This window comes from Phyllostomus discolor, chromosome 14, assembly GCF_004126475.2.
Source record: "Phyllostomus discolor isolate MPI-MPIP mPhyDis1 chromosome 14, mPhyDis1.pri.v3, whole genome shotgun sequence".
NCBI lineage: Eukaryota > Metazoa > Chordata > Mammalia > Chiroptera > Phyllostomidae > Phyllostomus > Phyllostomus discolor.
In genome coordinates, this window is record NC_040916.2 from 16,782,234 (window position 1) to 17,354,101 (window position 571,868).

The window sequence follows — 571,868 nt, forward strand, 5'->3', positions numbered from 1 at the left end:
TAAAATGAGGGGCTGGAATTAAATGTTTCTCAAACATGTGAGCTTGGACTGTTTGTAATTAAAACCATCCAGGGTCCTTATAACATTGTAAAATGTGGAGCCCCAGCCGAGGCCTACTGACTCAAATTCCTGGGGGAAACCCCAGGAATCTGCATTTTCAGTAAGCAGTTTGAGCCCTGTTGGATCAGAGAGTTACTAATACCCTTTCATCTGGGACGTTTTCTTCGTAATAACTCTTCCACTGTGGGGATCCTGGAGTACCTTTCAAGCTAAGATCGGTCCTGGATCTCAGCCTTCATGAAGAGGCCTGGGACCACCAGAGCTGGTTTGCCCAGGACCGAGGGCATTTCCAGGATATGCAAGCCTTTCAGCCAAACTGAGAAGGTCGGTCACACCGTGAGGCCCCAGCCGCGGTGGTCATCTGTTCCACTGCAGAAAGCTACCCGTCCCCAGAGATGCCGGGGGCTCCTCTGTGCCGGCCGTGAGCACACAGCCAGCGGAGACGAGGATCCCCTGGCACTCCGTCAGCAACAGGTCAAAGACGCCGCGTGTCCCGCTGGCATGAGGACCCGCCGAGGAACCACCGTGGCCCACTGTGCCACGCGGGCAGTCCTCTGCAGGCCCCGGTGGTGAGTCAGCCTCGGGCGAGCCGTGGGGAGCTCCCCCCACTCCCAGCCATCTGTGCAGCCGCGAGATGAGAGCCGTGAGTCATCTCCTCGGCATCCGTGCCAACCACCCCTGGGGAGCTCGACCTCCGCCTACCTCTGCAGAAGCATTTAACGAAGACTGACCTAATTCAGACAAAAATAGGTCTCGGTTAGTGTGTGACTAACCGCTGAGTTTTCTAATTACAAAAGAACCTTTCTGCCACATTCAGTGAATAGATTGAGGTGCTTGGTAACGCTGCACTTCGGGTGTGTTAATACTGCTCCTTCCTGTTCTTCACGCTGCTTCCCCTCCTTTCTCCAGCCCTCTCTCAAGGACACACGTGCTGCTGGCGACCAGTCATGGGGCCCAGAGAGCCTCTATTGCTCGTTCGATCTGGCAGAGCAACTGCCACTCACAACGTCCTTGCCCCAGGGTTCAAGCCACCGCCTCTCAGCACAGGGGCAGCCCGGTTCAGCACCAAAGGGGGTCCTGGGGTCCCCAGTGGGATCACCCGCTCCCCTCACCCAAGTACAGGTCTGGGAAGGGTTACCGACCGCCCAGGAGGCACTCAAGCCCATGCAAGATGACTAGTTTTAAATTAATTCTGAGGAGCAGCAATTATGTGAAACTGCACTGAGGCTGTTCACACTTATGATGTATTTATGAAGACCCTCTCCCCTGTTTGCACGAAATGTCTCACAATTATAAGCAAAAGAACAGAGCTGCTCTTAAAAGCAAAAGAAGTGGCCGAGAAAGAAAAGACAAATTCCAAATACCTGGAAAATGAGAGAGAAAGGGAAGCGGATAGGCCCGGGGCAGACGTACAACAGGGCAATACGGAGTCCCGGCAAAGGGCCTTGAGGACTCCAGGTGGGGCCTCAGGAAAACCGGTGAGCCAGGGTCCCCTCGGCCACTGGTTTGTGTCTCCTGAGGGGGACAGTGGGGCGTGTTTCCCTTTATGCATAAGATGTGCTCCTGAAAGATGTTTATGAATCAGTTTGTAGTAAACACAGTCATATTTTAAACATATAAAGGGACCAGCCTCTATTGTTACAGAACAGATGGGGGCGCTGAACGATATGAAAGACCCCCCATTTTCCTCTGGGGGTTCCTCCCCCATACGAGGTTCACTTTGTCCGCCACCAGAGGGAAGACATCTCTCAACGCCAGAGATTGGTGAAAAGGAAAGGGACTATTATTCACTTAGAAGTTATGCAGACTCAAGTTCTTTAGAACTTTACACCCACCAACGCCCACAGTCCTTCCCTCTCCCTCCGCCCAGTCTGGGTACCTCATCTCAGGAGAGAAGCAGGAGTCCGTGATTCAGGCTCCCGGCACCATCCACGTGGCAATAGGGGGCACTGCCAAAGCTGCGTGGTCCCCCAAAAGATGGGGGGGTCCCAAGAAGAGACGCCAAATGGCTGCCATGCCTGGGTTTAAATCCCAGCGCCAACCTTCCCCTGCAGCCCCATTTCCGGCTCCTCCCACAACGGGCTGCAGCTGCCAGCATTCTGGGCCGGTGTGGCCTGTGGTGTGGAGCCAATTATCCCCAAGCTCTTCTGGATGCCATTATAAACCCCTGTTTGGGCCCCCCCTTGGCTGCACCCTGTTACACTATTGTTCTAAGCTTTAGTGACACAGAGAATGCTTCAAGGACATGCACGGAGCTTCTGTAATTTACCTGGACCCCTGGCTGCGATTCTGAAGGAGGATTTGCTTATCGGAAAATGAGACACTGGTCCAATTTCCTTCGGCCCTTGTCTCACCCTGTGAGGAATGTTCTAAAGAAGCTGAATGTGAGTGACAGCTGCTTGTGCCATTCAGGGTCGCATGAAAGTTATCCTACGGAGGGTCCCTCGGCACTCTCCAAGCGGCAGACAGCTGGGCAGGGGGGACCGCAAGCTCCTTCTGTCAGGGCTGGCCAGGCCCGCACACACGTGCAGCTGCCGTGGCGCACGCCTATGAAAGCTCTGCTCCAGGACAGGCTGCAGAATGGCCCTGGAGTTGTCTGTACCCTGACCCCTGGATCCTGTGAATGTCACCTCCCCGGGCACGAGAGACTTGCAGATGTGAGTTAATGATCTCGAGATGGTGATGAGCCTGGTTAGGAGTAGAAGTCCCTCCGAGGAGAAGGCAGGGCGAGGCTGGAGGCAGCAGTTGTGTGATGCGCTGTGAAGGGGGTTGGGACCACCACCGAGGGGCGAGGGCGGCCCCTGCTAGCTGAGCCAGGTGAGCATGCACACGCCCCTCAGACACCTGACGCTAGCCCAGTGAAGCTGGTGTTTGACTTCTGGCCTTTGGAACTTAAGACAATTTGTGTTGTTTTAAGCCACTAGTTTGTATAATTGTCTTCCAGTAGCAGAATAAAATGAATACACTGTTTCAACTCCTTGGCTCACTCACTTGAACCACAGATGATTCATGGGTCCATGGACACACCGACCAATCTTCCTGTGTCCTCCTCCTCCAAATGGACTGTTCCATTCTGGTCACTTCTGCTGTCACCATCCCAGCCCGGGCCTGTCACCTGCTCCTCTGCAACAGTTTCTCTCTGTGTAGTTCATCCTCCTCCTCTCAGCCAAAGTGTGTGTATATTTTTTGTGTTTTTGAAAACCAGACCCCATCGTTCCTTTGAGCCATACCTCCTCCCTGGCTGCTCCCCGTCCTCAGGAGGAAGCGGGGTGGGGGGGTAAGGGGAGTCCCAGGTCAGGGGCTCCTTGGAGCCCCGCCCCCGCTGGGCTCTGCAGCCCTAGCCTCAGGGATTTCCACCGGCCGGACTGCGTCAGGCCAGGAGGCCCTGGGGTTTAGAGCGACAAACAAACACTGTTCTCCAGCCTGAGGGCTCTGCCCTGCTGGAGCCCGTCGCCACAGCGCCACTCTAAGGCTGATGAGGTGTGCCCGAGGCATGTCCCCTGGCACTTCTCCAGACTAAGCTACATGGAAAACGGCATCGTGTTTGTGAGCGGAACCCGGAGGAGACAGTTATGCCTCCCACACTATTTGTCCATGGTGTGCACTGGCCACCCCGACTTCCTCTTTGTCCTTTCGGAGAGCAGACCTGCTTTGGCTTCCCCGTGTGATGTCTGCGTCTGCTGCTCTCGTGATCTCCTGCTTGCCATTGGCCAGCAGTGATCGTGTGACGGCTCAACCCTGAACGTGGTTCGTGAGCTCTCCCTTCACGCACCAGCCTTATCCCTTAATGGGCCCAGTTCAAGGTCTGCCCTTGAACTACAGAACACTCCTTTCTCCCACACCTCTACCTGGCATGCTCAGTCCCACCCCGGCGGCCCAGCTAAGCCCTGTCATTCTTCAGACCTCGGCTCAATGGCCAGCTCTCCCCGGGAGCCATTTCCGACTCCCCGCATCACTCAGATGGGTTTCCCCAGTGCCCTGAAAGCCCCCCGCTTTCATGAGAGTTGCACTATGGTACAAGGTTTGTTTCTTTTTTCAGTGCTTGTTTCTTGCTTTAATTGCTTATTTTTCAATGACAGTTGGCATACAATCCTGTATTGGTTTCAGTTGTGCAGCAGAGTGATCGGGCATTTCTATACCTTATGAAGTGACCGCCCCGACGCCATAGTTATCGCAGTATTATTGATTATATCCCCTGTGCTGTACTTTATGTCCCCATGACTGTTTTTATAACTGACAATTTGTACTTCTTAATTTCTTCACCTTTTTGACCCATCCCCCTAACAGCCCTCCCATCAGGCGACCATCAGTTTGTTCTATGAGTTTGTTTCTGTTTGGTGTGTCCATTTGTTCTGTGTTTTAGATTCCACACATAAGTGAAACCATATGGTACTTGTCTCTCTCTGTCTGACTTACTTCAGTGAGCGTCGTACTCCCCGAGTCCACCCATGCCGTCATGAACGGCAAGGCTTCATTCTTTCTTACGGCCAAGGGAAGTCTGGTATAAAGCTCCCACTCATCTGTTGGTCTTATCCGCTCATCTCCTGACGCACACTCGGGCTGCTTCCATCTGTCGGCTCTCGTACGTAATGCTGCAGTGAACAAAGGGGTGCATGTAGATTTTCAAATTCGTGTTTCGGATTTCCCCAGATGGCCACCCAGAAGTGGGATTGCTGGGTGATGTGGTAGCTGCACTTTTAATTTTTCGAGGAGCCACCACGCTGTGTTTCACGGTGGCTGCGCCAATCTTTGGTTGCACCAACCGCGCACGAGGTTCCCTTTTCTCCACGTCCTTGACAACACGTGCTGTTTGTTGATGTATTGATGACAGCCATTCTGACAGGTGTGACACAGTATCTCACTGTGCTCTTAATCTGCATTTATTTTCCTGATGATTAGTGATGTTGAGCATTTTTTTGTCATATGCCTATTGGCCATCTGCATCTTGGGAGAAATGTCTGTTCAGATCCTCTGTCCATTTTTTAATCTAATTGGTCGTGGGGGTTTTTTTGTTTTTGTTTTTTTTTGGTGTTGTGTGAGTTCCAAGTATACGAGTATTTTGGATAGCAACCCCTTTTATTGGATGTATCATTGGGGACCATGTTCTCCCATTCAGTGGGTCGTTTTTTCATTTTGTTGATGGTTTCCTTTGCTGTTCAAAACTTTTTTAATTTGATTCAGTCCTATTTGTTTTTTTTTCTTTTGTTTCCCTTTCCCAAGAAGACATATCCAAAAAAAAAAATTACTAAGAACAATATTAAAGGGCTTACTGTCTATCTTTTTTTCTAGGAGTTTTATGGCTTTGAGTCTTACATTTAAGCCTTTAAACCATTTTGAATTTATTCTTGTATATAGTGTAAGAAAGTGATCCAGTTTCATTCTTTTATATGTATCTGTCCAATTTTCCCAACACCATTTATTGAAGAAACTATATTTACCCCATTGTATATTCTCTGTTATGCTCTATTGATCTATGTGTCTGTTTTTATGCCAGTAATATAGTGTTTTGATTAGTATAGCTTTGTTGTATAGTTTGATATCACATAGTATAATACATCCAAATTTGTTGTTCTTCCTTGAGATTTGCTGTGGCTCTTCAGGGTCTTTTGTGGTTCCATAGGAGTTTCAGGATTGTTTCTTGTAGTTCTGTGGAAAATGTCACTGGTATTTTGATGGGGATTGCATTGAATCTGTAGATTGCTTTGGGAAGTATGGACATTTTAGTAATGTTAATTCTTCCTATCCATGAGCAAAATATATCTTTCCATTTATTTGTTCCTTCTTTAATCTCCTTGGTTAAATCTATTTTTAGGTGTTTTATCCCTCTTAATGCAATTATAAATGGAATTGTTTTCTTAATTTCTCTTTCTGAAATTTATTGGTGTATAAAAGTACAGCTGATTTCTAAATGGTAATTTTTTTCCTGCTACTTTACTGAATTTACTTTCAAGTTCTAGTAATTTTTTTGATGGCATCTTTAGAGCTCTCTCTGCATAGCATCATGTCATATGCAAATAATGACAATTTTACTTTTTATTCCCAATTTGGATGCCTTTTACTTCTTTTCCTTGTCTGATTGTTGTGGCTAGGCCTTCCAATGCCATGCTGAATAAACGTGGTGGAAGTGGACATTCTTGTGTTGTTTCTGATCTTAAAGAAAAAACTTTCAGCTTTTCACTCTTGAGTATGTTAGCTGTGGGCTTGTCACATATGGCTTTTACTACATTGAGGTATAATCCCTCTATACCCACTTTACTGTGAGCTTTTATCCTAAATGGAGATTTGATTTTGTGAAATGCTTTTACTGCTTCTATCAATATGGTATGATTTTACTGTTCATTTTATTTATGTAGTGTATCATGTTCATTGATTTGTGGTTATTGAATCAATTTGCATTCTGGGAATAAATCCTACTTGATCGGGGTGTATAATCTTTTAAATGTATTACTGAATTTGGTTTGCTAATATTTTGTTGAGGATTTTTGCATTTATGTTCATCAGGGATATTGACCTATCATTTTTTTTTCTTTTTTGGTAGTGTCTTTGGTTTTGGTATCAGGGTAATGCTGGCCTTGTAAGATGAGTTTGGGAGCTTTCCCTTCTCTTTAATTTTTTGGAATAGTTTGGGAATAGTTTGTTTGTATCTTTAGTTGTAGGACCTCTGTTCAGCTGGTCTTCCAGTGGTTCCCAATGAAGGCTGTTCTGTAACTTGGTTGTGGTTTTATAGGATTGTGGGAGAAGATGAGCACAGTGTTCACCTACTGCCACCTTGACCAGAGGTCCCGCAATGGTTAGTTTCTTGTCTGTGGCTTCCTTTCAGCTGGGGACAACTCATGGCCACTTCACCTGGCTTGTTCATTATTGAAACCATAGTACATAGCTCTGTACTATGTGATTAATTAATACACTTAATAAATGGATTCATATTAGGCATTCATTAAGTGCCTGCTACATGGTAGGCCCCCTACTGTGTGTGTGTGTGTGTGTGTGTGTGTGTAGTCTCTCATCTTAAATACAACTTTGCAAGGCTGGTCTCGTTATCCTAGTTCCATAGTTAAGAAAACCAAGGGTTGGAGGCTAAGTCACTTACTCAAGGCATGGCTAGAATTTGGACCCAGGTCTACCTGTCCCTTATGTTAGCATATTTACAGGGAGATGCTCACATGAAACATTCTTTTTCCCTCTCCGGCTCCTCCTAGCCATCCTCCCTGCACTCCCACCCAAGTCAGGCCCTCCGGTCTGCAAGCAGAGGAAACCAGGGTTTCCAATGTGCCCAGGAGCTGGCCCTGGATTCTGTCCCTTCTTTCCAGGCCTGAAGAGTTTGCTCTCTCACGGCTCTTCTTTTAAATTTTTTTTGATGCGAGGAGCTCTATTTTGTGCCTGGTCTTTCTTTAATGTCTCCCAAGACACTTGCAGGGGCTATAAATAGGCCCTGGGGTGGTGCTGGGGAGGGTCCACAGTATCCTTTAGATTCTCAAAGAAGTCTTCCGGACACGTGGGGAGAAGGGCCCCTTGGGATGCTCCTGTGTTCTTCCGCTCTTCTCCTGGGCAAGGCCGTGCTAGGTTGCTGGGACAACCTCAGGAGCCTGCTGTGGCTGTCCAGATGCACAGGACACCTTGACCTCTGGGAAATCTGTCACAGTTTTTCTAAATCTCGAATCTCGAATCCCTCACACACGAACCAGACTGGGCCAGAACAGATACCTAGGCTCCTTCCTGCTCTACCACTGTGGGTTCTCCGGTTCCTGTGTGTTGTTGAATCATTTAAATATCCACTTATGTAGTTATATTACGTACACTATGGTGTTGTGCGCAGAAGCGAAGGCCAGAGACGCGGGAGCGATGGCCGAGGCGCAGGAGCCCCTTTCCCAGTCGGGCTCACAGTGGTTGGCGTCAGTCTTGGGTGCTGCTCCGCCTTTGGGGCCCCCGAATACTTTCCTGGCAGTCTTCCGCCCACACAGCACAATTGTGTTCAGAGCCGACACCTTGTGAATGAATGGCTCTTTACTGATCACTGAGAAATGGTCTTTGAAATGAATTATTCTTTTTTTCTTTTAATGGAGCAAAAATCAGGCCATGGATGTTGAATTGATAATTCACTTGCATGTGCCATTAATTTGTGAGCTGCTTGATATTTTCAAATTGCCTGGAGTATTGCTATGTTTATGTGTGCACAGTATTTGTAAGGCTGCCATTAACTTTATTGCCACTTTTACAATTACTGTCATTCACTAATGTTTCTTCCACTTTGTTAGTAAATGAATATGGAAATTAGAAGTGAAGGATAAGCACATTAGGGCTTGTTTCTGAGACAAGAGTGGAGGCCCTATTTAAAAATAGATGCATAGTAGTAATTCGTAGCTTTTCAAAGGTAATTTATTCCCTTTTCCTTAGGCGCCTGCACGAGGATCACATTGTCCTCCGTGTTTCCCTAACAGAAGGGGCACACCCCCTTTCCCGGTTAGGACGTGTCTCTGAGGGGTTCGCTTCTGCGCGTGCGGGAATGTACTTTGTGACGGGGCTGGTGATGCCTGGTGGGGCCTGACTGACTGGAGGCCCGTGGGGGACAGACACTGGCTGTTCTCTCCGCTTGTGATAACTTGTTCACTCTGTACAGCCGCCCCGTCAGGTGGCTGCTACCACTGTGCCCATTTTAAAGATGAAGAGACTAAAGTTGAGGTCCAGTGGGGTGCTCAAGGCACACAGTTCATGAATGGAGATGCAGATTTGAAGTCAGTCGAGTCTGGCTCTGGGACTTGCATTTGTAGCCTCTGTTGTCTCGGTTGCCTGTTATGTCTAAGGGGTTCTAGAGACACACTCACCTGGGACTAGTCCCAGTATTTTGTGTGTGTTTAAGGAACTGAAATCCTTTTGTTGTTGTTTGAGAACTATCCTAGCAAATTAGCAAAAGAACGTGGCATACAAGTGAAGACAAGTCTGTAATATCTCAGAGGCAAGATTTTGGCTGAGGGACATGCTCTTTCAGGGTGTCTGATACCTGCTCAGAGTCGTAATGCAGAAACCACAGAGAGGCGGCTGTAGTTTGTTTTTCTTCCTGTGTGTCCTAGTGCCATGACCTGGGGAAATACTCTGGCCCTAAGATTGAGATTAGAAGGAAACAAAACAAAGCAAACCAAAAAAAAAAAACCCCTATTAATCAATGTGAAAATTCCTTACAAACCAATCTGTGCCAAAACAAACCAATTAGTCATCCCACAAAGTGTGAAGTTCGGCAAAACAGTGCCTCCAGTTCCGTCTGCTCTGGGGGTGACAGAGGCCGCAGGAAAGGGCATGACTGGAATGCAGCACAGAGTCAGAACCGAACGAGATCTGAGTGGTTTCCAGTCCAGCCTCCAGGGACTCTGACGGTTCAACAACCCACCACATTTTAGGTGGTTTTTAAAATTAAGTAATTAATTAATTTTTAGAGAGGGAAGGGAGGGAGAGAGAGAGAAACATCAATGTACGGTTGCTGGGGGTTATGGCCTGCAACCCAGGCATGTGCTCTGACTGGGAATTGAACCTGGGACACTTTGGTTCCCAGCCCACACTCAATCCACTGAGCTACACCAGCCAGGGCTAGGTGGTTTTGATCAGAAGGACATTCTTACTTACAAAGAAAATCCCACCTTAGGGCTCCAGAAGCCATCTCGGAAGCCAACTTCAGAAAAGAGATTTACCTGGAGTGCTGGAGTTTATTAAATTGATAAAAGAATTATTCACGTTGCAACAATAAGCCCAACACTGGGAGCAGGAGGAGATATGGTTTCCCCAGGGAGAAGGAGGCAGTACGTTTTTCTCTGACGGAGGGTCGAAGGGACCCATGGATGCAGGCTTCCTTCCTTCCATTGAAGAAGCTATTACGGCTAAATGAGGAGTGACAGGCGGGAGGAAAGAATGGGCTGTATCTCCCGAAAGGCTCGGGGAGTCCGCTCCTCCCTGAACTCGGCAGCCAGGCCGGTGTCCCACAGACCTCCCTGTCTTCCAGCGCAGGGGCCTCTTGTTACGAAGCCCCACAATCTGCAAAGATCCACAAAGAGATCCTGTGGCCCGTTTTAAACCCCACACCTGGAGACAGTATTTTTCTAATCCGAAAATCTGCTGGACTATTTCAAGCAACCAGTTTGTCCGGAGCCTTCTTTGTTTTCTTTCCTCAAAACAAGGACACAGTCGATGAAAGAAGATTTTCCAGCTCTGGGATGTCCCTGGATATTTGAGAACCTCTGGGATTCCTCCTCACTGGCTGGGCTGAGCCGGGGTCCCGCCCCCCGCCCCGGCCCCCCCTCCCCCAGCGAACCACTTACCGCGAGAGTCCGGGCAGGCTTCGCCCCAGTGCTCACTCCCTCCTTCGGGGGCAAACTCGAGTAAGTGAGGGGCAGCAGGCCGATCAATTCTTTACAAGATTTTATTTATTCTTTTCTTTGACCCCCTCCCAAAACACATTCTAGTGGTTCATCTTTATTTTTAAGGGTGTTCCGTTTGGATCCAAAAGAGCATTTATATTACAGAATATCCACCTGGTCAACATGCAGCGCTGAGCTCCGGCTGGAGGAGAGACGCACGGCCGCTCTGGGCGGGCGCCCCGGGCCCGTGGCTCCCACGTGGTGAGCGCGGGGGCAGCAGGCTGGCGCAGCGCGGGGCGGATGCTGCCTGTTTGGGAAGTGTCTCATGCGCCTTGACTCACCGTGTGTTTTGTAATGCGGGTGGCAGCGTTTTCACAGCCAGAGGCAGAGCGCCCAGTTTCCCTAGATTCCACTGACATGCTCATCCTCTAAGAGCAAACCAAGGAGGGAATGGCCTGACCTTCTGTCCCAAAGGACAGAGCACGGCCCGGGCACTCTGTCTTCTCCCTCCCTGCAGTGTCCTCCTTTGAGACTAGTACCGGTGGGCCCTGCAGCGTCTGAAATCTATTTCTAATACAGCTCATGCCCTGTTCCCCCCCTGCCCCTCCCTTCTCCCACGGTGCTTGTGACAAACACCAGGAAAGTCAGCGTCCTCGCTCCACGACTGGCACGACTGTCTCAAAGAGTTGCTCAGGTCACAGAGATTGTCTTCTGGCTACTTTACAGCAAGAACCTCCTTTTTCTCCATCTCCCAGATCTGGGAAAGTTTTCCAGAGATCTGTTAAGCCTCTGAGGCCTCTAAATCCCCACCCTAGGTGACTGTAATGGAAAGAACCCCCCTGAATCTAGTATCATGCTAACAACTTGACCGTGATCCGGTCAAAAGAGGACCCCAGGTTGTGACTGCACACCCCGAAGTCTTCCTCTTCCTGGGACGAGCTGGCATTTTGCACCTCAGCCCTGTCTTTGTGCCACAGGCTGTTTTCCTAGTCTCTGCCCCGGTTGTCCCGGCTACGAAACGCCACACACACACTTGGTGCGTGAGGTTTTTCTCCTGCCTCTGTTTTTCTGGGCGAGTTCCAGATCTTGGCTTCAGCTCGAGTGGAGCTGGACTGCTCTCTAATGTCGCCGGGAGGGAGGTTCCTCTGCCACTGCAGCACTTAGGGCGGCTTTGTATAAATTTTGGCTCGGCCACAAAACGCCAAGATAGAAAAACACTGATTGAAGTCTGGCCTGTAGGCTGAGTGTGTATCCCTGTTGGGAGCCATTAAAATTCAATACCTATGTTTTCACTAGATCTGCTGGAATCTGCTTAGCGTTATACAGCTCCATAGCAAGTGTAGCAAAGATCAGGACGACTGTATACTTTAATTGGCAGTTAGATTACGTTGTTTTAGCCCTCACTTCATGTTACCTTTATTTAAAAAAACTGATTAACGGCACTTTGAAAATTTGGAGAGTATTTTTCCTGCTCGTCCTCTGTGAAGATTTCTAACAAACTGGCTTGGAGTGGCAGTGCAGCGTGGACCGTTGCTGTAAGAAGTCGGAACGCCGGGAGGGAGACGGAGTCACCGAGTAAGGTCAGGTTCAGATCGGCAGTCTTGTCTGACTTAGCCTGCTTTCATCTGGGGGGCCCTCCTCTGAGGGGACCGAGGAGGAGCGGCACTCCCTGGTACAGATTCTGGGGTCTGAGTCCAGAGCACAGAGGAAGCCACTCCTGTCTCCGAGATGGCAGAGTGGGGGTGGGGGGGGGCCTTATTCAGACTCCCCCACCGACGGGGAGGAGGGGTCTTGTGGAGAGCCTGGGCGTGAGCGTGCGGGTGCTGGATCCGAGGCTGGTTTACGTGGCCACCGAGAGAAGACGGTGGGAAGGCCTGGGCCTGAAAACTCCGCTTCCTTCCTGCACTTAGAAAAAAAAAGTCTGGGTGGTTGTTCTTTTTAGAAAGCTACGAAGATGAAGAAGGGAAAATAGGCAGAATAGAGTGTGACAGAGCAAATCCTGGATTCAGGTTCCATGCAACATAGTTTCAGGGTCCCCCCCCCCCAAATTGATGTGTGGAGACGAAGAGCTGTAACTGATGACTTACTAACTTACAAACACGGTGACCCAGCCACCAGCGAGGCGAGCATCGCGTTTCAACCTCCCGACCGACCACAGAAAGCGGGAGAGAGGGCGCACCCCGGCTGCAGAGCCCAAGTCCCTGTAGGAGGCTGGAATAGAATTTATCTTTGGGCTCCCAATAATTTTCATTTACCCCATTGCTACACTGTTTTTAAAATGTTTGACCTTCTCAAGACATAAATTTTGTACTTAGGGGTTAAAAATGTCCTGAAAAAAAATTCCATATTCATGCTATTGTTTCCTTGGCTTTCACTGAAGTTTTGAGGCCGTTTTGCATGGGTCTAGATGGTACATCAAGTGCCTAGAAGGAGAAGAGACAAAGAGGCAGGGGCAGGAGAACAGGCAGAGGAGGAGCAAGATGAGAGGAGAGCCGAGAGAAGAGGGAGCTGGCACCGTGGAGCCTCAGACTTTTCCCTCGGCTATCACATCGCATCAGTGCACGCGACAAAGGTCACTTCCCAGAGCGAGGCTGATTCAGAAACACTGCGGGGCACAGCCAGCCTCTGCTGTTCCAGAACAGATCTGTTACCAAAAACCCAACCAACCAAACAAAAAAACCCAAATAAATGTAAACCTCCTTACCTCCTTTCACCTGATCTACTCTCTCAAACTCCCAGAAATAAGGATTCAAACTTCCATGATGTATTTACATAGTAGCATGGCTTATTATAAAACCTGTTTTTGCATTTAGAAGGTCAAGACCCCAGCCCCCTGTGTTCAGCACGGGAAAGGGAGCAGAAGGCAGCACGACTACGGAAGTAGGGGGCGCTGTGGGGGCCGCCTGCGCGGCAGTGCGGTTCTGGCCTCTGCTGGGAGTCCCACTCTCAATTCTCAGCTGCCTGGCTCGAGCTGTGTTAAGAGCTCCCCAGGCCCTTCGGGTCATTGGGACCATCTAGGAATCTGTTGTCTTTGGCTTACAGGGATGTTGCTGGGGCGCATAAGCCACAGAGGGGCAGAGCAGAAAGGGTTCAAGGGAAGAAAAAGATGGCCATCAGAAACAAAGATAGGTGTTTGTGTTCCTAGTCCTTTGTCCCCGAGAGAGCGGTATGTCCACCTTCTGTGGCTGGGGGAGCAGCAGCTGCTGGCAGCAGATCCGCCACCCCTGCAGTCCGTGGCGGAGCCCGTTGACTGCAGCCAGCAGAGGAGCCTCGGCTGCTGCTCTGTCGGGTGAGCCCTGGCTATGCTGTACGAGGCAGCTCAGAGGAACCAACAAAACCCAGAAAGGCACAGCTGCTAATGCAGGCAGTGCTGATTCGCGTGGAGTCTCCTTGGGTCACTTCATGGATCCGTTAGGCTGTAATTCCTGAGTTCGTGTCGTTTGGCTTTTGTTAAAATGAGTGTCTCCGTGTGGATGCGTTGTTGTCTAAACCTGGACCTGACTCTCTGTGGGGCTCTTGTCTGGAGTTGAACAGTTATGCCCTGACTGGCCGTCTGCAAGGGGTCCACTCTTGCCCTCTCTCCTGTGTCACGAGGTCCTCGATGTGCTGGGGAGGACACACGGCAGGGCGAGGAGCTGCCGTGGAGGAGCCCACCCCCATGACTCTTCGTGCACACGGGTGCCAGACCTTTGGGGGTCTCAACACACCACACACATAAAGCTGACAAAAACAGCAAAGCGCCGTAACCCTCAAGTCTCACAGAATCCCTGCACGGTGGGTGGACTCCCTACTCCCTGCCCCTTGCCTGCCTTTCCTATACGACCTCATAATACTTATAAATAATATATTGTAGGTAGGCTGAGAAATGGAAGACTCTCTCAACTTATCCCTGGCTCAACCCGCTACAGAAATACTCTGTCCAAAAAAATGAGACATCCAGAGCAGGCTTTACAAACAGGATGTAATGAAAAATTGAGAACGTTCTGTAAAAAACAAAATTATTAAATTTTGTTCCATTATGCCCAGAGGCCCGATTTCCTTGCAGTGGGCTTTCATTGAGTCTCGCGGACATGTCACACTCACTCCCCACACACCCCCACGGTCCAGCACCTCACACCGTTTCGCATCACCTGGGGAGCTCCCGACTGTCTTTCGTGAGGATAAAGCATCGTCCGGCAGCAGTGAGGACAGCCGAGGCAGGCAGGTCAGCAAATAAGCTTGGCTCGGGCAGGTTCGCCATCTTGGGGGCCGAGTCGGTGTCAGCATGCAGCGAGACAAGGCCGGGGCGGAGAACAGCGCGCTCCGCGGTGCATCCCACTGGCTGGCTGCGGGGTGGGTGCGTGTGGGGAAGGGGACACTGGCGGCGGTGGGGCACGTGGAGTCTCCCCTGTGTGGCCTCAGAGTCAAGGGAGGGAAAAGCCCAGACGTCTGGGGTTCAGCTTCGGAGAAATGTTCTCAGTGATGTCAGGACCCCACAGGGACGCTGAGTGGGGAAGCCCAGGGTAGAAACGGATTCTCCTGCTAGAAGAGTGAACGGGCCGCCATCCCCGTGTGGTGCGGGTGAAGGTCTCCTGACCACGGCTGAGAGGGAGCTGTGATCCGGAGTCTAGAGCTCATCCCCGTGTCTGACGGCCTGCCGGGAGTCCGGGGCGCCCCGCCCCCACCTTTTACCTCTCGTATGAGAGAGGGAAACCAGACTTCCAGCGAAGGGTTCTTTGGAAGGGACCTAGGCCGAATGCGTCGTGCTGCGTGATGCACAGTGGCCGCCATCCTCTGTCGGGTTGGACATCCGAAGGGGCCTCTTCGTGGGGAAGCAAAGAGGCAGAATCCGGTGTCTTGGAATATCCTGGCTGATTATCTGAGGGAAGGTTGGAGTTCATGTTCATTTAGAGGCTGAAGGAAACTGTCAGAAGATGACCATGATCATGAGTTCCGTGACTTGGCAGAAAATTCTTTTATTTTCTGGCATCAAAGGGCAAATGCAGGCCACGAGATAGGAAACCTGATTTCTCGCTCACGGTGAGTTGAATAAGAGAGGTCGTAAGTTCATTGGAACTAGAAAATGCGGGTGGTGGGTTAGGGGGCCACATCTGTGGTGCTCTCTGCCACTGCATTCGGGACTCTCGTGCCGGGGTGGGTGTGTGTATGTGAGTTTAAGGTGTTCAGGGGGCCGGGAGGGCTTCCTGGCCCAGTAAGTCTCGTGTCTGTAATGCTGTTGGCAGCACATTCCATCTCCGCTAATTGCTCTGCCCGCTCAGGTTGAAACAGCTTCAATTCCCTTTCTCCAAACAATGTGACAGACTCGTGGGCTCAGAATGTCAGCCTGCTGTAGGCCTGGCCTAGCGAAAGCTGCATTTCCCAGGTGGAAGAAAGCAATTTCGTGCACACAAAAGCTGCCCCTAGCAACACTTTGGCGTGAAATGACGCAGAGCAGAGGAAACCTTTCGAACCGTCCAAGCCCAGCGTCAGAGTCTTATGTAACAACCGTGCCTGCTAGGATCGGCGCATCGCTTCCTCCTGGTCACCTTCCCAGCTACTCCTGAGCCCACGGGCTGAGTGGGAGAGGAAATGGAAGAGGGTCTGAGATGGGTGGGCCTTTCTCTCTGCCTCAGTGGTTCCCCTGCCCTGGGGCTACTTTGGTTTGGGGGCAGACCGTGGGTTGTGAGGCCCCATCAATACCTAGACAAGAAGGCAGGGCCATGATAAATGAATCTGCAACCACAGGCTTGAATTGGGCTTCTTAGAGCTGATGTGGCAATGCCTTATTTCTATTTCAACCAAAAAAAAAAAAAAAAAGAAAAGGGCAACAAAACGGAGGCTCTTTCTAGGAAAAGTAACAGTCATTGGCTGCTCCGACCCAAGAAGCAGGTCTGCGCCGGAGGAGGAGTGCGCACCCACTGCGTCCGTGGTCCAGGGGCCACCGCGTCTTCCTGTGGGGGCCTCTGAGCAGCAGGCCCCACCCACTCCTGGCTGAGCAAGGGGACCCTGCCACCCACTGTGACGGTGCCGGGGGACTGCAGAGGGGCTTAAGGGGACAGTGCACTTCCACCAGATACAGACAGCGATGGGTTCCACCAAATGGACAATTATACGGATTTGCCAAGTAAGGGCTCTTTTTTTCAATACTTTCGAGCTTCGGGGGTCAGGAAGGATACCCTGAGGCTGTCTTCTGCTCAGCTCTTACTCGGGGAAGGGGCAGAGCGCAGGTATGGCCCTGGCGACAGTCAGGGCCCCAGGCTGTCGCTCGGTGTGGAACAAGGCCGCGCCAGAGCCTGCTTCACTGGAACGACCGGCCCAGGTCTCACTGAGGTATATCACTAATCCCCTCTAAAGGCTCCAGACACAACGCTCAACCACAAAGTAGCTGCAGAAGCTTGGGGCGGAGGGCTCCCCTCACAGGAGGTCCTGAGCAAACTCCGACAGTACCTGAAGCTTTTGTTTGGGTGGGCTGGCCTGCCCCACCTCTATCAAAGTCCCCACTGGGTGTGTTCTCCTGGGGGAGCGGCAGGGAAGGCTGGTTGGGCCCCGGGCATCTGGCTCGGTCTTGCTGCCAGGCAGAGGCCCGCTGCCTTCCAGTCAGGACGTTCCAGTCCCCGTCCTTCACGACCCTGTTCTGGTTGGAAAGCAGACTCCGCCTGAGTCCTGCTGCTGCCACACTGCCCCTGCCCGCAGGACTCCCGAGACCAGCCCTAAGGCCGGACCCCAGTCTCATCAGCTGGTGCCCTGGCCACGGGAGTTGTACAGACTCTTAAACCAGCACCCTTCCCAGTGCTGCTGGACCCTGGGGGACCTCCTCGGCCGAACACCTGGAGCACCTGCTGTGGGGACAACCCTGCCCCCACCAGCACCGCCAGCTCTCTACTTCTCCAAGCCTCCCTGCACGGTGTGGGCGGCTGGGCTATGGCTTTGCTCATCCAGACCAGCCCTGGCTGCTGCTGCGGCCGCCACAGCACCCTGACCCCTCCTCGCCAGTGTTTCCTCCCTCCCTGCCCCTGCCCTTGGCGTCCAATGCTCCTGAACTCAGTCTATGCTGCTTTGGGGAAGCAAGCCACAGGGTAGCCCATGAGAGGCAGCTGCCTGGTGGCGATGGTGCTGGCTGGGGAGCAGGTGAGGGAGGGAGGGGACTCCCCTCGGAGGATCTCCGCAACCCCCCAGTTAAGAGCCAGAAAGGCTTCCGGGCCTCGCAGGGCGATGGGCGGAGACACAGGCCAGCTTGAGTCCTCTGCAGCTTCTGGAAGAGCGGGAAGGGGCAGTGGAAGCAAAGCCGTCCTGGCGTCCCCGCTCCCACGGGAATGGCCCTCCGTGCTCCCGTGTCGTCTTTCCCCAGCAGAGAGGCAGAACTATGGCGGTGCCCATCTTGCATAGGGAAGTAAAGCAATTTGGTGGGTGTGACTGGTTTGCCTTCTGTCTCGTCCTCCTCCTCCTCGGATAATGCACGCTGTCCTGCCCGCCTCCTCCCCCCGGGCCGCACCGGCTTCCCAACTCGGTCTGGGTTTTCTCCGTGTGAGAGAAGAGCATGCATCGGAGGGGGGAGCAGCCTCTAGCACTTGTCGTCCTCTTCTGTGTCACTCAGGAGGTCGCTGACAGCGCCACACATTGTGCCTGGCCCGGGCCCTCCGCGCCTCCGCCGCCGGTAGTGCCCGTTGGGCATCTGCCAGCTGTGCCGCAGGGGTGGGGCTGAGCCAATGGTGTTGGCCCGGCCCAGGCTGGTGGCCACGGCTGCTTCAAACGTGAGCGTCTCCTCCTCGCCACAGTCCGAGGCGTGGGAGTCTTCGTGCAGGGCCAGGTAGGGCTCGGAGATGTAGCGCTGCGGGGAGGGGTGGCCGTGCGAAGCGTGCCGGGACCTGGAGGCCTCCGGCAGGCCGGCGTCCTCACTCTCCAGAGCCTGGGAGGTCAGCGGGGAGCCGCCCTCGCTGCCATCCGCGGGGGGAGAGGTGCTCCCCGAGTGTCGGATCAGGGAGCTGTAGGAGAGGAGGGGCCGAGGCTTTGGAGGGACCGGGGGGAGCTGCCGACGGCTTCGTCTTGGGGTGCTGGTGTCAGACATGGAGGGGATGGAGCTCTCGCTCAAGGAACCCGTGCCCTGTACGGCAGGAGAGACAGCCTGTGAGACGAGGCTGGGCCAGGCCACACCGCCAGCCCCGGGAGTCTGAGCCGGCGTCCCCTCTGCTGTGACTCACCTCCTATAGCCCCCATGGGGGCTATAGGAAGAGGAGAAGTCAGCACCACCCAGACCAGGGCATGCCCAGTTTTATTGTGGCTGCGAGTTCCTGGGAGTCTCGCTAAACTGCAGACACTGGCTCAGAAGATGGGGGTGGAGGCCTGGGACTGTGCATTTCTAACAGGCCCCAGGTGCTGTGGGTCCACGGGACAAAGGCACCGGAAGCTCCATATACAGGGGTGGGCAAAAGCAGGTTTACAGCTGTGAGTATGTGAAAGTTTTTAAATTTCCGCAGGTAGGTAACACATGACCCACGGAAAGAAGCACTGGAAAGAAGCACTGGAAAGTGCTGAGAAGGTGCTCAAATGCCCGGAGCCGCTCCGCCTGGGGGCGGGTCTGAGGGAGTGGCAGCCTCCCTCTTCCCGCACCTCACTCTGCCTCCTAGTGCCTGCTGAGGGCCACCAGGCTTCTGCACCCCCGCCCCTGCCTGCCGGTTCAGGCCTTACACCACCTGCCCAGCTATTCCCGAGGGCCCCTGAGCCTGGGTGTGGCAAACGGAGCCCCCGGGACTGTTTCTCAAGGTGTGTGTGACTGGAGCCACCTGCTCCAACTGTCCTGGGGAAAGCTCCTTCCAAACGCAGACGCCCGGCTCTCCCTTTCCAGCCGCCTCACTAGTGAAACCGAATCCTCGAGGGGCCGGGGGTGCGCAGTGTGAACAGGCCACAGGCGATTCTGTTCTGTGCTAAGAACTCGAAAGCGACTGCTCTGGCAGTCAACTTCTCCGTGGCCTCAGTTTCCAAGCCCCGGCGGCCTTTTCCCTCTGTGGCTGAGCAGGTCTCCCCCTGGGCTCAGAGAACTGTGGGGAGGCACGCAGGGCCCGCGGTGTTTCCCGGGAGTTGTTTCTTAGGCGCAGGCCGGAAGAAGAGAGGGTGTGTTCCTGTGGGGTGGCTGGCGGCTAGGGAAATGAACTTGGATCCATCTGACTCAGGAAGCCTGTGCTGAGAGGTGAGTCACCATTCCCACCAGGGCACGTGGGCCTGACCCAGGAACTTATTTGGCGGAGACAGTTGTGAACTTACTTGTTGTGACTTTGTACCTGAGGGCCAGAGTGGAATGACCTCTAGGCACCGCCGTCTTTCTGGGGGACTGTCTGGTTTTCTGTGACTTTGTATCAGGGTGTGCGGCATTCGGCAGCTAAGCTCTGTGCACAGTGGGTGTGTTTTCCTGCCCGACCGAGGTCTGTGTGGCTGCTGGCTGGCCCCCCTTGTGCAACCACCATTAGTGACCACCCTTTCCTGTCTTTCCGCAGGGCTCACCTGTCTGTTGGGGGTCTGTGACCTGCCCTCACTGGGAGACCGGGACTGATGTCGTTCTGGGGACTCCCAGTCAGCCTGGGTCCCTCGCTCCTCTGAGTTGCAGCGGGAGACATCGGGGGAGAGAAGGTGCTTTCGCTCTTTCGATCGGCCACGCTCTCTGCCCCCTGAGCGGTGTGTGTCGGACTTGTGGCCTGTGAGAGATGACAGAGACAGCCAATCACAACGCAGCCCGGACTGGCCACCGAGGAGTAAGCCTCGGAGCCTGGGACCCAGCCCCTGAAGACCCCGGCTTCTCCACCCACATCAGCGGGTGGTCTAAGAGGGAGACAGAAGAGAAAGGCCACAGGGTCCCCCTGCGTGACCAGGTGAGTGTACAAGTAGCCACTGGAAAGACACCCACGTGTCAAAGGCTGTACTCGAGTCTCTTGTGCTTCCGTGTACGCTAATGCACAGTTTAGAACTTTCGTGAAGAATGTGGCCCAGGAATTCTCCATGTCCTGATCGTGGGTGTGCAACTTTTAGGGGGAGGACGGTGCTCGCAGAAGGGAATTAAGAAGTTGCCGTACACTGAGTAATGGCACTGTGGACATAATGCCAGGCTAAGAACACTGGGACCCAAGGCAAAGGACCTGAGTTCTAGTCTCACTTCTGCCACTTATTGGGCCTGTGATATGGGAAGTCGCTGCGTTCTTAATCTTTGTTTCTTCATCTAGCAAAATAAACAAAACCCTCCACTACACCAAACCTTTCCGGGGAGCACCGTTTGGTTCACAGTGGAGTTGGTGGTTGGGGCCCAGCCCCTGCTCGGGGGGTCGCAGACCTCCCTGAGGAGCCCGGGAGTTCTGCAGGCCGTCTGAGACTCTCAGCTGTCACGCTGCCTAGAGCCCTACTCTAGAAGGAAGCAAGCTCAGGGGCCTGTTTCGGGGTGTGAGTCAGCTACGGGACCCCCACAGGTAAGGAGCACTCTCCCCTCCTCCACCGCCCTCACCCCTTTTCTGCATTCTCTTCCAGAGATTTGTCAGCCCGGCAGGGCGGGAGCCCACGGGGCAGAGCGCCTCACCCGAGTCCGAGTTCAGGCGATGGGCCGACAGCCGCAGGGAGGAGTGGTAACTCCGGCGACGGGACTTGTACGTGTTTTCACTGCTGCGCTCCATGGAGAACTCCTCCAACCAGGAGGAGTTGGAACGCTTGTCCCGGATGGTGGAGAAGGAACGTCTCATGGAGCTGGGGTCTGTCACCACCTGCAAATGGGAGCCCGCAGAGGAACACAGGTAGGGGTTAGTCCCTGAGCAGCTCTAAAAGAAAAAAGCAGTGGGGCTGAGATTGTTGCAAATAGCAAACTGGAATCACCCTCAAATCCCTCTGGCTCAGACCTCCGCTGGAGGAGGCTGCTGCAGAAAGTGTCTCTGTGTTAGGTCTTTAGGTCCCTGGGACTGGCCTGGGGTCTTCTCTTCATGCCCAGGACAGCGAGCAGCTGAGTGTACAGTAAGGGCTTCCCCTAGAGCCACCTACCATGGGGACTCAGCTGGCACCTGCAGGGAACCTTGAGCTACTTTGAAATGTGGGAGGGCAACCGCCCAAACGCCCACGCCAGGAAAGCAGCACGGCATTGGCTTCTGCCCCCACCAGAGGCGGCCTGTCCCATGGCACCAGAGCTCCAGAGACCTTGAAACCGAGCAACTCCCAAGAACACGTTGTTCTCCATCATCCGTCCCACCCCAGCCCCGTCTTAAACTTGGGCATTTTGATTTTACAGATGTTAAAAACAGATCCATGTAAACTTGTTGTCTCTGTCAAAACTTAATGTAAGACAGACAAAGAAAAAAAAAAGCAGCCAGGAAAACAGACAAAGAAATGAGGCGTGGCCAGCACTGATTAAGACAGTCCAGACACCGAGCTGTGTGTGTTTAAGTAGCTGCCTACATATGTGCTTGAGGGGCCAGGAAAGGAAAAAGGGAAGGAGGAATGCACAGGGGAAATCCTGGGAAATATTTCTTGCAAGGCTAGCTGAGTCTTGAGGATGTTGAGCCCATCTGGGTGGAACTATGCCATCTAGCTGGCTAGGCTGGTCTGCTTAGGGCTTCACTGCAAGCACACCGTGGAGGAGCAGGCTCTGCAGAGGAGGCTGGAGAGCCAGGTTTTGCTCATAGGGAAGGGGTGGGGCAAGTCAAAGGCTCACCTGGAAACATCAGATGTTTTTTCATAACCCACCAATGCAATACAGCCCAGGATGCCACTGCATAGGGTAGGTGGTTGCTTTTTACCTGGGGATCCACAGTCAGGCGTGGCAAAGAGGATGCCCTCCCAGATCCCGCATGCTCCTGGGTGTCCGGAGGAAGGTAGATGCCATGGTTAGAGGGTTGCGCGCTTTTTAATTCACTAAACTCTGGCTCCTGGAAATAAACACAGCCAAGCTTGTGGGACTTGGTTCCAGCTCATTGCTTTTCATTTCCAGTGGATGATTCTGCCTCCTCCATACCAAGAATGGCTTTTGGAAGAGAGAGTTGCATCTTTAAGGTCTACTATGTGTGTGTGTCTATGTGCAGATATGTGGTATACCAGATGTCTCACACAGAACGCTCTAATTGGGATTGAGGGGTAAACTTTATCATGAAGCAATGCTTCAGATTTTATAGTTTTGTAAACATTATGGGTCATAAGACTTTTTAGTTATGTGAAGTGTACTTTTTGAGAGTTGGTAGTGTTGGGTTTATTCTTTTAACTTCAAGAGGCCATTTACCAATTATATGAAAACCAGTATTCTGAGGAAAGTGAGCAATATCTGCTGTCAAATGCATTTTTGAAAACTTTAAGATACATGATCTTATGAGCAAAGAGTTTTCTCATGATTGGAATCAACCAAAACACTGTGGTGGGCGGCCATCTGCCAGGGCCACTCGAGCCCGGCACGGCACAACAGGGATGTAACGCACACCGCTTATGTAATTCCCAGTTTCCTGGTAACTACACTTAAAAAGAGGAAACTTTTTAGTGGTTTCATGTCAATGTGTGGTCAATGTAAAAGATGAGACATCTGCTCTGGGCATGCATCTTCCACGGGGAGCCCATCTCAGTCTGGACCTGCCCCGCTGCGGGCCCTCGGTCGCCACATGTGGGCAGTGGCCGGCGCACTCACCGCGCCACTCTGGGGCGTTAGGAGGTTGGTGTAAATACCCCAGTGTCCTGTCCGACCCTGTCACGTCCTTTTCCTGGTCAGAGAAGGTCAGTTTGGCAAGTGTGCGCGAGCTACAGAGAGAGCTTGTGTCCCTGCCTTGGAAATTTCACATCGGCCACCAAACAAAGACACCCAGGAGTAACTCTGACATCTGGAGATTACACCAGGAGAAAAGCTGTTTTATATTTTAGGAAATGATATTCTAAGGATGTCGGAGTGTGAGTGGGGTGCTGCTGAAAGCCAGCCTCCATGACCATTGGGCTGAGTGGATTCCGGTGTCAACAGGAGGGCCTCTGTCCCAGGACCCGTGACACGTGCAGTTGGGGGAGTTGGCGTTTGCAGTGTGTGCTTCACAGAGTGTGCGAGTCTGACTCAAAACACGTGTGGCAACAACACTGTATTTACAGGTGTCAGAGGTGGTGCAAGACACACACATGCACATACTCCTTACAGGCACACAAGTCACGGCCACGGCCACGCCTCAGGACGTGCAGAGCAGGCCCCCGAGGGATGGGCAGGAGCACACAGTGGTGAGTGTGTAGCACAGGCTGACACCTGAAGCACAGACACCAGTACTGACAACGAGATGAACACAGATCCGACTAGTCCTGCACTACGGCTCAGCCCTGGGGAACCCGCAGAAATGATGGTATGATAAAGAAATCTCCCTGTGAAAGAAAGGACACGTTATTGAGAATTTTCCCCACCAGGCAAGCCTTAATATGCTGAGAGGAGGCCCTTTTTCAGAACCAAGCTATCTGTACCAACTACTCCCTGGGGCTTGGCGCTCAGGTCCTCAGAGAATTCCTGCACGGGTTCCTACTCAGCTTACCCAGAACGTCCTCAGGCACTCACGGTGGGAGTGCGTGGCCTAGCTGTCTCCCAGCACAGCCATGCACGATCCCATAATCCCTTGACTCAGCAATTACAGGAGAGGAACCACCCATTTGTTTGCGCTACTGAAATGTTTTGCCCCCTCTGCCTGGCACCCATTCCATCAGACATGCATCCCACAAACAGACCCACATCTCCCTTCCACCTCAGGGCGGCTCTGGGGTACACAGCAGCAGTGGGGAGGGGCCAGGAGAGAAATGAACGGGAGAGAAGAACACAGAGGAATTATAGTCAAGTGCCAGGGAACTCAGCAGAAGCTGTCAATCTGGACTTTGGCAAATGTTGGGTTTTGTCTTTTTGTCTCTGGGCCAATGAACACTTAGCTTGCATTAGAAGCTCGGGAGGGAGCTTGGTGGCTCCTGAATGAAGAACAATGGTGCGTAAAGTCCGTCATCTTTGGGAATCGTGGTTCCGCTGTGTATTTAGCAAAACCTGACGTTTAGTCTGTCCTCTCTTTGTCAAGCTGCAAGTAGACTCAGTAGGTTTTTCATGAATTTCACCATTTATGCTAATGAAAAACTTCAGGCTCAGGAAAGTGATTTTTAGGGATTTCTTAGACTGTATCTGGCCCTTCTGGCCACAGCTGTGTGAGGTCCATCTGCCTGAACCTGCATAGAGCAGAGGCAGGGGTTTTTCTGTTCTCCAGTGGGCAGCGGCCACTACCCGCGGGTTGTCCGAGGAGGGGGATCACTACTGGGCTGGTGTGGGGAGGCCGTCCTGGGTTCCCCAAGCCACCCCTGTCTCCGCCAGGCTGCCCGGCTGGTGCCACTCATTCTACGATGACTCATCCTAAAGCTCCTCACCAAGGGCGAGACTTTACGATGCTCAAGGGCATAAATGAGGGGGGCTCGGCCTGAAGGAGCATAAATCCTTTCAACAGCTAAGGGACCCCTGGGACTGTAAAACCTGAAGGGGAAGCATTTGTCATAACAGGAAAAACAGCAGTGGAAGGGGGACAGCAAGACCCTCCCTCGGTCATTGGCTGCACTACCAGGAAGGGTTTTCCCGGTGGAATCGAATCTGGGGCGGAGTGGGAGGGGTCGGGACACCAGGGAACTCTTCTGACGTCCTGGGACTCGCCCACTCACCAGAGACTGCTGCTCCTGGAACTGCCCGTCGTCGGCGGGGTCCATGCATGCCAGCTGGAATATTTCCTGCGGGGAGAGCGGACTCATCGAAGGGTACCCGCTCCGGCCACTCCTGAAAAGCAACGCCGAATGCAGAGGTCATGCGCGCATGAGAGAGAAGCAGGGAGAGAGAGAGTGGCAGGTCGCTGCTGCCACTACCAATTCCCAGCCAGGCCCACGCCCTTCGGTCTCGGCTGGCATGTACCTTACAGGTAGCTGGCCCTGGAACAGAAAGAATTTAACAACACACACCGGAATAAAAAGAACGCACTGTTTTCAACCTGCACTTGGAACCATTCATCACTCGGCTGGTGACTAACACATCTGTGACGAATGATATCATCTGTCACACTCAGCCATATGGAAGACCCGTGCTAGATGGCAAACTGGATTCTGCTCGGTTTCCCCATTGGGCGGAAAAATGCCATACTTTAAACACTGAACAGTTTGTTTAAATATTAAGCAGTCCCGGTCTTTTAAAAAATTTCCTCCACACTCCGTAAGAATATGGCTTTATTGTGCCAACATCCCTGGCCCAACTAAACAATTCGATGCCATGAACACTCACTGAAATGTCTGTGTTCAGACACTGTGCCTGCGGGTTCATGAACTTGGGGGGATGGTTTCAGAAGTGGTGGCGAGGAGGTGACCCTCTCTGGGCAGAGGGCTCTGAGTGAAAGGGATGGAGAGCTGTCACAGGATGCCTGTTACTAAGCCACAATTCGGTACCTGCAGACACTCTCAGCCAACGGGACCCGCGGGGCTGGTGAGGGGAGAGAGTCAGCCAATCTTCCCCAAAGACGTGGCTGCCGCTGGCATTCCCTGGCCAACAGGCACCCTCTGACCTGCTCGGGAAAGAACTTCCTGATCGTGGGAAGAGGGGCCGGGGAGGCCATCATTCCGTAGTTGCGTCTGTGGTTAATGACACCAGTGAAAATCCGAGACCTGAGTAAGGATCGCCAGTTACTCCAAAATAACCCACAGGTGCAAGTTGCTGGGGTCACAGGGAAAGAGCTGAACGGCAGAGCCCCCGCCAACCTGTCCCTTTGCTCCCAGGAAGGGCGTGAGCTGAATTTTCACAATGGCTGCAGAGCGATCTGGAACTTAAGTGTCCATGGTCTTCCTCCATGTGCCTTCTCCTGAGAACCACTGGGAATGGGGTGAGCACTGCTATTGTAAGAAACGGGTCCCTTGTGTCCTACAGAAAATGCATCATTAGCCCGTAGAGAAGTCCCAGTAGGTAGAGCGGACCCCTGGAACCACGGAGCAGCCTCACAGAGGTCACCACGTTGACCTCCTGCTTCAGACGCACGGTCTGGCTCCAAGTCCAGGATCCGGAACACGGCCGCCTCTTGTGACCTGGCCCTTCTCGCCTCACCAGCCTTCGCTTGCTTTACAGCCCTCGCTCCTTGCATCCCGGACCCAGGGGACTCTCTCTAGGTCACTGAACATGGCAGACTTCTTTCTGCTTCAAAACTGCCCCCTGAAAAACTTTTCTGTTACTTTGAATTCATCCTGCAAAATTCAGATCAAAAGTCACTTCCTTAAGGAAATCTCTCTCCTGCCTGAACTGGTCAGCTCTCCCTCTCACAGGCACTCAGATCAGACTGCTTTTGTTTCTCCTGTCCCTAATCAGACCTGTAGTTAATCACCGAAGCATAGGGGCACTCCAAGCAGGATGCAGAAGTTCTGTTCCATCCAAGGATAATGGGGGTTTTGTGCAGTAGAGCGACAAGATCCGATCTGCACTCGACAGAGACCACTTGTGCATCCGGTGGATTGAGTCCACCGGTGGATTGGGGAGCAATTCAAGAGACAGGACAGCACTTAGTAAGTGACTGCAGTTGCGCCGATTATTAGTGACTGGGGCTTGGACTCACGGGATGGAGATGAGAGAAGAGCAGACCTGAGAGGCAATGGGTGGCTCTGGTGACTGATGTGCTCCGTGGAGGGAGGGAGGAGTCGAGGATGACACTCAGGTTCCAGGGGACGTTGGTGCATTTCCTGGAATGGGGACGCAGCAGGCTGCCGCTTCGGGACCACCTGTGTTTCTAGAGTGTTATATTGTTCATGCAGAGACTGCACAGAGGGTGCAGGGGTGACTGAGACAGACGGATGGGTCTTCCCTCACTACGCTCACATCTGGTAGGAAACCAGATGTGCAACAGAATGGGAAGAAGAGACTTATTAGCCGTCCGAGCTCTGCGCCTGCCACCGCCATGAACTGTGCCCCAACCGTCCTCGTAGTTTCAGAGTCCTTAAATCCGCCCCATTTCCTTCATTGGAGAGCTTGCCTTCCAGTCTCACGTACATGTTACTTCTCAGGCAAGCCCCACCCCCCACTCTCCACGCAGGCGTGCCTCTTCCCTTATCGACACAGCATCACAATAACCCACCCTTCTGCCTACTAACCGCTATCAATCTCGTCATTCCTTTTTCAAGATCCGTCTCCCCAGGGACTGGGGTTGTGTTGACTGCCGCATCCCCAGTGCCTAAGCCAGCTTTTGGGTCACATAAACATTGGTCAAATCGATGTGGAAGTGAATCAATAAACATGAGAGAGAAGATAGAGTGACCCTATGATGGAAGGTATTTTGCGTAGCAAATTGTGGATAAAACAGATCAAATCGTGGGGGGTGTCCTCCATTTCTAGGCCAAGAACCCTTGGAAAACGTTAGTCCTTCCAGTGAGGCGGTCCCACACTGCAATCTCACCTCCTTCCTGCACGGCTCGGAGAGAAACGTCTACTTGTTTCCTGCAGACAGGCGGGTCTACAGCTGCTACCTCATCACATCAAACGTTTGCTAAAATGACTGACAGCCTTGGTCATGACTCTGGGCCTCTTCTTCCAAACGCGTTGGATTGTGACCTCCAAAACAGGTCTCCAGCACCGCAGGCAGAAAGCAATTAATGGTGAGAGTCTAAATGGCATTCTGACAGAGGTCCCACTCGCGAGCCCTGGATTTCACTGCCCGGGTAATTACCGCGCTTGTCCCCGTGACTACGGGCTCCTTGGGAACTAGGACCTCGGCGAGCCCAACCACACAAGCTCATTCCCACGGGCGGAGGGGCTCCACGCCCTTGGCTGCCAGCGCCTGCTTGCCGAAGACGGGAAGGTGTGCACGCCGTGTAGGTCTCTCACGGCCAAGCAGGGCTGTGGCCTGCAACTCAAAAGAACCGGCAGATTCCTTGAGTTTTGTTCCCACTGCCAGTATAGAAAATAAAGGTTTTTTTTTGCCTGATCTAAGCTTCCTTTTGTTCATTTCACATACAGTGTAGTGGGACAGTTCTAGACTTAGAAGTAAATGACTTAATTCCTGTTCAGCTTCCTACCAGCCACATGGCTTTGGGCCACTGAACCTCTTAATCGCCAGCCTCTTCATTTGTGAAGTGGTGACTCGACCACGCGCCCTTCCCTCCTCTGCGCATTCTCGGCGCTCACCGTCTGGCGCGCTGGCCCCAGTGCTACCCACGCCGGCCTGCTCTTCCCTCAGCCCTGCCTGCTCAGTGGCAGAGAAAGGACCCTTCGGCTCCGAGTTCTCACTTCTCAGCCGTCCCTGGCCCGTGGGCTTCTAGGCCCGCACACCGGCGTGAGTGACAGAACACAAACAAGAGGCCGTGGGCACTCCGGCTTTACTCACAGGCCTGCGGCGGGCTCCTGCTGCAGGTAAGGCAGAGCTTTGGCATTGGCGATGATCTCCTGCGGCAGAGACGAGGGCTCCATGCGCTGGAACATGGGGGCGTTTTTCTGCATTAGAAGAAAGGAACTCAAGTGATTGTGGGAGAAAGTGCAATGTCATTGGGTAAAACGGGAGCGTGGCTGACACCTTGACCATTTAAACCTTTGACCCACTGCATGTCTAATCCCCTCACCCCAGGAAGTTCCTGGGCCCTGCGCCCCTCACCTCTGTTGCCAAGCACCTGCAGGGCACAGGGCCCCAGGGGTGCACAGGCCCATCCCTCAGGGGCCCTCGTGTGACTCAGGATCTGCCCACCCACCCTACAGTTGTTGATCTTCACCTGTTCCTCCAGCTGCTGCCTCTGCTTCTTCACCTTACTCTGCTTATAGTAGTCCATGATCATCATTGCCGCATAGATTTTGCCCACGGTCAGGTCAGAGGCTGAGAAACACAAATGCGGCAGGGAGAGATGAGGGAGAAGACAGGTGGGCGGGCGTGAGGACGCTTGAAAGCTTTGTTCTCCACCCTCCGGAGCAGGTGTGTGCCAGGCCCCAGGACACGAAGTGAACAGGTCCCCGTGTGTGTCCTCAGGGAGCCCCCACAGCCATCCAAGCAGGGTGAGGACATTAGCAAGCATCACCTCCATGGGTCTGGGTTTCCATCTCTAAGGATAACACCCTTTTCCCAACCACATGAGGTCTTGCTGCGCAGTGTCATGGGGAGAGAGAGAGCTACCCACCCAAAACTTTCACCCACAACCACAGTGACCCAACTTGAGAAAATGTTTTCAATTAATGATGACCAGAGGGACCTAAGAAGTGAGGGATTTCATTTCCTAAGGAGAAGAGAACAAGTTGCCCTTATTTCTCCATCACTCTGTGCCCCCAACCCCTAGCAAAGATGTGGCCTTGGCCCACCGGGCCCACCATGACAAGTGTGCCCAGGAGGAGATGCCGTACCTTTAGGCATGGGCACAAGCAGATCTAGCATCTTCTGGGACAGGTGAGGCCAGATGGCCAGGGTCTCCTTCTGCAGCTCCGAGTCCAGCTGCTGCCTGTCAGCACCACCTAGGATAAGGTACGTGATTACTCCACAGCGCAGGCGCGGAAGTGGCGAGGGCTGAGGGAGCAGGAGCAGAACCAGCTCGGCCCTGGCAGTCTCGGGAGATCCTGGCCCTCGGGGCCCATGGATCTTGCCATCCTGGGTCTTTCTGCTGAGGAAGCAGAACGCAGTCTGACATCCGTGTGCAGTCACTTGGGCAGATCCTGCCACAGATCTGAGTCCCTGAGACCAGGCCAGCCTCCTCCTCCACTGGGAAAGCCTCCCAGGCACGCAATACGTCTGCACCCGGGGACAACGGACAGCGCCACGCCGGAGCCTCCCCTGCCCGTTGTATGTGTATCAGTGAGGCGAGAGCAGGGAGGCTGGAGGCCCCTCGGGAAGCAGGACACCTTTTCTGTCCTGAATCACCGAGTTAAAGGTCAAGGGTGCCAAGCACAGCCACGCCAGCACCTGCCACAGAAGCCTTCCAAGACATTCAAGTTGCCGCATGAGAAAAGAGGACAAAATGCAAAACTCATCTGTTCAATAAACACGCGTGTCTAAAATGCCTACTATGTGCCAGACACCGGGGATCCCATACTGTTGAAGCTGAACGGGGCCTTAGCGATGAGCAGACCATTCCTTTCTTCAGGAGGAAGTGACCAGTGCGGTAGTTGAATCTCAGGGCTGAACCCGGGACCCTAACAGTTGATGTCCAGGTCACCGCGTCATTAGGGGGTGAAAGTCCACACACCTGTGTCCCGCTGCACCCCGCAAGAGTGGCCCCAGAACCCCCCTCGCCTTCCCGAGCTCACCTTTGGCGATTTTGATGTCCAGAGCTGTGCGGATCAGAGCCATCAGGGTGGAGGTGAAGTGGACTGTCATGTCCTCGGCTACAGGCATGTTCATCAGCACCAGCCTCTGTGAGGGACAGAGAGGAGCACATCAAGAGAAACCTCGGTGAGGCCGGAAGCCGGGTGCAGAGGTCAGACGCAGAGACGAAAAAGAAGGGCAAGGATCCCTGCCCTCTCCCCACCCCGCTCTCCCTGGGTGCTGGTTTGCTGCTGCTTCCCCGCCCCCCAGTGGGGCCAGATCCCCAGGGAAGGGGGACTACTCATTCTGCAGGACGCCTCCGGGGTCCTGAGAATGCCTCTCCTAGGGGCGGGAAGTGGTTTCCTGAGGAAGTGGCTCAGGGAAGGGAGTCAGCTCCGCGAGGTGGCTCCATTCCCTGTTTCAGGGCTGCTCTGTGGTTCCACTCGTCCCTCGAACACCCCCAAAGCTCAGACGGAAACACGGTGAGGACTCTGCTTATCTGGCTTGGAAGACACATCCTGATGCCCCCTTTTTGAGTCTTTGAGAGATGGAACTTGCCAGCACATGGCCACACATGCACACGTCCCCCTGACCCGATGGATGAGGTGGCGCAGGGCGGGAAAGGGGAGAGCGCAGGCAGGGTGGGGGGGAGCGGTCGAGGAGTGGGGCGGGGGGCACGAGAGAAGGGTGACCAAGGCAGGAGCAGAGTGGGCAGGCCGTGGTCCCCTCCCCCGAAGGAGGTGCTCAGGCGGAAATGGCCAAATCCACTTCCCAGAGAGTATCTTGCTTTTGGAATTCTTTCAACCTTTCCTCCAGGCCCGACCATCCTCTCACCAAGCTTCATCCCAGAAATTCAGGGAACTCAGGGCCACACTCCACCGCCGGGTACTTCGGATGTGGCCGTCACGAGCAAAGAGGATGCCAGCCCCTAGTCTGCGCATGAGGAGCCATGCACTGGGGTGGAGGGGGGTCCTGAATGGTCCCCGTTCCAGGGAGATGCTCCCTGCAGCTGCACAGCTTGGAGTCACAGGGCAAGGTCCCCTGGAAGAACCACCCGCCTGGCGGGGAGGGACATGTCTCTTCCCAAGGCAGCACCTCTACAACTCCATTGGAACATCTCACCTAACGTGGTTCCCCGGACCTGGGCCCTTCGAGGGCCAAGCCAGTTCCTTGTTTGCATCTGAGTGCCCTCTAGCTCCCACTCCCCTGAGCGTCTAGAGAAGTGGCGCCATTGCTGGTGAAGGAAAGAGCTCCCGAGTTCTGGGGCAGGCTCGACACTGAAGGGGGATGAATAACTATTACTAATTCTGGAGGAAAAAAAAACAAATCTGGGCTCTAAGCTCTGAGCCACTGAATGGCAGGTGACCCCCAATGGACAATGCTGCTCCATAAGAGCCGGGGGAGTCCACCCATACTCCAGAGCCGGGCCCCACAACTCAGCCCCGCTAAGCAGGGAAGTCTTGCCCCGAATGCCACGTGGCCCGTCATCACCCCTTCCCCTGCCTGGCCCTGAGCAGTGGGTCGCTGGGCCGGTGGGGACAGAGCTGCACCCTTCATCCTACGCCACGGGATGGAAGTCATGTTCCTCTGTTTTTCCTGCTGCTTAGAAGGAACCATGCTTTCCATGTCACGGAGGAAGAAATTTAAGAGTTTTCCCCTCTCTCAAAAATTTTCTTCTTAAATGGCATTTAGAAGAATTTCTGCATTATTTCCTTAGCGTGTCTGGGTGAAGGTGCCTTTTTTATACACTCAGACAGCTGTTGGCTGTAGCTCCCTGCAGGCCACCACTCTGCCTCCTCTGAAAGCACACACGCCGCGTGAGGCTGCCTTTCCGGCAGCCCACTCACGAGAAGCCACACAGTTGCCGCTAAACACAGAACAACACGTAACAAACTCCACGGTGAAGCGTATTGCAAAACACCCTTTGTAGCATTTACGGACGTCATCCTTCCGTGGCCCTTCCTGGCCCCTCCTGGCCCTCCAATCTCATCCTTTCTCTCTTCCCTGGTTCCTTCCTCCACCTCCCGGGCCCCGCTGCCTCCCCACGATCTGCCCTCCCCACGGCTGGGTCCCAGTTCCTGTTGGTCTCTAGCCCAGAACAAAGGAAGGGGTGGTCTACCTTATATGCCACTTTGGAGGGACATCTCTTGCCGAGGCCTAGCGGTGGTGACATGAGAGTCAGCATTTCATACATCTCAGTGTAATGGATGCGGCCACTGGTCATGGAGGGGCGGCGAGTGGGGGCGGGGCGGCAGGGCAGGCGGCCGGGCAAGGGAGTGGGGAGAAGGATGCAGACAGGTAGTGGGGAGAACAGGCATTCCCGGGACAGCCAAAACAGGACAGACGAAATCATACAGAGAACAGGAGAGGAAAACAAAACAGGACGGACAAACAGGAGAAGAATAGGAAACCTGTTAATCAAGGCAAATCGTACAGGTGACTCCGTCCTGGTGCGGATTTATATCAGCCCCACACAGACCCGGGAACGCCGGCGGCCCCCTGCGGTCCTGCGGACCCTCGTGCGCACCCATCAGGGGACTGGCTGCCGGCTCCTCCCGGGTCAGCACTACCCTACGTCCCGGTCAGGCGCCACACCCCTTGCCGCACGGGTGTGGCTGCTACTCCCAGGGCTGTGTGCGAGTGGTATAAACCGGATAGACGGCGCTCTGGCCGTGGGTTAGCGTGTCCAGCTGCGGCCGGGAAGCCGGCCACTCTCCTGCTCTGAACCCACGGGCGGGACGCCGCGTATCCCCCTCTGTGCCGTGTGCGCAGCAGGAGGCAGCGGCGGCGTGGGAGTGGGGGGCTGTGGCCGCTGTCGGAGTTGCCCGTTGCTTCCACCTGGCTCTGTGGAGAAGAGGGCTGTGCGCTCCCTGCACATCCCAGCGCATGGCATGCTGGGGACAGGAGACACAAAGCCAGGAGGAGGAGGAGGAGGAGGAGCGCCTTGCATGCCATGCTGCCTTCCCCAGCTCTCCCCTCATGCGGCTGCAGGTTTCACCAGGGTCAAGTTTAAAGAGTCTCAGCAGAGGCAGCTGTTAGCCTCCCGTGTACGGGAATCACTCCGTCATCATCCCAACCCAGCTCCTGCCCGTTGCCAAGGTTGGCACCCTCCCGGGCCTATGTCTTCTCCCAGCTGCCTGGCTGTGCTCCGCCCCAGGGAGGCCACACCCCAACCCCCCCAGCACCAGGAGCGGCTTCCTTATCTGGCAGACTTGGCCTTGGATGTGGCCAGGCAGAGCCACTAGGATGTTCAGAGTTCCCAGGGTCTGGCAGACTTGGAGGGAAGTCCTAGATGCCCCTGAACATGTCCTTGGTCTCATAAACCAGCAGAGCCCCTTGGCCCCCTGAGAGTATATGGCAGGACCCCGAGGCAAGAAATGTGCCCTGCTGCAACCTTCCTAGTCACCCCCCCAAAAAAACAAAAACGATCTTTTACCTACTGTCACCTCTTGCCCTAAGTCTTCACGGTGTCTCAGCTCTTCTCCTCCCTATAGCTCCTGCAATCGCTTCTGGCCAAACCGCCCAGGAGCCAGAGGGCGGGCAGGGGGAGGGTGGCTAGAATCACACCTGGTGACATCACACATGGGCCGATCGTGCTACTTTGCTAACAGGAGGCATGTCTGTCTCCAGTGAGGGGAAACCAGAACTCTTTGCTTTCTACAAAAGATGTCTGCATTCTGGGAGGGAGAGGTCATTCTGGTTAAACCTGTGGCTGACAGTGGAGCGGGAAGAGAAGGGGGGTGGCCACACACGGATGAGCGTGTGCACGTGAAGGAAGTGACAGGTCATGTTGGCCGTCGTTGTTAAGCCCTTAACTGTTTTTTTTCTTCCTGCTTTCCCCCCAACACATGCCCTTCTTCCTACTCTAACAGCTGCTGGTTCTGGGAGGGCCGGGACCTCTTTAAACTCAAAGGAAAGCGGCATGAAGGCTCCCTCATGTGGCGCGGTGGCGGCGGAGCGGAACAGAGAGGAGGGGTCCCAGGGTGCACCCCACCGCCAGTCGCGGCTGGGGACTGGGAGGCAAACCTTGCAAGCCACCCTGTAGGGACAGTTCTCTCCCAGGCCCAGAGGCGGCGAGATGACCCGCACTAATTTGTACATATCCTTATACGGGATCCTGCCGCTGAAAAGGAAGCAGAAGTGGGTTAATAGGACACGCAGAGAAGGCAGGAAGGAAACGACAGCTCAGCCGCCAGGGGCACAGCCGGAAGAGGAAGAGCGGCTTCTTTCCGGGGCCCGGCGAAGCCAGACCAGGGGAGACCGAGGACAGACGCACCAGAGAAGCATCAGCTTGTGCACTGAATCGCCCTCGATTTGCTAAGGCAGTTGAGCCCACCTAATGCCCAAAGGGACTGCCTTGTGACCAAGAGCACCTGTGACACTGATCTGGCCCACACCTGGCCAGGTGCAGGATGTGGACCCTGGCCTCAAAGCCCGCCAGTCCACTGTGAAGAGCAGCTGTGAGGCTGCCGGGAAGTGGACAGCAGACCGGCTTGTTTCGCACAGACACAGCTGACAGTCCATCCCTCAGACCCACCCATCGGGCGGGGAGCCAGTCGGCGTCTTCCTGCGGGCTGTGAGAGGCTCGCTGCCTGTCAGGCTAATTAGCAAGGAGCCCAGCTGGTGCCAGGGCAGCTGCAGAAGGCTGTGCTTCTGTGTGTGGTATGTCCGTCCTGAGCTGAGTCCGGGCAAGCTCTCTCCTGCTCCGGGTGCCTGCTGGGACCTGTGTTCAGACTGCGGTCCTCTCCCAGTGCCACGCCACTGCCCAGATCACTGACAGCTTTGGTCCCATCCGGGCAGGACTCCAGGCACTATGAGTTCTACCTTACCACCCACCCCGCCCTTCCCCACGTGCCTGCTGGAGAGTTGTGGTTTCCTGTGGAAAGGGCAGAATCAATGATTGATTCATTTCCAGCGGCTAAAGCATCTGGTCTGTAGGGGCCAGGGGTCTGGACGCAGCCTTGTACGTACCAGGTGCGAGCACCAGGCCTTACCAGCAGGCACATGGAGCCTGGGGCTCCGCCCCAGCTTCACTCTTTCTAGCCTGCTCTTGCTTTTGGTGTTGATCCCTCCTCTTCCAAAGAGCAGCTCATCAACACTTCCAAGTCTCTCAACCCTCGAGAGGAGGCTAATTTAGCCGCTCGTTTTCCTGTTTCTCTCACTGTGATTGGGACGTGGACAGCGGTTCTGCTGCTGTCCGGGGCCGACAGCCTCTGCAACCTGTGCCCGTCTTCCTTCTGAAGACGCTGGCCCCTGTGTCTTTGCCAGCCCCGCCACCCCCAATCTCATAGCCGAGACAATGACACTTGAACCAGAACAAGTAACACTATGGACTTCAAAGCAGATGAAGAGTTCTCTTTTCCCTGCTTGCTCTCTCACAGCTCACGCAGCTCCGTCTCACGAGTGGTCCTCATGGAACTGCTTCTTCCCAGCAGCCGGAGTGAGTGGGGAAGGACATGCCCGATGCACGTGGCATTGGGGTCCCAAGATAATGTGAGCCCTCAGGAAGCAGGGGTTTCTGAGAGCCGAGGACAACCGAGGGAGGCCAGGTGAGCAATGGTTCTCCTCTCGCAGGCTCCCACCCCGGGGCCACCCACGCTGTGCAGACCCCTTCTCCACACTTTCCAGTCACTTCCCTACATGGTCACTGTCAGTCACAGTCACAGTTCCTTACGTGATTTAACAGAATCCTCATAGCTGGTGTCATTGCCACCGTTTCACAGACGAGGAAGCCCGAGTGGCTGAGGGCCTGGTGCCAGGCGGGGAGCAGCTGAACACAGGCCCAGCTGCTCCCCTCTGACACCCCACTGGGGGCTTCCTGAGCACCCGCCTGCTGGAAAGTGCACCCAGAAGGTGAAAGCCATCGTACCAGGAATGGATTTAGAGAACCCTGTGCACTAAGTCACTACTAATTGCGGAGAGGAAGTTTGATTCACGGTTCTAACCCGCAAAGCAGAGACCCAAGGTCAGCAGCCCCCTGGAAGGACAACCTTGGGGAAGAGTCTCAAAGTACGAGGGGCTCCAGGTGGAAGCAACGCGGCCCACTCCTGTGAAGGATGGCATTTCTTGGAGAATTCTCAGAGGGTGCCCAGGATGGATGGACTGGTGAGCTAAGACCCTAAGCCAAGATGGCACGGGGTAGAGAAGAGCCTGGGGCGTGAGCACTCAGGACTCTCGCCCCATCTTCGACCACGAGGGCCAACATGTTGCCCTTGAACTCTAAAGCAGGCACCAGCAAACTTTTGCTCTAAAGGCTCAGAGAGGAAACTGTTGAATCTGAGGGCCACGCCGTCTCTGTCACAACGACCCGGCTCTGCCTCCCAGTGTGGCAGCAGCCTCAGACAACCCGCAAACGTGGACACGTGGCCGTGTTCCAATGTAGCATTTTTTGCGGAACCAGGCACTGGGCCACAGGCAGCACGTGGACTGCCGTGGCCGCCCCGCTCTGAAGCCCAGGGGGCCCAGCGTCACCGAGAGCGATGGGGGCGTGAGAGAGACCTGGTGGGCGGGGCGGCCCCATCCCCACACAGTCCTGGCATTTAACCCAGTCTCACGCAGTAAAACCCACACGTGTTTAAGGGACCAGTTGGGAGGGCCACTCGCTTGTTGTTTTATACAATTTCAGTTATCTCAAACTGCACCTTTTGAGAGGGACGAGAGACAGAAAACACTACTGTCACTGACCGTGGGGGCCAGGTGGCCCAGAAAACCCTGGTCCACGTCCCCGCCTCCCGCCCAGGGACTCCAAGGAGCCCGGTAAGCAGAATTGGGGAAAGGAGAAGATTGCCGGAAGCCCCTCTGGGCGTCACCCCAAACACTCGGAGGCACAGACGGTGCGACGAGCCTGGCCGAGGACAGGGAAGCCTGTCGCAGATGGACGGAGGGGGGCGGGGGGGAAGCTCCGTCCCTGATACCAGAGCCACGCTGAGGCCCCAGCCTCTCCAGTGGGCCGCAGCCGAGAGGGCTGACTCTCCCTTCTTCTGCAACAGGCGAGCCTCTGGGTGGCTCTAGGGCCAACCTCTTCCCTGAGCACCGAGAGGCCCCCGGCCCGGGCCCCGGGGTGCGGGGGCCGAGCAGCCTACTCACCACGCAGCTCGGTCGTATTCTGCCCAGACGCGGACAAACTCGTCCAAGTGGTGAGGCCCCAGGATGGACGAGTCCCGAGTCAGGTACTCGAAGTTGTCCATGATGACGGCCACGAACAGGTTGAGCATCTGGGGGGCACGAGGGGAGAGGAGAGGAGTTAGGGGAGCCCTGAGGCAGAAACCAGGCTCCAAGGCACACCCGTAACCCCACGGTCTGCGAGGCCGCTGGCCCTCATGAGAGCCCTGCAGATCCTGCCCAGGGCACCGCGCTCGCATCATCTGTGCCGCACACTTCGTCGTGCGAACAGCACTGCTCCAGTTTTCCCGTTTGCCAAGTACCCCACGGCCGCTTTTTGCTTTTGTTACCGGTTCAGTTTACGTAACTGTTACTGCAGCGGCAGAGGGAGTAGCCGGGACGACAGCCTCAAAGGCTAGAGGAAGTCCTGGCCTGACACCCCCTCCCCCCAGCCCCTCCCCCACCCTTGCCCCACCAAAGCAGCCAGCAGAACTGGGGAGACGTCTCCGAGCCGACGGCGTGGCTCGCTGTGTGCCGGCGTGAAGCTATTCACGGCTCTTGAGTGGCTTCCAAGAAGATCCTCTTCTCCCACCTACCTGTGCAACAACAGTTATTGTCCACCCACGGCATTCCAAACAGAGACCCAGGTGCTGGGGATGGGGGAGAAAGTCCTCACCCGGAGCCAGAGCCCCACGCCTGGCACAGCGCCGCGGGCGCAGCAGGCGCTCACTAGGTGTTGATGCTTGAGTTTTCTTAAAGACTTATCTAGTATTTAGTAAAGACGATGACACATTGCAAATACACAAACGTTGCAGATTTTTTAAAAAAGAGCCAATAAGCAACAGATGCAGGTTACAGTGGAAACAGAAAGGAGTGTGCACTTGAATTTCAGCTCATTTTCACATCATGAAATATTGATCATTTTCCTCTCAACCATTTAAAAATGTAAAAGCCATTTCTTCTTAAGCAAACAAGTGGCAAGCTGGTGTGGCCCGTTGGCTACAGGTGCCGCCCTGGCCTTACACGGCAGGCTCCGGGAGCCGGCTCGGGGGTTAAACGAGGAGGGAGACTGAGGGCATGCAGCATGGACGCTCGGTGGCAGTGTGGAGGGGGTCGTGGTGCCAGAACCAGCGGGCGGCAGGGCAGCAGCATACACTGGAGAGTTGAAGGGAGTGGAGCCGACAGGGCTGGACGGCCACCATGAACAGCGGGGCTTTGCGGACTTGGGGCTGCCCAGCACCCGCCGACTGCACTGCTGCCCTTTGTGGGGATCCACCCCTTCCCTGTTCTGGGTTGTGTGCTTCAGGGGGGCACCACCTGGGACCCAGGCTTCAGCCAATCCCTGCATCCCATTCCTCTGGGCCAACGTGACTGGGGAGCCGATCAAGGCCAGTAAAATGGCATTGAACCTCCAGGGCAAAATCCTTGCTCTTGCCTGCTGGGCTTCAGTGTGCAGGGACCGCTGCAGTCTCTCAGAGCCCTGGGGGGCAGGGGTGTCTGAGAAAGGCTCCCATGGAAGAGTCTGGAGCAAGAGAGCAATCAACAGAAAGAGTCCCCTGGTCCCAGCAGTGTCCTCGGAGCCCCACATCCCGTGTGCTGAAGCCTGCCTGCCTGCGCTGCCCCAGGGCTGCTCCTCGCCTGCAGAACCCCTTTCTGCTTCGGCCAGACGGAGCTGGGCCTCGTGTCACGTGTGAGTGAGTGAGTCCTGCCTGACAGAGGCCAGCGGGCTGCGGGGCTGAGAGACCAGGGGTCCCTGTTGCTGACTCCCGGGGTGAGTGGCTGGGTGCACGGAGGCGCTGGACGTGCAGGCGGGGTGGACAGGAGAAGGACACCGTGTGCAGGAGGGACCCGGTCGGACTCTTCTCTGTAATACAGAGAGACTGCAGGCCCCGTCATAACAACTAGTCTTCCTTCTTCCCTCCCTCCCTCTGTCCGTCCGTCTGTTTAGAATATAAGTGGACACCCAGGGTCCGGCCTCAGGAGGATGAGGGACACTCCTGGAGGGGAGGGAGCAGAGAGAGTCTAAGGTGCTAACCAACCTCTCTGCAGCCTCGGGAACAAGCCTGTGCTGCCTGCCTCCAGAACGCACTGGTGTTCGAGGGAGAGAAACGTCCCTCTCGGTTAAGCCGCTGCTGCTCGGGGAGCTCGGTCTCATGCAGCTGGGCCTGATCCTAGCCGGGCCTTTCTTCCTGCGGCCGACCCGGGAGCCACAGCGACGATACTCAGCGGCTGCATGGCTTCTACAGGGTTTCCGTGCACCCACACGTATCTTCTCCACTCCTTTCTCGGCACCTGTCACTAACGCTGACGACAGCTCGTAACTGTTTGTTATCGCTTTACGTTCCCACAGCCTTTTATAACGGTGTGCACGCTCACACCCATGGTGTGTTTCCACGTCCGCTGGAACTCTGCAGGGGGCAGCTGTAACTGCCGACGGCCCTCTAAGACACAGGGCTTCCCGCACACGCGGGCGTCCGGCTCCACACACACAGCCCCCCGGCGTGCCGCAGCGCAGCGGTAAGTCTTCCTGGACGGCGGCTCCGGCCAGGAGGCTGAGCGACTTGCCCAAGGTCACAAAGCCGGGCTCCGCGAGGGCAGAGATCTGAAAGCAGATCCTCTCCGGCTGAGCACAGCCTCTTTAAAAAGAACATTAACGTGAATTATGCAGCACCCTCCAGCTCAAAATTCTCATGGCACCTTCCGAGTCTCTAATTAATTTTCCAGTTATATCTGTGGGTTCTTTTATGTATGTATTATTAAACACTTCCACCGTGGAGAATGGAACTGAGGTGTCTACATGCCCTTCTATGTGCCCCATGTCACCCCGTAGGCCTTTCACCCCTCAACTGTAGGCAGCCCCAACTCACGGCTTTGTCCCAGTGCCTGGCCTTTGAATACCACTCAGTACAGACGTGCTGGCGATGTGAGTGAATCAACTGAAAACTCTAATTAATATCACTCTAAATTGCTTTTCAGTGATTTTCACTATATAGTTTCCTTCCACATTTCTACATAGGATACTGTTTTGGGTGTTAAAACACATCTCCACTCACCACACAAATAACTTCTTTCATCAAGTCATTTCCCCTCCTGTCCTCCAGAAGCTACACTAGCAGCAAAGCCCAGAATGCGACGTGGCCACTACCCTAGCGGTTAGTGCACTCTCCGCACTTGACCTGCCGGTCACCCTTCGTCTGCATGCGAGCTGCGTCCTACCCCTGAGAGCGGGCCATGTGGCAGGCCCCCTCAGGGTCACGTGAGAGGCAGAGCTGCCTGGATGGGGGCAGTCGGTTCACTTTTTGATGTACGGCCACGAAATGCGTGCCTTTCAGAGGCACCGAGTTTGTTTCAGACTTTGGTACGGCCAGTGGCATTCTTGGTTGAGCTAATTCGAGGGCCGTCAGGGTGGCCAGAGACACTAGACTGACCTGTCACTGCTCTGGCAGTGACACCCCCATCATGGTCCTGTCTGTCTCCACCTGCCTGACGCAGCGCAGAGACTCCTGGATGCGGAGCGCTGGTGCTTTCTCCCGAAGAAAGAGTGGAGGTGGCGCCCGGGCTCCGCACTGCTCCGTCAGTAGGCGTGCTTCCCAGACGTTACCCAGCCTTTCCCAGTGGTACCGGAGGCCATCACATCCCTCCACGCCTGTCAGGCCGGCCAGCCGTCACCAAGCACAGTGGCATAAGAATCACACCTATTACATGTGTACTAGCATCATTCTACTCTTATTAATGCTACCACCTTCTTTCAAACAGTTCAAAGGTCCCCAGAGAGAGAGAGAGTAGAGGTTCGTGGCCGTACGTGTAAAGCGTCTGAGGTACAGGGGACACAGGATCTACCGCGGGTCACGCAGACTCACAGGAGCCCACTGCTCTGCTCCCCGGCCTCCGCGCCACCCACCGTCCCTGCTCACCACACTCCATCCCGGACGCAGCACCGGCCTCTCCCAACCACGGGCTCTCACCCACCCGGGAGGCGATGGGCACCGTGGCCCCCAGCAGTTCCCGTGAGGAAAACCTGGTTCTCCACACGGGCTGGAGTGAGTGTGTGTGTGTGTGTGTGACCGCCCACTGGAGGAGACATGTCGTGTCCGTCTGTCAGAGGGCTGCACTGGGACATACCGCAGCCCAAGGGCACGGCGACACTCACCAAGAAGGAGCAGAAGAAGATGAAGGACACGAAGTACACGTAGGCCAGGTCGGTGCCGCAGCGCTCGCTCTCGCTCTGCCCCGCCGGCGCCGTGGTGTCGGGCTCGCAGCCCTTCTCCCCGAGGCAGGACAGCATGATCTCCTGCCAGGCCTCCCCGGTGGCGCTCCTGAGCCCGGAGACGGTGCTGTGGTTATCGGCAGCAGGCCCGCCCGCGCGCCCTCTCCGCTCCTCGGCCCTCTCCCCCCAGCTCCCCCAGCCCCTGCTCCCACGGCAGAGCCAGCAGGTTCGCGCTGTGCTGGGACTCGGACAGTGCCCATGGGGGCTCTCCTGGGTTCTGCCCCCCACCCACTGCTCCTTCGTCTTTGGAAGAATCTCTCCCGAGGGTGGTGGGGCTCTCTGGGACCCCACACACATGGCCATCCAAGGTCTCAGGCCTTAAAAGGAGTTTGATCAGCAAGAAACCATCCTCGCCTCCCCTGAGAGCCCTAAAGGACACATTCAAGGGGCAGTTTGTAAATTAACTACTGAGTCAAGGACGGTGAGGAAATTTTCTAATGTCACCATCACCGGGCGGTTTTGTGGAGGCACCGTCCCCACCCCCTCCTGTCCCGACTCCAACTCCGCTGTCACCCCGATAGGAGCAGAGCAAGTGGCGTGAAGAGACAGAACAGCAACCGGGTCCCCTGGGCAGGAGGGTCCAGCTACGACAGTTACGTGTCCAGGTACCTGAAGAGCAGCATGAGGGACCCAAAGAAGCTCCGGAAGTTGTTGTGCCGGTTGATGTGACTCTCCTCGTCTAATTTTATGTTTCCAAACACCTTGAGGAGAAAAACAGCAGACAGCAGCGAGCATGACCGGGCTGAGCGATGCGCCCAGTGCATGGACGCTAGAGGCCCTCACAGGGCTGGCAAGTCCACATGCGCAGCTCCACCCCCCCCACCCATAGCCTCACCCTGAAGCAGACGACTCAGCCTAGAGCAGCTGGTGGACCCCAGGCTCTCCGCCCGGTAAGGAGTGAGAGGAAGACCACAGAAGGAGAGATCTTTTGGAACCACTCTGCCCGTATATAGTTCTGCCCACACCTAATTTGGCCTCTTTATTTCTGTGGAACCTGTCGCCAGGCACTCACCACGGTGCTCGAGCAGCCTGCCCCAGACGCCGTCCCACCGCAGGACACAGGCAGGGAGCCACCCCGCTCTGCCTGTCTCAGGCGGTGATGAGGGGATCCCTCTGTCTGCAGAGGAGGGGACTCCCGGCTTGGGAAGGGGCTGCCCTGACACGCACACGCAGTTCAGGTCGGAGAGGGGCATTTCTGTCTTCCTCGCTGTGCTCCTCCCCAGAGAGTCCACGTTCAGAAGGTCGATGGGCCTATCACCTCCAGTCCCCCGGCATGAGTGCACACACGCACACTCACACGCACACACGAACAGTCCAGGCCAGTGGGATGAAGGAAGTCACAACAACTGGATGCTTGGGAGAGGGCAAAGGAAGTGGACTTGGGCACATCTGGCTACAGAGGGAGCTTACTCATCTGTCATTGGTCGTTGGGCTGAGGATGTGGTCACCATGCAAACCCATGTGCAAAAAAAGGGGAAACCCGGAGGTCTTTCTCTGCAGACAGTGAATAAAGATCGACTCAAACGCAGTGCTCCTGGGAGCCGAGGTCGACCCAAAGTCTCTCCGGACGAGAAGGGTGCCCGCCCGTGTGCACTGGCCTCCCCAGCCGTGCTTCGACACCAGGGTCTACTCTCTCGAGTCACTCTTTGGGCAGCTGAAGGCTCTCGGGTCACTTTTCCAGCAACTCTCAGCCTATATTTAACATGCTTCCATTTATCGACTATATGCTAAATGCAACATTTTCTCCCTCCCCAACAGTTTTCAGCACGTGCAATTGAAGAATCTCTGCCCCCAGCTATTTTGCTCGTGTAACTCCCACTGACACCTGCTTTGGGGATTTGTTCTTAACGTTGTTTTTCAAAACCCAAATACTACTTGTCTCTTAGGAGAGATGGAGGGGGCAGGCTAGGCAGCACTGGGGAAGTGGGGGAGGAGGGAGATAAGAAAGTAGAGGGCCCCCAGATAAGAAAGTAGAGACAAATGCATTGAAAAAACAAAACCCAACCAATCATGTGATTCTAGAAGCCCCAGGAGGGACTGTCAGGTCCCTTTGCCTGTGTTTATATCGTCTCCTGCCTCCACCCTCTTGGCTCGGAATCCGTGACTTACCCCCGACTCTACTAAAGTGCACTGAATGTGGAGTATCTCCTCCCTGTGACACGCTGAAGCCATCACTGCGACCTCCCCCACACCTCCTCCGACCACGAACTAGTCTGAGTGCAGGCTGGGATTCTGCATGCGGTATGTGTACAACAGTCAAAGAAACCCAAGCTTATGCTGAATGGACTCCAAGAAAAATTGCATGTGTGTATTTATTGGGAAGGTGGTCTTTAAAAATTTTCTTTTTCATCTTTTTTTTTTTTTAGCTTTTCATTTAGTCCTTGTCACTGAACCAAATCTCCTACATCAAATGGGTATGGGAGAGAAAGAAGGGTTGCTGAGATCCACCGGAAAACCTACTGAAAGTACATACAGGTCTCCACCTGGAATCGTAGAGCTTCAGCACCAGCTCCCCCACTGCACGGGGAGGGTGCTAAGCCCGGACAGGTTCTGTGGCTGGACTGAGTCTGCGCAGCTGGTCAGTGGTGCCGCTGAGGTTGAAAGCCCCGCCCCTAAGGACGCGTGGCCCCAGGGGGCTTTTCCTTCCCCAGCAAGCTACTCCTTCCTTCCACGTTCAGATTCCTCTGCAAAGCTCTGTTCTCCCAAGACGACTGGGAAAGTGCGGAATGACAGTCCTTCTCGGACAGGTATCGTGTGGCCATTTATCTTCCTGATGCTACTCCGTTGACCGCCCTTCTACTTTTAGGGGCCGCCCAGCCTTGTCATGACAATGGGAGGAGCCGTCTTTCTGGCTGGAGGCTTTGTCTCTCTCTCTGTCTCTCTCTCTCTGCAGGCCTGCACGATATATACTGTACACACGCACGGGGGCGGGGAGGCGGAGGAGGGACGCACACTTAGCACAGTGCCTGGCACGCGCAGGAATTCAGGTAATGGTAAACAGCATTAGTGTCATCATCGGTCGTATTGATAACCGGTGAGTATTGGAGCTGGCGTAATTCTAATTTATATGGTTTGAAAATGAAAAGGGGGGTAAGAATTATTTTTAAGCATAAGCAAGAAAGAACTTAAGTTTCATTTGGCTGTTTGGGAACATTTTAATTCCACAGTCAAATGTTTGAGAGTTTGAAGGGACTTAATAGAAGTCATCAAGCCACTCTTGGAGTTCGCTGGGATTAGCGTGTCACACACCCCGGCCAGCATCATGAGATCGCTACCTGAAACGTCCTCCGTGGGGGAGAATTCATTACTTTCCAACCACATCTCACGCTTTCGGACCCGTCATTCTATTGTATTTTTGGAGAACCCAACTCTCCAGTAATGGAGTCAGAAGGGAAACAGAATTAAGAAGTGCAAGCAAGACAGAGGAGCAAAGAGCAGAGACTCTCAGAGGTGCTCTGGGAAAGGCTGCTGACGCCGCCGGCCTGGGAGACGTGGCCGATGGCTCTGCCGGTGCCATGGAAAAGGCAGGTGGCGGCCCAAAGGTGGCCAGACCGCCTGGCTGCAGGAGGCTGCTGCCTGGCTGAAGGTCCCTGTGGGGGTTTCACGTGCCTACCCCCAGGTCGGAAAGCCGGCCTCCCTGAGACAAGCAGAAAGCCGCGTGCCCAGCCGGGGAGGCCCCGGGGCTGCGGTGCCGTTTGTTTTCAGTAGGAGCCCACCCACCAGCAGTGACCACTGCCTCTGAAGATCGTTTGGCTCCTTCTGCTCAGGGGGCCCCTGACTACCTGCAGAAATGCCCCGGTGGGCAGCTGATCTCCACCTCTCAGCTCCACACCCGGGAAGGATACGGTCACTGTCCAGCAAGCTGCGGGGCCCTGGGATGCCGCCCGGAACTCTGCGCACTATTTCCAATGACGCCTCTTAGGGTGTAAGTCTCAGCCATTCAAGACTTAACTCGTGTTTTGTGTCACTGGATGCAGAACCACCACCTGACCTTTTTTCAGGCCTGGCTCAGCCACGTGAGATCGGCCTGAGCCCCGCCCCCTCCTCAGGCTCCCGGGGAACCCCTCTGGCTGACAACACTGGTGTCACCTTTGCTGTGGTTTTGTCACTGCGCCCATGGAGGTCCAGCTGCTTGTAAGTCACCACCACGGCGTCATAACCCCTCAGGTGAAGCCCCTGCACCAGACCACCCTCCATACCTGGCCAGTGGGAAATCCTCAAGGTCACACTGCAACAAGACCTTGAGAACCCACCCGGGCTGGGGAGCCAGAGACAACCAGGCCCCAAGTGCGCCCGCTCACCTGCATCCCAATGATGGCGTAGATGAAGAAAAGCATGGCAATCAGAAGGCAGACGTAGGGGAGGGCCTGAAAAGAAAGCAGAGATGTGACCAAGACCTCAACGGCGGGCAGCTCCCAGACGCAGCAACGTACAGTGACGGGCAATGCAGGAAGTCCGGCCCCGGGCTGACTTATCCAGACTCTCGCCAGGACGCCGCATTCCCCGGAAGGTCCTGCTTTGGGGCCCGTCACTCTGCAGATGTCCACATCCTCTGACAGAGAGGGGAGCTGCTGGCCACAGAGGCTTGTCATCTACCTTCTGTGGTGAATGTCCCCTCACCCTGGAGTGTGGCCCAGATCTCCAGGCAGAGCTGGGAAAGCTCCCAGGCCTGTGACTCATCCCACTTGGCATGCAGATTATTAAAAAGTGAGCCACTGTGATGCAGATTCCACAGCAAGCCTCCAGCTGGCCCTGGCCTCCCTGCACGACCCCTTCCCACACCTGCTGTATAGGCAAAGCCCCTACAGAGAATCTGGAAACAAACTCCAACACTGGGTCTCAGCTGCGTGTCGGTCCCAGAAGGCTCAGTCGACATCTGATGAAGAACCTCTTCCCAAAGTTTCAACCTCCTGACATTTCCCTATGTGCCCTGCAACATCCCACAAAAGCCTTTTCGGTGTCAGCCACCCCAAGGCCCTGCTGGGAAGCCAGGCAGCAGCACCATGTTCCACTGTGCAGGCCGACTGCCAGTCCGGGATAACATTTCACTAACGCAGGAAACCGCCCTGGCGGCTGGGGGAGTGTGCGGGCGCTGGGCAGTCTGGTTTCAGGGCTGCAGTGGGACTGAATTCTGGGGCAATCTCAGTGCGGATGTGGAAATCCCTCTTCTTCATCATCCTGTAAGCCCCCGAAGGCAGTTCCACCATGTGCCTCAAGTCTGTCTTCAGTGTGGACAGCACGGACCCCGGGGAACCACTGACAGGCCCTCAGATGGCAGGAGCTGGGCAGGGCTCACCGACAGATCTCCCCAAGTGGAGAGCCCTGGGGGCTTTGGTAAAGTGAAACAAGGATCCAACTGGGTGGGAGGATGGCCCTCCAATGAAGTGTTGATTCCCAAGATCTGTGGGCAGAATTCTGCATTTTGAGGGGCCATGGGAAGGCTCCCTCTGCTGAGAGGAGAGAGTGGGGAGGCAGGTTTCTTGCCACCTGGGCGCAGCTCCCTTCCGTCACCTTCCACGTGGACCCCGCCCTCATTCCACCTTCTCTGTGCCAGCGGCACCAGGCCCCAGTTCATCCCCCCGCCACCCCAGCTTTGGGGAGAGGGCCACGCACTCCTTCTGATCTCCTCTCTCATCACGTTATGAATCCAGCACAGAGTAAAGGCGAAGGGGGAAGAACTGAGTGGGGGTCGGGGTGGTGCCCCGGGGCCGGAAGGGCAGAGCAGGCAGTGGCTGTGAGCTTCAGACTGCGAGGCTCTCCGCGGTGCGTCTGCAGAGGCGGCCCCTGTCACACCAGTGTCAAGGAAACCACTTCAAGGCAGTGTCCCGGGACTGGTCCAAGAAGGCAGCACCCGTCTGTCACACTGTCACCGGCAGGCAGACTCACCTGTCTTCACCTCTCTCTGTAGAGTTACCGAAATAAGCCAACCATTTGGCCTTCAGCTTTTGACATGTTTTTTCTCTGCCCTGAACAGTCTCCAGTTTCGCAGAGAATCGGTGATCGTGACAAAGTGACAGGCTGACACACGTTCCTTAAGAGCCTCGCCAACGACACCAGCTTGTCGGGCACGTTTGTAAGAGCATCTGGTTTCAAATTCTGAACCCGAAGTCACCTGAGACTCATGCGGTACATTCTCGCTAAGGGTTTAGAGTTCTCTGAGGCCATTCAGCTTTGGAAAAACGGTTTTCCAAAGGCCTCTGTGGGAGCTATCACATCAAACAATTACTCTGGATACGGTAAAAATGTCAAGGTCGTTCCTAGGAGCCCACACATCCACCCTTTACCACCGGTCTCACGTCGCACGCCCGCAGGTCCTTGATGGAGACGAGAACCAGCCCTGAGGGTGCGGGGGGGGGGGGGGGAGGCCCTTCCCGGATGACGACGAGAAAGTGCGGAGTCCCGGCCGCCCTCTGCATCCCGGTGTGTAATTAAAACGCAGGGGCCGGCAAAAGCAGGTTCACAGAGGCGCTGCAGTGGCATCTGTGTTAGTAAACCCACCATAACGATCACAGCCCGCGTCTCTTTTTCCACGTCAACATAATCGACTTTTGCCCACCTGAGTATGCGTGATTAAGAAATCACAGAATGGGCTTTTTAAATTTTATCTTTGAATCGCTTACCATCATCAAATTATTTTTAAAACATACTCATGGACCATTTTTTTTAAATAGGAGGAAAACAGTAGGCACGTAAACAGCCTTTAGGCCCCCACCACCTGAACAGGAACCAATGACGGTATCTGCTAGAGCCCAGAGGTCATTTACGTAGGCTTAGGCAGCTTCTGTGTGCGGGAAGTCTCTGCCATCAGAGCGGGCCTCAGATGCTGGGTTTTGACGTAACTGCGCAGACACCTCTGTGCGGCCCGTGCGAGCACTCAGCGGTCGCTCACCCTGCGAACCTCCCCAGACATCCCCTCGGCTCGCAGGCCGCACACCCCGATGGGGCCCGGTGGGGCTGGAGTGAGCCGTCCTGCTGTGAAACGGGGCCCAAGGAGTCCTCTGAAAAACCGTTCCGTGAAACAAAGCCACTGTCCCGTCCCTGAAAGTGCAGAGGGTTTGTGACCGCAGGCGGCTGGCTCTCAACGCGGACGGGATTGCTGGGGGGGGGGGGTTTCTGGGAGGCCGTGGGAGGGAGCGTGCCTCCTGAAGGTAAGCTCCCTGCCTCAGTGGACAGAAAAAAACTAGTGAGTCACAAAGTCGAGACGGTTTTCTGGATTGAGATTCTGTCGAGTAAGACAAGCTGACGGAGGCCCGGCCGAGCTGTGCCGTATTTATCTACTGCTCCGGGCAAACACCCGTTCTCCCAGCTTCAGGGGTGAAGGGGCTTACGGAATGACATCGTGTCGCTGGGCCACCCGGACCCGGGAGAGGAGGAGGAGCTGGCGCCTCTCACCTTGAAGGACTGCACGAAGGTCCACAGCAGGATGCGGATGGTGTAGCCCTGGCGCAGGAGCTTGATGAGGCGGGCGGCGCGGAAGAGCTTCAGGAAGCTCATGTTGAAGCCGCTGGTGTTCACCAGCTGGTGGATCGAAAGAAAACACGGAATTAGTGACATTCTAGTTATTTAGAAAATCTAAGCCCTAGTATTTGCGTATTTATCCCTCCTTCGGGGCATAAAATTGGCCGTGGATTCTGTCTTTGTTTTTGACCCCATCTCCGGCGGGCAGGCCAGGGAGGCCCCGTCTGGAAGCCTTCCCAGGCCTGCCTTCCGTCCGGGGAGAAGGGTGGGGCAGCACCCCGGGAGGGAGCCCTGCAGCAGACAGGACCGGCCTCCCCCGTCTGAGGCAAGCGGCCCGAACTCTGCGCCCAGGTGCCAGCAGAGCGGATCTGATAACCCCTGCAGCACAGGGCGACTCTGATATTCGAAGAGAATTACCGTGAGCTCTCTGAGCCTTCTTTAGGATGAACAATTTTAGGGAAACAATTCAAGCCTAATGACTTCAAGGGCAAAGACACTATGCCTCCTTTGTCATCTCTTAAAGTGACGCCGCACCCAGGTCTCTCCTGACACCCCTCTATTCATGCCACTTCTCCCCGGAGATGCCTGCAATTTGCGTCGTGCAAATGAGGCCAAGCTGGTGAGACCAGGAGCTCAGCTCTCCAGCGTCTGCATTTTCTGGCTAGAGCTCAGGGCTGAGGAAGTGAGCTCCCAGCACGCAGAGGGCACACACGTTTGGTTTGATGAGCTAAAAATGGACTGATCGTGCAAAGGATTTTTTTTTTTACTGCTACTTCTGGGCCAAGCTGAAAGGAGAGATCTAGGAGCCGTCCACCTTGCTGTCCGTCAGAATGATTTCCGTGATGCTGCCGATCACGGTGATGAAGTCGAAGATGTTCCAAGTGTCCCGGAAATAGTTCTGCCGAGTGCATTCAGTCACGGGGCACCAGAGAGAGGAGGAAAAGGAAACCAGAAAAAAAAATTAAAATGGAGAAAAGATACCGTTCGTGACATAGCTCTGTCACTTGGAATGAAAACTTGTTAATTTGTCTACAAGTTCATTCTGCCCTTGGCTTCGGTTTCCCGTGTCTAACCAGAAACGCTGTTTCGGCTTCGTTAATTTGGGCCGGTCATTTGGGAAGCAGTTCCATCACTATTTGAAGACCTTGTTGTTGAAGGCACGACTACAGAGCTCATACGTAAGAAAGAGATTTATGGCCAAGAACATCACACGTTAACAAAAAGAAAGATCATTGCTACCTACAAGACAATCATTATTTACGGTGTCACTTCCAGGTTTTCTACAATAACTTTTTAAATTACCCATATTGTGTCACATGACCTTAGGAATATACAGTTCTGACTTTCGATTATTCATAAAAGTCACAGACAGGTCCTAAGTGACTAAGGACGAAAGAGGTGCCAAAAATACCCTCTAACTCCGCGCAGCCTCTCCAAACCACCGCTGATTTGCAATAGGATGAACAGACCTAATCTTTCCCCTCCTCCTCTGCTCTGTTACTCCTTTCGAGGGGGTGGAAGGAATAAAAGGGAAGGAAGCAGTGATAAAGTGAGTGGGCTGAAGGAGATGGAGGAGAAACAAAGGACCCAGAAAATCCCCCGACCAGGTCACACTCCGCCTAACAGAGGAGCGGGTCACGTGCTCAGGCTGTGTTCCGTAAGAGACACAGGATGCTCAGGTCTCCCCAGCGTCTCCTCCTTGCTCACAAGAGACTCTCAGAGCACCGCAGAGGTGCACCCCCTCCCATCCTCATGGCTGGCATCGGTGACTCCTTCCTCTGTGGGCTAGACGTGGGGCCGGGCCCTTGGCATTCGTCAATTCATTGATCCCTCCTGTGGAGTCTAGAGGTGGACAGCGATACCTGCGCTCATGCAATACTGAGTGGCAGGGCTGGTAAGAAGAGTGGGGACAGACAGGCAACAACAAAGACAGGGAAGGCGTGTGTGGAGAGAGGAGCTGCACATTGGAGCACCTACTCAGGACCAGAAGCCTTAGACGCCTTGGGCACGTTGCCGAAGCATCTGAGCTACACATAAGGTAGCTATTGTTAGCCTCACTTTATGAATGAGGAAAGTGAGGCTTGTCTGACTCCAAAGCCACAGGTTCCTGCCAGGCACGCGGAGAAACTAAGGCACATAGCCACCCAGCAATCTCACTCTCCACCAGGAACACCCACTCCTTCGTGGCTGGAGCCGGAGCCAGGCTGCGTCTCCGAGTCCCTCCATTCCTAGGGCTCGCCTCTCCCCAGCCCGGGGGAGCTGCCTAGTTCTTGGATGGCCGCCACCCAGCAGAGAGACTGCAAATCTGGGGTTCAGAGGACAGAAGACCTGGATTCCAGGTGAGGGCGCTTTGCCACACAGCATGGTCTGGAACAGCATGCTGTCATGTGGACTAGCCGATTCGGGTGGACGGGGCGTGGGCCTTCCAGCGGCCAGCCCTGGATCTGAATGCCGGCTCTGCCTTTTTGCAACCTCGGGCAAAAGCACACCCGTAAAAGAAGGCAACTCCTGTCTAACAGAGCTGCTGTGAAGCCAGAATGAATAATCTATAAAGCATCTGGCACGTGAGAGACAACCAGTGTTCATCCTCTCCCTCCTTTTCCCTCTTCTTCCTTTTCTACCCCGCGACACTTTCCAATTCGCCTGCCTGTTGCTGTGCAATCTTTAAAAGGCTGTACGATTGATCTGAACATTGGTTTCCTCACAGACATGGACAACAGTCACAGTGATGATGCCACCTGCACCATGGCCGCGTCGGTCACGGGGAAGACCCGACTCAGCACGTAGTGCGTACCGGGGTCTTCTGGAAACCCACAGCGCCCTGGCGACTAACAGACTCGCTTGGGCCTAACGGTGTCCTTTAAGGTGTGCAAACGCCTCGAGACCTTGAGTGAAAATAAGGGGGCGTGGGTGGAAAGGGGCCAGGCTTTGGGGCCTAGTCATCCCGGGAAGCTCATTAGCATGTATTCAGCACTATTTGGTCATTGGGGACCGAAGTCACAAACGGTGCCAATGCCACAGGCCAGCAGTCAAGATGCACATACAAGAGAGCTTTTCCCTGTCGCGGTCCACGTGTCCTTCCCCCGGCTCGCCCCCCACCCCCATCCCCCCCGCAGGGCCAGCCTGTTTCCTTTCCCTCTTGCACTTCCCCGAGTCTCCAGTCCCCAAACACAGGAGAGGGACCGGGCAAACAACACACGACCCCCCGCCATGGGTTTCCTTCCACTCTCCTCCCTGCGCCGTCCAATGAATGACTTTTCAAAGAGCCGGCGAGGGAGCGAAAGCAACCCCACAATCAGCACGTGCCATGATCAAAACCTCATTCAGATAACAAGCCAAGTCTCCCTCCGCGCAGGAAAGGCGCAGACAGCCATAATTTGTGATGGAAGCCCCCACACTGAACAAGCGTGGGACAGCTGTCGGGTGGGCTTTTCTGCAGCCCACGGGCGCCCCCACAAACACTGAGGCAAGGGGCGGGGGGCAGAGAGGACTGTTTTGTCTATAGCACACTAAAGCAGTGGGCCGGGTTTGCTTCACACTCGCGAGAGCAGACGCCAGGATCTGCTGATCGTGGTTTAGTAGCTGAGGAGGAGGAGGAGGAGGACTCCGCCAGAAAACCTCATCCCACCCCTTCCCGAACCCAAACCCCGACGCAGCACACACCTCTCCCTGCCCCGCGCCCACGGACACACACTCCAGAGGTCATTTGCTCTATGCAAGCTTATGAAGCAAACGCGTTTGTTGGCAGAAATTACTCTTCGTGTAACTAAGGGGAGGAGGACACTTAGGCAAAAACCTATTATCAGCTACGTTTGCGGCTTAGGGGGACAGGTAGTTTCCCGCTGGAGTTGTAACACTTCGTACCTTTCACAGTAAACAAGCACTCAGGGTTTATCAGCCCAATTCTTGTTTGGCTCCCCAGCGACGTGTACACTGCGGCGCTGGTGAGAGCCGGTGACTGTCGCCCCTGGGGGTCTGGCTTCCTCCGCCCTTTCCCCTAACGCCCTCGCGCACGGGCTCCTCTCTGCGGCAGATCCCTGAGCAGCCAGAGGAGCCCTGGTGAGCTGGGTGGGTACATGGGCCACTGTCGAGTCGGGGCGACCGTCCTCCTGCCCGCAGAGGCTGGGGAGGCGCGTGGGCCGAGCACGGGCTCCAGGACGTACCAAGAAGCCGAAGGCGATGACCTTCAGGACACATTCCAAGGAAAACACCATGGTGAAGGCAATGTTCAGGTACTTCAGGGCCAGCTCGTACGTGCAGGGAGCAGAGTAGTACTGCCGGGAGGAGAGGGGAGGAGAAACAGAACCAAACCCCCAGGGTGAGCGGGGTAGTCCGGGTCATGGGCCCTGGCTACCATGCAGCCCTGCCCTTGGGGGCCACTGTGGCTCGTGGTGTGGGAGAGGTGGCCGAGGAATGCTGCAGGGGAGACCACGCAGTCTGTGTGGCAGAACCAAACAAGACAGAGGGGAACACGGGCCAAGCCCCCCCCCCCCCCCCCCACTTATTAGCAACACAGCCAGTCTTCCTCGGGACGACGGGGTGCAGGGCAGAAGCCTTTTCCAGAGTTAATGACTTGCCCATTTAGTGTGACATAAGGTCAGATCGCTTCCCACACTCTGTCAGAACCCCGTGGTCCTCTTTACCTCCCGACACATCGCCCTTGTCCAAATCTCCCTGCCACCACCACCCCTGGCCGTGGGAACGGCTGGCCACTGCTGTGTCTCACTGTGCTTTGCCCCGAGGACCCAGAGGCTGGGCTGCGGGATGACGGAAGATCAGAAAGAGGTTCCACGGCGGAAAAGTAGGTAAGGACCCAAAGTGGGGAGCGGGAGTGTTTCCCAAGGTCCTGGGCGCACACGCAATCACTCCATGAGGGCAGAGTCGCCACGGTCCAACCTCGCCAGCGCGTCCGGCCAACGCCCGCTCACCTTCATCATCAGCACGATGGTGTTCAGGGCGATCATGGCCATGATGGTGTACTCGAAGGATGGGGACACCACGAAGTGCCAGACGCGGTACTGGAAGGTGTGCCTGTTCTGCGGCATGTAGCGCGTGAGTGGCTTGGCGCTGATGGCGAAGTCAATGCACGCCCTCTGCAGGAGAGGCGCGGTCGGTTGCTGGCCCAGCCCCCGGCCCCCAGGCCCCAGGCCCCCAGGCCCCCAGGCCCCCAGGCCCCCAGGCCCTGCCTGTTGGTGGCTCTGCTCTGTCAGATGGTTAGGAAAGGACGGCATTTGGCAAAAAACAAACACACCAAAAACCACACAACAAAACAGGGCTGCGCGAGCCGATGTAAAAATGGCCACGAGGATCGTCTGCAGGTGACGTGTCACCTCAAGTGAATAGAACTGGGGGAGGTTCTGCCACGCAGGGTGAGAGCTTAGCGGGTGTTAATAATGTGCTCTCACGTGGCGTGTGGCTGAGATGTTTGGGCGGGAAGCGTCACCAGATGCCCTCAGTCAGAAGTCAAAAACTCTCTAGGCATTCCCAGAGCACTTTATCTGTATTTCTCTTATAGCCTCAGTTTCTAGTTGAGTTCCATTATAAAAATAATAAACTCTACAATGTGCCAGGACTATTACTAGAAAAGTGGTGACAGGCGAGCCATATCGCCTTCCCTTACAGCAAACACGGGCCACAGAGGAGCAGGGACAGGTGAGGAGCTGGCTGAATCCCACCCCCACCCAAACCACTCATGCTGCTAGACTAGGCACTGCATCTATGGGCCTTACACAGAGCGCAGGCTCAGAAAATGTTTAGTTAATGACTGAATAACTTCCCCATCTTCTTTCTGTAATCATTCAGTTAAGAAAACTCAGTCTTCTATCCTGGCTGGTGTGGCTCAGTAGACTGAGTGCCAGCCAGCAAACCAAAGGGTCGCTGGTTCAATTCCCAGTCAGGGCACATGCCTGGGTTGCAGGCCGAGTCCCCAGTAGGGGGCATGCAAGGTGCAGCCACACATTGATGTTTCTCTCCCTTCCCCTCTCTCTAAAAATAAATAAAATCTAAAAAAAAGAAAACTCAAGTCTTCCTTCCTAACACTGCTGGTCCAAATCCCCGAGTCCCCATCCCAGAGCCCCGGCTGCCCCGCACCCCAGGGGACTGGCTTTACCTCGTTCTTCTCCAGGCTGCACTCCTCCATCATCTTGTCGCCCTGCTCCTGGAAGGTGATGATGATGAGAGCCACAAAGATGTTGACAAAGAAGAAAGGGAAGACCACAAAGTAGACCACGTAGAAGATGGACATCTCCATGCGGTTGCTGCGGCTCGGGCCTCGGTCCTCCTCCGTCACGTCGACGGAGTGCTGCAGAACTCTGGGGACCGGAGGGGGGCGTGGGTGTGGGTGGCCACAGGGGCAGCGGCTCCGACTCAAGGCTTCACTACAAGAGGTGCCACCTGTTACAGTTTCTCATTTGACCCCCTTGGCTGTGCAGGGCCCCCACTAGCAGTTCGGGTCCGCAGCAAGCAGGAGGGTGGAGGCTCAGCGGCCCGCAGCCCACTGCTTCTCCAGCCCGTTCCGTCACTCGTCCAGCTTCTCAGCAACGGAGCGACATTAGTTTACAGCCCAGGTCACTGTGTTCAGTACCCGGATTCCCACTGGGCACCGTGCTGCCAAGCAGAGCGTGCTGCCGCCAGAAGGGGGCATCTCAGCAACTGCCAGGTCCCTGAGAAGTCACCCCACAGCGACGGGCCGCTAAGCAACTGCATTCTGTTGTCCTCTTTCAAAGGGGTCTGATCCCAGGACGTGTCTCTGGGTCCGGCCACCTCGTCCCTACCCCTCAGTCCTCAGGCGTGGGGCCAACTTGAAGGGCAAACCTGTTTAAAACGGCTCCCAGAGACTCTCGCAGGGGCTGGGGAGCTCTGAAAACTCTCTTGTTCTACAGGAGTCAGACAGGGCCACTCAGCTCCTCGATACCTGGCTCAGACATCGAGAGTTTCAAACGTCTCCCTGATTTCGTCATCTTCCTCTGGATTCTGCCCTAAGGATCTCCAGTTCTCCTCTCCTCTGCCCCCACCCCCCTCCCTCTCTCTCTCTCAGCCACTTACTCTCCCTGGCACAACAACAAAGGGTGAGCCTGGATCACCCTGAATCAGCTCCTGGAGGCGACTGGCTGGCCCCGCCCCAGCTCCCAGACAGGCAACCCTGTCCGCCACTCACTGCGGCCAGCCTTCCCCCGTGGAGACGGTGAAGAGGGTCAGCAGGGCCCAGATGATGTTGTCGTAGTGGAACTCGTGGCGCTTCCACTCCCGACCTTTCACCTCCATCTTGTTTTTCTCGTGATCCACGTAGTTGCCTCTGAAACCAGCAGAGAAATGCAAGAGCTTCTTCGCTCCAGCTCATGGGAGAGAAAGGCAGTTCCGGGGACTTCAGCGATGCGGGCGAACAGGGATCAGCATGCAGATGAAGTGAGGCAGGAATTTTATTAAAGGCAGTGTAAACACCGAGGAATAAAAATGGGATTCGGTGCCCCGGAGAGGTGGAAGATTAACTCCTAATCCTTCCTTGAGTCACGGCTCAGCTTCGAGCAACTGCACCTTCCTAAGCCTCGGCTTCCACATCTATGATATGCAAGTAAAACCTATCTCAAAAGGTCGTTATAAAGATTGAAAATGGAAAAACCGGAGACAAAATGCCAGGTACCAGGTCTGACACAAGCAGCTCCCACTCATGCCTTTTTCCTGAAAGAGGCAGGCGACGGGCCCGAGAGAAAGAACAGGCCTGTGGAGGGAGCACGCGCCAGCAGAAAGCGCGCGGCGTGGACGGGGCGTGCCGGGGGCACTCACATGCACTCCTTCTCCGTGTCCTTGGAGCTGTCGGTGCAGTAAAAGAACTTCCCCTTGAAGAGCTGAACGGCGATCACGGCGAAGATGAACATGAAGAGCTTGTAGACGATGAGTATGTTGAAGACGTTCTTCAGCGAGGTCACCACGCAGTCGAACACAGCCTGTGCACGGAGGAGCCGGGGGTGTGGCACGGTCCCTGGCACGGCCTGTGCGTCTGCCTGCCCGGGGCTCAGCGGGGGCCGCGCCCCACCCGCCAGCCCAGTGAGGAGGGGCCTCAGGAGGTCATCGCCTTGCTAAGCAATGACGCTCACGGGGCTCAGCAGTGGCTTCCGAGCCGGTCAGGACTGCACGTCCCCACCACCTGGGAAGGGGGCACATGCTCTGAATCTGACAGTGAACCCAGAGCAACAGAGACCAGATGCCACCAGGCAGTGGGGGGACTCCTTCGAGGAAGCCCATTAGGTGCCCTCTATCCAGTGGGAGGACGGGAAGTTACTGCAGAAAGGCACCTTTGACACCCTTTAGCCCATTTTAGCTGTTACATAGTTTGCTCCCTGACTTCACCTGTATTTGGTGACATTCTCAGATTTGATTCATACACAGCATGTGTAGTATTTTCTCTTTACCTTTCTAAATGGATTAGAGTAATAATAAACTAGCATCTTTGTCCATTTTAATGATGCTTTATAGTAAGTTCATGTATTTGCACCGGTAACATACAACCCATTACAGAAATGCTCTCCAGTGTAAAGCTGGGCAAAGCTGCAGCAGGTGGTATGGGAAGAGATGGGCAGCCGCCCCCGTGCGCACACGGGAAGACCGGGGTGGGGGCCGAATCAGGACATTCACTTAAAGGCAGTGGACGCGCCTCTGGAGAAGCCATTCTAAGCCCTAAACTGTGAGAAGTTACATGGGAACGTGACACATCTCAAGCCATTTGTAGGTTATTTTCTAGGATTTTAGGTTTAGGGTGCTGGAGACTCCGGCCCCACCGTAGGTAGTGGCGCATCTCCGCAGTCGCTGCTTCCCAGGGCCGGGTGAGCACCCACGGCCGGTGTAACTGGTTCAGCACTGCAGGGACTGCGGGTGGCTCGCAGCCTCGCGCAGTTGTCAGAGCCACCAACGTCTCCCTCGGGTCAGGGAGCGGCAGAGAGGAGCCGCTCCCCCTAATTACATGGAACCAGCCAAGGCTGGGGGGGCCCCTCCAGTCTGCTAACTAATCTCGTCCCGCCACCTATGCCCACCCAGGACCCCGGCACAGCTCGGAGGAGAGGAGACCACTGGACCGAAGCTGACAAGGGTGTTTGGCCCAGGCGTCCCGCCCGATCTGCATGGGGGTGGGGCAGAGAGGAGCGCAGACCTGCTGGAGGGCTGCACGGAACAGCCTGTGAGAGGCCCCCGACACTGTGGGAGGTGCCTCCTCCCGGAGGAGATCAGGCAGTGAGGACCCTTCCTGGGGGAGTGGGGGCATGAGCACCTCTGGGAGCCCATGCCAGGGGGCCCGGCCCTGGGCTCTGAGCGGCAGCCGTGTCTGCCAGTTCGGGGCCTTTTGGAAGTGATTTTTCTGCCATTCCCAGCCTTTGACACACAGCTGGGTTTGCTGCCTCTCTGCAGAGCCAGAGGGCGGGAAGAAAAGCAGTGCCCCGAGGGCCGCAGGGGCCAGTGGGAGAGGAGCTGGTGGGGGGGAGCAGAGGGGTGCGAACCCAATGGGACGGGGGACGAGGAAGCAGGGCGAGTCCCTTGTTCCCTCCCCCTTGGCGGCAGGTTCTCGTGCACAGGAGTTCAGGAGGTAACTTTTCTCCCGTGACACCTCGGCTTCCGGAACAGCAATGTACAAGTGTGCAGAGGCAGGTCCCACCTGCCAGCAAACGGAACCTGACTGGTGAAGCACACCCCAGGGCGGGAAGGAGCAGGGAAGGAGCCCAGGGTGGGTGAGCAGGGAGGGCGGGGGTCAGGCAGCAGGAGAACCAGGGCGGCACGTGCCTATGAGAGGTCCTGGCACCAGGAAGAACTTAAAACTCTCCTTGGCTCACTTCCCCATTTCTCCTCTGTTCTGCCCAAGATGACTCTGTACTTGGGCAAGTCACTGACCTACCTGTGCCTCAAGGCCAGGAGGGGTCCGTGCTGGAAGGCCCTTCCCTGCGCTGGAAGTGTGAGGAGAGAAGCCACCCCTGGTTACCTGGCCTGACCCAGTGCGCAGGCCACAGATAGGGGGTTCCTGCCGCTCCTGCTTGGGGAGGCTCCCGGACAGCCTCACAGGGTCTTCCCGAGTGACAGGCCACAGCCAGAGTATACAGAATGTCCCCTGGGGCCCTGGCTGGGTGGCTCAGTTGGTTGGAGCGTCATCCAAAAGGTTGCAGGTTTGATCCCTGGTCAGGGCACATACAGGTTCGATCCCCAGCTGGGGCACATACAGGAGGTGACTCATCCATGTTTCTCTCTCTCTTTCTCTCTCTAAAGTCAATAAGCACGTCCTCAGGGGAGGACTGGGGGATATGTATTTATTTATGTCACTTGGGGCTGGACTCAGTGGGCAACTGTCCCTTGTAGATTTCTCGGGGTGTTGGTTATTTTCCTTTGAAACCAAGACTCGCAGTTCAGGCAGGGAGATTGAACAGAGCCTCAGTCCCCACGTGAGCAAAAGGAAAATCCCCAGAAACAGTTCCACAAAAGCAAGCCCATCGTGGCCGGAGAGAGGAGACAGGAAAAGTGCACTCGTTGAGAAGAAGCCCAGGAAACATTACCTTGAGCTTGGGCAAGCGCTTGATGGTCTTCAGCGGCCTCAGAACGCGGAGCACCCGCAGGGACTTGATGGTCTTGATGTCCCGCCCCTTGTTGGTTCTGCAGGGGACGAGCCCCCCGGCAGCCACAGGACAGGGAGAAATAAAAGTGACATTCACGTTGCTGCACCAGCAGGGGGGAGGGGGAGAGAGGCCGGCAAAAGGCCAGACACTGGGTTGGAGCAGATTCCCTCTGGGAGGCCCCACAAAACATGCTTCGGGAACATTTACAAGGCGCTCCCCCGTGTGTACACACTCAGCCCCGTGTCCTCACGTGGAGGAACACACGGGCACACAGGCACACGCGTTAGTATACACCACTTCTTCCTAACAGCCAGCGGGAACGCTGCTGATTACCACACTGGAAAAAGGAACAAGACAATGGACTGGGGAACATGGCGCCCGCCGCCCCCCCCCACCCCATGGATCCCCGTGGGCCTAGGCCGCTGCTTCTGCAGTAGTGGGCTCTCGAGTGGCATTGGTTGCACAGATTAGCAACCCACGGTGGACAGCAAGCCTTGTGAGGGGACCTGACCTAGCCCTTGCTTTGGCCCTAGGTCTGTCACCTCTTCAGAGTTCATCCATTCAGGGGAGAGCAGGGTGAGGGAGGCTGATGGGGACCCGACACCCCTGCTGTGCCGGGCTGCCTGCTCCAGAGACAGCATGGTGTGCAGGACTGTGGCTCACACCCAGTTATCCGCGGGGCGGGCTCTTCCCGCAGTGCCCCCCTTCAGAGGCCGTGCCGCTGGCACAAGCTGCAGAGAGCCCCGCCGTTGGAGAAGGCCCAGCTGCAGCGCCTGCCCCGCCCCCTTATCCTCGCCCTACAGCCCACAACCTGCCCTCCGCAGCCAACTGGCCACGCTCGCTCCCAACAGATGAAATACATTGCTCGTTATTTTGGATGAAGTGGATAAATCGACCTGCATGTCTCTCTCCACCCTGCTCGTCCCCTGAGATCTCTGCATCCTGTTCAAACAACTGCAATTTGCGAAACGGGTAGATGGCAGGAAGTGAGGCGCTCGGTCAGGAGCGCAGGCTCTGGCTCGTTCTTCGTGCCAGCCCCGATGACCAGCACACCACCCGCCGGAGGAAACGGGACCCGGAACATCCCACGGGACCCGGGACATCCCACGGGAACCAGGAGGGCTTCAGCTGCTCCTGGCCCCACTCTTCCTGTCACACCCGCCCCCGACAGGGGGATAAGAGTCCATCCAAGGCAGAAAGATATTAAGTATACTTCACAGGATGCTGGCTGTGCTCGGTTGTAGATTTAAAGACCCTTGTAATGGTGATAGGCCATGACCTGTAAGTCACTTCCATCAACCTTGGAAGTGAGTATGGATAATCCAAAAATACCGCAGTGACACATGCAAGAGGTCTGTGTATTTTATAAAGCCTTTACCACAACAGGCCACCTATCTGCCTGTCTAGAAGAGGCACCCTATAAGCCAAATACATACGCACTCCAATGAGGAGGGTCACTTCCCAGGAAGGCTTGGTGGCTCCCGATTTATGTTCCCTTGAGTTTCACTGACAACACAACTCACCATGCAAACTCCTGCACATGGACTCCCCAGGCCTCCTTCCTCAAGGAGCCACTCCCTCCCCACCTCCAGCCATGCTTGCTCTCTCCTCCCACCCACCCCGTGGGCTTTCCTGCCGAGCAAATTGAGATCAATATTTACCCCAAAGCGTTCCTATGGAGGATCCGAGCGGAAAGCAATGGAGAGAGAGAGGAGGGGAGAAGAAAGTCAGAAGCTTCATGGAGAAAAGGAAACCTCACGAAGCAGGAGACTGGGCAGGCCCGCGAGGTCACGTTCATAGCCGTGGCGTGTGCACAGCCCACCTGCTCAGGACCCCCCCCGCCAGAGGTGAAGGGTGAAACCGCCTCAAGCAGGTGCCATTCCCCACACCATCCTCGATTCCAGGGAGCCTCGCTGAACTGAAGCTTTCCAACCGTAGGCATTTACTTCCAGTTCCCTGGTCGTCTTCAGATACACGCTGCCTGTTCCCAGGGGACGTGTAAGGAACCGGCTGGAGGAGTTACCCCTGACCGAGGCCGGAAAGCATCTCCCTGGACAGGCGTTTTAAGTCTCAGGAGGACTGCATCCCAGGAGGGCACGAGACCACCCCGGGAGGCTGCTCTGGCCCCTCCCCAAAGCACCGACGAGCTGCACCATAAAACCGCCTCAAAACCGGGGGAAACATGGTCTCCCAGGCCCTGATGTCGCACAAATGGTGCCTTTTGACACATTGAACAACCAGCTGTCCATCACGAGCTACTTCCTTTGCAGCTTAAAGTGAGATAACCTGCGCTCTACCAGTGACAACAAAAAGGGTGAGAGCACAGATGAATGTAAAGCGTGTGGGATAGAAATAATGAGAGCTGACTTTGTAAATGTTCATTCCTGGCTAGACTCGGGGCTGAGTGCTCTCTATCTGGACGCCCTAAGAACTTCAGGGTGCGGGTACCCCTCTCATTTCTCAGGAGAGATCCAGAGAGGCTAAGCGGGTGCACGGCCTTGGCAGGGCGAGCTGGGTTGTGCACCAGAGTCTGCCTGACGCTGGGCGCTCTCGCTCTGAGCTGAGCCTCTGCACCAGCGGGCTTGCTCCAGGCTCTGGCACTCAGCTCCCCGAAGCCCAGAGCTGGGAAAGATCCCACCGTCCACTAACTGCAGAGCAAACCGTGGTCCAGGAAGGTGTGCCTTGCGGAGGAGGATGGCTCGGGGCAGGACTGCTGTGCAGCGCCGCGGGTAGACCAGCGGGCCGCTGCTGAGAAGCGCCCGGAGTTCAGGCTCTGGTTCCCGGTTGCTGGTTGCAGTGAAGGTGAGCTTCCTCTCTTAATGTTTTGTTAACACGCCGCAGACGCACACCACACCACCATCTACCACCGAGGCTGCTGATGACCGTTTTACTCGGCAAGCGACCCCGTATGCAAAATTCTATTAATGTCACTGCCAATGACAAACGAATAGTGATTTGGGAAGTGAACACAAGGCCTCATAAGCCTTGAATCCTTCATGTGAAACTCTCCAAGCGTTAAGGGGGCAGACACAATACCGTCTCCTAAATCGTCACAGCGTCTTCTCCCCCGGGAGCCCAGGCGGGTCGGTCAAACACGCCTCTGCACCATCACGGAGCAGCAATGACGGAGCCCTTCCAATCCAATGCGTCAGGGGCTCTTTTGGGTGCTGGGAACCCCCAGCTGTGAACAACACAAACACGGCTGCTGCCCTCTCAAAACCCAGGTCTGGGGGGAAGACAGGCCTCGAGTGAACAAGCCAGCAGGTGCGAGTGTCGTTGAAGCTCTCAGCACCACGGGAAGGAGGCTGTGATCTGAACGAAAAGTTCACGGAAACAAGTACACAGAGTACACAGGTCCCCCCGCCCCGCCCCTCTCCCCCCCCCCCCCCCGCCCCGAGGCTGCCTCTGTCTTGAGCGAAAGCTGAGGGACAGCCTGCCCTCTCCCTAGCCCGCGAGACCTCATCCACGTCAGCGAGATCGCATGGAACGTGTCTCCTCAAAGGGGCAGCAGGAACTCGGCGAGCACATCGCGGCACAGTGACTCAGAAATAGTTCACACGCTTTTCACCAGCCATTTAAGTGTACTCATTCGCCAATACTCCGCTAGTCTTTGCTACTAAATATATAATCAGATTTTTTTTTTACGCTGCCTAGCTAATTAGTGAAATCTTACTGGGTTTCAAAACGAACTCTAATGCTTGCATCTGAGGATAATTTCCTGGGCTGGGATGTGCTGATCCCACCTTAATTGGGACTTCATCGGGCCGCCTCAATATTTCCACTTGGTCCCCGCTTATGTGGTTCAGTCCAGGGCAGCTCTCCAGGAAACAAAGGCCATGTTTCTGTCCGTCTCGTCAGCGAAAGATGAGAATTCTCCAGCTCGGTGGTCGAGTCGCCCTCCGGCCCCTCCACGTGGGATCGATCACTCGTCATCCGCCATAATCTCCCGCGCTCCAGCCTCCGGCCCCCTTTTCTCAAAGGACAGGCTCCTGAACTGATTTCCACCAGAAACCAGCTCCCCTTCCAAGGCAGGCAGAGCAGGCCAGTGGGCTCTGGAAAGCCTTTTCCCCTTAAGTGGCATGGCCTCAGCCCTCCCTGACAAGCCTGGGGATTGGGGGGGGGGGACCGGCAGGGGGCTCCAAAGGCCCCTCTTGAATTAGGGAGCAGACAGGCTGCTGGGGTGTCAGGAGGGGGAAGGGTCCTGCTGGGAGGAGCCTTGAGCCTCGCTGAAGTGTCTGGACTATTCCTTGGCAGGCCGAATAACTACCCCTTATCAGGCGCTTGCTAGGTGTTTGGCACTGTGTTGAACATTGAATATATTTCACCTTATTTAACTCTCACAAGATCTAAACACAGTTATTTTTAATGCCTACTTAAGAGATGAGCAAGTAGACGTTCAGCGAGGTCAGCAGCTAATAACTCATGGTGCCGAGATTCGGACCCGGCGTCATCGGACTCCGAAAGCTACGCCTTTACTTCCGGCGGCACCATTTCCCCCTTTCCGGAGGGGAACTGCTGGAGGGCTTTAGTGGGAGAAGGAAACAGTGGAAGAAGCCAGCTGTTTCTGAGCTCAAACACTGAGGTATCTCTTCTAGTGCCCTTAAGGAGCCCGGGATCTACGAGGGCTCACGGTCAGACACAGTGCAGACAGAACAGCCAGAGGGACAAGGTCAGAGGCGGCCCTGCCTAGCCGGCACACGGTCTGGTGCGTCCCCGGGCACAGACAGAAGAATCTGTGGGCGGGGGAGAGATCCACACCAAGTCACTACTTCGAATTTATGAGGGTTCATGGCTTGGAACTAGCTAGGATATCGGAGATAGAGGGGAGCTTAGTGTCGTGGAGAGAGCCCTGAACTTGAAATTAAGAAAATAAAACCAACTGGTTAAGAACGGGCTTTGCTATGTACAAGTCGAGCGAGTCAAACCAGTCGGACCTCAGGCAGCCCACTTCTCAGCTGTGAAACAGGACGGTCCAGTGACCAGCGACACGAAGGGTGCGCGAGCACTTCCAAAGTTCCGAAGACGCGTGGAAACGAGGAGCGGGTGCCCCCTCTGCATCGGCAGTGCCCGTCTCCGGGGGGACGGCTCTCTCGGACCTGCCGGCCAGGCCAGTTCGCCCGTTTCTGGGAACAATCTCAGTCCAGTGCTTCGACCTTGTCACCACTTAGCAGCGGTCGGTGGGGACTATCTTTCTCCCCAACTCGTCCCTCAGCATCTTCAGGTCTCCCCTGAGCTCCAAGTCCACAGTCACTCCGCCATCGTTCTCTGCTCTGGGCCCAGAGCACCAGCTCTGTGCTACATGGTTAGTGCGGAGCTCTTTCCTTCTTGCACCGGACCTCAACGAGCTCCCTGAACACGCTCACGTTCGCCACCCCCTAACTGGAAGGAACTTCTGTCTGAGCGCAGACAGAGCAGCAGCGAGAGAGAGAGAGCAGAGCACCTGACTGTCTTCCAGCAGTTTTGTTACTCAGGCTGGTCAGCCTAGTCCCCCACTGTCTTGGCCCTGAGTCTTCATATTCTCAACGCCCCTCCCCCCATCTGCTGATCTTTCTAAGAAGGCCTTGGTGCTGGCGGAAGTCCAGCCAGTACATGCCCCCCGCTCCCACCCCCAGCCGGAGGCTGCTTCACAGTGCCAGGCTCAGCCTCTGCGAGCTGGAGTAAGCAGATGGCAGGAGGGTCACGTCATCTGAGCGGACACTTCCCAAGTGCCATCATGATCTCGGCCGACCTGAATTACTCTAAATGACTCTGAGGGCCGTGTGGCTTGTTTCTGCTAATCCTGTGACGCCGGCTCTTCCCCTGCAGAGAAGGCTCCCCTCCGGTGCAGGGCGCCCTCTGGATCCGGGTCTCGTTATCCATATCACATGGATGGGGCCGCGTGGACGGGGCCGTGCTCTCTGATTGGATCATTCTGTTTTGCTTGGTTCTGTGGCTGAGGTCCTGTGCACCACCAACCAACCATCTCCCAGATCCATGCTCGGCAACCAAGAGAAAATACTCAGGCACGCACACCCATGGCTTCCACGGGCAAAAGGTCCTCTCCTATAGAGGGGTCCCCGAAGTGCCAACGGCACACGCAACAGACCACACTCTCTCCAGGGTTCATCAAAGGACACGAAGCAGGACTCAATGCCAAGAGCAGGCAGACGGCAAACCTCTCTCTTCCAGGCACTCGCCCCACGTGGCTCTCACTTCACACACACAGCTCTGGGCGCTCCCAGCGCCCATGGACACTCATCACCTGCGGTGCCCCTGCCTGGGCACAAGGGCAGGTGAAGCCACTCCCAAGGTGACTCTGAAGGCTGGAATCTCGAGGAACAACATCTTTCTATCTGCTCGCTGCTGGAAATTTCCAACTCCAGCTCAGCTGGCACCCCGAATCCACAGTCAATGGGCTACCCAAGGGCTAAATTTAACTTCAATCCGTCATTTTCTTCCGCAGAGAGGGACTGGACGGCCCGTCTCGCTCGGGGGTAAATGGGTCGTCTCCGCCTGCAGCGGGACTTCTCCGCCCACTTTCCTCTCTGCCACACACACGATGAGCGTGTGCTCCCAGCCTCCTCTGGGGGCGCCCCTCTCAGTTCCAGGAGGACGGGGACTGTCAACAAGGACGCCCCAAGGCAGAGCTGGGGGTGTGAGGGGCACGGCCGAGGACGCAGGCAGGCAGAGGAGAACGGGAGGAAGGGCCGGCCCGCTGTCAGGCGAGGAGGTGGTGCCTTGGCCCCCATGCGCTGCCGAACCGCAGCACACACCAGCTCCCACCTTCCCGGACGCCCAGCCCCCAGCGCTCCCCCAGAAGCAGAGCCACATCCCGCAGCTCCTCCAGGGCCCCCCACCCCGAATCTGCAGCTGCCCGTGCCTGTGCACCTCCCTCCCTGAGCTCGGAACCCACTCTGCTGCCGCGGCCACTTCTGCGTGCATCCCGAAGACCTCATCCACCTCAGGGTACTGTGTCAAGTGTCGGGAGAGCGACCCACGTCCACGCAAACAATGCAGTAAAAGCTAATGCGAGAATTCCGGATCGTTCTGGCATCAAGAGGCAGACTGACTCATACGCTCCCTTCCTGGCTAAGGACCGAGTGAGGGAAGGCTGAGCGCGGCCGTGGGCCAGCTCCCTGTGCGGCAGGAGCCCCGGCTGGCCCCTGTGCCCCGCTACGACAGCACGCAGCCCTGGGAAGCTGGGCCTCAGCTGCCAGACAGCCTGCTCGGGTCCGACCGATGCCCAGGCCCAAGCCGGGGAGGGAGTGGGAGCACAACTGCTAGTTCTCTTTTAAACCACTGCTGTCGACAAGCCACTGTGAGCAGGGAGCGGACTATTCAGGACCCGACTCGGGAGAGCTCACCTGGCACCCTGGCTCGAGCGTGCAGAACGGTGGAAGTGAGGAGGGCGAGGGCCTGCCGGGGCGGGGAAGGGTGGGGGATCACACGTCCCACGCTCGGTCCAGGCCTCTCTCCTGTGACGCTGAGCTGGACCCCACCTGCCCGCCCGCCCAAGGCCCTTCACCAAACACCGGGGACACGAACCCCGAGGGCCAGCGGCATCGCCTCAGCCTCACCATGCGGGACACCGGGAAGCTCCCAAACTCACCTGGCACAGTGGCCACAGGGTCTCCCCAAGGAGCAGCTGAGTTGGGGGCCGGGGTGTTCCAAAGGGAGGGAGCGAGCCTCATGTGCAGACCCCTGGAAACACCAAGGCTGGAACCAGCCCCATGCGCCCACCCAGGAGGCCAGAGGCACCAGTGACGGCCACAGAGTGGGGACGCGGGGAGAAAGGTGCCGGCCCTTCCACGTGAAGTGAAGACCCAACAGAACAATCCCCCTTTTTTCAGAAAGTGAAAGCTAAAAGGGAAGGCTTCACAGACCCAGTCCCTCCCAGACTCCACCCGAAACCTTGAAGAGCAGAGGCCGCAGCCAGGACATTCCTAGTCGGCAACGTGGAGTCTCCTCTCGGCCCGGGGGTGGGACGCCACAGGCGATGGCTCCAGGGAGAGCCTCTGCCACAGCCCTACCCGCCTCCCCAGAGACAGGAGCGGGGCTTTGGGAGGGAGACCTGCGTGTTGGCGCCAACACTTCAGGATGTAGGAGTGGGCCGGCAGGAGCAGGGCGGGGCCGTGCGGGGGTCTCTGCACTGGTTTTCTTGCCCCGGGTCACCCCGGGTCAGCCTGCGATGACACAGCCCTCCCCTCCTCCTCACAAGTCACCACGTTCCTGCACGGAATCGGTCAGGTTCACACTATACAGAATCTCCTCCCTGGATGTATGCAGCCACAGAGAAGAGGAGCTTCTCTTCGGCCACCACGGACACAACACCTGAGCCTGTGGGAAACAGACCAGGCAGCAGGGCAGGCCTCTGCCACTGCGGGGCGCAGGGGGCCTCGGGGCTCAGGGCATGGCGGGGCTGCTTTGAGAATTCAGTGACAGGCCACTCCCTTCCCTGGCTGGGGGCCGCTGCTCCTGGGACTCAGGCTGGGTTCTGAGATGGCTCTGGAAGGCCCTGGTGGAAGGGAGGCCAAGTCACCTCTGATGTCTGGGAAGCCGCGGAAAGGCGTTACCATGGCAACCACTCTCTGCTCCGCTGAAACAGAGTCTACAGCCTTTGCAGACACCTCTGCTGGTCAAGGTTCGGTGTCAGGGAGGCAGGACAGGGGTTGGGTTATCTGAAGAGTGGGCGTTCCCAGGGGCGAATACGCAAGCTGTGCATGCAAATAGGAAAGCTGTGAAGACAACAAAGGGTGGGGTCCCCGAAGAGCTGGCAGAAAAGCCCACATCTGGCTCCCTGCTGGGCTGAGCCCCTGGCCACAGCCCCGCAGTGGGACACAGTTTGTTCTGCTGCCCGGCTCAGGAACGTGGGACCCTGGCGAGTCCTAGCAAAGTGATGGGAATGCTGAATTCTCTGGTGCCCGTAACGAGGGGAGGGAGAGGGCAGAGCTGGTACTCGAGAGCATGTGGGCCAGAAAAAGTGCTGCCTGGACCTCAGCGTGTGCACCGAAGGCCAGAGGATCGGGGAGTGTGGCCGGTGCCCTGAGCAGGAGGAAGCGGGAAGAAAGGCGAGTGACCAGCTGGAGGGAAGGGGGTGACAGAAGTCAGAGGGGATGGAGAGGGACGAGCAGGTACCATGTATGTTTCAGAGAGAAACAATTTAAAAGTTCAAGAAGTGACATCAGTAAAAGCAAGGGAAGGGTCACAACTCTGAATCCATCAGGTAAGCGAGGACCCCAGAATCCAGGGATCCCCGGGGTTCCCCACCCTCCACCCGGTCGGTCTGAGGACCAACAGAGACGCTGCGGCTCTGGGGCTGTTAAGGCTTCCCCTGCCGCCAGCACCAAAGCCACCACCGCCACGTGTCACACGGACCAGAAGGAACAAGGCACATGGCCACCCTCCGGTCCATCACCCTTGCTTTGAACCTGAGGCGAGGCAGCAGGACTGGGGGCAGAGGGTGGGCGAGCAATGCTTCTTGTCAAATGCACCTCCCTCCACACGGCACCAACACACCTGCCTGGTCTCCAGGCACGTGGGCACAGGTGTGTGTGCACATATGTGACGACCTCGCCTGGACAACCAGCCTGGACTCACCTTCGACTATGTCCATGTGTTACGCAGCAACACCCACTTTGCCCCGATATCCAGATGCATGATGTGATGGGAGAAGGGAACGGGAAAGAAGGGAATTCACAGCCCCGTGCTAAGCACTGTTCACACGAGTCCGCCTCCACTCCAGAGAGGAGAAACTGAGGGTAACAGGGTCAGTGCCTTGCTCTGTGGCTCGGGGACACGGAAGGGCTGGCATTCGAACCAGGTGTGCCTGGCTCCGCAGCCCCCAGCCTCCCTCCTGCTTCTCCCTGCTGCCCCCAGGGGGCGCTGTGCTTGGTAAAGGGGGGGCAGGTTCTTGCCTCTGAGCTTCCTCACTCGTTCAAAGAGACGTTACTGAGATCGCAGTGAGAGAGAACAGTGCAGCAAACAATGTATGCAAACAGATTGATATAATGAGAGGGGAACTTGACCTTTTCAAACCCCAAGGCTATTATTCATCTCTAAGGGAACAGTGGGCCTCCTGAGGACAAGGCAGAATGCCCGAATGCTTCTTTCAAGGAGGAGGGGGAGGAGGAAGGAAGCTGGCAGTCCCCGCGGCAGGGCCGGAGTCGCCTTTATTTTTATCCTCCCATGAGAACCCCTGACCCGTCCACTGAGAAACACCGTGTGTGTGCGACATTCCCCCCCGTCCGGCTCAGCCACGCGTGCCAGGAGCTTGCTTGTTATGAGAGGTGATCACACTCGACTCTCACAGGGTTAATTCACAGGTGCACTTGGGGACAAGGGACAAGGAGTTGTCCTGACTGCCAGCCCAGCTCAGGGTCACGGGCCACACTGCCTCTACCAGCTCGTCTTTGGAGGGTCCCCCGGGGCTGGGGCAGCCACGCACCCAGGCCACTCCCAGGCTCTGGGCGACTTCCACAGCTGGGGACCTCTCCTCTCTGCACAGACCGAGAGCTCCCGCCCTTGGCCATGGGGGTGGGGCATTCCTTCTTAACCCTCACCCCGCATCTGTCTCTGCGGCACGGGCAGAGGTGGGAGCGGACGGCGCACTGGGAGGAGACAGGACAGGTGAGCCCTCCCTGACGCTGCGGCGCGGGATCTTGTTGCCTCCCTTCGGCCACTGCCATCTTTGGCAGCAACCCCCAAAGCCTTCTCTCTGTCCCCTCACACGGTGCAGCCCACCTTGCTTAGGGGACCCGGCTCCCCCTTGTCCTCAGAGAGGCTGGAGGGGTCCCACTGCGCCACCTGGAAGGGGCGCAGCGGCTTCGGTCGTGGAACACGGCGCAGACCGAGCCCAGAGGCTGCCACTCACGCCGGCCCGGGGTCGAGGCCCCAGCAAGGAGCTCACCTCCCAGGGACCCCCCGGAGGGCTGGGGGAGCCCTCTCCGAGGCCACACTCCAGAGCAAACGTCAGAATGTGTTTGAGACCCCACGAGGGCTGGGTCCCCGAAGGTAAAGCGCACGGTTTAGTCGCCGGACCAGGGTTTGAGGATGTCTTCCTGAGGGTGCCGTGCAGAGAGGCTGGGAAAGGCCTTCCGCTGGAGTTAAACACGGTAACACGGCTCCAGGGTCCCCGGGAGGGATCTGGGCCCCCCTGCTCAGGGGCAGAGAACCTCCCCAGGCCGACCTCGGCTCTGCCCTCGGCACGTTTCCTTCCGGCCGCTCCTCTGTGTGACAGAACCGGGCGCAGAGAGAGCAGCGCATCAGCCAGGCCGGTCCCTCCCTGAGCCCTGGGAGGCCCTGCCCCACAGGCGGGCACCTGTCTGCGTTCCCTCATCCTCAAGAAAAATACTCCCGGCCTCTGACTTCTCCCTAGGGCCTCTCCCGGCTGCCCCTTCACTCAGGGCACGTGAGCTGAAGCCAAGGGGCCCGCAAGAGCTCCGCAGGGCCCCCCGCGGGGCAGGGGCGGGTGGGGATTCCTGGGCGCCACTGGGCGGTGGGAACCGTTTCTCAGGCCGGCCCCGGAGACAACCTCCAATCAGCCAGAGTCTCGGGAAGGAGGGAGGGAAGGAGACCCAACAGCGAGGAGAGGAGAATTACTTACGCCAGAGCAAAGGCCACCAGCGCGCCGACCACCACCACGAAGTCCAGGATGTTCCACAGGTCTCGGAAGTAGGACCCGTCCTGCAGAATCAAGCCCTGGTCTATCATCTGCGGAGAAAGGGCATGGCCGCCCGTGAGCCCAGGCGGTGTGGGTGCCGTGTGCCCTGAGCTCGGGGCTCCCCACAGCCACGGCCACGGTCCCCACAACCACCCCCACAGGGGGACCTGAGGGGCAGCCAACAGGCTCCTTTCACGGGACGGTGAGGCCCAAGGCCCCTGCTCCTAGCCACCGGGGTTCAGCCAGGCTGCTCGGCCGTCCCAGAACGCTGCCGCATTCCCCCCGTCCATCAGTGGCTCAGAGCACCACGCACCACACACACACACGCACACACACACACACACACACACACACACACACGGGAGAACCCCAGAGGAGTGAGGGGTGCGGCTGGGCGCCGAGGGAAACCTGGGTGTCTGGGTGGTGGGGACGGGCCGGAGGGCAGTGGTGCGGCTGGGGCTGGACGGGTCCGGGAACTCGGCCCTGACTAACCCTTCGCCTTGGCACAGACCCAGGCTCACGCTGGGGGGCGGCTGGGGCCCCCAAGTCTGCCTGCATTGCCCCTGCCTTCAGAGAGTGAGCCTGGCTCCTCCCCCAGCCACACCCACAGGTCCTCCCCAGACTAAACAGAGCTGCACAGTCACGCGGGGCCACCACGGACTTAGTCAGGATCCTGAGGCCAGAGGAGAGGTTCTGTCAGTGGCCAGCCGCTGACAGCACTGGGAGAGGGCGCTACGCCCCGGGGAGCAGACAGCGGACCCCTCCAAACCCCATCCAGGTTTCCCCAAGACATTTTTACCTTAATGACCATCTCAAAGGTGAACACGCCGGTGAAAACGTAGTCGAAATACCTCAGGACCTGTGGGACAGACATGGCGGGGGTGCAGAGGTCACGTGTGCCCACCGGGCTCCGCACACGCCTGCCCGCCTGCCCAGCCCCCGCTCATCGCCGCTGCAGGTCCCGCTGGAGCCTCAGGGTGTGGCGGCCAGGCTGGCCCATCCCCCACGTTGGCTGAAACTTACCTTCTTGAGTCTCCACTGACCCGCAAACCTTTCACCCCCTTGCTGCCTGGGAACCCGGAGTCCCTGTCGGTTCTGATGCACCCCACCTCCCTCCTGTCTCCTGACCGACACCCCGGGGCCTCCAGTCTCCAGGCTACGGCCTACACTTCACACCCACATCCTGTGTCAGACCCTGCACCCAAGCCCTCAGGTGGCTGCAAGCCCCGCCCCCTTCCAAGCCCCGCCGGGCTCCAGTGATTTCTCCCTGCTCCCTCATTCCCCGGGCCCTTCCTTGGGTCACCTCTAGTGCTGGGATGGGGTGGTGCCAGGACAGGCGGAGGGCCACGGCACCGGGGAGGGTGGCCAGGGGGCCCATGCACCCACTCTGTTGCGCTCCGAGTTGGTCAGGACGGGGTCCTCAGCTGCCAGGGCGATGCTGCTGGCCGCGATCACCAGGAGGATGCACATCTCGAAGTAGCGCAGGTTCACGATGTAGTGGCAGGCCCTGCGGATCCTGCAGTGGGGGGGGTGGGGGAGCCATTGAGCTGGCCGCTCCCCTCCATCCCCACCCAGCCTCCCCACCCCCAGGCACTGCAGCCTCTTCCAGACAGCGGGCCCTGGCCAGAGGAAGCCGTGGGGAGAGCAATTTAATTTCCCAGGCACTGCCCTTGACTTAAAGCCCCAAGGGGGGAGGTAATCAGGTTGGCTGGAGGCTGCGGCAGGCAAGCCAAGCTACATTATCTGCAGGCAGGTCTGAGCCCTGGGGAGCAGCCAGCATCAGAATACACAGGCCCTGGGGTGCCCTCAGGGAATCTCAATGTCTCCCCCTCCCCTCAAACTGTACAGAAACTGGGGCAGAGCAAGCAAATCACAGGAACCGATAAACGGGAAAATAGACCCGTGTTCTAAGACTCCTGATGAGAGCAGCAACAGGCTCCCACAGTTTCAGGTGTCCTGGTGAACTGACTACATCCCCAACCGTGTGGCGGCCTAACAGTCCTCAGCCCAGGGGCCTGCCTCCCCGGAGCCCGGCTGGACACCGGCCACGAGGCCACCGCAAGCCGTCTCCTTACCTCCCCGGCCTCGCCAGCTGGTCTACATTAAAGGGCAGCAGAACGCTGGTCTTTCAAAATTCCATCTTTTCTGAACCTAACCTTCCCCACCCCCTTCCTGCCTCCCCCACCTCATGTCCCTAAATGTACCCATTTCAAAATCCACAGGCATTCTGGATTGGGCAGTGGGACCAATACTCTTAAGAAAAAAAAGATTTCTTTCTTTTTTAGAGAGAGGGGAAAGGAGGAAGGAGGAAGGCAGAGAGGGAGAGAGACATCGATGTGCTAAAAAAAACGACCGCATGTCCCCAACTGGGACCGTGGCCCGCAACCCAGGAACATGCCCTGACCTGGAATCGAACCGTTGACCTTGTGCTTGGCGGGACGCCAGACCCACTGAGCCACACCAGCCAGGGCTGGGACCAAGACCCTCAGAGGCCAATGGATGACCTCATCGTTCTAGGCTCCATATTCTCCGCTCTGGAAGCTTTGGTAGCTCATCCTGAGTAGATTTCCTTTTCTCCCCTCCCCCCACACCACCTACTGACCAAAGGACAGATGACGCGTCCATTCCTCATGACATTTCCCACCCTCCCGTCTTAAGTAATTCTCTAGACTGTGGACACGGAGTGCGGAGGGCGTTCAGTTCCGTGACCCACCACAACCAGCGAGTGCCCTGTGTGTGGCACGTGTGCACCCACGTTCCACGGGGAAGGACCAGGGAGAGGACCGGCCCTCATCCCTCCCTCCGTCCCCCCATCCCCCCGTCCCCCCGCCCCGGCCCAAACCCTGCCCGTTCACCGCGGGGCCGCAGCCAGGGTGTGCTGGGAGGGGACTCACGGGTTGGTGGTGCTGAAGATGAACATGGAGCTGTGGGGGACCATGGCCTTGCCCTCCCGCTTCTCCTTCTTCTTCTTCCCCACCTCCTCCTCCTCCTCCTCCTTGATCTCTGCCTCCTTCAAGGGGCTGGCCTCACCATCAGTCTTGTTGCTAACTGCAAGAGGAACACGTTGACACCTTCAGAAAGCTTACCGAGTGGGAGGACGGAGCCCTTTGGTGTCCCCGGGGCTGGGGGGAGGGGGCATGGAGGGGCCGGGCTGGGGCTCCAGGAACAGCCGAGCTGTGGGCCCTACAGACGTCAGGGTGTTTGTTGTCAGTCACGCTGAGCTTGGCCCTTGCGTCCTCCTAGCCCTGCGCTCGCCCCCGTTTTATGTGGGACAGCCTCTGCTACAGACGTCACCCTTGTCGCCTGTGCCTGGGCGACACGAGGCTGGTTTCTGCTGTAAAGCTTACAAAGGTTAGGTACATCTGAAGTCTGAATTCTCTGTATTCACTTGCTCGATGAATTTTCACGTCAGTACCCCGGAGCGGCATGTGTTACTGCGCCCATCACGCAGATGGGAAACCTGATGTCCAGGGGGCCAAGCACCTGGCTCAAGGTCCCACGGCCAACCTGGGTGTCCAGCCTGACGTCCCAAATCTCCTCGGTGAAGTCACAGGGCAGTGGAAGATTTCTAGAAACCATTCCTCTGTTTGCGGCCGCCTGTGCTTTTCCCAGGCGTGATGGGTGTCATGAGACGAGGATGCGATATTCATGAGAATGTGGGTCCAAGACTGCATCCCAGGACTATGGGGGGGGTGAGGGGCCTCGACCCAGTGCAGCCCTGGGGACGCACTCTGTGTCTACGGACAAGTGACAATGGGGTTCAGTGGCAGGGGTCGAGGCTAAAAGGTGGGGTACGGGGGGCAGCCAGCCTCTCCCACCGACCCATTCAGTGAGTGACTCCGCTCTGGAACCTGTGTAAATGGCAAAGCTCCGAGGTTCTGCCCCTTCCGGGACCTTCCGTAAAGCAAGCATCCAAAGGCCCTCTGATCACATGCTCTCGCCTATGACCAAGGCCATGGGCTGGCCTCAGAGTGGGAACGGGGAGAGGGTCAAACTTTCTTCATGTTGTTTCTCGCCACAGAGGGTCCAGAACACTCATGCGCCAGAGTATGGAATGAATCAGACTCCAGAAGAGGTGGGGCGCCAGGGATCCTGAGACCTGACCGGCCCAACCCCGGGGGCCCTGCACGGGGAGAGGCCATGTATCCGAGTGGTTCTGGCACCGAGTGCGGAGAAAGGGAAGGGACAGAGATGGAATGGGGCGGGGAGGACACACAGGGAGAGAAGACCGTCCCATGAAGAGCAGAAAATAGGGCAGGAGTCGAGGAGGAGAAAGAGTGAGGGTGGAATGCTGTGGTCGCAATTCAGTGACCATGACCACGGGCAGCAGGTGGGATTAGCTCAGGAATGGGGGCGGGGTCAGAGCAGGGCTGGGGGTGGGGTTAGGGCAGGAATAGGGGGTGGGGTTAGGGCAGGAATAGGGGGTTAGGGAAGGAATGGGGTCTCCTAGATGAACATCTTTGCCTGAGGGAACTAGAGAGAAAGTGACTAAATCTTGGAGGAGAAAGACAGTGGACAAGAGTAATAGATTCATAAAAGGTTAGGACAGAGGTCATCAGTGTCCTCACTTTACAGATGACAGACTGAGGTCTGAGGGGGGGACAGAGGGCTTCCAGAGGCCACCACTGAGCAGGGCCAGGGCCACCGAGCCCTCCTGCCATCTCCGCCCCATCGGAGGTCCCCTGATTTGTCCAGGTGGCAGAGCGCCTTGGAAGTGTAGAAAAGGCCATCCGATATCCACACAGTCAGTCAAGTCGCTGAATACGCATCTGGGGACAAAGTCTCGCATGACCCTTCTGAGGACTCTATGGTGGTCACAGGGGCCAAGGCCTTGAGGACACTTTATGGGCAAAACGTAAGACTGAGGAAATTCTAACTTATTTTTCCTGCACATTAGGATAAAACTCCTGCTATTTTTCACTTGTTGAAGAACGATTTCACGCCGCTGGTGGGGTCTCCCAGCTTTCCTGGGGCGACTGGGAGCCTCGACCCCCCCCACCCCCGGACCGGGTGGCACGGGAAAGGGTGGCGGGGGACAGAGACTGTGTCCTCACTGTGCACCACGGTCGCGTCCACCAAGGGGTCCACGTCGGGGATGGCCACCGTGACGCTGGTGCTCTCGGTGGCAGCCTTGTCCGTGTTGGCCGTGGCGCAGGAGAGGTCGGGCTCGCTCTGGCTGATGACCCGGCCCACGTCCAGCTGCACGTCCCCCAGCAGGGCCTGCTCGCTGCCGCCCCCTGGCTCCCGCTCCGGCGGCGCCTTGCCCACCGCCAGCTCTGCGTGGGGCAGGACCAGGGGGGTGTCAGCCTCATCGAGGGCCCCCGCCAGCCCGACGCCTCTGGCCACCATCAGGCTGTTGGTCCTGTCGACACAGAGGAGAAGCCGTTTCAACACGGGGTGAGGGGAGCGGAGCCCAAGCAGCCCTGCTGGGGGCGAGGGGTGTCTGCCGCCACCCACCAGATGGGCAGAGAGGAGCTAAGACCCATGGGCAGAGCCCGCTGCCTTATTCCTGTTCGTCTGCCCATCCGTCCATGACCCACTCTGACAGGAGACGCCCTAAAACAGACCCTGGTTTTCAGCGGCACAGACCCCACTGCCCGTCCTGTCTGCACACACCTCACGAAGCGTGCCCGGCACCCCTGCATCTTACAGAGTGAGGCGCAGAGAGGCCTCACCCGAGGAGCCCCGCCCCCGGCGGCCCTGCTCTGTGCCCCCGGGGGCGTTCCCGGGACTCCTTTACCTCCTCAGGTCCGGGCCCCTCTCCTCCTCCTTGATCGTGGGCTCCTTGCCTCCGTGGCCGCCCCGGGGCTCGCGGTCCTTGTCCCCCTCGGTGGGCACGCCGTCGTCCAGACCCCGTTCCTGGCTGGCAGACCGGCTCTGGGAGGCGGAGGAGGGCTCCTTGCCTTCCGTCCGGACGCGGCGGTGCCGGCTGCGCCTCTGGCTCTGCCTGTGCCTGGCCCGGTCCTCGAAGGTCACCACGGCCTCCCCTCCGCCGGCCTCCTGCTGGGCCGGGTCACAGTTCCCATGACAGGGCCTGGCCAGCCAGGGCGGCTCCCGTTTGCCCAGGGACAAGGGGCTCCTCTGGTTGTCCAGGGCACTGGGGAGGTCCCCTCTGTCGCCCTTGAGGGACCCCCCACGGCTGACGCGCTCCTCCTCGCACTTCTCCAGGCCCAGGCCCAGGGCCAGGCCCTCGATGGGCCGCGCTCTCCGGTAGAGGCTGGGGTGGGCATTGAGTGGGTTGAGGGGGCTCAGCGGGTTGAGGGGGTTGAGGGGGTTCATGGGCGGGGCCTCTTCCTTGTTGAGGGCCTCCTGGCTGGACATCTGCATGTGCCTCCGCAGCTGGCTGGTGCGCTGCTCCCATACCGACATGTGGTGGCGGCGCCTCCGCTCCCTCCTGGCACAGGGCAGAGGGGAAAGGGGGAAGGCCGAGGTCAGCTCTGACGGCCGAGGGCCGAGGAGGGCAGCCCTCAGCAGCCGTGGGAGAAGCGCGGGACACATGGCTAGAGGGGCAAACGGGGGAGCCCAGGACCTGCAGACGGAAAGCACAGAGGGGCACCAGGAGCAGAGGCGGCCACCCACGAGGGGTGGTGGGTCCAGTGCCTCCCAGTTTGTGGGGCTTCCCGTTTGCGTCCCTGCTCTGCAGTAGCTGGGGGAGTGAGTGGGGGTGCGGTCAACCCAGTTCCGAGTCCCTAGTCCCCAGGGCTGGGGGCGCCCGAGCACAAAGGCCACCAGGCTTCCACGCCCCTGCTCTCACTTGCCTCAGGGCATCAGCCTGCCCCACTCTGAGCCCACCGCTGGCCCCTAGTTCAAGGTCAGAGACCTTTGTATCACCAGCTCTCCCTCTCCCTTCCCTCTGCAATCACAGGCTGGGGCTACGGGGGCAGAGAAGGACGAGGGTCAGATACCGTCACAGGGTGACGACCCACGTTACGAAACGTGCTGGCATCACCCTTCAGAACTAGGAGTGCTGTGGGTCTCTTCGCAGCAGCGGGCAACCCCCCGGAGGACTGTGTGGGGAGACCACCAGCAGCTCGTCCTCAAACCACCACTGAGCGTCTCGGCTGGGGGCCGAGGGGGCGGCCACGGGGCAGCAGAGGCACACGGACGTGACACACAGGCGAGCACGCGGAGTGGGCTCCCACGGCGGGAGGGCAGCCACCCACTCCTTCACTCGCACGTGCCTGCGCGTGCACAGCTACGAATGGGGAAGGGGACACTCAGTGTGCCCACACACACCCGCACCGAGGCCCACGCATGGTTGTATGGGACTGCCTGTGTCACAGCTACACCCATGCCAACGCATGCCCACTCGGGCCACACGGATGAGCAAACAGCGCGCAGGGCCACATACTTAGACACACTGACACAAGCACGTGTCGAAAGGAACAGCGGGGCATATCCACAAACCACGGGCACAGAACACACCTGCACACACCACCGATGTGCACACCCAGCACCACTTTGTCCGCAGCAACAACAAAGACACAGCGTCCCCGCACCCACACGTAACCACTCACAAACACGCAACCCGGTCCACACATACAGGTGGCTGCTGCGTGGCTCCCACATCGACATGTGGTGTCTTCTCCTTCTGTCTCTTCTGGGAAAGAAAAACGGACAGGTTCAGTTCACCCCAACCTCTAGGACCGACCACGAGCCCCACAGCCACCTGCCGATTTCCAGGGAGAGGCGCGGAGTCCCCAGTGCGCCCGAGCATTCTCCTTGTGCCCACACGTTCTCCTTGTGCCCGCTGCCCGCCGTGGGCTCCCGACCTTCGACTCCCCCAGGGAGTGACTCGATTCCTCGCTGTGCGTGCGGGAACACGCAGGGCTAGGTTTTGAAGCACACACGCAGAGACGGAAAGGGTCCACTTCCCAATTCACTGCGTAGACCGGTCCGGATGCTCCACCATCGCACCCCTTGGCGCTCACACTTCCACCTCAGGGCCCTTCGGAGAACCACCTTGGAAATGCTGTCGGGTTGCGTGGAGCTGTGCCTCCTCCCATCACCTCTAGGGCAGCACGTCACAGTCACGTGGGAGTGGGTTCCCACGGGTCATTCTGGTCTCACAGAACACGCAGTGAACCCATGCTCTGCCGTGTATGCCATCGAGGCCACACAAGTAGCCCATGGCCCAAAGCAGGACCACCACGCCAAGGCCGCCATCCACATAAATCCAGGATGGGAGCGGTGACCCCTGCGTTTGTGTGGCACAGCAGCCCTGGCCAGAGGCCCTGAAGTTTCGGTCTGTTCTGCTGGGTAAAGCCCGGTATGAACCTTTCTGACCTTTCTGACCTCACACAGGGAAAAATCTGTTACACACACACCCCTCCCGTGCCCTTTCAAACAGGCAAAGCAAGGCCTGAGTGGCAGGGTGTGGGCATCGTCTGCAAAGGCAGACGGGACTCCTGGAAAAACGAGACTGCCAGCTCCGCTCCATGCTCAGGTGGGCAGACACACCTGGGGCCCCTGCGGAGGGAGCCTGCCCCAGTTCCTGGGCACGCAGGTCCGGTCTGGCCCGACGGACCCTGCCTCGACCTGGAGGTTGGCAAACGCTGCTCCTTTCCCGATAAAAAGTGACACCCACCCACGGAGAACATGCTAGACACACTGGCACTGCTCGACGGCCACGGCCCGTGTCTGAAGAAGAGCCTGCTCCTCGGTGGGGCCGGGGGAGCAGGGGCAGCGGGTCTGTGCCTCCCTCGTGCCTGGCAGAGGAGCGATCACTGTGCAGATACCTTGAGCTCCCCAACTGCATGCAGCCTCCGCTTCGACAGCTGCAGTGCAGCCAGGCCCACGTGGGACGGCAGGGCCAAGAGGCATGGGCAGCACATAGAAACAGAGGCCCACGCTCTGGATGGGCCGTGTGCATACCCACCACAAAAGGCGAGTTCTACCACCTAACTGCAAATTCTCACGTATTCAGATACTGCAGGCAGAGGCATGTGTGAGAGTATAAGCACGTGAATTCTCTCTCCCATAGGCACACCTGTACACACTCATGTGCACACACACAAGCACACGCACCAGGCAAAAGAGAGACCCAACCATAATTCCCACAGACACGTTTCAAACTCCACTTCTCTCCTCACACGTGAAAAGATCCCAGTGTGCCTCCCATCAGAATCATTAGCACGCCTTCATCCTCCAATCACACAGAGACGCGTCCACATACCTCCAACCTCGCGTGCGTGTGACCTCACAGCCAGCCCACAGCCACCCGGCAGACCAGGGAAGGCCAGTTGGTCAGTCTCCTTCCCCTTTCAAAAAAGGGGAGACGGGTTCGGAGACCCACAGGGGTTCTCTCGCCAAGGTCACCGAACACACGGGAGACAGGACTACGACCAGCACGCTGGTCCTCTGGTTTGTCACATGCTCTTCCCATTTCTCCAGGGACAGCCACAAGACCCGTGGGCTGAATCCAGCCCTGCACCTTGTTTTATCCGGCCCAGCACCTTGTTTCTCCCCGGTGGCAGCACCAAGCTCCTTGCCCCTAGTTAAGGCGTAGTTGCATTTATACAGTCCTAAAATGATATTCAGTCCTTTGAAGGCAACCGCGAGGCTGATGTGGCCCCCAGTGAAAATGAGTCTGACACCCCTGTATCGAGCTTATACTCCCAAGCGGCACACACACACCTGATGCAGCTCCTGCACTCGTACTGCAGCCGGAGCCTGGATCTTGGCACATCCGGATGGTTACGGCGCCTTCCTCCACCTCGCTGTGCCCAGATACACATGCTGCGGAACACCTACCGCCCTCTGCCCACCAGCCTTTCATTCATTCTTTCCCGCCACAAACAGCGAGCTTCTGCTCTGGGCCAAGCACCTTCCCAGCTCACAGCTCCAAACCCACTCTTCCCCCAGGCGTCCTCGTCTCTCCCAGCAACAGAGCCGCCCACTGCCAAGTGGCAGCCAGGCCTCCCCAGCGGCATGTGTGGATACCTGTGGGTGTATTTTTAACCCAAGTTCATGAGTTCAGGGAAGGTGGGGTAGAAACTACTCAGGGCCAGAGAATATTCTAGAGAGGGAAGAGTTGTTTTGCCTTTCTCCATCATTTTTTTAACAAATTTTTTGAGGGGCCAGTTTTTTTCCCCACTCACAGAGGAGGGGGCCAGAAGCCAGACCTTCACAGCTTTGAAAGGTGAGGGCAGGGGCCGTGCATAGAAGGAGGGGGCGCTCTGCACACAACTCTGGACGCCCCTCCAGGGTGAGGGTCCTGGTTCAGGAGCGTCTCACGCCAGCACTGGGCCCACAAGGGCTCCTCCCTCACTAGCTCCAAGGAGACGACGACAGGGCCCGGTGCCACTTCCCGGGGATCTCAGACCCTCTCCACAGACACCCGGGTCCGCTCACATTGTCCTCATGCAGGCTCCGGAGCCACGAGAGGACCTCGTGGTCCTGGAGTCACATCTCGGCCTCCTTCCCGACAGCCCCCTCCGGCATCACGCAGGGGGGTCAGCCCCACGCAAGGCCCGGGCCCACTGCCCGCAGCTCTACCGGCAAGCACAGGTCCAGGCTGGGTCCTTAGAGGGGCCTGTGCACCGACCACCCCACCACCGCCCACTCGCGCCCTAATCCACTCAGCTGGCTCCTGTTCCCGGGGCCACGCAAACTACCTGGCGAAGGTCACTTGCAGCGTTCATACTGCCAACCCTGACTGTCCCCTCGCTGCCCCACCCCATGGGATCTCTCACCCAGCATTCACGGCTGCCGTCCACTCCCTCCCTCCGGTGCAGCGCCCTTGTCCAGCTCTCCCGGACGCCGTGCTTCCCGGTTCCGTCTCCCACCTCCCGGTAGCTCCCCGCCAGTCTCCTTTGCGGGTTTCTCCTGGGCCAGACCTCGAGGCACCGGAGGGCTCTGGGCCTCTGTCCTCGGCTCGTCCCTTCTCTACTTTGATCCTCCCTGGGTCAGGTCACCCTCACCGGCAGCTTGAACGCCATCCAACTGCAAATGGCTCCCCCGACATCTTTATTCCCAGCCCCGGCTTCTCCTCTGAGCTGTAGACTCGTGGAATCAACGGCCTAGGCAACACCTCCACTTGGGTATCTCGTACGTTTCTCAAATGTGCTCAGAACGAGCCCCAGCCTTCCCCTGCTCTCCTCCAGGGCATCACGCACACCACCGCCACCTGGCCTGTTGCTGAAACCGCACACCTCAGCGCCTGGGAGAAATGTGCCCTGTCTTCTGCTCTCCTTCCGCGCCCCATCATGTCTGATCCACTGTTAGCTCACCCTACTGGGTCACCCCCCAGAACAGGGACGGAAGGGGGTCACTTCTCACCTCCTCCACTGGCACCGCCCCCTGCTGGGCCATCATCATCCATCTACCTTTAGAGCCACCTTTCCGTGTGTCCCTGCCTCAACCTCGGCCTCAAAAATCCATTCTCCACCAAGCAGAGTGACCTTTAAAAGCATAAATCTTGTCATACCCATTCTTGCGTGTTAAACTCTCCCAGGGCTGCAGTTAGAATAAAAACTACAATCCTCCCCTTGGACCTTCGAGACCTCCCCGAGCTAGCTGCTGCCCACGGCCCCGACCTCGTCTCCTTCTCTTCCTCCTCGTCCCCCCCACACCGGCCACATGCTGGGGATGCTCTTCCCTCAAACGCCACATGAGGCTTTACACACACTTCGGTCTCTGCTTAAATGTCGCCTCTTCTGAGGACCCTGCTCCGACTGCCCGAAGGTACTCCACCCGGCTCTCTCCCTCCCCTGCCTCACTGCCGTTTCCCATGTTTGGGAGCGGTTCATCGCTACTGAACATCATCTGCATGTTTACTGTCGCTCTCGCACACTGAAACAGAACCTCCACGAGAACAGAGACCCTGTCTCGCTCACTGCTGCAGTCACAGGACGCTTCCTGGCACGGAGCAGGTGCCTGCAGACAGCACACGGCGCTCGAGCTGCCGAGCCACCGGCCAGCACGGGCGTGCGGGGGGCAAGGGAGGGGCTGCCGACTCACTCGATAGAGGGCATGTTGGGCGCGGACATCGGGCTGACCTCCTTGGCCTTCTGCAGTGCGTGCTTCTGGTTGAAGGCCTCCTCTTCCTCCTGCTCATCCTAGACACAGAGAAGAGGTGGGGTGTGCCTGGGACCCCCATGAGCGGGGGCTGCCTTGGCTCTCCCCAGGAGTGCTGGGGACCAGAAGGGGTGAGGAGCGCGAGGGAAGAGGTGAAAGGAGGCAGCAGGAGGTGAGGTTAGCCGAGGGGAAGCCAAGGCCACACCCCAGCCCTCGGTGGAGCTGGCCACGGCTGTAAAGGTCACAGGCCAGAGCTGAGGACACCTGTCGGATGTTCCGTCTGGAAAGGAAGCCCTGAGGCTGTGCCTCCCACCTGCCCTCTTCCCCATGCAGCTAGGTGCTCCGAGGGCTTCCGTGTTTTATTGTTTGTGTTATAATCCTTCAAAGGGGCCCCTCGAGGGTTCGCAGTGACTGAGCTGTTATATACTGTATCCCACGGGGCCCAGCCTGGTCTCAGGTGCACCCAATTCAGTGAAAGTGCACCAGGCTCCCTGCACGGGCGTGTGGCTCTCCAACTGTCCAGAACCTCCCAGAAGGGGCCAGACAACTCGGACTTCTGGAGAGAGCTCCAAAGGCCGGAGGGCACCCAATGGCACTAAGAACCATCAGCTGTTCCCCAGAGAGCGAAGCTTACCTTGGTCAGCTCCTGGGCGTTGGCCAGATTGTCCACAGCGATGGCCAAGAACACGTTCAGCAGTGTGTCTGGGGTGACGAGTTAAGGACAGGCAAGTAAGAAAAGCAGAAGGCTCCAAAGTAAGGCTGAGAGGGGATGCCATGCCCTTCTCACTGGAGACACTAGAAGCTACCCCAAAGGGTCCCTTAAGCAGGAGCTGTGGGAGGAGGGACAGAGATACCATGCAATTCTGTTGGAAGGAGAGTCTATTTTCTCTCCTTCCACGTATCATCTCTCTGAACGGGACAAAGAAATACACGGATGAATGAGACAGCCTTTAAACAGCTGTGCTGCCTACTCAGGACAACATCAAATACAGAATCAGTGAGCAATGAGACAGGCAGGGAACTCAATGGAGGCGTGCATCTCTCCTTCCTGGGAAGCTGGGACCGAAGCCCAGCCGGACCAGTCCAGCCAGTCTCTTCTCAAAGGTGAGGAGAAACGAGAACCCACAACCCCGTCACGGACCAGCTCTCAATAACGGGACTGAAACTCATTCCTCTCATTCTTCTCGTCCTGGACAGCCTCCATATTTCATCTACTCAGCTGTCACAGAGCTCCCGAGCCCCTGGTGGGACCCGTTTCCATTCTACGCTCTAACCTCTGAAGGCCCATCATCCTCCACCTGTCTCTGAGGCCCATGGGTTCTAGAACAAAGAGCTGGATCCAGCATGAAACTCCAGATCTGACTGCATTCAGAGTAAAAGGGAAATCAGGAGCCACTGTGACCAACTGGCCTCCCGTTTCTGTGACTCACTGCGCAGCTTTCTTCTCACGGGGTTCTCTCCAGCCTACAGTCTGCTCCGGCCCCTCCCTGTTTCCAGGGCAGAGAACCTGACGGAGCATCTTGTCCCCGTGAGGTTACAGAAGATGCGGAACCACGGCTGTATCACACAGCTCTCCGTCTTCATTCTGCCAACCCCAGTGCAAGTCCTACCTCCGCCAAAACATCTAATAATCGTGCAGAAGTCTATAGTTTAGAAGGTGCGTTCAGGTAAGTTATGTCGTCTCCCACTCACAGAGTCAGTGAGACAGACTAACTAACAGAGACAGACATTCTTCTCCTTTCATGTGTGACAACTAGAAGCTCAGAGAGACAAGTGACTTCCCGAAGGCCACACAGCTGGTGAGCACAGTTGCTGGGATTAAGACCCGGTCTTCCTTGATCTTGACCCTCTGGCCAGACATGGTTTGGGGAAGTGAATGGACTTGGCTTCTATTATCCCTTTCTAGTTGAGTAATTATTTGATCTTGATCAAATTATTCCTTCTAAGTCTTATGAAGTAGGAATTGGATGAAACAGTAAAGCACCTAGGACATGCCGAGACCCATGAATAGCACCAGCACAATCAACGTTAGAGATGCCCGCTGGCAGCAGCCACGGTGCCAGTGTGTCAGAGACCTCGCCGTGTGCAGACTCGGTCCTGCGTTAACACGGGATGAACTCACTATGAGTGTCACGATCTGCCCACTGCCCAGACCACAGCAACCTCTGTCCTCTCTTCTTTCCCAGCTCACAGAATCTCCAACCATTCAATCACAGCCTCATGTGGTATCATTAGCGTGTGCTGTAGACTTGCATGCTACTCTGTCTTCTTCCTATTTATCCCCTTTACCCAACCAGCGTACACATTCCTTCAGATCAGCATCTTGTTTCTCTCAGTGCACGGAGCAATGTCCATCCCCCTCCACCCGGACCCCGTCCCACTCCTGTTCTAACACTACTACCCCCTACCCCTACCAGCACTTCCACCACCACCCTCTTCCTCCCCCACCTCCTCTCCTACCTCCACCTTCTCCTCCACCTCCACCACCTCCTCCACCACCACCACCTCCTCCACCACCTCCTCCACCTCCACCACCTCCTCTACCACCCTCTCTTCCACCCCCACCACCTTCTCCTCCTCCTCCACCTCCACCACCACCTCCTCCACCTCCTCCACCACCACCTCCTCCACCTCCTCCCCCCCCTTCAAATGCTGGTCTGGGCAGGCAGGAAGCACCAGAGGCGCATCTTGAAAAGGATACAGTTTCCAAACAAGGTGAGCACGATGAAGTAGATGGCTGACCACATGCCCGAGCTGACGCCGCCCTGGGAGCGGATCCCGTTGTACATCACCTCGTTCCAGTCCTCGCCCGTCAGGATCTACGCAAAGCAAACAGGCAGGTCAGGAGCCTGGGCTGGCGGGGCAGACGGGGCCGTGTGAAGGGGAGAGGCCTGGGCCTCGGTCTTCCCCATCTACCCCCTCGCTTGGCCATTCTGTCAGGGAAGGGAACAGAAAAGTCACCCCCGTGAGTGACCCTAAACTTTCCGCAGGTCTGGAAGGGAACCTTACGCACTGAAAAAGGAAGAGGAGCATTAAAAGGGAAGATTCTGTTCCCCAAACGACAGAGTCCCTCCCACCTGCACTGTGCCAGGCCTGTGGGAGTCACTCAGGTCAGGTGTCCTGGCCACTCTGCACCTGTCACCAGGCTGCCCAGGTCCAGTTCCCGAGACAGCAACCTTGTGGCAAGAGCTTTGTGCGCGCCAGATCTGGAGACCTGGGTTCTGGCTCAGCCTCCGGTTCTGGCTAAGTAGTGTTTTCCTTTGGCCTAAGACATCACTGATTTTGAGTTCCCCCATTATTTATAAAGTCTCTGGGCTGGGGGCAGGTGGAAAAAATACTTCGTTAAATGATTCCATGTGTTAGAAGATGCTTCTGGTTTCAGAAAACCACAAACGCAGTGTGTCACTGAATGTCGACTTAATGTCTCTTACGAAGTCACAGTGCAGGGAGAAGGTCAATGAGCTCATTATTGGGAAGAATGGAGCTACAGAAACCCGAGGGACTGTTGTGGGGGTGAGCCCTCAGCGAGCACGCGTATCCGGTGAGCCCGGCAGGAGCCTGGAGGGGAAACGCAGGGTTCTCCTAGCACGTCAGCGGCGCACAGTGTGCGCCCAGGGACCACCCCCCCAACCCCAGGGCATTTTTAACTGCCGGTCGGCCTCATACCTGGAACACGGTCATGATGGCCGCAGGGAAAGTGTCGAAGTTCGCTGAAGGGGTCCCGTCATTAAAGTTGAACCTGAGCAGGAATTTCAGGGGGAAGAATGGAGTGAAAATTGTCACACACCAAGTTTTCCCTTCCCGAGATTATGCCATTTTCATCACCTCTTCCCCGCTTTCTCCACGTACAGTCCCCCCATGCCATGTGATTTGTAAAGATGGCATCTGAGACTACGGCAGATGCACTGTGCTCTCTGAAGGGTGTGGGGCATGTGATGGGGTTTGGGCTGGCCCGGAGTGACAGGGCCCTGCGCTCTGCATCTCAGAGACAGCTCCAGAGGAAGGGTCCCCGGAAGGAGAACCCTGTACACAGTGAAAGGTGAAAAGCAGAGATGCCTGTTCCACAACACACACAGTGGGTGACTTGGGCCATGGACAAGGGCAAACAAGACGGTGACGTGGGGACTGAGTTAGTGACCCTGGAGCTCACAGGCTGAAGCTCTGAGGCTCCTCTGGATGGAGAGCTGGTTGGCGCTTACCTGCCCCCAAACAGCTGCATTCCTAGGAGAGCAAAGACAACGATGAAGAGGAAGAGGAGGAAGAGCAAACTGATGATAGACTTCATGGAACTCATCAGGGAGACCACCAAATTCCGCAGGGACGCCCAGTACCTACAAAACCCAGATGGCATGACAGTGGTGAGCAGTGACTACCAAGTTACTCCCATGTCCAGCTGGACCTCTGCCTAGTGGTCTATGAACGAGTGCATTTGCGTCCTTGTGGGAAGGTGGTGCCCCTTGGGAATGTGGCGAGGGACTTGGCATCATGGATGTCCCTTCTGGTGTGGTCTTTGGAGGAGGCGGAGGAGCTGAAGGATGCGGTGGGGGGGGGGGGTGCAGCAGGGAAGGGGGACACGTGGTCAGGGGGTGACAGGACGGAAGAAAACCCAGTGATGCAGAGGGAAGCCCCCACTCTCAGAGGTGCCTGGGAAGAGTCCGGAATCGGATCACTTACTTAGTTATCTTAAATATCCTTAGAAGCCGCAGAGCTCGCAAGACGCTGATCCCGAAAGATGTGCCAGGCCTGAAGATGGCCCAGACCACTTCAAAGATGCTGCCCACTGTGACCTAAAGGGCCGAACCCAGCCACAGTCAGAGGAGGGGGGAGGAGGGGCAGAAACGAACCTTCTGGTGTTCCGCAGTCCACAGTTCTCCCTGGGCAGCGGTGGAAGGGAAACTCACCCCTCCCCACCAAGCCCACCCCAACAGGACCGTGTAGCTGTGAAGGCTGCCCCAGCGAGAGTGTTGGCCTCTCTCCCCACTGCTCTCCGCTCCCCCGCTGACTTTAATTGTTCGTGCTGTGGGTGGGTCCACTGACTGCTGTTCTGTCCTTGGTGAAAACTACAGGTCACCAGTTCTGCACAGATTTGACAGCCGTGACTGTTCTCACGTTACAGCACCCTGAACAGACAAGGGGCAGTCCTCAAGGCAAGGGAACCCATGGGAATTAGCACAGGCTGCATTCCACATAAACACCTCCGGGAGGGGCCCCGTTCTCTCACTGCTCTGGAATTTAGTTCCAACAAAAGCAGTTTGGCCACCTGTACAGTGAGCATCTCTGGGTCACTCGGGCCCCACACAGCCCAGTGTGACAGTCCTGTTGGGTGGCACAGAACCTCGCTGCTGTAGGAAGTAGCAATGTCAGATTCAGAACGGAATTTTTTTGGTTTCAATTATATACCTACTGATTGTCTACTAGAGTTCACACAGTGCACTTGGGGAAATGACCGAAATTCACCCTCACAGCCATTCTGAAAATCTGTGTATAAAGAAAACTAAGGTTAAAATGGGCTTTCACAGGCTGCTCTGCCTGAAAATCGCCCGTACTCAGAAACATATGCTCCAAGTTAAAATGCAGATTGGCAAGGGCTCAACATCCTTGGCACGTAACCGTAACTTTGGCAGCGAAAGAAGTAGGTTTGGCAGGAGGAGAAGTGGTTCAGGAACCCGAAGCTGTGCGGCCCAGGACTGCGGCTACTGAGCTGTGTGAACTCGGGACACGTAACCTCTGTGAGCAGGCAGGCTAACCCCTCACACACGAACTAGTGGGCAGGCTCCTGAAAGCCAGAGGACAGCAATGTACGTGAAAGCGCTTGAAAACCGCCCGTGACGTGCACAGGTGCACAGCGGCATCATTGAGGAAGCGGACACGGGACTGCCTAAGCTAGGAGGTGCGGGTGTGCGCTCCCATGCGTGTCTGGAAGAGGCTGCATCCAGGTAATTTTCCCCGCTGTAACTGGACTAAAGATCCCAAATACATAAGCGGCTCTTTTTCTTCCTTGAATTACGTTCTAGAATCAAGTCTTTTGTCCTCCTCCCCCAGGCACCCCCCAGGACAGTAAGTGGTTCAAAACTCTGGCTGTGGGGAGCTTTGTCAAATTCACCGAGCTACGCACTGAAGTGTGCCCTCTCTGCTGTGCGTGTCATACTTCAGTGAAAACATTAAAAATAAAAGGGCTTAAAAAAAAACCCCAACAAACCCTAGCACGGCCAGGACGCACTCATTCCTGACCTCCTGTTAGCTAATCTTATCTATTCCCCTTGCATAATTTCCAATTCCAGCGCGCCACACTGGGCCAGGGCGCAGGCTGCTTATCTCACTGCGTGGCATGGCGACAGAGGCAGGCAGAGGACGGGCGGGCTGCTGAGCACTTACCCCGAAATCAAAGCAGTTGAAGGAAGAGTGAAAATAGAGGCGAGGCCCCATGCCATACATCTTCAGGGACATCTCCAAGAGGAAGAGTCCCAGGAACAAAAATTCTGCATAGTCTGAAAGCAGCAAAAGCAGGAGCGTTTGTTCCCCGGATGCCGCGGGCTCCTGTGCTCCCCAGCCCCACGCCCCACACCCCCACCGGTGGAGGAGCCCTCAACACCAGGAGGACCTCACATGTGAGGACGGTCGGAGGGCACGGCAGGTCGGCGCCAGGGAAACCTGACAACGTCGGAACTCGCTGGCCCAGAAGGAGCCCCAGGCACTCCATGGGTCAGCTTTGCTCGTCTTCAACAGGTGGGTCTGTCACTGCCCTTTAAATGGCTTTGGTGAGAGAGAGCCAGACTGGCCCTCCACACGGCCAGCTGTGACAGCCTCCGGAGCGTCACGCACGCCCAGCGGCAGCCTCACCCAGAGGTGCCCTTGAAGTTCCCTTTTTGGTCTACAGAGGCACCTGTCGCCCTAAGAACTTTTGCCCTGGGACTTTGGTGACCCAAACTCTCTATGCCACTGAGCCTCCTCAAAATACTAAGTGGAAGGCTCCAGTTGTAACTCTGCCTTGTTGACTCATCAGCAAAGGTCTGTCCATCTGACTCAGCAATGAATGACGCACTGGAATGGTTCTGTGACAACGCCGTCTCCTCGGGGACATCTCTGGCCTCCCTCACCACATGAAGAGGGGGGACTCTGGGTGGCCAGAACCCCCCGCCAGGCCCAGCACGGTGCCCGCCCTGACATTCCCACCCCAGTCCAGCCGCCCCGTGCGCCAGCAGTCACATGTCACTCACAGAGGAGGTGCGTGAGCCACTGGGGCTGGTTGTGATGGACGATGGCCACGCAGGCGGTGTTGAGAGCCACAAGGCTCAGCACGATCCAGTAAAACACCTGGGACTTCACCATGTGGCGGATGGAGATGCGCAGAAGCCTTTCCTTGTGCCGGAAGTAGGAGGCACCGTCCACCTTTGTGCTTTTGATGCTGGCTCGGGCGAGGGGGGTGCCTGCGGGGAGGAGTAAGGAGAAATGACGAGGCTGCGATGAGGGGCGGGGCTTCGTGGCGAGGGGGCTTCCAAAGGGCAAGGTGGGTGGTGTCGGGGCCACAGTGAGCTGCCCGTCACGCTGCAGGCCCCAAGAATGGCCGTGTTCAGCAGCTTCTGCAGCAGAGAGCCCTGCTCTTCCTCCGGGCATGCTCAGGCCTAGCAATGATTCCCGGGGCAGATCACCAGCCACACACCGGGTGTCTTGAATCCTAATAGGATTGTGTTTAGGTTTGTTAACAGACTGGGCTTCTCTCCGGCCCTGGCTTTTAAATGTGCTTCAGGCACCAGAGCGATTCTGCCGCCTTTGTGATCTTTCTGGCGCAGGCAGCCTGACGCGGCAGGGAGCTGCGTGCATCTCTTCTGCTTTCAGGGACGGAGACCCTTCCCTCTTCCAGGGCAGGAAACATCTGCCATCAGCCAGAATCTCTAAGGGAGCCCGGGACTGAACAGCAGTCAGGCTAAAGGGCTGTCGGTAGGAATTTGTACAGATGTCTCAGGAAAGGCGGTGCTGGAAGGAGAGACACCCCTGGAGTTAAGCTAATGACTGCAGCTTCTCCAAGGGGGGTTACCGGGAGCCACGGACCCTCCGAATCTTTTCAACACACCCCAGAGTGGGATCCCACAGAGGAGGGAACAGGCAAATGGACACAAGATACCACTTGAAGGATCTGGGCGGGACTCTCAGCCCGAAGCGTGGCCACGTTTGTGTAAACAGTATCCCCTGCTCCATTTTTCTCTAAGTCAGCGTCATGTGGATTACATTTCTTTCTAAATACCGTATTTTGCTGGGTATAATTCACATCCACGTTTTTTGGCTCAAACTTTCAGGCAAAAAAAATCTGTCATTTTAATTTTTTTAGTCCTATTATTTACTTATATTTAGATACAAAACCTATTATCATATTCTAGCGTATTATTTTGCATACGGATATTGTTATTGCTTTCTAGAGTTAACACAGACGCATAAATAAAAGAATTAAAAACATTTATATAGATATGGACTTAATACTACCCGTGTATAATGCACATCCTTATTTTTCTCTCAAAAATTTGAGCAAAAAAGTGCACATTATACCCAGCAAAATACGGTAGGTACATCCCTCAGTTCTGGATTCTTTGGATTCTCCTCCTCCTAGTCGTGCTCCTCCGAAGGCAGGCCCTTCCCGTCCCTGGGAGGGTCCGGGAAGTGAAAGACCCAGCTGGCCCCACTCACCCACAGAGGAGATATCGACACAGTGCTCATCGCTGGAGTCTCGGGTCATGGCCTCCGTCCGGCTGCGCTTGATGGTGGCCCTCCGAAGCACTGCGCCAGGACAGGGGTGGGTGGGTGAGAACACGCACAGCCACCTCGCTCCAGTCAAAATGAGGGCCGCGGGCCGGAGGCCTCTGTGACACAGGCGACTGCCTGCCCCTAAATGCCTGAGCCAGGGCCACAGAAGTGGCGAGTGCCCACAGCGGCATGACTACTGCTGCGCTCGGCGGTGCCTCTGACACACCGGGACTCCGGCACCTGCCCCAGGGCCCGTCCGCACGCAGTAGAGGGACTCACGCTACACAGCTATCTATCTGTGCCGCCTCCCAGTAAACAAATAATGAAAGTGGTCTCCAGGGATCCCCACGGATTTTCAAAGAAGACCGTCTGTGAGCCATTTGTTAGATGGTGGAAATCTCATCACACATTATCAATGACATGACCCAAGTCACTCGGGTTTTCGTCACTTCGAAAAGCATTTAAATCTGAGACTCGACTCCCTCCTCTGTAAAGCACGAGGGGTGCTATGACAGAGACTTTGGTTTCCAGTCCCAGGGCGCCCCTCTTGTACGTATGTCTCCTCTTTGGATCGAGAGAGAGACTGCCGCGCTCAGGGGGCGAGGCGAGTGGGGCCCGGCGCTGGCCGGAGTCTTACCTTCCAAGGCTGACGTTCCAGAGTTTTTATTTTCTTCGGCAAGCATGACTTCCTCTACATGGAGACAAATGGTTTAGTAAATGATCTGTAAGCGGCGAACTATTCTGCAAAGTGAAAATCCCTCGGAAAGGGCTTTGGCTCCGGGCAGCGGAGATGGAGCAAAGGGCTCCTAGTGGGTCGCAGGCTCCGGCAGCAGAGAGCCATTGGGCCCCGGGGGGGCGGGGGGGGAGCTCCAGAGACTGTCCGAACAGAAGGAAGCCCTCCAGTGAGGGCCCTTGGGGGGAGGTGGGCACCATTCGGCTGTGTCTGACCCACTTGCTCAGGGGGATTCCTGTGAGAGGTGAGCTGATCTTTTTAACTAAAAGCCCCTAAATCGATAGAAATGAAAAATTTCCATTTCTGGGTTTCCTTCTACCCACCCAGGTCCTTGTCTCTGCTAACCCCTTAAACCACTCCTACGGATGGGAGCTTCCTTACTTTCTCACGGTTGCAACCATAACACCTACCCGCTCATTCAGGAGCAGAGAGCCGGGTGTGGGCCCTAGCCTGCACCTGTAGGCTGGCGCCCCCCACCCCGCATCCTGCCTCCTTGAGCAGAGCCTCAGTTGACGAAGCTGGGGCCATCTTGGAGATGACCCTGTGACACTGGTTTTTGTCCATGATCTATTCCCAGCACACAAAACTCTTAAAATCCTTGGAATGTATTGTCTTTGTATGCTAATGAGATGACTCACTGTGGGGGCTGCAGCGGAAGAATGGGGGCTGGTAACCAGAAACACCAACTTTAGGATTAGCGGGCTTTCTAGAAACTTTCAGCCCCCTCCCCCTTCCATCTCCTGGAGATGGAGAGGGGCTGGAGATTAATCAATCACCAATGGCCAATGTTTGGTCAATCATGCCAGAGTGATGGGACCTTCATAAAACTGAAACAATGGGGCCCAGGGGACTTCTGGGTTGGTGACCACGCCCAGAGACTGAGAGGGAGGCGCGTCCAGAGAGGGCATGGCAGCGCTGCGTCCACCCACCCCCCCAACTCTGCCCCACGCCCTAATCTGTATCTTTCTTCATTTTGCTGTTCCCGAGTCGCAGCCTTTAGCATAAGCTGGTGTTAGTGAGTAGGGTTTTCCCTGTGCTCTGGAAGTTGCTCTAGTGAATGATCAAACCTGGTGCCCCCTAAGCTTGTGGTCAGTGGTGCAGAAACACAGGTGACCGGGGGACCCTGCTTGTGGCTGGCCTCTGAAGTGGGGACAGGCTCGTGGGACTGTCTTTAACCCGTGGGGTGCACACTAAGTGTGAGGGACACTTGGTGTGAGAATTCAGTCAAATGGCTGGGCCCCAGTAGGTGTCACAGAATGGCAGGACTGGTTGGTTTTGAACGACATACTCAGTTGCTGGTGTTTGGCAAAGGACCACACCATCCCTTGGCCTCCCCGAGGGCAGCCCTGTACTCCACAGGGGCATCGTCATTGAAAGGATTCCATTTTCTGAGACTTTTTGGCATAAGCCTCCCTAGCATCCCTCCCAACTTGCCAACAAAATGGTCCATGTCTGGTGGGATTCGGCGTCCCGTGTTTGGAGAGATGTGGGATTGAGTTTGGGTTCCCGCCCTCACTCATCCCATAATACACCAGTTTAGAGACCTAAGCAATCATTGCAGAGGATGCCAGCTATCAGAGGAAACGCTGCAGCCAGCCCGATTAAAGGACGGTTTAACTTAAGCACTTGTGACAAGTTCAAGGGCAAGCAGAAGAGGGTCAACTCATTAGCACAATCCACCTGCATATAAAATGGAGAGTGCATAATGAATGTATTTCCCAGGGAGGGGGACAGTTTCAGGCCCAGAGGGTACAGGAAGGATGTCATTATTCCAAGTGCTCATGTTTAGCTTTTCCTTTTTTAAGTACAGCCTCCGGCGAAACTCTCAGTTAGTAGGCTAAGCGTTATTGGAGGGATGCTCTCTGATGCAGACGAAGAGGGTTTTAAAGTCATTGGACGGCACATTCTGAGGGCACCGTTTAAAATAGGTGCCTGTTAAAATACCGCATAGCAACCGAACAACCTCAGCCAGAGTCCTGTGGGCTGTGTGTGGTGCCCGGGCTCTGGCGGGCGGTGGGGGGTGCAGGTCTGAGGACCCCTGAAGCAGACGGAGTTGCGTGGAGCAACTGAGTGCGTCTCGGAAGCCCTCGAGGGCTCTGGATATGCCACAACCACCCCCTCCCCCAATGCCTTTTGCCAAGTTCGCTTTCGAACTTGAGAGTGTCTTTCCAGGGAAATGTAACCCATATGTCTGTGATTCACTCGCGCTCCATTCGCAAAGGGAAGGGCCAGGAAGCACGAGCTGACGTTGCAGTGCGTCTTTTTTCTTAGAAGGCGGAGGGAGCCGGCTTTGCCAACTGGGAGGAAGTGCCGCCTTGCCGCCCTGCGTGGCTGTGGAAAGCAGAGCCCAGGGGGCAGCACCCCGGCAGCCTGGCCCCCAGGTCGGGGTGGAGGGCTCTCCCCAGCTCTGCCGCCGGCCCACTCGCTAGGGTGGTCCATCCGGTGGCTCCTCTGCCCAGGACGCCAGTGACAGCTGGGACTTCCCGCTGCCTGCCTGGCCTGGTGGCAGGCCTGCTCAGTAAGGCTGAGTTACCATTCGGGAAGGGAGAAGGGATATGCCCCGTCACCCCCACACGGGAGCCTCAGGGGAAAAAGGGCGAGAGAACAGCGCAGTCAACACACACGGCTCGGCTTCCAGAGGAGGCAGAGAAAGGTGGCGAGTCCCAAAGGTGGGGAAGGGGGGTGACTGTTACGTGGCATTGAAGTGGCATTTTCCATCACACTCTCCCTCACCTGGACAGACGGTCAAAAGCTGACCCCAGAGCTGGCAGAGGCTCTGCGTGTTGTCCCCCACCGCTCTCCCAGCAGGGGGCGCTCAGGCAACTGGGCCTCGAATCACATTCCAAACTTTTCCTGGGGGACCTCACATTAGTGCCATCCTTCCCACCCAGCCTAGAGAAAAAGCGCTGACGGTCGTGTGTGACTTTCATTTTAAAAAGGTGCACCTTGCTCAGGAAGAAAATGAAGATAAATAAGACCAGTGCGAGCCAACCTTTAAAACAGTGAGACAAGCAAACGCAGCCTTTTCACTGACAGGGATGGCGGGTCGCCATCCCTCATACACAGCCGAGCCACGGTGCAACTTGAACCTGGTGGCTCTGGGGGTTAATGAAATCGTGATGAGCTTGTACCTACTACACCCAGGGCTGGGTGAGAATCGCTCCCGAGGCGGAGCCACAGCGCATGAGGAACTGATGACAGCGCAGGGAAGAGGCAAAACCAGCCCTCACCATCCTCCACTCCCCGGCTTCCTGTGCCAGCCTCACAGCTGGTCCCCCTGCTTCCGGCCTCGCCCTCCTGTTGTCTGTTCTCAATGCAGCCGCCAAGCACCCCTTCTGGACTTTAAATCAGAGCATGCCCCGCTCTGTTCAAAACCCTCCAGTGGTTCCTGCCTCACTCGCCCTTACGGTGCTGGCCACACCCGATCCACTGCCCTGCCCCCCCCCCCCCCACCCCGGGATTACCTCATCTGCCTCCTGTCCCCTCCCCTGCTCCACCCACTCCTGACCCTGCAGCACAGCTGGCCACTCCCACATGACGGCCTTGGCATTGGGCTGTTCCTCCCCCACATCTTCCTGTGTCTCACCCCCTCATTTCCTTCATGAGTCCCCCAAATGGGTCTACCCTGACCCCTCTGTTTAAAGCTGCAACTTCCCCTGCGCCCCACAGTCTTACCGGGATCTGTTTTCATTGGATGTTATCACCTTCTACAAGTGACTCATGACTGTTTTGCTCACTGCTGCCTCCCCCAACCAGAGGGTAATGCGCCCACAGGGGTAGATAGAGCCCTGGCTCACAGCTGTGCCCGTGCCCGGAGCCGGGCGCAGCACAACAGAAGCCCGCGATAACCATCTGTGGGATGAACGGACTGTTGTTACTAGTACCAGTATTAGTAGCACCAAATGCCACCAGCCCAAACGCAGCTCCAGGGTCGGGTTATGTCACCTTTTACTCAGTTCACCTTGCTAAAATGCCTGTCTCGTGAAGGTGTTTAGTAGAAGAACAGGGACAGGCGGGTGCCGGATAAAGGAAAGTGGGGCCCGCAGGGAACCCCAAAGCGAACGAGGCATCTAGAGCTTCTGTCTGCTCTGGTCTGGGCTGCTGCTATGCACGGAGGTATTGGGAGTGAGCGGCAAGGAGGTCCCTGCCACCTGTGCAGCCGTCCCCCCCCGCCCCCCCACCACTGCCCCCCCGAGTCTCACCTGCTTTGTCTATCCAGGCGCGGTACCCGTTCAGCTCCCGCTCAATCTGCTGCTGGCGCCGCAGCTTCATGAAAGCTCTCCGGTTCTCCACTCTCTCCCTCTCTTTGGCAAATTCCCTGTGGACAAGGAGGACACGGTTCGCCAGGGTCGGGCAGTGCCAGGACTAGGAGGAAGGGTGAAGCCAGGAGGAGGCGGAGTTTGAGCAGGCGCCTCTGGGCACCCCTGTTCCCCGCTCCTTGGTCCCAGGCTGCAGCCTCGACCTGCTTAAAAGGCTGCTCAGAAACGCACCTCGTTCAGCCTTCCACAAGAACCTTCCCAGAGCAGTTTCCTTCCCATCAGCACTAACACCCTCCGCTTGCTCTAATTGGAAAAGTGTTTTCTTAGTCACACGACAAACTCAGTCTCAAAACGCTGTAAAAGTTCCATGGCCCCACCTACAACGGAGGCCCTTAACCCTCCGAGGGGCACGGCTACTCTTGATGCTTTTAATTACAACAGCGATTAATGTACGTTGACCACTTATTACATATCAGCCCTGTACAAAGTTCTTCATTCCCATTAACTCCTGTCATCCTCACAACTGCCCGACGAAGTAAGTACTATTAAAATTCTTGTTCAACAGACGAGCAAATAAGGCCTCCAGAAGAAAAGTAACTTGCTGGGATCTGAACTTGAACCAGAATGCTGTGCTTCCTCTGGGGCCCCGTACCCTGTGGTGCTCAGGAGCGGCTGCCACTGAAGACCAGTGACACGGGTGCCTCGCAGGGCTGAGACGCTGTGTGAAGACGGCTGGGAGGGGAGAAACAAGAAGAGGAACATGCGGATGGGCCCCTGGACTGCAGGGGGAAGACAGCGGGAAGGTAAGGTGGGGCGGAGGGGAGACAGTGAGGCAGAGGGAAGGCCAAGGTGAGGGCCAGGGGCAAGACAGAGCCCATGGCCAGGCACAGGGGAGCAGAGCCACTCTGTGGCTCAGACAACGGAAAGACGAAGTTCCCATGGAAAACGAGAGAGGAGAGCCATGCCGACTGCCTGGGAGAGAGAAACACGACCAGATTCAATGGGTGAGCAAACAGGCAACAAGAAATGCTCATTCGCTAACAGCCCCCCTCCCCCTGGAAACAGCCTCTCCCAATGCCCTTCCCATCACTGCCCCCTCCCAGGCGAGAATCCCCCCTTGCGAGAGGAGCACCTCCCGACCATGGCTCAGGTGCTCGCCCACTGCCCTGGATGCTGACAAGGGGGACCCCCTGTGAACAAAGAGGTGCCCCCGGAAGATGAGGGAGGCCAGCACCCACGGTGGGCCCTGCCAGCCACTCCCTCGTGGCCGGGGAGGAAGAAACGAGCCAGGGGCTGAGGGACACGGCCCAGCCCCCATGCAGGGCATGGGCAGGGACCTCTTCCGGTCCCTCCTGCCGAGACAGAGATGGATTCGTCGGCACAGACACCTTCTAATGCTCACCGCCGGGCTGCGGGCCTGGGTGTCAGGCCCGATGGAAGGAGAAACTCTCCTGAGTGTGGCTTCAAGTTCGGGGTTCTGCTGAGAGTGTTGTGGGGGATGGGAAGGGAGAGGGCCGAAAGGAAGGGTGCCAGGGCCAGTGCGTGGCCAGGTGACAATTCAAGCCCTGGGGTTCCCTCTGTTCCTCATGGCCATTTACGGACTTCAGCAGTCTGAAGGTGACAGGGGCTGGCTTCGTTCACGGCGTCCCCAGGTACCAAAGGTCTTACCTTTGACCCTTCGTCTTCTTTTCATCCCTCCCACCTGATGAGGGCGCTTTTCCGTTGGCTGTGTCTCCAGGGGGACACTACAGCCGCCCCCCACTTCACCCTCACTGTCTTGGTCCAGGACCCCACCCTCTCCTGCCCAGACCCTCCCCCTCCCGGGAGCACCGGCCTGCTCTCTCACCACTGCCCGCCCCTCTTCCCTTCCTGCCCTCCGTGTCCCAGCCACCGACTTATCTTCCTAAAACAAGGGTCGGGCACGATCACTTCCCAACCCAAAATGATAATAACCACGGTGAGTGGTATTTGTGGGACACTTTGTAATTTTTAAGCACCTCCGCATATTTTCCTCAATCATTACAACCCTTCTGAGAAGGCGGCAGAGCAGGTATCGTTATCCTTAAGTGGAAAGTCAGACAACTTGTCCAAGTTCAAGCAGCAACGCCAGGCGTGGAGCCCAGCGGTGTCTGCTCCGAGGGTCGGAGCTCCTCCCACCCGCACACCTGCTGGGGGTGGGGGTTGGGGTGGGGGAGGGGCGTGTTGGTGGTGGCTTACCCGACCCTTTCATAGGTGCGTGCCTCAATTTTTCAACTACGCTCTGGGGGGGGATCCAGGGAGCTTTCAAGCAAGGCCTTGAAAAAGGAGACTTCAAGCAGGCTGCGACCACAGAACACAATTTCCTTTAGCATCTGGAGTATTTTTCTGCTCAGAAAACTGAATCTAAGGGGGACTTAAGTGGCCCTTTGAGGAGACAAGTATCCAAGGCCACTGCCACTGAGAGGAACCATGACCCTCTGGTCCTCTAAATTCCATCTGTTCTAACATCCCCCACAGCCTCCTGCACTTGCTGCTAAATGGAACACACACACCTGACACGGCCTTCAAAGTCTTTCTCGGTCTGACCTGGACCTTTTTCAAACCTCACCTTCCTGCATTCCCATCCGCCCCTCGCACCGGCCGCCCCTTGGGTGAGTTCTGACCCCGCACGCGCTCACTGTTCCTGAAGGGGCAGTGAGGTGGTTCGAGGCTCAGTTCCCGCTGCCTCTCGGCCTGAGTCTGGTAGCAGCTTTCTTCAAGGCCAGGTTGAAATGTCACCTCTTCTCCCCCTCCCGCCCCCCAGTCCTGAGTCTTCTGGCCTCCCTTTCCGCTATTCCCCTACAGCTCATGGAGCAGCCAGACCTTTACTGTGCTGAGCTGTACATGTGACTCTCTCCATTACGTGAGCTTTTGGTAAAGATGCTGTGTTTTCTTAACGTTGTATCTTCCCGGATGAGGCTAGGCCTGGCGCATAATATATGTTCAATTGATTTTTTTTAATTAAAAATACCCAGGCTGACTTGGTGATCACACCAGTAGCTCCACCCTGGGTCCCAAAGGCCTTGGTGAACGCATGCGCCCTTCCTGCACCGAGCCGAAGCCAGCCAGGTGCCTGCACCGAGCCGAAGCCAGCCAGGTGACTCTGTGGGGACGCACCATCAGCCAGGTAACCCCTGGACACTGCGAGTGCTCTTCGTTGGCTCTGCTAAAATCTCTGTGGAACTCGTTTACGAAGTATGCAGTGTGCCCCCTCTCGCTGGCCCCCGAGTGACCTTGACTTCCGGCGGGACAGGCCAGCAAACCCAGGCTAACCTCCCTGTGTACTTGGAAGTTTCCTGGCTCCGGGTCTCACCAGCTGGCCTCCCTGCTCTCCTCTGTCGCGCAGGCCCCCTCTCTTCCCACCCTCCCACCTGGCATCTTCGCTGGGCTCACGAGCCCAGAGCCCAGCCAATCTGGCCTGGGCTTTTTGAGAAGCCTCTTGCTAAAGGAAGTAAACAAAGAACGCGCACCATGGGGACAGCTCTTGAGGCAAACGCGTCTCAGTGGGGGAGGAGCCGTGCTGGGGACTTCTGCATTCTGTTTATCCGGGGCCCCTTTTCTGTTTTTCCACTGGGAGCCCAGGGCAGAAAGTCTGGCACCGGAGTCTTTGATGACACCTCTCCCCACCTCCCTCCCTGTCATCACTGTTTGTGCCCTTGGCTCATCTCCTGACTAGTCTGCGGGCTCCACGGGGCCAAGCAGGGCTGACACTGTATCACATTCCAGCTGGGACCTAGGAAGATGATGAATCCAAGGCTCAGAATTATAGCAGATTCCATAGATGATGAAAGTAACACGGTAAGAACAACTCATGGTCATCTAACACATCTGTGAAATTTTAAATTTACAAGCACTTTCAGGTCTGTTAGTTCACTTGTACTTGCGAAAGCCCTGGGAGATTTCAGAAGGGCTCTGGTCCACGATCAGCCCGTCCATTGGCTGGAATGCGAGCCAATGTCCTCCAATGCCGGGCGAGAGGCAGTTTCCACAAAGCCCCGCTGTCTTCTGCGCTGTGTAGATGTCAACCTTTAAGATCTACAAAGGGGATTTACTTAGTTTCAGCCCGGGTTGAGGAAAATAAGGATATAAAAACAAGAGTTTTTGTGTTTTTCCTAAAAAGGCTAGCTTTTAAACAGCAAAGCAGTATGAAAATCCATCGCCCTGTGTTGGGTTAACAAAGACCTACTATAACACGGCACAGTGAGGGCCCCACCGCTTGGTTTCTGCGTCCTTATCATGGTCATTGCTGATTTACACGCGTAGTGCATTCTGGAGAAAACAGGGACAAGCAGGACTCGACTCCGTGACCCGTCAAAGATAACTGACTTTTCTAACCTTAGGGTCAACCCACCCACAGCTCTCGTGAGCACCTCCGTGGCCAGACCCAGCAAAGGGAGGCGTGTCCCTCCCACTGGTCCCCCCAGCCCCACCCATTTCCAGAGAACCTACACCCTTTCTCCGCTTCCCAGAGGATCCTGGGGTTTATTCAGACGATGATGCTTTTGCAAAGGCAAAGCAGATGACCATTACTGTCCTTACTCAGATGACCACTGCCAGACTTCCTATTGAAAGGTAACTCAAAGAAAGGCCTGCCTTCCACACAGCTCAGTCTACCCAGCTGCCCTGGACTAAGCCACAGGAGATGTAACAGGAGACAGTGTGGCTGACAACAGAAGAGAACTCATGGCCCCCGAGTCCTCTTGGCCTTTGCCTGTGGCTTAGGGTAAGAGGTGGGCAATCAGCTGCTTTCCATTGGCTCCATTCAGTGTGCCCACTCCCACAGATGTAACAGAACTCAGGGTGGGATGCACCTAGACTTCAGAATCCCAAACGGGGGGGGGGGGGGGGCGAAAATAGATCCCCAAACGCTCACGTGGTCCCCAAACGCTCTGCCCCCAAGGGACACCCACTGTTCATGACCCGGCAATGACCTCTCAGTCTCAGTCTCCTCTCCAGTCACTGCTGGCACCAGAGGGACACAGAAACCCTCGGCTCACAACCAGGGCGGGAGCAAATCAGATCTATTCCGGAGTCCTCGCCGGAGCCTTGTAAGACACTGAACGATGAGAGAGAGCCAGTGAAAGGGCAGCCTGAGAAATGGGAGAGAATGTTTGCAAATCATAGGCCTAAGAAGGGGTTAGTACCCAGGATGTGTACAGAACTCATACAGATCAACAGCAAAAAAATTGATTAGAAATGGGCAGAGGAAATGAATAGGCATTTTCCCGAAGATATATCCATAGCCAATAGGTACACGAAAATGAGCTCAACACCACTAATCACCAGAGAACTGTAAATCAAAACCACAATGAAATGGCACCTCACGCCTATTAGAACAGCTGTCATAAAAAAAGACAACAGGCAACAGATGCTGGGGAGGACGCAGAGAAAAGGGAACCCTTGTGCACTATTTGCAGGAAAATAAATTGGTGCGGCCACTGTGAAAAACAGTATGGAGTTCCTCAAAAAATTATAACTAGAACTACCACAGGACCCAGCAATCCCACTTCTGGTGATATAGCTGAAGAAAACAAAATCACTAATTCAAAAAGATATGTGTAGCCCTATATTCACGGAAGCATTGTTTACAACAGCCAAAGCACAGAAACAACCTAAATGTCCACTGACAGATAAATGGGTAAAGATGATAGGATACATACATTAAGTACATACATATATATATCACATTATATAAAATAGAATGCTGTTCAGCCATGAAAAGTAAGTCCTGCCATTGGAGACACCACAGATGGACCTTGAAGACTTTATGAAATAAGTCAGACAGAGAAAGACAAGTACTGTGTGATCTTATTTACATATGGAATCTAAAAGAAAAAACCCACACACCTGAACTTCACAGAGACAGATCGGTGGTTGGCAGAGGCGGTGGTGGGGTACAGAGGGCACGGGGGAAGGTGGTCAAAGGACAGACTGCCAGTCACAAGATGAACAGCGTCTGAGAATCTAACATGTAATGTGGTACCTCCAATTGGTAACACTGTGTTGGATAATTGAAATTTTCTCAGAGAGTAGATCTTAAAAGAGTTCTCAAACTTTAACTGTATGAAGGGGTGGATATTAGCCAAACCTACGGTAGTAATCATTCCACGACAGACACATATATCAAATCACCACGCTGTGCACCTTGAATTAATACAATGCTGTGTGTCAACTGCATCTCAGTGATACCGGGCGGAAATACAAATTGTGTTGTGTTGGAGATACTTCTTGCCTGGGCCTGTTTTCCACAACTCCTGGGTGCTCTTCCCCTGGTGACGTGTCTGTCTCACACAGATAAATGGAAGATGAGTTGGAGCGGGCCTCTATTCCGATTGTCACATATGTAGGAAAGGTTTGGGTTTTTAAGTCTTACATTTCAACTAGGGGAGCTCAGGAAGAGACTGATCTTGTATTACATGGTTAAGGACAATTTCCTTCTTTAATCCCACTCAGTGAATTCGCATCTGCGACCACTTTTGTTTCCCGGCAGTTTACACGAGAGGCACCATTTGTAAAAATCGACTGTTGATACAGAACCAATTCCATGTTTTTCAGAGTTAGATGAAGTGTTAAAACTAGATACACCATCTCAGACAAAGTGTAGCACCCAACACTTTTCACCTGTGTGACTGGGGGTGTGTTTGGGACCAGGCTGCGAAGCAGTCTGTCTAGTCACATTCAGGTTAAGATTAAAATTCGTTGGCATTTACGGAACTAAGGGAGCCACTGCCACAGCCGAGTCAGAAAGCGGCTCATCTGTATGTTGATAAAATTAAATTAAAGTGATAAACTGAAATTCAGTTCACCCGGTAATGGGAGGGCTTCGGTCATGCACGCATCTGGAAGTTACCATGTGGTGGCTAACTTTTGGGAAAACGCAAGTGAGGTCCTCACTGAAACCTCACTCCAACCTGAGATTCCTGCCCACATTAGGCAGCCGCGGCCCCAGGGCACCCGGACAGGTGTCTCTACAGGGATGTCAGGGACTGTCTGGCTCCAGTCTGGCCTCCGGCTCCAGACCCTCCTCCTGACTCCGTCCCCACGGGAAGCTCTGCTTACCAATGTAGAGGCCCTCGCTGCTGTCATGGCAACCAAAGGAAGACAAAGCCCGCCAGGAGGGGTTGCCCGTGTGACTCAAAGATCTGTTTACACACACTCCTGTACACACTTGTGAACTTCATCACACACACACACACACGGGTGCGAACACACACGTGCTCACACTGGCACGCAGAGGCGAGCATGTAGACAGACTTGGCCAAGCAAGCAAGTGGACGCAAAGTCAGGTCCCTGTTAGCCTCCAGGGCCCATACTGCCCGAGGGCCTCACCACTCCCCCCATCTTCCTGGAAGGAGGAGTTTGGGGGAGCCATCAAGAGCAGCTTCTTCAACCCTGTATGTTCTAAAACAAACAGAAAAATTGGGGGGACATCAGAGAGGCAATTGTGTGTTGGCGGTGGTTTAATTTCAGGCTCCCTGGGACATGGGCTGCAGGATGGCGGGTCAAACAGCATTTCGGAGTGCTCAGGAGGCTGGGGAACCTTTTCTCCCCTTGCCCAGAGGAGCAAACACGGCCCAGAGAAGGCAAACACCTTGCTGAAGGTCACCCACTCCAGCTGTCTCCCAGTTGTTTACCCCTCATCCCCTGCCTGCTCCAGGAAGGGTTTGAGGAGACTCAGGCTGCCTGCAGAGCGCGCAGCCCTCTGAACGCGGTGCAGTGCTGACTCCGACGGGCAGGACGGAGGGCCCTCCAGTGTGCAGGAGCCCCTCCCCCCCCAGCAGTGACGGGGGACGCTGGCCTGCCACAGAGCGCTGTACCCCACCCCACCCCACCCCTCTGCTGCAGGCCCAGAGCAATGACAGGAAGGCCGAGGGTGCCCCAGACCAGCACACCAGGTGGGAGGACCTGCCCAACCACCTCTCCAAGCCCCACCTGTTCCATGAGAGGAAACCCAGGCGCAGGGAGGTCGGGTGGCTCGCTGGTCCGAGCCGACAGCATGGGGGCTGACCCGGAACACCCCTGCGATCTGTGGGTTCCAAGGCCAGTGCTGCCGTACGTCCTCGTGACCTCTCAGCCATGAGGAGGCAGAGACAGATTTCGTTCAGGCTCTTGGGGAACGCATGGTCTCTCTCTCTCTCTCATTCTTCTTGCCATGGAGACCTTGTTTGTTTATTTGACCGAGTAGCTGCAGGGGAAAGGCCGGGCAACGCACTTAAAGGGGATCATGGAGGAGCTGGCAAGCTTCCGGTTTTACTTTTTCACCTCAAAGCTGGTGCAATCCAGCCTGTGAGAGCATACGGTCAAGAGCTCTGAAACTGGACTGAGCTGGGCATGAATCCTGGCTCCATGAGGGTCTGATCTGGGGCAAGTTCTTAACCGCTCTGAGTCTCAGTTTCCCCGTCGGGAAAACCAGCACAGACCCCAGACTGCCTCCAAGCGTGGTGAGGACTGAACGGAAGAGCAGCAGGCAAGTGCGAAGGCCGGTACCGGCCCAGAGTAGCATTGCAAGTGCCCATTTTAAGCGTTACTGAGGCTCCCGAGACTGTATCGTAACACATGCAACGCTGACCGAGGCCTGCATACATGTATGTGTTTATTTCACCTCCAAAGTACGATCTATGGAGCACCTACTATGTGCCTGGCATTGTCTGCAACCCTGAGGTTATAGCAGCAAACACCCTCCGGCACTCACTCACCCTTTTCCTCCCCTGCCAGCACCTGCTAAAAGGATGGTGACTGATTTTCAGCAAAATGCTATGAAGAAATTGCTGCAAATAAAATTCAAAACAAAAAGGTCCTCACGTATTCTGAGATGCTGCCCCATCTCATTCCAACGACGCCACCCACCAGCAGGGACAGGCCAGGAGTGGCCTGCGCTGGGGATGCCGTCCAGGTCTGAGCCCCCCGGGCTTGTCCTCACAACCGTGCTAAGAAGGGCACCGGGGCCCACTTCGACCCCTATCTTGCAGACTGGAAACACTGAGGCCGAGAGGATCCACGCGACTCCTCTGGAAAGACAGAGTTACCAAACGGAGTTCTGACCGCCCTCCTGTTCGATGACCCTCCAGCCTTGCCGCCTCGCTTCAGCACACGGGCACATCACGGCACGCACTCCTGCAGGCACGTGTTGCTTTCTCGCTCTTAAAGCAGATCATAGTGTGTGTTTCAGTCACCCTATTCCAGTGGGTTCAAAGCCCTGGGGTGCAGGAAAAATGAGCCAGGGAAGCAAGAACATGTGGTATTCTCCTTTCTCCCCCCCCCCCCCCCCCCGGCACTCTAATTACAGCACGGAAGAGGCATCTTGACAGAGAACAAATGGCTGTGTTCTTTCAGGAGACACTTTCTGCACCCCTCGGAGAAGCCGCGGCAACCAGCGCCCTCCCCGAAGGCTGGGAGGCGCCCGAGGAGTGGGTGCGGCTGTGTTCAAGGGAGTGACTGCGAGTTGATTACCCGCTGCACACGGTGTGGGCACGTCTCCTTTGTAAAAAGCTTTGAATTGCCCAGAATCCTTTGTTCGACATCCCCTGATATTTAAACATTAGAGATTCCGCCCAGGAAGGTAAAATCTTCCTGGTTCTGCATCAAAAGATTCTTCCCCATTGACACGAGCCCTTTCTTCTGCTTCAGGGTGGACAGGCAGAACCGAAGCCGAGACCCCAAAGCTGACAGAGGGGAAGGGTGCGCAGTGAGGAGAGGGGCTGGGGTCTGCAAGGAACGTGGGGCAGAGAGAAGCTGATGCGGCGAGTCCTGAAGGGAAGGGAGGAAGGGAGGAGGAGCAGAGACCTGGTGGAGGTTAAGGCACCCAAATGGGAGCTCACCACCCAGAAGGGCTGGCGGGACCTTAAAAGGGCCACGCATGGCCCTTTTAAATGTCTCCGTGGCGGGTCATAGAGAAGGTTTCATTCCCACACCCATTCATTCACCTCCTCAGGGATCAGAAAGCTCTCACTGAGTTCCATTTTCCAGACAGAAAACCAAGGCTTCGCACAGCAACCCTACTTGGCCCAAAGGGCAAAGATCCGCACTAGAAGCAGCTGTACCTCAGCCACTTATGTTCTTCATAACCGCCCACCTGTGGGGACCCTGTTATGCTGCAAACTCTCCGATGGCAGGGACTGTGTTGGACTGTCCTTGCTCAGCCTTGCACCCACAGTCCCAGCGCACGCTGGCGGCTCCACCAATGCTTACGCACCGAACGAGCTGCCGCTCACACGAGGAGGCAACCCCGGGACAAAGAGCAGTTTGGGGATCTGGAACAAGAGAGGACAGGCCCAGCGGGGTGAGCGGGACATCTGCCCTGGGTCTCGGTCCTGAAAACGTGTGGGCCCAGCACGTACACACTCAACAGGGGGTGGGAGCTCTAGGTGGGTCTTTTTTTCTAGCTTACTCTCCCAGGACAGATGTCCCTGCTTTGCTTCTTCTCAATCTCCTTTGCTTCTCTAAACATTGGCATGTCCCAGAGTCCGGGCCTAGGTCGTCTCCTCTGGACACTCTCCCTGCTCCCTGGAGGTAACCCAAATAGGCCCCTGGACTCAACGTCATCTCTGTGCTAAAGGCCACCCAATTTATACCTCCAGCCCCAGCTTCTCAATGAGCTCCAAACCCATGCGTTACAACTGTCTACTTGGTATCAGCATCTCAGGTGGGACATGGCCCAATCAGAACTTCTTCCCCACGCCGCTCCTCCCCTTGTCTCTCCCACTAATACCGCCCAGTCCTACTATGACCACCCAAGCTGGGAATCCATCTGTTTCAAGTCATCTCCCTTCCTCACCACAATCCAACCCATAAAGCAGCTGCTTGCAGTCTCCTCCCCAACCCCTCCACCTTTACCAGAGTCCAGGCTACTCTGGCGTCTGCCTGGACACTTGCTACCTTCTCAAGCCCCTAACAGCCTCCCTCAGACTCACTTTTTGTTTTCACCTTTGTCCCAACCCCCCATTTCCCTCCTGGGAGAAAAACAAATGGTGACTCTGAAAATGCAAAATAAATCATACACTCCCCCTTCCACACTTCAGACGCCCCCCTGACGTCCGTGGTTAAAATCCAAGCTCTTTACTGGAGGCTGCAAGACGCCACGTGGTCTGTCTCCCTGACTTTAGGGGGCCTTCCCGATCAGAGAATCAAAATTAATAACCCCCATTACCTGTCACACTCTAATAATCTGTTCTATTTTACTAATAATGTTCATTGCTAAAAGATTACCTGTTCGACTACTTGGATTTTGACTTTTCACAAGAATGCAAGCTTCAGGAGCAAAGGGTCTCCTCTGTGACGTTCACCATTGGTGCTCAGAATGGTGCCTGGGGCTTAGGAGGAACTCAACAAGTGTGTGTTGGATGGATGACTACAGGTAACAGGACTAGAATCATGTGTTCTTTTCTCTGGAGGTTCCCTTCAGTCATGACCACCGTAGACCCTGTCTACTGGTAGTGTGGTCAATCTCTCTACCGCCAAGAATTATTTCTCAACCAAGTCAACTGGAAAACAAGCTCAGCGCCTTTTCCTGGACGCTTTATGTGAATTTTCAAAATGACACCAAAGCTGTAAAGCGCCACCACAGCTGGCAACTCTTTAGAATGTTCAGCTTATTCTCCACTGCCACCGAGACCTTGTCCTTCTGCCGTCTCACTGACGCTGACGGTTATCATCTTTTATTTAGGAGTCTTCCTTAAATTAGCTTGTTTTACAGTTCATCAAAGTCCTTCATTAAAATGTAATTATTGCCTCATTGCAAATGCCAATGCCTGTTAGAGAAAAACGCTACGAAGGCAGGCGATGTACAAGCAAAGATGTCCTCCTGAAGGGCTGGCAGGTGGTAGGCGCAAGGGCTCGGGGCTGCTGGAGGCCACACGCTTCCCAACGAGGACGCGGTAACAACCACTGAAGTAGCTGAGTGTCAGGGAAGATAACGAAGCCTGTAGTGTGGTGAGAAAGAACTGCATCTGGACTCACTACACACAGCTTTGAATGGCAGACCATGGGCAAGTAATTTAACCTCTCTGAGGCCTGATTTCCTAACACCTGACCCTGACTAAGATGCCAACCTCAGTGGGCTGCTGTGTCAATGGGCTCACAAGAGCAAGACACGGATCATGGTGCCCAGCACGCTAACTTTAACACATGCACGCTGAATCCAAACCTGGAGCCCAAAGTGGCTGTGTCTCTTAGGCACCAAAGCCCTGTGAGTGAATGACTTTCACTATTTTATCCCCTTAGGATATTAACTCAAAAACAGACATTTGGGCCCTGGCTGGTGTGGCTCAGTGGACTGAGTGCTAGTCTGCAAACTAAAGGGTTGCCGGTTCGATTCCCACTCAGGGTGCATGCCTGGGTTGCAGGCCAGGTCCCCAGTAGCAGGTGTGTGAGAGGCAACCACACACTGCTGTTTCTCTCCCTCTTTTTCTCCTTCCCTTCCTCTCTCTCTAAAAATAAATAAATAAAATCTTTAAAAAAAAACCCCAGATATTTGGGTCAAAGATAATACTAATTAACACTGGAAAGGAAGGAATACCAGTGACATTCAGAGAGGAGAAAAGTTCATTTTCTGAACACCTGAAGGCAATTCGACTACTTTGCAACTCTGACTGCTCACTGCATGGATTTCTGAATGACTCTGCCACCTTCAGAAGAAGCATTCTTGCATAGGGCTTTCTGATGAGGATTTCCTTCAGAGAAGACTTTCTAGAGTTTGCAACATTCAAGACATGTGTGCAAATGAAAAAAGGCATTCGGGAGGGACCCGTGACCTTGGACACAGCCCCACCACAGAACAGATTTCTAAGAGCTTCAAAGGGCCTTGCCTTCCGGTACCAAACCCCACCCTTACGTGCTTATGGCCATCGGCAGGTGAGCTCCTCACGGAGCAGGGTACTCAGAGTGCGGTCCAGGGACTGATGCCCACCTACATTGTTACTGGAGCGTGATAACATAAATCCAGAAATTGAAAGTGTTCAGTAACTTCCACAATAATTTAATAGATGTTTTATACTCATGCGATAAGGAATAAAAATTGGGGCTTAGAGCTTACATCTCTTTGTATTTTTATTTCATTTTCATGTTAGTCCATGTTTCTTACAATCACATTTCACAAACGTTTCAATGCACACTAGACACAGCTGAAAGGAGCAGTGTTTGGAGCAAGACCATTTCTTTGTGGCAAGAAGACGTGGGGTTGAGATCATCACACTAATTGCTATTTATGTTGCGTTTATGATGTCCCAGCAACTCTGCTAAATGTTTTATAAGCAGCATGTCATTAAATTTTCACAAAAAATACAAAATACATGATGTCATTCTTGTTTTTTAAAACGAGGCCAGAGTATGTTAAAATGCCTGTCCAAGGTTGTAAAACGAAACAGGGACAGAACCAATATTCTTCTGACCACAAAATGGCCTACAGAGGCAAATTAGAGGGCAGGAGACATGAGCCGCTCAAGATTGTATTGGTAGCATTTTGTCACATCTTTCCAATATAACTTTCTCTTCTTTATTTCTGTGTGCCCACCTCCTCTGCCTTTCGTTCTTTTTTTCAATCCTTTCCTTTTCTGTCTTCCCTTTTGTCTCTCATTCATGAGGATGGACTCAATGGAAAGAACGGGGCCTAAGGTCACAAAAGCCCCTGAACTCTGCTACAGGAAGCTCTGCCCTGCCCTGCATGGGGCGGGGCGGGAAGGAAGCCATAGAAGGCATTCCATTCACAGTCTCTTCGTGTGTGGAGAGCAGGAAATGCACATTGCCCTTTTATTAAGAGAAATGGACTCCCATTAAAAGCACCAATTTTCAACAGCATTAAGTAATAACCATATCCTTTTGCAAGTAAACGTGTTCTGTTAATACATACTGACTATTTTTATAGCTCTCCTGCATGCCAATATTCAATGAATTCTAAGTTTAAGTTAAAATATTACTCCTTCCTCCATTTTCATTCTTACCCAAAAATACTTATCAGAAAACATTATCTATACATACATGTGGCGACACCCACTATCATGAAAAGGTGCACGCACACACACACGAGTGTACATATACGTGCATGGGAAGCCAGAGCCCCACGTATAGGAAGGCTGGTGCCTGGAAACATATACCACGCCCACATTTTCTGGAGTCTGACCTACTCCTTTGTAGTAATAACGCCTTCTACCTGGGAAACCAGCAAATACGGGATTTTCTTCTGAAGGGGTCACCACACAGGATTTGGCTAGATAATGCTGCTTAAGTATAAAATAAGATAGCCACTGCACTGCTACAACTGAATTTCTACCTCATGCTGCTCAGAAACTACTGCTTCTGGCAGGGCGATGTGCTCGCGTTCTGAAATAGCTTTCACAGAAAACTCCCAGGGACCCGATAAATCCAGCCAGCACGCCAATGCGTACATTCCTGAACTCACAGGAAAGGAACAGAAACCTCCATGGTTAACAAAAACTGACACGTTTTATATAAATATTTTCTCCCAGCCTGTGGTTTATCTACATTTTCTTAATGTTCAATTTTTAGTTTTGACAAAGTCCAAGTTACCAATGGTTTTAATTGTTGGTGCCTGTGGTGTCAGTCCAGGAAACGTTTGTCTACCCCAAATTCTCACAGAGATTCTCAAATTAATATTTATCCACAGAGAGACAGAAGCCTGGATTCCTAGTTTTCCCCCATACCAACTTCCAGTCGACTCAGCATGACTTAGTAAAGACTTTCCTTTCCCCACTGAAGCAACGCTGCATCTTTGTCAAAAACCAGCCAGCCATCTTTGGAAGGAGCGCTCTATTCTGTTCTGCTCGCCTGTTTGTCCTCCTCGCGCCCGTACCAAATTGTCTTCATTACAGTGGCTTTACAGTAAACCTTATAATCAAGCAGCGAAAGCCCTATAACTAAGTTCTCCTTTTTCAAAATTGTTCTGGCTTTCTAAAGTTTTTGCATTTCCGTATTAATTTTTGAATCATCTTCCCTATATCTTCAAAGTAGTCTACTGGAGTTTTGATAGGGGTTATACTGAATCTGTATTTTGCTTTAGGGATAATGGGTATCTTAATGATAGTAAGTTTTCAATTCATAAATATGACATGGCTCTCCACTTTTTAAAGCATTTCTTTATTTCAACAATCCTCTGTCACTTTTGTTATAGAGGCCTTACAGAACTTTGTCAGATTTAGTCCTAGATATTTGATTCTGTTACTTTTTATAATTTTAAAATGTTTTCAACACATTTAATTTGCAATTGATCATGGTAAGTAGATATAGCCCAGTTAATTTTTTGTATATCGACCCTACAGCCTGTTGTGACCTTGTTAAATTGGCTTATTAGCTCTAGTAGTTTGTAGATTCTATTAGAGTTTCAAAATATATGATCATATTGTTTGTGAAAAAAATTAGTTTTACTTCTTCCTTTCCAATTTGTGTGTTATTTCTTTTTCTTGTCTTATTAAAATGTCTCAGATCTAAAGAATAATGTTGAATAAAAATAAAAGCAGTAAAAGTAAAGGTTATTGCCCATTTCCAGATCACGTGGGAAAGGGGATATTTCACCATAAGTATTTTGCAAGCTTAGGTTTTTTACCTGCCCTTTTATTGAGAAAGTTCCTTTTATCATTCATTTACTGTGAGTTTTCATTAAAAAGGAATATTTGATTATGTTAAGTTCTTTTTATGCATCTATGGAGCTGTCATATGCTTTTTCCATTTTATCCTGTTAACATGGCACATTACATTGATTGATTCTGAAATGCTAATCCAACCTTGCATTCACGAATTAAATAGCACTTGGTCATGATGTATTATCCTTTATATTCTGCCAGATTTGATTGATGCATCTATGTTTATGATGGATATTGCTCTGTAAATTTCTTTTTCTATGATGTATTTGTTGGGATTAAGTACTGGAGTTATGCTTGTCACAGCAAATGACAGTTGAGAAGTGTTCTATCCGCCTCTCTATTCTGAAGGATCTCATAAAGGATCGACATTATGTTAGGTAGAGTTGACTGGTGAAGCCACGTAGCCTAGAGTATTCTGTTTCTTTTAGATTACGAATTCAATTTCTTTCATAGATATGGGCTTATTTAGATTTTCAATTTCTTGTATAAGTTTTGGCAATCATGTTCTCAAGGAACTTGCCATTTTATCTAAGGTGTTGAATTTATGGACAGAAAATTATTCATATTAAATACTTGTTATCTAATTTCTGTAGGAGCTGTAGTGATAACCCACTTTGCATTCCTGGTGTTGATTACTTTGTGTTTTTTCTCTTCCTTTGAAACTTAAATTTCAATGGTAAGTTACACAGCAGAGTGGATAGCATGGAAGAAAATGTCAGTGAACCATGAAGTTGTTTTTTTTAGTGCAACACAATGAAATAAAGAGATTCAAAAGAATGAGAGAGGTTCATAAAAATGCTGGATAGGATGACGGTCTTACGTAAGTTACATCACAGCTCTATAAAAAGAGAGGCAATAGACAGAGGAGATGAAATATTTGAAAGATAATACCCAAATTTCCCAGAATTAAGGAAATACTCAAATATATAGACATGGTAAGCATGATACATCTAAAAGCAGGATACATTAAGACAAATCCATAACTAGAACCATCAGAGTATAACTAACTACACAACAACAAAGAGAAAGTCTTTAAAAGAGCCTAAGAAATAAGCAAAAATTGATCACTGATTAAGGAATGACAGTCAGATCTTATCAGCAATGATGGCAGCTGGGACCCAAGAATTACACCTATAGCATGCTCTCAGAAATAATTGCCACTTTGAACTACATAGCCTAACAAACTAACTTTTACAAATATGGTCAAAATAAAGATACTTTCAGATAAAAAATGAAGGGATTTACGTTGCCAAAGGAATCTCTGAAAAACGTACTTCAGAAAGAAGAAAAACAATCTACAAAGACAAGTCTAAGATGGAAGGAAGAGTGTGGAACAAGATGTGGCAGACATGAGCACAGCTAATAAAGCCTGTGTTTACAATACTGAAGAGTATGCCTAAATTGCTGGGTTCAAAATGTCAATGAGGACTACACACCAGTCAGTAGCAGCATATAAGCCAAAACAGGGCAGTATAAATGACTTTTTATGTTGCATTGAAGGAGTTATTGTTTATTAAAATTTCATTGATTGAAAATGCCTGGGAAAAAATTAAAATTTAGCCACAGAAAAAAGAAAAATAGAATGCTAACTTCAAATGTGATAGAGGATATAAGTAGAAGTAAAAAGAAAAAGAGAAATAGTCATGATTCTCTGATAAGACTACCTATGTGTTGAAAACCCCAAAGAATCTACCTATAACTTAGTAGAATTACGAGAGTATAATATCAATGAATAAAAATACTGATAGCCTCCCTGGCTGGTGTGGCTCAGTAGATTGAGCACCAGCCTGCAAACCAAAGGGTTGCTGTTTCAATTTGAAGTCAGGGCACACATCTGGGTTGTGGGCCAGGTCCCCAGGAGGGGGCACACCAGAGGCAACCACAAATTGATGTTTCTCTCCCTCTCTTTCTCTCTCCCTTCCCCTCTGTCTAAAAAGAAATAAATCCTTAAAAAATTTTAAAAAATACTGATATCCCCAAACCATTAAAAAGCTAGATACCAGAACAATTAATAGTAATAATTAAATAATAAATGAGCAACAAACATCACAGAGTCCAGGAATAAATCTAACAAAAGGTATGCAAGACCTTTCTAGAGTTATAAAATCATAGTGGAAGACAGTAAAGATGACCCAAAGAAATCTGATAAGGATGTTACAATGCATATCCCATCCAATGATGGGCCAGGTGGGGACACATATATGGGCAGTAAAACTAATGAGAAGCAGACAGCTAATGAGCATCACCCTTGAGGGGGAGGGGCTGCAGCTGAGGAGTGCCCCCTGGGCCCACTACCACTAGTAACCCTCTCTCTTCAGCTGCAGAGCAAGTACCAGATACTTGTTTTATGTTTGTACCGCATACACGGTACACACCACATACAAAATTACCTACTTCTTTCTTCTGTACATCGAAAACATTTCAGACACAGGGGTTTCTGTAAGCCAATGAACCAAGGCTCAGGAAAAGACGCTGCTTGCTCCCTGTGAGGGAGTCCAGTTGTCCTGAATGAGAAGGAGAGGAAGGCCTGGCCTGGGGGAGGAGGGCTGTGTGGTCCCCGCTCGGACCTGCCCTGGCCGTGGGGTTCCGGGGAGGTCGCCGGTCTGCCTGTGTCTCACTTTACAAAATGGGGGTGATCATTTCTCTTGCACTTGTGGTGGGGATAAAGGAATAAAACAAACAAAGGTGTTCTGAAAACTATAATAAGCCTTATAGTACCTATCAGGGATGACTAGAGAGACCAAAAAAAAAAAGAAAAACAAAAAACCACACAAACAGAAAATAATTGTCTTGCAGTCCAAGAAACTGTGTCAGCTGCTTTCTTTTAACCATTGCCCAATGCCCCCCTTCTTTCAAAAGTGTCTAAAAGCATTTAGCAACCATCTTAATTTTTACTCTCAGCAAGCACAGGAGGAGCCCTGGCCTCTCAGACCCGGCTGCCTTGGCTGCACTTGAACAGAACCCCTGGCATGCCTTCCTCCGAGCGGTGCACTTAGCCGCCTTCCACAGGGCCGAGCTGCAGCCAGCCCAGCGGTGGGCTTGATGAGCCTGCGGGAGCATGGGGAGCAGACCCCCCAGGCCATTTAAGAAACAAAGTTGACCTTCCAGCACATCTTTCCTTGAGCGACTCTCCAGAGCATAAAGAATCACAGGTTCCAGAGCTCATTAAAGGCAGGACAGAATGCAGAAGACAGCGAAGGCTGGTGGGAAGATGCCACGGGTTCTTTTCCCTGCCCTGCACCCAGTGCTGATAACTCCAGGGCCCCAGCGCCCATCTGGCACTTCTCCCACCCACGGGAGGGCTTCTGTGCCCCCCACCAACCACCTCTCTCGAAGTCTGTGAATTGAGGGGAGCTCGCTGAACCACCCCTCTAGAGGTGTCTCATGTTACCAGTCCAGTTCCCCTTGCACAGGAGACCACAAAGACACACGTGTGGTACCTATAGATGCAGCAACAGAAATTAGCATCACAAGTCACTCAGGATCTTCACCTCTCTTTGAAGTGAGCTAGATGAAACTTCAGTGTAGAGTCTCTAAAGAATTCTCTTTGCCCCTCCTCTATAAGCCTGCTTCCCAAACACCTCCATACAGGCATGAAAGTCCTGGCATGGCCGCCTTGGGCTGTCCTCTGAACGTGTGCTCTGAACATGTCCCCCCTGGGTGACAAGTGCCTCGTAATCCCTACTAGTAGCAACACAAGCTGCAGTGTCTGGGGAGCGGTAAGTATCATAAGAGGCTCATCATCTTGCTTCTAGCCACGGCACGTCAGCCTGAAAGGCTGACACTCAGGGACACAAAGCCACAGCTTGGAAACCTGAGGTCTCAGTGACGTGCAAGGCTCTGTAATGGATCTAACTGGGGGAGGGAAACTGTGGTCTTGGCACCTAACCAGGAGAAAGGAGTAGCAAGGATGGAAGTCAAACAGCACACGGCTCGCTGTAGCTTCTAGCTACCTACCCTGACGAGGGAGGGCAGACACAGAGCACTGAGTAGGCGCCAGGGGGCCTGGACTCCAGCCCTACCTACGTGCCACTCACCAACTTGGGATCTTAGTCGGGACAATTTGTGCGCTGGGGGTGCCTCTACCTGAGAAATGTTCTCTACGGGCCCTTCTGGCCTGAGCACTCCAGGGTTCCAGCCCCAAGGGAGCCCAATGTCAGTCACATCTGATTGCTCCCAGGAAGTGAAATTGAGAGAACTCGGATGCAGGGGATGAAGATGATGAAGGAGGAAGTCATGCTACGTACAATGTGATACAATCAGGACACAAAATCAGTAAGTCGTGGGAAAGCAGGGCTAATAAAACTATGGGATATAGGTGAGTCATTCTAACACGTTTCATAGACAAAGTCTGAGAGCTTCTCTTAAACGCAGGTCTATTCATGCTTCTCCCATAGAACATAACAGCGCACCAGGCTCCTAGTGGGGACTCTCCATGCTCATCAAATGTCTGAGATCAGGCCCCGGGACACCCGCCAGAGAGGTGGTTTCTGATAACGACTGTCACGGCTGGAAACACCTGCCCAAAATATGGCAGTTCAGGATGTGATGAGAAAGACCTGGGACCCTCTCAGAAGTAAAGGGAGGCGTCTGAGAGACAGTCCCGGTCGTGGGGGTAAGGGGAGTGACCTCCCTCAGGGAAGGGGGACAGGGCCACGGGCTGCTGCCGGAGCAGACAGACTGCGCTGGGTTGGGTGCCCACAGTCCAGCTCCGTGCCCGGGGACCTGTGCAGGCCTTCGGGACACAGCGCTGGCTGACCCGAGGGGTACAGTCTGTGGCTACAAAACAGTCTGTCATGAACACAACATGAAATGACAGATGTCAAAATAATTTGAAAAGTTAAAAGTGGGCTATCTGCCACACAGCTAAGAAACATTTTCTTAAGCAAACATCTTCTTTGTAAACATGTACCTGGGCTGGGGGGAATCTTGGTTTGTTCACCAAATTCTCTTCCAGCATCTATGATGCACCCGACATGATGGTGGATGTTAATATAACATAACATTATTTATTATAAATGCAATATTTGTAATACTTGTAAGGGTATAGGACTTTACAGTTTGCAAAACATGTTCACACAAAGGATCTCAAGAGTAACCCAGTCTTTGCAACACATTGAGCCCCTGAAAGTTACATAGAGACCCCTTCAAATTCAAAGTCTGTCAAATTGCAAATTAATTAGAATTAACCTGTTGATTTCCTGTAGCACGATACTAACAAGGCAAAAAACAAAATGAAAAACCCTTTGGCTTAGGGAGAAAATCCATCTTGAACGGGAATGTGCTATTATCACCAAAGGAGAAATAAATAAACCAAATCAGCAAACCTAATGAAGAAGAGAGGGAGAAAATCTGATAAGAAACAGTCTTTTAAACCCAACCAGGGGGACACGATTCTGTAATAGACCGAAAAATTACAAGCTGAACAAAACCCAGTAGCAGGTGACTGGGAATAAGAAAACCAGGAGTTGGAGGTCTGGGCACCAGCTCTGCCCCTGCCTGTTTGGGTGGCTGCGAGAATGGGGTTTCCCCATCATTCAGACCAGACTCCTATCCAGTACCACTGGGTCAAGTGCCCCTGGTCAAACCAGAAAATACAAAGATGTGTGAGCCCTTCCCCATACCCAGGTAAATCCATCTTCCCAGGAGACAGGCAATAAAACATGGCAGCTGCTCCCTATAGGGCGTAGGCAGAACGGGGAAGGGAGAGAGACTCCGGTTCTAGGGCAGGAACCAGCGGAGGTCCCGGGAAGAGAGCGCTGGGTTTGGAAGGATAAGTAGGGAATAAATGGTGACACCAGCCACTGAGAAGACTGAGGCTGGCCAGTGGGACTTGTCCGAAGGGGTAACGAGGGTTCGGGAGGGGACGTGCTGAGTGTAAGATGCCAGAGGACACTACGTGGGGATGGCCTGCCCTCCTTGGCCCTTCAGTCTCCCCGTCTGTGATGAACAGAGCTGACTAAAAGATGGTCTGCATCCTTTCTAGTTACAGCATCTCTGAGGGTCAGCTGTCTGGCAGTCCTCGACATGCTTAAACCTACTGTGTCCCATGCTCTTTTGAAGGAGACTGGGAGAAACCTGAGAAGCGTCACTAACAAATGGTCACATGGAGTCCCTGGGACAGCCTGATCAGGCATGGAGGCCATCCATCCAAAGGGCAAGGTCTGAGGTAACTGCTGTGGAGTAGTGGGGTGGTCATTAGTGCCGTTCACATTGCTTTTGCCTCCTCCCAAACTGAATACAGTCACATGACCAGTTCTGGAAAATATGTCTGAGGCCAAATATTTCACTGCCCCCAGAGCTCTGTTTTCGCCCTGCTATGGTATGAGAAAGCGGGGCTGAAGTGCAGTGGGCAGGGAGAACAGGAGGCGATGAGGTCGGGGAGCAGCTGCTCCATCGGCCCAGGTTCTAGAATAAGCACCGTAACAACTTGGTGTACAGCCCCCAGCCACCTGGATGATGCGCACATGTTGGGAACCGCCCTGCCTGGTTTCAGAAGCTGTAACCCCTGCATGGCTAAGGCTGAGGGAGCGACCTTTGGACCAGAAGACACTAAGGAGACAAAGCTTATCTCCCTGGCAGGAGTGCCCCTTCTGCTCCTTTTACTTAATCCATAACTGGCCCCCAATGCTTGGTTGGTTAGCAATGACGGGTAAGATTCCCCAAGGGGGGAACAATCTAAGACAGGCACGATCACGTGGGAGGCCCCCAAGGAAGGACTTGGGGGGCTACAGCAAAAGGGGGTGATGGACCCTCGCCCCTCGGCTATGACATGGCCTGAGTCCTCATTCTGTCTGCAAGAAGTCTCCTAATCTCTTGGCTGCCTTACTTCCCTTGCTCCACCTAAGCCTGAAACAAGGACAGAGGGTGGTGCAGCCCTGTGCTGGAAAGGGCAGGTTTCCCAGGGAATCAGGCCTAAGAAAGAATATGTAAAATCCTGTGAGACCTGCTTTGTTTAGAATGTTCTCATTTAAATAAGGGTCCAAGCAAGAAGTGAGTTTGTTCCTCAAAGTTTTATAGCTCTTTAGCTATCTGACCCTGACTCAAAGTAGGCCCTCAGAGTTCTTTGTCATCTTAGTGTTTGATCCTTACTGCCTGGCGATGATTCATGAGCTTTATCTGTATTCCTGTGCAAAATGAACCTAATGAAAGCTCATTGAGGAAAAGGCTCTTGGCCCTTCTCCTTTGACAGATCAGCCACCTTTCCTCCCCAAGCAGATCATGTCTTAGTAGACTTGTTCTCATCTGTGGTGGCCGGGGGACCCTGTGGGCGGAGCCCCCCCCACAGGCACACGACATGAGCAAAAGATAAAGCAACTCTGTTAGGTAGGTGTTGTCTTCTTTCCCGTAAACTGGAAAACTGAGTCAATGAGACGAAGTAACTTACTCACAGCTGGTAGGTGGTAGACCAGGATTCCAATCCTTGTCTGGCTCTGCGCAAACACAGCCCCCGTTCCCCAGGGACTTGATGTAATTTACTTTACTCTGTGGGTCGCAGGAAATTCTCAAAGGTTTTTACATAAGGGAGCAACACGATTAGATCTGTTTTTGGGAAAATAGCTAAGGACGGGAGCAGTGTTTGGTAGGCCACAGCAGGAACTGGAGCCTGACAAGATCGAAGGCATTGGAAATGGAAAGGAGGATGGATAGGCCAACCAACATTTCATGGAATAAAAGGAAGTTGTAGACCAGATAAGGAAGAGCCAGAAATTCTCAAGGCCTCCAGGATGGCTAAGTGGGTGTATTAGTCGAGAGAGGAGGTGGGGACTTTCGTATAGGCGGTTAATTTGATTCACAGTGTGATGGGTTTGACTCATTCAGATCTACTGCACGGCTGAAAACGTGGCTTTACAGCACAGGAGAGAGGCAGAAGTTGGGGACATGGACCGAGGGTCACAAGGACATGGGAGGCTCAAATGAGACCCTCCTCAGAAGAGCAGGGCAATAGGGCTCCGAGGAGCTCCCTGTGGGGCACCAGGGCGTCACCAAGACCTGAAGAAAAAGAACCCAGCAAAGACAGTGAGGTAGATGTTGCTGATACTCACTCCTCTCCAGCTCTCCTCGACTCCTAGGCACTCGGAGGATGCTCTTTCTCCCCGACTTTAGGCAAGGCCATGTGACTAGTTCTGGCCAGTGAAATGTGAACAGAATCGGTAGGTGGCACATTTATGCCAAAGCACTTGTCGGCCAGAGTGTCTGAGCAGCATCTATGTTAAGCAACTTTGACTCTGCAGCTTGAGCAAACACATGAACAAACAAACTTCTGTTGTTTTAATCTACTGAGGTTTAAGGGTTGTTTGTTTCAGCAACATAGCCTGATCTATAACAACTAACACTGAGGGGGTGTGGTCAGAAATGTAGGATGTGAAAAAGAGAAGGCAGCCTAAGAAGAGGGAAGTTTTCAATGAAGTTAACATTTTCAAATGCTTCAAAGGTGTGAAAGAGCTTCCGAACCCAAGGAGAGTGTTGGTTCGGCCACCTGGATTCCCCAGGATAACGGAGGGCAGGGACCGGGCGGTGGTGGAGTGTGCTGTTGAATGGACCTTCATCTGGAACAGCACAGAAACCACGACCAGGTGGCCCTCTTTTCTTCCCCCACCCCCCTTTTTTTTGGCTCTTCCCTCCTGGGGGCAGGCAGCCCGAGAAGCAGGGTCAGCTGGGCTGGGGCTGGCGTGCCTGGGAGTTAGGGAACACGGGCTGGCGGAACACACGGTTCCTTGACTCTCCTTGGCTCTGCCGGTTGGCAGCCTACACATTTCTCACTGTGACAGTTTGCACTCGCTCAAGCCCATTTGGTTGTCATATCCTTGGCTTGTGCTGTCACCCCAAATCACATCCTTCACCCCAATGGTTGGAGGCTCATGCATCACAGCACATCAGACCTGGCTCCTTGCAAAGTGCCCCGCCCACCTTCACAAGAAGGGCAGAGTAACCACCAAAAGCCCACTTTCTGCCCAGGGAGCGCCTCAAGGGCCACCTCCCCATGCCCACTCGCTGGTCCCTCTCCTACCCACTGGCTCCTTCACCTGTATTCTGACTTCTGTCCTCTTTTCTAGCTCTTTAGAGCATCGGCCCTCTCTCTGACTTTGGTCCCCTCCTGGGCATGGGCTTGCCCATTCTGCACACGACTGCGGCCAGTAACAGGAGGTCTGCCTAGCCTACGCTCCCCAGGCCACTGCCCAGTCAGGCCTGCTCTTTGCCCAGCCACTGTCAGGAGTATTGAAAAGTGTTCCCCGAGATCCCCAGCCCAATGGGTGCTGTGCCCTGGGAGAGTGGTCAGGGGCCTCAGTCTGTCTCCCACGGGGGGAGAGACACACCAGCCTTAAGGCGTGCAGGAAGTAGAAACTGTAAAAGTATACTTTTCCTCCACTTTCCCTCCATTTCCCTGTTAACATGCTCACCTCTTTCCTGTGTTTACACTGGGCTCTCTGGCATTATGCCTTGAGCCTCCCTCTAGCTTTCCCAGGACCCATGGACCCTGAATTTTCCTTCCGCCAATAGGCGCTATTGCCATGTGCATTTTCCAAGGGCCCAGCAGAGTACAGGAAAAAGCATGCATGCTTTGGATTAAGAGAGTCCTGGGTTCAGGTCCCAGTCCTTCCATTTACTGGCTGGGGGTTCTTTGAGCAAGTTCATTTAATCTCCCCTAGTCCATAGTTCCCTACCTGGGATGTGAGAAGAACACAGCCCGCCTGGCTGAGTCATGGCGAGGGTTAAATAGGTAATGCGTGAAAACTTCCCTTCCACGCTGTGGTCCCAATGCATTTTGTTGCCTTTCCTCTTCCTTGTTTCCAGACTCCTTCATCTTTTACAATCCACGCCCTCGCTATGGAACGGATTCTGTCTCGCCTCTCCCCTGGGGCTCTATTATTCCAAGGCGCTAATAAAGGAATCGTGCAAAGGTGTTAAAGGAGCGTGACAAGAAATGTGTCACTTTCACTGTGTATCACATTTTTAGTTATTTAAGGCTCTTACAAAGCCTCAGTTCAAAGGTACAGTGGATAACAGAAAAATTATGTCTCACAGGAGGCTAGTTAAGGAGGCTCTCAATAATGACAGCGATCCGTTATGAAAATCTATGATGGGCCGGGTACTGTGCTAAGCTCACTGCATTCCCTTTCTTATTTAACCAGCACATGAAAAAAAAAAAAAAAAAAACCCTCTACAAAGTAGTAGGGTCCCATTTTACAGATTGGAAAACTGAAGCTTACAGAAGTCGGGAAATTTGCCCGCGGTTATACAACTAGTTATATGAAGGGTCAGGATTCGAGCTTGAGCCTTCCAATTTCAAAACCATCCGTGCTACCCTGCCTCCCAGTTTTAATAAGAGGCCCTTCCAAAATCCTCAAATCAAGCCGTTCCATTTTAGTCTCAGGTACAAGGACTAGAATCTCTAGATCCCTTGGATGTGATAAAACCACATCTGATATCGTATCATTTAGAATTTTTAAGGGGAAAAATGACTTTGTAATCAAACATAACGGTACCTTGGAGGTGAATACATTTACCCTCCCCCGGATCATGGAAGCAGCCGAGAGAAACAAGATGTGCCGGAGTCAGAGAGACGAAGACACAAACATCAGCCAGCCATATCTCCGGTAAAGCCCGTCAGAGACCATGGCCGGAGCTTGGTGACGTGGTGGCATTTTGAGCATCCCTGTCATCGGCACAAGCATGTGAGCCCAGCCCGGCCCCTTCACAGGGCTCTGTCCCCGTAAGCTAAGAGCAAAGAAGGAGCGGCGGGTACCTGCGTCTGGGGGTCAGACCTGCTCTAAAGGTGAGGGAGGCTGAGGGAAGCCTCCTGGTTCTAGGCTCACCTGTGACGAGTCGGGGGTAGTGAACGGTGGGGAGGGAAGCTTCGTGTTTTCCAGAGGAAGTTCCCCACATGGAAACGGGAAGCTGGGGAGAAAGAGGTCCCCCGCACTAACAAATGGCTCTAAAATGTTGTTACGCAAATATTAAAATATATTAACAATTAAAATAATATTGTGCCAGTAATAATTAACTGGATAATATCTGAAAGGGGCTGGAAAATCAGTAGATTAGTCGCTGCTGAACTGAAGAACTCACTCAAAGATTTGCTTATTTCAACACAACTTCTGTCTTCCTCGGGGGCATTAGTTGAACACCTGTATGTCATCTATTGACCTTGACATGTATTACTGCTACATAGCCAAGTGCTGGAGCCCAGCCAGAAGACACATAATGAGGAGGGCCTGATACTTCAGTCCGCGAGGCAAGCACTCATTCATTCATTCAACAAACAGCTACTGAGGAAAGAGTGTGGGCCAGCAGCTACTGTGCTCGGCGTGACAGTGCCCGGGACTCGGCACCACTCCCGACCAAGCACCAGGTGGCAGCAGGGTCCCCCAATTCACCCAGTTCTAAGAACACGTGTGTGAACTCACGGATTGGTTTAAAATGCTGCAAAATACTTGCCAATTATGTGAGAGAAGAATACGTATCGCAGTGTTTAGAGCTATTCTAATGAGGGGGAAAAAAATGAACAACCTGAATGAACCAGGACAGAGAGCGCCGAGAGATTTCTTCGCCGAAACACCTTCTGTAAGAGTCGAGAATTCCAAGATGCTTTGGGTGCCCTTCCACTGCGAGCACGGCAGACACACCGGCCATGACCCACAAATCCGCCGGGCCCTCACGCTGCAAGCTTCCCGCGGCTGCCTTCTTTTGTCTGAAGCCCGTGTTGCTCCGAGACACAGGGCTGGGGAGAAGAGCCCTGGACTTGCGAGTGCCCGTAACGGGGACTTTGTGTTCTGAACTGCTGGGTACCAGGGATGCTGCACGCACTGCCACTTGGGGAACAATAGAACCCGCTGAAAGCAGCGACGCTGGCCATTAGCAGGGAGGGCAGGTGCGAGGGAAGAGCGGAGGGAGAAACAGAGCAGGAAGAAAAAGCCCGGCTTTCTGAGGCCTCTCCCCACACCACGCTTCACACACGACATAGTTTCTTTTGTCAGAATCTCTCAGCTGCGCATTGTCCGGAGCCCAGGAGGTGGCGGAGAGCTTTCTAGCCCAGAATCACAAGCCCGCAGCCTCCGCCCGGGGCAGCCAGGAGCCAGCAGCTTCGACAGTCCGGGTCCCCAGGGAGTGGCCAGAAGTACCCACAGCCTCTAGAGACGTGCCCTTTGCTTCGTGAACACTGCTTTATTATTTGGATCATTTTAATTCCTTCCTTCTGGGCTGCCTTGCCTTCCCATGCGAAACTAGTTCAGAGATGCCACTTTTGGAGCTCATTACGTTGTCATGGCAACTGGAATTTTCAAAGTTTAATTCTCCTCTTTGTCTCCCTTCCATGAACTTCCCTTCCCCTGCTCCCATCGCCTGCCACATATACGTTCTGCACAAGGAATAAAACACGGAAGAAAATGAGACCAGCATCACCCCCAGATAAATGTTTTGTGCCACACAGCATGTCCCCGCTGGGCATTTGAAATTGCCCCTGCTCTCGCTGTTTCCCATTAACACTCTCGGACTCCAAACCCCTGTAAGGTGTGGGGGCAAGGCCCCGGGTCCCTGCCCTCCGTGTGCCTCTGCCTCCTCTCTCCCTCTGAGGGGCAGACAGATCCCTCCCTGCTTACATAAGCCCCAGCCATGCGGTGTCTCACTCATCGTTTGTTAGCCCTGGAAAACAGCATTAAAAAAAAAAAAAAAAAAAAAAAAAAAAAAACCAGCGGCAGACGGGCGAGAGTGAAACGGCCTCAGATGTACTTCACAGGGGACTTCTGGAGATCACAGGAGCTACAGTTGCCGAAAGAAGTCCCCAAAGAAAACTCGCTAAATTGATCGCTTAATTATAACGTTAACCTTTGTTACCAAACACCTGATGGAGACCGAGAGGGAAAAGACACCAGGACAGGAAAAAGAGCGAGCCTGAACTTCCACACCGAGTGCGAGCCACGGGAGAAAGGCTCGCCCACAGCACAGGGCGCTCGGGCTCCCGCACGCTGAGTGGCGTGCACAGCTGCCAAAGGGGCTGGCGCCCCAGGACCCCCACTCCGGCCCTCTGGGCTGGGGTCCGGCTGGCCTGAGAGACACAGCGGTCCCCCCTTTCTCTGGATGACAGCCTTGTGCCTCTGCTGCTCTTCCCGCCAGGGCCAGGGAAGGTGACGAGGACCAGAAGACACATAGATTTGGGGCGAGGGGGACGTGAAACTGACTGAGATGGCCTGACCCAGATTATGTTCGGAGACGGGATCCAGAGGCCCCAAGACAGAATGGCCCTCCGGCTACTGAGACCCAGTATTTTTGATTTACAGACCCATTAAATCGGAGAGTAGGCTCTTGTGACATCAAACATGATGGATGAGGATTTTAATGGAGACTCTGCTTACCTACATCCTTCATTCATGGGAACACAAGGAGATCCCCAACTGCTTAAGTCATAAAAGCTCCAGACTCTAGCTCAACTCAATCCAGCCCTGAACAGGATTAGCCGTGTAGATGGGGGACTACACAACAGTAGTTGGGTGGGGGGTGGTGAAAAGGGCTGGAAGGCTGAGCGAGAGGAGGGCACATGGCGAAAAAGGAATGGCAGGCGCACCGGGGAGAGCAGAAGGCAGAGAGGAGATGGAGAATGACCTGGAGCTGGGAGGGCAGGTGTCAGGTGAGCACTGCTGAAGGGCCGGGGGGAGGAACCGGGCTGCAGGAGACGGCTAAGGTTGGGCTGATGGCAGCTTCCGGCACTCTGGTTGGTCTCACGGGATGAGACTCGAGTGTCCTGCCCAGCCCCCGGCAGCCTACCAGCATGCCTGAGCCCAGAGCACCTGGCTCCACCCCCTGGTGGATGTCCTCACTCTGGGCTGGGGACCACCTGCTCGCCCCGCCCACTCCAACCTGCCCTCACCCTGCTTCCCTTAACTGACCTGCCCACGAACCTCAGAAAAACTGCTCCTGGCACACAGTAGGTGCTCCTTGAAGGCTGAGTGAGTGAAACATTCCTCGGATGGGCAGCAGGCAGGGTATGCTCGCCTGGGGTGCCCTCAGACCGCCTCTGAGCCACCCTGACGGTGCCGTGGACAGACCCTGGGTGCTCTGCTAGCCATGAAATCTCCCTAACAGGGCCATGTCGTTGTGTTGCTCTGCCTCGGGGATTGCCCCACTGCCCTGGGCACTTGCTCAGCCCACAGGCAGGGCAGCCCCAGAGTGTCATCGCTCAAAGAGGGACAGGAATTAGTGGGGCTCATACATGCACGTACATCGCGATTCCCCAGTCTTCTGTGGAGCATTAAATCTGAGGCGCATTCCACCGGCTCCTTAGAGGGTTCCCAGGGGACTAACCCTCAGCAGGCCCCAGTAACCCACCCGCCAACACATCCTTCGGCCATTTCTCCCACTCTCCCTTTGGCTGCTGGGGGCACCTCCCAAATAAACTCCCCACACTCGATCCTTTCCTCGGATCTTTCTTGCAGGGACATCTGGACCAAAGCCCTAGCTGGGAGCTAGTTCATCCATCCAATCTTTCCCCCCGTTCCTGGCAGAAGGGTGGAGAAGAGGGAGGGCAGACCTTAAACTGGAGGAGAGCAAGGGCGTGTGACCTCCAATACGAAATGCCACCTTCCTGTCAAATTTTGCCAGGAGAAAAATCCTGACCAGGATGAAAGGACTCATGTAGACAAGAAATTCCTAGAAGGAAGGGCTCATGTTTCTTACCTGGTCTGCAAAAATGACTGGCATAGCCCCACCTAGGGACAGTCACCTGCTACTGCTGCAGGGGGACAGCGCTGAGAACGGGGGGCGGGGGGGGGTGCCAGAAACCAGCGAAGGAAGGACCACCACACTTGCCCTGGGGCAGACAAGCCGGGACACAGCTCGGCCGGCCCGGAGCTGCCCTCCGACCGGTTCACACTCCCCCGCCCCGCCCCCCACTCACGGGTGAGAGCAGAGGGAATGCAGAGGGTGGAGGTGTCCGTAACAGCAAAGCCCCGGGTTCCAGCTCCTTATCTCCGGGAAGAATATGAAGTTGCTTAATCTGCTAGTGAGCCTCTCACCCCTCTTAACGCCACCAGTGAGGAGCAGGCGGCATCTCCCGTGGGTTAACTGACACACACGGGAGATGCTGTTGCTCGGTCAAGTGCTGTGGCCCTTTGGAGGTGAAGTATGTGTTCAGAATAACGGACACTGTGCACTAGAGAAAGGCACACGGCATTCCTCCCGTGGGGACAGTCGTGCCAGCTGAGCAGGGCCATCCGTACCTTTGACACAGAGGCCAGACCCACGTGGACAGACAGTCGGGGCCCCAAAGCCATTTCCTCAACTCTGATGTGTTTGGTCCCACGACAAGAGTCAGAGCTACCCACCAAAGTCTGTTCATTTCCTTCATAGCAATCACCGTTAACACTGTGTTATTTGTCTGTTTAATCGTGTGTGTTCTGTCTTCGCCATTACACTAAGAAGCTCATGAGAGCGAGGGGCCACCTCTCATTCGCTCTCCAGCTCAGAGGGCCCGACACCCAGGTGCTGAGTGACAGCTGGCTGGCAAAAGATTTTAAATAAAGGACCAAATGACCAATTTCTTCCACTTAACTTCCTCTACTTAAAAAAAAAATTACCTCGGGTCTTCTTCTAGTCCCAGACACCTGCTGGCTGAGGTATCAATGTCTGGTAGTGAAACCCTCCCTGGCTCTCATGCGTTACCTTTGATCACTGGTAACTTGGCCTAAGAGAAGAGGAGAATGTGAGAACGTGGAGGCACGGTGACGGAGGAGAGACTCCCCCGTGCACAGCACAGAGGGTGGGGGGAGGGGTTGGGACGGACCACATCTCACGTTACTGACAACCCGGTCAACTCTGGGGACGTAGGCGGCCTCCCCCAGTCTGGTCAGCTTCAGCTTAGGGACTCATCAGCTGGTAAACAGATTAGTTACCAACTTTAGTTTAATATGGGTAAGAGAAATAGGGCCCCTTCAGCAGACTCTGGGGTCCCTCCGGTTCCCCCCAAATGCTCTCAGTAGCTGTTCGTGTCCGGGGTTCCCTGTAGAGCACAGCTTCCCGGCACTCTCCGTCCCTGCCTATCAGAGTTCGCGTCTTCAGCAGGAGAGAGTAATTTCAATATTTTCGCTACAGGAGGAATATTTCGGGATGCAATGATAATTAAGTGTTGAGAATGTAGTGATGCACTTGACACCAAGGGGAAAATAAAGAACTTTTAATTCTACTACGACTCTCACGGCCTCGGAACTTAACAGGCAGAACTGCCAGGCACCCAGTACATAACCACGCTGTGAAGACTGTGATTATCAGCCGGGGAAATTGGAAGGTATTATTTCAGCCACCTCGGTGTGCACATGTCTGCAAGTGTGCAGAAAACATGTCTAATTATAGGGGCTTGACTCTGGGCTATAAGCTCAGAATGAGGTGAGGCTCTAACCATTACGGATTTCCATGTGGCGAAATTAATTACTGTAAGAGTCCGTGGACCAGAAAGAGAAATACAGGTTCAAGCAGAAAATGGTCTCTAATCTCGAAAAGCCTAAGACTGTGGCCGAAGAATGACCGCAGAATGAGCATACAGGATGCATTACAACAGCAAAAAAACCCAGAAAACAAAAAAACAGCCCCTCGAACAGCAACAATTTGATGGCACTGGGTCACGTCCATCCTACTGATAATGACAAGCGTTCCCTCTGTCCCCCTGGAAGAGAGAAAGTCTCAGCACAGGTCTCAGAGTCACCCCTTGACACCGGCCAAATTATGGGGTTCTAGTAGAGCAACCCGAAGATGGTTAATGTCTTCCACTAACATTCAACTTGGGCTTTGCGGGGAGTTACACCTACTGAAAACAATGCTCGGAATCACAGGAAAATTTCCGACAAATACAGACTTCTCACATACCGAAAGACTCATTCACTGGAGGGTTTTATACTGGGAGCCACTGCAGGGCTGTTACTCATACCTGGCTAAGTCCGGGGAAAGCGGAGGTGAACTCACTAAGGTGCCTGCCTGCATAATCCCATGAAAGGGGGCAAAGAGCTCCACGAATAACTATGAAAGAAGACAAGAGCCCCAATAGAAGGTTATATATAGTGCAAGGAGAATGCGGATGAGGAAATTTAAGGAGAATTTGACCTTGAAAGATGAGTCAGGGTTCCCCAGTCAAATAGGCAGGTGTGTAGAGGGTGTACATAAAATTGTTTATTTCTAGGCAAAGGGAACAAAAAAATGGAGGTGTGCCTATGTGGGAAACCCAGGAACACGGTGTGTGGTGGGCTGCAGGAGAGGGGATTGTGGGCTTGAGGAGGGAAGGGGGCCGGGCTCAGCCTGGAGGGATCACGCAAGATGAGGACCATCCATTCCGAGTCTTTAATGAGCTGATGATGAGAGAAGCTGGCAGTCGAAGCTGTGCTTGTGATTATTCTGTTTGTTTTACAGTCTTTAACTGTTAGAAGTTAACTCTACATCCATCGTTACTACCCACCAAATGCTGGGTTTTTGCTATTTCACTTTTTCTGAGAATTTACTGGTCCATAATACTTAAAAGAAAGTGATTTATTTATTAATCATCAGTCTCTGTTACACTGTCTGAAAATTTCAACATAAATTTGTGATACTTATTAATGTTCGTTATACATTATTTAATTTTTTAAGCTAGCTGGTGAGGACGTGGAAAGACCAGAACTCTCATATATTGCTGGTATATTTGTAAAATGGTACAGCCATGGTGGAAAACAGATGGGCAGTTTCTTATAAATCTAAACATGCACTTACCGCATGACCCAGCAACTGCACTCTTGGGTAATTATCTCAGAGAAGGAAAACTCATGTTCACACAAAAACCTGTGCACAGACATTCAGAGCAGCCTCATCTGTAACAGCTGAAAACTACAAACGACCCCCATGTCCTCGAAGGGCTGTGTGGTCAGACAAACCGTGGTGCACCCACACATGAAACGACAGTCAGAAATAAACAGGAATTAGCTCTTGACACCTGCCCTGACCTGGATGGACTTCAAGGGAATTACACTGAGTGGAAAAAGGTCCATTTCAAAAGGTTTCCTACCGTTTGATTCCATTTCTGTAAGATTCTTAAAACAACACAATTAAAGCAGATCAGCGGTTCCCTGGCATCGTGGGGGGTGGACAAAGGACAACAGGTGTGATTTTAAAGAGGGAGCTTGAGGGCTCCTGGGACAGCCCGATTCTCTATCCTGAGTGTGGTGGTGGCTACATAAATGCAATACAGTCGCATGGAACTCCTCTCTCTCTCTCTCTCTCTCTCTCGCTCTCTAATCTGAGTAAGCTCTGTAGAATGCACCTATGTTGATTTCCTAGCTTTCATGTTGCCTTACTGTTACGCAAACAGGTACCATTGATGGAAACCAAGGGAAGGGTGCATGAGGTCCTTCTAAACCCTTTGGGGGCAACCTCTGTAGCTCTATAATTATTTCAAAACTTAAAGAAAAACCATTTAAAAACCATGCAGGCCCTCCACAGTGCCCACTCCAAGGGCTCTGAGAGGCATCTTTGTACTGCTTCCCCAGGGCTCGTCCAGCAGGCTGGGGTTTCTCACTCCTTTCTGAAACCCTGTCCTTCTGTCCTTGTCCCCCATGATGTGACGCTTTCCTGACATCTTTCTGGCCAATCTCAATACCCTTAACTCTTCAGTGGTGAGTGTTACCAGAACTCTCTATCCCTGGCTGTCTTCTCTTCTTTTGCTGCCTGCCTTCCATGGACAACCGTATCTATTTAATCCTTCTTCTCTATCAAGCACTGACAGTCACCTCTTTTTCTCCCTCTGTTCTTAAAACACAGATACTGGCTGATCCCATCAACCCGTTTGGCCCTCCCGAACCTCACACTGTCTGACATTGCACACCTCTTCCTCCCGGAACAGGAGCTGTATTCCTTCGTCTGCTGTTCATCTCAGTGAATGGAACACACGTTCTCCGAGACATTCACAGCTGAACCTGGGGTCTGTGCTAGAATGACCTTCCCTCCCCCGTTACAGCCAATCATTTCCCGCGTCCTATTTTACCACCCGAAGCCTTCACCCCTTTCCCCTTTACATTTCTGCTATCAGCGCCTGAGACCCTCATCTGCTGTCCACCTCTAGAGCTTCGTTAGTCTTTCTACAAATTAATCACTTTTTTTGCCATCTTTCTTGATCCTCTACAGACTCAGTTTAAAATTCAAAACTAACTCAAGTTTTGTCCTTTGAAGTTGCTAAGGAATTATGACAATGTATTTTTTTTTAAGATTTTGTTTATTTTTAGGCAGAGAGGAAGGGAGGGGGAAAGAGAGGGAGGGAAACATAGATGTGTGGTTGCCTCTCACACACCCCCTACTGGGGACCTGGCCCAAACCTAGGCATGTGCCCTGACTGGGAATCAAACCAGTGACCCTTGGGTTCAAAGGTTGGTGCTTAATCCACTGAGCCACACCAGCCAGGGCAGTCAGCGTATTTTTACTTTCACAAATTCAAATATATCAATTGTTTCTCTAAAGGCTTATTGATTTGTATCATACTTAGAAAGGGTTTCCCCCTTGGAGATTTTTAAATTACCACAATCTCTTTGAATATTTTTACAGTTTAATGTAAAAAATGTATGTACTTGTTCCACCTGCAATTTATTTGGGTATAAAATATGAGATATAGGATTCAACTCATTTTTACCTTTGCATGTGACTGCCCAGTTATCAGTATCATTCACTGAATAATTTATGTTTGCCAACTTGAAGTGACAGATACAGAAAATTCCCATAAACAGGGCAGGGCAAAGTAGGTTAACAGTTGTTCTTACAGTAAATATGACACTAATAAATAATAATATAAAAATAAACTATGTGTTGTATACGTACAGCTGTAATCCTACTCTCCTCCACCCTATATGTATTTGAGTCCCTCTTGGCCCTCCTATCCCGACACCATACCACACTTTTCCATTTGTTGTAGCTTTAGAATATGTTGCACTACTTGGAGAAAAAGTCCCTGCTCTTTCTAACAGTTTTCCTCACTGCTCTTTCTTAAAAAACATCCTGGCTATTCTCATATACTTACATTTTCAGATAAATTTTCATTTAGTAAAGTAAAAATCTTATTTTTGTTTATTAATATTAAAGATTACACCAGGGGAAACAGACATTTTTGTAAATTGGAGTATTCCTTTTCAAGGACAGAGTGTGTCTTTTCATTCACCTAAATGAGAAGACACAACTCTTAGAGTCTGCCCACACTGGGACTCAAGCTTCACGCGGGCAGAACATTCTGTTTGCTGGAAACAGACACTCGTGACACGTAGCAGCAATCAATACCTGTGTTCAGTTTGTTGAACACAGGAACGCATGAGCGACTGCGGTATTTAGGTGGTAGCAAGCCATGATAAATAATTAAGAGACACAAATCAGGTAATTAAATGACCAGTTTGGGACGACAGCTCTGGTCATGGGAGCAGGCTGCAGTCGAGTAGGGAGGACATTTAAAGAGGCAACCGCTAGTCCTGGATGCGGTTCATGAAACCTTTCAAAGGAGGAATCAGCAGGTCTTGCTGAGCAGTCTGATGCAGAGAACAAGTGAAAAGAAAGTATGAAGAGTAACTGAGGTTACCATCTCGGGTTGTGAGTGTGACGGAAGATAGCAGAGGGAGAAGATGAAGAGCAGTGGGCGTGTTCGGGGGGGGTGGGAGAATGAGACAACGCACTCCAGTGGGACCGCCTGAGTCTGAGACACTTCGGGGACTTCTGAGCAAAGACGGACCCTTTGGAGCTTAGTAGCAGATAGGTAATAAAATCCAGATCTCTGCTAGCAAAGCCATCTTCTTAAACACTACTCCATATTATATTATTCTACTAAGTAAATATTAGCTCCTCCTCTAAAAAATCAGATCAGTAACAGGGGATTTAAAAATGGAAATATTCTTGAAACAGGTTTCAATAGAGTGTGCACTGTGCCAGGTCAGCTCAGGGAAGGTCACGGCCATCTACTGGGTTCCTTGGGTACTTCATGGAGAGACAAAAACTGCAGTACAGTACAAGCGCACCGTCTGAGCATGAGTATAAGACATCATGTATGTAAGTGAAAATGTGTATGTGAATACATGTGTGCACAGACGTGTGTGTAGGTATGGGTATATACTGTATACACACGCATACGAGTAAAGGGATCAGAGTGTTAGAGGGCGAGTCTGTATGAAGTCAGTTAGGGTATGGCAGAAGACGTAACAGAACTGTTTCGGCCACTTAAGAACTGGGCCAATGAGAAATTCCAGGAGTGAAAACTCCTTTAACAAAAATGGAGTCATTTTTATATTTGGCCACTGTCTTCCATCACCAGAATGTCACCTAAGGAAGTCCCAATCTACCTGCTCAAATTTCTCCACAAAAAGGAGGCGTCTATGTAAAATAGCCCCTCGTTCTGACCATTTATCGCAGTTACTCCTCCTCACTGATTTCTCGGTCCCTTTTCCCTTAACATTGTGACCCTGCCTCTCAGAGGTCACTGTTCCAGGTATGACCACTGGCTTTGTCCAGGTATGACCTCACTTCTCCACCCCCAACACACACCTTTAGACAAGTGTCCTCAGAACCACTTCTCCTGGTCCAGCCCCTGCCTCCCAAGGGAGATAGGAGGGCACTAGAGCTTAATTGGTGAGCGGAAACAGACCTTACAAACAATAAAAGAAAACTAAAGCCTTTTGCCATCCTCCCCCAAGTTATCCTCCTCCAGCATCCAGGGCAGTTATCTAGCACACAGTAGGTGCTCAGTAAGTATCCGATGACTTACTACATCCCAAAGAGCACTTCGTGGTGCTGGAACGTGCACGGAAACCGCACCTCTGTGGTTTGAGTGGGGGCCAAACAGCAGAGACCCCACTGAAAACACCCCACTCCGTACCTAACGGGAAACGGTCTGTGTGCAATAAGAAGCACCGGACATCCGGCTTTGAGACTGATGACTCAGGGCACGAAACTTGTTCACTCTGAGCTTTAGCCTCCTTATCTGTAAAGTAATGATAATGCACTTCCTAGGGCCACTGCGAGACTCAAAGGAATACGCATGAAAACGCTTTCTCAATGAAGAGCTCGAAAACAGAAAAGGATAACCACGTTCATCTTTTCCTGCGTCCTATGAACTAAGTTGCCTTCCATTCCCAAGAGGATAACAGCTTTAACTATTCTTTAGAAGTGACTATTCCCTAAATGTTTGCCACATATGACATAACAGGGTTCACAGCCTTCACATACAAATAGATCTTTTAAGTTGACAGGAGAAAGGGAAATGTAGCAATAAGATAATTGGCACAAGCAATTAAAAAAACAACAGCCCTTTGAGATAATGTGCACCGTGTGACCCCTACTTGTCTGTAACAGCTGTTTGCTGTGACTAGGGACTGTCACTCCACAGAGTAATTCCTGGTGCTCTCTCCTGGTCTCCAACACTGATGGCTGTGCCCCTGACTTTGCAGGTCCCAGCCCCTCCCCCATCTGCCGCAGTGCTGCTCTGCAGGAAGTCACGGGGTATGGAGTCCCCTAGGAGGGGCCTGGTGCTACTGGGTTCCCTTCAAGTCGGCGCTTATTTATCGAGCACCTGGACAAGGCACTCAGGTGTTGGGAGACATCTGACTACGTGGAAAGCCGTCTCCAGCATAAAGCAAAGCCTAACAGGTGATGGGGACATCAGTAACCCCATACAAGGAAGAGGGGGCGTCCTTGGAGACAGCACAGCTCTGACCCGCGCTGGCTGCACAGCCTTGGGCAAGACTCCTGCACTCTCGCGGCCTCCGCTGCCTCCTTTCTCAAAGGCGGTTAACAACAGCACTTGGCCTGTGAGGCTGTTATTACAATGCATCAAAATAATGTATATAAAAGTATTCAGCACAGTACCAGGCAGATGATGAGCTCTCCGTAAATGTTAGTTCTTGCCTTTAGTCATATTATTAAATTCGATAACAACAGAATGATGTTATTATGAGTAATAGGTTTTACCACAGACAGGTAAGTGCTGTGGGGGCCTGTGGGAGGAAGATTTTAATCCCAACTGCATCATGGGAGTCGGGGTGTGGCTCCGGAAAGAGCTCAGGAAAGAGATGGAAGTTGAAACGGGCTGTGAGGGATGAGGAGGAATTCGACAAGGGGCAGGTGTGGGGCACAGGGGTGGGCTCCGGGGCCCACGGCCAGCATTCTCTGTAGGGTGCCGGGGATGGTCAGGACTCGCACGGTATCTGTAAACATGTGAGCATCTGCTCATTGACTCAGCGGGGGCACATGGGAGGTCAGGAGAGAGGCCCTTTCCCAGGCCCCAGCACTGGGGTTTGACTGAGGCTCTGGAGAGAAGTAACCCGCTGCTCCTGGCTGACGCCGGCTCAGGACTTACTCTCTCCCAGGACTTCACCTGCACACACGATCCCATGCAGTCTGCCCAACACCGCCCCCGCCCCCACCGTGTGAACACGAGCACCCTTGTCTGCGAGTGGGTCCCTGAAGCTACAGGAATGAGAAGTGACTTCCCTAACGTCATACGGATCGATGGCAAGCGATGGCAATGGGATTCCAAGCCCGACACACTGCTGGCAGGTCTGGATGTTACCAGCAGGCGACACCCACAGGGCAGGAGAAAAAAGCCCTGTGGACAGGCAGCCAGAGGACGCAGGTTCAAGTCAAGATCTGCCTCCGCAAGTCCCGTAACTCTGCACTCGGGTTTCCTCATCGGCACCACGGGGACCAGGAGTAAACGCCACTGAACAGTTCCTGCGATTTCAAATAATTTTTATCGAGCTCTAAAATCCCACGTTGACAGCTGGTATCTGAACCAGTGTCATGGGGGAGATGCAGACTCTTTCAACAAACTGTGTGACGCCTTCCGTGCGACCCCCACAGTCGCACACGCAGCCAGAAAAGTGTCCCCCTCCTCAGGGCAGGACCCGGACTCACACCGGCTGCCACAGCGTGTTTAACACGGAATCTCTGTGGGGCTGGAAGGCTCCGCGGGTCTCAGCCGCCTCCGAGGGCCCCTTCGTCTCCATCGAGTCTGCTGCACTAGATGCCAGGTAATGTCCTTGGCACAGTGGAGGATGGGGGTTCAAGGGCACAGGTGTTTGGGTCTGGCGGACCTCAGTCCAATTCTGAACCTGCTGCTAATAGCTTGTGAGCTTAGGCCAATCACCAATGCTCCTTGTCACAGCTACCGTATTTGTAAAAGAAAACTGTCACACTTCGTAGGGTCACTGTGAGGATTAAATGAACCTACGGATGTCATACGATGGGCGGTGTCTGGTACATAGCAGTGGCAAGAGATGAAAACAAAATTTAACCCAAAGCAAACCACTCCTCTGCACTAGCCAAATGGTAGAAGGTGTGTTAGGCTTTCTCAAACTCGGTCCAAAACCTCAACCCTTGTGCTCAAAATCTTTGTCCTGTGTTCTTCCCCGGCCACCTAGTGGCTTAATTCAGAAATCTAGCAGCAGTCAAAGAGCCCTGCATCTCCTTCCCACCCCCACGGTGCTCTCAGACACACCCACTAGTCACGCAGATCCCACCCCACCCACCGACATCTCCTGGAAGTGGCCCACCCTCCAGCCCCCCCGCTGCTGTTCTTCAGGCCTCGCTGCTTCTCTGCTTGTCTCCTCAACCGCCGCTCCTCGGGTGTCTCCGGGCCTCCAGCCTCGCCTCTATCCTTTCTCCAGAGTGATCGCCTTCCAGTGTAAACCGGTCATCTTCTGAGCTTCAGTTGGAGAATCTTCCCCAAGATCCTGGGGTTCAGGTTCAAAGTCATCAGCTTAGCCCGTATAATGGGCCCTTCTCCTTCCCCCACTGTGCTTCCGTCACGAGATTTCCCGTTGTTCTCGTGTGTGTCTGTAAGCCTTCCCTGGCCTGGCTGTCCCCGCCCCAGCGTGGGGACAGTGCAAATGCTGTCCAAGCCTACCTCCTCCTCTCCAGCGGCCCTGGGGGCAGTGGGTGGAGGTGGTGGGGCAGTGCAGGGTCATTTCTGTCCGCGTGAGGCTTCTGCCCTGTAGCGCCTGACCTACTTCAGATGTGCTTGTCTTGTGCGGCCTGGGTTTGTTTTCATGGAGACAGGAAGCTCTGCTTCTCCTCAAGCCCAAGTTAATGGTTTTCGTCAACTCCCATTTCCTCCGAGACAAGTAAAAATGCTACACTGCCTCCATCCTGAATACACTGAAGCCAACAAACACACCTCACAGCCTCCTTCCACCTACACCAGTGGGCCTGGCACTGGCGCACACGTGGTGTCCAGTGGGCCGTGCTGCCAGCGCCCCTCTCACCTGAACGCTTCCCGTTGCTTGCCCGGCACCGGGGCACCTCCTCGAACTGCCTTCTCTCTGCTTCAGGGAAGCCTTGGTACGCGGCAGTCACGCTGCCTGCAGCTCACTGGCAACGTGTCCGCTGGAGATAAAACCTTCAGAGTGTGTCCCTGGCTTTCTAATGCGACTCCCCACCTTGCCCTCCCTCCCAGGAGAAAGCCCACTTCCCCTCCGGGGTTCAGGTGGCACCAGACCAAGCAGAAGACAGAGCCCAGGCCCCGCCCGCCCCTGTACACAGATCTAGCTGCTGCTGAAGCCTCCGCAGACACCAGTGCGCGCCCCTCCCCACGTGTGCGGAGCACCGGAACTCGGAAAAGAAACCTGGACGGCACTATTTCCGTCCCAGCCTGGAAGGCCCCTGTCGCTAACAACCCAGTAAATGTCAAAATGTATTCGCACCAGCTGCTGCCAGCTGCTGTTGTCACTTCCCGGGCTTCTCCAGAAGTGCTAAGGAGGCAAATGTCACTTCAGTTCTGTCTCCTCTCCCAACCTGAGGGGGCCATCCCCACCCCCCAACCTCCTCAAGGAGGAGCTGAAGGCCTCAGGACTGGTTCCAACCAAACACGAGAGGCTGCTGCTCAGAGAACCACCCAGACTTCACAGGTGGGGAAAACCAAGTATTATCCAGTACAAAACCAGTATTATCAGAGGATGTAAGAGCTGGTGGCTACTCCAGGCTAGCCCCTGGAGAGAGACTGCTGTCCCGTTTCAAGAGGAGAAGCAGCCTCAGAGTGACCGGTCCAAATGCACCAGGGTAATACGAGGCAGGGTTAGGCTCTCCTCCATGACTGTCATGCCCCCCCCCCCCACGGTGCCCCCCTCCCCACCTGGGGAAGGGTGCAGAGCATTAAAAGATGCAACTCCAAACCGGAGACAGCCCACGGAGCGGCTATGGTCAGACACAGGAACTGTCCCGCAGGACAGTGCTCTGCCCCGTTTCCCGCTCGGTGAACACACGCCTTGAACCCACTTGTCTGCAACACCCACGGCACGTTAGCACGGCACCTGCTTTCTCACCCGTCCAACAGTAAGAATCTGACTTGAATTTTCTAACTAAAGTGTGGACACGCTAAGGAAATGTGCAACCATCAAGAACACCAGGGGAGATCCCACTGACCAGAGAGGACCCCTCAGGGGAAATACAAGGTGAAAGAAGTCTGCGGCCCCTGCTGTCAGTGGTCACCGAGTTTCCGGTACAGGCTCTGGGGGGAGAATGGCTGAGAGCAGTGTTCGCGCATGAAGGGTGTCCGTACACGCTCAGTGAGTGAACAGATATGTAAGAAATTCCACAATGTCTCACAACTCCCCCCTCAGGACATACACTAGTAAGGACTCCGTCACGGTGTCTCCTGATTTTTCTTCACAACCACTTCCTACGTCCCCGCAGGCTCCTGTCCACACAGCCGGACTCCCGTGGTTGCTCCTTAACCCCACGGAGTCTGGTCCCCACCCGGGCCCATCCTTCCCCTCCAGACGCCGACTGACAATTGTATATGCTCCTCCAGTCTGACACCTTGTGAGTGTGTAGTTTTCACTTTTAAAGTCAATTTCTATTTTCTCAAAGTAATGCATGTTAAGTTTTAAGTTCAAACATTTTAAAAAGACTTATAATGAAAAAATAGCAGCTCACTGCCTCACCCCCTCTCCCACCTCTGAAGCTCACTCCCCAGAGGCAAGCACTTACAAATCTTTTTACCTGTTTCTTCTGCTATTCATTTCCAGTTTTCAAAATATTACCCTTATACAGCTATTTCTTGATCTTTCAATTTCAGGCACTGCTTCAGGACTTCCTTACTGTGGAACCTGAGATTTCAGTTCCCTGTCCCTCCCCACACGTGCCCTCCCCCATCCTCGCAAGACAACAACAGCACATTAAGTATTATCTCAAAACCCAGAGAGACCATGTAAATGCATTAAGGAATTACGATGCTTTGGGTCCTTTAGTGGTAACATTTTTGTGCTTTGTGAAATTAATTGCTTAGATCGGGGGTGCGTGTGTATACAAATACAAACTTTTATATATTCATATATTTTATATACAGGGTCAGGCACAAATAACACCCTTTTATTACAAAATCTTTTATATATGTGTGTATATATATATATATATATAAGATTTTATTTATTTTCAGAGAGAGGGAAAGGGAGGGAGAAAGAGAGGAAGAGAAACATGGATGTGTAAGAGACACCATCAACCAGTTGCCTTTTGTACGCCCCCTACTGGAGACCTGGCCCACAACCCACGCATGTGCCCTGACTGGGAATTGAATCAGCAACCTTTAGGTTCACAGGCCAGCACTCAATCCACTGAGCCACGCCAGTCAGGGCTTATGAAATCTTTTATTACAAAACCATAAGCATGTAATACTGTAACAAAATCACACTTAAGCACACCATATATTTTAAGTGAATTGTTCAAATTAAGACTGTAAATTATTACACCCATATTATTACCCTACCAACCACACTCAAGCAGGCATTACTTCTGCTGGACTCTGTATTTGTATGTATGTGTATATACACACACATATTCATATGTTTTGATAAAACCATTAAACTCTTGAATACAATACTCATCAGGGAATATATTAGTTTCATTTTTCTGAAAGGAATCATTTTTTGAACCCTTTGTTATCCTACTCTAATCTGAACCTGCTTCTCTCTAGGCCTCCGACAGCTTTTGTCCTCCATTTCCCTTCACATCATCCTGGGAGTCTCTTGGCCTCTCTCCTCTATGAAATCCTTTGTTTCAAAGAGTATCATGCTCTTCTCTTTCTCAGTTACTTCCTCATTTTAGTGACTCACATTCTCCAGTAAGCTCCTCAGAAAGAGTGTCTGAAAATATTGCTATCCCATCCTCATAAAGACTTGCTATTTTGGCTGGGTATAGAATTCTATCCTGGAAACTTTCTTCTTTCAGAAAGTTTTAGGGACTTCTTTACTGGTTTCTTTCAGTGTCGCTTGGAAGCCCAAAGGCATCCTAATTCATAATTCTTTGTAGGTAAAAGCCATCCCCTTCCCAGTCACCAGAAACTTCTAGAATATTCTCTTTACCCAGATGCTCTGAAATTTCACGATGATCCATCTTGGTGGGGTCTCTTTTTATTGGTTGTGCCAAATGCTCAGAGGACATTTTCATTATACGTTGCTTCCCTTTTATCTCCACACCCTCCGCCCATCTTCCTGCCACACAATACAATACAGTCAATGCCCACTTTTTATTTGAATGCATTTTTACCAACTGTATTGTGCGTATGTATTTTTATTCATGTAAATGATATATCCCACTGTTTCCTTCTTGTTTTTTACAAAACTCTATGCTTTTTAGATACTCTATGTTGCCGTGTGCACGTGGCGTTCGTTGCTCCTAAGTGCTGCACATTATGGGATGTATCCGACAGTTTTCCCATCTCCCCCCCCCAGTCACGAACACTCGGGTTTTCCCAGCTCCCCACCACCACATACAGTGCCACAAAGAGGATCCTCGCACATGTTCTAGCTGACCTTTTAATCTGGCAATGTGCGTTTACTGGTGCTGGAACATTTTTGGTATTTTTCTTTCTTAATTCCTTTTGCGTTTTATGTAATCCTTATTCCTTGCACGTTTAACCTATCCTCTGATTTTCTTTTTTTTTTGTTCGACTTTTTAAATGATTTCACCAATTTTATATTCCAATCATTTACTACCTTCTAATTATATATTTTATTCATTCATTTTACATTAACATAAATTTTACATTAATTATTTGACAGTAATGTAAATTTTACATTATTTTATAATAACGTCCAAAACTCTCCTTAACTGCTAAAATTTTCTCTTCACAGCAATCTGTTACCTTGTGGATAAAATTTTTTCTCACCTATGTCTGCCAATATCAATTATACTTTTTAAAAGTTACTTCTGCTCCCTGCATTGTTCATATTCCCTCAAGTTCCTTTTTCAATTTATGGTTTTTTTGTGTTTTGTGTTAGACATTTTCTTCAGGTGATAATGATCTCTAGCTGTGTGTTCACAGTGAAGAGCAAAGCACAAAAAGCTTATTGCAAATTGGGTATGCATGTTTGGAGGCCTGGAGAACAGTGAGTACAGGCATTACAGGGTGCCCCCACCCCTGCCAAAAAAAAAAAGATATGTCCACACCCTAATTCCTAGAACCTGTAACTATTATTGTATTATAGCCTGTGCAGATAAAATTAAGAATCTTGAAATGAGAAAATCATCCTGGATTATCCAAGTAACCTTAAATGCAATGACAAGTGTCCTCAGAGGAGAGGAGCAGACAGAAGAGAAGGGGGCAATGTGACCACAGAGGCAGAGACGGGAGTGACACAGCCACAAGCCAAGGGATGCCTGCAGGCACCGGAGGCTGGCAGAGGGAGGACATAAATGTTCCCCGAGAGCCCTCAGAGGCAGATGGCCCTACCCTGCTGGAGTCTGGACCTCTGGCCTCCAGAACCGTGAAAGAGGCGATTTCTCTCACAGCTTAAAGCCACCCAGTCTGTGGCAGCCACAGGAAACTAAAATCGTAAGCGTCACTGAAGGTGATGGGAGGGGGACCCTTTCTCTGGTCACTTCCAATGATCAGTAACTCAGGTCTTTGCTCTTAACACTTAACGGCTTCCCCACAGAGCAAATGAACCCCCCACCAATGCTCTGAGCTCCTTCCACATGGCCAGTTCTGCGAGTCACGCAGTTGAGCTGGGCTGGGGGTAATGCAACTCAGTTTGTGGACTTTCGTTTAAGCCTCCCATTCTCTCCACGTGTCGACCCCACCCTGAGGGGCCCCTGCTGTTACCACTCCCAGCTTCTCCAGTTCAGCCTCTACGGGGAGTGAGACTTCTAACTTTGGGGTAAAGGCTGGGGCAACGCATTGCTGCCAGCATTGTTTGTGTGTGTATGTGTGTGTGGGAGGGACTGCTAAGTGCTCCTTACGAGGACTTTTGACCACTCTCATTATCATCAGCGCCACCCAGACTCCAGCTCTCAGACCCACCTGCTGCCTCTGCTTCCGGGCCTTCCCAGGGCCCTGCGGGGCTGGAGGGCGGCCATTCTGCTCTGTTTCATTGGCACGCCCCACCCAGGGCAACGAAACCGCTGCCTTCCCACCTCTAGGTCCGTTGCCCTTTATCATCTATCCGCAAAAATGTTGTTGACATCTCTCATCTGTTGTCATTTCTTCTCCTGTGCTTTTTGTCGCTGTGCCTGTCTTCCTTCCAGTGTCAGTAGTTACGAGAGATGACAGTGTTGGTTTAATCTGCCGTGTTTCAACAGAACCACCACCTGATAAATTTTCACTTGAAGGACTTACGCCACTCAGACGAGAAAGTTCAATTTTGCTTGGAAAAATGTAAGGCCCTCTAAACTCTACTATCCGCTTTGGCCCTCCTGTTCTATACCTTTCATTTCCCAGAGTGACACTGCCACTCCGATTGACTTCGGTTTCACCGAAATCTCTTCACTCTCCGTGACAAGTCCCCTTTCTTCACCTTTGGTTATGGCATGGTGCTCTCCCCTTCCGGGAACATGTATATCCACATTTTTATCTTGTTACATATACATAACCACAGAACCAGCCCAAGCTGGTCCTATCCTGTTGCTAACAACACCCAGAACCAAAGTTTACACCTTGGATACACCGTTTATGAGAAACACTTGTGAGCCCTCAACTGCTCCCTACGCAGCACCGCCAAGGAACCGCAGGACCAGGGCGCGCCTGGAACCTGGAGCCAGAGCCCTTCCAGAGGAGAAGGGTCTGCTGTCCAGGGAGATGCAGTGCTGAAATCCCTTAAATCTTGCCCCCAAGCCTCTGTTTGGGGAGACAAATTTGAGCCTTGCCTCCTGTCTCCTTCCTGGTCAATGTTGCAATAAAAGCTTTTTTCTTTTCTCAAAAGCTGGTGCCGTAGTATCGGCTTCTATGCACATAAGACAGCGAGCCCTGGCTCCATAATACATATTTTATGTTCCAAACAAAATCCCAATACTTCATGAAACCATCTCCGGTAACTTTGGACAACACAGATTTGTCCCTTCCCCCAAACAAACTGACTGCATCTTATGCGAGTCAGGAAAAGAACTCCCACTCCCTGTTTCAAGTATCTGCATTGCCTTGAAATGTCAGGTGCTTTGAGGCAGGGACCAGGCCTCATACTTCACGTGCTTCCTACAGCGCTTCCCATGGCATCAATGGGGAGCACTTGCTGACGGACGTACCCCAGTCCAAGCTGCACACACGGGATCTGATGACCAATACACGAAAAAGTGAGAGTCATATGAGGGTAGAGCCTGGACCTCATTCAACTTATACCCCTAACAACCAGCACAGAGTCTGGCACAGAAAGTCGGTGACTGCACAAACGGATGGACGGATAAATGAACTCTCAGTAGGTGCTGTGTTCAATGCTGTACCTGGTCGAAAGCTTTTTGTTTCACTTCCTAAAAATAATGCAGATGATTGGAAAACAGTTCACCAATGCACTCCCAATGTCAGGGACCTCAGCCGGCACACAGGGTTGCTCAGTGAATAAAGCTTCAGTGGAGGAGTCTGCCGTGAGCTAGGAGCGTTAGAAAGGGGTCAGGAGGAACACGTGGCTTACCCGGAAAGCACTCCCAGGACTAGGTTGAGAACGAAGAAGGATCCAATGATGATGAGGGGGATGAAGTACAGCCAATTCCAGGTGGCTCCTAAGGCATCATTGGTCTGAAAGAAAGAAAAACGGGTCCTTAATAATTCATCAGAACCATGTGCCAGCAGAGGGCCTCCCCTCTCGCAGCGTCCCACACGGGATAATGTAACGAGCCAGTACAATGCAGTTAGTTCAACACTGCCTTGTCTCACCCCCAATCTGGTGCTACTGTGGGTTAACTCATTCTCCCATATGCGCGGTGAAGGACATTGCATCAGCCTCATGCAACACCCTGAGCTGCAATAGTCTAACACCCTCACTTAACAGATGACAGAACAGAACCCAGAAAGGTCAACTACTTTTCCAAGATCAGGCAAAGAATCACTGGTTTTATAGTGTTTGAGGATGTGGGTTCCAAGTCTTTGCATTCTCAAATGGACAAATTCTCCGAAAGACAGGGGCAGTCTGGGGCCCTCACTCTATCCCACAGATGCTGGCCAGGGCCTTCCCAGGGTTGCCTGAGAGACATGAGGGTCCCCCTCATCCTGCTCAGCCCTGACCTGGCCTCTGGCTTTCTTCCCCCAACCCCCACAATCTTAGTATAGAGGACGCCCAGGCCTGGCCCCAGTGAGGCTCTGGACAGAACAAGGAATGCAGCTAGATCTGCAGAATGACCCCTTGTTCTCTTTCTAATGCTAATGCACAGCGACCTGAAAAACGCACGGACACCCATATTCCAGATTCTCCTACCACAAGTTAGACGCAAGGCCCTGGAGTGGTGGGGCAGAGGGGCCATCACACCACATGCCTCAGCCATCACAAGCACCCCTGGGCAGGGTGTCTTACTGGGACCTTGAAACAGAGTTTGGGAGAATTTTGAAAAGCCTTTACACGTGAGCCTCTCAACTAAGCTCTGCCTTGATACGAACAGCCAACTCTCTACTCAGTGTTTTGGGAGAATGTTTCCGGTTTGCTGCAAGCCCCTCAACTGCCTCCCTGTTTCTGCACCTGGCACCTAACAGAGTGTGTGGCACGATGGTTGCTCAAGTAATTGATAAACAACCACAACTGGAATAACATGATTCTGGCGTCTGAAATACACACAAATACATCATTCTGATATTCCCCTCCATCTCTGAAGCTCTGTCTGAACTGCTAAAAAAAAAAAAAAAGAAGAAGGAAAAGAAAAGTCATCACATGATGGCACTGGGGTCTGTTGGATGAACAAAAGGGAAGGAAGGGAAAAGAGGGAGGAAGAAGATCTGGGAGGAGCCTGGCACCAGCAGTGAGCGGAGTGGCACTATGCCCTGGGGGGGCGGGTGTTAAAGATGATTGACAGCCTAAAAGGTTCTTTTGGAAAAGCAGCCTGACAGCCCAGAGATCACTCACAAATCTTTAAATGCACCTGCCGCCCCCTCTCCACACCTTTCTCCTCTCCCTTCCACCCTTCCTCCCGGACTGGCCTCACCCTCATGTCACCTGCCTGTCCATGGAGCCAGGACAGGTCCAGTCCGATGGGACAGGCCACAGCCCCCGCAGGAGGGGGCAAGCAGAGGACCTCACACTTCCCTCCCCGCAAACAGCGAAGTTCTTTCTGATGCTAATCAGAGCTTCAATCTCCTTCTGATTCATCACTATTAAAACTTTGAAACTGCCCTGTGTAGGAGAGACAACTACTAAAGTGTCTTCTGAGATTAGAAGAAAAGAGTGTAACCAACAACTCCCAGGGCAGCGAGCGCTCTGGTGCGGGAGGCGGGAGTCGGGACTCAGAGCAGAAAGTTGTCGGTTCCACGGGAGTTGTGACTGTTCCCTCCTGGGGCACCCGTGTCTGTCACGGCGGGTGGGAGAGAGCCGGGCTGCCTGTGTGAGACAAAGGATCTCTCCCTCTCCTTCCTTCCTTCTCCGCTGTACCCCCTGCCGCCACCCTCTGCTCCCGGGGCTCTGACAAGAGGCTTGTGTGTGGGATCATCACACTTGATTTTCCCTAGTGACTCCTGCTTGGGAAAGGGGACAGCTGTGCTAAGGTCTCTGAGCAAGATCCTGGGGAGAGAGACTCACAGCTTTCTGAACGGGTGCCGCGGGGCTCCAGCCCCAGGAGAGTCCGGCAGTGGGACTTTCCCCACCCAGATCCCCACAGCGGAGCATCAGGGCGTCACCAGCACCCCCCCCCCCACCCCCCACCCCCACACACACACACAGAGTGAGAGCTACAACACAGAGTGCCGGCTCTTCCTTTCCACCATTCACGGGACACCTGTTGTGCGTCAGGCACGACAGAAGCCTGCTATTCTCCTGCTATTCTCCAGGGCGATGTCCTCTCAGTCTGAGGTGCTGATGCCCCTCCCACCTGACCCCGTCAAGCCCCTAGACTGGCAGGCTGGCTGCCCCCCAGCCTTCTCACCTGCTCCTTCCCCGAGTGACACACACATGCGCGTGACGGGGGCGATGACAGACGGAGAAAGCGGTCGGGGGTGGCAGCCCACCCGCACAGGCATGCTCAACAGGTCCCAGTGCTGACACAGTGGGGACGTGCTCCTTCGGGAGCCCGCCTGCCTGGGGGTGGCGAGCACACCCACTCCCTGCGTAAACAGGCACACACGGCAATTATCACATTAATCGGGTGGGGGGGGCTGGGGAAGCTGGTGGAAGGTGGGGGTGGGGGAGCAGGGTTGAAGAGAAAGGTAGGGACTGAGGCAGCAAGAGGAAGGGGTCCCAGGTCGCTCAGGATGTGGCTACATGGGGCGGGGGAGGCTGCATGGGGGGGGAGGCTCCGCCCTTGGAAACCGGCCTCATGAAGGGGCCACAGGGCTCCGTGGGAAACAGGTGAACGTGCCCTTCAAGCAGCTCTGGCTGGTCGGGAGACTGAGTCAGGACTGGAATTAGGATACTGATTCCAGGGTCCTTTCTAAAAACAGGAAGGGTTTTTGGGGTACGCTTGCTCCCCACACTGAAGGCACCCCCTGCTGGACAGGCCTGGGCTGGCTGACAACCGGGTTTCTCAGCCAGGGCGCCCAGGGCACCTCGGGCTGGAGAACTTCGTTGTGGGGAGCTGTCCTGTGCGGTACATTAGCAGGGTCCCTGGCCTCCACCCACCAGATGCCAGCAGCACCCCACCCCCGGCTGTGACAACCCAAAGCGTGTCCAGAATCCCCAGTGTCCGGGGGTGGGGCGTCGGGAGGTGCGGCGGGCAAAAACAGCTTCCAGCCGAGGACCGCTGGCCTCCTGGGTCCGTCTCAAAGACAGGTCTTTGGAATCACCGAGCGCGCTCAGGGCAAGGACGGCCGGAGCAGCCACCCTGGGCTGCCCAAAGGCCAGGCCGCTCCTCTCAACTAAGCACCTGTGCAAGGCCTCTGCCGACCACCTGGAGAGAGAGCTCAGAGAAGGCAGGGGTGGGAGGGAAAGGCACAGAGGCCGAAGAGCCAGCCACCTACCACCTGCCGTCAGGGTGACCACGGACCTGGGCACCAGCGCTCAGGCAGCTCCCGTGCTTCCCCGGGGCCCCCAGGTCCTTCCAGCACCAGTGTGCAGCCCCTTCCCCACCCCAAGGGTCGGAGTCCACGTCTCAGAGCTGGATGCCGCACTGCGCTCAACAAATTTGCGGGCCACGCCGTGTGTGGCAGACGCTCCTCTAGGCGTTGGAGATAAATGACGAGCGAAAGTGTGTCAGGCCACGGCCCGTGGAAGACAGTGCAGCGGACGGGCCCACACGAAGTTGATGAGCACATGAGAATTTGCATCGTGTGGTGAGTGTGCTGAGGTGCAGGTGCATCTGGTCACATGCAGGCAGTCGGGCAAGGACTTGCCGAAGACTTTGGAGAGAAGAACCGCATGAGACTCTAAGAGACTACCTTGCCCGAGACAGCAGACGCCAGGAAGGGTGAGAAAAGTTCATGTGGAGGTGAAAGAGCGAGGAGGAAAACGCCAGGAGGTGGGGACACAGAGGAAGGAAAAGGAGCGGGGGAGGCCCTCTGCGAGGCAGCCCTGCCACTGTGCACGAGCTGCCCCCCCGCCCCGTGTGGATGTTCTACAGAACCATATGCCGGGGGCTGCCCTCCCACCCTGCCTGGGTGCCATCTGCCCCCCACAAATGGAACGTTATCCTGAGTTAGGTTGGCCTGATTGGGAACTCGCACCCGGACATCTCCCTGCGTACATGTGCCAGGCCATCCGGCTCCCTCTTTGCTCAGGTCTCGCATTCAGAGTCGCCCTTTCCCTGCCCTCCTCCCTGCCCAGCTCTCACCAGCCTGGATGTGACGGGTTCTGAGCTGTGTCCACCAAGGTCCCCTTCACCTGCAGGTGCACCCATTCCCTACACGTGTTAGCTGCGAAGGGCTCACGCCTGCCCATTAGCAGCAGCCGGGCGCTGCCTCACCTGTGAGTTTACGCCAGCCTACAGGGAGGGAGGGTGGCCTGTCCCCAATAACAGGGTCGATGGCTCAGCCCCTTTGCCATGGGAGGGGCAACCTCGGTGGTCCAATCCACACTCTGGAGCTAGCAGTGTGATCAGGCCAAGGCCATGGCTTTTGACATTAAACTTTGTCTAGTGTTTTCTCGGACCTATCCTCACACGTGTCTCCTGAGAACAGTCCCCTGGGAACAGTAAGGCACAACGTCCCCTTTCTTGTGAGGGTTTTGACCAACCTTCGAAGCAGCCAGCACCTGGCCCCCAAGTCACACAGCTGGATGGCGTTTCCGAGGGCGAAGCCACTCAACTCCTCTGACCACGCCCACACTTTAGGAAGGGGACACAGCAGCGCACCTCATGACACGGGACAAATAAGGTCTATGAAGCGTCCGACCTGGCTTCCAGCATATCAGGAAGTCTAGCCATGACCTTGGAAAATTATGAGAACACACTACAGAACCCATCACTTGGTAGGACAGGAGGAAACTGAGGCCCAAGCAAGAAAAGTGACCTGGAATGACCCGGGACCACACCCTACAACCACAAAGGGTCGGCTTCTGGAGAACCGTTAGTCCCAGGTCTCTCAAGTGCAACCCTCCCATACTCTTACCAGCCTCTTGGGGAGAACAAAGACGCACAGGAAAGCCGACACCCGGATCTGGCAGCCAGGAAGTGAGTGCTGTCTTCCTGGCTCCCCAGCATGAACGCAGGCGAGGGAGTCATGGAAAAAGAGGGGGACCCGAGAGTGAGACACAACCACACGCTGTCCCCCGTCCCCCCAGCAAGGAGCCGAGCCTGCCGGTCCTGGAAACAGAGCATCTCCTCATGTCTCAGGCCCCTGAGCACACCCAACATACAAGCTAAGTCTCCCCACACAACGGGCTCCGCCACGGGCCCGTCACACGTAACCACGGCTCCCGCACCTTCTGGTTATTCCAAGCCCCCTTCTCCCACGTGGCTGGACGGTCAGTGACTGTCCCTGAGGATGCATCGGTGCCTCCGTCCAGATGCAAAAGCGCCTCCAGGAGTAACTTCCTGTTTGATGTTTCGCCACCTAGTCTTTCTTTCCACCGGGAAAGCAAAGCAGCACCTGCCTGGCGAAGTGGGGCACTCCCACCCTGGACCACAGGCAGCGGTCTGACACCCACGAGGCCGGGTCGGCGGCTCCGGGCCAGCAGCTCGGCTCAGCTTCCGGAGTCTGGACGTGGGCGGTGGCCATCGCCGGCACTGGGTATAGGTGTCGGTGAAGACCCGTCCACACCCCGGCAAGATGACTCGAGGGGACATTGAGCTGAGGGGGGGGTCAGCACGCGCAGCCCCATCATACCAGGAAGGCTGCCATGACCGTGTCCACACAAGCCAGCGCCTCAAAACCCTTATGACCCAAAACCTCTCTGGGTAAGTCCTCGTCATTCCAGTACCACCGTTACCTAACGTCTGTCCTGTCACCTCCCTTCCTGAGCCCTGGCGCAGACACCAGCGTGGAGTCAGGAGGGCCGGCGAAGGTCTGGTTGGAGTGGGTTTGGGTCACAGGCGCTCGATGTTCTGTTCTCTGGTCGGGGGTGTGTGTGTGTGTGTGTGTGTGTGTGTGTGTGTAAATTTCGGTAATAAAAGGTTTTAAATTTTCCCGAATAAAATCAAATAGTTTGTTTATACAGTTCAGGGTCTTGTGTGAATTTAAGAGAAAATCCCTTTTTAGACAAAATGGTGAAACATGTTAACAGTGATGATAACAGAGGAGTAGAATGAGCAATTTAAAAAATATTTTTTATGCTTTTCTGTACTCTGCAACTTTATGGCAGTAACTCTGTTTTGTTTGTTTTTGTGGCCAAAGAAAACAGAAAAAGAAAAAAGAAAAAAAATCCAAGACCCGGTCCCCCTGCCCTTCAATGGCAGGCAGCCCTGGTGCTAAGGAGGAGGCAACTCCTGGGGCCACTGGGCAGCCGGGGCAGCTGGCCCACGGCGAGCCGCCCAGGCCGGGGTGCTGCTCTGCCTCAGGGAGAGGCGCGGGTCGCTCTGACACTGCCGCATGCGGGGTGGCCAACGTGGGTGGCCTAGAGAGGAAATCACAGGGGAGGCAGCCTGCGATGAAGCGCCCCCACCCGTTTCACAGGGCTTGCCAATGAGACCCGACACGCCCTTTCAAGAAAGCCAGGCCCCAGAAAGAGCTCAAAGGATGACAGGTGAAGAGACCCTTCCTTTGAGATCCAGGGGCAAAGGGCACACGAGGCTGACAGACCCTCTACTCCGGGAGAGCTTTGTGTGGGTTTATTGTATTCTAGAAAACAGGTCTTCGACCAGCTCCTAGCTGGTTTTCCACTCCATGCCACGGTCCTCAAGGACCACCCCTCCCAGTTACCATCATCTATTGCTTTCCCATTGGTCCCTGTCCTTTCCAGCTAACTAATCGCTAGCTTCCATTCAGTCTGAGTCCTCTGACCTTCCTCGTCTTCCAGATTACAGAGCTAGAAGGCATCACAGCGCCTTGCACAAACCCTTCATTTTATGGATGAAGAGCTGAGGATCAAAAGCTAAGTGGGTGCTGCAGGACTCTATTGGCTGACTTCAGAAACAGAACCAGCATGCAGGACTTCTGGCCTCTAGTCCGCTCTGCACGGCCCTGCTCTTGTATACTTAGCTTGAAGTCTAAATGGTGCATTCTAGTTATGTATGTATACAATTAGTCTGGTCTCATGACCTCATGTGGAAGCTGCCTCAAGTTGAAGACCTTTTTAACGAAGACTCTCACTTCTTCTAAAGGCTCAGACCTGTGAACACTGCTATCTGATTTAAGGGAGAAAGGAGGAAGGCTGGAGGTGTCACGGAATGCCTCCTGGGCAGTGCCTCCACCTGGACTTGAAGGATGGGGAGGAGGAGGGTTCTGATTGCCCCATCAAGAGAAGAAGAGAGTCCATGGAGAGGGAAGGGGTGGGGATGCTGAGACCGTGAAGAGTTGTTGTGAGCAGGAGTGACGCAAGACGAGGAGAAGCAGGTCACGGAGGAGGACCCTGAAGAGTGGCACAAACGCCTGTTTGGATTTGTTCACTCCTCCTGCACTTGTCCTTCTTCCCTCCTCTAGCCCCGCCCTCGGCCACCGGAGAACACTGCCAGCCTCTCCAAGGCTTCCCCTGAGCTCAGCACTCCACTTCCCGCAGAACTCCCCCGGCACCTGGGCTCGCCCCACAGCAGCACACCTAGTCACCCCCAGCTCTGAGTGCATCCTCTGCACAAGATGGGTAAGAAGGCAAACAGTCCTCAAGGGCCTCGGTGCCTGTAAGAAGACGAAATCATGAGTACAAACACCTAGAACAGAAAGCAGAACATTAAGTGCTGCACTTGGGTTTCTGTTTCTACTTATTTGTACACCTCCTGTATGTCTTCTATCTCTTTCACAGAGTGGCCCTGCTCTCCCATTAGGTTGAATGTTTCTCCAGGGCAGAATGCTTCTCTGTTTATTCCGCGAATGCCTGCAGAAGCCCCCCGCCAGTGAGTTTCATTTATCTCGTGGCCACAGGAGGCACTCTTAACTCCGTAGTTAGAACAGCTTGAAAGTGAGAAACCATGGCTTTTAAGATTTTGTATCTTCAAAACCCAAGACAGGCCTATGGGAAACAGGCTCAATAAATCTGTGTTGGTATCGATGGTGATAATGAAATGCCCAGTCTGACACCCTATTTCTCTATCACTCGGGTGCTGGGGATAGATCGATGTCTCCACTCTGGTCCCGCTGGATCGGAGTTTCTCAAAGCACGCCGGGCTCCAGGTGTGCCCAAGATACCGCTGCACTCCCCTGCGATGGCCGCGGCAGAGCCTGGCACAACCACAGTCCCCAGGCCGGTCACCTCCCTTTGCGAGCAGTTCTGCCCCTGTAGCCCCATGCTACACAAACGCTCTTTTCTCTGTGCGCCATGGCGTGAGAACGGATGGGAACCACCGTGCCGGATGGCCATCTGTCAGGGAGGCCGAGGAGGGAATTCCTCACCCGGGCAGGTGCCTCCGTCAGACAACAGATGCGGGGGGCCTCCCCTCGCGGGCCCACACTCCTCACCCCGCTTCTCCCCCCCCGCAAGGACTCTCATGCTCAGGGGCTGACGCAGCCACTTCCCCGAGCCCTTCTTTTCACTCGTGTCCCTTGGTTTCCCGCTTGCTCGCTCTGCTGCTGGAAATTTATCCTGGTCCTTTCTTCCCCCTAAGATACACAACGTTTATTCCAACGGAGTATTCCCATGGGTTTAGGAGTACAACAACGCTGAAATGGAATACAAACAATAAAATAAAAATGACCATTGTTTTTCCAGTCTAGGAACCGTTGGAAAGAACCTCTTCCAGCTTTTACCATTCTTTGCCTCTTTGCTGTGCATTAGGGCGGAAGGTACTAAGATCAATGATGACAGGTGACTCATAAGCTGGTGGATGGCGGCTCCAACAAACCCAGTCACACCTGTTTCTGGAAGCACTAAGAGAACCTGATTAAAACCTCTTTATTGCAATATTTCCCTGCAGCTTACACCCTAAGGTCCCATTGTATCTGAGGGGGAAAAATAATCATGGCTTCCACTTGTTAAGAGTCTACCTACATGGGACACCAAAGCAGGTGCATGATGTATATGCACTGTAATCTCCACAACCAAGTGTGAGAGAGGCAAGTGTAAGTACATGTTAAATGACAAACCCAGGTTCGGAAAGGCTAGGGAAACCTGCCCAGGGCCCTAGTCAGTACAGTGCAGACCCCGAGTGGGAACCCATGTTTGAGTTCTTCTCGAGACACCACCTTGTGCTGCCCCTTGTGTGGTGGCGGCGGTGAGGGGAGGGAAATACTGTTGCTCTAACTTGGAACGTATCTGAGAACAGAGCTATCTATGGATGCAGGTATAGTGAACCTTTGGTATGGATGGGGGACAGGTTCCAAGACCCCCATGGATACTCCATTCCGCAGGTGGCTCAAGTCCTTCGTATACAGTGGCATAGTATTTGCACGTAACCTACATCTGCATATAGGTGACAGCAGGGTGTACCTACACACATCACTCCATTCACGTGGATTCAGTGTAGTGCTTGGCAGGTGGCAAGTTCAAGTTTTTGCTTTGTGGAACTCTGGGTTTTTGGTTTTGTTTTTTTTCTCTCCCAGGTTTTTGATCTGAGGTTGGTTGACCCGGCAGGTGCAAACCCCACGGATCCGGAGGACAGATGGACTGCATTCACAACAGCGACGCTGGCGGACGGACCCATCTCCGGCCAACCTCGTGCCGCAACCCTACCTAAGTGGTGCCCTGCCTCGGCTCCTTTGGTGTCTGCGCCTTAACGCAGCGGGCTTCCTCTCTGCCCTGGATGTCTGCTAAGGTTGAAAGACCGTCACAGCAAGCTCCCTGGCTACTAGTGCGACAGCCACTCTGTTGCCAGGGCGATCCTGTAAAGTGGGACAAGTGATTTCCAGGCACAGCTGGCTGCAGTCTTCAGAACGGCGGAAAGTTGTCATTTCCACCCAGCGTATCTGCCCTGTCTCCCCTCCGCTTAAAACGCGCCAGTGGCTGCCCTTGCCGAGTCTCCTACCAAGACTGACGGCAGCCCGGACTCCGTCGGGGATATCCAACCTGCAGCCCATGAGCCGCATGCAGCCCAGGATGGCTGTGAATGCGGGCCAACACAAAATCGTAAATTTAATTAAAAATATTATGAGGGTTTTTTTTTTGTGATTATGTGTTGCAATGCATTCAATGTGTGGCCCAAGACAACTCTTCTTCTCCTAGTGTGGCCTAGAGATGCCAAAAGGCTGGACACTCCTGAGTCTAGCTCATTCCAGAGCCCCTGCCACACCCCACTCTCGGTTAATTCCCTCCTGTGCCACGTTCTCGCATATCTCTGTGCTCCTGCTCTCGTTGTCCCTTCTGCCTGGAATACCTCTCCACCTCTGCCACCCGAACAGCCTCCAGGCAGACCCTGATTAACCGTTACCTCTGCTAGGAAACCGCCCCAGGTTCAGCTGCTCTCCTGTCCCGGCACCGAGCACTACCGCACCTCTTAACCCTGCACCTCGACCACCACTTGCTCAGACGTCGTCCCCTCCAAGTCTCGATGCCCCTCAAGAACAAGGAGCAAGTCTCGTTTGTCTAACTATGTACCCCAGAACCCCACTTAGCTCTCCGCAGACACTCAGCAAGTGTTTGTTGAACGAATACATAAGTTAATTAGTGGACTGTGCATCTCCCCGTTAAATCTAAGGCAAGCAGGAGGGAGAAAGGAAAAGCGATGAGGAAGAGGATTTCCCCAAGAGTTAACTGAATGTCTCGAGAGGGTTCTGTGGTCAGTCAGAGGGCAGAGGCAGCGGATGATCGGAGGGAGTCATCAGCAAGTGTCACTTCCTAAGCCCTTCCCAGGTGTACCTTGCCACACAGGACTGACCTTCCTCTAATCCTCTCCGGACGAAGAAAGGCTCCCTCACTCTTATCTCTGATGAGCTCGGGACGGGATTAAACCAAGACTGGCACGTTCCGCCCCCTCATCCAGCTACATGTCCAGCGGTACCTGGCAGAAGACACAGGCTACACTCCATACCGCAGTGGGCCCCGCAGGGCCCCCGACACAGATTAGAGGGGCACTTCCTGGTCTCGGAACAGGATCACAGAACCGCCTCTCTCAGGGGTGGGGGTGGACTCTAAAAGGGGACGGGGCGGGCCCTCTGGGGCAGCCTGACGGGCCCTGCTAGGGGACAGCCAGGGAACGCTGATGGCACCAGCCGAGTGGCGTCGGGGCAGGGAGCTGATGGGGGGGACGTCTCTCTCAGGGAAGGTGACCCCGTTTCTCTCGATGCCAAAGCTAAACTTGAACCTCCATGGATTGCAGCCCGAGGGTTCTACCTTTGTCAGCTTTGTGGGGTACAGTGTTCCCTCTACTGGGAATGCAGTCCCCCTTCATCCTCTCCAAAAAAAGTATTGTCAAAATCCTGGCCATTCAAGGTTTTTCCAATACCACCCTCCGCCGATCAATGCACCCCCTGACTGCTATGGCAGGGCTGCTTCCTCTGGTACCCCACAGGTCCCCAGGCTTGCTCTGAGGTCCTCTGATCCCCACACTCAGCCCTGGACCCAAACCATTCTCTTGGCTGAATCCCGATGATTTATTGAGTCTGGAGAGTATCAATTTTTCTAGGCCACCAAACACGATAATGTGACACGAGGTAACAAAACATGGATAAAGAGAGTCAACAATTTTTGGAGCAATTACTACATGCACATTGCCTACATTAGCACGTTTAATCTTCTCAGGGATCCTCTGAAGCAGATACAAGCACTACAGCGTTTTTCTCTGATGAGGAAACGGAGGCCCAGAGTGGCTGAGTAACCTGCCTGAAGTTGCACAGACATTAAGGGATGGGACGGCCACTACGGTCTGTAGACTGAGCCCAGTACTCTCAGTTGATACACTGTAGTTGGCACAGTGACGAAAATGTAACAAACGTTCCACAGACATTAGGTGCTAATATTATTATTTATATAGGTTAAGCTCAGTTCCTCTCAGTCAAAAAGGGAGTATAAATACATCGTTATTATTTATGCTCATCTCATCCAAATATTTTACCTGCCTCGTGCTACAAGACTGGCACACACTTCTAAATTAGTTTGTTATTTTTCAGGTTACTATAGTATTTATCACATTACGTAATAATTATTTACTTGTCTGTCCCCTGCACAAATCTGTGAACTCCGGGCAGACAGGGACTTGTGTTTCTTTGCACAGCAAGTACCTGCCGAATGCTTTGACCAGGTGCTCAGTAACCACCACTGGATGCATGAGCAAACCGAGTCACTGAGAATCCAAATGTCACGAAATATTCCAGCCATAACTAGTTCAAGTGGGGCGAACATGGTCTAGAACAGCGGGCCTCAAGGAGGGGTGGCCCTTGACCCTGCAGCATGAGCACCCTTTGGGACCTTTTGGGAAAGGCAGGCTCTTGGGTCCCAACGTCGGCCTTCAGGCCAGAGCTCCAGGGATGAAGGTCAGCGCCCAGCCCTCCGTGTTTCAACGGGCCCTTCAGGTGGTGCCTGCTGGAGCGTGAGCACCACTGGTCGAAGGGAATGAAAGAAGTAGCCGTGGGTAGCCTCAGTGGCTGTGTGACGTATCCCGAAAATACAGAGAGATCTGAGGAAGGAGAAAGCCTGAGGCTGAGTGGGGAGGAAAGAAGGTAACAGAAGGGGGTGGGGAGACATGGAGAGGGAAGGGCTGGGAGTGGGTGAGACTGATTCACCCTGAAATCTCCTGGGAATGAAATGGGTTCATGATCTCAGCTGGGTGCAGCCATAGCAACAGGTACTCCTCCCACCCCCTCCCTCTCCCCGGGATGACCAGGCATCAGCTACGCCCACGCTGAGGCCCGGCCCTGCAGAAGGATGTAAGCTTCAGTGAGTTGGAAAAACACAGGGAGAGGCAGGTTTAAGGGAGAAGCTCCCTGCATGGGCTCTGGCCCCAAGCCGGGCTCCTGGGAAAGCTGCTTCCTCCTTGGGGCAGAGGCAGACACAGCCACGCGGAGGTGCCTGGGAGTGCTCCTCACACCCCCCGGCTCGCGCTGGGGCCCAAGTGCCTGGCTGGGATGACTTGCTGTCCCGTGGGACTACCGGGAGAAGGGGACAAATGACTTAAGAGCAAAGACGGACAGCCCACCAAGCCACAGGGCTGGAAGCAGGGCAGGGCACCATGAGGCAGGGCCCCGAGACTGTGGAGGATTATTCCAGAAGCCGGGAGAGGAGACCAACTGGTGAAAGAGAATCAGAGCAGAACTCACAGGCAGCCTCAAGGCCAGAGACGGGTCGGGGCGGAGAGGGATAATGAGGCACAGACGGCGCACAATATTGTCAGGGCCCTTTGCCGGGGAGGGCTGCAGCCTGCAGGGCACCCGCAAGGCCAGCGCATCCATCTAATTGGCTCCTTCCCTAATAAAGGCAAAATGGGGGCCGCGTGAGGACAGCGAGGTAAGCAAAATGCGCGATGCTCCACATGGTCGATGGAAATAACTCAGTAAAAGCGAGTTTACAGCAAATTAGACATTAAAAGTCAGATATAATCACTGTTGCTATGTTTGTTTCCAAGAAGAACTGTGTTATGATTAGACTAACAGGCCAGCGCTGGAATTCTCAGCAAAATGCCGGGAAGATTTCGCCTTTCTTTGTCTGTGTGAGAGAAGAAAGCAAATGAGGAAATGTGAAATCAATAAGCCACCGCTATGTTCAGGGGCTCTGCCCTCAGAAAATCCTGTGCAGCCCGGAACCCCCCTTTTTTTGGGGGGGGGGGACAGTTGTGAAGTAGAAGGCGCTGATACATTTTTCATGTCTGGTTTCTTCTAGCCCTCACAGTGAGCCAATGAAGAAGTCCAGGTCATCCCCCAACCCCCCACCATTGTACGGATGAGGAAACCCAGCTCAGAGATGTCGAGTCGCATACAAGCACTAAGACAGGGACAGGGTTCGAACCCACGTACGCCTGACTTCAAAGACCTTCACCCACAACGACACTGTGATTCCATTCACAATCACAGAGCAGGGAGAAAATGGAGGCCCGTGACTCCTCCGAGGGCTGAGACTCCTGTTCCAGCCAGACCTGGGCGTCTCTCAGCCGGCAGGCCATCCCTGTGACGCAGTGTCGTCTAACGGGAAAACTCTGGCCTCACCTCTGACTAGTTCCGTGACGTTGGACACGCCCCTTAACCTTCCAGTGCCCCGGTTTCTCGATCTGCACAATGGGAGTGACAGCCCCTGCCACGGAGCAGGGCTGTGAAGACAAGTGAGAAGTGCAGTCGGAGAGTTAACCGCCCACCCCTCCCACCATAGATGAGCTGTTGCGATCTCGGGGAAGTTCCTCAGATTTTCTGCCCTTGGGCTACCTCATCTCCCGAATGTCCAGATTGGAAATCACACAGCCAGGGGACGGCAGGCAGAAGGCACTGGGTAAGTGGAGTAAATGCTCCCGTCAGTGCCTCCCCTCGGGGAGGACACTCCCGTCCCCCGCCTGCTTGGGAGCAGGTGCACTGGCAGCTCACAGACTCACCCGTCCCTGCGAATTGCCCTTGAACCCATGAGGGGGTCCCAAGCTCTGCTAGAGTGGGCCAGCCTATCCTTTGTGCAGGTCTGGCTTCCTCGCTTCCTCAGGTAAATCTCAAGAAAGCACACCCCAATACACATTCTGCCTCCAAGCTTCCGGTGCAGAGTTGACCTCCAGGGACCCCAGTCGAACCTAGTCTAACAGTACGAGCAGCCCTCATTTTATTAGTTTGCTTTACTGCCCTTCACAGGTGTTGCATTGTCTTTTTTCCTCAAATGGAAGGCCAAGACCCACCACCAGCAAAGACTGCAACTTGCTTTCTTGCTTTATTGCAATGCTCACTTTATTATGCTGGTCTGGAGCCCAACCCACAAGATCTCCGAGGTCTGCCCGAATCTACAGCCCAGAAAGCGTTCATAAAGAGTGACTGATGACGGCCATCACGGCCACCTGCACACTCAGAGGACTGGTACTGCCTGTGCAACTCCTGTAAGTGTCACACAGCTGCTGGCTGGATGGGACATTCTTGGAGGAGAGACTGTGTCTTGAATGACTTCGTGTTTCCTCCAAGCATGCTACGGACAGCAGATCCTCTGGAATCGCATCTGATGTGCGCAGGCACTATGTCTATTCAGGAACCGATCAACCCGAGTGGGCCCAGGGGGTGCACACTTCATTTCCGGAATGGCAGCACTCACGGCTCTTAACTGGGGCCCACAGTCTCAGCCGTGAGGAACTTTATAAATGAAATCCCTCTGATGTAATAACTTTGAACAAGAATGGGCCATACCGATCAAACCAGGGAAGTATGTTCTATGGGCTATTGCTATTGTTAGGTCTTTAAAAATTCAATATTAAACAAAGCTCACAGGCGTGAAGACAGGTGGTGCTGACCTGATCCGCCAGCCCCGCCCCCCGCTCCACCCCACCCCACCCCACCCGGCCAATCCCAACAGAACCCTCCCTCCACCCCCACCCTCTTCCGAGGTGACACAAAACGCCAGCCCTGGCAGTTGGAATAGAAGCGAGCTCCCTTATTCCCAAACCTGTATTCTCGGGTTATGCCACCATCTCTGTAACTGGCTCCTCTGGGAATGCAGGGACAAGCAAAAGGGAAAATGCACCAATGTGGCTCTTTGGATGCCGTGCAGCAGGTCAGGTCCCCCGTTGTTGGTAACCCTCCATCCTCTCCCCGTGTCGGCTGCCAGGTGGGGAACTAGGGTAGCTGCCGACACTGCACCAGCTCATTCAGTTCAACGTGAGTCTGTTCAGTCTGACGTCCTCAGGGCTACATGGGACGAGCCCTTCCCTCTGGGGCCCAGACGGGCTCGCTGCCGTCTATACCTATCTCCTGAGCTTTGGGCCCTGACTCAGAGCCCACCAGCACTCTGAGTTCGGGTGGGGTCTGGAGATTCACTGAGTAGTATTCCTACTGCCAGGTAAAACCTGAGCCCACCCGCTGTGCTCTGATCTCTTGGGGCTCAGAGAGCCCGAAGGGGCCCTCGGGAAGGGGGGAGGCCACAGGAACCAGGAGCCTCCCTGGGGCCCAGCCAGAGCCACTGGTCAGAAACCGTGGTTGAACTGAGGGCTCCTCAACTCTGTCCTTCAGCTCGCGAGGAGACGGGATAAAACAGGCATCTGAACAGGTGAGCTTTCAGTGTGGCCCCTGCCGACGAGCACCCGGCGCTTCCCTCCCCTTGGCTGCTCTCGGGCTCACTTCGCGCCGAGGGGCTGCCGTAACAGGTGGTCCTGGGCCCACAGGTTCATCCCTACTGCCCAGGCCCCACAACAGGCCCCTGCTGTCTGGGGACACGGGTCAAGGCACAACCCCAATCCTCAAACACTCCAGCTGTGCCCCAAACACCCGGCTGCAGGGGCGAGGTGGGGTGGTGGGCAGCCTGTTAAGAGGAACTCCCTGACCTCAGTAGCCTACCATGCAGTCAGGGGAAGGCAGAACAAATAACATACCAAACACACGGATATTCAGCGAGGGGGAGAGGGCCTGAGGGCCTGAGTGGTCCTACAAGACTCTCTCAGAAGAAAACTCCTCCTGGCACGTGAAAGAGCCGAGCTCTCTGCAGGGGAAGTCCTTTCTCAGCCGAGGTCTCTGAGGCCAGCCCGGGCTCAGGGGCGCACAGCCCCGGAGCGGGGACCGAGGATAATCACCTCATTAGCGGAGGAGCACACACCTGGCTGGCAGCTGGGCCACCCCTGGGGCAGGAGGGGGCTCGCTGGGGGAAGCGGGAGTGCCCTACTAGGTGGCGCCAGGCTGGGCTGCTTTGTTCTTGGAGAGCAGGCCTCCAAGGGGCCCCTTCCAGCCCAGCCGGGCCGCCGTCTGGCTGCCTGAGGGCAGTTCCAGGAGGTGCCTGTCCACCTGGCCTGGGAGGAATTAGGTCAGAACTGAAAAAAACAAACAAACAAAACTACAACAGTAACACTTGGGAGGAGAGCAGGCCTCCAAGCCAGGATCCCCAGACAGTACCCGACTGAGACACATAAATCACAACTAAGGTAAGAAGCGGATGAACGAACGGGTGTGGCAGGTGGTGTCAGTCAGACCTGTTCTCTGTGGGACTCGCAGCCCCGGGGAGAGGCAGGGAGGTCACCTCCGGGGCACCAGAGAACTGCCTTGTAGCTGCTTTGAACAACAAACAGTACAGGCCAGACGCCAGTAGCAGGAAAAGTGTCTTACTCGGGGCTTTGTTTTTTAGTACTTTTTTTTAACTTGTGAATTTTTAAATAATGAAAACAGTGTGTTAGGACTAAATAACAGTTGAACAATACAAAGATGTGTAAAGAAAGTGTGTAGGTGCCCTCACCTCTACTCCCGGCCCCCATGAGCTCATGGCCTAGTGTGCGTGCCTCCCCACCATCCTCCGCGCAGGTTCAAACCTACGTACACTGTTCTGCTCTTTGTTTTTTCAAATGGGATCCTACTCTACAGACTCCTCTGTAACGTGCTTTTCTTAATTAAAACCCACTAGGAACAACATCCCTCCAGGACCAACACACAGATTTAATTCTTTAAAACACACACACACACACACACACAGAACCACAGCTATGCAACACCCCACTGATCGCCCTGCCAGTGTTTGCTTGCTGTGGTTACCGTTGCTGTGAAACTAGGCTGAAACAAATACTCTCTCTCACGTGTTACAGCCCTAGCGACGGGTCTTTCCGTTTCAATGGGCAGCTGTCTCAACAGTGGGGTTACTACAGGGCCAAAGAGAAGGTATATTTTTCAGTATTAATTCCCCCGAAGGTTGTAGCAATCCGCCAGGCGCTCCACCAAAAATTTGTAAATGACTCTTCTTCCTCACCCTCACAGGAAGTGGGTGTTATAACCCTTCAATGCTGGTCAACCTGATGAGCTGAAAATTTGTATTTTTCCCTGAGTATTAGCATCATTTCATGGGTTTATTAGCCACATGGATTGCCTTTCCTTTGACTTTCCCACTCACATCCTTCGAGCGTTTTCCCATGCGGTTGGTTGGCTGTCTTTTCCTTGTAAACTTATAGAGCTTCTTTGTATATAAGTTATATCAGGACTTTTTTATATGTCATTTTTTTTCTCAGTCTAATAATTGTCTTACAATGTTACTTATGGCGTCCTTTACCATAGAAAATGTTGCAATTTCAATGCAATAATTTCTTAAAGTTTCTGAGCCAAATATTAAGAACTTCCACTAGTGATAAATATTCATGTCCTCCTCCTGAAACTCATTTGGGGGCTGCCCTGCTTCATAAATTCAATCTTATGGACTAAATATACAGACTAAAAAGTAAGATGATTCAAACAATAGAAACCCCACAAGTACATCTGGGAGAAAAAAGTAGTAAAAGAACCCCTTTCGACCATGAGGGAAACCAAGGTTGAAACCAGCTCTCCAGCAATATTCACTCCACGTAGAAGGTGAAGTGAAGACCATCAACTACCAGCTGCTTATCCCAGTGCAAACCACTGAACACCAAAGTCCTTCCAGCTCACAGATTCCACACACACCTCTGATCCTGGTCCCCTATGGGCGGCCAACACCCAAGCAAGCTCCTCCTCCATCCTTGCATCCTTCAGGTCCTCCAGCATTCAGCTCCAGCAACACCTCTGTCTGCCCTCACTCCCCACCCTCCCCCGGACAGAAGGACCTGCTTGTGCTATCCTCAGCACTCCCCGCAATCCTCATATTAACTTCCCTCTCGTTTGGTAATTATTTACCTGTCACTCGTATTTATATTCCCCACACCTATTACTGCGTCTGACACACACTATTTGCTCCTGCAGCGGCCGCTGAAAGAAAGGGAGCAAAGAGAACGAACAAGCGATCCAGAGAATAGCACTGAAATCCAAAGCTGAATGTTCGCCGTTAACTGCCAGCTCAGGATCAATCAGGAATGAGCATTAAACACTGCTGAAATTACAGGGTGAGTTAATGGGGGAGGGGGGGAAGGTTCCATTTACAAAAAGCTGATTGACACAGAATTTCGAGAGCCTGCCTGGTTCAGAATGAAAGGCCCGCCTACACGTCAGGCGTGCTGAGCTGCCGTTCTCCAGCGACCGTGTCTCACTTGGGGACAAATGGGCTTTGGTCAAGGATAAAGTCTCAATATCCATTTTTCAGACTCTTAACGAGTTTCGGGATGATCACTGTCACTCAGCCCTAACTGCAGCCAGTTTCCTCTGCATGCATCTCGACATCAACACGCCACCCAAAACACTTCCCTATGATTAAAAAAAAAAATTCCTGTGACAGCATTCATGCTCCAAGCTCACATCTTCCACCAGCAACATATTTTTGAACTTGGAGACTGCAACGAACACCATGGGTCTTCCAGTGTTTTAACAGAAGAGAGACATCCAGAGTCCTCCTTTAGAAAGGGAGCCCCTGCCTCCATCTGGAACGGCAGTGGGACTCACTTCCCAGGGCTGGCTTGCGTGTTCCTGAAAGCGCATGTTCCTGTTCCCTGGGGTGGCTGAAGAATCTGGGGAAATGGAAGGTTCTCGGGACGCCCCCAGGGATCATCCACGTGCCAGCTCACAGCCGGGCCCATGAAAAGACAGCTGCACTTTTCGCCAAGGACAGGATCCAAAGCCTATTGACATCGACCAGTCACCTGAGGGACACACTGCCCATCTCAACCCTCATCACTCCATCTAACTTCTTGGTGATTTTTTTTTTAAATATGACTTAACCGGTCCATGATTCTGGCTTCCGGCATTATAGAATACTTCTCATGATCTCAGATGTGTTTTTCATAACACAGAAATCATGAAGTTCACGTTCGTCCTAAAATGAGCATGAACTACGTGTCAGGGGCAGGGAGGAAGACGGCCAGACAGGGAAACAGGGGCGGGCTGGCAGACGCCGCACCGAGACAATGAAGTCACTGGAGCACGATTCCGAAAGGGTCGGCAGCCATTACCTTAGTCCCACTCACTGAACACCCACGTTGGTGGCACAGCTTAACCCCCCTGCCACTTGTAATAACTCGGAACACCGGGAGGAGCCTGGCGCTCACCGAAGCATCTGCCATCTTGAAAGGCCTTCTCCTAAACCCCAAAATGCCTCGACAACACTCCCTCGTACCTGAACTACTGAGCTGGCCGGACGCGTTCTCTGCAGCCCGCTCCGCAGCACCGCCAGCCCGCCAGCACGCCGCTCTGCCCCGGCCTCCCGTGCTCAGAGCTCTGCAGCCGCTGCGGCGGTCTGCTCACCAGTGAGAGGCCGCGAGCAGCATGATCTGGGCCCGATCTGTCTGCTGAGCCTGATCTCCCCTCACTCCCCGATACCTGAACTCGACCTTTCCCGCGATAACACATCACGTTTCCCAGACACAGTGCTGTTTCCTGCACCTGAGATCCCACCTCCCGTATTCCATCAATGGCTAACTCCTCCTTGTTCAGTGGCTTTCTGTTCTGTAAAACGTCTTATCCCGTGAACAGCTCTCCATCTTGAATCTTAATTACTTATAACCCTCACAGTACTTGTCACATTATAAGTGCAAAATAAATCTGTATTGAATGATATGGATGAATGTTTGTTGAACTTGACTGAACTAAATCTTGAAATTTTTCACAGGTCTCTCACCCGGTGATGATGTTAATTATGCTTTTTCATCAGATTTTGTTCTTCTGGTTATAAAAAGTCATACATGAACATTTGAAAAGTACAGAAAAGCATAAACAGGAAAAAATAACCTACAATCATCGCCTGGAGAGAGCCACTCTCATTACCCTCTAATTGCACATTTTACCTCAATGCAATTAAGTAAGTTTATGTGTGGAAGTCCCACGCCCTGTGCGTGCTTTCCTGAATTTAGATCGAGTCACACACTATGTACTCACCCAGCATTTGGTTGACCAGAAATCTCTGCCAATGCGCACTCCTACATTTCAACAGCACAATGCAAGCAAATGTTCCCGGTGATGGCAGTGGGGCCCCTCAAGTTTCTGGAGAGCTTTTTCTGAATCATAAATTCATGGAACTTGATTGCCTAAAGTGACCTCAGAGAGCGTCTCCATCAAGGCCGCCTCGCTTCCCCTCGCCTCCCCTCACCTCCCCTCCCCTCCCCTCCCCTGTGTTTGGCAACCATGGCCGATCACTCAAGATCCTCTTCCAAGGTGGGTTTGGTCACGGTCTCAGACTCCTTCCCCAGCAAACCAAATCCATTGACTGGCAACTGTCTGCAATGCAAGGCCTAGCGGGTACCTGAGACTCCCACTCCTCATTCCACAGGTGGGAGAGGTCCCGGCAGAGGCTGGGAACTTCCCAAGGTGCAGAAGCCCACGGAAAGCAGGGCTGGAAGCAGAACTCTCTAACCCTGCTCTGGGGTCCGCTGCTTTTTGTCACACATCTAAGAAAGATGGGATGAATTTACATTGTTTGAATTTCAAATGTGTTTTATGGCAGTTTGATTTTTTTTTCAGGATTCAGGATAGATAAAAAGTATCTATATGTCAATATGTTAGGTACTAGAGTTGATTAAACAGAAATTTCTCAATTTATGGACCCAAAGAAATACCCCTGCTTCAGACAAGTCTCCTAATCAGGTTAATCGCTCAGTAAATGTTTGAGAAATGACTCTGCATCTACTCTCTGCTAAACTCTGGCAGGAAAAAGAAACATAAGATGCAGGACTTGCTGTGTAGGGTTTTTAAGCAACCACTTCAGATCCACTTTTTTAATCACCTGGCTCCAGCCCAAATGGACCCCCAGAAGAGGTGTTGGGGGCGGTGAAGACAGCGGGAGGATGAAGTGTGGAGTAAGACAGAGCTTCCCACTATGATGGGCTGCATCGTCTCTCTCCAAAATCCATGTGGGAGTCCTAACTGCCGGCATCTCACAAGGGGACTGTCTCTGGAGGGAAGGTGATGAGGCGACTGCTAAAATGAGGCTATTGGTGTGGGCCCTGATCAGGTCTGACTGGTGTGTTTGTAAGAGGAGCATGGACACACGGAGCCAACGCTGGGCATGCACACACATGCAGAGATGCCATGAGGACCAGCGAGAAGCTGGCCAGCTACAAGCCAAGGAAAGAGGCCGCAAGACAAACCAAATTAGTGACACCTCCATCTTGAACTTCCAGCCTCCAGGACTGTGAGGAAACACACCCCTGTTGTTCCAGCCCCCCCAGCCGGTGGTATTTCGTGGCTTCACTAGCAAACTGCTCTGCCAACTACTCTAATATTGCCTTCCTGATCCAAGGAGGTTCAATAATGGAAAAATGTTGACTTCTCAAAGAAGAACAGCCCTCTACTAAGCCAGGCACTGGCTCCCTGAGAGTTCAAGTGGCTGGGGAAGACTCCTGGAGGAAGACAACGGAGAAGATCGCCTTGGATATGCCAAGCAAAACCTGAGAAGAGGTGCAGCTCTGACGGATGGGTGGCAGGGAGGCTTGCAAAGCCCTTGCTGGCCTGACACGTCCAGGACAAGGGGGTAGGGACTCTGCTACTTAAGGACACCACTATTCAGCCAGGGGCACTCTGGGCAGTGGGAGAGGCCCCATACTGGATGTCTCAGCTCAGCAGGGTCTTGTGCGCCCCACAAAAGGTCATACACTCAGAGTGCGACCCTCACCATGGCAGACAGACCTGCTCCCTTACCCAGGCATTGTAGAGAGACAGGCAAGGGTTCTGGAAAGGGTCAGGGCTCCAGGGCCCTAACGCAGAGCCAGGAGTGAAGAATGTCCCCGTCCCACTCTCACATACACACAATCCTACCTGCACTTCCTGCAGCATCTCCGCGCACAAAACATGGCACAAGGCAACACAGGAGAAGAAAAAGCATCATTCCTGGAGTCAGCAGTCAAGAGCCTGAGGCATGCCCTGCTGCTCCCAGGCTGGATGACATAATAGGTTTTTCAGCCTCACTGTAAGGTGGGGAGGACCCTATTAATCTCCTAGGGTTGTAGGGGAAAATCAAGTGTGATAATATATGGTCGCGTTTAAGCCATTATGGAGCTCCATAAATGCTAGTGGCCCTGGCAGTTATTAAATGTACTCACCATATCTCTTCCTGCTCATTAAGTCGTCCTCCCTTATTGGCAGATTGACTTGCAATGGAGACGTGCGTTTCTGTATTCGGTTAGACTTTGAGCGATTGAGGGAGACAGCCATATGTTCGATTGTCTCCCTGCCTTCCCTCTATGCGTATCAGAGAACTGTGGACGCAGCGGGCATTTAACGCACACCCGTTTCTCGCAGGAGCACTCCACCCCGTGGTTCTATGCCTGGAAAGGCTTCCGTGCCTTCCCACTGACCCTGACTGTAGTGTTTCATCCAACACTCTGCACTCTTCTCCTACCCTAGGGCCTCCCTTCACTTCTCCACCGCCGGTCACCTCAGAACCCAAGCCAGCCTGCACACCACTACAAAGATCTTTCTAGAACACCATTTTAAAAACATTCTCTCTCTCCTGCAAAAACTTCTTGTCGGTGACTGGCTGCTCCCAGGAACAAGCTCTAACTCTGGACATCTGAGGCCTCACATCACGGAGCACCAACCACACACATCTGCCACGGCTTTCCCGCACGTGTGTGTCTTCCACTCTGGTCAACGGGGCTGCTCGCTGACGCTAGACGAGCAGTATCTGCTGAAGAAGTGGATGGGCGTCTGACTAGCATCACACAAATGGCCACATCAAGGCCAACTCTACCTCCTGGTTTTTGTCCGTGCTCGTCCTCCCTCCCTGCGTGTCTGACTGGGGGCCACTCACCAGGCACATGACTGGGGTACGTATGCTGCTGGTTGGCGTTTTGTACACACTGGCCACACAGCCACGCAAGGGAGCCTTCCCTCTCTTTCTTTTCCTTAAGTCCCCCCAGTGCTCAAGGGCCAGCTCAAGCCTCACCTCCCATGGGAACGGGCCTTTCGTGACTCCACGGCACTCGGAACTCTCTGCTTTGCACTCCTCATGACACATACTGCCTACACCGAGCCGCTGGCCTCCAGCACCCTCCCTCTTGCATTATTATTTGAGCTTCCAGGTAAGTCCACCCAATAGTAAGTCCCTTAAGGGAACTCTCCAAGTCTTCTACCTCTCTGCACCCCCACATCCACCCCACAGCTGTGAATGCACTGCAGTCCCTCTGGGACTCCTTGGGAGGGGACCCCGTCAGGCACACGTTCTCAGTTCCATGTGGGCAGTCAAGTGTTGACCCACCTGAGGCGGGCTTTGACCTGCGTTAACTCTGGCCCATTTGTCACCTCCACCTCCAAGTCTGACTGAACGAGCCCAGGGAAAAACAAGACATGAACTTGACTGCACATGTCAGCCCAGGTGTCAGCATGTGGGTGAGGGGTGTCGGCACGGTGAAATGACTTCACCCAGGTGCGCTGTATCTGCACAGCTGTCACAGCCGTCAGGATGCGCTCCCCTTCACAGCAAGGATGCTGACACGGCTGACTCACCACCTGAGGCTGCTCTCCCAGGGGTGAGGCAGGCTCATGTGGATCCAGCCCCCTGCTTTCCCCAGGCTCACCTGCAGAGGCAGCACATGCTGGCACCGTACAGCTAACCTGGCTGGTGACCCTGAAACCGATCAATGGCTCCTCACATAGGAAAACCGACCTGGCCATACACTGGTGGAACCTGTGACACCAACTTTGTCCTCACCTAATATGCATGGCCATCTCTGTGCTATAATAATGTAAAATATGTACAAAACAAGATAAAAACAATAAAACCATTTATATGCTATAACAACCCAGAAATACATATATGCTCACCACAAATCTCTTCTCTGACCTCCAGAGTCCTAAGTCCAGCTATCCACTCAAGTCTCCATGTGGTTGCCCAATAGCGTCTCAGACATCACACGTGGAAACCTGAGGTCCTGAGAGCCCCCCTCACAAGCCTGTTTCTCCCACAATTTCCCCATCTCAGCAATTACAATGCCATTGTACCAGTTGTTCAGGCCAAAACCCTTCACATCACCCTTGACTCCTCCCCTCTCACATCCTACTTCTGGTCCACCAATCCATCTGTGAGCCTCTCCTTCAAAACCTACCGGACTCTACTCCTTCCTAGCACCCGTATGGCCACCGCCCTGCTCTAAGCCACCATCATCTCTTGGGTCATTGCAAGAGGCTCCTAACTGATCTCCCCATTCCTTCCACCCTTGACCTCTTTCAGTCTGTTCTCAACACAGCAGCCAGACTGATCATGTTAAAATGTAGCCTGGGTCAGGTCACCCCGGCTTCTTCAAAGGTCTCCAAAGCCTCACCATGCCCTACCTGGCCCCCTGCCTCTGCCCTCATCTCCTTCTACTGCCCTCCTGCTGAGAGGCTCCACCCACAGTGCCCTCACACTCCTCCTTGACCTCTCCAGGCCTTCTCTGCCCTTAGGGCTTCCCAACCTGCTATTCCTTCTCACGATGCTTGTTCCCCCAGATACCCACGTGTCTTAACTCCCAGCCTTCTTTATGTCTTTACTCAAAAGCCCACTTCCCTTGGAGGCCTTTTCTAATGATCCTCTATAAAACAGCACCCACAGGTCCTCCTATTGAAACTGCCCACGCCCTTTAGGACTGGGTCCTTTTCTACCACACTAGGTACATCACTTACTGATTCTACTTTTACATCATTGAGAACGTAAGGTCCATGATGGCGGAGCTTTGAACTGCTTTGCTCCCTGCTGTATCCCCAGTACCTAGACCAGTGCCTGGTACATAAACATGCTCAATAAAATTTTGTTATGTGAGTGAACTCTAATAAACTGAAAGCCACTTATTTCACCTGCTACTACTATATACTCATGACTCAAAAATTGGATAATCTTGAACTACTCTAGGACTAGATTAAGCAGACACCCTAAAAAATATCTTTAATAGTAACCAACCTTAAAGAAATTTTTACTAGCAGCAGCTATACATTTGGTGTTCATTCAACAAACACTTATTGAGCACATACTAAGTGCCAGGTACTGACACAGGTGGTAAGGGAAAAATAGTGATCCAGGAAAATAAAGCCTTTGATCTTCTAATTATATAATCTAGCAGAATCAGATTTTAACTTCTTCATTAAGTAGTGAAACATCTCTGGCTATCAACTGTGTTGTCTATAAAATATAGATGAGGATACTTTATCTACCTGAGGTCAGAGAACTCCACAAGATGTTTTTTCAGTGTCTCTTTCATCACTGTGAATCTTACCTGCCATGCTCACTCTCATCCCTCCTCTGGCTTCTTCCTACTCTTTCCAAGAACATTCTCTGGTCCAGTTAGCTCCCGAACCCCTTCCAACCCCCATCTCGCATATCCACATAAATACAGACACACAGCCACCCCACAGTTGGTTCATCTGTAACATTCAAAGCACCCCTGCAAATTCAATGTCATGCAACTGTGGGCCCCAGGAGCAGGCAGGAGGAAAAGCCATATCAAGTCTGGAGTCTTAAAAAAAAAAAAAAAAAAAAAAGAGTTGTCATGCGGTTCCAAGAAGCTTTTCTTCCCACGCTGAAAATAAACTCCCTCAGCCCCGGGACTCACCCAGCTCAATGTGGACAAAGCAGCAGTCACCCAGATGACATGAAAGGCACTAATGGCACTTCCAGAGGAGTCGCTCCGCTAATACCACATCACTCTGTCACTGTCACAACGTTGTGCCCCTTAAAATACCCAGAGTCATTTGGGCTCCTTTGTAATGGAGAGAGGTGTGGGAGGCAATCTCTCCTTGGGAGAACATGGAACAGGAGGGGCCTTCGGGAACGTGGCAGAGAACATGGTATATGGCGCCTGCAGCACCTCTCGCTGCTATAATTGTGCGCGGTGGGGGTGCGGGAGAAGGGAAGCAGAATCCTTGATAAGGGGGTAAGTATGAAACAGATAAGCATGAAAGCCACTAAATAGTCAGAGAGGCAACCAAACACAGAACAAAGGTACTCAAGAAGGTTGCACCAATTCACCTGTTGCTGAAGAAACTCAGATCCCAGAGCACCTCTGTTCTGAGCTCCTGCTCTGGACAGAGACCTGGATGCGAATTCCCTCATCCACTCTATATTTTCTAGTGGGACATACAACTTGTTGTAATAAACAAAATGGGTTATTAAAGCATCAATTAGAAGACAAATTCCTTACAATAAGCACACCTCAGATATAGAGATGCACAGAAAGGTTGAAACAGAATAGCACATGAAACCCCACAAAATCAGGAAATAACACAGAACTGAAATAAAAATTGGAAATTTACAATACAGCAAATCAACAGAACTGAGAACTGTTCTCTGAGAAGACTAATAAAACTGGTAAACGTCTGACAAGACTGCTCAAAAATAAACGAAAGGGAAGCGAGCAGAGGTGATCCGTCTCAGGAGTAAAAACAAAGCAGGGCCTCTCTACAGACCCTACAGGGGTCTAGTAAATAAGATCATGACGTGTGATTAACAACTTTATGCAACTATGTGTGAAAACTAAGGTGCAATGGAGAAATTATTTTAAAAGCATAACTTCAACGGACACAAGAAGAGGTAGGGGAGCTGAATAGTCTGATGTCTAACAAATAAATTAAATCTATGATTAGAAAAAAATCACAAAACAAACTATTAATTTCTTTATATGGGTCCTTTTTTGCATTGACTATAAATTTCCCCTTCCTTTGTTTAATATACTGAATTACACTGATTAGTTTTCCACGATTAGATAAACCTGGAACTTGGGTAAAGCCAAAGTAAAACCAGGTGGGAAAAACCACCCCACCGAGCCCAGACGGCTTCGTGAGTGGATTATAAGGAAACAACGTCAGCCCTTCAATCTTACATATTCTTCCAAAAAATAGGAAAAAAGAGGGGACATATCTTGTTTCATGAGGGAAACCCGACCTTGATATCAAAACCTGCCAGGAATGTTTCAAGAAAAGAAAAACAACAGGCCAATCCCTATTACGAACCCAGATAAGTAACCCTAATCCAGAATACGGCAGACCGAACCAGTGCTATGGAAAAGCACAGCACGACGAAGTTGGCGTTCCTCTACCAGGGAAAGTTTAACACTGGAACGTTAGTGTAATCCACTATGTTAAAAGAATATAGAGAAAAACTGTGACCGGTGCAATAAATAGAGAAACAGAATTTAATGAAGTTCAATCTCTAGCGATTTACGAGTAGAAGAAAACTTTCCTAGCCTGAAAAACATTAGATACGAAAACCTACAGCAAACATCATATTTCAAGAGAAAATGCAGAAAGCTTCCCCGCTGAGATGGTGAATATGAAAAGAACATCCATTTTTACCAGTTTGATTTAATTTGTACTTGAGGTCTTAGCCAGTGCAATGAGGAAGAGAAATAAAGGGTATGAGGACTGGAAAGGAAGCAGTAAAACTATCCTCATTTGTAGATGGCATGACGATGTGTCCAGGAAATCCAAAAGGATCTTCAGATATACCATTAGGTAAACTGAGCAAGACAGCTGGGTACAGGTTCACATATAAATTCATTTGTATGTTGATATACTAGCAAAAAAAATTAGAAAACTTCAAAAATACCACCAATCACAAGAGCACGATAACCACTGTTTAATAAAAGGTGCCTCGGGCCTCTACACAGAACACCACAAAACACTGAGAAAAATGAAAGGAGCTGTGATAGAGGGACGCACCACGTTCAGGAATGAGGTGGCTCGGTGTGGTAAGGGTGCCAACTGGCCCCCAAAACCTACAGATTCCATGCAGTTCCAGTCCCAACTCCAGCAAGGTATTTTTTTAGCAAAAATTGACGATTGTAAAATATATGTGAAATACTAAGAGAAAAAAAAATAGCCAGCATAAACCTGAAAAGCGAACAAATTTGGAAGAATTACATTATTGCGCATCGAAATTTATTGCAAGGCTCCAATCACTAAGAAACTGGGGTGTTTGGTGCAAGCAGAGACACAATGACAGAGCCTCGAAATAGAGTCATACCCATACGGTCACTTGATTTATGATGAAGGTGACAGAGAGAGTAATAAAAAAGAGTCTTTTCAACAAGTAGTGCTGGGTCAATGTGACATCCATATGGGGAAAAAAATGAATCTTAACTCTCAATTACAATATACGAAAAAATCAATACTGGGTGGACTGAAAACTAAATGTGAAAAATAAACCAATAAAACTTGTACAAAGCAAAGCAGGAGAGCACCTCCATGACCTTGAGGTGGGAAGAGTGGTGTGTATATTCAAGAACTGAATGAGCGAGTCCCTTGCTCAGTGCCATAGGTTACAGCAGCTGTGCCAACAAGCGCAGTCATAAATGTGGCGTGTGAGACAGTGCCCGCTCCGTGGGGGTATCCCAGCTGGCTGCTCCTGAAGACGGCCACGGGCTGGTGGCATGAGACCAGAAAAGGGACAATGCCGAGGGCTCCTCCCTGGAGGCCAGGCAGGCTCCTGGGAGGCTCCCAGTGACCCACTTCCCTGGATAAACTCCTCCACGCCCCACCGTCTGGCTCTGAGCGTGGGTCCCTCGCAAACCTGATTCTCATCCCCAAGAATCGCCTTGTTTCTCAGGTCAGGCTGACCAAGCTTTCCAGGGAGAAACAGAACCACGGAAGAAGCAGGGCCCACCTGTGCGCAGGTGAGCCCATCGCCCTCCCACAGGTGAAGTACCTGTGAAGCCAATTTAAATGTTTCTGAGTAAGAAGACTGAGTCATGTGACTGGATAGGTCCGTGGCCTTGGCCACCTGCCCCCTCCCCAGGTGAGCAGAGGCCCCAGACAGACCTGCACGTCCACTGCTTAGCCAGAGCACCTTCTCCCCTGGGGGAGGAACGGGCCCTACCTACGCGTTCCTCTGGGCTTCCTCTGTCCCTTGCTTCCACAGGGGGCTGGCAGCCCCTCTGAGGGCCGAGTTTTGCTCACCTGTGATAATGCCCTAGCAACATTTAATGTGATTTGCCATGAGAGAGAGACACGAGAAAGCGATCTAGCAGTCTCTGCTCTTAGGTTTGTGTGCTGCCGGTGTGGAGGGAGGTCTCACTTTTCTGATTTGTGTGTTTTTAAAAAACACCTCCTTTTGCCTCCTGTATGCAGTAAGGGAATAGTTGGTCCACAGGTGAAATTTCACCGAAGGTGATCAGACAGCTGGACATGTACTAGAATAATCTGATAGGAGAAGTCCTCTCTTAAGAAGTGTAACATAAGCCAACCGCCCAAGGAGACATCTCCTAACCACAGGGTCTTTCGGTGTTGCATATCGATGAACCATCTCAACAGTGTAACACTAGAATAACTGGCAATAAGGGCCCTCTGAGCAGCCGATACAGGGACAGGGCAGGGGCTGAGGGCTGACTTCTCTTTGAGAAAGCACCCTGCCCCCGTGGGATCTACCGATCACCGAGTGAGACGGAGCCCCTGGGGGTGGATTCAGATCCCGCTTGAGCAGCCCTCTGTGTACCTCAGGTCAGTCTTTAAGGGTAAAAAAAAGGCAGCTGTCTGGCTTAACAGCAGAGATGTATCTGCCCAGAACACCTCGCCATCTGCCTGCTGCTGGTACTTGACAAGGTCTTCCATTTCCTCATTAGAAGTCAGGCCTCAGCAGCAGTTGTTTTCCAAGAGAAAACACTGACTTAACATCAAGCAAAAGGGTAAGTAACTAAAATTAGCACCTCTGCTTAGAGCACTGCCCACAGCGGAGCCTGCGCGGCGAGCACGCAGTACATGTGGGCTGATGGAATGAATGAACGGGGAAGAGAATTTAACGGAGAGGCACCGAGAGACAGGCGTGTATCGATTGTGGGGCGATGGGTGTGGGGCGCTTCACAAAAGGGCTGATGTTTCAGGGAAGGGAGGCTGGTAGTCAGAAGGCACACGTCACCCTTTCTCCAAGGTCCGGCTCGGATGCTCAGGGTCCTGGAAATGGATCAGCGTGTGAAGTGTTCCCTGCAGGGGCGGCTGTGCAGGAGGCAGGTCTTCCATATCTGGGGCGAGGTGAAATTATCCGCCTGGCACTGACGTGCAGGGGGTGGGAGAGAACAGGCCCTTGAGATGTCTGCCCCAGCCACAGACCCTCTATGGGGTGCCGGAGGCAAAAGGCTTGCCCCCCTTTCTTGTGTAATGTGGGGAGCAAGCCAGCATGGCTTTCAGGGTGAGAGGATCGGCCAGTTAGGCGGTCTGGAGAAGGAGCCGCATCCTGATCCCGGCGTCACCCACTCGGGTGTGAGGTTCGCCCGCGCCACTCACCAGCTGCATGACCTCAAGCAGGCGACACACTCTCAGCCTGTTGTGTCATCGGCACACTGAAGCTAATAGTTTTCACAGAACTGTTGTGAAAACTAAATAAGATCGGGCATAAAGGAGCTAAACAGTCCTTAATGACACAATGAATAAGTGATTATGATGATTTGCATGGGCTCATCAGCAATTTTCTGACAACGCGCACACAAGCACCCAGGCAGAGCCCTCTGCACGCCCTCCCCTGCCCCGGAGCCCCCTCTGGGCATCGTATCTGGCGCCTCCCTTGCTGCTTCTCTTCAGCCACATGTGGGGCTGCTATTCCTCAACGCTCCCCCATCATCCCCGTTTTCTGTTTAACATCCCCCGTCAAAATCCATCCTTTCCAAACATCCTGCCTCCATTCTCTCACCATGGGCCAAAGAAATAAGGCAAACAAACCACCAATATAAATAAAAGATTTTTAAATGAAAGGGAGCCTACGAGGGGGCCAGGCAGCCAGGCAGCCAGCCAGCCCTATTGCCACGCTCTCTCCCAGGGCCCCGCCTCCCGGGGTGAGGCTTTCTTTTCCTGTTTGTCTTACTTCAGGCCTCAGCTCAGGAGGCACCTTCAGCATTTCACTTCATTTCCACGGGGCCCTCGTGTACCTTTTGTGCCTGGCAAGTGATAAATAAGAATCGGCACTACAATAAAGGCATGGCACCGGAGAGATGGGGGGGAGGTGGTCCTGCCGTGTAAAGCTAAGAAAAGAGCCAGGGGAGAAAGAGGCTCTCTCTCCATTTCTTTTGCCCCAAGCTCAATGTTCTTTTCAGACCCAGGAGCTCCCCACTGGGTGTGGCTGTCCTGCGTCTACAGCTGCTGGCCTGGCCCCGGTCACAGAAGAGCTCCAACGGCCAGGAGAGAGCCCTGCCCCAGCCCCACAGGCTCAGGGGCCTGCAGTCAGTCACTCCTGAGTTTTACAGTAATAACATGCACGCAGTGAACAGAAACGTGGAAGAGGCTTCCAGAAACAGGAACGTAGGCAGTTACAGCAGACGCCCCAAGGAAAGAAGAGCGAAGCACTCGCACAAAGACCCCAGGCAGGGGACGGGGTGCGGGGGGGCCAGCAAAGGGACCCTGCCCAGAAACACCAGGACCAGGGGCCCCCCTGTGAACACACCCAGGAAATGACAACTGAACATCCGAGTGTCGTCCACTTCCAGTGGCCCTCACGTTCATCCAGCACTTTCCATTCTCACTTGGCTGTCGTTCAGCCCAGGACTACCCCTACCCCACCCTGGGCCCCTCCCACCAGGCGCCAGGACAGCAGCCTGCCCGTCACACGCCACTTCCCTCCACCCACATACCTCTGCCTAAAACCCTCCTCCAGAGTGTGCACAGTGGGGTCTTCTTTGTGGAATCTTCTTCTTTCACGCCCCTTGTCAACAGGATAAAACCCAACTGTCCAAGCCTGACAACAAACAGCCTCTGTGGTGTGGCCGGCGCTGCGTCCTTCTTAAATCATATTTCCCACTGATTTCAGCTGCTCCGCTCTGCTTTCCTGCTCACACCATTATCCTCACCTGGACGTCCTCACGCTCCACGCGCCAGGCTGCCCAAATTGCACCCACCTGTGCTGGTTATGCCTCGCTTGTCTCCCCTCCCCCATCCGTTCTCGACCCTTCTCTGTGCCTGGAGGGGCTGGCACCTGCAAGCCGCCTCCCCTGGCCCTCCAGCTGATCACAGGGAGCACCAGAGGCAGGAGAGCGGGGGCAAGTCTTTCCCAACTGCCTCCGGCTTCAGTGTGGCCGTTTTGGTTGGACGGGGCCCCTTTTCCCTGCTCCCAGCTCTCGCTGGGCTCATAACCCCACTTCCTCGCCTTGAGGGGGTGGACATGGCAGCCCGCTGTATCTGGCTCTGGGGTCTCTGCATCACTCGCTGGTCCTGTCCGCATCTCTCAAACACTTCTCTCATCGAACCCTCCTCAACCCCAGCTGCAGGTGCCCACTCTACCCTGCCTGCAACACCGTCTTCGCAGCCTCACCCCAAACCCCGCCTCCTCCAAGAAACTTTCTTTCCCCTGCAGCTGAGAGGGATTGCTCAGCCCTCGTCACTCCCCAACACCCTTACTTAATTCCAGCCCTCGATGGAGCTTTACGGTGTTCAAAGCATTTGACATAAATGAACTCACCTCTTCCTCACGACAACCCTGAAAGACAGACAAGGTGTTATTACCATTAATAATCTCATTCGCATTTTGCAGAGAGCTGAAGCTTCTAGGGAACAAGAGTCGTGGCTACGAATGTGCCACCATGAGGCCATCATAACGCAGGTGGCTTGGGCCACAGGATGTGGGGATACCAGAGACAGACCAGACAGACCCGGGCCAGGTAAGAAGGAGTCGAAAGGCCCAGACTCTCTGGTACACCTTCCGAATGCCCTGCCCTGCCCCTACCCTGTGCTTGAATCAGAGCCCCAGACGCCAAAGTGCTCAAGACAGTCCTTCAGCTGCCCAGTCTCCACAGAGGGCTTAGGCAGGATGCCGTCTCCTGGAGCTGCCGCGGTGACCAGGGCAGGCGGCCGGGGGGCTTGTGCTCAGCAGGCGGCACGCGTTCCGTGACATGTTACACAAATCGGTGGAAGAGCAGAACAGTGGCAGGGGCTCCAAAGCAAAACAGAGAATCTTGAGTGTGACTTCTGCGGGGAGCTGACTTTGCTCAGGGCTGATGCTCAGCCGAGATTCTCCTGAGGGTTTGTCCTTCCAACTGGGGTCTGGGAGATGAGTAGGGGTCAACCGGAAGGAGGGGGACCCCCAAGAGAAGAAAGTCCTATGCACACAGGGCAGCAAGTCCAAAGGTTCTGGGGTTGGTGTAGCTGGTGGGAGCAGGGAGGGGGGGAGCAAGTGGACAGGACTTGAGAAGATGGGGCAGGGGTGCATACTTTGGACAAAGGCCAGTGTGGCCACACTACAAAAACCAAGGGCCACCGAGTCTAGAAAAGCTGGCAGAGGCCACCTGCCTTGAAGACCACATTAAAGCTTTCTGTCCATATTTCAAGTGCAACGGAACCTGATAAAGGGTTTGCAGGGGAAAGGGACGGGGGGGAGGTGCACTGTTCAGAAATACTCTGGCTGCAGAGGAGAGAGTGGGCTGAAGACGCACAGGAGGGAAGACCATCACGAGGTGGTCACAGTCACCCGGGAAAGAGGACAGTGGCTGCATCAGAGCTGTCAGAGTGGGGATGGGGACCTGGGAACAGACCGGCACATATTTTGGAGGTGGCATCACAGACCCGATGCAAGGAGCAGACCCAAACAGGGATGACATGGAGGCTTGCGGCTTATGCCCCTAAGTAGATGGTGGGGCTCCTTGACTGGGGTGGGGAGACTGGGAAAAGAGGATGGAGGGCCATCCAGACTTCAGTTTAAGGCTCAGTAATGTGAGGTATTCAGGAATGGCGCCACCAAGAGGGAATTAGCTATATAAACAAACCCAGAGCTCAGGAGAGAATTCTGGGCCACAAATATAAATTCAAGTCCTCACGGTCAAGGGACTTTCCACTCCGTGCCCCGGAGACAGGGTGTGTGTAGAGAGGTGAGGGCCCCGAGGAGACGCAGCACCCACAGAGATGGAAGGAAACAGGACCTTGCAGATCACTGAAGCCACAAGCTTCAAGACGGAGATAAGGAGCAACGGTGCTCTACGTCCCCGGGAGATCAAGGAGGACACACGAGTCCGCATGCGTGTGCCCGAGGTAACGCGGCCGAGTTCTAACAGCTCAGGTTACCTCAAGTCTATACCCAGCACACGGGGATGAACGTCTAGCGAAAGTCTCCGTCTGCATAACTAAATGCCAGGTAGAGCTTGAAGCCTCTGTACGCTGAGCTTCCCAAGACGACGACCCTCTTGTCCCCGCCCCCAAACAGACCCCGGGACAGTGGACTCCGGCGCTGCCTCCCAGACTCCAGGCGGGGACGGAAATAGCCGCGGAGACAGATAATGAGATCCGTGCCTGCTCCCGAACTGCTAAGAACGCTGGGTGTTGATTAAATTTTCATACCTCCTTGACAGATTTTTCGCCCTGCCTCTTTTTTTTTTTTTCCATTCTTTTAAAAATGATGATTCCTGTTCCAAACACATAAAAAAGAGACAACGCAATAAAACGCATCCTTTTCCTGCCTGTGTTTTGGTTTGAGGTTTTAGTGCTGCCCGGGGCCTCGCTCTGGCTTCCAAGGTAAATGGCGTCACAGCACCTGGCAGAGAGGGGGCGCGCCCGTGCGCGCGCACACATCAAACACTCGGGTGCGCGCACGCCGCACATGTGCACGCACACGCACGCACAGGTTCCAGCCCCGCCCCACTTTCTGCCCCTGGCCCTCAGTCTCTCCCTGCTCCTCTTTCCCCCGTACAGAAGGTTCTTCCACTGCCGCTTCAGGCAGCCCCTGTCCTTCCTTTTGTCCAAGTCCTGCCTCCTTCTCCCCCACCTCGCTGCTCTTCCTCATTGTTCTCGTCTCCGTTTCCTCCCCAGTTGCCTCAGTTACATGCAAGGATGCACAGGCATGCATACACCCACTCAGAATGACTTTCTTTTCTCTCCCTTCCTCCCTCGCTCGCTTATTCTCTGGACAGTTCTTATTTCCATTCTCAGAGAGGAGTTATCAGCCCGAGAGCGGAGCTCTGAGATCTGAGCGAAGACGAGGGATAATTGCCCAGCCCTTCCTCCATGCTCAGAATGACAAATGGATCCCTCTTGTTTCTCCCACACACACAGAGTTTTAGGGCCATTGTCCTCCCTTGTTCTACAAATTGGACTGAGAAAGGGATCAAAGGCCTGCTCTGACCTCCATTAGAAACTCCCTGCTAGGGTAAGGGAGGCAGCCCTGGGCCAAGCCCCAAGCCCAGGAGATCGGAGGGGCCCTGAGAGGCCTGCTCCCCTCCCTCCAGCTGAAATACGTGATCAGACCCGGTGGAGGTTCAAGGAGGGCAAGGTGTGGATTAAGCACAGTTCTACCTCAGTCCCCCAGGAATTGTGACAGGTGACCCAATTTCACCACGAGTGACTTGGCAGAGGCTAGCCCTTGTCACTAGAAAGTGGCACTAGGAGCCTACCTGCAGTGTGAGGTCCGGCACTGTGAAAAAAAACCCCGCCCTGGCCCCACCGTCACACGGCCTCCAGGGGCCAAGCCCGGCCACTCCATCTCTCCCACTTCTCACATTCCCCCCAGGAAAGTGCAGCCAACCTCGGCTCCGCCTCCCCAGCGCTTCCACAGCTGGGAGCCAGGCGTCCCAGCCCCAATCCACCGCCCCCCCCTCCCCCGTCATGCCTGCCTGAAGGAGGGCGCTGTTCTCCGTGTGGTGCTGAACTCCCCTATCTGGAGGAAGGGAATGGGGTCTGAGGTGGTGACTACTTCCCCCAAAGGGAGGCTGATGGTGCTGGAGTGGGTTCTCCAAAGGCCCACAGTCTGGCAGGGCCCACAGTGGGTGGGACCCCAGTTGGAGGCAGGGTCTGGGTGAAACTACCCACCAGCTCCAGGCCTCCGATGGCACCGGGGCTTGAAGGCTGGACATCTGGGCCCCCTTCCTGGGAGTCCACAAGCACCTTCCCTTCCAAGCAAGACCAGTCCAGCAAACACAAGAAGCCCAGCCCCTCTCTTAAAATCAGTGCTCGTGGGATGAGAATAGCTGGCCAGCTAGCACCCACAGTGGAGGCAAAGTGTGGAGGGGAATGAGTCAGAGGGCAACCCCCTGGCTTCACCGCGCCTAAGTGTGGTGCATCTTCTACCGCCCCTCTCTGCCCGACCGCCTGTGGAGGAGATCCGTCCACAGGACGGGCTGCCGCAGCCCCACCGCCCCCTGGCCCTGCGCACCTGGCGCTGAGCCCACACACGTGCGTCCCCAGAGAAGGCAGGCAGGAAATGGGCTCCTCTGATGACTACAGGACCCTCCCCGGCTAATGAAGAGTGCCTTGGCACAGAGGATCAAAGGCGGAAAATGCTTAATACCAATTGACTGGTCTTCAAGTGTCCCAGACCCTCCAGGACGGTCGTCAAACCGACAATCCTACTTTAACATTCTCTCTCATGAAAACACACACACACACACACACACAAATGTGTCATGAGCAAAGCCTCCAGCTAGGAGCAGTGAGGGGCGGGGGGAGACCTGTTCTCTCTTGGAAGTACTAATTAGTGTTCACACATGCATGCCTCACAAAATAGTCAGTTTTCACACACAGCTACTCCCTACAACAGTATCACAAATCAAAATACAACACATGAGCATTATTGAACAACTTCTCGATTCTCCTAAATGGCCCTTTAGCAAGGCTCATTTTGAGTACTGTTTGAAGCACCGTAACACAGACTCCGGAGACAGACTGCCTTGGTTTTCTCAACTGTAAAACGGGGATACAACAGTCCTCTCTCCAAAGGCCGTTGGGAAAATTCACTGCCTTTATGTCTGTAAAGGCCTTAGAACATGACGACTCCTCACCACGGTCCTTTCACGACACTGTGTAGCCCCAAGGATGTAAATAAGAGGTCTCCCAGTCCTTAAGGCCAGCAGGTTCTCATTCTGTTTTTAAGGTTCACTTGTGTCCAGGGCACTCCCGGATTGCAGCTCTTCCTAGAGGAGTTTGAACCTCGCTGTGGCTCCAGCCCAGAGCCTGGCTGGAGGCATCGTGAGCACCCCCCCTTGGGAATTCTGGTCTCCTCCCTGTCCCCCAGAGACCCCATCCTGATCTCCACACATACACAGGGGTCTTGTGGATGCTGTAATGAAGAACTGCTGCCTTGGGTAACAGGACCTCGGTGAGGCCCTTCAGGGACTGATCTAACCCAAACCCAGGACGGTCCATTCGCTAACAATGCTAAGGACACCCAGGGGAATGGCTCAGTGCTGTGGAGGCCAGCTGGCTTCTCACATGGCAATGCTAGTCTCAGAGCAAAGATCAGGTCCCTAAGGGCAGCCAGCCAGCTCACAGATGCACTGGTCATCAGAGGACCTGGTGCACTGACCAAGGGAGTAACAGTAACAGACACAGTGCATGACCTCCCCCAAACCCCAGGGACTCAGACCATCATTCAGTCATTCAGCAAACATTTCTTACAAATGTGTCTCCTTCCAACTACTGATCTGAGCAGCAACTGTTCGCAGCAACGAGTGAGACCAGTTCCTGCCCTCATGAGGTTGACGCCCCAATGGGCTAGCTTGGCTTTCAGATAAAATAAACGGGTGACATATACACTGTGGGAAATGGTGAAAAGTTTTCTGGAGAGGAAGAAAGAAGGAAGGGGGAAAGAGCACTGGGGAGGGGAAAGAGTGAGTCCACTCTGATCACTGGGGAAGAACATTCCAGCAAGACAGCACAGCAGCAAGGCTCTCAGAGGCAAGAGCAAGAGGACCACTGTGGCTGGAGCAGGAGCGAGGAGGAGAGGAGGTGAGCAGCAGGCTGCGGGAGGTTGGGTAGGGCCCGAGGACCCCGGCAAGAGCTCTGGCTGTTACTCAGGGAGAGAGGAGGCGCCCCTGGAGAGCTGCCCGCCAGAGTAACACGCTCGGATTTACACCGACCGGGATGGAGAGGACGGACTGAAGGGGGCAATCAGGGAGACACTCCAGTAACTCGAGCACGAGACGGGGTGGACCAGGGCCCAGGGTATGGTGCTGGGGGTCACAGTGGGCGTTCAAGTTCTGGATAAATACGGAATGTAGAGCCAGCGGGATTACTGACAAATGAAATGTGGGGTACAACAGAAAAAGAGAAGTCAAGAAGCCCTGGCTGGCGTAGCTCAGTGGATTGAGCGCGGACTGGGAACCAAAGTGTCCCAGGTTCGATTCCCAGCCAGGGTACATGCCTGGGTTCCAGGCCATAACCCCCAGCAACCGCACATTGGTGTTTCTCTCTCTCTCTGTCTATCTCCCTCCCTTCCCCTCTAAAAATAAACAAATTTAAAAAACTTTAAAAAAATGTACTATTTAAAAAAAAAAAGAAGTCAAGAATGGTTCCAAGAGTTGGTAGCTACTGTGTCTAATGTTGCTCTTTTTACAACCGGAAGCCAAGGCTCTACACCAGCCAAAGGTGGCGGCTCGCTTTGTCAGGACGCTCGCTCTGCTGAGGTGGTCTGGAACCGAACCTGCAATGTCTCCGAGGAACACCTGCAACAGGTATGACCAGTGAGGGACAGGTGCATATACAGCCAATGTGAAGAATTCAAGACCAGACGGCAGAGGGGAGGTAACTCTGAAAGCATGAAAGGAGTTCTCGAAGGAGCCGTGAGTTCGAGAGGGGTGCCTTCCAGCACTTAGCACTGCGTCTCGTACACCGTCAGCCATCGATAAACTTTATTGAATAAAAAGATGTACAGCTACAAAAATAAAAGCACAACTTTACAGACCACATCCTTGAGGGAAAATATAATGTTTACAGGAGAAGAGGAACAGGCAGAAGGAAAATTACCCGGACCAGGCGGTCTCGGCCTGCAGAGCTCCCTCCACACCTGGAAGGCTCTCTGTCTGGAACGAGCTCACTGGCTGGTGTGGGGACCCTAGTTTCTGTCCCTGGGATGAGCTGGTCCCTGTCATAATCAGGAAACTAGCCCTAGAGCACGTTAGTATCCCAGTAACTTCCTAAGAACAGTAATAATGCTAGATGGGGGCCAACTTCCAGAAGAAATGGCTGCGAGAGAAAACCCCCAAGTTCTCACCACCCTAGTCACAGTCCCGCTGCCACGCTAATGTATAATAAATCCCAGTTCCTGGGGGTTCAGTCCGTGGTCCTCTTCTCTATCCATACCTCCTCCCAACGGGACATGAGCCAGTCAGCCCAAGACTCGAAAGCCACTGAAAGACTGACGCTTCTCAAATACATGTCTCCTGCCCTGCTCTCCGCTGTGCTCCAGACTCATCAGACTCATATGTCCAACCACTAGCTCATCAGACACCTTTAACGTGGATAAGTAATAGGCCTCAAACAGGCATCCCCATCTAACACGTCCCCAACCGAACTGCTGACCCTGCCCAAACGACCTGCCCCTTCTCTAGGCCCCGTCTCGGTGAGCGGCACCACTGTGAACACACGCATGTGGCCAAGGAGCCATCAGCAGCCCCTGCCTTTCTCTCCAGGCTACATTCGCTCCGTTAACAAGTCTTCTCAGCTCCGCCTCCAATATACACCCCAGTCTGACCACTGTGCGTCTCCACTGGCATGACCATCCCAGACTTCACCACCTCCGCCTTCTAACCTCCCCTGCCCCTGCCCGCCCCCGCCGTGGCCAGGTGTCCGCACAGCAGCCGGCGTGATCCTTCAACAAAGGTCACATCATGCCACTCATCTGCTCAAAATACTTCAAAGATTCCCTATCAAATGCAAAACAGAGCCCGAAGAGCCCCAGTGTGCTCGGCCCCCGACCCTCTCTGATTCTCTCCTCTCCACGCCCCTGTTGGTGGGCTCGCTGGTCTTCTTGCTGCTCCTGGACCCCACCAGCAACCACTCTGCCAGGCAAGCCACTGTGAGGCTTCTCTACAAAGCCCAGAAAAAGTCCATCATCTTTACGTCCCCACGACACTCAAGCCACAGCGCTTGATCACAGCACCCACTGAGCACAGCCTGTCTCCTCTCCTCGAGGGGGAACAGCACCGCTTCCGCCACCCACACCCAGCACGGGTCCTGGCAGTTAGGAGGCCCTCTACGCTCGCTGAGTAAATGCAGTCGGACTGAACTGCCCGAACACCCACCAACTCCCGTTCTGCTCTGACTGAGGGCGGCGGGGAGTAATGGGAAGATCGTGAGCTTTTCCAGGGAGCCAGCGCGAGCTTCCAAACCAGGCTCTCCACCTGAATAGCTGCACAACCTGGGACGGGTCACTTAACTTCCCTGTGCCCCAGCTGAATCACCCGCAACATAAGGAGCCATCAAGTCAAGTGCAAGACTACTGAAGAACGAGAAGTCAGACACGTAAAGTGCCCAGAACAGTGCGTGGCACACAGCAAGGATAAGATAAATGGCAGCTAGTATTACTATTCACTCGTCATTCTCTCTCCTTTAGGCATTACTTAATGTTCAAAGAGGTCCCGACTCTGTGTGTTTTGTTCCGAGAAAGGAGAGGTGACACAGTGGGGGTGACACAAGGATATACGAATGGGGGGAGTGACAGGCTGAAGCCGCAAGACGACCGACAGCAGCAGGAGATGCCCTTTCTTCCCTGGGGCCAACCTCTGCTCCCCACTGGGCTGACCGTGGCCGCAGGAGCCACAGGGTCCCCACAGAGTCACAGCTCCTCTGAGTGCCGGGGCGGGTCTCACAAGACCGACTGGTCGCCAAAGCAGAAAAGGATATGCCAGCTCTCTCGAATTAGAACAGGAATGCAATGAAGCCAGGAGAGAGAAGAGAGATGGGGAGGGGACTACAGCCCAGGATACGTCTTCCCTTGGAGGCCAGGGCAGGGAGCAGGGCGGAGCTAGACTCCCCCCCACGCACTACCTGCCCCTTTCCTCCCTGCCCCACCCCCCCCGCTCCTCACACCCCTGCTCCTTCCTCCTCTTTTGGAGACCTAGGCCCCAACCCCAAACCCAGTCTGTGTAAGGCTCCCCCTCAAGACATATGTGCTGCTGACTCATCCTCGCAGCTTGTGACAAAGCCTCAAACTTTTAATTCCTCGGTTATTATCTTTTCTGGCACTTTCTGCTTCATCTTGCTTCATGTCATGAATTATGTACAGTACTTCTGGTACTCAAGAAAGACCCTTTATCAAATCTGTACAAAAGAGAACTCATGAGGGATTCTGATCCACCCAGCGTGGACGGCAAAGAGCTGCCCAGGCCCGCCGGGGGCTGGGGCTGGAACATGCACCCGCCGACAGGCAGGCCTGGGGACACGCTGCCCCTCGGAGGGGAGACCCCCGAAACCACACTTGGATCCAGGGACCGTGGCACGCACGGAGGACATTCTCCCCCACCTGCCTGCCCTCTGTGATGGCGTCAGGCACCACGGAGGCGGGGAGCTACCTTCCCGGGGGGCGGGGCATAGCTCACTGCAGACTGGGCAATCTGCAGTGCCAGGCCATGCCTTCGTCGATCGATTTATTTACTGTAAATCCAGGTATGTCCACAGGTGGCTGCTGCCCAAACGCCCGAGACCCAGAAAGCTCTTCAAGATCCTCCAGCAGCGGGGCTCCGGGTACAGAAGCCGCACAGCACGCCTGCGCCTGAGCCCCCTGAAGCGGGGAAAGAGCCGCGATGTTTCTTTGGGCCCCTTCTCTGGCTCTCTTCAGCACCGACTCCCACCTTTCTCCCTCCCCACTGACGTTCCCCCTTGCTAAAGGCCCCCGAGAGCCAGTTTAAATAACCTACTCTTCAGTTTCTTTAGCTCTAAGTGGAAGCAGTAAGGCAAATGCAATGACTTGGGTACAGAAGAGAGGCACGTGTCCCTGCTCTTGCGGCCACACACGCGCACACAGACGAAATGCGGGCAGCTCCTCTCTGTGGGAGCCTCTCCCAGCTGCGTGTGCCAGCAGCCACAGCCACCTCCGGCAGCTCGGGAGGGCGGCCAGGCTTGCCTGGGCAGAGGTGGTCCTTGAGGGGAGACCTAGACGCTGGCTCAATGAGGCAATGCAACCTATAGCCCCAAGAGGTGTCCTGGGAGGCCACTTCTTTGGGGAGCGTGATCTTGGTGACTTGGCAAGCCACAGGTGCCTCTCTGCTATTCCTTCCCAGCTTGCTCAGGTGCCACGCTCCCTGAGGGGCTGAGTGATGGATGCCACTCTGCAGCAACCCGCTAGGGAAGGGGACTGTCCCAGAGAGAGGAGAGTGGGAGACCTGGGGAAGATGAGGAGAGGGAGCCCTGAGCAGAGAGCCTAGAGACAAAGGGATACGGGAGACTGAGCTGTGCCACCCGACTGGCACCCCCAGCCCTGCCGGTGTTTAGGGGACACGTGGGTCCCAGGAGTCAAACATGACTGATGGGGTGATGAGGGAGGCGTGATCACCTGGGTGTGCAAACACCTGGGTGCACATGTACCTGCTGCCTGTGGGCCCCGCCTTTCCTTCTGGGTCACAGAGGGCAGCCTCTCTGATGCAGTAAGACAGCAGTAAGGTGCAGCGGCCCCAGAGGCAGGTGGGGGGCACACCCTGATCGGATAAAGGTGGAGTCCCCTGGGGAGGGACATGCGCTCCCACCCTACCTTTCTTTTCCACCTCATCTAGAAACCTGCGTCTGTTTTTATACAAATTACCCAGGCAGTGGTGGCTCCAATTTCATTCATCAAGGAGGCAGCTGAAAGGGGTCACGGTGTTACGATGTTTTGTGCACAAAGCAAAGCAAAGGATTCCTGCAATATTTTGAATTTCCAGCTTTCTTCCAAGGGACCCCATTGGCCCTATCTGTCAAAACGCACTTCAAGGTGGTATGCAGAAAATCTGCATTGTGCAGCTCAGTGACAGAAATCCCAGCGTAACTGTTGAAATGCTTAAAAGTATTTTAATTATACCTTAAATTTCTAAAGCATACTCAGCACACAGAACACTTTCACATATTTAATTCTTACAACCACAATACGAACTCGGTACTGAGTTGTTGTCCCGATTTAACAGAAGAGGAAGATGAGTCTCACTGAGGCCATGTGACTTGCGGGAGATCACGGTGCGGGGAGGGGGGGTTAATATAAAACAAGACCTGGACTCGAACCCAGCCTCTGAGCACAATCCAACGTCTAATACTGTGTGTTCCTAGGGTACTCACTATACCAGCCTAATTGGTTTCCTAAGATATTCATTCTTGCTTACAAGTTACATAAGCACCTACTAATTCCTGTTAAAATTAATGTAAAAAGCCTAACGTCACCAGAATGGAAAAGAAAACTCAAGCACCAAGCTAACAGCAATGCTGTGTTCACACGTAGATTATTTATATCAATATAATGATATTAATTGAGCAATCTCTTAGACAAATAAAATCTACATTATATACATACATGGTTTTGGTTTTCGCAGACTTCACAGAACTGCCACAAAATGAAAAGAGCCCAAAAAGATATGGGCTCGCAATCGGGTCGTTAACTTTGCATTTTGCCAAGAAAGGACATTATCGTTTTAAATTTTTAAATTGTCTTTCAAGTAGAACAAATTTAGTTTCATGGAAAACTAAACTGTCATTATCTTCTCATTATGTCAGACTGGTAAAACCTTTTTTTCTTTGTAACATTTGTTTTATTGTTGTTCAAGTACAGTTTTCTGCCTTTCCCCCCACCCCTCCCCCCCACCCCAGCTCTTCCCACCTCCCTCCCATTTCCACTGCCCCCCCCCGTTATTGTCCATGTGTTCTTTACACTTGTTCCTGCAAACCCTTCACCCTTGTCCCCCTGTAATCCCCTCCCCTCTCCCCTCTGGTCACTGTCAGCCTGCTCTCAGTTTCAGTGTCTTTGGTTATGTTTTGCTTGCTTGTTCGTTTTGTTGATCGGTAAAAACTTGGCGGAGGGCTCAGTCCCAGCCCAGGTGGGAACGCGCTGTAGAAAAACGGCAGGTCTGCCCTCAGACATCCGAAGCGCCGGGTCCTGGAAGCGCCTTAGAGCCGGGGGCAGCTGTGACGTGCGCATGCCACCAGTCAGGGCTTGCGCCAGTCAGCGGGACCTGCACGGACACTTCAAAGGTGCTCAGGAGCCGTTTTTATACCAAACGCAGGTGTGTTTTTCAGCCTATATAGACAACGCCGTATTACTAAGCCAAAACACATCTTGAGAACGGCCAGGATACAGGGCGGGAAATATGAGTGGGCGAGTTTGTGCCCTGTGCCCCTGAAGCCGCCGGACACCCTCCCTCTTTGAACAGGGGGAAAACTGCTCGCTTAGCAAAACCGAGTTTATACACGCTCAGCTCACAGAAGCAAGAAGTCATAAAAAGATCACTCGTAATGAGGGCCAAGAGTATTTTCCAAAGCACTTTCTGAAGTTTCAGCTCCTGTAATTGCTACAAGACTCTACTGTGGCAGGAACAGCAGGCGGTATCAGCCCCATCACTAATGATTAGGCTAATGCGCATTGACTCCTCTGGGCTAGCGCGCTCAGGAAGAGAGGTGTTTTGCCTGCAACCACAGGGCTTGTGGCAGGAGGGGACCCACCGGCCATGGCCTGATGCTCACTGTAAGTACCAGATCCCAAGCAGATGCTCACAAAGGTAAACAGTGGGGCTTGTTAATAGGTCCAAGTCACAGGTGGATTCAGCGACAGTGAGTGATTCAAGAAACAAATGGGTGTGGTGTGTGGGTGCGTACAGGAGTCTTCAATGTGGGGGCTGTTCTTGGTCGCCTTTCACCCCAGGGGACAGGACCTGCCTTTCCTTCCTTCTGCTCCAAATCCCTAACCATCGCTGGGACTGCCTAGGTATATGGGTCTCTTTAACAGTATTTCAAAGCCAGGTTCCAAGCCAGGGAGGCCAACTGTGTCACAGAAACAAACTGCTAATTACATACAAGCCCTCCGTAAACACTCACATAAATTACCATCCCCCCGCTGGTTGATCACCCCGCCCCATCTGTCACAGGAGGAGGAAGCAGGGAGGCGAGCTGGGGTGGAACAGGAAAAGCAGACAGTGGCAATGGCCCAGTGTCCAGCAGCGGCAGTGCCCCCTCCTGACAGCAGCTCGCTCACCTGAACCCAGAACCCTGCTGCCTGGCTGACAGCCGGCAGCCTGGAAGCCAGGCGGGCTCTCAGGGCCACTCGGTGAAACCGGTTCACCGCTGGAGGCTCACTGAGTCCTCGGCCAGGTCCGGGGAACTGTGCTTGATGTGGAAGATGGAACAGCGTTTCCATGGGGAAAAGGACAGAGAAACCTAAAAGGCAGCACCAACAGGGGCATCCTACTGGCACTCAGGCCTGGGGAAGAGGGCTCGGAGGGAAGATCTCCCCTTTGAACTTCTCAGGGGACAGTCAAGGAAGGCTTGGTGGCAGAAGTGACGCCGGAGTTTTGGAGGGCAAACTGAGCTCAGCTAATGCAAAGCACGTGGATGCAAGATTGGCAAAGCTGCGGCGGGAAGGCACAGAGCGGCCAGGCTGAGTGGCAGGAAGGCACCCGCCCGATCCGTACGGTGGGCGCAGAAAAGAGGCTCCGTCTGCCCAGCCCCCACGAGGCGGCCCAGGTCATCACTGACACCGCCGTGCTTCCCGCGTGCCGAGGGCTTCGTCCAACTGATCTCGCTGAACTCTCGCGATGAGTCTAGGAGCGAGCACTAATCATCCTCACTTCACAGGTGAAGAAACCCAGCCACAGAGGTTACGTTGCCCAAGTCCCACAGGCAGGAAAGGTGGGGCCAGGACTCCCAGCCCCTGGTAGCCCCCCTCTAGCACCAAGATCATTTTTTCATGCAGGGTCTTCATCAGAACATCGACGCACACAACTCACAAAAACGGATGCCTTTTGGCATAAAAGTAATTTACCTATGTACGGTAAACAGATTTGACATTACAAGACAAAACGCTTATCTGACACAGAATCTGTCGGGGCAGAAATGAGGTCGTTTTCAGGAAGAAAGGAAAGTCTGAAGCGGGGGTTAGAGATGCTGTCGCACGCCTTGCGTCAGCTCTGGCATCCAGTTTGTTTCTGTTTTTTGTTTCAGCTTCACAGCGTTCAGAAAATCCTGAATCATGCGGAAAAGTAATCGTGCGCGTCTTCCATCACCTTCTGTGAGCCAACCGGCTCAGGGCTGAATTCTTTAAAGGACGGCCACAAAACTACACAATTTTGGATCAATAGCATGTTGACACGGAGACGGCACAGACGCTTTGCGGCGGCAAGGTCCGCAGGAAGCCGAGGCAGCCGCGTGACCATGTGACCCTGACTGGCCTCTGAGTGTGACCATTCTGGTCCATAACACACGGGTCCGCGAGACTTTTTAAATGAGGGTGGTTTTCTCTTTTGTCACGTTCTGCCCCCTCAGTTCTAAAGCACAGCCTTCTTCAAAGCTGAAGGTGTGAGAGCTCAGACGATATGAACGGGTAACGTGCAGAATGCAGTAGGGTTTTGTCCCCACCTGACAGGGGGCTGTAGGATTTTTGGTGGATCTCGTATGTCTTAGATTCAAGGAAATGTGGTAGTAAAAAGATACATTTTGACAACGAAATGTGAGACAAATTTTGTGGAAAGCACCAAAGCCATCTACGGGTCTCAGCTGACAAGTCCCCTCCCTGTTCAGGGTAAAGGGAAGGGGCCTGGGGACGGCAGGAGGCAAGGAAGGAAGGCCCCAAGCAAAGTGTCCGGGGGGGCTGGGGGTGATGGGAATGTCAGCAGGCCTGGGTCACCTTCCCTGAGACACCCCTGTGAGCCACCTCACATCAGACAAACCCTGAGTCAAGTGTGACCTACCGGCAATCCTTCCAGTGGGCGGGGGCGGGCCGAAGGCTCCTTCTTCGGTACTCCCACCACGCTGCACCCTGACTCACCATCCCCACGCCTGTGGAGCAGTGGGTGTCGGACCCCAGGGTGGCCTCAGATTTCCGAGGGAGCTTGTCCCAAATACAGATCCCTTCCTCCTATCCCTGCAGCTGCCGGCTCCCTGGGGCCGGGCGGAGGAGCCCAGGGAGCTGCAGTCACACTAACTGTCCCCAGGTGACTCTCAGGCTGACCACACAGGAAAAAGTCCTCAGGAAAAACTTGTCCAGTGAAGGAGACAGTGAGGAAAAAACCACCAGAGACCTCTTGGCTTGCCCCGTGTGCCAGAGACAGGCACGGTGCCATCCTGCCTGGCTGTGCTTCCGTCAGCCATTGGGCCCTAGAGCGACCCAGGGGACAGCGCCTGAGGCGCCCCAGGCACCACCCCAGTTCACGTCCGCCCTTCGACCCTAAGGCCTGGCATTGCCTCAAAACAGAGAGGCTGTAGCCTTTGAGTGCACGTCACATCAGGCACCCGAGGCCTCTGGTCACGGATCAGAACTTAAACCGCAGGTGAGAGAGGCTAAAAGAAAGGGACCCCAGCCGGCCTCACGGCTGTGTGCAGACAGCGGGCCTGGAGACTGGCTCGGTGCACGGCGTGAAATCAGCCCCTGAGGTATGCGCAGCGTCTTTGGGACAAGCCCCAAACATGAAGGCGTCTCTGGTTTGAAGAATTATTAGGAACCCAAGCTGGCTATGAAAGAGTCGGAATAGTTTCAGGGTGGAGGCAGCTATGGCTGGGAAAACGTGTGTGAAGGAGACAGAAAGAAAACCACAGTTTCCTCCTGCAGAGGGAGCCGGGAGCGGAGGAGTGTGGACCAGCCTCCCAGCCCAGCGGGCAGGGCTCGGGCTTGAGAAAGGACAAGGGATTACGGTGGAGGGCAGGCCGCCCAAGGCAGCAGCAGCAGAAGCTGCACACATAACCGTGTCTTAACAGAGACTCAGACAGACGCTCTGAGGAGGAAAACAAGGTTCCAGAGCACAATGCCGATGAGGAAGGTGGGCAGGCCTGGTGGGCGTGAGTCCCCAAATGTTCCCCCGAGTCCGCCTTCCCAACCAGGCTGAAGCCAGGCGCCCAAGTGTGAAATCTTGGAGGGCTCTGGAGGTGTGCGGAACATTCTAGCCACAGCTTACTCAGTGCAGGGGCACGCACACCTCATTCATTCCCCGACACGCGCGTTCACCTCCTGCTGGGGGCAGCTGGAGCGCCGGATTAGCAATCAGCACACTTGGGTTCAGAACTCACGTCCTCCTTCCTCCGCGCGGTGAGACCGGCGTCTCAACCTACTCCACACACGGAACTCGTCCAGAAGGTGTGAGAGTGATGTTTCAAAGAGGGCCTGTAGTCCGCGTCTTCTATCCCTCCCGCTGTCCACGGTCTCTCCCCCGCCTCCTTCCTCCCTGCCCCGTGCGAATTCCACCGCGATCACTCTCGGGGCCCTCATTTTACTGTATGCCCGGGCAAGAGCGCTGGGTGAAAGTCCACTCTCCCGCTACGTCCTGCCCGAACCTCAGGGGCCAACGGGGCCGTAGAAGAACACACCGCGTTCACGGATTTCACTGTAACTTCATCGCCACTGACCCCAAGTGGGGCCCGAATGCCATCCACCAGGCACTCGGACGCCCGCTCCACTCACTCCCGTGCTCCCCTAGAAAACTATTCATACCTTCTCCTCCAACTTCCAACACTGCCCTCCCCTTGCCCTCCCCCAAGGCCCTTACTTGCTATTTCACTGAGAAAACAGAAGCCTTAGAATTCCCGAAGACTCCCGCGTCCTCCCCCGCATGTCCCTCCTCAGCCTCCCTCCAGGACTGTGGTCAGGGGTGGAGCTCCAATCCAGCAGAAGCCTCCCCCTGGGCTCTGATGGCCGAAGCCCCTCCCCTGTCTTCCACCACGGTCCACCCTCACCTTCATCAGCAATGATGTTTAGTCTCCAATGGTTCGTTCTGTCAGCAAATGAACGGCATGTTCTCCACCTGCCCCACTTTCTGGGCTTCCCTTCCAAAGGAAACACGACCCAATGGTCTGCACTCGCTGTTTCCAACCCTTTTTAGAACCTTCTCCAACCAGGTGCTCAGCTTCAACTCCACGCAAACTGCTCCCGGGCCCTGGAGGCGAATGCTCAGCCACCACCTTACCTGTCCCATCAGCGGCGGCACCGACTCAGGTGAACATCCCACCGCCGCCCTCCTGAAGCAGTCTCTTCCCGCGGAGGGCAGCCTCCCCGACTCTCGCCTTCCTCCCCACTGCTCCCAATCGGTCTTCTGGCTGATAGCTCCTCAAGGCACCAACATCTCAGCGCTGGAACTCACTTCTGGAGCCTCTCCTCTCCCCCGAGACAGATACTCACTCCCTTGCTGTTTTGTCCAGTCTTAATACCATCCAGACACTGAAGACTTCCAAATTCACAACCCCCACCTAGACTCCTGCCCTGAACCACTTACCCAACTTCCTCCAGGCACCATCCTATCAAGTAAGCGTCTCAAGTGCTTTATTCACGTCCGAACTCAGTCCTTCATCTTCCTCCCAACCCGCATCGCTTCTCCACCTTTGTGGGAAAGGGGACAGACTCACTCCCCGGATCCACTTATCCACCCCTCTGTGTATAACACAACTCACACACGGACAGACATTAGTATCCAATCCCAAGTGTCATCTACATTACAGGGTCCCAGACTCCTGCAAGGATGCAGGAGCGGGGCTATGCAGACTGGGCTGTGGGATGGAACCCCTGTTCTAGAACATGACTGACCCTGGTACAGGAATCTACCAACTTTACTACAGGGGGCGGTGGGGAGAGGAAAAAAAATTTGGAATTTACTTATAAAACACTGTGTGTTTATTCTTACATTAAACTTCAGTCACCTTCAAAATACTGTGCATTGGATGCTACACACCTATCGAGTTTTTTTCCCACTGCTCAAAACAGTTTTTGAGCCCTGGCTGGCATAGCTCAGTGGATTGAGTGCGGGCTGCAAACCAAATTGTCGCAGGTTCAATTCCCAGTCAGAGTACATGCCTGGGTTGCAGGCCACAGCCCCCAGCAACCGCACATTGATGTTTCTCTCTCTCTCTCTCTCTCTATCTCCCTCCCTTCCCTCTCTAAAAATAAATAAATAAAATCTTTAAAAAAAACACTTTTTGAATGCATCAATTTTGATACCTTTTAAGTGCTTCTGCTGTTTTTTGTTTTGCCTCTTCCACAAAAGCAAAATCTTTCCCTTTGAAGACATTTTCATCCAGGAAAACAAAACAAAACAAAGTCGCTTGGGATGCGATCAGATGAATGGGGAGGGTGGGGCATGGGGGTCATGCTGTTTTTTGGTCAGGACACTCAGCACGGTGTGGGCAGGTGCGCTTGTAAATCACCCATCATGAAATGGGCAAACACACTGAGTCTTCAGAAAAAATTCACTGAAGCCAAATGCAGCCTCTCCCATCAGCGCCAGCTGGTACACCGACACAGATGGGTTCCTAGAACACACTTAGTGGGGGAAGCCTGTACTACAAGGGGCCTGCCCTCCAGGAAACAGTTCCAGTCCTCCCCCCCATACACTTGATCTGAGGTCAGCTTGTGCACCTTGTTGCTCTAGCCCTGTAAGATGATGGGAAGCTCCTGTCCTCTATCTGTCAAGTGAGGCTGGACTGTCCTGTTCCTAGGGCGTGTGGAGGAAACAGGAGGCACTGAGGCAAAGATGTGCAAACACATTCCCCAGCCTCACGAACCCCAGAGCCAGCAGCATTCTCTGTGGATGCCATGCAATCAGAGAAGCTCCAGGAAGCTGGCGATGGCATTCTTTCTTGAATCTCGGATAGGGTGTTATTCTTAGGCGTGACACACAGAAGCAAAATGTCAACAGGGCTGCAGAGAATCGCTGTTAACCATGTAGCAAATACTACCCACGGGCAGCTGGGAGGAGGCCGCCGGAAGAGAAGCCATAGGCATGTTAGGGGCCGGAGGACTCCTGAGGACGCAGGAGGACTCTCAGGAAGCATCCAGACTACACGTTGCCTCTTCTGGCCAACAGCCGGGGCAGTCTGTGAAAACCCCTTCCAGCCCAGCGGCACAGAGCGTCCCGGGCGGTCCCGACAGACACCGCGGGCACACCCGCACAGCCGGGGCAACAGCGCACCTCCAAGAAATGTCCGTATCTGCGGAAGTTTAGCACCACCAAGTGAGGAGAGAAGCAGTTTGAGCTACAGAAACGCAGGCGAACAAATGCTGGACTTCAGGAGCAGAGATCAGAGGAAATGCACACAGAGACTGGGAACCTCTGCACCTAGACGTTAGTCCCCGTAACACAAACAGCAGATGACACAGACCCAGACGCCACCTGAGCAACAAGACCAGAACCAGGAGAAAGCCCGTTCTTGGAGTCGCATGTAGCCTGGGTGACAAGGGCGGGAAGTTAATTCCCAGGCCACGGTCTCCTCTGGAAGGTGAACAGCGCTGATCGCAGGGAGAACGTATTGTCCTGGAGAAGAAACCCCTATCCAGGTCAGGAGAAACACCTGAATTAAACTAGCAAAAACGCGGGAGAGTTTGCACGTTGAGGAGACCTGTGTTTGGAGAGACAGCCCAAACAGCAGGAAGCTGCCAGCAGAACCACAGACTGCTCTGCATTCTTCCTACCACAAGAGAGAGGGAAGCCAAGAATACAGTTGGAGTTTGACCAAGCAGAGTGGAAGTTCTGGTAGAGGCTCCAGGTTGCCATGACAATGGGAACCCCACTGGCCCCTTACAACAATGCATTATAAGGAGAAAAGCTACATGCAAATGAAGTTCATAGTCATCAAGGGCAGAGCACCGCTAGGTCACAAGAGGTGTTACAGGAAGAGTCTGCGCAGCAGACACAGGATGCAGATGCCGAAAAGCATTTCAGTTGCTTATAGAACGGTTAAACTGAGTCCGCATGCCGGAGGGAGCGCCATGCACAGTGCAAACCGGAAGGTTCCCCTACTGGCTGGGACGTACCCGACACCAATAAATCTCCCATATTTGCTGCCACCAGCGAACAGAGAGGTGTCAGGCTGGGAAAGAGGGGCTGCCCTTTCCCACGGGGCCTCTGTGAGGAAGCACAGCAGCTGGGCGACCTGGGCCTGCCCAGAATGGGCAGCAGAAAGGGATATCCACACGGTTCCTTCTGTATTTTACGTGGTGGCAGCGGTGATAGCGCCCAGTGAGCGCTTTCTCTGTACATAGAAACAAACACATATGCACGTGTGTTTATAACAACACTAAGCTGACGGGCTGTTCATTTTTCGTTCCATGGCGTGCAACCAGTTCTAATATATATGCAATATTTTGCCATTACAAAGTTCTGAGTTAAAATGAAAAGAAGACAAATTCTCAGGTGGTGTTGCCATGAACGGCCAGAACCTGCCATTTTCAGTCGGGATCCCAGGCGTCCCCACCTCGCACTTCCGACGGATGGAGCACTCTGAGAGCCTCGCAGGCGGAGCAGACTGTCCTGCCGGAGGCATTTTCTGCCCCGTCCCAACCCTCGGTCCTGTCCAGGCAGAATGGCTGAATCGGGGTAAATGCAGAGCTTGTACAACGGGGCTTCTCTGTGGATGGCCAGGCCTGCGCCCCACACTGTGGGGAGGCCAGTGGGCTGGGCCTGCTTCCCCAGGGGCAGACACCTCTCCCTCAGCAATGTGCGTCCAGCTCCTATAAGACGGCACTGCCCGGGTCCCACCTCCCACCCCAGTTCCCTGCTCTCTCTCCCCCCTGGGGGGCCCAGACCTGGGCTTTGTTCCACTGGCTGACCACAGGGTGCCTTGTCCACCCAACTTCTTCCGAATCCAGGCGGAGTCACCCACCTCCCTCTGACGAGCGCCTCTGCCTGTGGGCCCCCAGCTCCACACCCGGCTCCTAGAGCCAACGTTTTGGAAGGTGATGTCATGTCACAGTGGACATGAGGTCATTCCGCCCATGAACAGCTGGCTCCTTACTGGTAACCAGCCCACAGCTCAACTAGCTCCCTCAGCCCTGGATCCGGCCCCAGGGGTAGCAGGAGGCGTTCAGTAAAATGAAGTTTAATGGTCGACGGGCTGGCTGGGAGCCCCCGCACTGAGAGGCTTCAGGAGATCTGCAGCTCAACCTCTTCTCCTCCCTGCTTCCTCGGTGGCGCAAGCCCAGAGAAGACAGCAGGGTCCCTGTCCCTTTGTGTGACCACCATATATATGATAACTAGGGAGAGATGGGAATCTGAAGAGAGTACCATGAGAGCAGGATCCCGGAACTCTTTTTCTCCGTTTCCCTGATGCCTAGCACAGTGCTTGAGATACAGTAGATGCTCACTTAAACTATGTTGACTGAATGAACAAAGGAACTAATACAAGTGATGAGCGACTCTTCAGCTGTGCTCTGCCTGTCCCAGTGCCATCAGGGCCTTGGCTCTGGAGGACCGACAGACCATACCTGTATCTTCAAAGCAACCTTTTCCTTTCAGGCTTCCAATGCATTTATCACATCACTTAGGCGAGTCCACACATATAACTCCCTGGGAGTAAACACATTACTCCCAGAGCCCTGCGAATGACGCCTGCCACTGCAGGTCAGTGCTGGGACCGCCAGAGGCACCTGGCCAAGCTGAGTGATGCGGACTCGCGACATCCTGCACACTTCCAGCGAGGACTGACTGCCCTCCTCAATCTTGCCTTCCTGCCCTCCGCCCGGCCCCCTCACCACAACAGATGAGAATCCCAGAGGGTCCTCCAGGTTTTCCTAGGTCACACATGAGCCCTGGGCTTGCTGCTCCTGGGGACTTCTTCACGGCCCTCTAGGGCGCTAGAGGCCTAACAGCCTGTGGCTCTTCCCTGCAAGCGCCACCCTGCCTGCCTCCGCCCGAGGGGGGACGAATCCAGGTCAGGAACGGACATTTACGAAGCACCTGCTGATTCAGGCTTCACGCAAAGCCTGGCTCCTTGGGCATTACAACCTGGCTGAGTGTCTGCTAAGACACAACACTGCCTTTCCTTCCAGTACAGATTATGTCCAGAGCTCCTTCTACAGGGGCCTTTTTATAAGCCACACTGTGCCCCACCCAAAACGTTTTATGCAGATGGCATTAGGTTAAAAGAACAGAGAAGACACCTTGGGGAAAAGACCAGCGGTGGGACTGCGGGTAAGAGAAGTGATTGTTCCGAAGGTATCTGCCTGGGGTGGGCTGGCCGGATGCATAGGAGGGTAGAGACCTTGGTAAGCACTGACTTACAGAGCAGCCTGCCCAAATGGCTTTGCCCACCTGGGCTCCTTACACATCCAGTCACACCCCTCCTGACCCTGGCTTACTGCACCACGCCCTCGTCACTTGTGAAAACCAGACTCTGGGAGGCAGAAGAGACTTCAGCAGTCACCTGTCTGACTTCTGTCTCCCTGCAAGAAGCCCCTAACGTCCCTGACTGGCAGGGACAAACAATGTTGTCTTGGTGCCAACTCAGAACCCTGCAAACATGTCTTATCATATGAATCATGAGGGCCCTTGTAAAAAGCTCACCGACTCTGCAAAGCGACACAAAAGCAAACCCTGCATAGAAACGGGCCTGGGAATCTGAATTTCCAGGGGCTTCCCCAGTGAGTCTTACAATTCAACATCTTTCTTACGTGCCTATAATGCAGTAGTTCTTGACAGTGGCTGAATATTAGAACCAGCTAGGAAGCTTTAGGGGAAAAAAAATCAATGACAGGCCTTTACCTCTAGCTATTCCTACTTAATGTGTCTGGAGTGGAGCCCAGGAGGTGTAAATTTGTAAGGCTCCCAGCTGATTCTAGGGCGCAGCCAGGGCTGAGAACTACTGTACTATCTCCCCAGACCAGGGGTAAGCTCTTGGAAGACAGCAACCAAGAAGTATGTACCCCTTGGTACCCCTCACTGAATCCCACCACCACGTCAGACCCGTCACAGAGCACACACTGTAACTGCTGGGCTGGTCTGATTGCACTGGCTGTTCACCCATCCAACCTGGGGTATAATTTCCTGTATTGAGAAGCTGCGTACTTCCATTTAGCAAGAGGCCAGACAACGGAGGCTAAGATTTCCCATGGCTGAGTACACGCATGAGCATACTCGCACATCCCCAGCCCTCCCTTCCCCCACGCTGAGCAGCCCCAACGATGCCAGAAGCCACATTTCTGCCCTCCTACACCCGCTCCTCGCCAGCTCCACTCACATTGTACAGCACGGTGGTCCACCCTTCCATGGTGATGCACTGGAAGACAGTCAGCACGGCGAAGAGGATGTTATCGAACTGGGTGATCCCGTCGTTGGGGCCGATCCAGTCCCTGCATTCGTAGCCAGCAGGACAGCCCTGCACGCCACATGGGTGAGGGGGGTCGAATCCTTCCAGAATACCTGCACGCACATGCGGAGGGTGGGGGACAAACCACACGGTGCTCAGCACGAGCTGGAAATGACCCTGGAAGCCATGAGCGTGCAATCCTGTTTCCCACAGAAGGATGCGTCCTTCGTTGCCTCGGGCTCCCTCCCATCTCTGGCCTCGCTGCACCTCTCACCTCGCACATCGTGTGTTCCACTCGGTGTTTCCCAGCCTCCCCTGGAAGTGGAGCCGCTCCTCCACACGGCCCCAACTTCCCGCGGGCCACGGGCTCCACCCTCACCTGCGCACCAGACATTCACAGTACGGGGTCACACAGAAAGGTGTGAGGCGGAGGCAGCGTCCCGCGGATGTTCTAAACCTCACGCTGCAGCACAGACCCTGAGTTCTTTCTGCGTCTCTCGGGGACAACCATCAACTACCATCCCTTGGCTGAGTCTTAACTCTCTCTGTGTTTTCTGGTCTAAATTCATGGTCTTAAATAAAAGACAAAAGTGAAATACAAAACTCTAAGGTGAAAAGTGCCCTTCAAAGATCCTTTACATTAAAAAAAGAAAAGATGGTGCCTAATTTGGCTTCTGCAACCTCTCCCCCACCCCCTTTCCTCCCAGGACCCTCCACTCAATTTGCAAAGGGCAGATGAGACACGAAGCAGTGAGCTTCTGGGATCTGTGCACCGCCCAGTCTCCCCAGCACCCTGCCAGCCAAGCTCAGCGCTGCCTCAGTTCCTCCACACGGTGTGGGGGTCACAGCAGGGAGGGAGGAAGATTGTGAGAGGAACCGTGGAGGGAGAAACGTCTTCATGAACATGAAGGGACCAAGTCCTGACTCGGACTCCGAGGTCTCACGGGCCTGTGGGCCCAAGAGGCCACTGTACGAGGGTCTTCCCTCGGACAGCTGGTTTCTGACAGGCATTCTGCCAGCACTTCTACTGTGGGGCGGGGGAGCAGGAACCGAGACCTCTTGTTTGAAATCTGCCAAGTGCAACCCGAGGAGATTATCAGCTTTGCAATATCAGAGTCTCACGGGGGTTTCGGCTAGGCCGGGTGGGCCTCACAAGGCTGCTGACTCGGAAGTTTCCAGTCCTATTTCCAGGGCTGGGATAATGCACACCTTTCCAAGCCGTCTCTAAGGAGCGCCCGGAAAAGGCCCCGACCACCTCGGGGAGCAGCAGCAGAGGCCAGCAGCCGGCGAGCTCACCTGAATTGTTCGTGAAGCACGCGCGGTGCAGCTTCCCGCTGTAGAACTCCAGGCCGATGATGGCGAACATCAGGATGGCGAAGAAGAGCAGGAGGCCGATCTGCAGGAGGGGCACCATGGCCTTCATGATGGACTTCAGCACGATCTGCAGGCCTGGGAGGGAGCGGAGGGACACACGGAGCCCCAGTTAGCCCGTCTCACAGAGCGGGTGCCCCTTCCCCTCCCTCACGAGGAGGAGGGCGGGGACGCCACGGAGGGAAAAGACCCACGGGTCCTGAAATGACCACGACGGTTGGCAAAGCGACAGCAGGACAAGTCCACCCAGGCTGCCACCCCTGCTTCCCCGGGGGATCAGCCCCTTCCTGCTCCTCACCCCCGGCTCTCACAGGCCTGTGGCCCTTCCTTATCTGTTTCACCCGCGTGGTCCTCCCCGTTCCTCTTAGGGGCTAAACCTGTTCCAACGCGCCTGTCTCCTAAAGGGACTCGGTCCCAGCCCTGCCCGGCGCTGAGGCCTGTGAGAGCAAGGACAAGTTCGTCTTCCCCACCATCCTGTCTCAGGCCCGGCTCTTCCAGCCGCTGCTGTGAGAGAGGATTTAGTGCAGCCACTGTTCTCAAAACACCACATCCTCTGACCCAGAAGTTGTACTTCTAGGATTCTAGCCTAAGAAAGTAATCACAGATGTGAATAAGACTGAAGTAAAAACATGTTTGCCACAGCATTATTTTTAGTTGGAGGGGGAAAAAAAAAACTAGAAATAACCTAAATATCCAGCAACACAGCAGTGGCTAAATAAGTCATGACCTATATAATGTACTATGATACAGAGTATAAAATTATATTCCTGAAAAAAAATTTTTTTAAAAGATTTTATTTATGTTTAGATAGAGGGGAAAGGAAGGAGAAAGACAGGGGGAGGAACATCAGCGTGTGGTTGCCTCTCAAGTGCCCCCTACTGGGGACCTGGCCCACAGCCCAGGCATGTGCCCTGACTGGGACTTGAACCCGCAACCCTTTGGTTCACAGGCTGGCACTCAATCCACTGAACTATACCAGCCAAGGCTATTTCTGAAGAATTTATAATGTCAGAAAAACCGAACACTTACCGCAGGATCTAAAACTATATATACAGTATGATCACAATTATATTTTAAAATGTACAGGAAAGTACACTGAAATGTTAAAAGTTATTTCTGAATGGATACCGTCTCATGTTTTGTATTTTCCAAAGTTTCTATAAAGTTCTTTTATTATCTTTTAAATCTGAAAAAAAACCCCTGCTAGATTAAAAAATGAAATGTTCTGTCAGGTTGCTGCATCCACACTATTTACTCCCACTGCGGCTCACTCCCAGGAGGGCCTGTTTCTGTGTCTCCCCGATTCTCTGAGACCTGGACCTGGACCGGGCCAAGGATGTAACACGGCGGCTATTCCTGGCAGAGTGGGAAGAAGAAGGACGGTGCTCACTGGGTATCCCGGACACGAGCTTCAGGGGCCTCAGGACACGCACGGCCCGCAGGGTCCTCAGGTCCACGTGTGTGTTGAAGTGGGTTCCCGCCGTAGCCAGGATGCTGCAGATGGAGACACAAAGGGTCAAGGTTACCAGGGTCGGGCTTTCCCCCCGTCCCAAGTTGGGTTAAAGAAGCATCTGCCTGGAAAGCACGTGTGGCTGACACCAGTTGCAGGTGGACACATCTGAGCTGGGGCGAGTCAGCTGTGGTTCCAAGTGGAACTCAATGCAGCCACACGGACTTCGCTTTGCAAAGAAGAAAAATGGATCCTCATAGCAGAATCCCAGTTCCAAATCCTGAGCAAAACGCAAGGCCTCCAGCATCTGCCTCATTCCTGTTCCCTACACTCCACTCTGTTCCTTGCACACCTCCTTCCCCTCTTTCCAAACCACCAAAGCCCTCCCATTTAAAAAAACAGTTTATTTATTTATTTTTAGAGAAAGGAGGAGGGAGGGAGAAAGGGAGAGGAATGTTGATGTGAGAGAGAAACATCAACTGGTTGTCTCTCGCACGCACCCTGAGTGGGGACTGAACCCGTAACCCAGACATGTGCCCTGAGTGGGTATCGAACCAGTGACCTTTCTCTGTGCAGGACAATGCCCAACCAACTGAGCCACACCGGTCAGGGCGACCCCCCTCACATTTTTTATTAAAAAATGTTCTTAGGTGCCCGTCTCCTATCTCCTTCAGAGAACTTCTCTGGATTGACTGCAATACAGGAGGAACTCACCCTTCTCCACCTCGACCTTAGAATTTCTACCAGACAAATCAATCTCATGGATGCTTGTAATTAGGGAATCACCTTCCTGGTCCCCATACAGGATTTTTACAATTGTCCAAAATCACTGTGACCTGGATTTGGCTTCTTTGCTTCATTTTACCACCTTCCACAGCCATCTCCAGAAACACAACACACACAAAAAAACAAAAATCCACAACAATTCTATTAGATTGTGAACACCAGGTTCCTTGTGTTGAGGAGGTAATTTATGTCGTATAATCCCTTGACATTGCAGATACTTCGGAGAGACGGACACTTAAGTACTAGAGAAAGGCACAGAGAAAGGCCGAGAGTCAAAAGAACCAGGTGTAAGTCCCAACTCCTGCCCTTGAGGGCTGGGTGACTTGAGGCAGGCCGCTCGACTTCTGTGAGCCTCATGACCTCACCTGCAGAATGGAGCGGTGGGGGGACCAAGGCCCAGGTACAAAAATAAAATGACATAGCATTCAATATCAACAGTGATCTGTAAACGATAATATGCAAAATAGACATCACACCTAACACAAACATTAACAAAACTGTTTTAGCAAGTTTGTCTAATTTTAGTCTTCTCTGTGGGAAAGTTCCCCGTTCTCCCTCAGAACCACTGCAGGACAATTTCAGCCATCTGCAACTGTTGAGGAATGAGTCATTTGGAAAACTGATTATCTGTATAGTTAAAGGAGTGCCGAAAATACTTCATTGTTTTGGGGTAAAACCCCTCTGAAACATTTCAAGTACTGAAGCAGATACTTGAAGTGCCTTCGCTACTTGAAAGAGAACGTGAATGAAAGGCTCACGCCACGGGACTCCAGCAAGCCGACGAGAGTCGGCAGCCACAGAGCGCACAGACCCGGGACGTGGTCACCACGAACAGCGACTGTGAAACAGGGGAGCCGTCTGGCACCGAAGCAGACCCCTGTATGTGGCGGTACGGTTCCTGACATTGCAAGCACTCAAGAGCAGAGTGTGGAACTATCTGTTACAAAGTTAAGAGGATTCTTACTTGGGTTGAAGAACACGTTCAAGGACTAATAGTTCCTTGAACTTTACAGTTCTGCAGTTCTATGCCAATCCAATCTCAAAATAAGAACCAGAAACAAATCCCACTCTCCTACAGGAAGAATCTCAGGAACCAGACAAGCCGCCCAAGCTGCCCCACCGCTCCCACACCAAACCTCCATGCCCTCGTCTGAAAAGGAGGGACCTGGGAGCAGTCTGACACGGCCTTTGACTCCATCTTCCGGGGCCAAAGAGCGAAATGAGGGAGGGGAATGATATAATTCCTAATAAGTCAGAAAAAAAACTGAAGAGAAGAGAGATCAGCACCATCGTGGTCCTTACTGACAGGGAGATTCTCTGTTTCCTCATCTGTCTCCCCCACGAGACCTGGAACACCTCAAGTGGAGATTCTGCCTTCCTCACCTCTACGTCTCCCTCCCCAGCCCTCAGCCTGGCCAGTAAGAGGCTCTCGAGGGATCCCCGAGCGACCGAACTGCACTGATGATGGTAATAAATGTACAAAAATACCACAGAAATCCTAGAGCCCACGAGTGAAAAGAACAGGCAGCACAGGTGAGATGCCACCCAAACACACGTCTGTTTGATCATGCAGGAGTGGACTGAAATCTGTCCTCGAGCGTTTAGAGTCTAAGGAAGATGGTTCAATATAGTCCTGAGGCCGCTGCTCTCAAGCAGACCCACAGGAGGGAACCTGCTCATTTCCGCAGGAGAGTTAGGGAAGGAGAGAGGGCAGGAGGAACACTCAAAATGTAAAGGCTTGCCTCCTGGAGAAACCCAAGTACTGAAGTGTGTCCAGCTCCGGACAGCTCTGGGCCTCGGAGGCAGCAGGCCTGGGGCGGGAGGCAAGGGGGACGTGAACGGTAGTGGAGGTAGACAGACACGGCAATGACATCATTATCCCTCACCATGAGGAGTGCCACTACCGAGTTACACAGTCCTATGAGCACGGTAAACAGCGCGGCGACACGCACAGTGCTATCTGCCAGCATTTTCAAATACGCCGCCTCATGAAATCCTCATAAATGTCCTCTATTACTATTGCCTCCATTCATGGGAGAGGAGGCTGAGGCTCAGAAAAAAAAAAAAAAGAAACTGCTTACAAATAGCAAGGGCAGGAGTTAATGTCAGTTCTCTCGTGACACCAAAGCCAATCCCCACCACCCCCACCCCAGCTCTGCCATGATGCCACGCGATGTCCTCTCGGCGCCCAATGGCTCCCCCGTTCCTCGGTCCAGTGTGTTTCTAAAACAACACCAAGGCCACAGTGTTTGGCCCCCAAGGAAGCCATGAACTTGGTTCCCTTCATTCCAAGGCTGCACGCCATGACCTCCCAGAGACCGGCCACTAATCTACCCTCAAGACCAGCAGGGCGGGGGCTCCACACACGTCAGGTGACGACTGTAGCACTACCTACATATGCACCCTCGAGGGGACACACGCCGCACGAAACCAGGGTGAGGCCACCGAGGACACTCCAACTCTGAGTTAATAATAAAAGCCTGAGCTCTCTGCCCTCCCAAGAGTCACGTGCTTGTGCGCTCTTCAGGCTCCGAGGCTGCGTTTTCCGTTTCTTTTGTCACCGTGAGCACGGAGCCTGCTGGAGAGCTCTGCACACACGGGGGGGGGGGGGGGGGGGGTGCCTAATGACGACCTCACCCCCAAAGCCGAGGGCAGCTGGAGTTGAACAAGCAGGAACCTCTAACCAAGGCCAGCATGGGCGCGGTGCTCCCGCACTGTGAGTGTTCAGAAGCAGTTTCCTCACGGAGGGCCTGGCGCAGCCCCACCTCGGAGGTTCCTGCTCCCCGCTGTCAGCAGGTGAGAGGAGGAAGGAGGCCGACAGGATCCTGAGGGTGTGGGCGTGACCCTCACTGTAGTGACACGGCAGGGAGGACGACGAACGTGAGGCTCCAGACAATTGCAATCGAAGGGTCTCTCCCCAAGACGGTCTCCCACAGAATCCTTCCACCTGCCGTCCTTTTGACCTTGGGGTTCTGCCTCGGCCACCTTGTCCAGCCGGGCCTAGCAGTCCTCTCCTCCACAGGCACACCTCACTGGACGCTTCCGTGGCTAAAAAAATACCCCGAAGCACTGCACAAACATTACACTAAAATGACCCATTGTTTATCTGAAATTCAAATGGAACCTGACATCTGTGTTTTTATTCGCCAAACCTGGCAGCTCCGCTTCAGTGGTGAGCAGAAACGACCAGGTCAACGGCTTCCCTCCCGTGGTTACCCCATCCCTGAACATGGGGGTCCATTCTCTTTATTTTATTATATTTTTTAATTTTATTTTAATTGTTATTCACGTACAGTTTTCTGTCTTTTACTCCCATCCCAGCCTACCCCCCAGCCCTCCCCACCTCCCTCCCATTTCCACACACCCCCCTAGTTTTTGTCCATGTGTCCTTGATACTTGTTCCTGTAGACCCTTCCCCTTCTCCCCTGAAATTCCCTTCCCTGAATTAGTTACTATCAGCCTGTTCTCTCTTTCAGTGTCTTTGGTTGTATTATGCTTGTCTGTTTGTTTTGTTGATTAGGTTCCTGCTAAAGGTGAGATCATATGGTACTTGTCTTTTATCGCCTGGTTTATTTCACTTAGCATGATGCTCTCCAGTTCCATCCATGCTGTTGCAAAGGCCAGTGCTCTTCGGAGAAGAACCGCAGGCCGGGCTCCGCTGACATCAGGCCCAGGATTCCCTCCTGAGCTCCAGGACGACCGTGTGTCTCCGCCCCTGTGCATCCCACGGGACAGCCTCCTTGGCATTCAAAAGGCAAGTTGTTCCCATCTGTGGGAAAAGGATGATTAACACCAACAAAGAGTGTGAGGTGTTAACCGGCCCATGTTATGAGGAGACTGAGAGGAGGCAGAAGGGCATCTAATTTAAGTTGGATTTCCAGCAGAGTTGAGTCAGGTAAACACTTCCGTGGAACCTCCACGTAAGTGAGTGGCTGCGTCCACGTAACCGTGTCTGACACACGCCTGGTTCCTGCACGTCGTTCACAATCTCAGCTTCAGTGAGGCACCGAAGTCTATCGTGTCCTTCCTTTAGCCCACGTCTTAGATTCACTGCTTACTCTCCAGCTTCCTTCTTGCCTGCCCACCCCACCCTTGCCTTCTCTCCCCTGCCTAAGTAATATGATCCAGACTCCTGGAACCAGGGGACATTCTATCTACCTGTCCGTGGAAACGGTCTACAATCCAAAGAGACTTGAACTAGGATTCTGAGAAAGCATGTAAGCGCACACTCTCATTGGCTGGTTTCAAATACCAGCTCCATGTGTCACACGAGCTGTCTGGCCTCGTGCAAGGGACTCTCTGAGCTATAGTTTTTTAATGTGTAAAATGGAGACACTGCCTTCAGAAGAGGGTTAATGTAAGAAATGATTCTCAAATACTTTTTTAAAAGATTTTTTATTTATTTATAAACAAAGAGGAAGGGAAGGGGAAAGAGAGGGAGAGACACATAATGTGTGGCTGCCTCTCACACACCCCTTACTGGGGACCTGGCCCACAATCCAGGCATGTGCCCTGACTGGGAATCAAACCCTCAACCCTCTGGCTCACAGCCTGCCATTCAATCCACTAGCCACACCATCCAGGGCTAAATACTTTTTGACCATAGACTACAATAGGAAGTGTATTTCACACCACAAGCTAGAGTTCATATACATATATAATTACATAATGCTATATTTTAAAGATCTGTTTATTTTTTAATGCTGGCTGCAACCAACTAATGGGGTTCCATGACTCTCTAATGGCACTGACCCACAGTGTGAAAAACCCAGCTGTAGAGACCAGCCGGTACACTGGTGTCGTGCTCTCTCGAGAGACTCTGAAGGGAAGAAGTGCACCAGCCTGCACAGCTGCCTTAATAGCACCGTGCGACTTCCTTGTGCTTTCCCAGAATGATGGAACAGTTTGCCTTGGAAGGTTTTGCCCTTTTCCAAGAACTACAGACATATTCTGGGAGATAGCCTGAGCCGCCTGTGGTACCTGAAATAGTGACGGTGTCTTGTCCTCCTCTACAACAGGCTGTCTTAAAGGGATCACACACACCAAATCCACAGCCCTCAGGAGACAGCTGTTTCTGGTTGTGTGTGTGTGTGTGTGTGTGTGTGTGTGTACTAGGCTTGTGTCTAAGCTAGCTTATGGCCAAAGTGGAACATGGACTTTCTTCTAAGCCCACAAACAATAAGTAAAATATTTTCATGACTATGGCAAATTATCTTAGATTGGGTTGAAGTCAGTATTCGATAGGGTTTTAAAATTACCCATTTTTTCTCTCTTTTTTTGTCCCTCACCCAAGTAGTTTTTTTAATCCTCACCCAAGGATATACAAGCTGTTGATTTTAGAGGGAAAGGAAGGGAGGGAGGAAGAGAGAGAGAGAGAGAAAGAATGAAACATCGATGTGAGAGAGAAACATGGATTGGTTGCCTCCTGTACACGCCCTGACCAGAGATAAAACCCACAACCTAGGTATGTTTCCTGACTAAGATTCGAACCCACAACCTTTGGGTGTATGGGACGATGCTTCAAACAACTGAGCCACCTGGCCAAGGCATCCTGCCACTATATTTTCATTTGCATGCCCCCACCCCCACCTCTTCGGTAATCATCAATCAATCAATCAATCAATAAATGGGCCAGGAGGCCCTACTATTTCCCACAAGACTGGGAAGCGGGGTAGGTCAAGCTGTCCGTCTCCAATCAGGAAGATGTGCACCCTTGCCAGGAGGGAGTAAGTGGCTCTGTATAAAGGCAAGACAACCTTTTCTGGAATTTAAAATTGGGTTTCTATTTAAGTTTCCTGAGAATCTTAGTGCATATGAAGTGGTCTCAAAATATGCCTTTTGAGGAACCGAAAAAATCGTGGCCTAAAAATCCCCTTTCCTCTCCCACCAAAGGAGGTTCAGCGATCAGACCACGCCACACCAAGGGGTGGAGGTTGGAATGGCCTTCTGAGACCTGATCTTGGTTGCAGGTGTACTGTAGGATATCTGGCAGTACCCCTGGCCTCTACCCACTAGATGCCAGTAGGAACCCCTCCTCCAAACCCCCTCCCCAGGTTATGACAACAACAAATGTCTGTAGATATTGTCAAAGGTCCTCTGGGTGGCACCCCTAGTTGAGAACCACTATTGCAGGAGAGACTCCCATATAGTAAATCCTTCAAACTGAGCAACGGACTGATTAAACGCAATGCCCGTGTCTCACACCTAGTCCCTACCTGCTCTGGGAGAGATACACACAGCCCACTCAGGCAGAAATGAGGAGGTTGCCAGGATGACCCTCAGCCACGAGTCCCAGTTTTGAGGGACAGCCAGCAATAATGCAAATGCTTTTCTATCTTCTTTAAATATCATTTGAGGCTGCATGAAGCTTAACTCCAACATGTCTCCAAAGAAAGCCTTAATTCAAAAGAAAGGTTTCCCCAAATCATGTGAGATCGGGAACAGGAAACATACAGGGGAGAGTTTTGTTTGCTCAACCTCAGCGTAACGGGAATAAAAGTCGAGGTTCTACCAATGGTCCTGGGGTGTCTCTCTTGTTTTTCATGAGGAAAAGTCCCTGATTATCACTCAGGCGCAGCAAAGAGAAATGCCAACTGATGGGTGGAAAGTCTATCGCTGTCATTCAGGTCCAGGACTTGACAACGACGATGATGATGGTGATGACAATGAGAAGAACCTCATTGTTGTCTCAGGGTTTCCAGAGCCCTGTTCCATTAGAGAGAAGCCATTATCCCCTGTCGCAGAAGCTTGAGAATTCAAGCTCAGGGAGAGAAGCCGGCTGGCCCAAGGTCACTGAGAGAGTAAACGGTCAAGCTGAGACTCAAACCCAGAAATTTAGATTCCAAATTTGAAGCGCTCTCTGTAGCTAAAAAGATAATGGCTAATGGCTGGAAATAGGTCCCAAAGGCACATATAGCCGACAAATGCCTTCTCCGACACGGCCAGAGCCGCCTCTCTGCAGAGCGTTATGGTGGCTTGCGGTCGCAGCCTCATAAGAAGGTGACCGACACGGTGCTTCGGAGAGCTGGCCAGGACGGACAATTGCTGCAGAGGGAAATCCCACGTTGTAAGAACTCGCCAAGATAAATACGTGTTCTTTTGAGTTGTTTTGCAACTAGTGGTGAGGGATTTCTGTTAATCTACCACCCACACACTCTCTCTCCCCGGGCCTCCCTCAGGGCCAGGAACGAGCATTTGTGAGAAGGCGAGTCAGGGATGGAGCCCAGAGATGGAGGCCGGCACAGAACCAGCTCGTTGCCCACGCGGGGGCCAAGCTGCTAATTCAGGCCTCATGAGGAGGTGGCGCTGGTGAACTCCAGTATCGGATCAGAGACCGGCTGTAGGTCCGACACTACCCACGCGCAGTGGCCACCTAGGGCTTGTACTGCTGGGTTCTCCTCTTCCTCTGACCACCGTGCTCCACCCCCACCATCCTTTTCACAAGGCAGCGGTCTCCCGCGGCCAGGGAGCAGCTTCAGGGGCAGGCGAGTTGCTGATTGGACTGAGTTTGGTTGGCTGCTTCGGAAGCAGTGGAGGCCATGACACGGAGGGCTTCAGGAGCCGTCGCCTACCACGTTTGTCTCACACAGTAACGCCGGCTCCCATGAGAGAGAAGAAGGAGGCTGGCTGGCCGTGTGGAGGTGAGGACAATGAAAGAAGGAAGGAATTCTGCTGGAGCCAGCACCCTGATCCTGCAGTTCCTGAAGCCTGCTGACTTCCTGACATTCCCGCAACCTGGTGGTTCCGTGAGACATCCCTTCCTTGAAAAGCCCCTCTTTGCTGAAAGCAGTCCAAGTTCAGTTACAGTCACTCATCACAGTTCCCTCACCTATTCTGTCCAGACAATGCCATCTGGATAAGAAACCAAAGTGGCAATTCATACAACTGGCACGGCCAGACAAAAGTGAAATAAGATACATGAAAAACAACAAGCAGCTTAGAACCATGCCCCTGGCATGGAGCCAATATACCAATTAGAGAACGTGCAAGCTTTTTTTTTAATCCTTACCTGCAGACATTTTTTCATTGCTTTTAGATAGAGAAAAGAAGGGAGAGAGAGAAACATCAACGAGAGAGAGAAGCATTGATCATAGTGCCCAGGCCAGGTATCGTGCACACCTGGACTAGGGACTGAGCCTGTAACCTAGGGATGTGCCCTGACCAGGAATCAAACCTGCAACCTTTTGGTTATGGGACAATGCTAGAATCAACTGAGCCACACTGGCCAGGTAAGCTCTTTTCTTGATGTCACCTTAGCAAGTGGCTAAGACACTGGAACGTTGCTCTCTCTCTGTGGCTTCAGAAAGACTGAAAAATCGCATGCATGCAGGATCCTGGAGAGAGCCAGGACCCTCTTCTCAGAACACTGAATGCCAACGTGTGCAGGTTAACAGTGGACAAAGGGGTCGCTGAAGGGATGCTTCAAAGTAAGAGGGAGCAAACCCTAAAAATAAAACTCTGCCTTCTCATGGTGTGTTGGGATAGGAAGCTTTTGAAAAACAAATGTCTGGGAAATATCTGGCTGAAAGCATCTATTTGAGTTTATAAAACCTTCTCAAATCAATGCGTCTTTCAGACAAATCAGGGATCCATAAATTCTAGAAAAAGTAGATCTGTCCATTGTTCCGTTGTGCTAGTTCTGCCTACATCGTCTGAGAGGCTGATTTGTGTGGCAGACACATGACATCTGTCTTCTGGGATGACAGGTATTAAAAAAAAATGCCCCGATAACTCCCCACACTTGCACAGAAGACAAACCTCCAATTACAGAGCATTTCGGAGCAGCAGCCATAAAGTCGCTCGAAAATACCAACTGCCTCCGGAGCGCCCGGATGATCCGGGGCCATTTCTCAGAGAAAACAAAATGCTTTTTACTTTTTAGAGCCATTTAACCAAAATTCATTCTAGTGCTTCTGCGTCCTACCGCATCCCATACCACCTATTTGGCATACAATGAAATACCAGCCATTTTAATAATTAAAGAGAACCGTGCCTATATACAGGAACTCTTTAATTGTTACCCAAATCTATTGGACAGAGATATGTAAGCAGGAACGAAGTAAGTGGTTTTTATTCTACTTTCGCCGTGAATAAAGAAAACGCTGAGTTGCCGGAGGAGCCGAGAGGTTCCCCTCCCCGCAGAAGAGCTGAGCGGTGTGGGCCTCTTCTCCGAGCGGAATTCAGAAGAGCACCTTTTTCTTTATTCATAAGGAACAATGGCATGCGTTTATTAATACCAGAGTCTAGACGAAGGGACGGCTGCCCTTGGAGAAGGGCTGGCGCCCGGGGTCCAGTTCAACTTGATGGCAGTGATCTTTCTTCGCGGCTCTGAAGTTATTTTTACCTTGCCAGCTATGCAAATGAGCTCGCGGCCTCGGAGCATGAGAGAAACCAGGTTAATATTTTATGAAAATACTGTAAACCACTGTTCCTGGCACTGAGCCTCACACACAGTCTAATGACTGAGCCCGTATAGCTTCAACCACGGCTAACGTCTGTACCAATCCAGCATCAAAAGAGGCGAGGCTAATCAACAACTCACAAAAGAAACGCAGAATGTTTAATGATTGCATGTAAAAGGTCCATGGCATTGTAGTCAAAGAAATTCCAATTAAAACTACACAATAGCCTCTTCGGCTTATCGAACTGCCACCACTGGGACAGGAAATTGTCATGCCACTTTGAACAGCTGCTGGACAATGGGAACACGAGGACATTGAAGATGTCCCCTCTCTGGGATGCAGTCGTTGTAGGAATTAGTTGAAGTACGCACTCCAAACCGAGGGCAAAGCTTTGCATGCGATGTTGGTCACTGTTTTTGTAACAGCAAAACATTTTAAAATCACCCACAAGTATCTAGTAAGAGATCAGGCAAGCCAACTAAAAAATGGTCAGAAGGAGTGAACAGACACTTCACCCAAGAGAGACGTGGATGGCAAGTAAGCCCACGAAAAGACACACCGTATTCAATCAGTAGGGAAATACAAATCAAGGCCACAATAGCTGTTACCACACACCTATCAAAAGGCCAAAACAAAAATCAACGCAACAAAAAGTCTGCCAAGACCAAATGTTGGTAAGGCAGTGCAGCAACTGGAGGGAGCTCCTATGTTACTGGCGGGCATACGGAATAATACAGCCACTCTGGAAACCAGTGGGACAGCGTCTCAGAGTTAAACATACACTGGTCATACGACCCACTGATGAACAGTTACTTTTTCACAGTCCCATTCATAATTGTCCACACTGGAAACCATCTAAATGTCCCTGAAATGGCGAATAAACAAATGGTGCTATGCCCATACGATTGAATGACTGAGCAGCAATCAGAGGGAGGTATGTCTCAGTCCGTTCAAGCTGCTGTAACAAAAGCACCACTGACTGCGTGGCTGGAAGAACAGAAATTTGCTCCTCACAGTTCTAGAGACTAGGAAGTCTAAGACCAAGGTGCAGGCAGGTTTGGGTCTGGTGAGGGCCCGCTTCCTGGTTCACAGACTGCCTTCTCACTGTGTCCTCGTCACATGGCAGAAGGGACAGAGGAGCTGTCTGGGCCTCTTCTTTTAAGGGTCCTAATCCCATGAACTAACCCTGTTCCAAAGACCACCTCCAAGTATCATCACGCTGGGGATCAGGCCTCACCACAGCGGGTGTGGGACACGAACATTCGGTCTATGGCAAGGTACCTGGCACACAGTAAGGACGCAGTAAATGTTAGGTTGCAGAAAAGAGTGACCAGATCAACTTCGCCTTGGAAATAATCTTGGAAAATACCAAATCCAAACTTCCAGCCACTGTATAGTGTGTTCTTGGGCTAAAATCACCCTGTCTTATTTGAACCCTTGCAGGTATGGGCAGCTGCCATCCTGGACCCTGGACTTATATGAAGTAACCCTCTCTTAATGGAGCTGCAAGGCTGTCCGTCAAGTGTTCAGAGACGAGCATCCTACGCTGCTGGGACTGTTCTCTTTTCCAGCCTCATGTCCTTATTTCTCCCCTCATTTCCCTGTAACTTTTCTTTAAGCCGAACCCCAGTTATTCTGGACCATTTTGTCTGGAACCACTCCTTCCTGTTTCTTCAAAGGCAGTATCCATTTCAAAACCGGGTATCAGATCCTTAACAGGACTTGAGTTTCAAAGTCCTGAAACGGGACTGAGTTTCAAAGGAGGACCCGCCTGAATCTCGTTCGGGACCCGAAGCTCTGGTCACGAGAGGCCCAGATGGCCGATCCCTTCCAGCAGCCATGTCATGCTCCTAACGTGAGTCCTTTTCCCTGAAATGCTGCTAAGCCAGCTCTGCCTCCTCCTCTCTTGAGATGGAGAACCATGGATGGTTCTGGATCATGGGGACAGCGTGAGCGGAGCTATGCTCTGGAACGTCGTCCACAGTGGTTGAGGGAGGGTTGGGAAGCGGGGAGACACCTGGCTCGGGGGCAAGGAGCAGGCTCTGCACAGTCGTGCCGGGGCATAACAAAGCGCCAACCTCAGCAGCTGGAAGTGGATGAAAAGGAAGTTCGTTCTCTCTGTCTCCCCAGAATATGCAGCACACTGATAGGTCTGCCTGCTCCTCAAGGCTGTCCGCAGAAGGACTCATGGAATGTCTGAGCTGTCAAAAGGCACCGAGCCGGTCACTGCACAGCACAGGGTGGCTGCAGTAAGGGCAGAGCTGCTGGAGTCACACTGTCCAGAGGGGAACACGAAGGCTGTCGGGAAAAACCAGGAGGTGCCCTAGGCACCACACAGAGGCCTCGGGCCGCCCCGTCTACAGACCCCAACGCATCTGCTATTAGCTTCTTTCCACGACCCCATCCTTGGGGGACCCTGCTGAAGGCGACAGAGCCACAGGGAGGAGCGTGGCGGGAATGCCAACACCAACCCTCCCCGCTCCCAGCCCCACCCTCACCAAAGCCCCTTCTCCTGGGCTGAGGAGGAGCCGCCACAGCCCCTGGCCTTGCCCCACGTGATGCTCCGGGCCCGCCAATCTCACGGTCTCTGACATATTTAGAAGAAAAGAGATGCAAGGTGGGCGGGGGCTCCAGAGTCCCTGTGAACTGTGAGAAAGGCTGTGAACTTGCGAACTCTCTCTGGTTCTGCCTCCAAACTCTGGTTTTCACACCTCTTGGTAGCAGCAGGGGCAGCACGTGTGCTGGGCTCCACTCTAGTAACCAGCAGTCTGGGCCCTGGGCCGGGAAGGGTTAGCATTTCCTTCCCTCCGCACTGTCGCACTGTCGTGCTGTCGTGGGAGGGAGGGCTCTCAAAAGACCAGCGCCCACAGGGCTTCTCTGGGGGGAGCTGGGGGGTGGGATAAGAGAGCTGCTCCGCCTCCTGCCTCCGCCTCCTGCCTCTGCCTCCCACGTGAGCCATCCCTGTGAGCCCTTAAGACCTTCCAGGGAGCCTGAATTTCTGCTTCTTATGTATATTTTTGCTGTAGAGGTGGCTATTATGGGGACATGAGGAGGCAAAAGGTTCTCTCAGGGATATTATGGAATGAAAATGTACGAGCAGCCCTGGCCAAGTGGCTCAGCTGGTTGGAGCACTGGCCTATACACCGAAAGGTTGTGGGTTCAATCCCAGTCAGGGCACATAGCTAGGTTGTGGGTTCGAACCCCAGTCGGGGTGCATACAGGAGGCAATCAATTAATGTTTCTTTCTCACATCATTGTCTCTCTCTCAAATCAGTAAAAACATATCCTTGGGTGAGGATTTTTTAAAAAATGTACAAGCACTCCCTGTCATGCAAACTCTCCATGAAAATATATATATCATCGCCTTCCCCCGCCCCCCGCCCCTGAGGGATAAGAGATCCACAGGGCAAGACATCCAGCAGGAAGACGCCCGGACCACTCCAGTCGATAACCCCCGGCATCCTCACAACTGCAGTGTCCTTCACCCACGCCAGGAGCGGGACACCACGCACACCTACATCACCCCAAAATCCTTTGCTAGTCTAGGTCCATGTTTCCACCAGTCGCAGACACTTCCATTCGCTCTGACAGGGTTTAACGAGTGAAGGCTGGTGGAGCTTTTCTGGTGAACTCTTCCTGGGCATCCTCTTCACAAAGCTTAAGGGCTGCTGTGCATTATTCAGATGGGCAGGGGCCACAGGCCCCATGGGAAAGAACCCCCCCCCACCTACTCCTTCATTCCTGCATGTATGTATGCTCACAGCTCACACGCATCAGGTGCCAGACAACGCAAGGAACCAGGCGGGATGTGCTGCTAACAAGGGGGCCGTGGTCCTGCCCTCCTAGAGCTTGCAACCCAGTCAACATGTCTTAAAGGGCCAGCACTGGGGGTGGAACAGGGCAGCTCCTGGCTCTGCTGGTGTCCTGACACGGTGGCAGTCCTCACTCAGTCTTCTGTGCCTCGGTTTCTCCAAGGAGGGAATGAGGCCACTGGTGCCGCAGAAGTCAAAAGCTGGTCGCTCCCTCCCACAGTAACACCAGAGGAAACGGCAGGGGGCACCAGACCCTCATCCTGGGGGAGGGACGGAGGAAAGAGAGGAAAATGCCAATCGATGCATATGGCCCCCTGCTTCCAGGATCAATGTGGCGGGCTTCTCGGAGGACTTCTGCTGAGGAGAGCAGGCAGGGGGGCTGCACTTCAGGTGAGAGAGTTCTAACAAGACGTCTTCTGCCTCTGGGAGTCGGCAACTCCAGTCCTCTAAGGCCTCACGCGCCAACTGTGGGGAAGATGGCGGGTGCGCCCCTGTTTCTGGGTCTGATTACTGATGCTCAGCCACACTTCTGTGTCTTACAGGGGCATAACACAGCTTACAAGGGAAGGACAGCCCTGCTGGTGTGGCTCAGCTGGCTGGACTGTTGTCCTGTACACCGAAAGGCTGGGGGTTCGATCCCCAGTCAGGGCACATACCTAGGTTGCAGGTTCAGTCCTTGGTTGCAGCACATACAGGAGGCAACCGATCAATTTTTCTCTCTCACATCGATGTTTCCCTCTCTCCCTCTCTCCCCACTCCCCCCACCCCACCCTTGTTCTCTCTCTGAAATCAGTAAACGTATCCTTGGGTGAGGGTTTTTTTTAAAAGGTAGGACAAATTCTATGAAAAGTGAATCCCAACTAGGAGATTTATGTATGACAGAGAATACCTAACCATTTTAAATAATAATAATAATAGCTCAAAAAAGTCCGGAACTTTGAAGTCTGAGAAGCATTTCTACATAAACATTCTCACCAGGACACTTCAACATCCCCAGAAGCATTCTGCAAAGGGGTTCCTGTCTCCGTGTAAGAGACCAAGAAGGTTGAGTGATCTGCTGTGATTCCTACAAATGAAAAGTGGTAGCAGAACTGGACGTGAACCCATCTCCAGCTCCCAAGTTCAATGCTCATGTAGACTCAGCCCTGAAAAAACATACAAACTGGCAGCTTGTAAGAAACGGGATAACATCGGAGACCTTAAACACCAGAGCCAATGCCATGATTTCCAAAAAGATGATTCTGGAATGATAACCAATGCACTCAATGTCAATCCCAAAGAACTCAGTGGCACTCTGGTGAATGACCTGTGAGCAACGAGAAGACAGGACGATCGAGGGACGCAAGGGGAGCGCTGTGCTCGGCACCTCGCGCAGGTGAGCGGGGGCCCGGGAACAGCGAGGACTGTGGCCAGCGCTGCCAGCACTGATGCAGACCACCCGGAATCAGCGCTGGGCCGCTCGGAGCAAACCCGCCCACGCTACCTCTGTTCCTTTTGGGTTGCTGGGAGAACAGATCAGGAAGATGCTAAGGATCTGACATTCCTGTATTTCAGTAAGGCCTTTTGGGAAAAAAAATCACTGTGCTATCAAAATGGTGGAGATTACCACTGGGTAAGTTTCTGACAGTTGAAAAATCTTGCCTAAATTACGGTAATCAGTGAGTGAAAGATGTAGTTCGAATACTGCCTTAGCAATTTAGAACCTGTGAGATGATGGACAACTTATTTAACCTCTCCTAGTTCCACTGTCCCATCAGAAAAACAATGACAATAGCAGCAACCATCTCAGAAGACTAGGGAGTGTTAATTAGGGAGAGAAACAGACAGTAAACATTAGCTACTAATGTAATTATGTTACTAATTCCAACCTACAGGGCAGTCTCTTGAGGCGTGCCATTGACTTCCATTGTCATTTCTGTCCATTTCAACATATTTACCCGCAGCTTAGATGACAGCAGCAACAACACAGAAAACTAGAGGACGCTGACAGCTGCTCGTGTGTAAGAGACCTGAGAAGGACCATCACAAGCTTCCTGTCTGCCCCCCATGGGACCAGGGGCCGCACAACGAGCTCAGACGGTGCAGAGACGAGCAGCGCCACCCGAGAGAACGCTCCGAAGGCACACCAGCTGGAGCGCGATGTGAAGCTCTGAGCACCTCGTTTTAGAGCGCCACGTTTTAGAGCTACACTGAGAAACTTGGGGAGTGGGGGGGCGGGCACAGGGGCTCTTGGAATGATGTCAGGTGAGAAGTGGCTGAGAAAAGTACGAATGGATGTTCTGTTTGGGTGTAAGTGGCTGTCACCGCAGTCTTACACTGCTTTCCTGGCATCATCTGAGCTAGTGGATCAAAATTAAGGGGGCCAGAGTTTGTTAAGACAGACAGACAGACAGGTAAGGAGGAGGGATGGAAGGGAAAGGGGGAGAGGGGAAGGAAGGATGGGAGAGGGAGAGGGCAGGGAGAGGAGGGGAAGGAGGGCAGGGGCTGGGGGGAGAGAGGAGCAGCAGCACAGGAAGGAGGGGAGGGAAGGAGGAGAAAGGAGGAGGGAGGGAAAGGACCTGGCAGCTGTCCAGCAATGGATGGTGCGCCTTCCCTCAGGAGTGAACTCTCCATCACAGGGAAGGTCCAAGCAGGTGCTTGGTAACCAGGTGCCAGGGATGTTGTTGAAGAGACTGTGAACCAGATGACCCTAGGTGCACACTCCATTCTCAGGGGCCGCAATCCCACCCTCTCTGCCCCACACAGGGCTGTCCCCCCACACTCCCTCCCCACCGAGGTCACTGTGAGGCTCCTACTCCTTGAACACGTGCACAGATTTGGCCCATGAGATGCATGGAGGGCTGAGCTGGCTGCACCGGCCAGGCTGTCTGAAGATTTCCACCTGCAGCCAGTGACCCTCTGGAATCCTAAACAAAGTGTCCACAGCACCAGGAGTCTGGGCTCCAAGCAGCCTGCACGGGAGGGGGGGGACCTCAGCCACGCAGGCCAAATGCTGCATCGCCACCTCCCCCCACCCACCTACCATCACCATAGCAACCACTGGGGCCGACTACCTCACAAGACATTTCAATTCAGGCAGAGGGAGGCCCAGTTTTCCCTGCGATTTCCCAAAGTAGTGAGCCCTCAGGATGTGCAGGTAAGAGGGACCCACTTCTCCTGCCCTTCCCCAACAGGCCACCCTGGGGCCACTTTGAGACATAGCCTGTCATCCGTAACTTGACCTTGGCATCCTCTTACTCTAACAACAACAACAAAAATAAGAAAATAAAGAAAAACAGGAGAGAGAACCATTGGAGAATTTCGTTATTTTTAGAAGCACCATCACTTAGCAACCTAAATGTCCCGTTCTTCCCCATCCCACCAAAAGCCCAGGGAAATAAACGCAGTATTGAGGACTCCCATGTTTGGCTCTGATACAGTGTGAGGATGTAATAATAATAATAATAATACTTTCTATTTATGCAGAAACAAAGCCTGCCTTCCAAGGAGTTCAGATCGCCTGGCTAACATGAAGGCACGGATCCTTCCCACCCAGCCGCTCTGCCCTCAGTGCGTGCTGCCCCAGGATGACTGTTCTCTGCTCTCCGACACAAGCCTAGAAGCAGAGCAAACTTTACTTAGGGACAGAAATCTAAGGCAGAAATCACACCTCCGTGCGTGGGGGCAGGGGCCCCGCACATCCCCACCTGCTACGAAGATGGCACTTAGCCCTGGCAGGGAGGGAAAAGGTCAGCTCCTCAAAACAAATACCAGCAGCACGAGCTCCTTCCTCCCATCGGACCCTGGGAGCCTCCTCCTTCTCCTGGAAACTCCGCCTTCCTTTCCCTGCTAGTGGTCTCTGCTCATCTGCCTCCCCTCTTCCTGCAGCCTCTCCGCAGCCTCACTCCCAGGGGGCCCACTTTCTCCCTCCCTGTTTAGTGAAGGGTCCCCTGGGGTCTCTCCTCAGCCTCTCTCTCTCTCTGCCCCTCTCCTGGGGAGGTCGGACCCAGGTCTGTGATTTCAACCGCCGACCACCCCACAGAGCCCACAGATGCCCACAGTCTCCTGTGCTGAGCTCCAACCTTGCTACACGGCTCCACACCCCCTGGTGCAAAAGCCACACCCCACCCAGTGAAGACAGAATCCTCCTCGAGCCCCCATTCCAGACTGCTCCCCACCCAGGGCGTTCTCTCCCGGGGGGAGGGACCCCACCCACCGAACCTGAGATTCATCTTTGATTCTTCCTTCTCCTTCACCCCCCAGGGGAAAGACCCCTAAATTACGTCTGTCCCCTCCCCTCCGGTCTCACTGATGCAGGCCAGGCTTACTCCTTCCAGACAGTGAGACGTGGAACAGGCGGCCCCCGAGCTCCAGCCTCTCCCCTCTTGTCTCGGGTCATCACCCCGGTCACGCGTGCACCGCGGCAAGAATCCACCCCTCTGAGAGCAGGGCGGTCTCTCTACCCAGGAAGCCAGCCACCCTCTTGCTGTAACCCCTCTCCTGCTTTGTCACCAAATCCACGCGTGTTACCGTGGTGCACGAGACCCCAAAATCCCGCCTGCCCGCTCAGCCACACCCGGAACCACCCTCCCTCGTGCCCCTACACCGCCGCCCGGCGCACAACGCACACGCCCTTCTCCACACGCAGTGCGTCTGCTCTGGCCGCTGCGCCCCGTCTGCGTCTCTGCTCTGCGGTGTTCCTCCCCAGCCCCACCGCACACCCGGAGACCCCTTCTGAGGGAGTCTCCGCTCGAGCGACTGGGAAAGTGGCTCCCGCGAGGGATGCAGACGCCGCCTTCCTCACGCTCCCCTCCCCGGGCACCCGGCACTGTCTTCCCTGGCAGCCCCGCCACCCTGACGGCAACGGCCGGATTCCAGTCTCACCGCCCAAGATGCTCTGGATCCCCCGGGGAGAGGCCGTGCCGTCCATCTCTGTGTCCCCTGAACTTCTCCCCACTGACGCGTAAGCACTTAGAGGCACCTGCCAGCACGGTGCCCTGGTTTCGCGCTCCACGCTGTCCTGCCACCTCCTCTGAGGGCGTTCCAGGTGGCCACGGTCCCTGGCTACCTGGCTACACAGCACAGCACCCCCGAGGAGCATGTTGTTTACGTGGGGGGTAACGTCGAGAGGGCACAGGTACTGTCACTGTCTTTCCTCCTGACTCCTTATTTCCATGCGTGCAGATGAGGATCCCTGTGGTTACACCACAGAAACACCCGTCCTGCCCGTCTGCGTTGCTGGGGAGCCCCAGCTCTGCTGCCTGGTTCTCAGCATATCCCATTCCGAAACCCGAGTTCAGGGCTTCGCAGCTCCCTGCTCCCGTGTCAGCGGGAACTCAGGGCTACGGGGCCCGTGGCGGTCGGGGGAACTAAGCACGACCACCCCTTCCCTCCCCAGAGGACACAAGCCCAGCCCCACAGGGCTCCGCTTTCTCCGCAGCTCCTTCTGCCAGCACCCCTCGCTCCAGCAACTATACGGGAACCCAAGGGTCGTTCTCCCTCTTCCCTCTCTTCCCCCTTTGGACCGTTCAGTCCCCGGAAGTCCCCAGAAAGCTCTAAAACCGAGACAGTATCATTGTAATGAAAGGAGATAAGTGAACCTAGAAGCAGCCTGGAGGGGAGCTGCGGTGTCCACACCTCCCACCCGGGCCCACGATGGTCCCTGGCATGAACGTGGCCTTCTCTTCCTCTTCCCGCCCCTCCTTCCGGGGAGAGTCCCAAAGCAGAGGCAAACAGCCCCAGTTCCTGTCCCTTCCGCCCTTCTCCCTCCTTCCTCTCTCTGACCCCTCGGCGACCCCCGCACTCCTATTCGAACCTGTTCTCTTCTGTTTCTTGATGCCTCCAAAGCACTGCGCTGACAGTCAGTTGTGATGTTTCTCCTGAGGACCTCACAGAGCTGTGGGGTCGGGGAAAGCCACGCCAGCCGGCTGGAGCCATGGCCGGGGCTGCGAGCTCTTGCTGCGGGTCCTCCCCCCACCCCACCCCACCCTGCCCCCGGCTGGGAGCTGGCACCCCCCTACCCCTGGCCCCAGCTCCAGCCGGCTGGCATGGCTTTCCCCGACCCCATCCCACCCCTGGCTGGGAGCTGGCACCCCACCCCTCCCCTGGTTGGGAGCTGTCACACCCCTACCCCTGGCTGGGAGCTGGCACCCCACCCCTCCCCTGGTTGGGAGCCGTCACACCCCTACCCCTGGCTGGGAGCTGGCACCCCACCCGCCCCTGGCTGGGAACTGGAACAGGGCTGGGGATGCCTCTGTTTCTTCGGGCCTCCGTCTCTTCATTCACGCGTGAGGTTCGACCTTCCCGCTCTCAGAGCTGGAATCATCTTTCCACCTGTTTCCCCCAAACACCCCTTTCCTTCCCAGGCCATTCGGTTTGGGTATGTGGGGAAATGCTGCCTGTGCCCAGCGACCTGGGGACGTGCCTTATGCTCTGTGCCATGCAGGAGACAACAGAAATGTCCTCTTTTCATTATCTGGGCTGATGGAGGGAGAAACAGACTTAGCCAACTTAACCATGATGGCTAAAACCCAAGTCATTTATTGTAAACTTGACTTTGGGAGGCAGGCAGAGGCACATTCAGAGACACACGACCGTCTCTGCCCGCTGGAAACCATCCCGGCCCTCCCGCCCTGGCCCGCGTCCCAGCCTGGGGTCTGAGCGCAGTGCGCAAGGGGGCGCTGGGCTGTGCAGATAACCACGAGTGGACAAGATGGCGTGAGCCGTGTTATTACTCGTAACATTCAACGCAACAACCACGTATGGAGCACAACACCACGTGCAAGAAACTGTGGCCAAAGCAACCCAAGGGCCACACAGAGACAAGGACTTCTTGTCGCCAGAAGCTCAGAATCCAGGAGGAAGCGGGGTCTAGTCACACTGAGCCACGTGGCTGAAGCAGCAAGCAAGGCGCTCGAAAGGAGCCAGGAGCACTGAGGGGAGGGTGTACCCAATCCTATCCGGCAGGCCGCGGGAAGCCTCTGACCGAGCCAACACGGGTGGGCAGCCAACTCAGTTGTGGGCAGGTCCCCGTCCCGACTGAGAGCTCAGATGTGAGCCTTGCCTGGAACTGTCCTTGCGAGTCCGTGAACCAGCAGAGAGCGAGCTCTGCTCCACGCCTGGGACTGTACGCAGAGCTATGAGCTATAAAAAATACTTCCGACGGTTCTGATTTCCACGCACAAAGCAGTCAGCGAGCGAGCCAGTGTTACCTTCTGACACAATAAAGGGCTCAATGCGTGGGGCCGATGACGAGAACGAGACTGACTACAGTGAGGCGCTAACTGCGTGGCAAAGGCAACGAGGCAGAAACCCTCCACGAACCCTGCTGTGTACTCCCACTGGAGTTCCCCAGCTCGCCGTGGGCACCCGCGTGTCCTCCAGGTCTTCAGGCCCCTGTGACGGAAGGACAAGGAATGGGAGGCCGGTCCCAGAGTCACCTGGTGTGCATCACAGGCAGGTGACGTCCCCTCCCAGGGCCTCTGGAGAGAAGCTGGGCTCGAGCGTCCCCACGGGCCCTCCGATCTGAATGAAGTGCGGTTCTGAGTGCGGAAGCACCGGCGGATGGGGCGGAGGGAGGCTCTCAGAGCAGAGACGGGATGCACAGGGGATGAGTAAGGATGGACCAACAAAGGGACTGTGGACGAGGGCAGATGGCGAGCAGGGGTGTGAAAACCGGAGTCCTGAAGGAAGGTGTGTGTAAGAGAACGGAGGTGAGCGGGCGGGGGCAGCACCACCGAGTGAGGAAGGCTTCCGAGGCCACGCAGAGGAGGTCAGACCCGAGATGGCCGGAGGACTCAGGTGGTGTTCCAGGGCTGTGCAGGGAGGGGGCCTTAGGGAGATGCACTTGACAGTGAACGGACTGCAGCCGGGAAGAAAGGGAAGACGAGAAGCCAGCCAGTGAGCCATTCAATCATCCCGGTTACTGAGACGATGAGGACATGGCTGGTGGCCGGGAGGATGCAGTGAAGGGAAGCACCGTCACTGCTTATTTTAGGACAGACAAGACTTGGGAGGCTCAGGTAGGAGGCCAGTACCTATCTCACCACCTCTGAGCCCCAGCTAACGCCGACCCCACACCCCCAGAGGTTCAAACAGCCCAGCACCCATTCCCACGGCGTCTCAGACCCCGAGGGAAGGGCCGCAGGCACAAGGAGGCAGCGCAGGACTGCTGAGTGCGCCCTGGCCCCGCAGACGCCTTGTGGGGAGGAGAGGACACTGGGAACGTCGTATCTCCCACGGCACCTGGCACCGTGCTTGTCCCTGAGTGGATGCAGTGACAGCTGACTACCAACTCAGAGCCCCCTTCTACTCTGAACCCCAAATAATCCCTCATGGCACTTCAGAAACCTGGAAAGTCATCCAACGGAGAAGAGAGAAAGTCTGCGAGGAAAACGGGGACGATCTGAGAACAGAAAGAACAGAAGGCACAGATGCAGGGAGACCCCGGCAGCAGGAAGCTGAGAGGGAGGAAAGGTGGCAGAGGGGAGGCCTTGGGGAGCCCACGGGGTTACAGGTCAGCAGTCCCCCGATCACCGACACCTGCTCTCCTCACCCCTGTGAGGTCCGCGGAGGGCACTGCCTGCGTTCAGGCGGGAGGGCAGAGGTTCAGGGAAAGCAGCAGCTGGCAAGAGCCCGAGCCTCTCCATTCTCAGGCCAGCATGCTCCCGCCAGACCTCCCTCCCTGCTCCTCGGGGACGGCACTGCCTGGCAGGCTTCCCAGTTGGCCCTAGAGGGCTTTAAACTTGATGACTTGGCGTGCATCCCCTTTCCAACCAAGCTTTGCATCCGCCGGACTGCACTCTCCATGGACGGAACTGCCAAAGGCCGGCCTGCTGTCTCCCCGGCACTTGCACGGCGCACTCAGAGCCGAGGTCCCGTGCCACCCAGGTGGCCATCCCAGCTTTCCAGGCCGATGTTCACAGGGCACAGCCTTGCCTTCGTCCCCACCCCCCGCCCCCCGCCCCCCACAGGCAGCTACCCTGGAACAGTACTTGGTGACTTCATCTGCACACCAGTGCAGCGCACAGCCACGTCAGAGGGGACCAAGGAGAAACTACACCTGAAGAAAACAGCAAAGAAAAAGTCTGGATCGGGGGGAGGGAGGAGGAGATTGTCCCTGAGGTCGCCTTTGGCCAACAAACCCCTCTTTCCTGGGGACAGGTGGACCAGACAGGAGGTCTTGAAACCTACGCGGGAAACGGAAGGAAAGCGATAGGAAAGGTGTCTCCTGGGACCAGGCAGGCAGGCTGTGGTGTGCTTGCCCCTCCTCTCCTTCCTGTTCAGTCAGGGGAAATTCTATCCTCAGGCTCCTCGAGTTCCTGCCTCCTGCCCTGCGGGAGCCGGGAGCCGGGCGTGGGCCCTGGAGCAGTCCCAGGCGCCCTCGCTGCACCAGGCCTGTGGGGAGGAGGAGAGGTGTGGGAGGGCCTGGGGGTGGGGGGGCTTCCCACCTACAGCCAGCCCTGCAGGAAACCCAAAGCCCAACATGGGCAACCCTGAGAGAACCCCAAACCCTAAAACCTGAAATGCCAAGGACTATAAAATACTCTGACATGTTTATCATTGAGCTATTTCAGACATTCAGAAAATAACATAAGACACCATGTGGACAGCTGTGCACAGCCCCATATTTAACGGGGTGACCATTTTCTCCAAATCGGGTTTTAAAAGGCAGGAACATTTCAGGCCCAGATAAGCCTCCTTCCGCCCCAACCCCTTTTCTCCCCACCAACCCCTTTTCTCCCCCCACAACCCTCGAGTAAGCACTGCCCCGGGGTTGGTGGGACCAGTCGCTTCCAGACTCGTGTGCTTTCCCAACATAACCAGGTGCTCTTCCAGTCAGATGTCTGCATCAGGGTCCATGAACCGCCGGCACAGAACTGCCGGGGTGCCCACTCAGCACGCCGGTCTCCGGCCCTCTCAGGATAAGGCCAAACTTCTGCTTCTCCAACAAGAGCCCCAGATGATTACACTCCACACCAAAACCACTGTTCTGGTTTAGGACTTCCAGCCTTTTTAAAATGCAAACCAAGCAGCAACAATGACCAAAACAAACCAATTAACCCTGGGAAGGGTAACCCTTTAAGTTGCTCTCTGTCACTTACTGCCCCGTGTGAAGGACAGATTGGACATGGGCTTTGTACTCCCTCCAATGCCCACGATGCCTGGGGGTCAGTGAAGCTTCCCCATCTCCACCACAGCTCAGTCAGAGCCACAGCAACACAACACACACTCATTAGCTCCATGGGGGGAGGAGCCAAAGGGGAGGGTTAAAGGCCTACCTAGCTGAAGGTCCTGTTTGCACTGGCCCACCACTGCGCCCTCCGCAGCACGGCCCTAGCACCTCAGAGATTGTGGCGGAGTGACAAATATGTGTCTTTGTTGCTACCCTAATTTAGAAGCTGTACGCATTCTTGTATCGAGCAGTTTTATTCAGTTTGTTTACAATCACCAAGTTCTCCCACTGCAAGTGCACAACTCACCGGGGTTTGGAATATTCACAGAGTTGTCCAACCATCGCCACTGTCGACTTCCACGACGTTGTCTTCCCTCCAAACAGAAATCTCCTACCAGTCACTCCCCACTCCCCACCCTCCCCCCCAGCCTCAGTAATAATCACTATTCCACCTTCTGTTTCTGCGGATTTGCCGACTGTGAGCTTTTCCCACCAGTGGGATCATTCAACGTGTGGCCTTCTGTGAAGACTTGTTTCAGCGGCCATAATGCTGGCACAGGTCACTCGTGGTGCCATGTGAATCCTTTCCACTGTCAAGTGGTAACTCATGGTACAAGGAATCACGTTTTGTTCATTCATTCACAGCTAATGGATACGCTTGGGTGGTTACCATTTTGGGGCTACTATGAATGATGCTGTTACTGGCATTTGTGGTTAAGTTTTTGTCAGGGCACATGTTTTCACTTCTCTTCACAATGTACCTACACGTGAAACAGCTGCGTCGTATGGTTACCTCCACATTTAATATTTGAGGAACTGACAAACTCCTCTCCAGAGTGGCTGCACCATTTTACGTTCCCATAAGCAGTGTGTTAGGGGGCCAATCTCTCCAGGTCCCCACCCTACACCTCTTGTTGCCTGCTCCCCCTTACTAGAACCATCCCAGTGGCTGTGAGGGCGTGTCTCGTGGTGGTTTTGACTTGCATTTCCTTAATGGTGAACTGAGCACCCCCTTCCTGTGCTCACTGGCCATTCACCCACTCACTGGGTGAAGCTGGAAGCCTATTAAACAGTGCTTTTCGGAGTGCGGCCCACGGCCCGCACACACAGGCACACGCCCTCAGCGTCACCGTCACCGAAGATGGTATCAGAAATTCGAATTCCCAGGGCCTCCCCCAGATCAGCCGAATCAGAAATTCTCAGAGGGGGGCCCAGGAATCTGTGTCTAACATGATCTCAAAGCCCCTCTGACCCAGGCACCATGACCTCTGAGCATCAGAGCTGGAGGGCAGTGTTTCTCATGGGCGTCCACAGTGACATCCGATAAGGAGATGTCCTCCCAGTACAAGTTCGGGAGATACTGGGCCAACCGGAAACATCCTCCTTCAGGACGTGTCAGATCCCTGAATACACACACGTCTATGGGCACCGTGAATCTCCGAAACGGAGACCTAGCGTGTAGCTTCTCCTGAGATTACACAAGCAGAAACCTCTTTTATCCAGAGCATCTGGCAGGCTAGTGTTCCATGGGAAATTCTGTAGCAGAAATTGAAAGGGCACACCTCTACATGCTTCATCAAATCAAGACTGGTGTGAACGATACCCTTCACATTAGGTCTCTGTAATATTTTTTTGTTCAGTTGCCTATTGCCTGAAGCCACAATAAACATTTATTATCTCTCACAGTGGGATGGGGGTCCTCGAGGGGCTTCGCTGCATGGTCCTTGCTCAGAAGCTGGCTGTCAAGATGTCAGCGAGGGCTGCAATTTCCTTAAGACTGGACAAGTCTGGCTTTCCAACACACCTCGCTCACAGGCCTTGGCAGGGATGCCCAGTTCCTCACCCTGTGACCTTCCACGGGGCTCACCGAGTAGCCCCCTGCCATGGCAGCCGGCTTTCCCCAGAGCACATGACCCAAGAGAACCAGGCACAAGTGGCCAAGCCTTTTATGACCGAGGCTCAAAAGTCACAGCCTCACTTCTGCCGTGTGCTCTTAGTCACACAGACCAGCCCGGACACAGGTGGGAGAGGACCACGCGAGAACACGAAGACCAGGAGGCGAGGGTCACTCTGCTAGGACAGTGACGGGCCCGCAATTGGACCCTGGCAGTCCGGCCCAAGTCCAGGCTGCTGCGTCCCGTGGCCTGTCTGTCATTCTCGCTAACCGCACCCTCTGATACCCCTCTGAGGACGGATAACTCAAAAAGGCCAGCCCTTGCGGCCTTCCGCACATCAGAACTCAGCTCGTGTCCCCCCGCGTGGTGCTACCATGTCCACATGCGTCTGCAGCTGCTGCTGGGCACTGCGGCTTGCCCAGAAAACAGGACAGGAACCGTTCATCAGCTAATTAGGCTGTTCTTGGTGAACCGATCTGGGAGATGAACGTTAATGTACGTCTGTGCTCTCAACTGTCCGGCCACTACCACACTGTAGGTCAGGCCCCCCTCTCTGCTCCCTTCACTGTCCACCTACCCAACCGGGAGACTCTGTTCCTTAGACGTGCCCTCCGAAAGCGCATCTTTACCTGCCCTTATTATGACCATAGAGTGTTGAGTGCAAAGCCTCAGCTCCGTCCCAAATGGAAAGGACAAGATTCTTGCCTGAAACCATGTTAAATCTGAGGACCCTTAAGACCTTAAAGACATCCTTGAAATCACTGCCCACCTTCCTAAACTCTCCCCTTTGCACACCTACCACTGATTCACTGGCTTGTCCAGCAGCCACCCCACACTTCTGGGTGACGGTGGGGTGCTGGGCACACAGGGCGTAAAACCACTGTTATAAAATCCCGTAATGGCCTGTCTACCTTCGAGTGTGGTGACTGCGGATGTGAGCACAGGGGGAATCAGGTGCGGACACAGGAAATTCCTGACACAGAGACACCTGATGAAAGACCTCTGCTGTTTGCTGTGTGCATGCAAGGTGAAGGGATTCAGGACTTCGAAGTGACAGCAATAACAATATAAAGCACAGCCTGGGGAACAGAGTCAATCACACTGTAATAATTATATACGGGGTCAGATGGGTGGGTACCAGACTAATCCAAGTGACCGCTCTGTAAGTTACAGAAATGTCTAATCACTATGTTGTATACCGGAAACTAACGTAATAATGTATGTCAACTGTAACTGGAAAAAAAACACCTATGTTTAAAGATCCAGCTCAACAGAGTATCCAGGAAACGTGGTTATGCTGATGTGGGTTCTGTGAAACCCTCCGCCTCCCTCGTTCTACACAGGCTCTGACTGTGCGCTGTGTCCCCCCCACGCAACAGGACGTCACACCCAAACAGTGGGTGTTCCTTCAGTACCTACTGATGGTCACGATGAGGAGGATAGAGACCAATCAGAGACAGACTAGGGAGTATTTTTATTTGTTTCAAGGCCGAGGACCTGAAGTCAGACACCCTGGTTTCTAACTGCACCTCTGCCCTATTCTAACGTAAGGTCACCAGTCCAATACCACAGCTTCACAAGCTGCTCCTCACGTACGGCGACTGGGAGCTCAGTCTGGACTGAGCTCTATCTTCCCTGGCAAAAAGGAGTGTGAGCCAGTTTATCCTTTAAGTAGTGTAATGGTTTTATATCTCATATTCACAGGTTAATCCTCCCGAGGAAGGAATTCTGTGAACTAAAAAAAAAAAAAGGCATATTCCATTTGTCAGGTTGGTTTTACTCTGCTCAAGGGAGGTGTCAGTGGGGCCCGGACACTGTAGGACGCATGGGATTGAGGCACTTGTGTCGAGGGACCAGCAGAGAAAGGAGGAGGAGGCTGGGAATGACATTCTCCCTCCCACGAAGGTGATGCTTGGACGAGGAGTGCGTCAACCTGGCACTTCTCCATCTGGCCTTTAAGAACATCCTTGAAATATTTTGCTTGCCTTCTTAAATTCTTTCCTCTTTCCTATCAGCCATTCATTAATTTGTTCATTGGCTTGGTTTTACAACAGTATTTGCTACTAAGTGCCAGGCACACAAGGTGGTCGAATAAAAATAAGCTGTAAGCCCTGTCCTCAAGCCCTGGGCAAGCACCCTGTCTAGGGGAGGTGACTCTACCAGAGCCTGGGGCAGTGGAGTTCCGAGGGATCCCGGTCAGGGAGGACGGCAAGCTGCAGGGGTATGAGGAATTAGCCAAAGGGAGGGCGAGGCATAAGGGCATGTTCAAGGAAGGAGGCATGAAACAGCACAACGTGCAAAGGGCTGCGAGTGGTCCAGTGCGGTGAGTGGGCAGGCTGCCCATGGTCAGGTCAGGAAGGATCCTGAACGGCTCTCGCCCTCTGCTGCGGGCCACAGCGGACTACAGGAGGGCTTTAAGCTAAGTATTTCGTAATCATGTTGTATTCCAAACATGCATAGCTATCATGTCCCTCAAGATCTGTTTTTCAAAATTCAACAGGAGCCTTTTCAGGTTAACGTGGTATCGTTGAACGCATTTCACTTTGTGGATTCTCAGGATTTTGCAGTTCACTTTGCTTTATATTGGGTGGCATCCTCCCTTTTCCCCCACTGAAGGTCTTTGCTCAGTCTCCATGGCAACCCCTTACCCATCTTCAATACCCTGACACAACAAACATCTCTTCCCCCCAAACACAGTCACCTTCTCCTTCCTCTCTGCTTCCAGGACACAGACACAACCCAACTACTTCTTACGAGTCGCCGTCTCCCATCGGACCAGGCTCCCATGAGGGCAGGGACGTGCGTTCCCATTCACGTGCATGTGTCTGCCCATCTGCTCAGCAGTGTGTTAAGGGACACCTGCTCTGCACCAGGCGTCATGCCGGACGCTGGCTTTCACTACAGCGGTGCTGAAGGGTGACCTGCAGGGGGGCCTTTTTCTCATGCAGAGTCCGTGTCAGTGTGTATGCGCTGTATACGTAAATGAAAATAAGAGTGTTACATTTCATGAAAGTCAATACCTTTTCAGGATTCTGAACATGAAAAGCTACAAACAACTGATTTTTAAAAAAAACTTATTAACTATTTGCCACCACTGCCACATGACAAAGCAGAAAAAGTTCCAATGTTTTCAAGTGCCAGGAACCTAGTCCCTAAAAATCTAAAATGTTGAGCTGCCAGACTTGAGGGGGTGTCAAATTCATTTTCCCCGGGGGCCACATCAGCCTCATATTTGCCTTCGAAGGGCCAAATGTAGTTTTTTGGACTGTATAAGTGTAACTACTCCTTAACGAGGGGCAAGGAGCTCGGTGCTGCCACCGGGTAGAAACGAGGTGCCAGGCCGGACAAAACAAGGTGGAGGGCCGGATTCGGCCGGCAGGCCTTGTGTTTGCCACCTGTGTGCTAGAGTAAGAACCAAGTGGATAATGTCCAGAAATCCACAGTTATTTTTATTACATGAGAAAACCTCCAACACCTTCTACATGACCCGCAGAGCGAGGAATGTGACATTTTGGCGCCTCTTCATTCATTCAGCACAAGTGTATTAGTGCCTGCTACCAGACCGCTCTGTTGCTGGTTCTGAGGGTAGTAATAGCTGCCTTTTATTTTGGTGGTTTTAATCCTTTTCAATCCCCATGTTAACTGCTTCGCCTATATTGATTCAACAATCCTCAAACTAACCCTATGAAGCAGTTGCCTCTTATTTTGGTAAATTTCTTAACCTCTCCGTGCCTCGGTCTGTTCACCCACAAATTGGCAATAACAATACACATCACGGGGCTGTTGAGGAATTGGATGAGCTCACACGCCCAGTGAACTTAGAGAATAATGCCTGATGTATACTGTGCTTTCCCATATATTAGCTAAGAACCGTCATCACCACCACCACCACCATCTCAACTTGAACATGAAGAAACGGAGGCTCAGGGAGGTCCGAAGGTGCCCCAGCGTCTGTCTCTGACAGGCGGACTGAGCACACGCTGTGGTCTCCTGTTCCCTCCAACGCTCGGAAGTCACTTTACACACACAAATAAAACAACCACCCCAGGAAGGAAGAAGGAAACAAACCACCGGTAGACTAGAGATTGTGGTGAATGCCCGCGGGACAGGGGGTGGATGCAATCTGGTGTTTCAAAGGAAACCACAGTTCCTGGCCCCCAGATAAGGATGTGTGATCGTCAGGAACTCGAGCTGGCACCAGGAGTGCTCCCGTCTGCAGCTGGCTGTGCGCCGGGGTCCAGAGGGATCCAGGGGTGACCCACAGGGTGACAGTTTCAGTACAGTAGCAGAAAGCTCAAGCAAGCCCTTTACTCTCTCCTCCTTACCCTCCTACCCACCCCTCTTCCCTCCTTGCACTGGGGCAGCAATAAAGGACTGTCTGCCTAAAAGATGCTGCAAGGGGCTTGGACCTCCGTGGAGAAAGTGGGCGACGCCCTTCGTGCCTTTGTTTGCCTGCAAGGAACAGGCAACTGACCGTCAAAATGACCCATCTACCAGCTGGTCTCCCCCCTCCCACGCTCTCACCAGACTATTAGCCTCACAGTCTAATGTCCCTCTAAGCTGTTGGCACCAGCAGATATGACAGATGATGTTACAATCAAGAATCACCAAATGCTTGAGGAAATTCAATACCGCAGAGAGGAAACAAACTCAACAAGCAAAGAACTCAACACTCAACAGAAACGAACACATGTAATCACTAGCTTAGGGGCAAGTGTGAGAATATTGCGAGCATTTAGAAAAACTAGCTAGAGATAGTGCAAGTGAAAATCTCAATAACTGAAAAATTTAGAAAGGACTGAATAGAACGAATGGCAACACAGCCGGCAGAGCTAGAGAGCTGGGAAGGGGGACTGAGCGACGTTCCCGGAAATCGGTGCCGAGCAACGAGGAGATGTTTAAGAAGCAATGCTGAAAGACGTGAGGAGATAATGGGATATACAGAAAAGTCCCAACGTCATATATAATGAGTGCTAGAAATAAAGAGTGCGCAAAATGGAGAGAAAGCAGTATTTTTTTTAAAAGGAGGAAGCAATCTGAAGGGAAGGAAAACCAATTCAAAGGACTTCCCAGAATTGAGCCAAATAAAATGCATGAATCTTTGGATTGAAAGGCCAGCCCCCCAAACTGGCTAAAAAAAATTTTTTTTTAAATAAGTAAAAACTACCATATAAGACACATATCAGTAATATTTTACAAAACCAAAAGTAAGGGGGAAATGCTAATTGTATATAAAGAAAGACTCAGGTTAACATTGGAGTTGTCATCAACCGCAAAGGATAAAGGATAATAATAGTAGAACAGGTTAAAAATTTAAAAAACAATCTTGTGTGTGTGGGTATGGAAATGGCATTGAACTTCCTTAGACAGAGGACATGTTGGGGGGTCCGCTGTGCTGGGTGTGCAGGAGCCACTGGCCCAAGGCTGAGCCGCAGGTCCTGCCTCCACACCTTCAGATAAACGGGGACCTGTGCCCCAGGATCGGGCCGGCCCCCCTCCCCAGACCAAAAAAAAAAAAGACGTTTTGGTTGCATTTTGTTCAAAACCTGCTGTGAATCTCTTCAGTGGGCGCCCTTAAATATTTAAGACATTCATGCTGCTGGGACCATAAAGACGCCTAACTTTCCCAACTTCTTGACTGATTTTCCTTTTATCAGAACAAAACAGCCACTGCTGGCCCCTTTCATTCTTTCACTTCAGTGCTTTTTAAAAAACTGACAGATTCACTTTCTTTTGCTTGGCACATGTCTAGTACTTTCTGCCATCCTTTCTATTTTCAGTTTTCCATTATCATTTTTATTTAGCTAAATCTCTTAAAAAGGTGAAAATTCACTAAAATCACAGAGTCTCTATCTTTTGAAAAGCAAGCTTAACCTGATTACATTTGTTTTGGTTGCTATTAAATTGGGAATTAATTCTACATTTACATTATCTACTTGTCTTACTATTCGTTTCTTTTCTCTCTAGATTTTTGACAGACTTTCTGAATTTTCTTTGTTATCTTTTTTCTGTGCTGGTCCCATTTGCCTGCAGCTTCCATTTCAACATGTAGAATACCAAGCTTTGTCGGCTGGGATTAAGAATAACGTGTCCATCACAGTTCCATAGGTTTCCACTGCATAGGACTCTTAATTCAGTAAAAACTTTCTTTAGACAATGACACCATATTGCACCAAAATTATGTACATATTATCACTCGAAAAATAAGTTTATTGTTAATGGTAAACTTCTACATTGAATTTTCACAGTACTTTCAATGTTTCACTTTCTACAGAATAAACTTCCAAAACCTTTGAGTTTATAAATTAAATGAAAATATTGAGCTATTCCTGAAATTATTTTATTCTTCACTTACTTTATCAAAGGTGTTTACCATAATGCTACAACAAACACCCATCGTAATGGCAAAACTTTAAAAAATTCCCTTTAACATGAGAGAAAAATATAAAAGCCTCTATTACTGCCGTTTTTCAATGTTTTCCTACAAGTTCTAGCCAGTGCAATAAGATAAGAAAAAGTATATATGATGAGCAAATTGTAAAGAAGAAATATAATAACAGTTTTTGCAGGTGATGTAATTTTCTACATAGATAATTTAAGACCATCTACAAATAAATGATTTTAATTAATGAAAGGGTTTGATATGATTGCTGGATATAATATCAACAAACAAAAAGGGTAATATTCCTATATACTAATGTTTGATTAGAAATATGAAAAAATTAATTCATTCACAAGAGCAATAAAATTATAAGAAGTAACAAAATTGCATAGAAATAAGCCTAAGAAAAGATGTACATGTCCTAAATGGAGAAATCTCCAAAAACTCTCATGAGACCTAAAATATATCCCAAATTAATGAAGCGATATTGCTAAGCTCAACATTGTAAAATGTCAATTCTGTCCAAAGTAGTTAATAAATATACCACATTTCCAAACAAAAATCTTAAACTTTTGACAAGTTAACTCTAAACTCATATGAACCTAGAATACCCAAGATGAGCCGATTTTAAAGACAAATGGAGAGATGATTAACACCATCAGTTATCAAAACCACTGTAAAAATATAGTCTTTAATGGGCTAGACGAATCATAACCAATGAGGTCGAACAGAGAGCCCCAAAACGAGGCAAGCATACAGGGGAACCTGGCACGTGGACGGAAGTGGCATCACACGTCCACAGCAAAAGATGCACTGCTCACTAAGTGGAGTTGGGAGCCCACGGAAAAACATGGGTTTATTCATGGCTCACAGGACACACAAAAATAAACCCAAGAAGGCTTAGGACCTAACTATGACAAGCATACTTTTAAAATTGTACTAGAAAATGCAGAGGAATATCTTTATGACCTTCGGATCACATCGTCAGCACAGTGTTGCAACTGACGGCATCTGGCAAACCGTCATCGGAGCCTTGCGTTTGGCTCACCCACGGCCTGCCTCTCGACTCCCCGTAATAAGATGCGGAGACTGGCTGCCTAAAAGACAATGAACTCTGTCCAGGTTAACAAAATTGTTTCTTCTCTGCTGGCTTCCAAAAATCAGGGCCTATGCAGGAATTGTTGCTGTCCCCCTCCATAAAATAACCAATTTTTCCCTACAAAAAAACTAAAACTGAGGAGGTTTGTACCGGTTAGGTACATGTCCCATGGTCTCTGCATCCAAATCTTTAACAACAGTTTTTGAAGACAAGGAGGAGCTGGAGAATGAATAGTAACCGGCTGTGCTCTGTCCCCAGCAAGGGAGGTAACCGGGAAGCTAGTGTAGTAGCAGGGAGTGTCTAGGTTAAGACTCTGGGTTAAGATAAAAACGCCCCTGACTAGGAAGGTTTAAAACACTGTGATGTAAGAGGAAGAAAGGCAATATGTCCCCTTTCCTCAAATGCTTTGAAACACCAAACTAGCCATCTATCTTGGGGGGCAGGGGTCAATTGCTCATTTAAAGGGGATAAACTCCACCACTGATTAACCTGACCAGAACCAGAACCACCGAAACAGAAGGACTGAAACGCAGACACCCAGAGAAAACCTTGCTTTCCCAGGAGAGGCTTCAGGCCTCTCACCTCTGATAGAATCCGGGGAGAAAGACCACGTGCTGTGGCTCTGCCCCTGCGCAGGGGGTGGGCACCAGCCCTCCGCCGAGCCAGGAAGAAGCCTGTGACCTTTTGTACGGGGTGCTGGACACACACACACACACACACACACACACACATCCTGTTGTCCCACCATATGGGCCATGAATCATTCACCAAGCCTCTGAATCAATTATTCATCCAAACCAAAGACCAAACACTTTGCTAATTGTCCATGGAGGAGGGAGGCAGGGGGAAGAGAGACTGATTGAAGGAAGAGGAATCCGTGCCAATCTGACAATTGGCAGTATTAATACTTCATTTCTTTTAAACAAAACACAACAACAAAGCAGCAAAAAGAGAAAGAGAATAGCTTCCTCTAAGTAACTGGGATAACTAACATCGGATATGGGCAACACACTGCCCTCCCCCCACGGTCCTAATCAAGGCCCCCCACCCATGGCACCCCGTCTCCACCCTCCACCTCACCAGCCTCTGCTGCCCTCAGAGCTCAGTACCCCCCCCCCCACAAGGCTCAGTCCTAGTCTACACCGTTATTCCCGGCAGGTGGGCTCGGGACAGGGAAACGCACCTGGGCAGAGAGTGAGTGAAGGTGGAACGCCGCGCTTAAGCTGGGTCCACGACCCCCACACCTTCCTCCGCCCCCCCCCACCTCCAGCTCCACAGGCAGGCACGCACACCCCCTTGCTTTTCACCTCCTCATTCATCCCACGTTTGTTGGGCGTCACTTATGGGTCTGAGAAAACCCAGATCTCCCTGGAGAACAGAGACAGGAGAACATGTCCCCAACACCCTCAGTCTCAGTGTAGAGACGAGAGGACCACCAGAAAAACACAGAGGGGACACGCGTGCATGACGACGGAGGGGACATGCAGGTAAGTGCTCAGAGGGTTCAGGATGGGGTGCGGCTTTCCTCCTGAGGCGCGGGGTCTGGAGCTGGTTCGCACAGTCAGAGCAGCCCGGCCTGGACTCGTGAGAGGCAGGCACACAGCCACGAGGCAGGGTGCCGGAGTGCAGGAGTGCTGGAGTGCCAGAAGGAGCTCTGAGATGAGAAGGGGACCACCGAGCCTGGCCCTGCTGGGGTGAGGGAGCCCTGGGCGACAGGAATGAGACGGGAGGGGCCGTGGGCACGGGGGAGGGGAGGCAGTGAGGGACGCCTGGAACGCCACACTGAAGAGCTGCTCTTCCAGATCAAAGAGGAAAGGAAAGGCTGCCGAAAGGGTCTGTCGGGAGAGAGAGATGAGGAAAGAATGGCCCGACAGCACACGTGACATCGGACCACAGCAGGGGCAAACTCGAGCTGGAAGTCAAGTTCTGAGGCTCTCCTTGCAGGGCATGGTTCCACTGAGTGCCACCGGGCAAGGGAGAGAGGGTAGAAACAGGCAGGAGAGAGGTAAGGTGCTGGGCTGACGAAGGCATCGAACGCGTCTAACAAAAGCGTCTACATAACAGGAAGGGTAATGAGAGCCAAATAAATTCTCAAGCTTGTAGGCTCCTTAGAGATCATCTGATACAATGGTCCTAAAATGTGGGTCACAAGCTTCTTTGCTAAAAAGCTAGGAAGCATTTCCCTGGGGGGAAGTATATATATCCTACCGTTCAGTACTATTCCAGGCAATTTAAGACGCCCTAGGGTCCATCCACCCACACTTTCAGGCTGCACGTGCACATAAGGGGGCTGGGTCGCCCCTCCGAAGGCACTGGCAATGACTGGGGCCGGCCCCCGGACTCCCGACACTCTTCAAGGTCCTTGCCTTGCACTCACACAGACTACTGACACCACCGATGGAAAAAGACTGATGCTGGAAAGGGGTCACTGTGTAGGAAAGAATTTCCAGTTCAAAGAGAAACACCATGGAGGCAGGAAAAAAAATGAATAAAAATCATAGTGTGAGAAGTTCCCATCTTTGTAATCCCTTGACATTTGGCTTGGCTTTTGCTTTGAATACGTTACACAATTTGGAGGGGGCCACCTTTCAAAAATCATCGGACAGGCTCTCCTCCCTCCCCCGCTTCGCATGCACACAGAGAAGACCATCTCAGCCTGCCCTGCCCTGCCCTGCCCTGCCCTGCCCTGCCGGGAGACGGGCCTGCCCTCAGACAGACAAGTCAAGTCAGGGCTGACTTGCTGCTGCTGTGGGAATTCACCTTCCAATGGTCATCCAGGCCCAGGGCCTGCATTCCAGGACTGATGACCGGGGGGAGTCCACCTGCAGTCAAGTCCTGGGGTTGGGTCCTCCTGGCAAAGACAAGACCAAACTGGTCAGGATCGGGGTTGGGGGCTGCTGCTGAGGTCAGGGAAAGACCAGGGAGATGCCCTTGAAGCAGTGAGCAGGGGGGCAGGGGAACCCAGCCTTGGAGCAGCTCTTAGAAAGAAGCTCTGCTCTCTCCCAAGGAAGGACACAGCTCTGAAATCCCTTTAACGAAACCACCGATACAGAGAGGAAGCTACGAGAACACAACTGCCGCGCTGCCTGCAGCCTAGAGTTCTCGCGATGACGTGGGAGGAGGAGCGAGAGGGACGCACAGACACCCATGTGCTTCGACGCGACCCGGGACAGGAATATATAAGAACACCCGCTGGCAGGCGGATTAGAATAAAGCATGACCAGGGGTGTGTGCCTAACCTTCTTCAAGAGCTGCAAACTTCCCATGCTCGTTATTTCTTATTCTTTCCTTTCTCTTCACCTCACCCCTCCATCCCAGCAGCTCCCAGGAGGAGGGTCAAACTCTGTTAGCGCCTTCTCTGGGCACCCTTCTCTGCAGGCAGGTGACTTCGTAGGTGCCCCCCCCCCCCCACGATTCCTCCCAGTGATGAGAGGGAGGCATGGGGGAGGGCGGACAGCGGCAGGGCCAGCGTGGGAGGTGCCAGACCCCCTCACATGTGCCATCCCGTTCATCTCCTCCACCCTCACAGCCATCTAGGAAGATCGAGCAACCAGCCCACAGCCGTGCCCCCATGAGGACCATGCCAGCATGCGATCCGTTTGGGTCTGGAGGAGCTTTCTTCACAGCACCCACCTTCTCCCTGGAGCTGACCGAGTCTGACTGCCCAACTCCCAGTGACACAAGCATTAAAAATCTACTATAAACTCGGCATTAAGTTTAGTGCTTTACACAGATGCAGGTTTCCAAGCCTCCCGAGGAGTCAGGGAGGGTACGGGAAATAAAACAGAGACACGGCGCTTTCTTCACTGCAGAATTGCATGATTCGCTCAGTTATTATTAAAAGAAACATAAGATTCTGATCAATACAGGAAAAACAAGAAAAATAAAAATGATAAGGTCGAATGAATAGCAAACATCACGTAAACGAAAGCAAACACACCATTTATTACAATAAAGATGAATGTGCTATGCTCTCTCAAAAGAGCAAGACTCAGGTGTGATTGAAAAGCAACACAAAAAACAGAACTATGGTGGGGTTTTGATTACATAATTATGAAGGGAGGGGAAGGAAGTAAACGAGAAACTAGAGTGGAAATGACATGGATCAGTTTGAAGGCAGCACCGGAGAGACGGAAGTTCTCCAAGGGTCTGGGGAGAAAAGGCAGACCACACGCGTCCGCCCTGCGTTGCTGTAGTTCACGGCCGGCCGATGCTGAGCCTGTCAGGTTCAGACCAGCTTCCGGTCATCAGGTGAAAGCAGTTACTCAGCTACAGTTTGAAACCTGCGTTCCAGGTGAAGGAAGGGCTGTGAGTACAGATCAAATAGAAAGGGACGCCAGGACCTGGAAGTCCACCCGAAATTTAATATATTCTAGGAGCTAGTATGACCAGAGCAAGTAGCAATGGTCACAACGTGCAAGGAGAGTGACTTCACCCTGGTCACACCAAGGATGGCTGTGGGGCTTAGAGTAACTCAAGGAATGTATCTGCTCATTTTTACACTGCTTTTTCCATTACAGTTGACATACGATAGTTTACTAGTTTCAGGTGTGCGACACAGTGATTAGATCTAGTGCCCACCTGACACCACACATGATCACTGCAGTATTATTGACTGTATCCCCTGTGCTGTACTTGACAGCCCCATGACTATCTCTTTTTAATTTTTCTATTTAGTCATTTTTAGTGAGAGAGGAAGAGAGCGAGAGAACCATCTATTGGTTGCCTCTCACACACGTCCAGGCTGGGGACCAAACCCACAACCCAGGCATGTGCCCTGACTGCGAGTTGAACCGGCGACCCTTCCCTTTGCAGGACGACGCCCCAACAGCTGAGCCACACCGGTCAGGGCCCGTGACTGTTTTCACAACCACGATCTGTACATCTGAGCGCCTTTTCCCTCTCTCCCCTGGTCCCCTGACACCCCCTCCATGTGTAGACCGTCACCTTGTTCTCTGTGTCTGTGAGTTTGTTTTTGCTGTTTGTTCATTTGTTAGATTCAACACATCGTGAAATCACTTGGTCTTTCGATCTCGTTCACTTAGAAATTTGCTCATTTTGTGCCTCCCTTTCCTCAACGACAGACTAGGGAACGGTAACAGGTGATATTTGTTGAAAATGCATTATGTGCAAAGCCTTGTGCCAAGGTGATGCTCACACATGCCCTGAACCCTTCACACGCCCACGAGGAAACTGGGGCCAGCAGGTGGAACGGCTGGTGTGGGGTCGCCGAGCCAGAGTCGGACTCCAATGCGGAATGATGCATCCCATGGCCTCTGCTCTCTCCACCCTGCCGGGCTGTCCCGTGTGCACCACTAACCTATTTTAAAGGCCTAAATGGATAATATGTCTAAGACGATTTCAAGATCCAAGTGATACAGAAAATCCAATATTGTGATGTTCTTTTAATCCCCTTCAGTGAAAGATGTTTTCTCAGTAACTAAAACCAAACAGCGAGTTTCCTATTCCCCTGGATGGGTTCTGATTATGCAAATGAACACATCCGTTCACTTTTGTTAGCTAAGGCATATCCAGGGGAAAACACCCAGAGCAGGAAGCCACCAGGGCGCCCACCCTAGGGAGGCAGCCTGGCATCCTGGGTGAAGACATAAGCCCTGGAATCAGACCACCCAGTTCCACTCCTGGCTCCCCCCACCACTAGCAGGGTGTTCTGGGGTTCGTTACTGAGCCAGCGAAACCCTGGTTTCCCCACCCAGTGATGCCAACAGTCACCTCCCCTACCCGCGCTGGCTCCAGAACAAAAGGAGGAAACCTTTGAAACGGTTACTGCAGGGTGTAGCGCCGACCGCCAGCTGCTGAGTCACCACCGGTCTGGAGTAACCCGGTAACCCTGGCTCTCCATCCGCTCCTCCTGCCCCCGCCCCCTGGCCGGCACCGCTGAGACAGGGCCAACTGCTGAATAAGGGGGCCCCTTTCCAGCTGGACCTAGGAGTGTCAAGGAGGCTGAATAATTTGGGCAACTCCTTTCCGAAACTCTTTCCCTTAAGGTCATGAACTTAGGGCCAAACTGGCCAGGGCCTCTTCCCCTGGAAAAGGACAGCTCTGCCTAGACCCCATGACAGAACCCCAACATCGAAGGCATGCTGGAAGTTGTAACAAGAAGCGATGTAGCTGGCCTCCTTGAGGACCATCCCCAAACCCTGGCCCCAATAATAAATCCTTCTCTGAAGACCCGTGACCACCATTTACTTGCCGCTGACTCCAATTTATGGGCTGTAGTCATACATAGTTCATGGCTGAGCGTGTGACTTCTCCACCTTCTCCGTGCAAACGAAGGATGGAAAACACATTAGTCAATGGGAAAGCTGGTTTCCCTCGGAAACTGGCTCCCGACCCTCTGTTTGGAGTTTGGAGTTTGACAGATGTGAACCAGCAGCGATATTCAGGCCAACTCGGATATTTTATAAATAGCAGTCAGCAAACCAAGATCTATATTCCCACTGAAAAGGCTTGTGAAAAAGATGTATTTTCTGTTGGGACGATAAGACAGGATGTATATACACATGGGGTCAAGGAAAGACGTTGCAAGCAACAACTGGAAGAGAATTGATTAGCTGACCAAGAAGCCATTCCTGATCAGCAGTAAAGACAAAGAGGCCAGAGGCTGACCCTGGGATGCCTGACCTGGGACAGAGGTCCGGTGTCACTGGCCTGATTCATGTCCTTTCCCACTTCTAGCCACTCCCAGAGACCAGACCGCCCAACCCAGGACTGGGCTGTTTCCTGACTGTAGTGGTCCCAGCTGCCCTATATCATACACACAGTGGTACCTCGGTACTTGTCGTTAATTTATTCCAGACCCGTGACGAGTGTTGAGACCGACAAGCGTCCAGGGATGAAGCACTTTCTCTTGCGGGGCAGCGTCGTGACTCACACAAGTTCTAGCAAGTGTGGCGAGCCCCGAGCAAGCATCGAGTGCCGAAACATTTTTTCTCGTCCAAAAATTTGACGAGGACAGGGTTTGACGAGTTCTGAAGCTGACGAGTAGCGTGGTACGACTGTACTGTATACTTCTCCAGTCAGACCAGATCACGCCCTTCTGAGTGTACGCACCGTGTCCTCCACACCTACACCACACCAAGTGCCAGAAATGGGTGAGCTAGCCAAAGCCGCACTTTGGCCACAGGCGGTGGTCTTCCAACCAGGGACAGGGGCACCAGGCAGACCCTGGGGCGCAGCCCCTCCTCTGTGACAATGGGCCTCCTGCAGTGCTCATCTCTTCAAGCCTGAAGCTCCCACTTTATGCCAGAATCCACGACCCATTCTACCCCCTGAAGGAGTTGTTTCATCAACACACCCCATACAACTTGGTTAAATAGATGTTATGACCCACCACTGACCCCCCACCCCCCGTTTTGGATAGACACAGGACACTGAGGCTTACAGAAGCCGAGTCACTTGCCGCTGGCTAAGCACAGAGCTAGTAAACAGCAGAGCAGAAATACAAATTCGGCTCTACTTGCCTACAAAGCCCAAATTAATAATTCAGTCGGTCGGCTTGCCTAAATGGAAAAAAAGCCAGTATTTATTCAACAGTGCTGTTATATATATATTTTTATCTTACAAATCAAAATGGCACCCACACACTTTAGAAAAACGATAGTGTGGTTCCCATGTATGGGAAACGATATTCAGGGAGCAGCCAGTGCTGGGTGTGGCCACAGAGCGGCACGCCCACGGCTCAGGGAGCCCCAGCCCCACGGCCCACAGGCTGAAAACCACTGGAGTCACTATGACGAGGTGACTCGTTAGGTGCACTCCTGCTTTCACTCTCTGTCTGTGGTCCTCAAATCTGGATTCTTGGATGACTTGTGGGTGCTTAGCCTCAGTGTGGCGTCAGATCGGTCCCAGCCAGGGGAGGTGAAGTCACGGACGTTCCTCCTCCTTCACTTGCGGTAGTAGCTGCTCAGACTCCGAGCTGTCAGGTTCCTAATAGGGAGGGCCCACCTCACACTGGGACTTGTTTGTTAGAGAAGAGGGGCTGGGTATCGATGTCACTGTCACAGACGCAGGTCTAAGGAGCCCGTCAGAACCAGCATCTCACACACACACACACACACACACCCAGCACCTGCCTCCAACTCAGCCAGTCTCTTATCCTGAACCAGGGTGAAAAGTGGAAACAGAGAGAGGTTAGGAAGTAAGAAGAGGACAGAGAACAAGAAAGGCGAAGGGAGCCGAACATAAGGCCTGGCCGTACTCGTCTGAACCGCGGACGTGGGAAAGACCGGGTACGCAGTGAGCGCCTCCCCCTCTCCAGCACCGCAGCCCAGATGCAGAGCACCCAGCTGGGCGGCCTGTCTCCGGGGAGAGAACAGGAAGGAAACCGCCTCAGGAAGGAAACCGCCAGGGAGACGACTTCCTTTTCCAAGCGAGGCGTGGGCAGGGGGCGTACGGCAGAGCGCTTGGACGAGCTCTCCTGGGGAGGGGCTCCTAAATCCCAGAATGCTCAGTGTATGGGGCTGCTAGCCAGGGTTCAGCTGGGATCCAGACTCTGCATCACAGCGTGTCCAGGGCCTAGAGCGCAGAAAAAAAGAGACATATCCCACAAACAAGCATGTGGGCTGGCTTGATCTTTTGACTATTGTTCTATCAGGAAAACAAAAATCATAATAATCCTATAGCAATGTTCTCGGCAAACCATTTTAAAAATAATTTCTCTGCTCAACCTCAAAACTAAAAGCCCACACACTCGTCAGTTCTCACCCGTTATTTGGATCAGCGGGAGATGCTCGGAGCGGGAACCCAGACGGCAGGGCTCACGGGTCTTCAGCACGCGATGGGCCGGATGACAAGGTCTACAGACTGGGTTTTGGTACAGCCCCAGCAAGTTAGGCAAAATTATAGCTGACGACCCGTGTTGGAAGGAGAAGGCGAGAGAGAAGGAAGGGATGCTTCTCGAACATGACGCCCAAGGACCTAATTCGGAGCAGACTCAGAATCTTCTACAGAAGCTGTTCATCTTCTCAGCAAACGTGGCCCTGCCCCCATTGGTGCTCTGCAAATCTGTCTGCTTCCCTGTTTCAGAGCATCCCAGGGCCTCCCACAGACATCCTTGGTGGTGCCAAAGAGGACCCGAGTGACGGGGCCCTCCGACCTCTCCCACCAACCTCAGGTTAGCGGCACCGCACTCACTGCACGCCCGGCTGCACCGGCCTTCGAGGGTTCCCAGGCCTGCAGCGCCCTCTCCCTTTGCCGGCCCTTCACCCCGGCCCTACCGTCTGCCCCAACGCTCCTCACCCTGTCCCCTTCCCTCTTCTTTTCTGTTTTCTTTTTAAATATTTTATTTATTTATTTTTAGAGAGATGGGAAAGAGGGAGAAAGAGAGGAAGGGAAACATCGATGTGTAAGAGAAACACTGACATCAACCAATTGCCTCCCGCACGCCCCCAACCGGGGACCTGGCCAGCAACCCACGCCTGTGCCCCAACCAAGAATCGAACCAGCAACACTGGTTCACAGGCTGATATGCAACCACTGAGCCACACCAGCCAGGGTTCTTCTGTTTTTTGTTTTTTGTTTTTAACCAGACGCTACTCAGCCTCTAGGTCTCAACATCAATGTCCTGACCCTCCTCCTCTAGATTGGGATAGGGCTCCATGTCAAACCCCCCAGCACTCCTCCACTTCTCTGTGGCACTTTATGCACCGTGGTGTTTAAGTCTAACATGTGTCTTCCGAGCCAGAGAGCAGGCTCTAAGACCGCAGAAGCTCTGCGTCTGTGCATGGCTGTACCCCTCACAGCACAACGTGGGGCGCGTAGGGGGTGCTGGGTTGTCATTGGCCACCTCTATCCTTCCTTCCCCGTCTTCTCCAGACTCCCCCTGTGTATTCTCCCCGACCCCGCAGTTCAGTTTCAGATATGGGTGCTGCACCATTCTGGTCATCCTCCTGCACCCACAGTTTGGATTAAGACTCAACAGCAAAGATACCCCAAACCACTTCCATTTCACTGCAGGTCCCTGCTCCCCGGCCCCGGTTGGCCATTCAGGAGGTCCTGACTAAGGAACAACTCGCCAAGGACCAGCCTGGCCCTAGACAAGAGGTGGGGAGAAGGGGAGACGTGTGGGACCCCCACAGTGACCTAAGTCACGATTCCTCATTACAAATGCCAGCTCAAGTGGGAAGCAGCCACACCTGTCACTCTGCCTCGCAGTCACTGTCCCAGAGTTTGAGGCCGCGGAGAAAAGCCGCGGCCTTGAGTCCTTCTCCTGACCATCCTGTCATCGAGGCCGACAGACGAGTGGCAGCTGAGACAGAAGGAAGTGACAGAAGGGAGGACGTCAGAGCTCAGCGGTTCCTGCCGGCTCTTCTCAGGGCCGTGACCAGCTCAGCGCAGGGTCTCTCCGACCGGACACTCTCGGAGGGGAAAGGGACCTTCTCTCCCGCCTTCCCTGGCAACGCCCAGACCCCTCCAAACCTGTGTACGTGTGGGTGTGAAGCGTGGGTGTGAAGTGGGGGTCAGAAGGCAGAGACCAAAAAAGGGGGGAAGACCAAAACATGGGAATCCTGGAAGTGTATGATTTTCATTGTTGGTAAGGTTAAAAATGAAGGCCTTAGGTTCAACTTTTTCTCTTGGAATTTCTTTGCTGTTGTTAGTAACTGTGGAAGGAGTTGACTAGTTTTGACAAAATTCGATACACTACACTAAGAAGAAATGATATATATCCTATGCTCAATTCGTCGTAAACGTCTGTCTCGAAACAAAAATGACAACTAATGAAAATCTTCAATTCTCCCTAGTTTTGAAATTTGCAGAAAGTTGCAGTGAAACTTGTCTCCACGGCTGCAACGCGGAGAGAAACGGCTCTTCGGAATGGCGCCTGCGGAACCGCGCTTTCAATTTCTGCGCGCCTTTCACCGGAGACGCTCGGGTGCCCTACCGGGATGCCAGCGTCTATCTTCCTAACGGCGCAGCCCTAGGGGAAGCTACCGCTGCTCACGATCGCCGGCTCTGCCTGGGTGTCTTCCAACACTGTGGCCCAGGCGGCTGCGCTCTGCCGCGGAAACCACGGGGGCTTCAGGGCTGCTGACAGCGATGGCCATGCCGCCCCTCCCCTCGGGAACTGCCCGGCCTCGGGTACGAGCGTGCGTGAGGCCTGAGCTCGGGCCTTCGCCAGCTGGGAAAGGGCCACGCCGTCCGCCCTGTTTCGTGTTTCATGTTCCAGAGGACATGCGCCAGTGCCGGGGTGGCCTTTGCAGGCGGCCACTGACAGAACCACACGTGCAGGCTCCGGGGACACGGGGAGCCATTGCCATTGACACCCGCACGGTCGTTACTTTACTTGTCACAGACCTGGTGAGGTGGCTCGTGCAGGTGCGACCTTCATTTCATAAGCAAGGTTGCGTGAAGGGCGGGACGCCGAGATGGTGGACGTGTCGCCTCCGGTCACGGGCAGGAGGTGTGGTGGGGCGGGGTCGGGACCGAACCAGGGCCCCCGCGTCCATTCAGTCCACTCCACCAAACTGTTCCCACTCCACCAAACTGTTCCCACTCCACCAAACCGTTCCCACTCCACCAAACCGTTCCCATATAAGTTGTACACATATGTTCCAGCCACCTCGCAAAAAAAAATCTTATTTCTTAACACCGCCAGCTTGGGGCCGAGCACAATTGAGTGGCAGGTTCCCAAGGCCAGCAGTGACAGAATGTGACTACCCCGAGTCCCAAATTTGGGGTGACAGAAACCAGGATGCCAGCCCCCGCTCACCACCCTAGACAAGTGGCTCGGCTCTGGGGCCCCGGTTTCTCTTCTGGGAAAAGTAACTCATGAGAGAGGGACGGACAAATCCATCTTTCTCCCATGTCTCAATGCAGCGAGAAGTTCCGGTGAGCCCAGCCTGAACTTCCCTTTCCCTGCCCACACCTGCCCACACCTGCCCACACCTGCCTGGCTCCACCTACTGCTTCCCTCAGCAACGACTCTGCACCCATCACCTTGCCGCTGCCTGACCCCGGGGATACGAACGTTACACAGAACCGCTGTGTCTCACACTTCCCCAGACACACTTATACTGAGTGTGGGCTGTGTTCACGATAGGGAGCCGGTGCACAGACCTCTCCCCGAGTGACGGGACACACGTGACCCACAGGACAGAAATGTAAACGCTCCTTTTCATTTTTATCTCTGTCCTGTGGACCTACGGAACGGGCACTTCTGCCACATCTGTCTCTGCTTTGCCCACAGGCCCCAGAATGGGCATTTCCAGCCCTGCCACCCTCCTCCCCGTGCACTCACGCGCGGTGGTGACAACGCCTTCAGGTGGCAGCCCCAGACTCAGAAAGCACCTCGCCATAGTTTCTTTCCCTGCATGACCCTGAATGAATGTGGAGCCAGAAAACAATCCCAAGCCAAACTACTGGGGATTCTGAACCTCCCTCCACCCGCTCCGGCTTCCCACCCCTTTGCTGACACCAAGGCCAGGTCAAGTTCCCCCTCAGCTCTCCCGGGTTTGGGCTCCTGTCCACCAGCGAGGCGGCCAAAAGCAGCCTTTCGGCAGAGAGAAGCCATCCCAGCAGCAGTGCCGTACACCTAGAACAGAGCAGGTACTGACACGCACCTGCTGAACGGACCAGTGCTGACTCTCAGTCCAGGAGAGACGAAGTGCACACAGGAGAAACTTCTCTCTCACCCAGGGAGTCACCCCAGCTCAACCCCCTGTCACCTACCAGCCGGGCCTCTCAAGCGGACTCTCCCCGGGGGACACTGGGTGTGTCACCAGCACAGAGCTAACGAGAGACCTGTAAGCTCCGCCTTCTGCCCAAGTCCCCGCCCCCCAACCCAACCCCGTATTCGCACTCGATCTTTCCCATCCTTCCCCCATCTGGAGGGAAATGCAAGGGAAAGAGGAACGTTCTGAGAGCACAGACTGCGAGTAGCAGCCTGGTCCTCCGTGAGGGGCCGGAAATGAAGGAGGAGCCAGCCAGGAGGCGGAGGACGATCCGAAGGAAGGGCAGCCGCCAAGTCCTTGGGGAAAGAGGACTGGAGAGGCCGCCCGGCTTCAGCACCGGCACCGCACCGCACCGCACCCCAAACCAGGAGGAAGGCACGGACGCCTCACCTCCTTCTACGGACTCTGCTCCTTGGAGTAGCTCCAGGCCCTGACACTGCCTCCCTCGGCCTCAGTGTCCCCATCTCCAACTGAGGGGTTCTTATGCCTCCTCCCTCCACTCCCTCCCTTCCGTGCTCCCCACCTCCCACCCCCACCCCCGATTCGCCCACTGGGAGTGGGGAAGATGAGTAAAAAACAGATCTGCGGGATCTTGCCAGGCGCACTGCGCGGAGATGCTGTATAAATACCAAGTGTCACCACACTACCGCAGCGGAGGTTTAAATCGGGTGGGGGGCCTGGGCCGCATTCGCAGCACTGCCCCCACGTTCTCGGCACCGCGGAGACGGTGCTCTGGCAAGGAGAGTGTGCGTTCCTCGATTGTTAGCTCTCGGGAAACTCGTGTATTAGGGCGGCCTCCTTACAGAAACCCTCTAAAAATACCTATCCACGTATATTTAGCTCCGGAGAGCGTCCTCCTACCCACGGGCTTCAGGCTGCAGCGCTCCACATGTGCCGCTGGCGACAAGCTGGGGTCCTGCCGGGGCCCTGCGGGGGTGGCTCCCAGCAAGTCTGCAGCTCATCCTCAGGCTCTTCCCTGTCCCCCTTTCCCTGGTCTTCCCCCACCCTGCTGGGGGAGCGCGCCCTCTCCCAAGGGCAGCAAAGGACACGGTCGTGGCCTCCTTCGTCCTTCCGTGCCCTTGCCTGGGAGTCGGTTCCAGGCTGCAAAAGACTGTGCGGCATTCCACCCGCGCTCGCAGCCTGCGGCTGCTCTCCAAGGCCCTCCAGCAACAGCACAAGCTCCCGGCAGGGGCTAACCTGGCCCCCAGTGACCTCTCTAGGCTCATCTCCCACTGCCAGTCTCACCGACTCCCTGGAAGCTCCTGCTCTCTCACCTTCAAGGACCTGTATGTAGCATGCTTGCCCCCAGAGAAGTTCCCCCCTTCCCCGTCTAGCTAAGTGCTGCCTGCCCATCCTCACACCCCGATTTAAATGCTGCTTCCTTCAGGAAGATGTCCTGAGTCCTCCAAAGAGAGGCCAGTGCCCTTCTGGGTTTTCATGGCAAGGTGTCCTCGTGGGCAGCACCCAGCCCGGCCCACCCACAGCCACACAGTGCCTGGTGTGCTGTGGGTACTCAGTAAGGTCTGTGGAAGGACTTGAAGGAAGATAGTGGGGAGGGGACAGGTGGTCGCCTACGCCCTGGAGTGATGGCCTCCTTGGTAGAGGAGGGAGGACGAGCCCCAGCTCAGACACACCTGCCCACTCTCCAGCGGTGAGCCCAGGTACCCGCAGGTACGAGTACAGCAAAGCCGGAAAAACTGGCGGCAGAGTATGTCCGGGGGTTAATCTTGTTTTTTTTTTTTTTTATGCAAAAATAACAAAATCACCAACACTCAACTGTGGCTCTGTAATATCACCAAGGTTTTAACATACAACCAAAGAGAAGGGGTTCCCAGGGGAAGGGGCAGCGCACTTCTCACCAGGTGGCTGGAACCGGAAGTCGCTCCGGGGAAGTAAGGAGACGGCGTGGCTGAGGGAGGCACCAGAACCACAGGCCAGGAGACCAGGCTCAGATTCCGGCTTTACTATGCCACCCATTTGAGTTCGGGCAACTCACTGAAATTGCCCGTGTCTCAGCTTCCTCGCCTGTAAAATGGGCATGGGCAATAATAATCAGGCCTAATAATTCTTACCGTGCAGTGTGACTTTTAGGATTAGAAATGGCATTTATGTCTTTTGCATAGACATTGATATACACAGATATAAAATGTAGTCTTTGGCACATGGCTTAATAGATGGCAGCTGTCATTCTAACGCCAGATGATGGGCTACTCCTGGCATCTCCTTCCCCCTCCCCCACCCCAGCCACCTCTAAGAGGATGGGTCTTCATATTCAGCCCGGACCCTGCCCCACCCCATCACCTAGGAAGTAACACTGAGAAACCCCATAAATGGCCCCCACCACCGGAAGCTAATGCCTCTTACTGGCCTAGAGGTTGAGCTCCCAGCTTTCCTTTCCCTAACAGAGCGATCAGAACATGAGCAAAGGGGGCCGTCACAGGTACCTGAGACAGGTGAAGATATTACCTGGCTCAGCCAGACCAAGGGGAAGCAAGGGCTGGGGACAGACAACCTCAGCCCAGGCCCAGACTTCCCTTAGCATCCTCCTCTGCATCCCACAAGTGATAAGAGAATCTGGGGTGAAGCGAATAATCAGTTCAGTGAGCATTTATTAAGTCCCTGCTAGAACCCAGGCCCTGGCTCACTCTCCTGTTCTTGCCTGCGGCTTAGGAGAGCCTTTGAGCTCTCCCCATCCTTGATCATTTGCCCACCTACTCCAGGCACTGGTACTTATTATAAAATGAATATGTAATAGTGACTTCAAATTATTTTGATTTCTCCAGGTGGCCTGACAAATGTTTAGAAATAACACCTCCTGAACTGTTATCAATACACGAGAAGATTGCAAGACATATAAGCTAACAGTTTGTTTAAGAGAAAAATGGCAAATTCCACTGCTTTTTTAGAAGAAAGGAGAATACGTGACCTTAGGTGTGTCTCAGTCCCAGCAGGTGCTTGAGCATCCAACAATACGAGTTTTGTTGAATGAATGAATGGATGCCTAGATCAGTGAATGCATGAACAGCCAACTAATGAAAAAACAGGCTGGAACTTTGGATGCGTCTTTAGGCATTAAGCCACGAGAATCATTCATGCACCTTCTGGCTTAACCATAGCCCAGAGAGTGTCACCCCGAGCCCACAGAGAGAGAACTCTGCAGATGGGACACAGGCTCTGGCCCTCCCCACATCACACGTGGAGCCTCAGCTTTGGGTCAGGGACAGCTGCCAGGCTACACCCTCCCCCTCAAAGCCCATCCCATGGGCTTGGGAGGGAAAATGATGGAACGGCCACCAAAGAGCTACAGAAGCGTGAAGCCCATAAGCTGCAGGGTGACGGGTGGTGTGGGAAAATGCGTGCTGAAGAGGGGGCTTGGGGCCAGAAGACAGGGGCTCAAGTCCTGGAGCGTGTGCCTCCTAGTGGGTCCCAAACCCCGTCTGTCTGAACCTCCATTTCTTCATCTACAAAAGAACAGGATCCCCTCTGGGGGACCACAAGGAGGGTCGGGGACTAGCATACAAAAATCAACTTGCACACCCTGAACTCCCACAACTTACAGACCTGAGAATACTAAAGGTTAGAAGGTCAGAGGCAAAGGCCAGATGGCGGGGCCCAGTGGTTCTGTTTCTTAGGGAAGGTCAGTGATAGAGGCCTTTCACTGAGCCGGCTATCTGTCTGACTCCTCAGCCCCACCCCCATGCCGCCCCTCCAGTCACACAACAGAGCTGAATATCCTGCAGGCGCAGCCCCTGCTGATCCGGCTCCTGCACCTGCCACTCCTCTTGAGCACAGGAGGGAAGCTCTGAGGTGACACCGGGAGCTGAGGTGGGAAGGAAGAGCTGCCAGCAGGGACAGCTGTGGGGGCTGGTGCCAGGAAGCCTGGAGGGGCTGCACAGGGCAGGGGTGAGAGCGCCAGCCCAGGTCAGAGGGCACAGCTCCAACTGTGGGGCCTGCTGTCAGGAGGCAGGTGCCCTTGGCCTGAGCACTCCACGTCTCCGAACACCAGGTGACTCGTCTCAGAGGCCTGCTCTGACACGTCCCTGGGATGGCATCACAACAGATTCCAGACCCCAACACTTGTACAATGTCCTGTGATTTGATACACCACGAAGGGAGAAAGAGAAATGCTATCAGTCAAACTATATCACGCCACTATCGTAAGACGCAGGCTGATTGTAGAGATGTTGCAGCATGGGCAGTGTGCGTGGGGAAATGAACTTGGTAGAAGGCAGCACCGTGTACGCGTGAGACTGAACCTGATGATCCAGTCCTGCGGGACAGAACCGCAGCCCACAGAGCCCATCTCAGGACGCTGGAGTGCGTTCAAGGGATGCCAGGCCTCTTCCCTGGAGCCCATTCACGTGTAAGTTAAGGAGACAGGAAAAATCGGCAGGCGCAGGAAGAACGGGCAAGTCCATCGGCCCAGATGGACAGCAGTGGCCTTTCAGCAGAATCTGAAGAGCCACTAAGAACGGGACGTGCAAGGCCTGGGTGGAGAGAGGAGAGAGGGGACGCGTGACTTGGCCAGGGGCTGGATGCCCCCCATGCCCCCATGCACGCAGGTGGGGACACAGATGGCCTTCCTGGCCAGGCTGACAGACGGCCCTGCTGACCCCCACAAACCTGCTCCATCAACCATGGGATCCTTATTTAAGGCCATGCCGGGCGCCCGCCCTTCTGCCCTCATCCCGTCCAAGGGTCCAGGCCTCCGCCTCCCCTCACACAGCCCAGTCCCTGGGCCTGGTGCCAGAATGGCAGGTCCCCCTGTGGGAGCACTTCAGCCTGTCACAACACCTCTTAAAAGGCGACGTCCTAACAATGTACATCGGAGCATCTCGAATAATTATTTATAATGGCCCCAAACAGAAAGCAATCTAAGTGTCAAACAATGGCAAAAATGGAGAAGTAAGCGGCACTTATCCATTCAAAAAACTGCTGACGAATCAGTACAGGTTTTAACCAAAATATGGAGTAATATATGACAAACGCTCTTACTACATGGAGAACAAGCAGCGAAATTTCCAGCGTTGAAAAGAGGGCTTGCTTAGCACTGAAGGGCTGGGAGGAAATATCACAAAATGATCAGGAATTTTTCTTAATCAGGAAACTGTTTTTTTCTTCTTTCAACTTTTCTGTGTTTTCCATATTTTTTAATGACCATAGAACAGTTTAAAGTGAAAATAAACGGACGAGATGGGAACTTTCACAGGGTGTCCGACACACACACACAACTCAGGGGACCCGGGGGTCCCACGGCCCTAACACGCAATACACACGCACCACGGCGCTTCCCCCCTGGACAGACCACTCTTCCTTCCGAGTGACGTGGATTCTCACCTACACTTTGCACTCTACAGCAGACGTTACTGGTGTTGGAGACCCTTACATTATCACCCAGCTGTTATCAAAAAGCAAAAAGTCAGACACACAAGCTAACACCTAAGGCGGGGATGCGGAGAAAAGGGAACCCTGGTGCACTGTCGGTGGGGACGCACACTGGTGCCGCCGCTGTGCGGGACAGGACAGAGGGTCCTCAAGAAATGGAAAACAGAACTGCCCCCCCGCCCCCCCGTGAGCCAGCAGCCCCACGTCCGGGCATACATCCGGAGGAAATGAAATCCCTGTCAGGAAAAGCTTCACCCACACTCCCATATACATTCCAGCATCACGTGCAGCAGCCCAGGTGCTGAAACAACCCAAGTGTCGGTGACCAGATGAATGGACAGACAATGTGTGTGTGGGGGGGGTGCATACACACACCCATCTGTTATATATAGTACCTGCCCAATGAACTATTAGTCGGCCCTGAAAGAGAAGCTAATCCTGCCACTGGTGACAACATCGAGGACCCTAGAGGATAGTACACTCGGCGCAATAAGCCAGACACAGAAAGACAAATTCCGTATGATCTCACTTATATGCGGAATTGAAAAAAAAATCAAACGTGCAGTAACAGAGAAAAGAACGCTGGTGACCAGGGGCTGGAGGGCGGGGAAGGGGGAGAGGCTGACCGAAGGGTGCAAACCTTCATCTATAGATGAATACACTCCGGAGACCTAATAATGCACAGCCCGGTGCCATGGCTAATGATCATGTATTTTACACTTGAAATTCGCTAAGAGGGTGATATGAAGTGTTCTCACCACATGCACAGAAAGGTAACTAGGCGAGGCGATGGACCTGTTAAATTAGCCTGACGGTGGTAACCATTCCACAAAATACACATTTATCAAAATGCCACAGAGTACACTTTATATACAAGTTTGGTTTGTCAGGCATACCCCAATAAAGCTGGAAAAAAACAAATAATAAGACATCGCCCAGGTGTGCTGCATTCTGTGATCATGTACCTCTCAAATGCTATGTATAAACTGTATCTTTACACACTTTATGTGCATATTTAAAATGCAGTAGATTTTTCATTTAGGCAAATAACCTGCAGAAAATCCTTTTGTATGAAAACAGGTGTTTTTCAACATAAATAATCACCTCTGTTTAATCTGTTCCCGGTATTGAGGAGCTGGCTGCCTATAAGCTTCCATTTGTAAATTCCAACCCATTACACCTTCGACTTGCTCGCTTTATCGCAATTGGCGTGAGGGTTAGAAATGCAAGCATTATGTCCATTCCAGCAGACGATGAATACATGCAAACGTTCCCAAGCGCTTACTCTTCTCAGTCGTGACCAGCCTACCAACCCCGGTCCTCTGGCTGTTCCCGGAAGAAACTTCTACTTTGCTCCCCTCCCCTTTGGCCAATTATAATGGTAGCTCATACTCCGCCCCTCCCCCCTTTCCCACTCCACCAGCCCCTTCCCCTCCCAAGTGGGAACTGCTGCCTGACAGGCGGCTGGGTAAGGGGACAGGACATCCATGCCCCACCTCTTGCTGCCAGACCCACGAGGCACAGGGGCCACCCCGAGGGCTGGGCTCGCCCCTCCAGCCACCAAGAACCACCTGACACAGAGACCAACATGGCATGCCTGTCACCACCAGTCCCGAGGCCCATCACACAAGCCGCCAATGGCGCTGGACCAGCCCCGTACAGGCGCGCCCTGTTCATTTCAACAGAAAGGGTGATCTGTCAGGCATCTGAATAAACGTGCTGCCCACGACACCGGGGCAGCTGCCATGCGCAGTTGCTGCATTAACTTCCAAAGGCATCATTTATCCAGCATTTTAGTGGGACTCAGTTCCATGCCTCCTCATGTTGATAAATCTGCAAATCATACGGAATTCTGCTGTCAGAACACGAGTCTCAATCACCCATTCAGAAGATATGGTTGGGGCCTTCTCCAAGCTCTGAACGAAAACCGCATCTCTTGGCCCATCTTTCGGGGGTGCCCCTCCGGCTAAGACCAGCCGGGACGTGTGTTCAGCACGAGCCAAGCACGGGGTGGGAAACCAGAAGCAGCAGCAGCAGCAGCAGCAGCAGCAGCATGACCTTGGGTTGCGGGCCTCCGCAGAGGGTCACACGCATCTCCACAGAGGACCCGTGTTCCCCCGCAGGTGGGTCACCCCTGGTCCAGCCCCATGGGAGAATTTAATCCTTGAACCCTTTCCTCTGCACCTGCTGACTCCCCACCCCGGGGTTCGCTGTGTCAGCCTCTTGAGAACACCACGGCCCCCTCCCCCGCAGCTCACAGAGAAGACGCCGGAGGCGCACTCACCCGCTGAGAACCACGATGAAGTCCATGACGTTCCAGCCATTGCGGAGGTACGAGCCCTTGTGGAAGATGAACCCCAGGGCCACGATTTTGATCCCAGCTTCAAAGCAAAAGATCCCAATGAAATACGGCTCCGTCTTCTCCTGCGGGACAAAGAGCAGAGGTGCCGGTCAGGGGGGCCGTGCCGCACGAGAGGCAGGCGAGGGCTCGCTCAGCCACCCCTCCGCTCCGACCTCTCCTCACTCCTGTGGGACACTTGGACATCTGCCCCAGGCACAGGGGGGTGGTGAGGGGGCCGGGGGACTCGGGAAGTGCACGAGGCAAGGGGGGCCGGGGGACCGACCGCAGAGACAGCCAAGACCAGACGGCTTCCCGTGGGATGACCCACAGTGCTGGCTTTGCCCCAACAGAGTGGCTTTTCCACGGCCGGCCTTCACTTCGGTGGAATGCCCAAGGCTTGGCATCCACAGGTAATCAGGTGGGAGACGCCCACACATTTGAACTTTAAACTATTTGTTTGCTTTCTTTAGGGGGATACACTAGAAAGGTGAGCTATCTTTTACAAAGAATATGCGAGTGACATTTGGGAAGTTCGCCACCGTGCATGCACACAGGCTTCGAGTGACCTTCATCCTCCCCCCTTTGCCTTCCTTCCTCCTCCCACTGCGGACGTCCCTTGGGAAAGGGGACAATGGGCCCTGCACCCGCCCCTCCTTCCTGTACCCAGCGCTAGCAATGCCCTCAGAGCTCCCTGGGGGCAGGCGTGAGAAAGGTCAGTCCTCTTGCCTGATGCATCCCAGTGGGGTTCCTCATAGTGCCATGGGGCAGGGAGGAGGGAAAGGGCCAGGCGATGGGGCAGAGGAGATGGGGGCCGGGGACGAGGATGGGGAACAGAAAGGCGAGAGGAGGGAGGCACCTACCAGCCTGCGGGACATCGGGGTCTTGTCGTCCTCGGGAAGATGCTGCTCCAGAGCCAGGACGATGCAGTTGGCGATGATGGTGGCCAGGATCATGTACTCAAAGGGCGTGGGGGGGGAGGAGTTAAGGAAGAGATCCACCCAGAGAGGGGCGCAGCCCCTGGATGACCGTGCACATCAACACACAAGCTCATCAACGCCCGCTGTGGCCGTGCAGCCTGTACAGTGCTTGATTCGAGCACGCAGGACAGCGGGCTGTGCTTAGCCCGGGAAGTTACAACCATTTTGGATTGGGCTCTGAACACAAAGCACCTTTTCCGGGGGGGGGGGGGGGAAAGGGGGAGCCCGTAAAGAGTATAGCTAGACATATGGTAGACACTCCAGGCACTTAGAGAACTCAAGGCCCTACCCGGGAATTAGCTGCGGCTGAAAAGGAGGAAGAGAAGGGAGGAAGAGTCGCTGACGCCCTCGCAGACCCCTCTGCTTCCCAGTCTTCAAACCGCTGGACCGCCCGAGGCCTCGGCAAGAACACGGCTGTGCCCGGCTGCTGCCGTCTCTGGGCACGACAGCTGGGGTCCCGCTCCCGCCCCCCAGCCCAGAACCTCTGCTCCCCTGAGTGGAAGAGCTCTCGGAAAAGGGCCAATTCTGTCCACATGCCCTCCCTTCTACTTAATAACCGAATCAGAAAAATATCTAAGGGGGCCGGGAGGAGCTTGCCTCGCCCCATCTTACTCCCTCCTCCACTTCTGCAATGCATCCACGGACAGCAGGGGCGCAACGTGACAGCAAAGCCGGGGCCCCTGGGAACCAGGTGACAAATGAATGGGTAACACGGGCAGGCTCTTTCCCTGCTGCACTTTCCTGAAGACAGGTGAGGGGGCTCCCTGTGCCTGTTTGCGAAAACAGCATTCTGATTCTAGCGCCAGCGTCCCGCCTCCCTCGGAAAGGCTGTGCCACAACCCGGGGAAGGCGGGCGCGGGGACTGGGAGCAGGCGGCACGGAGAGAATCGCTGGCTCCTGAGTCGAGTCACTCTGCGTGCTGGATTTCATTCTCGAACCACTGTTGTGACAAACACCAGCCAGCTGCTGCCACTGGTCTCACTGAGCAACCGGTGCTCCGGCAGATTCCGGAACCCAGGTGGGAGAGCGGAGCGGCTTCTCTGGCAGAGTGGAGGGAAGGGAAGGGACGGTCCTCTTTGTCTCCCAAACACACCCAGAGTGGCCGTGTAAGACGTAGCACCTAGAGCCCTCCCTGGGGAGCCAGAAGGAGGGCCGAACCTAACACGATGCCCCTCCTACCCCCACTGTGACGTCAGTGCCAGTGAATGGCAATGAGCATCTCAGAGGAGGGACGGGGCACAGGGCATCATCTGTAGGAAAGGTGGTCGGTGCTGCTGCGGTCCTGGTGCTCGAACAGGAGGTTGCAGGGGCTGTGATGACCAGCAGCATCTCAGACTCGAGTACTTACCACTCTCGTCTCCACCCCCACCCCCCATGCATCCCTGAGTCACAGCCCAGTCTCCAGCAGCCGGCCACCCTCCCTTCCCACACACCCCCACACTCACGCAGGACCCCCTTGTGGAGCTCAGCCACCAGATCTGAAACTTGGGGGGCTTGGAGGACCTCAGAGGCAGCCCCCCACCCCCTCACCCCACTCTGTGGCTTACACCCTCCCAGTCGGAATGCAGCCTCCCTGAGTGGGAAGCCCCTCCTTCTCAGTCTCCCTGGGCACCGGCCACACTGGCAGATACACACCACAGGTGCCCCCCTAGCCTGCATGCCCACTTCTCAGGACAAGCCCCTCACACCGGCCATCCAGGGCCACCACTGTCCACTGACCACAGGGCTTATTAACTCTCCCCTCCCATCACAGCCTCTCACCCAGAGCTCTGAACACGTGCAGACCGAGCAGGGAGGGGCCACACCCGGACCCGGGGTCCCATACGCCCTCCTGATCGGCTAGCTTGTCCTGGGCCTGGTGCGGGCGGCCGGAATCCCCCAGACCCAAATGGCAGAGTGAAGACGGAAACATGGCAGAAGAGGGGGTGGCCCGGGGGTCCGTGCCCTCTCCTGAGACCAGGACCCAGGGGGAGGTGCAGAAAGGGGACTGAGGACCTGCCTGCAAGTCACTGGCCAGTGCCAACAGAAGCTGAAGGCACGCAGGTCACCAAGCACCAGCGTCCTAGGAACCCGCCGTGACATAAACAAAGGAGGGGAGTCGGGCTCCGTAAAGGGAAGCAGGTTTCACACAGAGGGCTTCTCAGAGGCTTTCACACGGCTGTACACAGTGCGCACCGCCCCCCCCAAGGGGGTCGGGGATGGTGCGCCGACTTCCCATCGGCTTCCCACCAACTCCCCAAACTCGGCACCGTCCAACCCTTTGGTCAGTGCACCTCTCTCGGGAGCGGCGTTCACGGGAACACAAGATTCGGGGAGCCCCGGTACTGGGGGCAGATCTCACTGCCAGTCCCACAAACGGGGAAGAAGGGGTTGGTGCTTTTGACCAGAGAGAAACCAGTCCCGTCCTTGTTCCTGACAAAAGTGTTGGCCAAGTGCGGGGCTCAGCAGGCCGCGCGTCACGGCTGGCAAGGCCCCATTCAAGTTCAGGAAGCCGCTGAACACGACCAAGGAGCCCAGCCCATGCGCTGGGAGGCGGAACTGGGGACGCGCACAAGTCTCACTGAAGCTGCAGATGTCACGAGCGCTCGCTGGCCTGACTGAAATCAATGACTGCTTGAAGGTTCAGGCTTCTTCCCCTGCAAACCTTAAAGTGATAACCAGAGACTCAGAGTAAAGGAGCTCTTGGCTGCTGACCTGTAGGCGAGGCTGGTCCTGGTGGCTGTCTACTTGCAAGGCCTCTGCCTAGCAACGCCTGCGTGGATTCTGCAGCCCCTCTGCGGCTCCCACTCCTGGCTCCCACTCCCACACCTGCGCTGTCCTAGTCAGCCAAGCACAGCTCCCTGCTAGGGTCTTTACCTCACCCGGCCCTTAGGTCCGAGTGCAGACACATGAGGCTTGCCAGGGAACGCGGGCTAGCTTGGGAAGGCAACTGCTGCAGGGCACTCAGGGCAGGCAGGAGAGAGCCAGATTTCCTGTGACTGGCCAGGTGGCTGGACGGCTGAGAATTCAAGAGGTCTCAGCGAAGGGTGCTGCCTAAGGCCAGGAGGCTAGAATCTAAAGGTGCGGGTTTGGTAACACGTAGGTTCTGAGAAGACCTCATTTCCACGCCCCCCTGCCCCCCGCCAACCTGTCTCCGTCCGATGTCTACAGGCCCCTGCAGCTCAGGGACCCTGTGGCTCGCACTTTCAAAAACTGTTCAAACGCACATCCCCTTGAGACAGATGTCCCCTTAGACCTCATACATCATCCACAGCGCAGGATGAATTCATGTCTGGGGCACTTAAAAGGTGAGATTCGGATGCAGAAGAAAAAGGTCAGGCTCTGGGAGTGGCGTGCATCTGTGGGCTAGCTGAACGAAGCAAAGGACGGTAGGGACGCAGGATACCAGTTCCGCCAGCCCCCACCACTCTCCCATGCAGCCCTTTCCCCACCCTCTCGGCCACTTCTCTGCCTGTAAAACGCACAAAGAGGGGGCACCTCGTGCTTGTGCTTCCTCCTGCAGTGGCCTTTGCCCTCCTTTCTGGCCCTATGTCGAGATCAAGCTGAAATGTCACCGCACCTGTGAAGGTTTCTCCCTGTGCCCCCACAGCTCTTTGCATTGTGCAACTGTATTATTTCTCTCCCCTGACACTTCACAAAAAACTATCCCCTGAGAGCAGGGACAGTGTCTTCCTCATCTCTCCATTGGCAGTGCTTACAGAGCTTCTGGTACACAGTAGGCGCCCACTCAAGGTTAAATGCAGGCGTGAATGAATGGGAAGCGGCCCCTGAGCAGCAGCTCCAGCGAGGAGCCACGGCACGATGGAATTACAGTCCCTCACTGGCTCAGGGCGGGGGCTCCTGCTGGCCCCACCCCTGGGACTGGCTCAGAGGCACCGTTGCCATTTCTCCTGCCACAGAACCTCACGCCCGACAGCAGTGGCTCTACTGCAGCCGCAGACTCACAGAACGGCCCACGGGTCAAGTGAGAATGCACCTCTCAGGCCAGGCAAGGGCGTGGCTTGGGAAGATCAAAGGAAGCTCCAAGGTGCCGAGACCTCAAAGAACGAGGCCCTTCACGGGGCGAGATGGACGGCAGTCCTTCCAGGACTCCGACTCCTCCTGCCCAGGAATTCGGCGATCCCCACTCCGCTCTGTGCCTGACCCGAAACGCACTTTGGGCAGCATCTCTCACTGGCGTCCAGACTGTGTGCAGTTTGGCAGCACGAACGAACAGAGCTACCGAAGCGCTGAGGTGCGGAAGGCTAAGGACATGGCCTTCGCCGTCTTGTGTGCCTCTGTACCCCTGGGGTCCAGCACCCAGGGGACACTCAATGACTGTTCTTTCATCGACCGATCAATTTACCAGCTTTAAAGGGAAGAGCACCGGAGAGGCAGAGCCAGAGGTGGGCTTACGAAAGGCCCCTGTACTCTCTCCACACTTCCGCCCGTTTGAGCCTCTCGTGCCCATCCCGCGCATACACATTAGTGACCCACAGAAAGGAAACAGCATGCACAGAAGATCCCTTTCATGTAAAAAGAAAAAAAAACTTAAAGGAGCAAAGGAAAAAGGTCTGTCTTATCAGAAGAAGAATGAATTTTCTCAGGGTAGTAGGGTTATTTTAACTTTCTTTTTTATTCCTTTGCATTGTCTGGGTGTTATCATGAGCATGTATTAATTTATAATTATAAACTCAATTAGAGTTATATGTATTCCGAGGAAAAAAACCCAACCACCAGGAAAGCCCCGCCCACCCTGAGTGAGGGTCACAGCGATCAGTACAAGATTTCTGAGCGGACCTCACACAGGAGAACCAAGGGGCCAGACCAGATGATGACAGGCCGTGAAACTGCTTTGAAACTTGCAAGAGACACCTTCTCTCCCTCACCTGTGCCTCCCTCACCTGTGTCTGTCTGCTCGCTCGCGTGCGTGGGGCCTCATTTCCTAAACTTTCCCGGCAGTCTCCCCGGACACCCCTCCACTCCCCTCTCCCTCCGAGCCTGCTAATGAGGACCTGTGTCACTCCAACTTTCTTTCCTGTCTAGCAGCTTCAAGACAATCATTAGGGAAATGATAAAAATAGGTTCGCTTATTGATTTATCTCCCTTACCCAAAGCTCCTTCCTTCCAATGGTTGACTCGGTTCCCTAGCAACACAGCTAATTTGAGCGGCACTCCTCGGCCTGCACACCTGCCGTTCGTTCCCTTCCTTCCCGAGGCGCAGGGAGCTGGGCTGGGAGAGGCCGGCCCCGCCGGCTACGGTGGTGGAGGCCCTGCTTGTTAACAGCGCGCTGGGGGCCTGGGCTGGGCGCTGAGCCCTCCCTCTGCCTGGCCCAGAAGGGCCTCCCCACCACCTCCACCTTTCAGGGAAGGACTTAGCCTCAAGCAGCAAATCTGGGTGCCCCGAGGGAAACTCACATCTCTAGACCCCCGAGGCCCCCTCTGTTCTCAGCAGCCAGCTCTTAGAGAGACGCCAGAACACTAGGGAGACTGTGCTCAGCGGGGCCGAGGGCCACCAGGAACGTCCACCAGGGACGGCCAGGCAGAAAAATGCCATGCCCCCCTCCCCAACTCCAGGCCTCACGGAGATGGTGCTTTTGTGGGGAGCAGCCTGTGGCCACAAAGGCACTGCCTGTGACCCCCTGAGTGTCTTGAAGAGCCACCAGCTCAGGGGAAGCGTCTCACCCTGGCCCAGAACACTCTCCCTACAAGAACGCCTACCTCCTCCGCCCCCTCCCATCCCGGCCCCCTGCGCCCATCGTCCCTCGTTGATACAGCTAATCCCCGGGCAGCTAATCCCCAGAGAAAGAAGAGGCTCAGAGGACGGGCTGGGGGTTTGGGGCAAGTGTTCCCCCGTCCCTCACTCGCACATAAACATCGTTCTAACAGGTGGATGCTGATTCCAGGACAGTGAGTGACAGGGAAGGGCCCCTGTCTGGGGTGCAACTCCCGCTAGCACTGCTCCAGAGAGACACCTTAAGTAGAACAACCGTGAGAGGCGGCTGCCTGAGGCTGGCCTGCTGCTCTGCGTATCTGAGAAGACGCAGAACTTCCCGGAGACCTGCAGCGCACTGGGGGAGAGGAAGCTTGGCAATGGAGGACCAGAGCCTGGGTTCTCAGTGCAAAAATCCGCCCCACACGGCACTCGGGTCAGGGACAGCGACGCATCCACTCCTGCAGCACCAAACCAGACACGCAGAAGGGTCCCAGCCGGACGTGCTGCAAGAGAAAGGTCTTTCGAAAAACCTCAGGTGCTACACAAACGCTAAGTCCATCTGGAAGTACCTGCTATGGCTGCCGGCTTTGGGGAACACCCCTGTCCATGGTCACGGCCTCGGGGGTGTCTGGCTGGCTGCAGCTGGGGACTGACACCGGGGAGACCCCCCACAAGGAAGGACTTAGAAGGAAATTATGGAGCTGGACCTCCGGGAAGAGAGCAGAGAGAGACATGTGCCCAGGGTCTCCTGGGAACACGGAAAGCACATCCAGACACCAGTCCCGGGAGGAGGATTTATGAAGCTGATGTCTCTGATGCAATTTCTGCCAGTGATTAGGGGGGACATTAATCACACCCAAGGCCAAGGCTAAGAGCAGGAGGGGTCGAAGCATCACGGAAGTCCGGCTCCAGCTCCCACAGACCCTGGTGGAAAGCAGTGAGATCATGCTGCTGAGATCATACCCCCCGTGTGGGCTTTGAGAACCATACACTTGTCCTGGAATGACCAACAACACCGGAGGGAGAGGACCGTGGGCCGAGAACCCACACACCGCTACAGCCACCGCGGCGGCATTTCCCGAGCACGTCTGCTCCCCTCCTGGCCGTCCTCGCGCTCCTTAGAGACGGGTCCTCTCTGGGAACATCCGCCCCCTGACCTGTCCGCACAGGCTGCAAGGAGAATGAAAACAAGCTCTGTTAACGCAGGCCCGAGGCCAGCTGTCCTTCCAGGAAGGCTGGCCGTGTCGCCTTTGCTCCTGACCCTGGCACGAAGCAGGAGTATGAGATAAAGCGGTGAGACTCCAGGAGGGTCTCTGGGCAAGCCTTCCCCAGCCTGTGCTGCCCAGGAGCGACTCCCCCAGGGTAAAGGGCAGCCGAGGCCCAGGAGCACGTGCAAGGGCTGCTGGGGACCTCCTTGCACCCACTCCTGCGGCTGACCTGGCAGGACGCTGAGGCCCAAGGAGACCTACCCAGGAGAGGGGATAAACATAGCAACTGTATTCCCTGAAGCTTGGAGGGGCCACAGCTGAATTTTTCAGTTTCCTGAAAAACAACGTCAATCATCCGAACTTCGCCATGTGTGGCCACCCTCCTATCCGGGGCTAGTCACACCCTCAGCTCCATTTCTGCCTCCTTTCTCGGGCCTTCGCTTTTGGGGTGCAGTCTCTGGGTTGGGCTGATCCACAGAGGGTGGGTCAGCCCAACAGCACCCAACAGCAGGAAGGCAAAACCCCGGGGCTTCTCCGTGTGACAGGCACCGGCGCACAACGCTGGCCGCGCACCTGGGAGGCCACCCTGTACTTCCCTCCAGTGCCACCCCGCGGCAGGCGACACCCACTGGGTACGAGCCACAGAGGGAGGTGGACGCCCTGCCTCCTTCACGCTGGCCCATTTCATGAGCTCATCGCTTTCCTTGTTGCTATTTTTCTCACCACCCAACCTCGTCTTTAAAAAAAAAAAATCAGACTGAAGAACCAAACCCCTTTTCTTTTTTTAAAACAAAACAAAAATGCATCATGTGACTTCCAGCCTTAACATCAGTTTTTTAACTTTGGTTTCCATGGTGGTGGGATGCAACCTGCCATCGCCATGACAACAGCTGCCTCTGTTCACATTCACCATCTGACAGGCAGTCCTGAGCGAGCACACATACCTCTCCCTTCTCTCCGTCAGGAAGATGGTCATGACATTACACCTACTCCTAAAGACTGAGCTCCTAGTGAATGGGAGACAGAGGAAGCAACGGTGAGAACGCAGCAAAGAGGCAGCGACCCAGAGGCTTTCCGCTGGCCAGGACCCTCCACTGCGCTCTTAGGGGGGTCAGTGGATTCAGTTACTCAGAAAGAAAAGACCCCAGAGCATTACTACTCTTGGAATGTCAACCTGAAGCCACATCCAAACTCCCACTGCTTTCAGACTGAGGAGTCCCCACCTGACTCCCATGCCTCTACCCTCTCTGTGAAACAACCGGAAAGGAGTTCACAGCGCTGCCACCTCGCTTAACCCACACTGAAGTCAACTCCAGGTTCATCTGGCCCCAACCGCAAAAGCCAGGGCGGCTCTGAGCGTGACGATGGCACCCGCTTGCCCCATCTCCTGCCTCAGTTACAGTCCACCAGGTCAGCGGGGGAGTCCTAACAGACCCCGCTGTTCCTGTCTCCCTGAATCCCAGACTCAGAACGCTGGCCTGCGACGCACGGCCTTGCCGATCAGGAGACAAGTCACTGACGGGCACAGAAAGGGGGAGAAAGAGAAGGAATATCCAAGGCCTCCGGGAGGAAACAAGGCAGTGGTGGGAAAACTACCTGTTTCAGAAACCAGACTCTGTGTTTTGATGACACTCTGACGCATCCGAGCCCATCGAGAGCTCTGGCGGCAGCGTGCGTTTTCGGGACAGGAGGGCGCCGGCTGTCATCAGCCGCCACACCCAAGGCTACAAACACACCCTGGTTCATGGCAACACGCCCTTCGCTGGGCATCCCATGGGCCCCTGGATGTGCAGAGCGAATGAAAGCCTTTTGTGAGACAGTCCACAGATCACCCCTTAGAGAATTTCTGTTTTCCTCTGAGAGCCCTGCAGCTGTCCCCAGGGTTCGAGGACACCTACGGAGCCCCCGGCCACGAGAGAAAACACAGGAGGCATGAGCTTGGAAGCAGAAGAGACCTCAGAGCCATTTTCAAACATCGGAAGGGATCCCTCATAACAGGGGAGTTAGGTGCTGCCCAAGTTACCCGGGAGGGTGAGACCCACACCAGAGGGTGGCCGCCCGCCGAAGGGCAGACGGGGGCGGCACACAGACGTCTCACTGCTCCACCAGCGCACGGACTACTTTGTCAGGTGGTAAACTAAGTGCTGTGCTGACACACGTTTACCAACCAGCCCCTCTAAAGGGACAAGAGCCCCGATGCGCAGCGGCGTCTGACAATTTCGGGAGTGCAAACACTCTCTCCATGGCCAGTTTCAAGCTACCAACTTGACACCAACGTGCAAGGAGTTGGGAAGAGATACACGCAATAAACAGCTAACAGCGGGGACAGCACACCACTGATGACAAGTCCCTGTCCCTGGGAGCCCATTACAGGCACTGAGCAAGAAATGCCTGCGTCTGGTGGTCATCAAACAGGACCAACCCTCACACGCACAAGGGTTAGTGAACAAGTGGGTGGGAAGGTCACGCGCTGGCGGGCCTTCTGGGTTAGCGTGACTCACTGTGTCCCTCAGCCCCAGTTGTCCCCTTAGCTAGACCTGAACTCACGAAGTCTGCAGAATGACCCTCATCGCCAGAGGCTGCGCCTGGGCAGCGGGGTGTGTGCCTGAAGCAGCCATAGGTGAATGGTTTGTTGGTGTCGGGAAACATAAGGATGAATCACCTCACTCTCTCGGGCTGACTTTTCGGACACCCAGGAGGCCCCTGCTGTCTCACCGAAGCCTACAAGAGGACTGAGATGAATCAGCCAGGACACGTGATTCAGAGCACAAGCCGAAGCAACAAATCAGGTAAAAGGCTCGCCTCTCAATCAGGGGATCTCGGTCTTGGCCGCACAGAACAATCGCTTGGGAAGCTTTTAAAAACTAAGGCTACAGGGAGAGATCCTATCTCCAAAAATTATGAATTAATTTGTCCCAGCTATTGCCTGGGCATCAGCATTTCCAGGAGGACTCTGCGCTGCCCGCAGTGTGCAGCCAGGAAAAGAACACCGCCTTTTCCGCTAAAGGCGGTGGGAGCTGATGATGTCCTCAGCTCGAGAAACACAACAGCTAAGGAAACAAGATGCCCAGAGACACAAAAGGAAGAACAGGAAGACGCCCTAACACTCAGTTATCCCAACAGACTCACTTTCTATACGTAGACACCGAGAGCAGAGGAGTGAGACGCTCCCAGAGCCAGGACTAGAGGCCTCTCTGCGCTCTCAGCCTCACGCCCTGCGAAGCTTAGAAACTATTGTCGGAGCAACCACAGACAGCTCCCCTGGCTTCTTGGCTTGAACTGAGGGCTCTAAAAGAAAGGGACCTTTTTATTTGAGTTTATTTCCTCCCTCCCAGGAATATCCAATTGCTCTCAAGAGTGTATTTCTCAAGGTAGGGTCTTATTTTTCTCAGAGCCACTGACGAGTCCAGAAACATCTGTTGACAAGTCCCACCCGCTGAGGTGGGACCCTGGTGTCAGTCATGCGGGGCAGAAGCCTGTCGAAGACACTATTGCCATTTCATAAAGTTTTCTGGAAACGCAGAGGGGATTCTCTCCGGCAAAATGTTTGGAAGAAAACATTAACTATTGTTCTGAACCACTGTTTCCCTCTTTTATTGCACCTATGTTGGTTGGCTTTTCAAATGATCCTCCTCTTATTCATTTCTACATTTTCTTCTAACTGCACTTACTGGGGTGACATAGGTTACTAAAATGATATAGGTCTCAGGTACACGACTCTATAATAAACCACCTGTACATAGTACTGCGTGTTCACCACTCCAAGTCTTTTCTCCTTCCGTCACCATCGGTGCGCCCTTTAAACTCTTCTACCTCCTCATCGCCAAACTGTTGTGTCATTTTTTTTTGCTTAATCCATTCATCTTTTTAACCCAGCCATCCCCCATACCGTTCCCCTCTGACAGCTGCCAGTCTGTTGTATCTATGTGTGTTCCTATTTGGTTAGTTTATTTGTCCATTACATTCTCCATGTAAGTGAAATCATGCAGTATTTGGCTTTCTCTGACAGGCTTATCCCACTTAGCGTAACACTCTCTAGGTCCACCCACACTGTCCAGTAGTGTTCCATTGTGTAAATGCTCCACAGCTTTTGTGTCCACTCATCTACTGATGGGCACTTGGGCTGCTTCCAAACCTTGGCTATTGTAAATAACGCTGCAATGAACATAGGGGTTCATATCACCTTTCAAATTAGTGCTTTTGGTTCCTTTGGGTAGATTCCCAAAAGTGGGATCGCTAGGTCATAAAGCAGTTTCGTTTTTAATTTGACGAGGTCACTCCGCAATGCCTTCCACGGCGGCTGCCCCGATCTGCATTCACAACATCAAGGGTTCCCCTTTCCCCGCATCCTCACCAGCACTTGTTCTTTGTTCATGAATTCTTGATGGCCATTCTGACACGTGTAAGGTGACATCTCATTGTGGTTTTAATGTGCATTCCTCTGATGATCAGTGACGTTGAGCATTTCTGCGTATGTCTGTGGGCCATCAGTATGTCCTCTTTGGAGAAGTGTCTGTTCAGGTCCTTTGCCCATTTTTTAATTCAATTGTTCGTTTTCTCAGTGTTGAGTTTTAGAAGTTCTTTATACATTTTGGAAATTAACCCCTTATCAGATGTACCGTTGGCGAATATGTCCTCCCATTCAGTAGGCTGTCTTTCCACTTGGTCAATGGTTTCCTCTGCTCGCTCTTTTGGGCCTGGCTGCTGGTGTTCGTGAGCTCAGTCTTTCCCAGCCGGTGCATTCGGGGGTGGGGCATCTGCCTGCTCCTCCCTGGTCATCACCAGGGAAGGAAGTTACCCAGAGGAGACCTAACATCCTTGTCCACAGAACTCTGGGGGAGGGAGGGCAGATGGTGACCTCAAAAACAAATAAATACATACACACACACTATCTATAAAAAGGGAGCATTACGTTGCCAAAATGCCCCGGTCCTCTCAATTTACCGAGGCCCATGTTTCCCAGAACTGCCTCTCCTCATGTGACCATGCACCCCACCCCCAGACAAGCGCACACCCTTCACCTGCGTGTTCCTCATATCAACAAACCCAAACACAGGAATCCCTGAGCACCCACATGGCTCAGCTAATTCATAAGCACAAATTCCCATGCACATACAATCCAAAGTTAGCAGAAGGAGGCAGTTCCTTTCATTTGTTGGGTTTTTTTTTTAAGGCCCACTCCCTAATTTCTTTTGAGGCTACTGCCTGGCCTCCAAAACCAAGGGGCACAGCCTAGATCTCCCTTCCCATCCACACCCGTATCCTGCTTCCTCGGGTCAAACGTGCTCCAGGGTCTTGGTCGGATGACCTTCCCCAGGCTCGTTAGGCGCATGTCCAAGGGCCCCAAGACACAGAGAGTTCATGCTTCCTGTCACATCCCTCTAACCCTTCCGCGGTCTTCCCCCGCCGTTCATGGGAGTCCGATCCCGACTCCCTTCTCTGACAGGGCAAAGGGGGAGACACTAACTACCCACACACCTGCACAGGCGGGGCGGTTAGCTGGGAGGCTGGAAAGCCCTGTGGAGACCCCTCTTGCCCAGAGGCCGACCCGGGCCTGTAGGGGGGTCCTTCCACATGCCCCCAACGAGCCTCCAGAACTTCTGGCTGCCATCGATGCAGCGGTGAAAGCAACATCAAGTGAGCTCGTTTCCGGCTGATGGTTTGGAACATCTCATCGTTTTATCAAAAGGTTGCCAGAAAAATCCTGTTCCACTATCGGGCCTGAAGAGATTTTGTCTGGGGTCCTAACATCCCTAGGGATGACACTGACATCAAACCGGCCATAGAAGCATACAAAGACAGGTTCTAATGCAGAGGTTTTAAAATGTACCTTTAAAAAGTGTAAACAAAGCCAGTGACTTGGAGAAGAGAAAGACAGATTCGTGGGAAGACCACCTCGCTGCCGTGGTGGAGAGCACAGGCCCCCTGCCCTCGCCTGCTGTGTAGACGGGCAAACGGGTTAACCTCTCCAGGCCTCCATCCACTGCCCCACCCCACCACCCCCCACACTGTGGGCCACAGAGAACAGAATGCCTGTCCCTGTAGGAATACGTGCAGTAATGCATGGGGCGCACTAAGAACAGTAATCTGAACCTAGGACATAAACAATGCTGGGAATCTGTGGTCTCTGTCAACATGAGCACCAGCACTAATATCTAACGTGTTTATGAAGGGCTCTCACACACATCGGCCGAGGCCAGTGCAGCAGGCAAAGCAGGGACGCTGACCTCCGCCGAGGTCACCCCTGAAGACTCTGGGGCTCAGAGAGGTCACAAGGCCCGCGTGAGGTCATGTAAACGGTGTCTGGCCGCGCTCGGGCTGGAAACCTGACGAGACTCAGGGGGAAGTAGATGGTGTTGAGAGAAGGAGAAAACTTGAGCTGCACAGGTTTAACATTGATTCATCCAGAACTAACCAGATACTGGCAACTGAGATTTATTCACAGCTTACTATGTGCCAGACATTGTTCTAATTTCATCTGATCTTCACAAAAATCCCATGAGATGCATCCTATCCATTTTGTGTGTTTGTTAAGCAGCTCTCCTGGGGCACACGGTTAGGAAGAGGTGGAGATGGTAGCAAAATCTGAACCCAAAAGCAGTGTTTTTAAACACGATGCTCTCAAGCTCCCAGGCAGAGATGGTAAATCCTCGATTCTAGGGCAAAGCATTTACCCACTGGGCCCTGGGTTCAATGATGCCTAATATCCACTAAACTCCTAAGAGTCTAGGGTTCAACCCACCTACAGTCACACAAATAAACAACATACTGTCTCAATGAGTGTCTGAAAACTGTATCTACAGTGGACTTTGAAGAAAGCAAGACCGAGACGGCTATATCCTAGCCTGAAATAGACATGAAATAGTCGTAAAAGTGTGAACCGATTTCAGCAAAGCCTGTGATAACGATATCCCCCCCCCACACCCCGTATTCTTCCAGACAGAACAGAGAAATGTCAGCCGACTGAAGCCAGCTCAGGGCGTCTGAGAAAAGCTGCACAGTCGCTGAGCGCTGACTGATGCTCGGACAACGAGCCAAAGGAAGGCCCCAGTTCCCACTGCATTTCTATCAATTATTTGACTGAAACACAGGCTGGCTGCTGAAGACACAGAGCTTCGGGCGGAGAGCTCACCCACCGAACAGCAGGGTCTGCAGACCACGTGGAACAGAAGCCACTTGAACGCTGGAGTCAGGCCACAGGGTACAGAGTCACTGGCGGGGACATCTGGCAAGTGACTTAATCTTCACTGGCCTCAGTTTTCCCATAATTAAAATGTGTGACATTAGACTGTTTTGTTAGAAGGCAGAGAGGGTCTGAAGAGTGGTGGGTACTCAGTGAATGTCAGTGCTGGGTCCCCACGCGAAACAGATTTCCACAGGACGGCTGTTGGACCAAAAGCAAGATAATGTGCTTGCAATGAGCAGAGTCCTGAGTGTAGGTTCAAAAACTAAACTGAATGAGAACAGAGTGAAGTAAAACTTACTCTGTCAACTCATATTAAAAGATCCAGGGTTTTTAAACGATTACAAACTCAGTCAAGTCAGAAACAGAATGCAATTTTTCTTTAAAAAACAAAACTAAACTAAAATCTAAATTTAAAAAATGTGTTAAATGCCAATGTTAATTACTGTTGTATGTTCTGGGAATAAAAAACCCCCCAAAACTAATAGATATTGCCCCCGCCTTTGCAGGGATTTTTTTGTATCCTCACCCGAGGACAGGCATATTGATTTTAGAGAGGGAAAGAGAGTGGGGAGAGGGAGGGAGAGAGGTAGAGAAATACAATGTGGGAGACAAGCATTGATCAGTGGCCTCTCATACACACCCAAACTGGACACTGAAACCTAGGCATGTCCCCTGACTGGGAATCGAACCCGCTACATTTTGGTTTATGGGACAATACTCAAAACAAAGGAGCCACACTGCTCAGGGCCCTTGCAGAGATTTTAAACCAATACTAAAGCTACATGATAAATGTTACAATAAAGTAATAAACCAGGTGCCATATGGGAGCTGGGAGGAGGGAGACGGTCTGACTCCGCTGAGAGAAATCAAGGAAGGCTTCGTGGAGGAAGTAACCTCTGAGTTTGAAAGCCCGGAAGTCCGAATGAGAGAAGACAGTCCAGAGAGAGGAAGCCACCAGTGCGCAGGCATGGAGGCTGGGGCGAGGCTGGTGTCTTCAGGCAGCAGTGGCCCTGGGGCATCTGGGGAGCAGGTGATTACGGCAGGTGAGGCAGGCTGGTGCCACCTGCAGAGCAGACTGTGAGAAGCCCTGCAGACCAGGCGGGAAACCCTGTCCAGTTACCAAGCAAACACGTGGCAGAACTCAGACTGGAACTCAGGCTTTCCGCCTCCTTACCCAGCCTCTCGACCTCTGCTGTCCTGTACTGCAGCCACTAGCCACAGGTGGCTTTTTAAATTTAAATCAATGAACATGAAATAAAATTGCAAGTCTAGTATTCAGTCACAATAACCACACCCCAAGTGCTCAAGGGCCACACGTGGGTAGTGACGATCGTCCTGGACGGCACAGATAAAAACATATCCGTCACCCCAGAAAATTCTAGCCACGAGCCCTGTTCAGTGCCCCAGGCCCACCAAGTGAGCAGGAAGTGGATTCGGCCTGTGCTGCTTCGTAGAACAGAGAGGCGAAAACAAGCAGGCAGGGGTTATATGGAGGAACAGTTCCACTCGCTACACCTTACGTTTTTTAACACTGGGAGAGGCCCCTGTCCCTGGAAGCTTGATGGGCACCTGTCAGGGTGACGAAGAAAACGCTCCCGCACTGACGTAATGCTCACTGGCTAGAAGGCGTGTGCTACATTACAGCTGACAGGCTGACGCACTGGCACACACAGCCTCTGTGGCTCCCTCACGTGGACACCCTGTCACGGGCACCTGTGGGTATGATGTTGGGTTGGGAGTCCCTATTCCTGTCAGCCCAGCATCCCAGCAGACCAGAACGTGGAAATTTCCTAACATAGTCAGCATTTTTAAATATAAACCATGGACCCCCCCAAAAAAACTGAATGTAAAATGGTGTGCGTATTCTTCAGGAAAGGGGGGCCCACAGCATCAACCAGATTTCAACAGGTCTGTGCTGCTAACTCAGAAAGCACAGAAACACTGTACAGGAGAGACCCGATGGTTCCGATTCTCTCACCCGGACCCCTTGGGTCACCCCCAGCTCTCCAGTTCCGTCGTCTGCACCACCTCAAGACTGACACCCTGCAACAGAGGAGTTTCAAGTCAGACCCTGACCAAGGAGAAGGGAGGTGGGAGTATCAGAGAGCACGGAAACAGCCCCAGGCACGAAAGTTGGGTCATTCAGTCCAGGTGGGAAAGGTGTGTCAACCTCCTGGGCCAGGTGCCTACTGGAGGCTCTCCCAGGAATCCTGGCAGTTCTATTCCAACCTCGGCCTGCAGAAACACGCCCACCCGGTTAGATGCAGTACCGCTTATCAGCTGGAGACCTCACCCAGCAATCCTAAGGCCCACTGAGCTACCCTTCCATTTAAAAGTAATGACTTTGTTCCAACTACCACCCGACAATATGGCAATCGTACCACGATGCGTCTCCAGTATTTCTAGAGCTAAAGAAAGGATGATTTCTAGAAAAAGGTAGATATTCTTCTGTTACCTGATATAGCTGGAGAAGAATGTTTTGGTTAAATTAACCAAAACAAAAGTGCTAAAGAGCTACTTTATATAATCAATATGGATTATAATTTGCAAAAGCTCTGAATACAATACAGTGGGCACACCACTCAAACCACGTTGAACATACTGTAATGAATGCTCCATTGGCAATATTCAGAAAGCACTAGGCATTCTGTGGTGCCTGGGGGCCACTGGTACACATCTCATTTATTATTAGACTACAGACCTCTGGGTGCCAATTAATGAAGAGCTCTGGATAACAACATGCTAGATAGCAACAAACACTGTGTACTTTCCCACAGCCTGTGCTGGGTGACACAGAACCCGGAGTGATCCCTAGCAAGGCTGTGAGGTAGGGGAAGCTCGTCTTTTACAATCTCCAGATCCCCATGAAAAGACCCTTCACTGTCCTTCAGCCAGCCAGCGCCCTCACTACCTCCTAGCCACCTCCCATCTCCCCACTAGGGCCACACCTGGTCCTACAGGTCCAGGTCAGTGCGACACTAGCACATAATAGACAATTCATTAATGCCCATTATTAATCAGTAGCAGCTAATTCAACGGCAGTTTACTGAGTGTCCACCAAGGGCCAGCACTGTGTTAAGTGCTGGAATTCAGAGAGGCGTGTCCTATACTAATTCTCACAAGAGCCTGCCCTCGGGCCAGAAAAAGTAAGGATTAACTTGATGTTGATAATGTTGTGTATTAGCTTACCATGTGCCCTCACCCAAGATCATCTGCATTTTGAGTGAGAAGTCCCAAGTCTCACTTCCTGAACCCAAAGGACAAGTTTTTGTCTATATCAGGCTGTCAGGCTGGTGTGTGAGAGTGATTTACAACTGGGGGTCTCCTGAGTTATCTGAAAGACTGGCCCTCACTACAGGCATTGCCGGGAAGACAACAAAACTGGACAGAGCAGTGGCTCTCAAAATATGGTTCCCCAGGTCAGCAGCATGTGTCACCTGGGGACTTGTGACAAATGCAGATTCTCAGGCCCTACTTTCATTCTACTGAATCAAAAATTCCAGGCGTGCAATCCAGGAATCTGCATTTTAACAAGCCCTTCAGGAGACTGTGAGACGCAGAAAGTTTGACAACCAGGGTGTGGACGAAACGGGCAGAGTGCATACGACAGCTTCAACACAAAGACACTAGAAGAGGAATTGGCCTGGATGCTGATTGGAATCACCTGCTCTACAGGGTTGTGGGGAGCAAGGGGGGTGCCTGACCCCTCCTGCAGGCTTGGCCAGCACCACCCTCAACAGGAGACTCTTTTGATCTGTCCTCCCAAGTCCTCATGGCTTGCTCCTGCAGTGGGGGCAGCTGGCTGCCCCCAACCTGAACCTGTGGTGCACTCCTCCTGGGGGAACTAGAGTTGGAGATTCTGGCAGCTACTAAGAGGTATGGCTCCAGAGTAGGGGCCACTTTCCCCCAGTGAGTGCCTGACCATGCTGCTCCCAAGTGGAGGACCCACAGACCTATCCTCCCCACCCTGGTTGCTCTGTCCTCCTGACACTGGGTGCCCTGCCCTATGAAGCTTGTGCTTTGTGGAAGGGTCTATGAGTCACAGTGAGCCTGGGCCCACTCTATGGTCTTTCTTTTGAAGTCTCCGGAGGAAGACCAGGCAACCTCAGGGGGTGGTGCAGTAGCAGACGGGTGGAGGCAGACCTCAGGGAACCTTGGACCTTTCATTGATCAGACCCAGCTCAGAGCTGGAGGAAGGCGACCCTTATACACAGCTTGTCCCCTCCCCAGGCCCAGCAGACACAGTCACAAACAAGGAACAGCATGGCAGCTCCAGACAGGCGGCCCAAGGCCAGCTGTGATCACGCATGACATTTGACACCAATCTGCACCAGAACCCTGCCCAAGTGAACTCAGAACCAACACAACCAGTACTGGGCTTCAGACTACACCAGAGCCCAACCCAACTAGCCACACAAGCTGCACACCTAAAGGGGACTCCTGCAGGCACCAGATCCTGCTGGGATCAACTTCACCTATAGGGGCAGCCCCTGCACAGCGACTCATACATGGTGGTCAAGGTCCATCCTTATAGTCAGCCAGCCCAAGGACTAACTCCACCGATGAATGGGCCTATAGTAATCAACACTCAAGTACGCCAAAAGGGCTTGCATAACCCACACAAGGAACATTCCTGGAACATGAAGCTCAGAGGATCTGGAAGAATGTGCCACTGAGCCACACAAGACATAAAGCCATCATAACCATTTGGAAGTCACAGCAAATCTAACTAATACACAGAGACAAACACATAGACAGACAAATGGGGAGACCAAAAAAAATATGCTCCAAATGAAAAGATCAAGAAAAGTCCCCAGAAAAAAATTAAATGAAATGGGAGCATCCAAGATACCAGATGCAGAGTTTAAAACGATGGTTATAAGGCTGCTCAAGGGCCTCAGGGGAAGAATGGATGATGTCAGTGAAAACATAAAGAAACAGTAAACATTAAAAAGGACATAGCAACCGTAGAAAAGAAGTAGGCAGAAATGAAAACTACAATATCTAAAGTGAAGAATACACTAGAAGGAATCAACATCAGGTTAGATGAAGCAAAGGATTGAATCAGCAATTCAGAGGACAATTAATAGAAAACACCCAAGCAGGCAAACAAAAAGGAAAAAGCATTTTTAAAAATGAGGAAACTCTTAGAGACCTCTGGGGCAACATCAAGAATAACAACATCCAATTGTAAAGTACTAGTAGGAGAAGAAAGTGAGCAAGGGATCAAGAAACTGTTTGAAGAAATAATGGCTAAAAATTTCTTAACCTGGTGAAGGAAAAAGACATACAAGTCCAGGAAGCACAGAGACCCCAACAAGATGGACCCAAAAGGCCCACACCAAGACACATCAGAATTAAAATGGCAAGGCTTAAAGACAAAGAATCTTGAAAGTAGCAAGAGAAAGACAGTTACCTACAAGGAAGCTCCTATAAGGCTATCAGCTGATTTCTGGACAGAAACACTTCAGGCCAAAAGGGACTGACATAAAATATACCAAGTGATGAAAAGCAAGGGCCTACAACCAAGACTACTCTATCCAGCAAGGCTATCATTTAAATGGTAGGTGAAATAAAGAGTTTCTCAGAAGAAGAAGAGGAGGAGGAAGCAGAAGCTGCTGCTGCTGCTAAAGGAATTCATTACCACCAAACCAGTACTGCAAGAAATGTTAAAGAGTCTTATTGAAGAAGAAAAGAAAGAAAAGAGGCACACAGTTATAAAGATAAAATAGCAAAAAATACATACATATCAATAATAACTTTAAATGTAAATGTATTAAATGCCCCAATCAAAAGACATAGAATAGCTGAGTAAATAAGAATGCACGGCCCATATATATATTGTCTACAAGAGACCCATCTCAGAATAAAAGATACACACTGACTGAAAATGAAGGGAAGAAAAAAGATAGTCCATGCAAATGGAAACCAAAAATTAAGTGGGGTAGTAATGCTTTTATCAGACAAAAAAGACTTCAAAACAAAAGCCAAAACAAGAGACAGAGAGGACTTTGCATAATACCAAAGGGATCAATCCAACAAGAGGATATAGAATGCTTACAGAACAAAGGAGCACCTAAATATATAAAGACAATCTTGCTGGAAATAAAGGCAGACATAGACAGTAATACACTCATGGTAAGGGACTTAAACACCCCATTGACATCAATGGACAGATCTTCTTGACAAAAAAAATCAACAAGCCAACATCAACACTAAATGATACACTGGACCAGGTGGATTTAGCTGATATTTACAGAACATTTCATCACAAAGCAGCAGAAGAAAGAAAATTATAGTCCAATATCCCTGATGAACATAGATGGTAAAATCCTCAACAAAATATCAGCAAACTGGATTCAGCAATACATTAAAAAGATCATACACCACACTCAAGTGGGATTTATTCTGGGGATGCAAGGCTGGTACAATGTTTGCAAATCAGTAACTGTGATATACCACACAAACAAAATAAAGGATAAAACCCCATTATCAATAGAGGCAGAAAAGCATTTGAAAAAATCCAGCACCAATATATGATAAAAACTCTCAGCAAAGTGCAAAGAGTGGGAACATACCTCAACATAATAAAGGTAATACATGACAAATCCATAGCCAATATCATATTCAATGGGCAAAAACTAAAGGCATTTCTCTTAAGATCAGGAACAAGACATGGATGTCTGCTTTCGCCTCTCTTATTCAACATAGTATTGGAATTTCTGGCCATAGCAATCAAACAAGAAAAAGAAACAGAAGGCATCCAATTTGGAAAGGAAGAAGTAAAACTATCATTATATGCAGATGTCATGACACTATATATACAGAAACCTAAAGATTCTGATAAATGAACTCCGTAAAGGAGCAGGACACAAAACAAATATCCAGAAATCTGTGGCATTTTTATATACCAATAATGAAGTATCAGAAAGAAAAACTAAGAAAATAGTCCCATTTACAATTGCAACAGGAATAAAATACAGTCCCTAGGAATAAATTTAACCAAGGAGGTAAAAGACATACACTCAGAAAACTACAGGATACTGAAGAAACAAACTGTGGAAGATATAAATAAGTGGAAGCATATACTGTGTTCAAGAATTGGAAGAATTAACACTAAAATGTCCATACTACCCAAGGCAAGCTACAGATTAAAACACCTATGGCATATCTCATAGAACTAGAACAAATATTCCAAAATTTATATGGAATCGCAAAAGACCACAAATAGCCTCAGCAATGTTGAGAAAGAAGAAAAAAGTTGAAGGAATTATACTACCTGATATCAAACTATATGACAAGGTCAAAGTAATCAAAACAACATGGTATTGGCATTAAAACAGGCATATGAATCACATAAATCAATGGAACAGAACAAAGAGCCCAGAAATAGGCCCCATCTTTATGGTCCATTAATATTTGACAAAGGAGGCAAGAACATAAAATGGGGTAAAGATGGTCTACTCCATAAATGGTGTTGGTAAAATTGGACAGATACATGCAAAACAGTGAAACGAGACCACTTTCTTACACCACACACAAGAATAAACTCAAAACGGATTAAAGACTTAAATGTAAGTCATGAAACCATAAAATTGTAGAAGAAAAACACAGGCAGTAAAATCTCAGACATTTCTCATAGCAGTATTTTTCCTGATATATCTCCCCTGGCAAGGAAACAAAAGAAAAAATGAGTAAATGGGACTACATCCCACTAAAAACTTTTGCACAGCAAAGGAAACCATCGACAAAATGAGAAGACAAGCCGCTGAATGGGAGGACATATTCACCAATGATACATCTTTGTATATGAGGTTAATTTCCAAAATTTTTAACGAACTTCTAAAATTCAACACTGAGAAAACAATCAATTCAATTAAAAAATGGGCAAAGGACCTGAACAGACACTTCTCCAAAGAGTACATGCCGATGGCCAACAGACATATGCAGAAATGCTCAACATCACTGATCATCAGAGAAATGCAAATTAAAACCACAATGAGGTATCACCTCACACCTTTCAGAACTGCTACCATCAGTAAATCAACAAACAACAAGAGCTGGAGAGGACACAAAGAAAAGGAGCCCTTTTGGGCTGCTGGTCAAAATGCAGACGGGTGCAGCCACTGTGGAGACCAGTATGGAGCTTCCTCAAAAAATTAAAAATGGACTGCCTAATGACCCAGCAATTCCACTGCTGGGAATATATCCAAAGAAACCCCAAACTCTAATTCGAAAGAGTATATGCACCACTATGTTCATTGCAGCATTATTCACAGTAGTCAGGATTTAGAAGCAGCCCAAGTGCCAATCGGAAGACGAGTGGATAAAAAAGCTGTGGTACATTTACACAATGGAATACTACTTAGCTGTAAAAAAAGAAGGAAAGCTTACCTTTTGTAACAGCATGGATGGATGGTCCTGGAGAACATTGTGTAAGTGAAAAAAGCCAGTCGGAGGAAGACAAATACCATATGATTCCACTTGTATGTGGAACCTAATGAACAAAATAAACTAACAAAACAGAAACAGACTCAGAGACACTGAGAACAAACTGACAGCTGTCAGAGGGGACTGGTGCTGAGAGGCTGAGTGAAGAAGGCAAAGGGATTAAGTGAGAAAAAACACAGACAACAGTGTGGTGATTGCCAGAGGAAAGGGGGGGTTGGGGAGATACAAGAGGGCAAAGCGGGAGAAATGGTGGCAGAAAGAGATCTGACTTTGGGTGGTGAGTGCACGATGCAGCGTGCAGATGGTGTGTTACAGAGCTGTACACTTGAAACATGTATGGTTTTATTAACCAACGTCACCCCAATAAGTTCAATAAAAAATAAAAATTTTTTTAAAAGAAAGAAATCACCTGCACTAAAGAGAAGTCACGGACAGAACGGTGGCAAAATCGTCCCCAGCGGCACCCCGCTGGCAATGGCCAGGACACCGGTGAGTGCGGAAAATCCACGTCACGCTGTTTGACGCGTCCCACCCCAGGAGACGGAAGAAACGGAGACGTGTGGAATGGAGAAAGAGCCACAGGAAGTTTGAGAACCTTCAACCCTCTCCTAAGCCGAAGGCTGGGAAAGACTTGTGAGGACGCATTTCCTCCTCAAGCTGGTTTTCGGAGCCTCCTCTCCGGGTCCAGGTGACCCAGAGAGCTCTGTGCCTCAGCCACAGACAAGACACCAGAGCCTGACCCCCAACAAGCCGGGGTTCCTGGCCATGACTCTAACCCCAAGCCCCCGCCTCCCATCACCGCTGCTCAGACTCCTCCTTTTCTCTCCGAGAGAAAGGGGAGGAGGAAATAAAGACACACCCCCACACCCCCACTCCCTGGGTTTAATAACACAATCTTCTAGAGAGCCAGTGGAGACATCTAAAAGAGGCTCTCCAAATTCTCCAGAGATGCAGAGAACTAAATACAGTGGGACCAAATGCAGACAAAAAAAAGAAAAAGAAAACACAAAAAAGAAAAACCTCAAAATTATGCGGAGTTGCAACAGCAATCCAAATCAATCACCCACAAGCACAAAGACCACACAGCGCAGGCGCCCAGCAGGGCCTCTCCCTGCAGCCCCTCCTGTGGCTGGAAGGGGGGGGCGGGGGCTATCACTGGAGCTCAGCCTGGAGTTCCGTCCCAGAGCCCTGCCCACCTGCCTCCAGACGAACGACTTTAAACATGGGTCTATTAGAGGCGTTTTAAAAAAAAACAAACATTCAGGAAAGCTAAGAGTAGAACTGTTTAGTCCTACAAACTTGGAACTCAAAATACAGTAAAAATCTCCTACGGGTCAAGAGTTCATAACCAAAGACTGGCCGAGATCCAGGAAATGGAAAATTAGGCAAACGTTCTTTGGGGCACTCAGTGGGCACAAATACGCCACAGACACCTCCTCGAAGCGGCTAACAGCGACGAGAACACTGGGCTGGAGGAATGTAAAAGCGCTGAGCTACACTTTCTGTCCTTAATTACAAGCAACGCTGGAAACACGTCTGACTGGTGACCCCACACGGGTCCTCTCTGCGCAGGCTCAGAACACTTAGGACGAGACAGGCTGACACGGGGCCCTGGCATTGTGATCCCTCTTCGGAAGGGACTGTTTTAGAAGCCATGTTGTGCTTGCCGGTGGTGGGGCGGGGGGAGGGGCTGCTATACGCCAATTTTGGGGCCTGCTCCCCCTCCACATTCCTAAGAGAATTGAAAGAAATGGCTACAGAGCCTGCTCCTTAGCTCAGTGGCTCAGCATGTATCAGCATGAAGACCCAAGAAGGCCCAAGGACTCGGGGTGACCAGAACTTGGGGACACAAATAATCTTCTAGCAAAGCACGTTCTTTGAATAGAGGACGGGAGTGGCTGCAGAGTTACTGGCACCCAAATGCAACAGGGCTGCGTAGAGGCGGTCCTGCTGAAAACGGCAAGAAAAGGCACAGTGGAAGCGAGACTGTCTGCCCCAGGTCCCTTCCCCGAGTCCCAGTCCTACCGCACAAAACCAAGGGCTCAGAGGGGAGGAAAAAAAGTGCCCTGGTGAGGCTGGCCCTGTGCAAGAGACCGCACTTGTATCTGGGGGAAGACAACCTTCCTTTTCTAGAAATCCTAGGAAAAACTCACACATATAATGAATTATTCACAAAGCGTGAGCTTAAACATGAGAGGGAGAAACACAGATGAAAAGGGCAGAGGACTGATGGCAGAAAGAGCAAGTGGAGGAAAGGGCCTGGTCTCTCTCTCCTCGAGCAGAAAGGGATTAATCACAGCCACGTTTAGGGTCCCTCCTTACCATCTCTGCGGTCAGTGATAAACAAAACCACCCGGCCACAGCCACCTCCGCTGGGCTGCTGCGAGGCCTGGCTCTGGCCGGGCAGCTGCCCTTTCCCAGGCTGCCCAGCGAACGACAAGGAGAGGCCATGATGGGCCGACGGCACACAGGGAGTCCAAGGGTCTGCAAGAGGTTGGAAAGCCTAGCAAATATTGACTCAGTTTTATTTTCACGAAGACTATACGAAGATGGAAAGAAACCAGCTGTTTCTATAAAGAGGGGGAAAGCGGCAGAGTTTGAGGCGGGGAAAACACCTACATTTTGTATGGCAACCGCTAAAAAGAGACAAGCAATTTTGGAGGGAGCTAATAATTCTAGAGTCTGGATCTTCCAGAAGAAGATCAAAAAGCAGGCCTGTTCTCGGCATCTCCCTCCTCCTCCAGTTCGCAGGGCCCGCTGCACCCACTTGCAGGGAAAGCCAGTGTGGAAGTGACAGCACGCAGGCCAACAGACGAAACTGCCACATCCCAGATGTTTCTGTCGCCATCCCCAAGCCCTTTGTTCCTGTCAAACGCCTGCGCTCCACTTCGATTTCCAGGTTGCGTGCCAATTGCAGCTGGTCCCCACAACAAGCCAGAGCCTGGTTTCCACACCGCATTCCAAGGGCAGAGCCAACGGGCCACTGGGAGGCTGGCCTGGGAGCCTTAGAAAAGGAAGACTTCTGTCCAGCAGCCTCGGTGCCGGTTACAGAGGCTGTCTGTTTCTCTGTCTGCATCCATGCCCAGGTGCACAGTGGACAGGAGGCCTTTCTGCATTATCTGATCATGGGATATAATTACGGGCTCTGTCCTTGTTAGCTGCCACCCTCTGCCCTAGTCAGGGCACTCTGACTCATGATCCATTAGTTACATCAAACCTGAAATCACTGCCAGGATGACCAGTGACTATCCTGCAAGGTACTGCACGATTTTAGGCAGCCAAAGCAAGAGAAAAAGCCAATGCCAACATGGGAGATACAGGAACTAAAGTTTTTGGTCATCTTCACCGAAATCCTCCAAAATAAACAGACAACTCACAATGGGAAATTCACCATCCTATGGCACAGAACACCCAACCCAAAGCCAGAGGTCTCTGGGGGGGTACAGTGAGATTCTCTGCAACAAGAAATCGAGGATAACTACCCACAGGGTTGTTGTAATGAGCTCCATCGCCTCAGTGATCTTCCTACTTTAAACCACGTTCACTTCCACGGGAAACAGCTGCTCCCCGCGGCCAATGGCTCACGCCATCGGCAGGGAAACATCTCTCCCTGCCCATCAACAGCAGCATCTCCTAGTCAGACACACCATTTCTTCCCCTCAGCCTCCCACCTGGCAAAGTACAAACACGTGTGAGGCATCTCGCAGACCAGGAGGCGCTTCGGGGTCGCTCGGCCCGGGCACAGAAGGCTGGAGCTCATAACCATACCGCACGGGGAACGTGGAATGACATTCAGGGCAGGCAATTTCCTTAGAAAAAGAGAGGCCCTTTTGTTAGATCTATTAGATGAGCAAGAAAGAAAAGGAGGAATCTCATAAAATGTAATACCACGTTTTAAATCAGATTAGCATTTTCAAAAAGGTTATGGTCTCTTCTGCCGAAGAGAGTGCCATAAGAAAATAAAATTATCTCCCTATGCAGATGTAGCATCCAAGAAAAATGAAGCACATTCCGAGGGGGCTGTTGACATGCCACCATCTTTCATGCCAAATCTGGGCAATCTGGGGCTTTTTGTCTCGTAACCACTAGACCTGCCCTATTAATAACGGGATAGTATCACCCCCTGCAAGTTAAGAGTTCTACCAGTATAAATTAAATCATTCCTTTCATTGAACTCATCTTTTCAGCCCAAATGGGTGAAAGGCCAGTGGCAGGCAGTGCTGAGGCCATTGACACAGCACACGCACAGAAGGGCACACGGCCTTCCGAGTCCGGGGCTGTCTGCAGCCGCCCGATGGTGTTGGCGTCAGTCTCAGGAAGCACGGCACACAGACGATCGAACCCCTCAAGCACCTTGCACGCGCACATGTCAGTTCAGAGCAGGTCTGGGCGGGTTTCCTGAACCTTCCTTTTTTTCAAAAATGGGCCCCTTGGAGCGAGCAAAGAAGTGTTTCCCAAACCTTAAGTGTGCATATGAGTCACGTGGGGACCCTATTAAAATGCACATTATGATTCAGGAAGTCTGAAGTGGGGCTTTGAGATTCTGAATTGTTATCGAGAGCCATGAGGATGCCACTCCTTGCCGTCTTTGAAAGCAACAATCTAGAAGACTTAGTTTACCTAGAACTAAGGCCCCTTTCCTGAAAGTATGCTGACATTTCTGAAGGACTCCACTAATAATAATAGCCAGTGTTTACCAAGTAACTGGGCAATGTTCTAGGAACTTGATACCTATTAACTCATTTAGTTCTTCCAGTGACCCATCATCTTCCTCATTTTACCAAAGGAAACTGAGTCACAAAGTGATGAAGTGACTTTTCAAGGTCACACAGCAGGTGAAGGACTGGGATCTGAACCCGGACAGCTCTCAGGCTTTCCTGGAAGACCAGAAGCTCACTCTGACTCCCAGGAAGTAAAAGCTGCACATGTAGAAAGGGAAGCGAGACCAGGAACTTGGATGCAGGTGGCGTTAGAGAAAACGCAGACCGCACAGAAGCACAGGTTCCCACGTGGTCACCCCCAGAGGGAATGGGTGTTAGCTAGTTATGTTACACAGCCAGGAGGGAAAGAAGCAAACGTGGTGTATTTTAAATCTGCCAACCAGGCTCCCCTACACACCTTGGCAGGTGCTCTCTGAACACTGTTACACCCGCCTACACGCTGCAGAACCACTGGGAAGCTGCCAGCTATGGGAACAGAAGCGACCACTAGGACGGGCGCACAGCCAAGGCTACGAGCATGCTGCCGAAACCTACTCCCCGGCCTCTCTCTGACTCTTCTTGACTTTTCTGGCCCATCCTGGCCAGAGACAAGGAAAGGGAAGAAGGAGTCAAGCCCACAGTCCGGACCTTGCGCTCCCAAGGCCTGGCAGGAAGGCGGTGCCTTTACAGCGGAAGAGAAAAAAACGTGAACAGCAGCCGCCGCGTGGTGTAGGAAACGTGCCGAGATCCCAGCCCGAGCCGCGGGCCCAGCCGGAAGTGCCCCAGATGCCGAACCCGGGAGGCGGTGGAGCCCAAGCCGCCGGAGAATTTCGTCGGCGCTGTCCAAGGTGCCAACGACGACTGCGGGCACACTTTGCCACCTGCGGGCTGGCTGGGTGGCTTTGTCTACCACAAGGAAACGGAGGACGCCTGTCTCAGCAAACACGCCCCTGAGAGAGGGGCACGGTGAAGCAGCACCTGGTGGGTGGGAGATTTTAGGGAATTACAGAAGGTGGGCGGGGGAGGGGGCCCCGCTGGGGAAATCGGAGACCCGACTGGAGGAGCGTTTGCAGCGGCAGCGCACCACAGGGGATCTGCCTGCTTTGTGCAGCGCACCAGCAGGCGGGGCTGCAGAAACCGGACCCTTTCCCTCCCCGGTACCCCCACCCTAGACACGTTTAACTCAGGCACCGTATGGCCCCACCACTCCGCGTGGGTGGGAAGGGGAGGGGAGCGCAGGGAGGGGAGAGGAAGCCCAGCCAGGGGTGGCTGTGGGAGGATGCGAGCAGCATCAGGAATAATACTGCTTAGAGATGCTCCTTCATTGCTAATGAGGGGTGCTGCCTGGAAGCACTGCGCTCCAGCCAATCGCGGAGCTGCTGAGGCAGGGAAGTAGGGAAGAGGGAGGGGAAGACCAGAGACCAGGGTAGGGGGGGTGCAGGGAGATGCCCCTGCCCTGAGGGGAGTGAGCAGCGAGCCTCACCGACACTAGGGACCCGGCAGGGCTCCAGCTGCCTCAGAGCTGCACACCTGGAGGGCGAGGGTGTGCGGGAGGGAGGAGAGGGAAAAAGAGGCGGGGCCTCCTTTGCAGGTGCCTCCTTCCCAAGAAATCTCTCTCCACAAGCATCAAAGTCCCATATCTCCAAGCTACCCCCATATTTACCACCACCCCAATGCCTTGCTTCCTCCTAATCCCCCTCAGCACCCCACCAAGCTCCAGTTCCTGAAGATCTTGCCAGATGCCCAAATTCTCACTGAAGAACAAGGCAGGGAGATGCCTAATCAGCAGCCTGCATTGGGTGCACTTGCTTGAACCTGCAAAGACACTCCTTCCATGCCGGTTCACCCTGACACGGCCACCATCCAAGATGCCCACCAGCTCACCGTGGAACTGGGGAGAGGCAGGTTGCTCACACACCTCCAGGCTCGGCTATTGCAGCCATCAGCTTAGAAATTCAGGCCCAGCAGATCTGCCTGGGAGAGCACTCAGTGGGGTCAATATTAAGGGGCTGGGGTACCTCTTAACAGCCCAGGACTCAGGAAAGGGGCAGAACAGGTGAGCTGCTCTTCCTTGGCTCAGAAGGGAACTCCAGCTGAGCTGCTTGGGCTGTGTCATTAGAGATTGCCTCCCCTCGCTCACTCCACTCTGAGTGGAACTTCAACTCCGTCCCCAGAGTTCGCTGGGTCCCCAGGCAAAAGCCTGTTTTATTTTATCTGTCTGTCTATAGGACTTTGGCCCAGAACTCTTCAAGCTCTGGACTAAGAAATCCCCTCATGGAGCCTGGCCCTCCCCCATGGGCAGGTGATGCAGGTGTCTCCCCAGCAGGTGGGGAGGGAGGCAAGGGGTGGCTCTGAGGTAGGAGAAGGGGGTCCGGGTGTGCAAGAAACCCTGAAGTTGGGGCAGCCCGTTCCGTGCTAAGGGACTGGTGGGCCTGGGAAGCAGACACAACTGCAACACCCACCACCCAGGGACGCTAGAAAAATCACAAAGCAGAAGTCTTACCTTGAAAACCACCAGTGCCCACACTGGTCTCGGTGGCACCCAGCTTGCCCCTCAGATGCACGGAAGAGCGCACTTTAGCAAAGGGGCAGGCTGGCACCAGGAAGGGGATGGGGGGCACGGTCCATGCTAGGTTTTCCCCCTTGCCAGAAGAGATGCCCAGGGGGCCAGGGGAGTTATGGTGGGCACGAAAGGATATGGCCAATCGATGAGCTTCTTGGCGTATTTCCTGACAATGTTCTCTTCTCCGAAGATGAACAGGGATCTGTTGACGGTGAAACAGTTCTGCCGGACGGGGATGGGGTTGTACAAAGCCATAGTCCGCGCCCTCTGCGCTTTCGACTGCTTGTAGGCGGCCGCCGGCCCCGAGGCCGGCACGGGGGTGCCTTGCCGGTTCCTGCTCTGGTCCGAGTCTCCATCGCCAGACCCCGGCCTGCCGACCACCGCCTCCCCGAAGCGAGCCATCCTGAAGTTCAAACAGACAGAAGACACACAAAGGTGATCACGGCCGAACACCTGCACACAGCAACAAGCAGAAAGACACACGGAGACTCAGAGCCGCATCCAGATGGGCGAGGGTGGGGGGGACCACCCCCTCCAGGGAGCCTTGCGAAGCTCTTCGGAGAGGCGGCAGCAGCCACCCTGCCGCTCTGAACTGTTGAATCTAAATACGACCTCGGCAAAGCTCCATTCCTCAAGGAGTTAAAAAGGGGAGGAGAGGGCTGGGGGGTGCTCAGTTTCTGGAGGCAATTTTTTTTTTCAAAATGCCAGTGTGCGGTGGCGTTCAAGGGCTGGAGAGGAGAGGGGTGGAGTAGGCTGCTCTTCAAACATAGCTCCTCTTCTGGCAGACGAACCGCCTCGTCCTGGGAGAGGCAGGCACCGGCCGCTAGGTAACAGTTTGGTGATTTATTGGTGGGGGGGAGGACAGAACGAAAACAAAAGAACTTTAACACCAACAATGACAGAAAGACAAGGACGAGACATGCTTTAGAACACCAGCCCCTGCAAAGTCCATCCAAGAGATTCCACAGCCAAGACTTGGGTCTTTAAATCTGCCAGCACAGACGCATCCGAAGGTTGAGAGAGAGGGAGGGAGGGAGGGGGGAAGAGCAGTAGAGAGGTTCCTGCGTAAACCGCAACGCCCAGAATATCAAAATAAGAAGTCCATCCAACCGGAGAGAGACAAATGACTTCAAAGCTCCTGCGCCTGGAAGAGAAGTTGAACAGCATCCAGAGAGCAGCGAAGCCCGAGTGCCAGCATCCGCCCGGAGCGCTGGCCGCGGCCGCCTCCCCGGATCAGCATGCAACAGCGATCCGCGGCTGCGCGGGGAGAGGGTGGGAGGCGGGCGAGCACTTGGGCGAGGGAGGAACAGGTTGCAGCTTAGCTTAGCCGTGGCCTGCCGCGGGAGCTGTCTGTCCAAGGACTAAACTTGCTCACTACGGACTCAGTCTTCCCTTCTACTCCAACTGCCAGCCGGGCTCCGCCAAGCTGGGAAGAGGGGGCAGGCGGGGCGGGGGCAGCGAGCGGCGAGCGGCGAGCAGAGGTTCTGCGAGGCGTCTGCGGGGGCTCCGCGGGAAGCGGGGGCGGGGCTGTCGAGGCCGGGAGGGGCGGGGACGGCGCCGGAAGGACCCTGGCCAACTGTCTGGAGGTTCCTGGGGACGCAGGGCTGGTTTGGCTGGCTGACTGAGGCAGATGGTACAGGTCCATCACCTCTGCAAAGGTCCGGGAAGAGTGGCCTTTCCCCAAGTAAAGCCAAAAGGAGAGGGGCTGGCGCAGCTAGTAGCATCTCCACAGAAGCCAAGAGGCCCAGCGGGGGCGCACAGGCACGTGGCCATGCCCTGGCGCGCCTTCTGTGCAGGGGCCAGGTCAATGCGGTGCCTGGTCTGCCGCCCCACCGGGGAGGCTACGCATTTGCGCCCTGCACACGGTGCACCCGGCTCAGTCGCTGCTCCTACCCGCCTCCCAGTCTCCACAAATGCTGCACCTCCCCACTTAGCAGCCTGGAGGCCCCGCGAGGGACCCTAGGACTTCCAGGGGGGCTGGGAGGAGGTCCACACTCTGATGATGGTGCCAGCTCCCTGAAAGAGTATCTACCCTCCCTCTCCAAACAGGGTGAACTGGGGTAGCCTCTTGGATTTGGCTCCAGTGGAGCTGCACACCCATTCCTGGAAGTGTGGCCCAGATGTTGGGGCCCCAGGGGGTGAGTTCAGGGCTGAAACTACCCTCCTCAAAATCCTCCCACTCCCATCCTGCACCCCCGAGCCAGCTCCACTGACTTCCTCAAACCCACCACATGAATGGAGACAAAAACAGAATTAGTACGTGAGCTTCAGAAGTGAGTAAGGTGGACCCTGAGCCCTAGACTGAGTCCCTAGGTTTAGCAACCAAGCCCTTCCCCACAGGGGACTCTGGTTTGGATCAAGGACAGGCACCAACTGTCCCTTTCCATGTCCACACTGGCTGGAGCACACCTGCCCCTCGTGCCTGCCTCGGCCCCAACTCACAGTCCCGTCCAAATCCTCTCCACCTGAGCAAGGGAAGACACGGTGTTTTCTCCCTTCCCCTTCTCTTGGAAACCCTGGGTGAGTCTGGCTTCTCTCGCATGAAAGGCAGCGTGTCCATGTGAGAGGTGACCTGGTGAGAGGGGAGGCACACATGTTCTTACATGGATGTGTCCATGCATGGGCAAGGCCATGTGAGCACTGTGTGAGCATGCACGTGCATGTATGAAGGGAAAACCAAAGCAATGGTCTTGACACGTCCACCCCAGCAGGCACTGCTGCCCTTGGGGGCAGCATGCTGACCCTGATTCAGGGAGCCCATTTCAGGACAGACCCCGATGAAAGGTGAGTCAGCCGTAGCAAGTACTGCGATTTCACCTGACCGCCTCACTCCGTCCTTCCACCTCCCTTCTTTGGGGGGTCCTTTCCTGTCTGAGTAGCTAGTGAGGAGGAAGAGGGTAGATGGTGCCACGAAGTCCCATCATCCTGTTAGTCACAAGTGACTGTCTGCATGACCCTATAAACTATACAGGGCTCAAAAGGGCTTTCAGCAATGACTGAATCCATGCTTTCAGACAGGGCCATCGTCCATAACCCCACTGCCCTAAATGCATTCAAATCATCCATCTGAAAAGTGTCTGCAAGCACCAGACACTCTTTGAGTCACTGCAGACGTAATAACGAACAAAAGAGATGGCAAAAACAATGTATCCTCTTCTTGGATTAATTAGAGTCTTTAACCTAACGGGCTGGAATGTTTGATGGACCTTGTTCTCACGCTGCAAGTTCACCCTTTCCTTCTCACCCTGGCCTTAGCAAGCAGAGGGGGGCAGGCCTGTCCGTCAGTGCTCAGAGGAAGCAGGGCTCAGCAAAAGCGTCCTCCCAGAAGAGGGTCTTGGGCTGTCAGGAACCCACGGCTTGTGTTTTCAATCGCCCACTCACTCAGCAGAGACACAGCCCTTGTTCCCCCTCCTCTCTCTACCATGCCCTGTTCTCTGTGGCTGCTGTGATTCATCAGACCTGGAATCCCCAAGACAGGCTATTATTGCACATGGAGATGTGAGGACCTGCCGGAGTGGAGACTTGCCTCCCTGCCTTCCGAGGAGACGGGGATCACAAATGCATGGATCAGGGATAATACTGAAGACCCCTAGGAGTATAAGCACCCCCGTGGGAGTAACAAATGAGAATTCTTGCAGCTCAAGAGGGCAGGGGCAAACATGATGGCATAGATGGCTTTGGGAATGAACTTGGCCTGAGGGAGGAAGGCACACGCTCATTTTTCCCCAGCCAGGCTGTCACAGCTCTTGAAACTCTGGAGATCTGAGCTGCTTTCCTGTTCTCTGATGCCTCCATTCCCCCAGCCCCCAAAGGGCTGCGATTTTAATAGCTGAACACAGCCCTAGGTGTGTTGCTAGTTTTCTGTTTACATAAACCTCACTCTAAACCTCTGTAGTGAGCCTGGCAAGGTTCTATGACTATGAGCTGGGAGACCAATCAGCTGAGTTTCAGAGACGTCAAGGAGCTGATCTGCATCTGGCAAGAGGCAGATTTTGGACTTTTAACAGATCTTCTGACTTGCACTTTATGGCTTTTTTGAATACCCACACTAATCTCTTCTGGGCAGCAATAATATCACTTCCAAACTGTTCATCATCCAGAGGAGAAACTAAGCCATCCCGCTGAGCCCATGGGAACGCTGTGCTTTCCATCCTCAGGTTGAATCTGATTGGTGGCCCAATGCTCCTGGGACCACGTGGGAAAGACGCTTAACCAGAAACACATCTACTGTCCTCAAGACCCAGGAGGATCCTTAGAAAAAAGCCTGGGATCAGGTCATTGTCATGACGCTCTTTGTAAGGAGACTTGGTGGCAGTCTGGGTCCAGTGTCCCTCGCTCCACTGTCCACTTAAAGACCCACAAATGGAAATGTAGAAAAGCAGCAACTGGTCATCATAACTGCTTGAAAACCTGTTTCTAAAAGCTTGCCGGCCTAGGAGAGGCAGAGCCGCAGTTTCCTGTTGTTAGAGCACCATCTACTGGTCGTTTGGGAGCACATCAGTGTGAGCTCAGGTACCTCCCGCGAACGGCACCTCAGAGCCTAGGCTCTCCCAAAGACAGGACCTCGGGGTCACCAGCCCTCTACTCCCCTGTGAGACTGTTGAGGCCCAAGCCCCAGATTTCACCACAATGCAGCCAGCCCATCTCACAGGACTTGGACAGTGCAGCCCCACACCCTGGACTGATACCGACACACACACACACACACACACACACAGTTAAGATGGTACAGCCAAATGCTCTGCATGCTTTTTTTTTTTTTGCAAGCAGCTAGCTGCAAACTAGAAACCCAGAAGGATCTGAGGAAGCAAGTGAAAAACTTGCAGAGTGCAAGCAGAAGGGGAGGTGATGGGTGAGTGTCCCTCCAGCCTCCGCTGGAAAAGGGGAGGTGGCCACACTCCCCAGACCCGGCAGGCCATGCGAGCTTGTACCGAGACAGACAGCCATGAGCGGCAAGACTGGAGAAGCACGCAGCCTATTTCCCTTATCCACAAAGCTCTCCTCACACCAGCCGGGCCCTGGGCCATCTTCCCATGAGGTTTTCAGCCCCTCGCCGAGGAGCCCACACGTCTAACCTCGTCCGAAAGGCATGCGCCCCTCCCACCAGTGCTGCCAGTGGCACTTGTGTGGCTTATGCCGAAGCCATCAGAGCCCCTTTTGTTCTATTTTTCCTCTGCTGAGCTTTTCCAAGAAATAGACTCTCATGCAAAGCAGTGCTCTAAGGAACACAATGCAGAGAGGATTTGGGAGTGGGTTCTTAAGACACGAGTTGGCAGGGGACCATGTGCAGATTCGGGGCGGAGCACGGGAGCACGGTGGCAGGCAGCGCAGACGCCCTGGGAGCCCGTGGCTTCCCCGATGCCTGACAGCCCTTCCTGGGGCGAACGCTCGGCTTCACAGCCTTATGTAACGTCCGTCTCCAGAACCAGCATTTCTCAAACCTGCGCCTGAGAAAGCCCACGGAGCCAGCGCCCTGTCAGCTGACTGCAGATCTGCACAGTTTGCTTTAAAATGCTTTAAAAACCAGTCGGTCATGCCAACTCGATGTTTCCTGGGCGCCAACCATGGTAATGCCACCTCACTGCCGTCTTTGCTGCAGGACTGCGAGGCACGCTCTATGACCTGAGGCCGAGAGGGTCAAGGGCTTGTCCAGGTGCACAGACTTAGGAAACAGCAGAGCTGGCTCTCCTGAGAATAAGGTCAGGATTCTTTACGATGTGTGGCTGCTGTTTCCATGCTGCTTATCCAAATAATGTTCTCCTTGCTTCAAAGTCCAGCCATAGGCATGATCTCGGACCTTGGAGAGGGAAAGAATGACTCTGAGACAGTCTCCCAGAGGGTTACATTTCTGAGAATGCAGACCCCCTGTCCCACAGGGCTGTCACGAATACGAGGTCAGCGTGTGTCCACCCCCCAGAACAGTCCCTGGCACACAGTAAGCGCCACGTGAGTGTTTGTGAAGTGCACGTCAGCTGTGGCAGCAAACACTGCAAATCTGGCCGCTCTCTGTTTCTGAAAGCAGACTTCAGAGGTGCACGGCTCTGCAGTGTGTGGAGTGGGAGGAGGAGCAGAGAAGTGAGACTCGGCCGCAGAGACAAATGGGCAAAAAGAGAAAAGGAAAATATTAGAGACCAGTGTCAGAAGAGCCCAAAGAGCTTGGTGCCTGGGAGGGACGATGTTTGTTTACTTATGCATTAATTTGTAAGCCCTGTTATTGAATACTCATTAAACACCTTTCATGTGCCAGGCATTGTGCTCAGGGATTCTGAGACTCGAAGATAAATTAGATACAGTCACAGCCTCTCAGAGCTTACAGTTGAAGAGAGGAGAAGGGGGAAACGTAGCCATCAAGGGCTCTAGTCCAAGGCGGAATGCAGTATGCACCGTAAGAGAGCTCTGGGCAGAACGGAAGGGAGATGTCCCTCCAGCCGGAGGCGCCAGGGGAAGGGAAGACTCTGGGAGCTCCCTTTGAAAGGGAGGTCACTGCAGGCAGGGAGAAGCAGTGTGGGACCTGCATGCCCCCAGGTGGGCCGTGGAGGGTGGGTGGGCAATATGCATGAGACTGATGAACCATCAGCATTTTTATTTTCTTTCAGTGCATCTGGGATCACAAAGATTCTGGGACGATCACTTCAGTCCTTTCTTTTCCAAAAGACGAGGTCCCTTTCCAGCCCGTACAAGAGTCAAACACACTTCACCTAGCAGACGCTAACCCTTATTGGGAACGACGGTGCAGGGGCTCAGCTAAGTCTCTTCGCTGTGCATTTCAGCTCCCACCCTCTGGTCCGGCCTTGCTTCCCAGCCAGAGTGCAGTGCGGCAGGATGGAGCTCCAGTTCCGACTGACGGGTGGCGGTGAGAGGAGGGTGCACTGGCACCCGAGGGTGGGAGGAGCTGATGGAAGCACGCCCATCCACCAGCACCCCCCTGGCCTCTTGACTTAGAAAACAAATGCAGCCCACACAGCGCCAAGCTTGCTCAGCGCCGGGGTGGGCTCCGGCTGACTCATTCATTCAGGAAGCAGAACGAGCCCCTTCCACGTGTCAGGTACCAGAGCCAAGGAGGCAGTGCCTCAGGGGAGAAGGTGCCCAGGCTGTATCCTGAACCTGATGGGCTGGGTGCACTCCCTGCATTTCGCTCTGGAAAACCAACTCCTAATAGCAAGGAAACCAGCTCACAGCCGAAAAGGCAGCCTAGAAGATCCCTAAAGGCCCAGAGAAGAGGACTTGATTTCACCACACCCACCAGTCTTGCCTCTTACAGGACTCTTTGGGTTGGAATCAGCAGCAGATTAAGCCACCACCTGCCCATCACCACACCCTTCCTCTCCCACTCTCTCCTCCACTGAGCAGCTGGTTACACCCACCTAGTATAAAATAATCAGAGTGAATAAGGCATTCCCATATGATACGGACTTAAGGCCAGTTTTGAAACACGCACTAACCAGACCACGCGCTGGCTCTGCCCCTTCCACTCCACGACAATGAAACTGAGACCCTCCCCAACCCGACTTCCTATGGCCCCAGTCCTACCCTCCATTCCCGTGACCCTGCAGCATTTGGCACCACTGACCTCTCCTCCTTCTCAGCATCCCCCAGCCCCTCAGGGTCCCAATCTCCATTCCTCCCCATTTCTCACCATCTGTCTCCTTCTCTCGTTCCCTCTGCTTTACCAGTGTGGACTCTCAGACGGGCTTAATGCAGTGCGTTCAAATGTGAAGAATGACAAACTCTTTTGAAGATTTCTAAATATCCCTAATGTGCCATTTAAACACGGGGACAATGGCTCTGACAGGCATGGCTCGGTTGGTTGAGCATCATCCTGCAAAGCGAAAGGTTGCTGGTTCCCTTCCCAGGCAGGGCACGTGTCTGGGTCACGGGCCAGGTCCCTGGTTGGGGCTGTGCAACAGGCAACTGATTGATGTTTCTCTCCCACATCGATGCTTTTCTCCCTCCCATCCCTTCTCTCTAAAAACAAATACAATCTTTTTTAAAAAAATAAGTAAATAAACATGGGAATGGTGGAAATGTAACTCATGATCACAAGAGTTTCTAAAATACTAAACCCCTCGGACACACTCACAGGCACATTCACATACACTGAGTGTGTGTGTCCCTTACAGACTTGTTTGGTTTTTCCTTTTTTCTTTTTCTTTTTCACATAATCACTCCATCACTTTGTCACACTCTTCAAAACAATTCTGGCAGATATAAAGCGGTCAAGTATTAATATAATTACCCAAAGCTTCCTGTTATGCTATTTTCCCGTTGTTAAAATAATCAGGACTTATAAAAACAAAGAGAAAAATGATCATGTGTCAAACAAGAATAATTACACCCAAAAGTACAAGCAATTGGGTTAATACTATTAATTGTAACAGGTAATAATTATTATGTGCAAGGCACTGTGCTAAGTAAGCCCTCCACTTCCTTGACTTCTCGGAATAATCCTATGTGATAGGCACTATTATAATCGCCATTCTACAGATCACAAAAGACTGAGACAGATGAAATCACATCCCTTAAGGTCTGACAGGCGGTGAGTGTAGCAGAAAGTTATCCATGGGTCTAGTGAACTCCACAACCCCTCATCTTCACCAACGCAGAGCCCCTGAAAACATTTCTAGAGATTAGGGCTAACTGCTTTATTCCACGACGATCCTGTAATTCCAACAGGCAAGAAGATGGCAAGTCCTTAGAGTGGGAGACCCGACCGGAGACTTGCACCTCGGCCCCGGGCTGGGTTTATTACCCCCTGCGCACAAAGGACAGCAGCAATGCCCGTCCTCTGCATCTCCGGAGACTTCTGATAGGCCAGCCGCGACCACGGGTTCTCAAGCGCACTGAATGCCGCGGCACGCCGGCGCCAGACGCCTGCCAGCCTCAGTGAGCCCTACCGAGAAGAACAGGCTCCGCCTCCAAACACAGGTCAAACTCTTCAAAACTTTCACAATCCAAAGGGTACATCACTGCACACCACTTACTCAAGATGAACGTGGTTTTACACACCATTTCCTTGTTTTTTAAGCAATGGCCGGATCTACGCCCAAATGCCCCAACCCCCAAGCTTCCTGTGGGTCATCAGTCTCAGGCAGCTATCTGGACGGCCAAACACTGGAGGGGTCGGTGAAGGGGGGCGGGGAGGAGGAGAGAGGAGATTACTTAGGTCAGCAGCAGCTCAGGAGGGTCCACGCCACTGGCAGACCCAAATACCACCCGGTGCTCTGTGTTCGGCAAAGCCAAGGGTGGCCCTATTCCCACCATTCAGGAATATCGATTCTGATCATTAGGTCTGACTTTTTTTTCCCCCACAAAACCTTTTGCTGCCAACGCATACCACTAAAGGATTCAGCACATTTAAATCCTCCTGCCTCTCAACTGGTTGTTTTCCAGCTCGCGCTCCAGCAGGTAAGACACCCACAGGCTCACGGTGCTCTGGGCTGTAGAATTCACAGGAGTCCCTAATGTTCAGGTTATTTTTAAACTTTCAGGCCACTTTCCCTCCCCACGAACAGCAGGCCTGCCATTTAGAACAGTGTTTAACCCACACCCCACCTGCTTTGAAACTTTAGCTTTTTGTGTTAAAAGAAAAGAAGCGATACTTCAAGTTTGTGCACAGGCGCGTACACACACACGCACACACGTCTGAAAACAGAAGACAGTTTCCAGCTCACTGGGGTGAAGGACTCAACTTCCAAAATGATGTTGAGGTTGTTGAGATCGCGTGCGTGAATATGCTTTGTAAACACCGAGTGTCACACCACGTGGGAGGTACCATTGTTGCATTCGCAGGGACAGACATCAGGCATGATAGGTAACGTCAAAAAAGCTTTCTGTTTCCGAAAGGGAATTGTACCGGAACGAAGTATTCAAGGCCCTTCCTCTGCCCGGGGAGCCAGACAGCAGCTGGCTAAGGGGGTGTTAGGTTATAATTTACTTCAAATTAGTTACTTTTTGGAAGTGGAAAGCCCTGGGAAAGAAATTCTGAAAACAATTCAACAGAGACTGAACAGAAGAATGAAAGGAACTATTGTTTCTTTGAACAACAAACCAGCATTTGTTGAAAGTCTGAAAGTCTGGCTGGTAAGCCCTGAGTTGGCACTATCTCGTCGGCGCAAGAATCCTCTGAGGTCGGCCTATTTGGCTTCGACCACTCCCCTAAGACCGGAGAAACAAAGTCCCGACAGACTGACACCGCACAGCTAGTACGTGGCAGAGCTGGCTTTGGAACCTGGCCCTGCCTGGTTCCGGAAGTTGCGTGTTCCTGCGCCACCTCGGTGCAAGAGACCAGCCCAAGAAGCGAGGGTGCCTGGACCCCGAGGCTGGACGAGAATGGCTGCGAGGGCCCAGGGTCCAAGAGCCTAGGGTCACACACGGCAGGCATGCATGCAGTGGAAAAGCCTCCTCCACGGCCAAAGGTCAAGAGATGGAAAGTGTGTTTACCTGGAACCCACAGGCTTTGCATGAGCTCCAAATGCCCACACAGCCACTCAAGCATCCAGGCTACGGAGAAGGGACGGTGCAGCCAAACTCGATCATGGACAGTCCCCAAACGGCTGCCCCCTGGCGGTGCACTTCTCAGGGGTCAACACTAGGAGCTTCTATGCTGCCCTTGTTGCCACAACACCCCAGGGCCCCATTGTAACACAAAGCAAGAAGCTTTCTCTTGCAGCAAACCTTTTAGCCACAACTCCCTAAACACACACACACACACACACACACACACACACACGAGGGATGACTCACGCCTCCCCCTCTCCCTCTCCCTCTCCCTCTGGCTGAGGCACCAAGACGAGATAAAATGATCAGGTGGCCCAACACTTCCACGGCTAAATACATTCCAAGGGACTTTTAAAACCTGTGCCTGTCTCCCTAGGGGCTATTAGCGTGTGTACACACTCTGCGGCTTCCAGGACTCGGGCGCAGCAGGAAGGGGCTTATGGCCTTCTGGAATCTACTGTTCTCTCCCACCTCCTCAATCCTCCTCATCCTCACGTGCTCTCCTGCCACCTCCTGAGTGTACGCACTCCCCAGATCCTGGCTCCTACTTTCTCCCTGTCGGTGATTTCATCCATCCCATGGCTTCGGCTAAAGCGAATACCCAGAAGACTGCCCAAATCCTTCCCTTTGGCCCCGTGCTTTTTAAAGGCTGGTACCGAGTTCACTATGGGGCCCCTCCACCGGATAACCAGAAAGCGCTGTGCATTAAGCAACTGGTTTAAAAACAAACGTCTTTTCCTCCAAACCAGCTTCCTCCCCAGGTCTCCAATTCTGTGCACAGCATCACAGACCTCCCCTAACTCAGGTGCAAAACTTCGGGTGCGTCTCTGATTCTCCCTCCTGGCTGCCTCCTACACAACCACTCCCCGAGTCCTGTCGCTTTTTTCTCTCTCTGTTCCACGTCCGCACTCGGCGTCTCTTTGCCATTTGCACCACCACCTCTCCAGTTCAGAACTTCGTACCTCCTCCTCAGAAGATGGGAAGAAATTTCTGACCCATCTTCCTCTGCCAGGTTCTAGCACAGCCGCTCGGTGCACAGCCCCTCTGCAGTCCTGCCCCCTCCCTCCGTGCAACAAAGTTCAAGAGCATGTTCAATGTTGTATCCCCTCTGCCCGGTAGTCATTAAATACGTTTATTTATTGACTGACTGAACGAATACATGAGTTTTCTAGTGCCTATCAAATGAGTTAAAAGCAAAGTTAAATGTCATCCAATCCAAGTCCCTATCTTAAGCACCAGGACTGACACCCCCCCCCCACACACACAATATCTCCTTCAGCTCCTCAGCACTCCCTGTCTGCCCCGGAGAAGCCGGCCTGCTCACCCCTCCCTCTGCCCGCACACCCTGAAATGTTCCTCCTGCGCGTCGTATCTCATTTTCTTTCTCCCTTCCCGCCACCTTTTTCCATTCCCACCTGTCAGAAACTTAGACTTCAAAACCCAGTTCCTGTGATATCTTGTCTATGAAGTGATTTTGTGATGATACAACAAATGTGACCTCTCTCCCCTCTGAGAGCCTTGGCACCTCAGGTCCCCCGGCCTCAGATACTCTGGGACGCAGAGCTCTTCTCCCCAAATGCCCGGCAAAGGGGCTCGACTTACGTCATCCTCACATTCTCCACAGCAACTAACGCACTGCCGTGGGCATTGTGGGTACTGACTACATGTTTACTGAATAAATTAATTAATGCATTAATAAATGAGTGATAACTATATGCAAAGGCATATGGAAATGAACAGAACATGGACTTCTTAGAACCTGCGCCATGTGGGAAAGGTTGTATGGAAAAAAATTAGGAGTGTCTATTCTGGAGACATTTGCTCCACTCATGGAGGACTGTCCCCAGCTCTGACCTCGCAGGTACAAGTGCAGCTTGCTGAAACATGACAAAATAAATGAGCCAGTGCGTGATGGCAAACACAGCGGTCACTGTGAACCCGCAAAGCTCACAGCATCTTGAGTATAAGAGTTTCGTTCTTTGGTGGAAAAGAGTGTTTTTAATTCATTTCAGTTGCTTCGTGTTTCCACAGCTGTGAGGTGGGTCTCCGTGTCAGAGGGACGGGTAATCTGAACACCTCCTCTAGCCCCACACACGCAGCCTCCTCTTCAAACCGCTGCACTGTGCCAATGAGAAAGGGCCCGTGGAGCAGGGTTCTCGGCCTCGGCACTGTTGACATTTTTGAGTCAGACAGTTCTATGACGGGGCCGTCCCGGGCATGTTTAGCAGCACATGCTAAACCTGGACTCTGCACATGAAATGCCAGAGGCACCCCAACCCGCAGTTGGAACAATCAAAAATGGTTCCAATGTTGCCAAATGTCCCTTGGGAGACAAAACTGTCCCAGGTTGAGACGACCAGCATAGAGTGATTACACACACTGTTCGAAGTCACACGCCTCATCATGTCAGCCCCTGGAGGGCAGCACCTCCCAGAGGAACGCCCCGGCCGCAGCGGGCACTGCCTTCCCTGTGCCTCCCTCACATCCAGGGAGGCTCGAGTGCACCCCGGCCTGTGCCTCTGGATCCCTAGCATGTTTGCAGCCCTCTGCGGGGTTCCACACCCCAGTATAAAAGAGACGTAGTCTTAGCAGAGACTGAAGAGAGAGCTCAAGCTGGACACACAAGTGGTCACAGACGTGCAACACCATCCGCCAAAGGCCAAGCAACTGGGTCTCCGCCCACAGCTTGTCTCCTGATGTTCTGGAGACTGAGAAATACGGCCAGCAGGCCCCATGGAGAATCAGGTTTCCCCCTCCAGCCGACTTTGTCTGCAGCGACCATTTCTTCGTTCAGGTCTTCCTCTCAACCCTTTGCCCTCCCCCCCGCCCCCGCTCCTCCTGTGGTTTGCTCCCCTTCTGATTTTTAAAGCCAGAGTAGAGCCTCAGTCCTCTGGTCTCTCCTTTCACCAAGGCAGGCCCCGTGTGGCCGCCACCTGGCTTCTAGAATTCATCTCCACTAGAACCCGAGAATCACCCCCCCGCTTCCAGATTCTAATCTTGCACTTCCTAAAAAGACTCGATCGCTCTCAGGCGAGATATTTTTAGAAGCTGCCAGGAAAGACTTCTCCACGCTCACTTTTCTCAGTGAGCCGCCATTAGTCAAGCGATGGGGTATATCATCTGAGGGGGGCGGAGAGCAACTGCCCCCTCAAGCCCCGTGTTTCTTTTCCACCTCCCTCCTCAGGTCTCCCCTCCGCTCAGTCCGGCACCCTGACCAGCCTCTCCACGAGCAATAGCACGTGTACAAGTGTCGGGGGGCTCCGTGCGTCCCCCCAAAGTCCTGTGGGCTCTCCGTGTTCAGAGTGTTCTCTCTGTGAAAGTCATTCAAGGACCCAGTGCCAGTAGGATGGCACAGTAATAAAAACGTCTTGCTACCAGTTTCTAGAAAAGTAGGCAAAGTACAGGAATATATTTTAGAATATATTTTAAGATGTGTTGCTGAGCTTGCAGAATACAAAAGGAAATCCCTAGGAGGCAATGAGAAGCGTAAGACTCAGTGGACGAACCCTAACGGCAGCTGCCCCACGGGCAGGGCTTGGTCCCGGTGACCCAGAGGGTTTCACGGGTGGATTTAACACCTGTCCGAGATCGAGACGTGAGGACTCGAGAGCACGTGGAAGTGGAAGCCGGAACTGAACTGTGCATTAAGCTGGGGCACTTGAAGGACTGCACCCCAGTTAAACAATGAACTGCAGAAAAGTCAACTCCACAGCAGAGGCAGAGCATGGAGAAGCTTCTACCTCCGAGTGACTGAGAAAAGCCAAACTCTGGGAATTCAAAACCCAAGATTGTATGTTACATGAATTATGAGCTATATAAACACCGTATTTCAGGAGCACACGGGAACCCTTACACCACATGATGATGATGATGATGATGATGATGATGAGTTTTAGTGACTACTCTGCATCAAGAAAGAGAACCAAACAAAACCACTCCATGAAGCTACTCTCACAGCCCACACGCTACTGCATTTCCATCGGAAAAACAAGCATCACTAGCCATGAGCTTGCCGTCAAAACTTTTTAATCAGACAAGAAAACAATCCACTCTAAAGAAAAGTGAGCTGGTACAATAAATTAGAGAATTAGAACACAGGAGCTTGAGATAATATAAAAGGTATATAAAGAAAGAAAATAATAGGATACAATGAAAAACAAGTTAAGTGGCAAATACAATTTCTTGTAATGAAAAATGTAACCATTGAAATGAAAAGCAGTAGGTAAGTTAACCAACAGGTTAGGCGTGACTCAGGAGAGTATTGGTGAGCAGGCAGACGCCTCAGAGGAAGAGAGTTTTAGAGTTAGATAGTGAAGAGAACGGAGAGGCAGTATTTAAAGGACACAAGGATAAATTTCCCACTATTAACGAAAGACGTAAAGCCTCAGTCAAAAACTTCAATGAGTTCTAAGCAGGATGAATAAAAAGAAATCCAACCTATACACATTCTAGGGAAATAACAAAGGATCTAAAATTGTGAAGAGAAAACCTTAAAAGCACCTGAAAAAAAAAACAGATTACCTACAAGAAACAATAATTAGATAATCAACGATAATAACAGAGGTCAGAAAATAACAGAATAACATCTTCAAGCATTGAAAATAGCTAAATTATTACTCAACACTGAGGATGGAATAAGGGCTTTCTCAGAAAAAGAAAATTTCACCACTGGCGTCCAGGTCGAATAAGTTCTATACAATATTCTTCAAGAAGGAAATTCAAATGAAGAAGGGCATGGAAGACAGTGGCAGGGAGAGCACAGGACCATGGTCAGTGTGAGGGCAAATCTAAAATAAAGATAGACAGATGACAGATATGTAGATTTGTGATAGACTCCCACACTCCCACACAGGTGCGCACACACAGTGGAGCCGCATCATCAGGCCACAGAGCCCCGCCAGGTGGGGACGGTGATCGGAGCGTGTCACCCAGCAGTGCAGACCTGAAGTCGAGCCGCATGCCGGAAGCGAGGTGTGCCACAAGGACGCCCACTAAGCCTATTTCTATTCAATACTCACACTGGGCTTGAAGTACTAGTCAATGCAATAATCGGAGAAAGAGAAAGGCACATAAGGGGGAAAAACAAAGTGGGCGTTATTGTTGATTTTGTCTATATAAAAAATATGAGAGAGCCTACAGAAAAGAAACATTCAAAGTAAGAAAAAAGTTCTACAACGATGCTGCATGTGCAATCAGAATAAAAAATACAAGTTCTGATACAACTACAACAAAGAACACAACAACAATTTTAAGAGTTATGCAATAGCATCTAAAGTATAAAGCAACTGCCTGGCTAGTGTGGCTCAGTGGATTGAGTGCCAGCCTGTGAACCAAAAGGTCACCAGTTCAATTCTGGGTCAGGGCACATGCCTGGGTTGCAGCATCCAGCACATCCAGAACACTGATGTTTCTCTCTCTTCCCTCCCCTCTCTCTAAAAATAAATAAATACCGTCAGGGCACATGCCTGGGTTGCAGGCCATATTCCCAGTATGGGGTGTGCTAGAGGCAACCACACATTGATGTTTCCCTCCCTCTCTTTCTCCTTCCCTTCCCTATCTCTCTAAAATAAATAAATAAAATATTTAAAATAAATACCAATAAAAATTTCTTAAAAATTCATATTTATTAAAAAAGTATAAGGCACCTAAAAACAAATCTAATGACTGTGCAATGAAAGACATAGAGAAAAAATTTCAAATCTTGAGGGACTCTAAGAAATATCTAAGCATAGGAAGAAATATGTCACATTCAGAGATAGAAAAACTAAATAATAGCTTAAAGATAATGATCCTCCCCCAAATAAATTTGTAAATTCAGTTCCAATCAAAATCCCACTTTTTAAATGAAATGTGACAAGCTTATCCTAAAAGTCATATGGATAATTAAGGGCAAACATCCAAAATATCTGGGCAGGGGTGTAAGGAGAATTTACCTGGACATATCAAAATCACAAAGCTGTAAAAAGTAAATCAGTGAGACATGGGGAAGTGAATATACTGCTAGACTCTCGGAACAAAGCAAGACACCCAGAACCAGTGGGCACAAGTGGACTGGTTGCTAAACGGTGCCAGGACAAAGGACCAATCGTGGGCAGGGGGCAGAAGATAAAATCAGAGCCTGCCTCGCACAACACACAAAAGTCACCTCCAGATGGACGGATAGAGCCACATGCTGTACACAGCGCTGTAAAATTTTTAGGTTAAAACAATGCAAATGACTTCTTTTTTTGTCTCAGCATGTGAAAGGAATTTGTTTATGACTCTTGGTTGGAGAGGGAGGGGAAGAGGGAGGGAGAGAGAGAAGGAGAGGGAGAGAGGGACGGAGACATCGATTTGTTGTTCTGCTTATTTATGAGCTCGTGGGTTGCTTCTTGTCTGTGCCCTACAGAGGACGGAACCTATACCCTTGGCGTGTTGGGATAGAGTGCTAACCAACGGAACCACTCAGCCAATACTTGGAAGGACTTTTTAAACAAGACAGAATAAAAAAAATCTTAAAGAAAAAAGCAGTTAAATATTACCACACTAGTGTTAATCAATGCTATATGTTAAAAAAAGCACCGTAAACAAAGGGACAAAGTCAAGCCATGGCGGGGGGGGAGATAGTTACAGCCCACAAATCATACCTAGGACTCTTACAAATCACAAGAAAAAAAAAACAGAAACTACCTGGTAGAAATATGGGGAAAGGATATGAACCTACAATTTACATAAGGAGGAATCCAAATGGGCAATAAACATATATTAAATGCTCAATTTCATTAGTAATCAGGAAAAATGCAATTAGCACATAATTGGATTTCATTTCACACTCAGCAGATTGTTGAGCTTTAATAATTCTGGTCGTCTCCAGTGTTATGGAAGATACAGAGAGACAGCCCACGGCCAGTGGGAGTGCAGACGACAGTCCCTCTGGAAAGCAACGTGGCAACACCTACCACGGTTGGAAGGGAACATCCCGCTTCCGGTCGCCTGTCCTAGAGAACTTCTCACACGTGCGCCCAAGGAGACATGGATGAGGACGAAAATCTTAACATTGCTTATAACAGCAAAAGAACTGGAGTGACCCAGCTCCCCTCAGAAGGGGAGTCCATTCACAATCTGTGATTTATTCATACGATGCAGTTCTAGGCAGAAAGAAAGAATGAACTGATGCCCCAGCTGGTGTGGCTCAGTGGACTGAGTGCCAGCCTCTGAATCAAAGAGTCACTGGTTTGATTCCCAGTCTAGAGCATATGCGTGGGTTGCAGGCCAAGTCCCGAGTAGGGGGCACATGAGAGAGGCAAGCACACATCGATGTTTCTCTTCTTCTCTTTCTCCCTCCCTTCCCCTCTCTAAAACAAATAAAAAACCTTTAAAAACAAAAGAAATAGTGAACTAAAAGTGTGTGTGTGTGTGATAGCACTGATAAAGCTTAAAGGTTCACTGTGCTCCAACAGGACACATTCCACATTATCACTTATGTAAAACTTTAGAACTCACAAAAAGCTCACATACATACTTTACTAAACCATGCACATGCAGTAAAGTTACAAAAATGCACGTGGTGATGGAATACCAGTCCCAGGGGAGCGCTGACTGCTGGGGCAAGGGGCAACGGGTGAGGGGACACGAGAGCACGTGTGACATTCTCCGTTCTTTAACATCGGAGAGAAATGAAGCAAATGTGGCAAATGTTATCGCTTTCGCCTTAACAGTGGGTGATTGTTGTTTTCTGCACTACGTGTTTGAGATATGTCATAACTCAAATGCACGTTTCAGAGAAGCGCAGCAGGTTGCCCTTCTAACTGAAACACACGGGGCTGACCAAGGTGCCGGCAGTGTCATCGCTACTGCCAGGGGGTGCCCATTACCGCGTCTCCTGGGGCAGACGCCCGGTGCTTTTCAAGAGTCACAGCCCCACGCGTGGTCTGTGCCCCAACAGCCCCAGTTCCAAGGATCTGTCCTCATGACATCATCAAACTTGCACCCAAAGAAGCGTGTGTAAAACTGTCCATCAGGTGGTTGGTTCTAACATAAGAAAGTGCGGTCCAAATAAATAGTAAGGAACCGGCTAAGGTAGTATCACACAGTCATATAATTGGACTACTTTTTAATGATTGGAAATCATACGGTAAAAGATGATTTATGCTGATATGCTAATGTATGCTAAATTGTATGCTAATATATTTAATGACACAGGACATTGCTCACGGCATATTATTAATCAGGAAGGCAGGTTACAAAAGCACTGTGTGCACCGTAGGAGCCCCGTGCAGAGGAACACAGTGTACGTGGGTACGTGTATGAGGGCGGGGAGAAAGCCTGGAGGAAATATTTATCCGACGTCAGTGATTAATTGTACATGGTGGGATTGTGGATAACTTATATTTCTTCTGTGTGCTGTTCCATATTGTCTAAAATAAATATAAAATACTTCTGTGATTTCAGAAAACCCACATGATTACACCTAAGATGAGCCCAAGGTCCTTGGGAGTGGCTCACAGCCGCCACCACTAACGATGAGTGATGTATTGTTCTGCATGAGCCAGCGCTATTTTTAGTTGAGCAAGGGATTCAGGCAGCACGGATGAGAAAAGGCCCCGGAGTCTCACTGCAAAGTGGGAAGCTCCAGCTGCCAGAAGTATCAGAGGCTTCCACCTGTAGAAAGGACTGCAGAGCCCTTGTCTCAAACTATCCTGCATGGGCACCGCCAGAGTAATTCAAAGATGGAGGCCGCCTGAGCCTCTCCCAATGAAATGCTGGATTCTGGCTCCCGGATTCCCTTACTGGCCACAGACTCCGAAATCTCCAGGCTGAACATGAAGCCAGCCACTCCCTGTGCTGGGGATGTTCCTCCCTGCTCTTCCCATGGTGGCTACTTCCTGCTGCGCCTGTCTCAGTGCACACGCTGCCTTCTCAGAGGCCTTCCTGGGCCACCCGCCTGACAGCCACCATGACATCACTGTAGCTGCACCTTCCGCCTTTTGCTGGATGCATCTTCTTGTTTATTTGGCATTGGTCTGTCTCCAAGGAATGTGAATGACCTGAGAGCAGACTGTCAAACTTGTTCACTTCTATGTCCCAATAGTCAGAACTCATCCTTGTAGTAAGTGCTCAATAACTGCTTTCTTGGCTAGACAGATGGGTGAGTGGATGGATGGGTGGGTGGATGCATGGATGGGTGGGTGGATGGATGGATGGGTGGATGGGTGGATGGATGAGTAAACAAGTGATTTAAAACATATCTTGCAGGTAGGGTTGCAGACCATGTCTCAGACCATGTCCCCAGTAGGGGGTGCACTAGAGGCAACCGCACATTGATGTTTCACTCCCCCTCTTTCTCCCTTCCTTCCCCTCGCTCTAAAAATAAATAAATAAAATCTTGAAAAAATATATCTTGTGAAAGATAGCCATGAACTGGGACAGAAAGCCAAAGTGAAAGATGAGAAGGCTGCCGTGTGGTAACGCACTGCCCCCAAAACACAGGACTCTCAAAAGCGAAGTCGAGGGTCCGCAGGGACACTTCCTACTCCTGGGCTCACAGATGCCAGGCCAGGGGCGGCTGAGCTCGCAGAAGTCTAGGGCGCACACCACATCAGAGCACGCGTGTTCCTCAGGGCCAGCTTTCCAAGGCTGGATCCTGGCTCCCTCCCTCCCGCCTCCTTTTCTCTCCCCCGCAGCGAACAGAAAGCAGGCCCAGCCCGCTCCCACGGAGCTCTTCCCCCAGCAGCCATCCCCATCAGCTCTTCCATGGCTCCACCCTGAAAGAGGCGTCCATGCCTCGCCAGGCTGGTTCTCAACCGGCCAGAAAACAAATGTCACTACCGTGTCCTCCCTATGTCTGCCTTTTGGTGGGCACAGGTGGTAGGAACCGCAGGGAAGTGGGGGGCGGAGGGGCACAAAGGAAGGTTGTAGCACGAGGGGTTTCTGAAACGCCAGTCCAGGGTCACCTGTCTTCTGCCTCCAGGCCCTTGCCTGCAGGACAGCCCCAGCCAGCCAGAGACCCCCAGCCGGCTACCATGGCAACCGGAGGACCAACTGGGGCAAGAGAAAATCATGACACGCAACTTAAAAGAGCAGTCTGAAGAACAGAAACAGGCTTTCTGGCAAATGGCCGGAAAGGCAGGAAAAGGCGGCTGGCGGAGCGGGCAGAAAAGGGACGCCGGGCACGCCGCACGCACAGAGCCCGCTCGCAGACGCAGACGGACCACGCCACGTCCCAAATCTCTGTGGGGTGACGTCCCACCCACTTCCAACACCGGGTCCCTCTCTTCATCCCTACCCTGTCGCCCCTGCGCGCCCCTACCTCCAGCATCCCCGCAAAACCTTTCCATGGCGGGAACATAACAAGGTCGTAGAACATCGCAGATGACTCCTCCGTCATTCAGGAGCCAGGCTGAGCTGAGACAGCTCTCCTATTCCTGGCTCCAGTCATTTGTTCAACTTACTATATGTGTTCGACTCCCGACAGGTGAGCAGGTGACTTCTGAAGCTGAGTCAGCACCAGGCAGTGAGCCTGACGGGAACTTGTCCTTCATACATCTTGCTGGGGAGAGGGGGTGCTCTGGCACCTGGCTATGCAAACTCTCCTAAGGCCGGCCCTACAGAGGTTGCCCGAGCTGGCCAGGACCGGGTGAGACCGGTCCCAGGAATGCCTCACTTGCCGTCATCAATACGCTGTCTAGTCCCCAACTCTGGAGTCACTCGACTGTAAGGAACAGTGTCCCTTGGCTACTCCCCTTCCAGGGCTGCCCAGGGACTGGCCCGATCTCTCGGGCACTCCCGAATGCCATTTGCCCACCAAGCTCAAACTTCCTTCCTTGCCTGTTAGTTGGGAAGCTAACGCGAGACCCCCTGACTCTTCCCAGCAAGCTCTGCACTCTCAGCCAGGCAGTCTTGAGGATCACAACTATACTTTTTCCCCTTTTCGAACCTCCTGGGAAAGGCAGGTGGGGGAGGAAGGGAGGAAAACGTCTCCTCCACCCCCAGCTGTCACAACCCACGGCCCCTCAGCTGTGGCTGCAGGTAAACACCAGCTCCCACTGGAGCTGAAGAACGGCAGGGAGAGAGGGAGCGAGGAAAGAGAGCGAGGGGAAAGGGCGACAATGAATTTCTGCAGCTTAGCAGCTTCCTGGCAACACGGGAAGCTGGTTCGGTAAGCGAAACGGGGGCTCTCAACTCCAGGCCCGTGGACAAGCTCAAACAGATCATCCGCTTTTAGAGGCCGGCGAGAGAGCCTGAAGAAGGATGCCCCCTGGCTCCTGCCCTGTCTGGGCCTGCAGCCACTCGTCCCCTGCAGGCAAGGCCTGCTCCTCTCTGAGGAGCAGCAAGAGGCAGGGAGTGGCGGGGAGACACCAAGCAAAGGAGGCAGAGCTTTGTGCCAAGGGATGGCCTCAGACCACACTGGGGCTTACAGAACAAACGTTCAGGCATCTGGTCCAGAAAGTGTGGCTGCTGGCCAAGGCCCAGGTCTATGACCTCTGGGTTAGTGGCTCCTCTCATCTTGCCCCCCGGGGATGCCCACCTCCTGTCCACCTGCCCGGTCCCTCCTGCACCCATGTCTCGCCTTCACAGGAGGCTGCAGTCTCTCCAGTTTCCTCCCCACGGCGCTCACGCAGACCTGCAGCAATGGAGCGCCCTCTCTCCGGAAGTTCTTGATCGTGACGCCTGCCCGGCTCCGAATGGGGTGGCCCCCCTGCTCCAGGCTCCCTTCCCAGGCCTGGGCTCGGCAGCTCTGCAGACAAATTCTTTTCCCTCTCCAACCAGGCTTGCCTCCCGTATCAGTCAGTGGTGTTCATCCCAGCCCCGGACACCCCGGCATAGGTCCCCGGTTCCTCCCTCTCCCCCCAGTCCACGTCCTGGTGAGCCTTCTGCCACTCTCTCAAGTCTCCCCTGCCACGCACCCTGCATGCACCCCGCTGCTCGCCCGGCCTTCCTCGGGAGCGGGGACTAACTCAGTGTGGGTTCTGCCCTCAAGAGCATGGCCCAGGGTGCACAGCTCAGGAAAAGGCCAGAATGAGCAAGGTCAGTCTAACTCAATAACGAATCCAAGTTATAGTCAAAGGATGGAAGCGATAGGTCAGAACTGGAAATGGCTTACTGCCCAACGGATGTACATACTAAGGCAAGGTCGAAAAACTGGCCAGTGAGAGGCCAGGCCAGAACTGGAATACAAGGTGGACGGGGTCTTGGTTCAGTGACCGCGGCAAATAGCTCAAGGGCATCAGAGGTCGGCATGTGTACTGTGGTGACAGCTGGGTGAGACCTTTTATGGGCAGAGCTGGTGGATGGACAGCTTTTCCAAACCTCTCCCCTTCTTCCCTAAATAAACCCTCCAATCTTACTCCTGAAGGTCTCTCATACCCCCTTCAGGCTCCCACACCTCTCCCCTTAATCAAATCCTTCCACTGTTCCAACTCCTTGTGGGAGTTTATGTCTGCGTCCTGGGAGCTTCCCCCGAACACTCTCGAACCACTTCTCCCCCGACCTCACACAGTCCCGCACACCCACGGTTCCCTGGCTTTGGATTTCAAGGATGAGCAAAACTGCAAAGGAAATCAATCTAATGTGGCCATTTTTTTTATTTTTCTAAGCACAGACTTTCAAAAACAACCACCAAAAATTTCTGCCTCATCATTTCATAAAACAAAGGGCATTTTAGCACGAAAATGTCAGAAGGATGTAATCTCAGAAAATCCTATAAAACATACAAATTTAGCCTTATGCAATAATCACTACTTGCCCTATTTTTTTTTCTCATTTCACAGCAAACTGAAGAAAATGTTGTCATCCACAGGCACCAAACCATAAATTAGCATTTGGAAACCACAGTCACAGATTTCCCATTTGACACTTAATCACACAGTGCCTTGCATTTTTGTTTAGCTTCCTTTTCTCTCATATTGTTTATCCAACTTTTCAACTGTGCTTGTCTTCACAATGCGCTAGATAAGAAGGCCTTGCAGGTCAAGTTCTGTCTTATATTTCTTTGGATCCCCCGCAGTGCTCAAGGTCTTGAACACCGGGAATAAACACCGAGTGCGCGGATGCCAGCTCAGAGCAGGGAAGTACCCAAGGGGCCTGAGGTAAGGAAGGAGGAAAGCAACGAAAACACAGCACAGCACGTTTCTACCACCACTTTACGCTACCTTTCTGTTGTAAATCCTGGAATGCTACTTAATGCAAACAGATTTGTCTGTGATAAACCTGACAAGTTGGTGTGGTCCATTCACAAACTTTGGTGCTCCAGCCCACGTGATCATGAGCTCATGACCCATGAACTAATCCTCCCCAAGCCCCAAGTTGTCACCAATTGTTGGAGCAACTGTGTAGAGGAGAAGCGTGACAGTGGAAGTCAAGACGGGGCTACTTTCTCTGCTTTGCCTTGGGGTTGTCATTTCACCCCTTCAAGGCCCCAGCTACCGCGCCTGTTAAATGCCCTTAGATCTGTACTGGGAGAGCCTTCCAACTCAGAATGTTGGGATATTTTTTTCACTCCCATTTTATCAGAGTACAAAAGGTCCCCAAGGGGCTCTGGGGAGCAGCCTGATCTCTAGGCCCTCACTCCGCCATGCGGCACGGCTTCCCGAACACCCGGAGAGCCGAGCGTGACATCCGTGCTAGGCCACCACGGCCTGTGGTCCTTGATCGCCCCATGGAGCCCTTCGGCTCACAGTTTTACTTTTGGTCCCAAGCTACTATTTACTGGGTGCCTACCACCATACCAAGCACTTTCCCTATGCCGCCTCCCATCTCCTCAAGAACCCAGCAAGGGAGACGTTACTCTCTTTACACTGCAAGGACATTGAGGCAACAGAACTATAAGCATCAACATGGCAGAGGGGGAAGATGAGCGGAGACGTGAACCCAGGTCTCTGAGTCCAGGGCCTGCTTTCTCCCATTGGTGGGTCTGACGGCTGCGCTGTTCTGGAGTATGGTCTCCAATAGCTCCAGTCTGTCGGGGGCTGAGGGATCAGGGGCCACTGGTGATCAAGTAGATCTTCAAAAACACCCTACTGAAATACCCTGAGTTTGGCCCTGGCTGGTGTGGCTCGGTGGACTGAGTACCGGCCTGCGAAATAAAAGGTTGCTATTTTGATTCCCCATCAGGGCACATGTTTGAGTTGCTGGCCAGGTCCCCAGTTTGGGGTATATGAGAGGCAACCAATTGATGTTTCTTTCTCTTTTCCCCTCCCTTCCCCTCTCTCTAAAAATAAATTTTAAAAAATCTTTAAAAAATACTGAGTTTGGCCCAGCACGAGAATTTCATCGGAGGCCAGAACTCTCCACCATCAGCCACACTGGCGGCTGGACACTGATTGATCAGTGTCAGCTGTCCTTGGCTGGACCCTTCCTGCCCTCTGTTCCCCAGGGAACCCTCCCGTCAACCCCCACAATTCTGGAGCAGGATATGAAAAGGTCACCTGCCATAAAACCAGTGTTCTAATTCAGAACGTCAAAACAGATGGATAACCCCCATTCTCAGGCCGCCCTCGACGCTCACTGCATCTGCCTCTCCTGCCTCCTTCTTGTGCTGTTTAAGTACAAACCGGGGCCACAGACTCCCTTCGGGGCAGAAATCACTTCCCAATATTGTTGGCTCCTCTACAGAGTCTAGAACTTAGCTTTGCCCCTGTACTACAGGTGCTCAAAAAGTATTTAAGAAGAAGAGAAAAGCATAGTGTTTCAAAGATTTTGAGTCAGAAAGTGGCCACTAAATTCTCGGCGATTCTCAGACATGGAAACCACAGAAATAATTCTTCATTTTTCTATATAATTAGGAGGTAATGTTGTTTCCTTTGATTCTGGGTACCTTTCACTTTACCCTCTAACTCATACCTACTTGGGCATCAAGGCAAACTGTAGCCTTTTAAAAAACATTTTATGGAAAAGAGATTGTTTTCATTAAGGGACAGCTTCTGAAGGGAAGGGAACTGGCCCAGGGAAACGCCCCAGAGGCAGGGGTTTCAGGGAAACACTCCCACCGAGTGTCCAAACACAAGTCCACCCAGATTTGACGATGATGAGACCGTCCAGGGTCAGCAACGACGTGTGTCCAGGAAAGGATCCAAGCCGATCAGTTTTCATGGTTATTCCTCCAGCGTCTGGAGAGCCGGGAATCTCTGAGCGGTGGCGGGAGGCCCGAAGCAGACAGGCATCCTGCTCAGGAGAACCGTCACCCAGAACACGGGTGCAGAGGGACGAGGCTAGAGCTGGGGCCCAAGGGTCACGGTGAGAAGTGGCTGAGAAGTGGCTGGCTGGGTCTTGTGTGTGGCAAACACAGGAATGAACACCGACTTTGGAGGAGGTTTTACAGACGGGCCTGCCTAGAGGAGTCTGGAAGGCAGGATGGTGGAGTTGCCCACGCTGGGAACTGCCCCCTGGGAGAAAACCTCCACAGGAGGCAGAGCCTGACGGGGGCCCACAGCCCTGGTGGAGGGAGGCTGGGAGCTGGGCCCTGCTTCCTAGGTCACTGACTGCCCACATCTGCAACCCAACGAAGTCCCCTCGGGGCTCCGAGAAGCACGACTTGCAAACCACTGGGAAAGCGCGAAAGAGCCAACCTCGCACCTGATGACCCAGATTTGAAGCTGGGTCCGCCACTTACTAGCGAACTTCGCTGAGCCTCGGTTCCTTATCTATGCAACAGCCTGTAACTATGTGCCGGTGCAATGAGGCAATGTGCATCCAGGGGTTCTGCAGGTTGCACGGGGCCATACGAAAGCATTCGCTTTCATTAAGAACCCTTCTTACTTATTCAAGAATCCAGGCTTTGAAAGGGAGCTCAGAAGCCATCTAGTCCCAGGAGCCATCTCTACCACTAAGGATTCCAAAAGAGGCAAACTGATTGACTGAGCCCTCCACTGGCCCTCACCCTCAGGCTGAGAAAGACACCTCCCACTGGGGGCCCCGGACCATGTTGTGGGACAGAACTGACCTACTAGTGGGACACGGAATCATCACCCGTGGCGGGCCAGTCCCTCTCCACGGGCAGGACTTGTCCTGCTGCCCCAGTGAATCTGAAGCCCTCTGGCACTCTCGCTGGTCCCGGGAGCTCCCCCGGTTGCCTCCTGCCCCTGCTCAGAATACTTCATTGGTTCTTCACCCCCTGTAGGGTCAAGTCCAAATTCCTTAGCCCTGGGTCCTCTCTTTTTAATTTATTCTGCACATACTTCTTGAAGACTCGCATCCACTCCAAGGCTTCAGCAACTCAGGTTCATGACTTCAGACAAAGTACTGCTAGCCATGACCTACCTGTCTTTCTCTAGAACGCCTGACTTTTGCCACCCACCGCCTGCAGGACACTTAGCTGTCTCCAAAGGGAAATGCTAAAGCTGTTGAACTGGTACAGCAAGGGCACTAACCAGTCCGAATAGGGGCCCTCCTGCTATGCCACACATTGTTTGCATTGTCCATTTAGCTTCTAGATCTTGGGGAAGGTCCTAGCACGTGGGTGAGTGGCAGCAAGCAAGACAGTGAAAGGGGACCGTGAAAGGGGGGATTTGTTACCCTCACCTGAGGACATGCTCATTGGTTTTTAGAGAGAGGGGAAGGGAGGGAGAGAGAGGGAGAAACACCAAAGTGAGAGAGAGACACATCAATTGGTTGTCTCTCACATGTGCCCGACCAGGGACCGAAACTACAACCCAGGATACGCCCTGACCTGGGAATCAAACCTGTGGCCTGTTGGTTTATGACACAACACCCAACCAACTGAGCCACACCATCCAGGGCTCTTCACTTCTTCTTGAACCCCCTGCACACACACATACACACACACACACACACACACACACTCGTACACACACTCACACACACACACACACACCCCTGAAGATCTCCGGTTTCTTTTAGGTCTAGCTCGTATGTCAATTCCTCACGGAAGCCCTTCCGCCCGTCCACTGCCAAGACTGAGCTCTCTGGGCGCCGTCCTATGTGTCCCCGCAATACCCTATACTTCCCTGCTCCCCACAGCACGTATAACACTCTGCTGTGGCTGCCTTTTTGAAAGAGGGTTTGGTTTTTTTTTCATCTTTGAATACCCAAAGTAGATGTCTAATCAGTGTTTGCTGAGAGGAGACGCAGGGGCCTGCAGCCCAGCACCGCCGCACACAGGCGGTCTGCGGGTAGCCGCCGGCGGTCAGCAGGACGAGGCCCAGGTGTCTGTCGCCCCGGCTCCAGCTGGGGCCTCCCACCCTCCCGAAGGCAGAGAGACGTGGACACCACTTCATACGACACTTCTAACTCCCGAGGCAGGAGCCAAGAGGGAGAAGAGATTAGGACAGACATTACAAATTCCTCAGCCGTCAGAGCCCGAAAGCGAGTTAGCAACTCTCGTCCGGGTTTGTCAGAGCCACTCTCATCAGCGTGCGCAGACAGAATCGTGGTGCCCTGCCAGCCTGCCGGAGCAGCGCCCAAGCTGGGAGAAGAAGGCAAGAATACTCCAGCGGGACGTAAGCTGATCACATCATTTAAGTGAGTGCGTGAGTGTGCATATGTATGCACGTGAGGCTGAAATAGCGGAGCTTCCCCGAGCTGTCGCTGCGGCAGGCGTCTTAGGGACAGGACTGCGTGCCTCCGAGCATCTTTCTAACTGAGGGCAAACCAAGTACCTCTGGCTCAACTGTGAGCTTCCCAAGTGCCACAGCATCCACAGACCCAAACCCACTGCACCTGCAGGAAACCAGCTACCCTACCGCCAGGGTGTTTCACGGAACGGGAGTCTTCCAGAGGGGGACCCACCCACAGCAAAACCGAACTTGGCAGGCCCCTCCGCCCCACCCTGTCTCCTTAGTCCCTGCCATTCCTGGACGGTTCTTCTCTGCTGGTCTCACGGGTTCTGACCCAGCTCTACGACCACTCCAGACCCCTCAGTCCAATCGGCTGGGAGAGCAGACGTGGCGTGTCCCCAGGCCACTCCGGCAGAGCCCCCGGCAGCTGAGAGGAGGGGCTGCCACCAGCTCCCCAACCCTCAGGGGAGGGCACCATCGGACAAGGCATCTATTTCCAGGTTCAGCTGCCCTGAAGTGGCTTAGAAGGAGGCCCAGCCAAAGGCCCTGAGACACAGTTTGCTCACTTCCTTCATGGTCTTTGCTGTCCACGTTCAAGCAGTGTGAAACTGGTCCTGCTGCAGGCAGGGAACATGGGCAATCTATGCCCCCACGGGGGAAGCTGAGACCTCAGGCAGACTATAGCGAACCTGGAGGGAACAATTACCTTGGAGCAGGCCATTAATTCTGAGGCTCGTGGTTGAGACCCCAGGAGAAACGATATGATGTATGACGTGGCAGAAAGAGCAATGTTCAGACTTTGCAGTCTTACCCACTTCAGCTCCAGTCCTGGCTCTGCCATTTGCTAGCATTTAGATTTTAGGCAATTTACTTAAATTCTCCAAATCTCGGGTTAACTCATGGGCAAAATGAGGACAGTGCTTAGCTAAGGCGCATGATGCACGTGCGAGTCTAGCATGGTGCTTGGCATACAGTAGGCACTCAGTAAATGTTAGTCTCCCACCTCCCTCTCTAGAGTTAGAATAAACGCACTGCGGCCTTTGTGAAGCAACTGTACGTGGTAAGCAGAGTCACACCCCCCACCAAAGGCGTCTACACCCTAATCCCCAGGCCCCGTAAATGAAGAGAATTGAGGTTTCAGATGGAAGGCAGGTGCTCATCGGGTGACTGGAAAATGGAGAGATTATCCTGGATTATCGGGTCTCTCCTATCAAACTACACGACCTCTGACCGAACTACCTGAGCTCTCAAAGGCAGGGGAGGGAGGCAACCAAGTGGGCCAGAGAGACGTGACAAGAGGAAGACTCAACCGGCTAGCGCTGGCTTTGAAGACGGAGTAGGGAGGTCACAAGCCAGAGACTATGGAAGCTTCCAGAAGGAGGAGACAGCCCTCAGGTTCTGCTGGCAACAGAATGGAGGGCCGGATCCTACACTGCGAGGAAAGGGATTCTGCCCACGAGCGGAGTGAGCTGGACACACAGTGTCCCCTGGAGCCCCCGGAAGAGACGTTGGGCTGACGCCTTGGTTTCAGTCTGGTGAGACCCATGCCCGCCTTCTGCCACACACAGCTGGAAAGTAGGGATACCTTTTTGGTCACGTGTAAGGGCAGCAAGAGAAACACTCACGCACTCTACTGGGCATACACGTACATTTAACTTTTTAATACAGTCAGTCCTATTTTGATGGGGAAAAAATCCCCAAATGGAATAAAAAATCAGGTTTCCTTTTGCTCAGTTCACCAGTCCTGAGGAGCCTGGGGAGTCTCGATACTCGAACCCTGCTTCTCCAACCCAGGCCCTCCCTCCTGGCGTCTGCCAGTAAAGTGAGGCGCAGCATCGGGGAAGAACTTGCCAGCCTCGAGAGCGCAGCTTCACCAAATCCCCCGACAACACAGAACAACATCTCCTGCTCACAGCACGGCGGCCCCGATTCTCCTGGAACTGAGAAAGGCCCCAGCGGGCACAGTTCCGAAGAACACCGTGCACAATGGCGTGGTTCGGCCAGAGGAAACGAACCAGGTGCCACTTATTCCAAACACAGGTAACCGGAGCTGACTTTGTGACCCGGCAGGAGCCGCAGCCCCCCAGCCACGTGGAAGAGCTTTCCCAGGGACATGAAGGCTCCTTTCAGGGGTCTCCCATTGTGTCAGAATGTGCTCTGCAACCATGTGACAGGGACGGACACAAGCCCCTGAGGGCCCAGATGCCAAAGAACATTGGGGGTGAGCAGAGAGAGAGAGGTTGGGCTGAGACAGATTCATAATTTTTAGCTCTGCGTACCTCCTGAGTTAGGGAGCCAAGCCAGGAAGCTGTAAACAGTCATCACCCCTGGCATTGATCATCTTATTCAATGCCTATGTGTCCTCACAGGGTGCATTAGCCACCTGAATGCCAAGAACAGGAAGGGGCTGACGGGGGTCCCCACAATGAAACAGCGGTATTAGTGAGATCATCTCTAACTGCTTTTCCCGTTCAGCCTGCTGTATTCTCATGTACTCAGAGTGCAACACTTGGCATCACGCAAGCCTGGGTCCTTTGGCTGGGGTCCACTTCATCCTCCCTTACAGGTAAAGGCAAAATCTAGGTAGTGATACAGAGCCAGGAGGCACCTGTGTGATGACCTCCCAGATGCCGAACCAGACTGGCCCCTGCCACATCCCTGTCCCAGTCCTGGAAGTCCTCCAAGGAACCCCACAGTCTAGCGAGGTAGGTGAGACTGCCCCACGCCCCAGACTCTGAGAGGTCGGCCCTGCTGGGGAGCGTGCGAGGAGACAGTCTTGGAAAAGGATGCTATTCTACCTGGACAGCAAGCTGTCAGGTGGGCTCCACGGTGACCAAGTGGCAGTCATCGGCAGAAAGAAGAACGCGCTTGCCTCCTTATGTCCCTCTTCTTCCTGTGCGTGCTGGGGATGCTCGGTGCGGTGGGCCGTCAGAGCTATCGTCTCCCCCAAAGCGGAGGGGTCTCTCTGAGCCAGTGGGAACTCAGGAGCTGACGCAAAGGTGCAAAGATGCTTTCCCTACACTGACGCCCCCTTTGTGGAACCCAAACAATCCTTACTACACACACCCCTAGCAGTTTTTGGTGTCTCTGGGCCACACCGGAAGAAGAAGAGCTGTCTGGAGCCACATATTAAATACAGTGCAACAGGTAATCACAACAATCTCATCATGTTTAAGTAAATTTGCAATTTTGTGTTGGGCCATGCTCACAGCCCTCCTGGGCACCCCTTGTTACAACGGGTTGGACACCCTCACTTGTTACAACGGGTTGGACACCCCTGTAACAAGTGAGGAGAGGCTGGGACCCGACTTGTCAAATGGCACAGTGTCTAACTTTCTAACCTAGAACATTCCCCCGGCCACCTGCGTGTCAGGCAGAACCCCCTGGTTCTTTGCGGGCCCAGCGTTCCAAGCACTTCATCGGCCTCCCTGGCCGGCGCACACCGGGCGGAACCCCTCCAGTGAGCTGAGCTTCCTTCCTGGGTGGCACTCCGGTGAGCATCTGCTGTCACTCTGCCACGTCCTCAAGTGGCTTATCAGAGTGTTCACCTAAGGCAAGGGAGGGCTGGGCTATTTAAGAAATAGGATCCTTCTCTATATTGTTTTAAGTGGGAGAGCACGAAGGAGAGAGCTCTGAAAGACAGGGCTTAGGCTACAGGAGGCCGGTGGGGAAGGGGAGGAGGAGATTGCCGAGATACAGCGAGCTGAACTGCAGGCCTGGGGGATTCCCGGAGAGGCAGAGAAAGGGAAGGGAAGGGAGGCTCCTAGGATTTCAGTACAACAACGGGGTAGAACGAGATGGAGAATTCTGGAAGAGATCCACACTTGAGGTGGGTGGGGGAAAGAATAGTGTAGGGAAGATACTATATTTCCTGAATGTGGGGCTTCCGTGCTACCTACTTGGGACACCGCTCCACCTGGGTGGCCCAGGCGGGTGCGCTCCTCACTTTGCCTTGAGTCATCTGCGGAGAGGCATGGCACGTGGGGTCTAAAGGGAAAGAGTGGGAGGAAAGAGATGCGCTAGTCCTGAAAGTGGAGCTGAGAGAAAAGCAAGAGAAGAGAGATGTCAAAAGGGAATTTAGGAAAGTTTTTCTAGAATGCCTGCCTCATCGCGCCCCAGAAAACCTTCGTACCAGTTCCCTTTCCCACCGACGTGCTGTGAGCCAGATGGGTCCTGCAGACTCACCGAAGCGCTGAGCTCCGCCCCGAGCTGGTCTGGTGCAGCGGGATGAGAGCCGCCCTGCCAGGGGCACAGCACAGGCAGACAGGCTGTGCTGCCGCGGGCAGGGAATGGGTCCCGGAGGAGGCAGACCTGGGATCAAATCCTGGCTTCGCCACTTACCATAGCAGTGAGCTCGGTCTGCTCACGAAACCTCTGCTTACTTATTTCTAAAAGAGGACTAAGGAAGAAGGACTCATGGACATGGACAACAGTGGGGTGATTGCTGCAGGGAGGAGGTATAAGGGGACTAAATGGTAGTGGGGAAAAAATACAATAAGCATTAAGTCAAAAAGTAAAATAAAAGAGGGATGGGAATCCCCACCTTACATCTTCATGGGTTTGCGGTGGAGCGAGGAGACAGGGCCTGCCTGTCTCGGTCTGTCTGCTTCTCTCCAAACCCCCCACACCCCTGGTGCTTTTCCTCAGAAGTGACTTGGTTTTAAAGGGCCAGGACTCAAAATGTGTTTAAGGCATTTTCTCAGTCACTTCTGTATCTTAGAGGCGAGAAGAGCAGGTTTTCCCATCAATGGGGAAAAGGCCAGGAAGAGACAAGACACGAAGCGTGAGGTGGAGGTAGGGACAGGGTAGCGAATGCCTCCCGTCTGCGTGCAGCAGGCTGAGGGCTGGACCTGGGGCCTCGGCCGAGGAGCCTGGGGCTGCACCACCCTGCTGGGCACCTCACTCTCGCCTGGAATGCTGCATTTTGTATGTTAGTTCTGAGAGGTAGAGAAAGTAGAGACATTCTGTAGAGAGCGAAACTGAGTGTTAAAATGTAAAATGACTCGTGCAAATGTACCGCTTGCAAAGCTAAGGTCAGGACTCGAGCCCAAGCCCAGTGTGTTTCTGTTCTGCCCCCTCTGTGTGGAGGGAAAGGAGAGAAGTCACAATGAGCAGGGCACTAGGGTGAGCAGGGCGGTCCCAGGCGAGGGGCAGGCGGGAAGACACAGGTCTCCCGGGATGGGGTAGCCCCCAAACGGGGTAGTTGGGCCCCACAGCGCTGAGTCACATGCTCTCATGTGGCATGAAACGTCACTAGTTAACCCACTGGGCCAGCACATTTACCACCTCCTGGGGGGAGGGGAGGCAGGAGAAAGAAAGGGGACAAAGGATGCCGAAAGACTGAGAATTAAGGGCATTCGAGTTCACATGAAGGCTAAGAACCAGGACATGATTATGTCCCCACACTCCTGGGATATTAGAGAACCAGGCCATTCTGAAGCTGGAGGAGGCCTTGGGGTCCCCCGCCACCTGGTGACAGGCAGCGGCCGCTCCCCACAGAGGAAGCAGGGAGGCGGGTCACCAGGAAGCTCCCTGGGGGCAGCTGGGGATAGACGGTTCGAGAACAGAAAGAGGCAGCGCTGTGCCCCTCACACGCGTGCTCCTCTCCCCTGAAAGGACCCTGCTCTCCCTGTGCCCCACCCCCGAAAAACACAGGAAGCAGAGCGGCTATTCTCACAGCCAGTTCCGGCACCCGCCGTGGCCCCAGGCCCACGTGGGCTCTGAAACGCCATGACCGCCTGGACAGCACAGCCCGTGGATGAGGAGACACAGCAACGTCTCTCTGAGCTACTGATGCAACGAATTCAGGCTTCCCTGCCTCTCCCCGCCTCTGTTCGTCCATCCCCTCTCCCAGGCGGCTTCCCGTCCACGGGCTCTGGCCCCTTTCTCCTACCGTGCTGTGCAGAACCAGGCAAAGAACCCACAGGAGTGCGCCTCCAGCCCAGACACGCTCGCAGCGGCCCACCGATCCCACGGCCCACGCAAGCCAGCGGGGCAGGGGGAGGAAGGCAGGGACCGCAGGCTGCTGAGGCCCAGTCGTCCACGCATCCCCCACCCAATGCAATGCCCTTTAAGTTCTGAGCCCCAGAACACGCTGTGATCCTCGAGTCTGCTGCACTAACCACATGCTGGGGTGGGGCCAGCCTGGCATGCTAACGTGAGTGGGGAAAGGAAAAAATGACCACCCCCTCTGTGTTCTTAAACTAAGCAGGTATCAACAAACAAACCTCAGAAGCACTGAATCAATACCTTAACTGATTAACAATAATAGTGATAAAGGGAGGCCTCACTAGCCACCGTGGAACACAGATCTGACACCCTCCCTGGGGGCCAGGAAGCCTGCTTTTCCAGACTCTGGGATGAGCTGGGCAGCTTGACAGCCACGGCCCGCAACAGGGCATCTTCTACTGACAGACAGACTCACCCTGGCCATCCAAGAAGTTGCGGCACCTTTTCAGGGACCGACGCCACACTTTTTTGCCTCTGCCCACCCCGCAGGTGTGAACGCAGACCGACCACGCCCCCGAATTTGGGGGTGTTTCAGTTCCCTATTGTCTTCCGACTGATTGACAGCTTCGCTGACACACATACGACTTCCAGTCCACCTCCTCCGGGCCGCCCCTGCCCGGGAGCATTGTGCTGCGCAGCTCACCTGGGTATTTTTAAAGTTGAAGTGAATTACAATTAATTTCCTTTGAAGAATTTCAAGACACCCCCGGGGAACCAATAAGAAGGGTTGGGAATCATTAATGTGAGGTTTCACTCCTAGGGATGGAAACTTTTCAGTCTCGGCTCCTTCATCTGCTCCTGTGGACACGCATGACAACTGTCGCTTCCCCCGCACGCTCGTGCAACCCAGAAATGTAGGCAGCCTGATGCTGGAGACCATTTTCCAAAGAAAACACCCACCTGCTCGCTGGTGTGGCCTGACACTGGTCACCAAATCACGCTGATAACTGACATGAAAGTCAATACTTTGAAAAGTATACTTTGAAAAGTATAAAGGGTTCTATAAATGTAAGTCCTAATTACTGCCTAAAATACATCTTATTGCATGAAGACTTGAACTCCACGCACCACAGTCTTTTTACCACTCACTGCAGGGTGTGCTGGTCGTCTCGCTAGGACCGCCCCTTAGGCTCCTGTCCCCTTGCACTCAGTAGGCTTTCAACATTTATTTGTGAGACTGCATGAACTGGAACAGAGTGCCCAAAGGTATTTCTTCAATGGAAAAGACGGTGCCTCCTTGTGGGGATGGATTTGGCCTTCTTTCAGGAAGGCCTGTTTTAACGCTTTTGACCTGTGACCGGACGACAAACTGCTCTCTTGGTAGGAGGTACCACGCTGTCTCTCTGGGCTAGACCTTGGTGAGGGGAGGGGGTGCCTTGATGAGCCTCTTGCCGGGACAGGCGTGTACTCTTGGAAAGGTGCCAAGGAGGTGATGCGATTAGAAGTGTCGAGCGAGTGCTGAGAGCCTGTCACTGCCATCCACTGAGGTGGGTGCTGGGGACGCCGAGGTGAGCAGGGCCGCCCTGCCCTGCCGTGTGGGGCTCATTCTGTATGCAAGACTGGCAGACCGTGCCCAGCGATTTCACAGCCTCTGCCACAACTCGGGGCAGTTTAGGGGCAGAGGGAGACGAAGTCCAGCTAACTGCCCTCACATTGGTCACAGACCTGAGTTGTAAAGGTAGTTGTTAAAAAAAAAAAAAGGACACTACATTTGGAAGATCTAAAATCTAGTCTTCTGAAATTCATGGGGGGAACCTTCCAAATCTGAACTTTCTTTGATTTTATACGGGATTCTCTGTCCCCGAAATGACTCAGGAGGCAGCAAGGCTCTTGCCTCTCCGTCCCTCACTCCCTCTCTCAGTCCCTCCCTGAGCACAGGCACCCTCTCTGACACACGTGACACGTAATCTTCAATACGCCTGAATCTTTGTAAAATAGGAGATGTTGGGGGGCGGGGCTTAACCTACCTAAGCCATATCAGGCTACGAATTCCATTTTGTCACCGACAGTTTTTCACTCATCACTGTTGTTTAAAGCCCACCCACGCCCACGCTGCCGTGTGTGTATGCGGTCTCTCGCTTCTACTCTGCACACCCAGAACTGCCTCCCCCACCCTCTCCTCATCTGCGCCCCCCAACACCAGCCGTGGGCACCCAGCTGCCGACAGCTCCGTGCTATCCCAAGCACCGATACAGCGAAACCTTTGTGCGTGGCCTTCCAAACCTGCACCAAGAGTTTCTCCACACATGGGCCTGAGTGGGATTTCCGGGTCACAGGTCATGCACACGTTTGATTTCAGTAGAATCTGCCAAACGAACTTTCCAGAACTGATGGGCCAGCCAGGCTTTCACCAGCAGCACCTGAGACCCCCATCTCCCCCCACCCGCGCCGCCACGGGAAGAAGCCGCCGCTTCTGGATTTTGCCATTCTGATGGGTACGAAGAAGTTTCTCATAATTGTTTATATTTGCATTTTTCTGGGAATTTCTAGCTTAAAATACCGTCTGACTGACAGTCTTCAATTTAGACTCACCCACTCCCCACCAAAATACCCATGGTGATACAGAAAAACCAGACAAAAATAAAAAGCATGTTTCCAAAACCCTGAGAATGGGATGGGAAGAGAGCAAACCTACTGGCCTGAATGACGGCCTGTGACTGCCCCCCTCCCCCGCCCCCCACACCGCCGGCTCCATCCACATCACAGGGCCCCGGGGCTGCGCTACCCACACAGCCAGAAGCCCCTCCCCTGAACGGGCACAGCTCCGCGTGGACCGACACACTGCCCGCTCTAGCCTTCAGCGCCTCTGCTCCTAGGGCCAGCAAGAGTCCAAACTCCTAAGAGGAAGGGACAGGAAGTGGGGGTGGGGGTGGAGAGAGACGGCCTCCCCAGTCGTGTTCTGAGGCATCTTCTCCAAAATGGGCAGCAGGGTCGGGTGGGAGAAAGACACACCCCAGGGACAGTGACCGTGGGGGACGCGTGGCTGTTACCGCCATCACATGCCTCCTGTAACTCTTCAGCATAAGGTGGGATGGGGGCCACACCATGGAGGGCGGTGTCATCTGTGCAGCAGGGAGGACATGGGGAAGGAACAGGTCGGAGGGGTGGGCCGGAAGTTCTGCTTTGTTACCTCGAAGGTGTGCACCTTGGGTTTAAGCCTCAGGATGTCAGCGGAGCGGTGAAGGCTGCACCTGTGATGTGGACCTCGCCCGCATGTGGATTCCAGGAGACCCAGAAGAATGAGTGAGACCCTAGGGGCTGAGCTAGAGGAGAGAGGAGGGCCAGGGCCCGGCCCCGGGGAACACGGACATTAGGGCTCTAGCAGAGAGGAAGACCTGGCAGCAGCGACCGTGAGAGGATCAGCCAGAGACAGGAGGGAACTGGAAAAGCGTGCTATCACACAGCCACGAACAGTGAACATCTCCAGGCCAAGAGAGGGGTCCTCTGGACCAAATAGCACAGGAAGGAACCTCGGGCCTCAGGAGCAGGGACACCCTTGGGACTTGAACAAGAGCAGTTTTAGCAAACCGAACCTACGAGAGTGGGTGGGGCAGGGAACGGCAGATGAGAAGACAGAGACAACTGCGGACAACCCGGCTAAGAAGTCTGGCTGTGAAGGGGCGTGGGAGCGGGGGAGGGGATAAGGGGTAGGAGGTCAAGGGGGGCGCTGCTTTTCGTAAGTGTGAACGTCTGTGGCACGTGTCTACACAGGCAGGAATGGTCCGGGAGAGAGGAGCTGGGGGTGCCGAAGAGGAGAGGACACGCTCGAGAGCCAACGTGGAAAACTGAGGGGACTGTCCGAGTCAGACTGCACACCCCAGCCGTGCTGCGAGAAGGGACGCCTGTGGGGACACTGGGCTGCATGTGACATGTGGGGAGAGGAGGGCTCAGGCTTTAGAGCGAGCAGGCAGAGACACCGCCGGTGAGCCCTCGGAGACAGCCCGGCAGTGTCGCTGGGATCGTGCAGTTAGAGTTCTCAGTCGTTCGTGTTTCACGGGAACCGTGTTCAGCTGCATTTCCTTGCAGGATGTTTGGTCATCAACCACTGAACTCTTTTTGGACTTGAGATACCACAGCTCCAGAAATGTCAATAAGCTGGAATAAGCCAATCCTGGTATTGCCAAGTTAAAGAACTCCTCAATTGGATTAGGGGTCATTTAAGAGGTCAGCAAGGTGGCCAGATGCTAGTTAGCCAGGACATATTTTGGGAGCCTATCAGGTGACAGCTACCGTCTTCGGCATTGGGAATAACCTGATGAATACTCGGCCACTGTTCTTGCAAAGAGGTCGTTACAGACTAATCAGGGAGCCAGGAAGGTCCTCTGGGGAGGGAGGATCTGGGAGCCCTGACCTGAAGGGTACAAAGGAGTCGCCTGCCTAGAGAGCAGGATGGGACGTTCCAGATAAAACACGCAGGCTGTGCCAAGCGGTAAGACAAAGAGCTCAGCAGGAGGGAGGAGGGAAGAGAAGCCAGAGAGCCCGCAGGACAGAGACGGGACACAGTAGGAGCGGAACTGCCGCTGGAGGGGCAGGCGGTTCAGAGCTCGATGAGACCTCAGCGTAAGTGTTCCGCACGCATGCACCGAACATGACGCTTACTGAGACTCTGAGACACGCCAGACGCCCTGGATTACAGATAACGTGGGGAAAAAGTACCTTGTTCATAAGAATGATAACATCTGTATCTGGAGAAGAACCCTTAGCAAGAGACACAGAAATAGGGTTTGTATAAAGGAGGAAAATTATAATGTCACTGTGAGAGGTAAAAGAAGTCTTGAATAAATACCATGTTCCAAGATGGAAGAAATAAGGATTACAAATGTCCTTTCTAACCCAACCAATGAAAGGTTATTGCAATTCCCAACAAAATCCTAGTTTTTTTTTATAGTATTGCAAAGTGATTCTAAAGTGTACTAAATGGGACTTTGCCTTATTAGATATCCTAATATATTGTAAAGCTAAAAATTACAATAGTGTGACGATGAGGATTCAACACATCAGTGGAACTAAAAACAGACAGAAACTGACCCTACCACACAAAGTGTAGATGATGATACAGGTAACAGCAAGTATCAGCGAAGAAACACTTATTCACTATTCAGGGTGGGGCAAAAGTAGGTCTACGGTCATTCCTATGGAAACTACCACAATAATTAATAAAGAATAATACAAAAATAAAGTGTTTCATGTACTCACAACTGTAAACCTACTTTTGCCACACCCTGTATAGTGCTGGGAAAGTTGGTTAACCATTTAGAGTAAAGTGTTGAATTATTACCTAAGATCATAAACTAAAATAAATTCCAGATGGATTAATGATGTATTTTTTTAATATAAGGAAAACATAAATGAATATTCCTTTGACCTCAAGATGGAGATTGTTTTCTAAACATGAAGGCACTGGAATAAACAATATAGATTTTGTTCTATGCTAATGTAATACTTCTATATATTAAATAAGGTTAAGAGAGTAAAAAATAAACTAAGGGAAAATATTTGCAATCACAAGAAAACTAATACTTTTAATGTATAAAGAGTTCTGACAAAGCAATAAGAAAAATACAAACACCCCATTTTAAAAATGGAGCCTAGGATACGAATAAATAATTCAATAAAGAAGATACACAAATGATCAACAAATATCCAGTCATTAATAATTAAATAGGAAGTCAATTTTACCTAACAACTTTGGTTTTTTTCTTTTTCTTTTCTTTTCCTTTTTTATTCTTGTTAAAAGTCACTATTCATGAGGGTACAGGAAAATTGTCTCTCACTGCTGGTAGAGGTTAAATTGGTGGAAACTTTCAGTAGGGAGCAATTAGATAATTTTATGCACTAATATCACTTCTACTAACTTCTCCTAAAGAAATCCTCGGAACTACAGTCAAAACAGTATGTTCAAGAATGTTCATTACAGTATCATCTCCCTATAACTGATCCTCTGCAGAGCAGCGAAAGGTGTTTTTAAACCGAGGTGGTCGGTTCCCAGGCTGAGCTGCAGAGGGCATGCGCGCATCCGCTACACACTCCTCCGGTGTGAACACTCTCACCGCGGCCATTTCAAACCACCAGTGTGATGTCCCTCAACAACTAGTCGGGAAGGGACGGGCATAACTGGCTCTCAGGAGCCCATGTGAGCCAAGTGACCACTGACTACGTGTCACTCCCAGCCTGAAACCCTCCAGTGGGTGTCCTTTCGCTTTGCAGTCAAGTCCACGCCCCTTGCTCTGTCCTCCGAAGCTCTCCCCGACAGGAGGCCCCGCCCACCCCCAGGCCCCTCCCTACGCTTCTTTGCTCACTCACAGCTTCTGAATTTTGACTGAACTCCGCAAGTTCATTCCTACTTCAGCGTCTTCCTGCTTACTCTTTGCCAGATCTTCTTGTCCTTCAGGTCTCCTGTTCAGAAAGGTCCTCCCTGACCACCCTGCCTGAAGTTGCCACCCCCCAGGTCAATACATTATCTGGTTTGACTTTATTCCTAGCCCTGGAACCCCCTGAACTTACCTTGTCCGCCTATCACGTCCCTCCACTGAAATTCAAGCTCTATGAAATGAGACGCCTGTCTAGTCATGGCTACTCCTGTGAGGCCCGGCATTCGCAGGATTACTCAGCACTGAGTAAGGACTCAGTTAGTATTTGTTGACTTTTGATAAATTAATTTATAATAGTAAAAAGCTCTAAAACCACATAAAAGCCCAATGAAAGGAAAACAGTACAACTAACATTTACTGAGCACTTACTATGTGCTGGGCCCTGTGATAAGCACACTACATGTTCAGCTCATTTAATCTGTGCAGAACCCTATGGGATGAGCACACCTGTCACCCCCATTTTACCCAGAGAGGTTAAGCTGTCTGCTCGAAGCCACACAGAGCCATGTGGGTAAATCACAGGTCCATCAAGATCATCCAAGGTTCCAGGGGCAGGGGAATAGAGGCTTCCCTTAGACCAGCAAGTACAGAAATGAGGGCACGCTGGTTCTGGGCTCTTGGGCCCAGCTGAAACACAATGTGGTTCCTTACTTCACAGTTGGCTACTTCTCTTCCTACGGGTAGTTGCCTTGGTCCGGAGCTCTGTGGGGAGGAAGACCAAGAAGCAGGACAGGGAGGAAGTCTGCCTGCATCCCTAGCTTAACCAGAGCAACACAGCACCTAACCCCTCCCTGAACTTCAACCACGAACCATTACAAATCAGGTTTTCAAACCATATCTGGTGATACCATTATAAAATGCTCACCATATAGTGGAAAAGTAAAAGGAGCAGGATAGAAAACTGTATGTTTCATACGAGCTCAATCTGGGGGAAAAAAGAAATGAAAAAACACAGTTGAGTGTTACATACAATGCTTCAAAAAAGACCAGAGAGAAAACACACACCAGATGTCAGCAGTGTTTGGACGGGAGTGAGTGGACTCTGAGTGATTTTATCTTCTTCTGTAAACGCCTGCATGTTTCCCAGCAAGCATGTCTTTTGCAATGAGGGGGGAATCTACACCATTATGTTTTTTAAATGGTTGAAGATGTTGAAGGCAACAAACGGGATGCAAAACTGAGAGAACGTTCAACCGAGCAGCTACAGCAAGACCGGGCGGCCATGCCTGGGGATCCGAGGGGCCAGGCTGAGAGCAGACGCCAGGGCGCAGACTTCACGTGCCCGTCGGAGACCAAGCAGGGAGCAGAGAAACAGTCTCCAGTGACGGAGCACAGACTGACAGGGGAAGGTAAGGGAAGATGACGGATGGGTCCTGTTTCAAGGGCTGGGCCCTCCGCCACCCTGAAGGCAGGTCAGTTCCCAGTCAGGATAGTTTTTTTAGGTCCCTGGCCCCAACTCCAACGTGGTCGGTGGGGAGGGTGTCCCCACACCAAGAACAATTCTCGGGACACCAGCTGGGTGGACTGCGATTCCACTCAGTTCTGACACAGTCTACCTGGAGACAGCACCCGATTCCACAGGTGAAGGGTGCGGTCCCACAAGACACCCACCCCCTACCCGGCCCCCTTCACATGTCAGTCACAAGTCTAGGCTGTCACCTGTGCTTCGGACCCACTGGCTATGAATCAGAGGTTCCCAGAACCCCCTCCTCGGGTTCAATTCATTTGCGACAGCAGCTCACGGACTCGGAGAAACAGTGTACTCACTGGACTGCTGACCTATTTTAAAAGGCCTGAACCCAGAAACAGCAGGTGGGACGGTACACAGGCAAAGCCCGGGGAGGGGAAGGCCCTGCTGACACAGGACTGCCCCCCTCCCCGGCTGCCCTCTCTAGACCTCTCGCCATAAGAAAAACAAAGCCCTGCTTGTTCTTTGTGTCCCTGTAGTCAAAAGTCAAACTCCATTTCCAAAACAGGGGTCACGAGAGCTTCTATCTGTCCACCACGTGGTACTAAATGACTCTATGGGAGATTCTGGGGGGGGTTTCTCCCGATTTTATTTATTTATTTTTAGAGAGAGGGGAAAGGAAGGAGAAAGAGAGGGAGAGAAACACCAATGTGTGGTTGCCTCTCGCACGCCCCCTACTGGGACCTGGCCCACAACCAGGCATGTGCCCCAACTGGGAATCGAACTGGCGAGTCTTTGGTTCGCAGGCCCATGCTCAATCCACTGAGCTACACCAGCTGGGGCAAGACTCTATTTTCAAAGGAAGGCACTTTCCCAAATCTCAGGCGCCCCCAGGCAAAAGCCTCGGCCTGAAGTGTCCGTCCCACAGATGGCCAAACCAAGGCTCTGAAGGTGACTACAGGGACCTCCCTGGAGCCACATGGCCGGCGAATGGCCGTGTGTCTGTGTGGCTCAGGGCACGAGGGAAACAGGGAGTGATGCCTTTGTCGGGCAACATCAGACAGCCAGGGCCGACGGCATTTCCGTTAGCGTCCTGACGCAGGCCACGGAGAAATCCGCAGCCACGCCATTTTCCTGCAACTTACAGCATATCTGAAACCCTCAGAGCTAGAGCCACACAGTCAGGCCCTGGGTTTCGCTGGCTGACAACACACGATCTCCAAAGAGTCCTACTGTGGGAGCCCTTTTTGGAAACTTCGAGAGTCATGATGTCTTCAAAATGTTGACGGAGTCGTCGTTATATGTTACCATCCAAGCCAAGTCACGAGCCAACGGACGGCAAAGATGACGCGCACCCTACAGCCCGCCACATTCGAGACCACCAACCAGCTTCTACTCAAGTTTATTTTTAGGCCGAGGTTAAATTTACCTTTGGCTTTACTTGCACAAATTAAATATTTTTTTTTAGCAAATGGTTGTGAATTTCCACATGAAACACTGAGTGACAGGCATAGTTCTTTGGAATGTCATTTTTCCATTTCATGTGCAGGAAATAAATCCACAAAATAAGTGACGAGCGACACTGCTCATGGTGGGAGGTGGTGGGGGATGGGTGGTGTTCCCGGGGTAGGGAGCACCCTGAGGCTTTCCTGGGATAGTCGGGGGTTCCAGGTCTAACCAGCAACGGCTGAACCTACAGGAAGCTAAGTGCAAGCAGCCTGGTTCGCCCTCTGCGACCGTCTCTCAGCCCCGGAGCGGTCTGCGGCCTGCACTCACAGTCACACCGGGAACCTCAAGGTCCCTCTGCAGCGACGTTGCCAGGGAAACAAAAAAAAAAGTGAGCTCAGTCTTACCTCTGGCTGCGTGATTCCAGGGGAGGCATTTAATCTCCCTGAGCCTTTTATTTTATCCACAACCACTTGCCAGGTCATCACAAGCTCAAATTAGATGAGGCGGTGAAATGTGCTTCGTCAAGCAGATAGTGTTCTAGAAATGTTGTGTTATCGTCATAAGGTGCCCATTGTCCTACAGATGAGGAAGACGAGGGTGGGGGCGCGAGGTCGTTCACCCAGGATCGGACGGCCAAGATGGCTGGACACAAACTGGACTCAAACCTGCTGCCCCAGGGCCCGGCCTCAGGGGCATCAGTCACTGCTCAGTGAGCCCCGTCCCCTTACACCACACGTGCGGAGGCCCAGAACCCCTCAGAAAAGTTCACGTCATCTCCTCAAAGCCCCAGAAGAGCAGTGTGCCCCCAGAAAAGAATATGTGAAGGTCACCAAGAGACAGTCTCAGACAATCTGTCGCATCCCAGGAAGACAGGACTCAGTCCGGACAAAGGCTGGACACAGGCGCCTGCCACTCGGTGGCTCCAGGCCTAGATCAACAGTTCTTAAACCCTGGCTGCACCTTCGAGTCACCCGAGGGGGCGGGAAATTATATGTATCCACTGGTTGCGTACATGCATCTGTACAAACACAGCTCTCCACGCCAAAACTCCGCCCACGAGCAACGGAAAGTGAGCCTTGCAGAGCTGGGTCTGGACACCCCTAGTTCCTAAAGCAAACTGGGGGTGGGGGCGGCGAGGTCACCGCCTGGGGGGGGCAGGACAGAAGGAACCGCAGTGGGCTGCATGTTCCGGCCCCTGAAACCCCGGTGCTGCAGCCCTGATGCTGATGTGGTGGCGGCGTTTGGAGGCGGGTCCTCGGGGGTCGTTAGGTCACGAGAGCACAGTGCCAGGGCAGGATGAGTGTTCTTCTAAAAGAGGCCGAGAGCTCACACGCAGATGGCAGCCAGCAGCCCTCTGCACCCTGGAAGAGCACCCCCGCCCCAGGCCACCAGATCCTGACCCTGCTGGTACCCTGACCTCAGCCATCCCGCCCCCAGCTCTGGAGAAATATATTTCTGTTGTTCATGGGCCACCCCCTCTGCGGTCCTTTGTGGGGGGGGTTTTGTTTTTTTTAATTGAATTATTTGGGCGATGTGGTATTTCATTACAGCAGTCCGAACTCACTAAGACAAAGACTGATAAACTTTAGTGAAAATGACACTAAGCACATCACGAGAGCACACGCATGCACGAGACCCTTTAGTAAAGGTGAACGTATGGTCAGAAGCAGACCTGAGGTTGTCTGCCTCAGTCCTAGAGACGTGCAGAGATGCGCCAGGCTGCTGAGGGACAGGCCAGGTCTGCCTGGTCTAGAGATGTTCAGCTTCCTGAGCTCTGCCTCTGGGCACAGCTGCAGGGAGCCTGGAGGCGGAGCCCAGCATGGACCTGGCAGGTGACCCTGGGGGCAAAGGTGAGGAGAGACTGGGACCCTCCACCGACAGGTTCCAACCATCTGTGCGGGGGAGGGAGAGTGCGGAGCAGAGAGGCAGGCACTCACAACAGAGGAGCACCCTCAGGGGACCAGGTCCCGCTGGTGTTCCAGAAGGTTCTGGCCAGCCCCTGTGCCTCTGCTCCGGGGCCAGGCTGGGCCTCGGGGATGGTGGGACACAACACCGTCCTCTGTGTGGTGCCGGGGCAGCCAGGCCAGCGGCCCCTCGAGCCGCTCAGTGGATGCCGTGACCCCCATCTGTCTCAGGACAGAGGCCCCACCCCCAACTGCCGGAATGCTGTCAGCACAGAACCCACAGCTGTAAGCTGCCCAGACCCAGGTCATGCCACCCTGTGGGGACGTCTGCACACGGTGACCGGTGGGCGAGGGCATACAAAGGCCTGGCCCCTTCGTCCCAGCTCAGGACCACTCTGGAAGACCGGTCAGGCTTCAGAACCCCCCCTCCCTCCGCCCTGAGGTCACCTGGGGTCTCTGTCGAGCTGCATCACAGCCCAACTTCTCCCTCCACCCAACCCTACTCCCCTCCCTCCCTCTCTCCAGGTGTGAACCCCAGGAGCCCCTGCCCCCAGTGACCCTCGGGCGCATAATCCCCGTCTCCCGTTCTGTTTCCGGGAATTCTGACTGCGAGCAGCAGCCTCCCGCTCCTGCCGGGGCGTGGAGGACAGAGGACAGTCTGGACCGAGCCTGGCCCTCAGTCCGAGGTGGGGAGGCTGGAGTCTGTGTCCCGGCCCAGAGGAGGTGGCTCTGTGTTCGGTCCCACAGACCCGCAGTGGCTCCACGCCCACCTGGGAGGCTGGCAAGGGGGGAGCCTCGGGAAGAGTGCTGAGTCCCACTAGGCAGCCTGAAAGATTTCTTCTGGAGTCCATCCTGCAACCGGCTTGCAAACAGGGGATAACGCGATTTTCATCCGACTGCTTCGATTTCAAACTAAGGTGAGCTCTCTGTATATGACAAAATGAGGGACCAGAGGCCCAGAGAGGCAGCGTGACTTATCCCAAACCACCCACCTGCAGGATGGGGCTGGAAACAGGCAGTCTGGCCCTGCGGTCTGGGCCCCGACCGTGCAGCAACACCATCTCAGACAGCGACGGAGGGCCACCTCCACCCATGTTACAGGCGGTTCCAAACGGAGCCCAGGGAGGAGAGGAGGCGTGGCCAGGGTCACACTTGGTGGCAGCTTCCTTTATAGAGACATTTCTTTTTTAAAAAAGACTTTATCTATTTATTTTTAGACAGAGTGGAAGGGAGGGAAAAAGAGAAGGAGAGAAACATCACTGTGTGTTTGCCTCTCACACACCCACTGCTGGGGGCCTGGCCTGCAACCCAGGCATGTGCCCTGACTGGGAATTGAACCGGTGACCCTTTGGTTTGTAGGCTGGTGCTCAATCCCCTGAGCCACACCAGCCAAGGCTACAGAAACATTTCCTGAGCAACCCTATGTGAGTCTGGCCCCGTGCACATGCCAGGCTGAATGTCATACACCTTAGGATTGTGTGTGTCGAGAATACAGACTGGGGTGGGGTGGGAACAGCATGCATGTGCGGGCATCTTCCTGGGCCACCTCCCTGAGACAACGCCACCCAACACAGCCAGGTGAGTTCCGTTCACCTGCAGCAGAACCAGAATCCCAAACCTGCCATGTGGGCCGGAGAGCTGCACACACCATCACCACCGCCACCACCTCCACCTCCACCACCTGGACACTAACACTGTTCCTGTCCACCCTGTCTCTATGGGCGCCCTACTACCCCCACTAGGCAGCCCACAGAGCTCCCTGGAAGAACCTCTGAATTCAGCAAGCCTCTTTCGAGGCCGCCCCCACCCCACCCAGGAAGGCTCCTGGCTCCCCCCTCTGCGCCGGATGCCACAAGCTGAGCCACACGCGTCCCCGAAGAGCTGCTCTGGCTCTGGATAAAACCGGAGCTGTCAGTGTGCTCATTAGCGAGCCGGAGAGGTGGGGCACACTGGCTGACAATTAACGATTCCATCTCTCTGTGTCCTGCTGGCAGATTATTAATTCATGGGGCCTCCCCAGTGGGGCCGGAGAGAGAACACAGGCTGTGAAAGTTCACACTTCAATCTGAGGCCCAGATGAGGGAGGGGTGTCAGGGAGCCATGTCGGTCCTCCGGGCCCAGGGCGCAGCGTGTGAGGGCCTCCTCCCAGATCTGCTCCCAGGACTCCGTCCTACAGAAGTGGGAGTGCCTGTCATGAAGGCACAATCGGGGTGGGTCCCTGCAGTGCCGCTTGTCATTACAAAGTCACCAGAAGCCCCCCATGGGAGGGGGCTGCATGGGCAATTGTGGTCCAGCCGAGCTGTGCTCAGGAATACTACACAGCAGTAAAGAGACAACACGGCCATCTTTCCAGAGCTGCCAGGGGACGATGCCCATGGTGTAGTGTTAATCTTTTAAAAGCCAAAGAATAAAATAAACACGCAGACCTGTATGTCTAGTATGATTCCATTTTCATGACAAACAGAAGGAAAAGGAGGCGGAAGTCTTTTTCCAGCTTAAGTAAGAAATGCAAGGAAGGCAGCGGATGGGCAGGCGGATGAAACGGCCTTGACTCCAGCATACCCAAGCCAGGAGTGCTGGGCCAGCACTGCCCCCACCCAAGAGCGCTGACCCTGAGTACTAAGTACTTCTGTGTCTTATTCCTGCACTCTGTGAACAGAAAGGGCATTTACCTAACTCCTCCCCGTACTCTTCAGAAACGTGGGAAGGGCTGCGGGGTTCCCGTCACCGAGATCGAAGGCAGTGGGTGACAGCCTGGCAGGGGCAGTGGGCTGGGTACTGGGACGCGTGCGGCACTGCGGGCCAACTGCACAGAGGTCCCGGGTAAGCGGTGGAAGGAAGGGAGGGAGGGAGGGAGGGAGGGAGGAAGAAAGGAAGGAAGGAAGGAAGGAAGGTCAGTCCCCAGCTCTGCATTTGTTCATTCCTTCTCCTCTGTGGGCTTTGGAGAGAAAAGAGGGAAGAGAGAGACGGTGAGAGCGGCGAATGGCAGAAGAGAAGAGGAAGAAGAGGGTGCCGGTGGGTGGGAGTGGGCCGTGAAACAGTGGGCTCCCTGGTGCCCCAGCTCAGAGGAGGCGCCACCGCAGAGTCTGAGGATCCCAGCGACGGGCCGCACGGCCTGGGGGGCGGCATTTCCTGCTGTGTGCCTCACTTTCTCACCCAAACACTAAAGGAAAAGTGAAGCAAGATGATGTTTTTAAGGATCACGGTGTCTGGTATGCTGTGGGTGTTCGTGTGGGTGTGTGTGTTCTTCAGCCCTGAGTATTTCCTTTTCTACTTGTGTCTTCGTCCAACCAGGGTCATCCGAGAGAAAAACACCCTGGGCTCATCTGCAGCCAGGCGTCCAGGTGAGCTCTTTGAGGACGGAAAGGCAGTGCAGGGCGGTGAGGGAGATGGGAAGCCCTAGGTGTTCACGCTGCTCTGCTCCAGAGTGAGAAGCTTCCATGTGAGACAGGGTGGTTGCAGTACACAGAAATGACCACTTGAGGGCACCATAAAACAGGAAAATTTTTCTCAAGAAAAAGGGAACGGGACAAAGCGTGCAGGTGACACTAGAGGGCGTGTGCCCCCGTCCCATTTTCTTCTAAAAGGTGGGGAGAATCGAGTCATACCTTGACATGCTCAGGAGACTTAATGGTCTCCTGAAGATGCGCCACCGTGGCCCATGCCAGTGGGACGCATGAAGCTCACCTGCCCCTCAAAACAGGGACCAGACTCGGACGGGGACTTAACAGGGGAGCGCAGTCAGGGCCTGGACGCCTGGGGCCCACCAGGGCTGAGGGCCAGGCTGCAGTTTTCTCCCCTACCCCCTCCTTCTTGGTGTGACCTTGAAGGAAAGAACCAGGACAACCGAGAAACGTGTGACCCCACTGAGCCCTGGCCCCGGGCGCCGTGTTCTGGAGAAATTGGAAACACTTCTGCTCCAGGGGCTGCAGTAGCTTCCGGAAGGAGCAGAGGTGAGGGCCCCCAGGCGGTGAGCGAGGGGCGGGGCCCCAGCTGGGGAAGCCCTCTGATCATCTCCCCACCCTGCATCTCCCACAGCCTGTCTCCAGGGGAAGCTGTTCCAGAATTTCCACAAGGTTTGAAGGAGGGAAAGGGGTAGGGAAAAGGCAGTCACTGTAGACCAGCCCTAGAAAGAGACCCTTCTTTCAAATCCCTGGAAGATTTCCAGGTGAAGAAATTCAAGGGTGTGTGCTGAAGTTCCCCCAAAGGGCCCACCGTAAAGCCACATCTCCAGGAGTCGCGGGAACTGGGTCACTCCCCGGGGGGAACCCAGCTGTCTGCATCCGCAGTGGCTTCCTGCGCAGCTCAGTTCTCAGAAGGCAGGGCACACGCTCCAGGCCCCTCCTTGGCTCGGTCCTCACACGTGGTGTTGGCTGGTGACAGATAACTCGGCGTGCAGCAGGCTCATGATTGCTGTGGGCCCCTGGCACGTGTTCAGGTTTCTGCACGTGTGTGCTGCGGCAACCCCAAAAGCCTGCAATGCCTCATCTGTGAGCGAGGAGGCTGGACTTCCCAGGACTGCGAGGTCATCTAAACAAGCGGATCGGCACTGTCTCAGGCAGTGGGGAGGGCGGGGACTGCTGTGACCCACAGAGGTCCTGCCCCTCCTACAAGCATACAGATTTAAACGGCATTAAAATATCAGATCGGTCAACAGGGTGCTTCTTTTTAACTAAACAAATTTCTTCCCGTGAGTCTTTCTGGCAGTAACATTTCTACGGATTCTGGGATTCTAAGAACCAATGAACCAGGTGATGCCTGACTTGGCCAGCAGGTGGCAGCAGGTGGCATGAAGCCCCCACTCAGTCTGCCTGCCTGCGCAAGGAGCCGGCTGTCTTTCCGGAGTTCAGAGAAAAAGTGGTCCAGTGGCTTTTAAAATTCACCCAGAGGCTTCGAGGCTGAGACATCTGTAATGGCTGACATGCGCTGAGTCTTCACCACGTGCTAGGTGCTCCGAATCCTCATCTCATCCCCAGAGAGCTGCCGGGGCCGCTGCCGAGCACGCAGACCCCTGCCCCGACTCCGCCCTCTGCGCCACGGGCTTCAGCGAGCCTCTGCGGCCCTGCTCCAGTGACAGCAGTGGCGAGTGCCACGGTCCCTCGTGTGAGGAACGGGACACGAGGAGAAAACAACCAAATGCTTGACTAAGCATGTTACTCATTCTGCACAGTTCAAAAAGGTTGCTGTTCTCATCCACAGTCTCACCAAGGAGGAAAACGAGGGCAGGAAGTTTAAATACTCTCTTCAAGTCGAATGATACATGGCTCAGAGGTGATCAAAAAAATGCCGTGAAGGAGGACAGAGCGCAAACAGCCTGCAACCTGACTGACCTGGGTCTTTGCAGCCGCCCACGAGGCCACACGCCCAGGCACGAGGCTGGTCTGGACCTAGAGCCCCCAGTGTGTGGGACCAGACCTGACAGTGTGTCTGGGGCTGTCAGAGGTTGGGCGAGAATGTATGTCACACTCGTAACTACACTGCTTGTTTAGCATTCATTCATTCATTCATTCACTCACAAGTACACAAGGAGAGCCCAGGTGGCAGGCACTGCCCCAGCACTGCAGCTGTGGAATGGACAAGGTAGTGTGACACTTCCATTCTTGTGGGGGCGACAGTCAACTGCAGAGGGTGATGTGACCCAGAGTTGCTAGGTGTCTATTTTAGACTATGGGGTGAAGGGCAACCTCTCTAAGGAGGACTTTTTGGCCGACCTAGTAATTCCCATTAGAATACGTAGCACACAGCCAGTGCTCCATAAGCGGTGCTGGTCACTATGACAACATGGGCTTTTGCACCCAGCACCACCCCTAACTCTGAGGCCTACTTCTCTCTTCTGTAAATTCAGGAATAACAATAGCTAGTTCACAGGGTCACTGTAAAGGTCAGGTAAGACGCCGCACAGAATTATATGACGCACCAATAAAACGTGGCCCCATGCCCACTGGCTAAAACTACAAAACTCGGTACACGAGGAATGCTCAGTGCTAACTGAGGTCCGGAGCCCCCACGCTGGGCCCGAGGAAACCTTCCCATCGGTTCTTTGGGAAACGACACGCTGCACAAGAGAATCTGCTTCGTGTCCATTACCTGCAGTCTGTCTGTCCGCCGGAAAACCCCCTTCCCTTGCGGGCTCCTCCGCCCCCTCACTTCCTTCCACTGGCAGCATTCGGCTCACCCAGCCCAAGGCAGAAGCTGCTGGAAACCTCCCATGTTCCTTCTAGTCGGCTTCATGCATCACCAGAGTCCTGAGTGGGGGCCAGAGAGGCCGGAGCCCTACAGGGGGCGTCTGTGCCCTGGGCTGTCAGCTGTGTGGGCGGTGGGCGGGCCAGGGAGGGGCAGGAAGCGGCAGGGACAGGACAGAGAATCCTTCCTGAGTTCCTGCCGTGGCAAATCCAGGCCTGAGGCGGGCCAGGGTGCCCTGTCCTAGTGCAGAGGATCCTGCCTGTCGCATGCGAGTCAGAGAAGCCAGACAGCAGGCGACAGAAGAGAGGAGAGGCTCCCTGTCTCCAAGGGGTGCAGCAGGCAGAGAACAGACGCCCACGGCCTCTGCTGACTGCTCACCGGGAGGGCCTTGTGCAGCCAGCGACCTGCACAGCCACACGGCTGGCCCAGGAAACTCGGCTGCCCCCTTCCCGGGAAGCCAGCTGGCTGGAAGAGGAATCAACTCCCCGCATTTATTTCCTCGGCCATAAAACAAATATTTGTTGTGAACCCGCTGCATATGGGGGGGGCATTGTTCCGTACGCTGCAGGCGAAGTCCCTGCTTTCAAAAAGCTTATACCTCAGCCCCGGGAGACAGAAAGATGCACACATACAACATACATGTGTATGTTTCTGTGTGCTTGTACATGTTTCTGTGCATGTATGTGTGTTGGGGAAAAGATAGTAAGGGCTGTGATGAAAAATAAAGCAAAATAAAGAAAGAGAGTGACAGCGCAGGGGGTGTGTCTCTCTGAGCGGAGACCTAAACAGAGGGAGGAGCCGCGCAGGTCTGAAGGGAAAGAGCGCTTCTAGGTGAGCTTCTGGGAGAGGGAACGGGAGGCAATGCCCTGGGGGCGTGGGCTCAGCACCTCCGGGATGTCCGGGGGGCCTGTGCAGCTGGGGCAGGTGGGGGGGGGGGCATTAAGAGAGGCGATTGTGGCGTAGAAATTGGGTGGCAGGGGGCCCTGGGGACTGAGGATTAAGGGGAGGTGTGTGACATTATCTCTGAAAGAGTGTGAGGGCGAGTGGAAAGGGGGAAAGTAACAGGACTTCTGGGCAGGACTCGGCTGGCTCAGGCGTGGGTCATGGGCTCAGGGCAAGACCACCCGGCACTGCTGGGAGGTTTTCTCCAGCAACGCTTGCTGCCCAAGAACAGGTGGCGAGTGGGATTTCAACAGGTGGGGCCTCACCGGCCCAGGACAGGGAGCCACAGAGCAGCAAGGGAGCTGAGGGTGCAAACAGGAAGCGGTAACAATGACAGTGATGCAGGAGGGAGACCAGAGGCCACCCTGAGGGGCTGTGGACATTCTTGCCCTTGGCTGATGACCGCTGGGTCTTAGAAAGAAGAGGTGAGAAGGCAAGAGATCACCATTTTGCTCGAGGGGGTAATTTTGGTGCTTAGGATGGAATTTAATTTGATAAGATGGGAGTGAGGATGTGGGTGGAATAGGAAAGTGAAAAAGGAATAGGACCGATGTCTTGTGGAATGAGATCGAAGAATCTGGGGAACAGAGTGCAGAGGGTGCCGGCCAGAAGAGGTGGGGGTCAGACAGTGGGACGCCCCAATCTGAGGTCACAGTGCCAGGGCCATGTGGGCAGGTCCAGGCGGCGAGGTCTCCCCAGAGGCAGGGAGGCAGAGTCTCCGGGGGGGGTGGGGGGGGGGGGTTAAGGAACCCAGAGGCTGGGATGCAAGAAGGGCTCTCTAGGAGGATGTGGAAATCACCAGGAAGGGTTGGCAGGGGAGGAGGCAGGGAGAGAGGCAGCAAACCGAGATCTGAGAGCCGAAACCCTCCTCGGGGGAGTGGCCCGGGAGCCCAGAGGGCCGCCACAGGATGGGGCGGCCAGCGGTCCTGTCTGGTGGCAGATTCGGGCACGCACAGCGCTGTGGGCAGAGGTGTCCGCGAGGCACTACCAACCCTGGGGGTGTCCACGTGGCCTGTGGCAGGAGGCTGTGAGTGCGGGAGCAGAGAGTGGGGGTGACGTCACTGTCTCCATCGCCTCCTACTTTCTTTTCAGCCCACTGCAGTGGGACCTGGCCCTGTGCCCCCACTGACACTGCCCCCAGTAAGGCCACCTGCTTGTCGCCAGAACCAGCACCCCCTCACCATCCTCACTTCATCTGTCCTCTCAGCAACGTCCTACACAGGCGACCGGATGAACACGGCTTTGTCCTGGGGCTTTCGGCCTTTCCTCCGACCTCCCTGGCCGCTCCTCCTCATCCTCTTCATGGGCTCCCTCCCCACAGCGACACTGAGGAGGGCGGACATGTTCCACCTCCCCACAGACCCGCCCAGGTGAAAACTCAGACCTGCCCCCAACTAGCGGGAGTTGCAGTCAGAGCTGTCACACAGTGCTGGGCACAGTGAGGCTGGTTTCTCCGGAGTGCTGCAGAACTCTCGTCAGCACACATGACAGACACTGAGTGACACGAAGGAAGGAATGCGCAAGACAGTCTCTCAAGGACTCTTAGGAAGACAAGACACAGGTGTACACAAACGCAGTACCTCTGAATATAAAGAAATCCCCATTTCCAGAGCTGCACGGTACTCAAAGGACCACCTACTTCCTCCTATCCATCTCTGAAGCCACGAAGGGGTCCCACCTCATTGGGGGGGCCCACCTGGGGACGAGCCCCCAGCCAGCGCTCCCGCCAGGACCACTCGGGAGGTGGTTGAGATGAGAAGTCAGGCACTGTGCGAACTGGAACGGGAGGCCCTTGGCCACGGTGGTGGAAAGCAGGGATTCTAGAACCAGACCGCCAGGGTTCAAGTCGTGGGTCAACAGCAAGTCACAGGGACGACACAGCAATCACTGGAGGGGCCCTGCGAAACCCCTTAACTCCTCCGTGCCTCGTCGTTTAAATGGGGGCGACCATGACCCTCCCTCACAGTCACGGCGCGGGCTAACACGAGTCAGTTCAGCGGAGGGGCCTAGACGGCTGTGGGTACTTCGAGAGTGGGTCAGGCTGTACAGACGAACCGCCCTGGGACGTGAGCGACGGGACAGGAGGTTCACGCTGGGCGCCCAGCGCCTCTCTGAACCCCAGGTTTCAGCGGCATCAGGGCTCCGTGAGTGAACGAATGAGTGAATGAATGAATGAACACTCAGATTAACTTCCACAGGAAAAGACCACCGGAGGTCAGCTGACCTACCCCTGCTGGCACCACCTAGAATGCCCACGGAAACCAGGCAGGTAGATTCTGCCACGACCGCCGCAATCCAAAACCCCAACTGCTAGTTTCTTTGCACCTCATGGCACCTCACCGCTCAGCCGTCCACGGCAAGAGGAGACAACACGTACGGACCACAGGACGTGCGAACACGCAGAAGAAACACCGGCATCCAACAGACAAAACAAAGCCCCCGGTGGGGGGTAAATGAGAGGCGATGGGAAATTAAATGAGATGCTACCTTCCCTTAACGTATGACTCCTAGGATTCAGAACCCCGGTTCTCAACAAGCACAGATCAGGTTAAAGGCGGCCAGAGACAGAACACAGATCTTTCTGCTCCACACAAAAGTCAGAGATAAAGTCACGGGGTGGGAGGGCACAGGTCTTGGTCAACCTTTTCCGCCCACTGAAGATCTGGCCTGAAATGCAACCATTCACCCAAGGATGATGTTAGAAAGGGGGGCTGAGCCGCAGTTCCGGGAGGAGAGGTGAAGCGGACGGTTGGCATTTGGGTGGCTTCTCCGAGGTTTCACTGGCTCCTCTCCAGGGCAGTCAGTGTGAAACAGGCCTTGATCTTTCTCCACAGGCTCTCAGTAAACTGGGAGCCTGTTTTGGGGAGCAAGTGTCCTTCACCCCATTTGACAGGAGATGATTTCAGTGAGATTCAGTGCTGTCTACAGCTGGCTGGCAAGATGGAGCTGGCCACGGAGGCCCCAGTGGGGGGTCAAACGCCTCTTTAGAGACACAGGCATCTGTCTCTCTGGGCCCCTCCCAGGGGAATCCCCCACCCACCTGGACCTCAGTCCTGGCCTTGCCCACTGCCCTCCACCCCTCTCTGGCTGCCCGGCTGGGCTGCTCCCACTGCTCCCACTCACCCCCAAACCGCACCCGCCCCTAGGCTCCATGCCTGCCTGTGCCCCCTGCACACCCTGTGCCCCCACAGTACTCACTCCCACTCCTTGCGCCGGGCCTGTGGGGTGCTCTGCATCTTGTGCGCCTCGTGGGCTTTGATGATGTCGCGCTGCTCGATGAGGCCCCCGCGCCTGCGCTTCATCACCTCGGGGCTCACAGGGAGGAAGGGGCTGGAGCCGCACTCCCAGCCTGCGCCTTCGCCCTCCTGCACCGGGAAGAAGTTGTCGAAGCCAGAGACGGCGGCGCGCGGGGAGGCTGGCAGCATGCCCACCTCGTCGGAGGCATCGGCCTCGAGCAGGGAGCACTGCTGGGGCCGCCATGCCTCCTCCTCGGGCAGGGCCAGCACGTGGCGGTGGTGGCCCACAGGCCCTGGCTCAGGGCTCCCGCCCGCAGCTGGGTAGGGGGTGGGCTCGGGCAGCCTGCGGCCTGGGCTCAGTCCACGCATCTCGGGCACCATCACAGATCATTGCTCTGCAGCGGGGGAGGGGTCGCAGGTGAGGGATGGGGGAGGGGAAGGGAGGGCAGGGGTAGACACAGGGAAAGAGAGAAGAGAGAAGGGTTAATGCCATCGTCCTCCAGAGCAAGGCTGCGGACAGCGGCACGCAGGAAGAAATCAATGATGGCGGAACTCAGGAGCGGGCTGCTGGACCAGGCTGGGTGCCAGGGGCTGGGGACCAGGAGCTGAACACAACCTGATCTCTGCCCTCACACACGTCACAGTCCCGTGCAGGAGCAGAGGTTAAAGAAATAATGGCATGCAACAGGGACACATGTCTCAGGTGCGGCTCTCCCGAGAGGAGAACGAAGCGGAAGGAGGGCTGGCTGGCCCTTCTCTCCTGCCGGTGGACAGAGAGTCCTTCCAGCCCTCTCCCCGCCACCCGAGCAGCCACAGGTGGGCTGTTCTTGAGGACAGGGGCCAGTGTAGGGCTCCTTCCCCTGGTTCAAGCACAGGCGAACATCCAGGACCTGGGGGAGTGTGGGCGAACACAGCACCTCAGCCGGCTCGGGGAGAGCTTGTGCCATGGGGACTGAGGGACCCCGAAGGTCCAGAAAGAGTTCCATAGCAGGCCCGAGGTCCGGGACAGTCCGCCCGGCCGGAGGGGACCTGAACTCACCACCCTCGAACGACATCTGCTTACTGTCTCCCCCACGCCAGGAGCCCAACGCCCCCACCAAAACCACGCCCCTAGTGCCTGTGCCCCCAGTGCCCGTGCCCCCTGGCTTGGAGAAGTGCCCTGTGTGCTACATGCCCGGGGAAGCCCCGGCATCCAAATCCCTCAGCCAGCACATAGGGAGCATCCGCTCCGCACTGGGACTGAGCTGGGCCCCCAGGCCAGGTGTCCTCCCAGAAGGCTGCCCTCAGCCCCTGGCCCTGCCTTCCCCGGTGAGGCTTCCTCCGCCATGGGGCCGTGCTGGTCCGCACTCCGACCTGGGCCACCAGGGCTGGGTCAAGGGAGTGAGTGGAGGGAGCACAGGGTCCGGGGTGAGCTCGGCAGGGAGGAAAAACGAAGGAGAACGTACATGACACAGTGGGGCGGGGCCCCTGAAAGAGTGATTCACGGTCCTCGCGTTGTCATTCTGTCTCAACTGCGCTTGATGGGTTTTAAATTTATCCTTCATTCCTACGATGTTTAAATGTCTCTCCCCCAGCACACACGTGCACGCACCCCTCCCTGGCTGGCACCCACTCCCTCCCTCCGCAGGCTTCGGCTCCACCAGAAACTCAAGGAGTACCCCCCCAGCCCACTGTCCCTCCACGGCACAGGCTCCTGACACCCTCCCAGCTCTCCCCAGGCCACCTGGCCCCGGGCCCTGGCCTCTGCTTCCGGGCCCACCCCACCCTCCCTCTCCCCGCTGGACGCCCCCTTCCCAGACACCGTGCCAATCTGCCTTACATCTTTGCCAAAATTACAGCAGCAGCAACATACACCGCCAAGCTGCCGCTCCAACGGCATCAATTTTACGGATATCAAAACATGAAATGATCTCATCTTTCCTTTAAGAATTCTCGTTAAACAGCCCTTCCATTATTGATACAAATGTTCATCAGGGAAGTCTGTCGCCCCCACTGCCTGCCAAGCCGGCCAGTGTCCAGGGCTGGCTGTCGTCAAGCTGAGAAAACACCTTCCACCTCAGGCACTTCAGACAAGACGGAGCCCAGGTATTCTGGAGGAGGAGGAAGACGCTTGAATCGATTCTATACTTAGTCTTCCTCCGCCTCGCCCCCAAACCCGAGCGTCTCTTGAGTTCCTCGGGATCAGGGGCTCGGTCTCATCTTTCTGCATCCAGCACCCAGTACTGAGTCCAGCGCGTATTAGGTTGCTGCAGTGGCCATTCATACCACACATTCTGGCGATGCCCCTCCTGGCCACGTAGGAGGTCATACTCCCCGGCCCGCTATGCTGGAGTGGGGTCATGGATCATTCTGGCCACTGGGTTCGGAGTGGAGGGATGTAGGCCACTGCAAGGCTAAGCATTTAAATGCCAGTGAGAGATCTCGAGATCTAGAGGCACTGGCATCGGGGCCTCTCTCTGAAGGGCCCAAAGGCAAACACCGGTGCTTTCGCAGGCCACGCAACTTCTGTTGCCACTACGCAGATGCCGCTGCTGCAGCGTGAAAGCAACCGGGCAGTACGCACGTGAGTGTGTGTGGCTGTGTTCTGATAAAACTTTACAAAGTGACGTGCCCCTGGCACTTTCCGCTGCGTCTCTTGGACTCCATCACTGTCGCTCAGCCATGTGCATGGGAGCAGGCTCCGGGGAGCAGCTGGCAAAAGGAGGGGATGGAGAAGACCCACAGAACGGAGTCAAGGGCGCACGCAGCAAAGGAGAAGCATCTTGAGGGTGAAGATGCCACCGTGGCCCCCAGCCCCAGTCCCTCACGGAAGGAAAACGGGCACAGCTGCTCTGAGACACCGGCTCATGAGCTCATGAAAGCCCGAGGGCACCTGGCTGACCTTTCTCCTCTAACCACTGATTTCCACCTACCTCTCTTCTGATTCTTTTTTTTTCTGTTGCTATTTTTGGTTAATGGGCAAGGGATGGGATTTCAAATGTTGGGGACCCTGAGCAGGAAGAGGGCCTAGGGACACAGCAATGCAGCAAGTCGACGAAGCTTATGCTCTTGCGAATGTCCTGTTCTCATGCCCTGGAAGTCCTCAGTTCAGCGAGGGGGCGGGGTCTCCCGAACTATGTCACCAAGGGGCGGGGCCGGGAGGCGGCGGACGTGAATGGGATTGAGGGTCACTAAAAGATGAGTGGTGAGCACACAAGTGTCCCCAAAATGACCCTGAGCTGTAAGATATCGGCTCCCGCTACCTGCCCTGGCAGGAAGAAGGCAGCAGGGTCCCCATTCCCAAATGTTAGAGATGAAACCCACAAGAGGCGAGCAATTTTTACAACGTGACACTACACAGCTGAGGTGCCACGCTGAGTTCCCACCTATAAATGATTCTCGAAGAGAAGAGACCTGGCCCAGTAAACGGGCTTCCTGCCCAGCAAAAGGGAAGGTGGGGGATGACCCTCTCTCACCGTCCTCTCCCACCTGCTCAGAGAGGAAACACTCTGGGGACAGAAATAAATGCTTGCGTAGGGATTCTTCTTGGCTGAGCCAGCCTGTTGCCCGACCACAAAGGGGGCGTAGTACCGGGACTTTCTTTCCATTGGCTGGGACCTCCCAGGGCTGTGAGGGCACATCCGAGTCACCCCCACTGCTGGCTTTGAAATGCAGCTTCACGGGGCCTCCCTCCAGAGAGCCTCGCGCAAAAGCTCTCGGGTGGGCTCAGGAACCTGCATTTAATAAGCGCCCACTCCGCCTAAGAGTCACGTCTTGATGCACACTCTTTGGAAAGCAGCGTCTAGTCCTGAGAGGTTGTGCAAAGTTCCTAAGAGGCACCGTCCTGGGGGAGTGCGGACGTTGAAGGCCCCGGGACAGTGTCCCGTCGCCCATTCCCGTTCACGAAACTAAAGCACGGAAGACTTCCGGGACGAGTCCCTGACCCGCCCCCTCCCCTAGACTAGCGTCAGCTCTTGCCCCTCCCACATTCCTTTCTGAACGTCTACGTTGTTATGGCGACGGTTTGACGTTGGGCTGATGTCCAACTGCAGTTCGACAGGCTGGTGCATCTTGAATGCAAACCAAGCCCCAAGGAAAACATTCTGCTTCGGTCTCCGAGCGATCACTGAAACCACCAGCGTCCCTGTGGGGGCGGCAAGAACCGGCGATCTGGCCTGGCAATCTCTGAGCTTGGGGTACAGCCGCTGCCACGTGCTAATCGAGGAACCATTGGCAAACTCGCTTCTCTCGAGGTCGGTCTCCTCCCCTGAACTAGGAGAGTTAACAGCAGAGCGGACAGAAGTCTGCGGTGAGAACCAGTGAAGACAGCGTCCGGCAGAGCACCTGGAGACCGCACCCTCTGCTAGTAGGGAGGAGAGAGGAGGGGTGGGCGGCCTGCCTGCCGGGGCAACAGGGCAGTGCCCGCCGAGGCAGGACGGAGAGGGAGGGCGCAAGTCTTCACCACCCTCCGCAGAACCATGTGCGATTTAAAACTTATGAATGGCTTATTTCTGGAATTTTCCATTTATTATCTTGGGACTGCGGTCAAACGCAGGTCAATGAAACCACAGAAAGCAAACCATGGATAAGGGGGAACCACTGTTCTCAGCTCTGCCTCTGTCATGTAAAAGCAGCCATAGACAATACATAAATACATGCGTGTGGCTGTGTTTCAATAAAACTTTATTAACAAAAACAGGCAGCTAACACCTGAGCCCAGAGCTTCAGAGTTCTCCACTAGGCTTTTTCTCTCCAGCCTGGAGACCAGGAAAAAAAGAAAAGAGTCTGGCAGATCTTGCAAGAGGTCTAGAAGCCAGACCTAGAAGTGGTGACTGTCACTTCCCCTGTATTCCATTAGCCAGACAGGACGCTGTCACCTGTCACCAGGTCCCACTTGGCTGAAGGAGAGCAGAAATGCCATCCACCTGTGTGCCAAGGGAGAAGGGAAAACCACTACAGATGAGTCCCAGCAATCTCCCCCACACTGTCACTGTCTGTATCACGATAGAATCACAGAGTAAATACAAAGGAAATAGTTACAAATGCGTCCAATCCATTGCCTGTTGGCCAGTCTACTGGGGTATTAATTAGCTGCTGAAAACTAGCCACATCATAAGGTGTACAGGCATATTTTGTGTAAAAGAAAAGGGAGAAACCCTAAACATCATCATAAACCATCCATTCACCAAAGGATTCTGACGACTGGAAAAGCAAGCCCTCGAAAATGTGATACGATGCTGGTGGGTCTAAAGCAATTACGCAGCAGGCTCCCGCTGCAGACACAGCTGTCTCCACGGTCCTTTGATTCGGGGCTGCGCCTCACACACCAGCCTTTCAGCTACAGAAGGGCAGAGGCCGCACCTGCTTTACTCACCGCTGCACCCCATCACCCCGTCTCTGCAGGCATTCGGTACACATTATAAACGGAGTGAACGCAGGGAAGAGAGACAGGAACAGGACAGGATGGACAGAGGGAGACAGATGCTCTGCAGTCGCCCATACCATCATTTGCTACTGTGGCAAGTGAGTCCCCTTTAATAGTTAGCTTCTGCAGAAATCCTGTCAACTACGCGTGAGTGGAGAGAAGTGGTTTTAAGGGGCTTTTGCTTGCAACTTTCCAATTTGCTTCAATAGTCACATTTACTTTTCTGCTTTAAGAAGCTACTTAGAACCTCCACAGGACCTGCTTGAGTTAGGGAGGGGAAGGAAGACTTTCACGAGGGCGGGCAGCCTTCCCACACCACCTCGCAGAAATCACTGCAGAAACAGAAGGGACTTCCCCCACAAACATTCCTTGAGCGCCTCCTCTGAGTTGGGGCCTGGGCAGGGCACCGGAAACTCTTTACGGTCCCCCAGCAAGAGTCCAGAAAGAAACCCGAGAGGTCAGGCCCAGCACGGCTGCTTGGAAAAAGCAGAGCACGGTTCCTTTTTAGTATAGACGGAGAGTTTCTTCGACAAGAGTAGCTCGAGATTCCTTGAGCATTTGTCACTTCTCTAGGATCTGTCACTTCTTTTAGTCTACGTCCCTAAAGCACCCACCCAGAAAGTCAGACAGACAAGGGTAAAAAGGGACCTGTACGTCCCCTGAGGACCTTAAGAGGAGTAGGGAACTACAGACAGAATAACTGTCCCTCGGACAGTCTCTGGCAGGAAAAGTCGCCAGGAGTCAGTAACCGCTAGAGCTGGACAGGAGGAAGTGCCGCACGCCCCCTGCCTGGCAGAAACGGAGGGGAGGCGCCACAGCGGCCTGGCCTGGTGCAGACAAGGGCTGGTGACCGATGTCCAGGAGACCAGCACGTGTTCACCACAGACACTGTCTGTCTGTCCAGCATCAGGCTCAGACGGCTGAGCCCACGGTGTTGCAGACTTCTCCAAGGGCCTCTTTTCTATCAAAACAACTGTTCAAGTGTCAATCCCAGGAGCACTAGGGGTCCCAGCTCGTGGCCACTGACATCCTGCTAACCCATGCCGACCAAGAGTACTCGAGTGGACTTCCTTGGAAGTCCCATCTTGAGGAGCTGGTTACTGCCGCAGTCAAGTCAGGGTGGGAGAGGGCACGGTGCACGCCCAGATGGAACCTCCCTTTTGACCCTAACACCCGTGCAGGCTTTCCGAGGCCCTGGCCAGGAGCGGACCGCCCCCCACAGCTCCAAGGAGGCGACGTGGTTTGCACTGAGAGCCCCTCCAAACTCCCACCTAGAGAAGCAAGTGCAAAGCCCCACACCTGGCATTTGAGGTCTCCACACTGCGGCCCCAGGGAAGAGGGAAGAGCCTACAGCCCTCGAGGGCCTTGCAGTTTAGCCCCCCGCCCACCCAGGAGCCTCTGTAGTGGGGGCCCATCCTTCCAGATCCTGAGCTCCGCCCCACTGTCTGCCATGCTGGCCTCTCCTCGTGGGCAGCGCCCAAGGTCAGACCTGCCTCTGAACCCAGCGCCCGCCCAGCCCCCTTCTCAGCTGCAGTCAGACGTGTGTGAGGTTACAAAGAAGCCCGCCTATGAGGGGAAAGGTCACTGGGAGTGTGCTGGCGACTCCAGCGCCCACGGAAATGGAAAAGGACATTCGGACCCCTCCAAGGCGGGCCTGGCCCCAGCGAGCTCTCAGACTCCCTCCGCCCTCCCACCCTCCGGTCTGCGCTCCCTGCTCGTTGTCACGCTTTCTTCCTGGTCATTTATTGTGTATTTTACCACGTAGTTACTAATAATGATACGATAATGAGCCTGTTTTTTTTTTTATGCCAAACAATTCACTGAGTGCAATATTTACATTTTCAGGGATAATGTGACCCGAAGGATTTTTTTGGCCCAAAACCACACGCGGCAGACAATGCTGGCGATTCCAGTTTGGCCACTGCAGCCGGCATTCCCACAGTTGTGCGACCGGACACAGGGCACTTGTGACATTCAGACCGGCAACCAGACCAGGCTGAACGCGTCTGCACACCTGCAGCAAGCTGGAAAGGAAACCTGCGGCGGGCAGTGTGGTCCCCTCTGCAAGACGCTGCCGTGCCCGCCCTCGTGCCCCGGCGCCAGCCCCAGGGTGGGTCCCAGCTGGACGGGGCCGCTCAAGGGAAGCCCGTCCCTGTGCCAGTGGCCAGTTAAGGAAAGAGCCCATGACCTGCTGAAGGCCAGTGGACTATGAGGGGAAGCTCACTGAGGCTCCTGGGAAAACTGTGCCAACTGCTAAGGGAAGTCCCTCTGGACACAGTCCTACACAGGTGTAAGCCTGGAACAGACGCCATCACCTCACTGCCAACCTGTGGATGAAGCTGCCACCTGGAGGAGAGCAGGGCCCAGACAGTCCCGGGCAATGAGGATGGCGCCAGCAGATTCGGTCACCCCGGAAGCCACCCCACCGCTAGCCCGCCAGCAGTCGGAGGCCAAGGCAGCTCCCAGCGGCCGAAGCCCGTTCACTTGCCTGAGGTTCTCTGGTGCTGGCCCCCCATAACCGCCCACGCGATGGTAAGAGTTAACCACCCCGCGGCGCACACAACCATTTTCAGCTGTCCTGGTCACAGCAGGGGACAGTCCCCTGCGCTGCTCTGTGTGGTTTTGGGTAGTGCTTCGTCTTCTGCACACAGACACTAGCCCCGCATCAGATTTCCTGAGACGAGGACTCTAAGAACCCTGGTATAATGGGAACGTGACTCAGCCCAAAATGCAGCAAGTTAAATTCCACCGGGCCAGCGGGAAGGTGTAGGTGGGGAGGGAACGTCACAGCTGGATTCCGTGAAAAAGAACTCGCTGCCATTTGGTACAAAAAGATTTAGTAGTCACAGTAGACACCCCCACCCCACCCCCATCAATAAAAATAATAACTGGTTGATATTAAATTTCTACTTAAAAGGCTGTTCATGCTATAGATCCTTTATGATTTCATTTAATTCTCTTGAAACATCTTACAGAGCAACTATTACTAACTGAGTTTCACAAAGGGAGACACCACCACTTAAAGGGGGCAGTACTTCCCCAAGGCTGGGGTCGCACCGTCAGGAAGTAGCCAAGCCCCTGATCCAGGGCGGCCTGACTCCAGCGCCATGCTGCCACCCCTGCGTTGTCCTGGCCTCTAATAAAGCCGCAACAGAACAGCAACAACGGTGGCAGCAACTTTCACTTACTGAACACTTATGCAGGGCCAGAAGCTCGTGCTTGTTAGCCACCCTATGAGCTAAGGCTTACTGTGACTATGCTCCTTCAACAATGGAAGGTCAGCCAGGGTCACGTCTGAATTTCAGTACCTAATTGTTCACCCAACGCCCCTCTGGGCAGCTGTGCTTTGAAAGTGGATGGGACCCCAAATGGTCCTGGCCCTTGGGGACGAGCCAACTGCTTGTTTTGGGGACTGCACGTACATGCATGTTCAGGGGTGACAAGTTCGTGCATGTCTGTGCCAGATGCTGCCTGGTCCCTCCCGCTGGCCGGTGCAGAAGCCACAGACTACTGTCAATGGCACACCCTCTCTAAGCCCAGCACCGCATGGGGGCAGAGCATGCTCTTGGCCCGACAACAGCCCCTGGCCCCCCCAGGCAGCACCACGCAGGGACGGCTAAGAGGGGCAGGAAAGGGGGGTCACCACCTATTATCTCGTCATCATCTGATGAGAGCTGAGCGGCAGCTCTGCTCTGGGAGGAAACGAGGAAGTGGGCAAAACGAGTCTTGGGATCTTTCCGCCTCCTTGGCTGGTCCCTAGTGTCTGTGTCTGTCTGTCCATCTGTCTCTCTCCACCTGACACCCCACCCTCCAGCTGCCACCATCCTGACGCTGCTCTCCAAGTGTTGCCAAACTCCTGACTGGCTTCGCCATAATCTTATACAAAAAAAAAAAATCTCCCATGATTAAGGCAACCTATTTGATTCAAAAATTAAAACAATTTGCCCTGACTGGTGTAGCTCAGTGGATTGAGCAGCACACTGAGGACCAAAGGGTCACTGGTTCGATTCCCAGCCAGGGCACATGCCTGGTTTGTGGGCCAGGTCCCCAGTGGGAAGCACACAAGAGACAACCACACATCAATGTTTCTCTCCCTCTCTTGTTCTTTCCCTTCCCTTCTCTCTAGAAACAAGCAAATAAATAAATAAGACAATTCTTTTCTGATCTGCAGAATTATACATAAGAAAGGTCTCACATGATCACCTCTGTTGGGAACAGAACTACATGAAACTAGGGGGCATCAGGAAGGCTGGACCATCGGCCATCACACGCATGCCAAGCCATGCTGCCCTTCCCCCACCCCTCCTTCCACCCCGAACCCCAGCTCCCCCGGGCGCCAGCCTCTGAGTGAGACGTGAGTACAAGCCATTTAAAGGGGGTGGAGGGAGGAGGGAGTGAGCAAAGTGGGGATAAGTGGGGGCAGAAAGAGACTTGACTTTGGGCAGTGAGCACACCGTACAGTAGGCAGATGACGTTTTATTGAGCTGTACACTTGAAATACATACGGTTTTATTACCCACTGTCACCCCGATAAACTCAATACACATACATGCCTACATCCGCACCCTCTAAGGTGCCGGGGCCCCAGGGCGCTGGGCTAGCTGACCACCGGGCAGTGGTGGCAGGAGGTGACACGAGAAGAGCGGCTCCCACGCGTCCTGTGTGAGAAAGACCGGCGGCTGCCTCCTCGGTCTGCGCACACCGTCCAAGCACTGCGGTCGGACTTCCCCTGCCCGTCCTCTCTGGCGTGAGTTCAAGTACAGGCACTACGAACGCTCGGTGACGAGAAGCCCTCCCCTCCCATATCACATCAATTATAAACATAAATTACCTGGTTTTGAGCCAAACACCATACTAAAAGCTTAATAAGCCTTCTATCTAATCTCCTCAACAATCTTCAAGGGTTTTTTTTTTTAATGAACTGAGTCATTCTCATTCAACCAATCATTTCTTTAGTCAACGCATGTCTAATGAGCATCCATTACAAGCCAAGCACTGTGCTGGGCCTCAGGGCGAACGACAGACCGGTAAACAGATTCTGACATGGCACCGGGGCAAGTGTTCAAAGAGTGAGAAGACTGAGGGGCTTCAGGAGTCCACGGTGGGGGGAGGGGCTACTTGGAGGACCGGTCATTTAAGCCGAGCGCCGCACGGTGTGTAGGAGTCAGCTGGCGAGAGGGTTAGGGTTTGAACACCATGCCCAGGGTAGGCCTCTCTGATGTGTGAGCCAACGTGGAAGCAAGGCGTGGGCACGGCAGACACCTGAGGGGACAGGAAGGGCCGTGCAAAGGCCCCAGGGAGGGAGCTTGCCTAGCACACTCCTCTGGAGCAGCCAGGGGCTGGGAGAGGCTACAAGAGCAGCAGTGGGGCCCAGGGTCAGAGACGTCTGTCAGTCTGTCACGTGCAAGGCCTGTCGTGGAGGGCCTTGCCTTGTGCTCTGAATGAAATGGGAAGCCACTGGGGCATTTTAGGCAGAGTGACGACACTATCCCCCCCCTCCAGCTGTTGGTGAGAACATGCTGGCAGAGGGCGGGGCAAAGGCCAGGAGACCGGTCAGAAGCTCTTACAGCAAAAACACGGGCCGGAGGCCTGCTTCCTCTCTGGAACTCTGGGCAGAGGGCGCCACCCAAAGTGTCCGATCAACAGGAGCACAACACGCCACAAGGAACAATGGAGGCCATGAGAGAGGCCTGAGCTGGCCACTCCCAACACACCTGCCCCCTGGGTGATACCGGAGACACCCTGAAGAGTTCCTGTCTTCAGCACACACTCCTGCGTACCGACAGTCCTGAACTGGCCTCAGGTTCAAGCAAGGAAGAGACAGGAGACTAGAAACAGGGCGGGGCAGGCAGAGGGGCTGGCAAAGACACCAAGGCTCACGTGGGGCGGGGGGAGGGGCCACAGCTGAACTGCAACCACAGCCGGTCTCCAGCGAGCCCCAGAGGGTCCAGCAGCCAGATGCCCCGCCCCAGTGTCAGGCCATGTACGTTCCAGGAAAGAAGGGGTAGAAGACTAAATATTAGTTAACTGTGTATTTAATCAAAAATACGACAAACCATCACCCTAATGGGTGTGACCAGTTGGCTGGGTGTGGTCCCGCAAAGCGAAAGGTCATTTTGATTCTCAGTCGAGGTGCCGGCCTGGGTTGCAGATTTGGTCCCCAGTCAGGCGTGTGCGAGAGGCACCCAACTGATGTTTCTCTCCCTATCTCCCTCCCTTTCCCTCTCTCTAAAACACAAATAAATATTTTTTGTTTAAAATGACAAACCATGAATTAATGAGAAAATTTCAGACTAGACCTAAGGAAAAACATGAATTTGAATAGACCAAGCTTGTTTTCCGCTCAAGTGGCCGGGAACTCAGAGGCCAAAGTTCTGGGGATAATGAAAGCTGCGTTTTTCCAGCCTGCGAGTTGCAGCTGTGCGAATTCCAACATGCTGCACAGCATACAACGTGCTGAACAGCGCACCGGTGAAATGAGTGCAGAGACAGAGCATAGAAATGCAGACAATGGGACTCGGTATTCTACATCTGGATCCCCTGTGCTGCTCATTCCCGGGAGCAGTTAGGGCTGGAACTCAGCACAGAAGTGTTTAAATGTTCAAGGTCATGTCTTTGCATGCCACCTGTAATTTGTGCAGCCTTAACGTGGGTCGCCATGACACTGTCTTAGCTTCATCCTAGGCAATGATATCCATAAAAATCATGATTCGATGTGCTGATTACAGTTTTACTATTTTTCACTTTTTCAACTTTATTTTTTTTAAGAGCAGTTTTAGTTCAAAGCAAAATCGAGAGGAGGGCTGGAGAGCTCCCATACACCTCCGGCTCCCGCCCAGGAGCAGCCCCCACGTCAGCAGCGCTCCCCAGCTCGGTGCGTCCATTACAGAGGACGTCACCACGCTGACACACGCTGCCATCCCCAGGCCCGAGTTTCAGTTCCGGTTTGCTCCAGGCGCTCCACAGGTTTGGGCAAAGGCACAAGAGCATGTACCCAGCATCGGAGCACCCTACAACCCATCGTCACCGCCTTACTCTGTGCTCCACTTCGTCACCCCTCCTGTCCCCGGTCCCTGCAACCACCCACCCACCTTGTCCCTGTCTCCAGCACTGTGCCCTGTTCAGCACGTCACTAAGTTGGAACCATGCAGTAGGCAGCCTCCTCCGAGGGGCTTCTTTCACACAGGCGTGCTCATTTAAGCTTCCTCCATGCCTTTTGATGGATTGATGGTTCATTTCCTTCCAGCTGAATAATGTTCCACTGTCTGGATGCAGCGCAGTTTACCTGTCTATTCGTCACCTCCTTAAGGACACCTTGCTTCTGAGTGCTGGCATTTATGAATGAAGCTGCTGGAAACTTGTGAGTGCAGGCTTTTGTATGGACCTAAGGTTTCACCTCCTTGGGGCAAATCCCAATGAGCATGACTGCAGAATCGCAGGGATAAGGACAGGCTTACTTAGTGTTGGGAGAAACTACCAGTCTTCCAAAGGGGCCGCACCATCCTGCATTCCCACCAGCAGCGGATGGGAGCCACTGTTGCTCCAGCGCCATTGGGCGATGCCAGCATTCTGACTTGCAGCCATTCTAATAGGGTGCGGTGGTGTCTCCTTGCTGTTTTACTTTTTCCCACTTTGAACAGGAAATTCCTCGCCAATGAAATGTAGCATACCACCGTGTGGGAAGCACCGTCCCGGTGGACTCTTCCTAAAGTAAGTCCTCCAAGGTTTTAACGTTCGACACGAGGCAGAGGACGTTACAGATCACCCCAGCCATCCCCCTAGTCATTGCTCGAGTCAGCTCTACAGTATTCCCTGCCAGTCAGCCTCTGTTTGAACACCTCCGCTGACAGGCAGCTCACTGCCCACCAGGCAGGATCCCAGCTTTAGATAGTTCTATTAGCATAGTCTTTCTTATTCTGAGCGGAAATCAATGTGTGTGTCAACACGGAAACCAATGCGCTGCAAGGAAAACTAAGTCATTCACCTCTGCCCACTGCTGGCACACGGAAAAGAGGGTGTGATCAGCAACAAAAACAATGAAGAGCAGCCAAAACTCAGTATGTCTCCTGGTGGAACAGTGCGCCCCTGCAGTAACTCGGTGCACTCTCAACTGACTCAGAAGACTGCACGATTTTTCAGTTGCTTCTTTTCCTTCTTCCACTTCTTTTCCTTTTAAAAAAAATCCCTTTGAGCCTTCTTCCCAGTGAAAAGCTAATTGTAACTTTCCTGCAAGCCCTCACTTTTTGCGTCAGGTTATTTCGGGAAGAGTCAACCCCCACAACTCCAGAAGAAGGGCAGAAAGGTCACAATACTAGGCCAACCGGTAGGGGGTTTGGGAGGCGGGGTGAGGGGGATGACTGAAGGATGGCGGTCTGAAGCAGGGGAGTCAGAAGCCAGGAAAATTCCCAGACAAGGGGAAGGGGAAGCCGAGATAGATGGCTGAACAACCTGGCCCCGCCCAGCACCCTGGCTCGCCTGCCTCCCTCTCCCAGGCAAGACCACTCCCTTAAGCGTTAAGACAATGAGGTTCTCATCAGCACCAAACAACCTTCGGAACAAAGCCTCAGGTCTGCTGGCCGCAGAGGCAGAGTGTCGGTCAAACTGGAAATGACACCCAGGCCTCAGCTGTGCTTCAGCTCCAGGCCCAGAAAAGCAGCAAAACCAGAGGAAGCAATGCCGTGGCTGACGCCTGGACCAAATGCGATGACCACTGACCCCCTGCCCCAGCGCTGACCAATCAGTGGAGACCAGGACCCTAAGAGGACACACCTAGAAAGCTGATGAATAGTCTGTGGAGATCCTCCTGAGTCCTCCTCCAAATTCCTGCCTTTAGAAAACTTAAAGATGCTTAAGGCAAAAGACCCAGTTCTCCTTCTCTTCCTTTCTCTTCGCTCCTCCTCATCCTTGCCCTCCTTCCTCTCTCTCTCATATTTCTCCTATTTTTATCATGTTTGCCCTATTTTTTCAGGAAATTGGGAGGAAACGAGTAGCTGTTCTTCACACTCCAGAGGAGTAGGCTGCCCTCCCTCAGTGGACACATCTGGGCAGAGCCCGTGGTCTTCCTCACTGCTGAGACGGCGGCAGTTTCATCTCACACCTGACCTCGGAACAGACAGAGGTCAGGGGTCAGGCCACCGCAGGAACCCCATGGCTTGTGAGACCCCATCCCCAGGAGCCTGGGGTTGAAGCGACAAGACGAACAGCACCGGAGCAGGGAGAGGAGGAGGAGGTGGCTCTCCTGGCCAACCATCAGCTTGATGAGGTGACATTAGCACGTGAGCATCAGGCTGGAAAACTGATTTGTTCTAGTTACAGGAGCATCTGTCTCTGCAAAAGTGAGGTGGCCACCGGCTCTGGCTCAGTTGCTAGGACAGCGTCCAGGATCTCCAGGGCTGCACTTTGGCCCAGCCAATGGAGCAAAGGCAGTGAGAAGTGGGAGAATGCCCATGGAAACACTGCAGGACGAGACAGCCAAGGCTGATTCGGCTGAGGCCTGCACCTGCGCCCACAGGGCGGTCCAGCCCAGCAGTGGGAGGCAGGGATGAGGAGAAGGCAGAGGGATGGATGCTGGGTCCTGAAGCTGGATTCTAACCATCATGGATGTGGTCCATTCAAAAGCTTCTCTCACTGTCCTTCTGCCTAGAGTCTTCCTGTGGGCTCAGGAGACTCACATGGTCAGGCAGGAGGCTGGGCTACTCCGGCATCCCGGGCAAAGTCCTAATCTCTATTTATTTCAGTGAGATCTAATGAGAGAAGAGGATTTGATCATCTAAGACCTGCCGGGAGCCTGGGAGGCGTGAGGGTGGGGCTGATGCTCCTGCCTCCTCCAGAGACGTCCTGACAGCTCCCAGGGGCCCCTGCACTTTCTCATTGCAGGCTGAACAGCCGTGTCCCTCTCCCAACATAAAAAGACTCCGGTCTCCTCCCAATGCCCAGAAGAAAAATCAGTTAACGAAGAGGATTTCTCAATATTAAGATTTCTCTCCTGCAATTTGTTTTTCTTCAAATCTAGAGATCTGTTACCTCTTGTCTACATAAGAAGGTGGTGGGTGATTTTATCAGCTTGAGTATAAAGTATTTATTTTAGGTTACACAGATCTGTGTCTATATTGCACGGAGAGCACCGTGGTTTTACAGGTGCTCTACCATCTGGACACATTAGAAAAACAAAAATTCTACCTTTTGACCGAAAGCAAAAGGCATCATGAAGAAGGTGCCTGAACTGCAGCCACAGTTCCCCATCATCATCCAAGCCATCAAAGGTGTCAAAGCCACAAGTTTTCAAAAATATGCACCACCCAACAAGCCCAGCTGGTGGCCTGCCTCCCTGCTGGCTGAGAAAAACGAAGCAGTCAGAAGATGCCGTCACAAACTCCCATAGCGTATCTGCCCGCCTACCAGGTGGTTTGTCTTCCCGACTCTTAATACAGACGAGCCCAGCATGCCTCTGTCGGAAGTCAGCCCCTCCTTGGCACACGCTCTTGCCTCTCTCTGCTACGCAGAGCCGCGCTCCCGTGATCCCCTTTCTCTTCAACTCGACCACTTTCCCACTCTCTACTGGACTATTCCCACCAACACACAGACTCGGCATTCTCTCTCTCGCGTCTTAGAGAACACACTTCCTTCACCGGCTAGTGCCCCACTTCTTCGCTCCCTTCTGCGTCGCCCTCCCAAAAGAGGTGTCTCTACTCACCGTCTCAGTTCCTCTCCTCCCATCCCCTCGTGAGCCAATTTTCATCAAACATTTCCCCTCATGGCTTTGTCGAGGTCACCGATGACCTCCACATTGCCAGATCCAGTGACCAATTCTTCTCGTCACACTTGACCTTGCTAGCTAACTTCCAACAGGCCCTCGCCTCCTGGAGTTCATACCCTCGTGTAGTCCCCTCCCACAGTGTGCTTGGGTTGGGACCAAGAGCATCCAGATGGTATGACACCTCCAAAATTAGGCTATGAAAGACTGTGACAGCCATCATGGGTTCTCTCCCTCCCTCCCTCTCCCTCCCTCCCTCTCTCTCTCTCTCTCTCTCTCTCTCTCTCTCTCTCTCTCTCTCTGATCATGTTCTCTGCCATGTGACGAGGCCACTCAACCACTCTATGGAAAAACTCTCATGGTGAGGACCCAAGGTATCTGGCCAACAGCCAGTGAGGAGCTGGGGACCGCCAGGAACTGCAGGAGTGAGCTTGGAGTGGGAGCTGCAGCCCCAGCTAAGAGCTGACAGCCTGACTACAGCCTTGCAGGAGATCTTGGGCCCGAAGCACTCAGCTTAGCCGCTCCCAGACTCCTGACCCTCGGAAACTTTGTAAAATAATAAATGGCTGTTGTTTTGAGCTACTAAGTTTTGGAGTCACTGTTTGCGCATTAGGCGATTAGTACACCTGACCCAGCACATTGTTTGACACAGGCGGTCGCTCCTTCCTCCTTGAAACACTTTCTTCATTTGGCCTCCCTCACCCCACTATCTATTTTCCCTCCCCCTCCTGGGTGACCTCCCCGTGACCTCCTGTGCTGGTTCTGCTGCTTCTGCCCGATTTCCTAAGTCGGAGGCCCTGAGGCCTGGCCCTTCGTCCTCTCCTATGGCCCACGCTCACTTCCTGGGTGCCTCACCCAGTCTCACGGCTTTAAGTATCACCATCGATGTGTTATCCACTCCCAAATGTACATCTCAGCCAGATCTGTCCCCCAGACTTCTGACCCTCATTGCCAACTGTCTACATGACTTCTGCACCCGGAAACGTAACAGACAGCTCACATCCGACGTGACCGAAAGTGAACTCATTTTCCCACCCAAACCTGTTCCACATCCTTCTGAACTGGTTGGTGGCATCTCCATCTTCCTAGTCGCTCGGACTATCTGTGACTCCTGAGTTCCTTACACCCCACATCCCATCGTCAGTGAATCCTATTCATTCTACCCGCAAGAATGTAAGAAGGCCCGGGGCTTCTCACCAACGACGGCTGCCGTCCTGGTTCAGGCCACCGTCGCTTCTCACCCGGACACCGCAGTGACCTTCCCCGTGGTCTCCATCTCCACCCGTGCCTCTCAACGGTCCATTATGGACATGGCAGCCAGTGGGCAGGATGATTCTCTTCCACAGGCAGGTCCCATCGCTGCTTTCTGCTCAATGCCCCGCAAGACAGCCCCCCTTCCCTCGGAAGGAAGGCCAGCAAGGCCCCCACGCCTGGCTCCCTGTTGCTCCCTGACTCACTCCTTCCATCCTCCCCCACTCAGTGCCCGCCACGCCGGCGCCATGCTGCTCCTGCAACGTGCCCGGCCGGCGTGTGCGCTTGCTGTCCCTTCTACACGGAGGCTCTTCCCCGAACATCGTCATGACCAAGTTCCTCACCTTCTTCACGTCTTTGCTCAAATACCACCTTGCCACCGACACCTGTCCGGCCCATCTTATTTAATATGCACACAGCCCCAGCCCCCAGGCACTCCCAGGCCCCCTTGTGCTACAGTCAGTCTTTCTTATTTTTCTATGTTTTTCTTTTTAAAAAAACTATTTTATTTATTTTTTTAGAGAGGAGAAGGGAGGTAGAAAGAGAGGGACAGAAACATCAATATGTTGTTGTCTGTCATGTGCCCCCAACCAGGGACCTGGCCCACAACCCAGGCATGTGCCCTGACTGGGAATCGAACCAGTGACCCTTTGGATTACAGGCTGGTGCTCAATCCACTGAACCACACCCGCCAGGGCTCACTTTTTTCTATAATGTTTAGCATCTTTTTAACACAGTAGAAACTTTATTCAATTGCTAGTTTATCGTCTATCTTCCTTTGCTAAGACTCAAACTATAAAGAGGCAGTTATCTTTATTTTATTTGCTAATACGCCCGAAGCCCTTAAGACAGTGTCTGGCATAGAGTCGACACTAAAAAAAAATTGTCGAATGAATAACTGAGTAACTATTATCTGTAATTATCACAAAAGCTTCATGAAACTGTTTTATTATCCACACTTTACAGATGACGGAACGGAGGAAAAGGGAACTAGCATTTCCCCGTCTTGCTACATTACACTCCAGACACTTCATACGCATCATCTTACTCACTCCAGCCGCGTCCCAAGGCTCAGAGAAGTGAAGTGGCCTCCTTGAGTCACGTGAGAGCTGAGGGGCCAAGCCCTGGTTTGAACCCAGGCCCCTGGGGACACACACCCCCTGCTGCCATTGCATGTCCCACTCTTCCACCAAACACCCTCTGCCACACCCTGGACTGGCCAGAATCAAAGGTCACCCGAGACAACCATCTTTGGCCTGGAGAAACATGCCACAGCGTGCCCCCGGGCACCAGGGCTCTGCCTGGAGACCAGCAGGCCAGGCCCCCCCCTGCCTGCAGTCCCCAGCTCCAAGCCTTGAGGTCATTGTGCAGTCGGTGAAGACGCTGACCACTAATGGCAGTCATCATGGACATTATATTGACTGCCACAGCACGCTAGATCTTCCTGAGTGCTTTACGTACATTACACCTCAGCAATCCTCACAACTACACTGTAAGGAGGGGACTATTATTACCCCCATTTTGCAGGTGAGAAAAACTGAGGCACGGAGAGTAACATCACCAAGGTACCCTGACTGGTAAGAAGCAGAGGCAGGATTTGAACCCAGGCAGCTCACCCCCGTAGCTTATATTTAGCTGATACACTACACTACAGCAAGAAAACTGTGTGGGATGGTAAACAGCTCCTGCAGCTGTTTAAGGCCCCAGCGAGCCACGGAGCAAATCGATTCACACTCACAGACCGCACCCAGACTGGTAAACCCGCTGACACTGCAGCCGCCATGAACACAGCTGTCCACCTGTGACTCCACTGCCCTCCCGCACGCCCCTCTCCTCCCTCCCTGAAGAGCCAGCCCTTCGTTTGCCACGAGATCCATCATCTATTATTCATTGCTAAACATAACATTTCCAACTTGCCAACACCACACAGGAGCCTCACTCGAAGCTTTCTCAGCCTGCTCCACCGCAGCTCTCTCGCCACTGTCTTTTTCCAGCTTCCCATTAATTAGGGGCAGCCTCCCTTCTCCCCGGCAGCCACAATTTTATATTTGCTTCCAGGGATGGCATTGCTGTCTTGTTCTTAAAGCCTGGTCTGAAGATGGAGGGGGCCTCATTAATCATTGATCACATACATTTCTACCCGCTTAGCCTTTTTTTCTTCTTTTTCAACACTGACTGCTTGCTCTTCAGCACTACCTAAATTTCCACTCACCACACGTTGGTCAGGTGACCACTCTGTGCCTGCATATAGTGGTGACATCTCCACCGTAGCTGTCTTTGGAAAAGCTATTGCTTAACCAAGTGGTAAGTGCAGCTTCAAACCTTTCAGGAATTCTGAGAAGGATAAAAAGATCCCTGTGAGCTGGAGGAAAGCAGGAAGGCTTCCTGGAGGAGCTAAGGTTCTGGTTTTTCTTCAAGAATGAATAGGATTTAGCCAAAGGAAACCTTACATGCACATGCAAGAAGGCTGAAGTTATCAAGGCTTAGTCAATGACCAGGAAATGATTCCACTTGGGGAAACACAGGAGACAAGATTGGAGAAAGGCCAGAAGTTTTCGACCAGCAACACAAGTGCCTCGCTCTCCCAGGCACCTCTGGCAGCAGGAGCTCAGCAAGAAAGGGTGTCAGTAGCTCCCCCAGCGTACACTGGGCCACACAAGAGTTGTCATCACAGCTGCCAGCTCACCAAACCCCCCTTGTCCCACCCCCATGAGCACCCTGGACCCCAGGCGAGGAGGGAATAAATCCACCTGTTCCACAATCCCAGCCCAGCCTTCCTCCGCTGCTCCCTACAAATGGACAGACTGCCCTTTGAAGCAGGTCAGCACTAGCCCCCAGCCACAAACATCCAACCTCTCCCATCCCCAGTGCCTGGCCCCTGGCCTCCAGCCCTGCACCAGGGAGAGGGAGCCAAAGAGAGAGTGGAACGACAAGGCTTGTAGAAACCGTCATCCCTGATGGCCACTCTCGGTATTATTTCCATTATAGTACAATATGCATATCATATAAGCCCCCGTGTCAAAGCCTGCGATTCAGGGACATCACGCACACTGGCAGTGCCGTGCAACCACTGTCACTCTCTGCTCCAGGACTTCTTCATCAGCCCGAGTGACACTCTGCCCATTAAGCAACCTCTCGCAGGTCCCTCTCCCCCAGCCCCCGGCAACCACAAAGCTGCTTTCCATCTCTACAGACTCGCCTATTCCAGACACTTCATATAAACAGAAGCATGCAACACGTGTCCCTTTGTCTGTGGCTTCCCTGGTGACGTTTCGAATCCGTCCTCATGTGTGTCGAGGACCCTGAGGGCCAAAGCCATGAGGAGTGCTGGACCCGAAACACCAACCACACACGGCTTTCGGAAACACGGCCCACCTGCCTCTACGTGAAACAGGCAAGCGCCCGCACTCAGAGCAGAGCCGGGCCCCCCACACTCCTGCCTCCCGGTCAAGCCCCGCAAGGCCTCCAGAGACGGAATGAATCAGAGGCAGAAGCCCCGGCCCCCTGAGCATCCCAGGCAGAAGGCCTCCGCTCACAGGCAAGGACGGGAAGGTGAGGCAGAGTCTCGGGACAGTCACGGAAGGCTTCGAGGAGGACCAGCATGGGCTCTGGTCCCGAAAAGGTGGCCAGGACTCACAGAGACGGCACGTAACTGCCATCTTTCTGGGAACGCCCCCAAACGTCCACCTCACCTCTGACCTTGCTCCTGAACTTCAGACCGGGGCGTCCAGGTGCCCACATGGCATCTCCACTTGGGAGTCTGACAGGCTTCTCCGGATCGAAACTCGGATTTCCCTATGGTCTGCGCCCCTCCCGGCCTGCTTCCCTGTCACCTGCACTCCCACGAGTCTGCTACCTCTGCTCCGCGCCCACCTGTCCCACCGGAGGCGACTGTGCAGGAGCAGGCGGCTTGTTTCACAGTGGAAGCCACATTGCATCAATGTGTGGAATCTGACGAACAAAATAAACAAGCCGACAAAACAGAAACAGGCTCGTAGATAAAGAAAACAGATGGACAGTCGTCAGCGGGGAGGGGTGTGGGGGAGCTGGGTGAAAAAGATGGAAGGATTAAGCAAAAAAAAACCAACAACCCTCACAGACACAGACTGGGTGATGATTTCAAAAGGGAACGAGGGTAGGGGAGGAAGAGGAGGGTAGAGGGGGGTGAACAGTGACAGAAGGAGACTTGACTTTGGATGGTGCACGCACAGTACAAAATACAGATGATGTGTTACAGAACTGAATACCTGAAACCATATAATTAACCAATGTCTCCCCAGTAAATTCAGTAAATTTTTTTTTAAAACTTCCAGTGACTTCTCATCACATTGGGAATAAAACCCACAACCGTGTCTGCTGCCTACGAGCCCGAGGTGATGGGCCCCCCCACCCCGGCTTCCTCCACTCCCACCCTCTCCCCCCACTCACGCTGTTCCAGCTCCACCGTCCTCCTTTCTCTTCCTGGACATCTCCTGCCTCAGGGCCCCCGCCCTTGCTGTTCCCTCTACCTAAAACTCTCTTCCCCGTGATATTCACATGGCTGGCTTCTCAATTCAGGCCCTTCCCAAATGTCACCTCCACAGAACAGAAAGGCCTCCCACTGACCTCCCAAGCTACATCACACCCCTCTTATCACGTTTTATTTCATTACACAGTTTTCTTTGCCATGGTATTAATCATTGACTTGGCCACAAATAAATATACCCCCTTAGCATATACACATGTATGTACGCATCTCCCCTACTAGACACTCCAGGAGGGCAGCTCGTTCACCTTAAACACCACCAGGTTTTCAGTGGGCAGAACTGTGTGTAGCATGTAATAGAAACTTATTAAATATTTTTTGGAAAAAATGAACAAATGAGTGCAAACTGGTACATTGGGACCACAAAGAGACCGTTTCTGCTCGGAGCCGAAGTCTGGGAACAGGAGACGCTGCTCCTCTTAGCCTCCTCACCTTCCTGGACACGGCCGCCAGTGGGGAAAGGTCTTCGTCACCCGCCCCTCCTGCCTGCCTGACCTCTTACCGCCCCCACCCTGCCCACAGAGCTGCTGCCTCCCGAGCTCCAAAACGTGCTCCCGCACCCTCCTCCGGGGTATATGCTGACTCCCGCCCTCATTCCCCTCCACCCTTCTCTTCACCTGTCCTCACCCACTCACCCTCCAACCTGCAGACACCCTAGAAAGAGCGGGCTGCACCCCTGCTCTGGCCCGGAGGCCGGCACACAGCTCTGTTAGCACAAACCACACTGCATTGAAATGGTCTGTTTACAGGTTTATCTCCCTTGTTAGACAGGGAGCCTGTTTTCACATTTCTGTGAACATCCTGTTTTACATTTAAATGTCTCTCCTTGTACACTGGCAGAGCCTGGTTCTTACCCGGCTCTCTGATCTTGGATGGATAAATGATTCCATCAGTTTACCAAACCAGAGCTCCCCGTAAGTTCACCGGTCTTTGCTAATGGCATCCCCGTGTCTAAACTGATGACGACTCTGGAATAGATGAAAAATGTTCACCGGTATGAACAATGAAGCAAATCTCTAGACACTTTCATGCGCCGTTCAAAGTGCAGTTCTGAACACGCCGTGACCCTGCTCAAGAACTCTCCGTGGCTCCCTACTGCCCGAGTGAGAGAAGCAGCCCTTACCGTCCTCCGAGGTCTGGCCTCAACCTGCCTCTCGACGTAACTTACCATCTGTCATTTCTTTACACGCCAACAACCCAGAGTTGTCACCTCCCCCAAAACGTACACTTTCCAACATTCTGCCTGAATTTTTTGTTATCCCGCTGTTTGAGGATTTCTTCTTTCCCATTCCTTTCTTCCCTCCCACCTCTGCTTCGTGAGGTGCCACTCAGTGGCGGCGTGACGTATTTCTCAGGTCACGGGTATCCGCTAAGCGCCTGCGGGGGCAGCAGCGTCTTCAGTGCTGGGAGTGCTCGCCAGGGCTCGTCTGCAGACTGGGGCACACGGTCCCTGCGTCATGGAGCCACCCAAACGGCTTGCGTGGAGCACGCAGTCCAGTGGGGAGGGAAAGTACAAAGTAGTAATAATAACGCTGTGTGATGAAATACATCATGGTGTGAAGGGAGGGGGCACTGCGTGGCTTGGGAAGTCACAGAAGCCCTCTCTGTAGCAGCCACATAGGATCCGAGACCTGAAGGAGGGGAGTTGAGACAAATCGGAAACAACAAACAACTAAAATAATTTTGGCCCTGACTGGGTAGCTCAGTTGGTTAGAGTGTCATCCAGTGCACCAAAAGGCCGCAGGTTCGATTCCCGGTCAGGGCACATACTTGGGTTGTGGGTTTGATCCCCAGTTGGGGCACATACAGGAGGCAACAAATCAGTGTTCTCTCTCTCTCTTCCCGCCCCTACTTTCTCTCACTCTAAAATCAATAAAAATGTATCCTCAGGTGAGGAATAAAAATTTTTAAAAAATAATTTTGACTAGAGTAGGTGACATAAAAAATGCCAGGGTGATATGACAAACTAGCCATCATTAAAGTGAGGGGGCTGCCTTAGGTGGGGTGGTCGGGGAAGCCCCTCTTGGGAGGCACCAAGGAGACAGACACTGAGCCAGCTGGTGCCGGGTCGGAGGTGGGCGTGAGGGACAGGGAAGAGCCAGGAACGACTCCTCCAGAGTTTTGGCTCCACCAACTGTATGGAAAGTGCAGAGATTGGAGGGCAGGGCAGTTTGGGGGTCAAAGTTCAGGTCAAATCATCTCCTTCATGAAGCTTCCAGGAGGCCTTCCCGAGGGAAACTACTGCTCCCTCCTCCATAACCACACGGCAGCGGGAAAATACCATTATACAGCTGTCCGTGCATCTGACTTACTTCCCCAGCTGGACTGCAGTCTGTCGTGGCTCACTGTGCGCGCGCACCTTTGTGGTCCCCACAGTGCCTCGGGGTCTCAGATGTGGGGCCAGGGGGCCAAGCACTGAGCGGGCAGCAAAGAAAAAGGAAGCGATCGCCTCTGGGCAGCAGACCTCAAGTTCCAGCCTCTCTCTACACACCAAAGCACACGGCTTTCAGCAGCCACTCGGAGCCCCTGCCGTCCTTTCCCCAGTCACAGACTAAACCCACAGCCCTGACGATGAGCCACGACCTACATCCCCAGAGCCCTCCTGGGCCCCGCCCGTGAGCCCATTCTTCCCAGCAAAAGGACGCGCAGAGGCTCAACGATCGTCTGGTTGAACTGAATCGAGCAGCAGGAAAGCACGCCTCCTTCTGTGAGCTCCACTTCTTCCACTTTCCTGACCTCTTATTTTTAAAAATGGTGTCCTCTTTTCTGACCAGCACCACGTTCACGGAAGCCATTCCCCGTGGGAAAGTCGGTGACGCTGGGGGCCCCGGGGCCTCACGGATCCTGTTCCAGTGGGGCGGCGGCTTGCACCCCTGAGCCCTTTGTTCACGGGGACAGTGGGCGTAACAGCCCGGCCCAGCTCAGGGAGCTGCCGTCATTCACGCAGAGCGGGCACTCGTACGCTCAAAAAGGAGAGTCACCCCGGGAAATGGAAAACAACGAGCCTTCTGCCTCTCACGGCCCGTCCCAATGCACAGTCTGCCTCTCTCACACCCTCTTTCTCTGCCTGCAGCCTCTTCAGCCTCCTCCCCCTGGTCCTTCAGCAGCCTCTTCATTATTTTTGAATTAATCTTAAGCTCTGTGTCCTCACGGTAAGTGCTCCTCCTCAGGTCCCGGGTACATCCCTCGTGTCATTTCATTCTCTCCCTCGGCCCCCTCTGCTCTGAACCAGCAGTTGTCACCTCCAGAAAACGTCCACCAAGTGCCCACCCTGCGTGGGACACGGTGCCAGACTGTGTCCATGCAGACTCGAGGGGTGTCCTCCCAGAGCTGAGACCCTCTGAGGGCACAGGACACAGAATGGCACCGCTCACTCACCAGGTGGGCAGGACCCCGCCTTGGCCCTCGCTGTGACAAGCACTCGCACAGGGTTTCACACCATTTCTGTGCACGGTGCTCACTTTCCACGTCTCTGCGCAAAGCTGACCCCTGTTCCTGCTTCCTCCTCGAGCTCATGCACAACCGATCTGCCCTATTCCCAGATCCCACGTCCATGAAACCACCTACTCACTAAAATGCACGTGCAGCCCCCAAGTCAGAGGCACGTTCACGATCATCCACAAAGATGCACTGAGTGGCACATCACCTGAGTCGCCCAACACCAACGTCCCAGCTGACACTGAGCGAGGTGGCACCCTGCCTTCTCCTTCCAGCTCTCTCTGTAAACAAGCGTCCTTTCTGCGTCTACTCAGTGCCGTGGGTTTGGCGTGTTTGTGCTTTCTGGTGGTGACTGCTATTTCAAACGGTCCCCCAGCCTAGTGCCAAAGTGCTGTCCGGTGTCCCCAAGCCCAAGAAGGCAGCGATGTGTCTGTCTCACAGAGAGAATTCAAGTGTTGGATAAACTCAGTGCAGCTGTGAGTCATGGGGCCGCTGGCTGCGAGCTCCATGCTGATGAATGGGCAATTCACACCGCCCAGGTGCCTTTCAGCAGGAGCGCACACACAACAGTGTGCAGTGCTGCCCGGCTGACGAACATGCTGTGCGCAGAGGCTCTCAAGAACCTGCCCTCGAGTCTCCCCTGGGAACAGAGGTTCAGCAGCCACTCGCTCTGTGTCCGCCGTGACGCTCCGGCACATACCTCCTGCAGATAACAAGTATCGCCTCCATGGCCCCCCTCGGTTCTGCTGGGCTGTCTCAGCGAAGGACAGCGTCATCTACAATGAGGAGGAGACAGCTCTGCTCTGTGGGCTCTGCCGCGGCCACGGGTGGATGGGGAAGTTGAAGCTCTGGGAGCTCCACTCTGGGGAGAAACTACAGACTGTCAGCCGGGATGAGCAGGGAGCTGTTAAAGGGACCCTGGTTGCCTGTATAGAGAAGGAAGGAGTCAGCGGGCATCAAACACCCAGGCACGTTCAGGTGACGGAGGGGTCAGCAGGCTGCGTTTATGGGATCCCACGGAGGTCAGGGTCCAGGAGTGAAAGCTAGAAAGGGGCGGGTTTCAGCTCCGAGAAGTGTGTTCCAGCAGTCAGAAGGGACAGCCTCCTGTGGTCACGAGGTCCCCATCACGGCAGGTGCCAGCCACCAAAGGGGCCACAGAGAAGAGGTGGGCGCCGACTAAATGGTACCTGAGAACCTGTTATTCTACCAAGACAAATTCCCCAAGTGGGAACCAAGACTCTTACCAGGGCAAAAGCCCTGTTCTGTCGCTACAGTTCCACGTCCCCTGTCCCCGTGTGCTCTGGAACTGGGGCGACACCATCTGCGCTCCCAGACAGAGGGTAGCTGGCCCGGGCACCGGGTCACGCCCCGGGGCGCCGCGCCCAGGAATGGCTCCCCCGCAGAGCAGGAGCTTCGCCGGCTCCGACTCCAATGGCAGAGAAAAGCTAGAAAGTGCTGGATTGCTGATTATCCCCAAATCAATTGAGAGCAATTACTGTAAGAACATTTCCTTTTACGCCTCAAGCTGAGCTGAATACATAAGAGTGGAAATAGGTCCCTTCCCAGTCGTTTTTAAACTGTAAACCTCGGTGGGAAAGGGGCTCGGCTGTCAGGAGAAAATGCAGGAGCGGGAAGCGAGCTCCGTGTCACCAGAGGCTTTCAGAAGAGCAGCCACGCAGCTTTTCAGGACGGCGACGAGGTACCTGGAGGTGGCGCCCTGCCTTCCCGAGGGGACGCGGAGACTGCCCCCACCGCACTCCACGCACAGCACTGAGGTGTCCGAGGGGGCTCGGGAGGGTTCCCACGGCCCATGGGGTTTGGCTTCTCGCGGGCATACGATGTGCCCTGTGCACCCTGAGCGGGCTGGGGGGCTCCCGGGCCCCATGGGGCAGCCCGGACTCCAAGCTGGTGCCCGCATCCTTCCCCTTTCTACCCATCGGCCCACAAACGAAACCAGGAGTCAATCGATGACACAGGATTACTCAGTGAGCACAGACTGTGTAGCCTGCCGTGGAGTGAAAACAAAAGCCAAGAGCAGCCCCCTCCCCCCACCGTCCCCCCACCGGAGTGTTCGAAGGCTCACTGAGGAGGAAGGGGACACGTGTACACACTGGTAGGAAGCTGCTCCCAGTGACCCGGGAGACCCGACTGGACAACAGGCCCCACGGTTCAGAAGGTGGGAGAGGAGCAGGAGGGCCCCTGAGGGTGGGGGTGGGGGTGCTGTGCCGGAGAAATTCGATTTCTAGAGAATGAAGAGCAGATACCAGAGATTAGCACTGTCCAATATGGGAGCCTCTGGCCACGTGTGGCTATTTAAATTAAACAACGTTTAAACTCAGCTTCTCAGTCACGCTGGTCACATTTCGAGTGTGCAATCGTCGCTGGCCAGTTGCTACCATAGTGGCCAGAGTAGAATTTCCACCAACACAGAAAGTTCTACTGAACAGCTCCGATCTGAACCATCCCTACTCCCTTCGCTGTCCTTCAAACACCCTAGAACGAACTCCAAACTCACCGCCACAGCGAAGACGGCCCCTGCCTGGCTCTCAGGATGCATTTTTGCCCCTCTGACCTCACACGCCACGTGCACCTCACACCGGCCACACTGAACGAGCTGCATTCTGTCCTCCGCATGAGCCACTCCCTCTAGCGGCTGGTAAACCATTCCCCCAGCCCCTCTTGCCAACCTAATTTCTTCTCTCCTTGCAGGGTTCGATCAAAGCATCCCTTCTGTGGGGGTCTCTCCTGATGCTTTAGATGAGACAAAGCCTCCTACTTTGCAATCTCTGAAAAGTCTGCCTTTGGCCCATCAGAGCCCACTAGACCTGTTCACTGATCTACCCCAAGTGCCTAGAACACTGCCTGGCTCAGCGTAAGCTCTCCATAATTATTTGTTGCGTGAAGCAATTCGTTAATTAATTAATGCATGCATGCATACGCGTGCAAACGAACAAGTAACTCTTTATCAGAATTCCTTGTATCATTGTTTGTCAACCACCGCAGTTTGCAAATTACACGAGGGCAGGGGTCTTGTGTATCCCGTACACTCCCTTATCTCCAGTCTGTTCGGTGTGCTAGATGATTACACTGTTTGAGGAACAATGAGGAATTAATGAGGAATAAAAGAAAGGAAGGGGAGGAACGGAAGGGAGGGTACTAGAGAAGAGAGGGAGATGGAGAAGGGGAGGAAGGAGGAAAGGAGAGGAGGGACAAAGGCAAACAAAACTGAAGGAAGAGGCAGGTGAGCAAACAACAGAGGCGAAGTTCCCGCCTTAGGAGACAGGAGAAGGGACGGTGGTAAAGGGATGTTAAAGGGACAGTGTTGCCGAGTAACGGAAGAGCTGGGAGCTCATGGCGCCAAGAAGTCAGGCGTTGACTATGCGACACCAGAACGACCTTCCCATTGCCAGCTCAAGGACAGGCTTCTAGGGGCTGCCTGAATAGCCTCGTGTTTGCCGCCCCCACACTCCAGCCCCGTGCAATGAGACACAGGCACAAGTGCAAATGAAGCTTTTTATTACAACGAGCAGCCTAACACCGGCATCGCCTGTCTTGCTGAAATGTGATATTTCATCTGAGATGCTCATAATCAAAGCCCAGTGGTTGAGGCTGTGAGTCAATTCCAACGGCTTTATAGAAAATTATTTTTATTTTTTTCCAACAGCTTTGATTTGAAATGATTTTTGTTCTATACACTTGCTAGTTCTCCCCAAGGAACTCAAGGCAATTTACAGACTTCTAATTCTCCTGACACCCTGGGATGAGGGAGGTAAGCACCCAGAACTTACAGATGCGGTGGGGGCAGATGTGTCTCTCTTTGCCCAGGCAGGACAGACTCGTCCTGTACCCAGAGCCCACCCTCTTGAAGCTGCGTCGAGGGTCAATCCTAAAAGCCATCTCAGCAGACAAGTCGGAGAAGAGGCTGGGCCGGAGAGGCTGAATGTGAGGGCGGCATGAGGCAGTAGTGACAGCAGGTATGCACATGACCACTGGTAAAGAGGCAGAACACCAGGAAAGACTGCAAAGGCTGGAGATGCAGGCACAGAACTGAACATGGAAGGGCCTGAGCCAGGGGGGCCGGGGGGACAACTTGAGCCAGGAGCACAGGGATTGAGCGTCCTCCCTTCAAAGGGGAAGAAACGGAGGGTACAGCAGAGAGCAGATATTTGAAGATGCAGTTTAGAAAGACAAGCAAACGCAGAAACCACTATTTTGAAGGTCAGGAAGCCAGTGACCGGAGAGCAATGTGACCTGCCCAAGCCCACAGGGAGAGCTAACATAGGGGAAGTCAGAAACCCTGAGCAGCTGCTGCGACTTGGTCAGGAAAAGGAGGGAGTGCTGGCTCCATGGCTCCCCCCACCCCCCAATAAAATAGGGTGGGGCAAGACTGGGAGCTCAGGAGAGGTGAAAGAAGGTTCAAGTGCCCACCTAAGAACGATACTCCATAATTGGGTTTGATATTAGACATTGGGTTTGTTCAGCCATACCGTTGCCCAGCTGAAGATGCATACTATGCGCTTTTAGTGTAGGTCAATCAGCAGGTACCCTCGCTTTGTGAAACAGATACTGGATTTCAGCATCTTAACACAGTAAATATGTATTTCTCATCCATGTCGCCATGCAATAGGGGTAGACCAGAACGCTGCTCCATCCAGCTACTCACGGACCAGACACCTCCCAATTAAAGCCGTGCCATCTAGTGTGGCTATCTAAACTCATTAAAATTAAATAAAACTTGAAACTCAGTTCCTCAGGCACACTGGCTACATTTCACGTGCCTGATGAGGACGTGGCTACCATATTGGACAGCAGAGACGCAGAACATTTCGTCATCGTAGAAAATTCTATGAGACGGTGCTGCTCTCCACGTGGGGCCAGCAGGCAAAGAGAAGAAGGAGCCTGGATGACAACGCAGGGGGTTTTTGGGCCAGGCATGGGGGTGCCATATGTCAGTTTTGCCCTTAAACCACCGGCTGGAGCTCAGTCACGTGGCCACACCCAACTGCGAGGGAGACAGAGAAATGCAGGGCAATGGCGTGCCCAGGAGGAAGAGGAAATGGGAGTAGCGAGCACCTGCCAGTTTCTGCCACAGAAAGAGTCTAAAAAACAAAATTTCCTCAAATGCAAAACTAACTTCCCAGCTGAGTCCTGAAATAAAATCAGACTGACGACCCTAAAAGGAGTGTGTCTCCCCACAGACTGTGTTGGGCGCGGTGGTCAGGCTCACTCGGAGTCGTAGCTGTCCGAAGGCACTGCACCCGCACACACTTCCCCAGCCTTCCCAGCGGCTCCATTTCTGCCCTGCCCCACCCCTCGCCCCATCTTGTATCTTTGACCCAGAAAGGAGCCAACAGAAGGAAACTAGAAAGCCTCTGCACAGCAAAGGAAACCACCAACACAATGAAAAGGCAACCTACAGAATGGGAGAAGGTATTTGCAAATCCTATGCCTGGTAAGGGGTTAAAATCCAGAATATAAAAAGAATGCACACAGAGCAATAGGAAAAAGACAATCTGAGTTTAAGATGGGCAGAGGGTCAGAAAAGGCATTTTTCCAAAGGAGACACAAAAATTGCCAACAGGTATCTGAAAAGGTGTTGAACATCGCTAGTGATCAGGGAAACGCAAATCAAGGCCACAGTAAGATACCACTGCACACCTGTTAGAATGGATATTATCAAAAGGACAAGAAATAACAAGTGTTGGTGAGGGTGTAGAGAAAAGGGATTCCTTGTGCACTGTTGGTGGGGATGGAAATTGGTGCAGCCACTGTGGAAGGCAGTATGAAGGCTCCTCAAGAAATTAAAAATAGAACTAACATGTGACCCAGCAAATCTGCTTCTAGGTATTTATCCAAAGACAATCATTATCTTGAAAAGATATTACACTCCCAGGCTCACTGCAGCATTATTTACAGTAGCCAATACACCTAAGTGTGGGTCAACAGATGCATAAATACACACACACACACACACACACACACACACGGTGGAATATAATCCAGCCTTGAGAAAGAAGGGAATCCTGCCATTTGTGACAACATGGACAGACCTTGAAGGCATTATGCTAAGTGAGATCATTCATACAGAGAAGGACAAACGCTGTATTACATCACTTACACGTGGAATCTAAAAAAAACTGAACTTATAAAAACAGAGAGAAGAATCGTGGTTGCCAGGGGCTGGGGACAGAGAAACGAAAGGGATATTGCTTCAGGATATAAACTTACAACCAGCAGTTAAGTAAATTCTGGAAATCGCATGCAGAGAATAGTGATTATAGTCAACGATATCGTATTATAAGCTTCAAAGTTGCTAAGAGACTAAACCCTTACTGTCCCTAACACAAAACAAGCAACGACAAACAGGAGACGTGAGGAAGGGTTGGCTGCCGCTACTGTAGGAACCACGCTGCAAGGGACACGCATCAGACCAGCACACTGTACACAAACTTACCATTATATGTCAGTTCCATCTCGATTTCTAAAAACTTAATTATCGTCTGACTATCAAAATAATTCTTAAATAAGTGATGAAGGATAAAACGTGTACTTTGTTGACATTTGTCTGTCGCTAGCAGTGCCTCGCACACGGTGGGGAACAAGTATTGTGTAGTATTAAGAGTATGGAACACTGGGGCCAGACGGAGTCAAACGCGGGTCCCACAGGTCACTGGCCATATGACCTTGGACAAGTCCCTGAACCTCCTTGTGCATGCATCTTCTTGCCTGTAACACAGAGATAACAGTACCAAACACAGGGGATTTGAGGTTAACCGGCGAACACACGTGAAATGGAGAGAACCCCGATGCCCGGACAGAGGAAGTATTGTGTTGGCTGGTATCACCGACGTGAACGGATCTGGTCTCCTCGTTTGCAATTTCTCTTTCCTTTAATGCATCTTCCAGGAGATACTTCTTTTACAAGTGGCTTCCGAAAATCCAAGTTTTATCTTATTACGCCCCTGCTATGATACCTTCTGTGGCAACCCATGTCACCCCCAAAGTGCTCCCACTCCCTGTGCCCAGCCCTCACCCCTAAACCCGTCTTTCTCCCACCACTACCGTCACGTGACGTCTTCGCTCCAGTAACACCAATCCTCTTGCCAGGCCCCAAATGTGACCTTCTTCTGACCTTGGCTCACATAACACCTCCACCAGGAATTCTGTTCTAGAGCCTCACCCCCAAATCTACCTCAATCGAAATCCTACCCATCCTAGTATCCAACTGCAACTCCATCCCCCTGCAAAGCCCATCCTGAGCACTCTCAGAATAGTCAGTCCCTATGTCCGCTCAGCAACCTTGGCCACAAATATCCCTGATTTTGATATAACCCCTAGTTACTTCCTTTTTAGAGCTTCCCATAGACTCGTGTCCCTAGGAGGCACTCATGGAACAAATAAATTAATTTGACTCAGAAGACTAATGAGGAAATGCAAGGCAGAAGAACTATACAGTGAATGATTTCTTTAGCCGATTCTTCCTGGAAGAAGCTAAGCTCCCATCATGCAAATGGCAGGCGGTGCTGGGCCCCGAGCAGCCGCATCATCCCTGGCAGCCTCCGGGCTACAGAAGTAGCAAAGGCCAGGAAACTCCACTTGCCGGTTTCCAGGCTCTTGAACTTGGTCTAATTAATGCAGCCTTACTGAGTCAAATGTGCCAAAGAAAAGCAGAACACCCCACCAAATATAGACTCAGCCGCCATCCTCCCCTGGAAATAGAAGCCAGGAAGCAGCGGAAGCTCAGGATGCCAAGGAAGAGTGACACGGTGTCACAGGACAGGAGCTGAGCCTGGTCCCACCAGCCCCGCAGCCGCAGCCAGCGAGAGAGAAGCGAGGGGCAGGAAGCACGCCCCACTGCCTGCTACCCCGAGCTGCGAGGCACACTCCTGAAAGGTTAGGAAAGGAGGGAACAGAGGAAGGCGAGTCAGGAGCCACCCTCCAGCCCGAGGTCCTCTCTGCCTACATCCTAGAGAGAATGAGGGAGGAAAAGAGACCCGAGATATAAAAACCTGTCCCCGCCCCAGGAAACACCTGCTAGGTCAACGCTACCCAGGAATGCAAATTGTCACTGTCCACCTCCTTCCCTGTTCCTTGTCTCCGCCCAGAAAACTAAACTGCTTACCTTCCTGGGTGGGCAACCCTGGCAGAGGTTCATTTTAACACATGCGACAACAAAGAGGCAGCCACGGAGATGGCCTGATTTGCAGATCTGTCCCAGGTATCTCCGAACCCCACCTCCCTGCCACCTTACGCTTCCACCACGCAGTCTTCACTCAGCGCGGCCCCTCTCTTGGCTCCGCTCACTCAACGAATATTTGTTGAGTGCCTTGCGTGTGCCAGACTCTTGCTCTGGGGATTAAATAGTGAGAACATGCACACACAGTTGCTGCCCCAGCGGAGACTGCGGTCTGCAGGGAGAAGCAAGCATTAAATAAATGATCGTGCAGATAAGCGTATAAATAAATACAGAACACGGTAAGTTCTGAGAAGGAAAAGCACACAGTGCCATTAGAGCACGCAGCCAGGAAACCCAGCCTCATCGAGGACCTCAGGAGAGGTTCCGCAAAGAATGAGGGGCTCCATGGGCCAACATCGCTTACTGGCAAGGCGGCCCAGGCACACTGCTAACTCAGCCCCCTGTGCCTCAGTTTCCGCATCTTTAAGGTGGGGGTCGTCACAGTTCCTCCTTCACGGAGCTATCGTGAGGATTGGAGTAAGGTAACGTGACGCACAGCACGTGCACAAAGCGCTGCGGACAGCTCCAGAGCGGAGAGGGAATTTCAGGAGAAAAGGGGAAGGGGTTCGCAGGTTCAATTCCCAGTCAGGGCACATGGCTGGATTGCAGGCCACGGCCCCCAGCAACCACACATTGATGTTTTTTTCTCTCTCTCTCTCTCTTTCTCCCTCCCTTCCCTCTCTAAAAAAAACAAATAAAAATAAAAAAATCAAAAAAAAAAAGAAAAGGGAAAGGGTTTACAGAAACAAGTATAAAGGACACAGGGACAAAAACTAGGGCGGGGTGGAAATGGGAGGGAGGTGGGGAGGGCTGGGTGGGTGGGCTGGGATGGGAGTAAAAGATAGAAAATTGTACTTGAACAATAATTAAAATAAAATTATAAAAAAGAAAGAAAGTGAGCACCAAGCGTTAGCCATTCTTGTGTTTGTCCCCGATCCTTCGGGAGCCAGCTCAAACTTCTCCTGCTGGCCGACCCTCCTCCACTCCCGCTGCGGAAGGCAGACCCCGCCCAGAGATCTCCCTCCGCAGCCCTGTAATTGTGCTGTCGTGTTCCACCCTGATTCACTCGCCCGGGGGCGTTACCTTCACTGTACTCGAGGCTCCGGAAAGCCTTGCCTGCCTCTGGTATTCGTGCCAGTGTCTCCCCACAGCAGCTGGCACAGATGAGTGCTAATCAGTATGTAAGGAACCAGTGGCTGAATTCCTTGTCAGTTTTATAGAGGCTCCTATCAAAGCCTAAATCCCAAACAAGACTACTGATGAGCTACAAAGCCAACCAACAAGCCTTGGACCCCCAATAAAGCCGCTTGTGCCGGAACTGCTTGTCGGGCGCGTGCCCCCGGCCAGCACAGACGAGCCTGTGGGACACAGGCCCCTGGAACTCGGCGCGGCTCCGAGCTCTGAGAGGGCAGGGCAGAGCCCTACCCGCTGTTGCATCCCCTGCACCTGGCGCGGAATCGGACTGTGCACGCTCTGGAGATGTTCACTGAATGAATCAACAAACGCCGTAGTTTGGTGATTCATCTGCTACATCCCGCGGCACCTTCTGGTCCCTCCATCTTTGGTGTTTGGAAACCTTCTCTGGAACAACTGTTTTGCTTTCACCTTATAAAAATAGTGACGCCTGGGACTATTTGTGCTTCTCCTTTCGTTCTGGCGGCAGAGAAGCTCGGAGCCCCGGGTGAAGTCCACTTTGTAACTGCCACTTTGTTAAGCTTTGTTTGGGCTTAACTACTTTGTGGTGTTTTCCTTTTCACTCTGGTCGTCCTTTTATGTATTTTATCTTTAGCGCTTGCTACATGGACAGACGCAAAGATACACACACAACTCAGGTTGGTACAAAATATGTCTATTGCCTCGCTGACTCATTTTCATTTTGAAATTTCCTTTTATTATTGACCCTAATCCCTTGGGTAGTGCGGGGAATTTCAACCTTTTGTTTCAAGTTATTTAGACTCTAGTGAGTTAAAGCAGTTTCTTTTAGGTTATTGCAGGCTTTGGGGGGCAACCCTGAATTAATTTAGAGTTGAAATTCCCCACTAGGACTGCTGGTACTACTCAAACGGTGTTAGTTTCCGGGGCACTCGGGCATCTGCGCGGCCATGGGTGGCGGCGGGGCGGGGGGCGGGGTCTCTGCATGTCTGCTGGGCAGGGTGGCTGGTCTGGCCCGGCCCCACAAACCTGGAACTCGTTGGTGCTTTCAGGTGTCACATTTTCTGCTGGCACCAGCTGCAAAGGAAGTGCCTCCTTAATGTCAAGTGAGGTCCCCATCATTTTTTTTAACCCTCACTCGAGGATACGTTCACTGATTTTTAGAGAGAGAAGAGGGGCGGGGAAGAGAGAGAAAAACATTGATCAGTTGCCTCCCATACACACCCTGATGGGGAGACTGGACCTGCAACCTAGGTATGTGCCCTGACCAGGGATCGAACACGCAACATGTTTATGCACCGGATGATGCTCCAACCACCTGTGCCACCCAGCCAGGGTGAGGGCCTCATCTCTGAAGCCCGTGTATTGGAAGCACAGGGTAATTTTCATTCAACAAACTCACTTTCATTCAACACACTCTGAGAAAGTGCTGTCACATGGCCTTTTGAGCTCACAAGTCCCAGGTGCCTTAATGTGTGTTTGTCGAGAGTTCCCCCCCTCCGAGGGGGCGGGGCAGGTGGACCGCCGGTCAGAGCAAGGCCGGTGCCGCAGCAGGCGTGGTTTTCTCCGGGGGCCCTTCCGACCAGCAGACCCGGCACCAGAGACTGGGGAACGCCGCCCTTAAAAGACTTGGGAGTGAGCCAGATAACGTCTCCAGTTTTCAACCCCCACATCACATTCTGTGCAAGGCTTGAATTAGTGGAAATTTCCAAGACAGAAATACCTTGGAGCCAAGTTAGCTCTGAAATGTTGACACGCAACTGTGCGCCGGTGTACTTGCTTTTTGCGTGATGAAGTGCCGGGTGTCCCAGCCTGAGCCAGGGGCATTGTCACGGAGACGAATAAAGCCACTCTCTCCCACAGCATGCGCCTGAGGACGCTTCTTCAGGGCAGAGTCATTTCATTACCTTGATCAATCAGCATCCGCACAAATCCTGGCGGTAATTTAAAAGGAACCTAGTGTGCTGGGTGCTTCGGCATCCTCGCCGCTCCGCCAGGGCCCCGCAGGGAGGGAGCCATAAGGCCCATCCCACCAACGCGGAACCCAGCATTCTGACTCCTAAACCCGCGCTGCTCAGCACAGGCTGCCCCCGGGGTATTTCACTCCCCTCCTTGGAAAGCTGGAAACAAGTTCAGTGTAAATTGAAACCCCCTAAAACATCTTTTTTTTTTTTTGCTTTCTTTATACAAAATTGTTTTTCAAGACTGGTTGCACAGCCACCTGTATCAATGCTGACTGTGGTGGCGGCACTGCCGTCCCCTCCGTGGGCCTGTCCCCACTCTCGCCCGCTTTCCTCTGTCCCCACGAGACAAGAGAGGGGGGTGTCAGACGTAAAGTTTGATGTGCGGCCTTTCCTGCAAGCTCAGCAAGGGTGTCTGAATGGCTTCCACCGCCCAACCGAATGGCCTTTTTCTTGCCCAAACTGATATTCTAATTTCAGGCTGATTTTGGTGTTCAGCTGCTTTTACTATTTCTAATGTACATGTGTTTAGATGTCTTGAATAATTTTTTTAGAAATCCCATCCACAATAAAATTTTGTGCCACCAGTTCTCCGCGGAAGCAGTTTTCCTGTGTCACCTACGTCTCTTCCTTCTGGTTATTCTAGTTGTGCTGTGACGCACTTTCTGTCTGCCAAGCGCTTCACACAGCTGTCTAGCGAAAGCGCTGGTCAGGCTGTTCTGCACTGCGTGAGAAATGAAGCGTTTTCTTCCCCAGGAAAACGGAGTAATGAACAAATAAGTTGGCATGTTTGTCATGGCTCTAGAACAGAACTGTATTTGCTGCACTTGAAAATAACTGAAATATAAAAGCCACCATACCTTGCCCGTCCCTTATAAGACAATCTTTTAAGTAGTCACCTATTTATTTACTCTCTGTTATCTTCCCTTCCAACTAATGCGTAAAATTAATTACTAACCCAAATCAAGTTCATCTGGAAAGCTTCGAACTTTGACTTGCTTTTTATTAATTTTCCTACAGCTGCAAGTTCAATACCCCTTTGAAAGGGTCAGCTTCCTAATGTTTGTCGAGATTGTGGTGCACAAGAGAAATAAATGTCCTGTGGCCCTCGTACAAACGGAGAAAAAAATTCCTGAGGCCTAAGATGGGAGAGAGAAAGTCTAAAAGGAGAGGTGAGACAGAGCCAGTTTGATTCAAAGACGAGTTTCACTCTGCCTCAGGCGCCAGGCCAGGACCTCGGACAGATTCCACACTTCACTCAGGGTCTGCCTTGATCCCCAGGAGCGACGGGGTCCCCGAAGGCAGAAGACACTGCCACGACGTTCTTTGGAATGACAGCTCTCCGGGGACAAGGGGAGGCAGGAAGAAGATGGGCACCCAGGGCCCAGCTGCCACACCGCCCTCCCCCACGACCACGGCAGCCTCAAAAAGAGCTACGGGACATGTTAGGCAGAAGGCCACCACATTCATCACAGACCCAGGCCGACGTCATGGAAAGAGGAGCACGTGCTAGGAGAGGCCGGCCTCCCAGCTGGTCCTTCTGGTGGTGAAATCGAGCTGGGAGAACCCCCGTGGCTGTTACCCACCCAGGCAAGTGCAGCTTCTTGAACTCCCACCCGAGGCACCCTGCCCTCCCCCCACTGCTGCCCAGATCACGTGTCCCTAAGCTTGGGGCAGGAAGGGAGACCGGCCCACTGCAGCCCACGCCTCCCCTCGCTAACTTTTCAGCAGACCGACAAGAAATGGTGCGCCCCTCCAGCTCCTCGGAGATCCCCAGGTGCTTCTGGACCCTAAGGAGCTCTAAAGGTGGGGGCCCCATCCTACTCGGGGTGGCCCCCATCCTCCCCCACGCTCACACGTGCACCATTAAATGGCCCTGCCTCCCCACAGTGCATGCTTGCTGCTGCCCCCCACCGCGCCAGGAGCGAATGAAGCCCCCCAGGCCCCTCAGAGAGAGTGGGGGCCTGGCTGGTGAACGTCCACCAAGGGCTCTGTGTAGAGGGAAGGCTGGGCAACCCTCCTCACCCCAGCGGCCCCATCAGCAGGAAGAAGGCCGCAGGCAGGGAGCCTCCCACCCACAACCACTGTGGCAGCCCGCTGCCCCGGCACAGGCGCCAGACACCAGCCCACATAGATCTGAATCTCTGCACACCCCACTGCCCCCTCAGGGGTTGAAACCTGCCCCCCGGAGCCTCACTGTACTGCGTGCTCCTCCAATGTGCTGCTCCGCTGGAACTCTGTCCCCGGGCAGAGCTGCTCAGCAAGGGCAGAGCAATGTGCTCCTTTTCCTTGTCCTAATCACGATCTTCCCTGCGCCCTCCTTCCACCCAGCCGCTGGGTCCACCCCGCCCATCCCCGCTGCCTCTCACACAGAACATCTGAGGCCCAGGCCTTCCTGCCTCTGGCTCACAGCAGTTCATTACATGTCCCAGGTGCCCACGAAGGGCCAGGCACTGCAGGCCAGTCAGGAGGAATGGGTGGGCGAGCTGAGACCCCTGCCCGCACGGAGCTCCCGTTTCCCGGGGAGGAGAGACAACCATCGGTAGGTAGAACGCACAGGAGGTTGGACAGTGCACTGGGAGAGGAGGAGTGCTGTGGGGAAGGGACAACACGGAGCAGGAGAAGGGGGTAGGAATGTGGGGTGCAGGGAAGGCTCGGGGCAGGGTTTAGGAGCGGGCCACATCCATGGGGAAGAACACTCTAGGCACTGGGGGCAGCCAGCGCAAGGGCCCTAAAGGGAGGTGCCTGCCTGGCCTGCAGTCTCTGCCACCCCCACCTCCCTGAGGGCCCCTACCGGGGAAATCTTCCTGCTCTCCTTGCGCCAACCACCTACTCGGGGACCTGCGAGGCTGTCCACCGAACAGAGGACCCAGTCGGGACGTCCAACTCTGGCAGTGAAGAAGCCGAGCCCTGGCCCCAGCCCTCCACCCGTAGTGGGCGCCGCTGGCTCTTTGCCTGGGTCCCTCTCACCACTTCTGTGTGCAGCCCACCGTCTGGGTGCTGGCGCCTGGGACCTTGTTGAGAGCCCTGCCACGCCCATGCAGAGAGCCAGAGGAACCTGCAGGCTACATCCCCATGCCCCCTGGACTATCAAAGCCCAGGTCCCTGCCTAGAGGCTGGACAGAATCAGCCATGTCATTTACGTGCCAGCACTCCCTCAGGGGCCAGGCTGACACTGGGCCGTCACCCTTGCTTGGTGCCTCCCCTGCCCGGTCCGGCTCCCCCAGTCCCTTCCTGGTTTCTCCCAGCAGTGCTTCCTCAGTAAATCACTTGCAAACCAGTCTTTATTTCAGGGTCTGCTGCCAGGGAAGTGACCCAGGACATGGTCACAATGGTGTTCCCACTGCTTCCGAACGTGGATTCCCTCCCTTCCTCCCTCCCTTCCTTCCTTCCTTCCTCTCACCTCCCCTCCCTTCCTCCCTTCCTCCCTCCTCCCCTCCCTTCCTCCCTTCCTCCCTCCTCCCATCCCTTCCTTCCTTTCCCATCCTGTCTCTCTCCTCTCAAGTATTGCAGTACAGACAGCTCCCACACACATTTTGGCAAGTTTTCAAAAAGAGAACTTGTTTCACTTTTTGTTTTAGATATATTGGTTTTCACGTATGTATCTCTTCGCTTCCCAGTGAGACTGTGCCTGCAGAGCAGCGGAGGCATCGCAGGTTTCCTTACAGGCCCCAGCCCCAGACGAGGCGCAGACACCAGCCCCAGACGAGGCGCAGACGGGACCTCCAAACCTGCCGGACGCAACCTGAAATGCACACGGGTCTGTCTGTCTCCTGTCCCTCGAGCAGCTCCAGGAACGAGGGGCATCAAAGAAGGCGACAAGACACCACCACCTGCACCGCCCACCTTGTCTTGGAAATGCAGCGATGGCATGCTCCCCTGGGGAAAATGAGACCCCGGGGCCTTTGCGGGCCTGTAAGGGGCGCAATATTTATACCCTTTCGGTCTCTCCCACCCCCTCCAGTGAACTCACAGCAGGATTCCCGAGGAGGCCCCAGGGTGACGGTGCCAGTACAGCCGAGGGGCTGCATCAGCCGCAGAGAAACGACATTCGGAAGAGTCTGCCTGTGGTTTCTCCCATCGCCTCTGGCACATCCCTCCCTGGCTCCCCAGTCTCCCCTCCTGAATGTGCGTTTCCCAATCTTATTCCCAGCGGCCTTCCTTCTAAACGACACTCGAGGCCCCTGGTGAGCTACCTCTGAGGTCCTTCTGCTTCAAGAGGGCGGGCGACCCTTTGGGTAGCTGGGGAGTCGGGAACGATCGTCCCTGACAACAGGCGTCTGACACAGTACGTGAGGTGTCCGCACTGACTGTTCCGTTAAATGCCAGTGACCCCCCCCCCCCCGCGAGGAGACACGGCCCTCCCGCACACTTCCCAGGCTACAGTACAGTGTGAGCGTAACCTGTGCTCACCGGGAGACCAAAACATTCTAAGGCTTCCCCGCCACAGCTCCGAGGTATGCCTGCCCTCGAAAGAATGCTCAAAAATATACGTGCATGCCTTAATTTGAAAGTACTTTGTTGCAACAACAAAAAAGCTAGCCATCAGCAGTTTGTAATTGTTTTGCTGGTGGGGGGTCATCTCGCCTTGACATTGACGGTGCCAACTGACCAGGGTGGTGGCTGCGGAGGGTGGGGCGGCTGTGGGCATCCCTTAAGATAAGACAGCAATGAAGTCCACAGCGTCGACGGGCGCTTCCTGTCACGAACGATTTCTCTGGTTGCTGTTGGACAGCATTTTACCCTTTGGAGCATTTCTTTCCACACTTGGAGCTGATCCTCTCAGACCCTGCCACTGTTCATTAACTAAGTTCATGGAATATTCTAAGTCCTTTGTTGTCACTTCAACCATCTTCACAGCCTCTTGGCCCGGAGGATCTTGCATCTCAAGGAGCCACTTTCTCTGCTCATCCAGAGGAAGCAACTCCTCACTGTTCAAGTTTGATCATGAAGATCAGTCACATCTTCAGGCTCCACTTCTAATTCCAGTTCTCTGGTTGTTTCCACCACGTCTGCAGTGACTTCCTCCACGGAAGTCCTGAAGCTCTCAGAGTCACCCATGAGGGTTGGAATCAGCTTCTTCTGAACTCCTGCTCATGGTGATAGTTTGGCCTCTCCCCATGAATCATGAATGTTCTTAATGGCATCTAGAGTGGTGCAGCCTTTCTAGAAGGTGTTCAATAGTTGCCCAGATCCGTCAGAGGAATTCTAATCCATGGCAGCAATGGCCTATGAAATGCACTTCTCAAGCGGTGAGATCTTCCGGGGGACGTGCTGCAGCCTCGGCATCAGCACCGGCTGCTGCACCTTGCCCTTGCACGTTCTGAGGACGGCTTCTTCCCTGCAGCCTCACGAACGACCTCTGCAGCTGCAGACTCTCCTTCGGCAGCTTCCTGGCCGCTCCCAGCCTTCAGAGCACTGGAGAGTGAAGGCGCTGCTCTGGGTTAGGCTTTGCTTAAGGGAAAGTTATGGCTGGTTTACGCCTCCATCCACACCACTAAAACTGTCTCCATGTCAGCAATGTGGCTGCTTTGCTTTCTTATCACTTGTGTGTTCACTGGAGGAGCACTTTCAATCTCCTTCGAGAACCTTTCCAGTGCATTTGCAATCTGGAGAACTGTGTGGCACCAGTCCCATAGACACCTGTTGCGTGGATTCATCGGGCTAAGCCTCTGCGATGCAGGTAGGAAGCTGAGGTCACAAAAATAAGAGACTCACCAAAGATTCTAATAGTCCGTGGGTGGCTGAGCCAGTGCTCAAACCCAGCACTTTCGGGAGGCTTTCCAAGGACTGGCTGGAAACTGCATCCAAATAAATACTCTAGTGTCATCCGAAATGCCTGCTGACCGCCCCCCCCCCCCACTGCTTCCCTGAGTGTCTGAGGAAACGAGACGAGGCAGGAAAGGCTGTAAGCGGGGAACATCGCAGGCATATGCATTAGACTGGTATTTGGAGAAGAGACATATGGGGGGAATGTTACAAGGACATTATGTAGTGTGCCGGGCGTACGTACTCCGGGGGGAGGGCGGTCTGCAGAAGCCTGCTTTACATCGCTGCAGAGTGCTGGTTCGTTTAGAATAAATCAGAGCCGACACACGGCTCTGCAGTGGCTGGGTTCCCCACTCACTCGCTCTCTCCTGCAAAACAGGATGTTCACATCCACCCCCTTCCAGGGAGGCCGTGGTCTGGGCTTTCCCAAGAAAGCGCCGAGAAAGGTCATACCTTTGCGTTCATGAGTTCACTGGACCACCAGGCCCCCCTGAGAGAGCTCTTATTTTATTTTCACTCTCAAGTAAATCCCTCCTTCACACTCGCACAAGGTCACACACTGCATGGGAGTTCACCGAATGCCCTTTCCAATGTCCCTCTACCCACCGGACTAGACATCACCACAAACCCCGCCGCTGCATCTTGCAGAGACTCAGAGTTGAGGACGCGACCACTCGGGTCATTCTGCACGCTGCCACGGTCTTGGTTAAGATTCCAGAAATAGCTCCTGCCGAGGGACAGGAGTGGTGGGCAGGGCTTGCTCATTCCAAACAAAAGGAAGACTACCTGCACCTGGTCCCCTCAAAGCCTGTGGCAGGTAAGACGGCTCGGGTCACCACCTTGAAGAAGACACGGCCCCTGCCATCCAGACAGCCAGCGGCAGACGGAGGCAGCCCAGCCTTGTTTTGACAGCCAGCACCCTCTTAAAGGGCACGTCAAGCCCTCACCACTCGCCTGCCTGACGCTCAGCAGATGAGCAGACCTGCTTTGGACTCACGGGCCGCTGGGCCAGGGCTCTGTCACTCCCTTCTGCAGCAATGCAAAGGCCCACCAGCCTTTCCTCCGCCCCCCCCCCCCCCCCCGCCGTGAAGGGGCAGCAGGGAAGAAGCCCTCGCTGGGGGTGGGGGTGGGGGATGGGCGGACTCCTCCTCCCTGCTACCCTCACTCACAACTCCCAGAGGCAGAGAGTCCGGGAATGCCGTAACTACCTCAGAGGCCTCCATCCAGCCGTGGGGGGTGAATCTCCACGGCTCGGGAAGCCAGGGAGAGACAGACAGGTGCCCTTCTATCTGTGTCAAACTGAGCAGTGGCGGGTCAGGCAGGGCCCCTTCTGGTGACTCACAGCAACCCTACCTGCAGGTGAGTGGCATCGGCCACACTCATGGAGCTCACACGCAGTGCCTGGCAGTGCCCTTGATATCACGATGAGAAACAAATGAAAGTAAGGGAGCGAGCACGGATGCCTGCCGCCTCCACAGGGGCAGCAGCTCAGGACGGGGGTGGAAGGACCAGCTCCGCTCCCCCTGGGGGGAGCCTGAGAAGGGTCGGGGCTGTGCCTGTGCCTTTGTTTGCTCAGACAGGACGGAGACTGGAGGACACGGCAGTTGGGTGTCGAACGCTCCCAAGGTGCCCCAGTGGGGACATCTGAGCACGGCAGTGTGAGGTCCCGCCTGGTCCTGGGGGATCTGAACCCAGAAACCGGGGAGTGGGCGCCAGCTCCGTCAGCCAGGGCTCCCCAAGATTTGCCCCAGCCTGCTTTCTGCTAGGTGAGCTGCTGGGCTGCATGCAAGAACAGGTGAAGACTCCTTTCAGACCCAGGGGCGGGTCAAGGAAGCCACAGGTGGAGAGGGAGAAGGGACACGATTACATTTGCTGCTAAAAAAAAAAAAAAAAAAAAAAAAAAGGCAAAGAGGAAGCCTAGGAGAGGGCAGCTCCAATTATTGGTAAAATACTCAGAAAAAAAACAGTCGTTTACTGGAATACAACTTCTCCCAGCCCTCCAGCTGAGCCTCTTTGCTGCACTGGTTATATTTAGAACATACCTGAACAGCCAGTTATTTTGTCCCCTGGAGCTAAAGGATAGGGACTCCCACCAGGGCTTGGGAACGGGGGCAGGGGAGACACAGGTGTGGAGAGGCCAGACACCCCCCCAACTCCCACCCACCCCTGCCAACGCCCCCAACCCCCACCACACACACAGACTGCCTCAAGCCCCAGGACACAGAAACCCCCAGCACACAGCAGGAGCCCGGCCCGGGGCGGAACAGCCCAGCAGAGGAGCCTGGGAGGGCCGCTGAGGCGGTGCTGGCCCCAAATCCAGGGTGGAGACATCTAAAGGAGGCAGAGGCCTGCAGGCCCGGATCTCCCCTCCCAGCAAGGCCCGTGGCACCTCCCATTCTTTCGGGACATTCTCGATGCGTCTGCCCGCAAACACACCTGCATGAGCCAAGGGCTCACCTGTTGGCCGGCAAGCCAAGAGTGACCGAGCATTTTCAACACACCTGCTCCCACCGGGCACCAGGGACCGGGCACCTGCATGCCACTGGGATGAAAAGGTGAGAAGACCCACCAGTACCTGCTTTTGTGAGGCCCACAGGTGGGCAGGTTGTGCGAAAGCATTACCCTTGACCTCAGAAAAGTAGAAATGGCTCGGGTTCTCAGGCCACTTCTCACAAGAAACACCCACACACCCTCACAACTTCATGGATTGTGTAATAGAACCCCCCACAGATGGCTGGGGACCACCCGGGCCACCTGCCCACCAGGTGCCTCAGTTTGTCAATAAGGTGTTCCCGAACAGTGGGCCGTGGGAGGTATGATTAAGCCAGAAGAGCAAGATGCAGAAAATGTACGCACGGTGACCTCATTTCCATAAGACATCGGCAGAAACGACTCCCGGTATGAACATCTGTTTCTAAAGGACAGCACGACAGGGAGCAAGGGAGGAGGCCAGGCCCGTCAGGTCGTGAACGTGGTGGGGGTGGGGCGCAGGTGCCAAGGCAAAGGTAAAGGAGGGCCATGGCCGAAAAGAAAGTGGATAAATGAACCGCCTAAAACAGCTCTGCATCCACGGCACGAACTTGTGGGTCACACGGTAGTGTCGCTGGTTGTCTCGCGGAGCGGGCGTCCTCACCCCCGACTCCGCTCAGAGTCTCAGAGATGCATCACCTTCCGTTCCGACGCCTCCGCGCTGGCGACGCCTTCTGTCAGGGCGGCTCTAGTCCCTCTGTCCCCCGGCAGCTGCCAGGCAGCTACCGCTCGGGGAGCAGCACCATGCTGTGGTGCAGGGCTCCCCCGTACGTAAGGCGTCCTTTCCCGGTTGTGTCTCCAGGTACCTATCGGTGAAATGAGCACTTAACCCATGGGCCGCCCTGGGCTAGGTGCTGCGTGCACAATGCTGGTGCCGTGTAACTGCACCTCGCTGCACACTCGTGCAACCCTCGCCTCCATCCTGCAAGGACCATCTTGTTGTTTTCCTGTTTTTCAGACGAGGACTCTCATGCCGAAGGGATAACAGCCTCCCCGCAGTCACCAGCTAGTGCAGGGAGGGCCAGGGTTGGAACCCAGGCAGGCAGCTCAGGGCCTCTCCAGCTGAACTGCTGGGACTGCTGTCGTTTGTGAAGTTCACCCTGCTCGGGAGGGTCCTCCAAGGGGGGCTCATCGCTCCTCAGGGAGCTGGGCACCAGCGGGCCCTGGCCTCTGATCTCCTTGCACCATTGAACAGAGCCAAGTCTCCTGGACGTCTGGCCCAGCGGCTCGTATGATCCTGAACCCATTCGCCGATGCCACTCACTAGGCCCGGGGTTGGCCACTTAAATTTTCCAGTTTCGGCCCTGGCTGGTGTGGCTCAGTGGACTGAGCACCAGCCTGTGAACTGAAGGGTCATCGGATCGATTCCCAGCCAGGGCACAGGCCTGGGTCTCAGGTCAGGTCCCTGGTTGGGGGCATTCAAGAGGCAACCACACATTGATGTTCCTCTCCCTGTCTTTCTCCCTTCCCCTCTCTCTGGAAATAAATAAATAAAGTCTTAAAATTTTTCTGTTTTGGTTTCTTCATGGGCAAAATCCTCCTTTCCCCCTCCCGTTTCCTCCTCTTCCCACACGGAACTCCAGCTCCCTGGGTCCCACGTCACACCTGGAGCCCCCTCCCCACCAGACCCTGCTCCCTGCAGGACACCCTACTCCTGCAGTGGGATTGGCCACCTCCCCCACTCGGACCTCTAAGGCTCCCAGCGGCTCTTGTTCCTCTGAAGAGCAGGGCGGGGTGCAGACAGCCCAAACCGAAGGAAAGGATCTCTCATCATGACCCTTCTGCCCCCAGGAAGCTGGCACGGAAGGTCTCGATGTCGGTGAGGTGGACTCCCGGTGCCCCCAGCCCACCCTGGACACGCTTGTGTGCACTCCTTCGGACCTTCCCTCAAAAGTCACCCCCTCCGGGAGGCCTTCCCTGAGAGCCCTGTGTAAACAGCGGCTCCTCCCTGGCGCTCGCCGCCCTCCTGTCTGGGTTTTCTCCACAGCGCTTAGCAACATCTGACACGCCGTAGATTTCACTTATTTATGATCTCTCTCCAGGCCCAGAACATGCCTGGCCCGTGGCAGACACTCACATCTCCCATGATAGATGCTGGCTTTCTTCATCCACTCACGGAGCAAACTTTGACTGAGTGCCCATTATGGGGCAAGCGCTATGACAGTAGCTTCCAGTCTGGACTAGAGACACAGTTCAGTAAAGCACAAGTAAAGTCAAGTTCCACCCTGGGTGTCCGGAGGGGGAACCGAGTCAGCCAGAGCAGTCAGACGGCACGCAGGGGCGCTGCGGGTCCGTCCAAGTCCCTGTCCCGTCCTGCCCTGGCTCGGTGGGAGCTGTGCTCCCTGCTCCCTCCTGGGGACGCCCCCCTGCTCCTCTCCCCCACCTGCACTTCCCCCACTCCCCACCCACGCAGAAGGGACGTCTTACTTTAGAGGGCTCGCCAGCCTGTGTCCTGCATGGAGACAGGTCCGTGAGAGCAACGCAGGCGTGTCCCGCAGGAGCTCACAGCCAAGGACCCTTCAACCCCCCAAACCCAGCCGCCATGACCACGCACAGCCACTCGAGGCACTTCCCGGTGTCTGCCGGTCGCACTGCCACGTCTTGGATCTGTCCCTTTCCTCTCAGCCCCTGAGGATGACACAGATGCCAGCGAGTGGCAGAGGCGGTGGTGAGGAGAGAGGCCAGTGTATTAACTATTCAAATTTATTCCTGCTGAACCTCAGAAATAATCAAAAGCAATTCAATGTGTCTGGAAAGACTGTCTAGGTAGGAGAACTTCAATGTTTCTTTGGCAGATCTAGGAAACACAGTATTTTCTTATTTACTTAATCTTACCTCGTGGAATTCTTTAAGTTTGTGAATCCTTAAAGTCGAACAATAAAGAACTCAGAACTGCAGTCAGCAAAGGACCCTGTGAATGGCAATGGAGGTCCCCACCGCCGCCACCCTCCTCACCTGCACCTGCTCGGACACCATCACTCCCCACTACTCTTTTCTTCGGTGTCAGAGGCTTTCTTAGTGAAGATGCAAGAAAATTGATACAACTGAAAGGCTTAGGGCCTCTGCCACCCACAGTTTCCCACCCCTCTGTGCTGCTGGTCAGCTCCTCCCCCGGGAATGGCAGGACCGAGAGGTAAGGGGAAGCTAAACCAGCACAGCCAAAGGCATCGTCGAGGGTTCTGACCGGTGTTTGCTGGGGCTCCAACCAGGCACCATGCATATCTACTACTTCGGATACTGGCTTGTGGCCCCTGCCGTCCCTCCCCACCTCCTTTACAGTCCCATCTGTGGTGGCCCAAACCACAAACCCAAACATGGCCACGTCCCAATGGCCCCAGCACCTGCGAATGTCACCTTACATGGCAAAAGGCATTTTGCAGATATGATTAAGGATCTTGAAATGGGGAAACTGTCCTGGATTATCCAGGTCAGCCTAAATGTAATGACAAATGTCTTTATCAGAGAGGGGCAGAGGGAGATTTGACACAAAAGAAAGCAGTGTGACCAGGAGGCAGAGACGGGAGAGGATGCGGCTACAAGCCAAGGAGTGTCAGTGGCCACCAAAGCTGGAAGAGGTAAGGGACACACTCTCCCCGACAGCCTCTGAGCATGCTCAGCCCTGCTGACCCCGTAACCTGCACGCTCAGCCTAACGCTGTGCCCTTCTCTACTTTCCCAGAATCCTCTCCACCTTCCTTCAAGGCCCACCTTCACTCCTCCAGCCCCTTCAGCCCGGCACCCCCGGCTTCAGCCTGTCACTCAGCCCTGCCTAGACTACACGGGGACAGAGACGGCCACAGCAGCTTCATCCCCCAAGGATGGAGGATTTACACGCCAGGGTTGGCGTCCCTGGTTCTCCAGACAAATCTATCAAGGGCAGCCTTCCCTTGCTAGATCTGCATATTTTTTAAGGCTGGCCCTGCCCCAATTCTCACGTTGGCCCCATTCCTGCTCCCATCCAGGCAGCTGCCAGACCGCAGCCGCCACAGCACTCACTGGACATGCATCCCTCCTGGAGTGAGTATGGCCACCACCACACTCGTCACATGCTCTTGGACCCAGACCAGAATCGAGGTCATCACGCCCCTTTCGACACTGTGATGTGGAAGGTTGATCACCCCCCACCTCAGGGCCCCAGGGGAGCTCCCCACAGCCCCAATCACCCAGTTCCAGTTTTTTCTCTTGCTGCGTGGGTCCCAGAGCCCCTCAGCGCTGAGCCACCGTCATCACACCTGTGACACTGGAACGCACAGTGGGCGTCTGTGGCTGCCCTGTGGTCGGCACCCTCTCTCCTGGAGAGGCCCTGCGCCTCTCGCCTCAGCCATGTGATTCTGATGGTAAGGGTCAGCAGAGGAGGACCCCCACCCCCGACCTTCAGTCAGAGGGTCGGACATGTGATGGAGGCCCAGCCGAAGCAGTTCATTCTCATAACCACTGATTGGTCAGTGGGTGAATGTATAACTCAACTGGGCCAATCAGAGTCCTTCCCTAAGATTTTATATATGGACACTGAAAGTAAGAAGCTCTGTCTTCCGTTACACTAAGATTAGGAGGCCTGGCAACTCCCTCCTCTTCATCTCTCCAACAAAGCCTATTTGTAGTACTGAGGGGCAAAGTCGATTCTCGAAAAGAAGCAGAAGAGAAAACAGGAGCAAGGGTGAGCAATCGAGAGGAAAAATGGAGCACGGCATTGCTGGCACGCTCCGTCCAGGGGAGCCTGGCACTAGGTCCACCCCCAGTCTTCCCGGCTCCATGAACAAAAACCCGCCCTTTTTCTTTAAGCCAGGTTGAGTTGAATTTCTGTCTCTTGTAACTGAAAAAAAAGCCCTAAAACTTCACTCCCAGGTCCACACTGATCCCCCCAACCCAGCCCTTTCCATATATATTTTCTGGGCCACACAGTGTCGCCCTTCACCTTCTTCTGGGGTAACTGCTTCCTGGTGATCCGAGCTCCCTCCTCCCCGGGTTGGAAACACCTCTATGTGGGGGGCGGGGGAGTTACTCTGACATCTGACACCCGTGTTCTCTCAGCCTTGTGTGAGGGCAGGTCCCCAATCCCCAGGCTGGTCTGTGGGGTCCGAGCAGACCCAGGGAGCCGGAGGCCACACCTGAGCCCTCCTACCGCTGGACCTGAAGAAAAGGGAGGAGGAGAGAGGAAGAAGAGGGGAGGGAGGAAGGAGGAGAGCTACTCCAAGCTCTGGAGAGACAGCAGGGCTCCCTTGTCTCTTCTTCCTGTCACAGGACTCCCCGTTCTTGGGGAGCAGCGGCCAGGGACCCGCTCACTCTCTGGAAGATGGAGGGCCCCGGCCCTGGAGCCGTCACTCCCGTCCCCCTCTTCCCAGGCTGCAGGGGCCGTGTTTCCAGGCTGACTGAGGACAGGCCGAGGACAGAATATCACTCACACGAGTTTCCCAAACGTAAAACGGAGCACGGGGCCTCGGGGAAGGCTGGCTGGATAATTAAGGCGTTAGTTCAGACTCTGGTTCGCCTGAGAACAGTCCCGCCAATGAACACTGGCGGCTGGAGGTGGTCGCCAGGACAGGGGGCAGGGCCATCATCACAGACGCCCTCCTCCCCGCCACCCCCAGGGAAGCACTCAGAGACAGGAATGTGGGGGCTGGAGGGTCTTCACTGAAACGTCTCCCCTGCAAGTCATGGCTGGGTGCGGTCTGGAAAGACAACCACGCGCCCGGGCAGCGAGGTGCAGGGAAGGGAAGTGACTTGCTTCAGGGCACGCGGCCGCTGGAAGTGAGCAGTGCAGGCCGAGCTCCAAGGCCCTGGTATCCGCGTAACGCCTCTTCCGACTTTGCTCTGTCACACGTTTCTTGGAGCCTCACCTGCAACACCCTGGTGCACACACATGCATGTACCCACGTGTGCACCAAGCACGCACATGCAGACACACAGGAGTTCCTTCCGCACGGGTCCATCCCCGGGTGTCACTCAGCACCTCTGTGCTTTCGTGCCCCCCCCCGCTCCCCCACTGGGCAGCCCTTGCACTTTCGCTGCCTCTCCACTGTCCCCGTCTTCGGGGCCTGGGTGCCTGCCTCTCCACTGTCCCTGTCTTCGGGGCCTGGGTGCCTGCCTCTCCACTGTCCCTGTCTTTGGGGCCTGGGTGCGAGGCCTCCTCTCGATCATGCAGACCGAGTTTTAAATTTTTCTAATTTTAGTTGTTTCAGTTACTGTTTATACACAATGTTATTTTGTGTTAGTGTCAGTGTATGGCATAGTGTTGGACAGTCATGTACTTTACAGAGCGGCCCCACCCCAGTGTTCCCAGCACCCGCCGGGCACCGTGCACGGTTACTACACTGTCACTGACCATCCTCCCTGTGCTGTTCCCCCCACTGGCTGGAAGCGGCTCTATGCTGTACTTCCCTTCCCTGTGACTGTTTGTCACTACCAACCTGTACTTCTTAGTCCCTTCACCTTCTCACCGAGTCCTCCGACCCCTCTCCCCTCTGGCCACCTCCCCGCCAGTCTGTTCTCTGTATCTGTAAGTCCGTCTCAAGTTTGTGTGTTCGTTTATATTGTTCTTTAGATTCCACGTGTAAGTGAAATCATGTTTGTTACTCTGACTTATTTCACTGAGCACATACCTTCTGGGTCCATCCATGCTGTCACAAATGGTAAGACTGCATTCCTGTTCAGGGCTGAGTAGTATTCTACTGTATAGATGTACCACAGCTTTTTAAATCCCACTGCCCTGTTCCCTTCTTTGAACAGCTCCAGCACCAGGAGTTTTCATACATCATGTCAGCCCTGAACTCAACCCTGTTTTCTACGTGCAGGGCTGTTTCATCTTCCCAACAAGACTGCAGATGAGTGCAACTCCTCCCAGCAGCCCCTGCTGCACCCCTGCCGCATCCCAGCCGCATCCCAGCCCAGCACACAGTGCCAGCTCCTGGGAACCAGGGAGTCAAGTCCAGTCCAGGCTTTGACTGGCTTGTCCCCAGGCTTTGGGGACTTCCGTGGCCTTCGCCCAGCCCCAGGACCTGGACCACACGCCCTTATCCACTCCCTGCAGCCTCCTGCCTGTGAAGGGGGATGTCAGCATTCCCTGCTGCTCCCTCAAGGCTCACTGCTCTGTACTTTGTACTGCGTCTTGAAGAGACAGCAGTGTCGCCACACACGGATCACAATCAGAGCAGCTAAACGCAGGCAGTGGCCTTCAAAGTGCAGGGCACGTGAGAGGAAAATGGGCCTTTTCCTGGAAACCTGGCCTGCATCTCCCAGAAGGGAGGGCAGTAAACACTAGAAGGCATGAAGCTTTGAGGTAACAATATGCCCACTGATGTTAACACTGGGTCTCCAGCACGCCCACCCTCCCAGGAGCATGGCAGTGGTTCATTACGTCTCACTATTGGGCAATTAACTGTATCAAGGCTCATCGTTAAGAGAATAACAAGCATTAAGCAAACCCACCTTGACCCTCTAAGTCGGCTCGTCAGATCACAGATGTTTTCTTCACCCGTGAAATGAGGACTGAACTGCCCAGGGCAGAGGTGGGCAGGGGGCAGGTGGGGGAGGACGAGGCCCGACCTCACCTAGGGCAGGCAGACCTCAGGCTTGGAAACACCAGGATATGTATATGACCCTCTCCTTCCCCTGGTGACAAAGGATGCCTGAGTATGCCCCTTCGTCTCCACAGCAAGGCCACCCTGTCCACCTAGACCCCAGCTAAGCTCAGAGGACGGCTCAGGGAGGGGGCACAACTGGCATTAACACTGTCCCTCCCCAAAACAAATGACTTCAAGGGGTGGGACTGAGCCTATTACCACAACTGTCCAACTGCTCACTTTAGAGCCACAGGTCACTGCGGGGGGGAAGGGCTGGGAGAAGGGGACCCTGCCCAGGTCCCACCCACACTCCGACCCCCACCAACTTAAGTATCAGCGACCAGATGGTGGCAATGCAAAGGAGTGGTCCAGCAAGAAGTCGACCCATGTCAACAAGTCGGCCCCCTGAGCAGGTGAGGGTACAGAGCCCAGGTCCTGGCCCCACCTCGCCTGGCCCTGGGCTCCCCCACCCTAGGGTCGTCTTCGGGCCCCTGGATGTAAGATGGGCAGCCGCCTCTGGACTGGCACCCCAAGGTGAGCCATGGTGCAGTGTCAAAAATGAATGCTATACAAAATACCCTTCATGCTTTCACTGGGATATTGCTATTTCTTGATCAGAAGGGGAATATTTACCACCTGAGAGATTTACCATCCCCACAAGGACAAAATAAAAATTAAAAAACGGGAATCTTTGTGATGGAAGGGACACTCCCGCCCCACCCAGCAGGCTGAAGTCACCTGCTGTCACCGACTCCGCCACCCAGGAGAGTGGAGACAGCCACTCTGCTCAGGCTGCCACAAGCCCCACAGATGCCTGAAGACCCAGAATCTCAGGTGGAGGCGGAACAGGTGGCGAGGTGGCTACGGGTCCTCTTACCCACCGTCCCGGGCCCTGTGGGGTCTTCAGGACAGGGTTGGAGGTGGAGGGAAGGCCCCGAAGCTCCTCGGGTGGGAGCCAGCTGGCGAGGGAGGCCCGTCTGTGCCACCGTGCAACAGCAAGACACACACAGATTCATGGGGGACAGTGCCAAACCACCACGTGGGGACGAAAGGGAGGAAGAAAAGGGAGGCAAGGGGAGCATGTTCAGATATATTCTCCTTCTCTCATTCCTTACTATGGATGTCTTCAGCTTGGGAAGATTCCTGGGACCATCTGGCCCCATGGACAAATATACTCGAGAGATCTCAGACCAGTCCCAAGAGAGACCAGGTTGCAGCTAAAACAAGCGAGCCTGCAGACCAGCTTGTGGGACGCCTCATTTCCATGGCCCTGGTGAACGTGCAGGCAGGTGGTGGCCATTCCTCAAAGTGGGGAAAGAAGGGATCTCACAAAGGCATCTGGAGGGGTAAAGAGTTCTTGTCTCCAGCTACAGGGCAACGCTGGGCTGTGCTTAAGAGTTGCGGCCCTCCCCAACTAGCCCAGGGCATGCGCTCAGCCACCATCTCTTGGGTGCCTGGCTCTGTCCCCAGCTGGGTGCAGGACAGGCTGCCCCAGGTCTGCTTCCACCACATGACTCATGGCAGTCCCGGCAATGGTCCTGTGGCAGGGGGGAGGCAGTCAGCAGCCACTCTCCCCCAGCACCCAGGAGGCACGATGGAGTCTAGGGGCCCGGTGAACCCCGTCCCTGGCCACGGTGCCAGGAATTCCCATCAGGAGAGATCTAGACCTCTGCACGAGGCAAACATGGGCCCAAGGGCCTTGGATCAAAAGTCCACAGAAGGTAAAAAAGGCTGCAACCCACACCTCCGACTGGGGAGTCACGAGGAGAGATTCAGGAACGGTTCAGGTGACTGGTACTAATTCGGGAGAAGCCGGACGTACAAGAGCACCGACCGCGGCCAAGGTGCTGACTCCCGCGGTGGCCACCCCTCCCCCGGGGGGCTGCCTGTGTTCTCGGCGTACAGCCAGCAACAGTTGAAAGAATCCCTCTCCTCCTGCCACCTGCATTCTAGTGGGGACACAGGCAAGAGCAAGGATGTTATTCAAACCCAGCAAAGGGCATTGCAGATGGTGAGGAAAATAAGGCAGAGACATGTGTTGGCCTATGTTCTAGCCAGGAAGCCCAAGGCAGGTCTTCTAGGGAAGGTGACTTTTGGGCACGGACCTGAAAGCAGTGGAGACACCTGGGAAAAGGCAGCCCAGGCCGGCGGAAGAGCTCGTGCAGGTGCCCCGAGGTGACAGCAGGCCCAGGGGACAGAGAAGAAGGGGAAGAGGACGTGGCTGGAGCAGCCAAGGACAGGCAGGGCTGCATGATGTGTCCAGCGAGGGCGCCCACGGCCCTCGATGACCTTCAGTGCCCTCCTCCAGCACCCCGTCTTCCCGCCGCCCCCACTGGCTGCGCAGGGGTCTGCATCCCACGCCTGACCAGAGCCTGCCTACGTGGGCAGCGCCCCATGTTTATCGCTTTCGTGTCCAATACTGCCCGTCTAAAGTGTCAGGTGGCCTTTCCCTTGGGGGGCACCTGGTCTGCATGGGGGGGGGGTGACAAGGAAACTGGGTGGGGGAGTGAAGCTTGGCCCTGATATATACAGCCCCCCTTTCCTGTGACCGCCCTCTTCCCTCCTCCAGTGGCCCCAGTGGCCCCGGAAGCCCACTCCCACCACTATCAGAACCTGCAAAGTGTGGAGAGGGTCCTTGGCTGGGAGGAAGACCTAGGCGAGGCCCTGGCTCAGCCCCTGGAGAGCGGGGAGACGTGAGCAGGCCAGCAGGCCTCCCGGGGCCTCGGGCTGCTTGCCTATAAAACAAGGACGCTGGATGGCCCCTCTCTAGTGCCTCTTCCAGCCCTGGGTGAGCCCCCGCTTCGCCTCTGGGCCAAGAAACCCACCCTTGCCAGCACGTTCACTCGTGTCCCCTCTCGGGCCATGAGCTGACCTCCTAGCAACAGCCCTGAGTCACACAGCCAGGCGCCCAAGGGTGGCTCCGGAGCCAGCAGACCCTGGGCATTCAGACCCACGACCTTCTCCGCGGCCTGCTCACACCACAGGCGTAGCCGCAGCCACCTGACCCGCCAACTCAGCGCGTGGCCACGCTGAACAAGGAGGAGAAACGAAGCGACTCCACTACAGCCAGAGTCCCTACTGCCGAGGCTCACGCTGACCGCGCAGACGCCAGCGCCCGGGTCTGCGGAGCTCTGATGAAAAGGCTTCACGAGGACAGAAGCCACCGGCACTCCGAGGCAGTCACCGTAGTCAGCATGCCCGGTGGCCGCTCGCCCTGCAAGGCAGCTGCTCCCTGGCCCCACTCTCGGGGAGCTAGGGGCTGAGTCTGCAGTCTGTGCCGGTGTCCCCACAGCGAGGTGGGGAGGTGGGGCAGGGGCTCCACCCCGCTGTGGCGGTGGGTGCCAGTGAGCCGCTGGGCCCTGTGGAGTCCCGCCAGCCCCTCCCACTGCCTCCCCCTCCGGGGTCTGGGCTAGCTCATCTCTTTCTCTCAGGGATGAAATGCAGACTGTCACAGCTTGGCCACCTATGGGTGGCAGGTAGTGGTGGGTGGGACAGGGGGAGAGACGTGGCGTAACTGCAGGAACGACCTCGGATCTGGCTAGCTCCCTCGGCTGACCTGGCCAGTGTAACCACAGAGGCAAACGGGGACCTGCCAGCAGGTTCTTACAAAAAGAAAAAGGCTCCAGGTTCCCAGTGGGCTCAGAAACCTGACAACGACAAAGGCCCGGACAGGCCGCCTGCCACTACACTCCACACTCCCTGTGCCTCTTTCCCCATGAAAGCCGCTGGCTTTCATGCTAAATGGAGGTGGGGGTGTTGGGGAGGGAAGACACTTACGATGTGACTCGACTGGCCTGGACAGATGTCCCCCTGGGGCAAACAGTGCTGTCAACCAGCCAGACCCGGGTTTTCTCCTGCAGCAACTGTTCGGTCATTCGAGGATGATACCAGAGAAGCTGAGCGCTGTCCTCCCTCCCGGCTCTTTCCCGCAGCTGCTCTGACAGCATCTTTGCCCCCCGCCCCCCGGGGTGGCCTTCCCAACCGCAGGCAAAAAAGGCACCTGCCTCCTCAGGAGACTGTGGGGAAGGCACCAGGCCTGGCATCCTCTCCCCTGAAGGTCTGCCTGCCTGGGAGCCTCAGCTCTGGAGCCGGAGACAGGACCCCTGGGACAGGAGCGGCAGGAAGCAGGCCGTGGGGCGGAGAGAGTCCAAGAGGGTGTTTGCTGGTGGAGGAGAAAGAGCCTTGATACGCTTGTTCCTCCCTCTGCCTGGAAGGCAGAGCTTGGCATAGCCGGCGTCTTCTAGGCAGTCAAGTTTCGAGTCCATCTCCTCCAAAAACTCCCTTGACCATCCCATTTGGAAGATACCCCCAAACCTCCTTCACCTCCCCTCTTGTTTTCCTCTGTGCACCCTTTGCTGTGGGAAGCCGTCTTACTTGCCAGTCTGGTTACTTGCTGATCGTTTATCTCCTCCCCCCTCTCTACGCTCAGGGAGGGGGTCCTGCCCACAGCTGCACCCTCAGCACCTGCAGCCATGTCCGACAGAGGGGGCATCCAATAAAAACTTGTTGAATGAATGAATGAACGAATGAATGAATGAACGATCCGGGAAGGATGGCAGCATACCCAGTCTAATAACAGTTGGAGGAAGGGGGCAGGGTAAAGCATTGAGTACTTTTCGAGAATAAAGGGAGGGAGGGAGGGAGGGAGGAGATTAATGCTGACTGAACTCGGTGCTCTGCAGGCCCCTGCAGGCCAGATCTCTAGCACACTGGAGCACCGTGTGCCCCTTGCAGCCTGGCTGAGCCTGGAGCCTGGGGCAGGCTCCCCGGAAGGAAGGGAACCCCGAACCTCCGCAGGGCACAAGCCAATCCTGCTGAAGTTGGAGGATGCATGAGGCTGCCTCTAATCCTCATCTGGACGGGGGAAGGGGGGTGGGGAGCGGGGAGAGGAAGGTGGCAGAGCTTTATTATTCGCCCAGGGAGGTCAAGGCGGCAGTACGAGACGGCTCAGGCTGTCCACACGCCAGTGCCACCTCTGGGCATGACAGGACAAACCTTCCCAACTGCTGCCACGGCACACATCCCACAGGCAGCAGAAGCTGACACCAGAGCGCCATAGCTGACAGCTGGGCCGTGGGTGTGCTCCCAGCAAGCGGTTTGGTTTGCTCGTCTCCGCACAGACCCAAAGCAGCAGGTCCCGGGCTTCCGGGAGGGGAACTGGGATGCCAGCGGCCGGAGGAGAGGCAGAGCCTCCTCCAGGGACAGGGCAGGAGCGCGGGGCTGCTTGTAAGAAGCCGGACTGGGACGTGCGAACCCACAGTTCTGTCCCAGGCTGTGACTCTCTGTGCCTGTGTGACCTCAGGGGGGTTATTCACTACTATTACTACTGTTTTGTTGTCGTTCTCTCCCTTTTTCTTTCCAATGACAGTTTATATTCAATGTTACTTTCAGGCGTACAGCACAGTGGCTGGTCATATACTTTACACAGTGATCCCCCAGTATTTCAGGGGCCCACCTGGCACCACACACAGTCATTACGTCCCCATGACTATTCTGTAACTACCCATCTGCACTCCTTAATCCCATCACCCTTTTCGCCCGGCCCCCCACCCCCTTTCCCCTCCGGCCACCTTCAGTCTGTTCTCTGTGTCTGAGTCTGTTTCTCTCTTGTTTGTGTATTTTGTTCTTGAGATTCAACATGTGAGTGAAATCATATGGTATTTGTCTTCTCCATCTGACTTATTTCATTTAACATGACACCCTCTAGGTCCTGCCACGCTGTCGCAAATGGTAAGATTTCTTTCCTTTTTATGGCTGAATAATATTCCACTGTGTGTAAATGTGCTACAGCTTTTCTTAGCCACTCATTTATTGATGGGCACTTGGGCTGCTTCCATGTCTTGGCTGTTGTAAAATAATGCTGCCACGGAGATGAGGGTGCATATATTCTTTCAAATTAGTATTTTCAGTTTCTTCAAATACACACCCAGCAATGGAACCACTGGGTCATAAGGCAGCCCCATTTATAATTTTTTGAGGAGCCTCAACACTGCTCTCCGCAGTGGCCACACCAACCCGTATTCTCAGGTGGGCTTCTCAATCTGCCCAAGTGGCAATTACTTCCTCCTTAAAGTCACCATAAATAAACACCCTCTTTGTTCACATCTCAAGATTATAAGGATCCAATGAAATAACGTCTATCTACAGAAGAGCTTTTTAGACAAATGTAAGATGATTTTAAGATGAAAAGTACAAAAGGGCCTGGAACAAACCCATTGTTCAGAAAGTCAGGACAGATGGCAGATCATGGGCCAGGTGTGGAACCAGGGGCAATGCTTCCAAGGACAGTTTTCCTCTGGGGACACGGAGCGCCCAGGCCGGGGAGGTGGGACATGCGTTGTGACTGAGTTTCTAAGAAGAGCACAATGAGACCCCCAGCAGCTGAGAGTGTGGACCGTCACAGTAACAAACGAAAACATAAAGCCCGAGGAATGAACTCAATAAGAAATATGCAAGATATATGAAGAAATTTTCAATTTAAAACATAAGGATGGAAAGGAACTTGAACAAATGGAAAGTCATACCACATTCATGGATAAAGAAATTTAACATCCTGGAGATGTAAATTCTCCCTAAAATTAATTTATAAACTGGAGGAATTCTCAACAAAATCACCAATAAATTTGAAGGAGAGATCAGTAAGTTTACCGTTCGCATGAAACAGTAACTGAGCAAGGATACCCAGGGAAATTCTGGGGAGGAGGGGTGCGTAATGCGAGGCAACCAGGGCTGCCACGTGTTCAGGCGTGTTATAAAACTGCCTTAGTTAAAGCATACATTCTGGCGTACGAATGGACAAACGGATCAATAGAACAGAATTTTAAAACACACCAACAAGGCCCCAGATATTTATAAGAAATACTGATTTCAGATCACTGAGGCAGAAATGACTATTCAAGGAACACTGTTGGGACCACTGAATAGGCGCAGGGGGAAAATTGAGGAGGATCCTTCCCGTACACTCAGGCCAAAATACATTATCAGTGAATCAAAGATCTAAATGGAACAAACGAAACCACGGAAGTGCTGGAATTGTTCTCAATGTGTAATTTTTGTGGTTGTGAAGGCCCTGGTGAGAATAATATAAAACCAAACACAGTAATAAAGAGTCTGATACATTCAACTACATGAAATGTAAAAATTATCATAAAAACAGACAACTTCAAAAGGCACGCTCCAAATTGGGAAACTAGACAAAGGATTAGCTTTCTTCACATGTAAAGAACTACAAATTAATTTTAAAAATGCACAAGGATTTGATTCCACAGGCGAAGACAAGTAAGTGGATCTTCACACCTGAGAAGATGCCCAATCTCACGACGAGAGAGATACGCATGGAAACCAGAAGAGACCATTTTCAAACTCTGGGGGAGTCAAGGGCCAAAACCGTGCGTTCGCACATGATGGTGCGTGCCGGCCAGGAGGCAGGGAAACGGCCACCGGGCAGAAAGCGGGGACGCTGGCTCAAGTTTCCCGGATGGCAACTCGGGCCTCAGCCGTGAAGTGTTAAACTCACTCTCTGGTTCCACAATCCTGCTTTTAGGAAATTTCCTTCCCAGACATCTGCGTGTGTGAAGGTGACATCTTTGTATGTTTATTCACTGAAACATTCAGAGTGAAACACTTCCCCTTATCAAGGAATTTTAGTATCTGTTCTTGCATCCTGAGTTCCTTGTCTTTGGGTTGTTTTTTTTTTTTTTTTTTGACATGGAGCATGATTTTCAAGAGCACTTTCATAACTGTAAATGCATGAAATAAGACTAACAGCATAATAAATTCAGTAGCCTATATGTGCTGTTCATTTATGGGAACAAATATCCCCAAGAACTCATAGGCAATAAAGCCTTGACAAACTCTACATATGAATGCAGCAAGCTCTTAAAAAATAACAATTTCAGGCCAACTCCTAGACCAGAAGGTGACAAAACACCTCAAGTTTACAATAACATTTCTTTCCTTTATCATGCATCACCTATTTGACACAGTATTTCTTAGGTATTATCTCATTTGGTAAACACAGCTCTACTAAGGAGAAAGGGCAGAACCTGACGCTCGTTTTAGAATGGGAAACCAGTGATCAGAAAAATTAGGTCACTTGCTGGATTTTAACCATTAATCAGGTCCCTCACCCATACGCTGGTGGTGTTGACGCTGCCGACTGCACTGGGTGTTCCGAGGCACAGAGAGGACTTAGAATGGTGTCTGCCACATTGTAAGTGCTTAACAAGTAGTAGTGGTAGTGCCTCATTTATCATTGTCCTCACCTCCTCTACTGAGCACCTGTCCTCCCGGGCCCCATGCCAAGGGCTGGGAACACGGAGACGAACAGGATGGGATCCTGCTTTTAACAAACCCCCCCCCCCCGCTTAGTAAAGGGGACCCTAACTGATTATATTCTCACTAAAGCCCTCGCTTTTGAAGTGTTTAAAAAGTCATGCAACTACCCTATCAAGCAGAAAAACAAGAGACTTAATTATGGAAGGTCGTGTTTCCTAACGATGAGCCCTGACTGCAAACAGAATGGGCCATCTTCAAAATCACCGAGGCGGCCTGGATAGCTGCTTATCAGGCCTGCTGCAGCAGACACTCAGAGGGTTGGTCCAGGTGGTCACCGGGTCCCCCACAGCTCAGAGAGCCTGCGACGGTGTAAGGGGGGCGGGGAGGAACAGGACTGAGCTATGAGCAGCTCAGCTGGGGAAAGCCTCCAGGGTGTCAGCTTTGCAGCCGTGTCTGCTTCACGACACCATCCAAATCCCCCCAGCAGGAACCCCAAGTCTCCGTATGTCGGGATGGATGCAAATCCAAAACAACAGACAGGATTTTCACACAGGCGAGTGGAGAGCAACCAAAGCACTGTAGCCCCTGGACGGCAGACGGGAGGGTGGGAAGGCCCAAAGAAGGTCCTCAGCCCTTCTCCAGGCCAAGGCACGCTCCAGGCCCCAGGCCTGGGAGGCAAACACGGGAGCAGGACTCACGCGTGGAGACCTGGAAGACAACACCCCACGGCGGTCTGTGAACCCAGAGCGGGTACCCCACAGCAGCCGCGGCTCTGGGACGCCCCAGCTGGCCCAGCGACCCAGAGGACTCTGAGGCCTTTTTTTTTCAAACCTTCACCTGAGTACATGTTTATTGATTTTAGAGAGAGAGAGGAACGGGAGGGGGGAGGGGAGAAACACTGATGTGAGAGAGAAACATGGATGGTTGCCTCCCATACGCATCCCAACTTCGGATTAAATCTGCAGCCCAGGTACGTGCCCCGACTGGGGATCAAACCCACGACCTTTTGGTGCACGGGACAATGCTCCAACCAAGTAAGCCACCTGACCAGAGCTGAGACCTTGTTTTTTAAGGAAGAGAAAAGAGGCCTCCTCCCAGGGGCTTTGAGGGGGTCCTGCACGGAGAGAGAGGCTGTCCCCTCTCGGCCTCACTCAACATGTCATCAGCAGTCCAACTTCAAGTGCAGGGCTGAGCGGGGGCTGAGGGAAAGGGAGGGTGGGCAGATGCTCCCGAGTGGCCTTAGCCATTCTGCTTCCCCACGGGCGTCAGAGGAGAGACAGCCCAGCTTGTCTCTGCGAGGTCCTGACTTTCTTCTTTCCCGGGGTGCAGAGGTGGAAGGAACAGCCACGCGGCCGGGGAGGCCTCACTGAGAAGGTGACGTTTCGGCAGACACTGAAGGGTAAGCCACACAGACAGACACCTGCCCAGGAGCATCCCAGGCAGAGGGAAGGACGAGCGCAAAGAGCCAGGGGCTGGGAGTGTGCCCAGCACATTCGGAGCAGTCAGGAGTCTGCGTGACCGGAGCAGGGACAGACCCCAGCAGGGTCGGAGAGGTGAGGGGTGGGGCAGGGGTTCGGAGCCCACGGGGAGTGTAGGCCACTGAAGGATTCTGGCTTCTCCTCTCCATGAGGTGGAAAGCTATGGAAGGGTTTGCAGCAGAAGAGTGAGATATCCTGACTTAAAGTTTTTAAAAAGTCCCTCGGGACGCTGGGGTGAACATTCACTCCAAGTAAGGAAACACGGCCACTGGCTTCAGTCGGCAGTAGGCTGTCACGACAATCCCGGAGAGCAGTGACAGTAACCTGAACCAGGGTGGTGGCAGTGGAGGTGGTGAGACATGGATACACTCTGAAGACAGAGCCAAAAGGATCTGCGGACTGACTGGGTGCAGGGAGCGAAAGAAAAAAGGTGTCGAGGACAACACTGAGATTTTTTTGGCCTGCGCTACTAGGAAGATGGAGTTCTCGTTAACTGACAGAGCGAAATTAAAGAAGCAGGTTTTGCAGACACAGAAGGTTTGACATGTGCCTTGGAAGTCCATGTGGGAATGTCTCACGGGCAACTGGAGAGACACACACACGGTTCAGGGAAAAGACAGGCTAGAGCTAAATATCTTGTTAGGTATAATATGTGATATCTGCATATGTTTAGCTATATATTTAATATTCAGAACTCAGCATATAGAGCTCTGGTCAAGTGAGTATCGATGAAAAGAAGAAGAGGTCTGAGGACCGAGCAGGGGGCATCCAAGCCTCACAGGTGGGTTGATGAGGAAAAATGACCACAAGCCGGGGGAGGAGTGGCCAGCGGCGCGGGAAGAACCCCAGCAGAGGGCACTGTGTGCTGAAAGCCGGTCCAAGCAGGAAGGACTGGTCCACTGTGATCTGGCGGCTGGCTGATCAGGTATCTCAAGGAGAACTGAAAACTGACCACCTGATCTGGCAACAGGATGGCCACCGATGACCTTAGAAAGAACAAACTTGGGGTGTGGGGTCAAAGTGGAGCCTCTTTAAAGAGGGTTCAAAAAATGGGGGTAGCCAAATAGTGTAGGGAAAATCTCTCTTTATAAATTATCCTAACAAGTGAGGAAGGCACGACAGGAACAGAAGGTCCACATTTTATAAGCCCTCTAATGAAACGAGCAATGCAGGCAGGGGTCAGCAAACCATGGCTCTTGGGCTCTATCTGGCCTGCTTATGTTTCGTAAATAAAGTTTTATTGGAACCCGTCCATGCCCATTCATGTATGTATCAGCTAGGGCTGCTTCCGCACTACAACGGCCCTGTTGAGTAGCTGAGGCAGAGACACCATGGCCCACAGACTAACTATCTACTGTCTCGCCCTTTATAGAAAAGGTTCGTCGACTCTGATCCAGGCAGTGATCCTCGGTGGCTGCTGCTGTCACAAGAAGGGAAAACACCGGACAGGAAAAGCCTCCCGTGGAAGGACACACTCCCCCCGGAGGCCATCTTGCAGAACAACGAAGAAACCAGCTCTGAAGCAGAGGGAACTAAGCCCAATGTATAGGCAACGCAGGGGACAAAATCGTGCAACAGAGGGGGTGCAACCAGCAACACTCAGAATGTGGGAACATCTGCAGAAAAAAAAAAGACCAAGTTTCTTCAACAAATAAACTGTAAGGCTAAAAGCAAAATGAGGGAAGGAACCTACAGAATAAGATTCTTTTTTAAAACCTTTCAGCTAAATAGAATATGTGACCCTTCTTTGGATTCTGACTCACACAAACCCACTGCTTAAAAAAAGTATATGATTGGGGCAATCTGAATGCCAGCTAACTACCTGAAGGTATTACGGCACTATTGTTAACTTGGGCAAGTGTGGCGATGCTATTATGGTTATGTTTCTAACCCATTACCCGGTAGTGACTGGTGCTTAAATATTTATGAACAGAATCACATGAGGATTGGGACCGGTTTCAAAACAACCCAGTGCAGACGGAGAGAAGGAAGATTTTCAGGTGAAGCAAACTGGTCATGAGTTGATCGTTACTGAAGCTGGGCCTTACTACTTGAGGGTTCATAATACTATTCTCGCTATGTTAGCCTGTGTGTGAAATTTTCACAATAAAAAAAAAAGCTAACTTGAAAAGAAGAGAACAAAGGGAGAGAGAATTTGGACCCAACAACTGCAAACAACTCTTTGGAGAAACTGTCCTGCACGGATACAAGGAGAAATGAAACGACTTCCAGAGGCGGAAGGAGGAGTTTGAAGACGCGGTCCCCGCCACGGCCCACGGCTGTCAGCGGCATTTCACTGCTCCCTGGCTGCTCTCCCACGTCACGTGGCTGACTTCCGCTTCAACCGCCCCCTGCAGCCTCTGGGCAGCCAGGCAGAGGGTGCAGCCCCAACCTTCAGAAGCCACCCTCTAACTTCGCAGTCAGTCCTGCAGCTGAAAAGTTTGCCAAAACGCTGAGAGCAGCACGAGAACACACATCTCAGGGTGTGATGGCCACAGTGCCGCGCTGGTCTAGGGCAGCCGTGGCGGGGGTGCGCTGGGAGAGGTGCCCCAAGCGAGCTTCCTGGAGGAGGAGAGACCCTGGAGCACAGCCAGATGGGGAAAGCAGGGCATTTTAGGATGGGAAGCAGTGTGAGCAGAGGCCTGAGGGCAAGGAAGCCCCTTCCACAGAGCCACGAGAAGTTCCTGCTGGGAAGACCTGGAGTGACGTCATCTACCTCCCAGACCACCCTTCACTGTGTCCCTGCCCCCACATCCCATGGCCACGCTGACCCACTGCCAGCTTTCTGCAGGGCGGCTGGACTCCCAGCTGTAGAGGGAGCCCCTGTCACTGTGGAGTGCAGGAGGCACCCTCAGAGAGGGCGTGAGCACCGTACAGCAGAGGTGATGCTTCAGCAAGGGGCCCCAGCCCCCACCAGGCCTGCCTGCCTGTCCACCTGGCGCTGTCCTCTGAGCTCTGCCCAGGCTTCTGGTGACTCGCAACGCTGCGGACAGTCCAGATATGGGAATCTGGCCGGGCTCCGAGCACCAAGGGCTTCATGAGGCCCTGGGGGCCCCTCGTGTTCTATGAATATTTGGGGTGTGCCTTTTACCAGGTCAAGCCCACAGCCTTCATTACATTTCCAAAAACTTCTTTGGCTCAAAGGTTAAGAGGCACTATACCAGAGGTTTAATACTTTTTTGAGGGACTGGATTTTGGCTGAGGTCTTGGGTATAATTATATCTGTTAGGGCTCCTTTAAATGTCGATATGGGCCCCTCCTACCCGCCTCCCAAACAGGAGATTTCTTCTGGGCCAGTGAAACCAAGGATTAACATTCTTCAGCGGCAGGTTCACGGCACTGCAGACCTCAAGCACCTTCCAGCTTTATGGGCCCGACAGAGCAGCACAGCTCCCGAGAGCTGCTCCCCGCAGAACAGCGAACATTACAGCTGCTTCCCAGGCCCTGGGTTTCCGAAGCAAATTAGTTCGCCGGTACTTCATATCTGGGCTCTGAGAATTTTGCTATGAAAACTTTAAAACTCGGAATAAAGCAATAAAATGGGCTGTAATTTGGATTGTGTTTGCCTTACTGGTTTGAATGGCGTCTAAAAACCAGCAGCCCCCACCCCCCACCCCTGCCCCAACCCTCACAATCGCACATCCCCACTGGAGCCAGGCCTGAAAGGACATGGGATCCAGGCAATGTCAAGGACTGCCTCCCTGAGGGGTCTTCACGTGCGTTTACTGAGTGCCGCCCTGCGCCCTCTGCCCTGCCGCCCCTCCCCCTCGGAGCCCGGCACCATCCCCCGATCCTAAACAAGTCTCAGAGTCTCTAACTAATATCTGTTGATGGCTTATACTGATCCCAACTCCACGCAAATCCTGTGTGTGAGGTACATCCTGCTCCTACCTACATTTAGAGAAGCTGAGACTCAGGGGCAATGAGTCACCTGTGCAGAGCTACTCAGCAATGGATGGGGCAGCCAGGGCCCCACCCGGAAGCTGCCCGAGCCCAGGGCCGGTCCTGTAAGCCCGCACCACACACCTGAGCCCCCATCATCAGCCTGGTTATTGCTCATCTACACCCCTGCACACTCCACACCCACAAAGGACCCGGTCACAGGCAGCGGGGCAGCTTTATGTTCCAGCAACAGAGTTCTAACAACAATTCTAGGATGCCAGCAAGCCCTGTCCCACCACCACCCCCACCACCCCCAGGGGGAGAGGGCATGACAGAAGCTGGGGACAGCTGCTGCAGCCACGCAGCTCACTCGGCTGTGGCTCCCCAGTTCCCGGGCACCTTCCTGCAGGCTGACCTGACCGGGCGCTCAGCTCGGCTGGCTCCCTGGGCGGGCAGCCTCGCCAACACAACCAACGTCTGCTTTGACATTTCTGAGATGCTTCCGCCTTTGAGGAAGGCAGAGAACAGGGGAAGAGAGAGGCCTTGGAGAAGGCGGCCACGATAGGGAGGGGTGGTGGGCAGAAGCCAGAGGCCGCTGGAGGCTGAATGCAGATCTGGGACCAGGCAACCCTCCCAGGTCAGCAGGTGAGCTGCAGGCCCCGGCTTCTCTGGCCCATTGCAGTCAACACTGTCCTATTGGGGGCTGGTTTGCTCAGTACAGAGCCAACATCCCCAGCCTGGTGGTGAAGGGAGGGGGTGGGGGGAGTGTGAAGGGGGAAGCAAAGAGGGTGCAAAGAGCAACAGTGCTGGGCCCTGGCACAATCTTCCCCTAAAGGAGTTCACATTCACAGAAGCAGAGCACCGCCAATTCCTCCTGGGTGTCCCGCATCCTTCCCTCTCCTGACCCAGGGACTGGGCGGGGTGAACCCCCACAAGATCCAGTCTCCCCCACCCCACCCCCTCTCACTCCCTTGGACCTGTAGCCATTCACCCCGTGTTGTGGAGCTGGGACTGTGCCGAGCTCTGGCACCCAGCCATGAACGGGAGGGACGTGCTCCCGACCCTCCGGGAACTTTCTGCCTGGGGGGCAGGATGTTAAACGCGCACACACAAACTGAGCTGAGTGCAGGGCGCGGCAAGAAGCAACGGAAGGGCCCACATCGGATGGACTGTGAGAGCAGGTAGCTGTCGAGGAAGGTCTCACTGAAGAATGACGCTGAAATTCAGAACTGAACACTGAACAGGTGTGAACCAGGTGACCGAGGAATAAGAGGCTGGAAGGATTAGAGCGGGGGGCGCAGCCCCGACAAAGGCCCTGTGGTGAGGAGGAGCTCGGCACATTCTAAAGGGGTCCAGCGTGGCCAGAGGGTGGTGGGCGAAGAGGGGAAGGTAGGAGCTGCAGCAGGAGACAGCAGGGGGCAAGAACATGTGGGGCACAGAGGCCACGGCCAAGGTCTTGGACTTTAGGCTGAGGAGCGGCACGATCATGTTTATTCTTCAGGACCATGCGAGTGACCATGAGGAGCATGGACCCATGAAAGGGACCAGAGAGGAAGGGGACAGATCAGTTAGGAGTCTGTTGTGGTCATCTGAATGAGAGACGATGGCGGCTTGGTCTGGGTGGTGGCAGTGGGGCTGCAGGGAAGAATACGGGATCTAGAAGCATCATCTAGGCAATGAGAGCAACAGGGTTTCATAACAGGTTACCTGAGGGCACGGGGAGGTGCCAGTACCAACAGTGACCCTGGGCTTCTGGGTGGATGAAGGCGCCACCCCCCGAGACAGAGGAGGCTGGACAAGCTGGTAGATCTGGTGGTGGAAACGAAGACTTCTGTCTGAGCATATTGAGGCTCAGATGCCTCTGGGACTGCGGACAGAGACATCCAGAAAGGGGACAGCTGTGGGTGTCTGGGTCTTAAAAGAGAGGTCTGAGCTGGGAGTGTAACTTTGGGGCTGGTGAAAAATTGTTGAGTAATGGCCCTTGAGTGGCCGTGAGGATGTACCTGGCAGACGCCTAACAACAAGCTGCCAACCGACCGAGAGCCCCAGCTGCCGGGCCCTGAAACCCGCCACTGTGCTTGCACAGGGCACGGCGCAGGGACATGAAGGCGGGCCACCCCTGTGGGGCGCAGGGCCCTCGGATGGCTGACTTGGGCTAGGGGGCTTCCTGGCAGCCTCGCTGGGCAGCCTGAGATTGCACAGCCAACCCTTGTACCCAACCATCCTCCCTGGTCCATCCCTCAGGGCCACACTCGCGTGGTGCTCTGATAGTTCCTCCAGCCTCCCCGGCTCCCTCCCCACCACCTGTCACAGCAGTTTCCGCTAATTAAATCTTTGCACAGTCAGTCTGATCTTTATGTCTGCTTCTTGGAGGACCAGCCCACACTGCGTCTCAGCCTGACGTTGTGACTCGCTTTAGGCAGCGGAACAATAGCAAACGTGACACAAGCAAAGGATTGGAAAAGGCTTGTTCTTTGGTGTTTGCTTCTAGAAACCCTCCTGCAGCGTGTGAACAGGCCTGGGGCAGCCTTCCTGCAGACCAGAAATCAGGGGCAGAGAGGCCCCTGCCATCCCAGCTGTCCCCGCCCAGCGCAGGCCCACACGTGTGAGTGAGGCCAGCCTGGACCAGCCAGCCCCAGCCACCCCAGCCCAGGACAAAAGGACCACCCAACCACCCCGGGGAATTGTGAGAAGTGGCTGGGGGTTTTTTCTTTTTCTTTATTTCTTCCTTTTCCTTTTTTTCTTTCTCTTTCTTTCTTTCTTTTTTTTGGACTACTAAGTTTTGGGATGACTTACTATGCTGAAAAAGTTAACTGATAGAGGAGTTTGGGTCATGAAGATGGAATTCACAGCCATGGACATGAATTCTATCACGGATTCCTGGATCCTCCCCTCAGTCTGTCCACACTCAGCCTTACCCAGAGCTCTAGCTGGGAACCAGCTCCCCCCTGAAAGTTTATTTGGACCTTACTGTGTTACAGACAGCATAGGAAGGGTACATAGTCATAACTAAAACACACTCTTTATCCTAAAGGGGAAAAAATATGGGAGTCAGAGAAGTCCTTTCTTCAACTTTCTATAATTAAAAATTATTGGACACAAAGTTGGCAGGAATATAGAATCTGCCTGGATTCTTCCACTTCAGGCTTCATGGGATCTGGCTCTCTCTACTCTCTTTCTCTCTCCTTCTCTCCCTCTCTCTCTGTCTGTCTCTCCTCTCTCCTTCTCTCTCTCTCCTTCTCTCTCTCTCCTTCTCTCTCTCTCTCCTTCCCTCTCTCTCTCTCTGTCTGTCTCTCCTCTCTCCTCCTCTCTCACTCTCTCCTTCTCTCTCCTCCTCTCTCACTCTCTCCTTCTCTCTCCTTCTCTCTCTCTCTGTCTCTCCTTCTCTCTCTCTCTCTCTCTTTCTCTCTCCTTCTCTCTCTTTCACTATCCTCTCCTCCTCTCTCACTCTCTCCTTCTCTCTCCTCCTCTCTCACTCTCTCCTTCTCTCTCCTTCTCTCTCTCTCTGTCTATCCTTCTCTCTCTCTCTCTCTCTCTCTGTCTCTCCTCTCTCCTCCTCTCTCACTCTCTCCTTCTCTCTCTCTCTCTCTGTCTGTCTCTCCTCCTCTCTCTCTCTCTCCTTCTCTCTCTCTCTCACTATCACAGCCTTCAGTCTCTGAGAGGACATAATGAGCTCTTGCTGTCACTTCAAAGTCAACGAATGACAAAGTCGCAGTTGGTGAGTACAACGCCCAACCTCAGGGAGGATGGCACTGCAACAGAAGGAAAGATAACCAGGATTCGCCGAAGGGTCAAGAGTGGCTTCTCTGCTTGTTCACAGACTCAGTAAACTCACCGACCACCTGCCAAGCACAGAGCATTGAGGAGGCATCGGTCAGAAACACCATCCCTGCTATGAAAGATTTCACACCCTGCACAGGCGGCTGACGATGACACCGCGACGCAACCAGACACTAAGGACACACGAAGCAAAAGACCCAGTGCAGCTTGGCGGGGAGCAAGGAAGGCTTCCTGGAGGAAATTGCTGAGTTTGGGAGGACAAGCGACTGCGAGCCAGGCCCTTGGGGGAGGGGCTGGGACCCGTCAGGCTGAACTAGGGTGGATGCAGGCATCGAGACACCAGAGGGACAGGCATGTCCGGGGAACTGCAGTGGCTCAGTGGGACACCGCATAGGGATACATGAGAGGAAATATCCAGGCACTAGACTGGAGAGGCAGGCGAGGGGGCAAATCATGAAAGGCTTTATACGTCATGCCATACATACTTTATTCTGGGGAAAGAAAAAAAGAAACCACGGAGGAGTGACGAGCTTGCATCTGCATTTCAGAAAGACGGTATGGCCACTGAATCTGGGGGAGACAAGACCTGTGCAGTAGACTGGGAGAGAGGTGATGAGTTCGCAGTAGTAAGGCTGGGGAGAAGGGACAGAATTCTGTGGCTCGAAGGAGGAACAATCAGCAGAATGTCCCCACTAACAGGATGCAGATGAAGGGACAGAGCACACGGGAGCAGGAGGAGCCACACAGGACTCTCAGAGTTCTGCCTGGACACTGAGTGGCCGGCGGCGGCCCCTGCTGGACGAGGCTCTCTGAGAGAGGACACAACGTGGTAGGTGATGACGGGCTCGGTCTGGAAGAAAGTAAGTCTGGGAGCGCTCGGTCTGGGAAAGTAAGTAAGAACTATGGAGCGCTGGAACGGAAATGTCCAGGAGTCCGCTGGAGAGAAATTTCTCTCTGAAACTCGAGAGAGAATCCAGGCTTGGAAAACAGTTCGGAGGTCATTGGCATGTGGGCGGTGGCTGAAGCAGGATGAGGGAGGGAATCGCCCTGGGCGAGTGTGCTGTGCGGGAAGCAAAAGGGGTCCTGGCTGGCACCAGGGAGCACCTGCGTTTCCAGGCGGCCCCGCCACTCAGGTCCCATCGGAGGAGGAACCAGCGGCGCTACCAGGTGAGAGGTGACCAGGTGAGAGGTGACCAGGCAGCGAAGGACCCAGAGAAACCCCTCCGTCTGGGCTGCTCCGCCACCTGCTCAAAGGTCTCCTGGAGACGGCCAAGGAGGCAAGTAGCACCACGGTGTTCAGGGCCAGTGACAGACGGGTCCGGCAATATTTGCAAGTCTGGCTTTGGAGCCAGGACTTGAGTCAAATCCAGGCTCCACCACCTACTGTGACCTGGAATTCGGGGGGCCTTTGTTTCCTTGTATGAAGCCAGAGTAACAATTTGTACCTAATCCCATCGCCTTCCCCCCACCCCCCGCCCCTCCCATCTGGCAGCCGTCACTGCTCCCTGCAGGTGTGTGATTCTGTTTCCGGTCTGCTGGTTCGCTGCGTTTTAGGTTCCGCGTTCAAGTGAAATCAGATGGCATTTGTCTTCCCCTGACTTCTCTCACTCAGCACAACACCCGCTCGGTCTATGCCCGTCGCTGCAGATGGAAAGATGTTATTCTCTTTATGGCTGAGTCATGTTCCGTTGGGTATACGCACCACAGGGAATACCGTCAACAATATTATAACAGCTACGGAAGGTGTGAGGTGGGTACTAGATTTATCACGGTGATCACTTCGTAGGTTATAGGAATGTCTCATCGCTATGTTGTACACCTGAAACTAATATAATACTGTATGACAACTGTAATTGAGAAATAAAAACATTATTTTAAAAAAACACAGGAATAACGACTCCTGTCTCAGAGAGGCGCTAGAGATACCAAGTTCCTGGCGCATGCCTTCACCCACGCCCCTAGCAGCGGTTCTGAAACGTGCAGGTCTGGCCCCAGCCTGCGCCTGATTCAGGGTGCAGGGATGATGCCAACGCTGCTGGTCCAGGTGCCACACCTCAGGACGGGGTGCTCTCCCTGAAGGACCCCACCACACAGGTGAAGACCCACTCACGTACCCCCAAACTAGTCTGTGACCCCAGAAAAGGGCGTGGGATTAGAGTTCTAGGCCCTGAGTGTAGGAAGCATGAGGAAGCAATGGGAAGGTGAGGGACAGGTACACAGCCTTCTCCCTCAGCTGCCATCCATGACACCTCAAGGGCTACAAGTCGAGTGAGTCACACCTGTGTGTTTGAAAAGCCTGACTCACTGGATCCAGTAGGTGGGCTGTGTGTTGACTTAGCCCTCAGGGTGGTGGCAGGGAGGGGGGTAGGTCTGCAAAGGCACAACCAACAGTCAGCAGAGTGGACTGCGGTCACCAGGGCACCTGCTGAGCCAGGGCCAGCAGGGAGCAAATGGGACAGGAAGATGGGAGGAGAAGCCACCCTCTCGGAGGTGGAGGGTAACAAGGAGCCCGAGGCGTCTCCTCCCCGTGTTAGGTAAGTTCGCCTCTGCTCTGGGCCGAGAAGACCCTGGAAAGAAAGAGGAGCAAGCTGGAACTTCCTGAAAAATATCATTTAATCGGTCAGAACTGCCCATCCCTGTCCATCCCTCTTTGCCCCGGCGCTATCTGGGGAACCTTCCCCGTGCTCCCCAAGACACCGCGGTAAAAGTCTCTGGGAAAGCCCCACAGGGGCAGGAGTGGAAGGAACAAGGGTGGGTCACAGACATCTCTCCTTTTTTCTGCTTACAGTTTATGCTCAATATTATTTTGTATGAGTTTCAGGTGTGCAGCCTAGGGGTTAGACAAGCACGCACTTTACAAAGGGGTCCCCCCGATACTTCCTACGCCCAGCCGGCACCACACACAGCTATTACAATGGTGTTGACTAAGTTTCCTGCGCTGTACTTCGCATCCCGGGACCACTTTGTGACTGCTAATCTGTACCTCTTAATCCCTTCGGTGTTTCACCCAGTCCTCCAGCCCTCCTTCCCCAGCAACCTTCAGTCCACTCTCTGTATCTAGAAGATCTAGAAGTCTGTTCCTATTTTGTTTATTTTGCTCTTTAGATTCCACATAAACGTGAAATCATTTGGTATTTGCTGCTCTCTGGCTGACTGACTTATTTCACTTAGCATAATACCCTCTAGGTCTATCCATGGTGTTGCAGATGGTGAGATTTCATTCTTTTTCATGGCCAAGTAATATTCCCATTGTATATACATACCACCGCTTTTCCATCCACTCATCTATTGATGGGCAGTTGGCTTTATTTTATTTCTTTAAAATTGCCTCTAGACTCCCAATTTTACATGCATAGATTTTTTCAACCCACATTTAGTACCACGCTAGGAACTGAGATTGCAAACATTAATTAATCAGAGTGCTCACCCTCAAGGAACTTTGCCTAATGAGATATAAAATGTGGGGCACCTGTTTTATAGTCCACCCAACACTTGTCCATACAGCTGCACCTGTTCCTCGCCACGGCCGCAGAGGGTTGGTGACGGGGATCCTATTCCGGCGTTCGGCCGTGCTGGCCTTCAGCTGACATACTGCCTCCTCGGATGCCTTCCCTCCCAGGCGTCCCACCCTAAAGAGCCACCCAGTCAGCGCCCCCTCCCTCTCTATTCATTTCCTGAGTGACATTTATCACAGTCTGATTTTTTTCCTACAAATTTACTTGTCTATGTATTGTCTCTCTCCTCCTGCAGCAGGATATAAATTTCACAAAAGTAGGAAATTTGTCTGCTCTGTTCACTGCAGTATTCCCAGGATGCAAATTGTGCCTGGCCCAGAACAGACACTCGGGACACATCTGCGGAGGCAAGGAGAGTGGGAGAGACAGTGGGAGAGGAGAAGGAGGGGGGGCGACGGGGGAGAGGCTGTGGTTTTTCCACTAAGTGGCAGAGCTGAGGCTCACATCTGGGGCCTTTGTCCCCAACCCAGGTCCTTCCCCTACACCCCACTCGGGGGCCACTCTGGGCCAGCACCCAGGTTCTGAGCTGTCAGGCTGACACCCGGGACCCAGACTTCAGCGCAGAACAGCCTGTTAACCCAGAGTCTGAGAGCCAACCCCAGGCGAAGCAGGGAGCAGGCATGTGTCTCCCGTCGTTATAAACCCTTTCCCTAAAGGGGGCATGAAAACGGGTGTGTGTTCAGGATCACTACACTCACGAAAACGTCAGGGGCCGAATAAGGGGCCCATGCACACTTCGTCCAACAGCCTGGACCCAAGCTTCCCAACACAGCTGTCAGTGCGGTGAGGACACAGACTGTGTCTCCTTTTTTCTTCTCTTCGTGGACCGGGGTCTCTCATCATCCCACTCCCGCCCCTTCCGCTCCCCCAGTGCTTCGCTGGGCCTGTTACAGATGTGGGTTAGCAGACCACTGCGTTTCCTGCCCTTCCCAATGCCCTCACTTACTGGGATGCAAGGCGAGGTAACTCATTAGGGATGCAAAGCAGTATAAGGCAGGCGGAAGGAGAGGCCCTCCCCCGGCCAGATAAACCTCCCCATTTCTCCAGACCAGAGCTGGCCTGAGGCCTGCCCGTGGGAGACCTGGGGCAGCCACTGCTCCTCCCCATGATGCATCCCGCACGGCGCCTCCATCTAACTCCCACCCACCAGCCCCCTCTGCTCCCCTGCCCACCCCCCACCCCGGACCACCGAGAGAGAGGAGTGGCTCTGCCTAGGGTCTGCGGAACATTGAGAGCGGAGCCACCCTGCACTGGGGTTCTCAGACTGTGGGAACTGGGAGATACTGGGAGCACCTGCCCAACCTCCGTTTCCAGGCAAGGTCAGTGAGACCAGGGAGGCCACGGACCTGCCCAAGGTCACATGGCTACTTCAGGGGCTGAGTCGGGGCCAGAAGACCTGTCTCCCAGGACAATGCTCTCTCCTCTACCCCGCCCCCCACTGTTAATACCTCCTCTCCCCCAGCGCTGTTCCTGGTCTGGCTGACTATGGTGCTACGGGGTAAATGCGAATGATGGAAGGGTAGGAACAATGTCTAAAGTATCTATGTAAGGCTCTACCTTTGCCTTCAAGATCAAGAAAGGCTCTGGGGGACCCAGACCCCGTCAGCTGGGTGTGGCCAGGTTCCCTGGGTAATCTACAGAGTCACTTCCGGGCAAACCAGGGGGCGGGAGGCTCTCGCCAAGCCCAGACCACGCCCAGCCTCTGAGACGCGGGAGCCACTCGGCTGGGATCCTGCGGGAGACAGGCTTCAGCCACTATGGCATAGACAGACCCCCGGACCCCGATGGAGACGAGCACTCTGCCTTCCCTGAGGCCACCCAGCACACTGGAGTCAGGGAGACCCCTCCAGTGGCGGTCCAGGCAGCAGGGCAGGGAGTGGGGGCACAGACGTCACAGGCGACAAGAAAGGACAACGTTGACAGAAGGAAGGAACAGGAGTAACATGAGTCAAGAACCAGGCAAGATGGCCAAGCGAACTGCACAACCAACTCGACGCTGGAATCACCCCAAACGGGTGGGACGCAATCTGTGAGCCAAACGCTGACCACATCAACCTCAGCCCCAAGAGGCCCCACTGCGGGGACGACCAGCCAGCCTGGGGTTTGAACCCCGGTTCTGCCCCGGCTGTCTGGGTGAACGTGAGCAACTTAATGTTTCTGAGCTCCAGCTTCCTTACCTATAAAATGGAGACACCTACGTAATAGGCCTGGACAGGACTCATCACAAGAAAGCCTAGAAACTCCTCGGCATACCGGCTGAAACACCACGAGCACCCAAGAGACGGTAGCCAAGCATCCTGAAGCCCCGCGGGGACTGGGCTGCCTGGCAGATGCACGGGCTCCCGGGGGATGGAGCTGGGGCGGACGCATCCCCCAGAATCCTCGTCACCCCCTCACACAAGCCAGGAAGCAAAAACGGGGCATTTCCCTGCCAAGGGATGGAGGTGCGGGCAGGGGGTGTCTTCAACCAGACACACACAGCCCCCAGCCCCAGCCTCCGAGGAGCCCAGGAGGTCTGGCAACAGTGGTCCAGCAGCTGGACCGTGTGACTCGAGGGTCACTGTGTGTCATGCTGCCACCAACACAACACTCACAGTCTCTGGCAGACAGCCTCCCGGGAGCCCCAGACTCATAAATACCACGAAGAAGCAGACAGAGAGATAGAAAGGGCTTCATGGAAATCACCCTCTACTTGCCATCCCTGTGGCTGGAGCACGAGGGCCCACCCTGGAAAGGGGATTTTTGTCAAAGCAAAGAGATCTGTATTCAGAGCCTGAGTCTCCGAGGGAACTGAAGTGAAGCCCATCCGAAGTCCGCGTCAGGAAGAACCATGCCAGAGAGGAAGACGCAAGACACACACAACACGGAAGCGTCGTAAGCCGCCTCGTGGGCTGCTCCCACCGCTCCCCACGCAGTCACTCGGGGCGCTCATCCGTCCCTGGCTGTCCGAACAGTCCCCGCTGTCCATGTGGAATTGTTAAGGATGTCTCTGTCCACTCCCAAGAACGTCCTGGCTTGGCCCACAAGTCACATGATGACCCAAACTCCAAAGTGCTAGGAAACCCTAGCTGGCCCGAGACAGAGTGTGTGAGGAGACAGTGGGGTGGGGCCCAGTGGGAGAGATCACCCTCTTCCAGGCTCTAGAGAAGGCTGCACGATCCTACAAGACTCACATTGGCAGAGAAAGTTCCCTATCTGCCATTAGTGGTTTCTGTTGAAACTGTCAACAGGAAGTTTTCCCGTGGTGCTCACCCCAGCCCCCAGCCCCAGGGAAGACAGTCCCTTTTCTGGGGCTCTGATGTCAGGGAAGATAAAGCCACATTCTTCTCCTTTAAGCATTAGCAACACCCTGTAGTTCCAGGAAAACACTTCCCCCGCACTAAGTGTCCTGTCTCCTCTCCTGGTGATGCCTGTGGCCTGGAGCTGCTCTGGGCCCCCAGGGGCAGGTAAGAAACAATGAGCCAACACCGTGGCCTCCAAAGTGAAGAGCATGAGACCATAAAAGCCCCCTGACATGGGTCGCCCACCCACAGTCTCACTCAGCCTGACCACCGGCTCCGAGCAGCCAGAGTCAGGGCCCCAGCTGAGCACGAGGCTAAACTGCCCCTTCCGTCCCCAGAGGGAGGCGGCAGCCTCGATCTCAGGAGGGATTAGGCTGGTGTCTCCCATCATCCTCTCCTGGGCATGGACACAGAGCGAAGAGGCGCAGAGAGCTGGGGGTTGGTTCCATGTCTAGAAAAGGACACCAACCACTTGAGCGCAGGGAGATCAGGCCGCGTCAAAAAGCAAGTCACTTTAGGCAGTCCACCTTCTCCACACTCCCGCCCTCTTCCTCTGAGCTCCAATTCCCAGCCCTCTCCCTTGGTCGGGTCCACTGGTCGCCGCGCGTCCGCGGCGGGTATACTCAGCATACCAGTTCCCGGATGCCTCCAAGCGCACACACGGCTTCTTCGCACAAACTTCTCTGGAAGCCCAGGCCCTACTCAGCGAGCCCTACCCTCCAGTGGTCCCCCACAAAACTTCCCGGTGCGCGGGACCGGCGAGGAAGGCCACAGGCTCGCGGAGAGCCGCGCCGGCGCTTCCTCGGAGCCGGTCTGCGCTCCCGGATGGCACAAGCCTCCCTCGCTGCGGGCTGAGCAAACGCGCGATCGTGAACAAGATGCCAGCCCTGGGCGCCCAGCAAAGGGCACAACGCTCACACCCTGAAATCCCAGGGGCGCGGGGCTTTCCCACGCCCGAGAAATTGCCACCGAAGTTGCAAAGGAAAGGGCAGCGCGTGGGGAAGAAGAACGCGCAGAGGAGGATTCCGAGAAGGTTGGGCAAGCCAGGAAGGATTCTCCGCGGTCTGCGCGTCCCCAACAGGTAGCAGACCCGGGGACGGAGCCGCAGCGCCGGCCGGGGGTGGGGGGTGGGGAGGGCAGCGCAGCCCCGCAGGCAGCCGGCTCCGGGCGCAAACAACCGTTTCCTCCGCAGCAAAAGCCAAAGCCGGGGCTTACCTTGAATTAATGCAGAGTCCCGCGCTCAGCTGAATGAGGAGTGTGCGCTAGTATTCCAGAGGCATCCTTGAATGATTTTAAAAGCACAAACACTCCTGGGGGGAGGGGAACGGAGAGAGGGGGCAGGCGAGAGGGTGAAATTGAAGGGGGAAGAAGGAGCAATCCAAAAAAATAAAAAATAAAAAGCAGGGGCAGGAGGAGGTAAGGGAGTGAAATGGAAAAATAAAATAAATAAAGAGAAGGGAGACAGTTAAAAAAAAAAAAACCAAAAACACCTGCCTCCCGCCCACAGAGTGGAAAGGAATTTCTGACAATTCGGAAGAGGGCTGACATGCATGCCCCCCGGAAGGGCAGCGCGGGGGGCGGGGGGAGGAATGACAAAGGAGCCGGGACGTCTGGAGCTGGACCCAAACCCAGGAAGGAAGAGCTGTCCAAGGCCGGGACGGCGCCCGCGAATGGGCGCGGGCGGGCGGACGCGGGGCAGTGCGCGGCGTGAGCGTGCACACCCGGGCTGGGGCGGGGCGCACGGGGCTGACGGGCGGGGGCAGCCTGGTGGAATTGCCTGCGGGCGGGGCTCTGTGTGCGTGTAGTAAACAGCCTAGGGCGAGAAATGTGAGGCAGGGATTCCCTGCGAAAGTTCAGTGACCTCAAACTTCCACAGGCCACCTCCACTCCCAACCACCGGCTCGTTGGTGGGCGGCAGTGGGTGCCGAGGTCTCCTCGTGGACCTCGCACCGGCTCCACGGCCTTGGCAGGAGGCCCGTGGGGGCGAGAGCGTGATTAAACCCAGAGAGAATAAAATGGGGGCTTTAAAGCCAAGTTAAGAGAGGGCAGGAGTGCCGGGGCGGGGGTAACAGTCCCTGAGCCGGAGGCTGCCCAGGGATAGGGCGCCCGGCCGCAGTGGGGGCATCTCCGCTGCCTCTGCAGGGACGTCGAGGCTCTCCGAGGGTCCCAGGGGCCACCCGAGGACCCTAAGGGAGACCATGTTTCCAAGCGGGAATGGACGGGGGAGGGGGCAGCTAAGGAGCACAGAAAATAAAATAGCCCTCAACACAGTCAGACTGGCATCTCCAAGGCTTTCTGAATCTGAACGCTTCTGAGCGCCCTCTCCCCCGCCATTTCCGAGTCTTTGCCCATCCTTCCCTCCACAACCACAGAAATGGGCTGGTGGAAGCCCCACCCGGGCATCTTTTCAGTCCAGCCGGGTCCCCAGAGGGGCTTTGCCAGGTGGCCCCACACAGCTGCCCACTGTCCACCAAAAGGTGCTCAGAACCCGAGCACCAAAGGGAGAGGGAGTGGGGAGGGAAAGAGAGCTTGAAAGGGGCAGGAAGAGACAGAGGAAGAAGCAGGGAAGGAGGAAGGTGGGGGGGGTCCACTCCCTAGAGGCTCCTGTCCCTTAGGGCCTCGGCACAGATGGCGCAAGTCCTCTGAAGGCTCAGTCTGGGGTTTGCCAGAGTGGAGCGAGGACAGCCGGCCTCTCCTACTTGGTGGTGAGTTCCTGGTGGCTGAGAGCAGCGATTCCCATCAGGTTCATACCGTGTGCACCCCCCCGCCCCCAGCTCGGCATTCCCAGAAAACATGCACTGAAGGGAACTGAGTGGCCACAAGGCCCAGGGCTCCCCTCCCCTTCCTCTTAGTCTGGGTGAAGGAAGGAGGCGAAGACCAAGGGCTCTGCACCCTCCTGGCTCCTTCCCCTGCACCCCCAGAAGGTCCAATTGGGAGGGTCAGCCTGAGGACTCAGGACAGCTGCCACTGAGTCAGTAAGTCCTGAACACAGTCGCCAGCCCTGAAACGAGGTGAGTCCGGTCTCCATGAATTAGGCTTTTGGAAAGCCAGGCCTCTAACCCTGACATTAAAAACTGCTCCATCTGGGCATTAGGGGGAAAAAAAATCAGAGCTATACATCAGTTGTTCAGAGGCTGACAGATTTGTGGAATGTCTTGCAGATCTGGTTTCCCTTATTAAGATTGTTTTTGCCAGTTCAAGCATCGAGATTCAAGGGGAGCCTCCTTGTGGCCATCTTGAGCCCTGCCCAAAGGGGGGTAAATCCTGGGGCGTCCTGGGGAGTCAGGGTCCCTCCTCTCAAGGGAGAAGCAGCACAAAGTGGGGACAAAGAGGGAGCGCTCTTCCCGCTTTGGAAAACCAACTGCAGAATCTGCAGGGAGCAGAAGTGACTCCATTAACCCTCAGGCGGACTCTGCCTGCCCCCACCCCACCCCAACGTATGGGCACCCAGCGCCGCCACTGGCCACCGAGCCCTGACTCCCTCCACCCACGAGCAGGAGTACTCACACGACAATGTTCGGGTTTCCTTTCACAATGAAAGAGTTTAAAGAGCTGGGACACCAGAAGGCTGATGGTTTTCCTGGCTTGGCATCGCCTTGAGAGAAGAGCATCCACACTCACCCTCCCCCATCGTCAAAACAAACAACGACTGTGCCCACAAACAGGACTCATGGGAGAGGGCCGTACCCACCGACCATGGTTCCGGGACAGGCTGCCTTAGCCCATCCAGGAAGGCGTCACGACCCCAGCCACCCCGTACGATGACCTCTCGGACATACCTGCCCTTTCATTGTTTGTCTCCCTGGTTACAAGTAACAACTAATTAGAACAATATGGTGTCCTTTCAGACACAACAGAAATATTGGTTTTGGTTCTTATCCCATTTGGATGGGTTGTGGCTGTCGCCCCGTGCCTTTTGCTCTAGGCGGAGGAGGTGGGGAAGGAGGCCGGGATCCCGGGCTTTGGTGCAGCAGGCCTGGCCTGTCTCGCTCCGCCTCTTCGCCCCAGCAGAGTCCGCCCTCCCTGCCCCTGGGCGGCTTCTGTACCCAGCAGCAGGAAAGGGTCCAGCGCTGGAGACACCTCTCCCCTCGAGCCAGGCCGGCAAGGGAGCACCTTGGGCAGCCCTGACGTGGACCCGTGCCCCATGCCGCACCCCCTAACGGGACTTCATCCTGGGGCCCTGGCTTCAAAGAAAAGACCCCAGTTTAATAATTCAGCCTGCTTGAATGCCATCAAGTAGCCATGGCAACCAGTTCCCTGACATCTAGTTGCATGTAGGATGTGGCTGGAAGGGGAAAGAGGGAGAAAGAGAGGAAGGTAAAAAGAAAGGAAAAGGAAGAGACCCACCTGGGATTTCACCTAAACTTTCCCTGCTTTCATTCCACGGGTGTGACAGTCCCGTGTGACAGTCCACACGTGTCGTGGCAGCTGCACGCCTCTCCCCAGCTCTGGTCTCCACCTCGCCTTCCTTCTGTCCCCACCGTGTCCCTCCCCATCTCCCCCTCTCTCAGACCCACCAGAGGCCAGGAGACCTGATGGAATGCGGCATTCCAACCGAACCCCTTTCTGACTGGCGGACGCCTCTGTTGGCCTCGGTGTCCTTATCTGTAAAAGGGGGAGGCTCGTGGTGTTCCCTCTGGTTCCTTCCAGCCCAACAATCCGTGATCCTGTGGTCCTGTCTGTCCAAGCTGGCTCTGCCTCTTCCTCTCTCTGCGTCTTTGTTAGCTTCATAGGTTTCTCCCCATCCACACCTGTCCGCCCTCCCCCTCTCTCTCTCCTCCATGACTATCATTTGCCATCATATTTCACTTGTAAGTCAGTTATTCTTTTAATAAGCATTCCATTCCCCCTTGCCAGAAAGTGTCTCATCACCTCCCTTCACCTGGCTAATCCTCCTCATCCTTCAGGTTGCTGATCAGACATCAGCTCCTCTAAGAAGCCTCTCCACCCGCCTTGTCAGCTCCCACAGGTACCCGGATGGACCCCTACTGTACCTGTCTCACTGTATTGTTGCAACCTCAACTGGCATGCAGGCCCACTAAGGGCAAAAATAGTGCCTCCTTCATTGCCGTGTCCCCCGCGGCTGCCATTTGGGAAGCACTGAACAAGTCGTGGTTGAAGCACAGATTACTGTATCACTGCTTGTTAAAGATGCAAGACACCCCCTGGAAGGCACGCAGGGCGAGGCAGCCAAATGAGAGCCCGTTCCTGCCCGAGCCGCCCCCCTCCCCAAACCGCTGTGATGAGGTGGTGAGCCAAGGCCAAGGGGCCCTTCAGAAGGGCACTAGCTCCTGGGGGCGCCGAGGATGGGCTACACAGGGACAGGGAGGGTGGAGCAGCTGAGTGTAGTCCCCTGGAGCCCATCTCTGGGGCCGTCCTGGTGCCACGTGGACAAACCCGAAAGGCAGCAAGCGGGAGTTCCAGGTGAGGTGTCAGAGCCTTCGGCACGTGCCTCATGTCACACACCTCGCAGCCGTGTAGCCTGACTCCTTGCTCCCGGGAACAGGGACATCAGGAAGGCAGGTGGAGGCTGGGACGGTGCCGCCAGAGCCACATGGCCCTCAGCTGAGGAGCCCGAGAACGTGTGGGCAGTGTTTCTGGCCCCTCCTGGGGGACGCCAATGTGCATTTCTGTCACCCGGGAAGCAGCTGCTTTAAAAAAAAAAAAGAGTCTTGTCGTCTTTTGATGGAGAGACAAGACCTCTCCATTCTAGAAGCCTTAGCTGTAAATGTGACTGAAAGGTGAGAATTTGGAAGACGAGGGTTTCTTCCCATTGCTCCCTCATGAGCTCTCTCGCATCCGTACTTTACACAGAGGGGGAGGGGCAGAGCGGATGGACACACAAGCCCTCGCACTGGTGTGCACAGAGCTCCCACGAGGTCGGGACGGCCTCAAGCACAGGGTCAGGCTTTGCAGGCTGCACAGTCCCTCTCACGGCTCAGAAGCCCAGGCCTGTCTAGCAGAAGCCCCAGCCTGCACAGAGCTCCCCCCCAAATAATCCTTCATCCAGATGGAGCTGCCTTTCCCTCAGAGACGTGCCGAGATGACACACAATCTCCCTGACACCGTGCACAAATTGAATGACATATTCCATCAGCAGACTTCCGGGGGTTCTCCCCACCACCCCCTCCCCAGGTGCCACATTCTCATGACCCTCACGGCCCGGGCAGGATGACCAAGCTTCAGAAGGAGGGAAAGATTTAAAGCAGAAAGCTAGAAGACAAAAAGAAAGACAATGCTTCGGGAAGATGACCCCCCAAACCTGAATTTGCAGCCACACCGAACTGTTAGGGAATCTCAAGATGGGAATGATACCTCCTAGCTGGTGGGGGGAAAAAGTCCTTTTGTGCAGCAGAAACCTGATAGGGAAAACATCACCTAAAACCCCCCTGGGTGCCCAGCCAGGCCCCCACAGCCCCCTCCACTGGAGGAAAATCCGAGCCCATTCCCGCGTGCTACAAGCAGCTCCGAGAGGAGCACCCAAACGTCAGGATGAGCCTACGCCCTCTCACCGCCCCGAGAGCAGAACCGGAAAGCCTGTGGCAGTGAGCGCCCCTGCTCGTTTCATCTATGCACACACAGACACGCAGCCCGTCGGGGCGTCGCCCCCCACACGCACTGTAAGCGACACACGGGCACATGCACACTTACACACACACACACACTCTGCCCTCGGGTGTGTGCCCGTGTGCCTGTGTGTGTTTTGCTTGGAGACTGGTGATGCTTTGGATTATGAGGTTTCCATGGTTACCTTCTGTGGAGGGATCTGGGGTAATTGAACTCTTGGGGTTCGCCATTCACCAGATGCATGCTCCCTCCTGCATGCTCGGCCGCTCACTGGCTCACTCTGTCTGCATTTCATCAGCATCAGTGTTTAGTTACAGTTTCAAGTCAAGTACATTGTAATGGAGGTGAACTTGCCCTGGGCTCTGGCTTCTTACCCTGGAGGAAGGGACTGGAAACTGATTTCAGCACTGCGGTTGCTGGGGAAGAGTCTCAGACTAATTAGAGTGTAGCAGCCACCAAGTTCATAGAGATCCACCCTTTCTCCCCTATGCCAGAGAGAACCATCCCAGAATGGGCGAGATAAACCGTGTCGCTGATGCACAGAAAGCCCTGAGAGGATCGGGGCTAGCATAAACCAGGGGATGGGACAGTGCTTCCACAACAGCACCCCTGCCCCCCACCTCCACAGTCCTTCTTCCCAGGAGGCCGCTCTGAGTGGTTACCTTACATCAAATTTGGAGCAAAGCAATTTCTCAGAACGGTGTTAGCCTCAGACGAGGACCCATCTCTCTGTATAGGAAACCGCCCAAATTGGCTTGCCAAACAAAATATTTCAATCCACTGTACATGCTGATGTCTTACTTCCCTCGGTGAGTTTAACAATACAAACAGAGCTGGGAGCCTCTGGGGACGTGCTGGCCAGAGTCTTCTTCAGACTTCGATGACCTCAAGGAGTAAAGAAAGAAAATAGGTTCACTGCACGGATGGAGCAGGGCGGGGGCTCGGGTCACTGATGGGAACAGGGAAGCTCACTGCACTGGGCGGGACCGGGAGCCGCCGAGGGTCCTGTCTTGGGCCAGCCGCCAGCCAGCCTGGAGGCCTCTGGCAAGGCCCTTAGCTTCCCTCAGCCTCGGCATCTTACGTTTCTAGGATTCTTGGCTCCCGGGGTCCCAAATGTTTCCACATACAGGAGGAACCCTTCGGCCTGGCAGTTCGAAGTGCGGAGCAGCACAACAAGGACCTCGCTCAAGTGCTGTGGGGCACCTGCACGGTGAGCTGAGACAGAAATCGGAAGTATTTTCCCGATGCCGGCGCCAGTTTATGCTCTTCCGCGTCCTCCATCTCTACTCTGACGTTTCTCCTCCAGCCCAGAGTGGGCAATGTCGAGGAATCGGTAGGAGGAAAGAGGAAAATCAGATGTAAATGAACAGACTATGCTTTCAGTTTTGATCCAGCTACTTGCAAAGCAGAACAGAAAGGAAACACACTCGTGCAGGAAAGAACAATGTAGATAATTAGCCGCCTGAAAAGGCAGACCCGGGAGGCAAACAGCAGAGGTGTGACGGTCCCCACTACAGAAGAGCAGAACAAGAGGCAATTTAACCATGATGAGCTCCCAGGAGACCCACGCTCTCCACCCGCTGTGGCACCGGCTGAACTGCACCCGTTCCCAAAATCCACAGGTTGAATTCCCAACCCCCAGCACCTCCGAGTGTGACTGTATTTGGAGACCCAGCCCCTAGCGAAGGATGACGATGAAACGAGGTCATCGGGGTGGGCCCTAACCCAATCAGACTGGTATCTGCGTAGAAAGAGACGAGGACTAGGCGTGCACAGAGGAAAGATAAGATGAAGACAGACGGAGAAGACGATCATCGTCTACAAGCCCAGGAGAGAGGCCTCAGAAGGAAACAATCCGGCCATCACCTTGCTCTCCGATTCCCAGCCTCCGGAACCTTGAAAAAACGAGTTTTTGCTGTGGAAGCCTCGCGGCCCGCGGCACTTGCTCACCAGGCCAACTAGCACCTGGATCTGAGGCAGCGAAGACGGCTCCTGCTGTGGTCCCGAGGGCGGGCTCTGGGGCCCGGCACCCGGGGCGCACTGCCTGCTCCTCTGACAACTAACGAACACAATTAAATAACTGGGGCACATTATTTAACCTCTCTGTGCCTCTGTTTCCTCATCTACACAGTGTGGATAATAACACACCCTTCTCATAGGGCAAATGCAAGGGCTGACGACAATAATGCCAGCCAAGTACTTCGAACAGTGCCTAGAACATAGAAAATACCAATACTCAGTAAATATTACAAAGATAATCATGCAATTTTTTCACTGAAGTTGAGAAATTAAGCTGAGATGGAGTCAGCTATCGGGGCTGGTCCTGCCGGAAGACAAGGAAATGGGTAAGATGACTTCCCATGCACCCTCCTGGCCCCGAAATGACCTGGAAGTCCAAGGCGCACCTGGCCACCTTGCAGAGAGGCCTGCGAACTCAAGTCCCTCAATCACGCACACTCCCATGACTATAGCCAAGATCGCTAAGCCAGGTGTGTCCATAGCTCTTCAGAACCATCGGTCTGTGAGCGCTGCTCCACAGACGCTCTCCCTCCTCCCCCGTAAACCACTTGAGGTTTTCGTTTCCATCCCAGACAGCACAGCATCCCTGATGGGTTTTTGAAGGAAGCCACCCCTGGGGCTCTTTGCAGCAAGGGCAACTGATCGGATTCAGTCTCTACCCGGCCCCTGTGGGACGTTTAGGAACCGGGGAGAGGGAGCCTGGGACTGAACCCCCTGACATCAGGACAGCACGAGCAGGAACTTGTTTCCACTGACTGGAACAGACGACAGCTGCAGGTCCTGGGAACAGCAGGTCGTGCTCCCAGAAGCTTCTGCCTCAGCCTCATAGACACTCCGGTGACGATGCTCCAGATGTCCCCTTGCTTTCCATCACTTGGATCAGAGGCCACCCAGGCAAATGTCTGCCTTGGGGACCTGTGATTCCATGGCATCTGGTTCTGCCCTGCAGTCTCTGCAGCCTCCATTGCCCTCAGGAGCCCTGGCAGGAAGCCCAGACCTGCACACAGTTCTCGGGGCCCCAATGGTACCCAGACTTCCATGGGTCATGTCTGCCTAAGGAAAGTCCAAGGCCAAAGAAGCAATGTTAGTTCCGCACCCTCAGGGAATGCCGGAAATGGCAGTGTGTCCATTCAGAGAGCGCAGCCAGGTCATCAAGGCCCAGGACCCTTGAGCAAAGAGCAAATGAGTCGCCAGAGGAAGAGTTGAAAACGTTCTCCCTCCAGGCCCAGGGAGCACACCTGCCTGACTGGTGGGTGCAGCTCTCAGATGACAGAGGCTCCGCCCCCAGCCCGTGCCAACCGTCTTCTATGCAGGCACTCTGAAATTCTAACTGCAAACATGGAGATTTAAAACCACAGCTTTCCTAGTCCTTGGGGGGCAGGAGAGAGGAGAAAAGAGAAAACAGTAAAGGCATGAAAACTTTGTGCATGGGGGGACCTTCTCAATTGTTCGTGTACAAGACACACAGCCTTGCTTCTCTCGGTGTACGTTCGAAGAACTGTTTGGGGAAGGAGAAAAGGGAAAACACAAATATTTTGATGGGTGAATCCAGCTTCTTGTCCACTAGAAAATGGTAGTTTCTGGGTCACTAGTTAGCTTTTTCTTTCCGGAAAATGTATTAATAGCTCGATCCTCTTATGAGGAAGTTTTGGGCATCATTCCATCAAATCTTGATGCTGCATCCTCCCCAGGTCTGCAGATCCTGGAAAGCACCTATTCTGCTTCAGTGTCACTGCTGACTTTGCTCATCCAGAACCTGCCGCCTTGCATCTGTCGGCTCTGTTACGCAATTCGTTTCATAAAAAGTGAGAAAAGAGACCCACGCTCTTGCCAGCCCCTAGCCTACCCTCATCTTTACTCCCCTGGTCCGGAATCCTCCTTGTTTTCACAAAGCGAGCAAGCTTCTAGACTGGCCAAATGGATTTAATTCTGCAAATAGAATTCTGTAAGGATATTGAGTCCAAATATTGCAGACTCTTGCTCTTCCTTCTCTCCCCACCATTGAGACACAGAGGCCCTCTCTCCAGGGTCACCGGCGGGGCCTGGACGATGACCTCTCTGCACCGCCAGTGCCCTCGGGTCTCTCTAAAGATCTGGTGACCAAGTCCAGCACCCATTTACACTCATGATTCGTATCCTCTCTCCCTCTCTCTTTCTCTCATCATGATAAACACACGTGACATAAAACCTACCCTTTCAGTCATTCTTAAACACACGATTCAGTGGCAGTAAGTGCACTCACACCACCGTGCAATCGTCACCACCGCCAACTCCACATCTTCCTCATGCCCCCTCCCAAACAGAAACTCTGTAGTCTCAACATGACAACTCCCCAGCCTCTCCTCCCTGGATTCCCAGTCTCCTCCCTTCTACTTCCCGCATCTGTAAACGTGACTACTCTGGGTGTTCCATGTAAGCGGGTCATGTAACGGTTGTCCTTCGTGATCAGCTCACTTCACACGGCATAACGTCCTCAAGGTGGGTCCACACACTGGGGCATGGGCCAGAGTGCCCTCCCTTTCTAAAACTGACCAATGCATGTGGCACCCACGTGCGTGCCACATCGTGTCTACCCACTCACCTGCCGGACATCTGCGTTGTCCCCGAGTTGGGGCCACTGTGAATGGTGCTGCCATGAGTGTGGGTGCACAAACATCTCGTTGAGACCCCGCTTTCAATTCTTTAGGGTGCGTCCCCAGTAGTGGAAGGGCCAGGTCATGTGTAGGTTCTACATTTAACGTTTTCAGGACCCACCAAACTGCTATCACATTCTTTTTTAAAAGGTTCTTGTGTACAGGAAAACCCTCCCCAGGAATATAAGTAACATCACAAGTTCCTAAGAATTACAAACTGGACCTTGGCAGGCTGCCTGCTGGTGCTAAGTCCTTCACCCCTCCCCACACCCCATATCCACAGCCTTTGCTGAATAGCTTGGGGGCATCTCCCACAAGAAGGCAAGGAGCTCTTTCTGACCTTTGACTGGCACAGCCACGTGACTTGCTTCAGCCAATGAGATGCCAGCGGACATGACGCACGCAGGATCTTGACGTATGCTTGCGCTTTAGGGCTGTCCCTCCGCCACCACCGGGAATGAAGAGAATGTGCCCTGATTGGCCCACAGGTCCCAGGAGGAACAGGAAGAATTACCTGTGACACAGAGCTAGCCCAGCCACTGCAACCTAATGCAAAGCCACCCCAGCTGACTGGCTGCTCCTTGAGAAGAAATAACAATTTTTTAAGCCTCTGAGCTTTGTGGTGGCTTAGGAGAGTGTTATTGTGCAAGAGTTGGCAGTATAGGTACAAGCCCATTTATTGTTTATCCTAAACAATGGCAAGAATGCAATTTCCGGAGAATTGGTAAATAATACAAGAATCTCATTAATATAAGGATCTCGTTGATGCCAGAATTTTTTTGTAGCCCACCCTACAGTGAATTAAAAGCCAGACATGCCCTCTGTCTCACAGCGCTCTAGGGCTGCCTGAGTCCCTTAGTCTGTTCTCTGTCTGACATTGTCATCAGGCTTTATTAACACCAAACCCAGCCCGTGAAAGACTCTTCACTTGGCAGGAAATGGGATGTTCCAAAGCGAAAACATCAACTCCGTAATTCTTTGGAAGGCTGGGAATATTGGGAGTTGTTGCAGTTCAAGAAACCTTCATAAACGACCAAGCGGGGGGCTGGCCACTGTCTAAGGGTAGCCCCGCAAGGCAATCACGGCTTCGCAGAGCTCCCCACAGCTTCGGAGCACCTCCAGGCCCCGTTTAGAACCTGCCCTCAGTGCAGCTGTCCCCACAACTCAGCTGCGTTAGTTCCCTTTGAATTAACCAGTCTCAGGGGAAAGCCATGTGGACACAGTTTCTCAAGACTGAAAAACTGGAATGCCACTTGGCTGATTTCTACTGAGGGGTTGTCCTTTCTGGGGCCGGGAGAAATTTATGCAAATTCTGCAGCCGGCACACGTCCTCCTTGTTCTCAGTGTATCTGCGAGACCCAATTAGTCACTGGAGGCTGCTTGGGGAGCAGAGAACCATAACGAAGGGGGGAGGCTGCTGTCAGTATGTTGTATCCAGGCCCCGGAAAACCCTCATCAGCATCCCAGCCGAAAACAGAGCTCGATTCCAGGGACCCAATATCAGCACAGTGCTGACCACCTTAGGGCCTAGTCCTCTAATCAAATCAATATTATCTTGATCAAAGTTTTAAAAAATAATTTAATAAATAATGCATACAGACCTGAGCCACCTCTGGATTTCTCAAGTTAAAACAGATATCTTGTCATCTTGATTAAATCTGGCCAATTCCACCTCTAGTGCATCCTCAGAATCCAAACTCCGTGCTGTGTCTGAGGCCCGGGCCCCGTTGCCTGGCCTGGACAGCGGCACCAGCTCCGCCCTGGTCTCCTTGTGGCCACTTAGTCCCCCACACTCCTCTCTAAAGCCACACTGCACCCTCAGAGTGACTGTTCCGGTCACTGAGCAGGTCACATATTTCAAGTCAAGAATAAAGAAAAGGTTGTGTATGCATACAATGGAACATTATCCAGCCTCTAAAAATAGAAATGCAGCTTTATAGAGAAGTATCACATTATTATTGTTATTACATATTGATAATAATTGTGGGCAGTGCCAGGTAGGTAGAAGCACACCGAACTGTCAGTGAAGACTCAGATTCTCATCACAGTTTTGCCATGAAATTACTGCGCAGCACCCTGGCCGGGTGGCTCAGTGGGTTGGAGCATCGTCCCTTACACCAAAAGGCTGCGGGTTTGATCCCCAGCTCGGGGCACATACCTAGGTTGTGGGTTTCATTCCTGGTCAGGGTACATATCAGAGGCAACTGATCAATGTTGATATCTCTCTCTCATATAGATCTCTATCTCTCTCTTCCCCTTTCTCTCTAAAATCAATAAACACATCCTCTAGTGAGGACTAAAAAAAATAGGTGCCTTGATTACCCACAAATCTAAAACACAAATTGCTGTGTGACATGAGAAAATAGACTGTGGCATTCTGGGCCTCGGCTTCCTCCCGGGGAATGGGAGTGCGCGTGGGAGTGGATCAGGTGAGCACCAGACCCAGGGTGACTTGAGTCTGCGGGCAGCATGGACAGGAAGTGCTGGGAGCTCAGAGGAAGGAGAAGTCCGTGAGGTTTGTTTACACAAGGGACGAGGGGGAAAAGCACACAGAGTAACACAAAGCCAGCAGCACTCCTGGCAAAACAATCTAAAGAGCATATTCTGTCGGCAGGCAGCACACTGATGGACGCGGAATGTTCAAAACCCACGTGTGACTAGGACGAGAATAATATAACTGTAGTCATCGATCTGAAGGTACCCTGCTCAGAAAATTCCTTGGGCCCACAGAGGCTTTTGAGTTGAAAAAAAAAAAATCAAGTTGACATTTACTACACAAGATGAGAACAAACCCTATTCTTATTCAGTGCTGTGTCCTTATTTCATTAATGTTAAATTTTAATTTCAATTAAAGTATCAGGATCATGCCCTGAGATTTAACTTGGCTAAATCTCTAGGCCTTTTGAAGTAGTCATGTTTACTTTCTTGATAATTCTCATCTTGGCTGTAAGCCTCTTGACTGAAGTTGAAATCTTCAGATACGCAGGCCCATTCTCCATTGATCTCTTTAAAGCTTCCCTCCTGATCCTGCGCTGCACACTTGGAGGAGCCCTGAGTTGGCAAAATCGGCCTGTCCTTCTGGGAGTGTTCTCAGCATGGTTTTGGGACCACCTACTGTGAAATTGGCAGCCTCAACTTTCTGCTGCAAACCCAGAGCTCTGAGCTGTCAAAATTGTTTCCAAGTTTCATGCTCAACTCAACTTTAACAGCATGTCCTATGCCAGGCATTCCTGGGCAGCTAAATCATTGAGGAAGGGGACCCAGACCCCAAAATCATGACAGCCCGGTGGAAAAGACAGGGCATGTGCATACGAAATTATTAGAAGCCAACACAGGGGACAGCGTAGTCCCCAGATACTTTGTTCTCAGAGAGATTTTAAAAGCATAAAATTAGTGACGATTGGAAAGGCTTTGTGAAAGAAGTGGGACTTGGAAAAGGTCATGAAATATGAACATTATACAAAAGTGCAAAATGTGTGCAGGACCCAGTGATTGCGTTTCTCAGGGTTCAAGAAACAAAGCTTTGTCCTCGGGCCCCTTTCCAGGGGATATACTTTTATAAAGTAGCCCCTTTCCAGGGCATAGAAAAGTCAAACCATACAAATATTTGAAAAATATACTTTTGCAGGCACAACGTCCCCCTGATGGAGACAAGACGGTCATCTCACTGTCAGACTGAGGGGCATCCCCAAACACAGGAGATTTAAAGAGATTCTGCTCCTGTTGGCCCTACACCTGCTCTGAAAACGGCAATGTTTCCGGGCATGAGACGTGCACTGTCCCGGTTCCATCCCGCTCAACGACTAGCAGCAGCCACACTGAGGCTGGGAACACAGGGGGCAGGAAACCCCCCTCCAGGGACGCAGCGGGCCGCACCACCAGCTTCAACCCAGAAAAGGCAGGCTCTGCTGTAGGCGGAGTTGAGACATCATTGTTGCAAGACTCTTATGACCAAAAACACTCCACACTGGGCCTGCCCCGGGCCGGATGCCTTCATGGATTTCACGCTCCCAGGCCTTTCCGAACACAAAGGAAGTTCGGCTTCTGCAGTGATGGAGCAGACACTGACCAAACCCAGTCACAGGTGGAAACCCTACTCTCATTCTCAAGGGAAGAGACAGTCAGCCCGTGCCAACCCTGGGACATCCAGGAGTTAGAATCCTCAGACAAGGACTTTAAAACAGACAGGGCAACCCTGCTCAGTGAGGTAAAGGAAAGCACAACTGTGATGAATGAAAGGGTAGGCAATACCCACAATTAAACAGACGTGATTTTTTTATGTATACAGTCCACAGTAAACTACAAAACCTTCCTTGGAACTAATAAATGAATTTTATAAAAGTTGTAGGCTAGAAGGTCAACATATGAAAAATTAATAATACTATTATACACTAGTAGCAAACAATTAAATTAGAAAGTGGAATTTTTAAAATATTAAGTGCATATTTACTCATAAATCTAAGCCTAATTACAGTTACAAAGGCGAGTACACGAGAATATGGAAAGTAATACATTAGAGAGATGTGTCCTGACAGTCCCTGTGCGCTACAACCACTGAAAACAGAGGGAGGCTGGAAAGAATGTGTGAAAAGTGAAATAAGCTCACTGATTGCCTTACAGGAACTAATTGGGAGTAAAAAGATTTTATTTCAAAATAGATTCAGGGGAAGGAGGAGGGAAGAGATTATTCGCTAATGTCAGTGTTGAATCAACAGACAGAAAACGAAAACAGGAGACAAAAACCCTAAATCCAGCATCATGTGTGTGAGGGGGCCCCAAAGGCTTTCTGCGCATTCCAGGAACGAGACAGAACGAACTCCCCCTCTGCCTCTGTGTGACGTCGTCTTGGGAGTAACACAATTAGACAAGAGAAAGCGTCCAGAGGAATAAGAACTGGAGTAAAAGAGGTAAAATTCTCTATTTGCATATAATAGAATCTCAAAATTTGAAAAGAGTCGATGGGAAAACTACCACAAATAATAAGAAAATTTAGTACTGTAACTTAGCAGGTGCCAAAACTGTCATATATAAAGAAAGCCAATTAGAAGTCTAATGAAAAGGAAAAACCCATTTCACTATAGCAAAAATAAAATAAAATACCTAGGCAGAAACCTTTAAAAAGTGTCTAACATCTATATGACAAAAACCATAGAACAATCAGAAAGAAACAAAAGTGGAATTGAACAAATGAAATGAGACACCATATTCTGGGATTGAAAGACTGGGCATCCTAAAGATGTCAGTTTTTATAAGATATCTTGTAAGTGTAATGCAATCTTAATAAAAATACGAGATTTTTAAAAATCTTCAGTTAGACAAGTTGATTATAAAGTTCATTTGGAAGAATAAACAAGAACCACCAGGATGAATTAAATCTTAAAATGAAAAGCAGTAGCTACGTAGCGGGGTGGGGGCTAGACCTATCAGCATTCAACCCTGTTATAAACCTCTTGATAAAACATTTTGGTATTGTTACATGAACAGAAAATAAAATCTGGGAAATGACCCAGACACACACACCTTGTATATGACATGAAAACTGAGTAGGCGGTGATGACAGCATATCAGATCAGGGGAGAAAACCTGGTTAAAATCGCTGTATCACCAATAGGAAAAGATAAGATCAGACCCACTGCCCACACTGCACTCCAGAATAAACTCCTAATGGATCAGAGATTTAAATATAAAAGTTAAACCATACAAATATTTGAAAAACATGCATGAATTTCTCTATAACCTTGGGATAGGGAACATCTTCCTTTGACTTAAAACCCAGAAGCAATAACAATATTGGTATATTTTACTACATAAAAAAAACTTGTGTATGGAAAAAAATAAAAACCCTAAGAAAATAAAGGCAAATATCAAAGCAGGAAAAACTATTTGTAACTTACTCATAAACAAAGGGTTAATATTCTTAATATAGAGACTTTTAAAAATAGAGAAGAGACTAATAACACTTTAAATATTATAATAAATAATAAAGATAGGAACTGAGAGTTATAGGAAACAATGCCAATGACCCCTAACCACATACAAAGATGTTCACCCTCACTCGTAATAAGAGCAAAGCAAATTAAACTGACATGGAGAGACCAGCTCTCAACACTCAGAATGGTAAAGATCTGAGGTTCGACATCCTATTTGTTGAAAGGCTAGTGGGAAAGCAAAATGATACAACCCACTGGGTAAGGGTTTGATAATATCTAACGACATTCCCAGACATCAAGAAATCTATCAAAGACTACTAGAGTCACGTCACGTGGGTGCAGGAGCCAACTTGAACAGGCTCCTGGTAGCCAAAGATGGGGCAACTTGACCTCAAGGACAATTACAGTCAATTAACACACATTAAATAAGTTTAAACCCACAAATTTATTATTACACTTTTAAAAAACCCTTCATTGATCACCCTTGGAAATCAATTTATTCTTTTGAAAATCAGTAATGAAAGAATTAAGTATTTATTCTGCTTTTCATACACAAACTAAAGCAGGACAGTTAAGAGGGAAAGTCTCTATATATTAAGGATGTTAACTCTTTGTGTTAAAGCAAACAAACAAACAAAACAAAACAGAACAAACCTGTAGATGCAGAGAACAGGTTGGCGACTGGACAGAGAGAAAGGGAGTTGCGGGGGTGGGCGAAATGGGGCAAGGGGTCCGCTGTATGGTGAAGGATGGTAACTAGGTGTTCGGTGGTGGTCACTTCGTAGTGTATACAGCTATTGAGTTATAAAGCGTACCTGAAACACGTAATGTTATATACCACTTTTACATCGATTAGGGAAACGTCTCCATCCCCTCTACCCTTCCCGTAGAGCCCTGAGGTTCTGGCATCGGCAGTGGATCAAGCGGCCCTGCTCATGCACTAAGTCTTTCTCTATCCCTCCCTTCAGCAGCAGAGGTTCCCGCTCTTCCAGCAAACCTGCTGGAAGGACACGAGCCAGTTGCTCAGAGAGAATGAAGCCCAGAGCTTACAAAAGGTCTAGGATCTGAGGCATCTTCTCTGACCTTGACAAAGATCCAGGAAATTACAAAGAAAACCCAATTCTTCCTCAGGGGGAGGGGGGATTTCCTTTTTTTTCCTGGGATGCAAAACGGAAGTGCAGGGCACCGCAGTCAAAGGTCAAGCATTAGTGCAGGAAAGGCGAACAGAGAGAGAGGGAAGGGAAGAAGCAAAGGTGAAAAGCAGTGCAGACCGAGGGAATCGGGGAGACCCTCGGAACAAGGAATTGCCTCCCAGCCAGAGCCAGGGGCGGTGCCACCGACTCATTCTCCCTGCGCAAATCTGCCTTGGTCTGGAGCACTGGCTGACGAATAATTTTCCTCTTCAGTTTCACAGGTAGCTGCTCAGGGATCAGAAACATGAATGGGTTTGGTGGTTCGGTTTAGACACACTTAGGTGGTTCTTTCATTATACTCTGATTCAGAGCGAGCGAATTCATCTCGTCTTCGGCCGTCTCAGTCTCGTCTGCAGATGCTGCAGGAGCAGATGGTGAAGCCCCGGTGAAGTCTGGGTCTGGCCCCGTCTGGTCGATCGTTTCGCTGGAGAAGCACAGCTCGCACACCTCGTCCTGTCTCAAGTACGGGGGCCACTCCCACGGCTCTAATGGACGGCTTCGCCTGCTCAGAGCTGGGAGCAGGGTGAGGAGCCAGAGCCATGTCTTTATCATCTGTAACAGAATTTAACTCATGCACCCTCGTTTCTTTCTCTGTAGCACAAATCTGCCTTTCCAATTCAAGGTCACTCAGCCTCTTTCGTATTTAAATACGGTTCATTTGAAACGTACACTCTCCTCCCACCCCCTCTCCTTCCCTTCTCATTCTGAACTCCTCCTGTGGAGAGGGGCAGGTGTCCTCCTGGCTTCGGGGGAAGACCCGCTCTCCGAGCTGTCCTCCGTGCTGACCGACTCCCCAGAGGCGTGCCTCATCCTTCCAGTCCTAACCGTTCACCAGCCCGCTATGGCTTCTCACCACCAGCAGGTGCACGCATCCTGCCTCTTCCTCGTGGAATCCAAGCCCAGGCTCCTTGGGACCTGCCAGCTTGGGCCCAGCTACTTCTGCAGCCACTGTGGGGGCCGTGGGAACTTCTTGGATGTCATCTGCCACCACTTTGGAGAGGACAGAATTGTGGGACTCCATGAAGTTGTCCCCATTCTGTCGACCTGGACTTTGCCCGGCCATCCCTATCCCACAGCCCGGGGCCATGCCGGTCTTTGGGCTCCAGCCCGGGAAGAGAGAGGCACCGAGTCTTCAGCTCTCGGAGTTCCTTCACCCCGTGCACAGTCTCAGTGCCCAGTCCCAGCCCCTCCCCCCATAATTCAGCCCGGGAAATAGGGATGCTGAGCCCCTTCACAGAACCTCCTGAATTCTAGCAATATCCACACTGCTTTCTCCTTCCCCCAGCTGGTCACATTTTCATCTTTTTTTGAGTGGGAAATAAATGATGTCATCCTGCTTTCTAAAATCTCAGCTCTCTAGACTTTGGCTTTTGATATTTAAAGCTGAGCTTTTTAGAATTTAAAAAAGTAGAGCCTTCGCTTTTCAGATAATTGTTTATGTTAGGCAAGTAAGAAGAGTCGATCAGAAATCCAACGGACGTCTTTGTTCTAGCTCCCTCCATCTGTCCCCTGAGAGCGGCGCACTAAAAACCGATGGGCGCGTTCCAGACGGGAGGGAGGAGCACGGAGAGAAGGTGCTGGTGTGGAGCAGGGACTCGGGTTCTGAAGGCCTGCACTATGATCATCGTCCCAGGGTCCCTTCTCTTCCCATCTCATGCTCCAGTGGGTGGACTCTGCTCCGCCCAAGGCCCTGTCTCTACCCCCAGGCAGGGCACTCGCCACCTTCAGAGTGCTGCTTGCAGCCCACCTCTACCAGGTGCCTTCCCTGACCACACTGCCCGTCCTGGTCGCCTGTCTCACATCAGGAGCGCCTCTCTGCAGCTGTCACCGTATGGTTGGGTCCCCGGACAGGTCTCCTCTGCAAAACCATGTCCAGCCCCTGCACTGTTTGCAGAGGCCGCAAGGTGACCTGGTCACTCAAGGGCCCCCCAGGCCAGGGGAAGGATGCGAGAAAGAAGACTTGGGGACTGACAGACCCTCAGAACGTAAGATGTGTGAGAACCCCCAGGAACAAGGAAGGAGAGAGCGAGGCTACTCCAACTCGTGTTGGGAACCAGGAGTTGGAAAGGCAGAAAAACCCCAAGAAGCAGGAAGCTGTCCCCGGTCTGTTGCTCAAACCCTACGTCTGTCCAACCTCTCACATGCTCGTGACTTTTCTGTTTTTATTTTCCATCCTAACACTAAACAATTGATTTCCAAAAATCTATATATTCCTGTGTAGCAAATGGAGCCATGCTCCTGTGCCCCAGTTTTTACAGCTCTTTCCATGGGCCATTATCACTTCTCACCACAACGCCAACTGTTACCATGTTTGTGCTTTGGGGAACCTGAAACTGCACGCACCTTAGAGTCAGGGGAGCATGTGCGGGTGTTCTGATGCCCCCCCCACCCATAACACACCCCCCCCACCGAAGGGGCTGCTCAGGGGGCACTACCCACTCACTAAATGCCAGCAGGAGATATTTTGGGTTTGGCAAGATGAAGCACTTCAGAAACTGGCTAGGTACCAGGGCAAAACACAGAACTCTTCTGTGGCCATCTTTAAAAAGGAGGGTCACCGTGTCCTCACTACAGTGCGTTTGGCACCCTCTGCCTCCTCTGTCCTCTCGTCGCCCGTTTTCTCCAGCCGACCATTGCCGAGGGCTGTTGCTGCTGAACTTCCCCCAGGGCCCAAGAGTAGTGTCGCCACTGCTCCATGACAGTTGTCATTTCCAATAATCCTGTAATGGCAGCACCACGAGAAGCCAGCTGTGCACCTTGGAAGGTACTCAGCTGCTCCGTGGGGCCCCACAGATTAGACCGTGAATCAGCCACTTAGCGCCCCAGGTTGTCGGTCCCACCTGCTGTTTCTCCCCTCTCGGCCAAGGTTAGAGAAAGACCATGCCAGGCCCATAGGATAGAGTAGAGAGGACCGGGAGCTAGCGACCCACAGTGGATGTTCCAGGAGAGGAACTCCCGGCAGGGTTTGAGGAAGAGCATGGTGCAGCCAACAGATCGTCACTGACAACCAGGCGGCAGGTGCCTGGTCACCTCACACATCTGCAGTCTGGGGAGTGTGTGCACGTTGGTGAAACTTAAGCAAAAGCTTAAAGTGTAAAGTTAGACTTAACAGTTGCATGACTTTAAATAAATCATCTAGAATATTCTGTTTGCATATCTGATTTAAAACAATGGTATTGGTAGTAATAGTGATAATAATAATAACAATGACAGTTCTAAATGCCTGGCAGTGCAGTTAAATTGGGTAGGAAAAGCACTCCTATAACTGTAAAACACTATAAAGGTGTAAAAATATTATTATTCCAATGTCTGACATGCTATTAGAGTACCCTTATTGCAATTGAACCAAAACCTGTCTAATTCCATCAATAATGTTCTCTAAGAGCACCCCCACAGACTAGCCCAATTCTTTTTTCACGCGACAGTCCTTGAAGTATCAGCAAATCCTCCCAACACCACCCCCAGGGCTTCTCACGGCCAGGCTGACGGCATGTGGATTCTCTGACAGATTCCCCACACATGTCACGGGTCACATAGCAACGTGAGTGTGGCCATGGCCCTGTGGGCTTCTGGGAAGGATCCTTTGGCTTCCCCAAGTCCCTGGATTGCTAAGATGAACCCCTCTGACACTTGATGCCTCAGCGAGGGCAGCTTGTGCCCCAAGCCAGGCCACTGTCCCAGCCTCAGTGCCACCCCCCACATCCCCAGGCCCGCTTTAGCCCTTGCTTGCTCTTGCTCCTTCTTGATGTAGTCCGATTAAAATGGGCCTGGAGCGGCACAACCAAGCCGAGGCGGTGTGAAAAATCTACGTCCTGAGCTTGAATGCCACTGAGATCTCATCTTAGCCTATGGAAAGCACATGATTTAGAATGAGAGAAGAATTGTTTCCGTATTAGATTTATATAGCTTCTTTCATCTAAAATGCTCAGGGCATTGTACCAGGACATTTTGACGAATTCTCATATTATTTCTTCGGCGCTGCAGGGCTCAGCTTCTCCGGACTGTGCAAATGCCCCTTCACTCACTCGGGCTGAGCTCTCCTCCCTTGAAATGCAACCGTGTTTTGCCTGTTGCACACGCATGGGGTCCTGTGGTGTGGGGCCGGGGTATGGGGAGAATGCTGAGCTGCAGCAGAACCCCAGGTCACAGAGCCAAAGGGACCTTTAGGGAGAGTCCCATCCATGCTGTCGCATTAAAGACGAGAAATTGTGACCCTGAGGAACAACTTCCTTGACACCACAGCTAATTAGGGGCGGCACTAGCCATGGTTTTTACTCCCTCTCAACTGAAAAGCAAAAGAAAAACGAGCCAGGGCTCCTCAGCACTCCTGAGAGAGAGAGAGCAGAGAGCAACAGGACACTGCCTCCCAGCTCGCTGAGCCTTTGCCATAGAAACCTGCAAGCCTCCCAAGAAGAACCACCGTCGTAATTAGGCGAGTACCAGGAGCGGCTGAAGTCAGGATCGCAGGGCCCAGCCAGCCGGGTCAGCTCCATCGGTGACGACTTACAAGGATGGGACAAGACAATGGTTTTGGTGTTTCACGGTTAAGTATCAAGGAGGAAAAATGACTTGAGTGGCACAAGGGAAGATAATGGGGCGACGGGGCTGCCGAAGCTAAACCGAGAGAGGAAGAGCTGAGGGTGTCACACGAGGATGCGTCCCGGGCACAGTCTGCAGCGGGGACCCAGGACACTGTGCTGCAGACAGAGTCTGTGTGTGGCAGTCAGATCAGTCTGTCACGCTTCTTCGCTGTCTTCGTTCCTGCAATGATTTATAGGCTATATATACATGCGCACACAGAGAATGTTCAAACACTCCTACGGCCACGAGAATCCCTCCCTGAGAGCCTGTTCTCTCCTCTAATTAATACCCAACACGAGGAGACCAGGGTGGGCTCCCGATACCCGCCAAGTTCTGCTGTTTTTAAAGCCCAGCAACACGGTTTCGGCTTCTCTGATCTGGTCCACACGCAGCCCTTCAAAGGGGGTTTTCTCGGTCTCCCCACACATGAACTTCCAGCCAGGTGCTAAAAACAGCCCCGCTCTGAGATGGCTCGCTTTTGCTTGAAAATATTCTCCCATCCCAGGGGCCGAGCTGCCTGCTCTTTGCCTGAAGCCTTCTCCAGAGGGAGAGATAAAGGGGCCAAAGAGACGTGGGGTGTGAGGTCGCCGTCACACTGCGACCGGAACTGAAAATCCTTCTGTTTGCTCTGGGAGTGGACAGTGTATTTATTGTTGACCTTGAGGAGACTCATGTCATCAGCAGCAGAGTCCCCAGAAACACTGTGACAAACAGAGGCCATCAGACCTCAGGGGGCACCTCCAAACGCCGGGCCAGGAGAGAACTCAAGCTGTCCGACACCCACCGCAGTTGCAGGAATTTTGAAATGATACAAGGCAGTCAGTACGCCTGAGGGCTATTTAAAGCGGGAAGATCTGGTGTTTGATGATTAATGTTCATAATGAAGAGCCTACAACTTCCCTACATAAAAACTAGCCAATATCATCTCCTCTCCCCCAAGAACCCACTTGGACAAACTGGCATTTATCCTTAATACGTGGACCAGCCCCCTCATTATGCAAGGGCAGTAGGGGCAGGTAGGTGCTGTGGGAGACACACAGGAGTGTAGGCTGTCCCTCACCTCAGGATTTTTACAATGAATGGAAGACACAAGACACTGCAGGTAAAGAGAGCCCCCGAAGGCTGCGAATGAAGAACGTGCCGATTTCGAGTGAGGGAAGGCACCCACCGCAAACTCGAGAGCACTCATGGGTGATGAGGCCCACACACTCCAGAGGCCGAGAAGGCCTGGTGAGCCAGAGGGAGGGAGAACAACTGAGACCTTCTCCTCGTGCCAGAAAACAGCAACTCCGGCTTCAGCGCTGGTGTGCGCTCCCACACTCACCTCACCTACCGCCCCAGGGCGTTACCACCCCCCAGATGGAGAGTGAAGGTTGTTGAAGATCAGCCCCCGCCTTGGGAAGTACGGACTGACAGACAGAGGGGCCAATGCGCCAGTAGCCGACCTCCACCCTGCAGGGCTGCGTGAGACTAACGGTGTGGTTTCAAATGTTTGCCAAGAGCAACAGAAGGTGTTTTCCCTCCTGGAATTTTTTATTTGCGTCCTTCCATCCTGCTTTTAAGGGTAGCTCAGATGTGACTCAGAATCGGGCACCCTGCTCAGCCCACAGTCCCCTGTACCTCCCTGGCAGTCACCTGCTCATCCTCGGTCCCCTGGTCCCTGCGAGCCCACCCCTCAGCACTCGGAGGGCACTGAGGTGGGACAGGACTCATCACAGAGTAGAAAGTCATGGAGTTAAGCAACCCCCGTGTCTTTCAGATATTGGAACCTTCCACCACATTTCCCCCCGATGCTCATCAAATCTACCCAGTGAGGGGCACTTACCACCCCAACGCACAAGCTAATCCATCTTGGAGCAGTTACAGTTGTGAAGTTCGCCCTGCCTTGGATTTCCCTGACACTTTCTGGAGTTGCTCCTAATTCTATCTCTTTGGGTCCACCCAGGGCCAGTCTAACTGCTGTTCCTCGAGACCGCCTGCCAGATAGTTGAAAGGTCTCGAGTCCTTTGAGCCCTTTCTTCTGCAAGAGCAGCACATAGACACCCTTCAGCCATTTCCGGTACCGCTTGGTTCCAGATCCTTGCATTTTCCCATTTGATTTCTTAATGCTTTAAGAGATCAACTTGTTCTCTCTCACTTAAAACCTGACACCTAAAAATGAACAAAACACTCTAGACATAAACGGGCCAATGTAAAGTTAGATGAAAATTCTTCATTTGAGATATTTAGACACCATAACTTTGTAAGTCTGATCCAAAACTGTATTTCACTCTAAGCTGTGGTCACGTGGCATGGCATGTGCTTACTATAGACTAAAACCCTTTAGCTACATGTGCTTCCCACCTGCTGGCGAAATAATTGATTTTTACTTATTATGCCTCCCTCATACAGCCGAGCATTGTCCACAGACCTACGGAAGGAAGCGGTATCTTTCATGTTCTTTCCATCCCTTCCACTTGAGCCCCAATTATAGATCCAAATGACTGTTTCAACAACCTGGGAAAAGAAACACTGTGCCTGACCGAGAGATCCCCGTGGGGCCCAAACCCACCAGCAAGGCCTGCAGAGAAGCCCCGAGCAATGAAGGAACCTCTCCCAGAACTGAGGGAGAAGAAGGGAGTCCTGTAAAAACCATTTTTCTAACATGTTAACCTTTCAAACAATAGCAGTGTTCAATCACTAACAATGTGTTGTGGTTTATAACATCTGTGGAAGTGAAATGTGTGACCCAAAGGACAGGAGAGGGAAACACGGGAGCATGTTATCTGAAAGTTCCCACATTATGTATGAAGCAGCATAGAACTATGTACAGGTGGACTGTGCTGAGTTAAAGGTGCACATCAAAAGCCTGAGAGCCAACACCTCCCCCCCCACAACACATACACACACAAGAGGGGCAGCTAGTAAGCCAATGGCAGGGAGAAAATAGAGTAACACAAAATGCTCAACCAAAAAAAGGTAAATAAAGAGGAAAATATGAACAAAGGACAGATTAAACAAACCTGAGGAAAAAACAAGAAGAGAGGTATAGGTTTAAACCCAACATATCAGTAATTACATTCAACGCAAATGGTCTAAGCCGTTCAGTTCAATGGCAGAGGTAGGCTGAATGAAAAAGTGCAACACAGAAGAACATGTTGCCGAGAAGGAACCAACATCAAACATACAGCCAAAGGTGAGTTAAAACTAAAAGGATGTTCAAAAGGCATGTGATGCAAAACTAACCAAAAGAAAACTGGAGTGCTGATGTTAATGTCAGAATAAGGGATGGAACCCAGAAGGAAGAGCCATGTTTAATAAGGATCAAAGGGTCGCTTCCTCAAGAAGACACAACGATTCTAAATGTTATCTACCCGGCAACAGAGTGTTCAATGTAAGAAGCAAAACATACAGAACTCAAAGGAGAAATAGACAAATACACAACTATAGTTGCAGATTTCAACAAGTGAATCAAAACCTCAGTTAAACACAGAAGACTTGCTCAGCTGCTGAACCAACCTGAACTCGGTTTTGTGGAGCACTGTCCATCCCACTCAGTGCCGTGTGCTTAGGAGAACGTATAATGTTCTCTGACCACAACAGAATGAACAGATCAAGATAAAAAACTATCCGGTAAATCTCAAAGTGTGTTGAAATGCAACAGAATGCTTTCAAATAATCCATGGGTCAAATAAAAATCACTAAAATTAAAGTATCTTGAATTGAACAACAATGAAAACATATCACAATACGTGGCATGCAACTAAAGAAGTGTTTATTAGGGAATGTATAGTTTTAAACACTTCTGCTAAAGGAGGAGAAAGATATAAAATAAATTATCTAAGCTTCCACCTTAAGAAGCTAGAAGAAAGAACAAGTTAAACCCAAATAAAGAAGAAAAATGAAAATATAAAAATAAAAGCAGAAATCAATGATTTAAAAAATGGATAAAATAAAGAAAAATCAATAAAAACAAAAAACTGGTTGTTTGAAAGTAGCATCAAAAACAAGAAATATTTAGGGAGAATTTAAACAAAATACATGCAAAAGCTACTAATTACATAATACAAAACACTGTCACATTAGATAAAAGTAGACCTAAATATATGGAGAGATATGATATGTTCTTGGACTAAAAGACTCAGTATTATTAAGGTGAATTTTCCCTAAATTGATCTGTTGATTTAGATTGGGATTCCAATTGAAATGGTGGCAAGTTTTCTTGTAGAACTTAACGAGCTGATTTTAAAATTTAATATCAAAGTTCAAAAAATTTAGAATATCCAAAATAATTTTGAAAAAGGAGAACTTACACCACCCGATTTCAAGACTTCTTACAAAGCTACAGCAACCGAGAGAGCGCGGAACGAGTACAAGGACAAACACGTGAACCAAGGGAGCTGAGTTGAGCGTCTAGAGACAGCTGTGCACGCGTATGGGTCAGTTACCACTTTTGACATGAGTGTCGAGAGAATCCAGTAGGGAAGAAACAGTTGTTTCAACAAGTGCTGCTGAAACATTGGGCTATCCCTACAGAAAACAATGAACCTCAATCCTTCGCTCACATCAAACAAAAACAGTAATAATAATTTGGTTTGGGTCACAGACTTAAATGTAAAAGCTAAAAGTATAAAAGTTCTGGAAGAAAACGTAGGGGGAAATTTTTGTGACCTGGGGATAGGCAACGATTTCTCAGAGAAAAACATGAGCTGTATAAGAAGAAATAGGTAAACTGGACTTCATCAAAAATAAAAACTTCTGCTATTCCAAAGATAAAAATTTCCATTACAAAAGTGGAAGGGCAAGACACACAAGGAAATACTCACAATACATGTGTGTGTGACAAAGGACTGGTGTCTGGAATATTTAAACAATGTCTCAAGCTCAATAAGATAAACAACCAATTTTCCAATGAGAATATGTTTGAACAGACACTTCACAAAATAAAATATACAAATCTCAAACACATGGAAATATGTTTATCGTCATTAATCATAAAGAAAATTTAAGATAAAATCACAGTGGATACTACTACACACTTGCTAGAATAGCAAAAAAAAAAAATTTTTAGTTGACTATTATGTGTGAAGAAATGGAGCAGCCAAAATGTTCATAGAGGGCTGGGGTTAAATTAAATGTTTTAACCACTTTGGAAACAGTTTGGCAGTTTATGAAACAGTTAAAATTACACTTTCTATAAAACCCAGCAGTTCCATTCTCCAAGAGAAATACTCTTGGAGAGAATTTATCCAAGAAAAATAAGAACCTATTTCCACAAAAAGAGTGGCGCACAAGTGGCCACAGCCCTTTTATTTGTAATAGCTCAAAACCAGGAACAACCTTAATGTCTAACAACAGGTGAACCCATGAGCGAATTTCGGTCTGTCTCTAAAGTGGAACATGACTCAGCATTTCAAGAAACTATACATTACACACAAAATGTATAAACCTCTAAACATGCTGAGCGAAAGAAGCCGGCCTCATAAGAGCACTTACTATTTGATTTCCTGTATATGAAACCCAGTAAGGGCCAAAGTGATGCTGTACTTTCTGCCAAGTGTGATGAGTAGCAGGGCATTGATGGCAACGGTGTATTTACATCTTGACTGCGGGGGTTCTTGCTCAGGCATACACATTTCTCAACATGCATCAAACTGTACACTTAAAGTGGGTGCATTTTATTTTATGCAAATTATATCTCAATAAAGTTGGTTTTCTAAAAATACAATTGGTCACAAGAACAAACTGAGACCCTCCACAACCTCTCTCCCACACTATTTTTCCAAACTTTTTTTTACATGCCCCAGGGTCAGCACAGCCTCAAATTCAAACAAATGGACTTACCGCCTCTCCTCCCCAGACAAGAGCATCCCTCCGCGCTGTGCTTAGCTGCCTGCGCTGGGTCGGTCTAGCCTCTCCACTCCGCTGACCCCAGGTTCATGACCTCTCCTCCTCGCAGCCTTCCTCTGGTCGCCCCTATTTTCTTACCTTATGTTATGTGCACTACTTTTACCATTTGGGCTGCGCCGTAGTTGTTTTATGCGCGTTGCTCTCATCTCCCAGGCCAAACCGCTACCCTTCGATGCACAGTCAACCCCGGTTCTATAGAGTTGCCGTGTGAACACCAAATCAGTCGATGCCGACCCATTGCTCCCAGGGGGAAACGCAGGGCTGGATTCCTGTGAGACTCTGGTCACAACATGTCATCGACCAATCAACACATAACCCTGTTTTGTGTGTGTTTCTGTTGAAAGACACCTGGTTTAACACATATTGTTGATTCATTGAGCTCATGGCCAACCAGCGCATGCTAACTCCTGCCTGAATAAAGCTTTGCCTAACACTCATTTCTCCCTAAGGCACACCGCAGCCCTCCAGCATGAGGCTTGGGGGGCTATCTTAAATAAAGAAATCACCAAGAAAAATGCAAAAACGTGGCACTGAATACATCACAAAAAGGATGTTTATTCAGGGTAAGGGAGAGAAAACGGGAAGGCAGAGCATGCCCGGCCCTAGCTAGAGATGCGCACGGTGAGCGACTCGAACTTGACCCCAACAGCACAGGTCCACGAACGACCGTGAAGGGCCCACTTGTGTTGGTTCGGGGGTTACAGTGGATCTGGGCAGGCAAGTAAACCATAAATATGGAATCCACGAAGATCACCTGTACTTCCCACTTAGCAGGCAGTCGGTCATTCGTGCAGACAGTGGGGAGGTCAGACAGAAGGAGGAACTGACTCGTGATTTTAGGAGGCACATGAAGGCTGGAAGACACAGTCTCCACGTCAGTGGCTGGGACTCTCAAAGAGACAGGCTGGGGGCCATTGCTAGGGAGAGGCTGAGCTGAAAAATCTCATACTGCCGTCTGTTATGGTAATGCTCAGTGAGGAGAAGGGGTCCTTGTTCTTTATCAGCAACCTGAAAGCTATCTGCTTCTGACCGGGGACAATGCGTAAAAGAAAAAGTTGACTGTCATGTTTGTAAAGCAAAGAGGTACTTGCTGAAGAGAAAATAGACTGGAGAGACAGAATGCAAATGATTTAATTTATCCTGTTACAAATTTCTTCCTAAGAATCAGTTGCATTTCTATTCACTAAAAACAAGACATCTGAAAAAGAAATAATCTCATTTACAATAGCCTCAAAAACAATAGAGTACTTCGGAGGCGTGATCTGAACTCAGGCCCGTCTGACTACGATCCGTGTCACCTGGGCTGCAGAGTCCTTCTGCTGCCCGGCCCCTTCTCGTCCCCACCTTCTTCCCTCCTAATGAGATTTACTAATTTCTAGAATTTTCCGGTCACCAAGAGAAGAGGTTCTCACAAGCCAAGAATCTGAGGGAGAAGAGTACCATTTCCAAAGGACCAAAAAATAAAAAGGTTAAACTTCACGGGCCTGACAATAACAGTTCCTCCAGAGAAAAACAATCACAGCCCCAAAGCGAACTTTTCTTGTGCACTCACTGGAGCCAGGCGCAGGCTGAACGCTCTAAGCATATTGTCTTGTGAGAATTCTAGAAAAAGCAGCTCTCAGACGGGGTCTCAGCCTCAGCGCCCGTCAGTGCCTGTGGGACCGTACTGCTGCTGCGCTTGCCACTCTCGGGGCCTCAGCGTGCTCATCTGCAAAGTGGGGCAATGTTTGTGCGAAACTGTTATGAGGATTAAATGAACCAATATTTGTAAAGCACTTAGCACAGTGCCTGGCAAGAAGCGAGCACCGTGAGCTTGCTTTTGCTATTTGGACTCTAAGGAAGAGATCAGATCATCTCAGGGACAAGGAAGCCGGCAGCTCGGGCTGAGGGTGAGAGGAAAGCGCCTGTCCTTCCCACAGCGGCGGTCCCTCTGGCCTCAGCCGGGCAGGTACTGGCCATCTTCACATCCCAGCCCCCTGCCCGGTGCTGGGCTCGCGGCAGGCTCTCCAGAAAGGGCTGGTGGATGTTGGATTTCTGCCCAGGGCTTCCTTCGCCACCCCCACCCAGTCCTGCGTTATAACCTCACCTATGGAAACTGGGTCTGCAGGAGGACAGAGGACCCATGGCAGGTTCACTGGCAGGGGCTTTCTCCTCCCCACTCCTCATATGCCCTTCCCTGCCCTCTCTCGCGGGCCTGGCCCCCTTGTCCAGACTGGCATGGAGATCCCTCTCCTGAACCCCTGCTGGGCCTGCCCCTTCCACCTTTCCCTGCAGAGGGCTGCATTGGGGCGTAGCAGACAAACTCCTGCTGGTGACCTGGCCCAGCCTCGGAGATGGGGCCTTCGGGCCTGAAGTAAGGAGACGAAGTTGCTGAAATAGGCTGCAGGACGTGGCCTTCCCACTTTACAGATGAGGAAACTGAGGCTCGGGCACTAAGCGACGCAACGTTGAGCAGGGACGCCAAGACTTGAGCCCCGGTCCGTCTGATTACAAACTAGAATTCCTCCCGGTGCACTAGGCCCCCTGGGCGCCTCTCCTGCTCCGTTCCCCTTCTTCCAACTTTCCCTTCGGAAACTTGTCCCATTTCCTCTGGGACCTCGCCCTTCCTGGAACAGTTGTAAGGAGTAGCCATCTCTACTACCTTGTGATCTGTGAAAATCCAGCCCAGCCACAAAGCCCTCCTGCTCCCCTCCCCTCCGAAGTCCCCTCCACGCACACCCCCCCTGGACACTGCAGTCTGTGGGTCCGTCAGTCACAATTAAAACAAATTTCTACCAAGTGGACTGGGGGTGGGGAAGTCAGATAGCTACTATATTTATGCCGTGAATGGATTTAGGTGATAATAAAGGCAGATGTTGCTATAGCAACCAACGTTCTAGGATCCCGTACACATCCTTCGTCCTTTGTGTGAAGTGCACTGGATTGCAGCTCACATCCCCCGGCATGCTCTGTGCAAGCAGGGCACACTGACCACGTGGGCAGGTGAAGGCCCGCTCGCACACCTGGGCCCCCCCCACTACCGAAGCACTGGCTGCGGCCTGCAGTTCCATGGGGCCCAGGGCGCCAGCACCTGCTCAGGGAGAGCCAACCAGGGGCTGCCCTCTCCCTCCCGTCTGAACTCTGTCCTTCGCTCCCCTTGCCTGTCCCTGTTTTACACGCTGGTTCTACACTGTGCTAACTGCTTAGTCTCAGCCTGGGGTGTTTTCTGGACCCTACTGGCTGGCGGCAAAGGGTCGGGTCGTCGCTCTGACGATAACCTGCCTGGTGTGAAGGAGCGAGCCCCAGGGCCCGCCGGAGTGCTGTGCGGTGGGAACAGCCCAGGCCCTTTTCCCGGGGCCCGCCACTCCTTGCTGGGAGCCCGTCACCCACCCGATCTAAGCACAAAGGGGAAAAGGCTTGGCTGGAATTCCAAGGGCCTGTGTTTCAGGCCCAGCTCTGCCACCTCAGAGCTGCCACCCGGTTGCTGCGGGGCCTCCCTGCATCCTAGTCCCCCCACCCTGTGACAGAGGGCCGCGTGCCTGCAGAAAGCGCAAACCTCCCAGGATTCATTCGTTAAGTAGGTGAGAACGGTAACAGGTGGCAAATGCAGTTCCCACCAGTTGCCTTTTTTCACACAACAGGAGCCTTAAAGCAGAAGAATAGATTCTAAACTGCAGAAATTCAGCCGCCCATGAACTGGTGGGGGACGTGCTCTCAGAGTGACCATTGACACATGCGGTCATCAGCTGGTGACATGAGCCACAACCACCCACCACGAAGCCGGCCTCGAAAGCCCAGAGTCCGGTGCAGGAGGCAGGCAGGTACGTGGCAATAGACACAGTGTGGTGGGCACCCCGGCGGGTGTGTGCTCTGAGGACGGACGCCGACACCAGAGGAGGGGGCCGCCGGGTGAACTTGGGCACACTACCCCACCCTCTGAGCCTCAGTCGCCGCACCTGTGAATGGGAGACAGGGTCTGACTGGTGGGGCTGTTTCTGGATGGTCTTGTCTCCCCCGTGCTCTGGCCTACCACCCATTTCCAATGGCTCCCAAACACCTAATATGGCAAACGCCCGCCCCGGAACTCTTCCTCGGGCCCTCCATCCATGTGTGAGGCTGGCCACTGTGTGCCCCTCAGGTACCTCGAGCTCCACGTGTTCCGAGCTGAGCTCATCACCCCCCATAAATCTCTGTCTGTCCCACATCCTCCATCTGGAACAGGAGCTCCCTCTCCTACTTCTTGCCTTTCCGTACAAACCCGCAGGGCCGACCGAGCGCCGGTTCTACGACTTCGCCTCCCTGAGACTTCTGGATGTCTTCCCTCCAGTCCTGACGTGCCTGCCCTGGTCCTGGCCTTCAGTGCCTCCAGCTCTGATGGCCTTCCTCATCTCAGTCTTGTCCCCATTAATCCCAGTGTCCCAGACTTCAGAGGGCCCCTTTCACCATGCAGAGGTCACCGTGCCATCCCTGTCATTGAGAGACAAGTGCAGACTCCTCCAGGAGGCTCTTCAGAATGCTGCCACCTCCCCAGCCTCACTACCTCCCCCAGCTTCATTCTCCCCGCTCCTGGCTCTCAGACCTGTGTACAGACCCCTACAAATCCATGGTACTCCTCACCTTCGTGCCTTCGCTTAGAGGTGTGTCCCCTCTGTTTGGAGTGCCTTCTAGACCTCCATTTCCTTCTTATTCTTCCTTCCCTTTCCCTATCTATTCACACATGGATATCACCTCCTCCTGGAAGCCCTCTCTGATTTCCCTGGGCTGGGCTCTTTGAAAGCCACATGCATCTCTCTCCTGTCACCATTGCACTGTGTGTGGGTTCATTTCATCTACCAGACTTCAGGCTCCCTGTGGCTCCGACTACCCACAGCTCATCCGTGCCTGTGCCTCGAGTTCCTAGCACTGTGCTGAGCCCCTAGCCAGGGCTCCAAATTATGTCTGTGAGTGAATGACATATATGAAAGAGAATCTTTCTCTTAAAATTGCATTGAACCCAAGCACTTTCTAGCATCATTTTCTATCCAACCGAGCCAAGCCAAGGCAACAAAGCCACATTGCATGCTGCCTCCAGATTTGAGCTCTGACGTTTCACGTGTCAATGTAACTGGGCTCCCTTTCCTGGGGATTCAAGCAAACACCCATCTAGGTGAGGCTGTGAAGGTATCCTGCAGGTGTGGTAACAACCACCGCCAGTGGACTCTAGGCAGAGGAGACTACCCTCAGCCAGCAGGCTGCGCCCGATCCAGTCAGGCGGGAGGCCCGAAGGGCAGAGCTGAGGCCTCCCCGGGAAAGAAGGCATCTGCCTGTGGATGGCGGCGTCAGCCCTTCCCCGAGCCTGTCCCGGCTGCCCCCCGGAGGCCCGCCCTCTGGGTCTCAGGCGTGTCCAGCCAGCCCTCACAGCCCTTGTAAGCCAGTTCCTGGCACTAAGTCTCTTTAGATATATAGACATACATATACATACTGTACATACACACTACTGTATATGTATACCATAGGTACACCATACATATAGATATGGTAGATATATATATATATATATATATATATAGAGAGAGAGAGAGAGAGAGAGAGAGAGAGAGAGAGAGGGAGAGGGAGAGAGAGAGAGACCCTCCTACTGGTTCTGTTCCCCTGGCAGAACCCTGACTTGCACACTGGCCCCCAGAACCCTGCCAGATCCGGTCTGAGCAGGCCCTTGTCCTGGCAGCGAAGCTCTTCTGGAGAAGAGCATGTTTCCGAGTTCTCCCACGCGCCCGGCATCCACAAGCAGTGGGAGGGTGGTGAAGATCATGCTACGTTTGCCGCCGGAGAACTGCAGCACAGGGTGATTCAACAGCTTTGCGAGATGACACAGTGACACCGCCCATCAGATGTCCTGCCTCCCAGGCCGGGGCTCCCCAGCAGATGGATTCTGGAGCACCAGTAATTTGCATTAGTGAGAAGAAAAGGCTGCTGCAAATTATTGAACTTGGCCAATTAACAAGTAAACAAACACGCAACCACGAGCCAGAGCCCTGGCTAATTCAATGTGCTCTGCTCCTTTAATTTGACATGAGTCGTTTAGTTTTAATTAAGACAATGCTTCAGGGCATATTAGTAGGAGTCCTGTACTATATGTTATGGAAATAATAAAGGCTTAGCAAGGAGACCTGTTTCGCACTCTGCTATTAAACCTTCACCGGGAAGGGAGGGGAGGCTGCCAGGCTCTTCGTGCAAATAACCGGGTTTGGAAATCAGCTCTATTAGAAGGAGCTAGGTGAGGCAGAGTCTGGCAATGCCCCAGACCCGAGCAAACCCAGGAGCGCTATGCTCACGGGCCTGAGGGCCAGCCTCACCGCTGACCCGCTGGGAACCCGCCCCTCCCCCTACGGCCGTCGGGGCAGGATGGGTGCCTCCTGGGAGGACACCCGGAGAGCCACCACAAAGAGGACATCCCAGCTCGGACCCTACTTGGTTCCACCTGAACCCCACTAACCTGAAGGTTCCCCACGCAGACTGTCACCTAACAGGAGGAGAATTGAGTCTTATAGCTCATTCTCTCCCTGGTCGGATGACATTGGCCTCTCTCCCGTCCTTCTGCCTCCCCAGTGGGGTCGGAAGGGCTGCTTGGGTGAGATGCTTCTGTTCGAGCTCAGAGGACGGAGAGCTAGGCTTGCTTGCCACTCGTTTCCGATTTGGGTCCCACACCTCCAGCCTTCCCTGCCTTCTTCTTGGCCCGTCCCCTGCGGAACGACTGTCACTCGTCCTCCACAGAAGAGCATCCGCGGCACCGGTTTCTCTCTGTCGTCAGCCGGAGTAGCCTTTCTGTTCCCATTTGTGGGGCCAGGGGTTGTCTTTCAAAACAGCTCCAAGTACCACTGAAGAGCAAGGAGATACTTGCCTGGGGAAGGAGACGAGCCACATTCCTGTCTCCAAAGTGGCCACCACGTTACAGAAAATGCAGCAAACCGAGAGACACAGGGAACGTGGCCCAGGCCAGCTCCGCCGCATCAGCAACTTTCAAATCATGGGGCAGTCATTCCCTCCTCAGCCTCAGTTTCCCTTTTGTAAAGTGTAAGTTAACCCATTCATTTATTTCTGAGATGCCAGGGAAGAGGAGGCTCATTCCTCCAAGACCACCTCTTTCTTACTCACTGCGCCTCTCCCCGAGTCCTGGGTCTCTCTTCTTCTCCCTCCCTCCCCCCTGCCCCCCCTCCAGTCCTGCCTCCCCCTCTCTCCCCCTCTTCCTCTCACCGCCTACCCCCCCTTTGTCCCTCCCTCAGACTTCAGTGAGTCACCACCAGGGGAGACTATCTGTAACCTTGTATCTCCCTGTTTCTGCAGCCCCACCCTGTGGGCACCCAGGGTGCTCAGCGGGTGGACATCACCCCAGAAGCACTCGGCATTGTAAGAAGGAGGACCATGGGCCAAGGCACTGGCCACTATCACGGGGATGCTTGAAAGGGGCCCACCAACTCTGGGCCCCTGGAAGGTGAAAACAGTGGGGAGCTTCAGCTCTTGGGAATGAAATCGGGAGCCTTGGACAGTGGGGGGAGCCTTGGACAGAGGGCATGATGTGGGGGAGACGGGAATAAAACAGTGGGGAGCTTCAGCTCTTGGGAATGAAATCGGGAGGCTTGGACAGTGCGGGGAGCCTTGGACAGAGGGCATGATGTGGGGGAGACGGGAATGGGTGTGCACAGCGTATTGATTAATGGATGTATTGTGTGCACTAATATGAACGTCACACCACCAGCACAGGCATGAAGCTCAGTGTCATTAGTGAGGAAGACACGACCCCTGTCCTCAGGGAACCTGGGGGACAAGGGGAGGCAGACGCGACAAGAGAGAATCACAGCACGGAGAAGCGGCAGCGGGTATGTGAGAGCACACGGAACCCGCTCTGCGGGGTGAGAGCTGACCTGTGGGAGGAGAGGCCGGTCAAGCTACGACCCGCAGGTGTTTCCATCTGATGCAGTCCCTCAAGCAGGAACTGGTACTCCCTCCTCCTTGAAACAATTTTGCACTCAACCCCTTCAGCCACTTCCTTCCAATGTCCTTTATCATCCAAATTTTTAGGTGTTAGAATGCTCAGCCCCTGATCCTCAGGCCTCCTCTCCTCCCTGAGGCGTAGCTACCCTTACCCATCATATCAGGGCTCCTCATGAGACACAGAGGGAGCACTCGGCTGCAGTCTTTGAAGACACCTTTTCCTGAAGGCACCCTTCACAGAGGACACCAACAGGAGGTTTGGGGGTCCCAAGGCCTAGCAGCCCTGGGAGACTGACACCACCCTTAGTCATCCTTAGTGCTAAAGGAACACGGCAAGGAACTGACATGACCAAAGCCTGTCTGAGAGCTGGAGCCACGGCTGCGCTCGTGCGTGGTGGGGCTGCGGCCGTGGGGATGGGGGCTGAGCAGGGAGGACAGTGCCTGCCCTGTGTCCACCGAGGGTCTGCTGCAGGTGCAGCCTGGTGAGGCAGTCAGTCCCTGGAGCTCAGGCCCAAGAGAGCAGGGCAGGGCAGAGACGGACAGAGAACAGATCTCGGGCAAACAGAGATGCCTCGGCACCTCAATATTTCTGGTTCCTCTCGTTCCGGGTGTGAGGTAGGCCCCACATTCCTGACCCCACCCTGGAGTCAGCTACAGCCCGTGCAACTCGCTTTAGCCAATGTCACTTCCAGACGTAAGTCATCACAGTCCCCTTTCCCCCTGCTACAATGACCAGTGACAGTCCAGAGGACGAAGACGCAGGCAGCCTGGGTCCCAAAGTGATAACGATGCCAAGTAGAATCCCGTGGGGCCCCACAGTGGACACGTCGCACGGGCAAACGTATGCCCCTGAGAGTTGGGGACAGTTTGTTTCCCAAGTTTACCCTGACTGATACAATGCAACCTCCCTCACCCCTGTTTTGCCTGTTTCCTTCTCCTAAAATGTAAACTGCAGGAGCAGAACCATTTGGCTCACTGCTGATTCTCAGCACCTAGAAGAGCACTTGGTTAATAGCAGATGCCGCGGTTCTTGGTTGAATAGATGGAAGAATAAATGAGCCCCTCGTGATTAACCTGTGTTATTGAGTATTCATATGCTCTAGGCACGTTCTCAGGAAGTATGCCCAGGCAGCTCTGAGCAAGTTAAAGATTAAACAAACCACACAGGTCACCTGGGTTAAGCCGTAGAGTGAGTTGTGAAGGCCCTGGACTCCAGAGCCCCAGCACGTGACCTCCCCGCCTCGCTGCTCCCAGTCCAAGGGGGCTCGGCGGGGATGTGCAGGGGCAGCCGTCAGGGGGCAGGCCAGAGGCTGGAGAGAGCCGGTGTCACCTACAGTGTGTTCGTCATCATGGGAGCTGAGAGTGGCAACTAATACCCGACACAGGGTGACAGAGAAAATAAACACTGTGTTTGACTATGTAAAAATAATGCTAATTACAGTCATTTATGTGAACTGCTTACCATTTTTGCCTTATCACCAGGCAGCAGGACAGTTCTGTAGATCTTTCACTAATGTCAACCTAACTTTGATTACAACTATAAAATCTAAAAACAAGAGCTTGGTCCAACAATGAGTTGGTTGCTCACGGAGACTGGTTCTCTGCCCAGAATTTAAAATTAGAGAGGAACTGCATTGTCCTTAACAGTCACTGCCTGTCTTAGTGGTGATCTTCTAGGTACAATGGTTTGATCTGGATTAGAAGATCCTTGAGGCAGGTGCTATCTAATTTTTCCTGGCATCATTACCTCCTCCCCACACAGAGGGTTAGCAGGTCAAATGGCAGCCCAGATGGATACCATACTCCCAGACTCCTTTGCAGCTAGATTCAGCCAGCAGAATGTCAGAAGTGATATGTGCAAATTCAAAACCAAACATTAAAAAGGAAAGGCATGAACCTTCTTCTCCTCTTTTCCACCTTTCTTCTGGCCGGGGTACAGGCAGGGTGTTAGAGCTTACACAAGCCTCCTTGGACCCAGAGTGAAACCCATGTAGGTGTTGAGATGCCAGAGCAGCAAGATCAAAGGAGCCGGGTTGATCAGAACTGTGGGGCTGCAGTTCTTATGCTGGGGAGTGTCTCTCCGCAGCATAAGGCAGAGAGACCGTCTCTCTGGTGAGAGGTGTAGCCCCTGACCCCACCTCTCACTTTATAAAACATAGGATAAAGTGTAAGCAAGACATTCATTCAAAAGGTATGCACAGTTTACCTGAAACAAAACATGTCTTCAGAGTAATGTAGTTAGTAGAATCCCACTTTGTTAACAGAAAGAAAGTGAGAGAGAGAGGGAAGGAGGAAAGAAGGAGGGAAGGAAGGAAGGAAGGGAGGAAAGAAGGAAGGAAGGAAGGAAGGAAGGAAGGAAGGAAGGAAGGCAGGCACATTGTATATATGCTTCTGTGAGTCCAGAAAAATCCATGCAAGGACAAACACCAATTATCATGAGTTACAGTGGGAGACAGAACAGGATGGTTGTAACTTTCTTTTATACATATCTGTATTATCTAAACTTAACTCGGCAAGTATTACTTTTGTTATTTAAAAACACTAAAAAAAGTTATATGAAATACTATACAGCAGTGAAAATGAATGAACTAGAGCTATATGATATCAACATGGGTAAATCTGAAACAATAATCTTGAACAAAAGAGAGAAGTTAAGGATTAATACATACATTTTGAAGGAACTATATAAAGTTTTAAAACATAAAGTTTATTACATACTGTTTGTGGATACACAACAGTATAATTCAATATATAAGAATATGCATGGAGCTGGCAAACCCAAATTCGCATTAATGGTCACTTCTAAAGTTACTTCTTTAGTAAGGTCACTTCTAAAGAGGGAAGAGGAATGAGAACTGAAGGAATATTCAACTCCTCTCAGTTGATCTGCATGGCCTGTATGTGTGTGTTCATCTGAAGCAATATGGCAAATGTTCAGATTTGATAGTTAGCTCATAGATACTCCAATATTCATGATCAAGTTGTTTGTATTGGCATGCTCGAAACAGTTCACAATGGAAAGCACCAAATGCATCCACTGAGGTACACTCAACCGCAAGAAGGAGACAGTGCGCACGTTGCACATACCTCCAGGACGGTGTCCGCAGCGCCCGCCCCCGGTCCAGCACGTCGTGAGCTCCTGAGTGCACAGATGCTGTGCTGGGCCCTAGCAACACAAAAGGGCCGTTCAGATTTAGCCCCTTTTGAAGACTCGTACCCCTAGCCGGAGAGACCGATGGCTGACTAACTCGCTGTCGTTCACTAGGTGTGCTCTGTGGTAGAAAGTGGCACGTAGCCCTTTTCTGCTGATAGCCCAGGCGGCGAACAGGCGTGGAGAGGCAGCATGCAGCAGGGAAAGCAGACTTCTGCCCGCCTCCCAGCCCCATGGCTCATGGGCACGGGACCTTCAATGAATTACAAAACTTCTCCCAGTTCCCTTCCTCATCTGTCAACTTGTCACTGGGTTGTAAGTACAGGGAGACCTCAGACATATTGCAGGTCTGGCTCCAGACCACCATGGTAAAGTGAGTGTCACAACAAAGTGAGTTGTAATCTTTTTCCTGGGTGTGTGTGTGGGGGGGGGTCTTGAAACACTGTGAGTTCAATAATAAAGCATGTGCTAAAACGGGGTCTGCTTGTAGGGCCTGAGATCATCTCGTTGAAGGTGACTGAGGCAGTCAGCGCTCCATAACTACTAGAACACATGGGGAAACTGAGGATCCGGAAAGCTGAGTGATCCATCCAAGTGCAAACCACAGCACGTGACAAGTCTAGGATTCCACCCAGGTGGGTGCCCCCCAGGGTGCCTTGAACACAGCGAGAATCTTGGGTTTTCCGGGTGCTCAACTGATGCCTACTGAATGAGACTAAATTTCTGATTTGAAGTAGATTCTTTTATCATAAATCATTGAAAGCTAAGAAAAATGTAAAAGAATAATCATTTAACCGTAACAGTTAGGAGGGCCGCACAGAGAGGTCAGAACGTCCCCCGGATGTCACAGCAGCATGGGGTCGGCCTCCAGCTCTCCCAGCTCCCCTCATACCGCAGCTCGCAGGTTCAGAGGTGCTTTCTGCACGCCCCCCTCCCAGACGGCACACCCCCCTCTGCCCAGCCGGCGACACGGGGGGCTCCTCATCACACCAGTCCTCTAGGCCTTTCCAGGCCTCACTCCGGCTCCTCCCTGCTCCACTCTCTTGCCTGAGCAGCCCCGTCTCACCCCACACAGTGTTCTGTGTGGCCTGGGGAGCCCTGCGCTTCCCTGTGCCTCTGGAAGGCTAGGTTAGGCCCGGGTGGAGGTCCAGAGTGAGCACTTGGGCGAATCAGCCTAAGTCACCAGAATAAAAAAGGCTCCACTGATAATAATGGGACATGTACTACGTGTCAAGTGGCATTCTTTGCCCACATCACTTCACTGAATCCTCTGAATAACCTTATAAGATAGACAGACTTAAAAACCACCACTAAGAAAAGTTAGAGAACAGGTTCAGGGTCACACAGAGACTAAGAGATGGAGCCAGGATTTGAACTTCTGAGGCCAGGACTTACCCTTTTACGCAATGCCGCCTCCTTGGAACTGGGTGCACGGCATATCCGTGGGCCGTAACCCCGCAGCAATAGCGACAATCCTCAGTCTGCCGTAGACCTACAGGAGGGGGAAGTAAATCTGCATACGTATTCCCCTTCTCGAACTGACACCCAAGTTCAAGGTGCTGGTGGCCCACACCCAAGTAGTGGGTCTAGAGTCTACAATCATCTTCCCAACCCCTTCCTTCCTGTTTTCACTGGAAAATTATTAACCAGCTGTTTCTGTGTTGCTCCTTGCGCCACTCACCACATCGAGCTTTCCATTTTTTTCTGGGCATTTTCCTCTGCATTTTCAAATGCCTCTTCAAAGTCTTCGAGATGGGTTTGGTGAGTGCCCCTGCCCAAACCCCTCACCTCCTGGTTTCTACCCCGTCCCAGCCAGCAGCCCACTGCTCTTGGTGTGTTAAGTCCACCCATCACGTACCTCAAAACCGTCCCCACAGTCGTCTGCCCCCATCGCCCCAGCATCCCGTCCCTTCCAAAGTCCCGGCCTTCAGCAGGACGGAGGGAGGGAGACGCAGCAAGAGCCCCTGAGTCTTTCTGTTTCCTGCGAAAAATGTCAAGGTTGTGGAGACACAGTCCAGGGTTGTTCTCTGCCCCTGCCTAGATTAGTTTTCCCGGGTGAACCAGCAGGAGTGGGCACTATGGGAGACCTGAGCAGGCGCGCTAAACGCTTCTCATCCCGAGCTGAAAGAGACGATGGGAAATGCGTGTTTTGGAAGTGACAGAGCACTCGTCAGGCGTGCGAAGGTGGCAGTTATTTGGTGTGGGCCCTCCAGGAGGACAGTGGCACGTCTCCTTTTCAGTCCTGTCTGATCACACACAGCTGCCTGACTGTATTCCTCAGGGCGAGGGGTCACCAATCCCCACACCCCTGCCTCCAGGGAGCCCACCAAGCTACCTTCCAGAGACCACCTTGGCTCGCTCTGACTTGCCACTCCGAGGCCCTTGAAGTTCCTGCCATGTCCCCAAATACCTGCCCTTCCCATCACTGGCGAGATAGCTAAGACCTTTCCCAAGTTTGCAAAATAACACATACAGTTGACATTTATTAAACAAGGCGCACACTGGATCTCATCTAGTCCTTACTCCTATGTGGTGATACCATTAACACACTATTGGAAAATTGATTCTGCTACGTGGTGGAGCTGAGATTTAACCTGTGGCTGTATCACACAAAAGCCCATTCTCTCAACCACTTTGTTAACCAGCCCCCATCCTCATTACCTAAGTGCTATGACCACACACAGTTTACAAGTGACTAAGAGACAAGTCCCCGCACTTGATTCAAGAAAGACTGGGTAAGGGGCCAAGCTGCCCTGCTCAAGCAACTAGTCCCGCTCGGGAGGCTCCGACTTCCAAGTATGTGGGAGTCGCCTGGCATCCGGTCTGGATGCGGACTTCGAATCCAGGTACCGGAGGGCCTGAGATCTGCATTGCTGCCAAGCTCCCCGGTGATGTCCTGCTTCCGGTCTAAGGACCACACTAAGTGGAAGGCTCTAAAAGTCTGGCGCTCTGATGCATCCGACTGCGAGGGACTGAACAGAAAGCCACAGCTGGAGCGGGGGCTCTCTGGGCTGGGAAACAGCAGCAGCAGAGGCAGAGAGCCCTGAGCGTGTTTGGTGCAACGTAGGTCAGGCACTCGGCAGGGCTGGGGCCCGGCGCGGTGGGAGAAGGCAGAGAACACAAGTCTCGGAAAAGAAGTCTGGAAGGAAGATGTGAGTCTGGCTGTGAAGAGCCTTGAACATCATGCCAACACAGTTACGACTCCAAATTCTTACCCTTTTCTAGCTTCTTACTACCCATCCTCCCCATTCGAGCTAAGATGCGAAGTCCCTGAATCCTTTCTCTCCCCTGGAATGCCTCGCACCTGGCCGTGTTCAGTCAAGAGTGGAGACTGGGGCCCCGAGTCCTGTGGGAGAGGGGTGATGGGGTCCGTCTGCGTCACGGGCACTGGGGACGGTGGCTCGGAGACAGGGAGATGAGTCAGGAGGGTGTCCCAACAGGCCAGGAGTGGGACAGTGAGGCTGGGACAGAGGTGATGCTGTGGAATGGCCGTGAAGGGGGAGGAATTCTGTAGGCAATCGGTCACACCGTGGATGGGTTTGTTTCCATGGCCACCCCTCTGCCCCTGCCGAAGGGCTGTCTTTGTCCGGGGCTGTTCCCCAGAAGACTGACCCCTGTGGGTGCATTATCCAGGAAACATTTCCTCTACCTCCAACTGAGTTCATCCAATGAGAGGCACCAGTGGAAGACCAGAGAAGGGAGAAATGGAGGAGGGAGGTTAGGATATTTCTTTCAATAACCTGTCCCCTCTGTTGCTACCTAGTCAAGGTTTTGGCAGTGGCTGCATTCACCCACGGCCACAGCTTCAGCAGGCCAGCTCCGTTTCAGGGTGCTGGCTGGGGTCCCACACCCTGTAAGGTTGGGATGCTATCCTACAGGATGAGGTACCGTGGCTGAGATACGGCGTCATGTCCCCTGAGTCAGACAACCCGGGTCCTGGAGCCAAGGGGCAGAGGTGAGAAGGATCCTCTCAATACCCAACAGCCCACATTAAGGACGTTTGCTTCCCTTGGGCTCAGTGAGGACACCAGCCTCTGCTCACACCACGCCCCTCTTCCCGTGGCCCCCCTGAGGCCCCAGTGTCCGCGCAGCTGGGTCCCAGCATGCTGTAAGCCTCTCTTACAGCCTCTCCTAGGTGCACCACAGGCACACCTGGAAGACCAGGTAAAGTCACGCCCCAGGTGAAACCCCCTACCAATGTCGGGAGGAACAGGAGTCAAGGCCCTGCCTCCCTGGTCTTTGGGAGGAGGATCCTGAAATTCGTTCCATCGATTTTTCAGGTCTGCAGCAGGACCAAGTCCAGCTACCCAGCACTCTGCTCATTAATTCACCCTTTACTGGCTCTCTCCCTTCCTTGTCTCCCTTCCCCACATCTTCACTCACGTTTTCTGGGATCACCTCCCAAAGAAACTACCTGCATCCGAGCCCTTGTCCCCAGGTCAGCTTTAGGGTGAAGTTGGACAAGTCCCCGTGAAGCAAGGCTTCCACCTGAGAACACAGTGGGGGCCCCCAGCAACACGGTTTCCTGCCCTTGGCCCTGATGGCCTGCGGGTGGTAACACTTCCCGCTCTGCCTGCCCCTGACACCTCACCGTTCCGTGTGGGCCCCCCCCCCCCCCCGAGCACTGTCCATACATAAGTAGAACCTTCGTTCAGCTCCCTTCAGTTAGAGGATCCCTCCCCTGCCGGGCCAGGGCTGATGGGGACAGGGCGGTGGACAGCGAGTGGAGAGGAAGAAGGGGAGGCGAGAACAGCCCAGGTTCCCTGCCCACCCGCTGAGGTGGGCAGTGCCCGGAGAGCAGGTTGGCCTGGCACGTGCTCCCAACCACCTACCGTCTGATGCCGGCTCCTCACCCTCCCTCAGTCCTCCTTCGCTGAAGTCTCTTGGGCAGATCCGGTTCTGCCTGGAAAGTCTTCCTCGAGGAGGCGGGTGGCTTCTAGAGGAAAGGAACAAAGCGTGAAACGGCAGAGCATGGGGCACCATCCCTGGGCCACGGGGGTAAGCCCAGAGGGCAGAGGCTCAGTAGCCACAGGGGTCCCCTTCCCCTCCCAGACCACGGAGAGTGTCTGTCAGCCCATCCAACCCCTGGCCCACCCGCGCCTCCGCCTGGGGGTGGCAGCAGTGGTTAATTGCTGGCCCAACTTTTCAAAGACATCAGTGGCCGTGCAAACCACACACCCCTTCACTCTCAGCCCCATCGCCTGCTGTTCCCCTGCTCCACCCTGTGCCACAGCAGACCCGTCCTCCAGGCTCCTTTGCCCTGCGGCAGCTCGGCCAGTGGTGGCGCCGTACCGGGGGAGTCCTGAGAGTGATGAGGGAGATGCCAGGGTGCTGCTCCTCGTCTCTGCTTCTAATGACACCTCCAGCCACAGCCCCATGTCCCCATGATTCCATCCCCACCTCCACTGACATTCCCTCCCTCCACGGCCCCAGTGCCCACCAGTCAGCCCCAGCTTCTAAGCCCTGGCAAGACCACCCCTACCTGGCTCCCAGGGGTGGCAGCCTCCTGCCAGGATAGCCCTGGGTAGCCGCCCCCGCTGGTCCCCCCAGCCCTCCCACTGCCAGGTTATTAAATGCCCCCCGTTGAATGACTAAGCATGGCCCCTGCTTTCCTGACCAGACCCTGACCGATACGATGACTTGTCTAAGACCACACTACGGCTGGCAAGCTGCGAGGCAGAATCGAACCAGTCCTGCTGACCCCGAAGCCATCCGGCCGGCCACCCGAATGGCCTCGGGGACTCCGGAATGTGGCATCTCACTGAGGCTTCTGCTTCCCTGGAACCAGGGACCTGTCCTGGGGCTCAGGGTGTCACATCAGAATTCAAAGTAATGGTGCTGGCACCCTGGTCTGCCTGGGTCAGAGCTCACTCAGACATAACGCACAGCAGTCACCAGGTCCGGAAGGAAGGCCTCCCTTTGCCTTTGTTTTCTTACTGATTCGTGTGCGAGAAAATACTGAGTGAAGCCCTGGCTGCTGTGGCTCAGAGCACCGCACTTCGAAGCAAAGGGTTACCGGTTCGATTCCCAGTCAGGGAGCATGCCTGGGTTGCAGGCCAGGTCCCCAGTAGGGGGTGCACGAGAGGCAGCCACATGTTGATGTTGTTCTCTGCCTCTTTCTCCCTCCCTTCCCCTTTCTCTAAAAATAAAGGAATAAACTCTTTTTAAAAAAAGAAAAATATCAAGTGCATTTAGGAGTCCCCCACATACACCTGACCGCGTACAAATGCACCCCCAAGCCCTCTGGGTTTAAAGGAGAACTTACTTACCCCATACTTCCCAGCAGGGAGGAGGTGCAGCTTGGATGGGCGTACCACTGGACCAGTGAGACGGCTCCCCACTCCGGTCCCTGGAAGGCTGCCGGAGAGCCCAGGCAGCCCTGTAGTCACTGGCCTGGGTGTGGGGCTCTCTCTGATCCTCTTGCTGGATGGAAATGATGAAAACCAGTGCGTTCCTGGCTCCTCTCTGTGGCTCAGCGTGAATGGGGACCTGATGGGCACCACACAGGGGAATAATGAGATGCCATCTAATGAAGAAGAAGTGATGTCACTGGAAACCAGCCCGTTCGTTAGCTGCAACAAAACAATCAGGTTAGGTCAGATGGACAGCCAGCCGGCTCCATTCTGAGCTGTCCACCCCGGCTCTGAGGGGGCGAGGGTGGAGATGAACGGAGAGCCCCCTAGAGAATCGTCTCTACATTATTCCACTCGACCTCCCCCTTAGGCATGCCAGGAGGCTGGGGGCTGTGAGCGGGGGCTCGTTTCTCCACGTCTCAGGCCTTTCCTTTCTGCTTCCCTCTGCCCCATGAGAACAGTTATTGCCGGTACTGCTGGCCCTCAAATACTTCTCCTTTACTCCGAAGGGATGTAGGGTAGCCACTGCAGAGAGTGGCGGGGGGGGGGGGGGGGGGAAGAATCTCTACATCCGACAGGAGCGCAGAAACACATGATGAGCTTTATTCCCTGACCTGACAGCCTGACAATGGAGTGAGCTCTGGCAGCAAAGCCCACATCCAAACCAGCCGTTGCCACAACCTGCCAGGGCAGGGGGTGACAGGGGATTGCCTCGCACACACGCCACACGCGCCCTCCACAGACCAGAGTCACGGTCGCACACAGGCAGAAAAGACCAACCAGTGCTCTCAGCGACTGCCACAGCTGCTCAGCTCTTCGAGCCTCCCGGGCACCTTTCAGAGCTCCTCCCCAGTTCCTGTCCCCAGAAACTAGGTTTCAGGAGTCTGCGGTGGAACGCGGGGACCACATGCAGGGCCCAGCAGGCATCCCGGCTCAGGGAACCCTGGGAGTCCCCCTCCAGAAGGCTGCCCTGGGGTCCCTCTTTCATTCATAGGAAAGGTGAGCCTGGGGTGGTGGCCCTTTGGTTCCACTCACACCCAGCACAAAGAGGTCCGGAGAGTCAAACAACAACAACAACAACAACAAGGTGCGGAGACATCATTTGGGACCTGAAGCCTCGCACCTGGTATGCGGACCAAGCATTCATGTCACGTGCTCTGCTCCAGGCGGTGTTCCGGACACTGCGCACCTGTCAGTTCACGCCATCGCTGCGGCCCTTACACCGACTCTCTGAGGTGGCTGCTATCGTCACTGCCCCACTTACAAAGGGGAAGCCGAGGCACAGAGGGTGCTGGACTGGCACACGCCACGCAGCGAAGTGCCAGAGCCAGGATCTCAGCCCAGACGGCCTGACTTTAGAGCGAACGCACATGCGCGTATCTGTTGCACACGGGCTGTTGGAAAACTCACGCCCAACAAGCCTGTGAGCTCCCGGAGGCCAGGACGGGGTGTCAGCCGCCGGCCCCAGAGCAGACTCTCAGTAAACACCGCGGGCCGAGGGCCAGCTCCGAGCCCGGCTGCCCACGTGGAGTTCTGCGAGCCCCCACCAACCCCTCCTCACACCACACACCGTCCTCACGCCCCGCCCCCTCCCCCTCCCTCATGGACCAGTGACAAGTCTCAGAGACGGTGGAGTGGATGGTGGCAGGTACACCCCTCCTTGTGCTTTTCAGACTGCTTTTGTGACAGGTCTTCCTTGACAGAGAAAGAAGGGGTGACAGGAGGTGCTGAGACGAGGGAGGCTTGGAGGAGACAGTTTCCTGCTCAGGAGGGTTATTAGGGAGTGCCCTGAGGATGGGCATCTGGGGGCGGGAAGGGGAACGGGCTGAGGGAGTCGGGCTGCAATGCAGGTCTGAGCCTCCGCCAACCCCAGGGGGCGCTCCTGAGCTGAAATGGGCCCTCAGCGCTGCCCCGCAGTGGGCCACAGACGCCAGGCCTTTCTGTTCCCACCTCACCTGCATTTCAGCAGCGGGACTGAGGAAGACAAAGAGGAAGTGCACCACCTGCTGCCGCAGTGCCCTGGGGAACCAGAAGATGCCCCAGGTTTCCTCCCAGCAGCCGGAGCTCCGCCTCTCCGCCCCGACCGGTCCCGGACCTAGGAACCCCAGGGGCCTTCCCGAAGCCTGCGCGGAGGGTTTAGGCTGACCAGTGGGGGCCGAGCAGAAGGGCCCAGTGGGGTTTGTCCTCTTCCAGTCGGGCTGCCTGGAGCCCTGCCCTGCACCTCCTCCCCGAACTGGTCTGGAATGGTGACCCAGCACAGGAAGACACGAGCTAATGCTTCAAAACCATACCGGGTACTCACAGGAGAATGCCTTGGTCTCCAAGGGCAATGCCAGTGCCTAGGGCGTAATCCCATGGCCTGACTAGTCCTGAGGCCGTGTCAGTTTTCTAGGACAGGATCGATATGGCTCGGCAGTGCTCAAAATGACCGCTGGGGTCCAGTTGCTGAAAACAGGAGCCAGGACCCGCTCCCTGGGAGCTGGAGTGGTCACTCGGGGATCGGCCTCCGGCTTTAAGGCCCTGTGCTCAGTCTCACACCCCGGGAGCCCAGGGGCAGCAGGGCACCGAGGCAAAGAGCAGGGCTGGGCAGCACACCCCACCCTTGACCTTCACCCACGTGCTCAGACCCACCAGCCCGTGTGTCCATCTGGCCTGTACAAAGGGGCAGGCAGGTTTGTAGGCAGGACCGTGGAAGAGCCCTGGGCTGAGAAAGTGGGCTTCTGCTCCAGAGACAACCATGTGGCCTGGAACAGGTCACCTCACCTCTCACGACTCAGACTCCTCGCCTGCAAGATGAAGGCGTCGGATGTAGGGTCCTTAAGTCCCTTCCTGAGCTAAGGTTTGGTCAACCAACTTTCTTACTTTTGTCCTTTTTCTCCCTAATGTATCTGCTGGTTACTGTCAGCAGACCGCTGCTTACTGGCCACGAAACCCCAGCGGCACCCAGAACCACACGAGCAGACCTCGCACGGCTGTGTGGGGTAGGCTGGCTCCTCAGGGATCTGCGGATCTGCCGGGGGCTCTCTGGGCTCCTTGGCCGGGCCCTGGGCAGGGCAGCTCTGCTCCACGTGCCTCTCCTCCCGCTCCCCTCAGCCAGCAGGCTGGCCCAGGCATCCTTTCCGGGGGCAGAACACGAGGGAAGCAGAAACACACACCGTCTCTTGAGGTCCAGGTTGGAAACCATGCGCTGTCACTTCTGCCTTATTCTATTGGTCAAAGCAAGTCACGTGATGAATGCCGGATTGAAGAAATAAGGAATAAAATCCATATAGTTGCATGGCAAAGGGCATGGAGAATGAGAGAGGGAAGACTTGGTGCATTAATTTACTGCAGCCCCTTTGGGACAAAGAGATGCCAGCCAAGTCAGGTGAGGGGTCCATCCCAAAGGCCGAGAAGGTCTCCGTGGAATCAGCCCTTTCCTACCCGCACAGGCTCTCTCTCTCCCTGATGGGACAGCCTGGGAGAGAGAACTCCGCACTCGGAACCTGACATCTTACTCTGCCCCCAATGCCACGGTCTCTGGGTCTCCTCGGGGGCTGAGCCCAGGTGCAAAGGGCCACCTCACGGACCAGGGGAGCGAGGCGGCGGGAGCTGCACAAGCTCAGGCCCTCTGCAGCCCCCGGGCACCTGACGGGATTGGAACTGAGCAGGAGGAGGGTCCAAAAGCGAAGGTGGGCACTGTCCTCTGGGGACTGCAAAGCTGACACGATGTAGACACCAGCCTGCAGTGTCCGAGGTGTATGGATGAGACACGAGACAAATTCACATGGACTACTGAGTCCTGTGGAGGAAAATGGACGGCACAGCCGCTCTCTCAAGGGGAGAGCACCCCGACCCTTGCCTTGACAAGCTTTCGTTGGCTTTCTAATAGCATACATCAAAGAAGGTTTTCATTCCTTATACCTAGGTTTGCTTTAGGTAATTACTTTTCACAGATAGCAATGGAAGGGATGTTACTAATTATTTCTTACAGACTAACAAGGAAAAAATGTTGCAAATGCAAGGGAATAACAAGAGTAATTGGTCTGGTTACACTTCAGTCCTTGTGAGAATTAGCACAGACTTCAGGAAGTTACTTTAAAGATATGCAGTAAGCATTTGCTGCCTGAGCGCAGGGCGAGGGAGTTTTAGCAAGAGCAAGTCACAAAGCAGCCTAGTTACAATGCAGGCCTGGTTTCCCACAGGAGAACCGATCCGTGGGTTTGGTTCCTGCGTGCCAAAGTGCTCCTATTGGGTTTTTCAATAGGGCTGAGCTACAGTTGCCATTGCCGGGCAGATCGGTTCCCTACACTGACAGGACACTGTGGCTTCAGTGGACAGGGCCAGACTGGACCTCCGAGACAGAAAGCCCTGTCTCGCCCTGCTAACCAGCTAGAGGTCTCTGCACCATTTGATCTCTCCAGGGCCCGTGTCCAAACCTAGGAAGTGGGGGTGATAATAGGTCTTCACAGGCTCAAATTAGGCTATCGACATGGGCTTTGCCAAGTGCCACAAAATGTCCTCTGAAGCTGTGTGACACCCACCACCCGCAGCCCCAGGCATGACTGCCCACCTGCCCCGGGGTGGAAGTGACATGTTCCATCCCCTCACCGGGCACGGCAGGTCCTCCTGCGCATGCAGCCTTCAGGCCCAGTGTGGCCCCTGCTTCAAGCCTCCGCCGCACCCCTGCACTCCCTGGCTCTGCTGTGCATATTTAGTCGCCGACTTGATTTCCCAGCTGCCTCTCTGCAAGGCTGGGCCTGTGGCCATCCCACCCTTCGTGTGTAGATTTGCCATCGTTACCTCTTGGCTCGATTCTTCTGGTCTGTCCCAGCAGGTGGGCCCGGCCCACCCACATTAAAGGTCAGCTCTTGGGCGGTATTGTGGCTGAGCATCTGGAAAAGGCGGCCAGAGCTGATTTTTCTTTCTCTAACTACCAAAGCATTCTTTTATCCATCACCCCCCAGTGAGACCCCAGACCCTCGGACAGTGGCACCTTTCAAAACCTCAGAGAGACTCCTCTCCCTGCTGACCCCCGAGTCCCCTTGAGGTGACAAATAAGGCCCCTAAGGGGGCGTTAGGACTAGATGGGTCTGTGAGGGGCAGCAGGGGATCTCCCAAACCACATTTCCCCGCCAGACAAGCAGCACCTGGAGCTCGAGGTCTCTCCGGCCTCCTCAGACCCGGTGGGCGAAGCCAGGGAGAAGGGTGCGTGTCTAGACAGGGGCCAGGGCAGAGGGAGGAAAGGGGACCATTGGTCCGTCCTGCCAGCCAGGCCGGCTGGCTGACCTGATCCAAAGGTGGGCACCTGTCATACAGCGGCCTCTCGGCCAAGGCCTCTCAGACTCAGGTGATCCTCTTATGGCCACATTCTGGGAGGGGGGGTGGGCAAAGCTCCCTGTTACCCCCAGATCAACACAGTCAATACTTCTGTCCCCTATCGACAAATATGTGCTGAGCCCCTGCCATGGGACAGCAGGACGGGTCCAGGGGTAATGCACCAGGGGGTAAAACAGATGGGGTCCCTGCCCTCGTACAACTCGTCTGTGGGGAAGACAGGTCACAGACGGCTGATATTACCAGTAATTAAAAACGTTTTAGAGTGTGGGAAAAATCTGCCAGGGAAACAAACACAGTGCCATCATAGAGTCTGACAGCACAGTGGCCTCCTCAGGACAGGTGGCCAGAAAGGCCCCGGAAGAAGGTAATATTCAAGCAGAGACCCCAGGAATAAGGGACAGCCGGCAGAGGGGCTGCACGTGCAAAGGCCCCGTGGCAGGAAGGACTCACCATGTCCCACGAGGTCTGAGAAGAGCCGTGTTCCCAGAGCAGAGGGCCAGGAGAGGAGGGCAGGGATGGCCGGGGAGCGGGCAGGGCCAGCTGGCGCGGGGTGAGAGAGAAGTCACGGAAAACTGTAGGTCTTGCTCAACGCACTGGAGGATTGTAAGCAGGAGGCTGACATGGTCAGTATTTTAGAAAGGTCTCTCCACCGACCTGTGGCAAGTGCAAATAAAATTTAAATAAGAGCAGAGCACAGAAGTGCAGCTGGAAGAAAAGGCATTCGGATTCATAGGACCATCTAGAAAGCAACTTGCTAGAAATTTCTACTTTCTTGCAAAAAAAAAGATGGAACCATCTCTCTGAAAGGGTTTATAATTATCTTACGCTGAACAATGGTCTAATTCTGGTTCCTACATGAGTTGTACCTCAGCTGAATTGTTCAACCATACAAAGCAGAGAAAATGCGTACCTGTCCTGCCTTCTTAAACTGAGTAATGGAGTAAATTTTTAAAACTCTGCAAACATGATAGGCGTTCTTATTCAAATAAAGCAACAGCAATATGTTGGGAAGCTGAATGTGAGCCAAGCTCCGTGGGAAACCGAAGTTCTCTCGATGACGCACCCCTGTCTTCAAGGCGCTTCCTCCCCCACTGGGGAGTTCCGACAAAACAACATAAAAAGTTAAGTAACAATCTGGGTCTGGAATTTCAATTCAAAACAACAGCAGAGGTATCCAAGGTTGCACAGGAGCACCCTGGCTGGTGTGGCTCAGGTGGCTGGGCATTGTCTTGCAAAGCAAAAGGTTGCCAGTTCAATTCCCGGCCACAGCACATGCCTGGGTTGCGGGTTCAGTCTCTTTCTCCCTCCCTTCCCCTCTCTCTAAAAATAAATAAACAAAATCTTTTTTAAACAAAGCTTGATAACAGCCAGGCACTAGAGCGCACTCTCTCCCTGCCCTTCCCTCCAGGCCCTGGGGAGGGGCTCCGCCCTTCACCCCTCACCCGCCGTGGCTCCTCCCACAGCGGAGGCCAGCCGCCCGCCCCTCTCCCGCCCCTCCATGCCTGCTGTTCAGGCAACACAGAAAGGCCCTTTTGGTGGTTCCAGTCGCCAGGACACGCTTGACCACAGACAGCCACCCACGGCGATTCTCCGGGCCATATTATTGGCCTCCAAAAAGCACTGACCACCCCCGCCTCGGTGGGCAAGACGCAGGCCTCTAAGCTCGCTAGCCCTTGCCGGCCCCTCTCTCCCAGGAAGGCCCACTCTGACCCCAGGCTCTCCCTCCTCTCCTCCAGCACTGCCTGCCTCCAGACAAAACACAGGTTGGGGGGGAGGGGTCCTCTCTGCTCGTGACGTTTTTTAGTCCCAAAACCCAAATATGCTGTTAACAAAGCCCCAGGTCCGGAAGGCTAGAAATCCAAAAGGGGAAGTTTGGCTCCCTTCCTAAGATGACGGGAGAAATACACTCACCTCATTCTTCGGAGCCTCTCACGGCAGGCAGAACAAGGCGTGAATCACTAGATCAGCTATTATGTCGATGGAGGGAAGCAGGCCAGTGCCCTACGCCCCTGTTACCCATCCCTACGACCCCTGCGGGCCTGGGATCTGGAAACCGAGTGCTGTACCACCCACCCCCACGCAGACGGGTTTGCTTTCACAGATGCAGAGATTGGAGTGGTTCGCCCAAGCTCAGCCAGCGACTCAGACCCTGAGACACGCAAGAGGCTGCCTTTAGCAATAACACGGTCCGCAGAAGCCCCTCCCTCCCCAGCAGGTCCCCGGTACCTCCTCAGGGACTCTAACGGGGCAACGAGGAAGAAGGAACAGGCCTCAGGAGCTGTCGCTCTACAGCCACCACAGAGAAGGGCCCCCTCTGCCCTATGAATAACGGTTTGGCTTTGTTTGCTGCTGTCATCTGCTCTGGGCCTGAGCCTCTCAGTTCTGTGCCCGCTGACTAATGGGAGCAGCTCCAGACCTGAGCCGGCCATGCTCTCTGCCCCAGCTCCCCTGGGAGAGGCTGGACTGAAGGGTGTGCAAGACCCTCCAGGAACGTGCCCAGCGGAACCCTCCCGTGGAAGCTCTCAGGAACGCCACCAGGGCCTGGAAGACACTCATTTAACACGAGACACTGTTCCCGAGATGGGGAAGAAAACCATATCAGGAGACCAGAATGACCAAATGCTGGCAGGAGCGACGGTGTCTGGAAACCACTGATGAGGCGTTTGGAATGCTCAGCATGAGTCCCAAAAGGTCTGAGGCCGCCTGGTTAGCAGGTGTGAGTTTACAAGGAAACAAATATTTTGCTTTTGAGGAAACAGAATCTCGAAAAAAGCTTTCACAGGATGGAAGAGTGTTAGTCAGGACAGTCTACGACGTGCCACCACAGCAAACAGGCCCCAAGATCTCAGTAGAATTAACCTTGAAGGCTTGATATAGCAAAGATTTGCTTCTCACTCATAGGAAGTCTGGTGCATATCCAGAGACCCTTCCCAACTTTGCAACTATGCCCTGCAGCCTTCAGTGCAAGGGAGGAGAGATGAGAAAAGCCCCACGTATCCTGCCCACCTCCTATGGAGGTGGCTCCCATCATGGCTGTCGGAAAGAGTCAGGTGCACGGCTCCAGGGTAACTACAAGGGACGCCGGCCGACATGGGGAGCATGTGGGTATTGGATGAATGTCTCAGCCACGTCGGAGTTAAACTCCCAGCTCTTCGCCCAAGTGTCTGGTCTTGTTCTCAGGGCGCTGAGCTCCCCACCTCCACAGAGTCCACTCAGTCCCCATCTATCCACAGCTGTTGTCAAACATGGCTTAAGACATACGTCCTCAAGGCTTGTCTCAGCCCACGCTTCCCAAAGGCCTGGGCCAGAAGGCTGTCGAAGGGGAGAGTGGCGTCTGCTCACTTGAGGTCCCTCGTGGCAACACCACACCCAAAACGGGTAAGAAACCGCGGGTCACGAGCGTTTGCTCCTCTAGCACGTGTGTGGGGCACCCTCACCGAGGACCGGGCACCGTGCCTGGTGCCGGAGGGACCCCAGTCTCTCAGACCTGCTCCCTGCTCTCAGAGAACCTGGCGGGGAGGCAGGCACGGCTGGAGTCGCTTCACAAACGTGTGACAGCAAGCTGAAGTATGAGCACTGGGTGGGAAGAGGACAGGGAGTGACGGGACAGTGCAGGAGGACCCAGTCTCACCTGGGTGGGCCCGTGAAGACTTCTCTGGACACAGGGTGGGTGGGTGAGGGGCAGCTCGTCAGGCGAGGCGTCCGCAGTGGGAAGGGCCAAGCGCTCCCAGGGCAGGCACCGGGTGTGCCGCGGCCCTGGGGAGGGAGGGACGATGAGTGCCAAGGAACTTTAAGGCGGCCGGCCCTGCTGAAACCTGGAACCCCAGGGATGGAATTCAGGGGGGACGCCGCATGTTTTACTTTTAACTGAGAGTTTTGTGTTCCGTGTCGCCTCGGCGCAGAGCGGTTAGAGCTGGGCATTGGCTCTGAATCCAAAAGTGGGAGAGGGCACGTGTGTGGGTCCTCCTGGTGTTGGTGCTTGGGGATGGTTCACTCGTGACTGGTCCCCACCCCCAGCTACCGCACAGCCTTGTCACCAAAGTTAAACCCTCAGCAGGGCTTCCAGAGAAAACGTGCAGAAAAAAATATATAAACTTGTCTCTGAAAAGACCATGCAGTTATAAAAGGCCCCCTTCAGATTGCCTACTGTCATGGAGGCCTCAATCCCATAAACATCTCTTCAGACAAAAGAAACGGTTAAAAGGAAGAAATCGTGGGCAAGAGGGTTAAAGGAAGACCAAAGGTGAAGGGTCTTCCAAGGGCCCAGAAGGCAGTGAGGGGGCCTGAGTGCAAACTCAGGGGGAACCGGACTGGCTGAAGATCGGACCTTGAACTTGGGAGTGCCACGCCCCAGGCTGGAGTCTGCCAGTGGGGGTGCCTCCCGCTCTGAAGAGTCCGGGAGGCCCCGCCTCCCTGCCCCAGACTCTGAGGCCCACCGGCTCCGGAGAACTGTGCCCCCCCGCCTACATTCCAGCTCCCTCCAGCCTGACTGCCCCTGCTTTCCCGGCTCCAGCCACCTCGCCCCTCTCCCAGGCTCCGGGGCTTCTCAAAGGCTCTTCCCTGTTCCGGCGCACCCCTTTCCCCTTCCTCCCCCTTCCTCTTAGCTCATCGTCCTCCTCTCAGGAGACCTTCTCTGACCCCTTGGGCAGGGGCAGGCCCCCCACTCTGTGTCCCCCGGCATCCTACTCATCACCTTCTCGTAATATGATCAGGACCTTCGGTTGTTATCACCTCTTCCCTCTCAGACTGTGAGCCCCCCTAGAGCAGCACCCACTCCTGCATGACCCCCCAGTTTGTCTGGTGCCCAGCACAGTGCCGGACACCGAGTAGGGCTCAACCACTATTTCCTGAAAGAACGAGCAATCCACCTGCACCACCAGGGTTTAGGTTTGTCAAAGCTGGGGGTCTGGGTTTGGTTTGTTCACAGCTACATCCCTAAGCTCCTAGAACATATATTTGTTGCATGAATGAATGAATGAATGAATGACCGACCTTCTGAGCCAGAAGGGGCAACTGAGATGCCTTCACTTTACAAGTGGAGAACCAGAGGCCCAGAGAACCCTGCCCATGGCTGTGCAGCTCCAACAGCCGGGCTGGGCTCCCCGTGCCAATAAGTGGCATCTTCCGTGCGGCTCTGCCTGCCCCAGTTTGGGAGGAAAACATATGCAGCTGTTGATTCTTCCCAGAGGCAGCTGCCCACAGTATCTGTGGATACACGAATGCATGTACTTGTTTATTCCCTGCCCTGCTCTCCGAAGCGCTGGAGGCGGGTCGCCACTGCAGCTCACATCAGCGCTGTGTTTTTCCAAACTCAGGAACGAACCGTGAAGGGAAAACATCCTGTTCCAAAGGAGCCTCAGGCAGGAGCAGCCTCCCTGGCCAGGGCAGAGGGCTCCGCAGAGAGTGTCTGGCTAAGAGGAGCGGGGCCGAGGGGCAAGACTTCGGTTTTGCTGAAGGACTGGCCGCCACGTCTCAAGGAGCTGAATCTGCAGAACTCTCGCATCAGAACAGTGTCACGTGCAATAAAAATCTGGCTTCAGGACCACAAATGGCGACGAGACTGACAGTCAAACCCATCAAGCGATGTCACGGTCATCGAGCCAAGTCTCCTCCTCCTCCTTACCTGCCAGGGGCAGCAGAGGGCACCTTGAGGAACCGCAGCCACGGTGGCCACAGTAAAATACCGCATATTTCTATACAGCAGTCAACTTTCTGACGCCATTTCAGCCACACTCTCTGATCTCTCTGAACCTCCTGCTCGTCGGAAGCAGAGGCTCAAAAAGTTGGGTGATGTCCCAAGTTCACAGGGCAGGAGAGCGGCTGCAGCCAGCTCTCGGTTCTACCACCTCCCACCCACGGGCGGCTGTAATAAGGGTTGAGACCCGGGCTCACTGTGGGAAGGACATTTAACCCCTGCAGGACACAAGGCCACCGTGTATGTGAATGCCCCCGTGGCACTAACTGTGACCCTGCCAGATAAATCAGTCCCCCTAGTGAGTTTTTGCTGGTGATCAGTTCTCACCACGACAGACACCGCCGGCCAGTTTCATAAACTGGAAACCTCCGGTCATCCCCGACACCTCCCTTCCCCTCAGCCCCTAAGTCCGGTCCATCGCTAAGTCTCCCTGACCTAAATCGGGTCCACATCCCCTGTTCCCTCCACCTTGGTCCAAGCAATTGAGTTTTGCTTCAGATAATTCCGGTAGTTTCCTCCTATTCCCCTCCTGTCCCTCTAGCTGCCTTTAACCCACCTTCCGCACGGCAGCCAGAGCAAGCACTCAAAGATGCAAACTTGGACAGGCCACTCCCCTGCTGGAAACGCTGCCATAGCTCCCAGTACCCGTTAACACGGCCGGCGAGGCCCAGCGTGATCTGGCCCCTGCCTGCCTTCCTTGCCTCTCCACGGCCACCTGCCCCTTCACTCTCCGACCTCCAGACGCACGGACCTCCTCCCTGCTCCTTGTGGACGCTGCGCTCTCCCACCTCACGGTCACCATGTGCCCCATTCCGCCCCCCCAGCCCTGTCTCTGTCCCCCACCTGCCGCTGCCAAACAGACGCCCAGGCATCCGTCAGAGCACAGCTCAAACGCCATGTTCCAGGGGAGCCAGCCCCCTCGGCCCTCACAGCCGAGTCGGAGTCCCCTGACCCCTGACGGACACTGCCACAGGTGGGACTGTGCGTTTGGCTTTCAGGACACCTATCTCAGTTGAAACGAAATAATACTCTGACAATGGCCCGTGTGCGTTCATTTGCTACTTCATTCCCACCGACAGAAGCACCACCTGGCCCATGATCGGAACGCAACAGGTGTCCATTGGGGGAAAAAACCTGAATGAATGAAGCATGGACATAGCAGATGGGGAAACTGAGTTTCCTTGGGATGGAGGACCTCGACGAGGGGTGTGAAATCTGCCCGGATTAGGTGGCCCATGGGAATCACCCAACCTCTGGGGATGGACATGGGGAGTAGCCACTCCTGAAATAGAGGGAAAGGTTTCTGTTCCGCGGGACTGAAGGTTGGGGGGAGGACACCCCAAAGCACACACAACGTCAGACCCAGGGGTGCGAAGGGCAGGCAGGAGAAGGCCCGGATCGCCATCCCTTCGCCACCTCCCACCCGGTTAAGAGTGGGCAGACCACGGAAGAGCCGTAAGTGGGTGCATTCAAGAAAGTAAGCCGGCAGCTTTGGGCTCAGAGTGGCATGGAGGAGGGGACAGGCGGGGTGGCGACTGCACCCTGAGTGTAGAGTCGGTAAAGCTCCCTAAAGCGTCACCTCGTTAAGCATGTGCTAAGGACACACACTATGTTCCTAGCTGAATGTCTGGATGAAAACTTGGTCCTTGACCTCATGGAGCTCAGAGTCTGGAGAGGAAACAGTTCTGTAAACTTCACTGCAGGTTCATGGTTACGTGCTAGAACAAAGGCACGTCCAAGGGGGCCCAGAGGAAGGGCAACTGGCCTCTGGGGCAAGCTGGGGAAGGGGCTGCTCTGAGACAGTGTACTGATGTCTGCAAGCTCCCACCCCAGCCTGGGGTAGCTTCTGACGTCCTGCAGTGACACATGGAAACAAAACACCCAGAAGAGCAATGACTGTCCCCAAGGTGGCCCTTCAAGTGACCCAACCAAACCCAGAAGAGGTTTGGGAGCCTGCCACCCAGGGGGAAAACCGAGGACAGAGGTCAGGAGGATAGTACGTCGGAGGACATGAAGCCCGCTGGTCCAGAGGTCACCAGCCCACATGCTACGTTGGGTTGGATGGTGTCCCCCAAGTTCATGTTCACCATCAACCTCAGAATGTGGCCTTATTCGGAAACAGGGTCTGTGCAGATGTAACAAGATGTGGTCGTCCTGCATTAGAGTGGGCCCGATCCAATGATGGCTGGTGCCCTCACTAAAAACCACATGGGTGCGCAGGGTGAAGGAGGCCACGGAATGACTGCCGGAGGCGGATTGGAGCAATGCCTCTACAAGTCGGGAAGCGCCGGGCATTGCCGGCAACCACCAGGAGCTAGGAAGAGGCAAGGTTGGGTTCTCTCCCAGAGTTTGCAGAGAGGGCACGGCCCTGCTGGCCCCTGGATTTCAGCCTTCTGGCCCCCAGAACTGTTAGAGAATACACTTCTGCTGTTCTGAGCCACTCAGTTTCTCGGGATTTGCCGTGGCAGCCCTAAGAAATTGGCACACGTGCCCAGACGAGCAGACGCAGAGGCCGCTGAGTGAGCCAGCCTGGCGTCAGAGTCCGCTGCAGAGCGTGGCCCCCGAAACGGCAGCAGTTACTGAGCTCCAGCCGGTTGCAGCCGAGAGGCAGTGACGTTGCCAAATATGCCCATTTTTCTAGGAATCCATACTTTTACATGAAACCCCTGGCTTCTCCATGTTAGCTCAAATGGTTTTTCCATTTGTTTTGTTCTTTATGTTTTCCTTTTTTCAACCCTTGGTGGCCAGGTAAGGCGAGATCGTTTCTCGGAGACCCGTGAGACAAGGTGATTTATGTCTCACAAGGCGCAAGCCAGAGCCGGGGCCGGAACCCTCACCGCCATCCACCGTGCCGCACCCGCTCCGTCCGCCACACCCCGGGCCTTCTCTGCCCTGGAGAAGCAGGCGTCCGCTCCCTCGCTCAGGAGGCACACTGCTGCTGGAAGGGGTCGACTTCTGGGCTGGGGGGAATAGGCACAGAAAAAAACTGTCCTCTGTCTCCTGGCAGCCCTGCCTGGGGCCCAGTGGCTCCTGCAGGGCTGGGTTCCCAGAAGAAGCTGCCTGGGCTGACAGCAGAGAAGTCTCAGCCACAGAGAGAGACAGTGCCGGGTCAGCGCCTGGACAGGCACAGGGCGAGGGGACAGGCGGGGCGCGCTACCAGTGTGGCACCTGTGGGACGCGATGCAAGGAGCCTCACCCGGCGGCACCATGAGTGCTCAGCGGCAGGCGGCTCCCCCAGGCTCCAGGGCAGACCGGCGAGAAAGGGACAGCCCGTGCTCAGCGGGGAGCCCAGAGCCGGCTCAGGCAGCGTCAGCCAGTTACTACAGGACCGGGAGCATGGCTGCAAGACAGTGCTAGTGAGACGCCAGGGCAGGCGGGCCTAGGAGCACATCAGAAGCGGGGTGCCCACCCTCCCCAGAATGCCATGCCTGCTTGGCCAGATTCTTTGCTTTTCCTGAGTTTGTTCCAAGAGCTCTTGGAAACAAGGAGAGAGGCCTGCTCAGCTCTTTGGACGGTGCCTGGTGTGGAACTGAATGTCAACAGCCCCTGCAAGACGCTCCTTTGTGCCAAGGAAGAGACCTCACACCGTCACACGCCACACAGCATCTCCTCTTGCGTGACAGGGATGCTGCCTGGGAGGATGGCAGAGAGTGAAGACAGAATGTTTTCTTGTCTCCTGACAAGATGCAACGAACCTTCCCTAAAAGCTTTTCCTGATGATCAGAAATTAAATTTGCAGCACGGCTCAGCTCTGGCGAGCTCATTATGTCACTTAGTTAACAGCCACCCCCACCCCCCCACCCTGTCTCCGGTCTTCACAGAGCTGTGCAGCCAGGCGCAAGGCAGAGGTAGGCAGGGTGCAGTCTGGGGCCCCCACCAGGACCTCTGGCTAGTGGAGATGCCCTCATGCCAGGTGGCCCGGTGAGACCCCCAAACACACACACACACACACACACACGCACTTAGGCACGCGCAGACACACTGCCTCGCAGCTGCTATCAAAGGTGGAACCCTGGGGTAGGTCCAGACAGACAGCCGCTGCTGCGTTAAGACAGGAGTGATTTGCAGAAGCAGGCCTCGCTGCTGAGCCCCCATCCCCTGGCATCTGCTCTTTGCCCTGCTATTTGCATAAGTAAATGGCAGCTCATTAAGAACACATTAGCAGCTCTGTAACCATGTAAGGAAACGACCTGGTGAACCCTGAGCCATGGGAGAGTACTCTAATTCAGTGGTGCAGCCTCAGAGGCACGAAGCAGAGTCTGTCATGTGCCGTCTGTCTGTCCAGCCAGAAGAGAAAAAAAAGAGGCCGTTATGGAAACACAGAAGAGACTTAGTAAACATTTGTTGAAGAATGAATGATGGTAGGCCAGGTTTGCACAGGGCACATCGTACTAAAAGCAGAGAAGTGTTTGCATCACACCGGTTTGGGGAGGCATTTTTTCTCCCGTGCCCGGCCACCCACCAAGGCTCAAGGACAGTAGTCACAAGTCAAAGTCACGCATCCAATCTCCTGTTAGCTTTTGCAACCTCTTGCCATCTGACGGCGCTGATTCAGGTCGTCACAGAAGGGGCCCAGGATTCTGGACTTTTAACTGCCCCTTGGGATATGGAAGCAAGCGTGTGAGCTGCCCAGGGTGGGCCCTCTGACAGCCGAGCAGTCCTCTGAGCCCTGCTGGGAGTGGCCTGTCACCAGGCGTGTGGTCCTCTGCTCACGACCGGAAGTCCCCATCACCCTCCCACCAGGCACAGGGGTTGGACTCAGTGGCCTGCCCTGGGGGTCCTCAACAGGCGGAGATGCTGCAGGTCAGAATCTGGGGACACTCACAGCAAAGCACCCTCATCGCTCCCATCTCACACGTGCAGACCCAGAGGAGCGCTGCCTTCGGAAGCACAGGCTGCAGCCTGCGAACAGCGGGGCGGGGGGAGGGGGGTGAGCCCATCCTCTGCCTGGGCGCGTGTCCCCACAGCTGGAAGGAAGGCAGTGCAGCGGCAAACCACAGGGCCAGCCAGCCAGCCAATCCCGGGCTGGCCCACGCCCAGGCTAGTGGTGACCCCAGGAGGCCCCCTCCCTCTGCCCAGTGCAGCGACTCAGAAAAGCAAGGCGACAGGCCTGAGAGCGTTTTGTCCCTGACCCCAGTGCCCTCAGAAGCCACCAGGGCTTTATTGTTCCGGATAGCCTGCCGGGAGAGAGCACGCTAAGACGTCTGTCTGCTGCAGGCAGCTAAGCCGGCCCTGCGTCTGCCGGGAAAGCAGCTGCCCTCCTCCTCTTTGCACCGGCCCTGCCTCGCCCCTGCAAACCAGGTCACCGCGGGGTCTCTCAAGTGCCCGCCCTCCTCACCCCGGGCGGCGCCTGCCCGAGCATCCAGCACCCAAGCCCCGCTGGGGCGTGACGCGCAGGCAGGCAGGCGGGGGCTCTGGGCGCCCTGCAAGCGCCAGCGGTGGGGTATTTTTAGCCCAGAGCCCTCTGGAAAGGCAGCTTGTTGTGAATCCTCCTCTGTCAGCGCTGCCTTCTTCCCTGGCCCGGAGCAGCGGGCGTTGCCTTGGCAACCCACAGTGGGGCGCTGCTGCTTGGGGGTACCTGTAACCCACACACAGGTACCAGGCAAAGGGATTCGGGGCACCCTCGCTGTCGGGCACCAGCCTCCAGCCCCTGTGCGGGCTCCCAGGAAGTGGGGCGCCCCAGGCTCGGGAGTCCAGGAAACCCGGTCGGACGGTGCAGTGGCCTCCGCGGGAGACCCCGAGCCTGTGGGCTTTCAAAGGTGTCTGAGCCAGCGTTTGACCAACCCACAGCGCCGCTGCCGCTCAGGTCTTTAAACTTTCATGGCATCTCTGCTTGCTGAAGATGGGTTCCTCGGCCTGTGGGGAGGTGAATTATTCATGTGTGCGGGGATTCTGCAGGGAAGCGGAGGTCAGACACGGGGGGGGGGGGGGGGGGGGCGCGCACCTGGGGGTGGGAGCGGCAGGGAGGCCGCGCCCCGGCTCTCGTCCCTTGAAAGCGGCTGCTGCCAAGAGCCAAGTGTCGCTCCGAGGCCCAGAATTTCTGGGCCGTGGTGCTTGCTGCGGCTTATGTTGCTCCTTCACTTTGAATCAGGCGCTTGTGGAAGTCGGGCCCTGAAGCTCTAATTCGTTCTCCGCACTGGGTGTCGCACCCCCGGACAGTGGAGAACTTGCAGGGATGGCTGCGGGCTGCTCCCAACTCGACACGGACCCAAGTTACCCCACACCTGCGTGGTTCCCTCGACCCAGAGCAGAGGCAGTGAATCCTCCAGGAGCCACGCGGGCGTGGACTGAGCTGTCCCACCGACCGAAGAGGAGGTCGGCAGCACCCCCACCTGATCAGCCGCACCCCGTGATGGAGGTGGATTGCTCGGGGGCCTGAGGACACGAAAGGCCCTAACAGGGCACAGCCCCAGGGTCTTCAGTAATCGAGTTGATTCTGTTTATCATTCCGCAGTGGAAATGGCTCCGTCAGACCTTTTGCGTGGTTATACACCTGATCCCCGGTTACAAGGCATGTTCGGCAACCCAGAAATGTGTTGGGGACTGTGTCAGGATGACCTGCCACCTAGCCGCACCGCTGCCTGCTTTCGATGATCACACCCTGCCCACCGTTACACACGCGTGTGCAATTGCACGCAGACGGAGCTGCATTCGGCACACCGCAGCTTGCTTTCTTCCCCTTTGTCACAGGGTGTTTGTGAATTATCCCGCCGTTTCCTCGCCCACCCTCCCTGGGGGTGCCCGGTGTTCAGAGCCTGTCGTTGAGACAGGCTCGGCTGCGAGCAAGTTCCCCGCTCACATCCGCTCGGAAGGTGCCCTCCTCTCCCGCTCCTGGGAACTGTCTCCCCGCCCTCCCAGAGCGGGGGGCCAAACACGATGTCAGTCTCTCTCCCACATCACAGGGGGGGTGACCCCGTCACAGCCGAAGTCACCCCTCTGCCAGGACGCGTCCAATAGCTCCCGTTCTCGCGCTGAGACAGAGACAAAGGCTTAGAAGTGACTCACAAGGCCCCGCAGGACCCACTGCTCTCTGTGTCACCTGCAGCCAGGGTCCGTCTGCAACCCGTGCTCTGGCCCCACCGGCCTCCCCCGCCCCAGGGCCTTTGCACTTGCCCTTTCCTCAGCCGCACCCAGTCTTCCCCCCGACACCCCCAAGGCTCCTTCCCCCGAGTCCTTCAGCTCCTCATTGTACCGTCGCCCTCTCTGTAAGCCGCTCCGCTGAGACCGTACGGTACGGCCTTCCCTCCGACATCCCTCCCCGTCCCCTTTGCACCCCAGACACCTATCCCCAGCTGACACGCCATGTGTTTTGCTCACTTATGATCTGCATCTTCCCACCGGGAGGTAGACCCAGTGATGACAGAGTCTTGGTTCTGTTTGTGCGCTGCGGTACGGCCAGCGCCCAGACAGCAGCTGCCACAGGTGAGTGAGTGCTCACCAGGTATCTGCAGAGCGAGAGCATCGTGCGATCACCAGCATTAATCAGGGGCCTCGGTAATCAGCGAGTGTTTGCTTGGTAGTTGTGAGTTCCTTCCGCAGCTACACTTTCAAGGTCAAATCGTTCCGTGAGCCTGGCTGTTCACAAGAGCAGGCACGTGACTTATCCTGCCCCGTGCTCTCCGCTCCTCGGCAGCTGAGTTCATGGTCCGGATGCTCCACGTGGGCCCCACGTGGAATCTGGGGAGGCCCCTGCCTCTGAGTCCTCAGAGGGGTCCCTTCATTGAGCCCCACCGCATGCCCATCCTTCTACGGGTGCGGTTTCCGTGGAGGCCAAGTTTTCCGCTCAGCCTCGGCGGTAGGCCGCAGGCTGGTGGCCCCCCGCAAGGGGCTGCTGACAGCACTGCAGCCACTGCAGCTCACTCCATCCCCTCCTGCTCCCGGCTGGGAGAGCGGTCCAGGGACACCGGCCCCCTCCTGGGGCCCCAGGGAGGCGCCCGCAGCAGACACCTTAGGCCGGAGGTCGGCCTGTTGGTCTTACACTCTGGTTTGTGTCTTTCCCGTGGATGATGATGAAATATGGACTGCCTTTTAAAAGCGTATTGCCTGGATCATAGCTGTAAGGCAAACAAGCTTCTTTTCGATTGCGATCTTTTGTGCACCTGTGCAAAGTGTCAGGATGGGTGCCCCTGCCCCTGCTTGGAGACCTTCTGACGTCGGGCCAGAGAGTCTGTCTATGGAAAGACACACACACACACACACACAGCACTCACAGCCCAGATGGCCAGAGACTGAGTGCCAAGCTCCCTCTGGCAAAAGGCCGTCTGCCTCCACGCCTCACCACGTCCAGGATCAGAAGCACAAGAGACTAGAAATTTCCAAATGCTGCCCTTGGCCCCGCTGTTGGAACACTCTCTAGGAACTCACACATGTTCCAGTCGCCATCAGGGCCAGTCCTACCCCACGCTCTGCCCTGCACCGCCTCCCTGGAGGAGGAAGAGCCAGCCCCCTTCCAGAGCCTTCCAGCTGCTTCTCCCAGGGAGAAGCAGCCCAGACTCGCCAGCCTCGACCCCAGGAAGGGAAGGAGACTAGGCCGCCCCACTGTGCCCGGGTGCCCGCCCGCTCACAGGCAGATGGCTCCTCCCTCACAGGAGGCCGGTGGCCGAGGTGGCCGCCAGCTCCTCGGTCAATTCAACGTCGGGAGCATGATCTCTGCCCACGGTGCAGCACAATCACATTTTAAAAAATGGAAATATCACTAATGTAGAAGAAATGTGAAGATGGAAACACTAGTAACATCTGTAGTTCTACCAGTTACAGAATTGTTTTCAACGCAATTGTGTCTCTTTCCACTTCACCGAGTTACATGAGCTCCAGGCTAGAGATTATACAGAAAACAGCTCATTTAACACTCACGGGCGGTCTGCAGATGCATAGTACAGGGCACACCAGCACACTGGTGAGCGAACTGACGCTCAGAGAGGTTAGAGGCCAATAATAGGTAAGCAGTACCCCTATAACTGTTTGCAGTGCATTGACCTTGGATGGATGGATAGATGGATGGGCGGATAGATAGATGAGTGGACAGAGGAAGAGAACGTGACTAAACCACATAACTTCCCAGTTGGCTAAACCAATGACCTAGGGGGCTTTCTAGAGGAATGGATTAGGCTGATCAGCAGCTAGCACTCCAACAGCTAGGAAAAAGGAAGGGGAGCCCAGAGGAGGAGGAACTGTCATCAGAGCCTGTGCTCTGTAGCCCGACTGCCTGAGTTCAAATCTCAGGCCCTCCATTTCCTAGCTGGGTAGCCTTGGGCGAGCTATTTAACCCCACCGTGCCTCCGTTTCCTCCTCTGTAAAATGGGGATACGATAGCTTACAAGGCTGATGCGAGAATGAAGGGAGTTACATAAGTGATACGTAAGCTTGCAGGACCGCCTGGCGCCCAGCGAGTGCTCAGTGAACGTTGCCGGCACAGTCCTCCTCCTGCAGGAGGAAACTGAAGCCCAGGGTGGGGGTGATGTCCGTTCTGTGATCACTCCCGTTGTGCCGCTTCCAGTGCTGATTGTCGGCCGTGCTTTCTTTTATCCAGTCAAGGTGCTGCAAGAATATCCCAGCCAACTCTTGCCGAACGATCGTCAGTTTTGGTGAAGGCCTAGACTTTAAATAAGATCTACATTTTTCAGCTGCAGCTGTGCTCCCTCGCCCATGATTTTGCTTTCCACCATGTCAGTTACCCACCCACGGTTCAAAAATATTAAGTGGAAAATTCCGGAAATGAACAAGTCATAAGCTTTACAATGCGCGCTGTTCTGAGTAGAGTCGTGGAATGCTGCGTCATCACGTTTTGTCCCACCAGGCTGGGAATCACCCCTTTGCCCAGGATGGCCACGCTGGAGAAGCCACCCACCAGGCGCTCAGTCGCCACCTCCCATATCGGCCTGGCTGCTGCAGCACCGCAGTGCTGTGTTCCAGTGACCCTTACGTTATTCCATAATGACCCCGAAGGGCAAGAGCAGTGATGCTAGCAATTCAGACAGGCCAAAGAGAAGCCCTAATGTGCTTCCTTTCATTAAACATGTGGTGAAACTAGGCAGAGACTTGCTTCATCAGACACCGGCACACACTTACACCATTCACTGCCACGGGCGTTCACAGAGACCCCACAGCCACCGAAAACACGGTGGCTCTGCATTGTTTTTAAACTGCTGGAAACACTTGTTGGGTGAATGAATGTTAGCGATTATCATATTACTCAAGACCATGATAAATCCCTGAACTCAAGGACACTATTTCTTCTGAAGCACTTCTTAAAACTGGCCTGAAATCCCACATCCGAAACCCTCGGAGCTCGAGGCACTTCACAATTTTAGAATTCCCAAGTTTTTGAGAGATTAGAGTGCAGATTCTTCATGCTGGGTAATTCCCGCCGGAGGCCAGGGCTGGCTAGCACCCCCAGCTCAACAGCCCGGCAGCTCCGCCGAGGCCTGCGCGTGGGCACTGAAAACTGACACTGGGCGGGATTCACAATGACTGTAAGCAGGCCAGCTTCAGCTCGGGTCACGTCTTGCCACCAGATTAGTTTCTTGCAGCCAAACAGAAAAGCTCTGGGCCCTCAGAGTGTTTGGGATGTCAGAACAGCGCCCGGGCGACGGTGGCGGGCCAGGAGCAGAGAGCTGTGCTCCCCCTGCGGAGGCCGCTGTGAAGGGCTGGGCTGCTGTCTCGCCAACGCTTCCTGAGCACGCCCCGCCAGGGCTCTGCTCGAAGCTCGTTGACCTGAATGGTCTCACTTGGTTATCAGGACACCCCTTAAGGGTAAGTCACCAGCCCAGGTCACACACGAGTGGAGCTAGTATTTGACCTTGGGGATCTGAGACCCCACTAATGAAGGTTTCAAGCCAGGAGCACAGTTCCAATGACTTTCCTTCTTCCCTCGGTTTTTTAAATAAAAGTTTTGTTTGTTTGTTTGTTTGTTTGTTTGTTTTTAGAGAAGGGAAGGGTTGGAGAAAGAGAGGCAGAGAAACATCAATGTGTGGTTGCCTCTCGCACACCCCCTACTGGGGACCAGGCTGACAACCCAGGCATGTGCCCTGACTGGGAATCGAACTGGAAACCCTCTGGTTTGCAGGCCAGCACTCCATCCACTGAGCCACACCAGCCAGGGCATCCTTCTTCTCTCACTTTTCATTATTTGGTTCTTGACTTTTAATAATAGTTTTTATATTATTTTCTTTGTTTTTCATTGAAACCAGTAGGGAGAGGAGATATCCAAAATTTTTGTTTAAATTATGGGCCTTCATCTCCTGCTGTTCATGACACAGGCTTCCAACCCTCTGAGAGGTTTTTGGGACACAGCCAGCTGGCTTCCAACACTGACGAGCCCCAACATTTCAGCGGCACTGACATTTCTGGCCAGCGGAGCCCTGCTGAGAGCACAAGGGAAGTGACGAGTTTGCTCCAGAACCTCCCTCAGGTGGTCCAAGAAGGTTAAATTCAAGGTGCCCCTGCTCAGCTTTGAAAACACAGGGTCTTTTTTGGTTTTCCCATCCCGTCCATCCCCTTCCACTCTGTGCCAGTTGAGGGAGGAGCAACCGCATGGGGCACGAGGTGCAGGAGACCAGAACCATTACTCTGGAGCTGGGGACCGGGACCAGGTGGCGAATCTGGCCAAGGAGGGCATCCTACAACAAAGAAATTGCCGGGTGTATTTGGACAATTCAGAGGGTTCATAGGCAGAGCTGAGCTCATAGGCAGAAGACGAAAATCAAGGGGTTGCAAAAATAGTCTGGGCTGATCCTGAATTGCTCTAAATGCCGCTCTCAGGGATGTCCCTGGAAACCCCCCGGGGCCCTGAGACAGAGGTGCCCAGGACGCTCAAGACTGGTCGGCCCTGCCCCAGGCCATGTCCCCAGGACCTGGGCCAGTGCCTGCACGTAGCTGGGGCTCGGTATGTGTCTGTTTCAGGAAGGAATGAAAGAACGAGTACGTGAGTAGGTTTATGTTGAAGAATGTGCTTGATCATAGAGGAGCCAGGAGGCCATGTTAGGAATTCACAGCAAGAGCCCAGGTGTGAACTGACAGAGAAATGAGTGGCAATGGGCGTGGAGAGGAGAGGACACAGCCAATCGACAGCAATGGCGGGCTCTGTAGGACTCGTCAGCAAATGGGATGTGGTTGTCAGAGGGCAAGAGGCCTCAAAGACCCCTGGCCAGGAGGCCTGGTGAAGAGGGAGAAGGGGCAGAGGGCTCTTCCTCAGGGACTGCCTGGGAGAAGGCACCCTTCCGGCTCAGAGGTGTGGAATACCCCAGGGCCATGCCGGGCAGAGGTATCTGCGTGCGCCACAGAGCAGCTGCGTGGAGCAGCCCGCACTGGTGACCACGAGTACACAGTGGCCAAAGTGAGAACGCAGTGACCGCAGCCTCCTGCAGAAGCCAGTGTCCCCGTGGCTCTCCTCTGTGCCCACTGTGCTGCCCAGCCCCTCACGGCAGGGACACGCCCTGGAGACAGAGGGGCAGCTATGAAGCAGGAAGGGAAGTGGGGACAGGAGGGAGCTGCAGGCCCATGGGCGGCAGTGGGCAGCGCCACGCTGGAGACCGCTGGCAGCAGGGAGGTGTCAGGGGACCCAGAGACTCGGGGAGGGCGCATCTCTCACACCAGCGAGGCCCATGGGGAGACTTTCCAGCTGCATCAGAGACGGGGTGCGTGGGCGGGCAGACGACAGACCTGATTCTTCCCTGGGAGAAGACCAGAGTGGCTCCCTTTCCCACGTATAGGCATGATTTTTAGGTCTGGGGTGGTGACATCATCACCTTGGCGTTCTCTCCACCCTATTCCAGAAACTTTGAGAGAGCTGGGGAGGAGCCATGGAGCCTTCTGGAAGGAGCTCCTCATGGCTCTGCCCAGCCCCCACCCCCCCCAGCCTCCAAGTCTAGGGGTCTAGGTACAGGCTCTAGGTGGCCCAAGGGCGGTCCTCCTGACACAGTGGTCCTCCCGACAGCCAGCTCTCGCACGGCACGTAGTGCACAGACTGTGGAAAGCTAAAATCTGGCCACAGATTTCTGATGGCTCCTCCAGAAAGATCCACATAGGGGTCAGCGGGTCAGCCCTCCCCAGGCTCACAGAGAAAAGCCAGGCTGCCGAATGGGTGACTCTCCCAGAGTCCCGGAAAAAGCCAAAGACCCAGAGGAGGGGCTGTTATTCACAGAACATCCCCGCCTCATGATCTGCTGTCATAGGACCATACACCTTAGGGTTGGAAGGGGACGCATTTATCAAGCACTTACTGCATGCCCTGCACTGGACCCTGGGGACACAACCGTGAATGTGACATGGTACCTGCTCTTAAAGGGTTCATAGTTCATTGGAGAAGTGGCCATAAAGCCAAATAATTAGAATGAGAAAGGCCTTTCAAAGGATTCAATGAGATGGGGACAGCAGGAAGTCGTTTAGTCCTCACACCCACACTCTGAGGGAGGTGTGGCCCGCCCATGTGACGGACACGGACACTGACATTGTGATCATGTGCCTCAGTTCACCCAGAGACGCCGCCACTGCTGTGCTGGGCTGTGCTCACGCAGGCCGCTGGGCCTCTCCTCCCCAGCTCCTCCCTCCCTTGGTGACATCCGCCGGGGAACCTGAGATCCAGCAAGAGACAGGCCACAGAGGTTAGTAAACACCACAGTCAGGTGACAGCCTGGATTCAAACCCAGGTCTGAAACCAAAGGCTTTCTCCAGTCTCACTCAGAATCTTTTCCAGATCAAAGCATCGCCTCTGAAAAGCCGGCCTCCACAGGAGAATGAGGCCAGCCCATCCTGGACAGGCCGAGCGAGACAGTGGACGTGACCTGCCTTCCAAGTCACAAAGGGCTGTGCCACTCAGTGGAGTCGCCACCCACTGGGGCTCAGACATGCCAAGGGGGGAACGGGGGGGGGGGGGGCAGCGGGGGAGAGGGGAGAGCTGATGGGGGAGCATGGTGCTCCTCTCTCTAGAACACTAACCCTAGGGACCGCCACCGTGTGACTGATTAACCTCTGTCTCCACAAGGGCAAGGACTGTGGCTGGTTCTGTTGACCTCTGTGGCCCAATTTCCAAGCACCATGCTTGCAAGCAGGAAGCCCCACACCACTTATTGAATGAATGAATGAAGCAAGCAAGCAGGAGGACATCAAAGCAGAACTGTACAGAGCTGCCAAGCCCAGGCCTGCGGCCCACCCAGCACACCTCCCCGTATAGTGAGGAGCAGAGGCACAGATGCCCACCCCGAGGACGGCCGGGAGCCAGACTGCCTGGGCGGGACCCCTGCCACCACTGCCCGGCTGGGTAAGCTGTGCCTCCGTGAGCTCAGGTGTAGAGTGTGGTCGTGGGGTTGCCGTGCGGATTAAAGGAGCTTGCAACTGTAAAGCAGTGTGGCAGTAAGTGCCTTGTGTTTGCTGAACAGGTGAGCACCCCCCACCCCCCTCACTCCACCAGTGTGCAGAGACATTTTCTCATCCTCTCTTTCAATGCGATTTCCCAGCCCCTTCTACTCCAGAGAGGACTCCCCTGGGGGAAATTCTAGAGCTTCTAGAATCCTTCTCACCTCCCCATCCCTCCCCAACCTCCGCTGCTCCACCCCCTGCACCCCCACCCACCCACCTCAGTTTTTCTTGAAATGCCCCTGAGCCTTGTTCAGCCCCACTGGACTCCATGACCCTGGAGCCGACCCCCAGGTCCCCGGAAGGTACCCCCTACCCTTTGCCTCCTTTCTCCAGGAGCCGTGCTCCCGCGGGGAGGAGGGCAGCGCGGTGCAGGTACAGGGTCCTGCTAGGGGCCGGAGGTACCGCTGGGAACCTTAGCGGCCAAGTGCCGCACGCGGTGGACGGCTGCGCCACCCAGTGGCGACCTGCGGGATCGGCGGCGGAGGCGGCCCGCAGAGCAGAGCGGTGAGGGACAAAGGGAGAGAAGACTAAAGGAAGGGAAGGCTGGAGAGTGGAGAAACTATCACCGAAAGGACTGATAGACTTTGGTCACAGGGACTGAGTAATTCTGTCGGGAAAGCAGTGACCCCTAGGCAGGGCGGCCGTGGGGCCCTTTTCTCCCCGGGGGGAGGCGGCACACCTCCCCTGCCCCCCTAAGGCGTCTCCTCCCGTGGGGGAGTATTTGGCTGAGGGCTCAGGCTCCTGTCCCGGATCTCCCTGGCGTCCTTGTCCCAAGCCTATCGCACCCGCTGCCCGGGCTGATGAGGGGACGAAGGTGGGGCCCCCGCAGACCTGAGACCAGGAGCAGCACTGCCCTCCCTCTGCGTGTGTGGGGGGCGGGGGGACAAGGGCCCGGAACCGTGCAGATTCCGATCCCAGCCCCGGGCCCCCGGGCCCCACCCACAGCCTGTGCCTGGGTTTCCCCGCCTGCGCAAGAGAGGCATAAAAATAGACGCGTGCCGACTTCCCTCGCAGAGAGGCTGTGAGACGGAGCCCCGCAAAGCATCAGGAACACCCAAAACCATCAGGCTTCGACGTTTCGGATCCACAGTGACTTCCGTAATCTCGCGACTGTGGGCAAATGCCAACACACTCGCTTGAAGAGGGAGACCCTGAGGTCCAGACGATGAGCAGCTCCTCAGATGAGAGATTTGTAGTTGGAGGGGAGAGACAGGTGGTCAAAGTTCTAGGGGGGACACTTCCATGATGGAGACTGTCTCAGGGGTCTGACTCTGCAGAACCTGGGACGCCGCCCACGCCTTAGGACAGCAGTGGAATAAACACTCCGGCCCCCGGAAACACTTGGGGGATGAAGAAGACAGAACGGTTACCCAGGATGCTACTCAGACCCACTGCAAAGGCAGAGTCCCAGAAGCGTGGCCCCTTGCCTTGGCCGGGGCCACGTGGCAGCCCTGGCCCCCTCGGGCATCGGTTTGCTCGAACACCTCCACTCGTCCACCTGCAGAGGTGCGCGCCCTGCACGAGAGCAGATCCACCTGTGGGTGCTGCGGTGGAGCCGCTCAGGAGCAACAGACTGAGGAGGAGACAGACTCCTTGCCAGCGGGGGGGGGGGGGGGGGGGGGGGGGGGGGCGAGGGGGACGGACTGTCCAGAGCTGAGGAGCCTGTCGGTTGACCCTGAACAACACAGGGGGGTGGGGGCGCTGTCTGACCTAACTCAGCTCTGTGCGAACGGGATCCCCACCCACCAGGAGCAATGCACGTTTCAACTGTGAGCATCGGCTGAAAAAAAAAATCCAGGTATAGGTAGATTCATGCAGTTCAAACCTGAGTTGCTCAAGGGTCGACTTATAAATAAACCCTAGTTAACTAATAATTTACGGCCTAAGCCCAAACCTTGCTTAGATTCCCCTCTGACAAGCACCAACTTTCTTGCCCTGTCCATTTCTCACAGACGGATTTGTCCAAGAAACGTGAGGAGGTGCCTGCTTTGATTGTTTCTATGGGCTGAGTTTTATGATCTGAGCGTCGTATTGTGACCCTCCCGTGCACATGTGCTGCATTGGTTTTTATCTTGTCCCTCTAGACCTGCGTCAGCTCTACTGTTTTATTATGAGTCCAGCTGTAAGAACTGAAGGGGGGTATAGAGGGAGGAATTCTCCCCACCCCCCACCCCCCACCCACCCCATCCATCGACCTTCGTGGGAGGTCAGAAACAGTCTTTCCATGGGTCAAGGGGAGAATAAAGTCAGCTCAATGAACACTTGCATTTTTTCTGCTTCAGAAGCAGAGGGTTCTCTGGGAGGGAACATGAATCTATTTTCTTCAGGGCTTTCTCTTAGAAAGCAGGCCACAGTGGTGCTCCTCACACTTCCCATCAAATCCTGCAGCGAATGTCCCCTCTCACCTGAGCAGTGGACACAGGAGAGTGAGAGTGGTCCTGGAAGGGGCCAGAGCGGGGCGCGGAGATCAGCTTCGTCACTGGGACAGCCCATCCCTTTTGGGTCAGCTTCTCCCTTTGCAAAGTGGAGGTGGTAACACCCCACCAGGTCATTGCCACCTGGAGAAACATATTTAAAGGGCAACTCTTAGAGCAAGGGAATGCGCTCTGGCCCTCCTCCTCCCCCCACGCCACGCCATTCTCTCCAGGCTAACGCAGTCAGGGCTGGGGGGCGGGAGGGCGGTTGTGGTTTCTTGTTCAACCCTGCTGAGTTGGCCACAGCAGTGGGGTGGAGGATCCAGGTCAGGATGATCTGTGAGTGTAATTAAGTGAACGCAAAATCTTGAAACCCAGATCCCTCTGGGCCCCAACCAACACCAGCTTGGTTATTCTCATTTCTGGGCCCACCCCCACATACCTCACCCTTTACACCCTGACTCAGGTGGCCTGGGGTGGCCGAGAGCCAGACAGTATGGGTGGGGACTTGGCTGTGCCACCAGCTCCCACAGACGCGGGCCCTAAGTGCAAACCCACTGGAGTGCACTCTGAAACGAGAGACGCTGCACTGACCACTGGTTCCTCAGCAAGCCCGTGAAAATCGGGGCCTGTGGCTTTTCCCTCCTTCTGCCACTCAGGGCTCCGCCTAACACAGCTCACTTTAAATCCATGACTTGGGAAATCGAAGGCAACACCCACCTCTGTCACACCCCTAAAACCACCACAGTCCCCTCCAGGGGCTAGAAATGGGGGGTCACTGGTCTCCTAGCAACAGGCATGGCCCCAGCTGCACAGATTTGGAGCTTGGGTCACACCAGCCAGCAGCCCGGTGAGCATGTTACCAGGAGAACTGAACTTGAATTTAAACCTGCAGCCTTCCTTTGCTGCCACAGCCTTTGCTCAGCTGCAGACAGACAGACAGACACGCACTCAGCAGCAGGGCTCACGGCGCTGTGCCCCACCAGCCTCCCCAGATACCGTCAGTCCATCAAGCCTCTTTTTCCCTCTTGCTCTCTCTCTCTCCTTTTCTTTCCAGTGTGACTTTCAGACCAGGCCAACAACCACACAAATAAACATGAACTGAGAAGAACTACCCGTTGGACAACACTGACCGGTCACCAGACAGCGCTGGGCACTGGGCGCACTGCCAGGAAGGAAGCAGGTCAGACCCTGTCCTCAGAGGCCTGCGTATTTGCCAGGTTTTCCCAATGAACAGGACCAGCGGGAGATGCAAACGCTTGCATGTGGGTGTGTGCATGTGCACACACGTGGCGATGTATGTGTACTCATCTCAAGGAATCGGCGTGCGGGACTAAGGGCGCTGGCCCATCCAAAACCCGTCGGGCAGGCCAGCGGGCCACAGACCCAGGCTGGCGTCTGGGCTGCAGTCCGCAGGCAGAGTTTCTTCTGTGGGGAAACACCAGTTTGCAGTAAGGCCTTTCAACTGATTAGACGAGGCCCACCCAAGCCATCCTGAGCAATCCTTATGTAAGGTGAACGGACTGCCCATGTTCACCACATCTGCACGATACTTCCAGAGTGCCACTGGGTTAGTGTCTGGCTGAGTGACAGGGTCCTGCAGCCTAGCCAGGCTGGCACAGAGGTGGGGCACCATAGCAGCATGCACCCCAGAAGGGCAGTGAGAGGTGCAACGGGGAAGAAGAAGGTGGGTGAAGAGCAGCCCAGGTGAGGGGACACCAGGGGACCCACCGTGTGAAATACAGTATGTCCTTCCGTACAGACCCGCACAAAAAATGAAGTAAATGAACATACCTCGGCCCTGCACACAAGAAGCAGCACGAGGTCCTCACCTAGTTACACCTCTGATGCATCATGGCTGTGCGGCATGGCCAGCAAGACGGGAGAGATGCCGTCGGGTGGCAAAGGGGAGCCTCCCGGACTCCCCACCCTGTTCTTGCTGCACGCGGCTGTGTTCCCTCCCTCCCCTCACTCCTCTGCCTGCCCCCGGGGTTCCCCCTGGCCCACAGGACTCCCCTGGGTGCCACAGGCCTCCCCTCCCCTGACCTGCCTCCTGCGGCCCCCCGGTCTGCAGCCCTCGCCCATGGCCCTTCGCCGGTTCCTGTGCTCCCTTCCTCTCCTGCTGGGGGCCTGTCCTCGAACCTGGGAGCTTCTCCTCGCAGCCATCTGTGGCTCCCTCCCATCCTGCTCAGAAAGGCCAACGGTGACTATTTGGGAGAAGTTAGAAGACGTGGGAGGTGGAGGTGGGAGGGGGTCCCCAGCGCCCAAAGGAGAAGGCCCTCTGGTCTCTATCGGTTTCACAGGGGATCCCTAGCGCTTTCAGAGAGAGCCCAGAAATACTCTGGGTGGCTGCCTCAGTGTAATTAACTGCCTCCCATCACGTCCCTGTTCTGTGACAAGGGGAACAAATACGGTCTGGAGCAAGATAAGAACACCTACCTACGTCTGGGCAGTCATGAACCCCAGGAAAAGCTGGCACCACCTCGACCCACCAACCCATACGTGACCCCCTCCCCCCCCGTCCTGCCAACTGTGTAAGTCCTCAAGAGAAAGGACCCGATGCTCTCGTAGCCCCCGATCTCACCCTGCCCCAGACCTAGGCCTTCCTCCCCCGTCTCGGCCGGGCCTCCCGTGACCCCGCCCGCACACTCGCAGCCTTGCTGACCCGCAGCTCCTCCCTGCGGCATCGAGAAGAACTGAGTTTCCCCCGTAACACAGCAACCCTATGAAACAGCATCTCCCTGTCTATCACCCTCTGTCCCCTTGGCCTGTCCTCTCGGTCTTCACAGCACTCAGACACACATTTCTCCGTGAACTGTCTCCTGTCTCTTGAACGCAGCAGGCAGGGACTCTGGGCTGTGCGTGTGCGTGTGTGTGTGCGTGTGTGTGTGAAAATAACACAAAATTTAGCGTTTTCAAATGTACCGTTCAGGGACACTTAGAACACTCACAATGTTGTCACTGCTACCTAGTTCCAGGACATTTTCGTCCCCCAAAGAGAACCGTGTCCCCACTAAACAGTCACTCCCCATCCCTCCCTCCGCCAGCCCCTGACAACCAGCGCTGTGCTGTCTGTCTCCGGGGACGCGCCGATTCCGGACCTTCCACATAAACCGAGTCCCACAGCCGTAGCCTCTCGTGCCGGGCTTCCTTCCCTCGGCGTGACGTGCTCCGGGTTTAGCCACATCGCAGCCGAGAGCTGCGTCCAGTCCTATGATGGTGCAGGCTGTTCCGTCGCGTGGATACACCGCAGTTTGTTTATCCGTGGGCCAGCGCTGGGCACGAGTGTGGCTCCCACCTGTCGCTACTGTGACTAAAACTGCAGTAAGTACCTGCATGGCTGGGAGGGAACCGTTTTGACCGCTGTGTCTCCTGGCCCGTGAACGGGCCTACGCAGGGAGAGGCTCAGTAATGAAGGGCTGCGGTCAGCCGTATCCTCCGACAAACAAAAGGCTTGGACTTCCAGTGTCCTCGGGGTTCAGGCCCCGTGCTTTGCCCTTTCCTCTCCCCCAGCCCCACGTTCTCAGGGACCTGGAGCCAAACCCCAAGCAGCGGAGGCAGGGGGTCCGCCTGGGCTCCGCCCCCAGGGCCTCACTCCCCAAAGGTAAGCACATCTAAGCCCTCAGATTCTCCCGTGGCCACACCTGCTATAGCTCTGTGACCCCTTCATGTGGTCCCACCTGAGAAACCAAGGAGAGACGGGAAAGTGATGTGAGAGGAAAAGCCCCCTCTTCCCACCCGATTATTAGAATTGCTGAGGAGCTAATAATCCTCAGGTTGGTTGGGTGGGGGTGGGGGGTCCTGAGATGCTGTGAGGAAAGCACCTATGAGCCCTCAGTCGCAACTGTTCTCACCCCACCTTCTGCCTCGTGGGTGACCTTGTACCAGCCTCTGAGCCTCAGCCTGGGGCGCAGGGAGCTGCCTGGTGATTCCAGAGGATGGGCTGGCTGTGGGGGCTGGGCGTCTAGAGGGCCCTGGGGTGAGAAACGGGGAGGGAGGGGTAGAGCTGGGGCTCTATTAATGCCTCTCCCCGAAAAGCAGCCAAGGCTGGCCCTTTCCCGAGTTAACAAAAGGCTCGATGACTGGCGTTAAACATAAATCAATCAATAAACATGCAAGAAACCAGCTCGCCAGGACTGTAAAGAAATAAAAACAGAAACAAGGTTGGGGTGCTAATGGCCAGCCACTAATTGTGCTCATTTAGCTGCATCATAAAAACGTCACCCTCCTCCTCAGCTCCACCGCCGTCACAGCTCATTGAAAATCCATTAAAACAAAGGCTGGGCCATTAGCCCCGACTCTCGGGCAGAACCTCCCCCTGGGCACAGTTTTTGACCAGGGTCCCTTCATTAATACTGAGAGTAATTGCCTGCTGGATAATTGTGATTACTTTCCACGCGATTTAAATACGGGGGGTAGCAGCAGACGCCACCTTCCCTTGGCATCTCCTTCTACTTTTTCATGTGAGTGACCTCATCCCCCTCCGGGCAAGGTAATACATTAGAGCTTGAATTTTTCAAACAGATAGAAGGCTGATGACTCAATTTACAAAAGAATTTGCCACCGGATGTCTTAAATAGTTGGGTCCCAGGGCAATCAAAATTATTTGATGTATGAAATTTCAATTTGCCAACATCTTTTCCGTATTCCGACTTGAGCATAAAGGTTATGCTCGAAAAAGAAACAACGGTTAAGGAGAGCCCTGGTGAGCGGCCGAGCAGAGAGCAGAGGCTTGCAGGCACACACGGGTGCCCAGACGCCGTATTTCAAGGACACTTTGGAGGTCAGCCTCAGAGCCTGGGACAGGGCTGAGACCTGCTAGGACACGCCGGGCAGGCAGGTGAGTCAAGGCGGACACCCATCACTTTGGAGCTACTTCAGGTAGACCCGCATCGAGGGCAAGTGTGTGTGTGTACACGTACATACAGAGGGGAAGGTCCCAGTTCCCAAAAGAGAGGCTCCTCCCCCAGCCACGCACGGTGAGACAGACCTGCACTGCCTCACCTGAGACACCACCTGCCATAAAGACCAGAGGACAGGAAACACCTTTTCTCTAGAACCGCGGCTGCCCTTTCAGTGCTGCATCAGCTCCCATGAAAACCATCTGCATTTAATCCCTCTGCATTCAAAACCAGCCCCGAGCCACTGCAATGCCACCTTCCAAGGCTATGGCAGCAACGCCTAACCTCAGTTGGGTAGGGATTTGCTATTAATTATTGCTAAGGCTATATTCCATACATCTTATATATTTGGCATTGGAATGCCAAATAGGTAGGCCTTGATTTTTGTTTCCATGCCGAGCAGGGAAGTTACGACTATGGGAACCTTAATGTGTTCAAGACAGTCTTGGGCTACTTCACTCGCTGTTCCAGATTATTCGCCTGATGTCCACTAGAGGGCAGTGGCGCATATAAAATGTGAGCTTGCACACAATCCTTGACTGAGCCCCACTGGCCTAGCGGTTACCAGGGAATCACGGGGCAATTATTAGAGCCGATCCACTTTCCCTCGCTCTTCAGTGCCACAGGCCTCTGGAGGAGGGAGGGCCCACAGCGGACCCGGGGAGCCTGAGCTGGCTCTTAAACTGTGGGTGAGGCTCCGACACAGAGGAAAGCCTTTGAGAGAAATCATGTTCGAAGGCAGGTAGGTGTTAGGTTTGCCTTCCTGGTTCTGCTACCAACAACATGTGCTGCCCCGAGCAAGTCCCGCGGCCTCGGTTTCCTCTCCGGGGAGGTGCAGAGGCGGGCGGGCGAGGTGCACTTCAGTGGCTTCTCCAATCCCAGCCTCCCCGACTTTCAAGAGTCCAAACCCTGCGGGCCTGGTGTTACCATAGGTATAATGGGGAGTCAAAAAGAGCAGTAGTTAGGGGGCCGAAAGGCACAATGGTCTATAAATTCATGCTTTAGAGCCTCCTCTGCTCCGCTCACTTAACACTAACAGATAAAACAGAAAAACTCTAAGTCAAAGCCTTGCTGAAGCAGGCCAGCATCTCCAAGAATCAGGACAGCAGAAGCACTGGCTGTAAGCCGGGAGGCCGCTGTGCAGCTGGGAGGCCCCAGGCCAGGAAGCAGGCAGAGGGGATGAGGGGCTTCTCCCCTAGGCGGAAACCCCATAAGAAGGGCCCCCAACCCAGGGGCTGGGTGGGCCTCCTGTGCCCAAGAACCAGGCGTGTACAACGCCCAACGACCGCTTCTAGGGCTGAAGCTTCTACAAAGCTTTTCACTGCCCACAGGAGGAGAAATCTGGCCCCTGGCCCAGCGACAGGACCAGGAACACCCCCAGTCATGGCAGCACGGGAACCTGAGCGGATGGTGGAGACTCGGCTGAACTGGGGGCTGGGGAGGCCTGGAGGGAGCTCCTGGAAACCACTGGGTGGAGAGGGGGTGAGAACAAAACAGATGGAAATTACAAGTAATAACTCCTCAAAGAGAAGGGCTAAGAAAGTCAGTTTAAAGTTACAATTTAAACAATGCAAGGGCAGGAAGTGAATTCACAGCAGAGGAAGTGAAAATCGCAGGACACTATGCTGTTGAATTTTAAAGTAAGAACTCATTATTTATTCAGCAAATACTTTACGCACCCACTATGTCCTAGGTACCGTTTACTGCTTTAAGTGCTGAGGATACAATGATAATCAGAGTGAAGTGACTGCCTTCCTTGGTATTCTAGTGGACACTGAGACACACAGGTGAACTTTCAACTCTAACTTCCAAAGCAATGAACTCACATTCTACTGGGAGAGAGAGACAATTTTTAAAATTATATAATGTGCCAAGGAGTAACAGGTGCTGTGAAGAAATGTGTAGGATCTTCAAAGATATAAAGAAATAATAACAACGGTATATAGAAACATAAATTGTGAAACCACAAGTAGGCAAAATTAAATGAAAGCAAGTTATGAAAAAGAACCAATTAAAATGAAAAAATATAAGCATTGAAATACATGAACTTACGAGAATTGTATAAATGCTATGAAGCCATAGTGAGAGATTCATTAATTACAAGGTAGTACTGAAGAAATCACCAATAATGCAGCAAAAAGAGAGGAAATGTATTTTTCAATATTTATTGATTGATTTTGAGAGAGAGAGAGGGAAAGGGATGGGGGGAGGGAGGGGGAGAGACTGGAAGAGGGAGAGATCAATTTGTTAATTCTACTTATTTATGCCTTCATTGATTGAGTCTTGTGTGTGCCCTGACAAAGGACTGAACTCACAACCTTGGCTCATTGGGACGATGCTCTAACCAACTGAGCTACCTAGTCAAGGGGGAAATGCATTTTTAAAAATATAAAAGAGCAGTTAAGAAGCATAGAAAGTAGACTGGCAGGCATCAACATACAGCTCATAGGAATTCCAGAAGAAAAGAAGAGAAGAAATGACAGAGAAGTTATGTCCACAGAGATCATACCCGAAGTTTTCCAGTATTAAACTTAGAATTCACTAAGAACTCCAGATACGTATACATAGGAACCTATGTTTTCACTACAACGTACCTAGGTCCCCATATCTCAGCATAAAACTGAAAAACAGGGGAGGATAAAGAAAAAATCATATCCAAGAAAATAAGATGTTGTACCAAAAAAAGAAAGAAAGAAAGAAAAACTGTCAGTAGCAACAACATCAGCAAAAGATGCCAGAAAACAGGGAGGAACCTTTGCAAAGTGCTGAGAGAGAGAGTTACTAATCAACATGGATTTCTATACCCAGCCAAACGATTACTCATTCACAATTGAGGAAAAAAATGTGTGTGTGTGTGTGTGTGTGTGTATTTAGGCATGCGGTAATTAAAAGAAATTCTAGGCCATGAGCCACAGGTAAAGTAACTAAGAAATAAAATCGCAATGCCAATTCTCACAATTAGAAACTAAGGGACAAAAATACACCATATGAAGAGCACAGCACTAATGGCCTGATACGTTGGTTCCAGCTATGAGCCAGGAATCCTACCAGGCATTTCCCAAGCCATGTATTGCTCGGGCCCTCGGAGTCGGGTTGTGAACTGGGTATTGCAGCCCTTTGCCAGGAGGAGGAGAGTCGGGCAGAACAACGCTACTTGTGCTGCTGCGGACTGCGTGGTCTGTGCCCTGGCCAGATTCGTACATTCAGACCCCCAAGTCCCCATTCCTGATGCATCAGAGGCACGACAATTTGAGGTGTAATCGGGGTTAGACAAAGGTCTGAGGTAGAACCCATGTTGGGATTAGCACCTTCACAGAAGAGGAAGAGACTCAGAGCTTCTCTCCCCCACACGAGGTCGTGGTAAGAAGGAGACCACCGCCAACCAAGAAGAGGCTCTCACCAGGACCCCCCACGTTGGCACCCTGGCGGCGGTCTTCCCAGCCCCCAGGGCAGATAGACCGCACGCCTGTTGGGTAAGCCGCCCAGTGCACGGTGTCTCGTCCCAGCAGTCCGAGCGGACTTAGACACTCGCGTCGGAGTCCCGGCCTGTGCAAGATCGGCGCCAACGAAGCGAGAAGGGAGGTGCAGGTGGAACTGGCTGACCCCCGGGAACAAGGCGTGGGGGGGGGGGGGGCTGTGCCAGGTGCGAACGGCTGTTCCGCGGGCAGGCGGCGGGAGCCATCTAACTCAGCAGTGTTTCCTGCGGGCGATCGCCCTTTGCCCTACTCGCCCTTCCCGGGGGCCCAGCTGGCTTCGCCTCATTTAAACCCTGAGACATCATCGGGAACGCCCACCCAGCTTTTAACCAGAACCGGATTTGCAAACCTAAGCAAAGAGGCACGTAGGGAACCTCACACTCGGACTGAGATCCCCAAGCCGGGCTGCGCCCTGGAACCCTCTGGGGAGCTTTCCGATGCAGCGTTACCCACCCGCAGGCTTCCTATCCGGCCGGCCTCAGCTGCCCCCTGGCAGCGGGATTTTTAAAGCTCCCGGGGCACAGGTCGGGGGAAGCCTAACCGCACCCGAGGTTGTTCAAGAGCAGCTAAGAACCGCTGTCCTGGAGCTGGAGAAGACAGCAGACAAACGTTCTTGCTGCCCCAGCGGGCCGAATCCGGACAGGGGCCTCCCCGCCGCCAGGACAAGCGCCTCGGCAACCTCAGAGGCCGCTGTTTCTCAGCCTGCTTTCCCCTTCCCTTGAAGGAAAAATGTAGCTTTCCTCTGAAATCAGAAAAGAGGAAGACACTTGTCAGCAAAGCTAACCTCTCACGGGCAGCATGGTGGGTGGGGGTGGGGGTGGGGGAGCTTTCTCTCCCCTGGACGCAGGCGGAGTAAAGGCCGCAGCCTGCATCAAGGGCCGCGAGAGGGCCGTTCGGTCCTCACGCGCTCGGGTCCCCTCCCTGGGAGATGACCCAGGCACCACCGTGGGCCCTGGTTAGCTGTGTCCCCCCAGGTCTGGAAAGGACTTCTCCCCTCTCTCCCGTCCCCACCCCCACCTGTCCAACAAAGCTCCCTCGTCGCAGGTGGGGGGAGGCCTAACCGCACCCGAGGCTCCCGCCGGAATTGTCTTTCCCGTTTGGCAGAAATGGTCGCACACGCGTTGGCACACACTGTTCTGCGTCTTATCTTTTCCCCTTTCAGGTGCGTCCGGGGGCTCATTCCCCTGCCAGCACACAGGTGATGGCGCAGTCTGACTCCGCACCCCATCGCCTGCGCACCCCGTTTAGCCGGACACTGGCATTTTGGGGGTTCCGGCCTCTTCAAGCAATGCTGCAATGAAGAGCCTTGTGCATACCGTATTTTGCCACATACGATGCACCCCCACCATTTTGTGCGCATGATACACGGGATTATTATACCCATTATTACACCCGTGATATGTAATCATCACACCCATGTACAATGCACACCCTTACTTTTCCCTCAAAAAATTGGGGGGAAACGTGCACATTATACGCAGCAAAACACAGGACTTCATTTTGTCCAAAAGTGATAAATTCCTCGAAGTGGAACGCTAGCCAGCAGGTGTGGGGATTTGTTACTTCTTGCCACCCACGGAGGCGCACGAGTCTTTGTCCCCAGGGGCAGCCTGAGCGGGTTTCTGTTCCCCATGCTTCCGCCCGCGGTGTGCGCAGCCGTCCGCCCCCTGCCGGGGCTCCGCTTTCCACGGCTTCGGTCACCTGTGGTCAGCTGCGGTCTGAAAGTGCTAAGTGGAAAATCCCAGAAGTGAGCAACTCACGTGTGTTCAGCGGCAGGCCGTTCTGAGTAAGTGTGACGAGGTCTCGAGACACCCCACTCCATCCCGCCCTGGAGGTGAGTCACCCTTTGGTCCAGCGTCGCACGCCACGTGCGCCCCCACCCGTTAGTCACCCCGCTGCCGTCTCTGCCGCCAGATCACCGTGGCGGTATTGCAGTGCTCGTGTGCAAGGGTCCTTATCTGACTTACTAACGGCCCCAAAGCACAAGAGTAGTGACGCTGGCAACCCGGATACCCGCGGAGAAGCTGTGCGGTGCTGCCTTTAAGGGAAGGGGCGGGGGGTGGGGGGTGTAGGAAAAACAGAATACACATAACGTTCTGTACCGTCCTCGGCTTCAGGCGTCCACCGGGGGGTCCTGGAACAAACTCCCGGTGAATAAGGGGTGGATGAGTGTATCAGCAGGTTTTTTTTAAATCTTTGTTGACTTGATCAGTGAAAATGGCAGATGCTATTTCTCTCTAGTTCCCTTATTACGAGTAATGGGAAGCATCTTTTTGTATATTTATGAATCATTAGTTTCTTTTTCTGTGAACTCTCTCTTCATATCCTTTGCCCATTTTCCTATCATATAGTCGTTTTTCTTATTGATCAGTTAAAGGTCTTTGTATATTAGAATACTACCATATATTTTCTGGTTAAAAACTACTCTTTAGAATCGCTTTTGCTGGTTCTTCCATACATAAATTTTAATGCAATAGAAGTTATTGTTTTCTTTATAGCTTCTGTATTTTGTGTCCTACTTGGAAAGTTCTTCGCCATTCCAAAACAGCCATTAGATTACTTCTTATCTTCCATAGTTTCTTCTAGCATTTTGAAACATTTGAATCCCTGACTTCTCCTGGTATGCATCCTGATATAAAAAGTAAGGTATAGATCCAACTTAATTTTTTTCCAGATGGCTACTCAGTTCTCTTCAACACCATTTCTTGAATAATTCATCTTTTTTCCCAATGATTTAAAATGTCATCATTATCATAAGCTAAATTCCCAATAAGTTTGGGTCTATTTCCGGACTTCCTGTTTTGTTCCAACTGCAAGATGTCCTACACTATTTTAGTTATTGTAGTTTTGTAATATGCGTTATGTCTTACCAGGGTGGCTTCCCGTTTATTTTCAGCTTCTCTTTCCACATGAACCTATGGGGTGAATGTGAGGACTCAGAAGACCCACTGAAGCTGTTGTCCTGGTGGCCACAGTCCACTCCAGGGGGAGGCCATGGGCGTTAACACCAGCCCAGGAGAGAGAGGTACCAGGCAGCGTCCAGGGACCTCCCCACACACAGCTTCCAGGTGTCCTCGCCCAGCGGGGCCGTGGAGAGCGCTACTTCCTCCAGCTCCAACACGCAACCGTACCGGCAGCATCGCCAACCAGGGGAGCTCACCTGAGCCCTGGTGTCCAGAGTTTCCACTGGGGCTCAATCGCAGGCATGGCTGACCGCCCACACAGCTGACCTTTGGTCTCCAGACATGGCAGAGAGGGAGCAGATGGGGTGTGGCCCAAAGCTCCCGACACAGGTCACGTGGTTAGACCGCCTGCTGTGGTGTGGGGCCCCCCAGGTAAACCAAGACCCCTTTGTCAGGCAGGACTGCCCAGGGCCTAGAGATGACAGCCCAGGGACCAAGGACACAGCCAGATCTTTTTGGGGGGTAAGGTTAAATTTTTTTACTATGCAAGGTTTTTTTTTTTTACATTTATTTACATGGAGTTCAGCAAAACAGTCTCTAAGGATTCTTTTAATTCCTTCCGTGTGTGGCTGCTTTCCCCTTTTGTACTTCTTATTGCTGCCTTCTTTCTTCCTTGCTCTTGAAAAGGTTAGACGGCAACTTATAAATCTCATCGTTTATCCAAAGAATTGCCTTTGAGTTTATCACTTATTGTAACTCATTAAATATAAAACTTTCTGTCTTAAAATTCATTGACTTCTGCTTTGAAATATATTAATTCCTATCTTCTGCTTTCCTTGGGTTTATTTCCTTGTTTCTAGCTACTTCAGTGGATGTTCAGTTCACTTTGTGATTCCCGTTTAATATTTTATCAGCTCATTACAAGATGGTGTGTATTAGTCTGGGTTCTCCAGAGAAGCCGAATCAAGAGGATACATACAGAGCTTGATTCTAAGAAGTTGGTGCATGCAATAATGGAGGCTAAGAAGCCCAGGATGTGCAGCTGGCAAGCTGGAGACACCAGAGCACCAGTGCTGTGAGTACCAGTCCAAGTGTAAACCCAAAGGCAGGAGGAGACAGAGTCCCAGCTCGAAGACAGCCAGACAGAGAGAAAGAACCCTTCCTCACTCAGCCGTCCATGCTCGCCAGGCCTTCACCGGGTTGGGTGAGGCCCACCCACACTGCGGAGGGCAATCTGCTTAGTTCAGTCTTTCAGCTCAAACGTGACTCTCATCCAGAAACACCCTTCACAGGCCCACCCAGAATAATGTCTGGTTCAAGTGGACACAGAGAATCCCACTGTGCTTTTTTTTCTGGGCACTGTGTTAGCTGTACCGCCTAAGTTCTGATAAGTAACGTTTTCTTTAGTGTTATTTTACAAATAATAATTCCATCTTGAAGTCTCCGTGGCTTGCAGCAGGAACATTCTGCTCCTGAGTTTTTGACTGAACAGTGAGTGCAACGACTTGCCTCTTTGTAGAAGGCTGATTTGGTTTGCATGAAGCCAATACAAAGGCGAACCTCAGCCTCCTTGGAGTGCAGGTGCTGCTTAGAAAGGATCCTCTCTGAACTTGAAAGACACATTTAAGTATCTATGGAGACACGCATCTTCTTGCCTAAGTGGGTTTCTTAACAAGATCAAGAATTCCCACGTTGAATCTCGAATCTAAGAGGGAAAAAAGAACCCACTACCTCTCTCCCACCTAAATGCTCCTAAATAACATTGTTAACACGAAGTCTAATGACGACCACAATACCATCTAACACATGTTTTCGGCGCTATCTATATGTGGCCTTATTTAATTTTTGCATGAGTTCTAAGATAGGGATTATATACTCTACATTTTCAAGGTAAGAAAATAGCAACTCAAAGGGGTTATATTAACTTGCTTATAATGACCCCTCTGAAAGCTTTAGGGGGAGGAGCTAGGATTCCACACCAGCTCTGTCTGAATGAAAGCCTAGGCTGTTTTCTCAGGAGGCCTCTCTGCCCCGACTTGCAGCAGTAAGACGGCCCTGCCTCCCTTGGCCAGGTTTATTTTCCAAGCAGGGAGGGTAAGCCTGCCACAGCCCGCTCTCTCAGGCAGGGAGCAGCCAGCCTGGAATTCTGTGGCTGAGCAGCAGCAGTCCCCCAGCCGTGGAAGGCCTCTGCCTGCAGAAGCCATATGGGTAGGGGAGATTCTGAGCCAAGCAGTAATGAGGGGAAAGGGGAGGGAGCTGAGGGTGGGGGCGAAAGAGCGGGGACGGACACAGCTGCTTCAGGAGGGGCACACCGGCCACAGAGCCAGCGTGTGCCGGACACGCCCGTCACCCAAGCCAAGCCCGTGAGTCCGTCCCAGCTCTCTGGCAACTGCCCTGTCATGAAGTGAGCAAACGACTTCCTATATTGAAGGTTTCAGTTGGCGTCATCGGCCAAGTCTCAGCAGGGACCGGAGAGGCGGATCACGTGGGGGCTGGAGGCCCTGATAGCAGCAGCCGGAGCCCACTGGCACGGCCCGAGCGCCTGCCAGCTGGGCAGATTATCAGGGCCTGCTGCAAAGAGATAAGGAGCGTCCCACTCCAGCCCCTAGACAGGCAGGGCCGTGTGTGGCAGCCTGAGTAGGCTGCGAGGGAATGTCCTGGCCGGAGGCCTCGCCCCAGCCCGGGAGGAGAGGGGAGTGGGCGTGGGGGAAGCAGGGAGCTCGTGAATGGCTGCCTCCTGTGCCCTGGTCTCCCCGGCAGCCCTGTCTTCATGACCTGCGACCTCAGTGAGGAGGGCTCATCTACAGAAAATATTTCCTTTATGGTCCAAGTTCTCTACAGTGAACTTGAACTCCTTTAATAGTCAGCAAACATAAACACAGTTTTTTCGGGGTTTTTTTTTTTAAGATTTTATTTGCTTCTTTTTAGAGAGAGGGAAAGAGAGGGAGAAGGAAAGAAACATCAGTGTGTAGTTGCCTCTTGCACACCCCCTACTAGGGACCTGGCCTATAACCCAGGCATGTGCACTGACCGGGAATCGAACCAGCGACCCTTTGGTTTGCAGGTGGGCACTCAGTCCACTGAGCCACACCAGCCAGGGCTTTAAGAGAGTAAGAAAGAGAAGCACAAAAGGAATTCCTTTGGTCGGGAATTCTGCTCACGGGTGTCTGGGCATGGACCAGTCCTCTCCGCACTTCTCTGGGGTCTCCCAGAGGAGCCCTCAGGGTGCCTGCCCTTGCCTATGTGGCAGGAACAGACCAGTTTTCTCAGCTCCTCCGGGGTCCTTGCATGCCCCATGCCCGCTCTGCCCCCATTGGTTCCAGTGTCATCACTTTTGACTGTGTTGTCTTTAGATAAGGTGACCACGCCCCTCACCTCTGAAGAGGTGCAAGAGGGTCACACGGGTATGTCTGTCCTGCCCACTTCCTGGCCCCCAACACTATCTCAGTGATGGACAAAAATAGTAATAGCGCCTGCCTCATTAGAGATGATAGTGGGATTAAAATAAGGTTGCATGTTAAGTGCCTGACACATGGGAAGTGCCCAATTAAATATTAACGGATTATCAGTCCGATCAGCCTCGTTCTCCACACCCACCCATCCCCTGAATGGCGCCGTGGACCAAACTTGGCTCGCAGATGACTTTCATTGTTTCCAAAAATAGCTCCTGCCAGCAGGGGCCAGGATTCACCAGCCTGACTCTGGCACCGATTCCGCGCCAGAGTTCCAGAAATGCTTCAGGAGGTGCCAGGCTCTTTGGAATCAGAGCCTCCCCACACCCCCTCGGAAGGCAGCCGTCCTCCGTTGGGTGGGTGAGTCACGCTCGGCTGCTAGACCAACAGATAAATGGACAGATAAACGGGAATAAACACGTTCCTCTGGAGTAGCGACCTCACGTAGGCGGAGTTCAGCGCATGACTCCGGGGTGATTTCTAGGAGACAGGAGTGGGTGAAATAATAAGCCATCGCCACTTTTCCAGCAAGAGTTACAGGCGCAGACTCGAACACGGAACCTGACAGAAGGTGAGAGCGCCCCCCTCGGGAAGAGAAGGGTCCGGCCGCGGAAGTAAAATGCAGACTCAGGCAGAGAGAGCTCCCTTAGCAGACAGAGCCAGGATGTGGTCCAGACAGGGGACAAGGTGCAGGGTTTGGAAGAGCGTTTTCCTCTGGGTTCAGGACGTCAGAGAAAGTGAACATCAGCAGCAGGTGGGCACCAGGCCCACACGGGGTACGGTCAGGTGAGTCCGAGAGAAAGGGCCGCCCATGCTACTAGAGTCCAGGGGCACGTGTGGTCCGGAGCACGACAGTTCAGGAATGAGATGCTGCTTCTTCATCATGTTCTGATGATGATGATGGGAACTCCATCACCGCCTCAGGCCTCCAGCGCCCTCCTTCCCCTTTGTCTCTCGGCCTCTCTGCCGTTAGGAATTGATCTTCTTCCTGACCTGCTCTTCCTGTTTTGCTCACCTCAGGGGCTTTTTGTCCATTGTGGGGCGCACAAGGTTTTATTCTGCCTTGAAGCACTCTTCCCGTTAGGGGATTTTTTTTTTTGACAAGAAAGGTGTCTCTAAGCCCATTTCCTGCGAAAATCTGTCACTGCCTAAGTGGTACCCTGCTGCTTGAGTCCTCATTCGTCTCCATGGCAATGTTCTGCAACTCTTCTGCTTGTGGAGGTTCAAGGCCCATCAAACTATTTATCATAGCAGAGCCAGCACATTTCACCTGTGCACACACACACACATACATTCCGTGCGTCAGAGCGGCCTCCGCACATGCAGCCACGTCTGGTTCCCACTCACTCCAAAACGGCACGGAAAGGGATAGGCCATGCATCAGCTGACTTCGTGCGTGTGTGCATGTGTGCGTGCTGGCATAGTGCGGGAAACAGGGACATGACAGCCGGCCTGCGCCTCGAGGTACAGGGTGGGAACCAGGGAGGGCTTCAGCAGAGCTCCTGGGAGGACGGCTGACCTCCTTCCTAACTGAGGAGTGGCCGCGGAAGGGGAAGGGCTGTCCTAACAGAAACGAAGCCTGGACAAAGGCATGGAGAGGTGACAGAACGTCCGTGCTAACAAAGGTCACATCATAAGGCTGAGAGGCGGGATGGAGGAGGGTGCTGGAGGCAGGCACAGAGGGCAGACAGAGAAAGCCAGGGCTGGAGAGGGGAGAGGGGTAGCGATGACGTCCTGGGGGACCTATGTTAACAGCAAGGGGCTTGCACTCCTGAGGCAACCTGAAGGATCTCTGGAGGAGACGCAGCATCATCGGCTTGACATTCTAGAAAACTCTCTCCCATGGCTAACTTGGGGGTTTGATTAAATAAGAAGGCCCAGAGCAAGAAGGAAGCCAGGGACAAGCTGATGAGGGACCCGAGAGGACCCGAGACTGGAGGTATGCACAGGGGAGGTGCACGTGCCCCAGGAAGCAGGCCCGGTGGGACGTCACGACCTCGGAGATGGAGGAGGGAAAGACAACTGGAGAATCCAGGGCCCCTGACAAAAAAAGGAGCGGCACAGGGGGAACGTGAAGGAAGCACTCAGTTTGTAACCCTCCCGGTCTGAGGAATCTCTGGGACAGCCAGTAACAAAACCAGAGACACCCCTGCTTTCAGTTAACGAGCCATTGTTAACCAAGGGAATGACCTTGACCCAGACAGTGACACTCTGGGCAAAGCGATGGGCCTCTTGGGCATAGATTTTCAGGGAGAGATCTTCTCAGCCTCCCTAAAACCACATCTCGGAGGTTACAGCAAAAACTCTCCTAGTGAGGACAGTGGTGTTGAAATTTTATCTTCATCCCACGAACCCAGTCCACCCTGGCAGATGAAGGGGTCTTCCTCCTCCTGGGCAGGGCTGGGCTCTCTCAGCATGGGGTGGGGGACACCAGAGGTCACAGACGTCTGGGATCACTGAGTTCAAGTCCGGGCCCCATCACTCCCTCGCCCTGGAACCTTGGGCACTGTTACTTAACCTTCCTAAGACTCGATTCCATCGCTCAGTAAATGGGCGCTCCGAACCCCTGCCTCTTGGGCTGTGGGCCTGGATTGGAATGGGACGGCCGCGTGAGCACTGGTCCCCTCCCCCACCCCCCACCGCGCCGGTTCAGACTTGAATCTCCATCAGTCATTCCCGCTGTCTCTATCATTTACCTCCGTGCCTTTCAACGCCCAGGTCACTTGGAGAAGCCTAATTTTCTCCACATTCATGGGCTATTAGCTGCTCTGACAACTTTGGGTGATGAAATGCCACATTTGGGCAGCACAGGCTCAGAGCCCGCGAGCCGGCGGTGAGGCTGTGCCCTCACTCCTCCGGCAGGGGGCAGCATCGGGCAGTGTAAGGACTCGTCGGGGCGCCCCTGAGACCAGGAGGTCGTGGAAGGACCGCGTAGGAGGGGTTTGAATTCACACTCCAGCTGACAAAGGACCCATTTTACTCCACATGGGTCTGACACTCGCCTCCCAGGGCGTCGGTCTTCGGGGAACGCGGGAGCAGGGAGCGATTTTCTGAAAGCACTCCTGGCCCAGCAAGTGCAGCCGGGTTTTTCCCAAACCCACACCGGGAGCGTCGGCTGTTACCTTTCCACACAGCGCTGCTCCGCCAGCAGCAGCAGCTTCTCCTCCTCACCTGTCTGTCCCCGGGCCCTGCTGGCAGATGCCGCCCCCGCCCCCACCGCCTCCCTCCCGGAGCCTGAAGTCACGGAACACGGCACCTGACCGGGACCAGATGGGGAGCTCATCCGCCTCCCCGGCAGGCGTTTTTAGTTCCTCACACCCTCGGCCCTGTGGGAGAGTCTTGGAGGAGACAAAAGGAGAACAGGGACACAGCTCTCCAGTCTTAGAAGCCACTGCTATTGTCGAGAAGACACGCAGAGGTGAGACTGGAGAAAGACGCAGGGACACACACCATCCCGTGCTCTGCTTCACATCACGCACGGTGGACCCGTGTTCCCTGGGCCCCCGGAGGCGCGCGCGGTCAGACCTGGGATGATGTTCTACGATTTGTGAATTCAATTACACGGGAAAACCAGAGGCGGGATGTTAAAAATCAACCAAGATTGCCTAAGATACGCTGTCCCAGTAAGGACAGGAGCTCCCAGCTGTGCAAATTTGGAGATCGGCGATGTTAACCTCAGCGGCAATCCGTGGTCTGCGAGACCCAGGGCACATGGTCTCTCCTAAGGGAGCCTCAGGTCCCGTGAGGCACCCTGGGCACCAGTGTCCTATTTACTTTGGCTGGGGGGGAGGGGTGGGCCCCGGAACCGCTATGTCACTGTGACATCAGCTGCTTCCAGGAATCACTGAGTCAGCTGCAGGCCCCAGGGCAGGGCCCACTCACTTCCTCCCACCAGGCAGAGGTGGTGCCCTCCCCCCACCCCCAGGAGAAGCTTTGGGCCTGTTTTTCCACCTCTGTCCACCACTGCTCAGGACAGTTAGGACCTGGCCCCGATAGGCCAGCCTGGCACAGAGACACGCCGGTGGGGGGCCAGCTTTGCCCCCCTCCCGCGCTCTCTCCCATGGAAGAGAGGTCCCCCACGGAAAGTCCCACCTGGCTTGGAGCTGAGGTGTTGCCAGTGTCCCTGGGAGAGGAAGCTTTGCCAGTCACTGACACCTCCTTCTGAACAAGTTGAGCTGTTTCTAAGCGGGGGGGGGGGGCGGGGGGGGGGGGTGACAGAAGAATTAGGAGGGATTACGTAAGAGGGAGGCGGGGCTGGGGGAAGACGTGCAGAAGGAACACCTGTGCCCACCTGAATGAGGGCGTCTCTAGGAAGGGCGCTGCGCTGCAGACAGTTGTCAGGGGTAGCCCGCTCCTTTCTCAAGAGGGTGGGCACGGGCACAGCCAGACTCCTCCCACAGCCAGGAAGCCAGCACAGCAGCCAGAGGGCCTCTGTTTGCAGTTCTCGGAGGGTGACTTTCTCTTGTCCCTTCCCCATCATGGTCATAGGCACCTCCCTCCTCCCCACGTGGGACCCTTCCTTTCCTCGTTATGAGGATTCACGCCAGAATCTGTCCGAACCAAGCTGAGTCTATCCGTTCATTAAACCCAATCCTCTGTAAGTTACTCACATGAAGGAGAAAATTACAATTGTGTGGCTCTGCAAAGGTCCTGGACTCTCCCTGCTCTTGCAAGCTCTCCCTCTCTCTAGTGCTTGGACTGTTCATTATATTGTTTCACTTAACGCCAACGAAACCCCGCCGGGTGAGTGTCACCATCATGTAGTCGAGAGCACAGATTCAGAAAGGTGACGAAAACTTGCCGGGCTGACACAGCCAGAGAGGGACACTGCCAGCCTCGAAAGCCGGGTCGGTCTGACTCCAGGGAGCTGGGATCTTTCCACTCGGATGTTGTGACTCAAAGTGAGAGCCTCCTCTGAGTTAGACATTATAGAATTAGAGCTTCATTCAGCAGGCCACAAAATCTTCAGGTTGGAAGACACTGGGAGGTTGTGCGGGCCTGTGACCCAGGCAGATGTCTGAGTCTCCCGCACGGCGTTCTGGCTGCTGCTTGAGTCACCGGCCCCGGGACGCATGATCTTGCCTGATTCAACCCAGGCCCGCTTAGAATCAGCAGACCGTCCCTAGGCGTTCAGAGCGGAAATCTCCTCCCTGCACCATCCACGGACTGAGCCCGCCCTTGGGAACATGGGGAAGCTAAGCACTGTGTCCTTCCTGAAGAGTCTGGCTCTGGACCACCCGGCCTCGATCCTCCCAGCCCCTCTCCCGTGGCGGTGCCTCACCTCTCCCCGCCGAGCCAGTGTGCTCGGGCTCCCGGTGAGAGCCCGGCAGCAGCACAGGCAGCAGCACAGAGCTCTGGAAGTGAGCTGCCCGGCCGGAGGAGCGTGGGACCAGACTACAACCCTCCATTCATCTCTTGGGTCTCGATGCTGGAGACTCATTGTGATCATCTCATGAATAAAAACCCGTAAGTGCCCTTCCCAGGTGCGGTCCTAAGCCACCTCCTGTCCCGCCCCTCTGCTGGTGGGGTTGGGAAGCTCAGGACTTGCTCTGCCTGGGCAGGTAACACCTAGCAAGTGCTCCTGTGCACTCTCCTCAGGGCCTCTGGCACCAGGGACTCACTAGGCTCGGCCACATCCTTCCTCTGGCCCCAGCTCTGATGTCCACTCTGAGACCGTCAAGGGGTCACCCTGACCCAGTCACCCCAAACCAGGCATGCTGACTTTTAATTTCCAGCTTCCTGATGCACCCCTGGGGGTCACCTGGAAAGTTCTGGACACACCCTCAGGCAGGCCCTCCCTCTGCTGAAACAACTCGCTGGCATGTCTCCCGTTGCGTCCACGGGTGCCCTGCACAGACACCTGCCGGGGGTGCTTCCCAGCGACCCCCTTCCTGTCACTGGACCTGGGCTGTTTCCACTGCCTCGCCCACCCCCACCCCGAGTCCAAGGGCGCTGGGCCCCGCTCACAGCCTCTGACCCCACCCCCTCATTCCTCCCTGTGGAGTCTCGCTCCACACTTCCCCCAGCACCACACAGGCTTATCTTCCTTCCTACGGGGCAGGCACGTCCTTCCGGTTGGATCCTCCGTTTCCAACACGACGGCCTGATGCAGTGATTTGCCACCTTTTCCTCTCAGGGCACACATAAACTGATAACGAAAATTCTGCAGCACGCTAAAAAATATATTTTTTGCCAATCTAACAAAAAAATAGGTATAATTTTGATTCATTCACACAGACAGCTATTGTTGTGTTGGCTGTTGTCATTTTTTTTTGTTTGACAGTCTCAGGGAAAAGAGGTCAGTGCCCTGACGAAACGGTCAGGCGCTGCACGTGCAAAAGTCTCGCAGTGCACTGGTCGGAAATCACGGCCGCACACGCGGTTCTCTATGCCGGGACCCCCAGCTGTGCTCCAGATACAGCAAAGGGTCTTCTTGGAAAGCAGAAAACCTCCCTTGCAACAAGGTCACTGATTATCAGCTTGCTGCAGACTTTCCAAAAGCTGGCTGGAAACACACAGCTGAGCAAAGTGTCTTTGTTTGGGGTGGGGTGAAGCCTCGGACCCATGGAGACATACTGATCACGTGAGAGTGAAATGAGTTATTCTGATATCCCAAATATAATGTCCCCGTTCTTCTCAGCTCGTGACGAACATCTAAGGGAGAACCTACTCTTCTGCCTCCCGCCCCCACGCTCTCTCCTCTCCTCGCCGCCCAACCTCCACGCATCCTGAATTCTGTCCACCCGGCTCTCTGTAAGCGCACCCCGGAGTTGTCTTTGTGGGGTCCGCTTTCCTCGTCGGTTACCCCACCTTGCGGCAAGAAGGTCACCCCACAACATGCTACGTTTTCAACACAGGCGTCAGCATATTTAGAATCACTGGCACTGTGGGTAATTTCACCCCGGCCACGTCACTCTCCATCCACTTAACACGAATGGGAAAGTGGGGCTGCTTGTGGGTGTTTCGGCCACGAAGCCCAGTTCGTCATAAGTGCAGATGCAACAAAGTCTAACCCAGTGGCTACAATACCACCCCTGCGACTCTCTTGGGAGCCTCGGCCCCTCCACCACTCCTGGGCAGCACTGACCCCAGGGTCTGTGCTTCTAAACCTCATCTTCACCTAACCCCTCAGATGCCCTCCGACCATGAAGGACTTGTACAGCTCTGCCTTGAGCTTGACTTTGGGCCAGCCCCCCGACAGCAGGACTCTGTGGGTTTCTGCCACATCTACCTCCTCACGTTGTACAGCATTTCCCTGGTGTGGGCACAGTTTTCATTTGCTGTCTCCAGTGTGTTTTACAGTCATTCATTCAGTCAGCACACCTCTGTGAGCCCCTTTGCTGTCAGGCACCGTTTGGGGCACTGCGGCTGCAGGGCTCAACAGGCTGGTCAAAGCCTGGCTTTCGTCCGAAACTCCATTCTGGTGCAGGAGACGCATAACACACAAACAAAAGCTCTGCGGACTGCAGACTGCACTGTGGTTCCTCCGAGGAAATACACAGGGCCGTGCAAGAGAGCGCACAAGGAAGCCCTAGACAGGGAGCTCGAGGAAGACCTCCGCGGAGGGGGCTGATGTTTACCTGGATGCCTACCAGAGGAGAAGGGGTGGGGCAGAGTGGAGATGCAGGGGCGAGCCTGGGAGTCTCCAGCAATCCGGGGGTGTGGGTAGGGGCTGAGAAGGGAGAGAGGAGGCCAGAGGCAGAAGACCACACAGCCAGGCAGGGTTTCACTGTGTGCTGGGAGGCTATGTGAACTGATGAAAATTTCCAAAGATCCCTCTGGCTACTGTGCGGAAAATGGAACCAGGGGTTAGGGCGGGGGAAGGAGTGGGAAATAAAGAAGGCAGTTAGGCAATTGCCCTTGTCTCCAGCAGAAATGATGACCAGGATGTCGGTCATGAAGCTGGAAGGTGAGGGAAGGATGGAGATACAAGTTGAAGGGAGGTAGGACTGAACTTTGTCACAATTTGTCATCAGATGTTAGGAAAGGGCATGCAGGACCATCTCAGACACGGGGGGGGGGGGGCAGGGGTCACAGAGACAGACAGAGGTGGGGAGTGGGGTCCGCACCTCAGACACAGGCCTGGGTGGGGGAAGGGAGAGGCGTCCTGCTGGTGTGAGTGTGTTTGCATGCACCGGCGTGCACGCACATGCAAATGATTTGGGGGAGAGCTGAAAGCCTTCCCGAAAGATCCGATGGAAGAGGCAGGGGAGTGCCAGAGACTAACAACCTGCAAATTGAAAGAAGCTGTGCTCCTGGCCGCAGCGCCACCGCTCCCGCCCCGTGAGCACCAATGGGACACTTCCCGGTCATAACAAAGGAATGGTGAAAGTTAACTGCACAGAACGGCTAGGTTGCTTTCTCCTGTTGTCTCACCATAGACAGGAGGTTCAGAGCTCTAGGTGGACACTTCTAGGCCAGCTGGAGAACTTCGCCTCCATTTTTAACAACAACTCGGTGAAGGAAGCAGTTCGGAGCTCCTGTCGGGGGACCTGTAAGTAAGCCCTTGGAGGCCAGCTCACAGACAAGTCACTCTGCCTACCCTGGGGGAGGGGCATGGCTCCCTCCCCCACAACCCCCGCCGCCGCAGACCAGCTCTTTCGTACAAATCGGTGTCTCCGCTGCCTACTCACAGGCAGCCTGTGGCCAACGCTGGCACTCCAGATTTCTTTTCTTCTGTAGTTTTGCCCAGAAGGGTTTTAGCTCTTAGTTTTTGTGCCAATTCATAGAAGACTGGCCCAGAGGAGTCATAGCAGAAAGCGTTTTTTAAAGAGAATCTTCTAAAGAGAATCTTTTAAAGAGAACCTTACCTCCTTATGAGCTAAAGGCTAGTCAAGGGTAAAAACAATTTGGTTTTTAAAGACCTAGAAAGGCAACCCAAGGTAACCCGAGATCTCCCAGATCCCCCCAGTCTGAGACACAAGAACAATGGGAACCCCTGTTTGGCTGTGTCTGAGTCGCACCTGCTCTAGGGGTCCCCAGCCCCCTCCCTGAGACGCCCCGCCCAGGATTTCTGGATGTCTCCAGAGGGCTCTCAGGAGGGTCTCCAGAGAGGACAGAGGTCAGGAGCTCAGACAGAGAGGTCCGCACTGATGGCTAGAGGTACGAGCCTCAGTTTCCTCATCTGTAAATTGCAAAATGGAAACTCTGACAGTGGGATTAACTCTCACCTGAAGGCACTGTTCTGAGGATAAGATGACCTAATACTACAAAGGATCAAAGCAAGGAGCCTGGCATCTGGCAAACACCCAATACAGGACACCGCCATCGTCGTCAGCACCCTCCCCTGTCACCCCTGCCCTCCCCTGACTAAGGTTTCTTCCCAGGCCCTGTCTGCCACGCCTCTGAGTCTAGTCTTGGCTCCCACCCAAGGATCTCTTGGGTCTTCACGCAAGAGCGCCCCGGCCGCCTGCCCCACCAGACATGCCCAGGCATGTCTCCCTCCCCCTCGGCCTCAGGCGGGCTGCTGCCGCCCCGGTGCAGAGGCCCAGGAACACGCGGGCAGAAACTCCCCACGAGCAGTCCCACTGCTCCCTGTCCCTGGCTGCCCTCTCCTGCAAGGCATGCCATCCCCGGGCCCCCGGGCCCCGAGGCCCCCGGGTCCCCAGGCCGGAGACCAAGGCTCTGCAGACACTGGCTTCTGGCAGCAATGACTAACACAGCACAGCCCTCCCTGAGTCTCAGGGGTTGTCAGCAGGCAGCCCCTGGGGGTGCCAGCAGAAGATAAATCACCTGTGATAACATCAGGCCAATGACAGACAACAGCTGGGGGCGCCAGGACAGCCGGGGTGGCAGACAGAGAGGAGGCGGGGAGCCCACAGCCGCCTTCCCAGCCCCTCCCCCGTGAGCGCCCAGCATTGTCAACACACGGCCAGGGCAACACTCGCGGCAGGCAGGCAGGCAGGCAGCGTTCCTGAAACTGAGACCGAAAGGCCACTCTGTCATCTGTAGAGTGACCTCTGACAAGTCAGACTCTCCTCTTCTGGGGGAACCACGGTTTCCTCATTGAAAACCAGGACCATGTGTCCACCAGCAGGGAGCCCATCGCCTTCACCTTCACCTTGGCTGCTACACTCAGCACACCCAGCCTCGTCCTCTCTGAGCGCCTGCTCTGTGCCGGGGCCTTAGGCCTGGGGAGCGAAGTGAGCGGAGCACGCCGCCCCCACACAGGCCGCCTAGGCATAAGAATTATTCTCCGCAGAAGGCCGCTGGGAAGAAAATACAAAAAAAAAACCCTCTCTGCCCTTCCCCCATTTGCCTAAAAGCAGAACATAAATTTGTAAACACGTTCCCTCTCCTCTCTCCACCAGGAAGGCCAGAAGTTAGTCATCAGAGACAACTGGCGACCCTTATCGGCCCAGAGGAGTCACCCGAAGAACCTACACCGTTAACTCTACTAACCCTTATCTTCCGTTAGTTTGCCCCATATATTTACCACCCGCACTTGGTGCCCTTAGAAACCCACAGCCCTTTCCCTTTGTCTTGTCACTTTCCTGCCAAGGCATTGTTCTTTTGTTAAAATACTGCAGGAGCCCAAGTTCTGACCACCCCTTTGAGTTACTCATCACTGAGTGCTCCCGTGTGCCTGCGCCGTGTGCCTGCGCCATGTGTATGCACATGTGTATGCCCCATGTGTATGCCCCATGTGTAATACATTTCTGTGTGGCTTCCTCTTGTTCTGTCCTTTGTCAGTCTGATTTACAGGGCCCCCAGCAACGCATCTCAAGTGGGCAGAGGATAAAGACCCATTTTTCCTCCCCTCCAGGAGGAAAGGCGAGGAGGCATCTCTGTCTGGGGGGGGGGGGGGGGGGGGGCTCGTTCCTCAGCGCGGATGCGAGCTGGAATCATCCGGGAGGGTTCAGAAATAGCACTGCCAGAGCCACTCATTCCCCGGGCTCATGAACCAGGATCTCCGGGGGCCCTCCTGCTGTTCCACCTCGGAGACCGTTTCCCCCCTACGGCCCCGCTCAGTGGAACCCTGCTTCCTGTGTGAGGACGTCCCGACGGCCCCGAGTCCGGGTCAGGTCCGTCCTCTGCCCTCCTGTGCACCTCCACTGGTGCGTCTATAACGCCCAGCTCTTCGCTTCTTCCGCTTGCCTAACCTTCACCTGTCCCCGAGTGGACACTAGATACAAACGTATTGGATGAAAAAAAAAAAGGAATGAATGGATCTTACTTATATGATCACGTGCCTCTTCCTAAAGCTCAACCTTCTCACTAAGAATGGGGGCTAGCCTAAATGCCCAATGTGGGCTCAGAAGGTTTTCTGCCTGTGCAGGCGGAGCATTCGACAGGAGGCCGAGAGTGGCTGAAATGTGGGAACGGTGGTCTGCAGCCTGCATGGCCGCCCCTTCTCTCTCACTCGGAGGCAAAGGCAGCAGAAGGAAGAGGTCGCTCCCTCTTTCACTGCCTCGGGCACTCGAGCCAAAGCCCTATACTCCCATCCCCTCCCCACTGTCAGCGTCTGTCCCCTCTGCCCCCGCCACCGCCACTGTCCAGGCCGGGCTGCTCTGGCTCCAAGAAGGCCCGGAGCCGGAGGGACGGAGGGGTCTCCCTGGGGAAAGCAGACAGAGTAGGCCTCGCAGGAACCCCCTCGAGGGACATTCTTCATCTCTGACATCCCTGAAGGTCTCCGACCGACATCTGGGGCAGGGACTGCGTGGGCGTGCTGGGGACTGGGCCCCACAGCCCCCCCCCACCAACCGACATCCAAGGTTCTGGGGCCGCCAGGAGGCACAAAATGTAACTAACGCCAAGGATCTCAATCGGCGAGCTCAGGACCCCAGGGAGAATGAAGTGACCCTTCCAGACGCGATGTTTAGGGCTGATGACCTATGGCCACCTGAAGTCCAGCCAACAGCTGACCTCTCTGGGTTCAAAATCAAATCTTCCCCTCCCCTCCCCTCCCCCACCCAACAGCACGTCCTCTCTGGGACTTCCCATTTCTATAAATAACCCTAACCCTCCCAGACAACATTTCAGTCATTTTTTCTTCCTCCCAGGCCCCGGCTCTCTGGCCCACACACCCTCCCTCCCCAGCCCGAGTCCCCATAGATGCAGCTTCCCAGGTCCACGCCCCGCCCCTCTCCGCCCTCCCGAGGCTCACAGCGGGAGGGGGCGGGGGCGCCTTCCTACCCTACCTCGGCCTCCGCCGCTATCTCTTCTCCTTCCACTCCCCCCCAGACCACTGCCGGGACAGCCCTGACCGTGTGATTCCTTCATCAAAACTTCCATCAGACCCAGCCCCCACGGAAACCCAGCGTCCCGCAGCGGCACTCAACACCGGCAGAACGGCCGGGACTGGCCTTCATGGCCACGGGGCCGCCCACGGCTGTCTGCCCAACCCTCTGTGGGCCCTGGGCTTCTGGGCCGGCTCTCTCCTCCACTTCAAAGAAGCCTCACTCTCCCAAATGTCAAAGTCCTGCTCATCCTCTGGGCCGTTTCTGGAGCTTCTCCATTCCCGAGCCCTCCTTCTAGTGCTCTCCCGCCAGGAGAGCGGCCTTTGTTGTCCCCGGCCCCCCGTGCGAATGGCAGCTCTGCCCTTCGCCAGCTGAGTGAGGCAGGGAGAGTCCCCTAGCCTCTCTGGGCCCTGGATTCCTCGCCTGCAGGGCTGCTGTGAGGACGAACTGTGAGAGCACATAGTAAACGCTCAATAAAGAGCAGCTCAGACACACTGAGCAGCCGTCTTGTGCCAGCCCTGCTGGAGGGCAGCTGTCCCTCTGCCACAGCTGGTGAGACCACCTCTGGGGGTTTCTGAGCTTCAGCCTGACCCTCCTCAAGGCGCAGGAGCCCCGGGCAGTGAGTGCCTCCCCTCATCACCCTGCTCCTCAGGGCTCCTCACTGAGTAGGGCCAGCCCCTCCCCACCCCCCTGCACACACACATCCACTCCGGGGCACAACCCCCCACCAGAGCCACCAGCCTGTGACCCTCGAGTGACTTCAATGGCGGGAGGAACAAAACCCCACGGTGGCTGCTGCTAAATGGGCCTCGTTACACTAAGTCCATCACACTCAGCTGTGAATGGGTTCCGGGCAGATTTCCGGCTTCAAGGAAGGGAATGACGGGCGACCGGTCCCACCTTGCTGATGGGACTGGAAGACAGACACTGATAAGGCTTTTGCACAGAGAGCAGGGCAGACGTCTAGGGGCTAAGAGGGGCCACACCTCAGGCTGAGAGGGGGTGGTGCCCCCAGATGGGAGGCGGTTTAACTCTGGGGGAGCTCAGGGACGGAGGCCGATGGGACAAGGGCCGGGGCGGCGGCATGTCCGATCCGAAGCCAGTTTGTATCGTCCCCAGCAGAGAAGACAGACCATTCTCTGTGTCCCTCCTGACTTCACTGGACACAGAGCACGGACCCAAAGCAAGACCGGAGAAACGCAGAACAGCACGGTCACGGTCATCTGTGGCTGCTTTCCTCCTGACGCCCTGCCCGGAGGCCTGCGTGGAGGAGGAGGGGTATTCCGCCACCCGACAGGGGACAGCTCCCCCAAAGCCACTGCCAACTCCCAAACAGGAAGCTCTTTACAGTCACTTTCCCACCGGCCTCAGGAACTCGCGCTCTTACTCCCCGAGTGAACCGCATCAAAGGGCGTATTTGTCAACACAAAATTCTCCCCACCCCTAGAGACCAACGGTGACAGTCTGTTCCAAGAGCCTGCGGCTGGTGGCGGCTCTGACCAGGACCCCGCCTTCCTAGCTGCGGGGCGGGGCGGGGCTGGACCCCAGGCCTCGGGCCGGAAACCCAGCTGCTCTCCCAGCCACCCCCGCCCTGCACCTACAGCCCACACGGTCTCACTTCCTCTTTCCTAGAACAGAAATACGGCAACGACTTCACACATTGGACTTGGAGATATTAATAGACCTTTTCCTACCCCTGGACTTGCTTCTTTTCTGCATGTTTGTATTCCCTGCACACAAGTTCTCCTCTCCGCACAGCTTTCTCCTTTTTGCTTTCTCCCTTCCGTCTCTCTTACCAAGGCCCCTGGAGCACCGGGTCCTCCCGTGCTCTCTTCCTCCCCCACCCGCTTCCACGGCCCAGTCTCCCTCTCCCTTCTCCCCCTGAGTCTGGAACGTCTCCTCCTCATTCCCAGGCCCAGTGCCACTCTAGCTCAAGTTCCTCCTCCTCAGTTCTGAAAAGGAGCTGGCCAGAGAAGTCTGTCTCCTCCCCCCACCACCTCTCCCCTCTCCCCTCAGGCACACGAAAGGGGACAGAGGCACCAGATGGCCTGGTGCTAGCTGAGGGGCTTGGGGAGGCTGCCGCCCACAGAGGCCCCCGCTGGGCCCTCAGGCTAGTCCAAGCTGCTGCCCAGCCCAGCGGCCCAGCTGGCAGAGGAGGAGGGCACGGGGCCAGCCTCCTCAGTGCCCGGCCAGCTCCCCCTGCCAGCAGCTCCCCCTCCCTGCCCAGCCTGCCCCAGCCAGCCCAGTGAGGGAGGCACGCTCCCCAGCTGAAAAGCTGTGTGTCGCTGCACGTCTGAGCCTCAGGCACCAGGGGCCCGGCCGGATGGCCTGCGGGGACGCTGGGCTTTCCCAGGAGCGGGGGAGAATGGCCGGCAGTCTGCTCTTTCTAGGGGACAAGCTGTGCTGAGGAGGGACCTCAGCAATGGGTGACTGGGCCCCAGAGGAGCAAATTGTCCCCCAAATTCCCCACACCCCCCAAAAAAGGAAGTTTGATGCTACAGCATATAACATAAACGACTACCACATATTCAGTGTTGAGTTGAGCCGGGCATTACGCTAAGTCATTACCGTAGTCTCCCTCACCTTCAATAGCCCTGCAGAGTGAGGAAGCCTTTGGATCCCCAGTTTACAGACAAGGAAACAGAGGCCAAGCAAAGTGCTGTGACTTGCCCCAGGCATCACAGCCAGAAGGCCAGTGGACACAGATTAAAGGGTTGTTTCCCCTTTGGATTCTCTGAGTCTGCTAAGGTGATGTTCCAAAGGTGGGTGCCTACTCTCTCTTTTTTGCCCCCACATGCCCCGCTAAGGCCTTCAGGAAAGCCACACGTGCAGGGCAGAGGCTTCCAATCCTGGCTGGTGTTGCAGCTGCCCAAGGGACGTTTTTTTAATAATCGAGATCCCAAGACCCCTCCTCCGGGGGTCCTGGCGCCCCCCACCCCAGCTGCCGCAGCCTCTCCGGGAGACGGTGTGGAGGAGCTGGAGCTGAGCGGCGGGCAGACTTGGGCTCCCGTCACCAGTCACGCGACTGGGGAAAGGTACTTTCATCCCTCAGAGCCTCGGTTCTCTGGCGTAAATAAAGTGGCGATAACAACGTTTGCTTCACCGACAAGTCACAAGTGTTACGTGGCACTTGGCAGGGTGACAGGCGCACGGTTGGTGAGTGGCTGATGTCAGCTGGCAGCTGCTTCCCCTCGTAGACGCGAGGTTCCAGAGTCCAGGCTGCAGAGAGCCGCAGAGAAAGGGGCGCGGCCCCCGAACGGTGCTCACGTTACCCTGACCTTCGACTCCCGCCTGACCGAAGTCCAGGCGCGCTGTCCCGGGGGCGGCTGGCTCGCTCCCGCGGGCTGCGGGACAGACGTGACAACAAGCCACCGTGGGCCAGGGGATTTCCAGGGTGGGACCTCTGCCCTGGACTTCATGGAAGAGACTCGAAACTGACCTACTCCACCCACAAAAGGTCAAACCCAGGCTCGCTGCGAGTTTCTGGAAGCCTGAGAGTCCATCAGGTGATCCTTGGCCTTCCTTCCCTCATCCCGCAAAGCAGGTATTTCCACAGCCACCTTTAGCAGCCGCCCGCCCCTCCGGACGGTGACAGGCTTGTCCCTGGGTCCAAGCCCTCCTGTCCAGCCACCATCAACCAAGCCCTCAGGCCACCCTCTCCCAGCGGCCCTGCCATTTCCTAGACCTTAACCCCCAGCCTACGTTGCTGCTTGGAACGGTGGTGATCTCCCAGCACACCCCTCACGGAGCTACGTTCAGACCCCTACTCCCCCCAGCCCAGTGAGAATGTCTCCCTTTCCTCCTTTAGCTGAGGAGAAGGGGGTTCTGGGACCCCCTGGAATGGGTGTGCTCCACCCAACACTGGTCCCTGACAGCCACGTGGGTGAGGCCCTTCTCCCGCAGGCCCCCTGCTGGGGAGGTCACTGACTTCCGCTCCCCACCTGAGAAATGGGGAGGGGGGCCCACATGCGCAGAATTTTCGAGAAGAGAGAACTGGCATACAGGCTGCCACAGTGGGTGGGGGGGTGGGGCCTCAGGATCCAGTCCCAGGGCTCTGAGTCCCGGATTCGAGAATCTTCCCTCCACAGCGGCCACTTCTCTCCAGCCTCTCCCCAGCCTGTTGATTTCTCTCCCTCTTTCTGCTGCCCTTGACCAAGCTCACCCTTGCTGCTCACCCGAGTCACTGCAACATCCCCCGCTGGTCTCCCTGTTCCCAGGCTCGGTCCCTAAACCCTGTTTTCCAATGCGCAGACTGGCCCTTTTCAGGAAGTGACCCTGTTGCAACCCTACTGTGTGTGAAATGAAATCTAGCACCTCACTATGGCGTCTAAGGCCCCGGGTCCCTGGTCCCTCCTCATCCCTGCCTCGCTCTCCCTCCTCAGACACCTCCCTTCCTCCCTGTCAACACGCACTGGCCGTCGCCTCCGCTCCACTCCCGGAGCTGGGTCCCGGGCTGGGAGCTTAGCACCGGGCCCTTCTCCCGCTCTCCTCCCGTCAGCCTATGCGCTGTCCTACTTGATTTTTTTTCACAGCACTTGTAACTATGGGGAAGTACATTATTGACTTACTTCTCGGGGGTTTTTTGTTTGTTTGTGTCTCTGGCTTGTTGGCTTGTTGGCTTGTTTTTATCTGTTTGTTTTGCCTGTATCTGTCTCTGCTGCCCGAGCCCTCCCCCACCGCGCCGGCTTCGCAAGAACGCGGCCGCGTCACCCCCGCAGCCCTCGCTCCTGAAGCAGCACCCGGCCCGGAGCGGGCGCCCAGGACGTGCGTGTCGGGTGCGTGAACGAGTGCCAAGAGACCTCCGCCGGGATGGGCTGCGGAAGTGGCCCTGCGGAGTGTCCCGGGAAGCCGTGCAAGAAAGCACAGCGGGCTGGAACATAAAGAAGACAAGTGTTTGGCCAAGAAGGCTAGACATGTTGGGTTTGTGCTGATTGCTGTGATTTTTTAAAAGCCACTCCAGGGGGTTTCTGCTGTGGCTCAACATGAGCCAACATGAAAACCTCTAGAAAATAGAGGAACTGGGGGAAAGAGAGAGCTCAGTGTTGTGAGCAGAAATTATAAAGGCTCCCGGAGCTTGTCCTCCCCGTGTGTGTGGGCTCCTAAGACCTTCAGAGTGGCCTCCTCAGAAGGAGAGAGGAGGAGGAGGAGGAGCTGGAGGGAGGGAGGGGGAGGGAAGGAACAGCAGTCACAAACAAGGCAGCCTGGTGACCTCAAAGTGGGAGTGGCCAGTTTCCCAGCGACCTTCACTGAGAAGGTCGCAGGGGAAGCCACAGCGCAGACTTCACAGAGCAGCTGGTGTGCCGGGCTGGTGTGCCGGGCGGGAGGTGGAAGGCAGCCCAGCACCTGGGAAACGCTCAGCCCCTCCGGGTCCAGCTCTCCCTGCTCTGAGACCTGCGCTTGGTCACACCTCTCCTGCTACCCAGGGGCATATCTGGGGCCTTGGGACAAATGGGCCATGTATCTCCGGAGACGGCTGGGACCCAGCAGTCCAGAAAGAAAGACCACCCTGAGCAGGCATGCGGGAGGGGGCCGCAGGGCACACTGGGGGACTGCAAACAGACCCCGAGCCTGGGGCACAGGGGTGTGTGTGTGAAGGTCTGAGAGGAGACTGGCGCTACACAGAGCGGAGGTCCAGTACAAAAGGGCCTTTTGTTTCAAACAACAGGTCTTCCTGCGCCCTGAAGGTCACAGAGAGACACTTTCCGGCGGAAGGTGGGTGGACAAGGGTGGGGAAGGCTCCAGGCAGAGGCCGCTCTGATGACCAGGCTGATAAGTGATGAGCATCTGGCTCAGAACAGTGGCCCAAGAGATGTTCCAGCGTTCCGAAAAGCCAACGCAGAACACAGGGTGGAGAGAAAGGGAGGCTCCACGTTTCAGGAGGTAGACCAGTGTCCATTTATTTAGGGAACTGAGGAGGAGTCGATGACAGTGGACTTGATTTTAGATAAGACGGGTCTGACACATTTGAAGGACAGCGCAGCGGTGCCCAGAGAGCTTGCAGGCACTGCAGAGTGAGTTCGGCGTGAGTCTGGGAGGCGCTACTGTGTTCCCTTCGGCCTCCGATGCTCTGTTTCCCTCCCTGCAAAACGAGGCTGGTCGGTACCCGCTTCACGGGATTAGTGGAGGAACGGCGAGAATGAGACAGCCGTGGGAAAGCACCAAGCCCCCCCGAGGAGCCCGCACACAGTGGGGACGTCAGGAATATCTGTTGGGCCGAAAGGTGATCACAATCACGACGTGTCTTTGTTTAAATACCATGACCAGGAGTGTGCGGGCAGCTTGTTCTCTTCCTCATGGTCCTCCTGGGGCAGTGCTGGCCCAGAGGAGAGGACCAGTCCACTCCTCGACTCCCCCGCTCCCCTGCGGCCTGCCCACCCGCCCCATGGGATTCCAGAGGCAGGAGGTGCTCCCCAGCCAGACTCAGGCAAACTGAGAGCCTGTTTCTGACATGCAGGCCCCGGGGCAAGTCTTGCTCTGGGAAGATAAACAGGTTTTTATTGCCTCCACCTGAGGCCCAAGCTGCAACCTCCGGCTGCCGTGGGAGGCTCCTTCCCAGACAGAAAAAGGACCTCTGGCTGCAGCAGCACATGCACCACCTTCCTGGCTAGGAGGGCAGAGCTGGGTCCCTCGGGTCCCTGTAGCCCCCTGGTGACTAGCACCATGCCAGGCCCATGGTCAAGTACACAGTCCAGGAAGGTTTGTTGAATTCTAATTCCCTCGTGTTTGGTTTCTGCCTGGGAGCCAGGGTGTTCTACCAGGGAAGCAGACTTAGACTCAAAACTCAGCAGAGGGGAGGGAGGGAGGGATGGCTAGGAGGGGTGGGGAAGGGATGGGGGATACATGCAGACAACCGTACATGAACAACAATAAAATAAAAGGTCATCTGTGCTGGGTCACGGGTAACAGTGTCCAGGGCCAACCGTCCCTGCTGCTTCCTCCTCCTGCCCTCCTCTGCACCTGCCCCGGCCGCTGACACGGAGGAACTTGGGAGAGGCTCCCCAGTCATTCCCGAGGTAACACATTAGCTTCTTTAACGGAGTTAAGTTCACCAGCCCCCAAATGACATCACCTATCACCTTTAGCCCCACAAGCTTCTCCTCCCCCATGGCCTCCGACACCGGTCCACGGAGCTCTGGAGTGGAGCCAAAGACACAGGGACCTGCTCCCTAACACCCCCCCGGGGCCAGCTGCTAAAAACACGCCAACTAACGGTGAACCCACCTTCCTCCCCTCCACATCTGCTGTTCTGCTGGGTCACCTGTGTGACCTCTTTGGCCAGGACACCCCTGGGCTGCCTCTCGCCCCAACCAGCTATGGCCGTCCCACAGGCTAACTCAGCCCTACGCCCTGAACAGCAGTTACGGTGTTCCAGCAAGAGCATTCTCCCAGACCAGCCTCCCTTCCCCCTGACCCCCTGGGCTGCCTTGGCCCCTCATTCTGTGACCAGTCCAGCCTATCTTTGCACTTGGGCCAGTCCCTGACCCTGCCAGGTGACCTGTCACTCATCCAAGGACTCTACTTGGGGAACAATCAATTCAGGTTTCAGAAATTTGGGAGACCTGGGGAGATTTTCCTAAATGAGATTCCCCACTTCCAGCACAAACTCCCAGTTGCCTAGCAACTGTAGGAAGGGACCTGGGAAACCCAGAGCATACTCCAGCCCCGTGTGCTGTGATGAGCTGGCACCGGTGTGGCCCACCTAGGGGGTAATGCACTGCAGCTAATAATTATCAGGGGTGACAACCCTCATCCAGACCTGCTATTACCGTGTTTACAGACGAGCAATTGCTACAGAAGCTCACACCACTGGCCTTTCCCAGGCCCTCGCCCTTCCCGCCCGTGCTGACTAAGGAAGTAGAAATTGCCTCAGGACGTTCCCAGGAGTAGGAGCTATAGCCTCAGAGTGCCCCAGGGGTGCTGTGACACCGGTTCTGCCACTTCAGCTGCTCCCCAAAGCTGTGAGTGGCCCCCACAGAGGCAGAAGAAAGGACTCGAGTGAGGTCCAGGGTGCAGAACCTTGACCTGGGTGGAGGCAGCCAGCGTCCAGGGCCAAGAGAACCAGGGACGATGTTTGAGATACGGGATGGGGCAGAAGGGGAAGGACTGGCTCTGTTAAAGGGATGCTGAGCTCTCCCTCTCTCCCCTGAAGCCAGTGGCCTGCTCTCTGCCTTCCGAGTGACCCGTGCAAGGCCCAGCTAAGGATGAGGAATACCTGGGGAGCTGAGAAAGTTAAGCCTCACCCTCCACCTTCCCCCAGTCCCAGCCCCTCTGGTTTCTATGTCTCTAGCTTTGTTAGCCTGATACTCCACCCAATGTCATGAAGCCAACAGGGAAGGAGGATAGAGGAAATCGACACAGACAGCCCACTTGCTTCTGTCTTGGGAGCTCCCTTCTTTATGAACTGCCCACCTAAGTTTCATGGGTGAAGCAAACACCCAGGCTTTCAGCAACTTCTCCCGCTGAGAATGACGGGTCGCCCTTCCTCCCAGAGAGCCTCCCAGCTCTGCCCCTGCGTGCGTCCTCCACGCTCTGGGTACCGAATCCTGGAGCTAGCAATGACACCCTGATGAGCCCCGCTGCTTCTCTTCGGTTCCTCTCCCTCCCTGTGGCAAAGTCGGACCACTGCGGAGCCCACCCGAGAGTCAAGACCATGATATAACCTCCCCGAATGACCCCATTTCACAGGTGAGGGACCTGGAGCCCTGAGAGAGAAGGCAGCCGCCCCACGACCACACGGCTGGCCAACGGCAGCTAATGGCAAACTTGAAACTGGAGCCCAAGCTTCCTGGCTTGGACTCAACTGTTCTTTCTGACGCACCAGCCTGCCCTTTGACTCTGCTTGCCCTTCCGGTTCAGATCACAGAACGGAGTGTTTTTATTTTCTTTTGTTTGTTTTGTTTTGTTTTTTAATCTAGCACTGTGGGGGTAGATACCAATCACTTTCAACTTTAAAAAGAAACTTTTTTCCAAGGCTCTTATCCTACCCTCAGAGCCCCGAGTTCAGGGAAGTGAAGCTGACGTCACGTTTGTATAGTTTGGGAAACCAAGTCCAGAGAGGATTGCCCTGAATCACAGCAAAGATGTGTCCGAAGTGGGACCAAGAATCCGTGTCTTCTGACCCTTTAGCTAGTGTTCCTTCCGTGGAACTCTATGCCTCTGTAGACTGAGCCTTGTCCCTGGAAGCACCCAAGTGCCACCTGTCACAGGCGGTGTCCCTTCTGGAGAAGAGGGCTGGGCACGGAACCAGACCACCATGGCATGTTCATTCTGAGCTAACAGGCTTCCTCACGCAAGCCGCTGGCTCCCCAGACTCCATCCTCCAGGAGAGGCCCTCCTCTCTCCCCTTTCCCTGCCCCGCTCCCAGCGTCGCCACGCCCTTGGGGGAAGCGCGGTTCTGCTCCCCGCTGCGGCCCACTCCCCGTGGGAACAGTGTCAGCGAGAAGTGCCCTCTCAGCGTTCCTGGATGCCTCTGGTGGTGGTGCGCGTGGGTGGGGCCTCCAGCGCCTTTGGCAAGCCGTGGGGTGTTCACCAGGAAGCCGGGCTTGTTGGCACAGCCAGAGCTCCTGCCCGGCCACCCTGCTCTGGGCCAGGGTCCCTCTGCTCAGACCCCGGCAGACACTGTGATAAGGCTGTGGGTCTCAGACTTCAGAGAGCATCAGAATCACTCGGGGGGCTTGACCCACACAGACTGCTGAGCCCCCGAGTTCTGGTTCAGTAGGTCTGGGGTGAGCCTGTGAATCTGCATCTCAAGTTCTCAAGTGCCACAGATGGGGTTGGTCCTCCTGGACTTTGGGAACCGCACTTGGAGAGCCACTGTGACAAAGACGACGACTCACGTAAACCTGCGGTCAGCAGCAAGGGTCTGGAGCCTGGGGAGGATCAGAGAGCGTGGAGAGGAGGCCCAGGGCCGGGAAGGAGTGTGACTGAGGACTAGCCAACGACACTGAAATTCGGCACGTGCTAGTGGCGTGTGCACTTGTGGCAACTAGATGCTCATCCCCGGCTAAGTGTGGCCATTGGGAATTGGGGACCTAGGGATAAAAGGCCCTGGCTCTTCACTCTCCTTCCCCCCTCCACTCTCAGCTGCTTCCCTGCAGAGAAAGTTCTCTGAGCTTTGGCTTGCTGGGGCCTCCTGGGCAGCAGCAGTGGGGGTGGGCAGAGTAAGCCATGCTCCAGGTCTCTAAGTACTCTAAGTACGCCAGGCTGGAGGCACAGAGACTGCAGGGAGGGCAGGTAAGGAGCTCAGAGAGTTGAGACTCGTTGGCCAGGGGGCCCAGATAAGTCACTGAAGGGGGAGGTACTGGGCGGGGACAGGAAGGACCCAGGGACAGTACAGCCCCAGCCACTGCTGTCTTCTGTTGGCAACTGTTCCTCTGTCCTCCTTCAGAGGGCTCGGCCAGGGCCGGCTGTCTGCCAGAGTTCCAGGAGGGCAGGGATCTAGTCTCCCGGGGGCCGGAGGGATGGGGCACCCAGGCATTCGCCTCCCCTCCGTGCTGGTCCCTTGGGGTGGGAAGGCCGGGAGGAGAGAGGAAGACAGTCCCTCTGCAAATCAGTGAGCAAACCGCTCAGCTGGAGCACGAGACTGCCCGGGAGGAGGGGAAGCAGAGGTCTTGAAGCTCAGAGACGTGATGACTAAATGCCAAGAAAGCTGACCCAGCCCTCCTGAGTCATTCCCCAAAGGGCTTCCCAGTGGCCAAAGGGCTGGACGTGCCCAGAACCTGCCTCACCTACAGGCTGAGGAGGCTGCAGTGTGTAATTTAAGGGAGAGCCAGGCAGATCTGCCCCCAGATCCCTCTTCTACAGCCGAGAGAAGGGCCAGGAATTAGTTTTCATCGCTTTGGGGCTTTGGCTATTTGGGAGGAGAAGCCTGGCAGAGGAGAGGGGAGCATACAGAACTTGGGATTCTTCTCTTCAGCCGGAGGATGCCATCTGGGAGAGGGCAGGGGGTGGACGGGAAAGAAACCGGGGGACAGAAAGAGGGCCGGAGAAGTCACCCCCCCACCCCATGAAGAGGTCCCACACCTGTGGCCTCACACTCATGCCGGAGGCGCATCCCAGACATGCCACCCTGGCCCCTGTGAGCAGCCTGTTTGGCCTCCTTCCTGACGCCACGCCCTCGCCTCTCCCCGCCTCCCACCTGTCTGGCCTGTTGCAAGACTCCATTGACCGATGTTTACAGAATGCTCCGAAGAATGATCCAGTTGCCAAATGCCTGAGTCATCTGGCCTAATCACCCTTTGCTTCCCACCAGCGTGGAGATCAGGCTTAGCAACATTTCTTCACCCGGTCTCACCGGCTCGGAGGCCAAGCGCGCTCCCTAGGCCTGCCTTCTTCCAAAAACGGGTGGGAGGGAAAGAAAAACACCTTTAGCAAGTGCCTGATACACTCAGGGACTGAAACAGCCACTGGCACACATTCTACACATCATCAAATATTACAACCTTGTGTGGCTTTAAAATGACACCCATTTTCAGCTGAGGAGACTGGAGCAGAGAGGTTAAGTGGTTTGACCCCAAGATAGAACTAGAAACTAGTAGATTCAAGAGCGGAACCCCTCTGTCTTTACTTGGGTTGCCCCGCAAAGCAGAGCCTGAGACAGAGGCTGACATGTGAACAGTGTGTCTGGGGGTGTGACCCGCGGCGGCAGAAACAGGCAAGAAGAGAAAGCCAACACGGCAACACACCAGTGCTGTCCACGCGGGTCGAGCGGTTGGCCAGTCCTATGGGACCACTCACTGGAGGACACTTGGAAATGTATCTCAGGATCATCCACCGGGAAGAAAGGGGGAAAGCGCCGACTCACTGGCTGGATCCCTTTTGGTCAAGGGTTCCCCACAGGTTATGGACACCCCGGTATTTTCTGATTTGCACATGCACCAGGCTGGGAACCCTGCCGAGAACTGGCCACAGTAACAAAGGCTGGAGTAAGATTCCAGGCTGCAAAGCCTGGTCCCACCATGCCACCCACGTAACTTCTACGTGGTCAGCTGTGCATTCAGGGGAAGAGTCAAAATATGAGTTACAGCCCATGACTTCCATCCATTCATTCAACAAACATTCACTGCAGGCCCACTTGTGCCAGACACAGGGGTTCGGCGGTGAACAAGGAAGGCAAGATCGTTGCCCTTACGGAGCTTCAGTTTCAGAGGGCAGGGCGGAGACGACGACAGCATCTAAGCAAACGAACGAGTGCGGACTGTACGTCAGGCGCTGCACCAAGCACTGGGAAACCCCAGAAGGAATTATTTTCTCGCTGGGGAGACACTAAAGCAAATCGCCACAACCTCACATGGTAACTGCTGTGACTAGGGAGCACACACCCTTCTCTGGAGCATGCAGCGGGGCCATCTCATTCTAGCCCGGGCCACAGGGCTACCAGGAAAGGCTCTCTGGCAAAGACAAGACACAGCTCTTCTGAAGGCCAGGCATCCCTGGCGTGGGGAAGGGAAGGGTGTGCTCCAGGAGAGGGAACAGCACGGGCAAAGATGGAGAGGAAGGAGAGTCTGCAGTGCTCTGGAAAACTACAACAAATTCAGTGTGACCGCAGGGCGCTACACGTGCAGGACGGTGTCAAAAGATGCAAAGGCAGCAAAGGCAGGCAGGGGACGGACCACAAAGACGTGAGTTCCTGAAGCATTGGAAATTAACTCCGAAGGTGAAAGTGGGCCTGTTTCAGTCCTCCAAGCCCAATCAGCTGTTCAACATCTCAGCCAAGAGTGGAGATAAAACCAGTCGACACAGAGACAGGCCCCAGTGGCCTTGGAAGAAGGGCCAGCTCCACATGTCTGAGTTGCCTGGGTTACATGTCAACAACTCACACTTGATGGGCCACAGTGGGCAGAGGGCTTGCTTTCGGTCACTCTGGCCAGTGCACCAGCCTCAAGGTCAGTTCCTTTGAGGCTAAAGAGACCACCTTCTACCCCATGTCTTTCAGCTTCCAATTCAGCCCCTCCCCTCCTCAGCCTTGCCCTCAGTAGGCAGAATTTCAAGGGCCCCTGCCATTGGTCCTTGACCTTGAGAACCCTGAGTTCAGGCAAGGTGCCTCCAGCCCTCCTTTGGTTCACTTGGAATATGAAGCAGGGACATGCAGCCGAACCCCACCACTGAGAGCTGAAACTGGAAAGGCGACCGGCAGCTGGCTGCATCCCTCGCAGACAGCCATCCCATCCATCATCTGGGCGGGAGGAGAGCTTCCTACAGCCCCCCACGCACCCCGCAATCCCCGGCAGAGCCCTTGTCAAACTGAGCCCCCGGCTTCTTTGCATCCTTCAAAGCAGGAACCCTGCGATGATCTGAGTGCAGACGAGAGCAGAACTCTGAGCAGCAGCCTCCTTGCTCTCAAGTTCGGCATCGAGTGAAACCCCATCCAGCATCCTCCCATCGCAGAGAGGTCCCGAGATGACCCGAGCCACGGCCGTGGGGCCACAGGCCCTGGAGTTCAGAGGTGTCTGAGCACCTTGACCCTGCAGTCAGGGCCTGGGCTCGGCTCAGTGTCCTTCAGCTCACAGGGATGGTGCAGAGACAGCAAAAACGGCTCGAAACCCTGGCCCTGGCGTTTTGAACTTTTTCCCCTTGACCCGTCCCTAGATCCCACTCCTCCGGTCTCCTGGTCGGGGCTGGCTGGCCCGTTCCGTGCCTGCCAGTCTGCTCCCGACAGCAGCTGGCCGCCCGAGGCTGCGCTGCCCCACAGAGACAGCATCTGCATGTCAGGGAGCCCCAGGGATCACACCTCGAACCAGACCGAGGTCCCAACAGAGGCTGCAGGCTAGGCTAGTAGGAGTCCTGGTGAGGGACATGTGAGTGCTCCCCTCACCCCCCAAACACACGAGGCCCCTCAAATCACACACCCAGGTCCTTGCAGAGCTCCAAGACATGACCCCCGGAGGACATCCTGGGCCCGAGGCTCGGAGAGTGTCCACAGCTGTGGGAGACGGAGGCTGTTCCAGGACACATGCGAACACAAACCGGCAGGACGGCGGTTTCCATCCCACCGAGGCCAAGGGCTCCCATTAAACTGGCTCCTGCTTTGCTCCCCTGAGCAGATGAGCAAATCAGAGTCCTTGTGAGGGTCGCTCGCGTCTCCCAGACCCACACTATCCTGCAATTCTCCTCCACCTTCACCCCCGCCCCGTGGCTCTCCCTGGCTTACAGGTCCCCAGAGTCCCTAGGGACGCTGGGACTCTTCCTGAGGAGGCTACGGAGGGGGGAGGGGGTGGTGCTGAGCACTGGCCAGGGAAGGAATGCTTGGGACTTAGCTTGCCAAATATGGGGAAAGAAAGATGGGCCCCGGGGCTGATCCCAGGCTGTCCGGGTGCTGGGATGTCGTCTTTCCCAGCAGCCATGGCCAGCTCCCGCCCCCCCCCCACCACCCCATCCCCAGGCTCCTGGTAGGAGCCGACGAAACAGGTCTGTCTTCTGAAGTCCAGGCCCTCTGACTGTCACGGCTCATGTTTTAAAAAGACCAAGAGAGACTAAACCGTCTGGTCTCTTCTTCTTGGATCTCCGTGACAGATTTTTCTGATTCACCTCATTACCTCCTCCTACAGGGGCCCGTTCATTTCCGCCTCATTTTCCTCCCGGTTCTTACTCCTGTCCCCATCCCGCTCCGGTACATCCCAACAGGGTGGGCTCTGTCCCCCTCAGCTTTCCCCCTGGCAGACATGGCCCCCCTCCCCGGCGCTTCTCTCTGGGTTAATACGGTTTCTCTTTTCTGCTCCTGTCCGGCAGACCAGAGCCCTGGAGATCCTTCAATCCAGCATCTCGGGAAGACGCAAATCACGGGGCAACGGTGTAAGAGGATGCTGCCGACCTCCGGGCTCTGACTGAGACGTGGTGGGGGACAGGGCCCCTCACTCTGGCCTGGAACCCTTCCTACCTCAGTTCGCTCCGAGTATCAGTGGCTTCTAAAGGATCTTAACCACCACCACTCACATCTCCGAATCCCCCACGGCACCCAGCAGAGCAGCCGTACAGAGTGCACACTCGGTAAATAGCTGATGCACACAATCCCTGCAGAGCGGCAGCCACTCGCCAAACGCTGCCTGGGATCATCAGTACAGATGTTCCGGCAGAAGTAACGCCTGCTCGAGTTTGGTTGGTAGGGGAATAATACAGGCGTAATGACTTATAGTTTTAATTCAAACACTTCACCTAAAATGTCATATAGTATGCTTGAGTGTGATGTTGTTATGTTACAGAGTGACATGCTTACGATCTTGTAATAAAAAATTGGGGGCATTATTTGTGTCGGACCCTGTATTTCAAAATCAGAGGCTCTTAGAGTTGGAAGGGACCGTGGAGGTCATTGGTTCCTCCTCCACGCAGCACAGGAACACACGCGGCGGGGTTTCTGAGCTGTGGACATCTAGCCTAGACCCCTCCACCATGTCCGTGACCATGAAGGCCTCAGGAAGCTCCGCCCTTCATAGCTGAGCTCTCCGACCCTGAGAACACCCTCTACATTATCTCGTCAGAAATCTCCTCTCCCCACGGCTGCACCCCGCACCCCTCCACACAGTGGCCGCAGAACTGACTGCAGGACTCGTGTTTGCTGTGAGGGAGAGAGCTCCGCGAGGTTCCCTAACCCACTGCCCCCCGCAAGAGCTATAGCAAGCAGATCTGCTCCTCGAAGGTGGCCGCAAACCACCCCCCAACCCCAGAGTGCTGGGGGAAGAGAACAGAAGGAAAGGCAACCCGGCCCCAAGGGTCTGCCCGTACTTGTCCCCACTCTGTACAGCCAGGTCTCCGCCCCTTTCGGACTTTCCTTGGCTAACCAGACAGCAACCAGCAATGAAAAAACACAAAAAATCCTACAGTTGCCGGGTTCCCTTCCTGACCCCCAGGGCCATCGAAACATTGTTGACAACACTCTCCCACTGGGGAGACGCGCTTGCAGAGAGAGGGGCATGAGCCTTCGCTCCCTCTGCTCCGTGCTCACCACACGGTTAACTAGTCCAGAAAGCAGGACCACAGGCGGCAGTCAACTCCAGACTGGGCTTCAGACCAGCTCTTCCAAAGGGCAGGTCCATTTATTTTTCATTCTGAGGCTTTCAAAGAACACAGTGCTGTCTGCAGAGCCACAGCCCTGGCTGGCATTTTTCTAGACGTTTGGATATTAGGTGAGTGGAGATGCAAGATACACGATGCAAATAACAGTCACATAACTAAGGTCCTCCGGTGCTGGGCCACAGGCCTCGAAGAGTCCCAAGAACGCACTTCCTTGCCTGTGTTCCTGGGTCCTGGAACAGGGCCTAAGCCAGAAAAATAGTGCCGGGAACCTCCAAGAGCAAATATTCACGAACATTTATTCCCCGAAAGCCTGAGTTTTAAAGTTAGTGGGGTGGGGGAGGAGCCAAGCAGAGGTGACAGTAATGGTGGAGATGAGGTCGTGTTAAGTGACAGACGTTTATAAACGACAATACCTAGATTCATTTTGCTTACCGGAGGCATAGTTGTACCCTGGGTAGAACTTTTTTTTTAATGGAGAAAAGGTGAAATAAACGGTGACTTTGTTGGACAGAAAAGAAACAAAAGGAAATGGAAACATTAAAACTGCGAGTGCTTATAGTCTGCGGCACACACTGAGCCCTGCCCGCCTCCCTTCAGCGCGCCCACCAGAACTCTGCCCCCTCCAGGCTCAGACAGGGAGGCCCCGCGTGCGTCCTGGGAGAGGCAGCAGAACCTTGGCTCTGGGATGGCCTTGGGTCTGACTTCGCAGAGCTATAAAGGGAAGAAGTGAAAACAATGCGAAGCCCTCCCACCGGATTCCACCTTCTTCTGTTGGCCACTTCCTTTCCTCCTCTTCCTTCCCTTCCTGCAGGAGCCGCGCTGCCCCACCTTCCTTCCTGGGGAGGCGGACCTGCCCTTTCCTCTTCTGGCGCTGGTGCCAAAGGGATGAACAATGTGAGGTCCTGGGGGCCGCGGGGAAGGGAGCGCAGAGGTGGGAAGAGACAGATGGTGCGTGAGCTAAAGCAAAGAGCGGCCAAGCAGAGGTGGAACAAGAGAGATGTTTGACTCCTCCAGGCCCACCAAGGGTCTCTGGCTCCTTCCCAGTTTCCTTCAGTTAAGCTCACAAGCAGAGACTGCTCATCATGGAAGCAGATCGCCCCCCCCCCCCCCACCATCTACAGCCCCACCCATGGTACCCGAACAATGGGATTTCAGGGTCGCAGGAAAAGGGTGGTGTCAGTGAGAGATGAAGGAGGCTCAGTCTAGGTACCCATTTGCCATCTCTCTTGCGCGGTCCACAGCCCTCTGAGAGAAAAAGGAAAAGGGGAAAGGAAACCAGGAAAGAGGCAGAGACGTCCAGAAGGTTTCTGAGCGTCTTAGAAAGGCTAAGGACGGAAGGTAGGTTGAGGTTGAATAGGCGGGGGAGCAGACAATAGAAAAGGTAACTCGGAGCTGCAACATGGAGGGAGAGGGAAGCAGTGGCCCTTATAATAAATGTATTAACCCACCAAAAGAGAAGGCTGAGTGGGGGAGGGGCAAGGTCACATGGAGTCGTGTTTTAAGGCGAAGCTTTTTGGAGTGAGGGCCAAACTGGAGGTGGCAGCATAAAAGAGAAAGCACCGCAGGAGGCAGTTGTGCGGATGGAACGAGTGAGAGATGAAAACAAGAATGGTAAGAAATCAAAGGGTCGGTGGAGTGAAGGGGGGCGTCAAGGCAACGCCCGGAAGAGCCCCGCTTTGTCTGGCGAGGGCTGCGGCAGCAGCACGTGCAGCCAGGGCGCCCAGGGCCGCCAAGCTCCCTGCAGAGGACCCGAGAGAAAGCGTGGTGAGCAGGGGGCATCCTCCGCCCCTCCGATTAGCCGGGCCTCTCGCCGCCAGCCGCACTGCAGAAGGGGCGCATTGTTAGGTCCCAGGCTGCAGCAGATTGCCGCTGTCCTGCAATACCCTCACGCCCTGGCACCGCGCCACTGGCACCACCCGGGGCTTGGAAATAGCTGCACCGTTCCCATGGTGACAAGGCAGCTCCAACCCCCGCCCACCCGCTGAGCTGGCCGGTCTGCGGCCCCCCACCTGAGCGCCCTCCCCTGTTACCCTGGCAACCGCGGCCGCGGCTGCAGGAGGCAACTCGCAGCACCGCCCGGCCCCGCCCCCTCCCCACCAGCTCTCCAGCAGGGCGCGAACCTCCTGGCCGCAGGCGCCGGGGGAGCCTGCGCAGGAAGCCGCCCTCCCCTCTGCCGGTCCGGTCCGGAAAGGCGGGAGCAGGGAGGAAGCTGCCCCGCTGCGGATGCTGCAGGAGCACCCGTGCTGGTCTCCTAGTCTCCTCGAGCCTCCCCTGGCACCATCTAACCTCCCTGCCCCTCGAAATCTTCTCCGGATCACCCACCCTTCCTCCTAGGATGGGAGGAGACCTTGGCAGAGGCCAGATGAAAGAGGGACCCGGAAAATAAAGTCTTCTACAACTCGAGGGCCAAGGACCGGAGAAACGGGAAAGTATGGGCCAAGGGAACACTGGGCTGGAGTGGGGATCGCCCTGGAAAGCCAGGGTCACGCCTACCGGGAGCCTGTCTCCCCGATTGCACTGCAGCCCGTGGAAAAAAAAGTACCTAATGCTCCAAACTGGGATTACGGCCCCCCCCCCCGCTGCCCCCACAAGAGGAAGATTTCCACGGTGGACGACTCCCCCCTTCCAACCCCTGAGCGTCTTGTGTGTTGGTGTGCTTGAAGAGAGAATGCGCAGATCCCCAGAAAAGTGTCCCCAGCATCCAGATTGATCAGATCAGAATTGAGACATTCTGACCGACCAAATGGGGGGTGAGGGAAAGTGAGGCAGACCACAGAGGGTGCCATTTACGTGGTCCCTCTTAAGGAACGTAGGCTACCCCTGACGTACTGGAAATGTGAGTTCCTCGGGACAGAGGCCCTGGCCCATGGAAGGTTCAGAACTCAATGGGTGGCTGCCGAGTGGATGTGATCAAAAGCAGAGAGTGGCTCCCCCGGTCACTTGCCCCAGGTGGGCAGGCCTCCCAGGGAAATACACTCAGAAAGTATTCAGGGTCCCTTGGAATTTGGCCCCAAAGCAAATGAACATAATAAAATAATCAATACCTTGCATTAATAGAGTCCTTTCCTTTAAGAATTTCACCTCATGTCATACACATGTGCTGCTTTAAACTCCATAAAATACCTGAGCAAGAAAAGGATTCGTACGGGACAAACACGACCAGAGTGCCAGCTCTCTAAGCTCTAGTGGAGGAGCAGAGAGAGTCTGACTCGGCCAGCTTCTAGAGCCCTGTATTTTCTTGGAAGCGGTATAGCGCGGTTACCTTGGCACGGAAGAAGGAATTTGGGGGTATGCAGTCAGAGGACTTGGCACAGAGCCTGCCGAGCCGGTTGGACCTAAGTCGCCCCGTCTGTGAAGCGGTGGCTGCAAAGACAAGAGGAGCTGACGTGTGCCGGGGTCGTCCCAGCACAGGGTATGCCCCGCAAATGCTCTCCTTACGGGCATCTGTACATAGGGACACAAGTCACGATCCAGACACTGCAGCTGCAGAAGGCCTTCCCGAGACCGCCGGCTACTCCTCCGGATACCCCGGTGAGACACAGACAACCTCTGCCAGCCCCCACTGAACACGGGAAGAAATTCCATCCAAGAGAAAGTTGGTGGTTGTCTCTGGGGGCCACTCCCGTATCCTTGACTCAAGCTGGCATGAACACACCAACCTGTGAAAGAGATTTCCTTTTTATTTCTCAGCCCAAAACAGCCTCAACGACTGCATGCTCCAAGTGTAGACACCCAAACTCGAGCCCAGAAGAACAGCCCCAGTGACAGACAGACAAGGAGTTGTAAAAGAATAAATGTTCACGAAGGACCAGAAAGAGAATCTGCTGCCCAGAGAGCGAGACAAGAGCGTGCCGGGACTCGGGAGGCACCAGATCGGCCCGTTGTGGGCATGGGGGCAGGACTCAAGAGTCCGGTGTGCTGTTGAATCTCATTTCATGCTATTACTATGGCCTGGATTGTGTGTGTCCCCCCCATCCCCAATTTACCTGCTGAAGCCCTAACTCCCAATGTGACTGTATCTGGATAGAGGGTCTTTAGGAGGTCATTACGGTTCCGTCAAGTCATAGGGTCTGTGACCTTAGAAGAGAAAAAGAGAGATCTCCCCTCCGCCACCTCCACGTGAGGCTGCAGTGAGAAGGCAGCCGACTGCAAGCCAGGGGGAGAGCACGCACGAGAATCCGGCCATGCTGGCCCGCTGACCTCAGGCTTCCACCCTCCAAGCCTGCGAGAACGCACCTCTCTGTTGTCGGAGGCACCCAGTCTCTGGCTACGGCAGCCCGGACACACTAAGACACTAAGACGGACGTCTCTGCTCGGAGCTCAGCACCCCTCCCGCAGCCTGAGCCGGCATCTTGTTCAGCACTTCCACCGTTGTTCCAGTGTTGATTTGTAACCGTGAGTTGGAACTGGCAGAATGTATCTTTAAATGGAGAATTTGAAACTCGGGACGATGGAGTCCCTTGCTGAAAGTCACACCGATGACTGTGAGTGGCCACACCGAGACTTGAGTCTCCCCAGACAGCTTCCCACCAACAGACGCTAAGGACTCAGCAAGTGCTAAGTTCTGACCTAGGTGATGGGGCCAGAAAACCGCATGTGGTTTAGAGGTGGGAAGGGCACGTTCTGGTCGGGAAAAGAAACATATACAAAGAATTACAGCAAGAAATGTCTGCGAGGAGTGGTCGGCCCAGCAGGTGTGAGGCAAGTGGTCCAGGCAGAGGAGTCCTGAGAAAACGTGAGTTTGGGGGGAGTCCCCACTGCTGCTGAGAGCAGGGAACAGTGGAGGAACAGAAAGGGCAGACATGCCCTGCCGCCATTGGAGATAACTGCTCCTCCTCCTGCTCAAGGACCCTGACGACCTCCTCGGGGGGCCTGGCTGAAAGCGAGGGCTGAGCTTGAACAGAGATCAAGGCTACGAGTCCTTAAGGACCTAATCTCCCTAAGGAGAAGCAACAGTAAACTCTTCAATTAGGTCCATCTTGATATTCTGTAGTAAATTATCTTTGTTTGTTTGACCTGGGGTGGGGGGGTTCTTCTAAGGGTTAGTTATTGCTGCCCTAACCATTTGTAAATAAGCAACAATGTGCTTTAATTAGGAGATATTTGCATACCTATAGCTTTACCAGGAAGGCATCCATGTTTTCACAGACTCTCAGGTCCCCAGATGCTCAAAGTCTCACTGAAACTAATACTGGACCATCTGTCCAATAGAAATGCAGGATGCAGATCAGGACCTCCTTCATGTCTGCCTGTTCCCCTTGGGCAGTCCAAGTTCCTACCAGTTACAGTAACACACGGGCATCCACTTATTTTCCATTGTTTTCTTTATGAGGACAAGTCGCATACTTGTGCTTATCGCGTCTTTAATCCACTCTGACTTCCAGGAGTTTACTCCAAGCAGCACTCAAATGCCTTCCTGGCGTAGGGACTGTGGGTTGGGGAAGAGGTGAACCCAGTAGGGCTGCTCACACGTGCGGCCTCTCCCGCAGAAATCCGCTCCAGAGGCCCGCGTCCCCGCCCCGCCTCCCCCAAAGGGTACTCATTCTGAGCACCAGGCCAGCAGCCAATTTAAGGGCTGTTCTGGGATTTCCACATCTCTGTCTGGGAGGAATGAAGACTATCACCTCTACCTCACTGGAGAGCTCATTAGAACTTGAACTCTGGTCTTTGTTTCTTCCCAGCGGGTTCAATACAGTGGAGAAGGTGCGGGGAGAAGGGGGGTCAGTGAGCCCACGACTCCCAGAGCAGCAGGAGTCCAACGGCCTCTGAGAACTGGAAGTGAGTAAACAGGCAATTACCTGCACGACAGCCCGGTGTAACCAGAGAAGTGGCTTAACTGATTAGATTCTACTCACCGCCTCAGAGGTGGCTGCCACCCCTCCAGCCCCCAGCCCCCATCCAGCTTCTCAAGGCTCATTTCCCCACCCTCTGCCCATTTTCCAAGTGCAGTTCCACCCTCACAGGCAGCGGGGTCCCAGGGCTGAGAGCAGACGGCTCTGCTGGGCAACACTCTTCCTGGCTTGGCCGTCGTCAATGTCAGCCTCTTGGTCTCTATTGTGAGAAGGGCCAAGAGTCAGGCGGTGCTGCCACCCTCCCTACTCAACACCCCTGCGGCCTTCGAATCCTTTTTGGGGAAGACAATTTAGGAAGAGAGAGGTGACTCAGAATTCGCTTCTCAGAAACTGGAGTGGGCACCCAGCTGGGCCGCAGGAAGTGCGGGGTTGGCGTGAGTGAGAGAAGCCTCACATTCCTTCCTCTGCTTTGGCTCTAAGCTCCCTCTTGCCTAAGGCTCCTAGCTGGCCCCCTTCTTTTCACTTTCTATCCCTCAGCTGATAGCAGTGCATATCCTGGCCCAGAAAGGCATCTAAGTAGATAAGATATGGGTCTAGCACTTAACTTCAAAGAAGTTACAATCCAGTGGGGAAGGGAGGGGTAAGGAAGTTCAGGAAATTAAAACACTTGGACATAAATAATACTACAAGGCAATTCACAATAGGTGCCGGAGGAAAAGTGTTACTGCTGCTGTTAGCCCCAGTAATTTCTCGTCTGGACCACTGAGCAGCCTTGTCGCTGGCCCCTGGCTCACTCTGCCTCCAGCCTTTCCTCTGCACACGACAGCCCGTGATGGACTAAATGTGCATCTCATTGGGTCCCACTCTGCTTAAAAGCCTTCCTTAGCTTCCCCACATCTTTCAAAATGAACAAACCCCCTAGCATGGCACGCCTGGCCTTTTGGAGTCTGACCTCCCCTAATCCTCGGGGGCATGTCCCCATCCACACCCAGGTTCCGGTATCTGGATAACCAGAGTGCAGCATCTGTGATATCCAGATCCTACCAGCTCTCCGGCCTCGGGGCCTTTGCACATGCAGCTCTAGCTGCCCACAGTGCTTTTCCCTTTCAGTTTACCTTTTGGGACTCAGCACAGAAACAACATCCCCTTCCCAGGAACCCTTCCCTGACATTCTGTCTGGGTTAAGCACCCCTCAGCAGTATTCCTTTATCACCTTACTTAGTATTAAGCCTGAATTGTAATGAGTTTTCCATCTCTCGCCGCCCCCCCAGGCACCCAGTTCCTCACTCATCTGCGTACTCAGTCCCTGGCACAGAGTTGGTGATAACTGACGGATGAAGGAAAGGCTGAGTGGCAGGCAGTGGAGTTCATGGGGAATATGGGGAGGCAGTAGAAGCTTTTGAGTCAGACACGAATCACATCGCCAAGAGGATATTGTAAGATACATAATCCAGGCCAGGGTAGGCCTAGGAGAAAGGGAGCAGTGGGAGAAAGGGAGAATGGACTAAAGTAATAAGGGCTCGAAGCAAAGCATGAAGAAGGTGACAGCGGGGACTGGGAAGAAGGCGTGGAAACGAGCTTTACCGTGGATGGAGGCGATGCTGTAAGCTTTAGCGCATGTTTGGATGGGCTGGCAGGATGGGCGACTGGGGGAGGGGCGGGGCCCGCAGCCCGGCACCTGAGAAGGAGCCTGGGTAGAGGAAGCAGACAGAGTCAGGGTTCGGGAGGAGGCACTGCACGCAGGTGGCGGTGAGGAAAGGGCTGCAAGGGAGCCCGTGAGAGGAGATGCACTGTTTTCAGAAAGAGCGTCGGCTAATTAGGACAGGGAGCGAACAGATGGGGGAATTTTGAGCTCTGGGTTGAATTTCGTCTCTGGGTGGTCTAGGCATGCAAAGACTAACAAGTTAGGGCCTCCTCGTCTTATTCTTCCAGAAAATCGTGATGAAGGTCCAGTAGGGATGGTGCTTCGTGAATCTCTCACAGCTTTGGCACACGAGCTCCCACTACCCACCAGACCCGTTAATTCTTTAGCGTTTTGCCCCACTCGCGCGGACGTGGCGGGGCGAGGATGCTGCTTCTCCTCCTGGACGGGGCTGTGTTTTATCAAATACATGGCGGTTCGCAGTCCCCTCACTGTTTTCCTTTTCTCACATTCTTCCTGTTTTCTGACTCTGAGTTTATTTTAGTCTCGTGTTTCTCTTGAAGTCATCGCAGACATCTGTCTCCCTCGCCTCCCCCGCCCGGCCACCCCTCTTCCCTCTCCCACTCCTACTCATCTCCTTCACCTCTCGGCAGTTGCCTTAAGAGACCCAGAACCGCTCGGTTCCCTCCTCTCCGCCCAGCATCCGGCGCCCTCGCTGGACACGCCTCGGCCTGTTCCCAGCCTCAGGCTAATCCTCCGTAACACTGAACATGACAGATGAGGTCAGACTTGCTTGGGAGGAAAGGAGGAGAAAATTTCTTACCCAGGAAACCACGCTTATTCATAACTGGCTTTCTAAATGAGAACAGGCAATGAGTGTGTGTGTTTTCTGCTGAGAGGAGCCCCAAACCCCGCTTTCCTCATAGCACAAATCTGCATTCCAACGTGTGTTCAACTCCTAACACGTGCGGAGAATGAAGCAGCAGAAATATACGTGTTTAGATTGGAGCCGGCGGCCCTGGCTTCGGGGAGTGTCCTTTACCCTCCAGGACCTCTCGTAGTTTGTTACCTTGCCAACTGCTGCGCCGGGGTTGAGCCGAGAGAGTCTTCCCGGGCTGGGCATGAGGAAGAGCGTGCCGGCTGCTGACACTAACGAGGCCCCTGGAGTGATTTATTAGTGCCTCCAGTCTCCTTTATTTGACAGGAGAAGGAAAAGAAGTGTTGATTCCTTCTGATAAGAGGCCCATACTTAGCAGTTTATATATTTGGCCCTGTTCACCTCAGTATGGCTGTTTCTGCCGCCACTGCTCCTGGCTTAGAACAGTTGCAGGCCCTTTAAATTGGCCCAACGCCCTGTCCAGCCATCATCCTCGTCCTCTTTTGCCTTTTAGGCCACGCTCCTTGGGGACAGGGTCACCGCCAGAGCCTCCACGTCCTTTCCTCCACTCCCTGTATATATCTGGGTCTTCTCCGGCACCCGCTACCAGAACCTCTCCCCACATTCATGGGTGACGACGATCTTTAGTTCAATGCCACTTCCTCTGTCCTCCTTTTCCTTGACTTTTCTGCCGCCCCTGTCCCCAGCTCTACTCTCACCTCTCCACAAACTGTGTTCCTGCTGACAGCGCCCTCTTCCCACTTCACTGGGTCCTTAGCTTCTGTCCTTCTCTCCCGCCCGAGAGTTCACGCTCTCAGCTTTAAGGGCCGAGTCTACGGTGGCCACGCCCCCCTGAAGAGCAGCACTGGAAAGGCCCAGCGGCCTGCAGAGGTATCTTATCTTATGGCTGGAGGCAGCACGGGAGGGAAGGAATGGCCAGAGGGAGCCAAGCCTTGAGTGACCTCAAGCTGAGTTCACACTCGACCCTGAGGTCAGTGGAATATCTACTTTTTAAACTTTAGAGTGCATACAAATTACCTGGGGAACTTGTAAAAATGCAGAGTCAGCTGATCGGGGTGGGGCCTGAGAGTCTGCATTTCTGGCAAATTCCAGATGATACCCGTGCTGCTGGTCCCTGGACCTTCCTTCCAGAAGGAAGGGGCTAGATCACACTTACTTATCTAGTGTCATATCTTGGGGGACTTCTATGTGTTGTGCATCTGCTCTGGGACGTAATCTGACTTGAGGGCCAGGATCCTGTTGTTTGCATCTTTGTCTTCCCCCCTGGTCAGTTCCTTGTGGATGTTCCTGTACGTACTTAGTAGATGGGCTGAGTTGTTCATATTTTCTAGCTTCGCTTTACAAACACTGATTTTTCTTTTCAAATCACAACAGTGAAGCAACTGGATACTTTTTTTTTTTTACTATAAAGAGAAACCAAAAATGTTGAATGACTCTCCAAGTAGTGAGTCACACTTTGAGCCCACAAGTCCCTTGCTCGGCGGGGTCCCCAGGACCCGGCCCAGGGTGAATTCAGTCACTGCCTCCCTTGACCATTCAAGATGACCTCGTGACTCACTCTCTGAGCCTCATTTGCTCTCTCAGAGGGAGTTCGGGAGCCTTAGGGAGCTGCCTGCCCCATGTGTGCAGGCCAGATGCCTGATGCCGAGGTGACTAAAAGGTCGGGAAGCCCACAGCTGTGCCGACCCGCACGCCAGAGTCGCCCACGTACCACATCTTTACAACTGCTCTCTGCGGCGCGGGCTATGGGCGCCCTTTAAAACGCATTTCGAAGAGGGGGGAGAGTGGGGGTAAACTGCAGAAATCATAGAGTAATAACCACCTGAGTATGGCGTCCCATGTACCTGAAGTTCAGCTTCTGAAACCGAACCTTTGTTTTCGGGAACTTCTCCCATGGCCATACAAAGAAAAGTACCTCCAGTCTCCAAAGTAGGTCACACAGTCAGAGAGAGAGTCAGAGGGAGAGCTGACAAATGCAGATGCCAAGGCGCTTTCACCCTTTTCCAAACCAAAAATAAAACAGGAAGCTTTCAGGAGGAAACGGGAGGTTCGTGGTGTAGCCCGAGACAAGCCCGGGACAAAGAAGAGGGCGGGGGCCCCTCCCTGGATTAACTAGCGGACCCTCCGGAGAAGAACTTGGCTCCGGGGCAATTCCTCCTCATGACTGTCCTCCACGCCCCCGCCCCTTATCTCTCACACCCCCAGCTCACTTCCTGCTGGTCACCTCTTGGTGGAGTTCCAGTGCATTAGAGCTACTCCCCCACCCCCACTTCTGGTAACTCATAGTATGAAATTTGTTAGTCAAAGCCTAGATGGGGGAGACTAGGCAAAGGGTGCTTTAGGATTTTCTTCATCAGAGCAGTTCTGTGATTCATTATCTGTTCTAGAAAGCCGCACAGGCAGCTCCGGGAAAGGGACAGAGGATCGGAAGTGGTGTTGGGCCCACGTTTGGGCTGCCCTGGTGGTGCCTCTCCTTTCCTCCATCCGGCAGCCAGCCAAGCTGGTTTGCAGCTCCTGTTTCTAGGGTGGACACTCCCACCCCCACCCCCATCTATGGTGATGGGATTGGGAGTCTGGTGAGGTTCCAGGGTTAGATGACCAGCTACCACCGCTGCGGCCTGATCTCCAGAGCCCAGAGTCTCTGGAAACTCTGCAAGTGTTAAGGTCCAGAAATCCAACTCTGCTCCCCCGTAGCGGGTGGTAGCATTCCTAGTCACAGCTCTCCCCTGAGCACGCGGACCCTTCCCCAGGCAAACGAGGAATGTGAGTGTGTGCGGGAGAGGCACGCTGGGAGGGGACACTTAGAAAGACCCAGAGAGACGGAGTCAGCAGGCCAACACAGCCCTGAAGGAAGTCTCTGTGCCGCAAAGGGCAGGAAGGTGCTGGGACCAGTTAGACAGAAACGGCCAAGCACATGTGGGCCTCGCTGGAGAAAGACTCGAATGGGCGGAACCCTGGATTCGGGAAAGGGGTCAAGGATGGGCCGCAGCCACGGGAAACCCTGCGTCTCAGGGACAACGGCAGGGCTTTGAGCAGAGGAGACAGAATGGTCTTTTTCTACCGCAGAGGGAGCAAGTTTCCAGCGGCTGCCCTGCTCCGAGGCTTGAGAGGTAGGATGGGTCAAAAAAATGAACAGGTGGGAACGCGTGGCTTTTGGCACATTGCTGAATTCCAGAAACACTGAACGGAGCCTTGCCTTGGCATCTGTTGGCGTGACTGGGCTGGGGCGGCCTGACAGAGGCCCAGTTCATGGGGGTGGGGGCAGAGAGCTGGGGCCGGGGCTGGCTTGGTGCTGAGTGAGCAGAGAAGGGGAAGCTGGGTCTCACCTTCATCCCAAGAGTCAGGGATGGGGCTTATCACACAGACATAGGGGCTTCCTGCGACCAGGTCCCAGAAAACTCTATTATATAAAAGTAGATTTAGGGTTTACCAACAAATATCATGGGCCTACTCTGTGCCAATCCCCTAAAGGAATCCCATCTAGAGACGGTAAGAGGTAGTCCTAGGGACCAGTCCTCCTCCCTGCAGCTTTCAAAAGCTGATAGCCAACACTCTTTCTCACCTGCCCCCCTTTTCCCATGGGGAGACGGCATCTTTGTGCCCGTAAGCGCACAGGGTCCAGCGGTGGAGGCTGCAGCCGGTCAGAAGAGTGGGGAGAGAGAGAGGCCCTTTCAGGAATGCGGTCCCTGGAGGCTTCTCCCGCCCTGCGTGTGAGATTCCAGAGGTCTGAGATAAACCCCAGCACACAGTCCAGCAGAGATGCTTTGGGCTCTATTCCTCTGGGAGAGCACAATTGCTAGAGAGGACTTTTATTTTTAAAACCCTCCCACTAAGGGAAGAGGTTGGTGGCAGGCGTTGGGAAAAACTGTGTTTGGGTCGGGAAGGGAACATTCTACTGGAAGTGTGTATCGTTTTACACGTTCTGCTCTCACACGCTCCCGTCTCTATTGTACCCTCGAGAACGGCCTAAAAAACTCCGAGGGCTTGAGTCAAGATCTCGATGATTTCTAGCGTAACTCTGCTTCTACTATATTTTTGCTCCCAAGGCTTTCCACTGGGTAGAATTGTAAATCTGAACAATGGCTCAAAGGCTGAGAGACAAACTGCTCATTACGGGAGCGAGTGCCAGGAATCCTGGGAAGCAGCCCCGCGCCCCGCTGGAGGCCCGCACCTAATAGCAAGGGCCCCTTTCATCGTCACCGGAGGGCTGGATCGGGGTTTCTTTTCATTCTCCTTTCCTTTCACTGGCTGCTGGGATGAAAGCGAGTCGGGGAGAATAAAAATTTCACAAACAGGACAAGAATAAAATATTTAGGGCAAGAGATCAGAAGTTCTTTGGTTCTTCAGTGAACTGAACTAACTCCACTTAAAAAAAGTATAAGGAAATACGTGTCCGTCCAGCCCCGTGTCACAGCGGGGATTAGCCTTTCGACCCCACTGCACGGGCTCGGAGCCGCACACTGTTCGTGCCGAGCATGTCTCGGTGAGGGATGCAGACGGATCTGGGGGGCACGGAGCAGTCTGGTCATTATTAATTCTGTTCCCAATATTTACTGTGTCTTCATTCTGAGAAGCGTTCCACCAAAGTTGTTCAATGGCCCATTCTCTTTCAGTTCTCACCCCCAAATCCAGTCCATGATGAATGCTAGGAATGGAAGGGTTATCTATCACCCCTGAATTAGGGACCTCAGAGCAAACCCAGCCACTTCAGCAGGGCAGTTCAAGCTTTCCATCACCAGTCCCTTCCCTCCATCACTAGTCCCTTCCCTCCATCACTGGTCCCCTTCCCCTTCCATCACTGGCCCCTTCCCTCCATCACTAGTCCCTTCCCTTCCATCACTAGTCCCCTTCCCCTTCCATCACTAGTCCCCTTCCCCTTCCATCACTAGTCCCTTCCCTTCCATCACTAGTCCCTTCCCTCCATCACTAGTCCCTTCCCCTTCCATCATTGGTCCCTTCCCTTCCATCACTAGTCCCTTCCCTTCCATCACTAGTCCCTTCCCTCCATCACTAGTCCCTTCCCTTCCATCACTAGTCCCCCTCCCCTTCCATCACTAGTCCCTTCCCTTCCATCACTAGTGCCTTCCCCAAGTACAATCTGGGTGGGAAGATGGGGTTAAAGAGACCTGACTGAGAAGTACTGAACTAAAACTTGATGCCTTTATTCATTATTGAGTGACCTCCTTGGAGTACTTGTCAGAAAAACACTTCAAATATCTGGTTTTTACTTGGCAGTCAAAACAAAAAGGTGAGGTGGGCAGGGGCGGGGGGGAGGTTGCTCCAGTCCGGAGCTCAGGCTCATTTGATCAGGAGAACAAGCGTCCCCCAGAGCCATCAAAAAGCAGGTAGGCAGGGCAGCTGCGGCTTCATTCGGGGCCACCCTGAGTCTGACTGAGTCCTCTGCGATGACCCCCGTCCTGGCACTGGGAGGGCTCTTTTCCGGGACCTATCAATTAACAGGGCTTAAGAAACATTCTATGCCCAAGCAATTCGGGCTAAAAATAACTCCGTGGGCTATTTTTTTCCCCCGTTTACTCATCCACAGAAAGCATGTCAACAAGATCTTCGCTCCTTGAGCATTTTCACCCCTGCTTCCTCCTCCCTGAAAATACCTGTCTGGTGCAACCAGACGAGCTGCGGGGTTGGAATCAGACACACAGAACAGCAAGACTATGCTGACGGAACTAGACTTCGGGGCTGCCAAGGGTCTGGAGAAAAACAGAAGAATAAAAGAACCCGGCATTCACAGACAGTGTAATTTAAAAATAGATCCTCCCTCCTCCTCCTCTCCTACAAATGACGCAATTCTTTGACCATAATATATATATATATATATCTGATTTATACACAGAATTCACTCTGCCTTAATAACACTAACAGTTGAGTGCTTACTATGTATGAGGTAGCTTTCTGAGAACTTTAGGGGCTTTCACTCATTAATATAAACAACCCCATGAGGTAGATATGATTATTTCAACTTCACGTTCAGAAAACACTGAGGCGCAGGGAGATGGAGTGCCTGTCCGAGGCCCCTCAGCTGTAAGGGGCAGAGCCGAGACACAAACCCAGGAGGTCTGCCCTTGGGGCCCATGCCCTAACCATTACTCACACTATTTACGCAACGATTCTGCGGTGAAAACAGATAATGACCTTTTCTGAATTCCTACAAAGCTGTGTCTCCCTATCAAGTGTCCGTTTACATTTTCTACATTAAGTAGATGCATAGTCCTATGGCTCATCTTAATGTGAAAACAAGGATCAACAAGAACTTTCGTCTCATCTAAAACATATTAATTCTCTTAAACACACCAAATGTTACCCCCTTTCAAATACAAAAAATGCACCGAGATAGCTGCTCAAGCATCATAATTATTTCCTCGCTACAGGAAACTTTGCGAAATTAAGGCCCTGGACACCTTCTTCAGTTTGAGCAGTCAGCACTTAAGTAGATAATCTCTGGGGGGGAAAAAAAGTCTATTTTAACAAGACCCTGATCAGAGAATGTTCAATTCTATGAATAGACTATTATGATGATTGAGCATGAAGGAGAAAGTCCCTTATGCTTCACGAATCACTAATAGATTTGCAAAAAATCAAAGCACTGGCCTACTCAGCTGTGTGAGCAGTTTATGAAGGCATATGCTCCTTTTGCTCAAAGGCCTTAACTCGACTGAAAACTTCGTCTAAACGTTCCTGTCTCTCCCATGTCCTAAACACTCTTTATTCCGTATTTTAAAGTATGCTAGCAACCATGTTTTAAAATGCTGTTCTCTAATTGATTTGCTTCTGAAATCGATTATTAGATACCTTCCAAATATTGAATATTTTGCCTTATCTCAAAAGGCCTCTCAGTCTTGTGAGGAAGCAAACAGATGACTTGTCTGGGATCACCGGAGTGTTTACAACCCCAACGCTGATGTCACCGCTTGGATGACAAAGGCACATCAGGAAGTTTTGCTAAATAAGTTAAATCTGCCCAGCGCTGCAGGGCCTCCTCCGTAGCTGGTTTGGCACCAGCACTTTCCTTTCACTGATGCATTTACTTTCTACAGACAGAACAACAGGAGGAAAAGAGCCCTGAATGCTCGACCCCCCGAGACAGCCGATGGAATGCAGAGGTGGGACTGACCAGCTGGGCCAGTCAGTCTCCTCCGCTTCCCTCTGTCGTTTTTTTAAATTTTTTATTTTTTTTTTTAGTAACAAAGCTGAAAGATGACCCACAGTATATAGTTCAACAGGAAACAGAAAGATTTAGTGAAACAACATTTTTTGCGGATGGGAAAGCCTTCCAAAGTTGGCACTTAAGTTATTTAATATTAAGACACCATCAGATTGAGCTGTAAAAAGTTCAATTGTCCTAAACTGACATTAGCAAAAGGCAGTTGTAGTGGCAAGTTTGAAGAAACTGGGAGGCCACTGATATTAGTATCTAAAAACAGTCCTCCCATCTAGCGGAGAAACCTTAAACGTGTCTCTCTTGATACTTAATGAAGTCAGCAAACAATATCCCCCGTCTGCGCTTGACTGATACTAAGAACCGCACCTTTAGTTTCCCAGCGTGGACCTTAGCTCCCCTCCTCCCCCTTCCCTCCCCGCCCAGGCAGGTGATTACAAACAAAGACACAGTGAAACTGCTTTAAAATATTTAATACGTGTTAGACACGTAAAGTTACATTTTTATACAAAAACCAATACAACAAAGGAGAAAATACTGTACAAAAACCTTGTCAGTTCCCCCAACCTTTATACAACAAAGACTGGAGTCACCGTAGCTACAAAACCATAACGTCTTTCCACTTAGGGGTTCTGTCTGTAAACTTTTGTTTCATTAAACACTTTTAAAAAGCACTGTGTAGTAGTTCTGAGCTAGAGCTTTTAAAATATATCTTTCCTCTATAAACTCCGTATTTCCAAGCTTGAACTCTTCTGTGAAGTTCATCAAGCTTTTCTCCCTGTGGGGAAGACAAGGGCCCCTAAGATTCCCCTTTCCCAGAGTAATCACAGGGTTTAGACGTTTCTTCAGTGAGAGAAAGGTGAGGAGGGAAAGAAATAACACAGGTCTCTACCCCCGGACTAAACCACTCTAGTCTTATAAAATCCTGCGAGGAAAGGCCACTCCCGGGCCGGTACGGGTCTAGCTTTCATGTGAAGGGTGTGTGTAAAGTCCCTTCCTGCCAGCAGAGCGAATGGGGAACTCCCCGGCCCTTTTAGCCGCTTCCTTCTCGGTGCTGCTGGTAAAGGAAAGTCCCTGTCTGCCCCCAGTCTCCCGAACCCTGGGGAAGGGTGATGCATTCCAGAAGGACAAAATAGTCTTAATTCACAAGACAAACTTACATACACAGACACACAAAGTAACAATCGTCCTCTTCCGATAAGCCTCGCACTCCCAAGTCTCGAGAGGCCCCGAGAGAGAGGCCGACAGAGCAGGGCCGCCACGGGCAGTCCCTGCTGCCCCGCGGCACCAGTCTTGCCACACGCTCAGCGCCTACGGTCTCCGCCGCGTCTCGCAGCCAGGAAAGGCCCGGCACTCGCGTCCACGCCCGCTGCTCAACCTCCTGCCCACATGGGGACCGACGGGGCTCAGAAGGCCACGATGGCTGTGCTCCAAGGGTTCATGTCTCTCAGCACCGGCTTATCGCAGCAGATCTGCCCAGGCTCGCTGGCTTCCGGATTGCTCCCCTCTCCCTCGGCTTCCTCCGGGCCGCCCCCGGGGCTTTTTCGTAAGAGTCCTGAGAAGCTGGAACCAAAGATGCTAATGAGGTTAGCCACGTTACCCGTCTCCATCTCCTCCTCCTCTTCCTCCATCCTGCCAGGCTGCTCCTCCAAGTCCCAACGGGGCTTCTTCAGAGGGGTTGAGCCGGGGCAGCCTGCGGGGCCACAGCCGCCCATCCCCGCTGCGCTGCGCTTCCTAGGGCAGACCGGGGGCGGCGCCGGGGGCTTGTCCTCGGCGCAGCGGCCGTCACCGTGGAGAGGTGCGCCCAGCACTCCCTGCTTCTCCCCGCCACCAGGGAGGCAGCCGCAGTAGTGGCGCGCCGCTCGGGGACCCTCAGGGAAGATGTCCAAGCCTCCGGCTGAGTCCCCGGCTGAGTCCCCGGCTTCCTCGGCCGCTGCCTCTGTGCTCTGAAGAGTGTTCCTGGCGCCGGTCAGGGTAGCCTCGGGCTCCAAGTCACCTGCCCGAGGCGTGTCTAGGACTGCGCGGTGTTCCTGCTCCGGCTCGCTCTCTGGCCAGGCGGCGGGAGCGGGCGGCGGGGGCGGCTCCCCCCAGCCCGCTGGGGGCCCGGCCACCAGCTCCCCGGGCAGCTGCGGTGGGGTCCCAGGAGGACCAGCCAGGTAGAGACCGGGGCACGGGTCGCTCAGGTAGACCTGGCGGGCGCTGCGCAGCACCAGTGAGACCAGCAGGTTCTTGTGCAGCTTGATGCCACCGCGCTGGACCCGTGAATTGTAGATCTTGCCCAGGGAGATGCTGACAATGCGGTGTGCCTCCAGCTTGAACTCCATTCTGCCTGCCGCCCCTTCACCAGCGGGCGGGCCGGAGGTGATGGCCGAGTCCGGGCTCCTCTTCAGATATCGGGAGAGGAATTGGAGGCCTCAACAAGTCCGCCCCACGGGTGGACCCTCGGTAACTGAAAACTATAGAGCGAAATCAATGTCGACGACGCCGACGCGCTCGCCGAACCCCACACGACCCCCGCACTACCGACCAACGCTCACTTTCTTGTCCGGTCGCTAAGTGAGCGCAGCGCTCCAGCCCCACAATTTATATAGACTCCTCACCCGCCAATCGAGAAGGGCCGGGCAAGCCGACACGCCCCCGTGAGCTGCGCGCAGCCAATTGGAGCTGGAGGAGGGGCACCAGGGCTGTTCGAACGTCTGTCCCGCGGAGCAGGCTCTTAAAGGGGACGAAGTGTACAGTGAGGGGGCAGGCTGGTGAGGGAACCCGTGCTGAGAGTGATTGATGGGGAAGAGACTTCTGCCACTGTACTGTTTGTAGGTATAGGGTCTGGTTTGTGCGCTGGCTTGTCATAACCGAAACAAAACAAACCTTTGGAACTTTCACCCGAGTATGGAGATGGACTTTGCTCTGCAATAAAGTCCCAATCCTTCCCTGATCATCCTGCCTGCCCCCCACCCATCCCCACCTTCACTTCCAAGGCAGCACACACCTATAAGCTCCTGGCCACCCCTGGCAGCCATGGAGATGACAGCAAAACGTGGCAAAGGATACCCCTGGATAACAAATAGTATTACTACAAATATTTAGCACCTATGGGTTCTGTATGAGTCCCTTACACCCTAGACTCACACACACTCTTAGTATCTGCTAATCCTAAACCCCCCAAAAAGAAAAAATGGGGTTTCTAAAAGTTCCAAAGTTTTGGTTGCTTATCAAGTAATTGCGTCTAGGTACAAAGTTATTGGTTCTCCACTAAAGCCAGCATCCACCGCTTTGCTCTCTAGATTTTAGAACACAGTTGTCACAGAGGTTACGGTGAAAGGTGGTACAGGTTCCCCACAGTGATTTTTCTTCAACAGGAGAACCAGTCACCCTTGGAAAAAGCTAGTAAGTTCTAAAAATACAAATAGAGAAGTCCTGTGTTCTCATTATGATGTCATGATTTTATTTTGTGTCAAGGTAAAAATATAGGAGAAGAGTGTTCCAGAATTCTCTGGTCAGTCAACAACTTAGTCCATCTACTGACCCCTTAGTACATGGTATTAGGGCACAGGAGTGTCCAGGGTCCTGGGCCAGGGCTCCTGGAGTCACTTCCAGGTAGTGCCACTTAAACCCCACCACAGATGTGCCCAGTGACTCTGGGTGAACAACCTTGGCACACTTTCGTTCCTCCAGTTCTACAAGGCAGAAGTCACATAACGCATCTGCTCTGTTGTGCAGAAGATGAACGACAAAGCAGCCCACAATCTGAACCATAAAAATAAGCACAGCTTTTCTGGAGTCTGAGTGGAACAGGTGGCCTGACCGGGGTTCAGCCAAGTGGTGTCTGGGAAGTCTTCACTCAATGTCATTGATAGGTTTTGTGACTTTAAGTGAAACAACTCACAATGAAACCCATTTGTACTATAGGCTGATAGACACAAACAAGAGTGAAGCCCCTATGGCATTTCATCAGCATCACAAAGAAATGTCTTGGAACAAAATGACATTAATCAAAGACCTGCTGTATTTAGTTAAGGGAAATACTAGTGAAAGGTGGGCTTGCTTATGGCCAATTCACTATCCGAGGCCTCCAAAGGATGTGATGGCTCGGGAACCCCACCGACGCCCACAACCGACTGACGGTAACTGAGACATCAGTCCCTGAGACCCGGGGTTCCGCCCCTGTAGGAATTTTCAGTTCACATGAAGAAGGAGATAAAATAATAATACAAATAATTACAAAAGTGAGCTGTGTGTTTTGAGTAATAACGTGAGAAATATTTTCCTATTTTTCTCTTTGAGAGTTATGCGTCAGTATCAAACACCAACTACAAGCACGGGCTCTGAAGACAAGCTTCCTGAGTTGGAAACCCAGCTCCACGTTGTGCTTGCTGTGCCACCTTTGGAAAAATATTTCACCTCTCTGTGCTTGGGTCTTTTTCATCTTAAAAAAGAGATAATACTGCATACCTCTAAAGAGTTTTTGTGAGGCTTAGATGAGGTAACACGTGCAAAGCTCTTAGAACAGCCTAGCATATAATAAACGTCCAATGTACATTAGTTATCAGAACATATCACCCCCAACATGACCTTGGGGTGGAGAAGAAACATGGTGGGGTGGGGGGATCATAGATGGGGGAAAGAAGCTGTCTTTGAGGAGGGGGTTGAAACCCCCTGAAGGCGGATCCACAGATGCCAAGCAGCAGAGTCCAGTGCAGGGAAGATCTCACTGGGCAGGTGTGCCAGGCACCTACCGTAAGTGGAAAAGCCTGGAAGCACAGGCTGGGCCTACATGGTAGTGGGTTATGGGTGGCTTAATGAAGAGATGGGGCCATAGGGAGCTACGGAAGATTGTTGAGTAGGAGAAAGCTCTTAATTAGAAAGCTCTTATGAGATTTAGGCAAAGGGTCATGAGGCCTGAACTAGGTGGAGAAAGCAAAAATGAAAACTGCAGGAGACTAGAGGAGCTTCAGTGACAATCCAGGAAGCCACCACCCTCCCAAACAGGTCACTGAGACAGCCAGCCTCCCTGACCCATCTGAGCTGGGCATTTTGCCATCCTGTACCACACGAAGCACTCTTCATCGCTGCCCTCACCACCTTCCCATCATGCCCAAGGGCCCTCCGCAACTGTGTTCTCAGTGAAGGCAGGGGCCCATCTATACTTGTAGCCAGGAGATTGTGAAAATATTTAGCAACTGGGCGACACAGGCACTAACCATCCGAACAGAGTCCTGGGCCCTTAGAGTGAGTGCCAGGGGTTATGGGGAGCTCCTGAGGGAGGGGCCGGATGGCCAGCCAGGAAGGGAGGCACTCGAGGGGCCTCGGCCAGAGGTTCTGCCAGCTGGCTTGGAAGCATTTCAGTGTTCTAACAACTGGGGAGGCCAAACCAGTGCATACTGAGTGATTCATTATGCACTTGGATTAACGAACCCCTAAGAATGACACTGTCTGCCCTGCACTGTGCTAGCCACTTTGCAGGTATTATGATTATAATTATTTTAACCCTCACCTGAGGACTTATTTTTTATTGCTTTTAGAGAGAGAGGAAAGGACAGAGGAAGGGAGAGAGAGAAACATCAGTGCAAGAGAGAAGCATCGATTGGTCACCCCCCACATGCACCTGGACCAGGGACCCAATCCACTCCCTAGGAATGTGCCCCGACTGGGAATCTAACCCGCAACCCTTTGGTTACAGGATGAAACTCCAACCAACTGAGCTACACTGGTCAGGGCTGCAGGCATGATTTATCATCCTTAAAAAGTTCTGAAAGTGCATGTCATTTTCTCCTTTTATAGATGAAGAAACTAGGACTCTGAAAGGTTAATTTTCCGCAAAGTCATGCAGCTGTAGGTGGAGAGGTGGGATTCAAAGTTGAATCTATTTAACTCTAAAGCTGGAGGGTTTACAGTTAAACCCAGCCTGAGGGGCTCTGAGGTTTGATTACCATGTTCTACCTCTTATTTGCTGTGTGACTTTTGGAAAGTTATTTTACATCTAGTTGAAATGAGAAAACCACATCTTAGTTCTGTGACATGGGCAAGTTACTTAACCTTTCTGTGCCCCAGTTGCCTGCTGTGTAAAACGGGAATAATAAACATCCCTGCGGTGCTTAACCGAGTCTCTAGCAGCATACAAGCTCTTCCTAAGTCTAGCTGTTGTTATGTTATACCAGTGCCTAGCTCAGTACCGAGCACATAGTAGGTACACAGTTAGTACTCGTTGAATTTTGAGTGCTTTTTCTGCTGCTGCGAGATGGAGCACGATCACTATTATTATCAGGATACCCTCTGATTCTGAGACAACAGAATGGAAAGGTGAGCACTTGCCTCTGGAGGGCCCAGGCTCTGACGACCAGTGAGCTTCACCTTCATCTACCAAAAGAGTGGGAAGATGCACAACATATTCTTCTAAGCTTTAAGAAGCAAGTAATTGCGTTAGAATTTGCTGTCATCAAGCTTTGAGATTTTCTCAGTTCAAAAAAAAAATGGTAGTTCTATGAGAAGCACTAGGGGTAGGAAAGAGAGAAGCAACTGCTCTGGAAGACACAGCCAAGCGTATCCGTCAGGTCCATTCAGTCCGTCCACCCCTAGCTTCTCAGCTCCGCACGAGCAGATCAGCATGCGGAGTGCTGGCCACAGCTGTCCCCACTCGGGCAGTCGCTGTGCTCTGGCCTGGGGATTCCTTGTGATGCAGGGCCTCTGTGCTCACTGCTGTGGGCTTTATTGCTCGTTTGCATGACTAGTTGAAGGCTAAGTATTATCATCAGATGATTACAGAGCTGTTGTTGCCTTCAACCGAGTCTAGTCTGAATGAGAACAATGCAGACTCACTACGGGTTGTGCATGCAATAGCCCTGTGAGAAGGAGCACTGAGTGAGAAGTGGGGGATGAAATACAACACAAATAAATTCTCTACACTGTGTCTACCTTTCAATGTTAGAACATTTGGAATATTTTTGGTCAAAGTTGCTTATGTGAATGAATAATTATTTGCATGACATCCTGAATTCTTTAGGGGAAAAGCTCTATAAAAATATATTATTAGCACTTCATGTAAGCAAAACTCCTCTTGCTCTTCTGAGAACAGACAAAGCCACTTTTTAATTCAATTTTTTCTGTCTCTCACCATTCTGGCATATTTTACATCCTTTTTAAAAAAAAAATCTTGGCTGCTTGACTACTATAGAATTTCTTTATCTCCAAATAGCATTTGACTAGGGGTGGGCACCAAAACCTGTTTTCTTCCCTCCCCCCATTTCCTTTTCTGAACTATTACAGCCCCACCCTCCTTCTTGTCCTGAATTCCACAGGTTGGTTCAGAGAACCTCCGGTTGTTATTATGATCATCTTCGCGTTGCCTTGCCTTCTGTCACACTCCTGAGGACAGCAGACTCCTCAATAAGCAGAGCACTCAAACTCACTAGCGTGAAGCCAGGACCTTCACAAGCCGCAGAATGAGGAGACACCATCACATGAAATCCACACTGTTCATTTAACACAGTAGCCACTTGGCTGATGTGGCCCATGCAACTGAGGAGCTGAATTTTAAATTTCATTTAATTCAAACCTAAAAACCTGAAATATGATAAATAAAATCCTTCCTCTGAAATCTAGCTTTATTACGTCATATTTTTGAAGTTTGAAAATGTAGCTTCGGAATTGATGCTGTAATTGTAAAACATGTAGCAGATTCAGACTTAGTACCAAAAGGGAACGTAAAATATTTCATTAATAGTTTTAGAATGGTTACATGTTGAAATGATAAAATTTTGGATATACTGGGTTAATTAAAAGAAATTATTAAAATTAATTTAACCTTTTTCTTTTTACATATGTGGCTCAAATTATATTTCTATTGGACAACATTGCCCTAGGGACAATAAAGAAAGAGGAGGTGTGGACACATACATATGCATGAGCATATTGTGAGCAATTAACAAATGTCCTTGATTGGAGAGGAGGGAAAGGAAAGGAAAGATAAAGTAGAAAGGAAGAGAAACATAACACAGTTGTGGAGTTGAGGCAAAAGTCAAAGAAACATGCAGAAGAACACGGAGCTAGCTGGCCAGCAGAGTTCTTTCTAGGACTGAAAAGTCGCCACAGAAGTAGGGAAACACAATTTTACTTGTCTGAATACGACGACACGGAGATTATCACGGTGTGATTTTTAAATTCTAAGTAACATATGCAAACTTAAGTTTCAGAGAGAGTACTCATTGGACAGCAGCGTGCTCGTGCATGGCTAGGGAGCATTCAGTCACTCATTTCAATTCGGATGCCTGTCCGGAAGCTACAGGACCATTTGATTTCAATGTGCCATTTTCCCGCACAGAAACCTTCCGTGGCGCTCCATACCTTTACAGCAAAAAAATCCAACCCTCCAGTCGGTGTCCAGGGTAGTACGCAGTACACTGTCAGAGACAATCGGCCTGCAATGGTGTGCAGAGCCTGCCTACTCACAGCTATGCGTGGGCAGATTTACAGGTGGCCCCCAACTTGTAAAATGGGGGAGTAGGACTAAGTCATTGGTCCTCAAACTGCTGCACATTAGAATCACTTGGGGAGGTTTAAATACGGAGATGTCCAGGTCTGACCCCAGATGTCTTAAATCAGAATCTCCGGGGTGAAGTCCAGGCACTGGAATTTTTTAATGCTCCGTGGATGATTACAATGTGCAGCCACTTTTGAAACCCAGGGAACTAGCTGAGGACTAGCTGATTGTTTTAGAATCATTCTGGGGCTAGAATTCTATGATTCTATGAATTCAGGCAAACCTTCCCAACTTTTCTACCTTCCTGAACAACATAAATGCCCCACCTCTTCCCCAGCTAGACAAGAAATTCTGCACCGGCACTTCCTCTAGGAAGCCTTCCGTGCTCACTAGTGTTTATCCACTAGTGTTTATATTGCTCACTTGGACACACACTCTGATAACCTAACAGTTATTTGTTACTTAAATGGTTATGTCTTGTTGCATTTTATTTACTCACGTGTTTCTTTTTAAGATTTTATTTATTTTCAGAGAGCAAGGAAGGGAGAGATAGAAACATCCAAGTGTGAGAGAAATATCCAGTGGGTGCCTGGATATCCAGTGGGTTGCACACCCGCAACCGGGGACCTGGCCCGCAACCCAGGCATGTGCCCCGAGCAGGAATCGAGCCGGAGATCTTTGGGTTTTCAGGCTGGCGCTCAATCCACTGAGCCACACCAGCCAGGGCAACTCACATGTTATGTATTTAACTTGTATGCAGATACATTTCTCATTTCCCAGGAACATTATAAAGTTCTGGGAGACACTACATTGTACTTTTTTCATATCCTGTCTCATGTACACCCAGAACCATTAATGTTGTTGGTATGTACATATCAAGGGATCAATAACTAGTTGATAAATTAATTAATGAGTTACCAAAATTTGAGGCTAAAATATTCAAACACAGCTGACTTGAGGGTAAAGAAGGAATATTCTACGTAAATTATTCTAGTGGTATATTCACCAAAGTATCACTGCAAAAACATTTCATCTTATCCTAGCTCATAATTATTCATGACCCTACGCTCAACTATTTCCCTATAAACGCTATTTTTTCACATAAAACAAGTTGACTTTTGATAGTCTGCTTTTTCTGCCATGCTGTTTACAAATGTGTGGTTCTATCATTGAGAAAGTAATTGCTTGCCTACTCTGTTCCGATTAAACATTTACTATGAGTTAGTGAAGTACTGAAGACCCTACTGGGTGTCAGCACCTCATTTAGGGGCAACTTATATATCTTTCAGCCAATAAGAAAGCCTTGCGTCTTCTTCCCACTCCCATTCTAATAGAACAAATTCTAGTCCATCAGTCAAGTCCATTTTAGATCAACACAACAAATCTAAATTTTAACATAAAGGCTCACTCAGTTCAAGAACGAAAATCATGACCCCTTCTCATGTGCGTTTTGACGAAGCAGATTCTGAGCGCAGACACACCTGCCCGTGGGAGAGGAAGTTTAAGGCCTGCTGCCTACCCAGAAGCGAGGGTGTGGATGAGCAGATTTGTGTTTATCAGGCAGTCCGACCTCTTTTGAGGAAGATGCTATAAGCACAGGCAGTGTTATGGCTTCCCCGCATCATCATTTATAAAGTTCTCTGAGTCCAACTCCACTCCTAATAAGTGACAATTCCTTTCGGTATTCCCTGAAAATACCAAGAGATTGTTTGTGGGGAAACAGCGTCCTTTAAAAGTCACGGTGGACTAGACATCCTTCCATGTGAGAATTAGTCAAGGAAGGAAAAACCACAGACAGTTATAAAATGTTCTTTTAAGAAGAGTGAGATTTTGGTTCCGAGTCTCTCCTCCCCCTTCTTCCCTCCATGAGGCTGAGTAACGCTTGGGAAGTTTCAGAGTCACGTGGGGGCCGAGGTCAGAATCCCAAGGAGCCTCTTTTTCAGCCTGGCTCATTTTCTGTTTGCTTTTGAGTTCGTCCACGCCTCGAGGGAGTGAGTGTGTGTCGCCACGGATGTTCTGATTAGTGTGTCCGGGCAGAATTGTTTTCTAGTGTGTCAGTGGGAGTGTGTCAATGGGTGTTGGCAGGGAGGGGATCTGCTTAGTCAGTTTTGCCTCCAGGGGTTAAATAAATGCGATTATCTGAATGAAGGGCTGGGCCCTGATGTCTCCATTCTGTTATGACAGGGTTTTTCTGGTTTGCTTTGAGGCTTATAGATGGTTTTTAAATTATTGCACTTTGCTTGGTTTCAAGGCCGATATTATTTTGTACATGTTTCCAAGTGGTTCAAACATTTGGATTTTTAAATTATTATTATTTTTAAAGCATTAGTTCGGTGCCTGTGCTTGAGGAGGAAAAGGAGCCTCCTCGCCCACCCCGCCCCGAGCCCCCTCTCACGGACTGGGGAATGAAATAGAATAAAGGAAAGGGTATGGCTTTGCTCTCTTTTTCTGCCGTGAGATCTGACTAGACTGGAAGGGTTTGACAAACAATTAACAATCCTTCCCACTCAGCTGCTGTTTCCCGAAATAGCATCTCCTTGGCTGCCAGGGTGGATGGGGGCCTTCGGGGGAGGCAGACACAAAGGTGCCCTCTTTCTGAAGCCTGCATCGCTGCCTGCGAGAGCCTGAAGGCCGAGGGGGAACCCAGGGGATTAAATTAGCAGGCAGCCCAGGCTCCACCTGGAAGGGAAATAGATAATAGGTTTTAAAGACAGGAAACCACTTCATGCTCCAAAATAATAATTTTCAAGAGCAACACATGATGGATGCTGGGAAGGTTTTCTTTCCCCACCGTTCATCATCTGGAAGTGGAGTCGCCCTCCGAGAGGCAGCTCAGAGAATGAGTCAGGTCCTCTGGTATTCCTGCAATTCTGCTCACCGCGCCCCAGGTTTGGAGGGGCCGTGCGGCCAGCCCTTTCTTAAACCTGACTCCCAGTTACGGAAATTGCTCAACACCAGGTCTGGAGAGATCTGCTGAGGGCTGGGGTTGCCTTTTCTTCCTTTTCCTTTCTCCATTCTCGTGTCCTCTTTCTTGCTTCTGTTCCTCCCGTTCTGCTCTCCAGCCTGCCGTTTTTACCTCTTCCTCTTTCTTTTCTCTTAAGACCGCCTCTCACACTCCCACATGTCAATTTGCTCTGCCAGCCCAGGCTCTCTGGGGTCCTGAAATGTCACCTGTCACGAGTGGGGATGTGGACGGAAAGGAGAAGCACACCATGCACACTGAACAAAGGGGACAGCCCAGCAGCACGCCTTCCGGCAGGTGGGAGCCTGAAGGGAGAGGAGCAGAGCCGGAAGGACCCAACGTGTCCCCAGAGGGCGACCGCACATCAAATCGGAGTCTAGATTTTGCAGTTTTTAAATTTCCCTGAAAATATACCCAGTTCGTATTAAAGCAGCTACCCAAGCCAGAAATCTGCTCCACGAACTAATTCACCATCGACCGCAGCTGCTGGGGACAGTGGGCTCCGCTGCCCTCGCGCTGTGTGCGTGCCTCCGCTCGCAGTGAGACCCGGGCACACGGTCTGATCAGACGGCGCGTCCCTCTGGGCCGGGGCTCCCCGAGGGCGGCACCGGGTCTCCTGCGTGTGTACCCTCGGTGCCTGACACGGCACTCGGTCCAAAAAACACACTCAAATGTTGAAAGGACTCAAAGTGTTGAGGTGGGTGGGTGGATGGGAGAATAAGTGGTAGAGGAAGACACTTGGAGTACTCATACATTATTCCTTTTTTCCCCCGATACTCTAGAAAAGGAAATACATAATTGGCAAACTTTCTTCTGACAGGTAGGCAAGACGGAGGGGTGATATTATTAACTCTGATGTTGCTCTGTTTGTGTTTTCTCCAGGACCCAGCGCTGTGCATAGCATGCACAGAGTTGCACTCCCCGCACGGTCGTCGAATTCCTGATTTAGAGAGGAGAAAACAGCTATTTTCCCTTGAGGAAAAGGTTTCCAGGAAAGACGACAGAGGAGTGATACAAATATAGTGCCACCTTATCTTTCCCAACTTTGACTCTGTGAAACATTTAAAAAAAGCAAATGCCTCGTGATGAAAAGGGATATGTTTGAGGCCATGGATGGACTTCCAAGGGAAAGCGAGAGGAATGGGAATAAACACACGGTCGTGTGATCATCCCAGGGACCCTCCTTCAAAGGTGTCTGCAGCTGATGCAAATGTTACTTTCAGATTCAGAAGTGCCTACGTTCTTTTTACTTTTGCAAGGACTCTGCTTGATGGAGGGACACCAGTTGGGGACCGAGGTTAGCTCCAGAACAGTAGGTAAAGCCAAATGCGTGCAGTTCAGAGAGCAAGCTTCCGAGCTGCCCCAGAACGGAGCAGGGAACAGCTGTGTGAATCCATGCAGGGGCTGGAAGGATGCTAAGCAAATATGTGATTATGCTGGTGTGTGACCAAAATTGAGTATAAGGTCAAGGTAGCCCAGTCTGGGATTTGTCACTCAGCTAGCTTTAAGGCCATTCATTTATTCAACTCCTTCCCCACTGCTCCAGTGCTGCAAACACAGGCCAGGAGCTTTACCAAGTTCTGAACACAGAATATGCCTGGGAGGTATTAGAAAGGGCAGTTAATTGGTTGGCTCCTGAATGTGTTAATCCTCAGCAAAGCTGTGTTACTTGCCTCATTAGCACATTAATTCTACAGACTATTCTCTGCAGTCCTGTATCACTTAATATCCTGGGCATTTCTGGAGGTTGTTTTACAAAATCAAGTTGCATTGACTAGAATTGCAAACTAAGACTCTTGGCTCAAAAGCCCTTGTTCAGGAACATTTTAGATTAAGAAAAGATAAGGTTGTAAATACGTGCCTGAAATACTGAGCCTGGTTCTTTCTTCTGTGCACAGTAGTACGGTGCTTGGTCTGGACATGGTCACGGTCCCTTGCCTCTGCTGGGAGTGCACAGTGAGGGGTGAGCAGTGTTCCGACCCAGCCAGCTGTGCTGGAAGTGGGCTCTGGGACCAGTGAAGGACTCGATGCTGCCCCCCATCTCTGCACACCCATACACCCTCTCCCAAACGAAACGAGGAGCTCAGCTTTGGTGCCACCTTTACTCCAAAGCCAGTCTTTCAAGTTGGAATTCATCGCCACATTGATTTTTCATGCATCTTATTTTTGCATACATTTTCTAAAGTTTTCTTCGTGCATGTCTTTCTTCCTATTAGATCATAATAAAATGATGCAAGGTAGGGACCTTTTTCCAACCTCTGACTCTCCAGTAGAATCTAGCCTACTGTCTCATACCTAATTGGTGCCCCATAAATATCGGTGGCTTTGAATGTTCAAGAGATAGCAGGAGATGGTGGAAAGAACACTGGATAAGGAATCGGATCCTCCCGTGGGGTTTCGCCCCTAGCCAGTCAGGTGACCCTGTGTAGGTCAAGGTATTTCACAGCCCTCAGGATCCTAAACCGTGACGTGATGAGGTTTATTATCTAAGGTCCCTTCCAGTTCCAACACTCTAGAAAAAAAGGAACGAGGAAGACGGAGCAGCCTAGATTTGCCAAATCAGTGGCAGGGGAGGAATATTTAAAGGAAAAAGGAGACGAGATGTTTCCTACATGTTTCTGGGGTTTATTAAAATCCCTGCCATTCAGGTTCTAAACTGACAAAATGTAAGAGAACAGAAAGAGCCATTACAATACTCTAGCTAATTAACTTAAATTCTTCCACTTCATTCATCCAATGAAGATTCGCTGATTGTCTGCTATGGACCTGGCACTGTGTGGTCCCCTCCAGCGGTGCCTCCCCGCAGCTCCCCTCCTGGTAGGGGAGACAGGCAGGTGGAAGTAAAGAAATTCATGGTGATCAGTCCTACAATAGGTCTTTGTGCAAGAACAAAGGTGGGGTCAGAGGGCAAAGGTAACTCCTCTGTGATGCCAGGCAGGGGGCAAGGGGAGAGCTTGGGGCCAAGGCTCATGGTGTCGGAGAAAGAGGTTGAAAGAGGTTTGAGCTGTTTATTCTTTCAGTTGCAGAAGAGGACAAGGAACAGAAAGGTGGGAGTGGGTAGGGGAGCTCCGGCCACCATCCAACCCTCAATGAAGTAGCATCTCCCCTCAAAGCACCTAGGGCACCCCATTTTCCTGTGCTGTTCACTGGAGTATGCCTGATGCCTAGGGCAGGAGCCGGCACAGAGCGTGCTCCAACAGTAGTTGTTGAGTGAGTGAGTAGAAGGACATAAACACATCCTCTGTTCCCCTTATCCCTGACTACCTTCTGACCAGTTCGGAATGGCACACGGTGGCATCTCGGAAGCCACAGAAGAGTTCAGCAAAGGAAGTCTACTCGGTGATGTTAATTCATGTCATGCATCGCAGAAAGGACAAGTGAAACTGCACTGAGAAGAAGGTAGGACCGCTGGGAGTGTCCCAGCCACCTCCCCAGTGACGGGATAACTGGGGTGGCCGTGACGTACGGAAATCCTCCTGCAGAGTGGCGGGGTGGAAGTGAGGAGTAGAGGCAGCCGGCAGACAGCTGTGCTTAACTCCGACTGTGCAGTAAGGCAAGTAGAGAGAGAAATCCAGGAACTTCGGGGGGGTTCTGAAAGTTGAGGCAGATCTGTTGAAAGGCAAGGAATCTTCACCCGGGAGAGGGCTGCAGGCAGTAAGAGGAAAGGAAACCAACCAATACTGAGTTCCCATCTTACTCCTCTCAGCGGCCCTTGGGGAGGTGTGGGGCTGATGGGTGAGGACATGGGTCTGGAGACGGTTTCTAAAACTTGCTCAAGACGTGCTGCGACACGGACAAACCTCAAGGGCATTGTGCTAAGTGAAATGACCCCGGCGCAAAGACAAACATGGGTGATTCCGCTTCCTCAAGGTGCCTAAAACAGTCAGACTCACAGAAACAGAGAACAGAGCGGTAGTTGCCAGCGTCTGGGAGAGGGGAAGCAGGGCGGTGTTTAATGAGTTCGAGTTTCAGTTGCAGAAGGTGAAAAGCACTCTGGGGGTGGGTTGCACACCAGTGTGCATGTACTTAACACTACTGACCTGTATACTTATAAATGGTTAGGATGGTGAATTTATGTTGTGTGTATTTTATCACAAGTAAAAATAAAGTTCTTAAGACCACACAGCTAGTAAATGGAGGAGGTGGGATTCAAACCCAGGTCTGGCTGGCTGTGAAATCTCTGCCCTTCTCTACACACACCTACATGAGTCTATGAAGTTGAAACTACAGCAGAGAGACGGGTAACTGGTGGGGAAAGCCTCAGGGGAGTCAGCAAAGGGCGGGATCTGAAGTCTAGGGGGAGGGCCAGCCCAGAGAAAAAGAAGACTCCCCCCACTGAGACTGAAGCAAAGCAGGTAACTCGTAGATGGGTTGCGGGTCCCTTTGTGGCTGGGGAGCTAAGGACCTTCTGAGAACCTCCACTTCCTTTGTGAAGTTAGAGGCAAATGGGGTGGGACCAGCAGGGAGTTTGAAGGAATGAGGAACTTTCAGAATCACTGTTACGGAGAAAACCAACCAGGGTTATATTTATAAATAAATGCCAAGCAGAGTTGAGATTGTGGCCATCACGGCCAACTACATATGTGAGTAAATTCCATGAGGAACTACCCCCAAGGAAACACACTGCTAATGGAAGTTCATTCATTAGGACGACACGTACAGACACGATGGGAGGCGTTAGTCACACTCCCAGGTCACTGGGAGCCCCAGAAAATGGGAGACTTGCCTATAGACTCAGGGTGCAGCTGTGAACAGCTAGAAGCAGCCGCTCCAAAGGAACCAGCTCAAGAATCAACAATCGGAATGGTTCGAGTGTAATCAGTCACAAATGGTGGTCCCCCTCCTGTGCAAGAAGAGGCTTAACGTTCAAATCACCTTGAGCGCCGCCAGCAAGTGACGAGAATTCTCAGGCAAATTGTGCCAGCAAGACCCAGGCACCAAATACCTCGCACCTGTCCTCCAATGGGGTTTTAAGCAGGTAGAAATGCCTCCAATGCTTCCCAGACAAGTTACTGTTAATGTTACAACATGGGATGACCTCACTGTAATAGTACAGCCTTTCCTGATCATTCTACTGTTAATGGGTCCCCTTAAGTGTCTTAATGCACAATGTACTGACTGCAAACTAAATGGGACTCTTCTGGAAACAAGTTTTTGGGTATCTGTGATGACAGGCACGGATTACTTTAACAAGCTCAGCTGTCAGTCACTTTTAGTATTTGGCCAATTTCCATATGAGCATAGTTTCATATAAGCCAGATAATTACAAGTTACTATAACAGAAATGAGTTGCTTCATTGTCCTTCAATTTAAAAAAATGTATTTTGAATCATTATAGTCATGGAAAAGCATAAAGACGGCACACAGAGGTGCCATATACCCTTTGCCAAGTCTCTTCCATGGTTACATCGTATAATTATGGTATAATATCGAAATCAAGACTCTGATACTGATACAATGAATGTGCACAGTTCTATGTCATTTTATCGCACATGCAGGTCTGTGGGACCCCACCGCTGTCATCACCACGCAGACGGAGGACTGCCATCAAAAAAAGCTCTCTCTGGTGCTGCCCTTCAGAGCCATGCCCACCCCTTCCCCTCCGCCAGCCCTAACCCTGGCAACCACCAATCTAAGCTCGTCACCCGATTTTGCCATTTTGAAAATGTTATAAAAATGAAATCATAGTATGTGACCTTTTGAGATTAGCTTTTTGTGCTCATCATAATTCCCTTGAGATTCACTCAAATTGTTGCATATATAAAAGCTTGTTCCTTTTTTATTGCTGAGTAGTATCCCACAGCGGGGATGCAGCATTGTTGAACCACTCATCTCCGAAGGCATGTTTCGGTTGTTTCCAATCTCGGGCTGTTACAAGTAAAGCTGCTATGAACACTCACAGGCAGATTTTAAGGTGAACATAACTTTTCATTTCCCTGCAGTAAGCTGCCAGAAGTGTAACTGCTGGGTGAGTGTATATTTATTTTTAAGAAACAGCCAGACTATCTTCCAGACTGCCTGTGCCATTCTCTGTTCCCGCCCACGGCGAATGGGCCAGTGGTCTGGCTTCTCCACGTCCTCCTCTGAGTTCGGTGTCGACACCACTTTCTGTTTTAGCTGTTCTCATAGGTGTGTAGCGATATCTCACTGTGCTCTTAACTGGCATTTCCCTAATGGCTAGTGACGTCAAACATATTTTTGTAAAGACATGAATGAAATTTATAATTGCTTTCATGGTTTCTTTTGGCAAATCCCTTCACTTTCTCCAAGCCTCAGTTTCTTTCATGAGAGAATTGAACCATGTGACCCCTGAAACGACCCTTCAGCTCCACAATTCTGTGTGCCACTGGGTGTGCCCTGGGTGAGTTTGTTTGCGGGGGCCGGGGGGGGTTAATCTTCCCTTTGGGCACCAGCTATCCCCATCTGCCAAGAATCGACAAGGAATGCATCTTACCCACGGCCTTCGCTGACATTTCCATAAAGCGTGTGATAACTCCCAAGGGCTTCCTTTGGCCCTTCAGGACTTGCTCAGCACTTAAGTCACAGCGTCAAAGCCTGAGCAAAAAGACTCACACTTTCACAGATTCGTAAGGGACTTCATTGCTTTCCTGCCTCACTAAGGTTTTATTCCTTTGTTCCCACGGTTCACTAGAGAGCATAGTTTTGCGTAGGTGAAAGAATTTTCATCAAGCATCAAGTGAGTGCCTACTGTGTGCCACTAGGGTGGTGCACTGGAAACAGCACGAGCTGTGTGCGGAGAAGGACTCGGGTCTGACTCGTGCATCCGCCACTTATTGACTGCGACCTCCTCAGGAAACATAACTTACCTGGACTTCAGCAAAACGAAGACAATAGTACCTGCTGACAAGGTGTTATGAGGAATAGAGATAACATATGTATAGTGCCCAGTTCATGGTAAGCACTCAATAAACAGTAGCCATGGTCACGGGGAGTAAGTCCCTGGAGAGAACCTGGAGAATGAGAGACCTGCCATGTGCCACACCTGTGCAATTTGTCTGCACACACACACCCGCGAGTGTGCACGCGCACACACCCCTCATTTAACTTCTACATTAACTAATGCCAGGAGATCAATAGTTACAAATCTGTTTTTATAAAACGGAGGCTGAGAAGTTAAATAACTTAAGATCCCCTGCTACTCAGTGAAGGAATTCAAACTGTGTCCTTCAAGGGTTTCCGAGTATAGTCGGACCAGAGAGCAGGGCAGAAACAGGTAACAGCAACGCACAGCGGTCCAGTGCCAGTTGAACAGGAGACCCGAAAAGCATTTACACGTTTAGAGAGGGAGTTAATTCTGAGGACGGGCCTGTTGGGGACGGCCGAGGGGAACAGAGGATCAGGACTCACTCTGCGTCGCTGAAGACCCTGGAGTTCCTCGATGCCGCCTTCACAGCTGCTTGAGGGTCCTGGACGCCCGGCCCAGCTGCTGCGGGGATGGAGGCAGGGCTCAGCTCTCTCAGGCCTCCCCCCTCCCTCCCCCCTTTCATTAACAGAATGTT

At 53.6% G+C, this 571,868-nt stretch overlaps 2 protein-coding genes and 1 long non-coding RNA gene across 4 annotated transcripts; 1 reads left to right on the plus strand and 2 right to left on the minus strand.

Annotated features, from left to right (window-relative positions):
* Positions 1 to 11,462: 11,462 nt before the first annotated feature.
* On the minus strand, positions 11,463 to 422,109 carry CACNA1E (calcium voltage-gated channel subunit alpha1 E). 2 transcript variants are annotated; one of them, XM_036015954.1, is made up of 49 exons: positions 421,655 to 422,109; positions 343,613 to 344,045; positions 288,296 to 288,562; positions 258,240 to 258,345; positions 257,323 to 257,462; positions 203,374 to 203,477; positions 201,909 to 202,061; positions 200,544 to 200,725; positions 144,877 to 144,980; positions 97,347 to 97,462; positions 93,049 to 93,102; positions 92,355 to 92,444; positions 90,893 to 91,102; positions 90,051 to 90,163; positions 88,350 to 88,462; positions 87,875 to 88,006; positions 87,342 to 87,414; positions 86,377 to 86,494; positions 84,310 to 84,377; positions 83,619 to 83,716; positions 77,398 to 78,051; positions 76,712 to 77,019; positions 74,552 to 74,705; positions 73,044 to 73,173; positions 72,457 to 72,516; positions 71,601 to 71,707; positions 61,681 to 61,692; positions 59,960 to 60,056; positions 57,216 to 57,376; positions 56,590 to 56,727; positions 55,543 to 55,744; positions 54,362 to 54,526; positions 53,597 to 53,707; positions 50,248 to 50,331; positions 49,368 to 49,493; positions 46,277 to 46,342; positions 42,585 to 42,676; positions 41,859 to 42,024; positions 37,694 to 37,821; positions 32,727 to 32,823; positions 30,610 to 30,715; positions 29,713 to 29,820; positions 29,094 to 29,194; positions 28,715 to 28,821; positions 25,035 to 25,146; positions 22,142 to 22,270; positions 20,938 to 21,118; positions 19,878 to 20,068; positions 11,463 to 18,483 (listed from the first exon to the last, which is right to left on the minus strand). In XM_036015954.1, exons 2-49 carry the CDS (start codon positions 344,029 to 344,031, stop codon positions 17,944 to 17,946), a joined length of 7,293 nt encoding a protein of 2,430 aa, XP_035871847.1. In that variant the 5' UTR covers positions 344,032 to 344,045; positions 421,655 to 422,109; the 3' UTR covers positions 11,463 to 17,943. The 2 variants fall into 2 exon arrangements, with proteins under 2 accessions (XP_035871847.1, XP_035871846.1); XM_036015953.1 differs by lacking the exons at positions 61,681 to 61,692; positions 288,296 to 288,562; positions 343,613 to 344,045; positions 421,655 to 422,109 and having other exon boundaries at positions 258,240 to 258,452.
* LOC118498261 lies at positions 23,154 to 25,320 on the plus strand. The gene is made up of 2 exons (XR_004900786.1): positions 23,154 to 24,322; positions 25,038 to 25,320. It is a non-coding gene; the product is annotated as an uncharacterized LOC118498261 (long non-coding RNA).
* A 131,366-nt stretch (positions 422,110 to 553,475) lies between the features above and the next one.
* On the minus strand, positions 553,476 to 555,483 carry IER5 (immediate early response 5). Its single transcript, XM_028530740.2, has one exon. It carries the CDS (start codon positions 555,232 to 555,234, stop codon positions 554,317 to 554,319), a length of 918 nt encoding a protein of 305 aa, XP_028386541.1. The 5' UTR covers positions 555,235 to 555,483; the 3' UTR covers positions 553,476 to 554,316.
* Positions 555,484 to 571,868: the final 16,385 nt, after the last annotated feature.

Bases quoted from the DNA above. Each gene is read 5' to 3' on its own strand.
- CACNA1E (XM_036015954.1), bottom strand. From the start codon at position 344,031: ATGGTGCCCGAGATGCGTGGACTGAGCCCAGGCCGCAGGCTGCCCGAG. The intron at 93,103-97,346 runs GTGAGACTCGGG...GTCTCCATGTAG, and splicing joins CGCCTGGATAGACAAAGCAG to AGGAAGTCATGCTTGCCGAA. The intron at 86,495-87,341 runs GTATGAGGCCGA...TGCTTTGCGTAG, and splicing joins CCATCATGACCGTGTTCCAG to ATCCTGACGGGCGAGGACTG.
- IER5 (XM_028530740.2), bottom strand. From the start codon at position 555,234: ATGGAGTTCAAGCTGGAGGCACACCGCATTGTCAGCATCTCCCTGGGC.